General features: G+C 38.6%; 7 protein-coding genes and 1 pseudogene across 15 annotated transcripts in view; 3 read left to right on the top strand and 5 right to left on the bottom strand.

Annotated features, from left to right (window-relative positions):
- Nucleotides 1-3,248, bottom strand: part of LOC124243520 (protein lifeguard 1-like) — an 18,861-nt gene extending 15,613 nt beyond the window's left edge. Inside the window, exon 1 of the mRNA XM_046669129.1 lies at nt 2,987-3,248. Coding sequence (XP_046525085.1) covers nt 2,987-3,248 — 262 coding nt within the window. The remainder of the gene's footprint in view (nt 1-2,986) is intronic.
- A 19,099-nt stretch (nt 3,249-22,347) lies between these two features.
- GATAD1 (GATA zinc finger domain containing 1) lies at nt 22,348-31,996 on the top strand. The gene is made up of 5 exons (XM_046670607.1): nt 22,348-22,816; nt 23,608-23,733; nt 25,361-25,420; nt 28,602-28,785; nt 30,549-31,996. The coding sequence occupies exons 1-5, from the start codon at nt 22,562-22,564 to the stop codon at nt 30,737-30,739; spliced, it is 816 nt and encodes a 271-aa protein (XP_046526563.1). The 5' UTR covers nt 22,348-22,561; the 3' UTR covers nt 30,740-31,996.
- A 17,664-nt stretch (nt 31,997-49,660) lies between these two features.
- PEX1 (peroxisomal biogenesis factor 1) lies at nt 49,661-102,399 on the bottom strand. 4 transcript variants are annotated; one of them, XM_046669605.1, is made up of 24 exons: nt 102,180-102,399; nt 96,158-96,301; nt 93,446-93,529; nt 93,140-93,254; nt 92,275-93,041; nt 90,776-90,895; nt 87,677-87,800; nt 87,340-87,443; nt 86,360-86,442; nt 84,827-84,959; nt 74,041-74,137; nt 72,577-72,747; nt 70,672-70,826; nt 68,151-68,340; nt 67,772-67,938; nt 65,838-65,972; nt 63,140-63,204; nt 60,061-60,203; nt 59,876-59,979; nt 58,880-59,056; nt 54,390-54,620; nt 52,799-52,957; nt 52,332-52,462; nt 49,661-50,172 (listed from the first exon to the last, which is right to left on the bottom strand). In XM_046669605.1, exons 1-24 carry the CDS (start codon nt 102,309-102,311, stop codon nt 50,088-50,090), a joined length of 3,816 nt encoding a protein of 1,271 aa, XP_046525561.1. In that variant the 5' UTR covers nt 102,312-102,399; the 3' UTR covers nt 49,661-50,087. The 4 variants fall into 4 exon arrangements, with proteins under 4 accessions (XP_046525561.1, XP_046525560.1, XP_046525563.1 ...); XM_046669604.1 differs by having other exon boundaries at nt 52,760-52,957; nt 102,180-102,398; XM_046669607.1 differs by lacking the exon at nt 102,180-102,399 and adding an exon at nt 94,467-94,851 and having other exon boundaries at nt 52,760-52,957; nt 96,158-96,291.
- A 193-nt stretch (nt 102,400-102,592) lies between these two features.
- On the top strand, nt 102,593-110,047 carry RBM48 (RNA binding motif protein 48). Of its 2 annotated transcripts, XM_046668898.1 has the most exons (5): nt 102,593-102,750; nt 103,233-103,423; nt 104,968-105,113; nt 106,601-107,169; nt 109,724-110,047. In XM_046668898.1, the coding sequence occupies exons 1-5, from the start codon at nt 102,640-102,642 to the stop codon at nt 109,808-109,810; spliced, it is 1,104 nt and encodes a 367-aa protein (XP_046524854.1). In that variant the 5' UTR covers nt 102,593-102,639; the 3' UTR covers nt 109,811-110,047. The 2 variants fall into 2 exon arrangements, with proteins under 2 accessions (XP_046524854.1, XP_046524855.1); XM_046668899.1 differs by lacking the exon at nt 103,233-103,423 and having other exon boundaries at nt 102,621-102,750.
- A 1,406-nt stretch (nt 110,048-111,453) lies between these two features.
- LOC124243487 (EF-hand calcium-binding domain-containing protein 1-like) lies at nt 111,454-130,098 on the bottom strand. Of its 2 annotated transcripts, XM_046669081.1 has the most exons (5): nt 129,429-130,098; nt 118,700-118,855; nt 117,319-117,423; nt 114,820-115,173; nt 111,454-112,734 (listed from the first exon to the last, which is right to left on the bottom strand). In XM_046669081.1, the coding sequence occupies exons 1-4, from the start codon at nt 129,484-129,486 to the stop codon at nt 115,004-115,006; spliced, it is 489 nt and encodes a 162-aa protein (XP_046525037.1). In that variant the 5' UTR covers nt 129,487-130,098; the 3' UTR covers nt 111,454-112,734; nt 114,820-115,003. The 2 variants fall into 2 exon arrangements, with proteins under 2 accessions (XP_046525037.1, XP_046525038.1); XM_046669082.1 differs by lacking the exons at nt 111,454-112,734; nt 114,820-115,173 and adding an exon at nt 115,692-115,827 and having other exon boundaries at nt 116,802-117,423.
- A 1,404-nt stretch (nt 130,099-131,502) lies between these two features.
- Nucleotides 131,503-154,744, bottom strand: FAM133B (family with sequence similarity 133 member B). Of its 2 annotated transcripts, XM_046670157.1 has the most exons (11): nt 154,637-154,744; nt 147,888-147,985; nt 145,525-145,603; nt 144,772-144,846; nt 144,599-144,631; nt 144,108-144,170; nt 142,215-142,307; nt 140,850-140,900; nt 137,160-137,252; nt 135,218-135,265; nt 131,503-133,299 (listed from the first exon to the last, which is right to left on the bottom strand). In XM_046670157.1, the coding sequence occupies exons 1-11, from the start codon at nt 154,658-154,660 to the stop codon at nt 133,213-133,215; spliced, it is 744 nt and encodes a 247-aa protein (XP_046526113.1). In that variant the 5' UTR covers nt 154,661-154,744; the 3' UTR covers nt 131,503-133,212. The 2 variants fall into 2 exon arrangements, with proteins under 2 accessions (XP_046526113.1, XP_046526115.1); XM_046670159.1 differs by lacking the exon at nt 144,599-144,631.
- Nucleotides 154,745-172,048: 17,304 nt separating this feature from the next.
- On the bottom strand, nt 172,049-401,237 carry CDK6 (cyclin dependent kinase 6). 3 transcript variants are annotated; one of them, XM_046670350.1, is made up of 8 exons: nt 401,126-401,237; nt 397,720-398,325; nt 334,969-335,104; nt 286,014-286,181; nt 237,361-237,470; nt 187,316-187,366; nt 182,088-182,223; nt 172,049-176,949 (listed from the first exon to the last, which is right to left on the bottom strand). In XM_046670350.1, the coding sequence occupies exons 2-8, from the start codon at nt 397,950-397,952 to the stop codon at nt 176,803-176,805; spliced, it is 981 nt and encodes a 326-aa protein (XP_046526306.1). In that variant the 5' UTR covers nt 397,953-398,325; nt 401,126-401,237; the 3' UTR covers nt 172,049-176,802. The 3 variants fall into 3 exon arrangements, with proteins under 3 accessions (XP_046526306.1, XP_046526305.1, XP_046526304.1); XM_046670349.1 differs by lacking the exon at nt 401,126-401,237 and adding an exon at nt 398,508-398,611; XM_046670348.1 differs by lacking the exon at nt 401,126-401,237 and adding an exon at nt 398,438-398,576.
- Nucleotides 401,238-499,616: 98,379 nt separating this feature from the next.
- LOC124243223 (chromobox protein homolog 3-like) lies at nt 499,617-500,156 on the top strand (annotated as a pseudogene).
- The last annotated feature ends 67,399 nt before the right edge of the window (nt 500,157-567,555 follow it).

Consider the following 567,555-nt stretch of genomic DNA (forward strand, 5'->3'; position numbering starts at 1 on the left):
CATATAATAGATCAAAGGAGTTGAATTGAGAGCCCAGAAATAATCGCTTATATTTATGGTCAACTGATTTTTAACAAATGTGCTAGAACAATTCAATGGAGAAAGAATAGTCTTTTCAACAAATGGTGCTGGACAACTGGACATACACATACAAAAGGATGAATTTGGACCCCTTCTTCATGTCATACATACACAAAAATTAATTAATTAGTTTAAAATGGACTATAGACATAAACATAAGAAATAAAACTCTTGGAAGAAAGCATAGGTGTAAATCTTTGTGACACAGATTAGGCAATGATTTTTTTAGATATGACATCTAAAACATAGCAAAAATGAAAAAAAACAGATAAATTGGATTTTATCAAAAGTAAAAGCTTTGTGCTTCAAATGACATCATCAAGAAAGTGAAAGAAATCCCACAAACTGGGAGAAAATATTTGCAAATCATGTATCTGATAAGGGGCTTGTATCTAGAATACATAAAGAACACTTACAATTCAATAACACGAAGACAATTAACAATTAAAAATTGGCAAAGCTTGGGTAGTGCCCTCCCACATTGACACTGGGTTTGGCCACATGACTTCTGTTGGTTAGTGAGACATTACTATGTGTGCTGCAAGCAGAGGCTTGATAAACCACTTGCACGTTGGGGCTTGCCCACATGGTATATTTCTTCTTGGGACCCAGCTGCCATGTGATGAGAAGCTCAAGCCACAAGGAGAGAACCAACAACCAACACCAGCCGCCAGCTGTGTCAGGCAGTCATAATGTCCACTGCAGCCTCAGCCACCGTCTGATTACAACTACATGAGAGCCCTCAATCAAGACAGTATAAGAACTGCCCAGCTGAGCCCAGTCAACCCACAGAATCATGAGAGATAATAAAATGGTTGTTATTTTCTAAAAAGTGAGCAAAGGATTTGAATAGACACTTCTCCAAAGAAGGTATGCAAATGGCCAATAAGCATGTGAAAAGATGCTCAACATCATTAGTCATTAGGGAAATGTAAATCAAAACTACAATGATATGTCAATTCACAGACACTACAATGGCTATAATAAAACAGACAAAAACAAGTGTTGATTAGGATGTGGAGAAACAGGAACCCTCATACACTGTTGACTGGAATGCAAAATGGTACAGGCACTTTCCAAGTTTGGCAGTTCCTGAAAATGTTAAACAGGGTTTACCATTTGGCTCAGCAATTCCTAGGTATTCACCCAAAAGAAAAGAAGATATCTGTCTACACAAAAGCTCATATATGAATGTGGATCACAGCATTATTCATAAGAACCCAAAAGTAAAAACAACCCAAATGTCTGTCAACTGATGATTGGATAAACAAAATGTGTTCTATCCAGGCAATGGATAAGGCCATAAGAAGGAATGAAGTACCAACACATGGGTTACAATGTGGGTTAACCTTGAAAACGTTATGCTAAGTAAAAGAAGGCAATCACAAAAGACCACATATTGTATGATTCCATTTATATGGGATATTCAGAATAGGCAAATCGATAGAGACAGAAAGTAGATTAGTGGTTCCCAGAGGCTGTGGGGACGAGAGGATGGAGAGTGACAGATAAAGGGGATGAGTTTCTTTTAGTAGTAATGGTTGCACAACTCTGTAAATATACTAAAAACCATTGAATTGTACACTTTAAAAGGAGTGAATTTTATGATATGTAAATTTTATCTCTATAAAGCTGCTTTAAAAAATTGTAGCCCCTCCCCAGCCCTGTAACTCTTGATCCATTATCCTGCTATACTTTTCCTTTTTTTCCATAGCACTTCTATCTTTCTATGTACTATATAATTTTTTAAGTATATAATTGTTTTTAAGTATATAATTTTTTAAAGGGGAGGGCCTAGCCTCTGCCATCCAGGAGAGGCAGATAAAATAACTAACTCTAATGGTAGTGAGGAAGCTTTACATATGTTTTCAAGTATAACCCTTTATGCTTCATTTCCTCATCTGTAAAATGACACTACCACTACTTCATTGAGAGGGTTATTGTAAGGACTAAACGCAGCGATGAGGGCTTGGCACCTGTGGTGGAGGTGGCTAGTTGCTTGGTGACATCTATTTTCCTCACCTTCCTCACCATCTAAACTAGATCTTGTTAAAGGTGGCAATGGATCCAAGTGAAAAACTACAGATAGAGGTGGCCACATGCCCCAGGTAGGGTAAATGACATGTAATTGGAAACCCCTGGGTGTAGTTTCTGGGAAAGCCTCTGAAAAGAGGTCAGGTTTGGCTGATTCTTAGGACATCTATCCATGAGTGGCGCCCCCTGGAGTTGTCAGGGCAGCAGACCAGCCTTGGCCTTCCTTTGCCTTTGCCTTTGCCTTTTCCTGCCTGGAATGTTAGAACTTCAAAAGGCATCTTTCCAGCCACAAGCTGGAGGGTGAGGGTCACAGGGAAACTGTAATGGGATTTAAAGCTCATAGTCCACCTTCAAGTTGTCCAAGCCCTAAGAAGGTCTAAGCGGGGCGGAGTAGTCACTGGGTACCTGTGGCATTTGCCTTGAACTGCCTACCTTCAAACTTCATATTTCATGAAAGAATAAAAAACTTCTCATTTATTTAAGCCACAGTTCTTTAGGTTTCTGTTACTCACAGCTGAATATATTTTCTATACAGAATGAATATGTAGGGCATTGAATTAATATTCTTTAAAACTTAAGCCAATATTATGGTATCACCTTGTATGTAGGTAAGAACATTCTACAATCAATGACTAATCTGTATTTCCTAAGAAAACCACAAGTCATTCACCACAATATATTTAGTATGAATTTCTGAATGCCCTGGACAACTTGGGGGCCATCTATTATAGAACCCTACATCATGTTTCATGGTAAAGTATGACTGGGAAAAACTAAAAGTAAATTAAATCTTTCTGACAATCCATTCTGTGGAAACATTTTAAGAGAACATTTGCTTTTCTCTTCCAAAAAGGTATTTCTTTATTCTCACCTCTGCGGACTGATGAGTCTGAGAATGGGCCGGCTGCAGCATTGTTGTCATCTTGGGTGGTCTCCTCTGAAATTTCTACCACATATGAATCCCCTTGGCTACTAGTCTTTGAGTGTGGATGCCCACGAGATATTTTTGGCTCAGATGAAGGTGAAGTTCTGTGACCAGATTTGCTCTTGGTTTTATGATCTGCTGTTTTCCGGACCAGCTGTTGATGATCTCCAGAACTGAAGTCTATTGGCTCACTGATCCCCAAGTCCATTTTCCTGGAGAGGGAAAGCTGTTATTCAGGTCCTTACGATCATGCAACTACCACCTTAGCATCCTCATAACATTCAGATGATTTTTTCTTAGTTTTAACTCCCTTGGCTCAGTACTTATCAAGTCAGTGCTTAATAAATATTTGTTGAATCAATGATGAACAAATACTTTTAAGATGAGGCCTATAGAGAAAAATAACTTACATTCCCTTATAAAATTAATATGTTTATAAATACATTCAGCAAGGAGTTACATTCCCTCTTATGTGCCAGGTGTGGAGCTGTTCTCATCTCCTCTGTCTTCAAAGAGCTTACATTTTGGAAGAGAAGATAATCAAACTAGCAATAAAATGAAAGACAATATAAGCAGGACCAGGAATAATGGAGGATGATACAAGAGCTCCTAATGAAGTCTGGAAGAAGATGCAGGGAGTAGAAGAGGCTGTCAAAAGCAACCAGAGAAAGTGAGGTTTAAGCCCAGACTGGAAGATGAGTTGGAGCTGGTCAAGTAAAGAGGTGGGGAAAGGTTTTTCCAGGCAAAGGAATCAGCCTGGACCAGCACTGGAGAAAGGAAGCAGAGAAGGTAGGTCCCAGAAACAGAAGGAAATTCATGTGGCTGGAGCAGGGAGTTCTAAAGGGAGGGTAGAATGAGGTTAGACAGAGGGAAAGTAGGGGCAGGTCCCTGAGGGGCTGGAAAGCCAAGTTCATCCTGAAGGCCATGGCTGTGATAGGAAGAATAATGGTCCCCCAAAGATATCTGCATTCCAATCCCTGGAACCCATGGATATGTTACCTTACTTGGCAAAAGGAACATTGCAGGTGTGATTAAGTTAAGGACTCTGAGGTGGGGAGATGATCCTGGATTATCTGGGTGGGCCCAATCAAATCACAGGCATCCTTATGATCATACTTAAGAGAGAGCCAGGAGGATCAGAGTCAGAGAAAGAGATGTGACAGCAGAAGCAGAGGTCAGAGTGATACAGCTGCTGCCTTTGAAGATAGAGGAAAGAGCCTGAGAGGAGGAACACAGGTGGCCGCTAGAAACTGGAAGAGGCAAGGAAACACATCCTCCCTCAGAGACTCCAGAAAGGCACGCAGACCCCTGACACCTTGATTTTGGCACAGTAAATGCGATTTTGGACTTCTGACTTACAGAACTGTAAAATGATAAATTTGTGTTGTTTTAAGTCATTATGTTTGAGTAATTTGTTACAGCAGCAATAAATAACTAATACAATGGGAAATCACTGAAGGTTTTCCAGCAGGGGACCTTGGGGATCGGACTAGAAAGATTACACACACAGTGTGTAAGGTACAGTGTGGAGAATAGGCCGAGTAAGCAAAAGTGGAAGCAGAGACGAGAAATCCAGATACGAGATGATGGTGGGCTTTGCCACAGTGCTTTGCAGCGAACACAGTTCCTAGAAAACCAGCACTAAATGGACCAAAAATGGCAAAAGAAAAGGCCCCTATTAACCTCAAGGGAGTTGAAGACTAAGGCAGACCGCTGCTGCTGTCTTCCTGTCCCACAGAGAGAGCCATGTGGGAGTCTGAGAAGGAGATTGCTGAGATGGCAAGGGCCTAGACAAACTGAAGACCAACAGGAATGGTAAATGGGAGGTCTGCACAAAATACCAGGCTCTTGGAGAGGCAGACACCATCTTATAAAGATATTGTTTCTCCTCAAATTAAATCTAAATTTTACAAAACTCATTGAGATTTTTTTCAGTATTTAAAAATATAACTCTAAAGTTCATCAGAATGAGTGAATGTGTGAGGATAATCAAGAAAAAAACTGAAAGAGGATTATGGTCAGAGGAGAGTGATTTACCTTATCAGAAATCAAATATCATAAAGCTGTATAATTAAAAGTGCAGTGCTAGCATGGCAATAGATAAACAGATTAATGGGATGGAAGAGATTCAAGACATAGACTCATGTATAGTGGCCGGCCCCATGGCCAAATGGTTAAGTTCACACACTCTGCTTCGGTGGCCCAGATTTTGCTGGTGTGGACCTGGCACTGCTCAGTAGACCATGCTGAGGTGGCATCCCACATAGCACAACCAGAAGGACTACAACTAGAATATACAACTATGTACTGGGGGGCTTTAGGGAGAAGAAAAAAAAAAGAAGAAGATTGGCAACAGATGTTAGCTCAGGTGCCAATCTTAAAAAGAAAGGAAAAGAAATAGACTCATGTATATATGAGAATTTAATACTTGATAAAGGTGGCATTTCAAATTATTGTCCCATGGTGTTGGAACAATTAGCTATGCTTGGAAAACAAAGTTTAATTGCTTTTTCACATCTTTTACAAAAATACATTCCAGATGAATTAAAGATATTACCATAAATAATAATACCAATAGATATTCCACAATAAAATATCAATGAATATTTGTGTAGAGCCTTTGTGAGAATGCTACCATAAAAGAAATGCTGGACAGATTTGGGGTAGGGGAACACTTTAAATATCATTACAAGAAGATATCAATAAATCTGAAATGCAAAAGTGTAAAAATAAAATTTACAATATTTACTATACTGTACAAAGAACTTTTAACAAGGAAAAGATGAATAACTCAATAGGAAGATGAGAAAAGAACATAAATAGGCAATTCACAAAGGAAATTTAAATGGTCAATAAACTTAGGAGATGATACCTCACAAATAACCAAGGAAATGCAAGTAAAAATAATCATGAAATGTCATTCTTTTCTTTTTTGCATAAAAGACTGATAAAAACTGAAAAGAAAATCCTCAAAGTTGCAAGGGTGTAGAGAAATGGGTAACTTGGGCCACATGGACTTGTGGGGGCCCTAGATAAGTTGCCTTCATGGGTTGCTTCTCCATAAGAAAATTTGAAAAAGTATATTTTATGGCTTCGTAGGTATAAAAAAATATAACCCAGACTGAATTCATTGTATATTATATATTCATTATTATTATATTCATTTTTTTCTCCTGATTTTATAAGAAATTAAAGTATTTTCATGACTCCTAAAACTATTGTGGTCCAGAGGCAATGTACCTAGTGGCTAAGTCAGACCTGAGACAACCTCACAAGAGATGACAAGTGTGTAATCTTTTTTTGGTGAGTAATTGGAAGCATCTGTCAAATTCAAAACGTGCATAACTTTAGACCCAACAGTTACATTTGTAGGAATTCATGTCATAAAAATACCCATACAAATAGGCAATGACATACGTATAAGGAAATTCATTACATCATTCATTGTTTGTAGCTGTAAAAAAATTTTAAAAGGCTAAATATCCAACATCAGGGGAATGGTTAAATTAGTTTTGGCAAAGAAAAGCAGATATATATATGGATTGATGTGATAAGTCCACTCCAGTATGCTTCTGAACAAAAAAAATCAGATTAGAGTGTAATATTTAGTAAGATCACGCTCATATTTTATACACACACACATTTCCAGAGACTGAAGAGATATATCACAAACTGTTGCTATGGTTATCTCTAACACAGCAGAGTTGGGGAATACACTCTGAATTGTATTAATTTTTATAATGAGCATTTATTATTTATATAAAGTAAGATATTTACATTTTGAAGAGAAAAAGAAGTATTTCCCTTTTTGGTAAAGTCTGGAGCTCCTCTGAAGAAAGCAGTCTTCACGTACAGCTGAAAAGCACTAAAAGATGCTCAAATAACCAAGTTGGTTTCTTCCACAGCTGTCCTGCAAATCAAAAGAGAGAGAGGCAACAAAATTTTCAAAGCACTCAAAACCAAAAACCAACCAGCAAAAATCAAAGGCAGCTGAGTTTTCCTCATGAAACTGTAGTTGGCTGGTGCCTGGATCACAAAATGAGGCTTTCACCTGGTCCTCAAAAAGCTTCCCTGGCTCCTAAGCCAGCAGCCATCTGAGAGGCAGGCAGGTGCTGGAACTGAGAAGCAAAGTTCTGAGTGACAGTTAAAGGAGTGGCAGTTGGAGCATGGGGTGGGCTGAGGACCCCACTGCCTAGGAGAGGGGCTCTGAGTCAAGTCAATCTGCCGAGCCTCATAATGGCCAAATAGTCATGGCCAATGTGCTCTGTGCTGAGCCTCAGGGAGGCCTGAGACTGAATCCCCTGAACCTCCAAAACTGATTCCATGTCAGGGAGTGTCCTGAAGCCTTAATAAAGGCTTCTGGAGGACATGGTGTCCTTCCCACCATGTCATCCCCTCCTCCCAAGCAGGAGGATGACGCTTACTAAACTCCACCAGGGACTTTGCACAATTGTTTCAAATAAGTAAGACTTGTTTATGATAAAGCAAGCATTGGTTTTTCTGGTGGATGATGATGTTGGTGCCTGCTTGGTACAGGGAGATGCCTACCCCAGGCTGTAGGCCAATCAGAAGCCAAGGAGGCCTAGCTCAGGCTGCTTGGTGAGAGAATTCAGATGACAAAGTGGGGGGACAGTGAGAGGGGAATGGGAGCAGACACTTGTCCTGAATGGAGACTGTTGCTGAGAAAAGGCTGATTGATAAATAAACACATTCATTAAACTTCTAATTAGTGCATGTCTACTGTGTGCAAGGCATAGAGAAGTAGAAGAAACACAGAGAGGAAAAAGGCAAACTTCTTTTCCTCAACATGCTCCTAGTCCAGTGGAGGAGACACGGGTACAAAGGTGTACCCTGAGGTAGGAGGGAGGAGCCATAGCAGGGAACAGCTATCTAGAGTTAGGGGGTTGGATAAAGGAGATGTGACTTCTGGCACAGAGGCTTCCTGGAGGAAGTGATACCTGAGCTGATTCTGGAAAGATGGGAACGGTCCAGTGTGAAGTGTTTGGAGGAAGCATATTCCAGGCAAAGAGAACACCCGGATCCAAGCAGGTGGGACCCATGTGGCACACACAAAATGGAAAGTAGTTCCATGAGTTTATAACATAGAAGATCCCAGTACAGTGGGACATAGAGAACTCAAGATGCCCCTCCTAAGGATAAAAAAGGAAAAGGTCATAGAGTGACGTCAGCATCATGGCAGAATGAGCTCTTCCCTTGGACTCTCCTCTCTAAGATACAACCCAAAGGACATTCATACACCAACAGAGGACATATACACATCACAAAAGATGTCTGAGAGACCCAGGCAGCAATACGCCTAAAGGTGGTGGTGGGGCTGGATCCTCTGGAGGAAATGGAAGCTGACCAGCAGGAGCTCCATGGAAAGAGATGGGCCATAGCAGCAGAAAGTGTGCAGGTGAAAAGGGCATCCCATCCCTGCCTAGTACTCCAGCCCCAGAATCATCTGGAGCACAATGCAGTGAGCAAGGCAGTGGCAGCTGGGGAAAGGGAAAGTGCACAGTCCTTCAATCACCCAGAGCTCCATACAGAGAGACAAGCAGGGGCTAGGGGAAGTACTAGTGAAGGAGAGTACCCCTCCCCCTGCCCTGTGCTCCAGATCTGCCATAGATCAGTCACTCAGAGAGAAAAGCAGTCAGTGGCCGGAGCTGGGGAGACCCTGCTCATGCCAGGCCCAGAATACACAGTGCCTGATCCCCACTCAGTGGTGGTACGTGGCAGCTGCAACCAGATAAGAGCACCATGAGCAAGCAAAAATCCACTCCATCAAGCAGTATGAGTAGGTATATTAAATCTCCAGACCAGAAGGAAACTGACAAGTACCCAGAAACCAACCCTGAAGACACAGAAATCCATAACCTAAACAACAAAGAATCCAAAACAGCTATCATTAAAAAACTCAATGAGTTAGAAGAAAACACAGAAAGATAAATTAACGAATTCAGGAGCTTCTTCACAAAGGAGATTGAAACTATAAAGAAGAACTGATCAGAATTGTTGGAGATGAAAACCATAATGGATGAAATAAAGAAAAATCTGGATTCCCTAAACAACAGAGCTGACAATATGGAGGAGAGAATCATCCAGTAAGAGGACCGTAAGTACTATAGAAATGTTTCAGAGGGAGGAGAAGAGAGAACTAAGACTAAAAAGAAGTGATGAAGCTCTTAGAGAAGTATCTAACTCAATCAGGAAATGCAACATAACAATTATAGGTATTCAAGAGGGGTAAGAGAAGGAGAATGGAGCAGAAAGCTTGTTCAAAGAAATAATAGCTGAGAACTTCCCAAATTTGGAGAGGAAGCTGGAAATCCATGTGAAAGAGGCCTCCAGATCGCCTAACCTTGTCAATGTAAAAAGACCCACTCCAAGGCATATAGTAGTGAAATGAAAAAGTAAAGGACAAGAAAATATACTAGGGGCATTTAGGCAGAAGAAAATAACTTACAAAGGACTCCCTGTTAGGCTTTCAGTGGGTTTCTCAGCAGGAACCTTACAGGCTAGGAGAGAGTGGAGTGATATATTCAAAATCCTGAAAGACAAAAACTTTCAGCCAAGAATACTCTATCCAGTGAAAATCTCCTCCAGATATGATGGAGAAATAGAAACTTTCCCAGATAAACAAAAGGTAAGGGAGTTCATTGCCACAAGACCAACCCCCTACAAGAAATCCTCAAGAAGCCCCTCATACCTGAAAAAAAAAAAATAGGAAAGGGGCTACAAAGCCCTGAGCAAGAAGATGAATAGGTAGGCAATAATCAGAAAACAGCAGCTCTCTATCAGATCAGGTTAGTATATACTTAACTTTAACATCAGGAATAAAGAAAAGGAGAACACTAAAACTAAAATGATCTCATCATTTTAACCACAAATTCACAACACAAGATGGAAAATGATAGGACAAAAATAACTTAAAAGGGGAAGAGGAAAGGGACGGAATCAGTATAATCTAAGGAAATAAGAGGCTATCAGAAAAAGGACTATCTCAACTACGAGATTTCTTTATACGAACCTAAGGGTAACCACTAAACAAATAATTAGAATAGAGACATTTAACAATAAACAAGGAGAAAATGAAGAAAACCAACAGAGAACTACCTAATGAAATTGGTAGTCTGAAATACACAGGACGAGAAAAAAAGGAAATGCAGAAGAACTGGGAAACATGCAATAAGATGGCAGTATTAAGCCCTTATATAACAATAATCACTCTAAATGTAAATGTATTGAATTCTCCAGTCAAAAGACACAGAGTGGCAGGATGGATTAAAGAACAAGACCTAACAATATGAGGCCTCCAGGAAACACATCACAGCTCTAGAGACAAACATACGCTCAGAGTGAAGGGATGGAAGACAGTACTCCAAGCTAATGGCAAACAAAAGAAAGCAGGTCTTGCCATATTTATATCAGACAAAGTAGACTTTAAGATAAAACTGGTAAAGAGAGACACACAGGGGCAGTATATAATAATAAAAGGGAGTCTCCACCAAGAAGACATAACACTTATAAACGTGTATGTACTCAACACAGGAGCACCAAAGTAAATAAAGGAACTATTAACAAACCTAAAAGGAGATATCAGTGACAACACAGTAACAGTAGGGGACCTCAACTTCCCACTTACATCAATGGATAGATCATCCAGACAAAAATTCAACAAGGAGATAGTGGACTTAAATGAAAAACTGGACCAGATAAACTTAATAGATATATAGAGAGCACTCCATCCAAAACCAGCAGAATATACATTCTTTTCAAGGGCACATAGAACATTCTCAAGGATAGACCATATATTGGGAAAGAAGGCAAACCTCAATAAATTTAAGAAGATTGAAATCATATCTACTATCTTTTACGACCATAATGCCATGAAACTAGAAATCAACTACAAGAAAAAACTTGGAAAAGGAACAAAAATGTGGAGACTAAACAACATGCTACTGAACAACCAATGGGTCATTGAAGAAATAAAGGGATAGATCAAAAATTATTGGGAGACAAACGAGAATAAAAACACACCACACCATACCTTATGACCCAGCCATCCCACTACTGGGTATCTATCCTAAGAACCTGAAATCAGCAATTCCAAGAGTCCCATGCACTCCTATGTTCATCGCAGCATTATTTACAATAGCCAAGACATGGAACCAACCTAAGTGCCCAGCAACTGATGATTGGATAAAGAAGATATGGTATATATACACAATGGAATACTACTCAGCCATAAAAAATAACAAAATCATCCTATTCACAACAACATGGATGGACCTTGAGGGTATTGTGTTAAGCAAAATAAGCCAGACAGAGAAAGAGGAACTCTGTATGACTCCACTCATAGGTGGAAGTTAACATATAGACAAGAAGAACTGATCAGTGGTTACCAGGGGAAAGGGGGGGTGGGGGGAGGGCACAAAGGGTGAAGTGGTGTACCCACAACATGACTAACAATAATAATGTACAACTGAAATTTCACAAGGTTGTAAACTATCATAATCTTAATTAAAAAAAAAAAAACAAAAAAACACACCATACCAACACTTATGGGATGCAGCCAAAGGGGTCCTAACAGGGAAATATAAAGCAATACAGGCCCACATTAACAAACAATAAAAATTTCAAATCAACAATCTTAAACTATACCAACAGAATTAGAAAAAGAAGAACAAACAAAGCCCAAACTCAGCAAAAAGAGGGAAATAATAAAAATTAAAGCAGGAATAGGCTAAGTTCCCACCCCACCTCCTGCCACCCCAGGTGCATGGGCAAAAGTGGGGCAAAGGGATTCCAGAGCCTGTGCCCTACACCACCTGCTCAGGGAAGGGCTGCCACTGAAATGCTCTGTTAAGATCTCCATAAGCCCAAGTGACGTCAGCGTCATGGCAGAGTGAGCTTTCCTGGGACTGTCTCCCCTCCAACATACAACAAAAAGGAGCAACCATATTCCAACAGAAAATATCCTAATAGCACAGTAATCCTCAGAGAGTCACAGCAGCCAAATGATGGAGGGCAGAGAGGCTGGAGCCCCCCTCAGAGGAGGTGGAACTGGGTAAGAGAGAACTGCACTCCCTCCCCTAAAGACTGGGATTGCTGCCGCAGAAGGCTCCATGAGGGAAGGAGTAGGGGAGGGGTCACGTGTCCACAGGATCACCCAGGACTCCCTAGCGCCCTTGCAGCCTAGAAGGAAGCCCTCTAACGGGGCAAAAGCTTTCAAGCTTTCATCAAGCCAAGACTCCAGGAGACCAGATAGCAAGAGCTGATCAGGAAACCTGGGTCCCAGTGCAAGAGAAAGCGTCTCCCTTGACCCGCCCTGTGCTGCGCCATCTCAGCTGAAGGTGAAGGGCTCAGAATACACGGCCCTCAACCCCCATTTAGTGGCAATTGGCTGTAACTGCAACCAAATAATATCACAATGTGGAAAAATCGTATTTCCAGCATCAGGCAATTCATCAAATCTCCAGACCAGAGGGAAAACAAAAAATACCCAGAATTATGTCCTGAGGACTCTGAAATAAGTAAACTAAATGACAATGAAATTAGAATGTCTATCATCAAGAAACTCAATGAGGTAAAAGAAAATATAGAGAAAAATTCAACGAGTTCAGGAGCTACTTCACAAAAGAGATTGAAACTATAAAGAAGAATCAATCAGAAATATTAGAGATGAAAGACACAATGGAAGAGATAAAACAAAATATGGATTCCCTGAATGCTCGTGTGGACACCATAGAGGAGCGAGTCAGTATAATCAAAGATAGACATGTTGAATGGCTCCAGACAGAGGAGGAGAGAGAATTAAGACTAAAAAGAAATGAAGAAAATCTCTGAGAAATAGCCGACTCAATGAGGATATGCAACATAAGAATTATAGGTATCCAAGAAGGTGAAGAGAAGGAGAATGGAGCGGAAAGTGTGCTCAAAGAAATAATAGCAGAGAACTTCCCAAATCTAGGGAATGAGAGAGAAACGCATGTGGAGGAAGTTTTCAGATCTCCTAGATTTTTCAATGTAAAAAGACCTACTGCAAGGCATATAGTAGTAAAACTGGCAAAAATGAATGACAAAGCAAGAATACTCAGGGCAGCAAGGCAGAAGAAAATAACCTAGAAAGGAACCCCTATCAGTCTTTCAGCAGGTTTCTCTGCAGAAACCATACAAGCTAGGAGAGAATAGAATGACATATTCAAAACATTAAAAGATAAAAATCTTCAGCCAAGAATACTCTATCCAGCAAAAATATCCTTCAGATATGAGAGAGAAATTAAATCTTTCCCAGACAAACAAAAGCGAAGGGACTTTGTAGCCATAAGACACCCCCCTACAAGAAATCCTCAAGAAGGTCCTCATACCTGAAAAAAGAAAAAAAATGGAGAAAGGGGTCACAAAACACAGAGTAAGGAGACAAATAGAATCAGAATAGGATAGCAAATATTCAAATATAGCATTAGGAAAAAGGGAAGGAAAACACCAAAAACAAAGACAGTCTTGTCACTTTAACCACAAACTCACAAGACAAGTTGGAATAAGATATGGAAATAATAACTTAGGAGGGGAGGATCAAAGGGACTGAATCAGTTTAGACTAAGGAAATAAGAGGCCATCAGAAAATGGACTATGTTATGCATGAGACTCTGAATACAAACTTCAGGGTAGCCACTAAACTAAAAAATAGAACAGAGACACAAAAAATAAATAAGGAGGGGCTGGCCCCGTGGCTGAGTGGTTAAGTTCGTGCGCTCCGCTGCAGGCGGCCCAGTGTTTCGTTGGTTCGAATCCTGGGCGCAGACATGGCACTGCTCATCAAACCACACTGAGGCAGCATCCCACATGCCACAACTAGAAGGACGCACAACCAAGAAGATACAACTATGTACCGGGGGGCTTTGGGGAGAAAAAGAAAAAAATAAAATCTTAAAAAAAAAAAATTAAATAAATAAATAAATAAATAAATAAACAAATAAGGAAAAACTAAGAAACACAGCATAAGACCTGCAGAAGTGAATGGGTAGACCAAAACACACAGGACGAGAAACAAAGGAAATGCAGGAAAACCGGAAAATGAGTGACAGAACGACAGCACTAAGCCCTCATACATCAATAATCACCCTCAATGTAAACGGACTGAACTCGCCAATAAAAAGACACAGAGTGGCAAGATGGATTAAAGAATAAAATCCAAAAATTTGTTGCCTCCAGGAAACACATCTCAGCTCCAATGACAAATACAGGCTCAGAGTGAAGGGGTGGAAGACAATACTCCAAGCTAACAGCAAGCAAAAGAAAGCAGGTGTTGCAATACTTATATCAGACAAAGCAGATTTCATGATAAGGCAGGTAAAGAGAGATAATGAGGGGTAGTATATAATGATCAAAGGGACACTCCATCAAGAAGAAATAATGCTTATAAATATCTATGCTCCCAACACAGGAGCACCAAAGTTCATAAAGCAACTATTAACAAACCTAAAAGAAGATATCAAAAATAACACAATAAGGGGCTGGCCCCCGTGGCCGAGTGGTTAAGTTTGCGCGCTCCGCTGCAGGCAGCCCAGTGTTTCGTCGGTTTGAATCCTGGGCGATGACATGGCACTGCTCATCAGACCACGCTGAGGCAGCGTCCCACATACCACAACTAGAGGAACCCACAACGAAGAATACACAACTATGTACCGGGGGGCTTTGGGGAGAAAAAGGAAAAAATAAAATCTTTAAAAAAAAAAAATAACAATAATAGTAGGGGACCTCAACACCCCACTCACATCATTGGGTAGATCATCCAGACAGAAAATCAACAAGGAAATAGTGGAATTAAACGAAAAGCTAAAACAGTTGGACTTAATATACATGTATAGAACACTCCATCCAAAAACAGCAGAATATATATTCTTCTCAAGTGCACACAGAACATTCTCAAGGATAGACCATATGTTGGGAAACAAGGCAAGCCTCTATAAATTTAAAAAGATTGAAATAATAACAAGCATCTTCTCTGATCATAATGCTATAAAGCTAGAAATTAATTACAAGAAAAAAAGCTGAGAAAGGGGCAAAGATGTAGAGAGTAAACAATATGCTATTGAACATGCAATGGATCACTGAAGAAATTAAAGAAGAAATCAAAAAATATCTGGAGAAAAATGAAAATGATAACATGCCATGCCAACTCATATGGGATACAGCAAAATCTGTATTAAGAGGGAAATTCATCACAATACAGGCACACCTTAACAAACAAGAAAAATCCCAAATAAGCAATCTCAAATTACACCTAACTGAATTAGAGAAAGAAGAGCAAACAAAGCCCAAAGTCAACAGAAGGAGAGAAATAACAAAAATCAGAACAGAAATAAATTCTATCGAAACAAAAAAGTCAGTGGAAAGGATCAATGAAACAAAGAGCTGGTTCTTTGAGAAGATAAATAAAATTAACAAACCCCTAGCCAGACTTACAAAGAAAAAAAGAGAGAAAGCTCAAATAAACATAATCAGAAATGAAAGAGGAGAAATAACAACAGACTCCACAGAAATACAACAGATTATAAGAGAATACTATGAAAAACTACATGCTAACAAAATGGATAACCTAGAGGAAATGGATAAATTCCTAGACTCTTACAACCTCCCAAAGCTCATTCAAGAAGAAGCAGACAATCTGAACAGACCAATCACAAGGAAAGAGATTGAAACAGCAATCAAAAGCATCCAAAAGAACAAAACCCCAGGAGCAGACAGCTTTCCTGGGGAATTCTACCAAGCATTCAGAGAGGATTTAATACCTATCCTTTTCAAGCTATTCCAAATAATTAGGGAGGATGGAACACTTCCTAACACATTTTACGAGGCCAATATCACGCTGATACCAAAGCCTGACAAGGACAGCACGAAAAAGGAGAACTACAGGCCAATATCACTGATGAACATAGATGCAAAAATCCTCAACAAAATTTTGGTAACTCAAATTCAGCAATACATCAAAAGGATCATACATCATGATCAAGTGGGCTTCATACCAGAGACACAGGGATGGTTCAACATCCGCAAATCAATCAACGTGATACACCACATCAACAAATTGAGGAATAAAAACCACATGATCATCTCAATAGATGCAGAGAAAGCATTTGACAAGATCCAACACACATTTATGATAAAAAAAAAAAACTCTGAACAAAATGGGGATAGAAGGAAATTACCTCAACATAATAAAGGCCATATATGACAAACCCACAGCCAACATCATACTCAATGGGCAAAAACTGAGCACCAGCCCCCTGAAAACAGGAATGAGACAAGGATGCCCTCTATCACCACTCTTATTTAACATAGTACTGGAGGTTTTGGCCAGAGCAATTAGGCAAGAGAAAGGAATAAAAGGAATCCAAATAGGGAGGGAAGAAGTGAAACTCTTGCTGTTTGCAGATGACATGATCTTATATATAGAAAATCCCAAAGAAGCCATTGGAAAACTTTTAGAAATAATCAACAACTACAGCAAAGTTGTAGGGTACAAAATCAACTTACATAAATCAGTAACATTTCTGTACTCTAATAACGAACTAACAGAAAAAGAACTCAAGAACACAATACCATTCACAATCGCAACAAAAATAATAAAATACCTTGGGGTGAATTTAACTAAGGAAGTGAAAGACCCATTCAACATAAACTATAACACTTTCCTGAAAGAAATTGATGATGACATACAGAGATGTAAAGGCATTCCATGAACTTGGATTGGAAGAATAAACATAGTTAAAATGTCCATACTACCTAAAGCAATCTACAGATTCAATGCAATCCCAATCAGAATCCCAATGACATTCTTTACAGAAATTGAACAAAGAATCCTAAAATTCATATGGGGCAACCAAACACTCCGAATTGCTAAAGCAATCCTGAGAAAGAAGAACAAACCCGGAGGCATCACAATCCCTGACTTCAAAACACACTACAAAACAACAGTAATCAAAACAGCATGGTACTGGTACAAAAACAGGTGCACAGATCAATGGAACAGAATTGAAAGCCCAGAAACAAAACCACACATCTATAGACAGCTAATCTTCGACACAGGAGCTGAGGGCATATAATGGAAAAAAGAAATTCTTTTCAACAAATAGTGCTGGGAAAACTGGAAAGCCACATGTAAAAGAATGAAAATTGACCATTCTTTTTCACCATTCACAAAAATAAACTCAAAATGGATCAAAGACCTAAAGGTAAGACCTGAAACCATAAGGCTTCTAGAAGAAAATATAGGCAGTACACTCTTTGACATCAGTATTAAAAGGATCTGTCCAGACACCATGTCTTCTCAGACAAGGGAAACATAGAACGAATAAACAAATGGGACTTCATCAGACTAAAGAGCTTCTTCAAGGCAAGGGAACAACCCACTAATTGGGAAAAAATATTTGCAAGTCATATATCTGACAAAGGCTTAATATCCTTAATATATAAAGAACTCACACAACTCAACAACAAAAAATCAAACAACCCGATCAAAAAATGGGCAGGAGATATGAACAGACATTTCTCCAAAGAAGATATACAGATGGCGAACAGGCACATGAAACGATGTTCACCATCACTCATCATCAGGGAAATGAAAATCAAAACTACACTAAGATATCACCTTACACCCATTAGAATGACAAAAATAACTAAAACAAAAAGTAACAAATGTTGGAGAGGTTGTGGAGAAAAAGGAACCCTCATACACTGCTGGTGGGAATGCAAACTGGTGCAGCCACTATGGAAAACAGTATGGAGATGTCTCGAAAAACTAAAAATAGAAATACCATATGACCCAGCCATGCCACTACTGGGTATCTATCCAAAGAACTTGAAGTCAGCAATTCCAAAAGTCCCATGCACCCCTATGTTCATTGCAGCATTATTCACAATAGCCAAGACAAGGAAGCAACCTAAGTGCCCATCAAATGATGATTGGATAAAGAAGATATGGTGTATATATATACAAAACAACATTACTCAGCCATACAAAAAGACATAATCATCCCATTCACAGACACACGGACGGACCTTGAGGGCAGCATGTTAACTGAAATAAGCCAGACAGCGAAAGACAAACACCGTATGATTTCACTCATATGTAGAATATAAACAAATTTACAGACAAAGAGAACAATTTAGTGGTTACCAGGGGGAAGGGGGGGAGGGTGGGCACAAGGGGTGCAGGGGCACATTTATATGGTGTTTGACAAATATTAATGTACAACTGAAATGTCACAATGTTATAAACTATTTAGACCACACTAAAAAATTTTTTTAAAATAAAAAAGGAAAAGGTCAGCAAGAAATGTCTGGCTTGTCTCTCTCCCCTCTTTCATAGGTGTCGCTCGTTCTATGTCCACTCCACACACTCTCTCTCTCTCTCTAGTTCATTAATGTTAATAGGCAACATGAATTAATTACATTTTTTCCAAGATTATGTGTCAGGGGGTTATAACTAATGACTTAACCAATCTGGTCAAAAGAAATGCTTCTTCCTCCTCCTCCTTTCTTACCAGCCTCAGAGTGGACATTAATCAGGCACTTACCAGATGTAAGTTGTTTACAACCTCACGTACACTAACTCACCGAATCCTCACATCAATCCTATGAGGTGTGGTCTCTCGTTACCCTCATTTGACAGGAAAGTATGCCCCTGAGACATACCGGACAAGGGTACGAGTGGTCAAGGAATCCTCCACTGGTCATACTCACCAAGACACAAAATGTGGGCTGTAGTATCTCTTTGAAACCATCCTGAGATGTATTTTATGCATCTGCTTTTTTTTTAATTTTAAGAGTTTTAATTAATGAACCATGCAACACCTATATCATGCAAATTAGACTGCATGCGGACACTGATAATCCCCTGGGAACTCAGCTTTATTCCTTTCCCTTAGCGTTAATTTTAAGACCTCAGGAGGTATTTATTTCTGTCCTCACAGCTCTCCCTTCTCTCTCTCTCTCTCTCTCTCTCTCACACACACACACACACACACAGACATACACCACTGGCAGAATTTTCTCAGATGTCCACATAGGTACCAAATTGTCTCTACATGCTCCAGTTGAACCCTTCCCTTGGGTCCAGGTTGTGTATCTCTCTCTTTGTTTCAATCTGAGCTCTCCCCTGGCACCTCAGGGAGCCCTGGCCTGGCCAACTGTGGCTCATGCTCTTCCTGAGGCACCATTTGGGTGGAAGCCTTCATTGACAGTGCCTTCCTGCATTGTTGTCTGGTTTCTCTCACCTCTTGATTTGACCCCTCAGTCACCTTCCCTGCATAGCAGTCCTGTTTGTCCTCACAGCATCCTGCTCTCTTAACACTGTAGTACATCTGCACAGGAGTTTTGTGATACGATAGCTTTGCTGCTTGGAGTAGAAGCCACACTTATTGACTGAGAACTGCGTGCTAAGCACAGTAACTGATCCCATTTTCACACAGCCCTGAGGCGGGCAATACCGTCCGTGCTTTACAGACAAGGAACTGAGCTGCAGAGAGGAGGTCTGGTTGCCAGTCCTTGAACTTGGTTCTGTCCATTGTGCACCACGACCTCCAGTTGGGAGAGGATTTTTAGGGCCAAAAATACTGCCTGTATTTCCTTCTTTTCCATTTGATTACTTCCTCTTCTTCTTTTTTTTTTTAAATGAAAGTAACACATGATGTGGTGAAAATTTTTCAAACAATAAAAAAGGGTGCAAAATGAAAAACGCAAGTTCCCCCACCACCTCTGTTAGCATCAATCGTCAACAGATTTCTGTCTAAACAACTAAAAAAAGTATGCATCACACACACATAGCTTTCAAATTTACACAAAGTGATCATATTCTATACTCTGTTCTATAAATTGCTTTTTCTCTCTTAATTATATCTAAGATCTTTTCACATCAGCACATAGAAGAGACTCAAATAGTTTCCTGTCTCACTCAGAATAAAATCCAAAGTCCTTACTTTGGCTGACAAAGATATTAGCCTGACAAAGGAAAATTATAAGCCTATCTCACTCATGAATATAGATGCAAAAATCTTTTCTTTTTTTTAAAGATTGGCACCTGAGCTAACAACTGTTGCCAATCTTTTTTTTTTTTCTGCTTTAACTCCTCAACCCCCCCAGTACATAGTTGTATGTGTTAGTTGCAGGCCCTTCTAGTTGTGGGATGTGGGACTCCACCTCAGCATGGTCTGACGAGTGGTGCCATGTCCGCGCCCAGGATGCGAACCCTGGGCCGCCGCAGCGGAGCGTGCGAGCTTAACCACTCGGCCACGGAGCCGGCCCCCAGATGCAAAAATCTTAAGCAAAATAGTAGTAAACTAAATCCAGTAATATGTGAAAAGGACAATACATCATGACCAAACTGGATTCATTCCAGGAGTTGCCATGTTAACTTTAAAATTCAGAAATCTATCTGTGTAATCCACACATGAATAGATAAAGAAGCAGCAGCATTACGATCATCTTGTACAGAAAATCGTTTGAGAAAATTCTACACATTCATGATGAAAATAGGAATATAAGGGAAGTTCCTTAACCTGACAAAGGGAATCTACAAAATTTATGGTGTTAGAAGTTAGTATAGGGGTTATCTCTGGAGAAAGGGCAAGAGGGGGCCTTTTGTGGTAGTAAGGTTTTATCTCTTGATTTGGTTGCCTGAGTGTGGCTATACATGAATGAGTTGGATACTTTACAATATGTGTATCATACTTCATTTTTAAAGGTTGTGAAAAAAATTTACAGGGAAAAAAATGTAGTTCTTCCTCATTATCTGAAAATGGTAGAGGGTGTGACCAGGGGTTGTGGGAGCTGTCCAGGACAAAAGACAGCGGTGGGATGAGGCGGAATGGAGAAAACAGGGTGTTGGGTGGTTATACATGTGGATATTGACAGGACCCAGGATGGTGTCCTGTGGTGGAGAGGAAGCTGATAAGCCTGGGGCCAAAGTTTTTAGTGAATGAGAGGGAGTAATTTGGAGATGAGGTAGAGAAAGAAGTAGACATTACTAAACTGGAGAGATACACTATGAAGCATGGAATTTAGTACCTAAATTCCCCTCAGAGTGCATTGTTCCAAAATGAGGAGACAATTCTCTTTATCTGTTCTCCTCAACCATTTTAACGGTTGGCCTTAATCCCCATAACCGTCCTGGAAAGTAGTTAATATTATTTTGTTTTACTATTGGGAAAACCTAGACTCAGAGTGAGGACGACTGAGCCACAGCACACGCCAGACAGCTGCTCCAAAGCCCTGTCAGATGTGCCGCCGAGAGCAGCAGCCATGTCAGCAGCCAGGCCAAATCACAGTCCCTCCGTTGATCACCAGTTAACAGTAAGATAGGGATACTACCCTGTTCCAGGGCTATTAGAGCACCAAATGAGATTTTGTGACACGACAGTCATACAATACATTTTTCTTCTTCCTCTCCCCTGGCACGCCACCAACATATTCATCAAGATCTCTCCAAGCATATCAAGCCCAGAAAACCCAGGATCACGAAGACAGGTATGCAACCAGCGCTCTACCAAGTGGGGCTGAGGAGGAGACTCATTTCCCTGGTAGGCCTGTACTGACTAGCAGCCATAATATAGCGGAGCTGGCTGCTCACAATGCCCTTGTCCTAGGCCAGCTGTTCTCGAATGTGGTCCAGGGAGGTCACACGACACTTTCTGGGGGTCCTTGGAGTCAAAACTGTTTTCCAACAAAGCCAAATCAGTTATTTGCCTTTTCCACCCTCACTCTCTCACTGGCATTCTGTTCAGAGGCCACAACACATATGATGACATCACCCAATGGCTAATGAATGTGTGCTTGACATCTTAGGCTTTAAAAAGTCTGTTTCAACTCCTAACACATAAATGAGCACGGATATAAACACACGTATTTAGGGGTATAAATTATAATTTTTAAGAGTGTAAAGGCATCTCGGGTAGCAGCGCCAGATTTAGTAAGCAAAAATACTGGACGCCTAGCTAAATTTGAATTTCAGACAATGAATGCTGTATAGGATACACTCATACTAAAAAATTATTCGTTGCTTATGTGAAATCCAAATTTAACTGGGCGTCCTGCATTTCACCTGCCAACCGCGAGCCTACGGCCAAAAAGCTTGCGAAGCAAGACCCTAGGCGCCAGCAGCTGAAACGCAGCGCGCTCCTAGAAATTCCGGGTGGGGCACTTCCGGTCAGGCGGGCTGGCCCCGCCCATCGCCGGAAGCCTCCTCAGGGCCGCGGCTCGGCTTCCCTCCCAGGCCAGGCCCCGCCCCAGCCCCGCCACCCGGCGCTCCGGGCCGCCCCGCGCTGGTGCGGAGCGGGAAAGGCATCCTGCCTCCAGGGGGCAGCGGCCGCAGCCGGGTCCCTGCGTGGGCAGCTCGGCGCCCGCGCCCTCGCCGCTCTTCCTGTCGCTGGGGGTGGTGGGCCGGCCAGTGGGCGGCCAGGGCCGGCGGTCGCCATTCCCGTGTCGCTGCGCCCGCGGGGGCCGCCCGAGCCGGCCACGATGCCACTGGGCCTGAAGCCCACCTGCAGCGTCTGCAAGACCACTTCGTCCTCCATGTGGAAGAAGGGCCCGCAGGGGGAGATCCTCTGCCACCACTGCACGGGCCGGGGCGGCGCGGGCGGCGGGGGCGCCGGCTCGGGGGCGGCCGGCGGGACGGGGGGCAGCGGCGGCGGCGGCGGCGGCTTCGGCGCGGCGACCTTCGCCAGCACCTCGGCCGCCCCTCCGCAGAGCAACGGGGGCGGGGGCGGCAAGCAGGTGAGCTCCTCCGGCCCCTCCCGCCGGCGGAGGCCGATCGGGCGCGCGGCGGGCGGAGGCCGGGCGGGCAGGGGGCTCTGGCGCGGCCCTCCCAGCATCGCGGTGCCTTTGCTGGGCCAGGCCGTCGCCTGCCACCCCCTGAGAAGATCGTCGTTGGTTTGTCCCATTCTAAGCAGCTCTTCTGGTGAGAAATTGAACGTCTAGAGAAGCAAAAAAAAAAAACCCTTCCGAAATCCCCCCTTGTAATAATATTTTGGATGGCACCCAGACATCTTAGTATAGACACGTATACGCAGAGGCGTAAACAGGGTCTCGCTACTGGACCTCTTTCCCTGTTAATAAACTTACTTTGGTCATTATGTCATGTTATTAAGTAAGATTATCATGTCATTATTTTCAGTGGCAGCATAAGTATTCCGGTGTAGGGGGCGGCATACCTACCCCTTTCTCCCGCGTTGAAGAGTTGACCTAAGTTTTCTGTTAGAAACAGAACATGACCAGTCCTTGCCTTGGCCTAGCCTTATTCCTGCTCCTGCCCCTTGCCCTGTTCTAGGTAGCTCACACCTTTTTGGAGGCTTCAGAGGTAGCGCTCGCAAGAGCCGTCCCTGTTTTAATTAGCTCAGTTCATGTGATTACCAGGCATAAAAAGAAAATACGCACTCTTAAACTTAGTTTTTAAATGTCCGTGTAAAGTGCATACTCCGGGATCCTTGTAAGATGGTTATATCGGGACAGCAACGGTTCTATACTTTTTATTTCTTTCTCTTTTTCTTTAATTGTTTATATAACAGAGTAAGCAGGAAATTCACAGGAGGTCTGCTCGGCTCAGAAACACTAAATACAAATCTGCTCCAGCTGCTGAAAAGAAAGTTTCCACTAAAGGAAAAGGGAGAAGACATATTTTTAAATTAAAAAATGTAAGATGATTGTGGACAGTGTCTTTTACTGTAATGGCGTTGTGTGTGTAGTGTGTCCTGCCGCCGCCTTCGTCTCTCACGGTTGCAGTCTGACTGCTCTGGGGAGCTCTCCTGTACTCCTCTGGGGAGCGGGCCAGACTTTCCAAAAGGGACTGAGCTCTGTTGCCGGATGGTTATTGTTCTTTCTCGTTTTTTAGCTTTTATTTTTTCCTCTGGAAAATATAAAATATGAGCCTAAAAGAAACATAAACCTTGAGCACATTTTATTGGGTTCTCTATGCAAAGGATGAGGTGGGATTATGGTTCTTGGCATGGCCAGGTACACTAGGCAAACTTTTTTTTCGTTCTTTAAAGATCTAAGTAAATAATAATACTGGATCTCATTCATTTCCATGTTTGTTTGTAATTATAGCCCCAAGACAAATGTACTGACTTACGATGATATATTTGATGAATATGAATCAAAAATTTTGCTAAACCTTTATCTCTTCTTCTGCTGTAAGAAAAATAGATTGTTGGGGAAAAGAAGAATAGATTTTTGGAAGACTTGTGCTGGAGGTAGTTGAAAGCACTTTTTTGTTGCAGTAAATTCTCATTACTTTTGTAAATACAAGGCGACAATGGTCAAACTCAATGGACAATGGATTATGGACTATTTTTTGAAACCTCAGTATGGTATTCTTTCCTTTCAGAACAGGAATGCTTTACTTATCAGTAAAGGCCTTTTTGAAGTTGGGCGTATCCATTTATAAAACACCAAGGGGCCCTGCAGTATATTCTCTTGCAGATTCTGGATTCTTACTGAGAATAGTTGCCTCTAACTTATTTAAAAGTTTTATAATTTAGTTTTCTTAAAATGAGGCATTTATCGCCTAGACAAAACATGTTAAGTAAATATTCATTTGATTATAGGTGTATTAGTTAAACACATGTTTTCCTCTTAAATTTGGTGGAATATGTTCTCTACAATTATTTCAATACCAATTTCTCTAGCAACCCCTTTCTTCAAGCATGACACCAGAACACCTTGGAGAGGCCTAGTTTCTGTGTTGTGGCATGAAAGTGCGTTTTGCAACTTCAGAAGGGATTTCAATGATGGTTGGATGGTGGCAAATTACTTAGCACTCCCAAGGAAGTTTCTTTTAGCCTTAGTTCAGGCTTGCTAGAAAATTAGTTCTGATGATATTGAGTATCAGGGCTAGTTTCATAGTTAAGGTAAGATGGAAACTGTCTGCAAGGAGGCATTTTTTCACTTTGTGTCCACCTGCACATTCTTTATTCCTTCCACTTCTGTCATGCTCAGGCTATTAGAGAGAGTATGTTTTTATAACTAGAATGTTCATGTGTAATACAGCTCTGAGAGGGCTTAAGTTAGATCTCAGCAGCATGATCATAAGCTTATCCTTTGGTTCTCAGCAATTTCTAAGCTAATGGTAGCAGAAATAGCAGTGGAAATATTCAGACTGTGTTTTGCCACAACATTGAGAAAATTGTTTATCTTTTTATTGCAGTTCTTGTCAAATTTAGTACTTCTCAAACTATAGAACTCTCATATATGGCTGGGAAAACGGCCTGTACACACATATGCGCTCCAAAGGTGCTAACATTTTTACTTTTTTTTTTATAGCCCATCAAAGCTCCTGAGTCAGTTTCCACCATAATCACTGCAGAATCAATCTTCTACAAGGTAAGCGTCTATAGAGTTACTGAAGGAAGACTTGGGCCTATTGTATAATGTGCTACTAAAATGTTGGGTTAGTCTAAAGGTCTCTGCTACTCCACTTAAGGTGTGATTGTGTTTTCCGTTCCCTTCTAAGGTATTTTCCCCCATACGTGGCTATTATAAAATATCTCATCCAGAGCTAAGGTGGGAGGGGAAGTTGCCTACTGAAATATGATATGAGGATCTTAAGTATTTTTTAATGTAGGTAATGGGAAGTGTTTTTAAAATGCTAATCTGTGGTGTGGAGCCATGAAAGAGTGAGCCATCCTAGTCACTGTGACGCACTGAAGGGTGAGGAGGACAGAGGTGGGATTTGAACTAGTAGAGCATGTAGATCGTGGCGTCTAGTGGATAGAGTTTGGACAGAGATTCTAAAATGCCTTTCAGTAGAAGTGAGAGGAATAAGGGCATCTGATCCCTCAGTGAGAGAGGTGACAAATTGTGGTTTTTGAACCAGAAGCCTTAGGAAAGCAGTTGGAACATAGAAGACCTCCACGTCCTGGCAGGCCAGACATAGGTATCAACTGTTAAACACTGGTGTTTTGGGGTCTGAACTGTCGCTTAAGGGGCAGTTGTGTGAGTTAGGGCCTTATACCTGACCTAAGTGGACCAAACACTGGGAAACACAGGTGACTACACCCCCTAAGTGTACCTTTTTTGTGTCAGCCCAGAATCTGTATAGTCTAAAACAGTCTATACACAGGCGTTTTTCCAGCATTTCATACATTGTTAATAATAAATAAAATAGCTAAAATTTAGTATGTACTTGCAGTGCATCAGGCAGTGAATTGAGCATTTCACGTGCTTTATTTGATTCATTCCACTCCTTGAAGTGAGCACTGTTGTCCCCGTTTTATGGATGAAGAATTGAGGCACAGAGAGGTTAATTGACTTCTCCAAGATCACATAGCTGACAAGTGATAGAGCGAGGCAGTCAGATGCCAGAGCCCAAACCCAGAGCCTAGCTCCTGGCTCCTCTGCCTGGGCAAGTGGCTGTGTGACTGGGCTAGGACCAACTTCTCCAATGTTTCTTCATCTATCAAATAGGGATTGTAAACAGAAACTACCTCATTAGGTCAAGTGAGATCATGTATGGTAAGCACCTAGCCAAGTAAGCACTCAATGAATAGTAGAAATTAACATAATCACATTTTTAAATTTGTGCATTACCTTCACAGCTGAACATACAGTTTACAGATTAAGTCCAGGAGCAACTAGACTTAAGCTCAGGATTTAGTGTACTCATGATTTCCAGCCATGTCTCAATAGAAAGGCGTGTGGGACCTGTTATTGCAAGTATCAGTACTTTCTCATTGCTGTGTACCACCCATGTTTATTAAACAATAAGGAAAAAATGCAATAAAATATTTCAAGTAATGCTGCAGATACCCAGTATTGTAGAGCCTGTCACAGCGGTGCCACTGCAGGCAGCACCGTGGTGGGCAAGTTTAAGAGGTCCTTGCCAGCTGCTGAACTAGAGCCCAGATCAGGCAAGCACGAGGGAGCTGAGTGGAAGCCACTGGGTATGGTGGCCAAGAGTATGGGCACTCAAGACCCAGAATGGTTAAGTGATCTCCCTGCAGCACTTCTGTGGCAAAACAGCTTCACGAACTCAGGTCTGGTTACCCCTAATCCATGTTCTTCACTATTCAGAGTGGAGCCCCTTCCTCTCTGCCAGAAACCCTGAAACCTCCCTGCGTTGAGGGGACTCCTTAGATCAAGTGCCTAGTTCTGTTTGGTGTTACATATATATATATATACAGCACAACACTTATTAATAATCACCTGCTATGTGCCAGCCTTTGATTGCCCTTGGAATCTTTCACTAAGACATTGTGCTTGCCTCGTAGTTCTGCTTTCACACTATTACGTCTTTTGGATTAATGTTCATTCAGCATATATTCACGTGCTTATGACAAGCAAGGCCCTGTTTTTTGTGTGTCAGAAAATAAGTATGATCATTTGCAATTTGGGAATAATGATTATACATGTAGACAAAGCAAGCCATAAATGCAAACTATTTATATGATAAATAACTTAGAACTTGGGAGTAGTGGCTCGAAGGACCAGCTGATGATGGATATGAACTAGCAAGTAAGTAGTGGATTTTGGCCCACAGTGACTATACCTGACTACACCTGATCCAGATGCAACAGTCACCCTTAGACATGTGGGTAAAAGGTCCACCAGGAGAAACTCCTGGTCTATTAGGCATTCATGTCACAGCTCAATTACTGGAAATATTTCTTCAGAATCATTTTTATCGTTGAGGTGCACACCCCAGCAGCTTTACCTGCTGTCGAGGCCCTGTTTTGAGGGAAGCAGCAATGAATCACACCTGGTTCTTACAGTGAAGGACAGTATGGCCTACTGAGAACTGCACCCACCTAAGGAAGTGCTGAGTGTCATAAAGATTTGGACACGGGACATAAACACAGGACATGGACAGATTAAGTAGTTGGGTATGAAGTAGAACAGGGATAGGACCAGAAGCCTTGAATGCTGGAAATATCAGAAATTGTCTTGTGGGAGGATATAAAAGTGAACGGGAGGGAAAAGACAGGCACCCGTGAGAGTGGGGAAAGTTTCAGTAAACTGAGGGTAAACCTCTCCTGAACACTGGTTATAATCAAAAGAGTTTCTGTCATTTCGTTTGGTTTGAATTTATGGTATCTGTTTCCTTGAATGGATGGTTGAGGGGGTAGGCGTGTGGTGTACATTCTCACCATGTAAGCCCTGCTTTTCAAGACAGTACAGAGACAGACCACTGAGCTGTAGGAGCCTCGGCTGCAGCTCTGCCTTGTGCAGCTTTCGGCAAGTCACTTCACCTTTCTACAGCTCAATGGCTCTGCCAAAAATGTAGGGATAGTACCGTTGTGATATAAATCAAAGTATTTTGATAAACAAATGTTTTCTCTGGATGCAAGTTGTCATGTGCATGTGTGTGAGTGGGTGTAAAATTTTTTTGGTTCAGAAGTGAAAGCTTTAGAATTGGCATCAACCATATAAACATTGATACATTAGACCATCTTGCAGACCTTTTATTGATCATATAATTGCTTTCGTGTTAAGGGAGTTTCAGTTCATGGCTGAGATGCTGTTCTATTTTTATTTTAAATATGAGATTATCTTCTGTTTCCCCCAGGGAGTATATTACCAAATTGGAGATGTTGTTTCTGTGATTGATGAACAAGATGGAAAACCCTACTATGCTCAGATCAGGGGTTTTATCCAGGACCAGTATTGTGAGAAGAGCGCAGCACTGACGTGGCTCATTCCCACTCTCTCAAGCCCCAGGGACCAGTTTGATCCTGCATCCTACATCATAGGTGAGTTTGAAAATGATCCACGTCCTTGAACCCAGTTAATTCTCCTTTATTATGTAAAGGAATGTATTAGTCTGCCTGGGCTGCCATAACAAAATACCATAGGCTGAGCGGCTTAAACAACAGAAGTTTCTTTTCTCACAGTTCTGGAGGCTGGAAGTCCAAGATCAGCATGCTGTCAGGGTCACTTTCTGGTGAGAGCTCTTCCTGGCTCGTAGACAGCCGCCTTCTGGTTGGGTCCTCACGTGGCCTTCCTTCTGTGGTGCACACTCCTGGCGTCTCTTCCTCTTCTTATAAGGGCACCAATCCTATTGGATTAGGGCCCCACTCTTATGATCTCATTTAACCCTAATTACCTCTTTAAAGGCCCTATCTCCGAATACTATCACATTGCGGGTTAGAGCTTCAACATATGAATTTGGGGGAATACAATTCAGTCCATAACAAAGAAGCTTAAGTATCCTTAAGTACAAAAAAGTAGAGAGGTTTCTATAAAATATGAAATAAAATATGAAATATAAAATATGAAAGATATTTTATATAGCTGGAGTTTGAGTGCTATCAGTTATTTTGAATTAGGGCAATATGCACCCACTACAAAGCTTTGTGGATAAGATTTTTCTGAGTGACCCAAGGCTAACTCTATTAAAAGAATTTATTGCTCAGGAACTAGGTTATTTAGGTAACACATAACAATCTACTCAAAAATAATTTCTATAGGAATATCACGGTTATTTGTAAAATCTTAAAAATTCTCAATATGTGTCCCTCTGTGTGTCACATACATCATCCTAGACCATTTCTAACACATCATCGTTGACAGTTGAAATGGCAGCCACGATACTCATTGATTTCAAGGCTGACAAAAGAAGTGGTACTAATGGTTCTTGACGTAGACGCACAAGAAGTTACCGATAAATACAATTTTGAAAGAGTTCACAGTTTTTGAATTACCCTGAACTTTTCAACCCTTCTGCAATAGGCATGAGTTACTTTTGCATTCTGAGGAAAAAAACATATAAAAGGTTTTTTTCAGAGAGAACTCAGGGACAAATAAAGTAGCACTCTTCTTCTCACTTACATGTCAAGTTTGATACATGACCAAACAGTTTTAGTCTTCTACTTGTATTTAGAAGAGTGGACTTTCATTTCCATGATCTGTCGGACAGGATTCTCAGCAGAGGCAGTGATGTGACAGAGTCACCTCCGGGGCTCCTCTCCCACCTCCTCCTGCTGATCCTCAGAATCTAGAGGAGGCAGCATAGGATGGAGCTTCAGAGGACAAACTCGAGCCAGACTATCTGGGTTCACAGCACAGCCACTTACCAGCTCTGTGATCTTGGGCAAGTTCCTTAATCTCTCTTGCCTCATTTCCTCAAATGTAAAATGGGAATAATAATCGTATAATAATCAGAGGGTCGTTGTGAGGATTCAGAGTATTGGTATATGTAAAGTACTTAGAACAGTGCGGGCATATAATATACGCTATATAAGGCTAAATATTAGTTTTAGAATCCTTTCTATGTTGAATCACTGTTTTGGGGAGAATGCTGTATTCCTTAAGCAGTTAAAGTAGACAAAAATGATGGAGAGTACCTTCAGAATAATACATTTCAAGGGCAAATGTCAAGTCACCACTAGAGTAGTTTCTCCTAGTGTCTAGGAATTTTAACATTTTATGAAAATGACATGATGTTCAAAAGTGTTTAACTTTTCCATTGATATGTTCAAAAATGTGTTTAATCTTTCCATTGGCTGCCTTTTAGGACCAGAGGAGGACCTTCCAAGGAAGATGGAATACTTGGAATTTGTTTGTCATGCCCCTTCTGAATATTTCAAGTCACGTTCATCTCCATTTCCCACAGTTCCCACCAGACCAGAGAAGGGCTACATATGGACTCACGTTGGACCTACTCCTGCAATAACTATTAAGGAAACAGTTTCCAACCATTTGTAGTTTAAAAAGTAAAACTCGATTTCCAATTATCTTGTATTCATACTAATACAAGATATGCCATATTTCTTTAATGAAATTCTTGGAAAAATGACTAAAAAGGTTTTCCCCTACTACCCAGTAACCATTAGCTTGTTTGTTACTAGTCATTTAGAAAATTAAAAGAGATAGAAAAGAATTAAATATATTTTAAAGTTCAATATTACATTCTATATGTGTATCTTCCCAGGTAAAGGCTGTAATTTTCAGAGAGACCACTAGGAACAGGGAGTTTCTATTCTTCTCCATATCTCATTTCTAGAAAATCATAAAGTGGATTGTATTTTTCTACAAGAACAAAATATTAATTAAGGTTTGGATTTCTGACCAAGGGCTGAATCAAATAAAATGTAGCTATGACCAACAGTATCTATCACAAAGCTACACAAGCTGTTTTCTCACCAGGAAGATGCTGTGACAGGCTGTTGGCTGTTTTAACCTTAAGAAAAGTGCCCAGGCTTTTTAAAACTTTCGTCTAATTCCTCTGTAGCAAACAGGGATTCAGACTTAGTCAGTTGATCTTAATAGAGCCACTCTCCACTGTTCTCACTACCTTGTCAATCAAAATGAGGCTTCCAGTCAAACCGTGAGAATTTATAGTGCTGACAGTCAACTTCACTGAAAACACACAGGAAACCTGTGCTGTTCAGACATCCCACTTGACAGCTTCTTGACTACCGTTTGAATAACCATTGGGCAGTCATAAAAATGATTAATAGGTCATTAGCATTGATATCTAAGAAAACGTCTAGCCCAAAGTCAAAGCATCTGCTATAGATGCTTAACAATAGGCCTAAAACCATGTCTTGGACTTTAAAGGCCATTTCTTTGCTAAATTGTCCAAAATTCGGGTACAGGTTTTACTTCAAGTGCAGGTCAGCTAAGTCAGGGAGCAACAATGTAAAGGTGGGAAGAAGTGGGGATGTACACACTTGCCTCTTCTTCTGTCCTGACTCAATCAGCATTCTTCAAACCCGGGAAAATTTGTCAGAATCTAATTTAATTATACTGATTTTGAGCTGTAGCAAATTTAACTGTTACCATTTTTCTACCAGTTACAGGTTGTATGTTGGAAAGAAGCAACTATAGATAGATCTATGTACATAGTTATCTCTCTTTTCACAAAAGTTATAGTAAAATGGATTGTAAATAACATTGTAAATAACTAAATGCTAATTTAATATTCAAAATTTTGTATTAAAATGTATTTTCCGCAATGTATTTACTTTGGATTTATTTATTTCATTTAAACAATAAATAGGGCTTTCTACCCAAAAATGGTACAAATAGAAAACACCAGTGTTGTAGTACTCATAATTTGGAGTGACAGATTCATCTTCAATATGTAATAGATTTTAGGAAAATCAAAGAATGGCTGATTGATAAATGAACACTTAATGTAAGATACTTCCTAAAATGAGGAAATATTTAAAAACCAGTGTATATATCGACCATTGTTTATAAATTGGTAGGTACCTGTGTAGTATCCTTTAAAATAAAGAAGGAATTTTCACTTTCCTCCTCAGCAAATACCAATGGCTCCTATTGCTTACAGGGTAGAGTCATACCTTTTCTCCTGTTGTGGAAGGTCTGCCCTGGTATGGCCCCAGTCTGTATTCCAAGCCTTGTCTCCCCCTTTTCACCACCGCTAACATGTTTTCCCCCATACCCTACTCGTTCCCCTGGCTCGGAATCCTTTTTCATACTGTTTCCTGCAACTCCAACAAAGGCCTTTCTTCAGGTCCTCAAATTCTGTCTCCCTGTGAGACCTTTCCAGATTCCCGCAGCTCCTTGAAGTCCATCTCTGTCCTCCTCTGTTGTTGCATTTAAGCTTCTACTTCTCTTGCCCCACCCCTACTACTGTGTTCTCTGGAGGGCAGAGATGGTGTGTTTTATTTACTCATCTGTGTAGTTCCCACAGCACCTAACCTGGTCCTTGTTTATGGGAGATGCTGTTAACTAAGATGCCTGTTGCTATTTTACTTAGTACTAGTTCATGCTAACTTTGACTTAAACTTCAAATTCTCTTGTCAACAGTCAACTCAAGTAGAATTTCAAATTGTTCTATTCTCGATTCGTATTAGATTGTTTTTAAGATTATTTTAACAGGATTTTTTTAAGATGAGCTTTAAATAGTTCTCTTACACAAATAAATCTTAACATGAGTACCTGAAAAAATTGTCCCAAGCCATTTAGTTTCTTGGCTGTGAAAGGCTTTTCCAGGACTAATAAGTTTTCCATCAAGAAGTCTGAATCACAATTCCGTTTCAGCCATAAGTAGGTGAAATCATAAGAACAATGGAGTGATATATATATATATAAAATTATTTTATGTATGTGTGCATGTGTATATACACATAGACATAGATACATTACACATACTCAGAAGTTCTGCCATGGTCCAGAAAAGGGAGGGGCACTTTGTGGATTTTGTTTTGTGCCCTGGGCTTGCTTTGGGAACTGCTTTTTACTTCACACCAGATGTGTGAATCATACATTTAGTAGGAGGCTGTACCTCCTACACACAAAAAGTAAAAGCCAAGAGGTCAACTCCAGGGAGAAACCTGCATGACAAACGAGAGGAGCGCTTAAATAAGTTGTAGTGCATTTGTGTGCATTTTTCTTCTTTATAAACTTTTCAGTATTTTCCAACTTTTCTACAATGAGCATACATAACACAGACACACGTATTTGTTTGCATACTGCCCAACTGGTGATGAGGGACGACCGTTTTTTAGTCCATGCATATACAAAACATTTAATAAATAGTAATTCTTAAACCTTTGCAAGGTAGATGAATGTTACATGCCGAGGAAATAAATTCAGTGATTTAGTTAATTTCCTACGTTCACAAAGTGATTCTGTGGCAGAACCCAGGAGTGACCTCCTTCAGCTTCATCAGCTCCGGGGTCAGGTGCACGTTGAGCTCAGTGATGACAGGCGCCAGCTTCTCTGGCAGGGCACCTACATCATCCAAGTTGGAGGCTTGGTGAAGGTGAGAGACTGAGGCAGGTTCAAGTTTGTCCGATTCTTCTCCAGTTAAAGTCCATCTTCCCTTCCAGGCTGCCTGCCCTGCTGATTTTGGACCCCAGCACCAGACACAGAAGCAAAAGCTTTACACAGGCTGTTCAACAGGCTCTCCCGATTGTGTAAGGTACAATCTCTGTCATAGATCCTTTATTCTACATCATTCCTAGTGGTTCTCTTTCTCTGATCAAATCCTGACTGATACAGTTACTGAGACACTGAAGGATAAGACAGGAACTGTTTTTCATGTAAGCTATTTAGAATTATTTGACCTTTTTTTTTAAAAACTATATGTATTACTTTGATAAATTTTAACTGAAAAGCAATGAAGGAGATCACGTAGGGAAAGATGAACAGATTAGATTATAAAAAATTTTAATTTCTTTCTGTCAAAAAAAGTATACAAAATTTAAAAACCAAACAACTCTCTTCTCTTCCCTTCTTCTTTTTTTCTGTTAAAGAAGTAGGAATCATTAACAAGTATTTTTTGTTCAACATGACAGACTGACATGAAGTAATTACTCAACCACAAGCAGAAAAGCTACAATCATAACCTCAGCTTCTTGTAACACCGTCATTATTTTGAATTACCCTAACTCCTGTGTTCCACCTGTTTAGCTGAAGCTGGGTAGAATGCAGTTTGTAACAAAAACACCTACATACATTAAATACTTCTCCCCATGGATAAGGAAGGTGTGAGCAAAAAAGACAGTAACTTTAGAATAAAGGGTGAAGATGCTATGGGGGAAATATAATTTTAAAAAAACAAAATCTTCTCTCAATCCAGAAATCCTCTCCATAAAGATAGGAGAGAAAGAAAACACTTTTTATTATTGACTGAACATTAAACCAGAAAGTGAGGCTCATCACAGGCAGTTGGCTAAGAGATTGCCAAGACAGAAAGAAATCTCACTCTTATATAGCCAAGCAGATACAACCCATTACATACACGTTCTCCAGATAAACAGTAACTAGTTCTCAGCTAAGAGAATTTGACATCACCATTAGTCACATGCAGTTCTTCCTAACTGTACCTGGTAATTGGGGTGATCATGTATGTTACCCAATTGACTTTATCCAGAGGGGGTGAAAAACAAATTTATACCTTTAGGACAGGAAGTACTTTTACAACTTGGAGCACTGAAGTTAGGCTCCTACCCTCCCACAGAAACTGGGGGATAGTGGCACTATCTCCTGATGTTTATATTTCAGAGATGGCTCCCAGCTCCTTGAGAAAGACATTCCTAGTTCACAAAGCTGACAAAGGCTTATTTAGTTTCCAAAAAGATACTTTTCAAAAAGACAGAGAAAATAATTCCACTTGCAAGTTTTCTAAGGTAAATATTCTGACCAAAAGGGTGGGGAGGGAAATCTCTTCCCTTATTTTCAACAGGGGGAATGAAGCCTCTTATTTTAAATTCGTATTTGTCCTCACGGCACCCTAAATTTGGAAGAGAGAGGAAGTGGGCAGCTTTTTGATTCAGGCCCTCTTGTCACAGCTGCTATTAGAACACGGTACCTGTGTGAGAGTTTTAATATGGCGGCCATTTCACAGCTTGGTGAGGGATGGTGGGCTGGATTCCATTCTCAACTCACCCAGGAACCTTTGGGCAGGGCTTAACCTACACAACCATACTTCTTGGTCCTCATGGTTGTGGCTCTCTCAACAGGTCTAAGAGGTTCTGGACGTACAGACAAAGGCCAAAAACGTAATCCTATGCTGGAGGGAAATTCATTTTCTATTAATCATCCTCCTAGAACACTTGTCAGTGCTTTGTACCCAGCAGGTTCACAAACATTATCTCGTTTAATTATCTCTGCTTTATATTTCAATAATTAACCATATGGATTTTGAACATACTTTTAGATTTCACTACCCTGCCTCACCTTTACACCAGTGAATCACAAACACGTTAGAATCACCTTCGGAGGGTTAGAGAAGAAAAAAAAACCACCAAAGAACTGCTGTGAAGGTCCCACAAGCAACCAGTTAAATCAGAATCTTGGGAGTGAGGCTGGGGCCTAAATTCCAAAGAATCTGGTAAAATTTAAAAATACAAAAAATGTTTAAAGTTCCAGGGATGATTCTAATGGTGAAGCCAGAAATGAGAACCACTATTTCAGCTAGTTCCCTCTTAGCATAGAAAATTCAGCTGATAAAAGGCTTCAATTTCTACAAAGTGAGAAAGAGCTCTCATAGCATCTTGCTTTTGGGCAACTGAGGAGTTTAATCAAAGGCCTGTTTATACCAACTGGCCCTGATAAAGGTAATGGTATATGAGGACCCATAAAATGGAGGCCAGCCCATGTCACAAATCTAAACCTAAGTCAGCTTGCACTTACTGGAAACACGTGTCAAGGAAACCTAACACACACAAATAACAATCCTCCAGCTCAGCTTTGGCTCTTATCTGACCCTAGAAAACAGGACCTTCTGCCTTATAAGGAAACCCCCGACCTCCTAGCCAATCACGAGTTTCCACGTTGCCTCTTCTAAGGCGCTATATAACTCAGTGCTGCCCAACATCCCTGGGAAGAGTGCTCCCCCGATTCCATGGATCGTTTTTTCCTGAACAAAAGACCTCAAACTCCTTACTACGTTGTTTTAGTTTTGTCATTTGACAGTTTTCGCAATGAGATGGGACCCGAAGTCAGCTGCCGCAGTGTCAGGACGGCGTCCAGACGCTGCTGAAGGTACCCACCGAGTCCTATGGGTTGCTGCCCCTTGGGCCGCTCTCAGGGATCTGGGATGAGCTGCTCTCTAAGCTTCCCTTGGTTGGAGCTCCGCTTATTTTGCGTTACGAGCTCTTCAAGTTTGTTTGTCCTAGTCCTTCCAGATGGAAAAACTGAGGTATGAGAGATTCCAGATTTTTCACCTTGTAATCTGGTGGGCCACAACATTTGGGTTTGTGGCTGACCTCATCTACAAGGTAAGTGCCTTCAGGTGGTCCTGACAAGTCTCAGGAACTGTGCACAGGCAGCCAGAAACATGTCTGGTTGAATTAGGATTATTTCAGCAAGAGAAAAATAACGGGAACTCCTCAGTCTTAAAGAGTGCAAGATGGCAGCTGTTAGGGGACTCACAAAAACCTCCCGGTAAGTCCACAGCATAAACCATTGGGGGACTTGGGGAAATAGATTAAAACAAGAAATCTGGACTGTTTTGACCAATGGCATGCCAAAATCTAAGTAGGTAAAAGTTGGACTATTAAAAGCCACTATAAAGAAATTTTCTCATGAAAAGAATAATAGATCTATTGCTAAGAGGAATCTTGGAAGCCAAAGCTGCAAAATTGCTGGGCGCAGGTCAAGCACTTAAAAGCTGTAAGAGGGCTCACCATCTAACTCTGAGATCCCCCTGCTAGGATAAGGTGGCCACCGAAGAGATAAATTGACACTAGGTCACCTGCCAACCTCAAGAAAATTTCTGATACCGAGGTACATTGTAAAACACTACAAAATCCCCAGCCCTGTGCGACATCCCTTTGAGGTATTAATTTGCCTCTGAGAGACCCAAGGCTTAGCTAAAGCGATGGGATCCTCAAGGTTCCAAGACTGAGCGCCCCACCTTTCAGTACACCTGCCTACTTTATGTCTAAGACCTGTGGTCCCAGAATGGATAGATGTCTACAAAAATGACAACGTCGTACTAAGACAACCTAGAATTACAAAGGCCACTATAGAGAATGTTCCAATTAGACAAAATCATTCTCTTAAGAAGTGCCCTTGAAAGCAAGGGTTTCCAAATCGAACAAACAATGGAACACCTATTTTCTTTTTCTTTTTTCATTTTCTATATTCCCTTTTTAATTTTTTTATTGAGGTATAGTTGACATACTATATTCGTTTCAGATGTACAATGTAATGATTTAATATTTGTGTACATTGTAAAGTGATCAACACAATGTCTAGTGAACATCCATCACCTTACATAGTTAAAAAAGATTTTTTTTCTTATGGTGAAAACTTAAGATCTACTCTCTTAGCAACTTTCCAATACACAATACAGTATTAACTATAGTCCCCATGCTGGACATTACTTCCCCAGGACTTATTAATTTTATAACTGGAAGTTTGTACCTTTTGACCACCTTCACGCATTTCTCCTACCCCCTAATCCCACCCCTACCTCTGGCAACCACCAATCTATTCTCTGTATCTATAAGCTTGAGTTTGGGAGGGGAGGAGTACTGTTTTGGTTTTTTTAGATTCCACATATAAGTGAGATCAGACGGTATTTGTCTTTATTTGCCTTATTTCACTTAGCATAATGCCCTTGAGGTTCGTTAATGTTGTTGAAAATGACAAAGTTTCCTTTTTTCTGGGTGAATAATATTCCACTATGTATACATATACCCCACACTTTCTTTATTGATTCATTCATTGAAGGACACAGGTTGTCCCCACGTCTTGGCTATTGTAAATAATGCTGTAGTGGACATAGGGATGCAGATATCTTTTCAAGTTAGTGTTTTCATTTTTTTCAGATAAATACCCAGAAGTGGAATTGCTAGATCATATGGTAGTTCTATTTTTAATTTTTTGAGGAACTTCCATACCGTTTTCCATACTGGCTGCACCAATTTACACTCCCATCAACAGTATGCAAGGCTTCCCTTTTCTCCACATCCACATCAACAGTTATTTGTCTTTTTGATAATAGCCATTCTAACAGGTGCGGTGTGATGTCTCATTGTCATTTTGATTTGCATTTCTCTGATGATTAGTGATGTTGAACATCTTTTCATGTACCTGTTAGCCATCTGTATGTCTTCTGTGGAAAAATATCTATTTAGATCCTCTGCCGTTTTTTAAATTGGATTGTTTGTTTTGCTATTGAGTTGTTTGAGTTCTTTATATAATTTGGATGCTAACCCCTTATCAGATATATGATTTGTGAATATTGTCTCCCATTTGGTAGGTTGCCCTTTCATTTTTTTTTTATTTTCTTTGCTGTGCAGAAGCTTTTTAGTTTGATGTGATCCCACTTGTTTGTTTCTGCTTTTGTTGCTTTTCCTTTTGGTGTCAGATGCAAAACATCATCACCAAGACCAACGTACAGAAGCTTACAGCCTTTGTTTTCTTCTAGAAGTTTTATAGTTTCAGGTCTTATGTTCAAGTCTTTAATCCATTTTCAGTTGATTTTTATGTATGGTGTAAGATAGGGGTCCAGTTTCATTCTTTGCATGTGGCTGTCCAGTTTTACCACCACCGTTTATTGAAGACACTATCCTTTTCCCATTTTATATTCTTGTCTCCTTTGTTGTCAATTAATTGGCCATATATACATGAGTTTAATTCTGGGTTCCCTGTTTTGTTCCATTGATCTATGTGTCTGTTTTGATGCCAGTACTATTTTGATTACTATCACTTTTAATATAGTTTGAAATCAGGAAGTATGATGCCTCTAGCTTTGTTCTTTCTGAAAATTGCTTTGGCTATTTGGGGTCTTTTGTGGTTCCATACAAATTTTAGGATTGTTTGTTGTTTATGTGAAAAGTGCCATTGGACCTTTAATATGGATTGCCTTGTATCTATAGATTGTTTCGGATATCTGGATATTTTAACAATATTCTTCCAATCCATGAGCATGGAATATCTTTTTGTTTATTTGTGTATTCTCAAGGTACTATCTTAACTGAGTTTAACACAATTCAGTTACGGGCGTCAGACATCTTGCACATGAAGTTGGTCTTAGTGTTCTCCTTGACCAACACAGAAATAGGACTAGGTGGGCAGAGTAGAACAGCTGTAGGGCCGTGGCTTTTGGACTCAGACAACCAGGGTTAAATGCAAGGTTGTTGAAATAATACTGGACAAGTTGCATACCTTCCCAGATAGTTGAGGGGATTAAACATGATGATATGTGTAAGGTGCTTAGGTGCAGGGCCTGGCATATGGCAAATGCTCAGTAATGTTGCTGGTTGTCATTACATTTTAGAAAGTCCAGTTAAGTGTAATATAGAGAATGGATTTTAAATAGAGAATGGAATATTTGGTGATGCCATTCAATACAATTGGTGACCATTCAAGTTAGGCTGGCCCTGTGCTTATTACTCACAGGTCAAAAAAAAAGCATAAAATAGGAAACTCTGCTACGCTCCATAGGTTTGTTTGGAGGGTTTCTTTCAGATAGTGGTGATGACTTGCAATGTCAATCTCACTTTCTCTTTACTCCCCCTCAGGATCAATGTGCACTGATCATTTCATAAGATACAGGAGTGTGTCCTTCACAGCCTCTGGGCTCCCCCTCCATCAGATGCCAAGAGACTCCCAGAGAGGAAGAATTCCAACCCCACCTCTGCTGTGCTGGGTCAGTGGCCTCTGGGCTCATCCTCTTTTGAAACCAAGGCTCTCTGGCACTGCTAGTCACCACTACAAATGTTTCTGAGCTCCAGAAGGAGGCAGTGATGGGAGGCCATTGTGCAGGCTGGATCTGTATCCAAAAAACCAAGGCCTTGCCCTAAAACTTTAGAAATGTGCTTCAGACTTTCACCATCCTCAAATCATAGTAAAACTTATTAAAAGTTTTACTGATCAGTTGAACTGACTGATCTTCAGATGTTGTCACCTGACTATACTTGTACGTTTTGTCAGTGTTTCCTTGGAAGGGATAAGATGTCAACTCAAAGGTTAAGGACTACTTGCTGAACTTACATGTGGGATGATATTAAAATTCTGCAATCCCTTTACAACTAAGAAAGGTGAACTAATTAGATAATTGATTCAAATACTTTTGTGATGGGATTGATTTAATGATGAATCCACTTATACGTATTTACTAGAAAATACCGAAAGTTTTCCAAGTGCTACTGAATAAATAAAATTGCATGAAAGACAAAAAGAAAGGTTCTACCAACTGCAGAATTTTAGAACACCTTTGTAACACTCAGGCATGATGAACATCGATGCAAAAATTCTCAACAAAATACTAGCAAATTGAATACAATACATTAAATAGATCATATACCACGATCAAGTGGGATTTATTCCCCAGATGTAGGGACTGTTCAACATCTGAAAATCAATCAATGTGGTATACCACATCAACAAAATGAAGAATAAAAATCACATGATCATCTCAATAGATACAGAGAAAGCATTTGACAAGATACAGCATCCATTTTTGATAAAAATGTGTATTTTGAGTAAAATGGGTATAGAAGGAAAATACCTCAACATAATAAAGGCCACATATGACTAACCCACAGCAAATATCATTCTCAATGGAGAAAAACTGAAAGCTATCCTTCTAAGAACAAGAACCAGACAAGGATGCCCACTGTCACCACTCTTATTTAGCATAGTATTGGAAGTCCTAGCCAGAGCAATCAGGCAAGAAAAGGAAATAAAAGGGATCCACATTGGAAAATAAGAGTGAAATTGTCACTCTTTGCAGACAACATGATTTTATGTCTAGAAAACCCTAAAGATGCCACTCAAAGACTTTTAGAAATAATAAAGGAATACAGTCAAGTCGTGGGGTACAAGATCAATGTACAAAAGTCAGTTGCATTTCTATACACTAACAACAAAGTAGCAGAAAGAGAAATTAAGAATACAATCCCATTTACAATTGCAACAAAAAGAATAAAATACCCAGGAATAAACTTAACCAAAGAGGTGAAAGATCTGTACACCGAAAACTATAAAACATTGTTGAAAGAAATCAAAGAAGACACAAAGAAATGGAAAGATATTCCCTGCTCTTGGATTGGAAGAATTAGCATCGTTAAAATGTCCATACTTCCTAAAGCAAACTATAGATTCAACGCAATCCCTATCAAAGTTCCAACAACATTTTTTATAGAAATAGAACAAAGAATCCTAACATTTATATGGAATAACAAAAGACCCCTAATAGCCAAAGGATTCCTGAGAAAAAAGAACAAAGCTGGAGGTATCACACTCCCTGATTTCAAATTATACTACAAAGCTATAGTAACCAAAACAGCATTGGACAAAAACAGACACACAGATCAACGGAACAAAATTGAGAGCCCAGAAGTAAACCCACACGTTTATGGACAGCTAATATTCAACAAGGGAGCCAAGAGCATACGATGGAGAAAGGAGAGTCTCTTCAATAAATGGTGTCGGGAAAACTGAACAGCTACATGCAAAAGAATGAAAGTAGACCATTCCCTTACACCATGCACAGAAATCAACTCAAAATGGATTAAAGACTTGAATGTAAGACTGGAAACCGTGAGACTTCTAGAAGAAAACATAGGCAGCACGCTCTTTGACATAGGTGTGAGCAGCATATTTTCAAGTCCCATGTCTGACCGGGCAAGGGAAACAAAAGAAAAAATGAACAAATGGGACTACATCAAACTAAAAATCTTCTGCACAGCAAAGGAAAACATCAACAAAAGGAAAAGACAACCTAACAATTGGGAGAAGATATTTGCAAACCATATATCAGATAAGGGGTTAATATCCAAAATATACAAAGAACTAATACAGCTCAACAACAAAAAACCAATAATCCAATTAGAAAATGGGCAAAAGATCTGAACAGAGATTTCTCCAAAGAAGATATACAGATGGCCAACAGGCATATGAAAAGATGCTCAACATCATTAGCTATCAGGGAAATGCAAATCAAAACTACAATGAGGTATCACCTCACTCCGGTCAGAATGGCTATAATTAACAAGACAGGAAACAAAAAATGTTGGAGAGGATGTGGAGAGAAGGGAACCCTTGTTCACGGCTGGTGGCAGTGCAAACTGGTGCAGTCACTATGGAAAGCAGTATGGTATATCCTCAGAAAATTAAGAATAGATCTACCATAGGCAGTACACTCTTTAACATCAGTATTAAAAGGATCTTTTCGGACACCATGCCTTCTCAGAGAAGGGAAACAATAGAAAGAATAAACAAATGGGACTTCATCAGATTAAAGAGCTTCTTCAAGGCAAATGAAAACAGGATTGAAACAAAAAAACAACCCACTAACTGGGAAAAAATATTTGCAAGTCATATATCTGACAAAGGCTTAATATCCTTAATATATAAAGAACTCTCGCAACTCAACCAAAACATCAAACAACCCAATCAAAAAATGGGCTGGAGACATGAACAGACATTTCTTCAAAGAAGATATACTGATGGCCACTAGGCACATGAAAAGATGCTCATATCACTGATCATCAGGGAAATGCAAATCAAAACTACACTAAGATATCACCTTACACCCATTAGAATGACAAAAATATCTAAAACTAATAGCAACAAATGTTGGAGAGGTTGTGGAGAAAAAGGAACCCTCATACACTGCTGGTGGGAATGCAAACTGGTGCAGCCACTATGGAAAACAGTATGGAGATTCCTCAAAAAACTAAAAATAGAACTACCATACGATCCAGCCATCCCACTACTGGGTATTTATCCAAAGAGCCTGAAGTCAGCAATCCCAAAAGTCCTGTGCACCCCAATGTTTATTGCAGCACTGTTTACAATAGCCAAGACGTGGAAGCAACCTAAGTGCCCATCAACAGACGAAAGGATAAAGAAGATGTGGTACATATATACAATGGAATACTACTCAGCTGCAAAACAGAACAAAATCATTCCATTTGCAATAACATGGATGGACCTTGAGGGAATTATGTTAAGTGCAATAAGCCAGCGAGAGAAAGATAATCTGTGTATGACTCCACTCATATGAGGAATTTAAAACTATGGACCAAGAACAGTTTAGTGGATACCAGGGGAAAGGTGGGGTGGGGGGGTGGGCACAAAGGGTGAAGTGGTGCACCTACAACATGACTGACAAACAATGTACAATTGAAATTTCACAAGATTGTAACCTATCAATAACTCAATAAAAAAAAATTAAAAAAAATTTAAAAAAAAAGAATAGATCTACCATATGATCCAGCTATTCCACTGCTGGGTATTTATCCAAAGAACTTGAAAACACAAAGGCATAAAGATACTTGCACCCCTATGTTCATTGCGGCATTATACACAATAGCCAAGACTTGGAAGCAACCTAGGTGCCCATCAAGGGACGCATGGATAAAGAAGCTGTGGTATTTATACACGATGGACTACTACTCAGCCATAAGAAATGATGAAATCCAGCCATTTGTGACAACATGGATGGACCTTGAGGGTATTATGCTGAGTGAAATAAGTCAGAGGGAGAAAGTCATATACCATATGATCTCAATCATAAGTAGAAGATAAAAACAACAACAAAAAAACACATAGCCTTGGAGATTGGATTGGTGGTTACCGTAGGGGGAGGGAGGAGGGCAGAAGGGGTGATTAGGCTCACATGGGAGGGGATGGAATATAATTAGTTTTCAGGTGGTGAACATGATGTAATGTACGCAGAATTCGAAATATGATGTACATCCGAAAATTTTAAAAAATGGAAAAAAAAAGAAAGGTGAACTAATTAGATAATTGATCCAAATAATTTTGTGATGGGATTGATTTAATGATGAATTCACTTATATGTATTTACTGGAAAATACGAAAGTTTTCCAAATGCTACTGAATAAGTAAAATTGCAGGAAAGACAAAAAAAAAGGTTCTACCAACTGCAGAATTTTAGAACACCTTTGTAACACTCGGGCAGGCTTCTGCTTAGATGGGTTGTACTTCACCGAGAAAGCAGTAGGTTTAAAGTCCGGTTTTTTTTTTTGGTGTGTGTTCAAGATGTGTATGTGATCATAAGATATAAAGCAATTCTATATTCTAGTACTTTAGACCAGTGTTTAATTTGCAAGTCTCAACCCATTTATAGGTCAAAACTGCCACTATCTGTATGAAATAGAATAGAATAAAAGAGAATAGATTGTATCAGAGAACGTCATACGTGGTAAGAGTAGGTATGGTTTTGTGAAACTTGTGTCTCAGCCATGTGCATGTGTGGACTTGGTCATGATGGAAAATGCGTTACTCTGGGTTGTGGTTAAAATATTTTGAAAACCAGTGGTTTAGATCCCAGCATTTTCACTTGTGTGAAGAAGCTGTAGCATTTTAACTGACACTGATTCCTACAAAATACCTGAGTAATAGGCTGGAACAAATGTCTAGGCCAAAACACCTCATTTAAATTTTCTAAAACTCTGGGCAAAATTTCTGTGTCAATATATGGTTGATGGTATTTGTTATCCTGGAATATTTCTTTTCTTTTAGTTGTTTATTTGTTTGATTCTTGGAAACTTCCTGGGAGGTTAAGTCCTATACCAGTTTTACAAAAAAAAAGTCCGGTTGCCTAGGAAATGAGTAAACTCCATGGCATAATGCCATTGTCCAGTGTTTTACATTTTATATTTTTATTTTTCCTTCTTTATACTTACGAGCATCGAGTAATTTACTGTAGGAATGCAAAATGCCCATTTGAGAATCCATGCTCCTAAACCTATTGTAGATGGCCAATTTCCATTGCTTTTAGAGTCAAAACTGATTCCAAATCAATTATATATGCTCCAATCTAAAAAAAAGTCAAGGTCTAAAATATTAGATTTTGTTTTTTCTTCCCTCCTTCCTTATTTTTTCAAAAGAGGATTATTCCAGTTTCAATTGAGAAGACTGATTCATTCACAAATACTTATTACTTTTTTGAGTGGTCACCAGTACAAGGTATTGTTCTAGATTTCAGCAGTGAGCAATGTGCACACAACCTGGCCCTTTGTGGAATTTTCGATGCAGCGTGGAGATAACTGGATATGGTTTAACAAAAAAATCCTGCAAGTTAATCATTGGCGCTCACACTCAGTGTTCTCCAAGTCAGACTCTTAATAGATGACTAGATCTCAGGTTAGGGATTATTAATACTGATTAGGGAAATATCAAAGGGTGATAAGACTGCCAGTCAATATCTGAAATAAAAAATATTTAAGGCTGAATTTTTTTGTTTACTATAGTAACTACGAGCTCTGCCGGTCAGAGCAGAGCAGACTGCTGATCTTACACAGGGTTTTCCAGAAGATGAAAGTTCAGAAATGGGCAGACTTTGAGAGGTATGAATGGGATAATATCAGGTGAGACTGGTATTGACTGGTTGGCTCTCAGAGTGGGAGCCCCTTTAAGCCAGTTCCCATGTCACCCAAAGGTTGGGGACGAGACCCCACTAGTCTTTGAGCATCGCTTTGCTGTCTAGCCCCAATAAGCTTTCAAATTTCTTTATGCTTGAAAAGGCCAGAGGTGGTTTCTGCTACTTACAACTAAAAACCTTGATGGAGGAGCCAGCCCAGTGGTGCAGTGGTTAAGTTTGCGCATTCTGCTTCAGCGGCCCAGGGTTTGCTGGTTCAGATCCCGGGTGCAGACCTACGCAGTGCTCATCAAGCCATGCTGTGGCAGGCGTCCCACATATAAAGTACAGGAAGATGGGCATGGATGCTAGCTCAGGGCCAGTCTTCCTCAGCAAAAAAAGAGGAGGATTGGCAGCAGAGGTTAGCTCAGGGCCAATCTTCCTCAAAACAAAACAAAACCTTGTTGGATATGGAAATCACTGCCAGAAGTGGTACTGATTTTCAAGAAAGTAAGAGGAAATATGGGACTGATTATCTGCTCTAATAAAGGCTGAGGGCAAGGAAAGTCTAATTTGTTTTAAGGGATATGAATTTGGCAGCCCACGGCTTGCAGCGGCAATATAGCTAACTAAAATATCACAAGCCATTCCCAGGAATGAAGTGCCCACTGAAGGGGTTGCTGCTGTAGAATAGTATGGAACACACAAGGTTTTCAAGTGGGGAAGTGACTAAAGCACTAGAGAGCTTAAAGAGAAAGACAAGCGCAGATGGTTATATTTTCAGCTCAAGGCACAGGCTGAAAATTAGGGATTGTATGACTGCGAAAAAAATCCCATGACTGCTGAAAGAGCCATGAGGCTGAGAGCTGAAAATCAAACGTGGTTTGATCCCAGAGCTTACTGGATTACATCATCCATTGAATTCATCACCATATCAGATCTCTTACGGAAAAGTTAAGGCATTGGTTGGAAAAGAGTGAGCCCCTGATAATTGGGATGGGGACATAGGGAAGGATCTGGATTCCCTTGAATCCCCACCCACTTTGAATCTTTTGTGATAGTGAAGCAGCTCCTTGTCCCTTGCTTGAAGCCCCTGAAATGCCCACATCCAGGGGGCTCAGTCTTGAAAAGGAAGCTCATCCTTGCATTCTAACTCTCCTGTCCATTGTCAGATCCCAACACGCCCCAGGGAGCGAATAAAAAGTCAAACCAGAAGAAGGCTTAGACAACAAAAGAACTACAATGTTTTGCTTTTTCATGCAAAATCTGAAGACAAGTGTGAGTGCTAGGCTAAGTAGGAAGAACATAATTATTGGTCAGATTGATGTATTAATACACTTTTTTAAAAATTAATGCCCTTAGTTTTTTATTCAGTGCGCTGCTTCAGCATCTGGGAGTGTTCTAACAAATTCCATGGTTGGGTAATTGGAAAGTGGACTCAGTGACTCACACTGAATAAAGTGGAGATGTCTGAAATATCTTGGTATAATACAAAGAAAGAAATCTAAAGACTTTGTGAGACAGGCATGTTGAATGAATGAATCACATTCAACTCACCAACTTACCATCACCCAATTCTGTCCCCCAGGATAGTGGGGGTGTCAGAAAATACTCCTTCAATAGGCTTTAAGAAAAACGTTGGAATGTGTTAGGATTGGTTTGGGCTGTAATAGGAACCCTACTCAGAGAAGTAAACAAGGCGTTTTTCTGTCTTGGGCATAAAAAGTCTAGAAGTAGGACACCCAGGGCCAGCACGTCAGCTCAGTGCTGCCTAACTAATTGTGGGGTCCTCACGACCAAAACAGATGGTGAAAGATCCTACTTCATTCTTACAATTTAAAAATCTCCCTGTCAGTAGAAAATGGAGGCCTGATTTGAGTCACCACAACATGGTCATGGCCCCTGACCCATTCTCAGGTCTAAGTCAGACCAAGAATTAAGGAGAAGCCAGATATCCAGGAAAAGGGTCCTGCATTAACATCATGAGTACTTGCTATGGCTCTTCTTTCCTCCAAGTCTTCCCTAAAAAACCCAAAGCCATTCACCAGGCCATTTCCCAGGTGTCCTGAGAAATAACCAGACATTCTAGGGATTATCAGAGACACTGGGGCTGCCAATGTTAATCCTTGGAGACCCAGAACTCCACTGTGACCTACCCAGCAGGGCACAGGCAGTACTGCTGCGCTCAGGGAAGAGTCCTGACCACCAACGGAGACGGGAAATCCTCCAAGCGAGCAGATTTTCTGAGCAACATGACTCTTCCATTTTGCCAGGAGGCAGAGATATCTGGCATAGAAATCTATGCTGATTCATAGACAGTGACTAATAACCAGATGATCAGATTTGGAAAGAGCACGACCGGAGAAGCGGCCATGAGATCTCGGAATGGACTCAGAGAGTGAGAATGTTTGTGTCCTGTGTGAATGCTCAGCTAAACGTCCTCAGTGCTTTTAATAATCAGGTGTTCTAGATGACCTCTCTAAGGACGTCAGCCGTCTTCTCCAGCCACCTAGTGCTTAACAGATTATGTACAAAGTGGCCACAGTGGCAGGGATGGGAGTCTGTGTGGCCTCTACAATGTGGATCTCCCCTCACCAACGCTGGCCCAACTCTCCATCCTTCTGGACAGCCTTCTTCTCAGCGAAGTGACCAACCACCTGGGTACATGCCCGGGGAGACCAGCCCGTGCCTAGTGGAAAGATGATTACATTTGTCCTCTTCTATCAGAGAGGAGGCAGCAATTTGTCTTCCCTGGAGGGGACACATTCTGGAATTGGATTTGCTTTGTCTGTCCCCCAAACTTCCACCAACACCATCTTTCACTGACTCACAACATGCTTTGACATTGTTATGCTCTCTCGGACAACACTTGCTTCTGATCACAAACCTCACTTTACAGTGAAGAGTAAGGTGGTGGGCTACCTATGCAATTCACTGGACCTAATGTAAACACTCATCACCCTGAAATAGCCGGCCTTCTGGGGAGACAACTTTGTGAGGTTGGAGTGCTGTTCTGCAAGATGCAGTACATTTCGTATATGCTGTGAACCAGTGACCAGGGCCTTAATACAAGGATCTGGAAACAAGGTGCAAGGAGGAACGGCACTCCTCGGTTAATACCTAGTGACCCCCAAATCTTTGCTGCTTCCCTGCAATTCTGGGCTTTGCTGATTTAGTTTAGCAAAGGAGGAATGCTTCTATGAGGGGAACAGAGTGATGACTGCAATGGTTTGGCAGGGTTATGATGTTGGCTGAGTGAATACCCAGTTGCTGCTACACAGTGGGGGATGGGAGAAGTGTGGACAGAACCTTGTGGTAATACTGAATACTTATGGTAAAACTTAACGGAAGACTTCTGCGATGTTAGGCAGGTCACTGATGGCTCAGACAGGAATGAAGGTTTAGACCATCCCATCTAGTAAAGAACTCTAATCTGCTGAGGTACTGGCTTAGGTAAGAGGAACGTGGAATAAGTAATGGAAGAGAAAAATAAAAAATACTGGCCATGCCCTCATGATTAGCTGCGGAAAGGGCAGTGGCTGCTGCCTGTACGTTTTTCTTTGTTTTCTCTTTATTTATTTGTATATTTACCTTTCTCCTTTTTCCTTTCCTCTTACTGCATTACTACGCATTGTTTGTGTTGATGGTGGCTGACTTGACAATTTTGCTTATAGGTTAGAGACTATGAAGAGAAAGTCATGCTGGAGCTGAGGGAGGAATGGACATCCTTCAAGATTCTGACCTTGGAGCTGGATGCAGTATATTAGGGGAATGTGGTCTCATTTCTGGTTGAGGGAATAATTAAGCTTATTTGAATTGTGTTTAAATTCCACATTTTCTGACATAAGAAGAACAGCTAATTGGATCAGTAAACAATAGGATATTTTATTTCCAAAACTGTGAAGAAATTGCTAAGCATAAAATATGTCAAATGCAAGAAAGATGCTGAAAAGCAACTGTCAGTGAGTTTTAAGAAATGGGACTTAATTACATTCTCTATTGTCTTTTCTTCAAAGGAGGAAAAAAATTAGTTACACCATTTGGCCGATATTATTTCATTAAGATTTAACATAGATTTACAGGAAATAAAAGATAATCTGTTAAAAATATCCCAGTTTATTCTACAGTATTAATCTCAAGTAATCCTGATTATTACATAACTACAGGTTTACCAATCTGTGATTTTATAGATTAACTTAATTTGTTAAATTAAAAATAAATTTACAGACATCATTTTTACTGTTACAACATGAGGACAAACCACCAAAAGAAAATCAAAAGCATATTTTATGCTAGAGTTACTTTCTGTCCAGGTCGAAACATTGTTCCACTTTGATTTTTTCTCTTCTTTGGATTCTGAAAGCTTTCATACCTTAAAAAAAGTAAGAGATAATATTTAATACATGTAAAGGCTTAAATTACAAAAGACAATGGATTGTTTGCAAACAGAATGTCTTTTAAGAAACAAAAATAAAATAATAAACTGGAAACAAATTTGTAAAAGAAATTAAAGTTCTTACAAATAATTTTTTTTTTTTTTTGAGGAAGATTAGCCCTGAGCTAACATCTGCCACCAATCGTCCTCTTTTTCCTGAGGAAGACTGGCCCTAACATCTGTGCCCATCTTCCTCTACTTTATATGTGGGACACCTGCCACAGCATGTCTTGACAAGTGGTGTGTAGGTCCACACCCGGGATCCAAACTGGCAAACCCTAGGCTGCCCAAGCAGAGCATGCGAACTTAACCACTGCACCACTGGGCGGGCCCCACAAATAAATTTTTAAAGTTGAACACTCCAGTAGAAAAGGGAGCAAAGGGGATGAGGACACAAATTAGAAAAGATAAAATACAAATGACAATGATTAACATAAAAATATAACCTCTATAGTTTTAATCAAAAAAATTTAAATTTTAAAACAAGATATAATTTTTCTCCAGTCAAACTGGCCAAGTTTAGAGAAATATGACACTCAATGTTAGTGCGGGTGTGGTGAAAGCAGCACTCTCAATATATTACTGTTGGGATGTACACTGTACAGTATTTCTGAAAGGCAATTTGGAAACAGATTTCAAAAGCCTTAAAAAATGTGATGCAATAATTCTACCTCTATCCCAGTGAAATAAGGATATGTGTAAGCATTCTGCTCTGAGAATGTTCATTATCACTGCCTATGATAGTGAAAACCTGGAAGCAACTTAAATGTCCAAAAATTGGATATTGTGGCCTAGCTATACTATAAAATGATGTTAAAAACCAAGTAGTAACGTATTTAAAATGTGAAAGAATGTTCTAGATGTATGGATGGATGAAAGGGGGACTGCTGTAAAGCAACATGTGCAGTGTCTTATTTCAGGAGGAAAATATATAAGCATACAAATAAATATGCTTTGGGAGGCAGTGGGATTAAGGGAAATGTCTGTTTTCTTATTTTTCCTTCTCTTTGTTTTCTGATTTTTCTGCATTAAGAAGATATTACTTATGTGTGTTGAAGGGGTGCAGAATATGCCACCTCAAAATGTACCACTTTGGCAGGTGGATTTTTTTGAGTGGAAGGGAATCAAGACTCAGGAAAAGTTCTTGACCTCTCCCTGAACTGCCTAAAAGAACTGAGATAGCGCCCCTGTACCAGAAAGTGAGCTGTCGCCAGAGAGAACTGTTTTCTCTGAAGGACCGTCTGCATGGCAGGGCCAACGCGTGACTACCAGACGTCTGCTCTTCCCCTCTTCCTGGGAGTCACCGCCGCCTCTTTGAAGCTCCAGGCCCTGCCCCTTTCCTTAGCTCAGGACGGCATATAAGCCTCAACTGCCTGACTGCCTTTGAGTTGCATATTTTTATGGGGCTCCCATATGTATGAAATTAAATTTATTTTTCTTCTGTTAATCTATATCATGTCAATTTAATTATTAGACCAGCCGAAAAACCTAGAAGGGAAGAAGGGCAATGCACACAAGCACACACAATCCAAAGTGCTGTGAAATTAAACATGAAAGAGTTGCAACTTCTAAAGACCAGGAATAAACATTTCTTGAGTTAAGGTGAAGCCCTGACCTAGAATGGTCCCCACTCTACAGGTTTCAAACTCCTAAGCTGCTACAGAGACAACTACAAGAAGCCTATAAATCCAAATGTGGACTAAACATGGTCCATAAGTGAATTTAAATGTATCTAAATGTTCTTGAGATTAATAAAAATATATGTAATCTTGAAAGCAAAACAGGCACATTTTTCATAATTTTTGCAAACTATATATTGGAATTATTTTGATTTTATTTTAATTTTCCTTTTATTTCTTCAAAGCTTTTAAATCAGTTTATTATAAATCAAATATAATCAAATGAACCGGTTAATGAAAATTCATTTTTGACTTCTATACTCCTGAAATTTGAGTGTTTGAATGCATAGCCACTCAAAATTTTTGAATTGGCTTTTAAAATATCATTTGTGATTTTAAATAAGAACTTCAACGTTTAAGTGAATAACTGTCACCTGTGATAATATCTATACTTCTGAATCAGAGTCTGTTACTTACAGCTCAGCAAAATTCTTCCAGTCATCTTCACTAAGGGATGGCCTCGTGTGACTGAGCGCAGTCATTAAATGTGACTGACTGATAGCCAGACCGGGTTTGACTGGTCCTGGTTGGTTAAGGGTGTCATCCTCCTTAAATTAAAAAGAAAATGACAAAAAGTCAACTTAGGGACGTGATGAAAAAAGAAGCAGTCCAAGTGTTATTTCTTTTTGTCAGTTTTTCAGGAGATTATACATGCCCTTTCTCATAAGATTACTAAAAATTATTTGAAAGCAGGAAGCACAGAACCATTTGACTTATCAATGTGTTTCAGTCCCTTGTTTATAAATATAGCTCATTTACAAATCAAAGAAATACATAGGAAAACAAAAGGAAAAATAATTTTTGAAAAGTTTTCACAATTATAATAGGGGTGACAAAAGCCATACTCCACTTTGGCTCCGGTATCTGCCTTTGATAATACTGACATCTGCCCTCAGTTGATCTCTCTGTTCCTGTGTAAGTTCTTGGTAACCCTCTTGTGACATTGTTCTGAAGACTGGAGGTTGTGAAAACAACTGATCTTTCCCAGGAACTCCAGGAAAATCCTGAGTCATGGAACTTGGTGCAGACAGGCACTGCGAGCTCTGCATGGTAAAGTATAATAATGAAAGAAGGAAGAAGGGAAGAGAGGAAGGGGGGTGGTTGGGAAAAAGAGAGAGGGAGAAAAAAAGTATGTATTTACCAAAGATAAAATTAAAAATTTTAAGCAATAAAACCTTAACATGGACAAGCTTACGTTGTAATTAACTGAAATTAAGCAAGTTTAAAATATGTCCATATTCTACAAAGCTTCATTTATATCTATGTTGTTGAGCCACCATAGAGTGGAAACTACTGTAACACAAGGATTTTTTAATGCTTTGTTATTAAATCCACCAAACGAATGCCCCAGAGATTGGTTCGAAATGCACCTTCTTAGTTTTCAGCAAATAGTTCTACTAAGGTTCTACATGGGGACATTTCTACATAGAAGTTAAGAAACAGAAAACAGAATTAGGGGCCCGCCCATTGGCACAGTGGTTAAGTTTGCACGTTCTGCTTCGGTGGCCCAGGGTTCGCTGGTTCGGATCCTGGACAGGGACCTAGACACTGCTCGTCAGCCAGCTGTGGCAGTGCTCACATAGAAGAACTAGAAGGACTTACAACTGGGATATACAACTAGGTACTGGGGCTTTGGGGAGGGAAAAAAGAGGAAGATAGGCACAGATGTTAGCTCAGGGCCAATCTTCCTCACCAAAAAGCATACCTTTAAAAGAATAATAATAAAATTTAACTTAATTTAAAAAAAGAAAACAGAATTAAAGACCAGAATTAAAACAACAGCTTACTATTCTTAGGAATAAAAATGGGTCACTTTTATATTTTTAAAAACCTGAATTAATAAAGCAAATTTACAAAAAACAAAAAATATAACTAAATATATGTAAAAATGTTGTATCTACCAATACAGTAGCAGTGAAACTGTTATTTTTGGGGAGGACATGTGTTGAATGCTGTTTTAATTTAGAAAAACAATGATTTGCCTACATTTAATCTAAACATTTTCCTTGTTGAAACATTCTTGCTACTAATAACTTTTTCACTGTGCTTATACTTTCCACCAAAAGTATTACAAATAGGTAACATTTTGTTGTCAGGAATTTTTGACATTATGGTACCACATTTCTCATTATCCTCAACTGTTCTATGATAACAGAATTTAAGTTTAATATAAAATGGATCTGCTACTAAAGATGCTTTAAACCCCTAACAAAGGGAGAGAAACCTGAAAGAAACCAAAGGGAATCCCAACCACTGGCTACTCTGGCTCCCCTTTCTGCCAGTTCCGTCTTATAGTTCTTAACAAGGAATGAAAACCACTAATTAGTGTATGTAAGAAAACCAAGACTATTTTACTGAAGAACCAACCAACCAGAAAGAACATGTGGGGCTGGTTAGGAGATAAATCACTGTCCAGTTTACACCAACATACGGTTTTACATTTCAGAAGTGTACAATGACGACTGCACAAGGTACCAAATCAGAAGAGGTTCCATTTCCAAGTTCTGATTCATAAGAGCTTCCAAAGTAGAGCCGGTATATATTGAATTTTGATTCATCTGGAAGCATCTCAGACGTCTCGAGAGAAACAAGGGACTGCTCTAGGCCACATTCTCCATCTCCAGCTGAATCATCAGAGCCACTGCTGTGGTTAAGAAGAACCATTGAAGACAGACTTAGCTCACTATCAGAGCTGGAACTGCCATCCTAAAACACACAAAAGGACAACCAGTTGTCAAGATCTAAGTGACCCACAGCTCAGAAAAACAACACAGACAGTACTCTAACAGACCAGGACAATGAAACTCGAGGCGTTCTTCAAAAAAGCTCTTATTAATTCTCTAATGGTTCTGGGGCATATAATAAAATTTTAACTATTAAAATAAGGAAAGATAAGATGGAATGTGTAATTTGCCAACCGCTTCCCCAAAAATTCTGTAACAAAACTAGGACTCAGCCTTCTGGATTTTATTTTTATGTCTTTCAATTCATATTTTTCTACTCTGAAATGAAGACCCAATCATGTTATAGAGTGCCTTATTTTTATAGAGCGCTTTACAAATAAATACCTTTTCTGGTAGTGAAAGGTGGGGGAGGAAGAACTTTAGGAAAGTGATGTCAGCAACATGGCAGAGTGAGCAGTTTTCTTTGTCTCTCCCCCTTCAAACTACAACTAAATGGACATTCATTGATCAACGGAGGATACTCACACAGCACTGCAGGACGCCTGAGAGACCCACGCTGCCATACATCAGAAGGTGGATAGACTACCCCCAGGGAAGAGGTGGAGATAGGTGAGAACTCCCTGGCCCTCAGACAGCGCAGTACCCACAAGCGACTCTCTCCCGGCTGAAGTGCTCATAGTACTGCTGTGGCCCCAAGGGTGGGTGTGCGCGTCGGCGCAACTGAGGAAACAGGTGACTACAGCCATAAGCTCCCCATGACTGCTCTTTGGACCACTGGGAAAATCCACAGTCCCACTGCAGCCCCAGGGAATGACTTGGGCTCAGACTTGGTAGGGAGGCCCAGCCCACCAAGCACAAAGGCTGGGTGACCTGGGAGCAGAGGCAGTAACCTGCACGAGCTAACCGCCAGCTGCATTAAACACACGTAGCCCTGCTGCAGCCCCAAGGGGGAAAGTGAGATCCATCCAGCAGGACTGTGCAAGTGGGTGGTGACAATCAGTAGCCCCAGCATGATGGCTCCTTGGTCCAGTGGGAAAATCCACAGTCCCACAGTGGCCCCAGGGAGAGTCTCAGCTCAGCCCAGTAGAGAGGCCCTGCCCACCAAGCACAAAGGCTGGGTGGCCTAGGAGCAGACACAGAATGGCTGGGTGAGCTACCTGCCAGGTGCATTAGATGCCCATAGCTCTGCTAAGGCCCTGAGGGTGCAAGCGAGATCCAGTGGGACCAGATGGCAGCAAAGCTGCAAGCCTGGGCAAACAAGCTCTCAGCTGCCTTGAAAGCCCATAACAATGCTGCAGTCCCTAAGGAGGGAGCATTTCTAGGTGGGTTTGTGGGAGCAGGCAGCAGGAACCCAAAGCCCCCATGTGACTGTTCCCACAGTTGACAGGAGACCCCACAGGGCCACTGCCATCCCAAGGAGTGGCCCAGGCTTGGTCAGGAACAGCTGATGGGGATCCTAGTGGGCACAGATTACACAGCTCCCGCCCCCTCCTCCCCAGTGGCAGCAAGTGGAAGCAGTAACCAAACTCTATCTCTATGCAGAGGCACAAATCCATGCCATCAAGCAGTATGAAAAAATATATTAAATCTCTGGAACAGAAGGAAAATGACAAGTACCCAGCAAACAATCCTGAAGACACAGAAATCTATAGACTAAATGACAAAGAATTCAAAATCATTATCATTAAAAAATTCAATGAGTTAAAAGAGAATACAGATAGACAACTCAACAAGTTCAGGAGCTATGTTACAAAAGAGCTTGATACTATAAAGAAGAAGCAATTGGAGATGTTGGAGTTAAAAAACACAATGGATGAGATTAAGAAAAATCTGGAATCCCTGAACAGTAGGGCTGATAATATGGAGGACAGAATTAGAAGATTAGAGGACAGGAATATGTTTCAGAGAGAGGAGAAGAGAGAACTAAGACTAAAAAGAAATAAAGAAGCTCTCAGAGAAATATATGACTCAATTAGGAAATGCAACATAAGGATTATAGGTATCCCAGAGGAAGAACAGAAGGAGAATGGAGCAGAAAGCTTGTTCAAACAAATAATAGCTGAGAACTTCCCAAACCTGGGGAGGAAGCTGGAAATCCCTGTGACAGAAGCCAATAGATCTCCAAACTTCACCAATGTAAAAAGACCAACTCCAAGGCATACAGTAGTAAAGCTGGCAAAAGTCAAGGACAAAGAAAATATGCTAGGGGCAGCAAGGCAGAAGAAAATAACCTACAAAGGAACCCCTATTAGGCTGTCAGCAGATTTCTCAGCAGAAACCTTACAGGCTAGGAGAGAGTGGAATGATATATTCAAAATTCTGAAAGACAAAAACTTTCAGCCAAGAATACTCTACCCAGTGAAAATATCCTTCAGATATGATGGAGAAATAAAAACTTTCCCAGATAAACAAAAGTTAAGGGAGTTCATTGTCACAAGACCCCCCCCCCCCCATACAAGAAATCCTCAGGAAGGCCCTCATACCTGAAAAAAAAAGGAAAAAAAAGGAAAGGGGTTACAAAACCCTGAGCAGGGAGATAAATAGAAAGACAAAATCAGAAAGTTTCAGCTCTCCATCAGAACAGGTTAGCAAATGCTTAAATATAATATTAAAGATAAAGGGAAGAGAAACATCAAGAATAAATATAATCTTCTCATTTTAACCACAAACTCACAACACAAGAAGAGAAAAAGATGTGATAATAACAACCTAGAAAGGGAAAAGGAAAGGGATGGAACCAGCTCAGTCCAAGGAAATAAGAGGCTATCAGGAAATGCACTATCTCATCTATGAGATGTTGTATACAAACCATATGGTAACCACTAAACAAATAATTAGAACAGAGACACAAATTACAAATAAGGAGGAAACTAAGAAAACCAGCATAGAAAACTACCTAACTGAACTGGTAGTCCGAAATACATGGGACGAGAAACAAAGGAAATTCAGGACAATCAGAAAACGAGCAATAAAATGGCAGCATCAGGCCCCCACATTTCAATAATCACTCTAAATGTAAATAGGTTGAATTCTCCAATCAAAAGACACAGAGTGGCAGCACGGATTAAAAAACAAGACCCAACAATATGCTGCCTCCAGGACACACCTCAGCCCCAAAGACAAAAACAGACTCAGAGTGAAGGGATGGAAGATGATACTCCAAGCTAATAGTGAACAAAAGAAAGCAGGTGTCGCCATACATATACCAGACAAAGCAGACTTCAAGACAAAGCAAGTAAAGAGAGACAAAGAGAGGCAGTATATTATGGTAAAAGGGACACTCCACCAAGAAAACATAACACATATAAATATATATGCACCCAACACGGGAGCACCAAAGTACATAAAGCAACTATTAACAAAACTAAAAGGAGATAACAATACAATAATAGTAGGAGACCTCAACACCCCACTAACACCAATGGACAGACCATCCAGACAGAAAGTCAACAAGGAAATTGTAGAATTAAATGAAAAACTAGACCAGATGGACTTAATACATATATATAGAACAATCCATCCCAAAACAGCAAAAAAAACGAACCTTAATGACTTGCCAAAATAGATAGCAAAAACTTGATAGTTTCTGATTTAGGAACTTTAGGCCCTGCAAGAATCTCCAACAAAATGTAAGGGAGAAGAGTATACAGGAAAATCTTTCCTAGAAAATATGTGGTAAAATCCACAACGTAGTAGAACTCAAATTATCTGCTGCAAAAGTTAAAATCAAAATACTATCCTTAGAGAAAAGGCTGTTTATAGGGCTAAGTACAGAAAGTACAAGATAAACCTGGAAGACCTTCTTGTATCAGGAAATAAGTAAGGGATCAAAGAATTATGAGGACATATCAAAAAGACACAGAAACCATCCCAAAGCAGCTCCTATTGGCTTGATCTGGGACAATTTGAGCTTCAAAATAACTAACTTCAATTATTTTTTAAAAATTAAAGTACAAGACAAACAAAAAAACCACAGTATTTTTCTGTTTATACTGTCTAATTCATGATATCCCAATTTAAATAATATCCTTCCACACACCAAAATATTTTGCCAACAGTAAGGTAATATTAAAGAAATGGACACCAACTCTGCATAATTACAAATTCTCTGCAAAGCCAATATTCCAACTATGGAACATTCGACTAAAGGTAAATTTCTATAGAGTTTTACCCGAGTTGTTAAAAAATAGGATCTTTGAAGGTTGAAATTTTGACCTTGGGCTGCTCTTATCACCTCATGCTCGTAAAACACCATAGTAACGATCTCCTGCTATAACTTACTTGGAGTCCACAGGACAACAGCCTTCCATGTAAGGCCTCTAACTGGGCATTATAAAGTAAAGCCTTGAGATCAGCTCCCGTGAAGGAGTCAGTTACTGACGCCACATGCTGAAGGTCCACGTCATCTGCCAGAGGTAGAGAGTCACTGAGAACATTTAAAATTTCAAGACGTGACACCTGAAGGGAGAAAAACTAATTGATTTAACAAATAAAATTAAGTATTATTTTAAACTACGTATCTTATGATTTTTAATAAATTAACTTTATATAATCTAATAAGCTTTACAAGTTAACTTGAGAAATGTACCACTAGTCTGCTATGTATTCTTGGAACATTTCCCCTAACAGAAAGAATATAGGGAGAAAAACAAATGAAAAACAACAATCTTAACTATTCAGTCTAAGTCATTTCTTATTCAGACAGTGCTTATTTTCTAGATTTGGGCAAATGTGCCAAAAAAGTGTTTCAAAAGGAAAATTAGAATAATTTAACTAATAGCTACATATGACATATATGTAGATTATTTTATACCTTTGACTACTCATTTCTCTACTTGTCCTTTCACTCATTTATTCATTAATCTGTAAATTTGGAACAAGAGATGAAACGACACAGGACTTGGAACTGTTAAAAGTCCTCTCTCTGTGTAACCTGCTTAGATGCTTACTAGCCATATGCTTGATTCTGTACCAGAGTCTTTTGTCAGGATAAGAGGGGTGTGGTCTTGGAACACAGGGAATGTTGACATGAAATACTTTAGTTTCCTTCCTTTTTTTTCCAGTTGGTCAATACTGAAAGATTATAAAGTTCTCAGACTTGCATGGAAATCGCTTGTATCTAGTTCAGAATCTTTTCATGCTGTGAGCAAACAATGACCAAGGCCTTTGCCTAAAGCTGGTCTTCTAAGGATAACTGCCATTACCTGGCATAAGTAAAGTTCACAAGCAAAGAGTGTAGCATTGTTGGGTTTTGGACTCTAAATATGAAATTGTCACCTGATCAGGAGGAGGACAGTATACACATTTATCTAGTCGGCCAGGCCTAAGCAGGGCAGGGTCAATCAAGTCAGGGCGACTAGTAGCAGCCAATACATAAACACCTGGGGAAAAAAAGTAAAAATTCTTCACTAAATCCTGCCGAAATTTTGTTATAATGATATCTCTGTATTTACAGTTATTACCCTGTAAGCCTTCTACTCCATCCAACTGGGTCAGCAACTGGTTAACAACGCGATCTGTAACTCCTGTATTATCATGGCCTCGTCGAGGAGCAATGGATTCAAATTCATCAAAGAAAAGAATGCAGGGTTTTGCAGCCTGTGCTCTGAGAAAAACACAATATTTCATATTTGAATAGAGTTTGCAAAGTAATTTATATATGAATACTTGTAAATAAATATAAATATATATAATATATATTTATTTATACAAATATAAATACATATATCTGTATACACACACATATATATATGTATTTACTTAAATCTTCATACCAAATCCTTAAAGAAGGCAAGGCATATATAATTATCCTTGTTTTTAGCAAACTGGCTCTTAGGTCAAGGTGTTTGCCTAAGACTCATGCCTTCTGGACAAGAACTAAAACAAAACCCAGAAACTTATTCAAGAAGCGAAATGTTTCTTTGATTCTTATTACAGTACAAGTAAACATTTTTTTTTAGACAGTCATGCTCCAAGTAATGACGTTTCAGTCACCAACAGACTGCATATACGACAGTGGTCCCATAAGATAAGTACCATATAGCTTAGGTGTGCAGTAGGCTATACCATCTAGGTTTGTGTAAGTGCACTCTATGATGTTCACACAATGACAAAATCACCTGATGACACATTTCAAAAAGCGTATCCCCGTCGTTAAGTGATATATGATTGTATGCCACTTTTACTTCTTTTGTGAAATGCCTATTCATTTCTTTTGTCCATTTAAAATCTGGCAAGCTCATTATTTTCACATCGTTTTGACAGGGCTTTTTATAAAGTATATTTTACTTGCGTATATTACACTTTTTTCTAATTTGAATTGATTTTTAACTTTATTAATTTATTAACTAACTTTGTTTTAATTAAAATAAGAGAATATAAATTCCAGCGCTGGTAAGAGAGTGGACTAGATGTCTGAAGAATCACCCCTATTACAAAACACCTGTCAAGCTGATTGAAAAAAACCAACAAACATCTCATTAAACACACGGCAAGTGAGATAAGTCTTCTGCGGCCAACAACAGACTAGAATTATCTCTTTGAATGTTTGGCAAAACTCTCCTAGAAAACCAGCTGGGTCTCATGTTTGATTTGTGTAAAGATTTTTAACCAGTGACAATTTTTTTCTATAGTTACAGGTCTATTCAGATTTTGTTTCTTCTTTGCTATATTTTGGCCAATTATACTTTTCCTCTATGTCATCCAAGTTTCAAGTGTATCGGCATAAAGTTCATTATATTATTTGAAAATATTCCCTTATTATCTTTTACATTTCTGGTATATCTTTAGTTGTGTCCCCCTTTTTATCCTTAATATTGTTTATTCATGCTTGCTTTGTTCTTGATCAATCTCACTGGAGTTCTATCAATTGTACTAGGCTTTCAAGAAATATTTGGGTTTGTGAACTTTTCTGTTGAATTGTTTTCTATTTCACTAGTTTTTGCTCTTTATTACTTCTTTTTATTTATTAAGTTTATATCTATATTTTCTAAATTATATCTATATCTAAATTCATGAGATGGATACCTAGTGATTAACTTTCAACTGAACTTTTTTCATTTCTAAAATTTAACGCTATAAATTTTCCTTAAGTTTTGCAACATCTAAAAGTTTTAATAAACAGCATCCTCATTATTACTTAGTGCCAAGTGTTTTCCATTATGATCTTTTCTTAAACCCATGAATTATACAGAAGAGTTTGTTTTTTTTAATATCCTCTTGTTTATTTTAACTTATGTGTGTTTTCAGAGAATAGAGTCTGTATGATATTGTTTTTTTGAAACTTACTGCAATTGCTAGGTATGGCCTGAAGTTTGGCCAATTTTCAAAAACGTTCCAGGTGTGCTTGAAAAGAATGCATATTCTCCAGTTGTTGGGGATATGTTGCAAATATGCTTAGATCAATCTTGTTGAATATGTTATTTAAATCTTCTAAATTTTTACTATTTTCTTCACCTTAGTGTAACTAATTACTGAGAAGTGTGTTAAAAACCTTCTACTATGAAGGTGGATTTGTCAATTTCTCTTTGCAGTTCTGTCAATTTTTGCTTAAATATTTTGAAGCTAGAATATCAGATACAATTTTAGAATTGTAATATCTTCCTGGTAAATTGAACCTTTGGTGAATACACGGTGACTGTCTTTATCTGTAATAACATTTTCCTGATAATGTTCTATTTGTTAAATTGGGTGGTGGATACACAAGAGTTCATTTTATTATTATTCTTCTTTAAAATGTACATATACATTATATACATATTCTTCCAATTGCATATTTTATAATAAAATTTTAGAAGAACAGAAAAAAGTAGCTTTTTAATTTAAAAACTCCCTATAATCCCATCACATTTAAATAATTATTTTCATTCTTAAATATTAGCTTCTATATTCTTATATATATTTCATGTATTTTTATATAAATGCCGTAATAGTTACACTCTATTACTCTATTTTAATTAAGTTGGCCACATGGAATCTTAATTTATAAAAGAGAGAAACTAGAGTAATTATGTGCTTCATAAAAGGATCTACTTTGAGATTCCTTTGAATAACCACTCATGATTCCACTTTCAGCATTTCAGGAATATTTCTATTATAAAAATATACTGGGGCTGGCCCCGTGGCTGAGTGGTTAAGTTCACGTGCTCCACTGCAGGCGGCCCAGTGTTTTGTTGGTTCGAATCCTGGGCGCGGACATGGCACTGCTCATCAAACCACGCTGAGGCAGCGTCCCACATGCCACAACTAGAAGGACCCACAATGAAGAATACACAACTATGTACCGGGGGGCTTTGGGGAGAAAATGGAAAAAAATAAAATCTTTATAAAAAAAGGAAAACCCAAATAATTTCCAAAATTTAATATCAAAATGTTTACCATTTAAGTGGTTTTGGTGAAACAGAATCTTTGTTCTTTAGTTTATTAATGATCCACATAAATCACAAGTTTCAAACATCAGTTATTCAAAAAACAAGACCAAAAAGTATTGACTGATACATAATAATAGTTAGTTACTTAAAAAACCATTCGTAGGGAACCAACCTAATAAAAATATCCCGAACAGCTTTTTCACTTGCTCCAATATATTTGCTGAGTAACTCTGGTCCCTATTAGATAAAATAAAATTAAATTAGAATTAAGATAAAATTATTTAATAACAAAATATAATTTTTGTTTATGACTAAGTCTAAATGCAGTCATGGAAAAAGTTTAATATGATTAAATGGATATCTCTCAAATACATTTAAAAAATTATATGGCTCGAATAAATATCATACCACAATTTCTTCTCTTGGTGTTTCCTCTACCTAGAATTTGTCTGCAGCTAGTCTCATGGCTCCTTGCTTCATTTCATTTAGATCTCAGGCAAAATGCCGCAGCCTCAGAAAGGCCTTGACTGACAACCCCATCTATGACCACTCCAATTACTGTGTACCTCCTTAACCCGCTTGTCTTCCCACATAGTACCTACCACCACCTGATACCAGATTATATACTGAATGTGGCTGTTTACTGTCTCTCTCCACTAGTAGAATGTAAGCTCCAAAAATGCAGTTTTGTTCACTACTGAATCCCCAGTGCCAAAAACAGTGTTTGCCACATAATAAGTACTGAATAACTGTTTAGTAAAGAGTGGTTTAAAAAGGGAAAATGTGCCATCTATCTCAAAACTTTGGAGACTCCAAAAAATATGTAATGAGACATGAATGACTTTAATTTCCTCAATACAGTCATAGAGCTATAGAGGATGGAACAAGAAATAACTAAGGCAAATTGTTAGGAACAAAGCAACATAATGGGGTCAGGGAAAGGCCCCCATCTTTGAAGCATGCCTCCTAAGATCCACCCTGACCCATCCAGAGAGAATTACCTCTCTGCTGAAACCTTTCCATTGAGAACTCATCCCAAATTACAATTTGAAGAGTTACTAAAGGGGATAAGACATCCTCCCTAACAGAACAATCTAAAATACAGTAATATTCACAAGTTTCATCTTGAAAAGAAGTTGTTGTGGGGGGAGATGTTTTCCCTTACATTCACTGAGCACCTCCTATGTACCAGGTGCAAGTCACTGTGCAAGGCACCCTTTACATTTGTCACTTAATCCTTTTTTTAAAATTGAAGTATAGTTGACATACAAAATTGCATAGTGTCAGGTGTACAACATAGTGACTTGACATTTATATACATTACCATCACCCTTATAAGACTAGTAACCATCTGTTGCCATACAAAGTTATTACAATATTTTTGTCTATATTCCCTATGCTGTACCTTACATCCCTATTACTTAGAAAATAGTATGTTTTTAAAAAAAATAGTGAAACTACATTCTAGTGACAAGTAAAAAAGAAGAGTATGGTCATAGTTATTTCAGAATCCAGAAAAAACGTTAAGAAAATTTAAAAGTTACAGTGTTTCTCCATCATTGCCAGGGTACCCATGTAACTAGCTCACAAAAAATGTATAAAAAGAGGTGTAGGTAGGCATAACTCAATTGCAAATCACTAAACTGATTTTCAGTTTATAAATCAACTTTGAATAAGGCTATAATATATGATTCCTTTGCCTTGAAATCTAATCACTCTTCGGTAAACTAATATTGTTGGGGTGCTGAAACTGTGCAAATAAGATTTCGGACCCTAGACCATAATAGCACACCAGTGGTGGACTGTGAGGCATTACCTGAAATGATCTGTCAGCATGACCTTTAATTACCACACTCACCTTATAGCAGAAAAAACTTTGACCTAGTGTGACACAAGCAAAGGTAAAATACAGCCAACAAATAATAGAACTATAAAAACCCCAGCTTCCTGCCTCAGTGTGGTCTCCAGACCCTAGTTTTCTAGGTTTTCCTCATCCTTCAAGTATAGTTTGCTCTTTTACCTGAGTATTTATGCAAAATTCTATTTACAATGCATGAAGATTTGCCTTAGGAACATAAAAAGCCCAACAAAAGAGAGGTGGATCATTATTCAATTTCCCACACAGCTTTAACTAACAGATGGATCACTGCTCCTACCGGTTTTCCAAACGTGAGACTAACCCACAGTCAAGAAACATAAATGGTGTTGGCGAGGATATGGAGGAATAGGTACACTTGTACATTGCTGGTAGGGATGTAAAATGGTGCAATCACTGTGAAAAAGAGTTTGGCAATTCCTCAAAAAGTTACACATAGAATTACTACATGACCCAGCATCTACACTCCTAGGTATATATTTTAAAAAAATGAAAACATACGTCCATACAGAAACTTGTAGTACACAAAATGTATATAGCAACATTATTTATGACAGCCAAAAGGTGAAAAACATCCAAATGCTCACCAATTATGAATGGATAAACAAACTGTGGCATATCCAAACAATGAAATATCATTCAGCCATAAAAAGGACTTAAGTACTCACACATGCTACAACTTGAAGGAACCTTGAAAACATTATGCTAAGTGAAAGAAACCAGAAATAAAAGGTGACCTATTGCATGATTCCTTTCATATGAAATATCCAGAACAGGCAAATCCAGAGAAACAGAAAGCAGATCAGTGGTTGCCAGGGGATGGGGGTATGGGAAATGGGATGAAAAAGTTTTGAAACCAGAGAGAGGTGGTAGTTACAAACCATTGTGAATACATTAAATACCACTGAATCATACACTTTAAAATAGTTAATTACGTTATGTAAATTTTACCTCGATTAAAAAAAAGAGAAAGAAAGATAAATGCAAAGCATACCTTGACACTAATAAAATTCATTCCACTCTCTCGTGCAATTACTCCAGCTAGTAAGGTCTTTCCTGTTCCAGGAGGACCATACAACAGTACCCCTGTTCTCTGTCGTATGGGCAAGTTTGCAAATAATTCTGGGTACTGAAAAATACAAAAATATGATAAAAATGATAAAATGATAAAAATGATAAAATGATAAAAATACGATAAAAAGCTCAACAAATGACTAAGCAGGAGCCAAAGAGCAAGGTATAGAAAAAAGTATTCAGATACTTTCCCGTTAATAAAGCTGTTAATAAACTGCCACCTTTATTAACAGTACAACAATAGAAAATAAAATTCCTACTCAAAACAATAAATGAATTCAAAGAAACTACCACAGATTTTTCCCAATTGGACCATGGAACACATTCTACACAAAATGCATATAACTGCATCAAGAATATCTTTCCGGGGCTGGCCCACGGCGCAGTGGTTAAGTTCACATGTTCCACTCAACAGCCCGGGGCTCGCTGGTTCAGATCCCGGGCGCTGACTTACACACCGCTTGTTAAGCCATGCTGTAGTAGGCGTCCCACATATAAAGTAGAGGAAGATGGGCACGGATGTTAGCTCAGGGCCAGTCTTCCTCAGCAAAAAGAGGAGGACTGGCACCAGATGTTAGCTCAGGGCTAATCTTCCTCAAAATAAAATTAAATTAAAAAAAAGAATATCTTTCCATTTTTTCCTGTTTATTTTTTTAACCATTATAAAAGTACTACATTAAAAAATAAAAACCAATCTTTTAACAAGTATACCACCTTCTACTTGTATGGTTGACAGAGCAAGTTATGACAGCTATGCATATTCAAATATATTCAATCAAAGAAAGAAAAGAAATAATAGAGAAGCATATGTAGTGATAACAGACAGTAAAATCTCCCAAGTGTCTCCATGCTGAACAAGCAATTCAGTTTCTAAATCACCAACTTCTCAGAGAGCAAGAAAACGTTCTGAACAGGTGAGCCAAACATCAGGCTAGTGTCAGCAATATGCTGGTCTCCTCAGTTAGGTATGTTTATTTAGTTCCACCTGTTGACAAAATTCTAACCCCATCTCTGCCTCCATTCTAATCTGAAAATGGCCCCAAAGTCAGCAGTTATGCAGGTGGCCTCCAAGTATCTGGATGCTAATACGTGGTGCCCAGACCCAGCATTTATGGTCATGATCCTGCTGCCACATACTTCCGTACCCATGTTCTCTCAAACAGGCTTTAACCCACAGTCCTGGACTGCACTCAGGGTATCGCAGGCCCCACTGGCCACCGTTCCCAGGACTTGCCATTTAGTTACCTGTCACTGAGTCCTTACCCATTTCCTTACCTCTTTGCATGGGTCCCTGATATCATGCAATGATCCTTATCTCTCAGGTTTCTGATTCAAACAAGCTACGTCCTAGACTCTACCTTCTGATCTGAAAAACAATCTACATCTGCCCCCTTTATCCTGCCATCTGCCTGATCAATGCTGTCTTCTAACTCTGCCTTTCCAGGACTGACACCCAGAGTCTAGAAATCTGGCTTAATCTATCAGTTCTGTGGACCTAGATGACTCTTCCACCTCCCATCTTATTCCTGTCTATTTCTGTTCAAATTCCAGCTGACAGTTCATTTGCTATAGTAAAATCTGAATGATTCAAGCAAAACAAAAGAATTGTGAAATTCACATCAAATTGTATTTACTATAAATATCACCCCAGTTTTCTTTGTAAGTTTCTTATGGGCAAGGAGTATATTACATACTTTAAAAATCTATTACAGTACCAAAAATAGTGCTGGACATTTATTTGGTAACTCAGAAAATACTTGTTGAATCAAACTGAGATTGGGCAAGCCAACAAATAAAGCCAAAGCCAATGATTCAGTGGTTCTTCTGGGAGTAAGCACTTTTTTTTTTAAGTACCTTAGCTGGTAACTGGATAGTATCCACGAGTATCTGTCGAACTTCATGTAATCCACCGATCTTATCCCAGCCCAGGTCCCTAGGTTTATGCAGGTTGACATTTCGCAGAGATGCAGGAACAAATCCTTGGAGAGCCTTTTGGAAGTCCAATGTTGTTAAAACTAATTCTGTTTAAAAATAAACAAAAGTTCTTTTGGTAGTCATATTTATATATGAAGTTTCAAAATACAACATCAACTTAGCTGGAAATGCCAATTTTCTACTCAAATTACCTATTTGAATACTAAAATGGGGTATATTTAATTCTTGCCTTACTGCAATTACATTCCTCCACAATGGAAGGAAGATTCGAAATTTTGGTTTTAATAGTAAGACATACCTTCCCTGGTGGATATACTCTGATGGGAGAGACGAGAATGAATGGCTCGGTCCACAAGCACTGTAAAATCTCTAGCCACAAACCCTTCAGTTTCTTTAGCTATATGTTGCAGGTCAAGAGCAGTGAATTTGTTTATATCACTGTCCAGTTTATTTTTTATTACATTATACAGAATTTCATATCTTTGCTCCTAAAGAAAAAACACAAAATTCAAATTTCTAATTTTACTCAACTGTAAATTTTAGTACATATATTTTGAGAAAAATCAGGTTGACAGAATCTACAGTGACAGAAAGCAGATTGGTGGTTGTCTGCGGATAGAATGGGGCAGGGACAGATTGCCAAGGGGAACTAGGAAACTTCTGGGAGTGATGGAAATGTTTGCTACCTTAATTGTGGTGATGGTTTCATGGTGTGTACATATGCTAAAACTGATCAAACTATACATTTTAAATACTAAGTTTGTGGTCTTCAATTATATCTCAATAAAGTCATAAAAAAAATCACGTTGATAAATGATTGCTATTTCTTTCTTGGCTAAGAAGCCTTCTTAGTAATATCTGGTTCCTTTTAGAGTGTTTTTATTGTTGTTCCTATAAAACTTACTTCTGAAAACATATTCAATGACCAATACCACTACTATTCTGTTATGCTTAGTAACAGGTGTAATACTTTTGTTCTTCGATAACAGTTAATTAGCACAGGATCTGAATATTTAGGGTAGATGCTAGGTAAGAATCTTAAATAAAAAGTTAAAATGTGCTGGCCAGTCCCACAAGAAACTCTTTTGAGCTCACTGCTACTAAAACCATCATGAAGATGAGTCCCCAAAGGGGTGATATTGTGACTTATAATAAGAATTATATATTTGGTCTTTGTCCCCATTTCTGGCAGAGAGCTCCTAAAACCTTAGAATTTCCTAAGTGATAAGAGTGATAAAGGTGTCTTGATAGTCCTAACAAAGCCCTTTCAACCACATCTGAGTTTATATTAATGAGGTGACTTTTGGAAAGCACCTAAGGATGGGGGCTGGCTGCCAGGGGCACCAGGAACTTTTAGTCCCATTCCCTGATTTCCAGGGAGGAAAGAGGGACTAGAGGTTGTATCAACTGCCAATTGCCAATGATTTAATCAATCATGCCTATGTAATGAAGTCTCCATTAAAACCCAAAAGGAGGGAATTCAGAGAGCTTGATGAACCACGTGCCACCGTGCCGGTCCCCAAACTCCGCAAGGACAGCAGCTCCTTTGTTTGGGACCTCACCCTATAAATCTCCCTTCATCTAGCTGATTTGTATCCTTTAATATCCCTTGTAACGAACTGGTAATCTAGTGAGTAAACTACTTTCCTGAGTTCTGTGAGCCACCTAGCAAATTAACTGAACTCAAGGAGGGGGTCACAGGAACCTCTGATTTACAGCCAATGAGTCAGAAGCACAGGTGACAACCTGGACTCGTGATTGGCATCTAGAGTGGAGGGCAGTCTTGTAGGACTGAACTCTTAACCTGTGGGATCTGATGCTATCTCTGGGTAGAGTGTGTCAGAATTGAGCTGACTTGTAACACATCCAGCTGGTGTCTGAAAACTGCTTGGTGGTGGGGAAAACCCACACTTTGGAAATAGGTGCCAGAATTGTAGTAGACACAGAATATTAGTGTAGGTAAAAAAAAGTTCAGTTAACCAAATTTTTAAAAGATGTCTATTTACATTTCTCACTGCTCTTTCTCATTAAAAAGAAATGCTTTTAAAAGGTAACCGTGTGAGGTGACAGATGTGTTAATTAACTTGATTGTGGTAAATATTCCACAATGTATACATATATCAAATTATCACGTTGTACACTTTAAATATATACAATTTTATTTGTCAATTATAGCTCAATAAAGCTGAAAAAAATTATAATTTCCATGACGTCTTTACAGATTTCATCTATGGGAAATGAGGAAGTTCAGAATTTTTAGGGTTTTTGTTTCTTTTTAAATGAAATAGAAAAAGGAGACTTTAATGGGAGAAAAAAAAATAAGAAATGCTGTTTTCAAAAAAGCCATTTCCAAGACTGGCCCAGTGGTGTAGTGGTTAAGTTCACATGCTCTGCATCCGCAGCCTGGGGTTCACAGGTTCGGATCCCGGACACAGACCTCGCACTGCTCGTCAAATCACACTGTGGTGGCATCCCACACGAAAAATAGAGGAAGACTGGCACAGATGTTAGCTCACTGACAATCTTCCTCAAGCATTAAGAGGAGGATTGGCAACACATGTTAGCTCAGGGCCAATCTTCCTCACAAAAAAAATTTTTTTAAAAAAAGCCATTTCCTTGGAAAGTATACAGTAACATTTCAGTTGGTTATAAATGAAAATTGAGCATCTAAACAAAACATGTACCAAATGTCAACTTTTAAATATTCTTAAGATCACTAACATGAGCATAAGTGTAAAGCCATAAATCATTAATAAAATTGAAAAATAATTTATATAAAAAGAAACATATTTCAACAATCATCACAAGTAGTATGTTACCTGATCAGGAGGTTGAATATGTTGGATGCACTGAAATATGTGAATGCCTTGAGCAGAAACAAGTAAAGGATGCAGAGAATGGTGAGACTGGCTTGTGGCAATCAGTGCAACCAAACTTCCCATGGAAATAAACTCTTTCATCATATCATTCAAAGCTAGAATTAAGCAATATAGTGTAAAAGCTTAGTAAATATAAACATGAAATTTTTTAATTATACACTCATTAAAAATAATGATAACCTAAAGTCAAGGTTTAAGGTGGAGTATGAATGGTATGGCTCCTTCATACCTTTTAAAATTAAATCTTCCATTCACTCACTGGTTTATCTACTGAGGACCTAATATTGGTTAGGCTCTAATCAATCAAATGGAGGCAGCGAAGGAACTGTAAACTCGGTCTGTATAAACAGAACAATGCCTAGCGAGGTTCCTTACTTCTGGATCTTATAAAGTAAATGAAAAGGAGTCTTTGAAATAAATATTATGGAAGGATGATAAATTTCCATATTGTGTTATATTAATTATGCAAAATACAGCTCATATTCCAATGACTCCCTGAACAATCTCTTTCCACCCCAGGTCTTGCAAGGTTTGGTTGGTTCAAGGTTGGAAGTGAAACAGGCAATACTCAAATATATCTCTGTCCTGACCTAGAAATTTGCAGCAATCTTTTAACCACTAGACTAACAAGTCTTGCAGATGCTACAGGATTCAAAATGTGAGATTAACATTAGTTCATAATAACCCAAGCCACTGTGGTTGCATTTTCTATCTATTTCAGCTCTCAAGAATCTTGAGGTAGGGGCCGGCCCAGTTGCACAGCGGTTAAGTTCGCACGTTCTGCTTCTCGGCGGCCCGGAGTTCACCGGTTTGGATCCCAGGTGCGGACATGGTACCACTTGGCAAAAGCCACGCTGTGGTGGGTGTCCCATGTATAGAGTACAGGAGGATGGGCATGGATGTTGGCTCAGGGCCAGTCTTCCTTAGCAAAGAGAGGAGGATTGGCAGTAGTTAGCTCAGGGCTAATCTTCCTCAAAAAAAAAAAGAATCTTGAGGTAACTGAGTGCTGCCAAAACCTCCAGCCCACCCACCTCATCCTCTCCTTGAACTCTGAGCTCCAGGCAATGGAACAGGCCCTAAGATGCCAGGATTTCTGGTACCTCTGTGCATTTGCCTGTGAACCACACTTCCTTTGCTTCTTCATTAGCATGAAGCTGCTTCATGCTAATTCCTACTCCTCCATCAAAACTCATCTCAGTTACCAAATCCTCCTAAAATCCTTCCCAGATAACTTCTTACCCCCAACACCACCCCCAATTTAGGGTATGTGCTCCTATTGTACCCTATATATATTTTTAGCAGAGCATATCCTATTACCTTCTAGTTGTGTCACCATGATCAAATTAATTCATCTCTGAATTTTCATTTACTTGTCCGTAAAATCAAGAGATTATATGCATGTGGAATACAAAGCAATCCGTAGCCCAGAGAGAGCACTCAAGATACAGCAGCTATCATTATTACTATCAGTATTCTGCACTAAAACTGCCTGTGTGCTTTTCCTTCCCTCCAGAATTTGAGACTACAGACTGTGAACAAGCATTCAACAAATATTGGTCAAATGAACAAAAGCAAGAGTAAATCTGTCCAATTAAACAATTTCTCACAAGTATAGGAGAATGAAAAGGCCCCAAAAGACTAACCATGACGTTGCAGAATTTTCACACTGCTCTTAGTCTCCCGACTTTGCTAATATAGGACAACTGTAGAACGGCAGCAGAGGCCCCCAAAGCACCACAGAACACAGCACATGTTCATTCTCTGAAGGGAGCAGATTTACCATTAAGACTAAAAATGCTGTCTGACAAAAGAAAAAGGCCTGACGTCAATGAGGAGAAGCGTTACCATGTGCGAGCCGCTGGCTCTGCACGGTGTCAGGACTGTGCTCGTGTTCCGGGAGAGCAGGCAAGCCCACAAGGAGATCGAGGTCATCCAGCAGAACCACCGAAGGCTGCCTCCATGCCGCCTCTGAGAAAGCTGTCTCTAGGGTTTTTCGTATGTTTTCAAGTCTTTTTCCTTCATACAGAAGATAAGAAATGGTTTCAATGTTATTTCAGGGCCAGGAAAGTTCAGGCTGCCCTTCTGAAAGCATCAGAAAAGCTCAACATTGATTTAACAAAGAAAATTTGATCCATATTTTGTTAATACACCAATCATGAAATTTTGTTAATCATTAACATGGTTTAATTAATACAGCCTCAAAGCCCTCAATTTTATAAAACTGAAAAAAGGAATATGATATGCTACTATAATTTCTGTATTTAGATATTTATTTATACGTAGCTTCATTCCATAATTTCAGATGGCCTACAACATAATAATAAAACAAAAGCAGGATGTGTGAAAATGTAAAAGAGAGTAGGGGATCGAGATTCAGATAAAATTGAACACAAATGTAGCTGCTTAGAGATCCTAGAATTGTTATATTTGAATCATAAATTTGGCATCGATCTTCCTGGTGAATTACAAAGTTTTAACTTCCAAAGACCAGAAAACATACCAATTCATAAGCCAATGTAAAGAGTTCCTGTTACTTAGCTCTAAAACAAAATTTTCACATGTGGCTTCAAGCAGGACGCTGGGAGATGGACAATGTCTCTAAAACCACCCTTACATCCTATGAAGTAATGGGCTCTCAGAAGCTCTTTCTCAGTTTCTTATCGTATACTAGATATAAAAAAAATGAAAACAATGACTAGTTGGGACTATATGGTAGTGGTAGCCAAGGGAAAAGAAAATTAACTACTTAAGGGGGCCAGCCAAGTTTGGCATGCTCTGCTTCAGCAGCCCAGGTTTGGTTCCCAGGCACAGACCTACACCACTCGTCAGCAGCTATGCTGTGGTGGCGACCCACGTACACAACAGAGGGAGACTGGCCCCGATGTTAGCTCAGAGTGAATCTTCTTCAGCAAAAGAAAAAAAAGAGAAGAAAATTACCCGAAGAAAAATCTTTTCTTTTTAAATTGAATAGATAATAATGTAAATGTTAAAGACTTTTAAAAGTACAAAGTACATATGTAAATTGTAATTCTCCTCTTTGCTGTCCACAGCCACCCACTTTCCCTCCCCTGAGGCAACCACTCTACCAATTTCCCATAGCGATTCAGAGATAATTTATACCTATTAGAGTATATTCTAAATATTAACTTTCTCAGAGTGGTGTAAGTTGGGATTTCCAGAAATACACTTTACAAACAGAAAAGTTAAATAAAGATTAAATTTTTGTATTTACTAGGTTAACAGCATTAAATAACATTATTTCTCTTTCTACCAAAAAAGGGATTTATGTAGAGTGTGCCATATTCATACCTCGTAAAGCTTTACAGTCAACTCTCTCCACATGGGCATCCAATATGTCAAATGCTTCTTTACAGATTGCCTTGGCTAAAGTTGATTTTCCACTCCCCTAGAAAATAATTGCTTCATAAGAACACTCAATATATCCAATCACAGAAATAGCTTCTGTCACTGTAGTAACCAATAAGATTCAGGCTCATCAATCAAGGATATACTACAGAATGTTATTATCAATTATATCTCAATAAAGCTGGGGAAAAAAAACAAGACCCACATCCCTGGAACTCTGGGATCACATTGTGGTGGGTGACATTTAGCATAAAGTAAACTAAAAGGAAAGAGTGAAAACCTGGGTTGAGGAAGTTGTAAGAGAGCACTTCAGAATAAGTGGGAAAGAACTATTTCCTAAATACTCAAGTCTAGCAATGAAAAATACATAATATTTATGAAGAAACCAGAAGGCTCCAGCTTCCTAGCCTTAATGGCAGGATTCAAGAATTATATAAACTTCGGCAAGGGTTAACAGACGATAATACAATCTCAGGAATATAAACACCATAAAAAGAGGCATTTCCCCACTCCAGCTCCAATCTCAATTTTTCTAATATTAACAATAATAAGATAATACTTAAAATAATAATACTTTGCTTTGAGAAAGTAAAAAAAAAAAAAGAAAGTATATACCAGTTTAGTTGCTGTGTGAGATATGCAGGTGTTACCAAAATATGGTTTTTCCTTTAAGCTGCTAAGAGCTAGCTGTTTCCCATGTTTATTATGATGCATAGATAGAAAATGAACATCTAATTTGTTTTTTACAACTTTTTAGTTAAAACAATCATTACTAATTAAATCTTTTACCTTTAAAAACTAATGTTTCATTAGTTGTTACTGGAGGGGAATAATGTGAACATTAAATAATTTTTCTAGATAAATGAAATTTATTCTCATTTAATTTCAACTATTTTTAATGGAAAAAATTTTTTACCCACTTCCCTATTACCTTAACTGTAATTCTAGTTGACAGTTTCTTGGTTATTTACAGTATTACTGTGATCACCAGCCAGTGTACTGTGCAGGCCTCAGAGACTATTAAGGTGGGTAGAACTGTTTACTTTTATACTAAGTGACTTGAGACTACAAAGGGATTTGATCCAACGTGCACTTTCTTTTTTCAAGTAAATCCTTTATTGTTTTCCCGATTATAACACAATATGCAAAAAAACAAAATAATTATAAAGACTTAGACACTCGTGAAAGGTAAAAAATCTGTAATCATCCCACCTCAGAGAAGTAACCACTGTCAATAGTTTTCACATATCATCCTTCTAGACACTACGCATCCATTTTATGTGAATTTATAAAGATGGGATTACAGTATTCATGCGGGTTTATAATAAATCATTGTCCTCTTTATCAACATAGAGCTGTATCAGCTCCCTAGTGCACCACATTGGGGATGTCTTCAACCATAACATGTTTAACAAGCCCCTTCCTAGTGTATATTTACGCTGCTTCCAATTTCTAATTATTAGAAGTAAAGCTAAAATAAATACACATATACATATAAGTTTACTCATTTGTCAGCTTATACTTCTAGGATAAATTTCTAGAAGTGGAATTACTATATCAAAAATTATGCATATTTAATATTAAGAAAAGGTATGCATATTTAAAATTCTGCTAAACTTTGCTATAGTGCCCCATAGAAAGGCTGGACATTGGTATATTTTTATAGTTTGTTTAATATAAGTTTCCACAATCAATCTACTGTTATTTCTTACCATTCTTGTTTAGTCTAGCTTAACAGCCCTGCACCAGTTCTAATATTTGTTTTTCGTTAATGTGGACTGGAAAACCAGCCAAGCTTGTTGTGCAAAGTCTGAAATTTAGAGGTATTCAACAAATACTACCATCATTATAGTTTACAAAATTGCATCTATATTTAAAATCAATGGGCTCCAAAGAAAAAGAAATTAGGGAGCCAGCCTGGTGGCCCAGCGGTTAGGTGTGCATGTTGGGCTTTGGTGGCCTGGGGTTCGCCAGTTCGGATCCTGGGTGTGGACATGGCACTGCTTGGCAAGCCATGCCGTGGTAGGTGTTCCACATGTAAAGCAGAGGAAGATGGGTACAGATGTTAGCTCAGGGCCAGTCTTCCTCAGCAAAAAGAGGAGGATTGGCAGTAGTTAGCTCAGGGCTAATCTTCCCCCCCGCCACCAAAAAAAAGAAAGAAACAGAAATTAGAGGTGCTGGGGTATAGGCCCTGCTTGTCATAATCATTTTGCCTAGTCAGAGGGCCTTTTCTCTTCACTCAAAGTAGTTCACATTTGTATAGCACTTTTTTTTGTTTGTTTTTGAGGAAGATGAGCCCTGAGCTAACATCTGCCGCCAATCTTCCTTTTTGCTGAGGAAGACTGGCCCTGAGCTAACATCTATGCTCAACTTCCTCTATTTTATATGTGGGACACCTGCCACAGCATGGCTTGACAAGTGGTGCATGGGTCCGCACCTGGAATCCGAACTGGCGAACCCCAGGCCACTGAAGTGGGACGTGCAAACTTAACCACTGTGCCACAGGGCTGGCCCCTGTATAGCATTTTTTAATTTACAATGCTCTTTCACATATATTATTTCCTTAAGTGAGGTTAATCCTAAGAAGGCAGAAACTTAAACTGCCTAAGATCCCAGCCAGTAAGTACATGACCAAGGTGGGACTCAAATCCAGGTCTTCTGCTTTCTCTACCTATTAACCATACTACCTTTATATAAGACTGTGGAAGGCTGGTTTCTGAGTCAGCAGGATAGTGGTTTCTCAAAATAAATATTCTACCATGATGATGCATTTTGAAATTTCAGACAGGTAATCTAGAAACCACAGAGAGAAGTTGCTATATTTTACCAGCCTTGTATAGCAGGGATAAATCCCACTTAATCAAGGTGTATAGTTATTTTTATAGATTGGTTGATTTGATTTACTAATATTTTTTGATGACTTTTGCATCTATATTCATGGGAGATAGTGGTCTGTAGTTGTCTTTTCTTATACTGTCTGTCTGGTTTTGGTGTTAGGGTAATGCTGGCCTCACAGAAGGAGTCAGAAGTATTGCCTCTGCTTCTATTTCCCTTTGTAAGAGACTGTACAGAATTGGTATAATTTCTTCCTTAAGTGTTGGACAGAATTCACCTCTGAACCCTTCTGGGCCTAGTGCTTTCTGTTTTGGAAGGTTATTAATTATTGATCCAATTTCTTTAATAAATAGAGGCCTTTCACATTGTCTATTACTTCTTGTGTAAATTTTGGCAGCTTGTGTCTTTTAAAGAATTAGTCCATTCATCTAGGTTATCAAATTTGTGGGCACAGACTATTGCTCGTTACTATTATCATTACTACTTTATTATCCTGTTAATGTCCATGGGAGCTATAGTGATGTCCCCTCTTTCATCTCTGATACTAGCAATTTGTGTCCTCTTTTTTTCTTAGCCTGGCTAGAGGCTTATCAATTTTATTGATCTTTTCAAAGAACTAGCTTTTGGTTTCATTGATTTTTTACTACTGATTTCCCGTTTTCAGGAAATTCTTATTATTTCTTTTATTCTGCTTACACTGGATTTAATTTGCTCCGCTTTTTCTAGTTTCCTAAGGTGGAAACTTAGATTACTGGAGCAGTTCCTATACTTTAAATAAGAACCAGAAGAAAGCAACTGAGCTATTAATGGGGAAACAAGTTATTATACTGAAGTTAAAAGTGAAGGGAAATGAAAAAGCCTTAAAATTTTGATTTGAAAAAAAAGCACAAAGACTACACTGTACCCCTGGAAACAACACATGTGTTGGCAGAGAGTAAAACTGTAAGCTCTTTAAAAGGGCAGGTGATCTTTAGCAAGATTGACAAAGATTAAAAAGAGAAAAGACATAAATCACCAATATCAGGAAACAGGACATCACAGTAGATTCTGAAGCCATTAAAAGATAATAAAAGAATAGTACAAACAACTTTATTTTCATAAAATCAACAACTTAGAAGAAATGGACCAATTCCTCAAAAACTACAAACTACCAAATGTCTGCCAAGATAAAATAGACAACTAAGGAAACTGAATTTATAATTAAAAAGTTAACAATAAAGAAATCTCCAGGCACAGATGGTTTCACTAGAGATTTTACCAAACATTTAAAGAAGAATGAACACCAATTTTATACAATCTCTTCCAGAAAACAGAACAGGAGAGAACAATTCTCAACTCATTTCATGAGGCAAGTATTACCCTGACAGCAAAACCAGACAAAGACAGTACGAAAACGGAACACTATAGGCTAATATCACTCATGAACTTAGATGCAAAAATCCTCAACAGAATATTAGCAAACAAAACGCAGTTCTGTTGAACACATTCTATAAAAAGAATAATACGGAGTGACATAAGCATCACGGAAGAATGAGCTCTTCTCTTAGACTCTCCCTCGTAAGATACAACAAAAAAAGGACATTCATAAACCAACAGAGGACATTCACACAACAAAAAAGACATCTGAGAGACCCATGCATCTGAAGGTGGAGGCGCTGAACCCCCTGGGACGAAGTGGAAGGAGTTAGGGGGATCTCCTCTCCCTCCCCTAATGATAGCAACCCAGGGCACAGCTCTGAGAAAAGAGGAGGCAGGAGCAGCTCTCCAGGGGAACACTTTCACTCTCCAAATTCCTTCACAGACTGAGGGAAAGCCCCACACAGAGGTAGCTAAGCTATTGCAGGAGTGTCTTCACCAAACCAGTACTCCAAGAGAGCAGATAGCGAGGGCAGAGCGAGAATGCCCCTGGGATCACACACATAAAAGAAAGCACCCCTCCCCAAGCACAGCGTGCAGAGAGCCTGCACATAGGTTAGAAAAGCAGCAGCTCTGAGTGAGCTAGCTGGCAATCGCTGATGGGCCCTGTGAACACAGAATCCAAAGGACAGGCACAGATGACAGGGATCAAGGCGGGCTCAGACTACACAGCTCCTGACCCCACTCCCAGGTGGAAGGTGGCAGGTGGAAGCTGTGACCAGATACTATCACTATGCAAAGGCAAAACATCACTTCATATCACTATGAAGGCAAAAAACCATGCCATCAAATAGTAGGAAGAAATATATTAACACTCCAGACCAGAAGGAAAATGACAAGCACCCAGAGACCAATCCTGAAGGCACAGAAATTTAAATTACAGAGAATTCAAAATAGCTATCATAAAAAAACTCAATGAGTTACAAGAAAATACAGATAAAGTTCAATGAAAACAGGAACAAAATTAATGAACAGAGGGGATTCTTCACAAGAGATTGAAACTATAAAGAAAAACCAATCAGAAATGTTGGAGATGAAAACACAATGCTTGAGATAAAGAAAAATCTGGAGTCCCTGAATAACAGAGCTGATATTACGGAGGACAGAATTAGCAGACTGCAGGACAGAAATATAGGAATGCTTTAGATGGAGAGAGAAGTAAGACTAAAAAGAAATGAAGAAATTCTTCGAGAAATATCCAACTCAAATAGGAAATGCAACATAAGGATTATAGGTATTCCAGAGGGAGAAGAGAGGGAGACTAGAGCAGAAAGCTTGTTCAAAGAAATAATAGCTGAGAACTTCCCAAACCTGGGAAAGTTACTGAAAATACAAGTCAAAGAAGAGAACTCCTAATTATATCAATGTAAAAAGACCTTCCCCAAGGCATAGAGTAGTAAAACTGGCAAAAGTCAATGACAAAGCAAAAATACTAAGGGCAGCAAGGCAGAAAAAAATAACTTACAAAGGAGCCCCTATCAGGCTTTCAGTGGATTTATCAGCAGAAATCTTACAGGCTAGGGGAGAGTGGAATGATATATTTACAATTCTGAAAGACAAAAACTTTCAGCCAATACTACTCTACCTAGCGAAAGTATCCTTCAGATATGATGGAGAAATAAAAATTTTCCCAGATAAACAAAAGCTGAGGGAGTTCATCACCACAAGACCCATAACTACAAGAATTGATCAAGAAGGCCCTCATACCTGAAAAAAAGAGAAAGGGTTTACAAAGCATTGAGCAAGGAGATAAATAGGCAGAAAAAATCAGAAAATTGCAGTTCTCTATCAGAACCAGTTAGCAAACACTTAATTATAACACTAGAGATAAAGGGAATGAAAATATCAAAAGTAAACATAATCTCATCATTTTAACCACAAACTCACAACACAAGATGGAACAAGTTGTGACAACAACAACTTAGAAGGGGAAGAGGGAAGGCATGGAATCAGCTTAATCTAAGGAAACAGGTTATCATTAAATGGACTATCTTGTCTATAAGATCTTTTATGAAAACCTTTGGTAAACACTAAACAAATAATTAGAACACAGAGACAAATGATAAATAAAGAGAAAATGGTGAAAACCATCATAGAGAACTAACAAACTGAATTGGTAGTCTGAAATACATAGGACGAGAAACAAGGGAAGTACAGAACAACTGGAAAATGAGTGATAAAATGGCAGCATTAAGCCCTCATATAGCAATAATCACCCTAAATGTAAATGGATTGAATTCTCCAATCAAAAGACACAGAGTAGCTGGATGGATTAAAAAACAAGACCCAACAATATGCTGCCTCCAGAAAACACACCTCAGCCCCAAACACAAAAACAGGCTCAGAGTGAAGGGATGGAAGATGACACTTCAAGCTAATAGCAAACAAAAGAAACCTGGCATTGCCATACTTGTATCAGACAAAGTAGACTTCAAGATGAAACGGGCAATGAGAGACAAAGAGGGGCAGTATACAATGATAAAAGGGACACCAAGAAAACATAACACTTATAAATATATATGCACCCAACACAGGAGCACCAAAGTACATAAAGGAACTATTAACAAACCTAAAAGGAGATATTAACAACAACACAATAATAGTAGGGGACCATAACACCCCGCTTATGTCAATGGATAGATCATCCAGACAGAAAGTCAGTAAGGAAATAGTGGATTTAAACAAAAATGTAGACCAGATGGATTTAATAGATATATATGGAACACTCCATCCAAAATAGCAGAACACACATTCTTCTCAAGTGCACGTGGAACATTCTCAAGGATAGACCATGTGTTGGGAAACAAGGCAAGCCTCTATAAATTTAAGAAGACTGAAATCATATCAAGCTCTTTTCTGACAATAATGTTATGAAACTAGAAATCAATTACAAGAAAAAAAGCTGGGAAAGTGACAAATATGTGGAGACTAAACAAGATGCTACTGAACAACCAATGGATCCTTGAAGAAATTAAAGGAGAAATCAGAAAATATCTGGAGACAAATGAATGAAAATACACCATACCAACTCATATGGACTGCAGCAAAAGCGATCCTAAGAGGGAAATTCATGGCAATACAGGCCCACCTTAACAAACAAGAAAAATCTCAAATAAGCAATCTTAAACTACACCTAGCAGAGTTAGAAAAAGAACAAAGCCCAAAGTCAGCAGAAGGAGGGAAATCATAAAAATTAGAGAGAAATAAATGGAATGGAAACAAAAAATACAGCAGAAAGGATCAATGAAACAAAAAGATGGTTCTTTGAGAAGAGAAAGAATATTGACAAAACCTTAGCCAGACTCACTAAGAAAAAAGAGAGAAGGTGCAAATAAATAGAATTAGAAACGAAGAGGAGAAATTCAATGGACACCACAGAAATACAAAGGATTATGTAAAACTATATGCCAATACAAATGACTAAGAAAAACTATATGCCAACAAATTGGACAATCTAAAGAAATGGATAGATTCTTAGACTCATACAACCTCCCAAAACTGAATCAAACAGAAAGAGAGAATCTGAACAGACCAATCACAAGAGATTGAAACAGTAATCAAAAACCTCCCAAAAAATAAAAGTCAAGGAACAGATGGCTTCTCTAGAGAATTCTACCAAACATTCAAAGATTTAATGCCTATCCTTCTCAAACTATTCCAAAAAGTTGAAGAAGATGGAATACTTCCTCACACATTTTACGAGACCAACATTGCCCTTATCCCAAAGCCAGACAAGGACAACACAAAAAAGGAAAAATCACAGGCCAATACTGCTGATGAACATAGATGAAAAATCCTCAACAAAATATTGGCAACCCAAATACAGCAATACATTAAAAAGATACACCATGATCTAGTGGGATTTATACCAGCAACGCAGGGATGGTTCAACATCTGTAAATCAATGAATGTGATACAGCACATTAACAAAATGAGGAATAAAAACCACATGACCATCTCAATAGATGCAGAGAAAGCATTTGACAAGATCCAACATCCATTTATGATAAAAAAAAAAAACTCTCAATAAAATGGGAATAGAATGAAAGTACCTCAACATAATAAAGGTCATATATGACAAACCCACAGCCAACATCATACTCAACAGGGAAAAACTGAGTCATTCTTCTGAGAACAGGAACAAGACAAGAGTGCTCACTCTTGCCACTCTTAATCAACATCATACTAGAGGTTATGGCCAGAGAAATTAGGCAAGAAAAAGAAATGAAAGGAATCCAAATATGCAGTGAAGAAGTGAAACTCTTACTGTTTGCAGACTACTTGATTTTATATATAGAAAATTAAAGAATTCATCAGAACACCATGAGAAATAATCAAGAACCACAGCAAAATTGCAGAGTACAAAATCAACTTACAAAAATCAGTTGCGTTTCTATACTCTAATAACAAACTAAAGAAAGAGAACTCAAGAAGACAATCAATTTACAATCGCAACAAAAAGAATAAAATATCAAGGAACAAATTTAACTAAGGAGGTGAAAGATCTATACAATGAAAACTATAATACATTATTGAAAGAAATTGATGACAACATGAAGAAATGGTAAGATATTCCATGCACATGGATTAGAAAACTAAATATAGTTAAAATGTCCATACCACCTACAGTAATCTATAGATTCAACGCAATCCCAATCAGAATCCCAATGACATTCTTCACAGAAATAGAACAAAGAATCCTAAAATTCACCAGGGACAACAAAAGACCCCGAACAACTAAAGCAATCCTGAGAAAAAAGAACAAAGCTGGAGGCACCATAATCCCTGACTTCAAAATATACTAAAAATAACCAAAACAGCATGATACTGGTACAAAAACAGACACAGAGATCAACAGAACAGAACTGAAAGCCCCAAAATTAAACCACACATCTACAAACAGCTAATCTTTGACAAAGGAGCTAAGAACATACAATGGAGAAAAGAAAGTCTCTTCAACAAATGGTGCTGGGAAAACTGGACAGCCACATGCAAAGAAGAAAAAAAAAAACCTTTTGCCATGCACAACAATTAACTCAAGTGGATCAAAGACTTAAAGGTAATTCCTGAAACCACAGAACTCCTGGAAGAAAACAGAGGTAGTACACTTTTGACATCAGTCTTAGAAGGATCTTTTTGAATACCATGTCTACTCGGGCAAGGGAAACAAAAGAAAAAGTTAACAAATGGGACTTCATCAGACTAAAGAGCTTCTGCAAGGCAAAGGAAACGGGATCAAAATGAAAAGACAACCCACCAACTGGGAGAAAATGTTTGCAAATCATATATCTGACAAGGGGTTAATCTCCAAAATACATAAAGAACTAATATAACTCAACAACAAAAACACAAACAACCCAATCAAAAAATGGGCAGAGGATATGAACAGACATTTTTCCAAAGAAGATATACAGATGGTTAACAAGCACATGAAAAGATGTTCAACATCACTAATCATCAGGGAGATGCAAATCAAAACTACACTGAGATATCACCTTATACCTGTTACAATGGTTATAATCACCAAGACAAAAAACAACAAACGTTGGAAAGGATGCAGAGGAAAGGGAACCCTCATACAGTGCTGGTGGGAATGCAAACTGGTGCAGCCACACGGAAAACAGTATGGAAATTCCTCAAAAAACTAAAACTAGAAATACCATATGACCCAGCCATCCCACTACTGGGTATTTACCCAAAGAACTTGAAATCAACAACTCAAAGAGACTTATGTTCACTGCAGCATTTTTCACAATAGCCAAGAAGTGGAAGCAATGCAAGTGCCCATTGACTGATGCTTGGATAAAGAAGACGTGGTATATATATATACAACGGAATACTACTCAGCCATAAAAGACAAAATCATCCCATTCGCAACGACATGGATGGATCTTGAGGGTGTCACGTTAAGGAAAATAAGCCAGACAGAGAAAGATAAACACTATATGATTTCACTCATGTGGAAGATAAGCAAATACCTGGACAATGAAGACAGATTAGTGGTTACCAGAGGGGAATCATGTTGGGGGGTGGGCATAGGGGTAAAGGGGCACATATATATGGTGACTAACAAATAATAACGTACAAGTGAAATGACACAATGTTATAAACTATTATGACCTCAATAAAATTTTTTAAAAAAAGAACAGAACACAACCATGTGGGATCTATTACAGATATGCAAAGGCTGGTTCAACATTTGAAAATCAATCAACCCTATCAATACTGTAAAAAACAAAAATCACAGAATCATATCAATTGTTAGAGAAAAAGGGCAGGGAAAGCATCACCTTATGCATCTTATTCATCACCACTTTCTCAATATGTAATAGCAGGCACTTCCAAATGTTAGTGAATGGATGAATGAAGGCTTTCCACATCAGGTATTAACAACCCTCTATAACAGATGATCAGAACCCAGAGAGAGAGGGATTAAAAGTTATTAGTTAGTGAAAATGAGCACATTTTAACCATATACCTTTCCTCCTGTGAGTAAAAGGGCTCCATTTCGAAGTCCTGCTACAAGGGACATCAACTGCCGAGACAAAGGGCGTCCCAGGAGGCTATGTGTGATGTGCTCCAAGGAGGACACGCCTAAGGAATTCACCCCTCTGCAAAATACACAAATTGTTGCACGATAAAACACTGAAGCAGGATAAAATCTAGCTACAAAAAATTCTGAAACTTTCCTTCCCAGGCTAGTTAATGATTTTTAAAAGAGTAAAATCTTAGAAATTCTCCCTAACTTTAAATTATTGAATTAATGCCAAATCTGAGTCACAGCTTTTAAAACTAGTTTTATTACTTTCAAACATATGCAGTAACTGAAACTTGTGTCCTAATAGGATTCCTTAAGGAGTTTGTCTTAACACACACAAACACCTCCCTTAAAGTGATTTTAGTTTGGTAATCAACATGATCATTACTGGGTGCTTTTGAAGTCTTAGAATAATTGAAGACTTCTTTCGTCTTAAACATCACCTCTGAAACCCACATTTCAAACTGTAGATTATGCAAACGTGAACTTCAACCTACTTCCTGACTCTGACTACCACTTCATCTCTGATAAGTATCGTTAATTCCTAAAATCAGAGTCGGAACTAAAGAGATTTTACTTCATACATGAATATTATGCTATATTAAAACATTGTTACTTTATGGTTTAATCCTTTTACTAAAATATTTACAGATTATACTATTATAGGCAATCAAATCACTACATCTATTAAAAGCATCTGTGAAGAATTCTAAGAGGTAATGTTTATATAAGATTCTCATATTGTAGAAGAGATAAAGAAATTAAGAGGAGTTTCTTTTCAGATTTGTCTTAAAAGTTGAGGTAAACACAAATAATCCCAATTATTACATTAATAAGATAGTGAAGGAATAACTTAATTTGAAATATTTTTAAACATTCATCTAATGTTTTCCGATTTAATTTTTTTTTTTTTTGAGGAAGATTAGCCCTGAGCTAACATCTGCTGCCAATCCTCCTCTTTTTGCTGAGGAAGCCTGGCCCTGAGCTAACATCTGTGCCCATCTTCCTCTACTTTATATGTGGGACGCCTACCACAGCATGGCTTGCCAAGCGGTGCCATGTCCGCACCTGGGATCCGAACCGGCGAGCCCCGGGCTGAAGAGTGGAACATGCGCACTTAACCACTGTGCCACTGGGCCGGACCCGTAATTTTTAAAATAAGTTTATTAACTCTAGGAATTATTGTTTTATTCAAGCTCAGATGATCCAGGTCATATCTAGTTACTTTCTTCTCACAAATCAAATCTCAAAGTAAAATTTCTAATAAGCTTCAGACTTTCTTATCTAAGAAGACAAGACAAATTACTAAGCTAGGTGTGAAAACAGAAGCAATCCTTGAAAAAATATCTACTAATGCATTAGTAAGATTATTCAATGACATGAATATCTACTTTAATATTTACACAAAAAAACCCTGCCAGAGATAACGTCAAACACGGCTCTAAACATGCTAGTTTGGCCATAACTTCTTACCCCAAGCAGTTCAGCTTTAAAAAAGGAAGAATAAAGTCAATTTCCTCACTGTTTTCTTCTTTTACCATAGGATCCAGAAGGACCTATAGTAGCAAGGAAAAATCAGTTTTACATTTCAAAGTTACATCTTTTGCCTGTTTTTCTTGGGTCGCAGGAAACTGAATTGCTGATTCTGTCATACCAGAAAGAAAAGATACATTATGCATACAAGATCATTACTTAAAATAGCCTTGATAATAATAATTTACTTATCCAAGGAACATAAATATTTATGGTTAACAAGCTGTAAAGAACATCGTCTCCTTAAGACATTTTACAGATATATCTTTATTTGCAATTTTAATTTGTGTCACATTTATTCTTCTCACAAGTCTTATATTTGTATCTTCTCTGAATGGTATTCCTTCAAGTATATTTCAAAAGTAGAGAAACAATGTCTAGTTCCAAACCACTGAAATTTTAAATGACTAGAGCATCTTCAATTCTTTAAGGACAAGAGTGCATATCATAATTAAAACATAATATTCTAAAAGACCATTTTAAAATACTTCCGGAAGAAAAGTGATTTGAAAAGTAATTTTGTGAAGAGTTGAAAATTTAAGAATTGCCAAAATAATACGGGTTGTGCAGCAAAACTGCAAGTAAAAATATGAATTTAAAAAATCAAAGCCCTAGAGCTGTTTTTCTTTGTTTCAATACTAGAGGAATTTTAAATGATGACCCATTTGCCAGTTAACACAATCAATTCTATTCTTGAAACTTCATTCTGCTGAGGTATTCATTTTAAATTTAGGATAAATCAATAATTTGTTTGGATAAGTTAAAGAGACTATAGAATAAAATATTTTAAATCAAGTTATTCCTTACTCTTATCATTTGAGTTTCTAGTACACTTTAAGATGTAAGGTCTTACAGGTAAATTCACACTTTGTTATCAATGAAAATACTATTTCATTAAATATTCAATACTATGTAATTACTTGTATCGTGGTCTTCTGCAGCAGATTAGCACTCAACAGAAAAATATTGTTTTCTTTTTCTTTTTCCCAGGAATGAACTATATTCAGAGAAAACTCCTTCAACCCTATTGAAAAGAAAGTAATAAATGTAGAGTTAGTACTAAAACTGAGATGAGATAATTTATGATTTTAAATTTCAAATTTATTTAAATTTAAATAAAGACATTCTTTGATATGCAAAATCTACTGTTTATCATTATGATGTTTCCTGTTCACATGTGTCACAAGTTGGAAAAAAATTAAACATTTTATGACTTCTTCAGTAGGAAAAAATATCAAAATAGCCAAATTTACCCACCATCTTTAATTCTCAGCTTAACATACTCTTCTCCTGATATTACCAAAGGAAGCGCGGTAGTAGCAGATTGCTGTAGCCACGAACAGAATGCAGTTCTTATGTCTTCTTCACTCACATCTTCAGGCTGCCAGAGAAAAGGAAAGAACAGTGGTGAGTTATCCTCATACCTGAACTTAACCTTAACATCCTTATTTTAACGCTTTATCCTGCTAATAAAATGTAAATCTTATTACAAAACCAGGAAGGAAGTTCATATTCTATAGGCACAGATTTGGGATTTGACATTACAGTACAATGAGTACTATGTAGCCGGAAGAAACATTTACACAAGTGGCAAAGTTTTAAATGGTTTTTCCTTTTCTCCATGCCCAGTAATACACATACCACAATTTTGCTCATTCGATAATCATTTCAACCCCATTCTCCTGCCTCTCTCTACTAGAGAAGTGGAAAAGGAAACTGCCTGCTTCCCAGCTTGGAGCTGTGTGTGTGTGTGTGCATGCGTGCGTGTATGCATGCACGTGCCTGCACGTGTGAACTCTGGCCAATGGAGTATAATCAGCAATCCGTGGGAAGGACCTCTCTTCCTAATTAAAAGGTAAAGAAATCTTGCAAGGAGAAGGTTTCTGTTACGTGCCTTTCCTTCTGCTGCCAGGAATGTAGATGTGATGGCTATTAGTACAGCGGATATCTCGCAGCTAAAAGGAGGAAAGTCATAGGCTAAGGATGGCAGAAGAGAATGACCAGAGGAGACAAGAGCCTTGATGACACAATTTAACCACCTATGAGCTTCTCCAAACTTCTCTCTACATGAGAAAAATAAACTCTTTCCATGTTCCAATCACTTTATTTTCTTTTTGTTCTGCCAAGCTGGCCAAAGTGCTGATTTAGTCAATACATAGAGCGTTAATAAATTGTTCAAAAAGTATGAAGGAATTCTGAGAAAAACATCTCTAATTTTTAAATTTTTTAAGTTAAAATTAATCTTTTTAAGCCTATTTGAAATTATAAACGGGAATAACAAAAATCATATAGAAAGATGACTACTATCTGCCTAGGAAAACAAATCTCTATTCCACCATTTATGGGTGGTCCATTTCTGTTCTCTCTCTTCATCCCGAAGTCAAGTTTAGATCTGCTGATTAGCTCTGTTCAGAACTTGATCACTACCAAAAGCAGGCTAAATTAAGAAAAGGCATCACTTTTCCATTCTTAAAAATCAAAGAAATAGTCAGTTACTTCTTTGGTATTATTAGGCAATGGGATTAAAAACCTAAAGGAAGTCATAAAATGAAAATGAAAACTATTTAAAATCAAGACTTTCAGAATCAGAAAGCAACTCACAGTTCCTTTAGAACAAAACATCCTTCTGTCCTAAGTGATATAATCGGCCCAGAGAGAACTGCCAAGGTCATAAAGCTTCCACTAAAATATGCAACTCAGGACAGAAAGGAATTCTGCAGTAATATCCCATTACTGAGACCAAAACAAAATCTAATGACCAGTGGCTAATTATTTTTGTACATGAGACTTAACTTTTGAAAAAATACCAAGATCAATAACCAAAAAGCTAAAACAGAACTATAAATCACTGTGTACTATTCAGCCAATGTGTTAACTGCTCAGCTACATACTGTTACGGAAATGACAATTATTCTATTTGTTTTCTTCTTCTCCAGTCAGATAATATAATCTGTCTTGTCTGGGTTTTCATCAACTGGAAAGTTGTTAAAATGGTTCTTCCATGACATAATGACCATCATGATCCTGAGGATCCAAAAGTATCATCTGAATTATCACAGAAGGATTAAGTCATGTTTGGAAGTTTTTAAACATATAATACAATAATTTCCTGTGTTATAATTCTCTGAGAAGTGGTGACCTAAACTGGTACAGATGATAATCCTCCATTAAAAAGATTTTAAAATTGAGTTCAATAACTCATTTCCTGACCATACTAGTTTCTAAAGAATTAAGAGTAGAAAAGTAAAACAGTCTAGCACTCTTTTAGGCTGTAATATTAACACTGAAACAACATAGGAGAAATTTTTTAAAATTACATAGATGTAGCAAAAATATCAATCTTTTAAAAGCCAAATTATCCATATTTTCTTGGTATAATATACATAATATGTCTATCACTATTAAAGACTTCTTGGTTTCTCAAAAAGTTAAACACAGAATTACTGTATGATCCAGCAATTCCACTCCTAAGTACATACCCAAAAGAACTGGCAGCAGGGACTGAAAACAGATGCTTGTACACCTACATCAATCGCAGCATCATTCACAAGAGCCAAAAAGATGGAAATAACCCAAGTGTCCATGAACAGATGAATGGATAGACAAAATGTGGTAATGTACATACAATGGAATATTCTTTAGCCATAAATAGGAACGAAGCACTGAAATATGCTACCACATAAATCAACCTTAAAAACATGTTAAATGAAATAAGCCAGATACAAAGGACAAATATTGTCTGATTCCACTTATATGAAATACCTAAAATAAGCAAGTTCACAGAGACAATATAGTTTAGAGGTTACCAGGAACTGGGGGAGGAGAGAACGGTAAATTATTGCTAATGGGCACAGAGTTTCTGTTTGGAGTGATGGAAAAGTTTTGGAAACAGTGATGATAGTTGCATACCATTACGAATGTAAATAATGCCACTGAATTGTACACTTAAAAATGGTTTAGGGACCAGCCCCATGGCCGAGTGGTTAACATCGCGTGCTCCGGTTCAGCAGCCCAGAGTTTCACCAGTTTGGATCCTGGGTGTGGACGTGGCACCACTCATCAAGCCATGCTGAGGTGGCATCCCACATGCCACAACTAGAAGGACCCAGAACTAAAAATACACAACTATGTACCGGGGGACTTTGGGGAGAAAAAGGAAAAATAAAATCTTAAAAAAAAAAATGGTTTAAAAAGGATTTTATGTTATATATATTTTACCACAATAAAATAGAAAAAAAATACTTTTTTCCCCTTCTAGCAAAAAGGAATACAAATATTCTTATTACTTAGCTAAAGCAACTAGAAATTTCACAACACATGAAAAACAACTGTGACATAACATAAATTTGAACTCACTAAATTTTCTCTAGGTCGTAAATTTAGAGATCTTGGAATTTTAGGAGTAATTTCCACTGGAGTTATTCTGACTACCGCATGCATTTCTATATTTAGTCTCTTTCTCAGGTCATATGGGATCTGAAATTTAAAAATAAACAAAAATATAAGTATGTTCCAAGCTTCACTAAAAATATTCCATACTATAAACTTCTATGAATTCAAGTGAAATTACAGAAACTATCACGATTCATAGGTGCAGGCATTGTTATCACAAGCATTTCAATTTTTCCCCTACATTTCTTTCTTTTTACATCCTCTTCATAATGTGATCAATCAATTTTGATCTCTCCAGTCCAGCTTGAGTATCTTGTGGCAACAACTGCCAGTACTGCCACTCTCCACTGCCCGTGGCGCCCAGCCTTTAAGGCAGAGCGGGAAGTGCAGACTCCTCACTGCTCTCTTCCGTGGTCCCCCGGCCTCCACCATCAGCACTTCCTCACCCCATCCTCACCATACAATTTCAAGGACATAAAAGGGTATTCTTGTCTAACGGGAGAACCATTAATAGAAACAGATAAATCCTAACAAGTTCAGCATTAGACATTTCAATTTTGAAGAAGTAGTGGGAACTCCTAAACTAAGAGTTTGGAGGTAACAGAAAATGAGCCAATCGTCAGAATTTTAGAAAATGATGTAAGCCAGTGAGATTAAAACTTTATAAGTTGCCTGCATATAGGTCATAAGTAAAACTGTGGAAGTAAAAGAAATCTACAAAGCAGGCCCCTTCCCTTCCTGTTCTTCTTGCCTAACAATTTTTTCCCTTTATCACCACAAAGTCTCATTTCACGATGGTTCAAAACTAAGTTCAAATAAAAGCAGCTGGTGACTCACTTCACATAAAATTTAGCATTAATATTTGAGGTCAGGATGAGAAGGTGGAACACTAGTTGCTCTATCTCCTCTTCCATTTCCACACACAAGTTAAAGAGCTGATACCAGCAGGTTAAGCAGCTTCTGGGCACTCCCCAACCCAGGCGCCAGCACAGGCAGCAGGAAGGTCATCTCACGCCGTGGGTCTCTCACTACACCAGGCCTTTCCCCTAGTATATAAAAGTCCTTCCTTTGCTTTCAAGGACTTGAACAAATTCTCAGATACTAAAGACTTGTGGCTCTATAGGGCACTCCATGCTAAGCATGAACTCGAGTCAGCCTGCCTGGTTTTGAATCCTAGTTCTACTCACTAGCTATGTAACCTCAGTCAAGTAATTTTGACCTCTCTGGGCCAGTACCTATCTAGGCTTACACCTGTCCAAGTTTACCTAGCCAGAAAATACACAATCTTTACCCAAACAAGCACTTTACCCTGCAATCAGAAATGTGTCCCCACAGGAACTTAAGACATTATTTCTTATTATACTGGTTTTTAAATTATATATAAAATATTTTCTAATTCATAATTTGAGGAAGTCCAAACAACATGAAATTATTACCTCCCTAATAATGAAATTTATACTAACCCAGACTTTCCCCAGATGGAGAGCTTCTACATTTTTGGTGTATTTTATGGTATTCTTCAATTCCTCAAGTCCATTCCAGACTACCTGTAGCACACAGGCCTTACCAGCTTCTTGACTATGGTCTGAGCTAATTTGTTTTTGATTTAGTGGTTCTGACACCTGCTTCTCTTTCTCAGGTGACAGGACATTCTGCCTTGTTTTACTTTGCTGTTGTTTTGGAGAAAGTAGCTTAACCAGCTTTCCATAGGTCACAGTAAAGTTGGGCTCCAGATCAAAATATTCCTGGTCCCACGGAAACACATGAATGGCATAGTGTTTGTGAAACATAGAAGTTGCCGACGCGTGACATATACTAGGAGGCTGTGATTTGCATACTCTGAAAACATTGTCTAGAGGAACAACTTTGGACTGCATATTTTTGAATGCATTGATTTCAGTTAAACCCCAGGATGTCTCTTGTTTCTTCTCAGACCCAAAAGAAAAAATGCTTCCTATCATAGTCCACAAGCTTGGTGTTGATGATGGGTCAATTGTAACCTCTGAACGTGTTTCATTAGATTCAGTGACTCCTATAGTATTTGACGGAAGTTGCCTGGTTTGAAGTTCTTTTGTCAATCCCTTTTGGTCTCTTCCATAATTATGAAATTTTCCACGTGCGTCATCTGCTTTTGAAAATGTGTTCTCTTTGGCTTGGCGAGTCTTTGGCTGAACAAGGAGTTGGGTGTCAGTTTCCAGCCTTCCATAAGTAGCAGTTGGTATTAGTGCAACTGTGTGAGAAATAAAGCTCATTAGCGCACATTCACTTCTGCTATGGATGCAACGCTATGATGTAGAGGATGATGGCAAACACTGTAACAGCACCTACCAATCTGGAGAAATACGTAAGTTTGTTGATCAACCCAAACAGGAAAAACGGCTTTTGGAAAAACTATTCGAATTTGATCTAGAAGATGCTGTTCAAGGGAAGCAGCATGCAGCTCCTAGAACCAACAAACAAAAAGATCAATTCCCTTCACATTTCATCTGTTCCATGTCTCGTAAGAAAACCTCAATTCATTCCTATAACTCAAATCAACTCAGAAAATATAATGAAGCTCGAAAATCTAAAGACACTAATATTTTGAAGTAGTTTGACATTAAAATGGTATAGTTCTCATTTTGTTTTCTTTACCAGTATCTCCCAATCATCTGCTGAGACAGGTTCCACCTCAACTTGCTGACAAGACACCACATGGGAGCATGGCTTGAGAAACACCTGGAAAAAATTTAAATGTAAAACTACTTTCAAAAGACTTTTTCGTATCGCTAGAAAATAGGTTCTCTCTTTAGGCAAGTAATTAAGAGTGAGTGTGGGTGTTTGTGTTTGTGTGTGTGTGTTTTGTGTCATTCTTCATTTAACAAATATTAAGTACTTATTCTTTGTTAGGCCTTGATATAGTCAACATTTTAGGAAAAATTGCTTCACAACTAATCATAGAATAAAGGAAAATATATCCAAACACAACACGTGGGGGTTTTTTGGTGGTTGTTTTTTTCTTTTGGTGAGGAAGATTGGCGCTGAGCTAACATCTGTGCCAATCTTCTTCTGTTTTGCATGTGGGATGCCACCATGGCAAGACTTGATGAGTGTGTGTAGGTCCACACCTGGGACCCAAACCTGTAAACCCCACACCACTGAACCAGAGCGTGAGAACTTAACCACTATGCCACTGGCCAACCTTCACAACACATTTTTTAAAAAATTAAATAAATATAACCATTAACAAAAGAAATGTAATTTAAAAAATGCAAGAAGAAACAACGTCATCAAGTCATGGCTTGATCTAGTATTTACATACTCTATTATTTCCAGAAGCTTTGCAACTGTTCATTTTATAACTAACTTCAAGCCACGCTGCTTCGAAAAAAGTAAAAAACACAGTGAAATAAAGATCAGAGCCAATTATTTAGAAGTATAATCATGCACAGCTAACAGTAAAGTAAAACAAGTGTCTCCTCTTCCACTCTACAGGTATATACAAAATGCTGGTGTGTCTCAAGAAGCTGGAATCAACCATCTTGCTTTCTTTCCCTTTCTACAGGCATTTCTGTGGATTAGAGGTACAATCCAAAGCCACCAAGTATTAAATGCTTCAAGTAACCAGCCCGTCCTTCTCTGCTTTTGTGGAGCAGAATTTCACCAAGTGCCTCACCAGGTTCCTCAGTGAATTTCCCTTCAATACCTCCCACAGACCCATTTTGAAAGGCGTGATCCTGAGGAACCACAAAGCAGCTCCCGTCCATCAAGAAGCTAGAGTCGTGGGTGATTCAGTCCACTTTCTGTTCCGTTCCTATCGAAGATTCTTTGGAGACACTCCCTTAGTGGTATTGTTACAATACAGAAGATCTGCAGAAAATCAGGTAAAAGTTCAGTTTGAAGCAAATGGGAATTAACAGCAAGTAGGACTGTTCAGAGAGCTGATGAAGACACGAAGATCAGGAACAGGAAGCTGACGTTTCCCACAGGTAAGTGCCACATACTCAAAGAGAGCAGAATTGTAACTTGCCATGCAGTCCTGGGCAAAATATTCCATCTCCCTAGGTTTGTAGAGCAAGGCACCAAAGTTAGTGATTTCTAAGGTCACTCTGTGGCTAAAGTTTTAAGATTCTAGCAAAAATTTAGGGTAAGCAAAGGACTAGTGCTAGACCTATGAATTTCTCACCAGAGCCATATTCTCATTATCAAAAACATGTTGGGGGCCAGCCCCATGGCGGAGGATTAAGTTCAGCATGCTCTGCTTCAGTGGCCCAGGTTCGTGGGTTCAGATCGTGGGCGTGGACCTACACCACTTGTCAGACATGCTGTGGCAGTGAACCACATATAAAATAGAGGAAGACTGGCACAGACGTTAACTCAGGGCTAATCTTCCTCAAGAAAAAAAAAAAAGCATGAACAAAATCAGTCTGTGTTCAAAACAAGTTAAAAAGATGTGATAACTCTTGTGTACTGTTGTGGGCACTGGTAATAGAAAGCAATTTAGCCCTATTTATCAAATTTTTAAATGCATAGCCCTCTAGATTTGGTAATTCAATTTTTTTCATTCCATGTGTGTATATACACATATATATATACACACACACACACACACACACACATGTTCAATTGTTTGTGATATGTTTGCAACGTGTGGAAAGGTATCTCTGATACAGTTTGTGGGGAAAAAATTGCCAAAAATATGTATCATCTCATTCTTCAAATATAAATGTCTATTGAGATCCCAACATATAGTACACGCTCATTCTGAGGGTGAGGTTAGAGAAAGGGAAAAATATTTTCTACTTTCAACTGTAAAATATTTGTAATGAATATGTATTGCTTCCGTAGTTCAAAATATTTAAAAAGGAATAAATTGGTGAGTATAATAGAATGAAAAAATAGATATGAGACCTCAAGCTTTGGAGTTTGCAATCTAAGTACATTAAATTCATAGGCAAGACAAAAATGGAAAAATAATAACCCTCTGTTGTAGGATAGATTTATTTAAATCAAGTATGACCCTGGCAGGTTAGAAAATCTGTTGCAAACAAATGAAGTTCAACAATACTAAGTAAAATTTAACAATTCATAAAGCAAAAATAATTGCACAAAAACAAAATCAGGGAACCTGAAAAGGTGTGTAAAATAGATAGCGGAATACAAAATCAACTAGGGAGCATGGCGGACTACAAGATAATGACTTAACAGTGGAGTATGTAGTCGACTTGACTATCCTGGACTGATTATAGTAGCACACAAGTTAGGCATCATCTCACGCCCTCAAAAAAATACATCTGAACTTTTTATTTCCATTGCCATATTATGTGACATTAGAAAACAGTTGTTATCCTCGCATTTTGTGCTTACCTGTTCTCCATTTGAGAGTCCAAGTTTCTGACCAACTTGTCTGTTGATTTCAGCCACATTTTCACCTTGATCACTGAAATGCCTGCCTTCCACCCAGCTCAAGAATGCAGGCTGGTGACCCCAGGCTACTTCTATAGCTTGATTCTATTTATTCAAGAAATAAGAAAGGGGAGGGGGGAAGAGTTTTAAAAGTTTTTACACACTTTTCTGGATTCACATAAAAGATAAACTCTTACTGCAATCAACACATACAAAGAGAGTTCTATAGATAGCTGATAGCTGTCTGTTATTCACTTTTGTCATAGCATTTAAAAATCATTTCCAACACCCAATGCTGGTCATGCTATGGATAAAACCAACACCCTTATATTCTCATGGCGGCATTATAAACTGCTTCAACCACTCCAAAATTCAAAATAGCAAAGAGGTAGCCAATGAACTTACACAGCCCCTAAACCATATGTATATATTTGAGTATTTATTCCGAATTAATGATTCAAAGAAGAAGAAAAAAATTACACCAGAACATATCTCTGCAGTATTCTTTATTACAGTGAAAACTCAGGACTCTCTTAAATGTCTATCAATAGGGAAATCATTAAACAAGCTAGAAATTTACTATTTTAGTTTGGGCCAATAAGTAGAAACAAATATCATGATCATTAAAAATGTCACAGTATTGGGGCTGGCCCCATGGCCGAGTGGTTAAGTTCGCGCGCTCCGCTGCAGGCGGCCCAGTGTTTCGTTGGTTCGAATCCTGGGCGCGGACATGGCACTGCTCGTCAGACCATGCTGAGGCAGCGTCCCACATGCCACAATTAGAAGAACCCACAACGAAGAATACACAACTATGCACCGGGGGGCTTTGGGGAGAAAAAGGAAAAAATAAAATCTTTAAAAAAAAAAAATGTCACAGTATTTGTTAGGAGAGTAATAAATGCACATGGTAAAAGCACAGAAAGTACAAAACCATAAAACGTGAAGGCAGGTCCCTGTTCCCAGAGGCAGTTACTGCTAATAGCTTCTGACGTACACTTCTAGAAAGTCTGTATCATACAGCTTCTTAAATAATAATTTTAAAAGTTCTTAAATAATTTTAAAATTTTAAAATAATTTTAAAAGTATGGAAACATATTTATAACTAAAAAAAGCAAAATATAGTTTATTTACATTATACAAAATATGTAAGTTTGTGGCTAAGGACTAAAAAACAATGTTTTCTTTGATTAAAGAATTACAAACTCATTATAGAAAGCTTGGAAAATATAAAAACTTTGGGGAAAAAAAGGAATTACTGATATTCCCTCCACAAAAAGAAAACCACGTGAATAATTTTGTCTATTCCCAGCTAATCCTTTTTTCTATCTGCAAGTTAGTTTTTTACATAGTGGTGTATTATAGTCATGATTTAGTATCCTTTTCCCCCACTTAACATTGTATCATAAGCATTTTCATACATATATCATTTTTTAAACAAAATGTAAGGATTTCATTAATAGCCATCAACATTTACCATCTCAGGAAGTTTTAGTATTACTAAATTCATTTATTTATATCAAAATAAGTTAAATTTAAATGATTAAATATTAAATTCATTCATTTACATCAAAACTGGTTAAAGGCTGCTTATTTTGTTTCTTTAAACAGGACAAATTTCAAAGGATGGTGGAGCCACTTCTGAGGCAATATAATGTACTTTAATCATGTTATTAAAATGTTATTAAAACTTTGTATACAAGAAAGTCATCATGTATCACTTAGTTGTGTAATTTTTCTCACAGTTCTTCACAAGAGAGTCCAACTGGTCTGGCTGACAAGAATCTTTCCGCAGACAACAGTGTGAGACAGTAGAAAGAGCCCTAGGTTTGGAGTCAAAAGTCCTAAGTTACCATGTCAGCTGTAAAGCGTGAGCTGAGGTTACAAGAGTGAAGGTGACCAACCCCTCAGGTGCCTTCCAAGAGGTTTCATCAGTCAGTGATGTACAAGCCAGATCAATTCCCCTATTTCATATGAAGAAACTTTTAAAACCAGAGAAGTTAAATAAGGAAATACGAAATACATTAAGACATATCAAAAAGGAGAATTCTACCCACTCACTGGAAAAATAAAAAATCAACTTTATTAAACAGGAAGAATACTTCAATTATTCATTTGGTCAAAATGTAGTAAGCAGCTCCATAAACTCATAACATATGTTCAGATGGATTTAGTAAACTTTGCAAACTAACGTTCTGAGTTCATTCTTATGTCAAAAACTTCTCACTAGAACCACAAAGCTCCTGGGCACTCAGACAGAGAGGAGAAACCAACAGACTGGAGAGAAAGGAGTCTCTGTTCCAGGAGACTAACCGACAAATGACTGACTACCTGCTTTTGCCCAAAGCTGTGTGTAGGCCTTGCTTGCTCAGCAATAACCTACGTGCCCTATTACAACTATGTGTCCTCCTGATCCTCTTCTGGGCAGGAAACCAACCATCTGGGATGGACTGGCCAATCCGGATCTTAACTTACCTCACTCAAAGAACATCATGTCTTGAAGGAACACAAAGCCCTTCCACGTGAGCTGCTGTTCCTGTGAACGCTGGTTATATCAAGGAAAGTCCCTGTTGGCAAGCCTGTAGCCTCTGTCCCCTACCTTTATAAGCAACCCCTCCTCTGCCCACGTAGCAGGTGCACAACTCTGACCAGCCAGCCATCCCTGGACACTCCCTATATGCAAGGGTCAATAAACCTGTACATCTCGTACGCCATCTCCAGGTCTTGTCTTTTGTCGCTCCACTACCTATCTTGCACTGCTTGCACAACTAGGTGTGCGGCCGGACACTGTGGTACCTGGCCAGATCCTAGGCCTGGGTTATCTCTTGCTAACACAAAGGAAGTGACAAATCTATACCTGCCCATTTACGGATGGCGATTTATGTTCATTTGTTTGCATTCAGTGTAGATACGAATCCTTTCCCCCATTTCAGCAATCAGAGCAAGCCCTGAGCCCAAAGTACAAACAAAGTAACCGAGTTAAAGCAGGGGTTCTCAACTGAGGGGGATTTTGATGCCCAGGAGACATGAGCAATGTCTGGAGATATTTTGGGTTGTCATTACTGTGGGGAGGGGTGCTACTTGCATCTAGTGGATAGAGGCCAAGGATGCTGCTAATCATCTTACAATACCCAGGACAGGCCCCCACAACAAAAAATTATCCAGCCTAAAATGTCAATACCACCAAGGTGAAGAAACCCTGAGTTAAAGCATCTACTGGGTACCCACCCAGTCCTGAAACAAAGACTTGGATAAACAAAAGAAGACAATACTTGAAAAACAGAACCACAGAACAGAGTATAACAAGTGAGATGTGTCACATAGAGCACTGAAGTTTTGAAAAGGAGACAAATGTGGGCAAGAGAGAATTTTAAAGTTACGTGGAGGGGATACGGTTACACAGATTTTAAAGGCATGGAGGGGCCACCCCAGTGGCGCAGCGGTTAAGTTCGCACGTTCAGCTTCTCGGCGGCCTGGGGGTCGCCGGTTTGGACCCCAGGTGTGAACACAGCACTGCGTGGCAAAAGCCATGCTGTGGTAGGCGTCCCATGTATAAAGCAGAGGAAGGTGGGCATGGATGTTAGCTCAGGGCCAGTTTTCCTCATCAAAAAGAGGAGGATTGGCAGTAGTTAGCTCAGGGCTAATCTTCCTCAAAAAAAAAAAAAAAAAGACATGAAATGAGAAAATTTTTTAGAGAAGAATAGTGTGAGTATGAGTACAGAAGTGGGAGAGAGCTGGGTGAGAAGTAAGAAGGCTAGTCTGAATGAGTTCTAGACAAGAGGGCAAATTAACTGCACACAAACAGTATTGGCCTGGGAATGCCAGTTTCCTTATGTGTACAGAAATGACCTAGATACCTAAGGTCCCTTTCATCACCAACATTCTATGATTCCAGAACAGTGAGTCTCAACTCTTCTGTGCATCCAAGTAGCCTTAAGATACTTTAAAAATTACAGATGCCTGAAGCCCACTCCCGAAGATGCTGATTCAGTAGGTCTGCCGAAGGGCCAGAACATGTGTATTTTTAAAAGCTTCAAGGTAAATCTGACACAGGCCAGAAAACCAGTGTTCTCACCCTCTTCCCATTACGGCAACAGGTGTATTACATACTCAATACTTCAGCCCAAATAACTCAACCCATTAACTCCCAACTCGTGACTTTATGCTTTGATAATTAGCTATCCCCTCTAACCCAATAATTTTGGGAACTATCCTAAATAACCAAAAATGAAAACAATGTTTATAAACAAAGATGTGCTATTTTTAACAATTTATTAAAATGTAATTACAGTATCACTTTTAATGTCTAAAAATTGAATATAAATGTTTACTCACAGTGAACAAATAAATTATGGCAAATTTATGATAGAATATTAATTAATGACTAAAAATGATGATTACCTTTAACTGCATATGTGTATGTGCAGGACTTCATTTCTGCTCAAAGTAATTAAAGATTAGAAACAAAACTGGAAGATTTGACCCAAACTGTTACTATTAATTATCTCTAGGTTTGGGGATTATGAGTAACTTTTATTTTCTTGTTATAATTTTCCATGCTTTCTAAATTTCCTATAAGATGTACATGTTACTTTTATAATTGGGGATAAAAGTTGGCCTATTCTGCTGATACAGGCTGGACAGAAACAACAATTTGTTCAAGGCTGAAGAGATTTAAGTTTCAAAAAGACATCCATGAATTAATTCTTATGAATACTTATTGAAGGCTCAAAATTTAAAAGAAAGATCAAGACCACTAAATTGTTAAATAGTGATGAATGTAACACAGCATCCAAATCTTAAGATCAAGTTATTAGAGTGACTGTTAAGGAAGTATTCCTATAAACTCATTAGGTTGGAGTCTATTCCTATAAATTCGTTAGGTGGGGATTTAAAGGCAAATTGAAAACCTCCATCAAAGCTGACAGAGCAAAGGGCAGGGTCTACCTGAGCCTTGGTGACACGAACTCGTCTCCAGCCATGAAGAATGCTTGTCAAGGCCAAAAGACTGTTTATCTTGCGGTAAATGAAATAAGGAAGGATCCGCTGAACTTGGTATGCTTTGAAAGATGAGGGGGAAATCATGTAGAAAAACAGTTACGGTGAAGTAGCTCAACATGGAAAAGCGAGATACTTGAAATTACTGCAAACTCTTAAATATTTCCTGCATGGATTAGCCAGTGGTGGATACCATGCATCCAAGATTTTCGAGGATTTCAAATACTCTATCCTTTCGTCCCCATAAGCGCACTCAAACTCGTAGGCCAGGTGCCTCTACTTTCAATTATGAAAATCGGATGGTGCTACTCCACCGGTGGTTAGAGCTGTGAACCACCACAACCACAACGTCCACAAGGGCGACTGACAGTGGAGGTTCAGGTAATCCTAATTACATACGTCCAAACATACATAATCCCATTGCACATTCCTGGCACACCTCGCAGATGTGAGCGTCGGAGACACGGGAAAGAACCTTCATTTTTTAACCTGTCTCGCTCGTGGGACACCGTGCTCAGTCCCAGTTAACCTACAGGGGCTCTGCAAACCTATCTGCCCCTCCTCTCTCTGGAGGCCCGGGTCACAGCCTTACAAGCACCTGGAAATAGCTGGCAGGAAAAACATTCAAAACAAAAACAAAAACGACTTCTCAAGAGCTTTTCCAACCTGGAGTGAGGATCTCTGAATGCAGAGGTAGACTATTACGATGTTTGAAAGCCCAGTATCACCGAGTGAAAAGGCTTGGAATGAGGCAAGTTAACTTAAAGGTGCAGGGCCGCCCGAGACGTGGCGGGGGTTGCAGACACTGCCCAGGCCGGCCCTGCCCTCAGTCGGCTTCGGAACAGCTCGGCGGCGCCGGGAAGGCAGCCCGAGCTCGCCGCCGGGAGAGGCCTGAGCGGCCTACCAGACCTCCGCCCCGTCCGACCCCAGAAGCCGACGAGGTGTCCCGAGCAGACGCTGGGAGCCTCGTCCGGGGCCGGCGTGTTACCTGCAGCAGGTGCAGCTGGGCCACGAGGCGCCGCGGCAAGTGGAGGAAGCAGTCGCGAGCATTGGTGAAGGCCACAGTCACAGCCACGCCACCTCCCCCCGCACCCGCCAGGCGATCGCTACACCACATCATCCACGAGCGCCGAAGCCCGGCCGCCCGCCAGGCCGAGGGCGTCGGGCCCGGGAAGCTCGGTCGCCCCGCCCCTCTCCCCGCGGCGCCGCTCGCGGCGCGCCGGTAGGGGGCGGGGCAAGCAAGCCTCCCGCCGCTCTCCGGGTCTCTCCGCCGCGCCGCTGGGGGGCGGCACCTCTTGCAGCGAATCCTCGCTCGGAGGAAACGATGGCCGACGCTGTCGATTTCTAGCCAATCCCGGCACGCCTTGCCCGAGCCCTCTCTGTTATAGGATGCGCGGGAGTGCAGCGAGGCGGATGTTGTCGTGTTTGCAAGGGCCAAAGCTGGCAAGATGGCGTCGAATGGCAGGGAGCTTGGGGGCGTATTCGACCACCACGTCCAGAGGGCTGTATGCGACACGCGGGCCAAGTATCGGGAGGGGCGACGGCCTCGAGCTGTCAAGGTAAAAGGACTCTGGTTTCTTTCGCTGTCCTCGGTTGCTTTATATGAGCTCTAGCTCCACAAGTCTAGCTTATGTAAATAAAAGCTTGAAAGGGTGCGGTCATATCCATCACTTAGGTACCTAAGATTCTCACGACCGCTTTTTGGTCAACTGCTAGAACGTCAACTTTCCGAGAACAGGCCTTTATGTTAGTCGTTTGATCTTCCGTGTTTACAGTAGTGCTTGGTACATGGTAAGCACCCAGTGAATATGTTAGTTTTTTCCGGGAAACATGTCAATTGAAGATTGTGTATGCTTTAGTTAGAGGCTCTCACACGTGGGGTGAATTATTCTTTATGCAGAGAGAGGGGCAAAATTTTTAATTTTCTGTTTTCTGCAGATCGATTGAACAGAACAGTTCTTTTCAAAGCTTTAAAAAAAAATACCAGATTTGTCCTAGGCTTATTTATGAAATACATTTAATGTGTCTGCATTTCTTTTAGGTATATACAATCAATTTGGAATCTCGATACTTACTAATACAAGGAGTTCCTGCAGTGGGAGCAATGAAGGAATTAGTTGCGCGATTTGCTCTGTATGGTGCGATTGAACAGTATAATGCTCTAGATGAATACCCAGCAGAAGACTTTACAGAAGTTTACCTTATTAAATTTATGAATTTACAAAGTGCAAGGTAATATACAAGTTAAGCAGTGTCTCATTTCCTCCAATTTTGGCCCCCGATTTTCCTTATTCATACCTGAATTACCCAATAATCTAATATGGCACTGTTTTATCATCTTCCTCGATTCTTCTTGAAGGTTAGCCTTGCCAAAACACTGTTTTCATCGTGCCATTCCCACGCTTAACAATTTTCTGTCGTGTGTAGATTAAAAACTGAATGTGGAATAATTTTCCCAGTTCTGCTAACATCATGACCTGGGACAAGTTATTTAACTCTGTTAAGCCCGTTTTCCTATTCTGTAAAATCCATATGGTAAAAGGACCTACTTGTCGAGGTTGTGTGGGGATGAAATGAAATAATCCCTCTAAAAGGCTTAGCATAGTGCCTCTGGTTTAGAATGCAGTAAACATTAGCTATTGAGGTTCTTATTGTTATGTGCCTATGTGAATGACCCCATCTCTTCCAGCCTTCTATGTAACATAAACTCTGTTCCAATAAGGCTGAAGTATGAAATCCCTTATCTATTTTTAGGTTGACCCCTATTCTTGTCACTAATTTGCTCCAAGACCATCCTTCCCTGGCTATTACAATTAATATTTTCTTTTCTGTGCTACAAATAGCACTTGTGATCTGCCACAAAAACTTGATTTTATGGGATCATGTCTTGTTCTCAGGTTACTCTTATGTGTAATCTCACTTCCCTAACCAGTTTGCCAGCTCCTCATGGTTAAGGAATAATATTTTCTAGAGCTTTTGTATCTCCCACAGCACCTAGTAGCATGCTGTGGAGTTCGACATGTGAATTTGAATCTGAGCTGCACAAACCAATGTGAGCATGGCCAAGTTATAAATCCCCCAGGTCTTCAGTTTCATTATAGGGTTGTTGTGAAGCATGAATTCAGTTGAAGCACTTAGGACACTGCCTGGTGCATGGTAAAATCTCAATAAGTATTTCTTATCATTATTCCTGGGCACGTAAGTGCTTAAATATTTATTATAGTAATGCCTGGCCAGTCATAGATGTTTAATAAGTATTTGTTGAATGAATACCATTCTCGCATTTTCTAATTAGTTGTTATATATTCAGTATTTCCTCAATTATTAAAAGTTTTACAATTACAATATTTTTATTAATTTTTTACATATGAATCCCATTATAGGAACACATTGTGCTCAAAAGGCTAAAATGGGTATAAGCTAACTCTCAAGGGCTACTAACACAGAGAAAATCTCTATTTTGTGACCACAGATTGTGTACCTCAGGCTAACTGCTGGATCTTAAGTTGGTTAAAGGGAGTCTGGATATGTGTGGATGACTTAGCTCAAAACCTATTAACTATTGGGAGAGGGGAGGAGAGGATTAAGAATATGCAGTGGATCATAGGGTCAATGCCATACACAAACAGAGCATCTTAATTCCCAAACCATAGGATGTATATACACATAGCAAAAGCTAGACTTTGCTCTTTAGGTCAATGCATTGTATACTAGTTAAGCTTTCATCCTAAGTAAATCTAGATTAATAAACCATGCTATCATGTATTTCTGTTTAGAACAGCCAAGAGAAAAATGGATGAACAGAGTTTCTTTGGTGGATTGCTTCATGTGTGTTATGCTCCAGAATTTGAGACTGTTGAAGAAACGAGAAAAAAATTACAAGAAAGAAAGGCTTATATAGCAAGAACTACTAAAAATAAAGGTATGAAAAGCCTGTTTCTAAACACCTCCTATGTGCCAGGCCCTCTGCGAGGTATAGCCTCATGGAGCTCTCAGTCTAGTAGGAAGAGAGGCAAGTAAATGATCACAATATTCAATAAGCGTAAACTCCAGGCTTCTGTGCAGCACTCCACGTAATCTGGGCTGGAAAAGGAGAGATGGCAGTTCATGGAAGACTTTCTACAGGATGAGAGGGTGACTGACTTTTGAAGGATAAAAAGATATGACCCAGAAGGGAAGAGGAGGACATGGAAAGGTTGGCCAGGTAGCGTGTTTAAAGGCCCAAGGAATAAATGAGCATCATACATTTTAAGGAACTGTGAGTGGTACAGGATAACCACAACACAGGGGCTTCACTGAGAGAGAAGATTAGAAAGGTGGACAGGAAGTGAATCATGAAGGGCCTTGTGTCCCATACTGAGGAGTGAAGGCTTTGACCTCAAGGCAGTGAGAGACAATTATGATTTGTAGACCAGTTACCAACTGCTCATCTAAAACTGCTGAAAGTGGAAAAATTCCACTTTTGACCAGCAGGTGGCCAAATGCCCCATATGCCCAACTGAGTTTCCCTAGACACAAATTCTAGTTGCCTGAAATAGAGTCATGGGATCTGGTACATAGATCATAGGACTAGAACAGTCCGAATTGGACTAAGGAAATGTGTGTGGTCTGAAATCTGAATAGTACTAGAGGCTCAAATTACCAGATTTCCACCCTTTTAGTTGAAAGACAAAGTTGGTGTTCATACAGCTGTTGAATATGATGAGTTTATGGCTGACTGGGGAAGGGGCATGTGGCAGAGGTGAAGAGAGGAATACAGTAGGAAGAAGCTTGGAAAATCTACCTGAAAATTTGGCAAGAGAGCTGTTGAGAGTCCCTGGTCATTTGTAGACACTGAACTTTAACCTGTGGGATATGTAAATAGCTAGCTCCAGGAAAACGTGTATGTGTGCATGGCAAAGGAAATTACAAAATACGGCCCAGCATAGTGCCTCCTTTAAAAACTAATAAACACAAACTAAGCAGCATGATACATTCATATAGTAGAATACTCTGGAACTATTAAAAAAAGGAGCTATGTAATGAGGGAAAAACCCTCTAAGACCTACAGTTAAGTGGAAAACGCAAAGGTGCAGAGAAACGGGTATTACAGAGAAAAAGAGGAGTAGGGGGAGGAGGAAAAGTAGGACATATTGGACAGATAAGTAAGAAAGTAAGGAGAGTGGATGACTTCTGGGGGGTGGAAACCAGGCATATGGGGAGCAAGGAGTGAAGCTTGACACTAATACCTGTTATCCTTTTTAGCTTTTAAAGACATGAATGTATTGCCTGCTCAGGAAGTAAATTTTTTAGGGTAGTATTTGTTAACATTTTAAAGTAATGTTTGTTTTTAAAATTTCTGAATGATGAAAACAATAAATGAACCACTTATGTTTCCCTTTTCCTCACCCTTTAAATTGTAATATAAAGATCATTACATGACACGGAAGAAACTGGTTACAGAGCATAAAGACACAAGAAATTTTAGACAGGATTTCCATTCGGAGACATCTGGATTTTGTGCAGCCGCTGTGAACACTTCTACTGGGAATTCAGATCCTTGTTTTCCTTATTCTTGTGAATTGCCTCTATGTTATTTCTCCTCAAAATGTACATGTTCATCAGGAGAACATGTGGACAGAGCATCAAACTCCTCTCAGGATGGTAGAAACCATGATGAAACAGGGGAGCATTGTAACCACAAGGACTCTTTGCAGAAAATGCAGATCAAAACTTTAAAAAATTCAGTGGCCTGCCCGGGTGCACAGAAGGCTATTACTCCTTCAGAGGCAGTTGACAGATTTATGCCTAGGACAACACAACTGCAGGAGCGGAAAAGAAGAAGACAAGATGATCGTAAACTTGGAACTTTTTTTGAAACAAGCACGAGCAGTAATGAGGTTGTGATTGGGCCTCTGTTGCCAGACATACCTAAAGTGGATATGCACGATGACTCCTTGAATACAACGGCAGATTTAATTCGGAAGAAACTTAAAGAGGTACGATCACTTAAAACCTGTTTTAAGAGACTATTTGATTATATAACTGACAACTAAATGGAGAATTTTTTGTAGCAACTATGTATAGTATTGTCATTGACTTTTTTTCATTTTTAATTTTTTGATGTGTTTTCCTACAATTCTCTGTTTAATTAACTGAATTTGACTAACAAATTTATTTGCTTTGATACCATTAATCCTTGCTTTAAAGGATGACAGAACATAGTTCATATCACTCTAGATATAAAAGCAGTGGTTTCAGTCAGTCAGATCAATCTGTGAGACTGGAGCCCAAGCCTTCCCTTTTTTTAAAACTTCCCAGATCTAATATGAGCCAAAATAGAGAACTTTTCCATTGAAGGAAAATTATTACAATTTATTTCTCTTCAGTCAAAGTTACTACAAATTACATCATATTCAAAAAGCTTATTTTGCCTCTTTGATAAAGATAACCATAGAAACAGGTAAGATTTCTAAAGATTAGGCCTTAAGGTCTGCATTTCAAATGTAAACTTCTGGGGCTGCCCGGTGGCACAGTGGTTAAGTGCGCACATTCCACTTCAGCGGCCCAGCATTTGCTGGTTCAGATCCCGGTGCGGACATGGCACTGCTTGGCAAGCCATGCTGTGGTAGGCGTCCCACGTATAAAGTGGAGGAAGATGGGCACGGATGTTAGTTCACGGCCAGTCTTCCTCAGCAAAAAGAAGAGGATTGGCAGCAGATGTTAGCTCAGGGCTACTCTTCCTCAAAAAACAAACAAACAAACAAATGTAAACTTCTTGGGGTCAGTCCTGTGGCCGAGTGGTCAAGTTCACACACTCTGCTTCTGCAGCCCAGGGTTTCGCTGGTTTGGATCCTGGGCGAGAACATGGCACCTCTCATCAAGCCGTGCTGAGGTGGCATCCCACATGCCACAACTAGAATATACAACTGTGTACTGGGGGGCTTTGAGGAGAAGAAGAGGAAGGGGAAAAAAAGATTGGCAACAGATGTTAGCTCAGGTGCCAATCTTTAAAAAAAAAAAAAAAGAAAAATCAAAAAAATTCAAATATAAATTTCTTAACTAGACTAGAACTAGATTGTGCCACTTAGGTAGTAATTTGTTTTAAGTTATTTACATAATTAGTTTCCATTGTCTAAGCACAAATCAAAGGAAGTTAACATTTGATTAAACTTTTGAAAGATACCTCTTTGTGGGGCAAGCGTTTTAGAAATCATAAACAGAGGGAAAAAAACCATTCTCTTGTACTTCAACTCTGAGGTTCAGAAAGTGCTTTTCACACAGTATACATATATTTTACAGTGTGATTAAGGGACTAAGGTAGCTTAATTTATTTTATGTACATTTTTTTTTTACCTGAAAATTATCTGATTAAGGAATGAGGATTGTTTTCTAATAATAAAAATCCATGGACGCAATATGCGTAAGCCTCCTTTTAAATTCTTTAGTTTGTGCGGGCATTGTGTGTTCCTTCAGATACGGCTGAACCGAGGAATAGATACGGATACATAGCGGTCTCTCCGGAGCTGACTGCATTTTTTTTTCCTTCTTCTCCCCAAAGCCCCCCAGTACATAGTTGTATATTTTAGTTGTAGGACCTTCTAGTTGTGGCATGTGGGATGCTGCCTCAACGTGGCCTGACGAGCAGTGCCGTGTCTGCGCCCAGGATCCGAACCTGCGAAACCCTGGGCCACGGAAGTGGAACGCTCAAACTTAACCACTCGGCCATGGGGCCGGCCCCAGCTGACTGTATTTTTAGGAAAAAGTGTTAGGTCCAAATCGTAGATACAGAAATAGTAGAACAACAAAAAGAAGAAATAATACAATTTACTACAGTTTCTAATAATTTTCCATTTTAAGAGAAGACTGTCTTAACTTTGCTTTAACTTATTGTCCAACTCTTTTTTTTTTCTTTTAAAGATTTTATTTTTTTCCCTTTTTCTCCCCAAAGACCCCTGGTACATAGTTGTATATTTTTTTAGTTGTGGGTCCTTCTAGTTGTGGCATGTGGGACGCCACCTCAGCGTGGCTTGATGAGCAGTGCCATGCCGGCACCCAGGATCCGAACTGGCAAAACTCTGGGCTGTTGAAACGGAGCGCGCGAACTTAACCACTCAGCCACGGGGCCGGCCCCGTGTCCACTCTTTTTATGATGATGTGTTTGGTTTCATTTTTCCCTAAAAAATTGAGGATTATGTCATTTTCTGCTTATTTCTCCAAATTTTATGCATAACCAGGATGTCTGTCTGTATCCATAAAATAAGTGACTGCAGATTTATAAAGGAATGTTAAAGTAGAGCATATGTTTACTTTTCTCCCCTCAAATTTGTTTTCTTGTTAAATGACTTTAAAAGTTCTACTCCCATCAATGTTTGGACAGAAAACTTTGTTCTGTGCCCAGATCATAGGCTGTACCTTGAACTTGGGCTAACTCTGCCTCAAGTGTGATGGCAAGGATTGAACTACTAGATGTATATCCTGTCTCTTCTAATAGTTTATTTACTCGGTAAATATAAAAATTAAGTTTTGATTGGTTCTCTTTTTTTAAACTAGGTAATTTCATCTGTGCCAAAGCCTCCAGAGGACAAGCTGGAAGATATGCATACAAGTCATTCAGTAAAACAAAGAAGAAGAATATAGATTGCCAGCAGCAAATTATTTTCTAAGGGACTATTTATTTTTCATTTTTAACCTGTCATTTTAGTTCTTGAAGAGATTTTACTGGTATTTTTTTAATGCACTCCTCTTTGTAATTTCATTCAAGCCACTTGTCTAAAACAGTTTCATCTTTTGAAATTAGCTTTTCATACACAAAATACATGCCAGCCAAATATGTCCCTTAAAAAAAATAAAACTTTGGTTACATCTTATTAGCTAGAACTGGCCTCATGGCTGTTCCTAACTGAGGAGTCTGGAATGGTGAATGTTTTATGTTTCCAACTTCTATGGCTGAGAAAGCAAGAGAAAAGAGAGTTATGATGGCTAATTCACAGTATTTTCCACAGGATCCAAGGTTGATAGCTAACTTAAAAAAAAATAAAGTTAGTTTATCATTACTTATTATAGATGTTATTTTGATCCATACTTAATATTACAGAAACTGTTTTCATAAATTTACCTCTCACATTGCAAGACTACATGTAAATTAATTGAAGCAAATATAGAAACTTTACAATACAAAGATAGGCAACCAGAATCTGTTTCTGATTTTAATACAAATATTGAGTGATTCACATTCAAAACCTAGAAGTCAGGATATGTCTGAATGCCAGGGCTTCAAAATCAAGACAATTCTGTAAAGTAAAAAAGTTAATAAACTATTAGAACAAAGCTGAAAGTAGAAGCTTACATGCTCTAATTAATTTCTAAGAAGAATTTATTTGATCTGTGGCAAAAGCAGATCAATATTTGTAAATGCTAGACTTATACCACTACTTGTAGCACACTCACATTTTTTTTTTTCTGTCAGTGGACCATATATTTGCAAAGCCAAGTTTATCTAGGTTGTTTCCTTTTTTTTTTTTTACTGATAAAAATAACTTGAGAAGGCCCATACCAAATGGTGTCAGTTTTTCTTTTCTTCCTATGCTTGAGGCCCTCTTGTCTAATGGATTGAATTGGAATGTATCAGTTAATAAGGTTCATCTTCAGTTGTGACCTACTGATTCAGCTTGCTAGCACGGCACTAAGGAGTGAATGGTGTTAAAAGAAGCTGCACGCAGAGGGTTTGGCCCTGTTCCTAGTAAGGGAATTCGATACATTTTTTGCTGAACTCTCAGGTAAAAGACACCTGAGCATAGAATTGGAAAGAGCAAGTTATCTAGATCGGGCTTCTCAGACTTCAAAGAGCTATGAATCTTCACCTCAGGATCTTATTAAAATGCAAATTCTGGGGGCTGGCCCAGAGGTGCAGTGGTTAAGTTCCCACATTCCGCTTCAGTGGCCTAGGATTCACCAGTTTCGATCCCAGGTGCGGACATGGCACTGCTTGGTAAGCCATGCTGTGGCAGGCATCCCACATATAAAGTAGAGGAAGATGGGCACGGATGTTAGCTCAGGGCCAGTCTTCCTCAGCAAAAAGAGGAGAATTGGTAGCAGATGTTAGCTCAGGGCTCATCTTCCTCAAAAAAAAAAAAAATTCTGATAGTGGCAGCCAGTGGCTGGCAGGTGACAGGAATGGGGAGTTGTTTAATGGGCAGAGAGTTTCAGTTTTGCAAGATGAAGAGTTTCGGAGATTGGCTGCACAGTAATGTGAATGTACTTAACACTACTGTACTGTACACTTAAAATTGGTAAAGATGGTAAATTTTGTTAGGTGTATTTTACCACAATTTAAAAAAAATTCTCTGACAGCCCTAAAGGGAGGAGCTGCTAAGTGGGTTCTGTGTTCCTGAATGGAATCCTGACCTGTTCTGTGACTGTCGAGGCCAGTACTCTTCCCCATCCAACACACACAATATTTGACCATAGTGAGAGAAAGAAAGAAACTTTTGTTTTTGAAACCGAAAAAAAGGATTCTGATTCAGTTGGTTTGGGTCTGGAATTCTGCATTTCTCACAAGTTCCTAGGTGATACCATCGTGGCTGGTGCACAGACTATACTTAGAGTAGGAAGGCTCTCGATAACTGGGCTGCAGATGAACTGTCCAGGAGCATGTTGGTGCTCCAGTCCGTTATTCTATACTGTTTCACCCACTAGTCCCCTAAAACAAGGAGGTTGCCTTTCACACGTTGCTTTTTAACACACGTTGGTAGATAATTACAATGTGGCAATAAACTGCAGTTGGACAAGTTAGACGAGCTGAGATGGCTAAGGGTAGCTTCACATTATGCAAGTTCATTCACAAAATCACCGTCTAAATTACTGCAGAGAATAAAATTTTCTTCGTATATCATGTTCACAAAGCACAGTTGATTAAGAATTAAGAAAGGAAATGAGTCAAATCAATTATTAAGCTGGCTTTTCCAGCTCAGAAAACTTTTGTCAAATTCATACATGAAAAACTTTCATAAGCATAAGTAAAATTCTATAAAGTAATATATGTGTCCAAAAGGTTAAAAATTTATTCTCATTGTTTGAAAACATTTGTATTGAAAGAGATCGTTTTCTCCCAGCAGTTTATGGTGGGGCGTTGTTGAATCCACTCTTTATTCACTGTTCTATCCCTTAAGCAAGCCGATATACCCTGGTTTTCTTCGGGAAAACATTGTTAACATACAGGAAATTGGGAATTATGTATAGCTAAAGAGGTTATAAACTCAACAAAAGTCTGTGGAATATAATTACTTAAATAGTCACCACTGTCTTGAGTCCCAAAATGCTAGGATGGGGCCAGGGCCTTCATGGTCGCCTGAACTCGAGCAGTGGGCTGAAGCCCCACAGAGGTGAGTGTCTAGCAAGTAGTATTTTCTGATCCTTTAAGATTTTGCTTCAACCAGTTTGGGCTGTTGGCACTGTACCTTTGCTTCTGGTAAACATGGTCCAAACACCTCCAACAAAAGTCTCTCTTCTTTCACTGCTTTTTCAAAGTCTGCAAAAGATATCTTGCCATCATTGTCATAATCCTAGGGAGGAAGATGATTTCTTGGTAAACGATAGGGTAGTTTTTAGTTTTGCATGGAAAATAACTGTCTAGAATAAAAGGTTTTACCAAGTAAAACTGTGAGTACATACTTCTGTAAGCACTACTTACATAAATCAAAAGGTACTTATTTATGGAGGCCACTTATTTTATTCCTATTAATCTAATAGGCGTACCTGGTATTATGGACTGAATATTTGTGTCCCCACTCCCGATTCATATGTTAAACTCTAACCGCAATGTGATGGTATTTGGAGGTGGGGGACTTTGGGAGGTAATTAGGTTTAGATGAGGTCATGAAGGTGAGGCCCCTATCATGCAATTAGTGCCATTCTAAGTAGAGAAAGACCAGAACTTTGTCTCTCTGCCATGTGAGAACACATTGAGGAGGCGGCTGTCTGAAAGCCAGGAAAAGAGCCCCTCCTCAGGGAAGTGAATCTGCTGTCACCTTGACCTTGGACTTTCCCGTCTCCAGAATTGTGAGTAATAAATTTCTGTGGTTTAAGCCACCCAGTCTATGGTATTTTGTTATAGCAGCCCAAGCAGACTAAGACGCCTGAGTTACCTTGGCTAGAGAAAATGCAGCCCTGTACCTACAGGACTTAGACTGTAATTGGGGAGATAAGACAAAAAATCAGAGGAGGCCCATTATCACATTGCCACATTTGTGACAAAATAAGGGCAAAGATTTTCAAGCATGATTTTCAGTAATAGAACTTGTTCCTCAAAAGATCTCGTATTTGGGAGCCCAACATGGAAAAAGGATAAAAGTGAAGTCGTTCAGTTAAGGAGCAAGGTACTGGGAGTTAGGACAGTAACACTTCAAGATGGACCAGGGTCACGAGAAGCTTGCAGGCCACTGCTGGGCCTTGAAGGATGGTTGGGATCCAGATAGGTGGAAAGGTGTGAGGAGGAAATGCAGAAGAATGGCCTAACCTGAATTCTGACAGTAAGCAGGAGCGCAAGTCAGGAAGAAGACCTGCCAGGGGTGGAGCATTCATGACAGGGACCATGGAAGGTTAAGTAAATCATGGGGGAAGCATGTGTGCAGATTATGAATGCCTTTAACTATTTAATTGAATTTGGATTGGATTGGATGAGTCCTTGTGTCTTCACTGCTGAGCATAATTAAATAGGGCTGCTGAGGGTCTATTTTGAGAAAGGTTTGAATAATTCTCAGAAAAATGTTCACTCCATAACATCTCCTTTCAAAAAAAGAAGGGGGTGGGGTTGGTACTGTCTCTCAAGAAGTCTACCCTCAGCCCTAGCAGCGGCTAGTGAGAGTATTTCTAATGGAAGAAGATATTCTGGAGTCTGTGTTAGCTGAGTCTGAGACTCGGCAGCCCCATCATCTGCTTCTTTCCTGAACTAAAGAGTAATAGGGGTGAACTGCCCCCAGGCTGCCTTAGAGTCACAAAGCTTCACTGGTAGCCAGTTCAGTGTCATAGTAAGAAAAGGAGAGTTCACCATGTCCATAATAAAGATACATTATTGGTTTTATTGAAAGATGAATTCTGCACCCCATTTTCTAGTGTGACCTTAGGTAAACCCATCTGCACTTCAGTTTTCTGATTTGCAAAATGGAATAACTTTTACTTCAGAGGGTTGTTTTGAGGATAAAATGAGTTTGTGTATTAAAGTTCTGCGAAGGGCAGGGCATATAGAAAGCACTCTTTAAGGGCCAACTATCATTATTATGTTATTTTGTCATAATGAGTGTTTAGATGGATTGGAGGGTTAAGTTCATGAAGACGAACTACAGTAGCATCAAATTTTACGTGAATCTGCTCCTCCCCTAATTAATGAGATTTTACTTATAGTAAAATATTTTAAAATAAAATTAAATTCATTTTGTATAGTGATCATTTCATCACTCAGCCATTCTGTAAATATTTATTGAGCACCCACAATCAGCCAGGCACAGTACTAGGCAGTGGATAGAGCAGAGAAACTCCTGCTCTCATAAAGTTTACATTCATTACAGAGGGAAAGAAATCATTTCTTCCTCATTAGCTTTAATCCATATCCACTTGATTGGATATAATGAATTATAGTTTTTCATTCTTACCATTTTCTTCAGTGTTATGTCTACCAACTCTTTTATTCCTTCATCAGTCTCTTCTTCAGATGACGGTTGGTGTAGACTGTTCTTCAACATGTCAAATATTTCCTCTCGAGAAATGTAACCATCACCATTCAGATAATAGACTTCAAAACAGACTTTTCAAAGCATAAGAAGTTTAAAGACTTGGTTAAGTTAAAATGCCATCAGTCTTCTCCTTAGTTATTTCAATATATAACAAAAAAAGATAAAAACACAGGGCTGGCCCAGTGGCACAGCGGTGAAGTTCACACGTTCCGCTTCTCGGCGGCCAGGGGTTCACCAGTTCGGATCCTGGGTGCGGACGTGGCAAAAGCCATGCTGTGGTAGGCGTCCCACATATAAAAAAAAGAGGAAGATGGGCATGGATGTTTGCTCAGGGCCAGTCTCCCTCAGCGAAAAGAGAAGGATTGGCAGTAGTTAGCTCAGGGCTAATCTTCCTCAAAAATAAATGAATAAATAAATAAAAACAAATTATACAAGCTACAATTATTGGTCTATATGGTAGAGACAATTTAAAATAAAGCACCCTTTATTATATTTCTTTCCACAAGATTAAGTACCCCTTTGGATGTGAAAAGACAGACTTATAGTTTCTGGATTTTGAAACTGAGGGTTTAAAAATGTTATGAAGCTGCAATAAAGGAGATACATATTTTTTAAACCTTTCATCATACAATTCATATATACACATACATATATATGTGTTTGATTATATCAGTATTATGATTCTCTTCTTACATAGAGTACAAAAACTAAGTACACACTTGACTATGTCACTGACAAAGAGCATTTTTCAATATATTTGGGTAGTGAGTCTGTCATCTCCTTGGGGCCTGCCCATCTGCACTATCCAAAATGCTCTCTCTCTTCCTGGAGAGGGACTTCCATCTCACTGTGTAAGCATTACGACAGTTCACTCATTCATCCCACAAATGACCTTCCTCGGGTCCTGGGAATACAGCAGTGAAAGAGCTCTGGTGGAGCTCTTTGTAATCTAGTTAAACGTTTTAGCAAAAGCACTAGAACCAGGTATAAACCTCCGGAGTATCAGATTAGCTGTATTTTTATTGAGTTTCTCCAGTCTATAGCACACATATGAGTTTGCATCACAACCCTACTAAAAGTAGTATTTTCCCCAAATTAACACATCTTGATATGTCTATGAAACATTTTTAGGAACTGGGATTAGAAGAGGAAAATCTTTTGATAGTGTGATAGTGTGATGCTGTTCAGTAACATGCAGCTGCGTTCAGTGTCATGACCATTTTCACCAAGTATTAGGATTACCATAAGAATTTACATCCATAAAACTGAGCTTTTTAACTTCTCAGTGAGACTTCTGTATAAGAAAGCTGCAACAAACTTAGAGGGCAATGTATTTAAATGTTATCCTGTGAAAAATTAGACCGGAGAAAAATTAAGGGAAAAACCACATAGTGTATGTCAATGATACCTCAATTTAAAAAAATCAAAGAGAAAAAAACACAAAGAAACAAAGTCACAAATGTCAGAGAAAGTTGGTGATTTTTTAAAATGTTGCTATGGTTTTAAAAACATGTATTTAACTTAGGGATATTCTTTTGAATATCCCAAATCCAAATTCAAGTGGAAGGACAAAAAGGAATTAAAATATGCTTACTTACTCAGAACTCTGCAGTCTTTTCTTAAGCAATTTGACACTTTAAGCAATTTGATCCCTTGAAAACTGCTATTTAAAATTGTTCCTATTCTCTTTCTAGGGTTCCTCACCCCAAATCCTGGCACCAGAGGTGCAAAACATAGAAAATATATATCACACCAATGGTACAGGTGGAGTGAGAGGCCAGAGCTATTTCTAGGCAAAATTGTGACTTGGAAGATTTTTGTCTTTGGAATTCCTAACGTTCCTTTTCTATAGAAAGCTCCCTCTTCAATCCTCCTCCCTTTGGGCCTTCAGTGTCCTCAACCTTCTTCCCTCCTCTACACTAACTCTAACACTACAGTATTGCTGTCTGGTGGTCAATGTGTGTTTTACCTTATTTTGTGTCAATTCCTCACATTTTTTTTGATGAAAAGACAAGGAATGGCCCCAGTGTGACCTAAACGCTCCCCCATATCAAGGCCCATTTCCTGCTGAGCCCAGAGGCAGCCTCAGAAACCTCAGCCTTGCCAGCTGAATAGAGTTGGCACCAGCCCTGATGCTTGGCTGCTGTTCTTAGTCTGGGCCTTAAGCCGAAGACCCACCCTGGTGATATTTGGACATTACAGAAGCAGTGAAGGAGGTATTTGGGGACCGTGGGGCTGGGGACTCGCCTATGAAATAGGCCACCCATTTCTTTTCTTTTTTAAGCTGTCACGAACTATTCTTGCAAGGTTGCTGTAGAGAACACTGATTTTATATTTTTAAAAAATATTTAAGCATTCACTAAATACAAAATTGACAATATATATTACTAAGTCAGTAATCACATATAGAAATCTTACACTTCAGCCTTTCTTCAAAAGTCCCTCGAAGAAAAACCGATAATCCTTTAACCCATTCTTTTACATTTATGCAGTTATCATTGTCTTTGTCAAATGCAAAAAATACTGAAAAAAAGAGAAGGTGTAAGTGTATTTTACAGCTATTTTATAATTCAAAAGTATGTATGTAGGAATAGATTTTTTAAAAACCTTTCCTCCCAAATTGAGAGGAAAATAAGGTTTTGGCACGATCTTCCTTGAAAGAGTCAAAATTACTAGAAATACATTTCCCCCAGATTTTCATAGACAGAAAAGAGTCATTCTCCTCTATGATCAATGATGAGCTTCACTTGTGATGTTTGTACAGTTGCTATGAGCCAAGAAGACCAACAGTGGAGCTAATCAATGTGACAATTTTTATTCTAAAAAGAGTGGCAAAATTTTGTTCTAATGAGTTTGTAGGGGCCAGCCCGGTTTGCCGCAGTGGTTAAATCCGCACGTTCTGCTTCGGCGGCCTGAGGTTCATTGTTTCAGATCCCAGGTGTGGACCTACACACCACTTATCAAGCCATGCTGTGGCAGGCATCCCACATATAAAATAGAGGAAGATGGGCATGGATGTTAGCTCAGGGCTAATCTTCCTCAGCAAAAAGAGGAGGATTGGCGGCAGATGTTAGCTCAGGGCTAATCTTCCTCAAAAAAAAAAAAGTTTATACAATATGTAAAGAGAAATTACTAAAGTAACACATTGTTTTAAAAATTACCAATGAAATCTTAGTACTATCCTATAGAAAATAAGATATTATTGACTCAGGGGTGATGGATATGTTAATTATTTTGATTATGGCTAAGGTTTCAAGGGTGTATACATATGTCAAAACTTATCAAATTGAACACTAAAAAATCTGTTAGTGAAATTCACTGGATCACATTAAATAATTTCCTATTTTTAAATATATGATCTTTGATTTTTTTCAGTACAATGAGTAATTATCATTTTTTGTACTGATACATTCTTCATTTTTTATAAGGAAAAAGATCTAATAATTTAATAATTTACATGTCTACAGCATATGAATCCAAAGACACCATGATTAAAAGCCATATGCTTATCCTTTACAAAAACAATACTGCTAACTTATTTAGTTCATTACTAGTTCTCTCTCAAAGTGGTACAACTATGAGATAGGAAATTCTGAGTGAGTTTATATGAAAAACCATCCTCACAATCAAATCAACTACTATTTTATATTGATAGCACTACCAGAATTATGTCTTTCTAGTTTGGTATTAAAAAATTCAAAGTCTTTGATGAAAATTGAACATAGATGTACGTATTTGTCATATATTAACATATTTCCCATCTCAGCTTGGCCCATTTCAGCTTCTTATGACTTCTTACCCCTATTCATTAGTACATCATCAGTCATTCCAAATATGCTGTACAGGATCCCTCGAAACGCATTACGATCTAGTCCAACGTTATCAAGTCTGACATCAGCTCTTCCCACCAACTTGTGAAAAAGTCTTATGAGACACTCTACTTCACTTTTTTTGACTGTAAAATGAAAATACAAATAAATACAACTTAGATTTAATCATTGAGTTCTCCAAACCAATTAAAAATATTTTACTAAGCAGCTATTTTGTTCCTATGATGCTAGATGCTCTAGTGATTAAAAAAAAGTATGATATGTACTTGTTACTTAAGAACTTACACAATTAAGATGGGCCTTACTCAGAAGTCTCATTAGACAATATATAAATGATAAATTATGTACTCACCACTATAGACATGTGAAGAAAGAGAAATCAGTATGGGAAAGAGGAGCTGGGCCATTTTCATGGCAGCAGAGTGAACTGGGCCTTGAAAGATGCACAGTATTTATATAGGAAGGAATGTGTTGGGGGTGGTAAAGAAGTGGAGAATTCCAGGAGGAGGGAATAACATGAGTAAAGGAAAGAGGTAGAAGTGGAAATGAGCACAGCAAGTTGGGAAGAAGTGAAAAACAAGATTGAAGAGAATGCACTGGTGGTAGAGGACTTGAATGCCTGGTTAGAGGATTAACATTTGTTTTACTAGAACAGTGTTTCTCATGGTGTCATCTATAGACCATCTGTATGAGAACCAAGGCCCTCTCCATTGCTTGTTAAATATGCAGATTACTGGGCCTTGCCCCAGACCTACGAAGTCAGAATTACTAACAGCAGGTCCAGAAATTAGCTTCTAAATAAGAGCTCGGTTGACTCTTCTATGCTGTAAGGGTTGAGAAGTGGTTTAGGAAAATTCATCTGGCAAAGTAGAATTGAAGTAGAAAACTGGAAGCATAGAAGCCGGCTTGGAGTGATAGGACTTTGGCTAGTGAGGTGGAAATGAGATCAGAAAGTGGGAAGGGAGCCTGAGATGCTGCAGAAAAGCAGTAGGACTTTATGACTGATTTTCAAACTGAAACTTTTTAATATTCATATACCTCGATCTCATTCCAGACTTGGTAAATTAATGGTAGTTTTAAGAAGTGCACAGATAATTCCAATGCACCTTGAGGAGTGAGAACTAAGGGATTAGACTTAGTGGGTTGGAGATACTAGACAAACATCTGGGTTTCATTTCTGTTTCTTATCCTATTAAATATCTGAGAGACTTAGACAAGTCATAGAGCTTCTTTATGCCTCAGAGTCCTCACTTATAAAAATTGGGTATTGTCCTAGATGATCTCTGAGATTTTTTCAATGTCTAAAAGTCTAATGCTATGAATCAGAGACTTTTTGAGAGAACTAGAAGAGTCAGGATGGAAAGCTAGTTACTATTTTTCATTTTCTCTTGCTTTTCTTCATTCACTTTTTTTTTTTTTAAAGTTTGGCACCTGAGCTAACATCTGTTGCCAATCTCTTTTTTTTCTTCTTCTTCTCCCTAAAGCCCCCCAGTACAGGGGCCAGCCTGGTGGCGCAGCAGTTAAGTGCACACATTCCGCTTCAGCAGCCCCTGGGTTCGCTGATTTGGATCCAAGGTGCGGACATGGTGCCGCTTGACATGCCATGCTGTGGTAGGCATCCCACATATAAAGTGGAGGAAGATAGGCATGGATGTTAGCTCAGGGCCAGTCTTCCTCAGCAAAAAGAGGAGGATTGGCAGCAGTTAGCTCCGGGCTAATCTTCCTCAAAAAAATAAAGTAAAATAAAAATAAAGCCCCTCAGTACATAGTTGTATATTCTAGTTGTAGGCCCTTCTGGCTGTGCTATGTGGGAAGCCACCACAGCATGGCTTGCTGAGCAGCGCCAGGTCTGCAACCAGGATCCAAACTGGTGAAACCCTGGGACATCAAAGTGGAGCCTGCAAACTTAACCACTTGGCCGTGGGGCCGGCCTTTTTTTCGTGTGAGGAAGGTAAGGAGAAAGAAATAATTATAGATGCTGTCTTTGAGGTGATTTCAGGCTCCCAAATGAAATCAATAACAACACATAGCAAATATGCAGGTTACAACATTAGTGTTTCTACTGTGGTCAGAAGAATGATTTGATTTTTAGGGTAATGATTGATAAATCTAAAGAATAAGCAATTACATAGGTATGTAATAATACTATTTTATAAACTGAATTAGATCCTCAGGCTTCACAGTGTAATTATAAGCCATGAAATACAATGTAAAGGTCATTTTTATCTATCCAATAAGCATTTATTAAGGGCCTCTCATGAACCAGGCAATAACTACACCATGGTTCCTGCCCTCAAATTTGTTACACTTTTTTCAAGAGATAAAGAAGTGCAATAAAGTACTACAAGCACTATGATTGATAGTGTTTGGCAGTGACCCAAAGGGAGGAATAATGAGTTGGGGGAGGCGCTAAGAGATTAAGAAGGGTGTCAGGGAGAAAGTCCTTAAGGCCTACAAAAGGTGTAAGCATTTGCCAGAGGAAGCAGCTTGAAGGTATAGAAGCATGCTCTGAGAGCTGTAGACAGCTTGGTGTGCCCAGGTGGCAGAAACTGTTTGACTTTCCATTGGGGAACTTAATGGAAGTTTTGGCTGATAAGTTAACAGGATCAGATTTGCATTTAGGGACAATCACTTTGGCAGTAGATTTTTTTTCTTTTTAAGATTTTTTTTTTCCTTCCCAAAGCCCCTCAGCACTCAGTTGCACATTCTTGGTTGTGGGTCCTTCTAGTTGTGGCATGTGGGACGCTGCCTCAGCATGGCCCAATGAGCGGTGCCATGTCTGCGCCCAGGATCTGAACCAGCGAAACCCTGGACCTCAGCAGCCTAGTGTGCGCACTTAACCACTCGGCCACGGGGCCCGCCCCATGGCAGTAGCTTCTTGAAACTACCTTCTGAATGGTGAATCCAGATGCGATAGGTTGTATTTTCCCAAAGATAACTTAACAATTTATCCCATCCCATATGCTCCTTACAACATGACTTTGATACTCCTCCCTTAGAGAAATGAGGTCTAAGTCTCCTTCTTCTGAAGCTAGGGAGATTTCTGTAACCGTTTCAACCCAAGAGAGTACAGTGGAAATGAAGCGATGCTACTTTTCAAGACTAGGTCACAGAAGGGGATGCAGCTGCTTTGAAGAAAACATCTGCAGTCTTTTTTTGGGATATGAAGAAAAAGGAAGCTCAGGTGTGGACGTGTACGGAATGCATAGTATATTAATGCTTGCCTGATAAGTAGTCCAGCTCAACTCTGATGGAGAATTATCATCTGAGTGGAAATGTTAGTACCAACATAGTGTGAAAACGAATCCCTGAACAAAATGAGGTTTTAAGAGTCAGGAGCTGCTCCAAGGCAAATATTGACAAGTCATCCAAAGAAGCAATCGAGGATTTTTGACACAATCTTCAGCAGGTAATAATTTAACTTTTTCTGAGCTTTATCCATGTAACTCAGATTTCATTGTATCTAAAAACCTTACACATGTGGTTAAGGAACCATTGTAAATGATATTTGAGAAATCGTGGGTAATGAGAATGGTGTTGAGATGCTAGAGAATGGCCTATGTTATTAATTAAACTTTTTAGTTTGGAATAATTTTAGATTTACCTAAGAGATGCAATGCTAGTACAGAGTTCTCATAAACTCTTCACTTTCTCTCTAATGTTAGCATCTTACACAACTATGGTACATTTGTTGAAACTAATACACTAACATTGGCACATTATTAACTAAACCACAGATTTTACCAGTTTTTCCATTAATGTCTTTTTTTTTTTCGTTCCAGGATCCAATCCAGGAAACATTTTGTTTCCTTCAATCTGCGATAGTTCTGTTTCCTTGCTTTTCATGACCTTGTTTTTATTTTGCAGAATGTTCTTCAATTTAGGTTTGTCTAACATTTTTCTCTTGATTAGACTGTGACTATGTTTTGGGGAAGAATACCACAGAGATACGGTGCTGTTCTCTTCACATATCAGGGGATATATATTAACATGATGTCTCACTGCTGATGATAACCCCAATCCCTTGGTTAAGCTAGTATACAAGTTTCTCCACTGTTGTTAACTATTTTTCCTTTCCACCATCTATCCAGCCTCTCAAGCAAAAGAGAATTAAGTTTGTTGGGAAGGGGTATCTCCACCATTATTTGGAATTCTTCTGTAAGGATTTGTCTCCCTTCCACTTATGTATTCATTTATATCAATATGGAGTCAAATATATTTATTTTATACCAATACTGTTATTTTCTTGCTCAGATTGTTCCAGCTCTGGCCACTGGGAGTTTTCAAGTTGGCTCCTGTATTTTTCACATATCCCCATCATTTGTTTTTTCAACACTTCCCTGCTTTCTTACTTGCCAGACTCACATTGCATTACCCTTGTACAAAATAATAGAAAAAATACAGTAAGGCACTGCTTAATGATGTCTCAATGACAGACTGCACATACAATGGTGGCCCCATAAGATTAGCACCGTATAGCCCAGGTGTGTAGTAGGCTACATCATCTAGATTTGTCTAAGTATACTCTATGATCACGGCAACAAAATTGCCTAATGATGTATTTCTCAGAATATATCCCCATTGTTAAGCGACACATGGCTATATTGGTCTCTGCCTCTGCTTCCTGGCAGAGTGCCTAATACCCTTGCACTTTCCTAAGTGATACAAGCACTTGGAGCATCTTCTGTCCTACTTGGTCTTTGACTCGGTTTCCCAACACTGAGCTCCCAAAATCCCTTAGAAATGTCTTTTGTTCTAACGAGCTCACTGTTGGCGGCTCCCGCATGGTCACCAGAAAGAAAAAGCATCGAACAGCTTGGAACTTTCAGCCCCCCAGCCCCCTATACTCCGGAGAGTGACTGGAAATTGAGTTAATGATCTATCATGCATATGTGATGAAGCCTCCATAAAAACCCCCAAAGTATGGGGTTTGGGGAGCTTTTAGGCTGGTGAACACAAAAAAGTGCTGGGAGAGAGCAGAGAAGCTCCGCGTCTCTTCCCACATAGCTTGCCCTAGGCATCTCTTTGCTCTCTCTGATTATATCCTTTTATACCAAATCAGTAATCCAGTAACTTAACTGTTTTCCTGAGTTCTGTGAGCTGCTCTAGCAAATGAACTGAACCCAAGGAAGGGGTTGTGGGAACCTCTCTCTGATTTATAACCAGTCAGGCAGACGCACAGGTGACAACCTGGACTCGTGATTGGCATCTGGAGTGGAGGGCAGTCTTGTGGGACTGAACTCTTAACCTGTGGGATCTGATGCCAGACCAAAGTAGTGTCAGAATTGAGTTAAATTGTAGGACACCCAGCTAGTGTCACAGAGAACTGCTTGTTGGGAAAACCTCCACACTGCTGGTGACCAGAAGTGTGTGTGGTAGTACTATCAGAGTAAAAGACACAAACAAGAGTAGAGTAGGTTTTTCCTTTACGTTCTGTTCTGTTCAGCTATTCAAGGACTTCTGGTTCTTTCTGTTGGAGACTGGTATTTAGAAACCAAGATCTAGGCACTGGGGTGTTACTCATTCTAAGCCCCCTTAGCAGACATAGCTGGGAAAATACTAACCTATGTATGCATACATATGAGCCCAGGTTATGTCTCATAAATAAAGTGAAAGCCAAATACTGGACTAGTGGACCTGTAGGTGGTCCTCGGCTAAGTCCCAGAAGAGATTATCAATTGTATTAAAACTTCATTAACACTCAGAGAAGAGGAGCTCATGAATATACAAGGACAAATTAAACTAGATTTAACTTATTTTCTCCTAGTAGGATTGGATCAGAGAAATCCAGTTCAGAAGGTAATTGGATTTTAGCAATGCATCTGACAAAACTCTTATCATTCTTATGTTAATATCTACTCAGTATCCAGTAGTGCCTAACACAATGGCAGGCTCTCAATAAACGTTTGCCAATTAATGATAATCAACCACTTATAAATTGGAGAGGTTAAGAAATATGCTGGATGAGTCAGGATCCAAAGTAATCTCTTAATGCCAAAATGATCAGTTAACCAAGAAATTATTAGGAATAGTTTTTAAATTCTTCACTTAGCATAAAAAAAGTTTGTTAATCTTATGTAAGTGGAAAAATTATGGCTAAATGACAATGCTTGTGAAATAGACTGGGTCAATTCCCAACTCACTCTCAATAAACCTAGGATTGACATTAGGCTGACAGAACTGAAGTTCCACTTGGAAAAGACAATTTTGGTCAGGAATCTTCAAACTTCAGTGTGTCTAAGAATACATGGAGTGAACAATCTGGATGTTTGTCTCCACTTTCAGCGATTTTTTTCTCCCTAAGGTGGGACCCAGGAATCTGTATTTTCAATACAAACTTTTACATGATTCTGAAGATACGGCTACTATACTATGAATAAGAGGTACAGAGCCAGGATCAACTACAGAATTTGTGGGCCCAATGCAAAATGAAAATGTAGGTCCCTTCTCCAAAAAATTAATTTTCAGTCAGTATTAGCAGAGCAGTAAACTAACTATGGCTATGAGAATGCAGAGGTTGCACATCTGTGAAGCTCTTTATCACATCCTGAGGTAATTCTCTGCCTCCTCCACTAGATTAAAGATTTGGAAAAGGAAAAGATTTGTGTGACTCTAGAGCAGCACTAATACAACTTTCTGAGATGATGGAAATGTTCTATATTTGTGATGTCCAATTTCGTTAGCCACAACCCACATGTGGTTACTGAGACCTGAAAAGTGGCTAGAGTGACCAAAACTGAATTTTAAGTTTTACTTAATTTTAATTTACATTTAAACAACCACACGCAGCTAGTGGTTATCACATTGGACAACGCAGCTCTGGAGAGCAGTAAAAACACCAACAGGTAGAAGTTATACTAGCTCTAGAATGTAAAACATTCTAGATCTGTCCGGAAAAAAGGAAAAACAGCTGCTTGGTAAGGTAATGAATTTTCTTTGTGAGGTCATGAGGTAACCAGCTGAGGATCTGCGAGGAGAGTTATGCAGTGGTAGCGGTTTGAACTGAAACAGGCCATGTGTCACATGAGGGTCTAGCAAATTATAAAGGCTCCCTCCCAAGCAGCTCTAAAGCAAAGCCCAGGGAAAACTACTACAACTTTGTTACATGGGACAATTAGAACTTTGCATATGAGGAGAAATAATAAAAAGATAGTCTCTTCTTGAGAAGAAAAGGCCTGGGCAGCACTAGCTGTTAGTCCTCCCCACTCGCACCCATTAACAATCAAATTCCAGTCAAGAGAGGACCAGCGTCTATCCTGCTATCACCTGGAAAGACCCAAGAACCGAGATGAATCCAAAAAATTTTCATTGTGCACTTACTATGGGACAGCACTATACAGAATGACCATGAGGGTCTATAATGCTGATCAGTAGGATTAATTTGAGAAATCAAGATGATGAGAGTGCAGGCTCTGGCATCAGACTACCTGGGTTCTAGCTCTGCTTCTACCAGAAAAGTCTACTAACAGTGTTAACTTTAGACAAATAACTTCATCGAAAGCTTGGTTTCCTTATCTGAAAATATGGAAAATATCCCCTACCTCATAGGGTTTGTTCCGAGAATTAAAGATGATGACCATAAACCATGTAGCACAGTGTCTCACCAATGAGACACTAAGCTCAATAAACATCAACTGTTACTAATCTGAGTGTAAAACAGTAACCTGATTACACTGGTGAATAGCTATATTTAAGCATTCAGGGCCTGAACTTTCGACCATAACTTAAGAATTAGTAAGTGTGAATAGCTTTGGGAAAAGAAAAGCATGCAACTCATTCCTTTTTTCAAAAATTACTTTGGGGCCGGCCCAGGGGCGCAGCGGTTAAGTTCACACATTCCGCTTCCCAGGGTTCGCCGGTTCAGATCCTGGGTGCGGACACGATACTGCTTGGCAAAAGCCATGCTGTGGTAGGCGTCCCACGTATAAAGTAGAGGAAGATGGGCATGGATGTTAGCTCAGGGCCAGTCTTCCTCAGCAAAAAGAGGAGGATTGGCAGTAGTTAGCTCAGGGCTAATCTTCCTCAAAAAAAAAAAAATTCTTTTAAGTATCTTCTTGGTAGAAGACTATATGGGATATGGGTCTTTTCAAGTATTACACATTCATACCTACGGAGTATTTCAGAGAACTGCTTTCAAATAAATTATGGCATTATACATATGAGTAACAGACATTGATAAAAATAATCTCACTATGATAGGAATAGAAGTTAGACTTTTAAAGTATGTAAAATTTCCTTTTGAATGTTCTAAAACTAAGGCTGTGTTAAGAAAGTAGCATCACCATCCCTGACTTCAAAACACACTACAAAGCTATAATAATCAAAACAGCATGGTACTGGTACAAAAACAGACACACAGATCAATGGAACAGAACTGAAAGCCCGGAAATAAAACCACACATCTACAGACAGGTAATCTTTGACAAAGGAGCTAAGAACATATATATAATGGAGAAAGGAAAGTTTCTTCAATAAATGGTGTTGAGAAAACTGGACAGCCACATGCGAAGGAAGGAAAGTAGATCATTCTCTCTCACCATACACAAAGATCAACTCAAAATGGATCAAAGACTTGAAGGTAAGATGTGAAACCTTAAAACTCCTAGAAGAAAACAGAGGTAGTACACTTTTGACATCAGTCTTAGAAGGATCTTTTTGAATACCATGTCTACTCGAGCAAGGGAAATAAAAGAAAAAGTTAACAAATGGGGCTTCATCAGACTAAAGAGCTTCTGCAAGGCAAAGGAAATACGATCAAAACGAAAAGACAACCCACCAACTGGGAGAAAATATTGGCAAATCATATATCTGACAAGGGGTTAATCTCCAAAATATATGAAGAACTCATACAACTCAACAACAAAACAAATAACTTGATCAAAAAATGGGCAGAGGATATGAACAGACATTTTTCCAAAGAAGATATACAGATGGCCAGAAGGCACATGAAAAGATTTCAACATCACTAATCATCAGGGAGATGCAAATCAAAACTACACTGAGATATCACCTTACACCTGTTACAATGGCTATAATTACCAAGACAAAACCCAACAAATGTTGGAGAGGATGTGGAGAAAAGGGAACCCTCATACACTGCTGGTGGGAATGCCAAATGGTGTAGTCATTATGGAAAACAGTATGGAGATTTCTCAAAAAATTAAAAATAGAAATACCCTATGACCCAGCTATCCCACTACTGGGTATTTACCCAAAGAATTTCATATCAATGATTCAAAAAGATTTATGCACCCGTACGTTCACTGCAGCATTATTCTTAATAGTCAAGACGGGGAAGCAACCCAAGTGCCCATCGACTGATCAACCGATAAAGATGTGATGTACATGTATACAAAATAATACTACTCAGCCATAAAAAAGCACAAAATCGTCCCATTTGCAACAACATGGACATAACTTGAGGGTATTATATTAAGTGAAAAAGTGAGACACAGAAAGACAAATACTGTATGATTTCACTCATACATGGAAGATAAATACACAGACAAAGAGAACAGATTAGTGGTTACCAGAGGGGAAGGGAGTTGGGAGGTGGGTGAAAGGAGTAAAGGGGCATGTATATATGGTGACTGACAAATAATAATGTACACCTGAAATTCACATTATAAACTATTATAATATATACAAATATAAATGTTTAGATACATAATATACATATAAGTATATAAAAATATAAATGTTATATTATATATATATATATATTATGACCTCATTAAAACAAAATAAAAAAGAAAGCAGCAAACGACAGCAAATATTTATTACACTCAACAGTGGCTACACCTGCCAGATGGATTTTAAGGGTCGTATGACAGCAGGATTGGAAAATAGGCCCGAGAAGTGCTTGAGGAGCTTAGATCATTTAAAACCCACCTGAACGAAGAGGAAACTGAATTAAGTCTATAGTGAGATTCTCAAACAGGGTGTGCCTAGCCTAATCTAAACAGGGTGTGCCTAGCCTACCGAGCACACACAAGGAAAAATGTAAGCGCCCAATAATGAAGCCATAAAAGTTACTTCCTCAAACTTGAAAACCAGATTCTCAGAATTATCCATCAGGCTTGCTTGTGGTTATACCTGAGAAACAGGACTACTTTTTACGGTCTGTCAGGGTAAGAAATCCCTACTTTTTACGGTCTGTCAGGGTAAGAAATCCCACAAACTCCGTTAAGTCAGATTACCTTTACTAAACACTTGTCACGTGCAAAGCGCCACGTTATCTTTTCAACATCTAAAATATCTTATGTGTCTCTGTCAACCCCCTGAAGCAGAGCAATCATCCACTGCTATGGGTTTTGCGCCAGAGAACTCAGAGAACTCGTCAAAGCAAACCTTCATGCTTTGAAATCTCTTACTAAATTTTAGACTATAACAACATCAGTTCTTGGTTGGCAGCTAATCCTTTAGCACTTAGGATGTCATGTGTATTCTCAAGCTACTCTTCCCACATATACAAACAGATTTTAGGACACCTGATGACTAAAACAGTTTTAGCGAAAGCGCAGGGATAATCGTTCACTTACTATTTTTTAAAATGGCCAAAATATTAGATAGAAAATAGAGGAACTCTATTTTTGGGATTACAAAGCATCTGTTAAGTCTAACTAGCACGTATACTGATGTTTCTATTTGAGTGAATGAAGATGTTCAGGCAGTGTTGGTTGTCTGGTCAGTACTTACAGCTCTTGACAGTATTACTGATGGATTCCACCAGTTTCTTCAGAGCCTTTGGGTCCATGTTGAGTGTGGCTTCAACAATTGCAGACTTCTCAGAGAGCCCAGATCCAAGCCTGGGCGTCCTGGGTTGCCACTGATTCTACCATTTACTATGCCACAATCAACAAAGAACATGACCATGGCAATATTCCAGTGACCAAACAAAGAAGGTTCTCAGGTACAGTCACATGCTGCATAACAATGTTTCAGTCAAGAACAGACCACATATACAATGGTGGTCATATAAGATCAGTACATACAGCCTAGGTATGCAGGAGGCTCTATCATCTACGTTTGTGTAAGTGCTCTCTACGATGTTTGCACAACACATATCCCTGTCATTAAACAACTCATGACTGTAACTGGCAAAATATGCAACCGACAACAGTTCTTACCACTCAACAGAAATGCAGTGATTTCATCACTCCTATGATCTGAAATACTATAGCAATTCCAACATTTATCTTTTCTTTGCCACTAAACACCACTTAAAGTGGTACTTGATATTACTGCCATTCATATTTCCTCAGCACAAATTCTACAGTTGAAAATGTCTCCCTCCTATTTTTTTATAGTTTTTTTTTTTTTAAGATTTTAATTTTTTTCCTTTCTCTCCCCAAAGCCCCCTGGTACATAGTTGTATATTCTTTGTTGTGGGTCCTTCTAGTTGTGGCATGTGGGACGCTGCCTCAGCGTGGTTTGATGAGCAGTGCCATGTCTGTGCCCAGGATTCGAACCAATGAAACACTGGGCCGCCTGCAATGGAGCGTGCGAACTTAACCACTCGGCCACGGGGCCAGCCCCTAGAATGTCTCCCTCCTATCTGAATACATAATTAACATAAAGACTTTATTCTTTAAGTTGAAATAAAATAATTTCTCAGGCTATAAACAGCTCCTTCAGAGGTTATAATCTCCTTTGAAAGCTCTAACTAAGCACATTCTCATGATAACCAGAAGCTTCAATCTGGGAACTTCTAGAGAAACATAAAACCTCACTTTTATCCCTCCAACTTATATCCGACTGACTGGTAGGAAAACATGGTATGATTATGCCAAAGCTGGCCAAAATGGCAACCATTCTAACTTCTGTCTACTGTCAAATCCTGTTACAGAGAACAGCTTCTACTCTATGTCTGCCTGCCTTCACTGTGGTAAGGCAAAAAAAGGACACTGATTTTTAGAATTTAGGACACTACATTTTTACTAAATTTTTAATAAAATATAAAAACAAATTTCAAAATAAGGCATAACAACTGGAGAAAAAAAATAACTTTCCCAAAACTTTTCTTAAGGAAAAGTGTGAAACCGGTCACTTAAGTGTGAAGAATAACTGTTCTCAGTTTCTCTGAGGCTAGTCTACTGTTCTCTATACAGTGAAAGAAAACTAGGCAAAAGCTTTTAGCACATTTTGACTGAAGGAATATGGACTTATACTCTGGATGAAATAAATCCAGGATGCTGTTATGGCATTTAAAACACCTAAATATACTAAGGGAAACCAAATGAATCCAAAGCAATTAGAAAGAGGTAGTACTGGTGAAAATTCAATTTTTCTATCCAGACATTCATCAATTTTGTTGCACTTACCTTGGCATCATTATCCAAATAACATGCCTCATATTTATAAAATTGGTGTAAAATTATTCAAGAAAAAGGGTAGTTTGGTGCAAGGGGGAAGTAAGAGATGTTATTAACTTGCACCTAACATCGCCCAGTCAAATCTTCTTCCCTTACCTTATTAGAAGATTGTTAAGGCTACCATCAAAGAAATAATGAAAAAGGTATTGCCCAGTCAAGAGTCTAGAAAGAATACAATTTTTTTGCCAAATCACTTTCTTCCCCAGTCTAATAAAATGAACAGTTGCTTCTAGTGGGACATAATCATCATACACTGAACCAGTGTGCAAAGGTCCGCTTTTATGTTCATAGCAAAACTGATCAACAAATAACCTGATAAGCTTACCTTTTAGCATTTTCACAAACAACAAATTCTGAGAAACTTCCTTTTGGATACAGAATGTCCCTCAAACTTGCTGTGTACTCAAGAGCATACAGATATCTTTTATTAGAAAATAGTATGAAGCTTTAAGAATAAAATTTAAGGAAACTTACCAAGAACTGTTATTTTTACAGCTAAAAACTTGGGTACGTGTCTTATCCACCTACCATTTAACACCTAGTAGTGTTTCTGAATCTTTATAACCTTACTTGTGACTCAAAGGGAGCTGATAAGAACACAGCTATTTTTAAGTAAAATAGCTATTTATTCAGCCTCTTGTCATGCCAAAATGTTTTGTGCATATACCACTATAATTAGCACACCCCCTGTAACAGGCAAAATTGTACATCAAATTATATTTCATGTTACCTGATTATATAAAAATGTAAGTGAAAATGACTTATCAATTTCTTTTAGCATTACTAGTAAACAATTCAGCAGGAGATATGAGGCACAAAATCTTAGTAAAATAGGACACAGGAAGAACAATAACGTAATTCTCACTTAAATTTAACTTTGTCATAATTTGTTATGAATATACAAAGACAAACTTTTAAAACATTGTATTTACTAAGATTCTGGCAATAGCTTTATGTAACAAGACACAGCATACCAGGCCTGCCACTCAACTTGTTTATGCTAAGTCTCAGCTTCAATATGAAGCTGTTAAAAAAAAACACAAAAAAACCCCCCTGATTTTTACATGCTAAATATCTTGGCAAGTATGCCATTAAACACAGTAAGGAATTGAAGATAGAAAGAATAAGGAGTTAATAAAAGCTAAACATTACAGCCTAAACAAAAGTCATACAAAAAATAAAATAACTATTACTGGTTACATAAAATTTTCCTGACTGGTTAAAACTTAACAGTATAAAACATGCATTTTAGAATCTTTAGCTATCAAGTTCAAAAAGTACCAGTGTCTATTTCAAATGATTCCTCTCCAAAGCCAAAAGTGTAGTCAAAATTAATTCAAATGTTATAACACATTCTAATGCTAAAAAACATTCAGTATTATTGAAGTGGAGGTAAATCCCAGAGCTTTCACGCTTTCTTGTTTTGCAGAAGACTGTTTCTCTGTTTCATTCAAAGCAGCATATGACAGAGTCCAAGGATGTCACTAAGTTCAGTAAAGGGCAAGACTGCTGTACCCAGCTCTGACCTCCCCATGAAGCATGGCTACTGTGTCCACAAGAATAGGATGTGTGAAGATAAAAGGCACACTATTCTGCTAGCTAAAGAGATAGCAAACCACCCCCCACCCTAAAAGCTCCTTCCCCAGGTAAATAAAAGTATACAAGGGGAAAAAATTAAAATACACTTATCTACAGAGTAAGGATTTTGAATTATCAATGTAATCATTACTTCAAAAATGTTAACTAGAATTATCTGGTCATTTCTGATTACATCTTAATGATGTATCCAGATTCAATTTCTGTTGATTTATCATTAGATACTTCTAGTCAAAAATATTAACTTTATTCCCAAATATCTTAACCACTAGTATGACTGCAGTGCATTATCTCCCAGAGTTATTAAGCACTGGAAGAGGAAAAAAAGATGTTCAAGAAGCAGGCAACAATCATGGCCCTTTCACACAGTGGCATCTTAGTGGCTACTGAATAGTCCAAGAATAATTCTAAAAACAAGAAAATTCATGCATTTCAGTAAATATGTCATAATTTTCACAGTTGAAATTTCCTCAGCATTGCACTTTATAAAGGAATCCTGATTTTTCTTAATGTTACGGTGAGTCAGGACTTGAACTAGCAGCCTTCTTTTTCTTCTTCTTACTGTGTTTCTTATGCTTCTTTTTCTTTTTTGTTTTTTCCTGTAAAGACATCCACATTAGACATTTCTACATGGAAATACACAAATTAAAACCAACTTTACCATGGTACTTTTAAACTTCTACATAGTTATTTCTAACAATCCACACAACCAAGTAAGCTACTCAAAACATTTCTCAAAAAGTCTCAATAATCAATATCATATGATGACTAAGAGAGTGCCTGTCAATTTTCAAAATTGAAAAACTCTAAGTTATTAGCACATTAATGTAGCTTCTAACAAAATTTCCTATGGAAAATAAATTCAATTGAATCATGGTGCCAACTGCTAAATTTCACGTTACATAATTTCTAAAGTCAAAGTCATTGTAGTTACTGCAAAAGAATCCTCACACCAGAGGAAAAAACAGTTGTTTTTGTAAAATGACAGTTTCTAGAGGACAGATATATCTGCTATTTTTAAGTAAACAGGAACACAGATATTATGTACTGCTTGGACTGGTAGCACTACTTTAATTATGAAATTAACAACTACTAATGTATAAAATATTGATGTATAAAGCAGATGCTTGATTTTTAGAGGAAAATGCCACTGAAGCCTAGTAAAAGTAGTCAAATTGTGCTGGATAAAGGCAGTTGGAATTTTGCTGAACTCTGACTCTCATGACTGTTTCTGATGTAGAAGAGAAGGCAGAACTTTTAGAAACAGATACTTGGAAAGGTGGTATCAAATGACAGACTATTAGCTGACATTGGGACAAAAATAAAGACCAAGGAAAGAGAAGACATATAAGAGTAGCAAAAACAAAGTTTTCTATGCATTTCCTTATCTATTAGAACCTTTCACAATCTCCTCAGAGAGGGTTTCCCTCCCCAAAGTCACTCTCTCACATATCATCCTCTTACCTATCTTGTATTCATTGTAACAGCTCTATCAAGACCTAGAACAGTGCCTGCATAGATGCTTAATACATCCTAGCTGAACGCGTGAAACACTGAAGCAGGCAAATACAAATTACAATTATCCAAAATTAATCTTATGTCTTAAATTAATCAATCAATCTTAACCAAAGACCAAAGCAGTCTTTACCCAAATTATGTTCTCATTCAGAAAAAGTCTCTTAAATGTCACCTCGGTCTTGAAGCATATAAAATGTTAATTCTGAATCACACATTACCAGGTGAACCTTATCAGAGAAGGATCCTCATTTTAAGAGCTAGGAAAATTCTAGGAAGGGGTATTTACCCTCAAGCCTACATATGATACCGTTCTCATTTGTCTTTTACCTCTTCCTGAGAAAATGCCTTCAGAGGCATAGTCCACACTTATACTGAGTGTGCCTAGGTTACTCTGCTGATGTGGTCTGTGTTACTCTTTGATAATCTGCTATCCATTTCCTCTAGGTTTGTCTGCTTCTCATTTGGATACCACTTCTTTGCTCCTTGTTCTCTTCTTCCTTCTCTCTCCTTTCTTACTTCTCAATCTGCATAATAGCACAGCTGGCTTTGCCACGATCACAAGAATCACCTTTATTAATGAATCATTTATGTTGCCAATCCCTGCTTACTAATCACTGCAGCTTGTGCTTAGAGGTTTTTTCCATTATTACCAGATTTGGTTGATCTGGAAGTAACTCTCAAAGATGGAGGGAATCGCCATACTTGAATCTCATATTTCATATTATAGCTTAAGAAAGTCAACCAGAAGTTTGAGCTTACATTTCTAACAGTAAAATACTGAAATGGAAACAGGAGATATTTGCTACTAGGGTATTGATTCTTCCTTTTTCCTGAGCCTATTTAACTTTCTCCAACCCATTCAGTGAAGCTGCTGAAGACTATCCCTTTTCCAGTAAATACTTACTTGGTCCCAGTAAATGCAATCATGTTTTAGCATGACTCATTTTACATTACACAAAAACAGCTACACTGTTGTCTATAAAAACAAGTGATACTTGCTGTTGTTTTCTCTCGTTCTTCACTGCTTTTCTTCTTTTTCGCTCGTACCTAAAAAGTTTAAATTTTTGTGGAGAAGACAAATATGTCACTTGTACTCAAGGCATTTTTTCTCATTCCCTAATATACCTGGCATCTTTAAAATTTATAGGTAAAGAACATTTTAACCATCAAATGACATTTTAAATACTTTATTACACCTCAAATACGTGTTTTATCACAAAGAAGATTCAATGAAAAACATTTAAAGGAAAGGAAATTAAGATTTTAAATCTCTAGAGAGCTTCTCGTATAGTCCTTTTCAGCACCTAAAATTAGCTGTGAGGTACAATGGATAAAAAACATGAGCTCTGAAACAAAACAGACCAAGCTCTGAATCCTACCTCTACTATGCATTACCCTCGTTTCATCATCTGTAAAATGGATAATAACCACACTCAAGGGGAAGTGTCTGGAATAAAGTAGGTATTTCTCTTACTCTCTGGTGTTCAATAAATAGTAGCTATACACAGTGTACTCAGTATAAACCAACCAATTAAAATCCTTTTAAGTAACAATTATCACCCCATTAATATCTTATTTCAATCTTTTAAAGTGTGGTACACAATGAGTATCGATTAAATTGAAAGTTGATAAAGCTCATGTGTATTTAATGTTAAGTCAAAATGTAACATTTCGTATTAAAACAAGCACTCTAGAGAGTACTTAGGAAATTATTGCTTATTGTTGTTATTCTTGTCCTAACAATGACTGTGGGTGGTAGTAGTTTTGTTGCATCCACATTTAACCAGGCCAAGACAGGGGATGCTGTCATGCAATGTCCAGGACAGCCCTGACGTGACTTTTGAACAGCTTGCTAGACATTCATGTAATTAACCCATTTATAATATAGAAGCTAAATTTATTGTAATATGAACACAAAGTATTCTGTATAGGCTTTTAAGATAGAATGAATGTCCCAGAACTGCAAATGTCATATAAATAGGGGGAAGACTGTATTTTATTTCATTCAGAGCCTTACTGAGAATTGTTCACCATTTTGGAAATGTCATTGATGACAACGCTATTGTATGGTTTTTGAAGGGCATGTGTAATGCATCTGTTGTGTCTTAAGAGTTTTTGTCTTCTGGTGTTGGGATGCTCAAGCATTTATGTATTGAAATATAATTTAATAAAATTATACATTGTCTTGTATTTCTTATTTCTTTAGAGGATATTAATATAAAAATGTGTAGGACATATATATACACAACACATATATATAAGTAGGTAATATTAGCTACAAATTTCGTTTCACGGGGCATTACAAAATGTTGCTACAAAATGGGGTCTACAGGCTCTATTTTACAAATGAGGAAACCAAGTCCAAGAGAGAAATACTTTACAGATAACTTACAGACCTAAAATTAACTAAGAATGGACTCTAACTCCAACACAGTACAAAATCTCAGAGACGGACAGTAGAGCTGAAAGGACTGTATAGATTACCTAGCCCTACTCCCTCATTGTCTAGACAGGAAAACGGAGATCATGCCCACATTTATGCTCCACCTCATCACCTTTCCACTTCCCTAAATAGCAGTAGTTCCAAACAAAACAAGGGAATGCTGGGTTTCAATACACCCTACACTATACAGCATCTTTCATGTAATCAAAACGGTAGTATAATAAAAAGAAAATATTAGAAGAGTAAAAATATCTCAGATTGGAAAAGTATGTGACAATATGGTTAATTATAAAAATAACAGCCATATAACTATCTTCTGGAAAAATGCAAAACTTAATCTGAAATAGAACAACTTCCATTTCTTTTTCATAGTAAATCCTATTAGAAAAGTGAGTAAATCAAACATTTACAAAGTACTTCTTTTTACTAATTCATATTTATTAAATCAAATAACTAAACATTTTAAAGTGGAGAAAACGGATTTGATCATATACTTACCTCCTCAATATAATCAGATTCTGATAAGGACTCAGATGATAAAGGTTTATCTTCAGGATACATCTTTCTTTTTTTGCTGAGTCCTTTAATGTCCTATGAAAAATACACCTATCTTGACTCAAAAAGACATAATACTATGCCACACAAATTTTGTTTCTAAGTTCTATTTAACAATTCTTCCAATTATTACAAAAATTATCCATTTTCATTTTAGAAATGTCTAAAACTGGTAACATTTACCAGGATTCAGTCTTTAATTCCAATAAAGTAATGCTTTTATTAAAAAATCTGAAAGGAAATAATTACATATCCATTTAGATGTAATATCCTCCTTACTGTCTTTAATTACACATGACAGAATTTTAAAGAGTCACAAGAAACCATATAGTTGGTATAAGATTTGGGTCCCTTGTATTCTAATTCTTTTGTTTCTACCCAGTGTCGACTCAGACAGGCCTAGTGCTGCAGAAAAGAAAATCAGTGGGTAGTTATTTGTGAGAATCTAAAAGGATCTCTACACAGTAATTCCTTTAGTGCATTAAAAGTGTTAAATTCACACACAAAAAACTTCATCTCCAAGTATTTTTAATGATGAGAAAGGGCAAAACTCTGGAGAAACAGAGGGGAGTGAGACTGGAGGAGTACTTAGGGACTTAAATATATATTTTAAGAAATAAAACATCTCAACAAGATCTGAAGCAAGAATGGCAAAATGTTATTTATTAAGCTTCAGAGTGGATATGCTGGTTGTCATTTTATTATTTTCCATATACTTTTTCTGTATGTCTGAAGTAGTTCATAAATACAAAAACAACAAAACCACATAATGGAAAAATGCTCACCACCTTATCTTACAGAGAAAAAATGATACAAAATTTTATATGGCAAATCCAATTTTAAAGATATAAACAAAAAAAATCATGTAGAAAATAAACTAACAGTGATGTTCTATGTCTTAGGTTATAGGTGGTTTAATTTTGTTTCTGCAAAATAGCTTTACTATTTTGGTAGAAATGATAAATGCTCACTGTAAGAAAATTCACTCAGATCTCATTACCAGGAATTAAACATCAAGATTTTTCGACACATCTCTCTAAGTGTATATTTAGAATTTTACCTAAATACTAGCTGTTTGGAACCTGCTCTTCTCACCCAATAGTATCTTTCCAGGCCAACTACAGTGTCATTATGGCTGCCTTTGACATTCATTGAAAGTATATGCCACAATTTTCTTAACTCATCTCCTTCTGGAGGGCAGGCATATGGGCTCTTTGCTATTAAAAACAAAGTTGAAATAGAGCAAAAGGTATGTGAGTGCAAAATCTTTATCTAGTAATAACGACTAAATCAAAGACCAAAGTACCCTTCACTCAAATGATTTTCTCACTCTCCCACCACCTCACAGTCATTTTTTTTTTTTTTTTAAAGATTTTATTTTTTCCTTTTTCTCCCCAAAGCCCCCCGGTACATAGTTGTCTACTCTTCGTTGTGGGTCCTTCTAGCTGTGGCATGCGGGATGCTGCCTCAGCATGGCTTGATGAGCAGTGCCATGTCTGCACCCAGGATTCGAACCAACGAAACACTGGGCCGCCTGCAGCGGAGTGCGCGAACTTAACCACTCGGCCACGTGGCCAGCCCCGTCACAGTCATTTTTTTTATTTCACTCATTATAAATCACACTTTACCAAGAAACCTCTTTAATTAGGCTCTTTCATCAATCATATCAATCTCTGATTATCAGAATACAGTTTGTATTTTCTTTTAGAATTGCCTAAATATGTATTTTACCAACTTCTTTGTGTATGTGAGGTATTCCTTTTTAATTTTTGAAAATCACTAAGTTTTTGAATTATGTACTTGCAGTAGTTTTTATTAAGTCTGTCCATTATATTTCAACTTTGTTCATGGTTTATTTTTTGTGATCTCTTTTCTGCCATTCAGAATTAGAATTATGTGGTTAAAAGTTTCTGAGTTTTGAGGCATATAAGTGTCTATCACTCTGTACCATATATTATTTTGAAATACTTCAAAATCACAATGCAGTTGTCTTAGTATTTCATGTTAGCATATTACCAGTTTTTAGTTTCATGCAGACATTTTCTTTTAAAACACGAAAATAACCACTTATTCTATAATTGTTTGAAAATCAGGAATTAATGTTGAATTACATCACACCTTTTTGGCAACTATTAAAATCATCATACGGTTTCTTTCATTTGTCCAGTTAACATGACAAATCATATTAATAAATTTCTTATCTGTGAATTCTTGAAATTGACCCAAATTGGTCATGATGGTTTCTTTTTTCAGTGTCTTAAAGGATTTTTATTTACAAATTGATATAAAAACCACTTCTAGGTATATACCCAAGAGGAATTTCAACATACGTCCATACAGAAACTTGTACATGAACGTTTACAGCAGCTTTACTCCCATTAGCAAAAAGGTAGAAACAATTCAAATGTCCATCAACAGATGAATGGATAAACGAATTGTGGTATATACATACAACGGAGTATTATTCATCCATAAAAAGGAATGAAGTACTGCTACATGCTACAACTTGGAGGAACCTCAAAAAATTACACTAAGTGAAAGAAACCAGACACAAAAGGGGACAAACTGTATGACTGCTTTTATATGATATATTCAAAATATGCAAATCCACAGAGACAGAAAGATTAGAGGTTACCAGAGGATGGGGGTAAGGGAGAATGAGAACAGATTACTTAATGGGTATAGGTTGTTTTTAAGTGGGTGATGCACAAGTTTTGAAACTAGAGAGAGGTGGTCATTGCACAAGATTATACGTAGACTAAGTACCACCAAATTGTAATTTTAAGATGGTTAATAGCACACTATGTGAATCTCAATTTTTTTTTTTTAAAGATCAGCACCTGAGCTAACATCTGTTGCCAATATTTTCCCCTCCTTGTTCTCCCCAAAGCCCCCCAGCACACAGGTGTATATTCTAGTTGTAGGTCCTTCTAGGTGTGCTGTGTGAGACGCCACCTCAGTATAGCCTGATGAGTGGTGCCATATCCACGCCCAGGATCCGAACTGGCAGAACCCTGGCCCACCGAAACAGAGCGCGTGAACTTAACCACTCGGCCACAGGGCCGTTGCCTCAATTTTTAAAAAATGATATAAAAAGACAGAATAAAATATAGTGACACTGGTATGTAGTTTTCTTTCATTGGTAATTGCTTTCTTTAGGCTTTTATTTTTAATAATCAGAAGATTTTTAAATGCAAATCAGAAACATAAGTAGGGATAATTTAGCATTAATTATAGTTGTTATAAATGAAGATAAAACATCTACTTACAGTACTAAAAAAGATTTTCCAAAACTTATCTATGGTCACTCATTTGAAACAGAAGTCCATGTTCTTTAATTAAAAGGGCCTCCTTTAAAATGACTTGAGAAAACAAAAGAAATGCTTAATCTCCATTATTTTGAATTTTTAATCTGAGATAATCCATTAATCTACACAAATCCAAACTCTGCAGGAATACTCTTCTGATTGTTTACCTTCAACAATGAATCCAATAAGTAATTTCCTTAAATTAACAGGAAATGCCGTAACAGTAAAAGAAAGAAGTCTCAAGTTAAAAAGGGGAATACATTGTTAATTTCTTGAAGTAAATGAAGATGACAGACTATCCTAAGGCAATGTAAAATGATATTACCTTTTCTTTCTCAGTCGCATCCTTTGACTTCTTTTTCTTTTTTAAACTATCCTAAACAAACAAACATATATGTTAATCTTAAATGTAAAAGATAGAGCATTCTAAGGACAAAAACACCAAAATGGTGATTTGCTCTACGCCTGAAGAAAGTTTACTTCAATATCGGAATTTTATTCTGAAAACATAGGAGAAATGCATGTTGTGTATATAAGAGCTTGTAAGGAAATGAGGCTTCTTCATTTATCTGGCTGTCTATCAAACCCATGTACACCTAAAATGACAGATATTGTCTGTAATAACCACATGGTTTATTTTAAAATAAGACTTTATGCCATTGCCTATTTTTGCCTGTGGTGGTCACATGCACTGGAGTTCTAATTCACACTGTGCTCAGATATCTACCAATCTGCTTTCCTGAAGGAAAGGAGGCAAGAATTTCTGTTTTTTAATCCCTCAGTTCTAGCTATTAACCTCCCTGGGCCTTCTTTATCCATAAATTGAAATAACAACTACTTCATAAGGTTATTGACAGGATCGAGTTAACATGTCAAGTGCTTAGAACTGTGACTAATCCATAGCAAGCATTCAATAAATGTTAGCTATTCCCATCATTAAACAGGCTCTTCTGCTTTAAAAGACAAAGAGAAGAACCAACATTTCCTGAATACTTTCTAGACAACAGGCATTTTGTCAGAAGAAATCTCACTAGGGCAAGTAGATATCCGCCACAAAACCAGAGAAGTTGCTTTGTTCTCCTAGGACCCTAAGACAGAGTTTGTCAAATTGTGGTCCATGGACACTCCTGTATCAGAATCACAGAGGACACCTGTTAAAAACGTAGACTTTTGAGTCTACTCAGACTTATTAAAGCAGACTCTGGAGATGAGGCCCACGAATCTACATTTGTATTGCAACCTGCACGTATTTCTTACGACCACTAATGTTTGAGAGCCAAGTGTGTCTGCTAATTAGGAGAGTACAGAACAGATTTAGGTACACTAGAAAGGACACTGGACCAGACAGTGGAAGATACAGATTGAACTTCCAATTCTAAAACTAGCTATATGAATTTAAGCAAGATGTTTTTTCTCTCAACTATGACTTCTTTACAAAAACGGAAAAAATAATGTCTGCCATGCTTATCATAAAGCTGTCATGGAAATGCCGAGACATGGAGACATATATGTGAAAGTACTCAGAGAACAATTAAAAGCAATATGTAAGATATTAAGTGGTACAGAACCCCAAAGTATAAAAAATAGCATCTCATTTCTAAACTGAGAGCAATTAAAGATAGGAAAGAACTAAAAGAAAAACCTAATTACATGTCTTTCCTATCCAAAATATTGCTAATTTAAATATTACCTTACTGTCTGATTCAGTTTCTGATATGGAGCTTTCAGAAGATTTGTGTGAACGGTTCTTCTTTTTCTTTTTCCTTTTTCCTTGTTTCTTATCCTATATGAAACATTGTATTTTTAGAAACATTTGCTTTGTTTCAAAAATTTAATGATGCATCTTATTAATATCAGAACTTTATCAATGAACAAAACTTAATGAAAGAACTAGCTTGTAAATATGTTTTGCTTAATAACTAATGTAAAACATAAATTATATCACTTTCCTGCTTTATAAAGAAAAGTCAAGTTGGTACTGGTACAAAAACAGACACACAGATCAATGGAACAGAACTGAAAGCCCTGAAATAAAACCACAGATCTATGGACAGCTAATCTTCGACAAACAAGCCAAGAACATACGATGGAGAAAGGAAAGTCTCTCCAATAAATGGTGCTGGGAAAACTGGACAGCCACATGCAAAAGAATGAAAGAAGACCATTATCTTTCACCATACACAAAAATTAACTCAAAATGAATTAAAGACCTGAAGGAAGACGTGACACCATAAACCTCCTAGAAGAAAATTATAGGCAGTATGCCCTTTGACATCGGTAGTAGAAGGATCTTTTCAAATACCATGTCTACTCAGGGAGGGAAACAAAAGAAAAAATAAACAAGTGGGACTTCATCAGACTAAAGAGCTTCTGCAAGGCAAAGGAAACCAGGATCAAACCGAAAAGAACGCACCAACTGGGAGAAAATGTTTGCAAATCATCTATCTGACAAGGGGTTAATCTCCAAAATACATGAAGAACTCATACAACTCAACAACAACAAAAGAAACAACCCAATCAAAAAATGGGCAGAGGATATGAACAGACATTTTTCCAAAGAAGATATACAGATGGCCAAGAAGCACATGAAAAGATGTTCAGTATCGCTAATCACCAGGGAGATGCAAATTAAAACTACACTAAGATATTACCCTATACCTGTTAGAGTGGCTATAATTACCAAGACAAAAAACAACAAATATTGGATAGGATGTGGAAAAAAGGGAACTCGCATACACCGCTGGTGGGAATGCAAACTGGCATAGTCATTATGGAAAACAGTATAGACATTTCTCAAAAAATTAAAAATAGAAATACTATACGATCTAGCTATCCCACTACTGGGTATTTATCCAAAGAACTTGAAATCAACAATTCAAAGAGACTTATGCACCCCTGTGTTCACTGCAACATTATTCTTAATAGTCAAGACGTGGAAGCAACCCAACTGCCCATCCACTGATGACCACATAAAGATGATGTGGTATATATATACAAGAAAATACTACTCAGCCATAAAAAAAAGACAAAATTGTCCCATTTGCAACATGGATGGACCTTGAGGGTATATGTTAAGCGAAATCAGCCAGACAAACACCAACACCATACAATTTAACTCATATGTGGAAGATAAACAAATACATGGATAAAGAGAATAGATTAGTGGCTGCCAGAGGGGAAGGGGATAAGCGGGTGGGCAAAAGGGGTAAAGGAGCACGTATATATGGTGACTGACAAATAATAACGTACAACTGAAATTTCACAATGCTATAAACTATTATGACCACTAAAAAAAAAAAAGTCAAGTGAATTGAGTCAAATGTAATCCCTAGCATCTAAGTCAATTTTTAGATTTTTCAAGTCCATTTCTTCTACTGATATTTTTAAATGAACACGACAAATTTAGGAGTCTAAAAAATACACATACTAATACTTAAATATCTATTTATTCATGTCAGGACTCTCAATCATGGGTCATTTATCAAAACCAAGAAGTAAATATTTTTAACAGGTATTTCCTAACATTTCCTTTGTCATTAAAGAAATTACAGATATTTCATGAGTTATTACAGGCAAACCTTACCTCATCTTCAGAATCCGAAGAACTGCTGGAAGAATCAGAGCTTGATGAAGAAGAAGATGAATACTTGACCAAGCACAAAACAATTAAAGCTTGTGAGATGCAGGAATTTTTTTCTTTTACTAAGTCTCCCAAACACTTAACAAAATCAATCTACTGTCTGAGAAACAGATGTCATATTCATAAGACTTAAATACTGAAACGTCAAATGTCACATTTCCTCACCACAAAAACAAAAAAATTCAACAAAGTAACACCACCTGTGGCAATAAGAGTCAATTTTCCCTCTTTAACAGCAATAGAGTACGTAGTAGGTTCTAAGCAGATTGGCACCTTTCTTTTGTATCACTAATGAACAAAACCACCATAACTACCACAGCCCTCCAGGTTCCTTGACTCACGTAGAGCTAGCATACAGGTTATATAAATTATTCTTACTTTTTTTGGTAGGATCTTAACTGTAACATTCAGAAAAATGGAAAACTTTTGCTCACCCTACCAGATTTCTTCTTTTCTTTTTTCTTCCTCTAAAAGCAAACATATAAAAGTACAAACCTAAGTAAGGTGATGTGAGTTTTCAAATGTATCTATTAATAGTAGTATGCAGCATCATTATGAAAACTCAACTATGAGATTAAGAATAGCAATAAACTAAAAATGGTATTACCTGTCTTTTTTTGGATGAACTCTCACTTCCACTTAATAATTTCTCCCTGTGTTTTTCTAGTTCTTTCTTCCAGTTCTGCAAAAAGGTTATAAACACCATCAGAGGCTATCTATCCCATTCTACAGTAGCTAGTATTTAGAGAGCCACTACTTCCTTCCATCCATCCTTCCTGCCTCTCACCCATCTCAGCCTCTAATTACAGTCAAAAGATACTCCAGGCGCCAGAATCCTTTACCCTAGCACCAAAGGAGACTCTACTATCTCTTTTCAAAGAGGATACTAAGTGGTGAGAGTTCTCCGCTGTCCATTAAGAGAAGTTATATTACTGAGGCTGAGGACTTTTTTCTTTTTAACAAAGATGGTTATATTCTCTTTCCAAACAATAAAAGATGAATTAATCTAGACTGTGGCTAAAATACTATACACATGTTTGCAATGAAAACAAGAAAACATCACCATGGAAATCCCAGGGTAAGATAGGGGCATGGGGCAGGGGAAGAGAAGGGGAGAACCTAACATTCAGTAAACTTTAAGATGGTTTAAATTACTATAAGATGGTTTCCCTTTTTTTTTAAAGAAATCGTACATTTATATACAAACTTGTATTCAATATGACAAAAACACTTCTAAAATATAGAGCCCCTTAACCTAAAGAGCTATGCCTAAACCTTTGGTTTATTAAAAAATGACTTCATTTTTCTTGTTATAAGAAAAAAGATTAGTCTATTTTTTCAAAAGATACTATTTACGAACCTCATTCATTTTTTCTTCAAATTCAGCCAATGCTTTGGAGCCTTTCTTCTTCTTTTCTAGTTGTTCTTTCACTTCTTCCCTTAAAAAAGCAGAATGTACAAATAAGTTTTCGAGCAATTCAAATTAGAGACGGATGCTTACAAACAAGACAACAAAATTCCACAAATAAATTTTTCTTAATATCCTAATAAACCTCCATTCCAGTGTTGAAACATTTCAAATTACTTTGTTCACATCCTTGTAAATCAATCATAATAAAGTCTGTCAGATAACACTAACCACTCCTCTTCGAAACAGGGATTATTAAAGCTAATACACCAAACATACAACAGGCACTGTTTTAAATACATTTTTCTTTAATCCTCACAATACTGTGAAAAAATAGAGTATTATTATCCCCATTTTCCAGATATAGAAGCTGAAGCTTAAGGAAGGTGAGAAATCTGCCCAAGTGCACAGAGCTAGTAGTCTCAGGATTAGGGTGACCTAAGGTCTATTTGGCTGAACTATTATATTCTACTACTAAATCACCCATTTTATAATGTACCTCACGTGTCGTGCAGAAAACAGTTAATACAGCATACCTGACTACTTATTCTTACAAGTATTCACTTTGGCTAGCATCTGGGAACCTGAATTTTGTGAAGGTCCTTACCACTCCCTGATAAGAGTGGCTCACTATGCCTAACTATACTAAGACTAGAGTTTAGGCTGAACACTTGTACTCCTTTTGGGAGTCTGGAATTTTGACACCTGGTAGGCAGAGGCTGACTAGTCCCCAGTAAAAACCCTGGGTACACTGAAAGCCTCTAATGAACTCCCCTGGTTGGCAACATCTCACATGTGTTACCAAAAATTAAATATGTCCTGTGTGACTCCACAAGAAAGGAAGCCTTTGAAGCTTGCACCCAGTCTCCCCCGGACTTCGATCCATATGCCTTTTCCCTTAGCTGATTATGGCTGGTATCCTTTCATGGTAATAAATCTTACCCACAAGTACAACTATCCGTGAGTCCTTCTAGTGAATTACCCAACCTCAACTCCTGAAGGCTGTCTTGGGGACTCTGACACACATGTAAGATACTTGCTTGTGCAATTCCCCTTTAAAGCTCATTCTTTCCCCCATTTTTAAAGACAAATATACTTTGTTTAGGATATTTTATTTTATGGTATGTTGCAACAGTTAACAACAGCGCTCATGAACACTGTTAAGAGTTGGACATGGCTTACTAATTTAACTCCAAGATTCCCTAACATGTAAGCACAACTTTCAACTATAGTTGTCCAGCTTTCAGGGGCACTTAGAAGGATTCTAAAGCTAACAACCCTGAAGGTTGTCATGTTACCTCAGGAGCAGAGTATTTAATAAGGAAGACAGACAGACTAAAAAATAATAAAGCCAGTGCTATGCTTTATTTACAAAAGATCAGAGCCATTTAACAACAGCAAAATACCCCCAAATCAACAATTTAAAACAAAAATTTTCACAGTGGTAAATTCTAACTCATTGAAAAGCCAGCAGATAAAACCAGAAATAGGGGCCGGCCCCGTGGCCGAGTGGTTAAGTTCTCGCACTCCGCTTTGGCAGCCCAGGGTTTCACCAGTTCAGATCCTGGGCACACACATGGCACGGCTCATCAGGCCATGCTGAGGCAGCGTCCCACATAGCACAAACAGAGGCACTCACAACTAGAATACACAACTATGTACTGGGGGGCTTCGGGGAGAGGAAGAAGAAAAAAAGAAGAGATGCCAATCTTTAAAAAGAAAAACAAAACAAACAAAAAAACTAGAAAATAAAGCCTAACATTACCCTTCCTAACACACAGTTACACCTCAATGGCGGGTGAGACTATTCAAACCTACCTTTTTAAATAGCTTAGGACACTGCAAGGTTAAGGTCTATTTTAGGGGACAGAGAAGAGGTTGGTATGAAAACGTTATTTGGCATTGCTTTAGCTTTATTGGGTGATGGGTTCTCAAATGCTTGTTTTACACGCATGTATTTATTTCATATATTCAAAAGAAAGCACATATCAAATATTACTTCAAAAATTAGGTATCTGGCAATTGCTTGGCAATCAACAAACACTGTAACAGCAACCTTTAAAAAGTTTATGAAAACCAGGGCTGGCCTGGTGGTGCAACAGTTAAGTTTGCACGTTACACTTCGGTGGCCCAGGGTTCACTGGTTCAGATCCTGGGTAAGGACATGGCACCACTTGTCAAGCCATGGTGGTGGGAGGTGCCCCACATATAAAGTAGAGGACGATAGGCACGGATGTTAGCTCAGGGCCAGTCTTCCTCAGCAAAAAGAATAATTTATGAAAACCTTATCAATAGGTAAATTGTTTCACAAATACCAGGTAGGCCTTGGTCGATTCAGATAATCTTGGATCGTTGGTCCTGAAGACTGGATTGGACCCCTTGATCTGGCCATTGCTATTGGGTTCATATAGGCCTTGAGGAAAGAACAGAAATTAACTCCATTAAAATAACCAATAAAAATGCAAAAGCTCACTTATTTATTAAGCAATATTTATTATAAATGCAAACTATGTCCAAAGTATGAACAATGTGACAACCGACTTTTCATTACAAAAAACAAATTTAACGCTCTAATAACCCTCAAAAGTTTGGGAGATGAGTAATAATGCTATTTCACAGAAACTATGTTTTTACCAGACATTTGATGAAAATAATAACGATACCTCTTTCTTACTGTGAGATGGCTTTATAGTGCTTTCTCCTAAAGCCCAATGAAGGTGATAAATATTATGCTCACTGACAAGTAAAGAAACTCAGTTCCAAAGAAGTGAAAGAAGATTTAACTCTAAATCCACTGCTTATTCTACTATATCTTCCACCTCAGGAAATAGTATGCCATACTGATGGCAATTTTATTCACAAGTTGTTAACATTAAAAATTAAATTATGCACAGGCAACAAAAGAAAAAATAGATAAGCTGGACTTCTTCAAAATTAAAAATATTTGTGCATCAAAAGACACTATCAAAAGAGTGAAAAGATAATGCACAGAAAGGGAGAAAAGATTTGCAAATCATATATCTGATAAGGGATTAGTATCCAGAATGCACAAAGAAATCCTCCAACTCATAACAAAAAACCCAAACAACTCAATTAAAACGCGCACAAAGAACTTGAACTGACATTTCTCCAAAGAAGATATACGAATTCCAATAAGCACATGGAAAGATGTTCAACATCACTAGCCATTAGGCAAATGCAAATCAAAACCACAATGAGATGCCACCTCGCACCCACTAGGGAGGCTATTATCAAAAACGAAGAAAAGAACAAATTTTGTCAAAGATGTGAAGAAAATGGAACCCTTATGCATTGCTAGTGGGAATATAAAATGGTGCAGCTGTTGTGGAAAAGTCTGGTGGCTCCTCAGAAAGTTAAACACAGAGTCACCATATGATCCACCACCTCTAAGCGGAATTGAAAAAGAACTGAAAGCAGGGACTCAAACAGATACTTGTACACCACATTCACAGCAGCATTACTCACAACAGCCAAAAGACAGAAACAAGACAAATGTCCACCTACAGGAGAATGGATAAACAAAATGCGGTATATGCATCAACGGAATATTATTCAGCCTTAGAAAGGAACGAAATTCTGATACACGCCATAACATGGATGAAGCTTGGAAACATGCTAACTGAAATAAGCCAGACATAAAAGGACAAACACTGTATGATTTCACCCATATAAGGTGCTTGGAATAAGCAAATTTATAGACAGAAGGTAAATAGAGGTTACCAGTGCTGAGGGGAAGAGGTGAGTGGAAGTTACTGTTTAATGGGTCCAGAGCTTCTTGTCCAGGATGATGAAAAAGTTCTGGAAATGAGTAGTGGTGACAGTGACACAACATTGAATGTACTTCATGCCACTGAACTATACACTTAAAAATGGTTAAAATGGTGAAATTTATGTGATGTACATTTTAGCACAATAAAAAAATCTACAAAAAATTAAATTATGCTCTGCATCCTGCACTTAGTAGAGCAGAAAGACACATTTTTAGACATGTTTTTCAAAAACATATTGAGACAAAATAAAGCAGACTTGTTGATGACAGTGTTGAACAAAGAGATGTTTTATTAAAATCATTTTGCTGACAGAAAATCTAGTTTTTAATTCATAGTCAACCTCTTGATCCTCACATTTAATTTTCCAAATTTAATTTAACAAACATTTATAAAAACTCTTATAAAAGTAGTTTTAAGTAAAAAGAATTTTGGTTGAAAACGACTGGTCATGTGTCGCTTAACAATGGGGACATGTTCCAAGAAACGCATTGTTAGGTGATTTCGTTGTTGTGCAAGCATCATAGAGCACACTCACACAAACCTGGATGGTACGGCCTACGCTATATGGTACTAAACTTATGGGACCACTGTCATATATGTGGTCCATTGTTGACTGAAATGTCGTTACACAGCACATGACTGTATTGCCAAGGTTGATTTTAAGGCCATAAACCTAATACTTAACATTCCAAAAGAAGTGAAATGAAACAATGTTATTTGTTATGTTTTACTTAACAAAATCCGTAAAAATGACAAACATTTCCCATCTTCACAATAAATAATAGTCATATATTTCCAGCTCTCTCTGGCAGAGTACACAACGTAAAGTCACTATAAACAACACATACAGAGAACTATTTCCATTCAATTGGTCACTGCCTAATTACTTGAGATGAAAAAGGTAAACCTTTAACACAATTTTCTTACAGGCAGGAATGAATGCTAGAGCTCCTAAGGCTGGAGATGTTTAGAGGATAAGGGCTAGACGTTACACCCTCATATATTTCATTCAACTGACTTTGCTAAGAATTTCAATCAGTTCATGTAGAAATATGACAACGAGAGAGGCTGCAACAGAGGAATTATGGCTCAGCTAATGACACTGACAATCCTAATAACCAGAAGCAAGTACAACGTGCAAGTTAAGTTCATCATTTTTAAAAGAGAAGCGTAACATCTATCACCTCATTTCTTTTGTATCATGTCATAATTTTAGCAATACCTAGTGATAAAACATTTTAAGTTTAAAATTGCAAAAACTGTTTACTTCCAAAGAATGCAAATATATTCAGGATCTTCAAAACTAAATTACTAAAATAGGGAAAACTGAACACACTCAACTAGTCATCAAATTGAGATTCATTAAATATATTAAAAGTATACTCCCAAAATGAAATACTGTGTAGTCATTAAAAAGAGTGAGGTAGATGTACTGTTACTGATACGGACAGATGTCCAAGATTTCTCAAGTGAAAAGGAAAAGAAAGGTACCCAAAAATAAGATACTATTTTAATAAATAGCTATAATTACTAAAAATCTAGATCTATGTGCACTAAAATGTAAAGGGAGATGCCTACTTTCATCATTTCATACAGTGGAGAAAAACATTTTTAAATAACTCATTACCTTTATAAAAGAAAAAAACCCCAAAAAACTACACACAAACTTTATCATACTATTAATGATAAACAAAATAAGAAAAATTCAACCACAATGCTGCTGCTCCGATTCAAGAGCTGAACTGTCTTCAAGTAAAAATTTACAAATAGTACAATGGTAATTTTTTATTCTAATTTTAAAAAAATCACAACACAACATTTAACACGTTTTAGTCTTCAAATTTTGTAGCTTATATCTTAAAAGCATATTAACATTTTTGTGTCAATGTCTACTGTGAAACTGCTTTTCCAAAGTACACACCAGTCTATCTTACTGTTTATCTTTCAGAGAAAAATAAAATAGTGAAGTATATTCCCATGCTAAGACTATTAGTTATACACAATCTATGGTACAATTACAGGAACTATCATTGAGTATGCAACAGGCTTAACTTTCAAGCTTTTGACCATAAACACTGTCCTCAGCCTGCTAAGTACACTCCAAATATCTCCATTATTTATCTCAATTATAACAGCAATGTGCTAGGTTCCCTGCAAAACACTTGGTAGTTTGTGCTCATAATCATTAAGCAACAATGCTTCTTTTTACTAAGGAAAACAGCAAGGTTTTTAAAACAAAAAAAGTACCTTACAAAGGTAAAGCTTTTTCACTTATGCATCAGTGTGAAAAATAATGCTCCTAACATTAAGGGGGTGGGTGGTTAGGTATCAGTAAAAATAAAGAAATTGGGAGCCAGCCCAGTATCGCAGCGGTTAAGTGCACACACGTTCTGCTTGGGCGGCCCGGGGTTTCACTGGTCCAGATCCTGGGTGCAGACACAGCACCACTTGGCAAGTCATGCTGTGGTAGGCGTCCCACATGTAAAGTAGAGGAAGATGGGCACAGACAGTAGCTCAGGGCCAGTCTTCCTCAGCAAAAAGAGGACTAGCAGCAGACATTAGCTCAGGGCTAATCTTCCTCAAAAATAAATAAATAAATAAAAATAAAGAAATTGTGCAGTTTCTTGAAACATCTCACTATGACTTAACTGCTTTAAGTACTGTGACCCTATAAAGTCAAATGCATTCATATGTAACTAGAATTATCTGTGGCTCCAAACCGCTGCATGAGTTTGGGTAACCAAACAATTTGTTTTTGAAACTCAGAATGGCAAACTGAGCTGGAGGGAATACATAAGTGGGCAGGTTGAAAAGAGCAATGCAGTACAACTGCTAAGGACTAAATGTGCAGAACTTCAACTGTTACTTTGATTACCTACTTTTATCTAGAAAGTACATCTGTTTAGAGGGCACAAAGTAACAGAAAAGAACGTGAAGGTAACTTCTGTTAAACAACGGGCACAAAGGATGACCATCATAAACTCAAGAGCCCTTTACAAATCTTGAGTATTAAAATGTTCAGTTAAAAAAAAAAAAACTGTTCAAGAATGCACCATATCAGAGTGAACTCTAAAGTAAACCATGGACTTGGGGTGAAAATGACGTGTTAGTCTAGGTTTACTGGTTGTAACAAATGTACCACTCTGGTGCAGGTGTTGAAGACGGGGGAGGTTGAGCCCAACTATGCGGAGGAAGTAGAGGGGAACTCTCTGTACTTTCTGCTCAACTTTACTGCGAATCTAAAACTGCTCTAAAAAATAAAGTCCATTTAAAAAAAAAACTTTCAAACTGAAATTTCATGGCTTTTTAAGAAAGCAATCCTGTCATCTTTAAAACTATGATTTTATCGTCAATGCAAGAAGAAAATGCCAGTATTTTCAGAGGCAAACATTCAAAAAATCAAGAGTAATGATGCACTGAACTAAGTATCAGATGACCCAAATTATAGTCCCAGTTAAACAGATCCTTCACTTCCTCCATGCAACGAGGAGACCGAATTAAACAACCTGTCTTCTACCTCTTAATTTTATGTTTCCATTCTCACATCCTTCGAAGCACAAACAAAATGTTACCAGAACATTGTGCCAAGACAGCATACCAAATAACACGTAGAGCCCAAAGTTATTATCAAAATGCTCTGGTAAATAAAGCTCATTTGAAAAGTTTTTCTAATGCTCTAAAGAGATGTATAAACCAACACTTTTTCCCAGTAAAACAAAACATCTTAGGCCTCTGTATGAAACTGCATCCAAGCTCTGGCAATTTCAAGATTCAAGGCCCAAGGGCATTAAGAGCCCAAACACTCAACACTTCAAACCTAAGGATGCTCCAGCAGAAACCATCTCAACTCCATGAGAATCAGGATATCACAACAAGGTCTGACCTCTGTCCAGCCAGGAAAGCAGGAGAAAAGAACATTCCTCAACCTCGTAATCAAGATTCACTACTGTGGTTCCTGGATATCTTTGATTATCAAGACTATATAAAATTAAAACAAATGTTTATCTTAGATGGGAAATGTCATCATTTCATAAAAGTAAAGCTCTTGTAGCACTTCCCACACACCCAAAAAACCGCAAAGGAAATAATCGTTGAATTAAAAAGCTGGTTCATTAAGTTTTGTACATTAGCTTTACCTCCATTTATTTTTTTCATGTTACTGCAGAGTGGTTAAAACTCTGTCAAAGACAACCCCAAGAACTGTAAGTTTGCAACCTAAACTTATTGCTAATCCCTTATGTTTACTGCCCATCCAAACTGATTCAAACTTGGGCTTTCCAAACCAACCTAGAAGCCATCTAGAACGCCTCCTTCCCATCTCCACCTACCCAAAGTACTTTCTTTCCTGAATGTCCTCAGAACCTGGAATTTCTGTCAGATATCATTTCTTATTCTACTACTTATTTATGTATCTCTTTTACTACAGTAATAACTTTCATGCCAAACATTCCCTGGCCATCTTGCCTTTTGTGGTCTCAATTATTCTGCAGGGTTGTGGATAACCAGTGAGCTCATTTTACAGATGAGGACACTGAGGCTGAGAGAAGAAAAGCAACTTGTCCTAGGTCCCCCAACTCCTGGGGGACCAAAACTGACATTCTAGTCTGCGCCTGACTCCAAAGTCAACTATTTTCACGCCATTCATTCCTTCACAGGGCCAGCCTACGAGGTGCCAGGCGGCGCTGGGCACAAAAAGCCAAACGCTTCCATCCTGGTTCTCAACAGGAGCTCTCCTGCCGCTAGGACTGGGGGGCGCTGCCGGCTCCCGGGTGCAGGGACCGCGTCCGAGGCCTCCGCGCCTCCATACCCCCCGTCCCCCGCACAAGAGGGGCGCGGAGACGGGGTGGGCGACTCAGAGGAGGTGAGTCCTGGCGCCTCCATAGGCCTCAGACTTCGCACTAACGTACTGGAGGAGACAGGTCTCCCTGAGCCCTTGCAGCTCTTTAAAAAAAAAAAACACTGCTGGCCCGAGAGCGGGAGGGAAGGGAGCCAGGGAGCACTGCCAGAGGGTGCGGCGGGGTTGGAGGTGGTAGAGGAAAGATGCGGACCAGAAAGAAGAAGAAAGAGGGAGGAGACGGTGGGGGACTCCAAGGCGCCAACAGCGTGCACGGCGCACGCGCGTCGGGGCCCGGCGGCGGTCGGGGGAGCTGGGTCTCCCGGCTCGAGGTCCGAGCGCCGCCGCTGACCCTTAGGCCAGGCCGGGAAGAGCGAGGGGTCACGCTCTCCAGCTGCCGGGCCCCGCATCGCCCCGTTGTTTCCCCCCAGGTACTCACCACCCGATTGTCCCGCTTCCCCATAGTGGTGGACTGAGAGCACAGTCAGACGCCGAGAGAGACGAGGCCAGCTAGGCGACCGACACGGGCCCGCCGCAGGTCCTTCTGTCGACTCCCCACCCCGCCCAGAGAGCGGCGCCGTGCGGACCGGGTGGCCGCGCCCAGACACAGCGCCACCTACCGCCGCGGAGGAGAGGCCGGCGCCGGCGATCACTCACAGTTCCCAGGGGTCGCCTGGGGGATTCCTGTTCTTTGTCACCCACCTAGCAACAGGGGGGCACTTCTCAGTGCAACAGCCTCACGAGGCATCTCACCTCCGTTTGGCCTTGGGTTGTTTTTCTCCCTTCCATTCCTGATACGCGGAAATACTCATTCTAGGGGATACAAAGATTATTCCAACGCTTATTGTGTGCTTAACATAGTGCTAGTGCTAGTTGTGGGACTAAAGTGAGGACCAGGACAGACGTGGTCCCTCACAGAGTCCATCAAGTAGGGGTGAGGGGGAGGAGACAGTGCTGTCATGGATGTTGCTAACGAAATCGCCCTTTAAGTTCAATTCAATTCGATTCATTCATCACCCATGCATTCATTTCACACTAATTTTTGAAAATCTACTTTGTACAATTCACTAACCGAGTCATTGGAAGCTGGATCTGGGACAGGACACAAAGATGATTAAGATACAATCCCTACCTTCAAGGGGCCTGTTTATAACCTAGTAGGGGAGACAAACATAGACAGGGCTAACTTTACTGCATGGCGTGTCATAATACTGTCAGTACAGTATTAAAACTTCAAGGGAGGTGATCGAGGCTCCAGAGAAAGAGTCATTATATTTATTAAGTATTTATAGACCTGGATAAAGCTTGGCCCATCTTAGTACAGTCATTAGTAAGTCATTGAAAATTAATTTGGATCTTCTCTGGACTCTTGGAAAATGGCAAAATGGGCTTACACTCATTACATGCAAGGAAATTCCTTAAAGTCATCCTTCCCAATCTGTCTCCCTCCCTCCCTTTCTCACACTATGTTGCACAACAGATGCTTCCAACTCCCATTTTCTCTCTCAAAACTTCCCCAAACTCTCTCAAATGCAGCCATTGGTGGTTCTACTCCCCACTAAACGTCCATTTTCCCGAGTAACTCACTTTGCCTTTCACTGTAAATTGGGCCTCCAGTCCTTCATGTCTCTTCCTCCTCCATTACCCCTGACTTAAGCTGGGGACTCTGACCAAAGACAGGCTTCTCTGTATGCACAAGAGGAAGAAGAGAATGTGTGAATATTACAGGTTTTTTTTCATGGCTCAATTACAGTGTTTTTAATATTCCAGGCTCTTTATAGATATTATTTCTGACACTTCAACATAGTATGATAACACCTGAGGGAGAGTAGAGTTTTTTCCTCCTTAGCTCTTTCTTACCTTTCTCTTCCTTTGACTGATTATACAGGATACAGAGAGTTTTAAAAAAATATAATAATGCCATAAGTCAACAGAAGGGTTTGTGTTTCCTACAGATGTCTCCCCCTCTGACAGTGTACACAGCCCCTCCCAGGTGGAGCATGGATCTGAGAGGAGAACAGAGAAACAGGAAAATGACAGAGAAGCACGTAGAGATAATGAAGAATGCCAAAGCTATTGAGAGCTCTTCTGAGTGGACTACGTAAAGACGGGATCAGTCTTGGCTTTCTCAGGTTATAGCTCACAGTGACTCAATGAGAAGAATAAGGAAATGCTTTCCACATCCTCTATACATGTGTGATCTTCTAATAAACACATTTACCTTCTAGCTATGACCTACATGCCCTCCCACATGTTCTAGGCATAACCAAGTGATTACATTCCATTTTTCAGACGAGAAAAACTGAGGCTAAAAGAAGCTGAGTAATTTGCCCCAGTTTCCATACCTAGAAAGTGGAGAAGCTCAGGATTCAAATGCGGGTGTGACAAACTTGAAAGCATTTGCTTTCCTTACAGCACCACACTGCTGTGGGACGGGTGAAGGAGGATTGATAAGTGGCATTACAGATGGACTATGAAGGTGAACAGACTTCCCATAAAGGAGCTGAGATGGAAGGACATTTCAAACAGAGGGAACAGCCTGAGTAAAAAGAAAGGCAATGCGGTCAGGTGCGGCAGCATAGACCACGTGTAGTAGAAGGGAAACCAGGCTGGAAAGGTGTATCGGAGCTGGAGGCAAAGGGCCTTGAATATCAAGGGAAGAAATTTTACTTTATTCTGCAGGCAAACCTTTTTGAACAAGGGAGTAACACGAGCATTGATGAAAGGCAAAGCTTTAAATAGTGAAGGCCTAATAATAATAGTAATTCACTGGGGAGGGATTGTCAACTCAAACAGCATTCAAAGATTTTAACTCGAATAGTATCTTTAACATTAAGTACACTTGGACGAACTTGGGTCTGTATTCAAATTTAATAATATAGTTGAATTTCATATACTTTTCATTGTTGTTGTGTGGAGACTTAAGAATTTCAACAAGGGAGAGAGACACAGAAACCCAATTCACAAACCCAAGTGTCTGTTCTTTGGGTGGGCATATTCCTAGACTGGAGATGGAGGCATAGAGCTTTCATTTTTGAAGACAATAGCCAGTGTGATCATCCAACTATATTAACCAATATATTAACCAACTATATTATTATATATATATAACGTTCCATCCAAAAACAGCAGAATACACATTCTTCTCAAGTGCACATGGAACATGCTCAAGGATAGAGCATATGTTGGGAAACACGGCAAGCCTCAACAAATTTAAGAAGACTGAAATCATATCAAGCATTCTTTCTCACTGTAACACCATGAAACTAGAAATCAGCTACAAGAAAAAAGCTGGGAAAGTGACAAATATGTGGAGACTAAACAGCATGCTACTGAAAAACCAATGGATCCTTGAAGAAATCAAAGGAGAAATTAAAAAATATCTGGAGACAAGTGAAATCACCATAGACAAGAGAAAATACACCATACTAACTCATATGGGATGCAGCAAAAGTGTTCCTAAGGGGAAAATCATAGCAATACAGGCCCACCTTAACAAACAAGAAAAATCTCAAATAAGCAATCTTAAACTACACCTAACAGAATTAGAAAAGGAACAAACAAAGCCCAAAGTCAGCAGAAGGAGAGAAATAATAAAAACGAGAGCAGAAATAAATGAAACCAAAACCAAAAAAATGGCAGGAAGGATCAATGAAACTAAGTGCTAGTTCTTTGAGAATATAAACAAAATCGACAAACCCTCAGCCAGACTCAGTAAGAAAAAGAGAGAAGTCTCAAATACATAAAATTATAAATTAAAGAGGAGAAATTACAACAGATACCACAGAAATACAAAGGATTATAAGAAAATACTATGAAAAACTTTATGCCAATAAATTGGACAATCTAGAAGAAATGGACAAATTCTTAGGCATATACAACATCCCAGAACTGAATCAAGAAGAAAAAGAGAAGCTGAATAGACCAATCATAAGTAAAGAGGTTGAAACAGTAATCAAAAACCTCCCCAGAAATAAAAGCCTAGGACCAGTTGGCTTCTCTGGAGAATTCTACCAAACATTCAAAGAAGATTTAATACCTATCCTTCTCAAACTATTCCAAAAAACTTAAGAAGATGGAACATTTCTTAACACATTTTACAAGGCCAACATCACCCTGATCCGAAAGCCAGACAAGGACAATACCAAGAGGGAAAATTACAGGCCAATATCACTGAGGAACATAGATGAAAAATCCTCAACAAAATATTGGCAAACTGAATACATCAATATATTAAAAGGATCATTCACCATGATCAAGTGGGATTTATACCAGGAACACTGGCGTGGTTCAACATCCACAAGTCAATCAATGTAATACACCATATTAACAAAATGAGGAATAAAACCCACATGATCATCTCAATAGACACAGAGAAAGAATTTGACAAGATCTAAATCCATTTATGATAAAAACTCTCAATAAAATGGGTACAGAAGGAATGTACCTCAACATAATAAAGGCCATATATGACAAACCTACAGCCAACATCATACTCAATGGGGAAAAACTGAAAGCCATTGCTGTGAGAACAGGAACAAGACAAGGGCACCCACTCTTGCCACTCTTATTCAATGCAGTACTGGAGGTTTTGGCCAGAGAAATTAGGCAAGAAAAAGGAATAAAAGGAATCCAAATAGGCAATGAAGTGAAACTCCCACTGTTTGCAGATCACATGATTTTACATATAGAAAACCCTAAAGAATCCATTGGAAGTCTGTTAAAAATAATCAACAACTACAGCAAAGTTTCAGGGTACAAAATCAAATTACAGAAATCAGTTGCATTTCTACACCCTAATAATGAACATAAAAGAAAGACAACTCAAGAATACAATCCCATTTACAATTGGGACAAAAGAATAAAATATCTAGCAATAAATTTAACCAAGGAGGTGAAAGATCTACACAATGAAAACTGTATGACATTATTGAAAGAAATTGATGATGACATGAAGAAATGGAAGGATATTCCATGCACACGGATTGGAAGAATAAACATAGTTAAAATATCTATACTACCTAAAGCAATCTACAGATTCAATGCAATGCCAATCAGAATGCCAATGACGTTCTTCACGGAAATAGAACAAAGAATCCTAAAATTCATACGGGGCAACAAAAAAGCAATCCTGAGAAAAAAGAACAAAGCTGGAGGCATGACAATCCCTGTCTTCAAAATATGCTACAAAGCTATCGTAATCAGAACAGCATGGTACTGGTACAAAAACAGACACACAGATCAATGGAACAGAACTGAAAGCCCTGAAATAAAACCACACATCTACAGACAGGTAATCTTTGACAAAGGAGCTAAGAACATACAATGGAGAAAGGAAAGTTTCTTCAATAAATGGTGTTGAGAAAACTGGACAGCCACATGCGAAGGAAGGAAAGTAGATCGTTATCTCTCACCATACACAAAGATTAACTCAAAATGGATCAAAGACTTGAAGGTAAGATGTGAAACCTTAAAACTCCTAGAAGAAAATAGAGGCAGTACACTTTTGACATCAGTCTTAGAAGGATGTTTTCAAATACCATGTCTACTCGGGCAAGGGAAACAAAAGAAAAAATAAACAAGTGGGACCATCAGACTAAAGAGCTGCAAGGCAAAGGAAACCAGGATCAAAACGAAAAGACAACCCACCAACTGGGAGAAAATATTGGCAAATCATATATCTGACAAGGGGTTAATCTCCAAAATATTTAAAGAACTCATACAACTCAGCAACAATAAAAAAAAACAACCCAATCAAAAAATGGGCAGAGGATATGAACAGACGTTTTTCCAAAGAAGATATACAGATGGCCAATAAGCACGTGCAAAGATGTTCAGCATTGCTAATCATCAGCGAAATGCAAATCGAAACTACAATTTGATATCACCTTACACCTGTTAGAATGGTTATAATTACCAAGACAAAAACCAACAAATGTTGGAGAAGATGTGGGGAAAAGGGAACCTTCATACACTGCTGGTGGGAATGCAAATTGGTGCAGTCACTATGGAAGAAAGCATGGAGAGTTCTCAAAAAATTAAAAATAGAAATACCATATGACCCAGCTATCCCACTACTGCATATTTATCCAAAGAACTTGAAATCAACTATTTAGAGACTTATGCACCCCTATGTACATTGCAACATTATTCTTAATAGTCAAGACGTGGAAGCAGCCCAAGTGCCCATCGACTGATGAACAGATAAAGGTGTGGTGTAATATATACACACACACACACACACACAATGGAATATTACTCAGCCATAAAAAAGGACAAAATCATCCCATTTGCAACAACATGGATGGAACTCGAGGGTATTATGTTAAGCGAAATAAGCCAGACAAAGACAAACACTGTACAATTTCACTCATATGTGGAAGATAAAGGAACACATGGATAAAGAGAACAGATTAATGGTTACCAGAGGGGAAGGGGGTTTAGGGATAGGCATAAGGGGTAAAAGGGCACATATATATGGTGACTGACAAATAATAATATACACCTGAAATTTCACAGTGTTATAAACTATTATGACCTCCGTGAAATAAAATGAAATAAAATAAAAAAAGAATTTGAGGGTCTGGCGCCATGGCCCAGTGGTTAAATTCATTCACTCCGCTCGGTGGCCCGGGGTTTCACCAGTTTGGATCCCAGGCGTGGATGCGGCACTGCTCATCAGGTCATGCTGAGGCAGCGTCCCACATCCCACAACCAGAGACACTCACAACTAGAATATACAACTATGTATTGGGGAGCCTTGGGGAGAAGGAAAAAAAAAGAATTTGAGTTATGAAAACCAAGTAAGCACTCACTTTAACAAACCCCTGGTTCAATAGTGTTAATGGACAACGGCAGTGGAAGTTACCAAGTTAAATGAGCCAGAAAGGAAAATTCCCGATGTTCATGAGAGCTTCAGCTGAATCAGTGCATTTTTGTTTCACTATAATTCTCCTCTTGTTCCATCCCTACTGAGGTGACTCACAAGCTACAAAAGTTCTTGGCCAATTACGTCAGGTTGGCTTTTGTTAGCCCTGAAAGAGAACACCTTTAATTTAACAAAAGTCAGCTTTATCGCAGTATAATCTACGTATACTAAAATTCACCAGTTTAAAATGTACAGTTTGATAAGTTTTGACAAATATATAGTCATGTGACAGTCACTACAATCAGGACAGAGAACATTTTCGTTTCTCCGAAAAGTTTCCTTGTGCCTTTTTGGAGTTAATCCCCTTCCCTGTCTCCCAGCCCCTGGAAATCACTCATCTGTTTTCTGTCACTATGGTTTTGCTTTTTCTAGAATTTCATATAAATGGAATCAAATAAGTGGTAGCCTTTTGTGTCTGACTTCTTTCACTTACAATGCTTTTGAGATCACCCATGTTGTATGTATCAACAGTTGTTCCTTTTTATTTCTAAGTAGTATTCCATTGTATTTATAAATCGCTATTTGCTTATCTATTGACCTTTTAATGGACGTTTGGATTGTTTCCAGTTTTTGCCTATTATGAATAAAGCTGCTATGAACATTCAGACATAGGTGTTTGTGTGCACATCTGTTTTCATTTCTTTTGAGTAAATACCTAGAATGTATTTACAATACACTGTAAATATGTTGAATTGAATTGTAAGTGTATGTTTAACTTTAACTCCTCAACTCTTTCCAGAGTGGCTGCATCATTTTGCATTAGTGAGATCAACGGCAAAAGTTTCAGTTCCATATCCTCATCTACACTTGGTGTTGTCAAATCTTAAATTTGTAGCCATTTTAGTATGTGTTTAGTGATAGCGTATTGTTATTTTGATTTACATGTCCCTAATCACCAATACAATTGTTCACATTTCAGTGTTTTATCCTCTTTGGTGAAGTGTCCTTTTAACTCTTTTGCCCATTTAAAAAAGTGGATTATTTTTCTGAATACCAATCCTTTGTCAAAATATTTTTCTCTCAATCTGTGGTTTACCCTCTCATTTTCTTAAGAATGTCTTTCAAAGAGCTAAAGTTTCAAACTTTGATGAAGTGCCATTTATAAACTTTCCATTTGTGTCCTATCAAAGAAATTTTTGCCTAACCCAAAGTCACAAAGATTTCTTTTTATGTCTTCTGCAAGTTTTATAATTTTAGCTCTTATGTTTAGGTCTGTGATGCATTTTGAATGACCTTTTTTTCATGGTGTGAGGTAAAGGTTAAAGTTCATCTTTTTCCCGTATGGATATCCAATTTCTCCAGCACCATTTGTTGAAAAGATTGTCCTTTCACCATCAAATTACTGTATTATTTTGCTAGGGCTACCACAACAAAGTGCCACGGACGGGTGGATTTAGCAGCAGAAATTCATTTTCTCACAGTTCTGGAGGCTAGAAGCCCTAAATCAAGGTGTCAGCAGAGCCATGATCCCTGTGAAGACTTTATAGAAGAATCTCTCCTTGCTTCTTTTAGCTGCTGGTGGCCCCAGGCATTCTTTGACTTGGGGTTGAATGAATGAGTGAATGAGTTTCTACTGACCATATGACTTAAATCTAATTGTTGACACATGCAGATAGACGCAGGCACAGTACTGCTCTTGAAAGCATTGTTTTATACAGGGAAAACTGGGGGTATGGTGGGGAGAAATCTCTATCAATAGAGGATTGGCTAAGTAAATTATAGTACATTTACACAAAGTCACCCTATACAGTCATAAGAGATGGTGATGTAGATTTGTATTTATTGAAATGACAAGTTATCCAGGATATCATGTAAAGCAACAAATGACCAAATCCCAAAGCACAACTGATTGAATGGGACCCATCTTCATGGTGTAAAATTGTATTCACATATTTTACATGTATCTATGTAAAGCTAGGTATCTAGAAATTATCAAAATATTAGCAGTGATTTCATCTAGGTGGTGAGATTTCAAGTAATTTTTTCTTGGTAGTTTTTGTATTCTTTAGGTATTTTATGGTAAGAACGTAATAATTTTATTTTGGCAGTTACATATAAGTTGTCCCGTCAGGGGAAACTCATTCATTCATTCATTCAATACTAATTGAACTTCTACTGTGTTCCAGGCACCTCTAGACCCCATAGCGTGCAATCATATTTCTTTCTTATGTGTTATATGTAGCCTTATTCCAGAACTATTTGAAGCTGACCACATCATCTACTTCTCACTTGGAGATAAAAATGACTTGATGAAACAAGATACAGTTTGCATGGCATGACCCAGAATGCCTGGCACTTGGGGGTTTTGCTGAATGTTAATTGGCTCCCTTCTCCTCTTGAGAGTGCCATTTTTGCTACACCTACAGTTAACTAACACTGTATCACAATGAAATGCAACAAGTAGGAGTGAGGATTTATTATTACTAACCATCACTATTGAACCAATGCCTCTTGACGCTTCTGCTGCTGTATCAGATGCTCTTTGAAAGTTGAGGCCAGTAGCAGATGTTCAGTGAATATGAGTAAACTTGACTTTCCTTTGCAGCTTTCTGAATACACAGTCAAAATAGATGTTTTCCAGTGAGGAATCCTGGAGACCACAGGAGGTACAGCATTTAGAACAACGGGCCCCATTCCAAGTGCTAATGTCTCCTCTCAGCTGTAACAGTGCTTCTCAAAATTTTCCCCAGGGGAGTGAATTGTACCGAGAGGAGCTGGTGGTATAGTGTTACACAGTTATTAAAATCATAAAATGTAGGGGCTGGCCCCGTGGCCGAGTGGTTAAGTTCGCGCGCTCCGCTGCAGGCGGCCCAGTGTTTTGTTGGTCCGAATCCTGGGCGCGGACGTGGCACTGCTCATCAAACCACGCTGAGGCAGCGTCCCACGTGCCACAACTAGAAGGACCCACAACGCTGAGGCAGCGTCCCACATGCCACAACTAGAAGGACCCACAATGAAGAATATACAACTACATACCAGGGGGGTTTGGGGAGAAAAAGGAAAAAAAATAAAATCTTTAAAAAAAAATTAAAAAAAATAAATAAAAAATAAATAAAATCATAAAATGTCCTTTAAGTCATCTATATTTGAATTTTGCATCCTATTCCACAATGTCTTTTTTATACAGTTTTAAAATAGCGTCTTTCTTTAACAAAAAATGTTTTTCTCTTCTAAGTAAAAGTGACACTCGAGGAAGGCAGATCTCGTTTATTGGGAGCTTTGTATTCTCCCTTGTATACCCCAGGTTTCTGGGAACCCCAATTTGAAAAATGCAGGCCCTACTATTTTTGCTCTTATCCACGCTTAAATGAGGACACTATTCTTCCACTTTGCTTTTCAATAGCTTGAAACTACAATACAGAGCAGGGGCCGCAAGCTGCAGTGCTGATAGCCAGGCGGCCACCGTATTAGGATTTCTGCTGCACAAGGAATAGAAATTTACTTGAGCTACATAAGTGGAGAAACAAACCAACAAACCAACAAACCTGGAGGCAGACTTCCTCATAGGGATATGGGGAGTTTCAGAGACCAGAGAACAGGAGATAAAAGGCTGTCTGGATTCAGTCTCTGCACATTTCCTTCTCTCTCCACAGATCGGCTCCCCACGATTCTCTGTGCACATGAGGAGAAACATGGCTGCCTTCAGCCCTGAACTTACAGATGTGTAAGAGATTGACACACAGTCAGTCTCTTGGTCCCACATCCCATGGCATACTCTGGTTGCTTCATCTGCTATGTCCAGGAAAACGGTGTTTGCAGAACAAATATGACATCCCAGGGCCCATCCCTGCCAAGAGGAGTTCCTTCCTAGAGAACAAGGAAGTGTAAATTAGGCTGACACTCCAAAGGGCAAAACTAGTGGCAACGGCCTATCTGGCTCTTAATGGAATGCGGCTCTAAGTGCACAGCAGAGAGAACCAGAGATAACTGAAGGATCTTTTAGTACACCACTTTGAAGAAAATGGTGCAGTCAAACCCGTTTGTAGATGCCTACAGTTTGTGGAAACATGAATGGCTATGACCGACCTGTTAACAAACTACAAACTTTCAATATCTCAACAAAGTCCAAATTCCTGACTCTTTGTATTATCCCTCCTGAATATTTCGTCTAGATTTTTAAAATTTAGATGCAATTTAGTCCTGTTAAAAAAAATTCAGGCAAGTCCTAATGAGAGCTCCCAGGGAAATCTGGAGGAGTAATTTAAAAATACCTAATATTTTACACAAAGAGAATATATGTATCAGACAGCAACTATGGTCCCACTTTTGGTTTGTCATGTAGTATACCAGGCGCTGCTTCATCTATCATTCCACATCTAGTATATAAGTGGTCGAACAAAAAATGGGCAAACATTACCAGAAGTTATCTCCCTCTTTAAAATCCTTTGGTGGTAGGGCTGGCCCCATGGCCGAGTGGTTGAGTTCGTGCCCTCGGCTTCGGCAGCCCAGGGTTTCGCCGGTTTGGATCCTGGGCACGGATGTGGCACTGCTCATCAGGCCATGCTGAGGCAGCATCCCACATGCCACAACTAGAAGGACCCACAGCTAGAATATACAACTATGTACTGGGGGGATTAGGGGAGAAAAAGCAGAAAAAAAATCCTTCAGTGGTTCCAAACTCCTTTATATGGCACATTAAACCCTTCTTGACATTACCTCCTGTCTCCACATATCCACCCCCGCCCCCCGACTAACTGTTTTCAAACAGTAAGTCATAGCCTATTAGTGGGGTTGTAAAATCACTTTAGTGGATTGTCACCAGTATTTTCAAAGTGTGGAGGATAATAAAATAGTATTGCTCCTTGTAGGACTGGCAAACGTTGACTCTTGTTTTTGAGTCCACTCAAACATCATTTCTGTTGTGAAAACTTTGCTCATCTCTAGGTTATCAGCAAGTGGGCACACAAACCTCTTTCATGGTCTCAGTCTATAAGCTTCGGAAAGGAATGCCTGTGCCTTACTTATTTTTAGGTCTTCAGTGTTTAGCATAGCAACCAATAAGAGCTTACTAAATATTTGTTACTGAAGCTCTAAGCTCGATGAGCTGTTTACTTTTCTTAAACATTTGAAGCCCTGAAAAAGTCTCTTAAAACCAAAGATTAAAACATATTCTGCTAAAACTTGCTATTATACCTTACTGTACTCACTGCAATTATGTTCATTTTACATTAAAGTAAAAAAAAAAAATAGCAATTCATCTCCAAGAAAGCAGTTTAAAATTGCTGTTTTTATTATTTTTATTTGCTACCAATATTTTTATTGTAAGAAATACAAAAGGTATGACAAATATACAAACCATTTTCTCTTTTTGCTTCAATTTAGCTTGTGCATAAGTGAAAACAATGAACTGGACGTGACATTTCAACACCAATTCTTAAAAAACAATGAATTCCATTATCTGACAATAAATACCTAAATTTGCATTCTAGCACCCAGTAAGACATCCAGTTTCCAAAGGATTATTGAGCTGTAACCCTCTGAATTTTCTGACATGTTCTCTTTGCCATTGCAACAGAGTCACCATTGGCAGTTCTCTCTCCAAAGAAGTCTCAGCAAGGCACACGCCAGAATGGCTACCTCGGGCCCCAGAGACCCTGGGTCACAAAGCCCCCCTTACTTGAGCTACTTTTTAAAACAGATTGCTAGTGATGGGGTATTTAATGTAAGTTTCGGTAGTCATTATATTACATGCTTTACACGACACAAACACCTACTTTTCTATTTTCTGCGTCAGGTGGGAAGAGCCTACATAAACTGACCTGTATTTTCATCCACCTAAAGGGAAGGAAGCAAGATCGTTCAGCTCAGGGCACTATGAAAAGGGTAACTTTACAGGTAAGCCTTCTTTCTTTTCTTTTCTTTTTTTTTTTTCTTTCTCAGGAGGGCTTTGTGTATGGAATGGAGAGATGGTCGTTAGAGTGAGACGGTCCTTCCCATTCTGCTGTCTACACCCGAGGCCATTTTTCTTTGAGGGCTAAATGATCGGGATATGTAGGAAGGTCCCTGCTTTCAGAGAGGCGCACTGCGCCCACACTTGGGGAGAGCACAGGGTTTATGTACCCTGTGAGGAAGGACACCCAGGTGAACCTGACAGGCCAGTGTGGTAACTCTCCATCTTGTGTACAGAGAAAAGAGCAGAAGCAGTATCTAACACCAAGCCATCTGCCAACATTCTTGTAAGACTGTTCCAGGCAGTGAATTTCCACATTGTTTCTTTGACCTGCTGAACCCAAAGCACCAAAACAGAGCATTCTGTAGCAATATGAGCAAACGGAATGAAAGTAATTTTGCACCTTTAAGGAACATGCACCCTTATAAATCTGTACCCTGATATTAAAATAGCAGAATGAGTTTCAAGTATGAAGAAATACAGTAAAAGTATAGCCTGTAGATGAATAGAAAACAGCAGCCTGGAACATGGTTTATATTCTTCATTAGTTTTTCTCTTTGTACACAGCCAAAACTGAATGCTCTGTAGAATGACTTGGTTTAAAAATCAAGATACAGATGAAGATGCTAGAGGGCATTTGTGATTGAATGTTGTGAGTGTATTCTGTGCCAAGCACCAGGAATCTTCTCTTGATGACTGTGGCCAGCCAAAAGTCAAGTAGGGGTAGTGGCTAAGCCTGAGTAGGCACACCTGTGATGCCCAAAGCATCTCTCCTCATGTCCCTGACGCCCAAGGAGCGGCAGAGGAGGATGGAGAGTGCCATGTGGACAGGTCAGAGTGAGGGTAGGGAGCACTTCAGAGGGAGGGAGGAAGGGATGCAGGGGACAGGTGAGTACTGGTTATCCTGGGCTGGTTCACATAGCCTGGATTAGTGGCTGACATGCACATGTACAATCTCTATACCTCCAGAACTGTGATTTCAAACACAGAAACCCACAAGTCAAATATTCAAATTAAGATTTTTTTCCTACTTTTAAAACATTTTCTAAGTTAAAAAAAAAAAAAAGCTCACTGGGTGTGACAGCCTTGCTGAAGCCTAGAAGAAAGTTTTAACTAGGCCCTATGGGAACGCAGAAACAGAAATACATTTTACAGTGAAAACGTGCTTTTACACATCTCAAAAATGACAATCCTATAAAATCCTCTAGTTCTAATCTGCACTTTACGGGAACTGATATTGTGCTTTTCTTAACACATACTGCTCTTCTATACCAAACACTTGCTGTTTAACCCTCAGATCAAAACCTAAAATACCAGAAATGCAACAAGCTTTTGAGGTGTTGGGGACTGTTAGTTGTTAAAATCCCATTGTTGACTATTGTACACGCAATCCTTGTTTTTATTACCAGACTGTATTGCTTCTGTACAAAACCAAGTTGCTTGAAGCACAGAAACTTGGACTTCTCCATCTAACACGTTCTGGAAGCCTCAAGGCACAAGCTGACAGTTCTGCTTCTACAGGAAACTCTCACACTGCTCTCCTGTCAACAGGACCACCTATTGCTGCCACTGCACACAACACCTCCAAGGGCACTAAAGCACTCAGGAGAACCACTTCTCAAGGCCAGACCAGAGGCTCCGCCCAGGCACCTGTCTCTGCCTGGCCTCTACTCTAGTGGCCATCTGGTAGAGTTCCTAAATTAAGGCAGTATCTGATGCTTTTTTATCTGTAGTTTTTATTTTTGCTGTATTTTAACACTATACTACATGCATATTTGACAAAAGAACAACTACAAAATACTTTGCTTTAATTCCTTTACATAATGATAAAACACCTAAACACAAAAACACTACATCTATAGACTTAAATTCTACTAATCACGTTAAACTGCATGCAGCTTATTTGGGGGCTTAGTCTAATTTTAATTTTCTTAGCTCCATCAAGATCATGATAATGAATGTTAAATTCAAGTCCTAATGCGGTTTGCCTTCAGTTGCACTTTCACAGGACTAGTGTGCTTCAGAAATAAATAATATACATGAATAATAATAGAAATAATTTATGCAAATGTAGAACAATTGAAATAGACATTCCCCACCTTGTTAAGTGCTCATCCTAGGGGTAGTTGATGCTATTGATTTCATGTACTAACTAATACATTTATTACTGGTCATAGGAAAATAAATGAACACAAAGTAAGTGAGGAAATATGATATTCACGTGTACATTGTTGCAAACACAGGACCAAAATGAGAAGATATATAACACACTTGGGGGCTTCAAGAAATGTATTACGGCTGGGATCTATTTTCATTATTCAGAGACTTCAAAGTTGCTGGTGATCACAGAAATATTGCTAGCTAGTACATATTATTGCATTTCATAAAACTTAAGATTAGAAACTTTCAAGTAAGGGCAAAGGGTATCTTCAGGACTGTAACCTAAGCACATCAATGGAATTTGGATAGAAACCACAGAGAGTTAGAAATTAAGTGTGTGGTCTATGCTTGCTGATTAGTGCTACAGTCATAGTTCTTGGTAGCAACACATACTGTTATGTGCCCTCTTTAAAAAAACCTACATTTGACAATCCAGACTACTAAAATAGAGAAGGGGTTGATTATCTGCTTGAAGAAACAACTCACACAAAAGCTTCCTCTAAATAGGAAAATTCCGTACTACGTGAGATAATTTGCTTACATACCTTTAATTACTTGACAAAGAAAAACGAGAAGGAAGAAATTAGAAACTAAAGAATTAGGAGCTTTTGCCACTGAGGATGAAGCAGAAAATAAAATTTCCAAACAAAAATTTCCAGGCATATTTTTTGCCATCATATATGTAGAATGATAGAAAATAAAAAAATAAAAACATCTTCCCTGTAATTATACATCTTCTCTTAAGAAAAAAAAAAAAGCTGAGCTTAGAGCTTGAGAGATGCCTGGTAGACAGCTTCATACAGAGCAGCATCTCTTTATACCCGAATTTTCGGAGAATTGTGTTGTACTTATTTATGCACAGAAAACATCTGTTTGCTTCTAAGGACATTTTACTTCCTAAGATTGCAGAACAGATGTCTCTGAGACAGCAGCAGGGCACATAGACCTCGGACAGTACCCCCCCGGGTCTGTACATCATTTCAGGCACTAACAGGCGATCGGCGAACGGGTCTCAGCCAGCTCCGCCCACGGCCACTCTACTGCCAAAGGGGCGGGGTGACGGTGCAGCGCCCCTGGAAGGTTTTCAGGCGGAGTGAACTGAACGTGGACAAACAGAGTTCAGATTGGCCCACTGATATCAAACTCGAGGTTTGAAAATCGGCCTTCCACTCAGGGGCTTAATCTGGTATCTACTTCAGTGGGATTTTAAGCAGAGGGATGAAGCCGACGATTTCACAAAGAGCTTTTGATAGCTCCTAGTGTGTGCGGTATTTTGATTCAGTATGAATTACTGAGACTTGCCTGCCGGCTACTCTGGAGGAAAGTTAAGCAGGCACTATCGAGTTTCTGCCACTCGGAAGGAATAAACTGCCTTCTGTTATGCTGTGCTAAGGAAACTGAAAAATACGACAGTTTCCCTCCTTCTAAATTTCAGTGACACTATTGAGGAAAGGGACTCTTAAAATTAACTAAAATCATCTGGAGAATAATGGGTTTCTGAGCAGACCGGTGAATTAAAACATGACTGTATGCATATATATATATAGTATAAAGTTATGAAAGAACTTCAAAAATGGAGAAATTAAAGACGTAGATACATTCAAGTTATACCACGTACTTAGAAAAAATTTTAAAGAATTAGTATTTCTTGTGAATTTACACTTGTGATTATACAAATGTAAAAATATCCAGGTCTTTTAGTATTTTAGGGCCATGTTTCAGCATTGCAATTCTTTAGAAAAAAGTTTTAGTTTTGTCTACCTAATTACTGATGCATTACTCATTTTGTTCATCTAATTTTTTAAATAAGGATTTAAAAATTTAATCAATGTCTAAAGGCCGCCATGGTAAGGAATGGGAAAGCAGCAGACAAGGGGTCATGGGTATCTTGGCTGGGGCCACTGGAGTTTTATACTCCTAAACTATCCTGTTCACAGATGAGTGTTGCCATTTTAGTAACAAGCCTGTCCGTCTTTGTAACTTCCACACCTAGAAAAGTGAGGTAATTAGGTACCCCCAAAACACGTTCCTTTAATAAATGGGTGACTAGGCTTTCTTTACGCACTTAAATGATCAAAATGGGTGTATGATCCATCCTCAAGAACAATTTACTTGCAATCATTCAGAACCTACCTAACAACTAAAATATCTAAATTACAGAACATTATGAGACTATTAATCATCCTGAAAAACAAGTACTAGGCAAGAGTTAAATATATGCAGAAAAATAAAGTTAGAAGGGAGTTTTTAAGTACCTTTGTAGCTTTGCTCAGATTCCAACCTCCCACCCCGCATCCCTGCTGCCAAAAGTGCCACCTTGTGGAATATACTGGAGTAAAACAAGAAAGCCCATCTCTCAGGACAGTGAGAATTCTAAAACACACTTTTGCAAGAAAAATCACCTCCCTTTCCTACCATATTAACTTCAAATTGCTGTAACAGTATTTAAATAGAGGCTTGAAAGAAACCTGTATGTATTTTCAGGTGGCTCTTGTTTTCTTCTTGAAGGCCAGAGCACCAGTAACAAGGAAACATAAATATGTGGATAGCAGTCCATTCATTTATCTAAACCAACTCTCTGGGAATACTAAGAAATAGAAAACATTTTGGGGGCTGGCCCCGTGACCAAGTGGTTAAGTTCATGCGCTCTGCTTCGGGGGCCCAGGGTTTCACTGGTTTGGATCCTGGGCGAGGACATGGCACCGCTCATCAAGCCTGTGGCGGGGTCCCACATGCCACAACCAGAGGCACTTACAACTAGAATATACAACTATGTACTGGGGGGCTTTGGGGAGAGGAAGAAGGAGAAGAAGAAGAAAAAAGATTGGCAACAGTTGTTAGCTCAGGTGCCAATCTTTAAAAAAAAAATTTTTTTTGAAAAGCTGATTGATACTTCATTAAAAAAACCTCAAAACAACTAATTGCGAAAAAATATTTAAAAATCAGACCCCTCCTCTTTCTATATTTCTGTTGTTTACAAAGGTCAGAAGATAGAAAAGGCCAAAGGAATATTTTTGGCTATTTTCTGAAAAATAAGAAGTTAGAAATGCTTGAGATATAGGTATGAAACAAAACTAGGTTGAAAATTGCATTGGTAAGAAATGAAGATACTATTTTCTTATGTTTTTGAGGAAAACACCATTACCAATTACCTGAGGACTTACATTGCTAGACAGGCATTTGGCAGCCTCGAGAAGTTTTCTCACTGTGGAGAAGGAACGCTAACTATCTTCCTCGGCACATATCTGAATGTACTGAATGCAGGTGATAAATGGTTTGAGTTTCACAATTTTCAAAAATCCTGGTGGCATAGGAAACACATCTTTAGAAAATTTATTTTTTCACAATGGACATTCTTGGGCTTGCGTGACAAGTGTAGTCTGACGGGGCTGCTGCTTCGCATGAAACAAGGAAGGGATTCAGATGGTTTCGTTTGCTCAGCTCAGCCTTTGAAATGGTAACTGTTTGTAACGGCTTTTCCATAAAATTTGGTTTTGAACATCTCAAGTTCATAGTTGCCAGATGACTTTAATATAAATCCTTACAATATACTTGTTAATAAAATATATATCCTTCAAAATATATATAACTTGAAATTATCCTTCTTTGAACACCTTTTCTCCAGAATTTCTTCTATCCATTGTCCACTGTTTTATGATTTTTAAAGATTTAGAAATCTTTTTATTTTTACAAAATAAAGGCATTGTTTTCATGTCATAATGTAAAACACGCATTCCTTTGAATTCTATCAATATCTAAGAATTTATAATATTTCAATATTTTCTTCCCAAGGTAAATATTCTATAGTTTCTGTACTAACACAATTAAGGCATTATAGTCCTTATTAAGTTTTAACATTATTCTTTCCTAGGCCCAACTATGCAACAAAAACCTGCTTTTGGAAAATGTGAGACACTCTCATGTGCTTATCATAAAAACAGTCAAGTTGTCACTTAGAGAAAAGCAGCAATTCTTTGGAGAGAAGAATTTTAATGTTTATGATATAGTAAGCTTACATGATTTAACTTCCGTGACGGAATGAGAATTGCCATTACTGACTTTTATAGGCACCACTTTTAATAGAAGCAGCTATAGTTCGTTAAAAACCCAATTTAAATACATAATTGAAGGTTCAAAACGTTTGGTACTACTTAATTTTTTTCTCGGCAAGAAGGATAGTACCACATTCTGGAGTCAAACTATAAATTTCTCTGTTAAAAGGTACATGTTTTCTTCAAGATATTAACATCTTGTGCATTCCAAAATTTTCATTTTTTACTTAAGACTAAAAGGCTGAGATTCTATTCTAAGGTGAATATTTTGAATGATTTTTAGTAAGTCATCTGGGGCTAAATGCAAAGTATGCCTTTCATAGTGTGTGTTTCCTGAGAGAAAATCATGAGAATACTGGGGCTGAAATGGCCCAGAGCTTTCTTCCAAAAGAGGTTCTTTGCTCCTTGAGTAGTTCCCATCCACTTCAAAGGAGAGACAAAATGGGAGGCACTAGGTTCTTACAAGCTCCTGGGAATTGTGTTATAAGGTTAGGTCCTTATTACCCTTTGCCACATGATAGCTTATGATGTCTAAATAGACAGATTTCTCTTTTACTGTTTTTAAATGTAGGTTGTTACAACTCCACCCTGCACAATAGTTCCCACAGTGCTGGGCTGCCAGAACGGAATATTGTATAGAAACTATCAGGCACATTCTTCTACCAGACCTAGGAAGAAATTCAAGTGTAATTTCAAATCTGTCACCCTATTTTCACTGCTATAATCTGCTTTGGTATAAGCCTGGGGCAGTGTGACCTTTTCAGCTAACCACTGCCTAGCTTTTGGCAAAGTTTGAGACCATAGGTCACAGAAGAATAAGCTGTATTCAGTAAGTTTGTATTCTGCTCTATTCGTATTCTGTTCTATTCATATTCTGTTCGTATTCAAAGTGTCCTGATGGCAAGGGTGCCTGTGTGGGATCTGGATTTCAGAAGTGGTGAGCCTGGATGTAAAAGACATAAAACAGAGAGTAATCACTCAAATGCAAGAACCACATCGATGGAAGAGCTGGGGACAGTTTAGAGATGCCAAGATGCCCTCTCATTCTCCCTCTCAGACAATAATTGGCCAAGTATCTAATGCCAAAATGTTTGTGCCTTAAGTTTTCTTTATAAACACTACTGAGAAATGAACAAAAAGCATATGCTAGAAATAACAGTTGAGCTCTCTACTTGTTTAAAATTCTAAAGAATGCTGAAAAAATTCCAGTTTAGAACAGCTGCATTTTTCTTGAGCGAACTTATGAAAAACTTTTGCAAAAGCACAAACGCAAGTTATGTTCACTCTAACCATGGATACTAACCAAAAGATGATGAGTCAAGTGCAGTGAATTTTAAAATTCAATTTCTAGGCCCCAGGAAAAATGTCTTAGCATTTTGATCCCATGAAAAGCAGGCAGAACTCACTTCTCCAGGGGAGACTCAAAGTACACATTGCTCTGAATACTCTGGATTCGTTATATCTCAAGCATTTGTGGGGATGACAAAACATAATCAATGTTGTCCCAATGAAGAAAGTATAAAACACTCTTATGGCCCATCTTCTCATTCATATCTTGCTTTAGAAAAATTTTCCTGCTCTTTAAGTTACTGAATTAGAACAATATTAAGCAATATATGTACTAAACAAGAATGGTTCCCAACCCAAAAAGCTCTCAAGGAGAAAAATTTCCCAATTTTTCTCTTGCTCAAGATAGTCATTTACAATATTAAGCTGTGAAGAATTCAGTAAGGCTTGATAAAATGCATAAACATTATCTGGAACATTTTCTACTTAGTGAAGCAATGTCCATTCTTTGAAAACCCTAACTCTAAACATGGTCTAACTGTTGCATGCACTCAAAACATGAGTCAGAAAGCAAAGGTGGCTAAACTTCCCAAAAGATGCTTAATCTCTGTGTCTTCTGGTTCCTAGAGCTGAGTGAGCACTAACCACATATAAAGCAGAGATGGCATGGACTATAAAGTACTTAGAGAACATGGCAAAAGAAAAAGTAAAGCTGTTCACAAGGCCCAGGTCAGGCTGGCTCTGCAGAGAGCAAGAGTGTACACAAGGTACTAGGAACAAGCCTGGCCTGGGGGATGGAGAAAAGATCACTTACAGAGTCAATAAGTATTTCTAAAAAATAGTTAAGGATGTTCCCTCAGATACTACACTGACAATATATTCTATTAAAATGTAAAACACTAAGTAACAGTTTAAAGCAATCTATGTGCTGGTGTTAGAGAAGAGCCAGTCTTCTACGCATTGCCTAGGTAAAAACAGTGAATGCCAGGTAAGGAGATCACATTAGAGCGAGAACATATGGTACTCTGTTAGGATTGTGGAATTGGAACCATAAACCATAATCTGAATCTAACTGTTTATGAAAGGTTCATTGAAAGAAAGCAAGCAAGAGGTGCGTGGGAACAGTGTAAGCAATCTGTTATGAGTTATGTAATGGTAGTAATGTCTAGTAGAGGCGGGGGGATAGATAAAGTGGATACTTTGCAAACAAGGCAGTGCACGGTAGAAAAAGTACAGTGTAATAGGTGGGAAACTTAAATGGCATTCCTGTCTCTAGTCACAGAGAACTACTCTCCAAACCAAAACAGGAAACAGTTTCTGACAGATTCCTAAAATCAAAAACAAAACACAATAACAACAAAAAACAAAAAGGAAATAAGTTTCAAACCAGGAAATAAAGGCTTTCTCTATTTTTTTTTTTGACAATTTTGCCTATTTGAGGTATACTCCCTAAATCTACAGCACTTAAGAAAAGCTTAGGGTATTTTTCAAAAAAAACCAATAAAGCATATTATACAGGTTAACATTGACTTATAATGAGTAAATTCAGCTTTTTGAAGAGTAACTAGAAAGTGTGCTTTAAAAACAAATTTGTCTCAAAAGATACTAGAATTTTTTTTTCCTTTTTGCTGTGTGTATAAAACTTCATCTAGATAGTGAAACTTTTAGTACTAGTAAATTTACTGCTTTTGGCCAGAAAAGAAATGCTGAGGACATAGGCTCAACTTTCTAATTTGAGAAGCCCATTTTGGTGAATCACCTTCAGTCAATAGACACCTGCTGTTTATCTGTTACTTTGAGTCTTTAAAATTCAATTATTCTTGTTGTTTACAGAAAGTAACACTTTAAGAGATCAAGAATCACACACACACACACACACACTCACACTCACTCGAAAGTACCAAATCAGGCTCTGGCAGCTGCAGAGAGGTTACATCACAACTCAGCTGTGCCTGGATTGCTCACACACTGGCAGCATTCAAGGTTAGAAAAACGAAATGGCAGCACAATTGGTCAGCAGCTTCTCTTCTTCTGGAATTTTTCCAGGTTCTTGAAACAAACGAACAGACAAACGAACAAACAAATGAACATAAAGCTGCAATCACTCTTGCATTGATTTCAAAACAGTAAACTAGACGGTTTCCTTGGAAAGCAGAGCCCATCCAGAAGACGGCAACTAGAAGGTGTCCAGGCAGTGATCCTCAGCAGCTCTGTGGGGCTTACTCAGGGGGACCCATCAGCCACCAAGGGTGTCTCCGGATGATCAGCTCAAGGGAGTGGCTGGGACGTCAGGCTGTATTCATCTCCGAGCTGTTCTGGCTGGGCGGCAGATGGGAATCCAGGTTCTCCTTGCACCTCTCCAGGTCGTGGAAGTATGGGTGAGACAGGGCACTGTAGGCAGATATTCTTTTGGCTGGATTAAATGTCAAGCACTTCTGTCATAAAGAAAAAATAATTGATTCTAATAAAACACGTCCATTTAAATAAAGTGCTTACACAGTTATACATCTGTTCACCGCCACGTACTAAGTGTGTCTATAATGAGAATGACTATCTATTTTAAGGGACACTAAATAAAATGTAAACAGTACTCATCTTATTATGTCTTAATGTACAAACTGCCCCTCAGGAAACGACATCTTTTGGGTTGCTGGTGGACTGTTATCTACCCAGAATTTCTCTCCAAGCCACCCAGGTTCTTTAAAAGATATTATTATTATTATTGCAGCATGCATATAACTTTGTTTAAGTAGTGATTTTTCTAATGCCAGCAAACTTAGTGCTATAGTCAGAGTCTTCACCCTAACTTTTTACTCTGTCCCAAGTTTTGTCAATGAGCAGGGATTGGAAGGGGGTTGCCTTGTTCAGGTGTAAAGGGTAATTACTGAACAAGGGTGCTCGGTGGAGGGGGCAAGTAAGGGCTAAAACCTAGACCCTAATTATCCCAATCCACCAGCAAGCCATGCTCCCTGCCCCAGAGCTGCACCACCCAGAGGAAGGTGCCTTCCTTCTAATCCACATCAAGGTGCCATATGGGCTAGCAGCAGCCCTACAAGGAATCAATTAGATTCAATTAAAGTCACTAAACTCTATTCCAGGCTGTCACCTCAAGTTCAGGTAGAAGGTGAAAGGACAGAAAGGTGAAACTCTGAAGCAGTAATCCCCAACCCAAATGGCTGACACATAATTAGAGTTTTCCTCATCTCAGGTCCATTTCCACTCCAATCCCAGGTAATCTTGTTCTTAAATCCTCCTCCTCTCCTTCCACTAACACCTCTGGAGTGCCTAGCAGGTGGCAAGAACTAATTAACGATGAATAAGACCCACCCGTTGCCTCCAGGAGCTCGTAAATAGCAGAGAAGGGTATCTGAAATGTCTATGCATTTCAGTCCTCTATGTAATCTAAAGATTTCACATTATCGTGGTTATGCAGACCTCTTCCATTTAATCTCGGTTTCTGCCATTAAGGAGCTCACACCTAGTCAGGTCCTGATTGGATTAGGGACCACTCTAAAGCTCTGTTGAATGCTACTGACCTAGAAAAACACGTACAAACAGAAAATTCTACATATAACTTCGGGTGAACTTTTGGGTCTCCTGAAATCTTATCGATCCTGAGGCTCCCCACCAGTCCATGGATGACAGCCTCCCGACAGTGTCTTCTGAAAATCAAACAGCCAAAGGGCAAGCAGGGGAAGGAACTTGTTCTTAGAATGATCTGTCTGTAACAATAATAAACATCTTGAGAAAAGCTTTACAAGGGCTGAATTCCCAAAGGACAGGAAGACAGGAGCAAAACTCTTGAGCCTGAGTTCTCTCTTCTCAGAGTCCAAGAAGGAGAAAATTAGGTAGTGGCACTAGAAAAGGAAGCAGCCAGTTTAATCCCTAGGACACAGGAAAGAAGAAAAAAAAGTTGTGGTAACACGCTCAAGACACAAAGACATGTCGCTAGAGGATTTTGGGAGGAAGCTCTGTCCCTACAACTCCACTGATGAGTTAGCACCGGGAAGAGGATGCAGAGCAGAAATCCTTAGCCTGATATGGAGGTGTGTGAGAATATCAAGCTGGAAGTCTTAACACATTTTGTCCTTTAGAAGTGTTGTTAGAAAAGGTGCCTAAGTTCCATTACTGCTTTGCTTCAATAGAGCAGTTGGCTGGTTTGAGAATTAACTAGAAAACCTTGTGTAATAATGTTGTTTCCACAAGAAAATTAATTTACTTGCCAAATAATTGACTTATAAAATGAGCTTCTGGAATGGCAACTTAATCAAGAGTTGACCACTGCAGTGGATTAGATCATTTTCCAGCACATATTCCCTTTCTTTCCTTCCTTCTCTCCATGGAAGGAGTATTCTCTCTTCTATTAAAGTTGGCCTTGACAATGTAACTTGTTTTGGCCAATGGAATATGAACAGAAATGGCAGGGTGCCTCTTCCAAGCCTAGTACTTCAGGGGCACTGTATGTTTCTGCTTGCCCTTCTGGGAGCAGCCACCCTTCTACCATAAGAAAAACATGCCCCAGGGAGCCAAAGCCCTTCTGACCTGGGCACCAGAACGAGGCACAGGGAGACGACCTGTACTTAACCCCATTGGCTGAAGCAGGGTTGCTCCAGATGACTCATGGAGTTGTGTCCACCAATCTGCAGACCCATGAGCAGGAAATAAATGCTTACTGTTGTGTGCTAATGAGATTTTTTTTTGTTGTCTGTTATGTAGCAAAAGCAGAGTAATAACAATGCCTTCCTCCCAAATGTACCCCAGGCTCTGAAAGCAGTTAGATAGTAAGAACTCTAATACCGTACTTTTTTCAGCAAGAGCATCATATTTGGAATAAGTACCCAGGCTCCTAAGGTAAGCATGATGAAGGGGACACAACTTGTAAAGACATGTGGGTTTTGGTTGCGAAAAAATAATTCTTTCCCTGAATTGTCTTGTTATAGTACACTACTCATCTTTGAATGTAAGAGCATTTATAAATGTCAATGTATGTATATCCACATATATGACTGAGGCATTATACAAAGTCACCATTTTTTCAGATAAAAATGAAAGATAACTCTTGAAGTTCTAAACTTTTAAGTGTTAACTGTTTTTTAAATAAAATGACTTTCTAAAACATCCTTCACTTTTCTTCCCTAGTGAATAATTTTCAATAGAAGCAACAGTTACTGCTGGGGTCTCAGTTGCCTATCTTTTTTTTTTTCCATCTTCTCCACAAAGCCCCCCAGTACATAGTTGTATATTCTAGTTGTAGGTCCTTCTGGTTGTGCTGTGTGGGATGCCACCTTAGCATGGCCTGATGAGCGGTGCCATGTCCGTGCCCAGGATCCAAACCGGCAAAACACTGGGCTGCTGAAGCAGAGCGTGCGAACTTAACCACTCGGCCGTGGGGCCGGCTCCTCAGCTGCCTATCTTGTCCTGAATGGCCCGCCTTCTTCTGCGCTACAGTTCTAGCTCGTGTCCTTCTAGGATGAAACAGTGAGAGCTTTCAGAGGGTTCTGAGCTTTAAGGTCGTGGGCTGCCCTTTCCCTGAATGCCTGTGGGTACTATGCTGTGTGCTGAAGTTGCCCCTCGTCATGATGTTACTGGCTCTGCTTCTTATTCCTCTCGTTGGCTTTTTCTAATCTCTTCTGCCACTCGTTGTCCACCCCCTTCCTTCTCTGATAGGTTTCTTTGTTCCTTTTTCTTCTTTGTCTCTTGCTACTTCTCCAGTCTAGCACTAGTGTGTGGTCTGACTTTGAGAGTCACCACTGCTAGTGGGGGACCCTGAATGAGCATCTGGCAATGTCATCTTTACAATTTAAGTTCTTCGTGGTGATTCTTACTGATGTTGGAGCTAGGAGATACTTTGGGTTGTTTTTGGATGTTCTGGTAGCTGAAGGAGTGGGATATTTCACTACTAAAGTTGTTTATTATTGTGGCTGTCTGTCCAGAATTCTCTTCTAAAAGGAACATTTCATTCAAAGTGCCTGTTGAAAAGGAAAGCCTATGGTGGCCATATTTTATAACATGTGACCCCCACCTGTTCCGAGCTCAGTTGACTGGACCAGGAGTGTGATCTGGCTCTAGGGAGCAAGCCATACCACGGCTGGGCAAAGAGGTGAGGGATGTCAGCCAGATTCCTCCTTTTAGGAATCTGATACAGGCAGTACTGACAGCACAAATGTTAGCAGTGGGAGTTAGAGCTGAAAGGATCCATGCGATAACTGAAGTTCTGATAGTTAAGGGATGAGCTAGCGTTAAATGGAGCAGACAGTATGACCAAAAAAGAAGCAATGAGGTGGAGAAAAGGCATTCATGGCAGAGAAAAGCAGAGTTGCTAAGAGTAGGTGATGCACAGGACAGAGATACAGAACCTATATTCAGGATGCCTTTCCATTTCCAGGCCTCATGAAACATTCAATCAAACCCCCTTTTCTTAAGGCAATACAAGTAAATGTTGTTTGAAACCAAGGAAAAATTTTCCTAAATAGCAGGTGAGCCAGCAAGTGTGTATACATAGTGAACCCTTGTCTAGGTGAATATTCTCCCTTCTGATTAATTTATTTCAAAGGATGTGAGCCCAGGTCCTTAGTGAGCATCTTAGAAATGAACATTGGGGAGGGAATATAGCTGTCCCTATCCATAACTTGGCAGTGGAGGGAATCTTGGCTTAAGCATCAGAAAATGAGCCACATCAGGTGAAGACAATCAGGGCTTTCAGAGGGAAAATCCATGGCTCCGCAAACATGCCAATCAATGGCTGTGTTCACAAAGAGCTGAGGCATAACATTTCTACTAAGAACTATGGACTCATGTCTATATTTAAAATTCAGAATACAATGGCAGAATGGGAATGTTGGCTCCTCCGGGGCTAGGAGCACTTTCTTGGCTAGATATCAAACGTTTTTAATTCAATTGGTAAAGGGTATACTCATCACTCATTGGATTCCAGACACCAACAGTAGCCCAACAGGTACACTCCTCTACCTACTGTTCTGGTTTCTAAGTATAAGGAATTATGTATTATGAATATTGGCCAGTATTATGAGTTTGAGCCTCAAACAGGGCACAGAAGTCCTATTTTCAGTGATGTATTTTATACGTGCATGGCACATTTGATACTTATTAAATAAATCAGTAACTATTTATTTAATAGTTATTTAATTAAACTCCTTTGGAAAAACATCTTCCCAAAGATGTGCCTATTTAAGAAAAGGCACATTAAAATGACAAGCTGTTTAAAGTAGCATGAAACTGTAGAAAAGGAAAACATAATATCTGCTTCTAGAGAGCTTCTGTCTACATGAATCCAGAGGATGTTAAGGCTGCATTCAAATGAACATTCAAAGATGGTAGATTGAAAGAGTGTGAATCAGCTTCTTTCTCTTTCTATAGAAAATGAAGACACTGCAGAATCCAAAGCCGCCAGCTGTTACGGGTGTGGAAGTGAAAGCTGCAGAGAGACTGTGACCCCTGCCCTGTGTGGTTGTGGCCCGTGATGCTGAACTGATGCTGTGCCCACCACCCAGTGTGGATGGGGCAAGTCTCTCATCAGCCTAGTGCAGACCAACTTTGTATCTCATGCACTTACCAGAAGTAGGTCTTTGCCTTGTTCATCAATATCTGTTACAAACTTCTCAATCGGTTGAGGAGATTTTGAGTGAAACGCCTGCCGGGGAAGGGCAACATCTCTAGGCCAGTCTTCTTCTCCTGGGAGTCCAATTACGCTACAAAAGAACCACATGTGAATGTAAGCATTGCTGCTATGCTGAAGTTATTATCTCACCAAATTCTAGATGAAGGTGAAGCCTAAGGGGCAGGCACGGGGGACACAGAGCCCCAGCAGCCCCTCACTCGCATGACTGGCAGGACTCTGGTTTCTCTCTGTCCTACTGCAATACCGTGACGATGGGGCAGAGGGTAATCTCACAGGAGAACCGTAAAGTTCACCAGGAAGAGATGAGAGATTACTCTGGCAGCAGATACTAAATGTAAGAGAGAATGCAGAAATGGAAAATATTATATTACCAATAAGCTCTGACACACTGACAGAGCAGGACCCATATATTCAAAGGAGTACCACATGGGCATATAATATTTCCCTTTACATCCAAGAGTGCTTTTTGTTTCTGATCAAACACTGCCATATTGACAAGCTTTTATGATGCTCATCTAACATGATTTGTTAATGCATAAATTCAGTTGCATTTTTGGTTAAAGAATAATTCCCCACACAGTAATTACATACATTAAAATCAGACCAAAAAAATGAGGCTAAAAGGTATGTTAGTCCTGTGTTATGCAAACACTATTTTATAATTTAATATAAAATTTTTAATTAAATTATATTATTAATATAAAAATTAAATGTGTATAAATGTACTAATATAGAATTTAATTTATATATTTTATATTACATAACTATTTTATGGTATTCTAATGAGCACACGATAAATAAAAGTATAGTTTATGTTTCCCCTGAAAATCATTCTGGGATCAGGAATGTGGAGAAAGCATCAAGTGATATAAAAACAGCACAGGCTTTGGAAATAGGCAGACCTGGGTTCAAACTCTGCATCTGTGATAATTTATACAAATATGTAGCAGAGTGCCCGACACACAATATTTATCAATATCAATACACCACCCATTATAATTACCCTAAGAGGAAAATAATGTTACTAATCTAAAATGCATAGGCAATGGATAGCTGCCATACTAAAAATATGAACTGCTCCAGTTCTACTGATACGTCATTTAGGGTTCTTTAGAATATTAATAGGTCAGTGGCCTTATACAACTTATACATTATGTAGATATCATTTATAGTTTACATATAGGTGGTAAGTAGATTTGAACAAGGGAAATCAGGGATGCAGGAACTTAAATTTCACACAGACTCTGATGAATTGTGAACTAAAAATTTACAGTTTAGCGGACAGAATATATGACTATTGAAATACTGACCAAACTATTTTATCTACAGTTAGAAATGGCACTGCTGGTCGGCATCAGGATCTTCTTGGCCTACGTTCACTGAGACGAAGGCCCAAGAGGGGGTTCTCCTGAATGGATTTCCAGGTTTCAGGAAGACGTGGCGGTAAATGTCACAGGATCTCTGCAGGGCTTTGCTCTCCTTCCCTTACCTCAACAGAGCCCAGGTCACAGACCTCACCTGGGACGAGCAGACACCAGTGTCATAACTGCACCTGTCACTGGGTGTCTGGGGAAAGACACTGTAATCCTGCCTCTGCCGGGCACACTGGGAGAGCCATATTACTGAGGCAGATAAAGACAGACTCATGGACATATTTACTGGAACAAATGAATAGAAATGACAACTTGAGCAATGTACAAATTTAATAGCAAGATTTAGAATAAGAGTAAAAAGAAGAAAACGAAAATACCGCTATTAATTAATAAAGGAAATAAATGTGCATGTAGTTGGATAGAATGGAACAGGTGGAGGAAGAAAAGAAGAATACTTATTAAAGAACTTAAAAAATTTTCTTTCTACACAACAGAATACTATTCAGCCATAAAAAAGAATGCAATCTTACCATTTTCAACAACATGTCTGGACCTTGAGGGCACTATGCTAAGTGAAATAAGTCAGACAGAGAAAGACAAATACTGTATGACCTCACTTTTATATGTTGAATCTAAACTAAAAAAACTCCCAAAACCCAAACTCATAGATACAGGGAACAGACTGGTGGTTTCCAGAGGTGGGGGGTGGGTGTGAAATGGGTAAAGGGGGTTCAAAAGGTACACACTTCCAGTTATAAAATAAATAAGTCATGGGGGATGTAATATACAGCATGATGACTAAAGTTAATAACACTATTATTGCATATTTGAAAGTTGCTAAGAGAGTAAATCTTAACAGTTCTCATCACAAGAAAAAATTTGTAACTATGTACGGTGATGCATGTTAACTAGACTTATTGTGGTGATCATTTTATAATATATACCAATATGGAATCATTATGTTGTACACTTGAAACTAATATAATGTTCCATGTCAATTAAACCACAATAAAAATTTCTTTCATTCATTTTTAGTTTTTAGCCATTTTTATACCAATATTTTTGCAGATTATCATGTCATCTAGAAATTGATTATAACAACTCTTAATAATAATTTAAAATCTTCTTATTTCACAGTTTTAAATATGCCTACATTAAGTTAAATCTTTCAGTATGGGCAGCTGAATCCCAAAAGCCCACAGAGAAATAGAGTGTCCCTGTATCTATATGTATGTGTGGTATATAATTATTTACACACACACATATATAACTTTATATAAATAATTTTTAAAAGTGTTTTTAAATCTATCCCCTCCTCTGATCTCCATAATGACCTCATGAGACATGTGAGACAGGGAGGTCAGGTATTATTACTTCCATTTTATAGATGGGGAAACTGAGGATAAGAATGTAATGAACTGCCAAACTCACACACAGTGAGTTCAGCCACAGAGCCCGGAGTGAACCCAGTTCTCCTTATTCCAAATCCAATATTTTGTTTCCATTTAACTATGACTCTGCTCTTAAAAATGCTCTAAAAATGTCACGGGCTAAAAGCATTCAGTTTCACTTTCAAAGTACTTGCTGTTCTTTGAAAGTATAAATCTTACTAAACACAGAAACATTTTTCCCCTTAAGAGAATGTGACTATGGTTTTTCTTTAAAAAAATAATCCAGTTTAATATCCAGTATGAACTTTTATGGCCCATATACAAATGTGAAGTTCTGATAGGTCCATTAAAAAGTGCTTGCATCAAATTTCAGTATTTGGACAGCTGAATATAAGCCTTAAAAGTTGACATTTGTGCTGGAAAGACTGACAGAGCACCAAACCTATTAAATGGCAGTGATGGCGGGGACAGAAATCATTTTTCAAGTATTTTAGAAGTGACACTAGGGTGCAGCATTGTCCCTTTTCTCCACACTAAAGTAATGAGTGCATTTAGAGGAAACAGTACAGAATCTCAATGAAACAACACCAGAAACCAAGAAGTAAAATCCAAAGGCACAAAACATTTAGAACTTTATGGCTTCTTTTCTGCTGGCAACCTAGGATCTCAGGCCTTTGCCAAAACTGGAACTGGCTTTCCTTTGGAAGCAAGTCAAACATGCTCGTCAAAGATTCCTTCTGGACCATCTCACTGGCTTCATATACTAAGGGGCACTAACAACGTTAACAAGATTGCAGACGCCAGTGCTGGAGGTGGACAGAATGCCCAGGTGGTGTCAGTAAGGGAAAGCAGCTGAAGGACTTCAATGTCTGGCAAGCCGGTTTCAGTCAAGATCATTTTTCCTTTTAACAGAGGGTCACTGACTTTTACAGTTCCCTCTTCAAGATCACATGCACACAAAATATATTCAGCAGCGATGGGGAAGAAGAGCTGGGAGTTCATCAGTGAATGATCAAAGGGCTTGACATCCAGGAGCAGAGAGTAGCAGCAAGTTTTGTCCTGAATTCGTCCACTTTACAGACTGGTCAATAGTAGCAGCAGGAGCAGCAGTCGTGGCAGCTGCCCTGGACCCGGGACACCTCCAGACAATAAAACTAGCAAATGTTTTTCAGGCCTTAAAGTGACTGGGTTCTGACTCCGCAGTGGCACTGGCACTAACAGCAGTCTGTTGGAGCTGTTTCCAGTCACCAAGAGCAAACTTAGCATCCAGTTTTATTCCAACTGTTTTAAGAAGTCATGCTTGAGTAGATAGTGTTAAAATACAATTCTTTTCATTAGTGGTACTTTTCACCAGTTTTACAGACTGTAAATATCACAAAAATCACTGGGATTCCTATAAAATGTTACAGACCAATGATGAGGGCTATTTTTGGTTCCAGAACTCCCACTTTTTTCTTACTCCATCCCAATTCTGATGGGGCTTAGCAAACGCAGAAATCCCACAAGGATGCCATACTGCATGCTTTGTGAGAAGAAAGCCCCTTCATAACATTCTAGAAATATGCAAGCACACATACTCTCACATGCACAAACATGTAGACATGAATGGAACTCTGCAAATCATCCAGGAGCAATGTAACAGATAACTGGAACCAAAGAATTTGAGCACCAGAAAGGATCTTAAAGAGAATTTAAGTCCAAAGTTTCCCTTCTCAGGTGAAGAAATTAAGGAACAAAAAGGTGAACTGAATGAATTATAATAATAGCTAACATTTTAAAAGCATTTACTATGTACCAGGCTCTGTGTAAGCCCTTTCCACAGTATTTTAAATGACTTTCTCAAGATTGCATGGTTATTTAGCCACAGACATAGGATTAGAATCTAGGATTCACATTTCCTATTTCAGGGCTCCAAAGAATAAAAATGGATTGTGTAGCACACCATCCTTTGCCCAGGAAAACAAAGCAAAATAATGCAAAACCAATCTGGATGACTAAAGGACACTCGATGGGGACAGGAAGCCCAGTGGGCAAGGACTAGGCCACCAAGTGTCCTACCTCTGATAGTGGATGCATCTGAAATGACCCCAAGCAGACAACACATCTGAACTAAAGAACTGGAGTTCAGCCAAGTGAAGAAAGAGGAACATCGAAGAGATCCACACGAGCAACATACAAGCTTCCAGAGCAGAGAGGTTAGGCCACGTGTCATGATGGGCTCTGCATAAAACAGCACGTCTACCATGTCCCCACTCACCACACAAATAGTAACACTGCCTGCAGCAGCAGCTTGCAGTAGGAAAGATAAGAGATAAACATATTATATGAACATCAGAGGAAAGTCACTGTCAATGTTTCAATGCTACAGACACTGACGTAAAATTAGAATACTACTTACTCCAAGATTTTTCCTAGTTGATCGACATCTGAACTTCCACGAAAAAGAGGCCTAAAAGAATAAAGACATAGATTAAACAAGGAATTTTCTCAGGTTACATTTCAATCATTTTTATCATTATCACTGTTTAATGATATTGCAAAATATTCTTTATGGGTGGAGAAGAAGTAAAGAATTGAGACATCTTTCCTCTGGTAAATACAGGTTTTTCTTGTATTTCACTTATGGTAAGGATCTGATGAATATCTGGTGTTTTCCCCGCCATGTTTTATAATCATGGGTATCCACTAGCAGTCATTGCAACAATATTGCCACCATCATATACAGGCCCTGGCTTCAAAGTTCAACTTAACTTGGTGATAGGGTGGAACACATCACTGTTGTAGTCTCAAACCAGGGGTATATGGTATTCTTTGAAACTGTTCTTGGTCAGACCCTTCTCAGAGCGCCCCTTCTTCACCACTCTGCTATCGCAGTGCTTCCTCATGAGTCTCTGTCCTTCCACTTGTCTCAAATGCTGCAGTGAGCTGCCTCTGGGGCTATTTTTCTCTCAATATTATGGTAGCTAATCATTACAAGTTCAAAATCCTAACTCTGGGCTTCAGAGGCAGTTGTGAACACACAGCCCTCACTGTCTACACTGAGCATTTAACTGGCAATTAAATGAGCTCAGTTGGTGACATTTTTGGTGTTTTCTCAAGTAGATCAATATTCCCTGAGAACAGGGACTTCTCTAGGTTTGCCCCTAACCTTTGGCCTTGTGCTTTACCTGAACAGGTACTCAGTTAATATTTTATTTGATTTTATATACACCTATCGTACACACATAAACGTTTCCTAACTCCTTGCTCAATGAATGACATAAACAGGTATTTTTCAACAATAATGTGTTTTAAAAAATATTTGTAGCGCACTATCAGAGATTATACTTTAAAAATATTATATGTCAATTTATAAAACCTTAAACTGAACCTCTTTAAATATTTTCTAGGCACAATAAATGAACATACTATATAGGTCATATATGGAGAATCCTGCAAAGTCATAGCAGGATCCATAGCCATTTCAGTGGCAGGAAGACACCTTAAAGGGGGTGGCCCGGTGGGGCAGCAGTTAAGTTCACACATTCCGCTTCTCGGTGTACCGGGGTTCGCCGGTTCGGATCCCGGGTGCAGACATGGCACCGCTTGGCAAAAGCCATGCGGTGGTAGGCGTCCCACGTATAAAGCAGAGGAAGCTGGGCATGGATGTTAGCTCAGGGCCAGTCTTCCTCAGCAAAAAGAGGAGGATTGGCAGTAGTTAGCTCAGGGCTAATCTTCCTCAAAAAAAAAAAAAATTATTAAAAAAAAAAAAAAAGAAGACATCTTAAAATTCCTCGACCATAGCTTCTATTCAGGTTATTATTCTTGAAAATGGTTTTATTTTCAAATGCAGTAGAAAACAATTTATTTGTGGCATTTTCATGGGTTACACTGTGTCCTTCAAAATTCATGTTGAAGCCCAACTCCCAGTGACCCAGAATGTGACTGTGTTTGCAGGTAGGGCCTTTAAAGAGGTGATTAAGTTAAAATGAGGCTGTAAGGAGGGGCCTTAAACCAATCTGACTAGCATCCTTATAAAAAGAGGAAATCTGGACACACAGAGACAGCAGGGGCATGTGTGTACACAGAAAAATGATCATGTGAGAACACAGGAGGAAGGCAAGCCAAGGAGAGAGGCCTGAGAAGAAACCAAACCTGCCAACACCTTGATCATGGATTTCCAGCCTCCAGAACTGTGAGAAAATAAATTTCTAATGTTTAAGCCCCCCAGTCTTTGGTATTTTATTATGGCAGCCCCAGCAAATTAACATAGGCAACTTGCAGTTCAGTAACGAAGCCAAATTCATAAAGAATTGTGGAGTTGGGCTCTAAAAGACATCCAGATAGGTCTTAAAAGAGCGAGGTGAGACGTGAAAGTTTTGGAAAGGCCAAACAATGGAATCGTAACAGCTGCTATATAGAGCACTAATGTATCTGACATAGTGCCACGTCTCCTCAAACATTCTCATTTAATTCTCACAAAGACTCCAGGAGCAGGCTGTATTATTATCATCCCTATTTTCTGATGAAGAGACTGAGGATTGGAAATGTTTTATGACTCACCCAAGGACACATGACAAATTGCAGACTTAAAATTCAAACCAGGCCTGCATGCCCCAAATCCTGTATGTTTCATTATTATGTTGTAAGACTTTTATTTTGGTTACTAATATTCTCTGCAATCATAGACAGTTACTGTAGCTGAGCCTCTGGCGTGAAATAGCACAGGGACAGCGTGAAGAGCTCTTCATGGAGAACATGGTGTCTCACAAGTGGGTGCCTGTGGGATTCTGTAATGGGAGTTCTTTGCAAGCGTCTATCATTAAATTCCTGCTCTACTTTAACAAGGAACAAAGCAAGTCACCAGATTGACTGAGGCTGCCTATTCTCTCTGTAAACTTACTGATGGCCCCTCTAGATTTTTAAATTCTTCCCCCAGTCCAATCTTTTACAGTTTTTTGGTTGGTTGTTTGTTTTGAGGAAGATTAGCCCTGAGCTAACATCTGCTGCCAACCCTCCTCTTTTTTGCTGAGGAAGACTGGCCCTGAGCTAACATCCATGCCCATCTTCCTCTACTTTATATGTGGGACCCCTACCACCGCATGGCTTGACAAGCAGTGCGTAGGTCCCGCACTGCTTAGAATATTGGCAATATTCTAACTTTCCACAATGCATTTAAGCAAATGCTATTATTTTATCTTACATTTGCTACATGTTTTAGCAGAGGACTCTCAAGTCATGTAGTCTACCATACAGCCAGAGCCTGAAGTCTTATCTCTATTGGCTGCATTTGGCCCACAAAATGAAATGTGCTTGCCTTCCTAGAGTTAGAACTGGCCCATCAGTTTGGCCTCCTTTAATGAGTGCAGCAAGCAGAAGGTCTAAATCATAGCCACTCTTCTGTGGACACGCAGCAAAACCTGCTGTGGGGAGTACTGGAAACTCAGAGGCAGCAATTTGGTGTACAGCTCAGAAGGACTTTAGGAAGTCACCTTAGGAAGACTTGGCGTGTGACTCTGAGGTCTAATAATTTGGCTTTGCAGCAGATGTGGACGGGCTTGAGTTATACAGAGCCACTGAATCCTGACTGCATGCAATGAACTCCTATAAAATGGATGCAAACACACAGTCACAAGACAATGGAAACGGGTCACATGAAGAGGGGAACAGGCCTAAGTGGAACAGGTTCTCTCCACTGACCAAGAAGTTGGTCATGAATGTGATCAAAGTCTTAGAACCACCTGTTCAGTTTTTGGCTGAAAATTCTGAATACAGTCATGTGTTGCTCGACAATGAGTATACATTCTGAGAAAAGTGTCGTTGGGTGATTTTGTCATTGTGCGAACATCATAGAGTGTACTTACACAAACCTAGATGGTATAGCATACCACACATCTAGTCTCTATGGTACCAATCTTATTGGACCAACGTCATATATGCAGTCTGTTGTTGACTGAACCATTGTTAACGTGGCACATGACTGTAGTTTGTATGAACTAGTTTTATGATAGTGGATGCTATGTACATCAGAAGCATAGAGAGGTACAATAGATTTAGAGGAAAGATGAAACCTTTCATCATGATGAATTCTTGGGTGTGCTATGGTGGAGTACAAAAATATAAGAATAGGATCACCCCAAGGACCTTATATAATACAATCTGTGTTTAAATACGGCTCTATGGCAGAAAGTCTTGGCTGTATCTCTGACCCGTATGCACCACATGCTGAAGAAACACAGGACTATGTTTTCATTGAGCTTATTTTGAATACTTCTTCCTTCCTCAGATTAGCTGGGTTAAATCCTTCAATGCATATAACTTGTGGCATATTTTAGGCGGACAAATATGAACATAATCTCTGATTATATTCTTTGGGTTAGTGGTGAGAAAGAGGTTAATTCTACTGACTTGAATAATTTTATAATTGTAGGAATGATGCAGCTAAAACACACACATACCTGAGTTAGACTTGGCTGGTTCTTTATTACCATGACATAGAGCTGAGTTGGAAGGAAGTAGAGGGTTGAAGGAGCAAAATAAGTGAGAAGAAAAGACACCAAAAGACTGAAACACAAAGTGAGATAGAGACAACCCATGGAGGCCCAAAATAACTGAACTGCTTCTTCCCATTGCCTAAAAAACCCACTTCTCCTGGAAATCCTGAGGGTATACTTATAGAGGCTCTGTATGAAGACTGAAGATGGAAGAGGAAGGTTCTATTATAAATCATGAGACAGGGGCTCATAAGAGATAAAAAGTCATACATTTCTTTTGAGTCACTGCATGAGAGGATCCACTACACTATCCCATCTTGTCTGTTTTTAGACATAAGCCTCCCAGGTGGCATGCTTACTAATTCTTTTAAACTAAGTACTTAAAAATAAAATCAACAATAGAGATAGTCTATCGAAGGTAGTAAAATGAAACCTGTTTTTAAAAATATTTCCTCCTTACACACACATTTTTTGGAGGTTAAATAATACAATGAAAGGATTATACCTACCAAGAACATCCCAAGAATAAAGATTGTGCAATTGCTTTACTAGATGCTAGTAGTTAGTTAGTAGCTAGACATTAAAAAAAATCCTTTTATTATATAAGACATTACTTAAGGTGAGTAACTTTCATTTATTTTACTATATCAAAAACTATGATTACTTACTTTAGATGACTTTCTAGTAGTTTAGCCAGGTGCTTGGGTAATGGTGCACTAACTTGATTTGCTAAAGACCTTTGTTGAATCTAAATTTCATGAATCCCATTTCCAATTTTATACCTAAATTTCTTTTCTCTTCACTTCACTTATGATCCTTTTTCTTCAGAAGATTTGCTCCACACTCACTTCTTGGGACCATTACATTCTATTGCATAAATCCTCCTTCTGTCTTTCATGGCCCTGAGCCTCTTTCTTTTCTGAATTCCCACAGAAACTACAGAGGAGCCTACTGGAAGGACTATGCCATGCTACCCTTTGAAACCAATTTACTTGATAAGATAAATAATTTTTCGGGGAGAATATCTGAAACTGAACATCGCTATGTTTTTATGAAAGAGAATTTTAGGTTATTTCCAAGTATTTTCTTCAAATATCTTCCTTCATCATTAGACTTGATAACAGTTAATGCTGATAAGATAAATTCTTTATGAAGGAAATACATTTTTATTTATACATGTAAGCATTTTTTTTCTAACTAAAAGGAGATTATTGCAAAATATAATAGCAAATTCATTCATTTCAAACCATAGCAAAGTCAATTCTCTTCTATCACCTTAGGCCCAGTCATGCCAAAACAAGTACGGTTCTTGGGGGTTTTTTAGCAAGGATTTTCCCCCAAAGCTTTTTTGAATTTGTGATAGTTTATGCCTTAATGCTTTCCCTCCCTTTAACATGTTGATTTTTCAGGATATTTGTTGACTGGGGAAAGGGCATAGATTTTGGTGATGGACTGCCCTGAGTGCGAACCCCTACTTAGCCATTTCTCCCTGAATGACCTTAGGAAAGTCACTGACCCTCTTTGAACCTTATTTGCTTCATCTGTAAAATGTTGTTAAGTGGCAACTAAACACACACACAGACTTTCTCACACTCATACATGGTAGATAACTCTTGTGCTTTTTGCCTCTACTGTACACATAACTCTCTTGCTTCTGGCCTCTACTGTACACAAATGGTAACATAAAGTATTTCACGTGGTGAATAAGAAAGGAAGGGTACATGTGTCACCATGTGGTGGGTGCCCAAGTCATATTCAAGCCTAACAGTCCTTCCTCTAGGGTCACTATATATTCTTTACACCTGTTACAACTCTTACACCTTTATCATCAAGAAAAAAAGAATGAATGTCAAATTTTCCAATAAGTATTAATTAATTTTAAATTGGCAATATCACGTCCTCTTCTGTATGTAGTTCTAGCAAACAGCTCACTTACCACGTCTTTTATCAGTGAAGTGAATTTTCTTGGGTCAAATTACAAAGGGGACCAAATTTCAAAGTACATGACTTTTTAAGCAAACAACCCAAAGAACATATAAATATCATTCATAATCTCAATGAACAGTGGAAAACAACATTTAGAAGTAGGGTATGTTTTCTAGCAGATGAGAAGTGTATGCTGATATGTCTGTTATAGAAAGGAAATGATTCATGCATAATGGAAGATGAAGGATTTCACTTAGTTACCATACTTTCACTATACTAGACGACGAGGAAGTCATGGATCACCCTACAGAACACCTCTGTGACCTGCATCTGACCTGTAGCTATGCTTCAGCTGCTCTCTTTCTTGATTAGTAGAGGAATTTCCCATGTTCATAAAATGAGCTTTCAAAAAATATTACCCAAGATAATGTCTACTATTTTACACTTGCTCCCATGTTCATTTCTAGAGCTGTTATCTGTGGTTAAAAATGTTAATTTATCACCTTACAAATAACCACCTTGCCACCTATTCTAATAACCAGATTAGGCAGAAAAATCAATGAACTGATTTACTTCCTAAACACTAATTGAGTGATCACCCACTAAGCAACAGGACTTCATTAGGTACTAGGAGATAACCCCTCCCCCCAAATACATATAAATTAAATATTATACAACATATAGTCTTAACATATACTATACATATATTTAAATTATAGTACACATTTTAATACAAATATGGTAAATATAAATTTATAAATATTTACAAATAAATATACATATATATACTACATACTACCATAATGATCACTGCCCCCATGGGAGACAAGCTACACAAATGCATGATCATGAAATAAAGAGGTTTATCTCATTTTACAGAGACAGATGCCCAGGGCAATTATTTAATCTTTACTAGAATGTTGGGAGGTGGTCTGATTAACCTCCTCTTACAGATGAGAAGTAAAGTAACTTAGCCAAGGAAACACAGCTGAGTAAGTGGCTAAGTGGAGACTGACTCCCATGAGCAGTAAACAGAAGCTGTGTTTTAGAAAGAATAACATGGCAGAGGTTTACTGAGTCAATCAGAGGGAATGAAGGTGGAGCCAGGGAGGCCAATGGGGAGGTCAGTGCACAAGTGAGATGACAAGGACCTAAACTAGGTGAACAAGAAAATAGGAAAGACATTTAAGGGAAGATGATCGGAAGTTGGTGAAAGACTGAACATGACTTGGAAGAAGCAGCATGATTTCAAGTTTGTATTAGTAAAGCCAGGCTGAACATGAAAGGTTGGGCGGGGTGGTGGGGGGTGGGGAGGAGGAGATTGGAAGATAATTAACTTAGTTTTAAACATGTTCCTTTACAATAACAAATAATATATAAAACAATGCTTTGAAATTTGAGAATGCAAGACATTCAAAAAAGGGTAGTTAAGCATACCTAGGTATATACCCAAGAGTATTGAAAACATATGTCCACACAAAAACTAGTACATGAATGTGCATAGCAGCATTATTCATAATAGCCCAAAACGGAAACAGCCCAAATGTCCACCAACCAGGGATAAACAGAATACCCCTTCATATTGTGTGGTATATCCACACAATGGACCATCATTCAGTCATAAAAAGGAATGAAGCACTGCTACAACATGGATGACCCTTGAAAACACTAGCTTAAGTAAAAGAAGCCAGTTGCAAAAGACCACACATTTACCACATGATTCCATTTATATAGAAAAGGCAAATCTGCAGAGTCAGAAAGTAGATTAGTGGTTGCCTAGGTCTGGGGATCTTGGGGGGAAATGAGCAGTGCCTGCTAATAGGTATGGGGTTTCTTTTTGGGTTGATGAAAATGTTCTAAAATTGATTGTGGCGATGGCTGCATAAGTCTGGATATACTAAACTAAAAACCATTGAATTGCACAGTTTATATCGGTGAATTGTATGGTACATGAATTATATGTCAATAAAAACACTGTTTTTAAAAAAGTAATTAAGAAAGTCTATTTCCAAGCAAACATTACAGATTCAGAAGAACAGTAAAATACTGCTAATAATCTGCTTTAGGCCTAAACACACAAGAAGCTTAAGTACGTAGTATTAAAGTACAGTGACAAACATTTATTTTACCATATATTCAATCAAATACCCATTTGGAGACATGTGCTCTGGAAATTCTGAATAAGCTACTGATATGATCTGACTTTCCCCAAACACCTGATTTATCAGATTAGGATTAAATAACAAAAAAATGTCTATGTACAAAAAAGGGCATTCTTAGAAAACTACTCTTATGCTTTCCTCTGGATGGCGAGATTATGGGTGATTTGTTTGTTTTCTGCATCTTTCTATTATTCTGCACTCAGCATACTATGAGCACGAATTATTTTTAAAATCAGAAGAAAAAACCCAACACTGCTACTTGCTATATATACTGCACGTACGTGATCTTGCCTCACCTCTTCATTCCTGACTCCTATGCTAACCCACTTCTATTACTCGTTTATTTGTTGGTCTCTACAACCAAACTACAAGCTCTCTGAGGACAAGGCCAACCCTTACTTGCTGCTGTATCCAGGGCACATAATTTACTGCCCACTCTGTCCATAATTGGCACTCATTTAATACATAGGAATGGTTACTGTTTCTCCCACTGAGAAGGCTTTCTCTTCCGTCTTTCCATCAACTTCAGCCTCTCTCATCTCAAAATTCACTTCCTTGGTTCACCTCTGGGTAATTCAAGTGCGAACATGTGTGTTTGCACAGATATGTATATTTGAATAGATGTATACACAGTTAGAGCCAAAACCAGATTGGATTTATATTGTTGTATCTATTCATGCTTTAACCAGTCTGTGACACTAGACAATATCTGCCTGCAAATAATTGGTATGTTAAAAACCAAGGATGGCTGAAAATTAGTCCCCTAAATCTAAAATCATGCCGAAACCATCAGAGAAGCAGTAAGAGGCATGCAGGACAGGAACTTTGCCTTCAGGTGCTTACTTCATCCAGGTATGCAGCACAGGGATGGGCTCCTTGGAAGACAAAGAAAGAGAAGTGTTGAGAAAAAGTGTAGCAGAGGCAAAACAGAGTGAGGGATTAAAGAGGGTGTGGAGGGGCAGGAGGCACTTGTAGGACACCAGTTCAGGAAGGGCTGGTGGGAAAGAGCATGAGAGAAAAAAAATGAAAAGCTAAAGTAATACAAGGGAAGGACTGCAGCAAAAAGAAGAACCTGAGTTGAAGTTCTGTCACGGAGAGAGAGACCAATAGAAAAAACCTCTACCAGGGAAGGGAGGCGCCACTCACAGGAAAGACCAGATGAACACGAGTTAGTGTGTGCCGCCATATCTGTCCACAGCAGGGGACTCTGAGTCTGGTAATTTCCTCAAAAATAAATAGCTGAATTAATTTTTCCTTGTTACCAGCTGTAAATAATTTACTTCTCCACAGAGGGTTCATATTTACTGAACTTATGAGTAACTTTGTTGAGAGAGAGAGAGAGAGGACAGGGGAAAACTCCACCACTTTTCAATTCAAAACGGGGAATTAAAATTAAACCAGAGCTCACCAAACCACTTGAGATTCCTGAAACATTACAAAACTTACAAATTAATGCATTTACTGCTTAGTCAACTTTATATATGACTAAAGAAGCCAAGTGGTCATTAAGATTAAAAAAATCATTTTTAATCACTTGAACAAATATTGAGAATCTACTGTTTGCCAGAAATAATTACTTCTCTTAAATATTTAACTTAAAAAACTGCCTTTCTGTTCTTCCAGTGCTACTTTTCCTTAGTCCACTTGGGCTGCTGTAACAAAATACCGTAAGCTGGGTAGCTTGAACGACAGAAATTTATTTCCCACAGTTCTGGAGGCTGGGGAGTCCTAGATGAAAGCGCCAACACGATCAGGGTCTGGTGAGGACTCTCTTCCTGGCTTGCAGATGGTCACCTACTTACTGTGTATTCACACGGTGGAGAGAGAGCAAGCTCTCTGGTGTCTCTTCTTATACTAGCACTAATCCCACCACAGGGACCCCACCCTCATCACCTCAGCTAACACTAATTACTTCCTAAAGGCCCCATCTCCAAATACTATCAAATTGAGGGTTAGGGCTTCAACATCTGAATTCTGGGAGGACACAAACATTCAGTCCATGATGCTTCCTTCCTCTTGTTACTAAATACAATACCTTTAAAACTAGAAAGCTGGGCTGGCACGATCTTATCCAATAGGAACAACAAACAGAATTTGTCTCATTCTGTGTCTGGATCCAACCATTCATTTTGCATACTTTCTGATAATTTTCTTGACAAATTACATGTTTATTACTCTCCCAATGCCTCCTTTGATTAGTGGACATTTAGTCCTGTCCAAAATATCCATGGAGACATTTGGTCTATGCCAAAAGGTTCTTGATTTTTGGTGCTGTCTAAATCCGTCTGGCACGGACCAAATATGCTCATGGACATTTTCGATAGGACCAAATGTCAAGAACCTTTTGGCATGAATCAAATGTCTTATGGACATTTTGGACAGGACCAAATGTCCTGCAAAGTCTCCCTTATCTCTTGCTCTTCAATCATACCTCTCAAGGGAGTTCTTAAGGCAGGAAAGAAATGATCACGTATTGAACACTTTCTAAAAGCTTGATTTCTAACTACATTATTGCATTTTCATTCTCACTGTAACTCTAAAGTCTGAGGACTAGTGAGTACTAAATAATTCTGCATCTGAAAGAAAGTTTGAGAATCAGGAAAAGAAATCTGAGTCAAACCTAAAAAATGATAACTTGCAAGGGTGAAGCATTTATATTACTAATTACTAGGAAACTGGAGGCAAGTCCAGGGTCTGGGACCTCCATGGGAAACACCCCTCTCATCAGGGGCAATAAGCTTTTTTAATAGTTAGACATCTCAGGCTCAGCACCCCGGGGAATGCTGTCTTCTGTCTCTTCATATAACCATAGAGCTTCGTATAATCACAGAAGAGTCTCCTTCTCCCTTACGGAAATTCTAGCTGTAATACTCACTGTATATTAAGCCAGGCTTGGTGTTGAAAAACTTTAATGACAACATGCTAGAAGACCAGATGGGGCAAGGGTGATAGTGATGTTTGGAGATGTAGACTAGATTACCACAGATTACCAGGGACACCTGGAAAAATCAGTACCATAGATTAATTAGTCAGGCTTTTTGTTTTTTGAGGAAGATTAGCCCTGAGCTAACTGCTACCAATCTTCCTCTTTTCACTGAGGAAGACTGACCCTGAGCTAACACCTGCACCCATCTTCCTCCACTTTTTCTTTATATGTGGGACGCCTACCACAGAATGGTGTGCCAAGCAGTGCCATGTCTGCACCCGGGATCCGAACCGGCAAACCCCGGTGCACCGAGAAGCGGAATGTGCGAACTTAACCGCTGTGCCACCGGGCGGCCCCATCAGGCTTTAATTATTAACTGGGCTCAGGGCTTATCAATTACCTTCACTTAACCAGACTGGAACCTTACCATACCCCATAATAAAATCACTCTGTCTCACAATTCCTAGCCTTTCTTTACATGTGCCTTCCTAGGACACCAAAAAAAAGCTGTAACAGGGAGCTGGGTCCATGAGTGAGAACCTAAGCGCCCATGTTCCTCAACAGCTGGCCATTTGGATACAGTGCCCAGGAACAGGGCGACCAAACAGCCCGGTCCCCTGTATCCTGGGAAACCCCTCTGTCCAAGGCTAAGTGGACTTGTAGAAAAGGAAATTTTAAAAAAGTAATATTTAAAAAAATTATCTGTTATTTCAGACACCTGTTTTAAAAAAAATCAGATGAGCATCTCTCAAAACAATGAGAACGAAGGTGGTCCAGACAGACATGTTTCACACTCTTTTTTTCCTTAGAACACACTGCTATTATGTAATAAGGGCTAGACCACTGCTAGTTCCCTCCTCATATTATAATTCAGTTTATTATTATTCTCTTTTAGCAAACAACCTTGTAAAACTGTATACATCTTGCCTCAGGAAAGAGCACTGCCTCCGGCTTAGTCCACAAGTAACAGTCTGAGGGAAGTACATGATCTAAAGAGGCGGCCACCTATGGAGACTGGGGTGGAGCTGCCTTATATCTAGGATGACAAAGAGAATTCATCTTGTCCAATCTGATTGATGGGGAGGAAAAGGCTGTGTGCTGGGTTGAGAATGATTCTTAAGTGCTATCTAGGTGTAGCAGGAGAGAGTGTTGAGATTAATCAGCAACATGTACCATGGAAAATAAACTAGTTACATGAATCAAGGTGACCCAAGCGAGTCAAGTTTTCTCTTTCTGCTAGGCTGACATCAAAACAATATGCAAAGAATAAAAGTTACAAAATGTAAAAGTATGCCCATCTAATAATGACATACTCCAATAGCAAATATTACTTACATTATGATAACAAAAATGTGGCTTTCAAAGCCACTTCTTACTTTTAATCTCTGAATCCACTGGTCTTGTCTTTGACACAACATTTTGCCAAAGGGAGTCTTATGGGCTCTAATGTGGGCATGTCTCTGAGTATAGAATTATGATCACTCCTATGCTCATATGCACATCTTTCTCTTGCAAACACTCTAAAAGTGATATCAGCCAGCTGTCAGTAAGATGACATATTCCAAGGCTAAAAGTTTTAACGTTGATTTTGGGGGAAAACAATCATGAGAAATTTTCTGAAACAGAAGTGTCTGTTGGGTGAAGTGGCTTATTTAAAAAAAAAGCAGCTTTGCTCAAAAGGGAACCAAAAGTACCACTCACAGAGTATTACAAATGATCCAAAAATATCCTCAAATTGGATTTAATCATTGGTTAAAAATATTCCAAACAGTGGAAGACTGATTTTCTCATTTTTTCCTTAAAAAAAAAATCTGCTTAGCATACAAATATGGGCGCTGGCCCTTTTATGTCTACATATGTCTCTGGTATTGAGAGATTAGGGTGGTGATCAATCAACAAAAGTTAGCATTTATTTTCTCAGGATAAAATTTTACTGACCCAAGAGCCACCTTAATTTTTTTAAAAGGCTTATTTATTGCATATATATATGTATACTTTTTTTTTTTGAGGAAGATTAGCCCTGAGCTAACATCTGCTGCCAATCCTCCTCTTTTTGCTGAGGAAGACAGGCCCTGAGCTAACGTCCGTGTCCATCTTCCTCTACTTTTTTATATGTGAGATGCCTGCCACAGCATGGCCTACCAATCGGTACGTAGGTCTGCACCTGGGATCTGAACAGCCACCGAAGCAGAAAGTGCAAACTTAACTGCTGCCCGACCGGCCCAGCCCGTATTGTATTTACATTTTTAATGATGGGTGAGTACTTTAAAAAATAACAAATTATTTTGCAGATTATAAACTATATATGCATTGCAGAAAATTCAGAAAATAGAGAAAAGTACATAGCAGAAAATCACACAGCATCACTTCAATTCTTCTCTTTTTATACACGAATGGATAAGATGGTATCTCTAAAGATCTCTTCTCTTTCAAACAAAGATGGCATCATACCCCACAGCAGGATCTGAATCCTGCCTGTATAGCCCTTGGTTTGAACCAGTACAAAGAGAAGCGAAAGTGGTTAGCACTCGTAAGAAAGCTATGACTGAATACAACTGAAGCCTCCAAGAAGAAAGAATCAAGGACACATTTAAAAAAAAAAAAAATTTGCAAACACATTTCCTCCTACCCTTTTAGAGTTTATATCTTATGACAAGGAGAAGTAGCAACCTTTTTCTTTTTTCTCTTATGAATGGTAAAGACAACTGGTATCCTGTATGAATATAATATTCCTTATCCAGCACATTTTGGATGAAATCCAATAATGTGTGATAACTCAACAATTTAGCACAGGAAGCAAAGCCCACAACATTCCTTAGAAATTTCACAGACAATCTAGACAGAACAGACCCATTTGAATGGGATTTTTTTCAGTGCTATTTGAAGAATGCAGTTTTTCATGGTGAACACACTGGGTTTGTGACGGATGCAAATTCAGATATGAAAAAAACACAATTAAATGATTCAGACTCTTGTGTTGTGCTTTCACAGACCTTATTTCTGCATGGGTCAAACAAAGGAAATTTGGTGTTTGACAACTGTGGATGACTCATCAGAGGAAGTTCTTACCATATGGATGTGCTTGTTGAAATAAAGCTGGTTAACAAAGCCAGTCTTTTTCCTCCCTGTGGGCCAGGGAGGATTTTGTTTTAGGAAATGGAAGTGTCAATGTGGACAAACTGTCCTGAAGTATTTATACCATAATACGTAGTTTCCTTAAACCACCTCTGAACAAAGAATATGCGAATGGAAAATAAGATCTGAATATCTTTCACTCTCTTGTGTCATCTGAACTGTATTTCTGTGTATAAAACCCATTTAGCACTGTGACATGTACATAATGTGATAGGAAAGTGGTACAGCCACACTGGGTGTGCTAGTGGTTTCCTAATTAATTTTAAGAGCTCTTTTTTAATTAAGGATATTATGCCTTTGTCATGTTCATTGCAAATATTTTCTCCAAGATCACTATATGTTTTTTAACTTTGTCTGCAGAATTTTTATTTTTTGATGAATAAAAGTTTTCAATTTTTATATAGTCAAACGTATCAGTATTTTTCTTTATGACTTTTTCACGCTTTGAAAGTCTATCTCATGAACCACTCCAGGTTCATCATATTTTCTAAAGTTTCTCTATCCTTTTACGGTTTCATTTTTAATATTTGACTCTTTAAGCCATCTGTTATTTGCTCCCTGGTAAGAAATAGAGAGAATCTAATCAGATTACCATTTTTTTCCCCCAACAAGTTGACCAATTACCCTATCTCATTTGTTGAACAAGTCATTCTGTCCTCTAGGACTTGTGATTTATGATAAATTACATTACTTCCTAAATTGGGGTCTTTTTCCAGGCTCTCTATTTTGTTTCCTTAATGTCTGCATTTCTTCTGTTGGAACCAAACTGTTTTTATTATTGTAGCTGCATAATGCATTTTAGTGCTTGGTGATGGGAGTTTCCCTTCATAACTTTTTCTTCTCTTTCTTACAAAAAATTCTTGGCTATTTTCACCAGTTTAACTCTTCCAAATGCATTTTAGGAAGTCCCACTGGGATTCTGACTGAAGTTGCATAAACCTATAAATTAACTGGGAAAGATCTTATAGCCTATCAATACTTAATCTTTTTATTCAGGGAAATCTAATCTCTCTCTAATATTCAAATATTCTCTACATCTATCTAAGTCTTTTATATCTCTCAATCAAGTTTTACAGTTTTCTTGATATAGTTCCCACGCATTTGTTTACATTAATCTACGTTTTTTATTTTTACTGGGAATGAGATGGAGCTGCTACCAATTCCAGTGAAACTCGCTCTTTTGTCTGAGGTCATAATCCTGACTCTTCTCTTGAATCACGGGTTATCTTAGATTTGAAAAGTGGAAGCAGAAGGAAAAGAAGTAGGGGGATGGTTTATACTCATGGTGTGAAGATTGTGAACCTCCTAGAAACACTCTAAAGGTTAAAAGACATGTAACCAAAAGCACCGGGGGTTAGTAAAAAAGAGAAATAACGTGCTAATATATCGCTCAGCGTGATGACTCATTGCATTGGATCATCCTTGGGAAACCACCTAAGCAGAATTTAGCAGTTAAGGCGTTATTTTTGGTGCATGATTTATTGCTACTTCCTCTCGGGAAAAAAACGATTAACCCCTAGCTCCCTAAAACACATGAAAATGGTCATCCTGGCAGACCAGCCTGTCAGGTAACAATGTTATTTCTAAAACAGGGCAAGGTTGTCCCCATAGAGACTTCTTTAGGAAAAGACAGAAGTACTTGGCTACATGTAATGGAAAGGAGTATAAACCAGGAGACAGAAGACCCAGCTCCTCATGCTGGCTCTGTAACTGATTAACTAATCACCGAGTGCAGGCAGGCAGGCCACTTAACCTCTGCTCACCTGCTAAAGAACAGATATCAGAGCTTCTGTTTCACTCTACAGCACAGATGTGCCACAAAAATAATAAACTATGTGGATGAGGCAGTTAGAACTGCTGAGAAGGACAATTAGCTGTTCAGTAAAAGTAATGTCATCAGTCAAGCAGCAAACATAATGAACTCTCATTCATTCCAAAGTTATTCATTTTTGCTTAATACTGTATTACCTCCTCCTCCCCACGGTTTCTTTTCTTTTTTTCATTATGTCTAAATATGCAAAGAAAATTCAATGCTGTTATTCTGGCCCTATCTCTTGACCAAATCTCTGAATTTCATTTATCTGTGATATTCTGCTGTGCTATTTACAAAGACCACTGGCTCAGAAAGATGATGTAGTCAGGAAAATGTGTTTCCTTATTTAGTGCCCACGACAGTAAAGCAAATTAGTTAGACCATTCCCTCTCCCACTTCAGTTGAGCTTGAATATGGTCTTTTCCTTATAGTGATGAAGAAAACTGAGGTCCTGAGAGATTTAATGACTTGCTCAAAGTTTGATATTTTGTTCATTCATTTTTTCATTCATTCATTCCTTCAGAGAATATTTACTGAATGTCAGATGCTGTTCTGATTGCTACGAATATAGTAGTAAGTGAAATACACCCCTGTCTTTGAATGCATTAATAGATTGTTGTTAGAATGCATGTTTCTCTAATTAGTAGTGAGTTTGAACATTTTATGCTTAGGTTTACTTACCAGTGGTAATACTTCTGTGAATTTCTACTTCACAATTTCCAACAAAGCCAGATAATTTTGCTTAATGAAATGGGATAAGAACTACAGGAAAGATACATTTTTCTAATCCTTATAAACAACCCTGAAACATAGGCACTACTATCCTCTTTTTACCAATGAGGAACCTGGGGCTGAGGAGAGTTTTGTAACAAACAGACACAGTCAGGTATGTGGTAAGTGTAGGAGCTAGAATCAATATTGTTAATCATGATTTCTTATTGATATTATTTTATCATGAATTTAAATGCTCTACCACAGCACATTTAAAAAATATATGTTACACCACAGCCATCAGACAAGAAAAAGAAATAAAAGCATCCAAACAGGAAAGGAAGAAGTAAAACTGTCACTGTTTGCAGATGATGTGACACTATATATAAAAAACCTGACAGATTCTACCAAAAACTATTAGAATAAATAAATTCAGTAAAATTGCAACATACAAAGTTAATGTACAGAAATCTGTTGTGTTTCTATAACACTAATAATCTAACAGAAAGAGAAATCAAGACAATCCCATTTACAATTGCACCAAAAAGAATACAATACCTGGAAATAAATTTAACCAAAGAGGTGAAAGACCTGTACACTTTGACATCTGTAAGACATTGATGAGAAAAACTGAAGATGACACAAATAAATGGAAAGATAAAATGTGCTCATGGATTGGAAGGATTAATATTGTTAAAATGCCCCAGGCCAGCCTCAGTGGCCTGGTGGTTAAGTTGGGCACGTTCTGCTTTGGCAGCCCAGGTTCAGTTCCTGGGTGTGGACCTATATCACTCGTCTGTCAGTGGCCAGGCTATGGTGGTGGCTCACATACAAAAAAAGAGGAAGACTGGCAGCGGATGTTAGCTCAGGGTGAATCTTCCTGAGGGGGAAAAAAATCCATACTACCCAAAGCAATCTACAGATTCAATGCAATCCCAATCAAAACAACAATGGCATTTTTCACAGAATTAAAACAAATAATCCTAAAATTTGTATGGAACCACAAAAGAGCCTGAATAGCCAAAGCAATATGGAGAAAGAAGAACAAAGCTGGAGGTATCACACTCCCTAATTTCAAAACAATACTACAAAGCTATAGTAATCAAAACAGTATGGTATTGGCACAAAAATGGACACATAGATTAATACTACAGACGAGAGCTCAGAAATAAACCCATGCTTATATGGTCAATTAATTTATGACAAAGGAGGCAACAATAAACAACAGGGAAAAGATAGTCTCTTCAACAAATGGTGCTGGGAAAACTGGAGACTTACATGCAAAAGAATGAAACCTGATCACTTTCTTACACCAGATACAAAAATAAACTCAAAATGGATTAAAGACTTAAATGCAAGACCTGAAACCATAAAACTCCTAGGAGAAAACATAGACAGTAAACTCTTTGACATTGGTCTTAGCAATATTTTTTTGGATCTATTTCCTCAGGCAAGGGGAACAAAAATAAAAATAAACGAACAGGACTATATCAAACTACAAAGTTTTTATACAGCAAAGGAAACCATAAATCAATTGAAAAGGCGACCTACTGAATTGGGAGAAGGTATTTGCAAATGAGATATCCAATAAGGAGTTAATATCTAAAATATATAATATATAAAGAACTCACACAACTAAGTATCAAAAAAACAAACCATCTGATTAACAAATGACAGAGGATCTGAATAGACATTTTTCCAAAGAAGACATACAGATGGCCAACAGACACATGGAAACGTGGGTAGATGATATGAGCAAGCACTTTGACTAAACAACAAAAAAATGAGCAATGATCAATAAATATGAACAAATTTTGCTCTCACTTGAAATAAATACAAATTAATAAAATAATAAAAATATATGTTACAATACAAATATTAAGGTCATTCTTTAGCCCAGTGCAAAGTACTTAATTTATTTATGAAATAAATGAATTTATAAGAATGAGGAGGCTGAGGACATATGATTCTACTGATGATCTGTGTGCATCACGTATTCTCTAGAGAGGTATGACTCTTATGTGCTGTGTATTTGTGATTGTACAACTATAAGGGAAGAATATCACAGGCCAAAGTTTTTATGTCAGTCATACAAACAAAATACTTGGTAAAAAAATAATATGTACAGTAATAATTACATTTTAGTAAAAATATATATTAAAAATACTGGAAATATATATGAACTATGTTTATATAGCATAAAATATATTACAATTATATAAAAATATATATCCAAAAGACTAGAAAAAAGGATATAATGAAAATCTTAAGATATATGTTATCATGATCAGTGATTTTCATCCTCCCTTTTCTGCTTCTCTGTACTTTCCTAAATCACACTTTCCAAATTTGCTAATGTATTACTTTTTGACATGAAAAATACAATAAAAGTTGTTAAAAATAAAAAGTAAAAATCCAGTCATGTGCTGCTGTCTCTAAACTCACCATCTCAGAAAAAGATAAATATGTAGACATTTAAAAAAACCCCCAAATTTTGGGAGGTATTTCTTATATAATTAAGACTATGTGGCCACAGAGGGCTGTCAGGTTACATGAGGTTCCACATACTTCTTAACAAAATTGAAGGTTTAAATGGCAACTGAGCATTTTACTCAAAAACGCCTTCTGGATTCAGAAAATACTCTTGTGATATTTTAGATATTAGGCAAATAATGTCAACTTTCCAATATAAAGGGTAATTACTTACTGACCATTTAGATTTCTTGAGCATCACTGGTAGGCTTGGCTCTGTAACTGCTGAGGAACATATTTTCCTTGGAAATGGAATTTAGATTCTTTCAACCTATAAAAGAACTTCTGACCACTCTTGGCTAGATTAAAACTCTAAAAGGAAGTAGATAAGAAATCATAACCTGAAGACCATTATTTTAAAGAAATTATGTAGGTAAAAGCCAGTGCAACTTAAAAAATATTGAGTAGGTAACTTTTCTTCAACATCAATAGCTATTAATGGTAACAGATACAATTTATTGAGCACAAGGCTTACTTTACTTCATTTTACATATATTATCTTAATTCTAACAAGACTCTTCTAGGTAAATATCATTATCCTCATTTTAAAGGGAGGAACTGGTGCTGGCCCTGTGGCTGAGTGGTTGAGTGTGCACGCTCCGCTCCAGCGGCCCAGGGTTTTGCTGGTTCAGATCCTGGGCTTGGACATAGCGCACCACTCATCGAGCCATGCTGAGGTGGCGTCCCACAAAGCACAACCAGAAGGACCTACAACTTGAATATACAACTATGTACTGGGGGACTTTGAGGAGAAGAAAAGGAAAAAAAAAGAAGACTGGCAAGAGATGTTAGCTCAGGTGCCAATCTTTAAAAAAAAAAAAAAAAGGGGAACTAAGGCTTAGAGAGGTTAAGTCACGATCAAATATCAAATTGTAAAACTCTAACACCTACTAGGTAATAAACAGCAGACAGTACACCAAATGGTACACATACAGAGTGACTACCACATTTTAGGACAGTAGACAAGAAGTGAGGCTCAAAACAAATTTAAAAACTTGACAGTCTATACTGTGTTTGTCTCAGCTAATTAATCAGAGCCCTTTATAGCTTACGAAGCATTATGGGTGAAAGTATTTAATACATTTCAAACAATATATTGGTATAATTTTGTTTTGGGAGGAAGACTGGCCCTGAGCTAACATCTGCTGCCAATCTTCCTCTTTTTACTTGAGGAAGATTGTCGCTGAGCTAACATCTGTGCCAATCTTCCTCTATTTTTTGTATGTGGCACGCTGCCATAGCATGGCTTGATGAGCAGTGTGTAGGTCTGTGCCTGGGATCTGAACCTGCGAACAACAGGCCACCAAAGGTAGCGTGCAAACTTAACCACTATGCCACTGGGCCAGCCCCCTATTGGTATAATTTGATAATACACATTGTATGGTTTGCTCATAAAATACACTTTCCTATTGTGTAGCTTTGGCACGTAACTAGTACACACTTTACTTTGGTTTTGCAGGCTAACAAGTCTAAAAGACATTTTAATTTTCTTTATATGCCAACTGAACAGCTCTTCTTTATTAATTTCCCCAAACATATATTTCATATATCTTTGGTGACATTATTTTATTAGCATCAGTATAATTTTTTACATAAACATTTTTATTTCAAAAGACAAACCTGACACCTGAAAGTAGGAAGGCCTTAATCCCAGGGAAGAGTTTGCAGTCTGAGCATGGAGTGGCTGAATAACACGGACACACCAATCCCACGGCCCATCACAGAACAATGTTTGACTGTCTCATGTTTTACTGATCCACTCATTTGAGGCTGAACTTTCCTGGTACCTTTCCCCACTCATTTAGGAGTTCTGCCAATGCCCAGATAGAAGGACGCTTCAGAGCAAATGTGGGGTTTGCCTCACTGAGTCCTGCTTTGTAAGGCGTGGGCTCTGACAGGCGGTAGGACAGCACACCCAGTGTGGGCCCTCCAAGCTGGGCATGGACCTCAGTCCTGCTCTGCTATCAACTGGTTGTGACCTGCAACAGCCACCCTGACTCTGAGCCTCAGTTTCTTTGGTCTATTCCTTGAATGCCCCAAGGAACATCATACACATATTAATTATAATAAACACGTCTGCAAATTAAATAAATTTCCCTTACCAGTGCCTGAAAATGCCTTGACCCCCCCAGAGGTAACTAGCTGTTGGATACCAATGATATGCAGAAAAAAATTACTAACTTTTGTTTTTTAAGCAGAGCTACTGTTTCATCAAATCTAAGATGCAATCAATGGATTGCAATTTACATCCTGATTCTAGAAATAACCAAATATGAAAAAATGTAATCTTAGAAACACTGAAATATGGTAAAACAGTTGGTAAAAAAGCAATTGTCTTGTTGGGAGGTAGTGAAAGGCTTCAATTTCACATGCTTGGGAGGTACTGTGCTCAGACTCTCCTCAATGTTGCTCTGGAACTTACGTCTTCTGTTCCTTTATAGATCCATTTAATTTTTCAGTTCGCTGAATACAGATTTACTTCAAGTTTTTTTCTTTTGAAAGTATAAAACAAACATCTTGGAACTCTGGTGAACACATATGGAGAGCTGCCAGTCTAAAGTTTTTGAAATAAAAACAGCAAATTGGAGACCATGATTGTTAAGCACTTCTCAGTTACAACATGCATTTCTTGATAACCGATGAATGGTAGCAATATTATTGAACATTTATTCTGGAAAATTCAGCAAAGAGGATTATGGGGGCAAACTCTTTTGACATAATTTGGTGACCAGACCCCCAGCTTCCTTTGTATATTAGTGGTCTGAGGAGCACGTTAGGAAGCTGACAAAAATAGCTTCAGTTAAACTCCAGTCATTCTCTTCCCTCAAGAAAAGCTTTCTTGCTCAGCAGTATTACTGGAGGGCTCGGGTTTGGTACTTAAAGCTTTCCTGTTCTCACTGGAAAAGTGGAGTCAGTGCCTGAGGCACCACCACGCTAGCCTCATGCCTAATGATCACATCAAACTGTGCGGGCTTAAACTGCTTTGTACAATTTCCTTTGTCTCCTCCTCCTTTTCTGTAATTTTTTTTTTGTTTCGTTGTTATGGGTAGTGACAGTTTCTGGTTTCTTTTGTTTATCAACGGTTTCCTTTACCACAGCCTCTACTCCTCCCTTTGGAAGCCTGGCATGATTGGAAGCTGGAAGAAAAACCACAACTGAATAGCCTGGCACTTTAACAGTCATTTCCAACCACAGATTAATACTATTACTGGATTTGACTAACGGCTCTCAATCAGCCCAACTGTCATCACTTGAGAACATGTGAGCCGGTGGAAGCCAAAAAGGAAAGTATAAGCAAATCCATATCATGGTATAGTTTTTACTGATTTCTCATCATTTGAATCCAACGGTACCTCTCTGAATATCCCTTCTTGGTTCTCCTTAATAATCTGCATTATGTATGGATCAGGAGATAACGCAACCTGTGCTCCAAATAGCTGGGGGTTGAAGTTGTCTGGTAAGGGCTGCCACGGGCACCAGCTGGCATGAGGGCAAACTGCTCAGCTGTCTGTGGAGTGCATATGTATCCCGCATCTTGCCCTGTCCACCTCTGGAAACTGCACTGGATGCTGTGTTCAAGCGTGTTAAGTACGTGGCATCAAAGTCCAAATGAAGGAGGTCCTCTTGGAGGTTCTGTGTGGATAGCAGGTTCTGCAGGTGATTGGGTGTTCCAGTGGATACCAAGAGGATGGTATGGTATATGACATAATCCATGACTGATTCACCTAAAATCAGATTCTGTCCTAACTTGAAGCGTTCTGCATTAACAAAAACTCCCTTATGTAAAAGCGAAGGCTTTGGAAAACTGTTAGTGATACCCATTGTTTAGTCCTGACAGAATCTAACCTACACACAGAGAGAAGAGGACTTGAATGACTCTTATTTTTTGACTGACGACAGTTGGGTCCTACTCTGGGTGTTTCATACACATTAATCCCAATCCTCCTCCTTAAAAATGTATCGAAAGGCATGTGTTTGATACACCACTGGTGGGAAAATAAAGTATAAAAATCTTTCTGGAGGGCAATTTGGCTCCACGTATCAAAGACCTTAGGGTTCTGAATACTCTTTACCTAACTATTCCACTTCCAGGAATTAGTCCTAAGGAAAAAGTTGTTGGAATGTGAAAAACTTTAGTTATTAAGAACATGCATCACAACTTGCTTTAAAAAGCTTGGCAAGTTTCATTTACTCGATAAATATTTACTATGTGCCTACTATTGTGCTGAGGAATATTTAAATACAAATAAATAAGATCATGATATAGTTTTACACGAGAAAAGCAGATTACAAAAAAGCATGAGTTCATTTTTATAAGAAAATCAAAATGTTATAATGCATAGAAAAAATAGTTGAAAGATATTTGTTAAGCCATTAATAATGGTCATCTCTTGGTCACTGGTCTATGGTTGATTTTTCTTTCTTCTTCTTTCTCCTTACCTTCTTTTTAAAGTATCTTGTAAAGAGCAATTTTGAGATTATGTAAATCTGATCTGCATCAAATGTTCACTCACTTAAAAGTTTTAGCCTGTAGATGCTTTTCTAACTCTATCTTCCTTCTACATTTATTAGGTGGCATTCTACTATAAGAGAGAGCTTTATTTTTTCTCCTATTTATTTACCTATTCAAATCAGTATGGACTCATGGATTTTTATTTTATTCAATGGATTATAATCCATTACTATGGTTATGCATTTCGAAGCTCAAATTGTTTCAGATTTGTCCAGTGGTCCATTCAAGCTAAATCCTGTACCCTTTTGAAATGTTCCTTTTTTTTCTTTTAGCATTTTCTTACTTTCTGGTACAACAGGATGCTCTAGGCTTATCTTATACTCTTTACTCATATTTTTAAAAATGTTCTATAATAACCATATATTACTTTTGTTAAATGAAAGAACACAATACCTACTATTTTAAAAATAAATCTTACATAAAATGTTAGATTTATTTAAAAAGTCCAGATTGCTAACCTTACATGGTTCAGAAATACTAAAACAAATGGGGTTTCTCTTTGAGTTCCAATTGACATAGAAGAGAGGAGCATCTCGCTTACAAATCAGAATGAAAGGCAATTATGTACAGTGAGACCGTAAATGCATGTCATTGCTGTTTTCTTGATTGAAACTACTGAGCTAGCCACACAACCCCAGATATGAAAGGGAACAGTTAAAGCACATTCTGTTCAATTACTGTGTCATAGCCAAATGTCTCCTTGTTTCTCCCCTTAGAAAAGTGCATAGAAGGATGGTGAGACAAAATCATTTTCATCTGTGATTGAGTTTCTTCCTGCTGACTGTTTGGAGTTTCCCTATGAGCTGGTGTGAGGCACTTCTTCCTGTGGCTCAGAACAAGTCTATGAGGGCCAATAGACACTGGGGACTCTGAATTCTGTAAAGCGCTACGGAAAACAAAACAGGAGCCCTCAATTCCTCTGTCAAGGGATTAGACTCCTCACCCCTGAGTGCCTTGCCTCGTTTCTCTAATCTTATTAGATAGGTTTATTGAAACCCACTGTATGCTCAGCCTCCTACCAGACTCTAGGATCGGTTCTAGGCTTTGTGGTGACTGTGGTAGGGTGGAGGGGAAGAGACATAAGGAGCCCTGTGACAATTAGTCATTACTTCAGTATTGAGTTGTTTAGCCATACAGCCCAGTCAGCTCTGACCTACGTTCATGCTTTGTGCCCTAAGCATGAGGTTCTGCCCAGAATCCCAGTACTCCAGGTCCTGGACTTTTTGAATCTGAATTCTTCCAATGTCTGATGTTACCTCTGACAAGAAGCCACCGCTTCTCCTGTTCTAGAAAAATGACACACCAAGGTACTTTAACAATATGAACAACAATAACAGAGGCTCAGTTTTCCTAAGCATATGCAATGCAAAACACAAAGCTCAGTGCTTTACATGCACTGTTCTATTTAACCTCAGATCACCACTAGGTGGAAAGTCTCTATTAATGTCCTCATTTTATAGCTGAGGAAACAGGCTGAGATATGGATAACAGTGAGTCACCATTAGCTAAAAAGTGACAGAGACAGAACTAGTTGCTCCAAAGCTGGTTCTTGCAAACAGTTCACTGTATTGCATCCTTCTGATATGACTATGGAGCTGTTAGTGGATTTGAGACTCTGACTGAACAAAAATTCCAGTTTTTTTTTTTTTTTTTTAAAGATTTTATTTTTTCCTTTTTCTCCCCAAAGCCCCCCGGTACATAGTTGTGTATTCTTCGTTGTGGGTTCTTCTAGTTGTGGCATGTGGGACGCTGCCTCAGCGTGGCTTGATGAGCAGTGCCACGTCCGCGCCCAGGATTCGAACTAACGAAACACTGGGCCGCCTGTAGCGGAGCGCGCGAACTTAACCACTCGGCCACAGGGCCAGCCCCAAAAATTCCAGTTTTTTAAAAAGAAAAATTAATGAATGGACACCACTCTTGTAAACTTGATGTTGAGATCAAGGAGCATTCTTCAGTTGAATCTAAGAAAAGAAAGAAGTGATCCCAAGGAACCCTGAGTCCACTAAGAGCATAGCACAAGTTTGCCATAGAGCACTTCAGTAGTTCATTCATTCCTTCAGCACATTTTGGGGGTCTGTGATGTGCTTTTAACTCTGCTGAGCGCAGGGAATATAGAAATGATAGGACTGATGTGGTCCCTTGACCTTGAAGAGCTTACAGTTTAGGGAGAAGAAAAACAATCATTAAATAAGAGGTAAGTGCCATGAAGAAAATAAGACACTCTGGTGAAGAAATAACAGAGTGGTCAGGAAAGGCCTCTCTAAGGAGGTGACGTTTAACCTAAAAGGATGACAGAGGAGGCAGGGCTGGTTAGGTCTATTCACTTCACTTTCATCTTCAGTGATAGCTGGAATTTTCAAGTACTTTTCAAGGATGCTTTATGACTTGGGTTCTGTTAAGCAGGTCAACCACTACTTTACAATCCACATGCTTTATCACGAATGCTTTCTCCACCCTATTCAAAACATCACAAATATGATATAAATGAGATTTTACTATTAGTCTTAGACCGTCCTCATTTTTTCTTTTGGTGAGAAAGATTCTCCCTGAGCTAACATCTGTTGCCAATCTTCCTCTATTTTTTGTATGTGGGATGCTTCCACAGCATGGCTTCATGAGCAGTGTGTAGGTCCACCCCTGGGATCCGAACCCACGAACCCTGGACTGCTGAAGCAGAGCCCATAAACTTAACCACTACACCACCAGGCCAGCCCCACTCATTTTTTTTAAAATACAGGAAATCACTTCAGAACCAGTGATAAGAGGAAAGCTCTTAGCATTTTGCAGAGTTCATCCAAGTGTACTATTTGCTTCTTCCCTGTGGAACTGTCATATCAGCTTTAGGAAAGATGATGAAAGAAAAGAAATGGGCCCAAAGGGTCCTAAAGAAACAAGGCCAAACTTGCTATTCACATGGGCCCTTAGAGAGTGGAAGGCAAAAGCAGTGAATTGGGTCCAAATTGTTTTCTATCAGTGCTGTCTTTGCAGTGCTCACATGCGGCACTCAAAACCAAAAGGCTTTTTTTTAACTAGCAATGGTGAGTTCCGACCTACCTTCTTCAGATTTCTGAAAATGGTAATTTTATTATCTTACAAGTAGAGATTCTGGAGAGCCAGCTGAAGGCAATAGTACAGAAGGCCATATGGTCCTTCTTTACTAGAACGTGATTGCACTTTCTCTGGGAGAAGGGAAGTTCCCTAAGGATGTGTGGGGTTGAGACCTGAGGCCATTTATAGCTAAGAAGAGAATATTTTTGATGTTTAGAGAATTCAAATCATGATTATTTTCTTGTGTTCAGACTGTAGTAAAATGGTTGTGGATTCTCTTCATGAAGCAATTTGATGTTCTGAGACCCTCTACTCCCCAGCTTCCAGAAGGCTACTTTTTCTTCATCATCATATTTCCTCTAACTACTGAATAATTAACCCTAATGACTTATCTAGTCTCATAGGACAAAGCCTTGTGCAATCTGTTCCTGATGCATATATTAAGCGCAGAAGGACACATTAAGTAATATATATAGTCTGAGAAGGCCAGAATTTCTTTCCCAAGGCCTGGTCCACCCTGAAGAAGAGGGAGGAAAGCTGTACTCTGATGACTGGAGCAGCCATGTCATTGTTTCACAAACGTCCAGGACCTCAGAGGTTTCTTCTGTCACAGAGAAGAAACACAGAGGAGCACATTCTCCTGCTCTCCTTTGTCTGCCAGTGGAACTCCACACCAACTGACCGAAGCTGTCACCACCTGGGGCTGCCAATGTGGGCCTCCAGATTGTGAGGCCACAGGGTCAGATATGTGGCCTGGCACTGAGCCGCTGCAGTGCTGCGTCTCCAAAGAGGCCAGCAGCCAGGCAAAAGCCCTCTCTGCAACAGCTTGGCCACCTGGCTGCGAGGGAAGACAAATCTCATTTCATGAGGTTTGGCATGAAAGCAAGTTGTCCACCCCCATATCCAAAAGCACTTGAGTGGGAGAAGGAAAAGAGGAGAAAAGTGCAGACCCTAAGTGTGGATGTAAAAGGGAATCTCTTCCGGGATGACCCTTCTGGTTAATTTGGTTTGGATTTTATGGTGTTTTTACCCAGCTCTCATCTATCTTAAGCTGTATTTCCTAGGCTTTCAAGATAATTCTCTTAATGAAGTAATGCAATGCCAAAGAAATGGTATCACAGGGCTTTGCCCTTTCCTGCTTTTTAAAGGCCATCAAAACCATCATTCCCTAACAAACTCATACAGGAAAAAATATGAGGCTTATCTTGTTCTTAAGCTATTGTGTTACCAGCCTTTCAGTGGCACAAGAAAGATAAGTAAATGCTTGCAAAATAAGGTCTGACCCAAGCCTCACCTGATATGCAGTTTCTATCTTGCTGAGTGCACATGATAATAAGATTTCAAACTCATTAGAAACTGTGGTTTTTCATGGTTTTAGAAGTGTGCTTCTACAATACAGAGAGGGCTCCTGATTACTTCACCATGAAGCCACCGTCACAAACAGGATTTCCTAAAGAGGTCTTAGGGCAAGGAAGCTTCATTCTAACTTTGGCTCTGCCATCTGGGCAGCCTGCTGCTCCTCCCCTACTGGAAACAGGCAGATAGAGGGGCCTAGGGAACACTCCTTCCTATTGTTCCTCGTGCCTCTCACTTCCCTTTCATCTCTGGTATTAGCTGGAATTTATGAGTACACTGGATGACCTTCCAAGTCTTTCCTTCAGAGTTTATTTACTTCACAGATACTCCATAGGAGGGCTCCATCTTTTCGCCTCCCTCATCCCAGCTGTATTTGCCCAAAGGTGTGGCTTCATCTCTGTACACTGTTAAACTGAATGGAAAAGGAGTCATAAAGATCGTGTGCAGTTCTTAGAGTCCAACAGTGATTGCGCATTAAGGATTCTATTTCCTAATTTATACCTTTCACTTAAGGCAGGCCTTGCTTTTCCAAGAATACACTTTGATTTCTGTGGCTTGCCTCATGAAGTTCTTGTTAAAGATCCAATTAAGAATCTCCAAAATACAGCTCAGGACTAACTTCATGAAGTCTCTATTATTCCAGTCCAGTTCAGAGTAATCTTGAACTTTTCTAAGCTATTGTAGTATTTAAGTCTGTACTTAAATACCACATAGCTTAGCACTTACGTAGGCAGAGTCTAATACTGCTTGCTAGTTATTACATGCTAACACATCATGCCCATTTTTCTTATTTGCTCATGTAGGTTATAACCTCCTTGAGGTCCTGGCCACAGACCTTGGTATGTATAAGTGAGAAGTGGTCTTTCACTTCTTTGCTATCTCCCACAAAGATTTCAAAGAATATATGAAAAACCATAGGAGTCCCTGGTTTTAATAAGTTTCATTTCCTCATGATGCAAGTGGGTTGAATAGAATTACCCAGGAATAATTCTAGGACCAGTATCTATTTAATACATTTACATCATTTCGACTAGTTAAATGATACTACATCTCTAAATTTAAAATTAAGTGCTTTCTAGGAAGATAAAATAAAAACCAAACTTAACAGAAGAAAATTTCTGAGATTGTGTGACTGGGGAGAAATATGGCAAAACCGTTTTGAGGAAGGCAAGGACCAAATAATGCATTTAGCGTGTTTAATGCCAAAGCTACTAAGAATGACAGGCTCTGAGCTATAGGAAGCAACATGTTCATTCATTCGTTACTTATTTACTCAGTGACCGCTTTATGCCATGCTCTGTTAGACATTAGGTAAACAGTGGTCCATAGCTTCATGAGTGATGGCACAAACAGGTTTTAAAACAGAAAACACTAAAATAAGTATGTAATTGCAAACTGTGGTAAGTGCCATGAAGGAAAAACACAAGATGCTACTGCAGTGAATACCAGAGGGTTCCAATTTTACTCTGGGTTAGAGAAGGCCTCTTTGAGGAAATGATGTCTAAGATGAGATTTGAAGGATGAGATGGAGCAGCCAGGAGGTGAATTGAGAAGTAGCTGGGGAATATTTCAGGCAGAGGACTCGAGGAGTCACTGCGGGCAGTCTCTTGAAGGCACTGATACAACTGCTGTGTCTGCAATGGCAAAGCTAATACACTTATGGATCTCAATAAAAAAGGATATAGGAAATTCATTTACTCATTCAACAAATATTTATTGAATGCTGACTATGTGCTAGATCCAGTTCTATGCCCGTGAGATATCCAAGTAATCAAAGCAAATGTTCTGGCACCTGTGGAGTTTATCTCCTGTGACAAGATAGAAAAGCATTGGGGTTGGCCCTGTGGCGGAGTGGTTAAGTTCGCGCGCTCTGCTGCAGGCAGCCCAGTGTTTCGTTGGTTCGAATCCTGGGCGCAGACATGGCACTGCTCATCAAGCCACGCTGAGGCAGCGCCCCACATGCCACAACTAGAAGGACCCACAACAAAGAATATACAACTGTGTACTGGGGGGCTTCAGGGAGAAAAAGGAAAAACAAAATCTTAAAAAAAAAAAAAAAAGCAGATCCGTGATATTTAAAAAAAAAAAAGCATTAACTTATATTCATCTAAATATTGCAAGTATGGCCACAGACCTTGGTATGTATATGATGAAATTAGAAGAAGGAATAGTGATGTAAGGGATGGAGGGGACAACTGTTACAATTCTGCACGGGTACCTTGTGGTTTTGCACATTTTGTGAGTAGAGGCACTGCTTTTGTCCTGGAATAGATTTCAAGTGAACAGTCTTGGAAGACAGAGACAGTGTCTCCCTCTAGGGCACCAGCAGGTTTGTTTACTCTTCAACATAATAATTCTCCTGCTGGGGCAAGATCAGGTGAATGTTAACTACCCATGATAAGAGTCAGTTTCCCTAAGCTTGGGGTTTGTTTTCTGCAACACAACCCACTTTGTGTATAGGTGTCACTTGGCCCTGTTCTCCTTTCCCTGAGAACTGATGCAAATGTAGATACTCTAGCTACTGCTATTGCTGTGAGTAATAAATTATCCTTTGTCTCTAACCCGGAAGTCTTGTGTCTTCTGCCAGCATCCACGAAACTGTGGCAGGCCACTTTGTTAGCTTGCAAGTAGGGTAAAATCCCAGATCCTTCACAGTTCTTGACACCAGTCAACTGAAAGACTAAAGAATGGGGACTTTTTAGCTTAGAAAGACAAAACCCAAGAGGAGAATAAGGCTGAAGTCTATAAAATCAATCAGAGGAAACCTGGTTGTGTTCACCAAATCAAGGGGTCAATCCATAACATTTGGGAGAGGTAAATTTAGCACAAAAAAGGGAAATTTCTTCACATAGAAGATACTAACCTTATAGAATTTACCATCTCAATAAATGGTGCTGGTCGAAAATACAACATGATCCTTATTATCTCTACCAGAGAAGAACTATTGGGAAAGGTTATTAATCTGACGTAGCCAGGGTCATTTTTAATCTACAAAATAAGAATTAGACTTTTCATTGCTTTATCTAAGTCTAATTTGGATACACATACACAGACACATATATTTGGGATCTGTAACTATAAAACCTCCTTTAGAATAAGCTACAATTCATAAAAATCTTAATTCACAAGTTTGAAATACTCTTGGTAAAATATGCTCATATTTTAGGGCAGTTGTTTCCCAAATTGAATGTGCAGAATGTTTCCAGGGAATTTTAATAAACATACCTTGAAAAAAATGTTCTGTGGTTAAATATATTTGGGGAGCAATGCACTACGTATCCTTGGAATTTCAAAATTTAAGTTAATGGTTAAATAAGGGCTCCTCTGACAAGTCCTGAGTAAGAAAACCTTTGTTGAATCCAGCATCTCTCAAGTTATTTTAGTATTATCCTACCATTCCACAGCATGCCCACTATCTCTTATGAAACACTATTTCAAGAAACAGCAGATGGGGAAATGTTCTTTTAAGGTGTTAAAAAATGAAGATTTATATGGGAAGGAATATACTGCTAAAATGCCAACATTATCTACAAAGCCTCACTAATTTGAAGTGGAAAATAAAAGTGGACAGGAAAGAAAGGATTGCCTGGTTTGGCCAGCTGATACAGGATGGGTAGGTCATCTCTAGTTAGGGGAATCCTTGGGATCAATTGTTTCTTGGGTCAGAGAAGTCAGAAAGCCCCAATTTCAGGAATATTTCTATTTTCAGGAATGTATAACAATCATAATTACCGCTAACATTTATTACTGCCAATGAATATGGTAGGTGCTATTTTGAGCACTTTACATTAAATTCTCACAATGAACTATGAGAGAGGTACTCTTGTTATCCATTTTCATAGAAAAGGAAACTGAGGTACAAGGAGGTTAAGTAACAGGCCCAAGGCTGCACAGCTAGTAAATGAAAGAGCTGGGATGTAAACTCAGGCAGTCTGGCTCCAGAGTGTCAATCCTCAGCTCTACTACCTTTGGAATTATAGCATATATTAGCAAACTTCCATTTACCATGTAATTCATATCACAAAGCAATTCACAGCACCTTTGAGTTGGGTTGAAGCCCTGTGTAAATAAATAGCCTTTAGAACTTAGAGACCGTAAAACACCACCCAGAACTCGTGCTAACACATCTGGAAAAATCTGATAAAGTTTTACAGTTGTACCAGAAGAAAAAAAATACAAATAGGAAAGCATGTACCCATTGTCAAAAATAATCTTCCCTTTGCATTCCCATTTCTGACTATACACAACATTAACCTTAAGTAAACAAACAAGAAACTACAAATAGATTCCTCTACTTTAATCACAGCACTGTGCAAGACCACATGGTTAAAATGGTTTGTCTCTAAAACATTTTTCCTACCAAAAAATGATACACATGTATATACATGTACATGTATTTTTCCCTCTAACACCCAATCCTTTGTATACTCTCAGTCATGTGCTGAGTACTGAGTGCAGGCTCCCACTGGGTCCTTTTTGCCTTTGGAACTGGTGTTCCTCACTGTGTAGACATTCTCAGCCAGAAAGCACTTCAACAGCCATTCTGAATTGTATGTTCTGCAATGTTTACTGTTTATTCCACTGTGTCCTGTTGGGGTTTTGTTGTTGTTGTGTTGTCATTGTTTTATATGTCGGTGTGTTAATTCTCTATTGCTGCTGTAACAAAGTACCACAGATTTAGCGGCTTAAAACAACATCCATGATTCATCTCACGGTTCTGTAGATCAAAAGTCCAGGTATGGCTTGGCTCAGCTGGTTCTCCGTTTAGTCTTACAAAACTGAAATTAAGCGGCTGGCAGGGCTGAGATCCATTCTGTAAGTTCTGGGGATGAACGTGCTTCCCATCTCATTCAGGTTGTTGACCAAATTCAGTTTCATGTGGTTGTTACACTGAAGTCCCCGTTGCCTTGCTGGCTGTCAGCTGGGGTCGTCCTTAGCTCCTAGAGGTCTCTCTCCAGTTCTTAATGTGGCTCCTACATCTCAGAGGCAGCAACAGTGGGCTGAATCCTTCTCAAACTTGGAATCTCTCTGATTCTCCCTTCTGTCTCATCTCTTTTGCCTCTAGCCTGAGAAAGTTCTCTCTTTTAAAGGGCTTATCTGATTAGATAGCCAGATAATCCAGAATAATCTCCCTATTTTAAGATTCATAACCTTAATTACCTCTGCAAAATCTCTTTTGGCATTGTAATGAAACAAATTCACAGGGAACAGAGTGTAGACATATTTAGGGGCCATTATAGGTATAATTTCCGGTGAACATTTCTATGCCAAGATGGCTAACAGTGGTGAATGATAATGCTAACCCTGACTCAAAAACATAGGAAAATAAAAAACAAGCAAAACAAAGGAAGAATTTCGCAGCTTGATGTTAAATCCCAAGTTCCACCTCATTTCCAGAAGGCTTTTGGTCCAGGAAAAGGGTAAAGATCAGCAGTCAGTTAGGGACTGGAGGAAGGTCTCTGATATAAAGGGCATAATGAACTGCCCTAGATCAGCAATTGATCAAATGGTAGCTCAAAGAAACGACTGCTAAGAGCATAGGATGACTTCAGCGGACTTAAAGAGAACATAGGAATTATTGCAAATGTATATTCTAGGAATATATCTCCACAGCCTGAGATAATATTAAACAAAAATTATTTTTCAACATGGAAGGGCAGCAGCAGGATTCTGACAACTCTGGCATGCCAGTTGGTAGCCCTTCAGCTGGATCCTAGGGAGGCCCTAGGGGTCTTGGGAGAGAGGCAGGGGCATCTAGGGAGCTGAGCTACTTTGGGCAGTGTTTTTTTTTTTTTCACCAATGGGTATGTGAATATGTCAACGTTTTAACGATGGGTAAGGGATGCAGGAATATTAGCAACACTAAGACATCCAATAACATGAGGGTTATTAGCACTCACTTCTAGGGAGGAATACTACAGCACACATACTTTCATATTTCAACACTCTTCACAAGTCATATTGATACATTCTTATTTATTAAGCAATTCCAACAATGCTGAACATTTTGATCAATTCTACTTGTATCAATATAGATAATCTTTAAATAGAGAAATTCAGTGTTAAAAAAAGCGGGAAAATGACAGAAATTATAACACCAGAAGGACCAAATCACCTACCTGAAAGTTTAACTCAATTTGCCTTTTGCATCACTTCCTCACTTCTCCTAAGTGTCAATTCTACTCTGTGCCTCCTAAGGGGACTGTATTTTGGCTACTCCATCTTACGTCTTTATAATTGTTTCTTATCCCATCCATCTCCCTTTCCATTTCATCTTTAGTTTTTCACTTTGACCTACTCTTCTATATTTTTTTAAGACCTTTAGAGACCATTTCTTTCTAGTCATAGGTGGGCTAAAATGTAACATAATTTTAGTCATATTTAATTAGACTTTTAAATCTGATGGTACATTCTGACTGAAGCTTTTTCAGGGGAATTTCTGAAGTCCAATTACAGGGCTATTCTCATAATAAGGACTAGTAATTCAAAATGAAATTACCTGCTTTTGAGCTTCATCCAGATGCTGCTGTGAAAAAATATACTAACCCAACCACATTCCTATAGGGATGTACATTAGTATGGCCAGTACAAACAAGTGAGGGCTGCTGAAGCCATACTTCTCCTTAGAACTTGTTCGAAGAGTTGGGTGTTGGGTCTGCAGATAGCCCCTCAGGGAATCCTATCAGGTCTTTCATATTGTGGCCTCCCATTTTTGATGTGCTAATTTTGATATCTCTTTCAGATAGCTCAAAGTCTGCCCAATCGGTATTTAACAAACTGAATCCTTGCATATCTGAACCTTTCTGCTGCCTTCACAAATTTAAGACAACTCTCCTGAGTGCAAAGTTCTTGGGTACAGATTTTCCCCTACAAAGCTATAGATTCTTCTCTATTCTCTTCTGCCTTTTAGTTAAATAAAAGAGATGTCTGAAGCCAGCCTGATTTTCCTTCCTTTTTAGTATAGCTTTCAAATAAATTTATTTGGTCTTGGTAGGCTTTTTTCCGTCTCCATGCAATTCAAACATCTGCTGGGATGTGCTTTGAATCAGTCTTTGGGGTTGCCTCCCCAGTATCCATTTTTCCCTTTCACCTTGTAAGAGAACCTGATGTTCTTCAGACCACCATCTATCTGATCAAAGTCCATTTCTCTGGTCTCATTCCTGGTTCAAGTGTAGGTATATATCATAAGCAATCCTAAGATGAATTTCAGCACTCCTGTTTGGAACCCTGGTACAGAAGAATGTGTTCTCTGTCCGACTGTCCTAATGTGCAGACGTGAAACCTGGAACTGCTATAACCACTTTGCCATGAGGGAAGACAGTCTTTGAAGATGCCGAGACACAGAAAAGGGAATCTTAGAGAAATGGAGCTGCAGCTTCTGGATTGAGCCAACCCTGAACCTCACTTATCTCTGGCATCACCGTCTATGTGAGTCAACAAATTCCTTATTCTTTAGCTGATCCAAATTGAGTTTTCTGTATCTAACTACTGGTGTCTCTTTTTAAATGATTTTCCCTCAAATATTGTGAGACCTTTTAATCTGCATACTCGTCTTGTCTCAGTTTAGTAACATGTTTCTTGGATTATGTTTTTGATTACTGCATTTCAAGACCATTAATTTCTTAAGCCAGATTTCCATTCTCTATCCTTCGTCTTTGTCATTGCCTCACCATTTTAAACCTTTTGTTACTTTCCTTAGCATTCTGTGAGAACGTCTCAATAGTGTCCTTTACATCAGTGATTCCACTTCCTATAGTATTAATTCTACTTTTTCCTCTCTCCTACTAGATTTTATTTGTACCAGTGTACCTGGTTTCCTTATAATTCCACATCTCACTCATCTCCCTTTCCATCTCAGTTTGCTGTTTTTACATTTCAGGCCTTTTGTTTCTGTTTTAGAAAGTATGTCTTCTAGCATTCTTTTGTGCTAGTCTAATTTTTTAGAAATTTTCTTCTGATTTCACTAGTTAATCATTTTCAGAATCTTATGTCTTTTTTTAGGCTTCTGGATAACGTTATTTGCCTTGTTCAGTAGTACTTTTTCAAAAGCCACATGAATTTTATTATTTTAGCTTTTTTTCTCATTCTTCTAAGAGGGGCAATCTACCCAGACAAATGATTTGTAGTCAACAAAATGTAGACATTACTTTGAACTCTTTCTGAAAACATTTAATGCTTTCTTAGTAGCTTATAGGTCAATTTTAATATCTGGCATGTTTTGCCTAATAATGCTTTCACGTCTGTCTCTACCTACTAAATATCCCATTCTTCTCACATCCCCTGACCCCCTTTTGCACATATGTTTTTCTAGTATTTGTAGTCATACCTGAGAAAGAAAGAGCTATAACACTGACGGCAGAGGTGAGTCAACAACACTGTGGAGATCGCAATAGGAACAGTGGTGGGAACAGCCAACCATTTTTTGAATTGGAGTCAACTTTGTGTTTCTGAAACAAGGGAATGAGGGAAGGGGAAAAGGTCTATTTAACCCAGGCGCACATAACAAACCTGAGTCATCAAATGGGTTTTTAAATCTAGTTCTGGCTGAAAGGGAATTCTTCCAAATAATTTTGATAACTATTTCACTTAACTTTTGGTGTTGGATGTTTTTGTCCTTTTAGCAGGAAATTGAGAGAGATGCAGTAGGTATCATTTTAAACTAAAAACTGCTAATATTTTTAATGAATTTTGATTGAGGATACACAGAGGCAATACAACAAGAACCTATTAATATGCAATCTATAAGTGAGGTACCAGTTTAGAGAAAAAAATGAGAAATGTCTAAGTATTCAGTTCATTGCCATTTTTAATCAGGGCTGTATACCACTTAACTGAGTGCCTTTGAAATTAACTTTATTGCATGCTGATACCTAGACTTCAATATGACTCTGACCAGCAAAACAGACATAGCAACTGGCTTCCAAATGACGTTTGAATACTGAAATATCAGTATGTCAAATTATTACCAATTAAACAATTGGGCAACACAGTACAAACACATTTGGCAGGCTCCTGAGGCCTGACTTCCAAAGTTTTGGATTTTCTCCCAGGTTTTGGACTGAGAATGTCCAGCGAACTCTAACTGTGCCAGTGATAAGAGAAGAGCTACTAATATCCAAATTAGCTCGTAGTAAAACCTAATTTCCAGTGGAAACCTACCATTTTGAATTGTCCCTTGCAAGTAAATACAGCCCACAAGTCTGTAGCCATCTCTGTCACACCTTTCTTTCTCACATTAAGACTCTGTAAAATGTTTATAAGAAAACAAGAAGTAGATTCAGAAATACATTTATCAGATTCCTGGTTTCATAAAAGTGCATGTGTGTGCGTGTACACATGCATGCACAGACACACACATATCCCTAAGCAGCTAACATCTCTTAAGCCTATCTCTGAGTAAATTCTAATCTTTATAAATTTAATTTAGCCAGCAAAACTGGAGCAATAAATCAGAAACTCAATACTACCACATAATATCAGAGGAGGTATATATAGAAGGCCATGCTGAATGCTCTGCATTTCTCATTTTTCCATGATTAACCTGGGAGGAAGGAAGCGGAGAGAGTGACAGAGGGAGAGTAAAGAGAGAAAGGGAAAGGGGACAGAAGAGGAAGAGAAAAGTCTGGAAGGAAGTAAGAAGAGAACAGGAGATGAAGGGAGGAAAAGCAAGAAAACTAGGTAATATCTTTTATTTTTATAAGAAAAATGCCCAATGCTTCTCTGTTAAGCCAAGTTACTGGGTCTTATCAGACACTAGCTCCTCCAGCCACCATGAGAAGGCCAGATGGGAGGCAGAAACTCAGCGCAAAGCAATGAGCAGGGGTATCAAACAGACACAGACCATCCCACAGCAGGGGGCCACAGGGAGTTACCAACAGATTGTCACCACAACCTATCATTTTAGGACAAGACCAAGTAGAATATTTTGTCACATCTTACCATTTGTTGTAATTTAGTGCCTTAGTACTTTTCTAAGGCATAGATAAAATCATGGATTTATATTTATCCGCAATACCTTGTACTATTCACTACATTTATTGTTTGTCTAGAAAATTTGCTCTAACGTTATAAAGCAACAAATGTAATGTAACATTATACTTTGGAGGAGTTACCAAGGCCAGACTCAACTCAGATCAGAGGGCCCAGCTGCAGCTAAAATAATTTTGTACTGGCCTGGTATTTTTTATTTTGTAGGGCCGGGAAGCACCTCATGTTCATGAGAGCCAGGAGACAATGACAAGAAGTTTGCCACTGACTAAAAATTAGACTGGTAAGGATTGGTTTTCAATGTACAAAATAGCTACTTTCTCTGCCAGTGATTTATAACAAAAAATGGTGGCTTCTTGCCTCAAATCAAGCATTTCTCATCCAAATCACTGGTTGAAAGATATGGCTAGGAATACCTGAGACGTTATGCCCAAGGGAGAACTGATGTTTGTATTTACAGGAAGGGGCTACCGCAAGGGCTGCCAGAGTTATTCCAATGAGCAGATCCAGAAGGGAAAATCTGAAGTAAAAGTGCATGAGATCTGGCAGCTAAGAAGACTAAGGGAGAGAGGGCCTGGCCTCCGCGTCCTGCCTGGAAGGAAGATGAGAACTCAGCAGACATTATTCATCAAGCCTGGGTCCTCTGGACCTCTGCAGAATGATCTTCATGCTGTCTGTGCACTGGAAAAAACCAGTCTGAAAAACTGCTTGGGACTTTATCTTAAGATAATTTTTTTTAACTGACAAAATGAGGTTGATTCCTTCCCTATCGCTACACAACTGATAAAAAGGAAAGCCGCAGTAAATTTTACAGTTGAAAGAGGTCTCTTATGCTTCAAAACAAGCTTAACAACAGCTTTTATAAAATTACCACATTCACTTAGGTTTCCCTCTTGATATTACTTTTAAATAGGGGTAGAAGAGGTAGCCAATGCCTCCATAAGAGTCCTTGTCTTGTTTTACTCTCAACAACCTTTCTTAATCTTTGAGAATCTCAATCCTACCTCCCACCTTAAGCTAAAAACAGAGTTTACTTGAAGCTTTTTGGAGGGCAATTTGATTTAGCTAGCAGAATTTTAAATAAGCAGGTTATTTGACCCTGTAATTTTGCTTCTGGAATTCACCATACAGAAACACTTGGACAAATGTACCACAAAATAAGTACAAGGATTTTTCTACAACATTGTTTGTAAGAAGACCCAAAACAAACAACCCCTAGATGTCCATCAACAGGAAGTTAGTTAAATTATGAAATAAATGAACTGACAATTACTCAGTAGTTTAAAAATGACTTAGATCTCTATGAACTGACATAATATATTATAATAAAATAAAGCGAATAAGGCAATGTACACAAGAGTATGGTGTACAGTGTAAGTCCATCTCTGTGAGAGAAATTTACAGATGTGCATGTGTGCATATGTATATATGTATTTATAAACACACTTTTGAATGTGCAATAAAGAAGATCTGGAAGTATATTCAGGGGGTTATCTTTGGGAAGTGGATTTTGGATGCGAGTATAGGAAAGTCAATGTTCACTTTTTATACTTCTGTACCATTTGGAATTTTTGCAACCAGACTATTTTACTTTGTGGTTAAATTTTTTTTTTTTTAAAATAAAGCTAACCGGCATCTAGATTGCCTAATTTGTTCCTTCCCTCAGCAATTCTCGTTTCTAAAAGTGGGTTATGGAGTGAGAGATCACAGAGACTGAGAGGCTCCTAGCTGCAAGCATTTTTCTAAGGAGGCCATATCAGGGAAGATCTGCCAGTGCTGATAAACACACTTGCAGGTTGGCACCCAAGCTCCACTAACTCAGGGGAGAAAGGCAAGCAGCTGCATCACCTTCAGATCTCTTGGTTTTACATACAAGGACCTCAACTTCCATAGTCTCCATCCAAACTGGAAAAGATGAGACAACGTAGGAGACAGAAGAATGAGAAATCAATGAGCCTAGGGTAGAAGGGCACTAACTCCTTTTCTCTCCCCTTCCCAATAAATGGCAAGTTGTCTGTTTCTCCTTTAATTTATCTTTTTATTTGATGCTTTAGACTTGCTCTGTCTAGTACAGTCCCTGTGGCTGCTGAGCACTGGAAATGCGGCTAGTCCTAACTGAGTTATGCTATAAACGTTAAATACACACTGGAGTTTGAAGACTTAGTACGAAAAAGAATGTAAAACATCTCATTCATTCATATTTTTAATATTCATTCATGTTCAAATAATATTTTGGATATATTGTGTTAGATAAAATACACTCAAAACTAATTTTAGATGTTTATTTTTACCATTTTTAATGTGGCTCCTAGAAAATTTAAAATTATACTATAACTCACATTATAATTTCTATTGGACAGAGCCGGTTTAGACTTTTATAGGTATTCCACATGGAATATCTAAATATTTCAATGTTTAAAAAAACAGTGGAGAGGGAGGCACGCACATACGCATGCAAGCACATGCACACATATGTGCACACACACACACACATACCAATTGTTACACTGCCACCCTCTATCTTTATGCCTGCCTAACTTTCCAGTGTAGTTCGTTACAGTTGAGTGTACCTGTTATGGGTCATGTAGCTCAGAGTTCAAGCTCTCCCAGTGACCAGGTGTGGGATCCTGGGGCAAGCCACTTGCGAGGATTAAACTGAATAATGTATGTTAAGTGCTCAGGACCATACACAAGGATGTGTAATAAGCTCTGTCAATAAGTGTTAGCTGTGCTAGACATGGTAAGAGTTCCCAGAAGCAAAGGTTCTACCCAGAAGCAAAGAATTAGCAGAGTTGGAGTGAATCTTGGACATTATCCACTCCTATGTTTTAAAATCCTTTTAAAATCTCAGAAGCCCGATATATAAAAAAGATGAAATCAAGCTGCTCTGAGTAAAGCTGAGTGTGGGAGCAAGAAGGGCTGGGAATTCCTGGACTATACAGATGGGGGATCTGAGGTCTTTGTGAAGCTGTTTGAACACCATGGATGGGATCTCCTCCCGGCCTCTCTATTTTACAGATAAAGACACTAAGCTCCAGAGGTTGAGGGCTTGCCTTGAGTCACAGAGCTGTCAGAGGTAGGGCTGGAACACAGACTTAGGTGTCTGGTTCCTAAGGAAGAACATTGCTTTACATCACATCATTCCTGTAGCTACAACGGACAACTTGCGTGCACAGAAAGAATGTGGCTGAGGAAAGTGCTGTGAGACAGGTACAGATCGAATGCTGAGGAGCTGCTGAGGTGTGGGGGACTGTGGCAGGTCCCTTCCTTGAAGAGGCAGCTTCTAGGTTTAGCTTTGGAAGATGAGTGAGGGCAGAAAGGTACCCGGGACAAGAGAAGTGCATGGGTTCTAAGGAGGAAAACCTTGAGGCATATTTGGGGGTCAAAAGGTAGGTCACTTTCACTAACATACAGCTACATCTTGGAGAGTAATATGTGCTAAGGCCAGAATAAAGCTGGGGATTCTTCAGAAGGTTTTGAGGGCCAAGGATCCGATGCCAGTTTTTTTTTTAAAGATTAGCACCTGAGCTAACACCTGTTGCCAATCATTTTTTTTCTTCTTGTTCTTCTCCCCAAAGCACCACTGCCCCCCCCCCCCCCCCCCCCCCGCCCCCGGCACCATACATAATTGTATATTCTAGTTATAGGTCCTTCTGGTTCTGCTATGTGGGACGCCACCTCAGCATGGTTTGATGAGAGGTACTAGGTCCATACTTGGGATCCAAATCTGTGAAACCCTGGGCTGCCGAAGCCAGTGTGTGAACTTAACCACTGGGCCACGGGGCTGGCCCCCTATACCAGTTTTTGAAAAGGAGTGACAATAGGAAGATTAATTCATCCTAAGGCCATGAATGAGCAGGTAACAGGAAAACAGGCTGGCAGATTACTGTTCTAGATCGAGTACTGTTAAAGAAAGCTAAATTGGGGAATCACATATAAATAATAAAATAAATTTTCATTTACAAACAAAAATATAATATATCATGAGGAAGTCACGATATAAAGGAGCAAGATCTGAGAGACCCTGTGAAAACAGAATCCATAGGACCTGGATATATGAGAAAGATGAGGAGAATTCCAGGGTGACTTTAAGGACCCAGCCGGGTAACTGTGGGGATGTGGGCTCCATTAACGGGAAAAGAGAAGGCAAGAAGAAGAAGAGCTGGTTTGAGGGGTCTGGCAAAGGTAAGGTGTCTGTGAGATGGCTGGTGGAGAGTCAGTCCATCAGGGAAGTGAAATGTGCTCTGGAACCTGTCTGATGGTGTCTGCATGTTATCTAGACAGAACTCTTTGGAAACATCTAGGTTTGGGAGAGGGGAGATCAAGAAGAGCTGGTAAAGGAGACAGAGGCAGAGGCACCCAGGAGTGTGCTCCTCACCAACAGCAAGGATACGGAGGGTTTCCCAAAAAAAGTGGTCGCAAGATTCAAATGATGCAGATACCAAGCAAGATGAGAATGGAGAGATGGCCCCTATCAACCTGTAAAGCAGCAGCTTGAGTGCCAGTAGGACTGTGCAGTTACATAAGCCTGGGTTCAGAGCCTCTCCTCATCATTTATTAGCTGTGGTACTCTGTACTAGTGAACCTTTTCAGATCTCAGTTTTCTTACCTAAAATGTCCCTCTATAATGGGGGACAACAGTACTTCTTTTAAGAAGTTTGGCCATGAAGGGAAGGAGAAAGACTGAGGGCATAGAAGGGGGAGTAAGGTCTTTGCCAGGATGGAGAGATAAGAGCTGGCAGATGGGGATATTCTGAAGAGGCAAATCAGAATCGGATGATGGATGGATGGAGACTCTAGAAGCAATGTAGGATCAAGAGCTCAAGTTGAAGGATTTGCCTTATAAGGAGGGAGAATGGGTCCTTCTCAGAAATGGGAAAGAAGGAAGAGACAAGGGTGAAGACAAAGGTTTTTTAATTGAAAGAAGGAGCACAGAGGAGCTCACTTTGGATAGCCTCACTCATTTCAATTAATTGGAGATGAGGCTGAATGTTGGGTTGGGAGTGTGGGAGTAGACTGGGGCTTACAGACTGTGTGGGACGGAAGAGGAGGGAATCATAGCATGGGACCAGTCTGAAACTAAGGGAGGGGAGCCGGAGGAGAGGGAATGTGCTCACCAAAAGCCCAGACGGAAAGTGCTGAACAACCATGTGTACCATAGTTGCCCTTATTTCTGTCTGTAAGCAGAGCTTTCTTTTTAATGGTGGAGCATTTGGATGATGACGACCCCCAAGGTGCAGTGGCCCTGAGAAGTGAGCAGAAGAGCTAAGTTCATCAGAAGGTCACTGACTGCTTAAGTACAGGCTTGGGGACAGGGAGAGTGTAAGCCAAGTGAGGCATCTGAGTTAATCAGGACCCTCAACTGCTGTCTTCTCCTATGTGCAAAGCACTTCCATCAGTAACATTTCTTCTTACTGTTTAGTAGCTCTATGCTTTGAAAAAAAAAAATCACTGGTCCTGAATGTGACAGGTGATGCAATTAAGCCTGGGGAGAGGGAGTGCGAGAGGATAGCAAAAAGAAGTTGAGATGCTTTGGCACAAAAATGCCCCCAAGTAGCAGATGGCCAAGAATATCCCAATTCTCTTCTCAGAGGGACAGAGCATGGAGGGAATAAGACTTGGTTTTAGCTACCCTAAAGAAGGAGACTGTGAGGAAATGTTCAGGGAATGGCAGCAATCCGTTGCCACAGAACAGGGATTCCAAGAGGTAGAGTGGAAAGGATTAACAGAAGTTGAGAGAGCCAGAGAAGGGGGAAGTAGGCGCTCAGAATAGGGACAGGACCATGAGAAGAAGTCATGGACCAGTAATTGTCAGTAAAAGGAAAGCAATGACTTGGGAAGTTGGAGGGAAGGACAGGACAGCAGAATGGTAGGAAGAGTACTAAAAAGATAAAATCTAGTTTGTGGAGAAGACCACAAAACAGGCAGACCCAGGGTACCAGACTGGAGTGGCATTGGGTTGGGAAGCTGGAGGGCTGCAGAGCTGCCTCAATAGGGAAAGGTCAGGCCTGATGGTGGCTTCTCATCATACGTCATAAAAACAAACTCATTTTTCAAATTCATGTTAAAGTAAGACATACGTTAAGAATAAGAGAAATCAATGTGGATTACATTAAAAAGTACTCATTTGTTCTTGCTTGGAACTATGCTGCATGCATTATTCAACCAAGATGAGTTCTTTTCCATGGTACCATCTTGGGTATTGCCTTACTCAAGAAAATGTTTCTCTGGAGTTCTTCTCATGTGGTTGGTAAAGAGAGAGGAAGGGGGGGGGGGGGGGAGAGAGAGAGACAGAGAGAGAGAGAGAGAGAAAGAGAGAAGAAAGGAAGGAAGGGAGGGAGGGAAGGGGGAAGGAGGAAGAAGGAAGGAAAGAAGGAAGGAAGGAAGGAAGGAAGGAAGGAAGAAAGAAAGAAAAAGTCTAGGAAAATATCCGAAAAGAGATACGAAATCTCAAGGTCCAGCTGAGTGTCCTGGTTTCCACACACCTGTGCTGACCTGACCTTAGGTGATGGGTTTCCTCTCACAGGCTAGGGTTTGCCTTCTGGTGCCCTGGTGTTCAGGTCAGCCAGTTAAAGACCTCATTTCCCTGGTGTCACAAAAGAGAGCACTCAAATTTGGGGAAACACCAACACAGTAACCAATGGGAAAATTGGCAAGGCACTCAGTGACATTTTAAAGACATTTGCTCACAGACCACTCAGCCACAAAGGACAGTTTCACTGTCAGTTTCTCAGCTATTGGGTGTTTAGTTCATAGAAATCAATGACGACAAGCCTAGAGAGGCCACCATACATGGGGTAATATAACCATGAAGTCATTTGTTTCCCTCTAACAGTGACTATTTATTATATTCTTCCTAGTGACATTTGGCATTTCTTAGCTAGGAATCAGTACAGCTGGCAACTCAGAGCTTCTAAGAATTATTATCTGTTTACCACAATCTCCATATTCAAAGAATTAGTAGCATGGTTTATTTTTTTGATTTGCGTTCTCTTTTTATGACTTTGCTATAACCTGGAAAACCTCATGACTTTCAAACCACAGACAACCGTTCTGACGAGGATCACAAGACAACCGACAGCTACCTGGAGAGTTAACAATTGTGGATTTGATTTGCTATGAAGTTAAAGATCAATCTATCTCATCGATCTGTCCACTTCTCCATCCCATCCTATCCCAGCCTTCAAGCTGGCTAGTTGTCTACAGACCAAATTCATAGCAATGTTTTTTAGTATTAAAATATAACTCAAGGTGGAATAAAGATGGATTACTCATGGATGAAGAGTTAAAGGAGGAAGATAAAAAATCCAGCTCTTATCCATTCTTAGAATGCTTCTGTGGGTCAGTGTGGGCAATTATTAAACCCAGATAATAGTGGTAGATGGTATTTAAACTCTCTGGCTCTTTGTCAACCATCTTCCCTAAGACTCTTTTTATTGAATTCACATTTCCTAGGTATTCCATTTTAGAACAGAAGGCAGGCACCTCTTAATAACATCACAGAGAAGTGGTTAACCTTTCCAATGTAGGAGAAAACTGGAAATCAAAGCTATTAAATGTGTCATTTGCTTCTTGACCTCTCTAAAATATCATTGATGCTACACTGTAATAACACATAAAACATTCCAGAAAAAAGTATGGTCTAGTAGGTAAAACAACAGTATGGGCAGAAACATGGCAGAGTGGAAAAATCAAAAGTTACAGAGTCAGGCAGACCTGGGTTCAAATTTGGCTCTGCCATTTAAGAGCTGTGTGACCACGGACAGGTTATTTACCCTCCTTGTGGAAGGCTCTAGTTTATCACCTGGAAACTCTGCATAATAATCCTCAGAATATGGGTTTAATGAGATAATGCATGTGAAGGGACCAGCCCTGGTCTGACATGTGACAAGTGTTAACTCCCTTTGCTTCTTTTTTTTCTCCCTAGGTAATGCAGGATGGTGAGCCTTGCTGAAGCATAAATGATTATTCTTCAATGATTTCATATAAACAACTTGGATGTGACCTCTAAGGAAGGTTAATCCTGACTTCTAGCCTTCCACTGAGTAATCTCTTTCCCTCTCTGGAAATAGTCTTCTCATTATACCCATTCTCAGAACCTTATACTTTTTCAAGCACTTACCCAGCTCTGGTTAATTAACTAATTGTGCACGCAATGCCTCTTTTCCCCACTAGGATTTAAGTTACCCCTCTAGAAAAGGGCCTTGCATATAGTAGGCACTCAATAAATTATTTGTAGACTGAATGATACACCTGTTACAGGGTTTCCAACATGCAACATATACCATTGGTGAGGTGTGAGATGATTTCAGGGGTTGAACATGGACTAAGTTTCTCAATAATTTTAATGGTGATATATTTATCATGTGTATTATGCAAATAAATAAGTGGTTCATCAAATCTGTGATTTTATATATTTTCGCCTAGGATGAGGATAAAATAAAAAAGTAAATTGATTTAGCTCAGTAAAAAAATTCAGTAAGTATAGTTGTCATAAAAATATGAAAAAAACCATGACGGGTTAAAAAAAATGACAAAATTTGGGAACTACTGCCACAACAACAAGTAGGAACCCAGAGTGGACATATCCCAGAATTCCCTGATTTAGGGTTAGCCTAAGGAAATGAGGGAGTCTGCTTTCAGAATCCATGGCTTGTGAATTGTCAGCTGGACAGTGCAACAGGTGAGTCAACAATGAATGAAGAGTCAAGCTGGAACTAGGTCAAGCTGGGGGTTGGACCCCAGAACACATCTGGCATAAGAAAGAAGCATGCACATTCAGATATCTGGGTGATATCATAGGAAATACCAAACGTGAACTGAGCAGGAACAAGGGTCAGATCCCATGGCCATATTCAATGTCACAGCCAAATTGGCAGGAACTACCTTGGAGACGGGGCACCCGCCCCAGGAAGGGTGTGTGGTAGGCCCAGATTCCTTCTCCTTCAGCCTTAAAGACACACGGGCCTGGGTTCTGATACTGCTATCTCCTCCAGGCAACTATTTCTCAATTTACTACCTCTGTGCAAGGCTCCAAGAGAGGGTACTTTCTTTTGTGCACATTTTGAAAAGCCAATGGGTCTCTACCCGACATCTCACTTTCCCAGCAAACTGAAGCAAAGTGTTGCTGCTATCATCACAGGAGCCTTTCTTTGAGCCTCCAACATGGTGTTCCCCTTCCCAGATCCAATGCTGGGGTGAAGAGAGGAGTATTCCCATCTTCTTGGATTGGATCACAGAACGAATTTTCCAATAGCAAAAATGTTATAAACAGGAAACAGGTTTTGATGAATTAGTGCAAATAACGTTTCACGTATGTTCCAGGTTATGTAGGATTCTGCAAACTAGACTGGGAACCAGATTAGCAATTATACTACCACTTCAGTGGGAAAATATTTTAAAATAATAAAATGAAAATTTGGGTTGCAATTGTTCCACTGGTGGTGACTACCTATACTTAAAAATACAGCAAATTCCTTACTAGTGAATGCTTAACCATATATCTTAACTTTTATTTTCCTTTTAACATCTTTTAGAAAAATATTGTTTTTACCATCAATTATGCCAGATATTCAAGTCTTGTACTATTGGAAAATAACTGATCACCCCCCCATAACAAAAAAAGACCCAATCTTTACATTTGAGGACAATTTAGACACACATAAATGTAATTCCAATAAACACTTCTCTAATCAACCCTCAGCTGCACCAAGTTATTTAGGGATTAACTAGAATGACTGTCCTAACTCCTACTCTGCAATTATTATTTTTTTTGAGGAAGACTAGTCCTGAGATAACTACTGCCAATCCTCCTCTTTTTGCCGAGGAAGACTGGCCCTGAGCTAACATCCATGCCCATTTTCCTCTACTCTATACATGGGACGCCTACCACAGCATGGCTTTTGCCAAGTGGCGCCAGGTCCACACCCAGGATCCGAACCAGTGAACCCCAGGCTGCTGAGAAGCAGAACGTGCGCACTTAACAGCTGCGCCGCCAGGTCGGCCCCCACCCTGCAATCTTGATAGTAGATTATTCCCAGTTCTGACCATAAGGCTTTAGCCCAATGTTTTCCACACTTGTCTGATGAAAAGAATTACATGAGGCACTTTTACAAACAAGAATGCCAGGCCCTGGCCCAGTAATAAATCAGAATCTCAAGGGAGAGGTCTGGGAGTTACACACTTAAAGAATGCCCATCCCTGGTAATTCTGTCATCCAACCCAGTGGTTCTTACCCTGGAGGGTGAATTAGGATCACCTGGAGAGTGTGTTAAAACACAGGTTCCTGAGCCCCAGCCCAAGAGGTTCTGATCCAGTTGTTCTGGGGTGGGGCCAGAGAATTTGCCTTTCCAACAAGGTCCCCAGTGATATTCAGGCTGCTGGTCCAAGGACCACATTTCCAAAACCACTTATTTAGCCTGTTTGGCAAACACTGCAGCCGAATTCACTACCACTTTTTTTCTTTCCTCCTTGGTAGAAAAACAACACTAGATTAGAACTCACAAGACTTCCTTTGGAGTAATACCCTTGCTTCTTTTCAGTTGCTTGATGTCACACAAATAAGTCTGCCACTGCATCTCAGTTATCTTTTATTGTGAGGAATAAAAAAGTAACATAAGGGAAGAGGTTTTGTCCTGTACTTGGCACACAGTAGGTCTGCATTAAACATCTGTGTACTCTGATTTTCTTGCTGTGATCCCCTCCTGTGAGCTACAGATGAATCTGCTGAGTTCTAGAAATAGGTTCCAAAATTTATTACATGAACCACACTTGATTTGGTTAAAACAAACAAACAAACAAGCAGGCAGACAAACAAGCAGGCAGGCAAGCAATGGCTGACCACTTCTCTTCCTTGTGAGCTATCATGTAGCTACATTTCTAATATAACATGTCTGATGGGAATATACTCAGCTTCCCAACTCACATTTTCCCATGGAAATAAAAATAGAAAACAAAGAGAGATTAGATTATGATTAAGTTCTTTGTCTAATTTTGACCAGGCTGAATTTAGTACCCAGGTATGGATTATTTTCCTGGCAGATCTTTATTATATTGTTCGGCTATTTCTTGTGACCTGAAAATCAAACAAATCAATCACAGACTCTCAGAGTCAGAGGGGCCCTGGAGGTCATCGAGCTCACCCACCTACTCTACGAATGCTGTTGAAAACACCTCCAATGTGTGGTGGTCCAGTCTCTTCTTGACACTCAATGAGAACATACTATTTTCACGAACCCCAATCTCTTCTTCAGATAACTGTCTAATCATTAGATTTTTTCCCTCCTTCTGAGAAAAAATATTTATTTCTGTAATTTCAGTATCTTTGCTCCTAGTTCTGCTCTCCATAGTTCCCAAATATGTCCAATCTCTCCTCCATGTGACAGCAGTTAAAGTAGTCTGAAGTAGTGCTGATGTCTTCCTTGCCTCTTTCTTTTCAGTCTAAATGTTCTGCTTTTTCAACTATTCTCACCATCAACATTTCCATAAACTTAACAGCCCTGGTCTTCCTCCTGTGGACAAAGTCCACCTTGAGGATATTTCCTCACTAAAAAAATACCATAATATGCTTCATGTTCACCATGTCCTATCATTACCAACAAAAACAAAATAAACTTCAGAACAGTGGAGTGTTCCTTTCCAAACAGAGCTTCCAAGAGCTGGAAGCTCCAGTCATCCAAAACCACACTGTGACGGCTGACAAGGCAGTTTCAGGACAGACTTGGAAGTGGCAGCCCGAACTAGGTGGATTTAGATACCACGACTCTACCTGAAACAGAAAGGCTACGCTGCCACTTAAATTACTGAAGACCCACAAAATCTCTTTCCAAGGAAGACAGAGTGAAACAAAAGGTATTTCTTACTTTCTACGAAACATTTCTGCAAATATGCAGCCAACACTCCAGAGATCCACAGGGGTGGCGTAGCTGGACTGAAGCAAGACTTCTGGAGCTCTGTACCACAGCGTGACGACCTGCAACAGCAAACAGATCTGAGTGTTACTGAGGAAGATGGCTGTTTGCTTAAACTCCTCATCCTGGCTGGTTTAATGCAACGACCCAGTTCGGAAAGAACCCCTATAATCATATGGGGACACTGAGATAGAAGGAATAAGTAACTAGGACTCGTCACTGACAGGCCAGGAAATTACATCATCCCCACAACCTGGGTTCCCACCTCAGACTCCGTGTGTCTTACTAGGATGGTAAAATAACTGAGTTTCAGAAAGCAAAGCAAAGACTTAAAAAAATAATTATCTTAAAACTATCACTTTTTTTTTTTTTTTAAGATTTTTTTTTTCTCTCCTTTTTCTCCCCAAAGCCCCCCGGTACACAGTTGTATATTTCGTTGTGGGTCCTTCTAGTTGTGGCATGTGGGACACTGCCTCAGCGTGGTCTGATGAGCAGTGCCATGTCCGCGCCCAGGATTCGAACCAATGAAACACTGGGCCGCCTGCAGCGGAGTGCGCGAACTTAACCACTCGGCCACGGGGCCAGCTCAAAAACTATCACTTTTTTAAAGTGCTTAGAAAAACAATATATGGATAACAGGGATGGCAATGATTCCAGCTCAATTCCCTGGTCAGCATTTTTGGGAAATCAGAAGACAATTCCAGAAGCTGCTGGATGGTGACCCTGAAGTCTACAGAGCACCCAGGACAAGTCAAAACTACTCTTATGGTGAGACTGTGGAGAATCAAAATAAAGCCTTCAATGCTGCTCTCTTCAGAAAACAAATAAAAAATGAAGAACTTAAGAGAGAAAGTGTAGCCCAATTGTTTATACCATGTGTAAAAAAGTCATCCAGAGGAAGAGATTCCAAAATGGGAAGAAGCTCCTTTAACACAGAGCAGTGTCTAGCCATCAACAAACACTATTTCTGCAATGTTGAGAGGCAAGGGAAATGTATCATTAAGGTTTCAGATTTATAAGAGTATATAGGGGTTCAAGTGCTGCTTTTTTCAGGGGTGAGCAGATATTCTATGGATGCCTGAAATGAATATGTATTCTTTATTGTCAGATAAGGAATTTAAGACATAAATCTATTACATACGCATTTTATATTATTCGGATTCCTTTTATTCTTACTTACTGTTTTGTCTGATTGTACTTCTGTTGACATCTACCTAAATTTTCTGAAATTCTGCTTTATGTATTTTGATGCTATAGCACTTGGCATATTAAGACTGCAGCAACAATTCTCCAAAAAATGACTGTCATTTCCTTCTTTCCTTGTATGCACATGCTGCTCCTCCTATCAAGGAATGGAGTTTTTAATTCACCCTCCATTGGATCTGAGTTGGCCTTAGTGACTTGCTTGACCAACAGAATATGGTGGAAGTAACAGCTGGGACTACCAAAGTCTGGTAGCCTGGGCCTTTTTGAATGCTTGCTCTTAAGACACTTGCTCTTGGAACCCAGTTGCCATGCAGTGAGAAGCCCATGAAGATGCTCTGGTCAACAGCCCCAGCTGAGTCCTCAGCTGAAAGCCATGTGAGTGAGCCATCTTAGACATTCAAGCCCACCTGATCCCCCAGATGACTGTGGCCACTGCCACAGAGAGCAGAAGAACTGCCCAGCTGAGTCCAGTCAACTCACAGGATTGTGAGTAATAATAAAATGGTTATTGTTTTAAGTTTTGGGGTCAATTATACAGTAATATCTAACTGCAACAAGAATCTTAACTGGTTCCTCTTCTTCATCTCATTTAACATGCTTTGCTTTGAATTCATACAAGGGGTCAAGTTTTGTTTAAGGGATATCTGGTTGATATCTAATGGGGGGATGGTGGTGATGTAATAGAAATTAAAAAAAAACCCTACAAACCAAAACAATGTCACTTGGTTATCATTTGGCTCCCATATATCTTTCCAGCATCATCTCCCACAGTACTTCCATCTCCCTTATAGCTTAGTCACATATGAGACCACAAAACTGGTTCTCAACCCTGACTGTGCATCAGAATCATCCATGTTTTAGAAAAACATAGGTGTCTGGGCTTTATCTTGCTCTCACTGAAATAGATCTCCATGGGTGGGGCCCCCGGAATTCTTTTTCTTTTTTTTTAAAGTTCTTCAGGTAACCCTAACCCTTGATGAGGTTTGAGCACCACTCAGTTCTACAAACATATCATCCAGCTCCTGCTTCCATGCTTTTGCAGACACTGTTCTAGCCTGGGAAGCTCTTCCTTCTCTTCTCTACATGTGGAAATTCTACTTATCCTACAAAGCCCAGGTTTGACACCATCACCTCCCTGAACCCATCGCTATCTGAAAAATCATACCTTGTAACACAGTTCATACTATGGTTCATTCTAGAGGGCACAGACCCGATTTTATCCATGGTTATGTCAGTAAATGCCCATCATAATACTGCGCATGCAACACTTGGAATTTAATAAATATCAAAATAACGCTTTTAAGGCAATCATTTAATTACCAGTCATTCCCCAAAAAGAAGGTACTTACTATTTTTGCTAAGAAGAGTGTCTGATTCCGGGCTGTAGTTTTTAGTTACGTAATTTACTTCTGCTTTACTAATATTTCTAGCTGGAGGAACACTGCCCTACTTCTCTGATACACTGTAAACAAAGTACAGACGCAAACCGTCCTTAAGTGGTTTATAGACATACAGAGGCATTGTGGGGTCATACATTTATCTTCTCACCTCAGTTCAAAATAAAGTCTAGCATCATATGAGATGAAAAGTTTAATCTGAATACAGCATTATTTTAAGCTGTTCTAAAGAGACTGTGATTTCTGATTGACTACTCATCCTAAAACACTTTAGTAAAACTATCTTCATTTTCAGTACTTTAATCAGTGACTCTCATTATGATCACCAAATAAACGTTTAGTCAACTAAAATAAGAACAATATTGATAAGTTTAGGAAGTTCCCTTCTATTCCTTTTAAAATTTAGCTACTACTCAAAAGGGATAATAAATTTTTATCAAATGTTTTAAAAAAATATTAATAATGACCAGATGATCATTCTCTTTTATTCTATTAATGACAGGTTAATTATATTAATAGCTTTCCTGATTTGTACCATCCTTGCTTTCTTGGGATAAAATATCCCTAATCATGGCTTATTACTCTTTTAACAGACTTTTGGGTTCTATTTGCTAATATATATTTAGGACATTAACTTATATTTATAACTGAGACTGATCTATAGTTTTTTTGTGTTAACTTTTCATGTTTTGATATTAGGAATGTGCAAGCTTTCCATCCTTTTTAATATTCTGGAATATTATAAGCAACACAAGAATAAGCAGTCCCTTGAAGGGCCTCACTTGTAAAACCATCTGGATCTGGATCTGGATCTTTCTTAGCAGTATGTCTTTAACAATCTTGTAAATTTCTTTTGGTAATTAGTCTGTTCAGGTTTCAATCTCTTTTTGAGTCAGTTTTGGTAATGATAATGGATTTCCCCATGAAAATCTTTAATCTAGTTTTAAAAATGTATTGGCTTAAATTTGTACATAGTATTTCTTAAAATTATTTTAATTCTCATCTGTTTCCTTGGTTTTCTAAGAAAGAGAAAATTTTCTCTTTCTTAACGTTGTATATTTTTGTGTTCTCTTTATATCAGTCAGGTTTGTCAGGAGTTTAGCTATATTATTTATTTAAAAAAACTAACATTGAGTTTTATTTCCATTTTGGGAGGATTATTGCTTTATTTTATAATTTGTTACTTCTATTTTATCTTTTAAAATTCTCCTCTCCAAGTTTCTTTGTTTTTATTTATTAATTTTTGAGATGAAACTTGGACAATTTATTTCCAATTTTGATTAATGACAAAACATGTAGTTATATATTTTTAAGTGACCTTTTCTCATTTTTGTTAATCTTTATTTATTCTTTTTGAGGAAGATCAGCCCTGAGCTAACACCTGCTGCCAATCCTCCTCTTTTTGCTGAGGAAGACTGGCCCTGAGCTAACATCTGTGCTCATCTTCTTCTACATTATATGTAGGACACCTGCCACAGCATGGCTTGCCAAGTGATGCCATGTCTGCACCCAGGATCCGAACCTGTGGACCCGGGGCTGCCGAAGCCGAATGTGCGAACTTAACTGCTGCGCCAACAAGCCAGCCCCTAATCTTTAAATAATATGTAATTTACCTGTAATCTCTTCTTTAATCCAAAAGTAAACAAATTTGAAAAGTAAACTATTTAGAAAAGTGTTTTAAACTTCCACATGGTCAGGTTATTTATGGTTATCTTTTGATCATTGAATTTCTGGTTTTATTGTGTCATGGTCAGAGAATATAAGCTGTACAATTTCCACTTGGTAAAATTTATTATTGTTTTCTTTATGACTATGCACATACCTACTTTTTGTTCCATAGAGTATAAGGTGAGTACTTTAAGTGTAAAGTGCTTTACTAACAAGAGTTTGTCTCATACAGATCCTTACTTATATTTTTCTGTACTTTGTCAAATTGCAAAAGAGAATTCAGATTTTGTTTTCCTTTCCCCAAAATCTCCTTCTAAGTGTTTCTTCCTCGTATACACTGGCCTTATATTTTTGGTAAATAAAAATTATGACAACAAAAACATTATTATGATAATAAGAATTTAGATGATGGTAGACATAAAATATAAAATTAATACCCAAATCATAGTAAGTCAGTTACAAAATATAATGAAAAAAGATCCCATTCACAATAATAGTAAGAGAAACTGTATAACAGTGAGGAATAAAAAAAAGCACTATCTATACAAATAAAATGATACACAAAAAACCACCTAAATAAATAGTGAGACAGACCATGACTAAGATGGGAAAAAGGCATATTATAAACATAATAGAAACCCCTTTAGTAACACAAAAATTTAAGACAATCCAGTGATTTTGGGGAGGAATTTAACTTTGACATTAAGGTGCCTCTGGTAGAATAACACTTAGGAAGAACCAAAAATAGTTTGGGAAATAATGAGGGAGATTTTCTCTCTGTTACCGAAATATACTCTGAGATATAGCAAATAAAATGGTGTCTGCTAACGGATTTTTAAAAAATTAAGTCCAAAAAAAGACTGATACATTTATGGGGCTTAACGTTCTTATAGGGGGCTGAATTTCATCTTAATGAGAGAAAAAATTTACTTCAATATGTAGAAGCAAAACAACTGACCAAACATAAGTTTAATCCCTACTTTACACCATGTATAAGAAGAAACTGTATACAGATGGAAGATCTAAGTGAAAGAAGCAGAGCCAGAAAAATGTATCAGAAGAAAACCAGCAGAGGACCTTGGGATGTGCAGGCCTTTTTCAACATGATGGGAAACCCAGAAGCCTGAGATGAAAACATTCACAGATCCAGCTATTTAAAATTAAATCTTCTTCAGCAAACACTATAAATAAAGGCAAAGGACAGATGACAACCTGGGAGAAAACATCTAAAACAAATTACATAAACAGAACCATACAACATAAAAATTGATAAAGCACATGAAAAGATAACTGACAAGAAGAAAAAACTATCAAAGATACTCAATCTCATTAAAGGAAAGAGAAAGAGAGAAAGAAGGGACGGAAGCAAGAAAGCCATCAATATAAAGAGGTATCATTTTTGCACGACTGGCAGAAATGAACTGAATGACACTATTCAGGGTTGGCCATGGTATGAAAAACTGTTTTAAACTGCAAACTGGCACAATCTTTTCATAACAATCTGACAGTTTCTCTAAAATTAATAGTGCCCATGTTCCTGCACCAGAGTTCCACTTGTGGGAATGTATCCTATATAACTCAGACTGGCATACAAAGAGGCATTCACAAGGATGTGTACTTCACAATCATTTCCAATAGGGGAATACTATTCAGGCATCACAAAAGACGAGCTACTTCTCATCTTGCTCATTCCTGCTCACACAGAAAGATGTCCATGACATATTACTAAGTGAATAATAAGTTCTGGAACACTGTGAAATACATTCCAATTTTTATTACTAGATTATGTGTGGGTGTAAATATAACAATTATTTATGCATACAAAAATATCTGCCAGGATTCTATACATAGACATTAAGCTTTAAACAGACAGTTGGCACAAAAACATGGCAGTGTAGGAAGTGGAAAGTGAAAAGGAAAAGCGGGGCCAGATGATAATTTCAGAGATGCAAGATCAATCAGCTGCTGTCAGTAAGCACATTTTATAGCTGAGAAAACTGGATTACAGAGAAGTCGAGTAATTTGGCCAGAGTCACGAAGCTGAGACTCACGGAAAAGCTGGGATTCTCACCAGGGCTGTCTGAGTTGAACCCTGTGGTCTTTCCTCAACAACCAACACAGCACCTTTAAGTTAGTATTCCAAACAGCCACAATCAATAGGCAAACATACAGGTCGTAATTAAATAACCAAGAGGAAAAGATTTTAAATTTACTTTGAAATATTTTAATGTGAACTTTTAAAAGAGTTTTACAAATCTCAAAAATTCAGCTATCCTTTGGGGTTAAAAGATTTTCTTAAAAAAGTGTTTAATAAAAAAGTAAAAAAAAAAATTCTGTTCTGAACCACAACAGTGCTCTGCATGGTATGACATCTATTTGCCAAATTTCCATCTAATAACTTTAACGAAAGCTAAGATTAAAAAATCAGTTTGGTATCCCTAAGATTTTTGCTTGGTCTATGTATAAACCATTGTAACAAAGTGAGAGGAATTATATTCATTAATTAGGTTTATGTTTATAGTCTATTTGAACTATCAGCATTTGTCTAAAGAGACATCTTTTGGTTTAGTCTTTGTGGAATTCAACATGCTTGAATTGCAAAAGAAAGTATGAATTGTACAAGACTTACATTTCTAGTTAATTCTCTAAGAAAAAAACCCTAACAACGCCCAGGGCTACATTTAAAAATAATGAATTACTACTTTTTGCAACAGATATAAATCTAATAGCTGTTCCCTCATTAGTTAATATTATCTCATATTTCAAGAGACCTTCCCCAGTTTTAACCTGCTAATTTGTGTGGCTGTGCCACATTCTCCAACCCAGAGTTCTTCAATCCTCACTTTAAGTCACTGTAATTTAAAATATCTCAATAACAATTTCTATAATTTCATGGGATTTAAAATATATAAGTTCCAAGTTTTTGAGGACAAATTGTAACAAATTTTCCTGCAGTAAAATATAAACTCTGTTAGCTTAGGGATTATCATACTTCTGCCCCTCTAAAAACTTCTGAGGGAAGACTGCCTAACTTAAGACCAGTTTAAGTCACATGCAAGCAGGTTCATTAATTTTTATTTGAAAGCCTTATGAAGAAAGGACAAAACTGAAAAATGTTTCAAGGTTTTAGTGCATGAAGGAAATTCTCAACAATGTAATCAATTAACTTCTACTCAAAAGTTCTCTATGTTTAATAATTCTAAATATCCTTAAAAACAAAATATAACGGTAAATTTAAAAACACATTGAAGGAAACAATAAATATAATGTATAAAGATCAACATTTAGAGATCTATGACAAGGGTGGCTTCTAATGATAACAACACAGTTGTCTACTAAGCAAAGATAACAATAGGAGCTATGGACAGAGTTTGGTGGTTGGAGCCAGCTGGAACCAAAGCAAATATGATGTTTCTTACAATCATTACGTGTATGAATAGCCTCTAGAGGTGCTGAATGGATTTGGCAGCAGGAGGGGGAGCGGAAGACAGGGGGAGTTCAAGGATATTTACACAAGTGGATGCATCTGTTTAAACTGCTTTGATCTCTATTCACAATTTTTTGAACCACTTCAATAACAGTATAAGATAAAGTAGAGCCAAGGCCAACTCTGACTCAAAATACATGTCAGAGTAAACCACTCTTACTTAATATTCAATTTAAGTCTCTTATTCATGTACCCTTTCACCAAGTTCCTGAAAAAACTTTGTAGATGTTATCTGAATTCTCCTCATTATATGGCCACATGCTTAAAGAGCAGAAAAGCATGTTATGAACACTTGCTGGATATCTTCCTTTTGCCTCTCCGGATGGTCTCTGCACTGGTGGGGGCAGATCTACCATATGCTTCCAGCTTCTTACTGGGTTTGGCCAATAGGAAGCCTAGGCAGGAGTGAGAGAGAGAGGGAAGAAGAGGCAGAGTCTTTAACTCCTTGATTTCCTCCCAGCAAGGCTGTCTAGAGCTAGCTGTGCTGCCATCACAAATTCAACGTCCACCCTGGGCAGCCCACCCTGCCTGATTCCAGTAACTGCTCCCCCTCTTCCCTTCAAGCCTGGGAATGATAATAGCCTGGTTGCAACTAAGACTCAAGTTACGGCACCATCCACTGTGCTTCCCCTAAACCCACTTCTTTGTAAGTCTTGTCTCTGTAAACAAACCCTCTTTGAATTATCTTATTTTGAGTGTGCCATCCATTTCCTGTTGGGACCCTGACTAATACATTCACTTTGCAGATGAACAAACTAGCGTGGGTGGCTACTTCTTCTCTAAGCCTCAGTTTTCTTGCCTTTCAACAAGGACATTTAGACTTGATGATCTGTAAGGTGACCTCTGCTAGCATTCTAAGAGTCCCTAAATGATGTGTCAGTGGTAATAAAGCTTTAAAAAAATGTATATGCTGTATAGATCCAAGAACACTATCTCGGAACATCCTTGCCTGTCCTTTGCTTTAGTAATTACTTATGGAATGTACCAGTGTGGTGATATTCTCCATCTGGGGCCCGCTTCAACGACATGTCTCAAAAAAATGCAAACTTAGATAATGATTTCTGAGGAATATGGGTGTAATCTTTGGAATAGCTCAAAATCTTCATATTGTCAAAGTATCCTAGTGGCTAAGCTGTGCTCTAAGCTGTTTATTTGCTTTATGCCAATATAAAACTCTCTAGAAAGTACTTTTTTTCCTCCAGAAGACTATTATAGTTTTGTAAAATGGAAATCAAAATTAGGGGTAATTTCACTGATTCATAAAAGGTCTCAAAATTCTGTTGTTTAAAATTACATTTAAATTAAGAATATTATAAATAATCAGAAGTTTAGTTCTGCCAAGCATAGTCTTGTCATTATAAGGCTAGTTGAATGGAAACTATTAAGAGCTAAATACCAATAGAAGTTAACACAAAATACTTTGTAGCAAATAATAACAGAGTCATGTCAAATGGACTCATTTATAATCTAAGGGCCAAAACAAGATATTTTGATACGTCACAAAAAACAACCAAGGTTTACACAAAGATGAGATTCTCACTGAGCGCTGTGCCAATACCAATCCTGGCCTCTGCTCTGATGCATCCATTACCAGCAGAAAGCTGTCTGTCTTTCCTAGAACCTGTAGCTGTCCTGGCTCACCTGGGGGCACTGGCTCCAATTTAGATGTGCTGATTTGCAACTACCTGGCCATTGCTTCTGTGTCTCTCTGTGGGATATTCTTTCCTGGAGTCTCTGCAGATCTGAATCCTCACATATCACTTCCTCATGAAGCCTTTCCTGATCTCCCAGCTGGAAGTGATTGCTTTCCCTTGAGCTTCTAGTGCACTTCTAAAGCACTTTATCCTTTCTCTTTTCCATCATAGTTATTCAATTCACTGGCCACAGTGTATATATAGTGTCCTGCATGGAAGGTGCTCAGTAATTATCTCATGATTGGATACATGAATGAACCAGGGGTAGTGCTGATGGTGGATAGAGGCAACCCTTTAGACATATGGGGACAATAATATTTAATAATAATTGAGTACTTTTGAGTAGTTATGTATCTTTAAAAAAGGAACTGGATCTGGGGGAGGCGAAGCTGAACCCAATTCAATTCAGAGGATATGTAAGAACACTTGAAGGGCAATGGCACAGGGAAAATGAGCTGAGGTGGGTGTTCCCTCCGAGTAGAGACGAAGGGAATCTTTGGGGAAGTGTCACTCAGTAGACAGAGATCCGTGTGCTGTGTCTAAGAGGGGGAGAGGATAACGATCCACTGAAGGATGAATGGAGATGGAATTCAGGGATCCAGGCTTCTGACCTTTCATGATACCAGTGGCACTTCCTATCTCTTTCTGAACCTTATACTTCTCTCTCATTTTGTTAATGTCTAAGCAAATCTACCTAAAAAGGGTTTTAGTCCAGACATCAAAGCCTTTAAAGGTCCAAGTGAGCTTCAGCTCAATTCGTTATGTGAATGCCCACTCTATAAGAGGTGCCCTGTTAGTCCTGGATGGGGTGGTTGCACATTAGCAAGGCAGCAACTCAAATGAGTTGGCTGAAGGACAAGTCGGGGAGGGGAGCGGCATCTGTGTAGCAATCTAAGTGCAGAATGTTGGGGTTCTGTCCTGGTGTCCCACCTACCTTTCCAGTAACTCCTTGGAGGTCTCTTCCACTAGTCCCTTAAATAATTGTTTTCTCTAAGGCAAGATCCTCAGGCAGTTACTTTTCCTACGTGATGCACAATCCCTGGGGAGCATCATATGTGGATGCCCCCCGGGTCCATATTGTACCCAGAACTCTGCAGATTATCTGACCACCACATATCCAACTGTCTCCTGGACATCACCACTTAGTACTTCCATAGGTACACCAATTTCAAAATGCACGCATTGTATTTCCTCTGAAACTTGCTTTCTTCTCTTAGATGCCCTCTCTCTGCAAGCAAATGCACACCACCTACCTAGGCTTCCCACTCATCTGCATTATCAGTGAAGTCAATAGAGCCTGACAATTCCATCGTGAATCTGTCCTCTCCTGACAGTCACAACAGCTTCCTCTGGGGTCTCTTCCTATCAGTCTGCCTCCTTCCACTCTGTCCTCTCTACCGCATCTGGAACTGTGCTCACCACACTCCTGCTTAAAATCCTTCATCCATTCTTCAGAGCTTATAGAGTCAAGTTCAAGTTCAGTTTACCCATAATGCCCTCATGATCTGGGACCCACCCTCTCTCTGGTTTTATCGCCTGTTCTTCCTTCACACAAAAGCTTTTCTCAACCTGCTCAGAGGCTTTATGGCTGTTCAAACATGCATGCTGTGTCATGCCTCGTGGCCTTCCCATACCTTTCTCTGGAATGTCCTCTCACAAAACCATTCTTAATTCTTGTGAACCTTGTCCTGTCTAGTCCTCCCCAATGACACGTAATCACAGCACTTATTACACTGTATTCCATTCATTGTGTACTTACTGCTTGCTAGGCCCAAAGCCAGCCCTTTGAAGGCATCGACCATTTCTAAGTGGACTTTTCATCCCTACCACCTCACAGAGTGCTGTGTATAGCAGTTATAAAATAAATGTATGTTCCAACAAATATATGGGTAGCCAGAAGGTAGAAGAATGGAGGGCTGCAGGCTTGGGAGGAATAACCTAGTGCAGGATACAGGGATTTCTATTATAGTATAAATTTACAGAACATGGTCATGTCCCAATACCCACACCAGACATTCTGAGAGTCCACCAGCACTATCTTTAGTCAACAGATGACTTTTTAATAAAGTGTGAGGACCATTTTACTTTTGTAAAATGAAGTTTTAAAATGCCTGAAGGGCCCATGTTTTCCTTCAGGCTGGATGGTTTAAATTTCATCTTGAACTTGTGAAACTTAAAATAGTTACCACTTGCTAAATGTCTATTATGTTTCAAGTAACAAACTCATTCTCTTTTTAGAAGTACAGTATAGTGTAGTTCTGATTTTGACACTAAACAATCACACACTTGATCTCTCTCTGCCTTCACCATAGAAACCAAGCAAATATTTGTAGACATTCCTTCAACCTTCACAGATAAGTAGAAATGAAAATTATTCAGAACACAGGATACGGCAGGCTACAGAGCTCATCGTTTCCTTTTAACAGTTGTTTTAACTCTTAAGAGAATCTATATGCTTTGGGAAGCCACATAATCACTCAGATTTGTAAGAGAATTTAAAAATTGACTTTTTCTTATGAAAACACACCAAGGTCTCTCAAGTCCATGTCTTCTTTCTCCTTGGTCACTATGTTCAGTTTTACACAGGCTGCACGTAAACCTACTAGATGAACACTTGCAAGTTATATGGTTAGTACAAGTGATGAGGGAAATGGAAGCATAGTTTTAAAATCTATGTTCAGGCTCAAACATTCTTCAACATCTTAAAATTCTATGGGCATCGCCTTCCTTAAACGGGAAGGATCTGGAGATCCTCAGCTGGAAGGAGCCACCAAGGTATAGTTCATTCTCTAGTACTCACTCCCCCCAGAGCTCCTGCTACTCACCTCCATCTGTAAAGGTTACAGAGATGCATGCCGGAAAAGAAACCAGCCAGGCAATTTCCAACTAATCTAGGCTACCAGAAATGAATTTAAAGTCTACAGAGGATTCTGGAGCTCCCACTATATTTTGTCCTTTCAGCTATTAGGGGCAAGAACAAAAGAAAATATGCTTCCGAAGATTAGGATGTTTCATGCTGTTGATTTAGCAAGATTAAAACTGCAAACAAAAAAGGAGAAGGATATGACCGAGAGAAGGACGTAGATTGCAGCATTAGGAATTTGGGTTAGACAAGAAGGAAGTATTTTCTGACAAGAAGAACTGCTAAATGTCAGATGGATTATTGTGGAATTTTGTGATCTTTTCTCTAAAAACTTTTCATTTTTATGCTATCTGGGGGCAAAGAAGTAGGCTAGGGAAGGAGGGAAAGAAAACATTCGTAGGGCACAGAAGATGTAAAGCACTGTGCTGGACTGACTGAATCTCTTCCCTCACATAATCTTCAGTTTAGTGGTATGAGGTGAGTATCAATGACTCTGTTTTTAAGGATAAGGAAGCTGAGACCAAAGTGAAGTACCCTGTCCAGGTACTGGACAGTAAATGCCAGGATCTGAAGCAGGGCATATCTGACTCAGGTTCATGCTCCTCACTGTGGAGACTGAATGATCTCAGGTCTTGTTGTTTTTTTTTTTTTTTGTCTTAAGCCTAATTACAATTTAAAATATCTGTATTTGCAAAACAAACATTTCCATAGTAAGTAGGTTTACCAGAAAAGCTGACAAGAACAAAAGAAACTGTTTTTCTAGGATAATGGTATCTCAAAGGATTTCACCAGGATGGCCACCAGTTGAGGGACCAGGGTCAGGGATGTGCAAACGGCTGGGTCCTAGGGGGAAACTCTCCCTCCCACAATGCTCTGCTCGGGGACCAGAAATCTGGATCTGTGTGCATAGGCATCTTTCTGCTGACAAATGATTCACAACTGTCCTCCCAGAACATTCCTTTCCCTGGAGACCACAGCATCGTCCTTCCTCCCAAACTTCTTCTCCTTTTGTATTCCCTCTCTCTGCAAGTGAAATCACATCTAACCAGTTCCGCAGGTCAGACTCTTCCTCAAACTCACCCCTCATCCATTTATGCAGACATGGTGTAAAGACAGGGCCTTCTTAATCTTTTCAAAAAACCAAAATGCACAGAGGACTAGAGTTGTGCAAACAGAAGAATGGAAAATACAGTTTGAGAACCTGAATACTATCACCCACAATTTTGTAACATCGTTCTCAAGTCAAAAAAATTCACATCACTGGGCAAAAGAAGTTTTCAGGTTTGAAGACTCAGTGCAATTGTATGGACATGATGACATCACTTTGGATTTTACTATCTGATTTCAAAGTTACTAAAAAAAGAAGTCTGCTATGTAACCATGTGTCCCAGCCCTTTATCTTCCCTTTCATTCTTTTTTCTTCCCTTTCTTTCTTCTTTTACTTAATTTCCCTCTTCTTTTTTTATAAAACACTTTTCTATATTTACAAGATTTTTAATATCTTTATATACTCTATGAGCAGAGGGGAAGGAAAGGATCACTGAAAAGAATACAGTTTTGTTAACTGAACAGATAATTATAAAATATATAAATTCATTTGCTCTTGCTGAGCTGCAATGCTTCTGTTCAAATTGTCTCAGTTTCTGGGAAGAACCACACTACTACCAAGGACTTTAGAGAGTATTTCTAGGTACATCCGCTACTAGGAGAGATACATGTGTGAACATAAAAACCACGGAAGGCTTCTCACCCAGGCTCAGGGGCTCAAGCTGCACATGTGTTCGGGGCAGTGTGGTCGCTGCATGCAAACACTACTTGAAAGGAAAAGTAACCCTCCAGTTTGGGTAAAACTCGGCTTTTACCTCAGAACTAATTCAAAGAAATACTGCTTTTCCATTTATAAGCATTTCAAAGAATGTTACTGCTTTCTAGAAATCGGTGGCAGGTAGCTTCTTTTATCCTTGAAACGGCTAGGGCTTTGATAAATGGTCTTAGAAGTGATTACAATGATATCTAAGAAAACAGGCAGACTATATAAAATATTTTAATTATTCTTTAGTAACTGAAAAGCAGTCTTACATCATCCTTGTAGATGTTTAATATATAGAGGATCCTGATGTATGGCAAAAATGGAGGCAGGGCCTAGTGATGCCTTCTGTGAAAGTCTTGCAGAACATTCTAAGAGAGGGAGAGGCTCCCTGCTCTACACTCCCACAGCACACCTCTCTTATAGCCCCTGCTGACATGTGGTGTGACCATAAGAATTTGCTTCGATCTCTATCACCCCCACAAGACTGAATGGCAGGGTCTGAGTCTTAATTATCTTTGGATCTCCAAAGCCTAGCACAGTGTCTGGCACACGTCAGGCATTCAATAACTATTTGTTAGATTACAACCAAGAAGTAATTGCAAATTTGCTTCCGGAGTACAAAACAAAACAAAACTGGGGAGGAAAAAAAAAATCCATTTGTCTTTGGATTATAGTCATGTGCTGCCGCATAATGACATATGGGTCAACCACAGACCATATATACCATGGTGGTCCCATAAAATTAGTACCACATAGCTTAGGTGTGTAGTAGGCTATACCATCTGGGTTTGTGTAAGTGTACTCTACGATGTTCACACGATGCCGAAATCACCTAATGACACATTTCTTAGAACATATCTCCATCAAGTGATGCATGACTGTATTTTGAAAGTACAAAAGGTGTTCCAGATTCATAAACATGGCAACAGAATCAAATTCATACATAACACCTTAGAGGAAATTTCTTGTAAAGAGAAAATAAGTTTTAGCTACCTGTTGACATCTATCTGTATATATATATTTGCTTAAGGCATTCATTTATTTATTTGTATTAAGGTGTACACAAACGTTAAAGTATACAATGCACTTTTACATATGTACGCAACTATGTAACTACCACTCAGACCAAGATGGAGAACATTTATATGACCATAAAAGGCCTTATGCCTTTACTAGTCAAGACCATTCCTGTATCACTATTTGGACTTATATCACCATGGATTAATCTTGCTGGTTCTTAAACTTCATATAAAAGAAATCACGCAGATTTTGTGTCTGGCTTCTTTTGCTCAACATAATATGTAAATTGTCTATGTTGTTGTGCATATCCATAGTTTGTTCCCTTTCACTGCTGTGTAGTATTTCATTGTGTCAACATGCCAGAATTTATTTAGCCTTTTTTTTCTGTTGATGTGTGTTTCTCGTTCTTGGTTGTGGTGAATGTATATTCTGATATGGACATTTTTGTGCCCATCTCTTGTTGGACACAGACACTCATTTCTCTTGGATCTCTCTATTTTTATATATAGATATTTATATAGATACACAAATATATAGATAGATAAAGATAGATACAGATATTCATACATAGAGAGAAGGTATATGTTCAGTAGATACTACAAAATAGCTTTTCCAGGTAGCTGAACCATTTTACACTCCCACTAGGAATGTATGAGAGTTCCATTTTCTCCATATCTTTGCCATCACTTGATATTCCCAACCACTCAAGTTAGTGTGTAGTGGTACCTCCTATACTTTTGACTAACCAATTTATAAGACTATAAGGTTCTAAAAAAATGATAATACAGTCTAGAATTGTTAAAGCACTAACTAGACTCTCTTTGTAATGATGGAATAAATAATGATATCTATCATTTGTGTACAGATGTGTGACAATAGTTTAAGACAATTTTTAAAATGTTAGGCTTCTCTTCTCACTTTTGCCTCTGCTACATCTAACTTTTAGGAAATTCGCAACTCCTTAAGTATCTGTCCTTCTCTGGAGGTGTATAAACTATTTACCTAGAGTTTTTAGGCAATTTGAGCACTGAATAAGGAAGCTAAACTGAGAAGTATTTTGGAATATTTGTGCCAAGAATCTCAGTTAAAATATTAATAATGTACAAGTTTTAGAAGTTGGTGGTTTTTACTTGATTTCCTCTATGGACAGAATTCTGAAACATCATTATAAACTAAAGTACAGAACCGTATCTGTCAGTATCCAGTGCTGTAGCTTAGTTAAGAGGCGAACCCTAAGCTACTGGCCCCTGCTACCACATTTCCTTCTGAAGGGGTCATGTAGTCACGTTTCCATCTGTGGTGAGTCTATGTTCACACTCACCAGGCATGACATTTAAATATGGGAAACCACGACAACTATTTCGGGGGTGGAGGTGGGCTGCAGGACAATAATCAGTGTATGTGTGACACCATTTTCCCTTTTGAGAAACTGAACGAATGTAGAAACTATTTTCTTCATTTAGTGGATAAACATTTGCAGAGTGCTACTTGGTGGCTGGCACTCAGAGCTAGTGAATGAACATGTTTCCTGGCCTTATGGGACTTCCAGTCTGACTGACTGCAGAAGTGTAGCAGGAAAGATGGGAAGTAATACTGGGACTCCAGCCCTGACAGTCACACTTACTGAGGTAAACATAGAGAAATCTGTGAGATTCTACATTCGACTTCAAAAAGAAACAGATTCAAATCATTCCATCAATATTTTCTATTAACAAAGGCATTTCCAGTAAGAGATGAATATTGGTAGTATCTTGGAGATGTGATAGGAACTCATGTGGCTGGCTATATTGTTAAGTCTTGATTGCCTATATGCCTGTTTCCCAAAGGGAGTTTAGAGGACAATAATGCCCAGAGATGTTCCATGAAAAATAGTTCTAAATCAAACAAATTTAGGAATATGCTGAATCCACTCTCTTGAAAGTTATTTTTACTCTGACATATTAAAGGCTCTGAGAAATTCTACAATTAAGAAAGAAACCTATTTAACTAAACATTTACCAAGTATTGTCCATGGAGTGATTTTTTTCCCCCTCACATAACACCTATTACCATCCTATAGAATTAAGGTTCCTTGGAAAATGCTTTGAAAAGCAATAGTCTATGACAATGAATAGGGTTAGGAGCACAAATAATCCCAAATAAATTTTGGGATGTATGCATGCATGCAACTTAACATTCTTAACTAACATCATCCTGAAAATAAGAGCTGGTATATCTTGCTTTTTAAGCAAGCAACATATATGGAAATCCGGTTTTTCATTGAAAATGAAAGTACAAAATGGAAATAAAAGTTGCAAAAGTACAATTCAGGCTTTGGTATAACAATTACAACATCAATTATCACTATATAATATTACAGATGTAGATGGTGAGGAAGTCTTGGTATGTCTCTATTAACTATACTACTTCTGTTAGTACAGATATGCTCACATTTAGGAAGTGGCTATTCTGAATAAATAGTTTGTTTACTTTCAATCACCTCCCTATGGCAAAAGTAGAATGCAGAAATAATTCTAGTTACTTAAACTTTCTGGCTGTTTGTACACCACTTGGGAAAAAGTTTATTGTAGTGTAATGTTGAAGTTCACCAACATTTAATGGGCAACTTACCATGATAGGGATTGAGGCTATAAAGACAAAGAACAGACAATGCCTGTTCTGGAGGAGTTCATAGTTTAGTGAGGCAAATTTAAAAAGAAATAACTGTAACACAGTGTGGCTGGAACTATAATAAGGTATGGAGAAAGTACTATGGAAATGCAGGTGACTTCATTAAAAGGAATGGGTGATTTATTGCTCCTACAATAAAGTACACACCATCTGTCTGTATACAACAAAATTATAAGTGCAATCAAGAAATTAATAAATATTTATTGAGCATCTATTATATGCTATAAATCTGTATGCCAGACTTTCTTAAATGTCCAATTACCACTAGTCTATAGAGTTTCATATTGTTCTCAAAAGGAATGTAAAATATCTCTCAGATTCTTGGGTGATTTTATATCCAGACTTAGAAGGAGTCAAACTAAAGTTTAATTTTACAATTTGGAAAAAGTCTAAGGCAAAGAACATCATATGCAAGCAATCTCTGGGATTTGTAATCAGAAATACACTTGCTACAGGCTTTCATTTCATAGTTAGAGCCAGCAGAGGGAGTAGACTTCTTCAAAGGAAAGCTTCAAATATATATGGAGAAATGTAAGACTTCAGATGTAAAGAAAGCTTTTGGCATAAAAGAAAATCTGGGAGCAGAGATACATATTTCAAATATAAGAAAGTAATTTAACTATATTTTTTATATAACCCACTATATTGCAAGAAAGTAATAAGCAATCTGAAAGATGTCATCTTCCTGCACCAATGAGACTCACAGGACTGAAAGTATGAACTCTCCCATCTGAAAACCTTGGCAATCAGAAGCTTCTGTACAATACATCTTGCAGCAAAATCTAACTAGGTGGTATTAATCGGAAGGACCTTCAATAGTGCCTTTGCTAATTAGCAAGAGCTACCGTCTGCTGAGTCTCACTCCAAAGACAAGCCTACGTACAACAATCACAGTAGAATCCTGCCTCAACTGTCAAGACTAAGAAGCTGCTACCTACAAAGAGAATCGACGCTTCTAACTTGGGATTCCCAAATCCTTTGTGACTGTTATAATAAATTCATTTTTTAAGAGAGCTACACAGGACTAAGACTTTCTATGATTTTCTTCATGGGGAGTATTGTGAGAAAAACGTTTTATTAATGAAAACAGGCATTTTTACCCACTTTCATCACTGGTACATTCATAATATTTTATCACCATTGCTCTTTACAGGGTACCTCTTGCACCTTTTCAGTTGGTATTTTTCCCACATCTGATTCACCCACCAAAATATAAACTTTTCAAGTATAATCCATGTCTCCTCACACTGCATACCCCTAGCACTTAGTTAATACTCAATGCCTTACACAGAGGTTATGTGCAATCGGTGTATGCCAAGAATGACTTAAAGGAGTTTCAAAAATGATATCAGGAATGTCTGTGTTGTTCAGTCCTAAATTCTGTTTTTTGCAGGATATATTTTCTCCATTTTCTTGCTTGCGTGAGAACCCACCACACGTATAGATAGGAGATATCTATTTTTCTTACCCAGGTTAATGGAAAGAGATACGGACAGAGGGAGAAATGCGGGCACCCAGGCTTGAGACCTGGAAAAGGGCAGGACTCACAGGAGGAGCCCCCAATTCCCCTGAGCAGCACTCTCTCCTATTCTATCTGATCTAGTCTCAAACGCCACAAGTTCTTTCAAAAGTGCTATTACCCAGCAGCAAAGTTGACTGATGTGCTCCATAACTGGACTCTCTTTTTTTCTTGGTTAGCTTTGCCAAAGGATTGTCTTTGCTATTAGTCTTTATGAGGAACCAACTCTTAGGTTTATATTTCCATTTTACTTATTCTGTTTTCTAATTCATTCATTTATGTTTTAAACTTTATTTACTCCTGTCTCCTGATTTATATAGGTATTCTTCTAATTAATTATTATGTACTTCAACAATGGCTCTATTTTTCATAATGAGAATACATAACATCTGTCTTTAAAAAACAATAAATTTAATAGATCCTTGTTGAAAAGAATTCCTTTTCTTTTATGGTCCTTGGCTTGAAGGCTTTCACTTTTATATTCAATCTTTCTTATCTAGTCATAAAAGCATTTAGGGCTCTCGATGAGCCTTATGCGTAGCTTTGGTTATATTGTGAGCTTTCATGTAGAGTTCACTGTTGTAACGTGAAGTTACTCTCACTTGAGGACACGTTAAATAGGCAAGAGAAAAAGATTCTACAGAAATTGTGAGAAGCTTATCACAGGGAAATAGAGGTGTGATAAAAGTTGATGAGCTGAACGGTTGAAATGCCAGTCACCAGATGCCTTGGGAACAAGCAAAGACCAAGATTTCAGTTTACCTCCTGCTCAGTGTACAAAAGATCTGCTCATAAACACTTACGTGGACTTCTATCTGCCAAGGACACCCATGAAATAAATATCAGTCATTTATTAATCTCATCTTTGGTCATCAGTGAACTCATCACATAGTGGAGGGGGAATAAGATTGGATGAAGTAAGGGAAAGAGTCCTAGATTGAGATTTGGAGATCTGGGTTTTAGCCTCAGATATATCACTAAATAACCTCTGGGTATTATCTTGCAAAAAAAGTGATTTTACATCACTGGGCTCCAGTTTCCCCAACTATAAAATCAAGGGGTCACATTGGATTATTCCTAAAGTCCTTTCAACCCTAGGATCCTATAATCAAGAATAAATAAATTCTGCATGCTCACTGACACCACCTGGACATTGTACTGTGTACCCATATATCCAAGTCAGTGATACTGTTCATAGAAACTTTACATTTAAAGAAATGGAACTTTGATCAAAAGGAAAATTTAAAGGACATTAATTAGTACTCAGTAGAATTTGTGATTCCATAAAGCATAAGTGGAATTCCAGAAGAGACTGTGAATAACCTTAAAGAGTCATTTAGACTGAGAAGCAAAAGGCAAAGCCAGATTTCTCTTATCAACTGCATTTGCAGGCTACCAAGCAGTCATGTCTGCAAGTCTGTAGGGCTGGTGTCGCTCTTGTATTCCTTCTAGAATCAAGCATCCTTATTTAAACAGGAATGTATAGTGACCGATTATAGTTTCTGTAGGCAAGCATCCAAATTTATTATAAAACATGCTCAGAATACCCATTTTAGAAGAATGGGGTAAGATTTTATATGTCTGCCTGCGAAATACAGTCCCTTCTAAAAAAAGGCCATAGCAAAAAGGAATGGTATGGGATATAATTTTTCTGCCCCTACCTACCGTAACACATGGATCTATCAAGATGAATTTTCTGTTCATGTCTTTAGAAATCACTGAAGAGAAAAATTATTATATTAAATTACTGAAATTACAAGAATTTACGTATAGATGGAAGGACATTAACCCCTGTACAATATATTAAAAAGTTCAGGAGGGAGAAATTTAAGCTACCCATAATATCTCTGGAAATTCCATTCTGTTTTCATGCTACTGAATCAATGAAGGTTATTATGGTAAGTTACATGGATAACAGACTTTTGAAGAAACCAGGTATAAATGGCAACATAAATATATGAATCATCACTGTTTGTTTTAAACATTATCAAACAAGGTCCTAGGACTAAGACAACTTTATTTAAATTAAAATACAACCCCACAAATTTTTGTTGGTGGTTAAAGAACTCTGAGTATTAAAAAAGAAAAACAAGAAGCAATGCTCAAGGTAATAAGTGCTTTCATGTTACCAGTTCTCATATCCGAGGGCACTGGATCGAGCTAAAGGACAAAGAGATAAGGGCAATATTGCTAGTTACTAACAAATGGCAGATAAAAGAGCTCTTCTGGGTTCTGATTAAGTGACAGCATTCTACACATTCTTTTGACTTGAGAAAGTCAGACTAAGAGCAGCAGCTAAGTTACATGTGAAGCACCGCTAAATAAGCGTATCTGCATGCCTTCACATTCCAGCAGAACAGGATTCCTCCCCTTTCATTGAACAGAAACATGCTCTCTGTGCTCACAAGAATAATGTGTCTTTGCTTCAGCTTCCATAAAAAAGCATAAATGTATATGCTGAAAGCACAGAGAAGTTTTGTGCTGTGGGACGTGGTGGCCGGGAGCCAATGTTTACAATCCCCTGGGTGGGAAAGGCAGGGTGAAAGGCTCAGGACGGCAAGCTTTAAAAGTCTTTGCTGTTGCCGCCAGTGACCTTCGCCTCTGTTTTCAAAGCAGCTCTCAGGTTAACCCCTTGGATTCTGTGTGCACTGGTGCTGCACAAAGGAAATACCTTCCTTTGAAGGACACCTCTCTCATGCACATCGGTTTCTGATTTCAGTCGGAGGAGCTCAGAAACATTGGATTAAGAAGCATGTATTCAATCTGCTCTCGAACCCACGGGCATGTCAGGGGTTTTGGATCTGGATTTCGAAGTGCGCTGTATTGTACAAAGTGAAAGTTTCCAGCTTCAGGCAATGGACTCAAGCTTACAAACCAGGGGATTGTGAAACATGAGCATATTTGGTCTCCAGGGGAGAAGGAAGCATCCAATTTATGCAGAAATGCTCTTTTCCCAGCTAGCCAATGAGAGGTGAGGCTATGAGAGTGGGGCTTCCTATAGGGATCTCTGGATTGGAAGAATGGTGCTTAAAATTAAAGACAGGCTAAATTGCTAACAGCCCAACTTAAAAAGCAGCTGAAGAGAAAAAGCCAATTGTAGAAATGAAAAGGGAGTTTTCCAGTTTTAAGTTAAAGCTGACCACATTCAGCTTATTATAATGGTTGCTGTTATTGTTTCAGTGGGGGAGAATTAATTATCTTTTATTCCTAATGCTAAGAAGTAAAGACCTCATTAAAAACTTACCACATATGTGTATGTTTTATTACAGTCTTTACTAAATTATTCAAAAGATGTTATTCAATAGTGATATTATTTAAGGCCTTAAAACGTTTTCAGGAGATATGATTCACTTTGTTTTACAATGAGTCAAGGACTCATGTCTATTTAAACAAATGCTTTGGCCTACGAGAAGTTTTGTGAATTTAAAATGTTTGGGACCCATACACTGATCGTGATCAATACTGTCGTCCCTTTATTGAACAAACAGCCCACTGAATTCTGGTATTTAAATGAATTGTGCAATTCTAATATTCAGAGTCTATTAACTCCTAACACATGTTTAAGGTTAAGGGTTAAGACATCTGGAGATGAAAACGACAAACAACCACCATTAGAAAATGTAATTGATATGCACAAATGTCATTAAAAAAAAGTTTTATAGGGGCCGGCTCCATGGCTGAGTGGTTAAGTTCGCGCGCTCCACTGAGGCGGCCCAGGGTTCGGATCCTGGGCGCGGACATGGCACTGCTCGTCAGGCCACGTTGAGGCGGCGTCTCACATCCCACAATTAGAAGGACCTGCAACTAAGATATACAACTGTGTACGGGGGGGTTTGAGGAGATAAAGCAGGAAAAAAAAAAAAAAAAAGATTGGCAACAGTTGTTAGCCCAGGTGCCAATCTTTAAAAAAAAAAAAAAAGTCTTATGAAAATCATTCAATCAAATATGATACAGTAATAAGAGGATTTTCTCCTAACATTTGGAAATGGAGTCATGGCCTTTGCGTCACCAGATAGCTGTCTATAACATCATGAAGTATGCGTATCCTGTAGTTAGAAGTCCAACTCTAGAAGAATGATGCTATTAGAGAATACCATTTTTCTTTATTAATTAGACCCAGTTAATAATTGGGTTTTTTTTTTGAAGGAGAAGATTAGCCCTGAGCTAGCTACTGCCAATCCTCCTCTTTTTTTTGCTGAGGAAGACTGGCCCTGAGCTAACATCCGTGCCCACCTTCCTCTACTTTATACGTGGGACGCCTACCACAGCATGGCTTTTGCCAAGCGGTGCCATGTCCACACCTGGGATCCGAACCGGCGAACCCCAGGCTGCCAAGAAGTGGAACGTGTGCACTTAACTGCTGCGCCACCCGGCTGGCCCCAAATTGGGTCTTAATAAGTGCTTCTGAGAATAGTTATTAAAACTTCAGCTTCTCAAAGAATGTTTAAGAGTCATCAAAACCACTGTTCCAGCTTTCATTACAGACCAACCTGTTCTTGCTATCTACTGTAGAAATTTATCATGGGTTTTCCATATGCCTGGCACTTCACTAAGAACTTGACAAATTTGGTTATTTAAATCATATAATACTTATGAGGTAGGCACTGCATTTTTTTACCCATGTTCACTAAGAACTTGACAAATTTTATGTTATTTAAATCATATAATACTTATGAGGTAGGCACTGCATTTTTTACCCATGTTCTAGATAAGAAATTGATGTTCAGAACATATTAATAACTACAGTAAAGTCCTACAGCTAGCTATGCTTTGGAGCTAGAATTCAGACACAGTGTAACTCCAGAGGCTGCAGGTGTAATTACTAGGCCTGACAGCCATACACGTAGACAGATCACCACCACTGCAAAAGAAGCCCTGGCAAGTGTATTTCACAGCTCTAATGGCTTGCTATACATTATAATGATTATAATTGGGGACTCCAAGGCTTATCAATCTTTCAAAAAGGGAGCTATGCTCGGTTGGAGAGTTTTCATTTTATTACTGAAATAAAAGTTACATATGACTTCTAACTGAAGTCATGAAACTGCAATATTTTGTTTCTGCAATAGATTTATTAATATTTATATATTACTTTGGCATTTTAAATGGAATCTACAAGTAGCAAAAGCGATTATTCCTATCACAAATTTTCATGAATTAAACAAAACAGTTGGAGAATCTTTTATTTGCAGGCCATAAGATCTCATCACATCCAGTATAGACCAACCAACTCCTATCCCAAGTTTTTAAGACACTGTTTCTTGTTTGCCTCCATAAATGAATCTTGTCTAAAAAAAAAACACAACCGTCATAAAGTCAAAGAAAATAATTGTTGCCATCTTTTAAACAGTAATGACATGTCACTTAAAAGAAGTTTTCGGCTTAGACATGGGTTTTGAAGCAGCTTCTAAATAACAAAGAACATAACAGCTATCCGTGAACTTTAATTATTGCAATATAATTATTAGGAACAACCAGTTACAACTGAGCTTCTCCACACACAGTATAAAGTTAAAACTGTACAAATGAAGCCAAAATATGCACAGCTAAAAGGAATGTTACAGGGGGGCCTCTCTTAGTGAACAAAGCAAGCTCAGTTTGGCTCTTTTTCCCTCGCGCTACCACATCCGCACATCGTTAGTTGGAAAATTCCTGATATATGCTGTAATTTTTTGTGCTTTTCCCCCCCAGTACACTTGGGGCTTTAATGTCCAGATGCCATTTTCCCCCTTATCTGTCCCTGTTTGGGGATCTGCCAGCTATGGTCAACAATTAATACAGCTGAAGAAAAAATACAGTACACTCCCTGGCAACTGGTACAGCCTCGCAGGAAATACCAAATAAAAACTTGATTATGTATTGTTTAACCATTTTGTTTGCCTGTAGGCCACCCCGTTGTCGGTGTAATTCAGACGAGCATGCTTCATCTGGACGGTCTGTGCGCTGCACCATTGTTCCTAGAGTCTGTCACGCACAATCACTGGCTTTAGCCTGTGGCCCTCTAAATGAAAGGAGCAGATTCGTGGCAGCTTTCCAACCTGCATTCCTTTTAATTAGTCAACTTGTGGCCCAATGTTATAATAGATAAGTAACCTCTTAATATTCATGTAATTAATTAATTTTTTTTCTCATTCAGTTATAAGACTTTGCATGGAGGGAAAAAAAGCTTTTTCCTATACGGGCTATGGTTTATGAAATAAGCACATTACTATTACAAAGAATATCGGCGACCTTGTTTCAGTGATTCTCCACGAGGACAGTTCCAGAAACTGCAGCATGCCTGTACCTATATTTTAAGCATATTACTTTTGCATTTAAAATACTAACTGAAATCTTTCTTATGTATAAATTTGATATATGCAAGATGAATAATCTTGCCAACTTCAATTGGGCTGGGAGGCCTCCTTTCCATTTTAACTGATAAACTAGTTTACCATTGGAAGATGGAAAGCTTACAGTTGTTTAACATCCCTTGCAAAGCAAGGCTGACATGTAAAGCAGCTAGCAGTTCTCAGAGTACTAGGAAGTCTGTCTGCTCTAGATCTCGGTTCAGTCAATAATTAAACTGCTGATGCTGTTAGCTATTAGCACATGATGAACTCAAAAAGATACGTTGCTTCCTATAAATATTAATACGTCCACTGGTAACAGGAATAAGAATGGCTTTTAAAGCTCATTATTTATGTTTTTTCAACTATTTAAGTTTCTCAATTAAATCAAATTCTCCTCAAAGGCAGTTACAACATTTTTACTTCTGTTAGGGCCTCATGGACAAAATACATGGTGGATGAAATACAGATATAGCTGTACTAACCCCACATACTCTTAGTATCACTTCTTGTGCAGTTTATGAGACATTTACAATGTCACTTCAGTGATTCATTCATTCATTCATACGTATACTAATGTGCCCACTATATGACAAGTGCTGGATCCCACTCATAAAGATGAGGATGACTGAAGATATGGTCTCTGCTCTCAAAAGCTCACAGGTGAGCAGGGGAGGCAGATGTGTAACTACCAATTGCGTAAGCTCTTGTGCAAGGCAGAGGTATGATTTCAGAGCCTGGGTTCAACTCTTGGTTCCTCTTGGATGAGCCTTGGCTACATATCTTAGACTCTCCATGCCTTTGTTTCCTCATTTTCAAAATGGGGAATCATAGTGCCTACTTCATAGGACAATTGGAGAATTATATGATGTAAGGTCCATAAAATACTTTGCAGGTGCCTGGCTCTAGAAATTTTGGCTATCAGCAAAGGTTATATATACATCAACTCCACAAGGGCAGGGTGTAGGACAGGGGCATAGAGTATTAGAGGCTTCACAGAAGAGGACTGGCAGAGGGAGGAGTTTGAACAAGAAAGGTGAGGAACATGAAACCACATGGGTCAGACCACAAAGGAACTTGAGTGCCAGATGATGGAGCCTAGACTTTATCCTGAGAGGAAGGGGAGGCATGGAAGAGTTCTATGCAGGGGACGTATGTCAGATTTGTATTTTAGCATGAACATTCTGGTAACTGTGGAGGATGAAATTAGAGATGATCCTTGAGGCAGGAGCTCAATCAAAAGGCTGCATTGATCCAGGTATACCAGCAGGAGGACCTACAGACGTATAGCGGTGAGGAGAGAAGCAGCAGGAGGAATAATTTTTAAATGAGTCAAATGAGGCAGAAAGGAAGAGAAAAAAAATCTAGGATAAGTCTGAGGTTTCTGGGCTGGGTGACAGGGTATCAGATGGTGGGGCCATTGACCTGAACAAGGACCAAAAGGGGAATGACAGGCAGGCTTGCTGCTTGTGATGATGTCCAGCTGGGTATGTGGGTCTGGGGCTCAAGGGAGTGAACTGAGTGGGACAAGACGAGCTCTCTTCCTCCAGGATCATCTCCAGGAAGTAGAGAAGATTGTCAAGGGAGAGAGCACACACAGGACAGAACCTATGGAGAAGAGAGAGGAGGGCATTCAGCAAAGAGGAGTGAGATAGGTAAAAAGCAGGAAACTATGGTATCACAGAAGCCAAGGTGGATATTTACAAGGAATGAAGAGAGAAGCAGACATGTACCAAAAGATGCTAAGCAAGAAGATGGCTTTAAAATATCTATTATAGTAACATGGTGGGAGCAGAAGGCAGCTCACACAATATTGAAGGCTTATCAGCATCCAGAGAGAAGGCCACTCCAGTGCCACCTGACAGGAGGAGAAGTGTGATGGGGTGGAGGTGTGGGTTAATCAATTGCATTTAAAAGAGCTTACCTCTTCCATTAAAAATAAAAAGACCAGGGGCCGGCCCCATGGCCTAGTGGTTAAGTTTGCATGCTCCGCTTAGGCGGCCCAGAGTTTCCCCGGTTCGGATGCTGGGCATGGACGTGGCACCACTCATCAGGCCATGCTGAGGAGGCATCCCACATGCCACAACTAGAAGGACCCACAACTGAAAAAATATACAACTATGTACTGGGGACATTTGGGGAGAAAAAGCAGAAAAAAAAAGACTGGCAACAGTTGTTAGCTCAGGTGCCAATCTTTACAATAAAAAAATAAAAAATAAAAAATAAAAAATAACAAGACCATATAAACACATTGCTGGGGCCTTTCCCATGGCCTTTGGGGTTTGTGTGGGGCTGCAAGTGAGGGCTCTGAAGCTTCAAACCCATTTGGCACAGTAGATCCACTTCTGATATAAATAATCCCAGCTGAACTCCATTTAGTAATGAGTAATGACAGATTTTTAAAAAAATTCTCTTTTTATACTGCATAATAATTAATGATACTACTACTCATTTCATACACATATTGCAAATCTCAGGATGGGCAAAAACATATGTCAAGTGACCTCATTAATCATCACAAGATCATTTACAGTTAAGTAATTAAGGCACAAGATAAATACTCTCAATTCTCTGGATAAAAATATCACATTTTCATGACATGAATGTGATAAGAATATATGTTGTATGTAGGTGTGTAAGTATGTATGCAAGTAATTAATATTTTAACATCTCATTTATCTGGGAAGATGAATTAAGATTAATATACAAAATTTCTCAGATTACTTTTCAAGCTCTGAAAGTATATTGTTTTAATCATTTAAACTTTTTCTTGCTTGTGCCCTATTATCAATTGTTTTTTCTCCTGCTATTACGCTGAGTTTCTGGTTCTAATATGGACGAGGCCCCTTATTTAAAGCCTTCAGATGGCTCCCTACTATTAAATATTTAAAAATGAATTCAAACACTCTTACTAGGCCTCCCAGGGTGGGGCCCCAGACTACCTCCCTCATCTCAGCCTTGACCACCCTCCCTCCCAATCGCTCTGCCTCAGCCACACTGACCTTCTTGCTTTCCTTGGACAGGTCAAACTCCTCCTGCCATGGGCCTTCTGAATTCACTGTCCCTTCTGAATAGAATGTTCTTTTCTGGATCTCAGAACGGTTCTGCTCCTCACTTCCTTCATAAGACAGCTTCTCTGACCACCCTCCTTCTTCAAAATAAATTCCTGGTCTGTCATACTCTATCCCCCGTGGTGCCTTGTAGAACTTATCACTACTTGAAATTATATAATAGTTCGTTTACTTGCTTATCCCATCCATCTTTCCCGCAAGAGTGAGGAGAGATTTAATCTGTCTCATCAACTTCTACGCTCTCAATTCAGTGCCTGGCCAGCAAAAACTACATAGCAAAACTTTAAGAAATCACGTCAAGTAAGAGTATGAATCTAAATAAGAGCCCAAGGAGGTAAGTGCATGGCTCCAGTGATGTTCTAGCTATTGGGGTGCTCAGAGCCCTCCTTTGTGCTTTTGCACTCCTGTTAATTCTATTCCCTTGCCTCCTTACTCCTCTTTGCCCCAATAGTAAACCACTATTCTAAATCTCGTGTTTTTATTTCCTTGCTGTAAAAAAAAAGTTGGTTTTATCACATAAATATGCCTAAATAATATAATATTTGGTATTGCTTGTTTCTGAAGTCTATAAATATTTCATATACTTTATAACTTTCTTCAATTTTTTTCACTCAACACTATTTCTAAGAGTCACCCTTATTATTGCTTATAGCATATAGTTCATTCGTTTTCTTTTTTTTTTTTGAGGAAGATTATCCCTGAGCTAACATGTGCCAATCCTCCTCTTTTTTCTGAGGAACACTGGCCCTGAGCTAACATCCGTGCCCATCTTCCTCTACTTTATATGTGGGATGCCTACCACAGCATGGCTTGCCACACAGTGCCATGTCCACACCTGGGATCTGAACCAGTGAACCCCGGGCTGCCAAAGCGGAATGTGCGCACTTAACTGCTGCGCCACTGGCCTGGCCCCCTCGTTTTCATTTTCACTGCTGTATAAACGTACCCTATGAATATACCAGAGTCAATTTAATCATTTTTTTTGTCTGTGAACATTTGGGTTGTTTCAGTTTTTTGCTATTACAAACAATGCTGCCACGAGTACTCCTGAATGTGACTCTTGGTGCACCTGTGCATGAATTTCTTTAAGGTAAGTAAGTAGGCATGGAATGCAGGGTTTCACAGTATGAGCATGTTCAACTACATAGATAATATCAAATTATTTTCCAAAGTAGTGTACCATTTTATGTTCCCACCAGCAGATCAAAGTTTTATGTGTTTCTTGAAAAAGAAGAGTTGGTATTAGGTAACTATTTTAAAAAATCCAATCTAACATTGTCTAGCTTTTAACTGTTGAGTTTTGTATGTTTACATTTACTGTGATTAACAATTTATTTGGACATATTTACTGATTTACTTACTCACCATTCTTTCTTGCACCTCAGACATTCGTTTTAGGATTAGTTTCCTTCTTTTTGAAGTACGTCCTTCAGAAGTTCCTCTAGTGAAAAGTTGGTGGTAAACTCTCTTGGTTTTTGTCTGAAAACATCTTTATTTCATGAGTGTATTCTGTACTTACAATTTTATGTATACACATTAATAGTAATAAAATAGGGGCCGGCTAGGTGGCGCAGTGGTTAGGTGCGTGCATTCTGCTTCTCGGTGGCCCAGGGTTCGCCAGTTCGAATCCCGGGTGCGGACATGGCATCACTTGGCAAAAAGCCATGTCGTGTTAGGCATCCCACATATAAAGTAGAGGAAGATGGGTATGGATGTTAGCTCAGGGCCAGGCTTCCTCAGCTAAAAAAAAGAGGAGGACTGGCAGTAGTTAGCTCAGGGCTAATCTTCCTCAAAAAAAACAAAAAGGAATAAAATAACTGGAATAGTAGTGGTGTTTCCACTACAATGTGCTATAGGCACCAAGAGAAGAAGAGTATAAGTAGCTATTCACCAAGCAATCAACCATCTCCTAGGTTTCTGGTCCACACTAATGATGCTACGCATGCTTAGCAAACACAAGTCATCATTCCTGATCTCAAGGAGCTCTGAGTAGCATGAAAAAAAAAGGGAAGTCACATGAAACTTAAGTAGAGTGAAAGAAGGCTTCACATAAGGGCTGAATTGGTGGTTTAAGAAGTGCTGTGGGAGTGCAGAGCAGGAAGTGTCTAAAGAGAGCTGGATCCCAGTCAGGTCATGTTGCAGAAGCTCCTCAATTACACTTCCACACAACACTGCTTATGTGGCCAAACCACACCTTTACCTTGAATCTAAGAAAAGCCAGAGTATGTTTTCTTCAGAGATAGTATCAAGGTTTAATCTGAATCCTGAATCAGGCACTAGGTAGTTAAGCACAATACCAAGCCAAATGTTCTTAAAAACTAAATTAGAGACTAAGCAATTGTATAAAATGCCACACAGAAATTCCCTGAATGACAGACTGAATATGCCATTCAGTTATTAGCTTAGGTACCAACTCCTTTTGTGAATGGGGGACATTCCTGCATGGCTTTGTAAAACAAAACAAGACAGTGCAGGTTATACAAGGGCTGGGCTGAAAGCCTCAGGAATTTCTTTTAACTAATTTTTTGAAAGGTTAATAGCTGGAAGAGTTCTTATGTGACACATCTTAAGCAGACTATGGGAAAGAAGTGTATGTTATTTGTGACATTAATTCCTAATCCATGGTACAATGAGTCACCTATTGACCGGGGAAGAATCTAACCTATTTAGGAAATGAAACTTTCTGAATATTAACCGCTGAGCACCTACCCCCAAGAGAAAGTGATAACTGGAGTACAAAATGGTTTAGTCTAGAAACAAGATTAAAAGGCCCAGTTTGACTACAGTAAGGAAAGGAATTTACTTTCTTGATTTAGGAATTGTTACTTTTCAGTCATCTACCTTTCTTTCTACAGAGATTAAATACAGGACATGTCTTTCCCGAAAAAATTTTTTCTTATCTTTCTTGACTTTGTCCTGTAGGTGGTAAAGAAAAGTACCATCATGCTGCAAGGTCAAAATTCAGTATCTCTTCTCCCACCCTTAACTACTTGCCCAGCAGGTAGCAATGATTGAAACAATAGCACTGATTTCTGGGACTCTGAGATCTCACGCTGAGAGATGGTGCCTGAAAGCCAGACAGTTTATACTGTCTATACAGTTCGCTCACGATAACATGCTCACCCATTCTCAGTCTCTTAGTGAAAATTCTGCAACTTTCTGGATTGGCATATTCAATGTCCTGTATTCAAAGACCAGGTATGTGTATACTCTTGGAAAGAATATATGTTATTTTTTGCAAACTTCAGCATTGTTTAAACACTGATAGTTGAAAGAAGATTTCCTCAACATACTCATTTCAGGAATACTAAAAACATTCCGCTTTTTGAGAAACACGTAAATAATAAAGAGAAAGGAGAGAATGACCTCCCTGAGATGTTAATAACCTAAACTCTAATGAGTAGTCCTTAGGTAACTGTTTAGTAGTAGAAAAATGGTTTAACTGTTTATACTCATTTCTGTACCCGTCTTCATATGCAGGTGCAAAGACGAATATTATTACTATGTAACTCAATTATGGTACTGTATTGAGTATTTACTCTTTTCACATATTGACTTATTTAATTCCCCAATCCTATAATGTAGGTTTGGTTTTCTCTATTTTAACAAGTAAGAAACCCAGAACACAGAGAGGCTAAAGAACTTATTTAAGCTCACAAAGCTTGTTAGGCTGCAAGATAAAACATCTGGTTCCAGAATCTGTCCCCTTAACCAATGGGCTGTGCTGTACTGCCTCTTGAATGAAGCAAGATTTTTTTGGGGAAAAAAATCTGTTTGCCTATAGTTGAAAACGGCAGAAGAGAAAAAGGAATATTCCAGGAACACTTGAATCAACTTAAGACTTCGAAAACAATGTTGCCAAGAATGAAGAGAGAAACAAGGGAAGAAATTCTACAACAGGATCAATGGAGTTACTGTTTAAAGAAAAGAAAGGATTTATGCTCTAGGGAGGGTGTGAACTACTTATTCACCAATACCTGATGAGATATATAAAACGCACACATGAAGAACAAATGCAATATTAGAAAGAACACAAGGCATATAATGTTTTAAATTCGGATGTTTTCCCAAGCCCTTACAACATCTGGCCTCAAGAAAGTGACAGTGTTCTTTTAAGAGAAACAGCCATACCCAATAATAGTATGATATTGGGGGGCGAGGGCACAGAGTGGTGATGGTGACATTTTTATTTAGTTTTTTAAAAACCTCAAACTCGACAGACTCTTGCTAGAATTATATCCAATATCTAATTTCTAAACTTGTTATTCTCCAGGAGTGAATGAAGAAAAGTGAAGGAAAGCAGCCCCAAGAAGAGAACCACCTAGCAAAGGGCTGAAAGAATATTTTACACTTTTATTAATTGACATCTTTCTTTCAAACCCCACTCTTTCTAACTTTGAAAATTGAAAAACAAACCCATGCTACCATTTTTTTTAATGAATGGACAAGCTGAACCAAGAGAATGGAGGAGGAGATAAGCCGAGACCACACAAATTTGCCTAAAATGAGTATACATTACTTTTATAATGGACATAAACATCTTAAAAGTACATCACCACTCCCAATTACTATTTAGTGAGCATAATATATGTGATGCCCGGTTTCTTCCCTCAAGGTGCTTGTTGTCTAATGAAAAGAGTAAATTACGGCATTTTGTGGCTGTTTACATTACATAACCCTCAGTAGGGTTTAGTCATATAATGACCACATGTGAGGTATATAATTTGCCAACTTTAGAAAAAGCTGGATTATGGAGATGAAAAAGGAGAACCAGAGAGACAGGTGGCTAATTAGATAGAACACAACCATGTTACTGGGTCTTTAGACCCAATAAGCTAAATAATCTATAATTTAAGTCCTGATGAAAAGACATTTTTAGAAAAAGTCTCTGTTTGTAAATGAAAAGAAAAAAAGTCATTTTGTGATACATTCATCTTAATTACAATTGGCATAAACATTAAACCATTAGAAAACTTCTGATTCACACAACTATTAGCGAGATGTCTTATGCAGACTCTACATTATAGGATCTATTCCATTTTGAATAGAAATGTTCATCCTATCAAGAGAAATTACTATATATATTTACACAACTGCTAATAAAAATAGTAACGATTCTACCAATAGTAGCCACTATGTCCTGAGCGTGTGTCTACATTATTATCCACAACAGCGTAATATGAAAAAAATTATGGCCACAGATAACTACCTGATTTAAAGGAATATCACTTTTTATTTCTTGTTTTGCTCATAAGGCAAATTTCATATCAGACTTTGGTACGTGATGTTTTTTGTCTACTTTTCTCTGCATGTACACTGGTTTCCTTGCCAGCATTTTCCTAACTTATCCCTCCTTATCAATCCATTCAGCACATTGCATTAGAGTGATCTTCCAAAAAAAACAAAAAGACAGTTTGATCATGTTCTCCCAAGACACCCTGCTCATCAACCCACATACTTCTCATACAACTCACATACTTCTTTTGTGAATGTGTTCTGCCCTTTCCCAACTGTGCACCTAGAGATCACCTTACTCCTTGGTCTGCCAGGCAAACTCCTCCTCATTCTCGAAGACCTGGCTCAAAAATCACCTCCTCTTTGAAGAATTCCCTGACTCTTCCAGGTCTAACGATGTCTTCCTCCTAGCTCCACCTAGGTTTATGTGGCTAGATAAGAAATGTAGAGGCAACTTCAGATTTACATACACTTATGTTTTTCAAAGTAATTAGTATTACTTTAAAAACACATATAAATATATTAATACTAAATAAATATATTAGTTAAGTGATATAAATATTAACATATTATATTAACATATTTAAATATATTAGTGAAATTAATATTGTTTTTGTTTTTTGAGTGAGGAAGATTGGACCAGAACTAACATCCACTGCCAATCTTCTTCTTTTTGTTTGAGGAAGACCATCCCTGAGCTAACAGCTGTGCCAGTCTTTCTCTGCTTTATATGTGGGACACTGCCACAGCATGGCTTGATGAGCAGTGTGTAGGTCTGTTCCCAGAATCCAAGCCTGTGAACCCTAGGCCAAAGCAGAGCACGTGAACTTAACCATCACGCCACCAGGCCAGCCACGAAATTAATACCTTTAAAAAAGTAATTAGTTTAACAAAATATTTCTTGCTGTTTCATTGTTTTCAAAACTATCCTTAGCTTCTGACATACCTAATAGAATGTGCACATGAGGATGTTACCTATAGATTGCTAATGCCTCCCAAATGTTTGCTAATTACTGCTATTAAAGAACCTAAGGAATCACAGTCCTGGTGAGTGTGGTAAGCATTTGTTCTTAACCTAATCAACATTCCCATAAAAAATTCTAAAGCTTTCTGCTTTCAACACATGTGGAGCACTAAGAAAAAAAGCACTGTACTTTGTAAAATATTTTATTAGAGATCACTGAGTGTATCTGTGCACCTCTGAAACAAACCAACAGCACAAGCTTCCACCTTGTAGAGCGTCCCTGCTGTCTCGGGGAGTTTCCCAGATCAAGAAAGGCCTGTCATTGTTGGCTGTCTACCAACAGCCACTCCGCCTCTCCCCGGCTAACAGAATCTGATGTTCTTTGGGCAGCAATATGATTACCTGCACTGTGGTTGGTCTATGGGTAGGTATATGGTCGAGTTCTGGGAGATGAAACCTAAGTGAAAGTCTGAAAACGGCTTTTGAAAAAGATTATCTTCCCTGATCAAAAAGGCAGTGAAACCCTTTTTGGCCCCTGCTTCCTTACTCACTACTTAGACCACTATTGTATGAGGATGTGATGCTAGAAGATGTAGCAGTCATCTCGAGACCACGAGGGAAAACATGATTCACCGCGGAGGGAAGGATGGAATTTTCCTAATATTTGGTTATAGGAACCAAGATGACACCACTGAGCAATTGCACTAATTGCAGAACTATTTATCTCCAGTCTTCTTAGGTCAGATTTAAAAATTACTATTATTCAAGACACTTTCGAGTGAGTATTCTGTACTTGTAACCAAACACATGCTGATACAAATGGATCCAGGAAAAAACCTGAGGATTCCAGCTTTGGTGATTATCACCATTAAAGTTAAAGAAAGGAAAATGAAGCAGAATTGCCTGGGGCAGGAGAAGCTAGTGAGTGACATTTCTGTCATGTTATGTTTCTGTTGCCCATGGGGCAGACACCAGGTGAAATTGTGAAGGAAGAGTGGGACGAGGGTCTGACACTCAGAGGTGACCCCTGGCAAAGCTGACAACTCGGACACCTCTGCACAGAGATGAAAGTTAAGGTCAAGGACCTGAGTGATCTGAGAAAGGGCTGAGGTGGGAACATTTAGGATGCTTTCTTAGTGGGCAGGAGGCAGCAAAGGTGATCCCCAGAGACAGTCAGAAGAGACCAAGCAGAGAGCTCAATCACCTTCTGTGGAGAGGAGAGGAGGAGAAGTGAAATCCTTTGAGGGAACAATTTGGCATTAAAACAACAATGAAATACCACTACACACCTATCAGAAGGGCCAAGATCCAAAACACTGACAACAGCAAATGCTGAGGAGGATGTGGAGCAACAGGGACTCTCATTCACTCCTGGGGGGGGGGAGGGGGCGGTGTGCGCAAATGTTATAGCCATTTTGGAAGACAGTTTGGCAGTTTCTTATAAAACTAAACATAAAAAAAGAATTGTGCAACTCTTCATCTTTTGTCTTGGTAATGCCATTTCTTGAAACCTATCCTACAAAAATATTGGTATTTGGGTGAAAAGATATAAGCTCAAGGATGTGCACTGCAGTCAAAAAATGAGAAACCTTGGGAGATTGGGGAAAAATTTTATGTACATTCACATAGCAAAGGTAAGAAAAAGAATAAACAGGCTATATGTTAGATATGGAAAAATGCATAAGGTAAATTAAATGGAAAAAAAGTAAACAGAACACCTTAAACAAACAAAAATAACCAGTACCTATACTATAAGTGCACCATGTGCACGCACACACACTTGCACACACACACACGAACACATACACACCACTGTATACGAATAGAAAAAGGTATCAAAGCTCATTCACCAAACTGTCAATGGTGGCTTTTTCTGGGAGGAAACATTATTGAAGAGTTTCCTTTTTAATTTTTTTACCTAACTGGAATGTTTGATTTTAAAAATAATTTTAGGGCTGGCCCAGTAGTGTAGTGGTTAAGTTTGTGTGCTCCACCTTGGCAGCCCAGGGTTCACAGCTTTGGATTGCAGGCATGGACCTACACATCGCTCATCAAGCCATGCTATGGCAGTGTCCCACATGCAAAACAGAGGAAGATTGGCACAAATGTCAGCTCAGGGACAATCTTCCTCAAGCGAAAAGAGGAAGACCGGCAACCTACGTTAGCTCAGGGCCAATCTTCCTTGCCAAAAAAAACCAAAAAAAATTTAGGAATTAAAAAAGAATGCACATTTTAAAAAACTGATTAAAGAAAGATGATGTTTTAAAGGTGGGGACTGACTTGTACACAAATGCTACAAAGGGAATGCAGAAGAAACAGCATAAAATGCCTCTGGATTTGGTGAACTATATCTTACAAATATTTCCATTTCTCTCTAAAAAATTGTCTTCTTTAGATACTACATTTCTAAAAATAAAATTACAGAGCAAATGGATACTATAATTACAGGGCACTTAAAGTGATTGATGACTATCACATTTTTCTTAAATATTACAGGACTAATAATACTTGTGAACTATAATCAAATATTGGGAAAATTTGATGCCTTTAAAAACAGGAGCACACAAATCACCAATGAAAAAGAAACTTGATGGGAAATATAAATTAGATGACACTGTATGTAGGGAAGCAGCAACATGGGATTTACATGTGGTATTTCAGTCCCATGTCCTAAAATCAAGGAGTCGTTTTAGAAATAAAAATAGAATAATAGATACAGAGAAAAGACAAAGATTATATTTGGACTTGCTATAAAATTACTAAAGAAAGTTCACACTCAAAGAAGCTTTTCTCACTTCCAATGAATTGTTTACTCAATCTTGTCAAAATCTTAAGTGCTGTGCTACATTTTTAACCTCAACTTGCCAGCAAAAGGCATGACAGTGGCCAACTTGTGTCTGAGTATAAGAAGAACATGAGTCTCTCTTTTCCTGGACTTTTAATGCTTTTAAATTCACAATGGACTATCTTGGCTTTTCTTACTACCTTTGTATGTACATCCAGTAAGAGCTAGAGCAGGCAGATAGAGTAAGTAGCTTTACACAATATACATAATTCTGGAAAGGCTTAAGAAAACACATTTTAATCTATTAAATTATATTTTAAACTGCAAAGGCTGCTTTTGAAAAACCTTGCCATAAGCTGTCTGCAAAGTTCTTCATTATTTATCTATTTTACACATTAGATTTTTTTTCAACTGACACAGTTTTCTTAAAGCTATATTGTTTCTTAGAACACAAGATATGGTTTTTACTATAACTCTATTAAAAAAAGTCCCTAATTTATTACTGATAAATTAGTTGTTTAAACACTAAAAATGGTTATGACTAGAGCCAACATCCTTGAAATCCAGCATATTCTGACAAGACCCAACCAGCCACTAATCATGCATCTGAGTAAAAGCAATCAAATCTTGGTTTTCCAGAATATCATTTAAATATAAATACAAGGGTTTAGCGATGAAGGTGATTAATAAAACAAGCTTGATTCCCTGTGCTGAAATTTCAAAATGGATGCAGATACAAGATGTAATGACACCTTTCAGGGACACTGCTGTTCAGGGGAAGCACCCTTTCCCCATCTCACTCAGTGCCCCCCAACCCAGCCTCCCTCCACCTTCTCTACTCAGAAACCTCTTATTTCATCACAGATACACACACACACACACACACACACACACACAAACATACACACATTCATTCTCTCTCTCTCCAAACACTCACAGAGCAATACCATGTTGTGTTGTTACCTTAAGTGCTGAAATGGATATTTTACAATGCTATTCTTTTTAAAATAGAAGACAGAAGGCAAACAAATGGGGACACTATCATATGATAGCTACTTATTAGAGGTAAACCAAAATTGCACAGAAGAGGCAGTGCCCAACTTTATCCTAGAGAGTCAGGCTGACTTCAGGGAGGAGGTAGCATCCAAACTGGGTCTTGAAGAATGAGTAGGAGTTTGTTAGAGTTTGTTAGGCTGAGAAGGGGAAAGGCAATCTAAGCGGAGAGAAGAATTTCTTATGGCATGGAGGCACAGACTCTAACGGCACGTTGTTTCAAGCAGGAGAAAGAGGTCTGGAGTGGCAAGATCACAGGGGTGTGTGGGTGGGTTTGGGGTGTGTGGGTGGGTTTGGGGTGGGTGGGAAAGCAGAGAGGGAGAGAAAGGTTAGGAACAAACTGTTGCATTCCAGAGCTTAAAGCACACAGTTTTTTAACCTGTGGGCAGTAGGGAGTCAGTGGCAATCTGTACTCCTTCGTCTCCCCAAGCTTGCTGCTTTCCCACGGTTGGTCCATGCTACGTAGCCCCTCCCACAGCTCCTTTCTTTAAGCCAGTCTTGTCTTTCCAGGAAAAAGAAAATCTGCTTTTCTGACTAACTGTAGTCTGGATCTTTCACTCACTCTGGAAACGTAGGATTTTATTGGTCAAGTAAAGAAATTTTCAAGAAGATATGTGAAGACCATCACTTTTGGAACTTGTTTCATAGTCTTTATAGTAACTTTTCCCATTCTTTAGAAGGTTTTACTTGTAGTTTTTCTAATCGGCTTTTTCTAAACTAGTAAAAGCTAGTTTTCTGGAACTAGGTTACAGTCAGACTTTGGCCCATTTAACAAGGTCAGACTGTTTATTCTTGACAGAATTCTTTCCCACTGTAAAAAGGTACTTTTAAATGCCACATTCCAAGAGCAGTGCCAGTAAGCCACTGAAGCATATTTTCCCACAAGAACTGATACCATGTGCAGTCCCCACCTCACTGAAATCACCCAGCGTTACATAAGGTGCAGATAGTATTTAACGTCACCATGAAATCTATCCACTGAAGTACGCCAGCAAGGATCCAGAAAACACTTTCACACATTTCAAAGCATTGTAACCTTTAAAAAGTAATTAATCAAAATAAAAATGGGAAAGAAGAAACAGAAGGATAGCTTTAGAAATAAATTTCCAAAAAAGAATTTAAGACACAGAAGAATAGATATCTTGTAACTTTATACTCGTACCCAAATCTAGAAGTGGAAGAGATTTTTCTCCCTTATTTTGGGGTTTTTATGGTTGAGTTGTTAAATTTACAGCCCCACTTTCAGAACTGCCAGCCTTCAAAATAAATACATGAGCAGAGCTAAAGTAAATTCTCCTACGCTTTCCCCTTCTTTCTTCTGGATATTTCCCTGAGACTTGAAGGTAGATTATTCCTCCACAGCCAATTGTAAAGTTTAACATTCAAATTTATGAGGGATTTAAAAATCATCAGTCTCCTTACAGATGTTGCATGCAACCATGTCACTCACCCTGTGTTTCAACCCCTAGAGAAAAGGAAACAGAAAGCAGGAGCAGCAAGAGGAATAGTTCAGCAGCCCGAAGAGCATCTTTAGAAACAAACTTAGAATATTAGTAACCAAATATGAAAGAAAATGCAGTATTACAAAGCAATCATACAAAAGTTTGAGCTTAACTTTTGGAGAGAGCTGTACAGATTAACAGAAACGTTTACCTAATCTTCTCAAGAACCCAAGAGGACTAAATAAAATGACTAGAAGAAATTACAAGGCAGACATTTTCAACCTTTTCCTGTGACACTATGGTTCCTCCAAAGATCCCCAAAGATCTTAATTTTTAACTAAAACATACCACACAGAAAATGTAAGTGCACAAACTGGGGAGGTGTGGGAAGGTTTGCGATCTTGCGTAAGGAGGGACCAAGCCTAACAGTTATCTGAAGGTTAGGAACGGCTGCCCGAGCCGACATTCAAAGTGTAAATGTTACTCCCTGAGCTCAAGCTACTATCAGGGAGTGACGCAGGCAATTGGGAAGATTAGCTGAAAGTTGTGTCTAAAACAAATAAAAAGAACAACTTTAGATGCTTATAACTAATGATGTAATGACCCCAGCAGCAACATAGAAAATGCAGATTTGGACATTCATTCATCAATTTGTTTGTGAAAGCAGGGAGTTGTGAAAGATCTTAAGCTCAAAGAGGAGTGAGAAATTTGATGGTGTTAGATGACAAGGAATATACATTTATGTGTATGGGGGCGGTCGCTTCGCTGGGTGGGAGTGGAAATGGGAGGACACAAGCATAGGTCGGGGCTACACTGCCAAAACACTTTGTATGCCATCCTACAGAGTTTGGAATTCACTCTTTAGGCGCTGGAGAATCATGAGGATTCATTTCATTCACCATGTATTTATCAAGTGCCTACCACGTGCTAGGAAGGCACTGTGGGAAACAATAAAAGAGTGTAAGATTTGGATTGAGTGAATAAAAATAAACACGTCCAATGTAAGAGAATTTCAATAACATATCTCAACTTAGGAAACTGTAGTAGGAAACTATCAAAGCCTCAGCAAGGGCCGGCCCGGTGGGATAGTGGTTAAGTTCATGCACTCTGCTTCGGTGGCCTGGGGTTTGCAGGTTCAGATCCCAGGCACAGATCTAGCACCATTTGTGAAGCCGCACTGTGGTGGCATCCCACATAAAATAGAGGAAGATTGGCAACAGATGGTAGCTCAGGGCCAATCTTCCTCACTCACACACACACACAAAGTCTAAGGAAAATGAAGATAATGCCACCTTTCTCTTCCTTACCAGTAGGCAAGCATGACATCTGTAAATCACAAGAAGCTCACATATCTAAAGAATTAAAGAGGATATAAAAATCCAACTTATAGAAACATTGTTCTATATTCAATTCCAAGGACCATGTCTCATATTCCTTTGAATGAACACAGCACTTCAGCTAAGCAACTTTAGAGGAGATGCAATTATTTCATTAAATATAGTTAGTCAGATTAGCCCTGACCAATACAGAAGGCATATGCCCATAAGAATGTTAAATGTGAGAACAACAGAATTGTTTCCATCTTTTGGATCCCTGAGAAACCCTTTGCTTGCAAAACCTCTCTAAAGCATTTGGTCTTGTCAACCTTAAGCCAATGCTTGGTCTTTACACTCAAACTTGGCCTCAAGCTTCTGAGATTTGAATGGTATCACGCAGGGATGTGATGGGATATAAAAAGCCAGGTGACAACCAGACCCTGTCTATATCATACCCTGATAGGACGGTTGGCCAAACGCATGTATAGAGGAAGCAAAGAACATCCTGTGCTTTCTCTGGGTAAAACATCCTCCATGCAGTAGCATTACAGTTAAACTGTTTTCATCCAGAACTAATTCGCAACAGTGACCACTTATGAAGGAGCTGGAATTAGGTGAGTCAAATGAATGACTATCTTTTATAAACAGGGAAAGCAGCCACTTGATTAACTTCACAAGTATACCTGCTGCAATTAAATACCCACACACATGCATACACACCGACAGCAGCTTTCTGTTCGGTATGGAATACATTATCTTTCTTCTTGGGAGAAATTCTCACAGTGGTCATCAATGTTTGCCTTCACTGTGGAGGCAGAGTTAACCTATCAGATGGTAACGCAAAATGTGTTTTATTACCCCTGAGAATGCACAATGGAGGATCTGGATGGGTTTTCATGTTTATTTTGGCTCTGGCATTTTCCACGTACCCAGCCCTGGGAATCCTAAAGAAAACGTGTCCTGTTCCCAGCTCTGTGCACTGCCTCATTGTGTTCCACTTCCCTCACTGGCGAAAGTGAAAACGAAACCAGCACAAACACTCCATTGTTAACTATGAAATATGTACTGGCAACTGGAAGTTTTCACAAAACAGACCTGGTTGTGTCATGGCAAGGAGATGTTGAGTAGGGAGGGAGTTACAGGAGCCTTTCCGGCTTCAGAGGTGTGTCCTGCACTTTCGCTGAGGTGCTGAGGCGACAGGGCTTTGGGTTTTTTCCATTATACTCGTGTAATGCTCTTGGTTTGATTTACTCAGTATGCACTGGCAGCATTTGTAGGCTTCTGCGGGAACAACTAGGCTGCCCAAGCTGAGGCACAAGCCCTGCCAGGTCTCCATAGTAAATACAACATGCACGAAGAGGAAACAAGCATAAACAATTTATTTTCTCCTGTAAAAGATGACATTGTTCTTCGACCTCTGGTCCTGCTTCACTTTGTCACTTGGTGGTGCCAACTTGGTGCCGTACAATGAGCTATTACAAACATAAACATACAAAATAAGCCTGGACCGCACGATGTGCACATCCATGGGGCCCGCATTCAGGCAGGTTCCAAGAGGAGGATGCTGGTGACCTCTCTGAGCATCCTATATCCTGGCCTGGGTGAGCAGGGAGGGCTTCCCTGAACCCCAGCCTACGACAGTTCCTGAGTCATAACGCCTGACAGAACTGTGTCCCCTTCCTTATTGCACTTATCTCTGTTTCTAATTATACATTTCTCTATGTGACTATCTGACTCAGATCTATGTCTCTATTTTGATTATAAGCTCTGTGAGAGCAAAGACCTTGTCCATTTCAATTTACCATCATCTCTCAGGTTCACAGACAGTGTCTGGCACATGGAAACGAATAATTATTTGTTGACTGAATTTCACAACTCAATTTCACTAATTTTCTCCCTTAGTCTTACCAGAAAGTTTTTGAATCCACAAGGTTCCTTTAGTGTTTACAAAATGCTACCAACACTGGAGTTAAAGTGGGAAACCATCTATTGCTAAAGGCATAAGAAGGAGATGTAAGCAATTTGATTTTTGTAATACTTGTGGTATTAAATAAACGAATGATCTTAAATAAGGCAACTTTGAAAATCTTATCAGTTCTATATAAGAAAAATCCTCAAGTGAATTTTGTACTTTGTAGAACTGTCAAATAAAAGCCTTCCCATGCTTACTATTTACTTGTTGTCTTTTAGGTAATTTCTACAGAGCTGATGTTTTCAGAACATGTATGTCTTTTAATAGGGAAGATGATATGGAAAAACAGACCTTTGGAGAAGGGAATGTCATTCACTCAGTGAGAATTTTATTAAGTCATGAAAAAGATTAGGAGAACATTCTCACTCTTTCGTTATGGTACAAAGTGGAATTTTTCTCCAAACTATGTGTGTTAGGCACATGCATTTGGAGGAAAAATGCTAATTCTGCCTTTTGTCTAATGACTGCATAAAGGCCCTCCAAATACACTGAAAAGTCACTGTAATACTGTTCACTGCAGAGCAGAAATTAGTTTGAGGCAGGCCAATCCTGGACTTCATCCCAGAATGTGAAGTTACAGAGGCACTGAAAGGAACGACCTCATTTTAAGGTGTAGACTTCTTTCTACCCACAGACTTTAAGGTGACTGTCCTTGCGAGTGACTGGCTCTAAGTGCCTGGGTGTTGGCAATCACATCTGGATATAAAAACGTCAACATTGCCATTGCTCTAGATGGCTCTGAAAGTGGTCTCACGTACAGTGATCGCAGCACTACGAGTGCGCTGTCGCGATTACGCACTTGGGTGATTTTAAGAGAGCAGACACACACAGGAGTGAATCAAGATAATGCTTGATCCTTCCTAAGCAATGATACATTCACAAGATATTTAGGTGTGCACAAGTGTGGCAGATGAAGTCTCATTCTGAAGTCTACATAAAAAGTAAGTTAACAAGGAGGCACAATTTATGCCTCAGTGTTCCCTGCTGTGTCAAAATGTGGCATGAGCTAGTTGTTTTTTAATTACAATTTTAGCAAAACTTAAAATATATTTTTAAAAAATGGACTGTTCAACATTTAGGGAACCTCTGTAGAACCTGAGAGTTCTGATCATAGTTTGATACCCTCTGAAGCATTGGAGCCTACTGTGGGGAGAAGAGGAAGGGAGTGAGGACAGTGGGCAAGAGCCAGAATATAAACATTAGAATTTTCCAAGCCATTTACAACCTATCTGGTGAATTCAGACTTAACCTGGTCACAAACTGTCTGTCTGAGTCTCAGTTTCCCCGTTTTCAAAATGAGATGGTTGATAAGGAGTTCCAAAAACACCAAACTCAACGGCAATAATATCACCCTACATGCTACATAGTTCAGTTGAGGAAAAAAAATAATAAAGATTTTGCATCATAAACAAAGAGAAGAATACTCTCTCCCTGAGCTGCTGTTCACAGCACGTCACAATTACCAGAGTCATCATCGGGCTTCAGAGACTCTCCCTGTCAGACCTGGTGCACAATGAGGTATGACTGAACCTGCTGGCTGAGCAGTTGGTCTCTATTTCCCTTTTATCTTGACAGACAAAATTGAGTTGCACTATACATCTCATTTGACATGGAAAGTACTTAGAAATGTTGACTTTAGAATGACTCTAATTATAATTTTAGCTGGTCTTATAGTCATTCTATTGAACAAGCATATATTCTTGAAACATTTCTGCCATAGAGCGTCATGCCACCACATGAGTCATGATCCTTACACATCACTTACGTGCAATGGAAAGAACCTCCCCTGTAACCTGTTCTCTCTTCACATTCCCAGCTCTTTCTTGCACCATAAGGGGCCTCACACATGCTTACAGACACTCCAGTCTGCATTCCACACTCTGCCCATATGCCTGCAAACTGCTGCTCGTTAGGCTTGGGGTGAAGATCCAGGTGGTACAATCTGCCATTAGGAGGAAGGCCCCAAGGACTGTCCATGCTGTTCCCACTTAGTCAGGGAATTCCAGTGCCCTCAGTGTGGTAGGGTGAGGGTGGGAGTCTCAGGCTCTCGGTGGCATGTCTCCTTGGCACTCTGTATTCCATGCCCCATGAGGCAAGCATGGCTGGAGCAGGGCCAGCGAGGGTCCTCTCAAGCATGAGACCCAGGCCAGAGACCCCTCTTACTCAGGTCTAAGGCATACACCGTAGCGATCTACATTTCGATTCTATGACCTTTAAAAAAATAGGTATAAACAACCCTTACTCTGTATGGGTGCATGTGCATGCCTGACTGTATACCCTGTAAAGACAGCTGAGTGTCATGCTGGAGGCAGCCCAGTAAAGTTAGGTGTCTAAGGGGCACTTATCCCTCCCTTATCAGATGGAGACAAGCTAAGTCATGGGGCCCTATGTTACACACTTACAACTACAACTATAGTCCAGACTTAACAACGATCGTCTTAAACTACTTTCTACCCAAAAGGCCAATTCCTTCAAGGAGCTTACAGCCTGATAAATAAAACTCCAAAATAATTACAAAGAAGATAAAAAGCAGTATTATGAAAGAAATTAATAAGATGTCACTGTGGAAACACTGAGGAAGGAAGGAGGGATTAACCCTGCATGGGGTACCAGAAGGGGGCATCTGAGTCAGGCTTTGGAAGATAAGGAATATATTAGTATTTCTTGTGGCTGTAAGACGTCAGTTTCAAATCAGTTAACTTGCAATTCCTTTAACACAGCACAAATTAAGTGGATTCCCAGTTCCTGTATGACATAACCCACTAAAAAATGTGTATTTCCAGGAAGTGGAATGTAGTCCTTTTCTCTTCAAGAAATACTAAAAATAAATACCAGTTCAGTCTGAAAAACTGTGATTCCAAGTTTTTAAATGTCACCATGTGTACAAAAACCAATGCATCACTATACTAAATGGATTTTTTCTTTAAAGGGAAAAATATAAAACAATGAGAAAATTTTTAAATGCATTACCCTATAGGAATCATATCCTTTACTATTGCCATTAAATTCCAACTATCCCTCTCTCAAATAAAGTCTGAATTTGTTCCAGTGTCTTTCCCAGTTGCTAATGTTTTTCACTTTATGTCACCATAAGAAATATAGAGTATGCGGTACAAACTAGACACTGAAAAATCAGGTATTTATGATTGCCTTTCCCCTTTTCTCTATGAAATAAATTGTCTGGATTTTCCTGTATGAATGTATCAACTTTCAACAAGAATGGAATGTTAATTGATGTTACGCACAAGCTGGGCTATTATTCCTCAAATTTAATAAGCAAAAAAATCAAAACAAAATCCAACTGGGTTTCTTGTTTTTATTTACGGTTTTTAGTGCCAATTTTGAGGGATCAAAATAAAGTGTCTGTTTCAGTTATGGCTCATCCTTCCCTCAATTAGTGTACCCAAGGAGACCAGTTCCTTCCATCTGCTCCCCTGATGACTGTCCACATCACAAAGCCTATTCAAGCTTCTCCCCAGGGCCCCAAAACAACATGCGCAACAACTTCCTAGGGAAGCTGGAAGCCTACCTCACCCTTCCCACTGGGGAAACACAGGACTCAGCCCTTTCTGGTGTGATTATACAAGAATACAAGGGCTCACTTGACTCAGCCCAAAGCTGAAGCATAGCCTTTAAATACCATCGTGTGCCTTGTCTTCTCAAAAGCAATGATAGATGCTGGGCAAAGAGGAAACAAGCATGGTTTATCTTTCAACAATGGCGACGCACTCCAAGAAATCCTCTGCAAAAATTCTGATACCCTAGATAAAGTATATAATATTGGGAAACTAAGTGGTTTTACATGTCCAAGTTGTATTATCTGTATTTTGGGGGTGGGGGTGGGGTGGGAAAGCAGAACATTTTTGTAAATTGAATTTTTTTCTAAGGCATATAAAAAAGAGACCATTCTCAGAGAATTTCCACCTCCCCTCCCGAATTTCTACTTCTCAACTGAGGCACTACTGGAATTTGGGGAAACAATTCTTTTTGTGCAGAATATTGGCCTCCTTGCAGCCACCTCTATCCACCAAGTCATTGTGATGACCAAAGACATGGCCAAACATTTCTCAACAACACCCCTGACCCAGGGTGGTGCTGCCCCTCAAAGAAACACTGTGAGGCTTAAGGACAGGTCACAGGTGAAAAGTGACATACTGACCCAAGAAGAGTCTCTCTCTTAAGACTTAGTGCTTTGAAAATCTAGTGCTTTGAAGGCCATTTCTTAGCCTTCATGGAACCAAAGGGATTCTCCGCCTCAACCTTCTGCCCCAGATAAGAAGCACAGCAGAGGGACATTCCTTGGCTTTTTGTATCTATGCATGAAGTCACTGTATGTAAAACAGATCTTTCAAAAAAAATGGTTATTAGTGCCTACTTCCAGGCTCTTCTTTTTATATTTTGGGTGCTGAATTTCACAAAAATTCATCTCAGGAACAACAAACTATAAGGAGAAACAGAAGCTAACCAAGTCAATGGCTATTATGGTTTTGTGTCTGAAGGAGACAAAGAACAGGATATCATAACTGTCATTCTTTGCTGAAACGGAGCCCTTGGGTTTACTTTTTCTATTTTGGCCTGGATGAAGCCTTCACCCAGCAGGGTGGTGCTACTTGTTCATGGGTCATCCAAGTTCACTCTAAATTTAATTTCTTCTTCACGGCCGGCACCACAGCTCCAGAGGAGTACTTTCACACACCTGTGCAAGCACCCTGGCTGTTCTTCAAACCAGGATGCTGCAGACAGGTCAATGTTCCTGGTGCTCTCTCTTCCCTGACCCTGAGATGTGTTTCCCCAGACATTATACACGCAGCTCTGAAAATAGTGGTTATGGCAAAAAGCATTTGGAAACTTGTAACCAGTTCCTTTCTAGTGGCTAAGATGCAACAGGCTATTTCTGCAATGGGTCATGTCCACAATAAGCCCAGCCCGGATGTGTCTGTAGCTGTAAGCAGAACGCTTTCTTCCTACCCACTGCTACATAAAAAAGTGCAAAGACATTCTGTCCACCAAGTGCGGCAGTAATAACATTAGGGGGTGCACTGGGGGCAATCTGTCACTCAAAACAGGAAAAATAAGCTTAATGTAAGAACACTTTCTCACTCACCACTGAGGTAAGAGCCATCTGAAAACTATAGATGCGGGCAAGGCCGAAGTCAGCCAGTTTTATTTGTCCACTGCTGGTCACCAGGATGTTCTGTGGTTTTAGATCACGATGCACTACTCGGTGAGAATGAAGAAAGTCCAGACCTCGGAGAAGCTGAAACATCATATCCTAAATAAAACCAAAAAAGAAAATCAATACATAATCAATACAGAAATTCAACATGCTGAATCCTCGGCACTTAGAGAGTGCCTGGCACACAGAAAGCATTTGATAAATATTTGCTGAATGAATGAATCTGTCTCCCTTCCTATCTCTCCATTCTGCCATTCTCAAGATCACTACAAAAAATTTCACTGTCTACCTGTATTTTATTAATGAAAGGACAGTTTAAAAATAGTTTCAGATGGTATAGGAAATATCCTGGAAGAATATATATACCAAACTGGTGTCAGTGTTTAATGCTGGGGAGAGGAAGTAGGAGGTGGTGAGCGGGGGATACTTTTTACTTCATATACTTCTATATGGTTTAATATGTGATTTTGACAATTATAATCTGTGAATGATAATAATATTAATATTATTACTATTTTTTTTTTTGAGGAAGATTAGCCCTGAGCTAACATCCACTGTCAATCCTCCTCTTTTTGCTGAGGAAGACTAGCCCTGAGCTAACATTCGTGCCCATCTTCCTCTACTTTATATGTGGGACGCCTACCACAGCATGGCTTGCAAAGTGGTGCCATGTCCACACCCGGGATCCGAACTGGCGAATCCCGGGCCATTGAAGCTGAACATGCACACTTAACTGCCGTGCCACCGGGCCGGCCCCATTAATATTATTTTTATAGCACCTAATACTAAGCAGTCACTATGTGTCAAACACTGTTGTAAGCACCTTCTGTTGAGTAACTCACCTAATTCACACAATATTGAGGTAAATAATATCATCACCCCATTTTACAGGTCAAGAAACTGATACACAGTAGGTGTATGTAATTAGCCTGGAGTAACACCACTAGCAAGAGACAGAATCTTGATTCAAAGAATCTGGAAAAACTGTATTCAAATCCCCAAGGCACTCCTTTATTAGATCAATGATCAAATGAGTATGTAAAACCAGGCAAGCTATTTAACCTCACTGAGCCTCAGTTTTCCCTTCTGTAAAATGGGAAAGTAACAAAACCTACTTCACATAATCATTGTTTGTAAAACACTAAACATTGTGGTCAGCATCCAAATAATGGTAGCAATTATTGCTATCCTTATTAACTAGCACGGAGTAGGAGGGCATTCAGAAAATAAACCAGTCACACGTGTTTCTAATTTTAGAACTGATAAAATTAGACAAAACATTTAAAACTCAGAAATAGTATCTGAAAGTAGGAATTTAAGACATTGATCATGATATGATCCTCTGAAATACTGGGTTACTAAGATTGATCTACCCCTCAAAATATTGTGAGAATGATGTGTACAAGGGAGGCTAAAATCATCTTGTTCATATAAGGGTGAGAAAAATGATTAGGCAGCGTGACAGTCTCCCAAGCTGGCAGGGGCTGTGGGGACGCACTTGTTCATCAGCTGGACCATATCTGTTTATTGGGTTACTAGACTGGTTTTTCCCTCAGAATTGGGAGAGCTGTCTTCACATCCCGGCTTGTTGAAAACAAAAGCCTTAGCTTTTCATTTTGAAAATGGAGAGAATATTGCTTCCTTTTCATAACATTATGAGATTTAAATGAATTAACAGATGCCAAGGGGTAGTGCAGTTTCTGGCACAGTGTAAGTATTTAACAAACGATAATCATTAGTGTCCTGTCTCCTGGGGAAGACAGAGTCACACAAAACTATATGAAAATGTGGCCATTGCCATAAAGTCAGTGAACAAAGTGCTAAGCGGGGATATGCAATGACAGAGAGGTCCTGGAATCCTTTTTGAGATCCACCTAAATGGATATTCTGAACTGGTAGGGGTTACTGTCTAAGTTTCTAAAGGTGAAAACTCTGGAGAAGACTGCACTGTCAAGGTACAGCCCTTCACAGCTTCAGAACCACTGCAGGTCAAACAACTTGCAATGAATAAACAGGAGTGCGAAAACGAAGCACGAAATGTTAGCCAAAGTAGTCTTCTGCTGGGGCAAATAAGTCTTTATTGGAAACATATGCACACAACTTGTAAGCACTGGATTTTAAACAGCATGACTAACCTAAAGTAATGTCATGCTGGCTTGTCATCTTTAGCTTTTTATACACTAAGCACCAACCATTTAAAACAGTACAAAGAATAAATCTGCTTGGTTCGTGTTTCACTGTTCAAACAATTTAAGCAGCCAATTTGCAGAATAAAAATTTTTAAATTTCAACTAATTAATAAGGCCCATCTAAATTTATAAAAAACCTGAACTACAGATAAAAAAATCTGTATTGCTTTTATTTGTGCATTTATTTATACAGCACATACTATATTTTTCTTAACCATAAAATTGGTGCATGATTAAGGCAGAAAATTTTTAAAAATTCCAGAGGAAGAACAAAAATCACCCAAAATCCTACCACTCAGAGAACAGAGAAAATATCACTGTTAAATGATTTTTGTGTTTTTCCCATCTGTCTTAAAAATTACACATATTGCCATCTTTGTAGGTATAAACATAATATATATTTTATTTTAAAATAAACACTATTTCTAAATACGTATTATTATTATTATTACTATTATTATTTTTTTTGGTGAGGAAGATTGGCCCTGAGCTAACATCTGTGCCAATTTTCCTCTATTTCATATGTGGGATGCCACGACAGCATGGCTTGATGAGCAGTGTGTAGGTCTGTGACTGGGATCTGAACCCATGAACCCTGGGCAGCTAAAGTAGAGAACACAAACTTAACCACTAAACCATCAGGCTGGCCCTAAATATATATTATTTTTAAAAATACTATATTATTATAATTTATATAATATAATTATAACATTATAATTTATATATTTGTAATATGTTAAATCAAATATCTATTATATTTATAAACAAAAATGGTTATTATTCTGTACACATTATTTTGTGGTTCTTTTAAAAACATTTAACAATTCATAATGAATATTTTGCCACTTCAACAAGACTCTTCTACAATATAACTTTTTTTATATGATTTTCAATGCCTGCATGGTTTTCCTCCCTAGGATATGCCATAATCATTATTACTTGGCTTTAGTTCTGTTATTGTGGAACTTATATTAACAGTCTAGTTCTTCTTTGTTTAAAGGCTACAGTAGATGAAAATGACTTATTAACATCATATCTAAGCAAAGTTAAGCAGTGCAAATCTGCATGACTGCACTAACATGGATTCCATGTAAATGACGTCTATGGAGGTAGGAAAAGTTAGTCCTACGTAAGAATTATCATTCTTTAGATTTTATTAGGCTACTATAAAATGGTTTTGGTTAGAAAACTGGGTTTTCCTTTAAACCTACAATATCTAGCTATAATTAGAGTTTTGAACTAGTGATCTTTGAGTTAATGATTTAAAAAACATCTAGCCAAAAATCCCGTTACCTTCAGTAATTGAACTGTGAGGTAGGTTGATGAGCAGTATGGACCTGTGGTACGTATGTTTGGGGACTCCCCCCAGTGATCAACCATCATTCACTGGAACATTAATCTCAAAGGGGAAATATACTCAACTATGTCAGGAACTCTGGTCACAATAAAGAATAAGATATGGTCTCAATTCCTGAGAACGAGATGAATGAGTAAACTGTAACACTAAACGAGGTAAGAAAAAACAGCTTTTCTTCAGAATCACAAGAAGTGCTTTGATCAAAGACATTTCAAAGGATTCTCTACTTAAGCTTATTATCTGTTCTATCTCAATTTATAGTATCGTGAGACATAGTTTTAAACTAGCTCCTCAAGATTTTAATCTAAATTAATCTGTTTTATACAAGACTCAAATATTTCACAGTAATCCCAGTGATACAATGCAATGAAACTACAGATACTGCCAATTAAGGTTCTTGAAGTTAAACATAGGTTTACAATCTCTTTATGTTACAATGCACAATTCTGGTACAAAAGGTTTGAACATCTAGCCATACTTATGATCAGCAGTCACTGGGGCCCTCTCTGAAACACAGAACATGGAAGCATGCTTCAACAGGACCCCACAGAGAATGAAGTCTGGCTCCCAAGGACTTCAGGTGGGGTTTTGTCCTTGGCAAATCCCCTAAAAAGACTCTGGACTTTAGTCTGAAGACCAGAAATCTTTAAAGCCTTGTAATCATTTTTTTCAGGTGTTCTAGAGCTCTAATCCTCTTATTTCTTTAAAAACAAAACAAACAAGCAAATGAAAACCTAGCGTGAGCTTTTCTAATGGCAAAAACGTTTATCATTAGGTCTTTTTTCCCAACTACACAAAAAGTATAAATAGTTCCAAAAGACACTAAAAACACCCAATTTATACCACACAGTAAATCACAGAAATGACAGGTTTCAATGGACAATTCTGGACATATCTACCTAATCTAAGTGATATATTCACATCTTCAAAGTTTTAGCAACAAAAATGTACATGAATAGTTTATCTATCTAAAAATTAAAAATAAGACACATATAACTTGTAGACAAGGATAATCATTTTTTCCCCCTCCTTACAATGTGTAAACCAGTCGTTTCAAATTTGTTATCCAAATGGCTTCACAATGATTTGTTGTTTCCTATAAAGTTCTTCTATCCAGTTTGTTTCCCATGAAGGGTGGGTGTTAGAAGAGTCTATAGTCTAAAAGAGATCACATTCCACACAGGTTTTTTCACACTAAACTGATAATATGTTGAGTTAAGGTAGGGGTTATGATTACAGAAGTGGAAGTAAAAGATCACATGAGTCTACACATAAAGGGTGATGATAAAGTCATAAAGAAAGTAGAGGACGACGGGTAACAATGAGGGCTAGTCCCAGGATCTCTTCATTTCCTCCTCCCCCGCAGACTCTCAATCATCCTTCTGCTTTGTTTCTATGAATTTGACTACTCTAGGTACCTCATATAAGTGGAATCATACTGTACTTGTCTTTTTGTGACTGGCTTATTTCACTTAGCATAACGTCCTCAAAGTTCATCCATGTTGCAGCATTATGTCAGAATTTCCTTCCTTTTTAAGGCTGAATAATATTCCACTGTATGTATATAACACATTTTGCATATTATTCATTCATCTGATGATGGACACTTGGGTTGTTTCCATCTTTTGGCTATTTTGAATAATACTGCTATGAACATGGGTGTACAAATATCTCTTTGTGACGCTGCTTTCAATTCTTTTGGATATATGTACCCAGAAGTAGAATTGCTGGATATAGTCCCGAGATCTTTTAAAATCACAGTTCTCTTGTAAATTGTGGTACAATATTACTACATAAGCAATGAGGTAGTGAATAATAAAGCCATATTTAGACTCTGGACAGTCAGGCGGGTTCATTCACTCACTGGTGATTTTGCTCACTCCTTCCACTGCTGCGCTCAGGGAGAATCTGCTGAAAGTCACATCAAGCTTACTGTATGGTACACACATTTTACTCTGCTTCAAAGCTTGACAGGAGCTCCTGCACGTTTTCCTGATCCATTCGTCAATAACAACAATGGGCTGCAAAGATTGCTTTATAAACAGGTTCCCCCTACTTCTCACTTTGGTCCTCTGGTGGACCCAAAGAATGCTTCATCCAAAATCACAAAGGGCAAAACAAATTCTGACAAATCAAGAGGAAGGTTAAAACAGGTTCCTCAAAATTCAGATCACCTGGAAAGTTGTAATTGGTGAATTCAAAGCAAGCAATAAATGAAAGGACCTGGAGATGAGCTACAAGAGTCACGTCACCCGTGAGCTTTGTTCTAAAGAAGAGCAAATTGTTTCATACTGCCCCTTACTTCACCACTGTGCTGGGGGGGAAGGGGAGGGCTGGGTGACCACGAGAGAACAGAATACGGCAATGCATTGCCTTGGGGCTCTTTAGCAGAAACAAATGCAAAGCCCCTAACTGCAAGTGTTGGCTTTCTACTGTATTTTCACTGCTTCTAGGCAAATGGATAAAAGCATAATAAAAGTGGCTTTGTATATAAATTTTATTAATAAAATACATCTTCTGAAGAGAGAATGATAAAAATCCATATATTATTCATCCCTGGAAGTAATGATAATGCTGAGTAAGTAAAGAATCAGTCTCAATTAACTAGAAATAAGAAAATAACAGCTGATTTTCACCAAGCCTGCATATGTTGTTGGTGCTTGAGGGACAATGTAATGACTAAATGGACAGTCTGAAAGAAGGAATCATTACCTCATCTGGATGGCTATTATTAACCCACAGTGGAAAGTCTTTAGGAACCGAAACTACCAATACGCAATGTTAATTATAACTTCTTCAGAGCAGGATATAAAAATCAGCATTGTGTAAATAATACAAAGTACAAGTGCCTAGGATGTTGGCTAATGACTCAAATGGTTTTTGTCCTATGCACATTGTTTTGTGATCCTTTTGAAAGCGTTCAACAATATACTGTGGATATTTTCCCATTTCAACATATATTCTTTATAATAATTTTTTTTAACAATATGCTTTTTAATGGCTGCATTTGAACAAAATACCTTCTTCTCTTTCCCCATTCTCCCTCTCAATTTCCTCTTCTGAGAATTTTCCCCTCACTCCATACTTCCCTCCTCTCCAAATGAGGTAATGTATTAGAGAAGTTGGTTTTCCACAGAGTGGAGCATATTACTATTTGCCTATCGTAGTAGACATTGTTGGTTGCCAGCCATGAAGAATTAGTCCAAGGCAATCACATACCCATTTGCTAGGAATTGATCCAGGGAGGGACATGAGACCCAGCTCTGATCAGTGAGATGTATGCGCACGTCTGCTGGAGAGTTTTGGGAAGTATTCTTTTCTTTATAAGGACTACAGTAGAAAACTCTCTGCTCTACTTCCTCCTCACCTCCCAGCCCCCACTCCAGCGCATCTTACACTAAATGCTACTGCTTGAGGGCATGAATTTGCAGCTGCAGCAACCATCTTGAAACATAAAAGGAGACATGTGCACACATAAAACGTCAGAGTGTAATGAGGGAAAGAGTGTGGGTCTTTGATGATATCACTGAATAGCTGAATCAATTTTAAGGCTGCCCACCTCCAGGACTGTAGTTATGTCAACAATAACGCCCTTATTTAAAGCCATTTTTTTCATTCAGTGTTAATTTGCAGTTGAAAAATTATTCTAACAAATCTAACAACTAAAATTATATTAACTAAAACCTGTTAGGGTCTCTACCTTTCATTTACAGCCCTCCATCCCCACCCCACCCATGGGGCCTCCACCAACATTCTTTTCTTGTTGCCAATGATCTCTTCCAGGTGGTTATGTTTTTCTCTTTGAGGTTTATATCTCCTTCCATTACTGTTCACATCCTCTTCTTCATCACTCTCATTTGTTGTCAGTCCTCCATATTCCTCAAGGACTATGGCTCTTCCTCTCTAACCCACACTCACCAACTTCCTGCACGATTTCAAAATCCCTAGGATGCCTGAGCTAACAACTTAGCTTCAGAGAATTTTGACTTCTTTAACCCCATTCCATTTTTTGCAAGCTACTCCCATGGCTAAAACCAAAAATGTGTTATTACTCACCTCCAATCTTTCTTTTTTAATTAAAAAATTTTTTAAAAGTTACTTTAATTACATTTATTTTGATATCAAAAACACAAATTTACATAAGCTTATTAGACAGCATAATTCATTAAATTTAGAGAGCAATTTCTTCATTCATCATCATTCGCTAGTTCTGCCAATTCCTTCACCTCTCTTGTTCCATGGTCATTCTATCTTATCCTCTATACAAAGTTTAACCCTCAATTAGCCCGACTGCTCTCTTTCTTGGCTGTTATACCTTGTCATATAGAGCTGTTACAGGGGAAAAACGATCCACACACACGTCTATTATCAATATGAAGTCAGTCTCCAACTCTGACTACCTTAGTGCCGCCAGGTAATCCTAAAGTCCCTAGTCAGCCCTCTTGCTGTCCTTGGAGGCTAGTCTAAATTTTTATTGATGCTGAAACTAGCAGAGAGTTAACCATTGATGATTAAGTAGCTAGGAACTAAAGTTTTTTTTTCCTTTTTGCAATTACTGATTATAGCTTTTAGCTGATTAACCTGCCCATTGTTAACTGTGCTGTTTACGCAATATGCTATTTGACTCCCACTAGGCTCCAATAGGTAACATCTCCCTGGAGCCTCAGTCACCATGGTAATGGGTGTGTGAGCTGTTTTTCAGGAATTAAAACTCCTTGTCCACTTCAGGTCGGTTGAAACCACCAACGCATCACCTGGGCCCTTGTAGATGTCCGAGAGGCGACCTTTTGACGTCAAGAGGCTAAAAACTCCACCCTCAGATCATGGTAACACTGCCATTTTGTGAACATGGGTCCTATGAGGAGGCATGGAGTCTGACTATGCTTGCCCAGATCATCAATTACCTCACCTCTCCTCACCTCCAATCACCTACCTCCACATTTCAGACCACCTTGCCCCCCATCCCGTAAATATCCCTGAGTCCCTATTTTCGGGGAAGCGGATTTGAGACTCATGCTCTTGCTTACTCATATGGCTACCTTGTGACTAAACTCTCTTTCTGCTGCAATCTCGCGGTCTCCGTGTCTGGCTTTCTGGGCAGCAGGCAAAAACGAACCTGGTTTGGTAACAATGTCCCTCTACCTTATCATCTCCCTTCCGTCTCTAGCACATTAGCATACACTCCACTTGAGAGAGAAACACAGACCACCAAGGGACTGCTCTTAACTGCCTGTGATCCACCTATAAATTTATAAGCACTGGCATCTACCCCTCTCCCTTATTTCTAAGTGGGAAAGGTTTCTTACTTTCTAAGCAGTATTTATCTTCCTCCTATGCTCTGGATCTCCTTCACTCTAGCTTCTTCAAGTACCTTGCCTTGCTCTACTAACCATTCCCCTTCTCTACTATATCTGGGACTTCTTCCCTCTCTATTGTCCCTTGAACAGTAAACAACCCAAGCAGCCCCCTTCCTTTCTCAGCCAATGATCTTTACACAGCAGCGCACATTTTCTCATTCCTCAGCCACATCACATCACTGCAGTGACAGGAGACGCAGTAGCTCTTGCATGATCACCAGTAATCACTTGCTTGCCACGACAAACAGGACATTCCACTCCTAACTTAACCTTGCCATGGCATCTCACACTGGATCCCTCCCTCCTCTTCACTGTTCTCCCAAATGGAAAGATTTTCTATGTTTCTGATTAGAAACGTGACACATACTAACCATTAAATTAAAAAAAAATCAAAACACAAGGAAAAAGGAAGGAAATAAATACCACCTACAAATTTACCATCCAGAGATAACCACAATTAACATACTGGTGTATCCTTCTGTGATTTTTCTATACATATACACTCATACAGGTAGTTATTCTCTGTTTTATAAATGGAATGCTAGTATATACAGTTTTGTAATTGCCTTTTTCACATCATAAAGTACACTGAACTCATTTGCATGTCAATAAACACAGATCTACTACTCAAGTTTTAATGGTTGTATGCTATTCTATTTTTATTTATATACTATCTTTAGCCAAAGGTTTTAAGCATTTATTAAATTAACCACTTTTAAAATGCCTTTTTTATCATGTTCTAAATGACTTCAACTTGTTTCTGGACTTTGACTTGTTTGGCTCTGTTAAGAGTACCTCTTTCCTTTAATAATCAAATATTTAGAATACATTTTAATACCTGGTAGGGCAAGTTTCCTCTTTCTACTCTTCATAAAATATTCCTAGGTATTTTTACATGATATTTTTCTGGAATGATTTTAAGATTATTTTATTGAATTCCCATATCCTCCCCAAAATCCTTTTAGCATTTTCACTGACTTTTAAAAATTATAGATTAATTTGGGGATAACTGATGCTTTTACAGTATTGAGTCTTTCCTTTTCACAACATGGTGCTGTTCTTTATTTATTCAAGTCTTCTTCTGGGTCCCTCAGTAAAGTTTTATCATTTTTTCCCTATACCTCTGTGGCCCCAAATATAGTGAGTCTGGTCCTCATCCTTTCTTACATGTATTATACCCACTGATCTCATTCCTCAAATCCATCTTTCACTCTATGGCTAGCCTGATCTTTTCAACATGCAGACCTGATCCTATCAGATCATTCTCATGCTTGAATGCCCTCAGACAAAGCCCACCTGGCTCTCTGGCCTTGCCTCCTGGAACTCCTGAGGACTTCCTCCATCTTCACTCATTCACTGCCCTGCAGCCCCATCTTCTGAGAGCGAGGTCTGCTTTCATCACTCTTCCTCCACATATACTAGACTCTGAGCACACTATGAATAGGCGCCAATGACTCTTCATAGAGAAGTGAGGCCCAAACTAAACTGGAAATGACCATGAAATCTATAAAAGCCATTAGCGTAAAAAGAACTCACTGACTCCTTTCAAGGAGGAAGATTTTAGCGAATGATAAAACTCCAGTGAAATCAGAAAAAGTAGGTTTGGATTAGGGGAAAGGGACCAAAGAGGCATGGCATATAAATCAGCATTCCTATTAGCCATTAAAACATCTTCAAATGTGTATTAAGATTTTTGGTTCATTATTTCAGAAATATATTACTCCTAGGCCTATAATCAACACTGAGCACGGAAATAAAATAGTGAAGGATGTTTTCTTTCTATTTTACCATCTCTACTCAGAATTCTTTTAGCAACTTGCCCATCAAGAGACATGGATTTTAGCACATTGTTCCGCAGCTAGAGGTATAACTATAAGCAAGTCACTTACCCTCTTTCATTCCTAAGACAAGCATTCCATGGATCAAATCATTTTGCCTGAGTCATCACTTGGATGCAGAATAGGACCATTGGCTAAATCTCCTAATAAAACTTTAATTTTATATCACATAAGTATTTCTTAAAGTGCGGTCTCTAAATCCAGTGCTACTGACTATGTTCTACTTCATCTTAGCCACTAGGCAATTGACTAACCAAGTCCAAACTTTTCTGAACCTTAGTTTTTCATTTATAAAAATCAGGATAGAGCCAGCCCTGATGGCCTAGTGGTTAAAGTTCAGCACACTCCCCTTTGGCAGCCTGGGTTCAGTTCCCAGGCACGGAACCATAGCACTTGTCTGTCAGTTGCTGTGCTGTGGTGGCAGCTCACATAGAAGAACTAGAAGGACTTACAACTAGAATATACAACTATGTACTGGGGCTTTGGGGAGGGAAGGAAAAAAAAAGAGGAATATTGGCAACAGATGTTAGCTCAGCAAAACAAACAAACAAAAAATCAGGATAAATCCTGCTCTACCCCCATCACAGGACTGCAGAGAGAACTGAGATATTTGATTATTCTATATTTTATATATATATATATTTAAATTGTCAAGTGCTATTGAGCTCAACTATAAACTCTCTGAGGAACAGGAATGTGGTACATTTTTATATTTTCCGCGGAATCCAACAAGGCACCTTATGCTGAGGAATCTGTTGATTTTACTTGATTTGATGAATCACTCAATGGCCTACAGATAGGCATTAAGATGAAGTATGGTGACTTTCGCTGTTGGCTCTGTGCAAAGGAATTATACAGAACATCCACTAATTAAATGATTCCTGAGTCATTAGTGGAAAGGCCACAATCCTGCAACGTGGTTTATCAGTTATTCACTAAGAATTTAATAAGTAAGTGCTTGCCAAGTGGAGGCACAAAAGAAGTACAAAACTCCCCTCAGCAGCGTATATAACCTAAGCAAGACACAAGCACGTGAGACGAAAATTTCCATTTATGAGGGCAATACGATTTAAAAGAAAGAGCATTGAATGTAGTGCTAAAAGCAACAGATCTGAATATCTGCTTACTAGTTACATAATCTAAGGTAGGTTATTTGTGACCATAGTGGGACCTGGTTTTCACATCTATAAAAATGGAAATAACCTCAAAAGGGAGAGCTTTAATATTGTATCTATAATTACATATATGTTGTAATAATTATATATAAGTAGAACAATAAATATTTAAGTACTTTATATAGTGTAAAGTACGCGCACATAATGAATTGTTACCGCTTATTCAAAAGAAAAATGAATCCCCTACTACGTGTAAGGCATTGTGCTAGGTGATGTTATGCGCAAACACCTAAGACAGAGACCCAGAGGGCTCCTATTTTAACAGGGAGAGAAGATATAAATACGCACCTGCACACTTCAGGTCAGCATATGGCCAGGACCACAAATGGCACAGGTGCTGGAGGCACTGAGGAAGCGCCCAGGAGGAAACAGTACTCGAGCCACTCTTGGAGGGAGCTACTACTAGGTTTGGCGTGCGGAAGGATGTGCCTGGAAGGCCACATTACAGAGGCCCAGAGGAGGGCAAGTGCTTAGGTATTTGGAGACCAGCAACAGTCCCTTGGAGAGGGCGCACTGCTAATGGGACCACACTGCAAAGGGCTTTACTGCTCGGCTGGCATAGGGAATTTATAGCATCTCATCTGGTAGTCAGTAGGAAACGAGCGAAAATGTGTAAAAGAATGGCATGTTATTAGAGATATTTTTACATATAGAATGGATAGAAGGTGCTGTAGGGAGGCTATTATTCTACTCTGGACACAAGACAATAAGAACCCGAACTACAATATTAGAAAGGGAAAGCAAGAGGAAAGGCAATTCAGGAGACAGACGCAGTATGTTAATGCTTGTTTTCAGGGCTCAGCTTTAATGGGCCATCTTTTGAGGGCTCTGTGACATCTCCAGGTTACACACTGGGTGACCTTGGGCCTGTTATTTAACCTCCCCTCCCCTAGCATCTACTCTTAGTTTCCTCCTGTGTAAAATAGGAACACTTTCTTGTAGGGTGGTTGTGAGGACTAAAAACAATGTGTGAACCTCCCAGCTTGGGTAACAGGTTCAGAACTGGCGCCACTAAATCAAGAAGAGGACCCTCCATTAGCAATGGCATCTGGTAACACTCAAGTTCAGATCCATCTAGTTTTCTCCAGTTAGTACACAGACATCATCCCATGGTCCTGAACAGTCATTATTAATATTAACAAACACAACTGCGTGCATATTAGAGGAAACAATCTTTAAAATACTTAATACTTTAACTAAATCGAGTGTTATGTTGCTTGTTCTTAATTTTGAAAGTCCAAAGATTGCTAGAATTTTAGGTCAGAAGGCTCCTTAGAAATCATGTCATTATTCATTGAATGTATTATATGTCTCTTTTTATAAATAACCCAGCTTTCCAAAGTGGTTTCTTTTTTCAAGGACTTTTATTGGGATTATAATGGTTTATAACATTGTATAATTTCAGGTGTACATTATTGTTTATCAATTTCTGAATACACTTCATTGTGCTCATCCCTAGTAGTCTAATTTTTACCATCACCATACATATGTGCCCCTTTGTCCCTTTTGCCCACCCTCCAGCCCCCTTCCCCTCTGGTAACCACTAATCTGTTCTCTTTATCCATGTACTTGTTATCTTTCACATATGAGTGAAATCATGCAGTATTTGTCTTTCTCTGTCTCACTATTTCGCTTAACATCATATCTTCAAGTTCCATCGATGTTGTTGCAAACAGGACAATTTCGTCTTTTTTATGGCTGAGTAGTATTCCATTGTATATATTGTGTGTGTGTGTATATATATATATATATACACACACACACACCACCCCCCCCCCCACAGCTTCTTTATCCATTCATCAGTTGATGGACACTTGGGTTGCTTCCACATCTTGGCTATTGTAAATAATGCTCCAACGAACATAGGGGTGCATATATCTCTTGGGATCATTGATTTCAAGTTCTTTGGATAAATACCCAGTAGTGGGATAGCTGGATCATATGGTATTTCTATTTTTAATTTTTTGAGAAGTCTCCATACTGTTTTCCATAGTGGCTGCACCAGTTTGCATTCCCACCAGCAGTGTCTAAGGGCTCCCTTTTCTCCACATCCTCTCGAACATTTGTTGTTTTTTGTCTTGGTGGATTATAGCCATTCTGATCCAAGGTGGTTTTAAGATGCTTTTTACACAGACTGATTTATCTATGAGACCTCCAACTGTTGAGGTTCCTTCAAACTGTCCTATAGGTACTTTCATGGAATAATTGTTTACTATAAGAATGCAATATAAATTTTTAATTAATCAAAATGTATATATTCAGAAGCTACTACTGAGCAGGGAAAAACATTACTAATGAGCTTTCTTACATAATTAACTGTGTTTGCTTTCCCAGCTTAACAAATAAGAACTAGAATTTTTGATATTATTTCCTTATGTTACCCACTAATGCTGAACTGTGTGCATTCCAATACAGAGAGGGGGAGAGGAGCAAACGAGGACTCTGCAAAGAACACTTAGCTTCATTTGGTCAAAAATGGTCTTTACAAGGGATTTTATTATAGGTCATAAAACCTTGCTTACCACAATGTACCTCTTCCTTGAAAAAGAAAAGAAATCCTTGGAGTGGTGAGAAGCCGAAAACAACACACTGAGAGTATTCATGCCTCCTCCCCATAAACACATCTGTGCATATTATCTGTTCTGGGTAGAGCTGCATGCACAGCTGTTTATGGGGGCTCAGAAGAGGCTGCACTTGAAAATCTTTTATTTCGTGTCGTTGCAAGGACTGAATTTTAAGCTGAAATCTGTTAAGACAGAGACAGCAAATGCATCTCCAGGGGGAGGAGGACCATATGCTCCTCGCTAATAACTTCTTCAGTCTAGAGGAAGAAGAGGCTCTGGGTGGTCATTTATAGTTAGGAAAAGCATGGAAACCAAGAGAAAAGGGTATCTTTAGGCTAAATGGAACTGAAGAACTATTCACCAAGACAAAAATGAGAACTAGATTAAGAATCTAATGACTATCTTACAAAGAATTCAGCAAGTTTCATTACAACAGGAATTGTCCAGGGAAAGATGGGCGGTACTAGGGCCAGGAAACTCTTAGTTGTAGAGTGTCCAGGTGCTAAGTATCCAGGTACAGATACATTTATATACCGAGTGCAGCTTTGGTTTAAAGATGCCCCTCCCCAAAATGGAGGGTTCGGTCACTTCTTGGACTGGTTGTTGTTTCAAACATGCTCTTCCTGTCTTCAAATCTTTTCCTGGTCCACCTAAAACTCCCAGTCAGCTTTTTGGATCATTCTTTTTCCAGGCACCACAAAATCAACTTCCACTTCTCCTTACACTGACCCTCACCTTAGTAACTACCTGCCCATCCCTACTCCTACAATTAAAACTGCTGAGAGAAAATCACCACACAAAGGTTGGAGTGGCTACATGTCCTGGTCTCCTGTTTCATTTGTGCTTTCAGTATTACCTCCTCTGGGTCTCTGGTAAGCTCCCTTTTCTGTTGTCCACATGGTTAACACCAAGATTCAACGTTTATTTGTGTTCTCAATTACGTGTCTCAAAAGAATCTTAAATTCTAAATTCTGCCTTCACTTCATTCATTCATGGCTCCAGCATTTAGTCATATTTTGAGGCATCCCAAGTCATAATGGAAGCTGGGACTGCTCTGTTGAGTTTCAGACATATAAACTTCAATGCCTCCTGCTCATGTTTTCTAGAATATTCCACAGCAACTGCAATCTCAATATGTCCCAAAATAACAACATAGTTTTTTCACCCCCATCAAAATGTGTTCTTCATCTTGTATTTCTTATCTTGTATAATGCTATCACTGTCCACTCAAATGATCAGTCCAGAAATCTGATGGACATTTTAGATTCTTTCTCTCCTCCCAACCACATAGCTAATCAGTCACCAAATCCTGGTAATTATAGTTACCAAATTACCTGTCAAATCAGCCCTTCTCTCCCATTCCTTGTCAAGTCACCATTCTCTCTTGCCTGGATGACTGCAATAGTGTTCCGACACAGACAGATTTAAGCATCTTTAATCTTTTCTCCAGTGTTGACTAAATGATATTTCTAAAATGTAAATGTAAATCATATAAAAGTCTCCTACTGTTCACTATAAGGCAAAGGTATAACTTAGCTTGCAACCTAATGTCTGCTTCCTACCTTGTTTCATTTCTGACTATTTCTATGCTCTGTTATATCTTTGTTCCTTTGCAATGCTGTTCCCTCTGCCTGGGATGTCCCCTCCATTGCCCCACCCCACCAACACACACTTCCTGTCTCTCTGGATCCTCCCAATTTGTCTTTCAAGACTTACTTTAAGTAGATCTTGGCCAAGTCCTTGGCAATTCTCCTCAAACCCACTGTCTAAGGTAGGCACCCCCCTTCTATAATCCCACAGAACTCTTAGTATAGTTCTGATACAGAACTTATCCTACTTTACTGTAACTGTGACATCTCCCTCACTAGATCAGAGCTCCTTAATGCTAAGGAAGGAACTGGACATGGGGGTAGGGTGAGAAAAATAAAAAAGGCACTTTACAGACATTATTTTTTCCCCAGCCAGTTTGCATACATTATTTCATTTCATTCTCACAGCAACTCCTGAAGTAAATTATTATTCATTCATTCTAAATCTGTGTCATGAGCTAACTCTTGTGGCAGGCACTGTGCTAGGCTGGAGAAAAACGGTGCCTGGTCCCATGGAGCTGACAATGGAAGAGGGGAGGCCGATGCTGAGAGGTAAGCAAGGTGCCTACCAGGCAGTATGGGCTCCACCTGAGCTCCTCCTGACCCGGATGCACCTGGCCCTCTTCAGCCGCTCAGGCCTCAGGCCTCAGCGAGTAAGCATGAGGAAAATGAACAATGTTTTAAAAATATGCTATGACCTAGCAATTCCACTTCTAGGAATTCATCCTACAGAACCAACAGCACAACTTTATCATCGGTCAACACAAAGAGGATTGATGCTGCTTTGTTTGAAAGAGTGAAAAAAAGATAATAGCTGAAATGTCTACCAATAGGGGAATGGTTAAATAAGTTAGGAAGAGTCTACAATGTAATATTAAGCAGTCGTTAGGAAGAACCAGGGTATTCTAACATGTAAACCAGATAAACTTACAGGAAAAGGAAAAGCTCAGAGTAATACATACAGCTTCATTCTGTTTGTTTTTTTTTAAGATTTTATTTTTTTCCTTTTTCTCCCCAAAGCCCCCCCGGTACACAGCTGTGTATTTTTAGTTGTGAGCCCCTCTAGTCGTGGAATGTGGGATGCTGCCCCAGCATGGCCAGATTAGCGGCGCCATGTCCATGCCCAGGATCCAAACTGGCAAAACCCCGGGCCACCGAAGCGGAACGTGTGAACCCACCCAACCACTCAGCCATGGGGCCGGCCCCTACATTCTGTTTTAATAAAAGAAAAGTGTACATGTTTATGGATCTGTGGCTATGTCTGCACAAGGGTGGCTGGACAAAATATAGGATACTCAGTTAAATTTGAATTTCAGAAAAACAAGTACTTTTAAAATTTAAATATGTTCCATGCAGTATGTGGGACATATCTATGTGAAAAAAGTATCTGCTCTTTATCTGAAATTCAAATTTAACTAACGTCTTTATTTTATGTCCTAAATCTGGCAACCCTATCTGAATACATACGAAACTGTCTGGAAAGAGAGAGAGCCACAGTTAAAGGTTGTTATCTCTGGAGGTGGGAGTAGCAAGGAGGAACAAAAGGAAGAGACTTCTGCTTTTTTAACGCAAAGTGTTTAAAGTGATAGGATTGTGAGTGATTTTTACTTTTTTGTGTTCTTCTGAAGTTGCCAGTTAAATTTTTATACATATTTATTTACATGTCCCTTCTACCAACCACAATTTTTAAGTTAGTAGGCAGCAATCTTTTGGAAATATAAAATTTAATAAGTCTCTGATAAAGTTTGTGAAATAAGAAAAATCCTACAAGGATCATTTAAAAAATATTCCACAGAAACAGAAAGCAGAAAGCTTCAGAATTTTCTAAGAAACGACATATCATTTTCTAAATTATAGTTAGCAGTGTTGTTTTATGTCTTCAAGAGACTATTGCAGCTTAAAAATTAAGTACAATTTATTTGGGTTTTTTTCTTTTTTAACCTCCACTTCCTGACACAGATGCTACAGAAGAATAGGTGTTCAATAAATTTTATACTTTTAATATTTAACGTAAAAGCTAGAGATGGTTCTGAAAGACAATAAGGTAATGCATTTTAGGGAAGAGGTAATAACACAAATACTTATTGAGTTGTTTTTTAGACTCTTAGTTTAACCGTTGAAATATTTTAGAATAAAAGCTAGATCACTAATGCCCTCTCAGAACAACCCGAACTTTCTTTAGGCTGAGAGTCAAAAGCATAAAAAGTTTGCAGGCAAAATAACCAATCTGGAAATCCTGAGTGGCACCCATCACAACAAGGCTTTATCTTACCTCAACTATTTCCAATCTCTGCTTCTTTCCTCCTGTTTGTTGGCATCAGCATACACAGTCTTTCAAAATGTTTTCTGAAACGTGTTACCTGGCCTCCAAACAGGTGACTTTTTAGCACAGATTTTAGGGTCACGGTGGACCCCGTCAGACATGTCAATTGTTGGTTTGCCAAGAGGTATCAGGTGTGCCACTACTTACACGTGTTTCCTTAACGGCTGCAGTGTGTTTCTACTTTATACTTCTGTAGTACATCTAAGAAGAATATGGTATTTACACCCCTCAACACACGCGCGTGCACACACATACACTCTCTATTTATAAAGCAGCACAATAGATAGGCTAAAGGAATTTTTTTCTTCCTTAAGTTCATAAAACTCTTTTTTTCTCTTCTGGCATTGTATTTTCAGCTTTTTTTTGGTAGACGAAATGCACACTGGAAATTGAAAGTTTGTTAACATTTAAAAGCTTAGCTATGAAGTTTCACTAACTGTCATGTAACTTTACTTTGTAGTTAAAAATATTTTACTGGAGACTTAAAATGTACCAGTATAGGATGTTTGAATGCCATATCATGAGTTGTCAAAATAGGCTAAAAAGGCATTAGAGAAACATTTGCCTCTATCTTTTTAAAGTGTTCAGATATAAGAGAGTTCCAAAGTGATGACAAAATCATGCCTGATGCTCTGAGTGAAGAGAGAGGGGAAAGATCTCATTCAAATTCCTACACACTGGGAGAAGAATTTAGCACTGCATACATCTGACAAAGGACTTATACCCACAATATATAAAGAACTCCTACAAATCAACTAGAAAAATACACAGAACCCAATGTTTAAAAATGGTGAAAGATGTAAACAGGCCCTTCACAAGAGGAAATCCAAATGTCCAGGAGCTCATGAAAAGGTGCTTACCCTCATTAGTCATCATGGAACTGAAAATTAAAAGTATAACAAGACACTATTACAATGGTTTAAGTTGACAACACCAAGTGTTGGCAAAGATATGGAGCAACCAACTCACCCATAGCATTGATGGAGAAACATACAATAGTTTAAATCACCTGGGAAACTGTTTGGCCAAACTACTGGTACACAGAAGAAGAAAAATTTATCTCACAGATATGATGTCGAGTAATAGAAGCTATCCATACACAAAGTACACACTTTTATATGAAATAAGCCAGCATAGTGATTACCTCCTAGGGAGAGAGAGGGTTATAGACTGGGAAGGGGCATGAGGAGGCCTTTGAAATGTTCTGTTTCTTGATCTAGGTGGTGGTTACATTAGTAAAAAATCATTAAGCTATGTACATGCTTGAGATTAGTGCACTTACTTTATTATATGTCTCTTACACCTCAATTAGAAAAAAAAATCTGTCTTTCCAATAATAATCCAAATCTGGGAAGTCATCCCAGTTCAGGCATGCTATTCAGGGCCTCTCTAGCAGGCTCATCATTAGAGGCTTCACGCACTAGGAGAGATCTCAGTTTTCCTTTGGAATCTGCTTCCTCTTACTTCTAGGTAGGATAACCACTTCGCCTAAACCTGTATCAGTTTCTTCGTTGGTAGGTGGGAGGATGACACGTTTTTCTCATACCCTATTATAATAACCAGGTACTATGCATGTGTATAAGTGCTTTGAAAACTAAAGTGTCACATGGATGTACATATTATCATTATTTATGCAACATTTGGAAGAATAAAACTGTCTCCAAATAATGTTAATGACAATAGTTTTTATCACTGACAATTCCCTGACAAGTCTCAATTTCTTTTTTTTTTTTTTTAAGGATGGGCACCTTGACTAACACTTTTTACTAACTCTTTTTTCTTTTTTTTTTTTCCCTTTTCTCCCCCCACCCCCCCCCCCCCCCCGCCCCCGTACACAGTTGTATATCTTAGTTGCAGATCCTTCTAGTTGTGGGATGTGGGACATCGCCTCAACGTGGCCTGATGAGCAGTGCCATGTCCGCGCCCAGGATCAGAACCCTGGGCCACCGCAGCGGAGCGCGCAAACTTAACCACTCAGCCACGGAGACGGCCCCATCAATTTCTTAAAATACAAAACGCTGAGGGGCCAGCCTGGTGTCGCAGCGGTTAAGTTCACACGTTCTGCTTCTCGGCGGCCCGGGATTCGCCAGTTCGGATCCTGGGTGTGGACATGGCACCGCTTGGCATGCCATGCTGTGGTAGGCATCCCACATATAAAGCAGAGGAAGATGGGCATGGATGTTAGCTCAGGGCCAGGCTTCCTCAGCAAAAAAGAGGGGGACTGGCAGTAGTTAGCTCAGGGCTAATCTTCCTCAAAAAAAACCCAAAAACGTGGAATGTGAGTTATAAGTTAGATTAAAAGTGTCCGATCCTCTTCCTTTACTCTACGGTTCACTGCAGTGACTCAGTGTACGGTGCTTAGGAGGTTCTGACTCTGCACCTTTCCTGATGGGTGACTTTGGGTATATTTGTGTATTTCATTGAATCTAAAACATCATCTATTTTAAGATTTACCATTATTTTAACGTATCACTAAGAAAGAAAAACGACTGCCAATTAAAGTATGACACAACTCTTTCTTATCATATAGAAGTTTTAGTTACACATATTAAAAGGGCTCTTTAGACTTCTTCAGATTTGGATTTTTATCATATATCATTCTTGAACATACATCAAAATTAAAATTTAAGTGAAATAATTTGATTAAGATATTCCAAGAATTTCTTCACACTCATAGTTCTGCTCTTTCATATTACTTTACCACTCAGAGTTTTCAATGTCTCTGTTTTCCCAGACAATTTTGTCCCCTGTAGGATCAAGTGTATTAGACAGTTGAACAATAGAGCTCCACTGTTATCGCTAGGATTTTCATCCAAGCCACTGATTAATTCTGCAAGCTTTCAAGCACGTGTGCAGTCAATAACAGCTCAATCAGGACTGGAACCCGCTGACGGTAACAGTAAAAGGCTTTCCATATGAGGTACCTAAGAACTGATAAAATATGTATTTCATCTCTTTGAACTCTAGTTTCTTCTTTAATACAACAATATTTATTCTCACAGGATTGTTATAAAGATTAACTTAGATAATGTTGAGGTAGCGTATTCTAGCTTGAAAATACGTTTTTTTGTTTTCCAGCAAAGGACTCTTTATTGAAGTACAGACTCTCAAAAGTTATTTTAGGTAAGTGCCCAGAGGCAATTTTTACTTTTTAAATTTTTATTGAGATTATGATAGTTTACAACCTTGTGAAATTTCAGTTGTACATTATTGTTTGTCAGTCATGTTGTAGGTGCACCACTTCACCCTTTGTGCCCACCCCCACTTTCCCCTGGTAGCCACTATTCTGTTCTCTCTGTCTACATGTTTAACTTCCACATATGAGTGGAGTCATACAGAGATTGTCTTTCTCTACCTGGCTTATTTCACTTAACGTAATACCCTCAAGGTCCACCCATGTTGTTGTGAACGGGACGTTTTTATTCTTTTTTATGGCTGAGTAGTATTCCATTGACATATATACACCATATCTTCTTTATCCAATCATCAGTTGATGGGCACTTGCTTCCACGTCTTGGCTATTGTAAATAATGCTCCAGTGAACACAGGGGTGCATGGGACTTTTGGAATTGCTGATTTCAGATTCTTTGGATAGATACCCAGTAGTGGGATGGCTGGGTCATATGGTATTTCTATTTTTAATTTTTTGAGAAATCTCCATACTGTTTTCAATAGTGGTTGCACCAGTTTGCATTCCCACCAGCAGTGTATGAGGGTTCCTTTGAAAATACTTTTTTCATGAGAAACTTAAAAATGTGGTTCCATTGTTTCCAGGAACCCATGTTGCTGATAAGTTTGTTGCTTTTTCACTTTGGGTCGAAAATAGGCTTCATAGTACAATTTATTTATCCATTCAGCCATCCAATAAACACTCACTGAATACATTGCAAAAGATATGGTGGGCACTCTGCTAAATGCTGGGAATCCTAAATTAGAGTCTTTTTCAATAAACTCTTGTAATAGCTATACTATTTAATCTACCACCTAAGCAATACTATCTGACATGAAAATGAGACTAGCTCTGAGGACAGTTTCTTAACGAAACTAAGCTAACTCATAGTGATTATTACATTTTTCTTTATATACATTTAAATCTTATTTTTTAATCACACAAAGAATACTATATGAATACATCTGTATTATGAAAATATGCAGAACTTAAACAGAGAGTCAAAGTTCTACTTGACCACCTACTAGGACTGCCAGATAAAATATAGATGTTCAGCTAAATTTGAATTGCAGATTAACAATGAATAATTTTTTAGTGTAAGCATGTCCCAAATATTGCAGAGAACACATCTTTACTAAAATGTTTTTTTGTTTATCTGCAATTGAAATTTAACTGAACATCCTATATTTTCATTTGTTAAATCTGGCAAATTTACCACCTATTCTAACCTTGGTGTCTTCCAAAGAGGTGGCCCCTGTTATCAGTTTGTTGTATATTCTTCCAGACTTGGTTCTGTGAATTCTATGATACATGTACTTCAGATCAATGGAATCAGGCTGTCCTCAAGAATTCTAAAATTGGCTCTTTTTTCCTTTTATTCATTCAATACTATGCTTCAAAGGAAATTCCTTACAGATCTGTGTCAGTCTTTTAAATTGTCACATGGAAGTCCATACTGCATCACAGTCTATTCAGCAATCCCCCTACTGATGAACCCGTAGGTTGTTTCCATTTTTTTCCATTATAATTAATGTTACACCAAACGTTTTTATTCATATTTCCTCTTGCACTAGTACCAGGGTTTCTCTGAGAAGTGGAAATGCTTGGTCACTGAACATATCCACTTTTAGTTTCAACAGATACTGTCAGCTTGCCTCCAAAATGCTGCACCAATTTATATTCCCACCAGCAGTACTTTCTTTTTGCTTGCCCTAATTTGATGGTAGAAGTATTTCACTATTGTTTTACTTTTTGTTTCCCTGATTACATTGAAGTGTGGGTAGCTTTTTATATTTATTAACCAGTTATTTTTCTATATGCTCACAACTCATCCATTTAATAACCAGAGGCCAGTATCAATGTTGCTGGACTATATTTTGCAGAATCCATCTTATTCCCTAACTTTAAAAAAAAAAAGAACATTTCCCATTTCCAGTATTTTGGCACTTCTCCTAGATTCCATGAATCCTCAAAAGTTACCTGGGTCTCAGCTGTTGCTGAGCTAATTCCAGGCTAAATGCAACAAGACAGAAGTAAATAATCACCTTCTTCTCCAAACTGACAATTGCTCTCTCCTTATGTATTTATGCTTCTCCTTTACTCTGCACAAGTAACCAAGTCCTGTCAAGTCCTTCTTCACAATTCTCATTTCTTTCCATTTAATCACCACTGCTACCCTTCTAGTATAGACCCTGATATCTCATTCCCAAACCACTGGAGCAACCATTTCAACTGATCTCCTGTTGTAATCTCTCCTAAAGGAGCACATCACCACCAGATTAATCAGCTTAAAACACTACAGTGATAACATCAGCCACCCACTCAAAAGCCTGCCGTTATTTCCCAGTGCCTATATGATCAAGTCCCTTTTTCTCCTGCTTACCTGACTTCTTGTTCTCATCCCTCTGATGTGCCTAGCCTAATGCTGTCATTCCCGAAGTGGAAATTGGCCACTTTTGAGCAAGACTTCCAAGTCCTGCTTCTTGTGGTTTGTGTCACTCGTGTCGCAGAGCAACATCTTCAAGGTACTACACAAGTGCTGCTTTCCTCATGAAGCCAGTTCTTATTTTTCTCTCTGCTGAATTCCTGAATTCCTTGTCATCTGTAACACTCACATAGCACTTGTCATCTACTGCCTTATGTGGTGGCTATTTCTCCATAAATGTTATATTTCCCTTTCTAGATTTTAAACTCTCTGTAAACTGTGTTTATATATGTTTATACTATTTAGCACAGTGGCTTGAATATTCTGCTGCACGAGAACTTACAGAATAAATTAGATACAAAACTAGAATATGTTTCTTTGCTAGATAGGCTTTCTTATTTCCATTTAAAGCATGCCAATAAAAGGTGAGGTATTTGAAGTATATCAAATACTACAATATTTTAAAAATTAGCATTTCAATTTGGTCAGCTGCAATCAGGAAAATACGACTAAAAATTGAGGGAAAATACACAGATGTTAAACATACTATATTATTCCCAGGGCTTTCTTTTTTTTTTTTTTTTTTTTTTGGTGAGGAAGATTGGTCCTGAGCTGACATCTGTTGCCAATCTTCCTCTTTCGGCTTGAGGAAGATGTCCCTGAACTAACATCTGTGCCAATCTTCCTCCATTTTCTATGTGGGACATTGCCACAACATGACTTGATGAGGGGTGTGTAGGTCCATGCACAGGAGCAGATCTCTCGAACCTCAGGCCACAGAAGCAGAGTGCAAGAACTTAACCACTAGGCCACCAGGCTGGCCTCTAGGGCTTTCACTTTTTAGGTGTGCCGGTACACAACGGAAAATTCCTAAAATCAACTCCCTAAAATTATGAAGGTATAATGTGTGCTCTATATTTAGAAATTTCATAGATCAAAGTTTATAGGATTTGACTTTCCAGAGAATCTCAAGATTTTTTACAGTAATTCAGGAGGTAGCAAAAAGATATGGAAGAAAATGCAGAAAGGCATTTTATAGTCAAAGAAGGCCCAAACCAGAAGGAAGAAATGCCTTTGGGACACTAACTAGATCAAGTGACCTTGGTGGGTCATTAAGGCCTCTGGTGCATTAACTACTTGGAATCACTTGAGACAATTCTGATAAGTCACCGTCATCACTGGTCAGACCTTGCTGTGGTGCTGTGACCACTCTAGTGCTCTACATTTGAAAAGTACATGTGGGTGCCAGAAAGTACACAGGCAAACAATCATCATCCCTTATATGATTAAGATGCTGGACTATTTATAAAATATTTTATACATTTTAAACTCATATGATTTGCACATTTTTGTCCTTGTTTTACAGATAAGGAAACTGAGGATCAGAGAAGTTAAGTGACTTGCTCAGGTCAAAAGGCTAGTAACAAGGAGTCTTGTTGCCATGGACTCTCTTTCTCCACATCAAATAAAATGAAACAAGCAGACAGTGTCTCCTGGGCCTTAAGACCTTTCAGTATTGTATTGCGTCCCCAAGCCTAGCTGAGGCATTGAGTCCTGAGGCTCCATAGAAGGCAAAAATATATAACTTCTCGTACCTCCATCCCCCACTTCCTCATCTACACCTGTGCAATGAATGAATGTTAATGCAAAGTTTGAAGGCGATTTTTGTAACTTAAGTCAACTGAGAAAATAAAATATTTGTCAGTGCCCAAAACCAAACCTGAAATTCTTCAGGGTAGGGCATGCTAAACTCATTTCTTTAATCACGTGTGCATTTCTGACCCTTTCAGCCTCTACTGCACCTACTCACAGGGAATGTCTGACTGCTTTGTAGCACTCACCGTGTGTGTCCTCTAAGCTTTTGAAGGCATTCTGCTTTCCTTATTTTAGACATCTCTAGTCCTGTGATGGCACAGTGCTTCACATATAGAAGAGGGGCAATGAGTTTATTGAATAAAAGCCATGTGTTTATTTCACATATATCCTTATTTGGCAAATATACAAGTAACTGTGCCAGAGGCTACCAGGGAAATAGAATTAGGCATAAAAACTTTGACAGTGCAAGAGCATTACTGAAATGAAATAGGCAGACAGAAATCATTATAACTCTTCATGGAAGATAAGAAACACACTGGGAATGAGGCTGTACTTGAAGAGAACAAAATGGTAAGAACGAAAATGCTATCAAAGAAAGCAATATGGATTCTGGGGTTAGGTAATAAAAATGAGGGCAAAGTTCACACTAACACTGTTTTTAGAGAATGTGCAAGTACGTATGTCTAATAACTTATTTAAACCAACAGCAAAATATTTTAAGTATTAAGTCTTTATTATAGGAAGTAATTCTATATAAATGAGAACAAAACCACATTAATCTGGCTTTTGGAAAGTTCACTGGACTAGAATACAATAGGATCCGGGTTACAGCTCTAGCACTAGTCCTAACTTCATGACTTTGGGCAACTTATCCAACCTCTTTGGAACTCAAACATAAGTAGGGAGGCTGGGCTATACAAATTCTAAGGTATTTCCCAATTTTGAAAATTTAATAACTTCATTGATTTGTATATAAGTGATGCCTTCAAAGCTTTAAAAACGCCCTCCTGAATACGTTAAAAATGGTCCCTCCAGTTTTGTTGACACTTTCAATTTGTAGATCCTACTAGATAAACCTTGTCAACTTAAGAGTTCAAGTTGAGTTGGCACTTTACCATATTTAGGAAATTACATTTCTTGTAATTTGTGAGTAAATGGGAACAGGATAGATATACATGACATCTGTACAAGAATAATATACACAAGAATAATATACAGTCATGGTGACGAAACTTTATTGTAACAAGCCATTTTTGAAGAAAAGTAAAACAAAGAAATGGACTTTTGTCACACTGTGAAAGGAGAGCCTTTTTCAACATCCCAGTCGTCTTTTGCGACCTGATGGAACAACTAGAATGGTGGCTTTGAAATTCTGTCCTGCTACATTTGCAATATGAATTTCAAGTGCATTCTAATAGGTTTTTACAAGCCCTGTTTTGGTTTAATGCAGCTCTCATGATATAAAAATTTACCTGGCAGAAATGAAGTAAAAAAAAAAAAAAAAAGGATTTAATGATATTTAATGGTAGAGTTCATAACGGCTTATTAAAACTATTCCCAGGTTTTGAGGCAGCGTGTGGATTACTATCTAAACAACTACGAGATATATTTTATACAGCGGCATTATATTTGATGATTACAAAAATTGATAGTAAAAATTACAGCCTGGGAGGCCTTCCTATTTTTCACAAAGGAAGTAGACACAGATTCTAATATCTACAAAACACCAAAGAAATTACAGGAGTGGTGGCTGAACTGTTTGGAGGAACAATGTGATACAACAATTTTTTCAGAACACTAAAATTCTATTTTCAGTGGTCTCTCACCACCTTCATTTGTTCTCAAATAAAGGCATAAAACACTAACTCACACAAGAAAAACTGCCAAGAAGTCTTAAGGTGATGATGAATCTCCTATTTCAGATACTAGATTATTACTGATATTTTAAGGAGAAAAGAGGTGTTTGGGATAAATTATTGTCTTGAACTAAGTTGGGCTCTAATTGATAATTGTGTTGAAGTTCGTGTGTCATTCTCCAAAAATTTAAAAAGTGGGGGTTGGGGTGGGCAGGATCTTTTCATTAGAGAGAAGAGAATTTAACCAGAGACTATCCTAATGTGGCAACAGCAACCATAAATAGGCGACAATTTACACATCTGTGAGGAAATATCATAAAAGTAGCTATCACGTAGGCAGTTCTGTTAACTTTTCACAAGATTGCTGTGTTAGAGAAAGAGCTGTATCTCTGAAAGCACACTATGTATTCCTGAATGGTTTAAAAGTAAATCTGCAGAAATAAGAGTATATTCTTAACTCTGAATATAATTTTAGAGGTGTTAAACAAAACATAATATATGTAATGAACAGCCAATATCTAATGAAAAGCTTTTATTTTTGAATTCTATCACTGACACCATGGGATTTAATAATAATAAAATTAAATGTATCTGTCTTTATTTTGTTTCTAAATTTATTTTATACACTTAGAGGCTTATAATAATTAAAATTATAAAAATAAATTGCCTGAATGGCCCAGAGGGCATGGAAATTCTAAAACATTAGTGTAAATAGGACTTACTCATTAAATAGCACTGAAAAACATATACAAATTATATTTAATTCTACTATAGTGACTTAGATGAAAACAGTCTAATGGATTGTGCAAGAGTCACAAATCTAGCTCCTGGCTTTTTACGTGTGTGAACTTGGGCAAGTCATTAAGTAGCTGGTTATGCCAAGTGCCTCCATCTGTAAAATGAGGACAGGGCTACTTTCCAACTGCAGGAGAATGTCCCAGGTGAGCCTTGAGAAGTTCCCCCAGAATTTAATCATTTTAAAAAGCCAAATCCAATCAAGATATAAATGTATAGGAAATGTTAATTTTCCTTAAACTTGCAGACTAGAAAATGTCTTCCAATGGCAGTCCAGAAGTTGAACTATTCAACTGTTCATGAAAATAGTCATGCTTACTGTTTCACTAGGCCTGTGTCTACACCAGAGAGTACTCTGAGGGTAAACAAGGGATAAGTTCTGGGGAAAAGAATGCAGTGAGTCATTAAGACTAGAAGTGAAATGAAACGCTATACCAAATTCTATCGAAACTTCGAGACTTAAAATGAGAAACTACTTTTTCCCATGAGAACGCAGCAATTATAATTTTAATGAATGCCAGGAAAGATTTTCAAGTTTTTAGCTGACATGTTTAAATGCAAGTGTTTTCAATGAACTACGCCATTTTATAAAATACAGTCACTATTAATTAATGCCAAAACCAAGAGAATTTTTATGAAATTACATATTATGGACACATGACCAGCAAAGTGGTTCATCTTGATTGATGTTATGATTCTGAATACCACAGGAGTTAGTAATGCTTCAGTGCCTTCCCATGAAGTTCAAGCCAATGTTTTTTTGTCTAATTGGCTCATCATTGTTCACTAAATTGGTATTTTCTCTGCTATCCTGTTTCCAATCATCTGGTATTCCTCTGGAGCCTATACAATCTTCAGGTATGTGCTTCAATTGAAGCCTAACCCTGTATTCCTGAAATTAGGCCTAAGAAACAACTCTGAGAAAACAATGCTATTTAAACGTGAATAAGTATAATTTAGTTTCTCTATGTTTTCATTTTTAATGAAATAAGAATTTACTTTACAGTGAATAAATCCATTTCTGAACATCGAATTGTGACATTTACTAACTTATTAAATTACACGCTTCAGTATTTATCTAAGCTCATACAGAAGTAAATCACTAAAATGATTATGCCCTAAAATCAGAGATTTGTAACATGAATAATAGAAAAACTCATCTACAAGGCAAGAAGAGACCCCAGAGTTAGGGACTGAGCACATATTCATGTGGGCTCACATATATGGATACTTCACTGATTCTCCTTTGTAATCTAATATTTAAAAGATTATAAATACGTAAAGAGGTAAATTTCTCCAGATCTATATATCGACACTAAAATTAAGAACTAGTTTTATGGACAACAAGATCATCTTTTAAAACTGGCATCTCTTGCTCTGATAGAGCCAATTAAAACTGGTGCATCAAATTGACAGCCTGACATCATGGCAAAAGTTGACTGTGTCCCTTACTGAAGAAAGTCACCTCTACCTCAAATTTGTGGTTCGTTCCTATTCTTTGCTGTCAACAGGTCAGGGGGACCCCTTGGTTGCTGCTGAGATCGTTGTAACTCCTGCTGTACTCAGTCAGCCCATGGAATGATATCAACAGTTCACCTGGGAAGGAGAGACTTGAGTTCTGCCTCTGCTTCACTGTGAGACCTGAGCTAAGTCCCTAACTTCCCTGAGCTCCTGTTTCCTAAGCTGCAAAATGAGGGTCTCAGACTAGATGACACCCAAGGATTGGACTAGCTTTAACATTCGCTATTGACAGTATCTCCTTGGTGATCACGCCACCTCTTCTTCCATATGGGAAGAGATGGAGTCTAAATAACAAGACACGGTGTTACTTCCACTCAATTATCCTAATGATTGCTTCTAACCCTCACTTAAAAGTTATTTTAAATGGTGCCAGAATTTTCCTCAGTAATATTCACTAAGAACTCAGTGAAATCCAAGTATGATTCTTCCCTCCAATGTTTTGTCCTTGGTGCAATCATACAGATGAACATCAGGTCATGTCTCCTCTAGTCATCTTTATTGATCATTTTCAGAACACTTCTCTGGTAAAGAAATACTCATACCCCCAAGCAAAATGGTATCTTTTCAGAAGGGAAAGTTCCAAGTACACAAATACGAACCCAAAATCTGTTGTCGTAGTAAACAATTCTCTGTTTTTCTCTAAACAGTTTTGATGATTAGTTCTGACAAGTGAGTTTCCGCAAACATCATTTCACATGGGACCCCTCACTCATCCGTCCCTCCCTGCCGCCATCAGATCTTCACCAGACGAGTCCACCCTAAAGCACAGTGCTTACAAACGTTAGGACTCTATTTGGATAACAGCAGCTTAATCATTTCAATCTTTAAAAAATAAAACAGTTTTGGAAAACCTCTAATTTATTTTAGAGTTTCTTTTCTCATCTTGGATGGCCTTCCTCCTCTAAAACTGGTTCTCATTTCCCAAAGCCCTTGTTTGTGCTCTAAAAGCCGCCATTGCTTTTGGTGAAGATGGCCTGACAAAAGTCAGTCAGCAAGATCGATCTCTTTGGTGATGGGAGTCGTCTGGAGTCCACCGATTTTAACGACTTCAGTTTGAACTGAGGAGGAGTTTATTGCCACTCTAGTCCCCTGCCCTGTGGCAGTAAATTACCGACGATTAAAGAGCCAGTTTCTCCTCTTCTTTCCCCCAACCACTTCGCCCCCACCACTCTTCTCTGCTCCCAGCAAAAACACAAAAAAACACTCCCTAAAGGACAAAACCTGCCACCAAGGCGGCAGCACTGTGGTAATTTCCCAAGGCATTATGATTGATAATGATCAGCAGAGCGTGGGATAATAGCTCCCCTTAATTTACCGGTCCCTTTGAAGGGTTAAAATATGGCAGATGTTGATAGCTGACACTCCTTGCTAACAGGAAAGACACATTGCTGTGGGGCCCACTTCGAGGCTTTCCCGGCCCCGCAGCTGTCTGTGTAGAGCTAATTGTATCCACTTGTTTAACCTCGGGGAACGTCTGGAGGGGACCCAGTGCCACAAGGGTACCTTTTTTTTTTAACGGTCATTTCCTCTCTGGTGTAACTTGCATGACAGTATGTGACAAGCAGAAATTAATGGGGACACTGCTGTGCCAATTCCTCCTGAATTGCTGACACTGGCTACAGGCTGCCTGTTTGCCACCCAGCCAAGACCTCACATGAAACATGGCGAGGGGCCCACAGCTCTATTCACCAACAAGCCAGCTGGTCAGTGATGAGAGGAGCCGAAACAATGTGGGGCGCACAAACCAGGAAGAAAATGCTTTACAAACCATTTCAAACCAAGGAGGTAGCATTTGCTGAGAGTTAATATGCTGGTTTATTTTCCTAAGTGGCAAACTGCAGGACTCCAATCTCCAAAGCACTTTAGATGTTAAGCAGGAGTCCTCTTCCGACGCCTTCTTAGGTATAAGTTAGCGTAGGAACATCATTCAGGCAAAAGAAAGCCACATGAGCTTCATTTCATCTCCAAGAAGGCTTTTCTAGCAGGCAGCTTCCAGGAAGGCCTAGGAGCCAACAGGGCATCTCTCGCCTCTAGCTAACTGCTATGGTGCTGCCCAGTTTAAAAATTCTGTGCATGGGGTATCTCTTTCCCTCTTTCTCACACATGCAAGCACACACACAAAAGAATCTCAAGTTCAAGCCCATTAATTGTCTGCAACGTTTTGCAAGGTGGGGGAATCTGCCCCAACCTTGGCAAGATCCACTTTCTCCTCTTTACATAATCAGGAATCAAACTCAGCTGGTGGTCATTTAAATGGTGGCTCTGTTATAGATTAGGCCCTGCTGATTTCGGCTCAGACGAACAAATAAAGGCACATAAATTAAAAAAAAGAAAAAAAAAAGCACAGAAGAAAAGTCACCTAACTGGGATCTCGTGTATGACTCAGAAGTCAAGATTAAGGAGAAAGATGAAAACTTGTAATGGGAAAATTACACTGGTAAGCATTTTATAACACATTTGGGAAGCCCTAAGGGCATTCCAAAAGGCACAACAAAGAGGCTCCTCAACTTTGTGTCTGGGCATGGCATGGAGTGAAATTTTGGTGCTCTGAAGTAGTGGATACTCTCACGAAAACAAGAATCTATTCAATTCACTTTTTCCTCCATGCAAAGTTTTAAAGTGTACTAGTTGATGTGAAGATGGAGCCAGTCTGAGAAAATAAGGAACACTCACATCAACCAGAGAATTCAGCAAATGAAGAAGGTACAGGTTTTGGTCTAAGTCAGACCTGTCTCTTGTTTCTTTGGGTGGGAATGGAAGGGGCAGAGAATGCCATAACCTGCAGTGTTACCAGGTTGGCCCTGGGGAGAAGGAGAACATGTTTTTCCACTTACAAGAGGGCTTTTCAAAGCCAACATTGGAGCAGTGGCCTCAGGATGGTCATTCTTTGGCCACAAAGAGTTAGTATAGGAACAGGCAGTCTACCTTTCCACCAACAAATGCAATTAACAAAATTCTCCAACTTACTCTGGCAAGAAGCACAACACTAGAGAGAGAATAAATCAGTATGAATGCCCACTTCCACCAGATAAAGGCTCTGGGAATAACTCTAGTAGATGGGCTATTATTTCTATAAATATAATCTGTAAGAGATCTACTGAATTTAGGAAAGTTTTAAAACATTTCTAATTGGGAACTGGAATGCAGGCCTGGAAAAAACGCTAAGGAAGACGTCATGGAAGTGGAAACACTAATCTCTTAAATGAACACATTTCCAAAGTACATGATACAATGCTACCTGAGTCTGTCAGTGAGTGTTCACTGACAATGTAGTCTTTAAGGATGCCTGCTTTCTGATAGCAAAGTAATATTTTAATGAAAATTCAAACACTCCAATCCAAAGGGTGCTGAGAACATACTGTCTAAATAATAGGTCCTTTTTACCAAGACCAATGTGGAAACCTTAAGAAACAAGAATCCCATTCAACGTTAGACATTCCTTCTTACGTGACAACTGGATGGTCTGAATTGGAATCTCTCAGAATCGACTCTGCAAATATTACTGAAGACATGTGCAGGTGAAATCCTGAGCTTGAAGTGTGATGCCCACAGCGTCTGTGGCAGCTCTGTAGCCTACCACCAAGGGCTCTGTTAAGAGGTGTGCTGTGGGAGTGCTTCTTACATGGTTTCTCATTAGTTAAAATATTATTTGCATTTACAAATTTAGCTCCAGCTTTTGTTTCTGAGCTCCCAAGGTTTTCTAGTCTATAAATATCCAATTTAACAATGCCAGAAGGAGTAAAAGAATGTTACACATGGAATTTGATTACATAGATACGTTTTAGAAATGCATATTTTTAGGTCAAATAGGGGATACCTGTACTTATTAAAATAGCCTCTCTCAGCTCACATGCCACACTGTAGTGGACAAAAAGCTGCATGGTTTGTTAAAGGCTATCCAACTGCAAACATGTTCCATTTGTGAGTTAGGGAACTACGAGTCGTATTTTAAAAGGCAATCCAGCAAGCAGCTGGATATAACACATTTCCAGGCTTCACAGCCCTTCTGGATGCTTCGTTAGGCCTCTTATCAGAACAAGAAGAATAGCGATCTCTGTTATGGCTTTCCTGTGGCAAGTAAAAGACAAGGCGATGATTTTCCAGTCCATTTCCCCTGGCAACATGCTCATCAATCACCAGAGGCTAGGACTTTGTTATTTTGGCTGGCGGAAAGAAAGCTCAGTGGTTTCTGTCCAAGTGAAATGGGCCTCTCTCCCACCCAAAACTTCAGGTTATCATTGAGGGCTGTTGCCTCCACCTTAAGAGCATCTGCTTAGGAGCTCACAGGGCTAAGCTTGAACACAAATTTTATACTCACTGAACAGATGACTCAGTCTGGGAGAAGCGCAATTTATAATGTGTCTGGAGATGCCAGTTTTCTAAATCCAACAAGGGGACCACCAAAGCTGCAGGTATTTATCTTTCTGTTAATGATGTATCCTCAACAGTTCTCATTTTACTGTCATCCACACTAGTCTATTTTCATCTTCACATGTTCAAAGGGCCACAATGGGAAGGGACAACAGATTTTAAAGAAAGGGGGGAAAAAAGCTTAAAAAAAATAAACATACAGCCAAATTCCCTTTCTTTGGCATCACTTTCCCTCCTCTTCCCTGCCTTAGTTTTGAAGAAATGGAGGTTGTCTTTAAGTGTCTTCACGTTATTGTAAGGGCAAGTGCATGTTCCAAAGATTGCTGTTAGCATTTCGAGTCTCAAATTAAATAATTTACTTCAGGAAAAACTGGAAAGACATCTGACACTCCTTCATTAAACTAACTCTGCATTCACAATATCTTATCTATTTGTGGACAATCTCCCTGGACAGGTCAATTCAGGGTTTAAAAAGAAACATTTCTTTTCTAGCAGGCATAGAATAATGCATACGTCCCAAAAAAGCCTTTGCTTAACTATACAATGTAATTGTTATGAGCTCATTTTAACAAGAGGAGTTAAAGTTGATTTCAAATAAAAAATATTGAAAACCTAGAGATCATTAAAGAAACCCACACCAGTGCCTGCCACTGTAGTAAAAATAGGCTTGTAACTTTACTTTATTCTATATGCAGACATTAATTTAAAAGTTTACTACTCACCAGCAATTGCTTCCATTTACAATTGAGTGAAATTCCTGCATAGACCAATTATACTATTTAATGGTGAAAGGCCAATAAGATTAAAGGCAATAATAACAATGGTGTCAGTAAGACTTCTTAGAAAGCTTACCACATTATTTTTTTCTAGTCTTTCAATGTTTGCCATTTTATCAATATCATCAGTATCAATAAACAAGTACTAAATGTTTTTGATGTATGCACATTGCTTATTTTACAAAGTCTGTCCTATTGTGTTGTGTAACAGAAAATGAAATGGTTCTTTCTTATGTTGGGCTATATAGAAAAGATTCAGATATAAAGACTTCAATCTCTCTGTAATAGAGGGCATTCTCCATTAAAACACTTGTTAAAACATCCCTTTGTCAGATTATAAAAATATTAGATTGAATTATATGAAATCACCATTTTTGTAGGGCAAAGCTGTTGACTACTGACAATTTCATAGGGCTTAATGTTGTAGCAGTACATGCTCATTTTATATCATAAATATAAACAACCCACAATACCTCAAGAGAGATATACACTTATTATTTTAGTATATTTCCTCCTAGTTTTCTACACATGTATTTGAAATATATTTCAAACTTGGGATATTATATACACACTTTGAATATCATCTTTCTTTAGGCAATTAGTCTTCAAAAATGAATTTTCTTTGAAAAATCATTCTGTTAAATGACTTTTCATAATTTATTGAGTCATCTCCTATCATGGTACATTATGATTTTAATGTGAACTTCTTCTCTCATTATTTGTGAGGTTGAATATTTCTCCCACCTATCTACCACCCATTCTGTGTATATGTATTTCTTTGTGAATTTTTTCATGTTCCTTATCCATATCTAAATTAGGTAATTTTCTTTTTCTTATTGGTTTGTAAAAGCTTTTTATATATTAAGGATATTAAACCTCTGCTTTATTTTTTGCAAATATTTTATTTACCTTTTAGTTTTATCTATAATATTTTAAGTTTAAAATTTTTACAGTCTAATCTATGAATTATTTCCTCTGCAATAACTTCTACTGTTCTATGCTTAGAAAACTGTTCACTACTCTCAGATCTGATATTTGCTTATCTATTATTCTATTCATTAAAAAATTAATAGCAATCCCCTCCCATACATATGTACCTTTTAAAACTATAAAGTATTTAGACTTTATACAAAACCATAAAAGAGAGCAATTGCTTGGTATCCAAAGCTGAAATGCTGTCTTCAGCCTCCTAACCAGCACTAAATGTTACTAAATCAGGCCTGTTTCTAGCAAAATTTACAAGCAAACTCAGCTGTCTCTTTTCTAAGGAAAATTTCCTGCTGTACAAAGGGTTACCTCTGAACAGTATCTCCATTCTTTCACCCATGACTCCATTCCTAATTTTCTGTTTTCTGGCAGCTGCTCTCTAAATTACAAATAATGCGTGTCTTTGTTTAGAGTTCCTTAAAAAAACTGTATATTCTAAATGTGGAAGAAAGCTCAATTTATTTTACTTTGAAACCTGAGAAATCAATAACATGAACCATATGTTAATTATGGAACTTGGTGATAAATAAAGTAAGAAGTCCTGTGAAACTGTGGTGGTGAAAGTGATGGTGGAGTTGAAACAGAAAAGCAAAGAAGTCCTTTCTCTTGGTGTGTGATGCTTTCATAAATCTCTCCACTTGGGAGGACACCAAAATGCAACTCTTTTCTTAATTCATTCTAATGAAATTTATATTTTACTTTCTTCCCAGTTCCTAAGGGTTTTTATTTAGATCTTATAGCAACAATGAGATGCATATCACAGGCTGTAAGTATAACGGCAACATTTATAACAGATGATGTCAAAGACAAAACAATCAATATTTATGTCCTTGGATGTCATTTATTTGGATTCATATAGTCTTGCACTGAAGACATGAATCAATTCATCTTTAATATCTGAGTGAAATACTAAAGGACTTCAGGTTTACAAGATAAATTTCTATGATCAAATTAATCATAATCGGGGAACGAAAGTTGGTAATGTGATGTTTCAGATAGTTACACTCAATATAATCATGTGCTTTTTTTAAAAAAAGCTACTTTTGGGGGGTTTATTGAGGATACATAAATCTCCTTTTTCCTGGGACCTACTCAATCAATTCTCCTCTTGTTACCACCAACCTATTTGTTCCCTCTTCTTGTACTCCCACCCTCCTGACCCGGAATGTATTTTCATAGAGGCAGGGGGCAGAGGGAAGTAGGGCCCTCACCTACAGCTTTTACACTATCTTCGTCTCAGCAAACACTTCAGGTCTTCAGCTATGGGTAATGGTGAATTTCTCAGTTCCAGATTTGAACAATAAAATGTGATATATTAGTGAAATTAAAATGTCGACAAGGAGCATTTCAAGAGTTCATTCCACACTAAACATATTCATAGAACATTTTCAATTTAGGATATCTGTTTCCAGGTCATTCAGTATCTGATTGTTCAATAGCCTTGACGTTTAACGTTGCAGTTCCTAAACTTAATTCATAGTGAAACCTCCTAGGCCCTGTGGTCCTCAAATCCCTGCTATGTTCTATTTTAGCTTTCTAATCTAAAAATGGTGTGACTATACTAGAGTAGAATGATAACTATTTCTTTGGTTTTGTCCAAGAAAGGAAAAATGAACAAGTATGGTCAGGGACAGCGGAGAGCAATGGTAAATATAAAAATCAACAAAGCTACTAGTTTATATTTGTTGAAGGCTTAGAACCACAAGTGGAAGAAATTATGAGCACTCATGGCTTCTAATGCATGAGCCTCAAAGAGAGTACCTGAATACTACATTTGGCCATGTTGGCATGTCAGTGTTAAAAATCTATGACTATGATCCACTGAAGTTTCATACAGTTTTAGTTCCTAATCAATAAAACAGGGTTAGGAATTCTGACCAGTTACACTTGCTGGTTTGGTAATGGTTTACTAACTAGGACCACAGAGAACTGTGAAAACATAAGTGAAATGAAACAAAAAGCATTTTTCAAAGGTCAAATCATGATGTGTCACGAACACTTTTTTTTAAAAAGAATAGATTTCTGGGTGGCTTAAGAATCTCCAGGTAGAATTGTCATATTCCTAAGTGACTTCTCTTTAATTCATATTAATGAATTAGCATTTTCCAATAAAACACCTTAAGGAACAAAACTTGTGTGCTTTTAAACAAGTATCATATACTATATGGGCGACTTCAGTTAAAATGCCATAACTAACTCACCTGGGTGTGGTTCTGAACTCACCTGTGTGGTTCTGAATGGCTGGCGTTACCTATGCACAGGCAAGCAAATATTCCAGAGGGTTGACTCATCTCAGAATATAAGGGAGATGTTTTCCATTTCCCAGCTGTGTCATCTATCAGACTGTAGAACATATTTCTTAAACTGTAGTGTCCATAAGCATCATCAGAGGGTACTTTTTGGAAACTCCCTCCTGAAGACTATGTTTGGGAATGAGAAATCTGTTAGGGTTAGGGCAAGGCTGTCATTTTACGTGAGCACCCCAGGCAGTGGTTATGCAGACGATTTACTGACCACACTTGGAGGAAAAAAAAGCATTATGTTTACCTAACTTCATTAACCCTTTATTAGACAGTAACTCATTTTTGCAAAATTTGTTGGGTTTAGTCTGTTTTCCAGGCACCTAAATTAAGCTTAACATTGTATGGTAGTAGCCAGAGTTTTTATTTTTTTTTTATTTTTTTTTTATTTTTTTTAAAGATTTTATTTTTTCCTTTTTCTCCCCAAAGCCCCCCGGTACATAGTTGTGTATTCTTCGTTGTGGGTTCTTCTAGTTGTGGCATATGGGACGCTGCCTCAGCGTGGTTTGATGAGCAGTGCCATGTCCGCGCCCAGGATTCGAACCAACAAAACACTGGGCCGCCTGCAGCGGAGCGCGCGAACTTAACCACTCAGCCACGGGGCCAGCCCAGTAGCCAGAGTTTTTAGAGATTAGATTTATACTTGATCATTTCTAATAGTCAAGGAATTCTCTTTCACGTCCTAAGACTTCAAGTGTCACAGTGTCCAGATGCTTGGCATCAAGGTCCTGATTTAAATATGTGAATTCAAATTCAGGTCAAACTCTCCTGATTTTCCATTGGAGTCAATCTTTTTGGAGAAGTTTGTCTTTGAGAGTGATAATGAGGAAGAGCAGAATGAGAGTAACTGCAACACTATTTCATATGCTAGAGATATTTGATTCTCATAACTGCCATTATAGGGTTTTCAAGGCTTCAGAAACACAACTGTTTGTGAAAGCACTTATTCATTCAACAAATATTTACTAGAACCAATAATGATTTTAACTGCAATGAAAGGATTGTTTAATCCTTTCCACCTTGCTTAGGAATGAGGAGTGAGACACTATCTTAGAAAACTAATAGATATCTTCTCTATATGTCTTTCATTAATTTAAAATTTAGTGATTACAGATTGTTAGCAATTGCTCTAGCAGAATGGTGCTTTCTTAACTTCCAAACTCCACAATACATATATGGGTATCTGAAATTTCTGGATGAGAATGATAAAAATCCGAATGAATAAACACAGGTTTTTCAATTACATTTTTAAAAGTAACTTAACTCTTTGAAGCTGCTGCTGCTCAAGGTGGGGATGGGGAGTAACTTTGCCTACAATGGTGAATATATGGAAAGTTATCTTTAAATGTTTAAAAATGCATAACTACGAAATTATCTTTTAGCTATATACCCCTGAGAAATGAGAATGGGGTCTAAGATTCATAGTATCAATCAATCTCTTCATTGGACTTGGTTTCCCATCCTTAGCATAAAACATATTTAACAGAGTTCAACACTGAAAGAGAGCAATTTCTGGAATTTATTTAAGTCAGTACTATATTAAAGGAGAAAATGCCTTATACTTCTAGTGGAGATCAGTTATTGGTTTTAGACTATATCTAAACCAAGCCGACCAAGAAAATCCTTAGTTATAAAACAGATACTCCCTGTGTCCCTGCCCACCATAAAGAAACCAATGTGAAAGAGCCAAGTGGAGTGGAGACAGGACATACTCTTAGCTTATTTTTCTATTATATATATGTGCGTTTGTGTGTGTATATGTATGTGTATAAAATCTATCCTTGAAAAATTACAATTTCCTCACTTGTACAATGGGAATACATTTCAGAATTAATTAGAGGGTATTAATAAGGTAAGCACCTAGTATAGTGACCAACACATGTTTACTGAGAGTCCTCTATATTCTAGACAGTATGCTAATACTGGGGATCCTGCAATAAACTAGAGTCCTAACTTCGAAGCTCTTATCTTCTAGTTGGGAAACATGAACAAGCAGCATAAAAAAATGAATGAGATAATTTCAGCTAAGCATTATGAAGAAAATAAAATAGGACAATGGGGTGTAATGTGGTAAACCGTAACTAGATGTGGAGCTTTAGGAGATGACATGCGTCGAGACTAGAATGATGAGAAATAGGCATCCCACTTGTGGGGCTTGGGAGGCAGAGGCGTGGAACGTTCCAAACAGGATGAATAGTAAGTACACACATTCTGAGCAGCGAGCATGTTGGAAGAACACAAAGAAGACAGGTGTGGCTGAAGAACAGTGAGCCAGGAGAAGGGCGGAGGCAGCTCAGAGTTTGGGGGGTGGGGAGCAGGTAGGCAGGAAGAGCACTAGATCATGTAGGACTTTTGATTTTATTCTATACTTCATAGGAAACCACTGGAGAAAAGTTTTCAGTAGGGGAGTAATAGTTTTATTTACGTTTTAATAAGGTCCCCCTGGTTGGTATACAGAGGATGATCTACAAAGGGGCAGGAGTGGAAGCAGCATGTTGAGTTAAGAAGCTGGTTGATGGGTTGGACTAGAGCTTCAGCAACGCAGATATTGAAAAGTAGTCGGTTTGGGGATATCTTTTGGGGACAAAACCAAAAGTACTTGCTAATGGATTAGACGAAGATTGTAAAGGAAGGCAAGAAACCAAGAATGATGCTGAGGTTTGAGACTGAAACAGCTGGGCAGGTGGGGAAGGTTTGAGCTGGGGAGAGGATTGTTGGACAACGTTTTAGTGATGAGATCTCAAATGCCTGGTTGACTATAACACATTTCGAGCAAGGGAGAGAGGTCAGACTGAAGAATAAATGATATCTGAAGATTCTAGACTGAACGACATCACCTGGCCCGAAAGTGTAGACAGGGAAGAGAAAAGGGTGGAGCCTTGGATATTCCAATGTTCAGAGGAAGAGAGCCAGAAAGGAGACTGAAAACAGAGAGCTTAGGCCCACATTAAACTTAGGTGAGGAATAGCCCTCTTCTATGCAGAGAATCACTCTGCTCTCTGTCACCACGGTGACACAGACTGGGTATATACTGCCTGCAACTTTTTAATGGACTCTATGAACATTCAATGCCTAAGGTGAGGAAATATTTTCTAAAGATCTTGATCTTTACAAGACACTTGATCAAAGTGTCATTTGCTTATTTTAGCGAGTCAGAATTTATTTTAGTGAGTCGGTCATATAGTACCTTTAGAAACACAATAGCATGTTTTTTTAAAACTCATATTTCCTATTGGGGAAAAAAACCAAACCACTAAACAACTGCTATGGTTTGTTATTACATACTTATAGATAATCACATATGTGCATAATTCTATCCTCTTTCTCCTGATAATTTCTACTATAAGAGCTTGGGAAATTGCTCAAGGATTTGTTTCTGGGAGAGTCCTCAAAATCTAGATTACCTAAAAATGTTCCCCCTGTGGAAGTTCATTGAATCATTGAAAGTTACCACAGTTGCAGTTCACGCACTCTACATTTCCCCCTAAATTTGGGGTGACTCAGTGTTGACTCCCCCTTCCTTTCGATCATCTCTCCTTCTGGAATCAATGGCTAATGCTGTGGCCCTACTCTGATCTAACCCTCTATCTACTCTCAGACTGGCCACTTAACTTTTGCTTTTGATATACCTGATATTCCTCTTAAAAAAAAAAATCTCCCCAAATTCTGTGTGTGGGGAGCATATACACAGGTAAGGGTGTGGTTTGTGTGGAGAAAACATTTCTTTTGAGCCAGAAGACTATATTAAAAGCTGACTTTCCACAGAGAAAAACTATAATATAGGTTACATTCCTGACGAAAGTTCAGATTCCTGTTTTTTTAAAAAGTAGAATGCCTCTAAGCAGAATAGTTAATATACTACGAATGATGTGCTTTTTAAAAGACATTATAGGTCTAGAATGCGCCTAAATTGATTAGATAAAACATTACAATAACCAATTCTATCGAATGCTACATTAATGTGGAAGGGGAGTGAAACCAAAATGAAAGACTCTTAGGACTCAGGCTGGAGAGAGCCAAAAGCCAGGGACTGAAGAGGAAGCTGGGGCAGAGCCATGCAGAGCCCAGGAAGCTAAGAGAGTGGGGGTGGGAGGGTGGTGAGAGCGGGGGTGGTGGGGCAGTTGTGGGGAGGAGGCCATGGAGGGAAAGGGTATAGGGAACACAGGATCTTCAGTACCAAGAAGAAAATTAACTGTCTGAGAAACCACACTGTCGAGCAACAAGCCCTAAGAGAGCCAACTGTACTACAGGAGTGAACTATTTCAAGTCCAATTGCTTTAAGTCAAGGCTCATCTTAGAGTAAAAATCAACACTGGCATGACTGACCTTTGAGGTCCTTTGTACCAGAACTAGTGTTATTACAACATTCTACTTTGCCTATTAAAATTAATTTCATTAAACAGTCCTCTCAGGCATCTTTCAAATATGTACTTTCTTTTAAAATTATTTCATATTACTATGAAAAGCAGTTTGCACTAAACATCACGCGAGGTGTGCGCGTGTGTGTGTGAGTTTTAAAAAACATGGTCTATTCAGTTAGTCTAGCCATGATATTAGATTGAACAAAATTTCCTTCCAGGATCCTTATAGCTATTGTGGAGTATTTGTTCTTTGAATTTCTTGCCTTGTTTTTGGGATTACTTTATTATGCAACATCTGCTCTGAATTTCAAATGTGATAAACAGAGTATGAGTGTCGGTGGCAGATGGCTAATGACCAGCAGCGACAGGGCATTCAAGCCTGCCTTGTTTTCTGAGAAGCGATATTTTCATGTTAATTTGCTCTGTGTCCTGCAAAGATGAGACAAATCACCTGCTCATAATTCAGGCAAAGTGGGGACCACCAGGAGCCGAGAGGGGCCATGGCTTGATTGCTTTAAGGGTAAGAGGAGAGAAGGCTCTGGGAGACTTTCCTCATCTGCAGCACAGGGGACCAGTCAGTCACTTTGCATTATGTCAGACAGAGAAAGATGAATCAGCCCTGGGCATCCCAGACTGACACCAGAGCCACTGTTTACTGCAAGCACATATTATTCATGAAAACAGATATTTCCCAGAGGCAGAAAACAGGTGCTATTAAGAGTGTGTGTCAGTCTCTGAAGTCTGGATTTCGTAAAATAAACCTAATAGTATATTTTATCTCCTCGTAAAAATATTACAACCAACAGAAATCTCTAAAAAAACATTCAATTGAAGATAAAATGAAATCTAATTCATAGAGAAAATGACCCATACAGACACAGAAACCTTGAGTTTTTTTGGCTTTCTCAAGCCCTACAGAATTCACTTATCATAGAGATGCATAAATAAAATATAATTTTTATTCCAAGATTGAGTCATCTAAAGAGGCCATATGGTGTTGAGCTTAAAGAACCCTGTGCTATTCTGGGGAGGCAACTGATCTTCTGAGTGACCTTTCAGTGCCTCAAATTTCTACTTGTGAAATTATATTGCCAATTTCATCAAACATGTTCCGTGCACAGAATGTCCAAAAAAATGATACTAGGTTCTCAAAGAGTTTATGAGATAGCTGAGAAACCAGGTCACATAGTAGGAGAGATAATGTACTATATAGGCAAGCCTAAGTAACAAATGAATAAAAGAGGGCATTACATTTTGAAAGCCTGGAGAGCAAAAGATTTCACATAGGAGTCTCTCACCGCATATATCCTGCCATATAGCTCTTTTTCTGAGTAGAAGTTACAAATGACTAAGGCACAAGGTGAGGGTTTTTATTTACAGTTCTTTCTGATCCCCTATCATAAAATAGCAGATAAAGGCACGAAAGAGAAAAAGTAACAATCCAGAAATCCTTTCTTTTCTTAGAAAGCCCCCATAAAGGTGGGCTATATAAGCCCAGATATTCTAAATTTACCAGGAACTCTAAAAGAACAAAATAAGACAATAGTTAAGTTGTTAATTATTGCCTCATAAGTTTAAGTGTCTAGGTGCAAGAAGACAATAACAAATCTCAAATAAAAATTCATAAAGATGGCACTGAATTCCTCCATAATTAAGCAGATCAAAAGGTAACATTCTGAATTAGAAAAAGGAAAGCAAGAGATGGCAATGATAAGCCTATGAGGTAAAATGTGAGTGTTCATTGACTTCACAGTATAGCAGGCAACAGGCTCCCTGAAGTGAATGTGACCATCAACAAAAAGGACGTTCTTTAGGACATCAAGAAAAGAGATTAAAGAATGTGAAGAAAACCTCAAGATGAAGTATTAATAAGATGTATGTATGTGTTTCAGAATAAGGTGTATTTAAAAATGTTGGAAAGAATCACCTATGATTTTATTTTATTCTCAAGCCTCTCAATGACAATTTTCAGTTTAGGCCTATGCTCTTAACTTACTTTACTGAAGTCTGACATGACTACCATACAATAATTACAGAATTTCCTCAAAGAGTTCACACAACTACCAACCTTAACAAATACTCAGGGCTTCAGGGGTGCTTTTCTGCCTTTTTTACTTTTTAAAAACAAATAGTATTTACATGCATTTGAAAAATTGTTAAGTGATCTGTGTAAACTGGGAAAATAAGCCCATCGCAGGCTTTTTTCTAAGAAACACACTGATTAAAAATGGCACTGAACTAAAAGATTTTACTTCTATAATACCTAGACAGAGATCATGGAGCATCTCAGTTTTTTGCAAGTACTGCCCACCTAATACAATTTATGTTCTGAACATACACTTGAATATTCTGAATTTAAGTGAGCTAACAGGTGAACAGTGTCACAGAAAACACTGTGGGGGACAAGTGGTTGAGGAAAATTCCCTTAGCCTAAATGGTCTTATATGAGAGATTTTTTCTTTCTTTCTTTTTTTTTGGTCAGGAAAATTGGCCCTGAGCTAACATCTGTTGCCTATCTTCCTCTTTTTGGTGAGGAAGATTATCCCTGTGCTAACATCTGTGCCATTCTTCCTCTATTTTGCATGTGGGACACCGCCACAGCATGGTTTGATGAGTGGTATATAGGTCTGTGCCTGGGATCGGAACCTGCGAACCCTGGGCCACCAAAGCCTGGCACACAAACTTAACCACTATGCCATCAGGCCGGCCACATGAGGTCTTTTCTTGATTTTCTATTTCTATCTATTTCATGTTAAAATATTTTACATATTTATAACTATTTTGCAACATGGCATGTTCTGATACATGCAAGACAATATCAATACTAATGTCTATGATTTTGAAGAACACTTTAGAAAATATTTTGATACTAAAATGCAAAGAATCAGCTATACATTGTGCTTATTCATAAACAAGTTTTTTATAAACTTGAAAATGCCCCCTAAACTATTTAAATAACCACAGAGAATGTGTACCACATGGTTCTATGTATACTTTATCTCTTCTCTTATACTCTAAGGACCTTGAGAGCAATTTCGTGACTAATTCAGTTTTTTTTTTTTTGGAGGAAGATTAGCTCTGAGCTAACTACTGCTAATCTTCCTCTTTTTGCTGAGGACGACTGGCCCTGAGCTAACAACCATGCCCATCTTCCTCTACTTTATATGTGGGACGCCTACCACAGCATGGTGTGCCAAGCGGTGCCATGTCCACACCTGGGATCTGAACCAGCGAACCCCGGGCCACTGAAGTGGAACGTGCGAACTTAACTGCTGCATCACCAGGCCAGCCCCTCAGTTTTGTGTCCCCAAGTGCCCAGCAGAAAACTCTCCCTGTAAATATTCAATAAATATTTGTACAAGTATATTCAGAAAAACTCTTATTACAACAAAACATTCTATATAAAGAATCCAATTCTGTGTTCCCAATAGGTTGTTCATAATAACAATATTCTCTTGATCTGGTTATTGAGATATCTCATAAATGAGCCCATACAACAACGAAATATTTCTGTTCTCTGGTTGTGTGCCTGAAAAACTCAATTAACCAGAACCTCAACTAGCCAGAAGCTCCCACTTAGCAGATGTTTATCCTGCAAATCAATTCTTAAAAAGAAGCCAATCCCAGGAAAAAAAGAGACAAGTGTTTAATAAAAATAAATTTGTATCAATTACATATTCAGCCTAAAACTATACATTTGATCGTTTTATAATGCTTTTAAATTATTATTCATGTTTTAAATAATGACCTTAAAGGATCACAAACACTCAAATGATAAAAAAAAAAAATCTTACATTGAATAAGGAAGAAAAATAGATTAGAATAGTTCAGAAAATTTAAAAAAATTAAGGATGAAAATAAAAATAGCTTTGTGATTAACTTTTAAGTTAGCAAAAAATATTCAATTAACTATTAACATAGAAATTAACTGCCTGCAATATTTCAGTTGACCATAGTTTTATTTTACTATGAAAATATCAATACACCATTAACCGCAAACCTTAAATAACCGGAGCTCCTCGTCCCCACCTCCACCCTTACACCAGCCAACTTGGTCCCTACAGGGACCAGAGGGGGTGCTGCCCTGAAGACTGAAGAAATTTAAGAGCATCAGGGAGAATCTCCTGTTCAGCACAGATTCAAGTGACATTCCCTTTTCCTGGAGACAGATGAGAAGCTTAGAAATACTTTTAACTTTTAATATCTCACCTCGTCAAAAGCTTTTGGTAACAAGCACTATTCCCCCATCACCCCTGGCTCAGCCACTCCCCCACTCCTCTCTCTCCTTTACCTCACTTTGGTGACCATCTTTCTGCCTGTTCCTCATCTTACCCTGCTTACCCCTCCACCCCCACCCTTGAGAATTCCCCCGACCCCACTTCATTTCTACTCCTTCCTGATCAAACCTGGCTTATCAATCATTTTAACTACACAGATACTTTTGCGAACAATTCCACTCTGCAGCCTCTAACATCCTAGGAGATTTTAATGTGAAGTGCAGAACATCTATATAGGCAGTATACCATCTATGTATGACATAAATACATGGTTATCTTGTCTCACTGCTCAAAAAAAAAATGACCCGCCAAAAACAGTAATTTTGAACTTAGAATTGAATCAGAAGAAGCTGATGATTATTTTGACAGTATATGTTTAAGCTGTTGGAAGTCATTTAAAAACAACTTGGAAATAATTATATATCTGAAGAAAGGCTGGCAATATGTCTTATTTATTGAGCACCTATGTGTAGAAATCATTGTATAGGGACTGTCAGGATACAAAGCTGAAGGAAAAGGCAAGATATGGACATAAATAATCACAATTTAAAGGTAGAAAACATGATAAAGAGGTAGAAATATGTAGAACAAATGCCATAAGACAAATGAGATAGAAAACATGATAAAGAGGTAGAAATATGTAGAACAAATGAGATTACACCCAGCTGTAAAAGTTGATCAAATGCTATCTGGGGTGGGCCTTGAAAAATTTAGGCAGGTAGTTATTGGCAGGGGTGTGGGGAGCAAAAGAAATGGCAATGAGAAGGAGGCCACAGAAGTTGGAAATTATGAGCCACGCTAAGAGAATAGGGATTAGCACAATTTGTCCAGAAAACAGAGTATATGAAAAGGGACTATGCCCTGCCCTGCATGCTGAACGTTGAGTTTTGGACAAACTTATAAAGGAGAGACTGAAGACACAGGACTGGAATAGAATTTGAGAGGAAAGAGGGGTGCAGAGATAGAAGAGAAGAGTACCAAGAATAGGTAGCTAGGAATGCCTACATTTAAAGGGCCTGAGTGTTCTTAAAACAGCTCAAGAAGAAACGAGACCAGTACTGAGGACCATATTCTCTTATGAAAGCCAGGTGGGAGAACATAAATCCTTTATTAGTCTAAAACCAAAGGAATAAATCAGTCAATATGTCAAATTCTAAATGTATCAGTATCTGGGAACACCACGTAACCATCAGTAAAAGACATTTCTTACTCTGTTCAGAAGATAAACTATTTTTATCTAGGAACTCCTATCTAAAGTAATGCTGAATTCTGTAACTCATTTCTAAACAATGAATGATAAGGTAAGGAAGGAGTCTGTTTAGTTAAGTCAGCTAATTTGCATAAACAAAAGGGTCTTTATGAAGACCTGCATATGATGTGCATGGATTTAAAAGATCTGCTGGGAAGTTCAATTAAGCAGCACAGAAATACAACCAACAGATTTATAAATAGCTTTTTCCATTAGACTTAAAGGAAGAAAGGACTTCCAGTCAATACACTGTATCTAGCTTGCTGACCTCTAAGAAGTCTTAAGTTATCCTTGAATCCCAAAAATCTGGAGTGGTACCTGGCACTTAGGCTTCCTATAAATGTTGTGATTGAGAAAAAATGGAGAAAGAAGGGCCTAACAACCAGTATTTCGGATTTATATAGCACAGGTATGTCCTAGAACCAGTAAACAATTAGGATATTCAGTGTGCTTATGGATGATGTTTCAAATTATATCCTTCAAAGTCTATGAACCGTCGGAAATAGACTGAGCTATTATTTACTACATTATACTTTCTAAGGTTAGGGCCAGATAAGGACAAGTAAATAATTTTCAATAATTTTAATAAGTATTAGAACTAAAGGGTTTTCCCAGTGAGCCCTAAAATTAATGAACTAGACTATATCCCATCCTGAAAACATTCCACTTAGTTATATTAGATATATTTAACTATATATTAAGTTTCAAAAGCTCTAAATCTGGCAATTTTCATAGGGAAGGAATGCCACTGCTTAATAAACTATAATAGTGTGACTGTTTGACCAGGCAGAAAGATGATTCGTGGTACCTTTATGGTTTCAGTGGGCACTCCAGGCTCTGGAACTTTATCCAAATAAGTGGTCAAGTCTTGATCAACATGTTCAAACACTAATGTTAGTTTGGTTTCTCTGTCTGTTCGTGACACTGTGCACACATCAAACAACCTAAAAGAAAAAGGAAAGAGATATTAAGTAGGTGGCAGTAAGCAAAAAAGTAACCTGTATGTCTTATACATATCCTTCAATTTGATCACATAACAGGAAAAAAAAGAAAAAAAAATTCAACTAGTGCTGATCATTCCTTGTGATAATAGGTAAGGATACCTAATGGGATCTGATGCTTTTATATGAGTATGAAGGTCAGGAAAGGAGGACCTGGTTAAGTGGTTACAAAATCCACAGCAGCAAAGAGAAAGCAACACAACTGGAGCATGAGAACATCTGCTTGGAGAATTTCCTTAGTGAAGACCTTAGGAAGAACTTGCCAACGGAGATAGCTTTAAAACTGCAGTCAAAGAAAAATACGGTTCTTCTTAGCTCACAGTTTGAGAATCATTAAAAAGACAAATTAAGCATTCTTTGCAGACGGTGGACTCTGCAGTGAAGATTTTCTTGGAATTTAAGGTGTTAAAATCATGCCTGTGAAAATAGGTATAATGGAATATGGAGAAATTGGTTTATTGCTAAAAAAGACTTCTCATCCTGGTGAATCAAACCATTTCCCCGGAAGGGGCATAAATTCTTAGTTCTAAAATTCCAAATATCATACTAATCAAAACTGTGCAATTTTAACATTCTTTTTGGGGGAGGGGTTTGAAGCTGCAATGGTAAACTATATCACCCTTAAATGACAAACACAGATTAGCAGACTTTAAGTTTGGATGAGTGAATCCAACTTCTTCCGTAAAACCCCACAATTAATTCAAATTTTCAGTTTTGAAAACAAACCCCTCAGTAGTAAAAAGAATTTTTGAGCCCAAGGACACATTTTTGTTCAGTTTCAACCATACGTAGCATACTATCTGGCACATGGAATGCTCAACAACTGTTTGAAGAATTACACAAACCACCCATAAACAAGTTGTAAATAAATTTTTTGACAAGAATGTATTATAAATACTAAGAAAAGGCTAATAAAATACTATTCATATTATTTTCTTTCATCTTTTAAAAAGTGAATACACACTCTCTTCAAAGAACCTAACTATAATATGCATATAACCCAATTACTAAAATGCAGGGTTGACTCCCAGTTACCCACTTTGTATATCACCTCTGTTAAATGTCTAATGCTTAGCTCGTCCATGGTGCCACCCTGCTGCATTCTGGGCTAGACGGGCCACACAACATTTGGTGCTTCTCTGTGAATCTAAACTAAACTTTAAAAGAAACTAAACAACACTATAATTAAGTTAAATCTGGTGTGGTGAACAACACCAACAACCACACGTACTTCACAGCCAGATCCAAACTACTTTTTAATTACGGGCAGTTTGGTGTGCGTTCTACAGCTCCATTAAAACCAATTAAGATCAACTGGATTTCTTCCGCACTTTTATCTACTTCCAAATATCACCTACTTCTAACCAACTTTTTCGAAATTCTAAACTCTTGTAATGTCACTAATAGGACTTATTCTAGAAAATTATTGATAAAGTAAAAACTCCTAATTAATAAATTATTAAAGATAGTGCCATAAATCATATGAACACCATACTACGAAAACTATGATTGCTCTCATGCATGGATTTGACACCTGGGAAGTTTATCAAAACACCTCTTTCAATTTGGTAATTTGAGGTAACTACCATTAATTCATAGGCTCCTTTGAACCATCTTTTTTTTCCATTAAACCAACATACGTTCACAGCTTCACTTTTTTTCTCCCTTTTGAAGAAGAAAAAGGTGTTCCACAATCACCAAGCTTCTTTATATCTGTAGCTTCTATTTTTGTAATAAAATATAACAGCAATGAACCAAAAATGGCATGTACTAAAATCAAATACAAATGTGGGAACTGCACCATTACAGTTGGGCTTCTTAAACATTATTTTAAAAATGTTTTCCATTAAAATTAATAAATTTCCTTAATTAAAAAATACATTGTATATGACTACCTCGGGTCAACAATGATTTTAGTAACTCCAGTTCTTACTGCACTTACAGTTTGTAATATATAAGACATTTTAGCAATTTCCATAAGAAAAAAACTTTTGACAGAGACATAACTGGAGAATGAAATGACGATAAAACACTGCTGCTCCCAAACCGTTGTTAGTTACCTAACAACCCTGGCAGCATGCTATGTTGCTTCATCTCACTGAAACCGTTTTCAAACACTCTTTGTGTGACACAATTCAAGAATCACATCTAACCCACCCAAGTTATTTTTCTCAAAGTTCTATCACTCTCTTCAAAATATTATATTTTATTCTATTTGTCTTATTTTTAAATACTTCTCCTTGCCTCCTCACTTCCTCCTACCCATTGAGTCCTTTCTCAATCCACGTTCTGTATTCCTGTTGGCAAGGAACTTGTCTGTCTTCTTCTTCCTTTTTCTACTTTTTCTCCATATAAAGTTTCTGCAGTCAGACCAGGAACCTCAAATAGGAGTCCTGAGAGGAAGCTGCATGGCTCCTTGGGAGAGGGGTTAGTCTGCTCTGCTGCTGTTGATTGCTTTTGCCCAGCAGATATGCTCATAGAGGAACCATTTAAGCACCTGCAGCAACTGGACTCCACACACGAGTTGTGCAAAAGCGAGCTCACTGAAATCATTGCCAACTGCCCCAAATGATAAGCATGGAGAAGAGGCAGTAATTTTAGTTGGCAATTTTCTAAAAGTTTAAAAAAATTTTTAAAAAGTGGCAATTTTTAAACAGTGGAATTTTAAAAAGATGTGTGACAGTACATAGAGTAAAACATTCCTGTATAAATTGAATGTATATAATTACGTATTCTTCCAAGCTACAAAAAGAATGGCGTTAGGTAGACGTGGCTCATGCTAGTTCAAGGAGATAATAATTCTTCTTCTTTTTTTTTTTTTAAGATTTTATTTTTTCCTTTTTCTCCCCAGAGTCCCCCAGTACATAGTTGTATATTCTTCGTTGTGGGTCCTTCTAGTTGTGGCATGTGGGACGCTGCCTCAGCGTGGTCTGATGAGCAGTGCCATGTCCGCGCCCAGGATTCGAACCAACGAAACACTGGGCCGCCTGCAGCGGAGCGCGCGAACTTAACCACTCGGCCACGGGGCCAGCCCCTATTCTTATTTTTTTAAGGTGCCATTATTAACTTCACTTGGGAAACAGAGCATATTACATTCTCCTTAGAAATTCACAAGTGACATGAAGGGAAGTAAAAGCCCTAGGAAGAACTGCAGGATACCCCTCCTTTGGGTTCCCATGATGGCCATCAACATCCTCTGGACCCAGGACTCCACAGAAGACATTTTGGGAAATATTGCTCTACCCTAAAATATGAAATTTTGTCTCACTTAACTGTTTAGTAAAACATCATCACAGTAAAAATTAAGTTATGTTAGTCATAATGGGTAGGAAATACATTTTGATAAGTATTAACCTTAGGAATTTTAGAACATAATATTTATGATATTTTTTTGTCTACAGTGACTCCCTTTGGAATTAACCCAAACCAAATAATAGTCACTGTGGTGGGCAATAAAGAGAAGATAGATGCTGTAATGTAACAAATAAGTCTCACATAAAGCAACTGAGCTGAACAATAACTAAAATCCCCAGTATTTGGCAGGAGGTTAACAATCTGTAATATATTTATATAAATCAATGAGGAATGTGCCCAAGCTGCCTATAACCCCTATACTTGCAAAACAAAAGAGCCAGACAGGTCTGGACATTTGAACATAAACACTGGAAAATAACTTCCATTGTATGATTCCTTGTGTTGACCAAGGAATCTTAAAACTTTCTAAAACTTTTTTTTACTATTCAGTAAACTGACAAAAATACCCTGTTTCAATGATTGCATGACTGCAGTTCCATATAATCACACTGTGTTGAATATGAACAAACTATCTCAGATGACTTTTAGAGGAAATGAAAACTACCATTCAATATTTATCCATTAGAGCTTAGCTTAATGTGATCCAAGTGAGTGTTCAAAACGTAGGAGTGAAAAGTGGTTCTCAGCATTTACTAAGTCCATGAATCCAATTTAGCTGTGCAAACGCAATCCAAAAAAGGCAGATACGTTGTTATCATCTCACAATTAAGTCAGCCAAGCCCCTAACTATCCCATAAAGCAAGTTCTCTCCCTGTCTCTATTGTCCTGACCCCCCAGCTGCAGGGCAGAGAGCAAGCACTGCGGTCCAGCAGAGCACTCAGCTTTCCAGCTGTCCCAGTGATGTAATTATCTCATAACAAAATATCTCCGTGAATTAACTCTGCATCCTACCCATTGTAATTCTTAATGACTGCTTCCTGTTCATGTTCTCCATTTAACTTGCTATTCTGGATCTATTGCATAGGCAAGTTGCCCTCATCTAATGGATGGGATTACATCCAATAGGTTTGGGATTTCCAAAGATTACAATTTACAAAAGTCTCCCAAACAACATGCTTTGTAAACACAAGCCCTGCCTTTCTATTGTAGCTGTAATAAAAGGGAAATCTGCATTATTTGCAGTGATTAAACTTTGACCTGTCACAGGAAGTTCTATGAGGATTTTTTCCTGTCACTTTTTTTTTTTCATACTCTTGAATGTTTGGACATTAAATAGTTTAAGGGCTAAGAGATGTCTGGCACAGCTGCCTAGGGGCGCTAAACAGCATTTTATTTGAACTACAGCTAGTCTTTGGAATTGAGAAGAAATGTTTTTTTTATCCCTAATCTCTTCCTCCATAGTCCATGAAGCACACTCTGTGGCTACAGCTTGCATATACCAAATTTATGTTCACACATCCCACTAGCCCTACGCTACTGGCCAGGTTGTTCTCCTTTCATTCCTTAAATATGGACTGTGTGTACACTTGTTCTCAACAAACACTGAATGGTCTAACTCCAGAAATATTTGCCACCAATAATAATGGGCACGCTGCCAGAAAGAAATTGCCATTTCAGTAGCATCCATAAACACTTATCAGTACCTACCATGTTTTAGAGATTTCAACAGATTAAGATAGGTATTGTCTTTAAGAGCTTTACTATCTAGTTGAGGGAGCGAAGACTGACATGTAAATACTATAAGAAATGATACATGGCTATGTATTAACTCCAAATAAATTTTACAAACAGTACACGAAACTTTATATATCATATCAGAGTAAATTCTTCTACCTTCTATTACAGTAGACATCCTTGGTGTCTGCCTTCCCAACACCCGTTAGCTTCTCTGGAAACAATTTCTTCCTTTTCTGTTGAGGAACCACTCCTACCCCATACTCAGGCAATATGGTTGGGGGCATGGGCGCAGGATGGCATGTAACCTGCCCTGAACAAACAGAGTGACGACTGATTCAGAGATGGGCAGGAACGTGAATCAGTCCCAGGGATTTTACTAGAACTGGGAGAGTAGAACTCTCTTTATTCTGGAATTACCAAACTGGCCACATATAAGCCTGCAGCTGCTGATGGCCGTTTTTGCTACCACTTTAGTGAGCCTACCATGGAATGCGGCCGATGGAGAAGAGAGCCAGAACAGAGAGATGACAGGCAAGAGATTCCACCCAACACTGTTTAAGTACTGGATTTATTAGTTAAGTGAGCCAGTGCTTACCAGTCACTTTTGTGCTTACCTAGTTTGAGTTGGGTTTTTATTACTTGCAACAAAAAATAGTCCTAAGATATCTATAAATATTTTGAAATGATTAAATGACTTTGAAACATCAATATCTGGCCTCAGAGCCGCCCCACGGCCGAGTGGTTATGTTCACCTGCTCTGCTTTGGCGGCCCAGGGTTTCACTGGTTCGGATCCTGGAGCACACATGGCACCGTTTATCAAGCCATCCTAACGTGGCATCCCACATAGCAGAACCAGAAGGACCTGGATACAACTATGTATACAGCTAGGTACTGGGGGGCTTTGGGGAGAAGAAAAAAAAAAGATTGGCAACAGACGGTAGCTCAGGGCCAATCTAAAAAAAAAAAGAAAGAAAGAAAGTAAAAGGCAGCTTAAGAAAAAAAAAATCTGACCTCTAGTATGTCTTATATATTAGACAAAATGAATTAAGCTCAAGCATATCAGCAGTAGTACTTTCCTCTAGGTGACTAGACTGGTTCTGGCTTGTTGGAAGACAATTCACCAGCTTAAATGGTTCCTCTATGAGCATATCTGCTGGGCAAAAGCAATCAACAGCAGCAGAGCAGACTAACCCCTCTCCCAAGGAGCCATGCAGCTTCCTCTCAGGACTCCTATTTGAGGTTCCTGGTCTGACTGCAGAAACTTTATATGGAGAAAAAGTAGAAAAAGGAAGAAGAAGACAGACAAGTTCCTTGCCAACAGGAATACAGAACGTGGATTGAGAAAGGACTCAATGGGTAGGAGGAAGTGAGGAGGCAAGGAGAAGTATTTAAAAATAAGACAAAGATAAAAAGTTTAATTAACGTAAAGGTGGAATCCAATGCTCAGAGGTATGAAAATCCTCAATGAAACAAACTCTGTCTCACTAGCTATTGCTGAAAAGTGGAAATGCACAGTAATGTCAAACCAACCATAACTTGAAAGCAGGGAAACCCCTTTGTGTTCCTACTGTTAAGCTTAAGGCATAATCTGACAGGTGAATGCAGTCAACATCTTTCATCTATTAAATCATTTTATTCCTTACAGTCTTAAAGAGAATGTTCATAAGAAAGTTCGTAGTTCATCTTCTTCCAGTTCATCTTTAGAGTTTCCAGTAATCTAGTTTTAGCTTCTATCTAGACACACTTAGCAATGTGGATCTGAGTTAACATCTTTGCAGCCATTAACCAAAAAATGTTTTGCAAATTAAACGGAAATGCCCTAAACTAGGCAAGCTTATAAGATGTGACTTGCACTACAGTAAATATTTAAAATAAAACAAACAGTAAAACTTGTGTCTATGGAAACAGCTACCATATGATAGCACAAAACTGGTTTACTATTAGCTAGGCCCCACATAAGCTATCCAGGATGTCTTAATAGGTATGTGTGATGCCTGTCTACTGCTCTGCTCTTATTCAAGACGAATTCCTCAAATGGACATTAAATAATAGAATTCAAACTTTTTTCATAGTCCTACAGCAAGCACTAGAGGCACTCTTACATTATCAAACAGTTCTTCCAACTGCTAATGCATTTTATCTGAATGAAAGGCAGAGAAAAGAATGAGGCAGTAGTATCACTCTGTTATGCTGCCTATGTGCTACTGTAGGAAAAAGGAAACATTATTTTAGAGTCAAAAAAATGAGGAAATCATAAAAAAATCTTTGTTTTCTTACAGGGAAGAGAATGATAGCAGGGGCAAAATATTCAATAAGTGAATTTTAAATCACCATGCAGATCACCGTCTCCCCAAAGTCAAGAGAAAGAAAACACAGGCAGCCAGACAAGGAGCTGATACTTTTGCTGAGTCCAGTTTCAATATAAAATAGTTTTGTAAGTTCAAAAAGAACATAAAGTCAACTCCACAAAAAGAAGAAACCTGCCAATTGAGAAAATGAGGGACTATGACGTCTTGATGAGAATAAACACCATTCACCAACCCCAGCTACAGTGCAGGACTGAGACACTACTCTTTTACCTGTTGAGTTCTCCACCTAGACATGGTTACCTTAGTGTTAGCCTTGTCCATACACAACAGTTAGCTTCAATCAGCCACTTCACAAACATAGATATGTTGGTCAAACTAACGGCCTGACAAGAATGAATGGATTAAGAGACCCCAAAATCTGTGGCATTTGGTGTGAGGGTGGAGTTCAGCGGTCCCAAGTCCTAAACCCTTCTGGTAGGTTAGAGATTAAAGACTAGCAAACTAAAGACAGCCTTAAACTAGAAGTGCTTCTCCATGCTTTTGCTTATTCTTTTAAGTCTCGGTGGCACCCAGTGTGTGTCTAACACACAGTAGGTTTTCAATAAATTTTTACTGAATGAATTAAACTTTTCAAAATTATAACTCATGGAAAAGTCAGGAGCAAAGTAAAAGAGAGGATCTTTAGAGACATCATTAAGAAAGCACGGCACTCTGAGTAAGCCAAATCTTCTACCTGAGGTTAGATGAGGACTCACACACTAATACACTGCATTTATTAACCAACACTTGTTAGTTTGTTCCTTATCTCCTAGCTACTTCTACACAGTTTGACTTTTTTAGTCCTCAAAACAACTCTTTGAGATGGTACTCATTTTAACAACTGAAGAAACAGACATATGTAAACAAATGTTCACTGCAGCATGACTCACAATAGCCAAAAAGTAGAAACAACTCAAATGTCCATCAACTGATGAACAGATAGAATGTGGTATATCCATATAATGGAATATTATTTGGTAATAAAAAGAATGAAGTACAGATACATGCTATGATGTGGATAAACCTTGAAAGGATTATGCTAAGTGAAAGGAACCAGTTACAAAAGGCCACATATTGCATGATTCCTTTTGTCTGAATTGTCCAGAATAGGCAGATCCTTAGAGGCAGAAAGCAGATTAGTGGTTGCTAGGGATAGGAGTGGTGTAGGAGGGGGTAGCAATGGAGAAAGACTGCTAATGGGTATGGGTTTCTTTTTAGGGTGATAAAATGCTTTAAAATTAGATCATGGTAGTGGTTGCACAATTCAGCAAATGTACTAAAAACCACTTAACTGTATACTTATATGGGTCAATCTGATGGTATGTAAATTATACCTCAATAAAGCTGTTTAAAGACAAAAAGAGGAAAGAAATAGCCATGGAGAGGTTTAGCACTTTGCCTAAGACATAGGGACAGTAAGTGGTGGAGACGGTATCTAAAGTCAGGCTGGCTGGTTCCAGAGTTTGATTTCCTAACCATTGTGCTATCCTACTTCTGTATGTAGCACAGCATTTGGGGCAGAGACCTCTCTATGGCAAATGAGATATACTGCTGACAGGCACTGTGGTAATGCCAAGTCCCAAACGTCTTTGGTAAGCTTGGATATACCACTGTACACTTCACATGCTGGGCTGAAAAAATTAATGTTCAGAAATTCACAGGAAAAATAAAATAAAGCTGAAGACTGTTGACCTCCTAGACACTCTATGCTTTTCCCTTGACTGGTTAGAAAAATGTCATGCTTCGATTCACCCAACAGGGCTTGAAAAAGATATTCTGATCTCAAAAATATATGAGTTAAATGATATTTTTGAAAGCAAAGTGAACAACTCTGGCTTGAGTCAGAAAGAGTGCAGGAACATTCTGGACAACTTTCAACATTCAGTTCTGTTTCCATTTCTGACCTGTAAAAGCCCTGTTCTCCAGCTTTGGGCCTCTCTTGAGGAAAAACGACGAATCAGCCAAAACTAGGCAGCCGTCTGTGAAGAAGACTGTCTGCTGGGTCTTAGAAGAAAACCAACCAAATTTTACTTGCACCATAAGCCAAAAATCTTTCATAATCACATCCTTACTAGGTGAGTAAATTTATCCCAGCACTAATTCACTCAGGTACTTATGATTAGGTTCTTATCTAATAAAACCACCGAAATTAGTTCCTTTTAAGGAAACATAAATGACTATAAACCTTTAAGAAAATGTTAACCTACAGTAATAATTTAAAGAAACATAAATGAAAACATCAGTGATAGACTACTTAAGCCCCTCAAATTGAGTAACAAAAATTTTTAAGTGATAAAACGGCACAGCATTTGTGAGGGTTTGTGAAAATGGGCCCACATCACAGTGGGAATATAAATTGGTAAAAATCCTTTCTGGAGAGTAATCTGGCAATATATATAAACATATCATGTGGTCCTTAAAATGATACAGATCCATATTTATTTAATATTGAAGGGCATTCATAATATATTATTAAAAAATGCAGGTTTCAAAGGATATGTACAGTATGATTCCACATATGTAAACAAAATGGTAGAAAGATAAATCAAGATGCTAACAGTGGCTATCTCTGGGTAACGAGATTATGGAATTGTGTTTTCTGCTATTTGCCTGTCTGAACTTTGTATAATGAGAACTTAACTGTTAATAAGACCAAAAAAAATCACCATTTTAAAAACAAGAATTACAAAGCTTCTTTTGAGTTTTCTTCTTTCCATGACTCATATACTTTTTCTTCAATCTGCTGCACTGAGCTAATGAGAAAATCCTGATCATCAATTCTGAAAAGGTAGTTTTTAAAATGAAATACGTTAACAACTCAAGGTCTTAATTCTAGCAGGAAAAACAATATACATGTATTACTGCCTCATTGAAGGTAGGTGATTTTCAATGCTCCTCCAATACAGAGTAACTCTACAAAAAAGAATGTGGGGAAAACAAAATTATTTTTCTCATACCTGGCTAATAGGTCAAAAGTATCACAGTTACCATGAAATAAAAAGAAACGAGAGCTCCCGAAGTCTTCAGATTACTCTAATGTTTATCATACAAGCCAAAGAAAAGTCCTGCATGGTAAACCATCGAATTTTATAAGTATGGGGAGCTTCAAAGATTCTCTGGTTCTGCACAGTTGTTTTAGAGATGAGGAAACACAGGCCAAGAGAGAGCACAGCGGCAAACCTAACCAAAGGAGAAGACCCCTGGGTCCCCGGACTAAGAATTCAGTGCCCTTTCTAATATAACAAGGCATAACCAACCAAAATAACTAAGGTATGGTTAAAAAAAAGTCATTATAAAAGTTAATATCTAGCATCTTACGTTTTTTAATTAGATCTATTCCAGGAAAATTTCCAGGAACTATTGTGTTAAGAACTAAGAAAAATTCTACTAATATATTTTAAGAACACCATCAGGAAACTATATTAAAGGGTGAGAAAACAGAACACAGTTGGAAAAATTGAAAGAACTGGCTATCTCTATTAAATGCTCAAATTACAGATCTGAAATTAGGTTGTTTTGTTCAGATGTAAAAATGTGTAAATATTAAGTTATGATTTAATATGTCTACATGTCAATTTTATTTTAGAGTTTGATCTTTGTTCCAGGAATATGTCAGATAGTAAGGTAAATATTTCATGGTGTTTAGAGCAATTAAAAACCAAGGGAGATAAAAATTTGTAAATGTAGCTACAAACTATCTCCTCTAAGATGGAATTTTCCTTTTGCAAAAAACCAGAGGAATAACTCATACTGGGAATCTATTAGGTGTTCCACATAAGTGAATACCTTGGATACCTGATGCTTATCAATCTTAAGCCCTCAAACTGTTTTTAAAAATTAAAGTTTTTAATGGAATTCTTTGTAGCATGCATTGAACATTTTCTTGACTTTTTAAGCACAATATACTGATTATGTTCAAATGATGGATGATTCATGGTCATTATTATTATCATTAAATTATAATCATTTAATTCAGCACCATTATTATGATCTTTTACTTGAGTCCTTTCTAGGCACATGAACGTGAGACAAGGAGATCCACATTGAGACATATTATAAATAAAACTGTCAAAAAGCAAAGAAAACATCTGGAAAGCAGCAAGAGATAAGTGACTCATCACCTATAAGGGAAACTCAATAAGATTAACAGCCAACTACTCACCAGAAACCACAGAGGGCAGAAGGCAGTGGGATGACAAATTTAAAGTGTTGTAAGAAATTTCTGTTAACCAAGAATTTTATATCCAGAAAAACTATCCTTCAAAAATGAAGGAGAAATTAAGACGTTCCCAGATAAACAAAAGCTGAGGGAGTCTGTTGCCACTAGACTTGCCCTAAAAGAAATGCTGAAGGGAGTCCTCCAGATTGAAAGGAAAGAACACTAGGCAGCAACTCAAAGCTATATGAAGAAATAAAGAACACTGGCAAAGGCAACTAATTACAGGCATATCTTGTTTTATTGCACTTCACTTTATTGCACTTTGAAGATACTGTGTTTTTTACAAGACCCTCCACCAACAAAAAGATCATGACTTGCTGAAGGTTAAGATTATAATCAGCATTTTTCACCAATAAGGATTTTTTAAAATAAGTTTATGTATATTGGTTTTTTAGACACAATGCTGTTGCACACTCAACAGACAACAGTATAGTGTAAACAAAACTTTTACATGCACTGGGAAAACAAAAAATGTGTGTGACTCACTTTATTGTGATATTAGCTTTAAGGCAGTGGTCTGGAACCAAACCTGTAATATCCCCAAGGTATGCTAGAACAAAGGTAAATGTAAAAGCCAGTATTACTGTATTTTGGCTAGGAACTCTTTTTTTCCTAATATGATTAAAAAGACAAATGCATATAACAATAATTATAAATCTATGCTAACGGCCACACAATGTATAAAGATGTAATTGGTGCCAATAACAACATACAGAGGAAGGGACAGAGCTGGATAGGAAAAAAGTTTTATATACTATAGAAGCTACGTTAGTATTATTTCAAATTAGATTGTTATAAGCTTAAGATATTAATTGCAATCTCCAATGTAATCACTAAGAAATTCTTTGTTTCAAAACTATCGTCATGGCTTAAGAAATATTTTCTGACATCTTCATGATAATCTATTGTTTATTACCCCCTAGAGTGAGCCTAGGACTCTCCCAGGAACTTTACATATGCAAAAGTATTGAATTCTTTCAATAGGCCTATTAAATGGGTTATTCTCATTTTACAGATGAATAAGCTGAGATTCAGAGGGTAATGTGTCCAGCGTGATAGAGCTAATAAGACACAGAACCAGGATTTCAATTAGAAATCTTCACAGGCTTCTCTCTTCTCCTTGATTTGGACTTCAATATCTAGAGTTTCAAGGTCTTTTTCTCTTGTCATCCAGTGTACCACCACCATCACTATAACATAACCAATAACAAATGATGATTATCTCATTCATGGCCACAGCTTCAGATAGTACCTAAAGGCTGGTGAATCCCCAACCTGTCTCTCCAAAACAGTTCTCTCCACAAACTCCACACCCGGCTACCTCTTGGACAACTTCAACCAATATTCTGAACATCTCAACTTCAAAGTGTCTAGGACAGAACTCATCCCCCCTGCTGAACCACACCACCATCCAACCAATTTTCTAAGCTCAGAAACATTCAAGGAATCCTAGATTCTTCCATTTCCCCACGTGTCCAATCAACCACCAATACCACCATCTAAATGCTTCTCCACCCACTGCTACATCCTGGGTTCAGGTACTCATCACTCTTGTCTCAAGTTCTACAGAGGGCCTTTTATCCTGTCTCCTTGCTTTGTGGAGACCTCCTGCACTCACCTCTCTCTGGTCAGTGAACTGTGTATAGCACACGTGATTATAACATCGAAGAAATGCATTTAACTAGCAAACGTTTATTCCGTATTTGTTATTTTCTAGCATTGTACTGAGCCAGGGATAGAAAGATCAAAGGATAAAATACATTTTCTTAAGTTGTTCAGACTCTAGTGAGAAGGCAGACATAAAAAGACAAATATCAACTAATCTGAAAATATCTTGTATATATCTCCATCTCAGCATTTTAAGAGTAATAAAGAGGGGTTCCTAACCCAGAAAAGGTTGTAGGAAAAGGTTTGGAGAAGAAGTGACAGTTGAACTCTCTTAGACTATCAGGAGTTACCCAAGCAAGTGGCAAAGAAAGTGCTCTCAAAATCAAGAGAAAGTGTGAGCAAAGGACAGCAAGAAGTCCCACTGGAGAGAAACCTTATATACCATAAGGAACTTTCATCCTGTGAAAAATGGGTATCCACTTTTAATTTTCAAATAGCTCATTCTGATGGGCATGGATAAGAGGGGAACAGCGGCAAGAAGACCAGTAAGGAGACTGTTGCTGCAGTTGTACAGGGAAAATAAAGAGGGCCTGTCCTAAGGAATTGGCAGCAAGGATGGAGAGGAGAGTGCAGATTCCAGAAATATTTAGGAGGTTGAATTGGCAGGACTTGCTAAGTGTGTGAATGTGGCGGGGGTGGAGGGATGAGGAAGGAGGAGAAGCCAAGGATGACTCATAGGCTTTTGACTTTGGGGACTTGGTGCCACCCCATGAGATACGGCAGTGTTCCCAGACCTTTGGTTTTCAGGGACCTGTAAAATTTCCAACAAATTTAGGACTCTGACAGAACATTGCCAATTAAAGACATAAATACATCCTACCAACTATTATCAACATCATTTCATAAAGAAAGCACATTTTAACACCCAAAATGTAAATAGATTTAGCTTTTTGAGGAATTCACCACAGAGCCCGTATTTTTCTCATTTCATCACAGATGATAGAAAATTCGGACCAGGCCTCAGATTAACACTGGGAAGCCCTGAGATGGAGATATAGGAGAAGTCATCCATTCAGGAGTAAGATGATGAGCTGAAGGCAGAAGAATATATAGTCCCTGCCCTCACTAACTCTCTAGCCCTACAGGAACGTCTATCTCATATATATTAAAGGTCGTGAAAGAGTTCAAGAGGTTACGGAAGCCCTGAAGAAGAGGCACTCAAATGTGCCTAGGAGGGAAGTGGCTGGGGAACCGAGTCTCAAAGGGTGATCTGGAATTTGCCAGATAAACAAAGGAAATTTGGCATGGTCCAGGCAGAAGGAACGGCATGTCCAAAGGTATGTAGGTATGCAGGAAAATTCATATTTGAGGAATTGTGGACAGTTTGGCATGACCTGGTGATTATCTTGGAAAATGGCAAGAGAAGAGCTGGAAAAGTACACAGAAGCAAAATTAAGAGGGGTTTGGTAATCCAGGCTAAGAAGTCTAGAAATTATCTTATGGGCATTGGAGAAGAACCAAAGGACTTTACAGTGGGGTAATGCTATGGCCAGATTTACCACTTGGAAATACCCATCTGACTGCAGAACAAAAGCTGGACTGCAGGAAGAATAAAACTGGTGGTGAGGAAGACAGGTAGGAAGTGTCTGCAAAAGCCCAGGTAAGAAATACACATAGATTAGAGAAACAGGAGCAGCACACAGAGACCAATACAAGCACAAATACTTACAGAGCACCTCCACTGCGTACTTCAGCAGATACCAAGGTCAATGAGACAAGATCCCCGCTCTCTTAGAGCTTATTTTTTACTGTTGTTAAACAAAAGGAGAATCATACTTTGTATAATGTTTTGCAATTTAAAAATTTAACAATGTATCAAATGCTTTCACAAGTCTCCCTCTCTATAACCACTTTTAAATTGCATTAAATGATATTATACATGTCATTTACTAAACCATTTCTGTTTTTGTAACATTGCTCATTACCTTATGATAAATTCCTATAAGCGGCATTGCAAAAATCAGAAGGTATACACTTTTTATGAATCAAAATATATACACTTTTTAAAAGTTCTTGATCCAAATGGCCTTACAGGGGCCGGCCGCATGGCTGAGTGGTTAAGTTCACACGCTCTGCTTCGGCAGCCCAGGGTTTCGCCAGTTCGGATCCTGGGCACGGACCTAGCACCGCTCATCAGGCCATGTTGAGGCGGCGTCCCACATGCCACAACTAAAAGGACCCACAACTAAAATACACAACTATGTACTGGAGGGAGTTGAGGAGAAAAAGCAAAAAAAAAAAAAGATGGGCAACCGTTGTTAGCTCAGGTGTCAATCTTTAAAAAAAACCCAAACGAATGGCCTTACAGAAGATTGCATCAATTTATACTGCCGTAATAGTATCTAGCAGGTGGAATCCATAGGATTTGGTGACCAATCAGGATGTATAAATTGAAGGAAGGGAAGAGGGTTAGAATGATTCAAATTTCAGAGTTTTGGTTTAGGCAACAAGGTAAATGGTGGTGTTATTTCCAAACACTAGAGGAAAAGGAGATCTGAGGACTAATTAACGAGTTCACTCCAGAAGAGAAGAATTTGAGATGTCTGTGAGATTCAGGTGGTAGCATCCAGTGAACAACTGTAAACACATTCTTGGAGCTCTGGACACAGGTCAAGTACTAGGTTTGGGAAGTTATCAGCATACAAGTGAGACAGAATCTTGGGGGCTATGACAGGCAACAAGAAGAATAGCATCCCTGAATGAATCAGAAAGGTGGGAAAGAAAACAGATGAAGAAAATAATGTCACAAAAAAACAAGGGAATTAAGAAAAAAATTCCATTTATAATAGCATCAAAAACAACAAAATACTTAGGTATAAATTTAACAAAAGAAGGTCACCATACACTGAAAACTGCAAAACAAGTAGCACGAAACACTTCATAACTACAAAACAACGTTAAAAGAAATTAAGGAAGATCTACATAAATGGAAAGACATCTATGTTCATGGTTCAGAAGGACTTGGTATTGTTAAGAGGCAATACTCCCGAAATGGATCTATAGCTTCAATGCAATTTTAGCAAAAGTTAACAAGTTGATCCTAAAATTCATATGGCAATGCAAGGGACCCAGAATAACCAAAATCTTAAAAAAGAAAAAGTTGAAAGATTCATACTTCTGGATTTCAAAAACTTACTATAAGCCAGAGTACTCAAGATACACATGTAGATCAATGGAAGGAATAGAACTGAGAGCTCAGAAATTAATTCTCACATTTATGCTCAAATGATTTTCAACAAGGGTGCCAAGACTATTCAATGGGGAAAAAATAGACTTTTCAACAAAAATGCTAGGATAACTAGATATCCACATGCAAAATAATGAAGCTGGACCCCTACCCTCACAACATACACAAAAATTAACTCAAAATGGATCACAAACCTAAACGTAAGAGCTAAAACCATAAATTTTCATGGAAAAACTTAGAACTATACCTTCATGACCTTGGGTTAGGCAATGATATCTCAGATATGACACCCAAAGCACAAGCAACGTAAGAAAGAATAGACAAATTGAATTTATCAAAATTAAAACCATTTGTGCTATGAAGGACTCAATCAAGAAAATGAAAAGACAACCCAATGAATGGGACACTATTTGCAAATCATGTATCTGTTAAGGGATTTGTAACCAGAACATTGTAAACTCAATAATAAAAAGACAAATAACCCAGCTTAAAAACGGGCAAAGGTTGTCAATTATACCGCAATAAAGCTGAAAATAAAATAAAAGAAAAATGGGTAAAGGAAATAAATAGACATTTCGCCAAAGATGATATAACAAGGGCCAATACAGCACATGAGAAGATGTTCTCATCGTTAGTGACTAGAAAAATGCAAATCAAAACCATGAGATACCACATCATAAACACGAGGATAGGTAAAATTAAAAAGACAGACAATAACAAATGTTGATGAAGATGTAGAGAAAGTGGAATTCCTACATATTGCTAGTGGGACGGTAATATGGTCCAACTGCTCTGGAAAACAGTTTGGCAGTTCCTCAAAATGTTAAGCATAGAGCTATCATATGATCCAGCAATTCCACTCCTCACTACATACTAAAGAGAAATGAAAATATACGTCCACACAAAAACTTGTACAATAATGTTTATAGCTGCATTATTCATAATAGCCCACAAGTGGAAACAACTCAAATGTCCATCAGCTGATGAACAGATAAATAAAATGTGGTATTTGCATACGATGGAATATTATACAGCCACAAAAAAGAATTTAGTACTGATATATGCTACAACATGGATGACTCTTGAAAACATTATTCTAAGTGAATGAAGCCAGTCACAAAAGACCACATATTGTATAATTCCATTCATATGAAATGGCCAGAAGAGGCAAATCTAGAGAAACAGAAAGTAGATTAGTAGTTGTCTAGGGTGAGGGGCAATGGGAGTTGAGGGAAGAAGGGGTAACTGCTAATGAGTATGGGGTTTTATTCAGGGGAATGAAAATGTTCTAAAATTAGATTGTGGTGATGGTTGCATAACCCTGTGAATACACTGTAAACAGTGAATCACCCACTTCAAATGGGTAAATTGTATGGCACATCAACTATGGCTCAAAAAGCTTTAAAAAAAAAAATCAAGTGAAGAGAGACTGATTCAAGAAGAAAGAAGTAGTCAATGGTATATAAGACAAAAAAGTAGACTCTGCTCTTTAAAATCCTTCCATTGTGTCTCTTATCCACAGGACAAAGTCGCAGTACAAAAAGCTAACATTTATTCAGTGCTTACTGTGTGCCAGGCATAGTGCTAAGAATTTTACCTTGGTTTATGTATTTAAACCTCTTAAACCTATAAAGTAGGTATCATCACCTCTTTTACGCATGAAAAGAACTAAGGCATAGACGATTAGTAGGTTGCTCAGCATCTTAAAGCTTGTAAATAAAGGAGCCAGGATTTGAGCTCAGATAATCAGGGCTGAGAACCCTCACTCTTAACCACTGTATTCTCCATTCCATAGCTTAGTAGGACCCTCATGATCTCACCCCTAATTAGCACATCATTCTCATCCTTTAACTAGATTCTAATCCATCCTGAAATACTTGCAGTTCCTGTGTGGTTTTTGTTCCATGCCTTGACAGAAGCTGTTACCTCTGCCTAGAAAGCTCTCCTGTTCTCTGTCCATCTGGTGACCTCCTTGGAATCTGCAAAGACTGCTCAGGGGTGAACATCCTCTGTGATCATCACTCGTCTCCCTTCTACTCTACTACTTCCAGAGCCAAGACTCCTATGGATACTTGACTCATTGGAGACACTCAGCCATGATCATTGAATGAATAAATAAATGAATAAAAAAATTCAATTGTCCTATAACAGAGTATATTTTTGGAAATAGCTTTAGCCAAGTTTGATAAATTAATTGGGGGATCAGGCTGAGTAATATTCTTTTGGGTCCAAAAAGAGGTGTGATAATAAAGTAAAGATGCTGATTTTGAGGTTTGGCTCATAAAACAATTCTGAAGACAATTCCAAAAGACTCTGAAAATGTTTTGCTCAATTGGAGCAGAGCTAGAAAAACTAGACTGCCTCCCGTGGGACAAGATTTATTTGGTCATATAGGTTCTAGCATGGTGTTTTTCATTTTTTTCTTTGTCTCATTATTTTCAAGTCATACGGTATAAAGCAATTGCACTTTCATTAAACATATTCCATTTTCTATGCAACAAGTCACTAAATAAGTTATCCCCATTTTCCCCCTCATGCTTTCTTTCCTCAATAACTGTCTTGACATGTTAAATATTTTATTATCAGAGGGTGATTGCTTATTTCCAAAGAGGGAAGCAATTTGCTACTCTTTAATTTAAACCTACCCTTAAATGCAAGGAATGTCTGGCTCACGAAAGAAAAAATAAGGTCCAGAATCTATTAACTTGTGATCTACAACCTTCAAAGCAATTTACATTCAGTATACATTTGAGTTCATTTAGCTGTAAGAGTAAAGCCCAAATCGCCTGTGCATCTTGCCAGTACAAAAGTATACTGAGGCCAAAACTAGGTCACAAAATGTTTTAACACGACATGCTCCACTCTTCCAAAATTTTGAGAAATGTCCAAGGAACTACAAAAAGAAAGCTTCCTGAAAGAAATAACTTCATACCCTAAATCACATCCTAGATAAGCCTGACCCCAATTTGGATTTAGTGCACTATCAAAACAATAGAAGAGAACTAATCTGTGCCACAGCACACATTCATTCTCGCTGTTTCTTCCAAGTCTAAATCTTGACACACCAATAAGTCCATCTGGGCCTAACTGTCCTTCAAAGATTTTTGTCCAATTCTCTAAGTACAATTATCCATACATTTTAATTTAACCAGTTATTTTTACATCAGAATTTTACAGATTTTTACATTTTGCATTGGGATCTAAGCATTAGTTTAATAAGCACATCTCTGCTAATGTCAGTTCCTAGTGTTCTTAGCTGTTACTAGGATTTCACTCTACTAAAGCCACCCTCTTATTTCTTACATATAGGAGTTATTTGAGTATAAGGTGAGTGTCTGCAGAATACTCTCCGGAACTAAGATGGGAAATCGTAAACACAGAGCAATGCTCTCAAATCAGGACAAAGGTAACATCACCAGTAGCCAAAATCACCTAGAAAAAGAAATCCTACCCCCACAAAAAAGGAATTTCACTTAGAACATTTCAATTTTCTTGGGTAACGAACAATAGTTTTGAAAAATACAACCCTAAGAATGAACATTTTCATATAATTTTTAAGAAGTTACAGACGTGGATACTTAAAGATTGGCACCTCAGCTGACAACTGTTGCCCATCTTTTTTTTTTCTTCTCCCCAAAGCCCCCCAGTACACACTTGTAGATTCTAGTTGTGAGTGCCTCTGGTTGTGCTATGTGGGACGCCACCTCGGCATGGCCTGATGAGCAGTGCCATGTCCATGCCAGGATCCGAACCAGCGAAACCCTGGGCTGCCGAAGCAGAGTGCGCATACTTAACCACTCGGCCACAGCCGGCCCCAAGATGGGGATATTTATTCACTGCCCCTTGGCTTCTATTTTGTCAAAAGAAAAATCAAAAAGCAAAGTTGGCTAGATCTCCCCTTTTAACAGAGAAATGAATAGGTAACAAGTAGCTCTATGAGATCACAGTTTTTACTGACTCGTTTTGAGATGCTAAAACGATAACAAATGCAATAGTTTACACAGTCTCTTTCTAGTCATTATAATCATGCTCACAGAATTTGAGAGAAAATTATATTGTACAAGTTGCTAAGTGTATAAATATTGTTTACTTATTGTAAACATGGTATTGTCTCTGACCTCTTTCTTTGGTATTTCACTTTTCTTTGTTTTTCAGACATACAGCATATTTCCCTTTCAGAATTAGAAAACCAGTTTATTAAAGGAAAATTGAGTTGGTAAGAGTAGGGACATTTCTCCCCTTCAATATATACATATTATTTTTTAGATATTCAAAAGAAAATCATCTATGAAAATCCTAAAACCTCAAAGTATACAATTTATAGTTTAGTACTTGTTAACCAGAGAGGTAAATGAAATAATAAGGAACTCCACTTATACACTAGTCAAAATACCCCACTTATACACTAGTCAAACTTTTTTCAAATACCACTATCAAATGATGTGCCCAAAAGTTATCTCTAGAAGGTTAGTTTTAGTCAGGGAAGTTATTTCAATGAACAGACAAAAAAGTATCCATAAGTACGACGTGAGACAGAAAACATGTTAGCCCCTGAACCAAACGGAAGGAAAAACTCTAAGATTAAGTAGAGAACATCAAAATGTAGGTGAGGAGGATGAACTACCAGTAGAAAAGGCCCAAGAGACTATGACTGCCCCAAATCTAAGGGGCTAAGTTGTGACAGTAACTAACAGAGTACAACATAATGAATCAAATTTACTTTTACCAAAAACCTGTATTTTATCTATATAAAAACAAACTCCGGAAAGACACAATTTGGCAGTGTGGCTCGGACCCTATCACAGGTGAGGGAGTTTGTGTGACAAACAGAACTAACTTCCCTACAGTCAAGATGGATGCATTGGGCACAGGGCTTGAGGCTGTCAGACATTAAGATCATCAGCCAACTCCCTTTACAGGTTCCACACTCATTCTGCAACTGTCCCACTATAATCTGGCTTTCCCACAGATAAGCATTCAAAGAAGGCAGTGCCTTGGTTGACAGATGCAAGTACACTTGAAAAGTACAACTTTTATCGGAAAACCATTTTGGTTCAAACCTCAGTTTCTTTTGAGGCTAGCATGAGTCCGTCATCCCTGGACTCTCAATCACTCTAGGTATACTAATAAAATTGGGCGTCCAGCCCTTAATGCCAGGCAGATCCTGGAACACAGCAACCACACCAGAGAACTGGCTCCCTGTGTATGGGCAGCCAGCCATCATTCTGTCTCCTGAAAAGGCCACAGTGGTTACTTTGACCTTGAGACATACCTTTTCTTCACACTGTAACAGAATGTTTCTTCATTTTGACTTTTAATTCAATCAACTTTTAAACTGCAAGAATAAAGATAATGCCTCAGGGCATATTTATGCAGGTTTGCTAGAAGAACTTCTGAAGAGACCATCCCCTTGGGAAGCACAGATGAGCACTTTTGAAAAGAATTAAGCTCATCTTAATTCTTAGATTTAGTTTATACTCAACTGTTTTTATTATGAATTGCCTCATGGAGTGTGAAATGCTGGAGAGGGAAGACTAGATAGTATAAAATTCCCTTTAGTGCCTTGTCAAACACCTCTTCCTTACCATCCACTGAGAATTAGCCAACTAATCAACAGTGGTTCTTGGACACCTTCGATGCGCTAACGCCGGAGATACGGCAGTGAGCAAAACTGTCCCCTCAGGAAGTTACTGGAATTACTGTCCTGGGCAGCCAGTATAACTGGGAAGTCTACTTCCTATCTCAGGTGTGCTAGGGTAGAAATAGGATTGAAAACGACTCATCCTGATTGAGATTTGACTTTTCAAGTGAATTTTATCAACACTATTACAAAGAATTTTGTTCCTGGCTTTAGCTATTCAAAACACAAATTTGTTCTATTCATCTGACATAAGACTAAACGAAAGCATTCATTAATACAAAGGAGAGAAAACATAGTGCCAAAATCTCTGTATATTTTAGCACACAATACATTTATCTTCTTCCAGGCAAATGGCATGCAACTTGCTCCTAATTCAAAGAAAGATAATAGAAAAAACTGTTTACAGTAGAACAATGTTCAATAATTCGTAGCTTGAAGATCTAATGAAATTACTTTAAAATGTCAAATGTTAAAACGCTTTATCAAATCTCCTCTTTTGATTTCAAGTCTAAGTTAACATTTTGATGAAAAAAGAATTCAACAAATAGTAACTGTGTTTTACGGAAGGCTCACCCAACTTTTACAGTTGGGCGATCATAATTTATAATAAATAATAAATACAGTTAAGCATAGTTAATAATTAACAATAGATACAGATAATAAAAACAGTTAAGCATAATTTTGACACATTGGCTATGTAAAAGAGTTCTTACTTTTTATAAAATATGTTGCCCTAACAATTTGTAAGTGTCTAGATATAAGGTAGTTAATCTAGTCTTAGAATATACCAAAAAGTTATCTGTATATAATATGTAGCTTTTAAGCAATAAGCAAAGAATGCAAAACAAGGAAACTACTTACTTTAAGGTAAACTCACCCATCCAGTAGGGCTGCTGCGAAGATGAAACATTTACTACAGGCAAACTACAGCTTGGGACATGTTAAGTGCTCAATTAAAGACTAGTTGTGAGATGATGAGTAAGATTTATTCTTAAGAATTTTAGTTTTTATTTCATTTATTTGAGTTATTTTTTTTTTAAGTATAAGGCTTCTCTTGATGCATGCCTTCATCACATTATAAATCCTTCATTTATTGATGAATGAGGGACAGTCTCTCTGTGACTAAGGGACTCCAAGGGTGCTGATCACTTTAGCTGCTTCTACCTGTTCAAGCCCCTCTTTGGACAGTCAATTCCTCCACTTCCTGGTCTTCACTACGTGGCTCTTCTTCCTCCCACCCTCTCCGCCTAACTCTAGACACCCTTCACTTAGGACTCCCAATTCCTCACCTCACTCTGCAAATGGCCTTTTCTTGTAACAGAAGAAATCAAAGCCATTTGCCTCATCTATGAATATTCCGCCCCGCATGTTTCACAGGACTGTCCTCTCCAAGGAGAGGTGTCCCTCTACCAACTGTGCCCTCTACCCTCCGCTAAGTCTCATTTCATCAATTTTTACTCCCTATCATTCCTTTGCAGTCTCTCCTCTACTGGCTCCTTCTCGTACACCTACAAACACACCCATATTTCCTTTGTGCAATAACAACAAAAATGTTAGACCTCTCTTACTTCAATTTGGTTGTCATTCTACCAAAAACACTCCATTCCCCAATTTATTTAATGATAGTCTACATTTTGTGCAACATTTTCTCACTCCTTTGTTATCTGTTAACTGGCTTCCCCTCTCCTTCTTCCAGCAAAATCTGTCTCTCAAATGGATGTCAATAACTTCCCACTACTGAATGCAGTCTTCCGTCTCTTCAACGTCTTGGCAGCACCTGAGATACCTGAATGAAATGCTTTCTTTTCCTTGAAACTCCCCTCTCCCATGGCTTCCCTGAGTTTTCTTCTATTTATTCCTCTACTTCTCTGGTCTCTGCCTTTCTCTCTGCCCTCCTTTTCCCCTTCAATTCTAAATGCAGGTAATCTCAAGGTTCTATTCTCAGTCTTCTTTTTCCCCTCAAATTATGGGAGTTCTTATTCATTCACTGATTTAACATCCAGGGTCCTATTTGGTATGACCTTGAAGATGTATCAGAGACAGCAATTCTGTGTGAGACACGATTTCAGCCACCTATGCTGTAAAGGCTAAGGTGTGTGAACAAGTCACTTAGCTGGTGACATAAGCCTAGCCAAAGTCATGCGCTCAGTTTCCACACCAGGGCATCTGTTCCTCCTTGTTATGGGACACATTATGTGCAATAGTGATATTCCAAATGTGGGACTCAAAAAGATCTGTGTCTCCTTTAAGAATGTCACAGGTTTTCTGGACACCTCTCTGGAGCTCTCAATTTTCTATATTTCAATTATAACTGCTGTGGCTATTTTCTGAGAGCACATATAACTCAACATGTTCAAAATGGAATCAGTGTCCCATCAAACCAGCTCCTTCTGGGAATCCTATTCCTAAAAGTAGCGCCACCATCTTCTCACTCAAGCTTAAAACTGCAATTCATCTTGTTGACTCTATAGCCCCGTTCACCCACACACCCAACCAGCTACCTAGACTGGCCAATTCTTGCACTCAACTCTCTCTCATATTTAACTTCTCCTCTCATTTCAAGGGAACTACCCCAATTTAGGCCACCATTTCTTCTCTCACCCCAGGAAATGGTTCATCTTCTAACTAGTTTGCTTGTCTCTAGATTTTATTTCAACGTGGTTTACCCTCTGCTATTACTCTGACCCCACCACTTGTGCTATCTCTACTACTCCCCTTTCCCTCACACTCTGGTCAACTTAGCACCTCAGGCTCGTCTGTCATGCATCATGTTACTCATCTCCACTTTGGTGATTCTGCTTACATTGTTCACCTCTTCTGGGGAGCCTAACTTTTCTGCTCCCATAAGTTAAACTTAATTTCTTCTTCTGAAGTAGCCTAGAATTTTATCTGTACCTCTGAACAGTCCTTATTACTTTTTCTTGTATTATAGTAGTTTGCATAGGTCCCTTCTCTCTCTCCTCTCACTAGCTTATAAGCTCACTGAAAGCAGGAACTGAGCAATACACATTTTGATTCTCCACTGTGCATATTGCCTATAGCAGGTGTCTCGCATTCAGGAGGTGTTCGGTTAACCTCTGCTTAAATGAAAAGTTGTCTAAGGCATTATTTTATGAATGTCTCACATGTCACATACTGCTAATCCCCGTAGGCAACATTAACTCTGGGAATGAAATCCAAACTGTAGCTGGATGCCCTTAGCATCTGTGGGCCCATCTTAAAAGCATCCTCTATTCAGGTAATCCCATTACCCAAGTTCTAGAATAGGCCCTGGGAAAACGGGAATATGCCAGAACCAACCTCCCAGTCTCTTCAGAACAGAGACACCACAGAAGCAAGCTTAATTTCCCGGGATACCGTAATATCCCCAACCTGGTGAATATCTGAACTGCCAACTTTAAGAATGGAAAAGGAGAAAACTATCAAGGTTCTGTTTAATTTTCCAGCCAGCAAACAGGAAATCTTCATCATTTCGTTCAAAGCCCAATAACTTACTAAATGGTAGACTAAAAACTTTAATAAAACTTCCAAATGTGTTCCACCTTCACAAACAGGAAACTTCTCAAATCTGGAAGCATCTAGCTTCACATGAATTGTGTGAAAAATTCAGTATTATTAGTACTATTAAAATATTTTCCTTATACTTAAGTATAAACACATAAAAGAAAATGGACAAAATTTTCAAAATTAGTTAACAATGACATTTTAAAATCAGTTGTAAATTTCTTCTGACTCTTTTTATATTGTTGGGGGTGGGGACAACTTTTATTTATAACAGGAATTCCTTTCTTTCTTTAAACACTGCAGTTAAGCCTTTATAGAAAGGGATATTTCTGAAGTCTCTAAGAAACAAACTGAAATAATTAATGTCTTCAAAGTTTCTTTCATAAACGACTTTGCATAAACAATCTCTCTTTTACTACTTGAAGCTGAATTACAGGAATGTAGAATTTTAAAGCTAAAGGTCATCAAGCATAAGTGTTCTTTTTGAAAATGAGGAAACTGAGGCTGGGAATGGTTAAAGCGACCTGCCCAGGATCTCTCTATGAACTGTCCTCTCTACTATACCATTCTGCCATTAAATGCAGCAAACGTACCTTCCAAAATTAATTTCAGGAGGAAAAGCATATTATTCTTACACCTTTTAAAAAGTTATCAAGTATTCTTCAAGGAAGTTTTCAAAATATTTGGAAAAATAGAAGGATGTATGCTTTAATATCCTAATCTATCAATCATTTCACAGGAACTCCAGCTTATTAAAAACATGACCTAATATTCTACTACATTCTTCTAGGTTAGCAAATGCCTCTCATTTTCTAAAATCGTGGGATATGTGCATTCAGCCTTAAGAGAATTCTCTCTACTTATTGTCCTTTCCTCCCAAAGGCACAGCCAAAGACATAAAGTGCCCGTTTATTACACAAGCAACTATCACAAGTCTTTTTAACTGTCCGACTATTTTGGTTTATGTACACAGCTGCAGTTCCCACTGTTTAGGAGTTTATAATGTACGATCGCTTCCTCCAAATAAAAAAATGCACTCTTTTTTTGCATGCTCTTATTCCTCCAGGTATTAAAGAATGTTGATGATCTGGGGCCGGCCCTGTAGCCAAGTGGTTAAGTTTGTGCACTCCCCTTCAGTGGCCCAGGGTTTCGCTGGTTCGCATCCTGGATGAGGACACAGCACCGCTCGTCAGGCCATGCTGAGGCGGTGTCCCACAAAACACAACCAGAGGCACTCACAACTAGAATATACAAGTATGTACTGGGGGGCTTTGGAGAGAAGAAGAAAAAAAGGGAGATTGGCAATAGATGTTAACTCACATGCCAATCTTTAAAAAAACAAAAAAGAATGTTGACGGTGTCCACGCAATGCTATAAATTGGGGTTTCTTAATCTTGGCACTATTCACATTTGAGGCCAGTTAACTCTTTGTTGTGGGGGACTGTCCTGTGCATTTAGAGTGTTCAGCAGCATCCTTAGCCTCTACCTACCAGATACCAGTTGTATCCCTCCAGCTTTCAACCAAAAAATATCTGTAAAATTGCCCTCAGCTGAGAACTACTGCCATTGAGGGAGGAGAGTTCACTCCGCACATGTTCTGATAAAATTTTTAAAACATACCCTTCCCATGTTAACCCCAATGTTAGGATGACTGTCCAACGTTAGGATGACCAGTAGTAACTAATCTTTTCAAGTTTTCTTTTATACAATAATTGTTACTGTATTTGTGCATATTATGTCAATGTAATTTTTAAATAGAATATCTCACACAATCAACCAAAGACAAGCACTTATTAAGCACTTGCAGTATGGTCAGCAGTATGCTAATGACCAAAGAAAGATAAAAGTCATGAGCTCTACTCACAAGGAGCTTTCATTATAGTTGAAGAAAGAAGACACGTACATGTGAAATAACCATGAGCACCACAGGACAAGAGAGAACACAGAGCTAAACCAGGTAAAACAAACTTCTCAGGGGAGGAATGATCAATGGCAGCACTCAAGTTTCCAGAAATGCTCTTACGGAGGTGAAGAGATCTGAGCTTAACCTTTGAAGTTGAGTGCATGTCAAATAGGTAATGAGAAGAAGAGAAGGCAAGCCACACAAGGGAGCCTCATGTGCAAGGCTTACTGGAGAAAGCAAGCAGGCTCTGTCTGAGGGCCAAGTAGGCAGGGTTCATTTAGAGGATGATGGAGTATGAACATCTAAGACAGATCCAGGTTATGGAGGGTTCTGAAAGACAGGCAAGAAAATATGGGTTAACGTGCAGACCTGAAAAGTCATTTTGAGTGCAAAGTGATATGGGAAGAGGGTGTGATATGAACTAGAAGATGGTTAACACAAAAGAGAAAAAAAAAGAAGAGGGAAAAATAGGCACACAGGACATTTTGAAGGAAAACTTCTTGGACTTGGTTAATATCAGACCATGTCGAGTAGAAGTGAAATTAATCTTCAAGGTTCAAATCTGGATGACTAAGAAAACAAGTGAAGCCTCACCCTATCTATGCCATCTACCATTCATAGATTTCTGTATTACCCACCTTAATTTATCTTGAGTTCTTCTCCACCGATTATTTTATGCAATCATCTCATGTGGATTAATGACAATTTATAAATGGAGGTATTAGAAGGAAAACCATAAAACACGATATACCAACCACTGTGATATACATTAAAGCAATAAAGAGCAGAGGTGAGGCAAAGTATACATATTTTGGAGGGAGCTCTAATTTGAGGTGTCAGTTGTCTGCAATTACCTTAGACTCTCTTCACTTGAGAATAAAGTCTATCCTCTTGTAAGGACAGGTCACTGAGTCACCCCACCTTCCTTAGTCATTTTTTTAAAAATCCTGATTTCCTAGTAAATACAACTAATTCAAAAATTCAATAAACCAGGGCTGGCTCGGTGGTATAGCGGTTAAGTTCCAGCACTCCGCTTCGGTAGTGGCCTGGGGTTTGCCAGTTTGGAGTCTGGGCACAGACATATGCACCACTTATCAAGCCATGAGGTAGCAGGCGTCCCACATGTAAAGTAGAGGAAGACGGGCACAGATGTTAGCTTAGGGCCAATGATCCTCAGCAAAAAGAGGAGGATTGGTGGCAGATGTTAGCTGAGGGCTAATCTTCCTCAAAAAAAAGCTCAATAAACAAACAAAAAACTCAACAACCTTTCACCTCTTGACCATCATGGGTTCCGGTTCTGAGCCACACTCTATGGAAATCCCAAATTTTCCAGTTGCCTTTAGCTGCATCCATCTCAGCTATCTCATCTTGCTCCCAATTAAATAATCAAGAAAAAAGTTATCCCTACTCTGGGTTTTCCTCTTCTCACCCATTGACAGTAAGGGAAAGTATCAACATTGGGAGTGCTCATTATGTGAATGTTAAACTTATTAATTCTAGACGGTGTTAGGTCTGTGTGTTTCCTCCAATTTATGCCACAGACGTTTACTATTTTTTGCCTCCTATGAATTGATGTTAACTAGTACCTTTTTGTAATGCAGGGCATCTGAACCTTGGCACTATTGACATTTTGAATTTTCCTCCTTGTGGGGAGCTGTTCCGTGCATTGTAGGATATTTAACAGCATCTGTGACTTTCACCTATTAGATGTGGGCAGCAACACCCTCCCCCAGCTATGACAAAGAAAATGTGTCCAGAGATCGCCAAATATCCTCTAAGAGGTAAAACCACTCCCAGTTAAGGACCATTGTTGTAATGTGATCTTGGAAGACAAATACTGGTCAAGCAGTGTTTGTATAATCCAGGTTCAAAGACTGAACAAATGAGTAGATGGGAGTAAAAGGAATAACTCTGAAAGTCTATGATTTCCTCAACTCTAAAAAACATACTGCCCATTCTCTTGATTCAACAGTGCTTGAAGCCCCAGTGAAAGAAACCTGGTTACATAACCTGTGCCCCTAAAGCAGACATACAAAGAGTGACATGGCCAGGCCTGGGATGTGTCGGAAGCTGAATCATCCAGCTACCCACTCCACCACCACCATCACCATGTTGTCACTTCCCGGGGCTCAAGTCATTCAGGATCAAAGAGATGCTGCTTTGGTGTTTGTTGATAAAAGCATCAGCTAGTTAGTTAATTATACTTAAGGTGTCTTCTAGCCATTATGAAACCAAACAGCATTTCTGCTCAATGGTTTAAAATAAAAATCCATTTTCTGTAATGATGTTCCAACTTTTCAATCTGAAAAGTATGAGTTTCCCACCAAAATGAGTGAGCTCAAGACATTGTGGCCAGGAACTGATCATGCTCATCCATGCAACCCACCCTTCAATGTTCTCAAGATGCGCTACAGTTAAAATGTCTCCAATTTTTATAACTAAAAGCTACTGTTAAGTCTTGGTATGCAGTTTTAAACCTGTCTAGTAACCCATATATGGTTTTGTAATGCTTCGTCAAACTTCAAAAGCATTTACGAATTACCCCAAAGCTGTGTTTTCAAGACAAACACGGTATTTTTGCTTTTTAATGACTCAGACGTCAGCTAGAACAACCAAGAATCAAATGTCAACTTTCTTAATCATGTGAAATCAGGACCAAAATCCAGTCTTTCCCAGACTGAGGTTTTTTTCCTGACACCAGGCCTCAGACTCTCCAGAATATGAACTAAGAACCAGTGACGGCACGCTGATGTGGGGCACCACACCAAAACCTCATGCAGAGCCAGTGCTGTGAAGCCCATGATTGGCCTGTGGAAGTGGAAGTTATGAGGGAGCCCTGGGTATGAAGACCCACAGGACGCAGTGAGGGCTGACACTCAGGCAATTCCCTGGTGCAAGACAGACCATAGGCACTCCTTATAGATTCTTGGAGTCCAGAACCCCTGTCCCAGGAGACCAAATGTGTAAAAATTGTCATGGGCCCTGTTCCCTTACAGCAAAATCCCTCTTTCTTGAGCTAGCTTCAGTGGGTCTCTATTACTTCCAATCCTAACACTAAGCCTACTGGCTATGTCATGAACTACTGCCTGGTTCTCATCTCCTGGCCATAAAATGTCATTTAAAAATCTATCTTCTTGTGAGGGAGGGTGAATGGGCAGTTATTATTTAATGAGCACAGAGTTTGAGTTTAGGATGATAAAAAGTTCTGGATGGTGGTAATGTTGTACAATAATGTGTGTGCCACTGAACCGTACACTTGAAAATGGTAAATTTCATGTTATATATATTTTCCACTAAAAAAAATTAAAAAGAAAAATCTTTCTTCTTGAAAAGAGTATGATTGAAATATCATGTCTATAAAAGTTTCTAATCTTCAATATTAAGTAAAACTAGATAGTTGGAAATTTTCCCCTTGTACCATATAAATAAAAGTATGTTGCAAACTTCCCCCAAATTCAGCAATGTATTTTCAGAATGTTATCTAGGACTATTTAAAATAGCCTTTTTAAAAGGTAAACAATTTTAGACTCTGAAATGACTCTCTGTTTTTTAGTGATTCCCCCCTCATTCCTCTATTTTTATCACTATTTCCCACTTTATTAGCATTTTTGTAAACACATGCAATTAAATGCAAAATGGATATGCACATGTACCCACATGAAGAAGAAGAACGTGGAGTGGGGGAGGAATTCGAGGGAGAAATGAACCCAATGTCCTAAATTGATTACCACTTATCTATATGTTAAGGAAGTCAGTTCATATTTTAATATAACATGACAATAGTTTCTCTGTAACCAGATAATGGGCACAGGATACCATGTAGAATAGTGCCAACAATAAAAACCAACACGAATTTTACAACATGTGGAACAGACCACAAACTCTTGTTTGCATGTCAAGTATAACAACTCTTTTATCCATATTTTTCTACTCTAAGACCAAAAGCTGGATGAATTCAAGATGAATTTACCTTATGTTTCCCACAAGAGACATTATATGAAAAGAACAAAGAAATGTATGTTTGTTTAGGTTTTGGGCAACAGGTCAACAACTTAAGATAAACCATACTGGAGTTGTGTTTTTACCAATTTTGGAGTCAAGCTCATTTTAATTCTCTATTACTCCTTTGCACTTTTAGGTGTGTTTTCTTCTTCTTTTTCTCCCTTTAACTTCATTTCTTCTTTCTGTCTAGTCTAGAGACACTCTCTCAGAACCAGAAGTTTTTTTGCCATACTACTTTTGACCTTTTAATGATATTTCAAAACTTTAAGAAATAATTTATTTCTTTAATTTGATCTCTTCTGGCTTTTTGGGTTATTTTCTATTCTATTTATCTACATACTTTCAGAATTTTCTTCTTCCTATATATTTTTCTTATTTTTCACTATTTTATTCTACATCTAAACTCCCTCTTGTCCTATCTCAACCTCTCAATCTTGCCCTCCATAATTTATAAGTTTAAAGAGTGAAATTTTTTATTTAATCAAAATTTAATACAATGGATTTTTTTTCTTCAATAGATATGACATAAGGCCTTCTCTCACCTGAATAGCCAAATTGTACAACCCGGTAAACATTTTATTAACTATAATTCTCTAACAGCAGGCATAGTCAGGGTTCAGCATAACTGTAGTTCATAAGGATTATAATAAAGGATAAATCTTGAAATGTTTTCTCAATAATCAACAAAGTATTAAATTGTAAGTTTTAGAGTTAAATGTATTTTGTCACAAACTAATTCTTTGGAAATGGGACTTAATGCTCAGAAGAGAGGACAACTTTCTATTAACTAGGCTTTCTTATTAACTGGATCACTCAAGTCCTCAATTATGCAAGTTAACAAAAAGACTTCCCTATAAATATCAAAAAAATCCCACAAACAATTAAAAAAACTAGTAATCTCATATGGTATTTTCTTTTTTAGTGATATAGAATTTCCTGCTATAGCTCAATATGCAGAATGCTCACTAAATCAGATGATGAGAAAATGCAAAGGGAATCAAAATGTTAAGTTTTTGTATTGTCGTGGGCAGCACCAGAAAACTGGATGGAGTCTTAAGCGTAGAGTTCTCGGATTTCTATAGCAGCATCTCACAGAACACACAAGAAAAGAAGGGGTTTCATATGCTTTTGTCTACATCGGTCATTATTCTCATACTCTCTGTAACAATTCGTGATGCTTCCGAACGCTCTATACCCTAATGTTGAGTTGGCCAAACAGTTTGGTAGAAATGCTTAAAGACATCTGAAACAAATGACTCACATTAAGCACCTTCTAGAAAGTAAATGCTGTTTAAAGTAATTTATTATTGACTGGACAGGTGTTCTGCTGGCAAAAACTGGGTTTGTAAATTCTGTTTATCTTCTCCTATTATTTGCTTTTTATTTTAATCACAAACGAAGTGAAATTCCACATTCAATTTTCCAATGGTCTGAACCTTTCTGAAAATCTTACTGCTTTGGAATGAAGGTCTTCATGTAATTTCTCAAGTATTTTGAGGTTTGGTGGTTAGATGAACAACCAGAACATAATCCATTTTCAGCTAGTAGGATAGTCAAATAAACAAAAATACATTTCTGAATGAAAGACATTCAAAGGAATACATATTACTTCACATTTTCGGTATGATTATGTAACAAGACGCCACTTCAAAGTTAACTTTTTGTTTGGCTTACATATGCAAAAAAGGTCAGGGCTATGTTTTCTGTAGGAATTTTTACTTTTGCTTATTTGGAAGCAGTTAAAGGGCCAGAAGGTCTTGCTATTTAGAGGCCTCTCTACAGATGAAAACACATATATAAACATTTAATAATAAATATTTGTGTTTTAAATATGGCATTATTCTTGTTATAGATATTTGTTCACTGTAAACTACTGCTTTAAGATTTTCTTTAATAATAAAAATATATCCCTAAAGAAACTTTATATGTCTGGATAATCTATAAAATAGTTTTAAAATTGTCTCATAAAGTTTTAAACAAATCGGCTGTCAACATGGATAAACTCTCAACCACGTCCTGCAGTTAATGCTATATCAGCCCAGGAAAACAGGTAAAAAAGTTTCAAAGTTTTCTAAAATCTTCAAAGTTTTCTGAAAGGTTTCATTTGCAGATATCGCAATATTAATAATTTTAGAGTCTAACAATTTTGGCTTGTTCTAAATATAAAACTAATTAGTAAAAACAATTTGTTTTCACTCACAGAGTGGGCCTGCTCTGGACCATTCAGAAAGTAAGGATGGTCCCGAGGAGGAGATCCACCATGTCACTCCCTCACTGGGCCTCTTCAGTCACTAAGCCTTTCCTAAAATCGACAGCAAATACACCGCAAGTGTAGTCTGAACTTCATATCCTTCCATTCCTGCCCCCGTCATCAGACTGCACAGAAACAATACAAAGGCAAAATGAATTATAACAGGACTGTCTTAAATTGAGAAGTAAGGATATACTTATTTACAGCTCATGGCTAAAGCTACTTTCAATCTTAAGAACAAAAAGCATCTAATCCAGTGCAGAATATAATGGCTCATACCTAATATCATTAATTAATTAAAAACAGAAAGGAAGGAATGATTTTTGATTTCAAATTTTTGATGATGAGGAAACCAAAGGTTCCCTGAAACCCTCAGTTTGGACCAAGGTCGTTTGATATTATTAGCTGAGGGCAGTTGCAAAGAGAAACCAGGAAGTGCTGAGTCATCGTCAGCATAAGTGACACCGTCGTCAGCACTTCTGGTGCCAGATTCAGAGGTGAGGGTACTTCCTTTGACCTGCCACTCTTCCTTTTCTTACTGGGCTACGATGGTAGGTAATGGAAAGCCACCAAGTTGAGGAGCAGCATGAACCCTAACAAATAGCACTAGTTAACAATCCCAATTCCAAGTGCACTTGTCTCTACACATGGCTATTAAAACAAATTGTTAAAAAATTAAATCAAATTAAAAAATATATATATGACATTTAACACCTGTCAGAGTTAAGGGATTATACCTCTGGTTTCCAGTTACAGAAGACAGTTTTCTCCTCAAATAATCAGCACGCCTTTGTCATACTGCAATTTACGTGCATTTAATTTTCCAAACAGGCCTTACCAAAACAGTCATATCCAAATGATATTTGCATGACTAAAACACTTGTAGGACTAAGTGGAAAACCTTAAGATAGGGGAAATAACACCTGGAGTCGAGGTGACCTTGAACAAGTCATTTAAATTCTCTCTGTCTGTTTCATTATCTACAAACTGGCAACAACAATCCTCCCAGCCTCCGTTAATGTTGCTGTGAAAATAACTATATTAATAGCGCTTAAGAAGTAGACAACTGCCAGAAAGGAATGACACGTTCGTTATCTATTTACAAACAAAACAAAACCTTGGTCTGAGGCTAGTTTCATTGCATTTCTTTAGACACAGTCAATAATTTCATTAGATTTGAATGTCTCCACTGTCACCCAGGTTAGAGTCCACACAAGAAGATAACCCTGGAAACACTAAAAGTAGTACATGGATGGTATTCAGTACCGGGCTACATAAAAGAAAACTTAATAAAAGGCAATTATATATGAGAAATATCACAATAATACTTTACTGAGGAAAAAGAAAGTTTGAAGTGACATAAAGAATTAGTACTCAGCATCTTCCTGCAGAATGCCCACAGGTCTCCAAACACCTTACTCAAATTAAACCAACTTTTCCTCAATCACCAGCAATTAATTTTTTAAATCCTATTTTATGTCATAATTTTGGTAACCGAACAAAAATAAAACAGCAAGCATTCCTTTTTGCAATATTTTATTGCATTGTAGTAAATTATTTAGTTATGTTATATAGAACAAGTAAGCATTGTGAGCTAGCTGGGGATTCAACCACATTCACCAAGTTGTATCTGCTAGGAACCTGAGTCCCCAAACCCACATTAGGCAGTGGCCTTTGGGCAATCATCTTTTCAGTCTCTTTACTATCTTTATACACTTAGAAGACACAGATGTGACTGAAAGATTTACGTTCTCCCTACTGTATGTAAAAACACAACAGGAAGATTGTTTCTTGGGCCCTTGCCTCTCAAAAAGAAGTGACTCTCACTAGGGTGACTTCAAGTGCATTAAATCTTGAGATTAAATATGGAAAGGATTCTAGCACCTGAAGATGGAAAAGAATTCAAGATGACAACATAACTCTATCCAACAGCAAACACTTATTCAATAGTTCCCATGTCCACAGTGCCTGCATCTTGCAATTACTACCTGATACAGTGTTTGCCTGGGGCTTGTTATCCATAGGAAAACTAAGCAGATCTGTCAGATTCTTGCTGGACTTAATCATTTTGTCCAAGAGAATGAGAGACGCACATAATATTAGAATTTGAAGAGGACTTTATTGAGTTCAGCCACCCATTCCAAGAACAAAACCACTCTCCTTCAAAACATTCCAAGTAGTTTAGTGGTTGTACCGAGGAGGAGAGGAAGAGGCAGTGAGGTAACTAAATATTTGCCAAGTGTCAAGCACATAACAGGAACCTAAATTCAGAAACATCATTTAACACATGTGCTAATTTTATAAAAGAAGAAACTGAAGCTTAGAGGTAAGAAGCATAATGTGGCCAAGTCATACCGTCATGTACTAGAATGAGAATGTGAACCCACATTTGACCTCAACTCTTACATTAGCAATAATATCCAAGGATCAATAAATAATAATGTGGTTGGATTTCCAAGGTCACATGTGTTCCCTCAAACTTTTATTTAAAATTTCATGCTCAAATTTTTTAATTTAAGATGCCAGCATAGTATCTTTCCCAAGAACACCATATGTTAAATTACGGAACTGTGGTTCATGAATCTGTTCATGGTTTACCCTACGAACATTAAGCCCCTGCTCAACCATTTCCAATAATGTATGTATGAAGTCGATGCCAACCCACAAGCAACAGAATACATTTTCAAATATGATGCTAACTGGGGATCAGATCTTCTTCTATCTCAAAAGCAAAGTACACATATGTGAGATAAATGCCCAGCACTAGGGCTGCAGGCTTCTGACAGGTAGAGATTTTCTTCTATGCAAGCTACAACTAAATTCCCAACCTTGGTCTGTGTACCCATGGTCTAAAAACTTGTTGAGCCATTCCCAACAGTGGCCAAAAAAGTACATGCAATTCATAGTCATTTATGATTTGGGTTCTATTTCTATGAAAAATCGCATAATTTTGAAGGACTTCAAAGTGCTTCAAATCATGTTACAGTAGCAACCTACCTCTGCCAAAATCAGCTACTAGAATTACTAATAGCCATGAAAAGGAGATGGAGGTAAAAATCAAGGTTATAGAAAAAGAGAAAGAATCAATCCTATATAACACTGCTTGCCTCAAAAAAAAAAAAAAAAGTGCACTAAAGCTTTCTTCATTTGAGCCGTTGGTTTTGTTCCCTGACTGCTCCCCCACATATCTAAGTGCAGTGAGTACATTCCCAACTCCTACTGCCAAGTTAAAATGAAAACGTTCTCAGTCTAGAAATGATTGAGGTGGTTTTCTTTAATCAAATTAGAGCGGCCAAATGTTCCTTTCAAAGGTAACTGTCTACTCTGCAGCTGTATGCAAACTACCACATCAAATGTGAGGGAAAAAATAGCGATAGAATTGTGTCCTTACAGTACAGTGCTGGCTGCAGAGAGGGAGAAACAAAAGCATCAGTACAGCTCAGAACTGCACTCACAGTGAGCTTCCAGAAATATGCTGACTTCACAAACTGTGAACAATGTACTGAAACTTCCACTATATAATTCGCTATTTGGGGGAGGGGTAGGATGGGGGGGGGAATTCCCCCCTTAAAAACAGCTAACCAGCAATAGATACCTTGAGCCATTTACCCTAGGGACCAAAACTTCAACAAGAAACATTACAAGACTGGCTGAGACTTCACAGACACAAAAATCTCATAGACCTTGCTTTTTCACTTCCTGTCTCCATCAAAAACACACCGCAGTGAGTAATCTTGAGTATCCAACAAGCTCCAATTAAGCTTGTAATGATTCATTTACATGTCGAATTTATTCTTTTAAATCATCAGACATGGGAAATTCCTGCAAAGAATTAATTCATAGTGGGCTTATTTTTTCAGTATGTTTCTCTAAGAAAAATCAATTCGTTAACATTCCCAGGATGATGTCAAATTTGTCATTGCATGTATGGGTTCACACCAGCTGTTGGCTTTAGGGATGGTATATTAACAGTATGAAAACCTAGAATGGCAATGAGTTTAGACAGCCAGGTGCAAAGGCAATGGAAGGATGAGACAATGTTCTTTCTACATTTACTGCTCCCCTCCAGATGATTATACTATCCCCAAAATTAAGGAATGTAGCAGAAATAGGGAAGAAGTCTATCTCACATGATCTCCATATTTCTCCAGAGATCTGTTCTTAAACTTTTTGGCTCCTGGTGAAATTTGCAGACTACTCCCTTGGGTCACATTCCCTCTGACATATCCAAATTTAAAGACTGTTGCATAAATAAAACCTGTAGGTTATAAGCAATTCTCAGGCTACTACCTTTAGTTTCACTCTTCTGTTCCTACTCAGGAAAGAAATGAACTGCAAGAAGTAATGACATTTTAACTATTCAAAATTTATTTTAAGAAATACATCAAATGGACTTCCAGTTCAAAATGGCAGATCCATCACAAATATTTGCCTCTAGTCTTTCTCAGATAAGGCTGAAGTAAAAGAAATAAACCTATAAACAGTACAGAAGGGTGTCACCCCAAAAATGAGAGTTTAGTAGATTTTCTGGATGACTGAAAATAAACAGAAGCAGGTTGATGGAGGAAACTGACAGATAAAGTCACCAAAAGACAGGGGTCTCCAAAACGGAGAACATATATTCCAGGAGGTATAAGAAAATACTTTCTATTTACAGGCATTTTTTTAATCTCTTCATTTAAAAAATCATTATTTTTCTGCATTTTAATAAATATCTATAAATGGATATAATTTTTATAAGTCAGTAAATATCAGTGGCACACTCAAATATTTTTACTGGAAGGGAGCCACTGTCCTAGAACAAGCTATGAAGGCACTACGAAGGAAGTAGGTGCGATAGAGAAGGGGAGAGGGAAACGCAGCCCAAGCAGGGGAGTCAAATGAAGGTCTGTCCCAGGTAAGTGCACCAGTCAGCATCCCCACTACCATCCCCATTCCTAAGACCTTGGGGTAGAACGTTTTTTCTGATGGCATTTGGGGGTTCCTCCAAATCCTGACAGCCAGTTTTCCCATTCACTCAAAAGTAAAGCCTGAGAGACAATACTCTTACCCCAAGACTCCGTACTCCAGATAAGCCTCCCAGAAACTTTACGCATAAATGAGATCAAGCCGGGAGAAAAAAAGTCCTATTTAACAGCCATACCAGCTACATAGTTTTTATAAAAACTAACGGATATACAAGGCAGTGGAGAGCAAGAGCGTTCAGACTTACTCACCTGCCATAAAGAAATATATGAAACAACTGTTTTTAGATACCAGATACAGGTAGTGCAGGACAGTGATCCATGAGAGAAGGGAAACAAATGAGGGAAGCCCTAGATTGCCCTGGCTTTCTGCTTGAAGGCAATATCCAGACCACAGGCATGGGGTCTGTGAGGTCTGCAGTCTCACTGAGTTGAGTAGGCAGAGATAGAGAAGACAAGGAGGCTGAAGTGACTAAAATTTGTGAGACAGAGTACTAAGAAAAAGCTACCCAGAAAAAGAGCTTCAGAAATCACATGGGATCTATTGAGCCCTTGCATGAATATCACCTGCACATGTGGAAATGCATGAGGCCAGGAAAAAAACTGCTTCTGAGGAAAGAACAATTACCAAGAAGTTGTAAAGTGAATGATTCCTAGAGCTCACAGAGGGCAAGAAATCTTTCTAGTTCCCACCAGCCTAAGAAGAAAGACCACAAAAGGGTAATGTCTTAGCAGTGGGCCTAAACTAGCCCTAAAGTGAAACCTACACTAAACCCCTGCCTCATCAAAAAAACCTAAAAATAAGCTTTGGAAGGATCAAACTGAATGTAGCCAATAACCAGGAGAAAAATCAGTCAATAGAAATAGACCCAGAAATGACAGAGATGATAGAATAGCAAATAAAGACATTAGAGCAATTATTATAAGTATAAATATACTTGAAGACCTTAAGGAAAACATGAAAATAAAAAGGGGGAAAATGGGAAATATTAAAAAAAGAATCAAATGGAAAATGTGCCAAGATAAACTATACGGACCAAAACAAGTTTTAATAAATTTAAAAAGGACTGAAATCATCTAGAGTTGTTCTCTGATTACAACAGAATTTAATCAGACAGAAAGGTATTTGAAAAATCCTACATGTTTGAAAATTAAAAAACACAAATCTAAATAACCCATGGGTCAGAGAAGAAATCACTAAAATAAGGTTACAATATTTCGAATTGAATGAAAATGGAACCACAATATATCAAAATTTGTGCCAAGCAAATAAAACAACATAAATGCTTATATTAGAAGGGAAGAAAATTCCAAAGTCAATGACCTAAGCTTCTATTTCAAGTTAAAAATAAGAGCAAATTAAAACCAAAGTAAGTAGAAGAACAAAATAAAAATAAAAGCAAATATCAAAGGAACAGACAACAGACAAACGATAGAGGAAATCAATGAAACCAAAAAACTAGTTTATCATCAAAAAAAGTGACAAAATTCTACCTGTATTATAGGAAAAAAAGGAAGAACATACAAATTGCCAATATCAGGAATGAAAGAGGGAACATCACTACAGATTCTACAGACAATAAAAAGATAAGGAATAAAGATAAAGGATTTATACCAATAAACTTAAAAATCTAGATGAAATACACAAATTCCTTGAAAAACACAAATTCCAACAAGTGATTCAACCTATATGGCTCCATGTCCATTAAGGAAATAAAATTTGGGGGCTGGCCCTGTGGCCACACGCTCCACTTCCGTGGCCCAGGATTCACTGTTTGGATCCTGGGCACAGACCTACGCACCGCCCATTAAGCCATGCTGTGGTGGCATCCCATATTGAAGAGCTAGAATGACTTGCGATAGGATATACAACTATGTGCTGGGGCTCTGAGGAGACCAAAAAAAAAGAGGAAGATGGGCAACAGATGTTAGCTCAGGGCCAATCTTCTTCATAAAATAAATAAATTTATTTAACTAATTAATTAATTAAAGGAAACATAATTTGTGGTTAAAAACCTTCCCATAAAGGAAATGGTAGGCCCAGATAACTTCATTGGTAAATTCTATTAAATGTGTGAGAACGAAATAATACTAATGCTACATAAAATCTTTCAGAGGAGCTGAAACACTTACCAACTCATTTTAGGAGGCCAGTGTTACCTCAAAACCAAAACCTGAGACATTATGAAACAAGAAAACTACAGAACAATATCCTTCATGAGCACAGATGTAAAAATTCTTAGCAAAATTTCAGCAGACAAAATTGCAAAAACAATTTTGAAAAAGAACAAAGTTGGAAAATTCATACTACCTTACTTCAAGGCTTACTGTAAAACTACAGTAATCAAAATATCATGGCATTGGCAAAAGGACATATATAAATCAATGGAACAGAAAAAAGAGTCCAGAAATAGACCCAAATTTATATAGTCAATTGATTTTTGGCAAAGGTGTCAAAGTAATTCAAAATGAAGAAAGCATAGTCTTTTCAACAAATCGTGCTAGAACAGCTGGAGATCCATATAGGAAAAAAATGAACCTTGGCACTTACTCAAGCCACACACAAAGATTTAATTTGAATGTATCACAGATTTAACATAAAAGTAAACCTATAAAATTCTAGAGGAAAACATATGAAAAAAATCTATGTACCTCTGGGGTAAGTAAGGATTTCTTAGACAGAATACAAAGAAAATATAAACTATCAAAGGAAAAAAGATAAATTAGACTATAGAAAAATTAACATCTTCTCATTGAGAGACACCATTAAGAAAAGGAAAAAACAAACCAAAAACCTAGAGAAAATATTTGCAACACATATATCTGACAAAAGATTTTTCCAGAATATGTATATAACTCTTACAATATAATAAGATGACCCAGTTTCAAAAAATGGTCAAAATATTTGAATAGATACTTCCCAAAAGAAGGTAAGAGAATAGCCAATAAGTAAACGAAAAGATGTTCAATAACATCAGGTAAATGCAAATTAAAACCACAGTGTGATATCACAGTTCAAATTTAATATAGAATGGTTAAAATTAAAAAGACTAACAATACCAAGTGTTGAGCAGGGTGTAAATCAAATGGAACCTTCATACATTGCTGGTGAAATGTAAAATGGTAAAGCCAGTTTGGAAAAGTTCAGCAGTTTATTTAAAAATTAAAACACACATTTGCCATATAAGCCAGCAAATCACTTCTAGGTACTCACTCAAATGAAATGAAAGCAAATATCATATCAACACAAAGACCTATACACGAACGTTCACAGCAGCATTACTGGTAACAGCCCCAAACTGGAAGCAACATAAATAACCACCAAGAGGTGAATGAATAAACAAATTGTGGCAAACCCACATAATGGGAAAGAATGAACTACTGATACAGTCAACAACATGAACGGATCTCAAAAATATTATCTGTGAAAGCCAGACACAAAAGAACAAGATCCTGTTTGATACAGTGCATATGAAACTCTAGAAAGGACAAATATAATCTATCAGGACAGAAAGAAGATTAGTGGTTGCCAGGGGTCCAAGCAGGAGGAGGAGATTTGACTGCGAAGGGGCCTCAGGAAACTTTTGGGGGTAATGGAAGTGTTTTAGATCTTGATTGTGATAGTGGTTATACAAGTAAATAAATTTGTGAGAACTCATAAACAACTCACTCTTAAAATGGATGCCTTTTACTCTATATAAATTATGTCTCAATAAACTTGATTTAAAAAAAAAGCAAAAGGATATCCAAACATCACCAGGCATTTAAGGAATCCAGCAACAGGAAAAAGAAAAAGTTAAAAACTAAACACCGACTAAACCAGAGGTAATATGGAGAACTTTTAGAAAGTTCAGAGGGGGCAGCCCTGTGGCCGAGTGGTTAAGTTTGTGCGCCCCGCTTCAGGGGCCCAGGGTTTCGCTGGTTCAGATCCCGGGTGCGGACATGGCACTGTTCATCAGGCCATGCTGAGGTGGCATCCCACAGAGCACAACAAGAAGGACCTAGAACTAGAATATACAACTGTGTACTGGGGGGCTTTGAGGAGAAGAAAAAAAAATAAAAGGATTGGCAACAGAGGTTAGCTGAGGTGCCAATCTTTTTAAAAAAAAAAATTCAGAGCGATCCAAGGACATATTACACCTATAAAACCAGGACAGGAGGCTTGAAAAAAAACACAAGCATGTAGAGAACAAAAAAAGAAAGATGCTTTGAGGTTAAAAATATAATTGCCAAAATAGTAAATTCAATAGACATTTGGAAAATAATATAAGAGATTTCTTTAGAATACAGAGCAAAACAAAACCAAAGTTAGAAAACAGAGGAAAAGAGGGTAAGAGACACAGAAGTCCAATCTGTAAGACTGAACATTTGACTAACAGGAGAACCTCAGTAAGAAAGAACAAAATAGAGAAGTAATTTTTAAAAATAAAATGAAACAAATCTGAACATAGAAAGATCCCAAAGAACGCCCAGCAAATTGAATTTAAAAAAGCACCACACCTAGATACATATTTCTGAAGAACTTATCCTAGCAGCTTCCAGACAAAAAAGTCACTAAAAATTAATTAGAAAATCATATTGGCAGATGATTTCTCTCACTGGTAACATGAACACAGAGAGAACAATGGCTTTCAAGTTCTGAAAAATTTTTCATCCTAGACTTCTAAAAACAGTCAAACCATAATCAAATGTGAGGGACAATAAAGATATTTCCAAATAGGTGAAGATTCAGAAACTTTATCTCCCTTACACAACTTCTTAGGAAGTTACTCAGAAATGTACACTAGCAAAACAAGGGTGTGAACCACTAAAGAGGAAGAGCCAGGATGCAGGAATGAGTGGCTCCAATCCAGGGGAACGGCGAAAAGAAGTCCCAGAAAGACAACTGCTCATCAGGACCAATCAATAACCGGTCCATAGTAGAACAAAACTTCAGGAAATGGGGCAATTCAGTAGAAATAGATGGTAAGATGAAATGTGTGGGGAAAAAAAGTTCAGGCTGTGATAAAGGCAAACAGTGCAAGAAAAAGTAGAAAGGCAATTATACACTCCAGGAAAAACAAAACAGTAAAACAAAGTCATGGTCTGAGTAAGAAGTACACTAAAATTTTTTAGTAATTTTAAAAAAGTGATGCAGAATAATAAAAAAGAATCAATCCAGATGTCAGTATTTAAGAAAGAAGGACTCCTTCAGCTTCACAGGGTTATAACCTTGGACGTGCGATTGTGATTGCAGAACAGAATGCAAATGTCCAACAACTTTAGCAAAGCAGCTGATAGAAGCTGTGATGTTAAATGGAGTACAAAGGTGGAGGAAAGGTTAGGGGGATAAAATAGTTTTCTCCTACTAAATGGAGAATCAAGAGATACTACCAAAAGTGAAAGAACAAAAAATTGATGCTTAAGGATATAATTTATTATATATTATATATAACTATATAATTACATATATTATTAAGAATAAAATTATTATATGAAATAAAAATATCTCTATCTAACAAAAGGTGAAGGAGATGAATAGGGAGTAGTATTGATGAACTAAATCCTCATCTTTCAGAAGGAAAATTTCCGAAGTTTAAATATCAAGAAATAGAGCATAGCATATTATCTAGATTTACAGAGGGGACTACCAGAAGCACCAAAAACAGTTAAAAGAAACTGCATCTGAGTACTGGGAGTACGGATAGTCGGGGCAGGAGCCTTGCTTTTTTCTTATAAACCCTTCTGTAACTAATCACCAAGTACTAGTGTTATTATTACCAAAAAAAGGGAAGGAGGGCACAAATTCTTTAACACTATTTCCAAAAAAGAGACGTAGATGTCCCTTCCCCTTGACCCTCCCCTTGAATCTGTGAGGCTCTGAACTCACTTATAACCAACAGAATGTGGCAGAAGTAACACTGCCAGTTCCTAGGGACACTGTCTGGCTTCTGGAGCCATGACCCACCTTGAAAGTCCAACTAGAGTCGTGCATCACTTATCGACAGGGATACATTCTGAGAAATGCATCATTAGCTGATTTCATCATGCAAAAATCACAGAGTATACTTACACAAACCTAGATGGTGTAGCCTACTACATACCTAGGCTGTATGGTATACCCTATTGCTCCAAGGCTACAAATCTGTCCAGTATGTTACTGTACTGAATTACTGTAGGCAAATGAAAGATATTGGTATTTGTGTATCTAAACATATCTAGGCATAGAAAAGGTACAGTAAAAATATGGTGTAAAAATACAATATAAAAGGGGCTGGCTCCATGGCATGGTGGTGAAGTTTGTGTGCTCTGCTTCGGCAGCCCAGGGGTCTCCAGTTCTGATCCTGGGCACAGACCCACACGCTGCTCATCAAGCCATGCTGTGGCAGCATCCCACATACGAAAAACGGAGGAAGATTGGCACAGATGTTAGCTCAGTGACAGTCTTCCTCAAGCAAAAAGAAGAAGATTGGCAGCAGATGTCAGCTTGGGGCCAATCTTCCTCACACACACACAAAAAACCACCCCACACAAAACTGGTATAAAGGATAAAAGAAATGGTACGCTGTCTAAGGCAATTACCATGAATGGAGCTTGTAGGACTGGCAGTTGCTCTAAGTCAGTCAGTGAGTGAATGTGCAGGCCTAGGGACCTTGCTGTACACCACCGTAGACGTATACACACTGCAGACGTAGGCTAGACTAAAGTCGTCAAAAGATATTTTTCTTTTTCAATAAATTAGCCCTAGCTTACTGTAACTTTATCAACTTTTAAATTTTAACTTTTTACTCTTTTGTAACAATACAAAACACAAACACATTGTATAGCTGTATAAAAATATTTTCTTTCTTTATATCCTTATTCTATAAGCTTCTTTCTATGTACAAAATTTTTTTTAAACTTTTTCATTAAAAACTAAGACACAGGGGCCAGTCCAGCGGCACTGTACTTAAGTTTGCATGTTCCACTTTGGCAGCCTTGGGTTCACCAGTTTGAATCCCAGGTGTGGACCTAGCACCACTTATCAAGCCACGCTGTGGCAGGCATCCTACATATAAAATAGAGGAAGATGGGCATAGATCCTAGCTCAGCACCAATCTTCCTCAGCAAAAAGAGGAGGATTGGTGGCAGATATTAGCTCAGGGCTAATTTTCCTCAAAAAAAAAGAAAAAAAAAGAAAAAAGAAGAGAAAATGAAAAAAAACCCACTAAGACACAAATACACACATTAGCCTAGGCCTACACAGGGTCAGAATTATCAATGTCACTGTCTTCCACCTCCACATCTTTCCCACTGGAAGGTCTTCAGGGCCAATAGCACTTGTGGAGCTGTCACCAGCATCACCACAAACACATGAACAACGCGTTGCACTATGATGTTATAATGGCTATGACGTCACTAGGCAGCAGGAATTTTTCAGCTCCATTATAATTCTCATGGGACCACTGTCGTATACGTGGCCCATCATTGACCGGATCATCATTATATGGTGCACAACTGTACTCTGAAGCCTTGAAGCTGAGAGGAAGCTTAGGGCACGTGGAGAGGCAAGTTGGAGGTGCTCTGGTCCACAGCCCCAGCTTGGGTGTCAGTCTACATCAACCAGCCTGATGAAACACCAGACTTGAAAGTGAGACAGTGCAACATGAATCAAACCCCGAGCCGCTACATCATCTCCAGCTGAAGCCTCAGACATTATAGAGCAGAGATATACCATTCTCACTGTGCTCTCTGAATTCCCCACACACTGAATCCTTGAGCATAAGAAAATGATTGTTTTAAGACCCTAAATATTGGGGTAATTTACTACACAGCAATATTAACCAGAACAATTAACAGAAAAACGTAATTACTTTAAATGAAAAACTACAAACAACTCCCCTGGTACTCTACTTGAGGAACAACTTCTTGCAATATACCTGACGACTGGGAACACCATACATTTTCTTTCCAGCCTATCCTATTCTATGCCATTCTATTCTATTCTATCCAACTCCTCCTTTTTTTCCTTCTTTCTTTCCCTTTCTTTTTCCTTTTCTTTCTTTCCTTCCTTCCTCTTCTTATCATCATCATATCATTATTATTATTCTTTTATGTCATCATCATCATTATTATGATATCATTATTCTTTTACTTTTATTATTATTATGCTTTGTAGCTGGTCATGTTTAAGTAATGTCAGACCCCTTCGATGGTCACAAGCAACTGATCTAAGCAGAGAAGGACGGTGCTTGGAATGTAGCACCAAATACAAGTATAGAGGCAAGGTTCACAATGAGACTGGCCACTTAGGCCTCATTACTTTTAAGAATAGCTACAGCCGTTTATACAACAGCTTTACAGCGTACGTCAAACTCTTTAGGAGAATGTATGCCAATCCTTTTTATAAAATTTCACAAACCAGAGGATCTGAAACCATGTCTTAAAATTTCCGCCAAAACATCTACATCAAATTCCACCACAAACGATATGACCATTTAAAATATCACTTAATATTGTTTATCTAAAATTATGTTTAACCAATAATTACTTTAAATGTAAACAGACCAAATACTCTTATCAAAAGACATATGGTGGCTGAATGGATAAAAAAACAAGACCCATATATATATGCTGCATACAAGAGTCACAGTTCAGATCTAAAGACACTCACAGATTGAAAGCAAAGGGATAGAAAAAGATATTCCATGAAAATGGAAACAAATAGAAAGCTGGGATGGCAATACTCATATCAGACAAAACAGATTTTAAAACAAAAACTTTAACAACAGACAAAGAAGGCCACTAAACAATGATAAAGGAAACAATCCAACAAGAGGATACAAAGCTTGTAAATATCTATGTGCTCAACACAGGAGCATCTAAACACATAAAGCAAATATTAACAGACATAAAAAGAGAAATTGATAGTAACACAATAGTAGTAGGAGACTTTAACACCCTATTTAACTCAATGGTAGATCATTCAGACTGAAGATCAATAAAGAAATATTGGCCTTAAATAATACATTAGACCAGATGGACTTAATAGATATATACAAAACATTCGTTCCAAAAACTGCAGAATATACATTTTTTTTCCTTTTTCTCCCCAAAGGCCCCCAGTACATAGTTGTGCATTTTTAGTTGTGGGTCCTTCCAGTTGTGGCATATGGGATGCCGCCTCAGCATGGCCCGATGAGCAGTCCCATGTCTGCGCCTAGGACTCGAACCAGCAAAACCCTGGGCCGCCGAAGCAGAGTGTGTAAACTTAACCACTCGGTCATGGGGCCGGCCCCCGGAATATACATGTTTTTGAACACACATGGAACATTCTCCAGGACTGATTATATAATAGGCCACAAAACAACTCTCAGTAAATTTAAGAAGTCTGAAATAATATCAAGCATCTTCTCTGAACACAGTGGTATGAACCTAGAAATCAGCTACAAGAAGAAAACTGGAAAAGTCACATATTTGGAGATTAAACAAAATGCTACTTAACAACTACTGGGTCAATGAAGAAATCAAGGGAGAAATCAAAAAGTATCTGGAGGGGCCACCCTGGTGGCAAAGCGGTTAAGTTTGCATGTTCTGCTTTGGTGGCCCGAGGTTCGCCGGTTGAGATCCTGGGTGCGGACACGGCACTGCTTGGCAAGCCATGCTGTGGTAGGGATCCCATATATAAAGTAGAGGAAGATGGGCATGGATGTTAGCTCAGGGCCAGTCTTCCTCAGCAAAAAGAGGAGGATTGGCAGCAAATGTTAGCTCAGGGCTAATTTCCTCAAAAAAAAAAAAAAGAAGCTTTAAAAAAAAAAGTATCTGGAGACAAATGAAAATGAAAATATGACATACCGAAATCCATGGGATACAGCAAATGTGGTGCTAAAACGGAAATTTATAGCAATACACATCTACCTCAAGAAACAAGAAGAATCTCAAATACACAATCTAACATTACAACTAAAGGATCTAGAAAATGAAGAACAAATGAAGCCCAAAATCAGTAGATGGAAGGAAAGAATAAAAATCAGAGTGGGAATAAATAAAATAGAGACTAAAAAGACAACAGAAAAGATCAATAAAACTAAGATCTGGTTCCTTGAAAAGATAAACAAAATTGACAAACTTTTAGCTAGACTCACTAAGAAAAAAAGAGAGAAGGCTCAAATAAATAAAATCAGAAACAAAAGAGGAGAAATCACAACAGACACCACAGAAATACAAAAGACTATGAGAGTACTATGTAAAGCTATATACTGAGAAATTGGATAACCTATAAGAAATGGATGAATTCTTAGAATTATACAACCTCTCAAAACTGAATCAAGAAGAAACAGAGAATCTGAATAGAAAGATTACTAATAAGGAGACAGAAACAGTAATCAAAAACCTCTCAAAAAACAGAAGCCCAGGACAAGATGGTTTCCCCAGTGAATTCTGTCAAACATTCAAATATTTAATACCTATTCTTCTCAAACTCTTCCAAAAAACTGAAGAGGACAGGATGCTTTCTAACCCATTTTATGAAGTCAAGAATACAATCCATTTACAGTAACAACAAAGAGGATAAAATACCTAGGAATAAATTTAACCAAGGAGGTGAAAGACCTGTATACTGGAAACTATAAAACACTGCTGAAAGAAATCAAAGAAGACACAAAGAAATGGAAAGATATTCCATGCACATGGATTGGAAGAATTATCATAGTTAAAATGTCCATACTACCTAAAGCAATCTACTGATTCAATGAAATCCCTATTAAAGTCCCAATGACATTTTTCACAGAGATAGAATAAAGAATCCTAAAATTTATACAGAACAACAAAAAAAGCCTGAATAGCCAAAGCAATCCTGAGAAAAAAGAACAAAGTTGGAAGCATCACACTCTGGTTTCAAAGTATGCTACAAAGCTGCAGAAATCAAAACACCATGGCGCTGGCAGAAAAACAGACACACATCTCAATGGAACAGAAGTGAGAGCTCAGAAATAATCCCACACATTTATGGACAGCTAATATTTGACAAAGGAGTCAAGAACATACAATGGAGAAAGGAAAGTCTCTTCAGTAAATGGTAATGGGAAAACTGGACAGCCAAATGTGAAAGAATGAAAGCAGACCATTATCTTACACTGTACACAAAAATTAACTCAAAATGGATGAAGGATTTGAATGTAAGACCTGAAATCATAAAACTCTTAGAAGAAAACATAGGCAATATGCTCTTTGACACTGGTCCTAGTAGTATCTTTACGAATATGTATCCTCAGGCAAGGGAAATAAAAGAAAAAATAAACAATTTGGACTACATCAAACTAAAAAGCTTCTGCATGGCAAAAGAAACCACCAGCAAAATGAAAAGACAACCTACCAAATGGGAGAAGATATTTCCAAATCATATATTGGATAAGGGGTTAATATCCAAAATATATAAAGAACTCATACAACTCAACAAGAAAACAAACAACCCGATTAAAAAATGGGCAGATGACCTAAACAGACATTTTTCCAAAGAAGATAGCCATATACAGATGGCCAACAAGCACATGACAAGATGGTCAACATCACCAGTTATTAGGGAAATGCAAATCAAAACCACTATAAGATATCACCTTATGCTCTTCAGAATAGCTATAATTAAAAATTATAATTAAAAAGACAAGAAAGAACAAGAGTTGGAGAGGATGTGGAGAAAAGAGAACCCTCATACACTGCTGGTGGGAATGTAAACTGGTGCAGCCACTATGGAAAACAGTATGGAGATTTCTCAAAAAATTAAAAATAGGGGCTGGCCCGATGGCATAGTGGTGAAGTTTGCATCTCCACTTTGGTGGCCTGGGGTTCACCAGTTCAGATCCTGGGCACAGACCTATGCACTGTTTATCAAGCCATGCGGTGGCAGGCGTCCCACATATAAAGTAGAGGAAGATGGTCACGGATGTTAGCTCAGGGCTAATCTTCCTCAGCAAAAAGAGGAGGATTGGTGGTGGATGTTAGCTCAGGGCTAATCTTCCTCAAAAAAAAAAAATCAAAAACAGAATTACCATATGATCCAACTATTTCACTGCTGGGTATTTATCCAAAGAACATGAAAACACTAATTTGAAAAGATACATGCACCCATATGTTCACTGCAGCACTCTTCACAATAGCCAAGACTCGGAAAGAATCCAAGTACCCCAACGAATGAATGATTAAAGATGTGGTATATATATACAATGGAACACTACTCAGCCTTAAAAATGATGAAATCTTGCCGTTTAAGACAACATGGATGGACATGGAGGGCATTAGGCTAAGCGAAATAAATCTGACAGAGAAAGATAATTACTGTATGACTTCACTCATGTGTGGGAGATAAAACAACAACAACACACACACATAAACACAGAGAATAGACTGATGGTTACCAGAGGGGAACAGGGTGGGGGGAGGGCAAAAAGGGTAAAGGGGCACATGTGTACAGTGACAGATGGCAACTAGCCTTTTGGCAGTGAAAAAAATTATTTTCATAATTTAATGAAAACATTAGTGGAAGCATTATCTTAGAAGGGATATACCTTAATGTCTAATCTACTTGTTAATCATTAAATTATTAAAACATCCCTAATTCCTAAGTCAGAATCCAATCTACTACTATAATTATTAAAGACTACATAATCCTGAAGAGTTTGAAATACAATACCAATGAGTGAATAGAAAAATAACATATCTGCTAAATTTTGGTGGTAATTTACAGTTTTACTGTCAATAAAATTACTGTAAAAAAGTGATCTTTAGTCACAGTTTAACTATTCACTTAGTCACTCAACAGGTATTTATTGAACTATGTGCCAGGCACTGTTCTAGAATATTGCGAATAAAGCAGTGAACAAAACAGACAAAAATTCCTGCCCTTGTGAAGTTTATGTCGTAATGGGAAGCATACATTCTATATTAATTCATGCATTACTTCAACAAATATCTGAGTGCTAGGCACAAGGGACAATATAAAGATGGTTAAAATAAGGTTCCCAAGAAAAAACAATCATAAAACTATGCTACTTTATTATTATGGATTAAAAGGATGATACTCTGAGTTTACTTATTCAACAAGCATTGGTTGAGGGCTTTCTAAACACGCCAGAATTTTCACCTGCTTTCAGATCACTGGGTTTCAGATTTTGAAGACTAAGAAACTTCAGATTGACGTAAGCTATCCCAGGTTCTGTCACCACATTGTATGTTCACCGTACGGGATCTCTCACTCTGCCCTGACTTAGCTCATCTTCTGCCACCTCCTTCCCTCCTTTTAATGAACACATAGTCCTTTCAGATCACAAGATACATCTCTAGACCATTCTCTATTTGCCTAATGGTAGATTCACCTCTTAATTTTATCAAGTAAAGTGCAAAAAAACCACAAAAAGCCATACCATTTTTCATAAAGATGCTACTCTTGACTCCAGTCCTGTTTTTCTAGGATTAGGAATTGGTACCGAGTCAACATGCTCTTATATAGTTCTCATTGAGATCAATTCCATCACTCTCAGTCAGCCAACATTTCAAGGGTGGTGAGTAATGCCTCTGAAACAGATCTTTTCTCTTGGCAAAACGAACAGTTTTGGTTGAGAACCCAACTTCTATCATTGACCCCAAGTTCTAGCCTAATGTACTAGTAGTTAGCTAAATTACCACTGATTAAATCCCACGGGCTTAAAATAATTTGTAATGACTAGCAGGATGTCACAACTTTTCTTTTGTGTCTTAATGTGTAAAAACAGTGTTATTTCAAAGAAGGGTTGACTTCCCAGTTCTTAAAGGGGACTTCCATAATTTAAATACACTTCATTCATGATTAGCACTGGGGGTCCCTTCTAGCCCAATCTCTAAATCTGTCTCTTGGTTTCTTGTGGCTCAATGAGAAAACACCCCATTTTTACCCAACACTATTTAATAACTTCTTTAAATGATTCTACATGGTTGGAATGTAGACGACATCATCTAAAACTCCCAACTTGAAACCACTCAGTTTCTTGGTTTCCACTAAAAAGTTTAAAAATGTACTGGTCAGAGCCACTAACCTACAGTTCAAAACTGCCCTTGAAACTGAGATGTCTTTTGTTTTTCTTGTGCTGTTGCTGAAAAGGGGTAAGTGTTAATGTTCCCAGCTTTATACTTTAAATCTTCTAAAAATAAAGCACTTTAGGGAAAGTAAATGTTTTATATTAACTATTAGGAATACCTAATACAGAAATTATGAGATTACCCAGCAATAAAACGAAGCAAAAAAACCGTATTTCACTAGAGATTAGTGCCCCTGAAAGAGAACTGTTTCCTTTCTGTGGACAGAAGCAGTTAATCACTTAAATACAGAGTACATGGAACAAAATTTCATATGTCATAAGGCAGTCATGCCATACGAGGAGCTTCAGAAAATAAACAAGCAGAAATTCCAATGTGGGATATAAAAAGGAATAATTCTGTTTGAGATTTTGAAATTTAAAAAAGAGAGAAGAAGAACAAGGAGAGAATCCAACTCCTCTCTGAGTTAATCTGAATACTGAAATACAAAAGAAATCATCAAGCCCCTATCAGGTTTTCATTTCTTTCTTTTTTTTTTTTTGAGGAAGATTAGCCCTGAGCTAACATCTGCCACTATTCCTCCTCTTTTTGCTGAGGAAGACTGGCCCTGAGCTAACATCCACGGCCATCTTCCTCTACTTTATACGTGGGACGCCTACCACAGCATGGCTTGCCAAGCAGTGCCATGTCCGCACCCGGGATCTGAACTGGTGAAGGCCAGGTCCCCGAAGCGGAACATGTGAACTTAACCGCTGTGCCACTGGGCTGGCCTCATATCAGTTTTGATAGTGTGCTCTCAGGAGCATTGTATCCTTGGACTCTCCCACAATAAATCCATTAACGAATAGGATACAGCACTGGGTAAATGCGACACCAATTACCAATACCCAGATTAAAGATTATATCTTACTATAATTACTATAAATCCAATACACATCTTTTCAGAAATACCTAGCTCCATTCACACTTTCACATTGCGGAGGGAAGAAAATGAAAGTACTACCAATCAGCACTATAGATACCTGTGTACATGTCAGCTTCCTCCACAAAATTATAAACTACTTGAGGGCAGGAATTCGTTTTGTTAATAATATACAAATATAATAAAATATTTCTATATTTATCCTCATATACACAATTTCATTTGATCATAGTAACTCTCTAAAGTCAAAAGACTAGTGATAATTCCTATTTTATTGTGAGGAAACCTCAAGCAAGAGACATTAAGGAGTAACTCTAGGTGACTCAGCTAATAGGGGGAGGAGTCAGGATAGACTCCAAGTATTCTGACTCCTAGTCCACGACTAGAAACATGTTTTAAACTTATTATTATGGGAAATTTCAAACATATAAAACGAAGAGAGAAAAGTACAACAAACTTCCACAACTTCAACAATGATCAGCTTGTTTCATCTATCCTCCATTTTGAATCAAATTTCAGACCTTAATACCACTTTTTGGGTAAACATTTCAAGAGGTAGGTACTTTCTGTGATCGCTGTCAATCACGTTTAACAAAATGTTGAATATAGCAGATAACCAATAAATACTTGTTGAATGCTATAGACCTCACATATGCTTTCAGACATTATTACCCAATTCTGACTAAAAAGACATCAATTCTGAATTCCTAGATGGCATATACTCATTCATTCACAGATATTAGTTCTGGACTACAAGATGCCAGCCACCATGCTAAGTGCTTGGGATATGGAAGGAACAAGAAAACACAGTCCCCTCTTTCAGGGACCTTGCATTCAAGTATTCTGGGTGCACGCTTGTGCATGCACGCATGTACACACACACACACACACACACACACAAACCACATGTGTCTTGAGGAACTGGAATTAGTTCAGGCTGGAAGAATACTTCTTAACTAAACCTACCAGTTTGTCAAGGTGGAATTCAAATTCACTGCACACAAATTACGAAGAGGAGTAGAAGGCAAAGTTTTAATGTAATTCAGAATCTTGATCTCCTTTTAGAAATTATTAGGAAGGTTTTACTTAATTCTGCTCCTCCTGCAAGTTTTTCCAGTATAGAAAGCCAAAGATAGCAAAATTAGTGGGAAAAAAACAAAAGTATTCAAGCAATTGATGAAAATGGATTTAGAATACCTTACATTCTTACACTAAAAATGTCCAAATCATTTTCAACTTTTACTGAATGCGTGCACACTTCCTAATGTTAATGTTGTCTTTATAGCATATAAATTAAGTCCAAGACTCTATAGTGAACTATGGGAATTACTTAAATTTTAAAACTCACTTTAATATAAACTATAGAGATTAGAGTAAAAAATGAAACTTTCTCTTCAGTATGTTTTATTATTCCCAGTAAATTAATTAAGTATAATCCAATATACAGATCCGTTCTCCCTCTTTGACACTCCTTAGTATCAACATTCATGTGACAGAAATAATCCATATGGTCCCCTCCTTAATAACTGAACCTCCTTTCCATTATTTCATCCATTTGGTCATTTATTCATTTTATTTCCACTGGATGTAGAATGTAAACAGACATGACCACAAGACACTCTCTGCCTCAAGGAGCTTATAACTGGGGTGTGGAAGGGTAGAGGATCAGAAGAGGGTGGTTGAGGGGAAGATTAATATTACATTTTATATAACAGACATAATAATATAAAGGGGCAGATATACACTAAGTGCCGTAAAGGAGGTCCAAAGTTGTCAGGGTTCAACGGAAGCAGAAATTTTGTCAAAATGAAGGTATTAAGGAGACACTATATAAAAAAGGGCAGCATTAGAGCTTGGTTCTGAAGAATAGGTAGCATTTCAACAGGTAGAAACAGCGGCATAGGGAGCGGCACCAAGTGCACATTCTCAGACAGCCCCAACTGAAGTCACAGAGGATGGCAAGGAGCACAGTCAGAGGAAATGAAGCAGTCATTTGCCTGCAGGATACAGGTAGCAAATGCAGACAAGAACACAACAAAACCCTATCAAAGCTGAAGCTAATATTGACGAAAAACGGACAGTCACAGGAAAAGTTTAAAATATCAACAAGTATTTGAAGGCTCTTACTAAACAATCTTGGTGTGCAGAGCATTACAGCTGATACCCAATAATCTCCCAGTGTTTAGCCTGAGACACTTGCCAATGCTGTACGCAACTCCACAAGGACGAAAAGTTCTCATCTGAGGGGGTTATAATTTAATTTATTTTACTTCATTCATTCAGGAAGCATATACTGGGCAACTAATACTTATGGACACTGTTATTTATGGATATGAAAGATACAATCCTTGTCCCCAAGTCAGCAAACACAAAAATCATTAAACTGAAATACTTTTACATTCTGAGGGAGTGTTTTCTGATATGCAATGCCCATCAGTCATCCTGTCCTGCTAACATTGGATATAAATGAGTTTGAACCTTAGCTGTCCTCAATTTCTATCTACAATGCGTGTAACTGTGGAATAAAATAGCTGGCTAAAATAAGACAATTCTTTTACACGTTTACAAGACAACAGACCAAAGGGAGTTGAACCAGGTTCAATCTAAGACCCTTTCTAATTCAAAAATTCTTACACTGTGATTCTAATTCTACTAAACTAAAATCCTTTAGGAAGGCCAGATAACAGGAACCAATAATTAAAACAATTATAATTGTTTTATAATAATTAAAACAGCGACTTAAATTACAAAGGCAGTACCTGCCCAAATTTAGGTAAAGTACTAAGTGTTTAATAATCATCCTATCCCAAGTGGACTTCCAGGCTACTATTGTACTCACACTGATTCCTGTCACACGCCTTAAGGTACCTTTACTTCACCTCTCAGCGGAGAGCAGCTACACGCGTAGCTGGTAAAACAAAATCAAGTATGGCAGCAAACTGGAGATATTCAAAACAACTGCCCAGTGGCTCTTGTAGAACTCCACCCTCTGACTGCTGACCTGCCCTGTGCCAGCAGACTCAGCATCTACACATCATCACTCAAATGGTGACTTGTACGTAGGTGGCTTGTTACCAACCACCAGTGCCCATTTTTAGGGCTGCCTCCTGGCCCTTGGACCAAGCCCAAAATTACACACACTACCCTCTCCTATTACTAATCCTCTTGCACTCAGATTTCACTTCTGCCGAGTCTATCACACCAGGAAGCCCCAATTAATTTCCTTCCTATGAAGACAGAGAAGCTCTTTGAACCTCATGGGAAATAGCAACAGTGTGATTAGCTCTTCAAGAAGCATGGGTAGCTCATATTTGCTTATGTGTCTGGAGGTTGTTATGCTGCCTAATTTTCAAGCATTATGGTGTTTATCTCATTAAATGGGTAGTAGATGCCAGCGCCACATTACGTAAGAGTTCATTCATCAGATGAGTACTGAGCATTTAGATTTCTCCATTGTTCTTTGTCTAAAATGAATTCAATATTACTTAATTATTTAACTACACTATTTACCTGTATTATTATTTAACTATAGCTATTTAAATGATCATAGTTATTACCCAAGTTCTTTAAAAGCAGAATTTAATGGATAATCATCATACTTTTTATGTATTTCAGTAGGACATACCGTAGAATTCAGGAATTTCTAGAATTCACATGTCATTTTTATTCCTGGCAAACCATCATTTTTGTCTACATACAGTTCATTTTTTCCAAACTAGAAATGTATGCACTTAATTTAACTTCTTCCATCTAACAGACAAAAAGAATTTTTAAAAAATTGCTACTCAGATTTTAGAACAACAATTTTTAAACTGCGTGACAGAGATGTTGGTTGACCTCTGGACTTTAGTTTCATAAAAGGGCTGAAAGACTTCCAAAGTGTCTTCCAATTGTAATATCCACGAGTTTACAATGACACAGTATAGGTATTGGATATTTCATTCTTAAAAAACATTCCTATGGAATCATTAATAGGAAGATATATTTTTTTAAATGATGACTTTCTTTTAACAAGGAGTCTGTTTTCACAGATATTCATTTACTCATGTCTTAAACATAGGAAAACATACCAAAAGATATTCAAGTTTACACAAGTTTCCCTCTTATAAGCCATTTTCTCCTTGATAAAGAAATTCTAATAATTCCATGATAATAGTTGCGTAAAAAGGATACAAGAGCAATATCAACAATTTAGCATTACCAAGTTCTTCTGCAGGAATAAAGAATGGGCAGAATATCATTGTGAAAATGTTTGTTTACTAAATAAGCTTAATAAATTGGAAATTTTTCAAACTCTTAGAGAATGAAAGACCAAACATACTGAAACTTAAAAAGAGAATTAAACTCTCACTTTCACTGAAACAAGCCCTAATAAATGTACTATCCAACCACAAAATAACACTGTTATTCAGAAGGATTCCCATGAACTAACCCACCTGAGGACTTGGTTTTATGCTGCATCAAATAATATGCCATGTTTCTTCTACCCTGTTAATGATTAGGTTTTCCTAGAGAAAATCAGATTTTTTATTCCCCTATTATGATATATATTACTGAGATCTTTAAAAAGAGGAAGTTGGAAAACTCTCCCTAAATAATAATCATTGAACTCTCCTTCAAGAGTAACCATTGAACCGCATGGATTTTTCTGTTAGTTTTTTTTAAACAGTGATTAAATATGCTAGTGATAATAAATTAAGATATTTAGATGTCACAAGCTTATTCACTGAAATGCCATTAAGTTTTCGTTTCTAGAACCAGTACTTTAATTTGAATTACTTTTACTGCTACACTAACAAATTTAGTCCCTAGGCACAACACTGGTAGCACTGAGCAGTATCTTTGTAATTACACAATACTATCATGTATCAGGGTTATGGTGATCATCTTATTCCTTCAATAACAGGTGGAATTACTTGAAGGGAAGAGCCAGGTATGATTTACCCAAATATCTTTCCCAGCACCTAGCCCCATGGTTTTTAAACAGTAAGTCTTTCCCAAATCCTTGCGTAATAAATGGAGCTCAAATGTTCACATATATTAGTTACATTTCAATGTCTTATATAAATCTATTTGTATGTCCCTAAGGTGAAATTTAATCTTCAAAAAGCATTTGATTCTGATCAGTGTTTTGGTTATCTTACCTATTCAATCAGCAAATTCCTGGTAACCAAATTATCACAAATACTAGTTGCTCTATAAAACTGGTTAGGTTAAATATAGCAAAATAAGACAGTGGAAATAAAGAAAAGTGAATTTTTTTTTTTTTAAGATTTTATTTTTTTCCTTTTTCTCCCCAAAGCCCCCCCGGTACATAGTTGTATATTCTTGGCTGTGGGTCCCTCCAGCTGTGGCATGTGGGACGCCACCTCAGCGTGGCCTGACGAGCAGTGTCATGTCCGCGCCCAGGATTCGAACCAACGAAACACTGGGCCGCCGGCAGCAGAGCGCGCGAACCCAACCACTCGGCCACGGAGCCAGCCCCAGAAAAGTGAATTTTTGAAGAGGAAAAAGAACTGCTCATCTCATTACAAGGTAAGTTCTAGAGGTGTGGACTTCCTGACTTGTTCACTGCTGTATCGCCAGCTTTTAGCACTCTCTGGAACATAGTAAGCCCTCAATAAATACTTGGTGAGTGAACAGATTGCTGATAAAACATGTTATTATTTTATCTACCTATATATAATTAGTTCAGAATATAAAATAGGATTCATTTGTGGAGTGCAGAAGTCCCAGTATAGGTTCATACTAAAGTCTGATTCTGGCAAAGGCTCCAGGATTTGGGATTACCAACTATAAAATAAGAGTAAACTTACATCCCAGACACTGAACGGCTGATGAAGCCGAGCCTGGGATACATCAAGCACAGGTAAGCAAGAATTTCAAGTCATTATCCCTATGCATGGAAGCAGTGCCAGTGCCAGCAATAACAAGTCAGCTTTTCTGGCAAATCCATCAAAATTAAAACTTAAACTTTTGAAAAAACTAATATGTTTATTATGCTCCTTCAAGCTTAGAGGCTTAACTATCTGTGGGAAGGACCTATAATTATGATCAATTACTTGGGACTTGAAGGCACTTATACTGGCATCTGTCCTTTTAAGACAGCTTTAAAGAACCAGTCACAGGACTGTAAAGCTGATCCTATGGGGCAACAATAAATCACAGGTTTGGGGGGGCCCACCCTTGACAACTCTCTCTTGGAAGGAAAAGAATAGTTGTTAGCTGTGCTTGATTTCCTGTCCTTACCTGAAAAAGCATCAGCAACCTCTAAAATCAGGAATTCCTAGTCTAGCCAAGCAAGTCAGGGGGGCCAATGACTGCCCCAAGGCAGAGGCGGAAGAGAAGAAACAGGAAGGAAATGAAATGTAATGGAGATCTGTAGCTTGTGAGGATGACATCATCAATAATTTTCTCAAGTGTCACTGAATTTCACGGCATGTAACTGATGGTCTTTTCTGACAAACCACAGCCTCATTATATTCAAGTAGCTTCTTGGTTCCAGAGCCAGTAATGTCTGGGTTTGAGTATGATTTGTTCTAGAGAAAAGGTCAGCTGAACTGAGGCCTCACTGGGAACTTGCTCCAAGGTAAGGGCCCCACTTATCTACCTGAATACAAATAATACTTGGACATTTGAAGCATTTTTACATTGACAAAGTGCTCTTATATACACTATCTCAGTTTCTTCTCACAACTCTTAAGACCTAAGTGTCATCACCACTTTTAAAATAATTTTAGAAAACGATCCCTTTGTTTTTCAATTCGTAAGTATAGTCTCTTGAAATTTTTCAGTACGGAATTCAAATCGTGGGTCAGTTAAAAACCTCTCAAGACACACCAATCTCAAGAAAATAAATCAAGAAAATAAGATGGATTAGCCAAAATCTACCAGCACAATGGCAAAAACCACCTTTCTCTGTTACAACATTATGCTTCATAAAGGACAGTATTACACGGCGGTGCCTCTAACACCACTACAGTGCAAGGACAGTATTTTATCTATAAAACATGATAATCATCCTTAATTAGGCACTCTCCATAGAGAGCAGGCAAAATAAAACAAGAACTTTGGTCCTAAAATTCTAATGGTGGAATTCATCCTCTGGGAAGGGCCTAGGTGATTCCTCTAAGAAGATAACTAAATTACGGGGGACAAAATGTATCCTCACTTTTTCCCTTCAATATCACAGACTCCTCAAAAGGGTTGTTGTTGTTTTTCAACAAAGAAAACACATGCAAAAGGTAATCTATTGCTTTTATAGATAATCCTACCTTCTTAAAACACTCATTCTCCCCAGTTCATTATCCCTCTCTCCTTTACTGGCTAGTGCAGAGGTATAATGGGGTCCTATCTTTACAGCCATTTACTACCGTATTTAAGTATTTATGATTCTTTGCTGCCTTCTAGCCTGAGTCTAACTATGTGGGGAACAAAGCACCACACAAATCACCCAGCTTGGGATAAGAAAAGACAAGTTAAAACCTCCCAAGAAGATTCTGTAGACATGGGCTCCCTGAGTCTGTAGAGGGTTTGGTATTTCAAAGGTCAGTCTCGGGTCTCTCCACTTGGATGACTAATGTTAATTTGTTTGACTTTTTACAAAAATATTTAGCTGTGCTTATTTACATAATTTCATCCACAGCGCACACAGTAGGCACGTATTTGCTGAATGGAACCTTTAGATGGATGAGAAGACAGGAAGAAGACTCCAAGACCTCCTTTTTCCAACACACTATCTTAAGAGTTGAGAAAGGTAAAATCGCACCCTAATCTGTAGAAGGTTCTGTGCATTCCTTTTCAACTGAAAACTATGCACCTCTGTTTAGAAAAGGATGACACACCACACAATGTCAACCACACAATGGGGAAATTCCAGGATCACTAAGAAAACACTATTATCCTAAGTGACACACACTTTCGTTTATTACTGGTTACCACACAGGAGAAGCTTTAAGAACTGCTGTTTCCCCATCCACTCACACAATCCGACCAGGAGGGGCAAGGGCAGGACATTCAGAATATAAGATTCCACATCTTGGACTCACATTTAACCCTTTGGAGAAGTAGTCTAAGGACTATGCTGGCCCAGAGACATAAAGTAATACAAACAGGCAACATTTGTGGAAGAAATTTGTGTTTGTGTGTAAGATTGTCCCTGAGCTAACATCTGTTGCCAGTCTTCCTCTTTTTGCTTGAGGAAGATTGTTGCTGAGCTAACATCTGTGCCAATCTGCCTCCATTTTATTTGTGGGACGCTGTCGCAGCTTGGCTTGCTGAGCGGTGTGTAGGTCCATGCCCGGATCCGGCCCGAGAAGCCCGGGCCGCCGAAGCAGAGCACTCGAACTTAACCACTACGCCACCGGGCGGCCCCGGGAAGAAATTTTTTAAACGACACTTTGAAACTGGGCATCAGCACTGAAGTCCTTAGACCTTCAGCAATCCTTCTTATCAGTATGCAATTTTAATAAAGAAACTGTGGATGTGACTAGCAAAAATATTCTTAAGTTTCTGCATTTTTTAAATGTTATTTATAGCAGGCTCCACCAGTGAAGCTCTCTTCCTTCTAATTATCACTGCATCCTGCTACCTCTCACTTATATTCAGTCTCTCAAAAACTCCCTGACGGCCAGGGAAAATGAGCGGGGGAAGGCAGGGCGTGTCTCAGGTTGGCTTGCTCCGTCCCTAAAAGGCACCCAACTTCCCGGACCCCCTTTCAGGGAGAAAACACTTAGAACTTGCACAGCAGTGAGGAAGCCTGCGCAGGTCACATTCTCTGACTGGTCTGACTTGCTCGCTGTTTGCCAAGGTCACCGGCTCTGGCTCGTGGCTCTGTCGACAAAACTTACTCTCACTCTGTAAGGTCAGCGGGTCGCGCCGTGCCTCCCCAGCCGCCCTCCGGCCCAGCACCTTCCTGGGCCAGAGGAGCCCTCGCCCGGCCCTCCCTCGGCGCGCGGCCCCCGACGGCATGGGCGCCGCTGCCCCGCTCACCTGACCACGTTGGGGTGCTCGAAGGTCTCCAGGTGCCTCAGCACCGCCACCTCGCGGATGGTGGAAAGCGGCATGCCCTCCTCGCCCGTCTGCACCCGCACGCGCTTCAGTGCCACGAAACGGCCTCCGTTCTTCAGGTCCCGGGCCTTGAACACCTTCCCATAGGCGCCCTCCCCGATCTCCGCCACGCACTCGTACTGCTGGTCGGCGCGGCTCAGGCCGTCCTTCTCCATGCCGCCCGGACGCCGCCCGGCGCGGCGCCGCTGAGGCGGGCGGGGGGCTCGCTCGGCTCGCTCGCGGTCGCCGCTCGCCTCCTCTCGGACTCCTCCGCCCGCTCCCTCACGCCCCGGAGCTCGGTCTCGCTCTCCCTCACCCCTGCCGACTACCGCGATCCGGCGCTCGGGCTCTCGCGGCCGCCGGGGCTGGATGGAGCGACCTCCCCGCGGGCGGGCGCAACCCTGGTGCCGCGGCGAAACTCCGCCTGCCGAGTCGCCGAGGAGCGAGCCGATCCCTCCTCTTCCCTCCCCGAAGCGCAGTCCTCTGCACAGACACCGAGGCGATTACATAGTCTCTGCCCGAGCGCGTCTCAGTCCACAATCATTCCACCTAAAAGGGGAGACGGGAAAACAAGAAGAAAGTGCAGTCAGACATCCCGGGCGCCTTCCTCAGGGTTCCCGCAGGCTCCCCTCCTCCTCCCTCACGAAGCCCCCATCGCTACCCTCCGCGCGCTCCTGCCCTCTCCCAGGCCAGTTAATCCTTCCTCGTTCCTCCAAGAAAAGCGAAGTTACTTTTCTTTCCCTGCAGGGCTGGAGCGGTCTTCGCGCGGAGAGGTTGCAGGGGCCCCTCCGGGATGAGCGCGCGGCGCGGGACGCAGTGGAACGGGAGGGGGCGTGCCGAGCGGCCCAGAGTGTGCCGGGAGCGCGGGGGAGGGGAGGCGCCGGGCACGTCAATGTCACGGCTTAATATTTATCCCTATATCATTGTGTTGCGCTGCTACCCTCCCGGCCTCCCCGGGCCTGGACGTGCAGGGAGAGGGGCTCCCGGGGTGCCATGGGGGCGTTCAGGGGGTGTGCACAAGCTGCTGTGGAGGGACTGTAGGTCCACCCGTGTGGGGCCGCAGAATGTGGGTGGGGGCTCCCAGGACCCTGTAACCCGATGCTGGGAGTGTGCGAGAAGGGGTGGTCAGACATCTGCTGGGAAATTGCTTCCTTTCTTTCTACTTTCAGTTTTTCTACGAGAAGACATTTAAAAAAGACTTGCACACACAAGTGGTCTTTTGGGGGTAAAGGAGGCAGGGTTGGAAACGGAATTCCTCCGACTCGGAAGACCTCCCTAGTGGAAACCCCTCAGGTCGGGGAAGGCTGGGGCTCCTGCTACTCAGGGGTGGGAGAGCGATGGGGTCCTAGAGGGGAGGAGTCGCCCACGGGACCCTAAGGGTGGGAGAAAGGGGTGTTCCCCACACTTGAGCTTGTCGCCTCTTTAAAGAGTAACTTCAGGAGGAAGGTAGCATAACCGTGACTCGTCCTGAAATTTTCAACTGATTTCAACCTGGGCAAAACTCAACCTTCTCTTACAAAGGGTGGGGGGTGGGGGAGCCCCCGGGGTGAGAGAGAAGAGGCTGCGCCCTCGGAGCCAGGACTCGCGAACCTTTCCCCTCTCCCAGGACCGTCTCCGATGTAGGTAGCAGAAGCCGCAGCTCCATTCCTCTTTCGGCTTAAGGCCTGGTCTCGTCTGCAGCCAGTCGCCCCCCGGAGCCCTCCGCACAACAAAGTGCGGGCCGGCGGGCGGGGGGGACGCTTTCTCTCCCCATTCATTTGCAATCCAGGAACTAGGCAACCTCCAACCCATGGCTGCCGCAGCCTCGGTGGGACATTAACCACGCCGGCCGGGCGTCCTGAATTCCCGGGGCACCTCGGAATTACCTGCCCCGCAACTGCTGCCCGCTCGCCTTCTGCCAGGAATTAAAGAAACAAATAGCGCGACCCCCACGGTGTGCGGGCAGAGGGACCGCAGCGAGGACAGAGCCCCTCACATTCACTCCATTCAAAACTCTCCTTAAAAGGTGAAAGCGACTCCTGGGGCAGTCGAGGAGCGAGCCCCCCAGAGCCTGCACGGGAGTCTGAGCCAGGCCGAGGGCCACACAGGTAGCGGAGGAGCCGCCGCCGGCCGCGCAGCCCGCCCCTCCCGCGTCCCCTCCTCCCCGCCCCAGTCCAGCCAGAGGCTCTGCAGCGAAGGCAGCGTTGCGGACGTCCCACCCCCGCAGGGAACTGCGCCCGCTACCCTCGCCGGGCCCCCCACCGCCCGCCCTGGCTCTCCCCCCTCGCTCCCCCGACGGTCGGCTCCGGCGGAGAGAAACGGGAGCCGCAGTGCCTCCCCCCCCCCCTGCACTTTTTTTTGTTGTTGTTGTTGCTTTCCCACGCTGGCTGAATGTGACTTGACCCCATTTCAAAAAAGTTTGACATAGTGCTTCAACATTTCCGCATTCCTCCGCGACTACAAAGGCTGCAGCCGCCTCCTTCTGCTTTCTGTCTCTGCTCTCTGTCTTCACACTCAATGAAATCCTTCACGTGCCTCTCCCGAAGCCTGCCAAGCACCGCAAGGGTCGCCACCAGCGCAGCGACAAGAGGCCGCACTGGGGACCACGACTCCTGCGTGTGCGCACACACGCAGATGCGCCCACGTGCACACTGACGGGCGCGCTGCGGGGTCCGGAGCTGCTCACCGCGGGGTGTGCATTTTTAACTTCCATATTTTAAATTATAAAAATAAACTGGGAAACTAAAGCAAATGTGCATCCTTGCGGGACTCCAAGCCTGGGCACTGGCCGCCTGCGTGCACTCCTCTAAGTGTGCATAACACGCCCGCAGGGGTTGCCAGCAGGAAGCCTGCGTTAACTTTATCTCGTGGTGGGGAAGGTGGAGCCCACGCCCACACCTAGCAAGCTGGAGAGGGAGGTTTCGTGAGGAAATAAATATGGGGCACGGAAACACAGTCTTCCGCATGGAGTCCCCAGAGGCAGTGCATTTTAAACCCTAAATGTGGATTACTGAGTGTCCGAGTGGAGTTTAAATTCTGTTTGAAGAAACTGGATAAGGAGTGTTTGTGTGGGTGTTTGTGCGCACGGCTATATGGGAGCAGGCACAGGATCTCAGTGTTGGGGGTGTCCCTAGTGTGCGATGTCCTCCTCTCGCCACATTAGGCGAACTCCTTTAGCTCCCCCAAACTGGCCCCCGTAACTACCCTGCCTCGGTTCGTAAGGGGTTAACCAAAACCGATTCCGAGGACAGACAACCCGCCCCCACAGTCACCCCCACCCACACTCGCTTCCGACCCTGGCCAAGCCCCCAAATCTTCCCCGGGGACCCCCCACCCCGCAGCCCACCCACCGGAGCGCACAGCTCCTCACCTGAAGGGCCGGGCCACGTCCGGCCTCCCGAAGAGGCTGCGTGCGTCAGGCGGACCACCGCACGTGTCCTCGGCGGCGCGGAGCAGGTAACCGGCTCGGAGGAAGGAGTTACCAGCACTCTTTCCCGCGAGGGGGTGGGCACAGCAGCGGAGGGCGGAGGGACGGCGGAGGGCGCCGCCCGCGCCGCTCGCTGGGGGCGGGAGGGGGCCGCGAGGCTCCTGCCGGGGCTCAGGGCCCGCGCCGGGGAGGCAGTGGGGGCGGGAGCGGGGACGGGGGCCCGGGAGGCCAGCTCTGCCCGAGACCCCCCCCCCCCCGGCGGCGGGCTTGGGGGCTCGCTGCGCAGTGGCAAGCGAGTGTGCAAATTAAAGCCTTCCGGAGAGAGGGGAGGCAGCTGAGCCCCGGCTTGCTCTGAACCTTCCAGCTCCGCAGCTCTCGGCACCAAGTGGGGGGCGAGAAGGAGAGGAGAGGGGAGTTAAAAGAAAATTTCCGGCTTTCACTGCAACTGGAGTGGGAGATCTTGCGACTAAAAAAAGAGGCGTGAGCGAGAGAGAGTGGGATGTGTCGTCGGGAGTCGGTGGAGTTTCCAAACCCAGGGTCGCCCGGAGTTGGGGTTTTGACAGAGTGAGGCGGGGGTATCAGCAGTGTATGATGTGGACGGATGGGAAAAACACAAAACAACCAACCGTAATTATGAGGGGCCGATGGGGATGGTAAATACCGACGCTTTCCAAGAAACTGAAAAATCAGACCAAAAAATAACTCTTCTCTATTAAAAAAAAAAAAAAAAAAAGTCTGGCAGGACGCCTTGCAGAAAAGAAAATACTAATCTGTCCAAGCACTTTTCACTTTCAGCATGAGCTACATTTGTTTTGTTTTCCTTTGCTTCCTTTCGGCCTCACAAAGCCCTATCTTTTCCTTTTGGACGGAGGATAACGATTTGGAAATTGTCAGGCACTCTGTGGTTAACGATCTACTTGAAGGGGCTGGCCGGTTCACAATTATTAAGTGGTTAGCAACTGCTGAGGATTCACTAAGGTATTTCTGGGGAGCTAAAAAACTAAAATTCAATATAAATAACAGAACTGCAAGAGAATAGACACACACACAAAGAGGACAGAAGGTGATTCGGTGGGTGCACAGTTTAAATGCATTATTGGAATTCTGAAATTTGAAACCTTGTAAGAATGTATACTTTACCTGCTGAGAAAACCTGAATACAATTATTTCAGGTGAAAATAAGATTTTGGAGAAAAAAAGTCTTCAAGACTTCCTACAATGAAGTAAAACAAAAAAGAGCTATTTTTTTTCTAAACAATCCAGTGTTCTCCAAAATCTGTATCTGTAGAATACTTAAAACCCTTTTAAACTTCTTGAAGCAAAGCTAAAAATATTTATTTATTTCAATGCTGTGTGGAAAAATTAAAACCCAGCAAGATTCTGTTTGAACTGGAAAGATTACATCTATAAATCTGTTGACTTTTTGAATTAAATCCTCCTGTCAATTTCACAGCAGATCACAAATTTGCCTTTATAAAATTGATTCTATACTACAGGGTGAAGTAACAGGTTAGGTAAATAAAAATTGTTGCATTTCCATTAGCAAATATTTTGCAAAACCTTATAATAATTTTTTCTCAAATGCTGAAAGTGAATAATTGTGTTTCTTTATGCTTAAGGTAATTCAGAAAATATATTTTGTGTTCAGGAGCATATCTCCTAAAACAAAATCCAATTTCTGAACAAAATCTGTATTTGTAAAGGTATCTATAATCTCATTTACCTTATAGGCTTAAGAAAGCAAATTGTTAGATTTTGTATTTATATAAAATATTGGATCACTACAAGTCACTAATTAGAGTTTAAACCAGAGTCACAAATGGGAATTCTCCATTTTGATAATTGCTCACACTTATCAATGCTTTTTAAAACACGATTTACTTGCTGGTAATTAACACATTTATGTAATTTAGAAATATTTGTCAGTAAATAGTCATAGGAAGCAGCAAATGATTGCAAGAATTTATTTGAGTAAATAATTTGTTTCAAAAATAGTAAGCTGTAAATACCTTTTAAATTAACAGAAAAATGTCTTTTCTGCCATGGGTTGCATTCTTAATTACTGAATTTGACAACAACCAAAGGTGGATTAGAAATCCCATGATTTAGGTTGCTACATCACTTGGGCAATGTAAAAAACAATGAAACTTCATTTAATTATATAGGTTAATACTGAGTGTTAACTCTCTTTCTGTCGTCTGCTTTCTCTAATATTGTTAATTTATTATGGTTCACTCTCCCTGGTTATGGGTCACAAAAATCCCAGTTGGTTAAAGCTTCAGACAAGGAAGTTTTACAATGGCTTGTGTAAAATTAGTAAATACCAGATTATTTTTGTTTATGGATAACTCCCTCTGTGGGTAACAGTTTATCATAACAAAATTTGTGTAAAGTTTATAAACTGTGAACCAAATTCCAACTCCTTTGTTTCAGAGTCTTCTATAAATGCATACATAGCATTCAAGAGTAATGATTTGCACCAGTATTTTCATGCCACATATCAGATATTCTAAAGTAGCAACTCATCTTACAGATTTTTAAAAATTAAAACTCATGGATTTATCTCCAAATATGAACTTGTAGCTTATACTGAAAGTTTTCTTACTGTCATATAAGAGATGTAATCTGTGTGAATATTTTATATCAAATATCTGTAAATTTTTGTTTTCACTAAAATAAAAATAAAATTTAAAATTCTAGTCTATAATTTATAACCTTGTTTAAGACGTGAGTAATCTATTTAAAATTAGTAATTATATAAGTACATCTAATTCTAAATCATCTCTGATTTACTTTGCTATTTGAATGCATTTTCCAGAAACTCAGAAATAAAGTTTTGCTATAATCTACTACACAATAATTTAATTGGAGGTCCATATAAATGTATACTTTTTGTCTATAAAGATCTCCAGTTTATTGTTTTGGTAGAAAACTTTTCTAGTTTAACAATTTTAAAAACAGTTACCATCATCTTACCTTAGTTTATATGTGTATGTAAATGTTATCTTTGTTGAATAATTACCTTGAACAACTATAATTTTAACAGAAATAGTATAATATAATGCAGTGCATTTTAATGTGTTTTTCTCCCCAGGCATTTCCAAGATGTTTTCTTGGGTTTTCCCTTAAAATATAATATTGAAAATTTCTAAATATCCTAGGAAAAGTCAGTTGTACTACCAGCTTTTTCAATTGTAAAATTCTGAACTTTAAATGATTTTTAAAATTCAGTCTTCTGAATAAATTACTTCCCGTCAATTTGGAAATGACCCTGGTTTTTTCTCTCTTTGTTGTTGCTTGTGATCTAGTGCATTGCATTTGAGCAGTGAAACTTGGAAAGATTTTGATATTTGCTGTGAGGGCAAATAATATAATGGGTAGTAGCTTCTAAAATTCAAGGAGAAAAAACTGGACATTATTGCCCTTTGTAACATTCCGTTTTCATGGGTTCTACTGCTCTATAATTATTCCTGTGCAACATGTCAGTACTATGTTCATATTTGTATAATTGTCATCATCTTTTCTATTTTTTTCCTTTTGATAGAAACTCATATCTTCTTTTTCCTTTGTGTATGCGTGAATACCTGTATGTTCCTGGCATATTGTTGTGACATGTTCGAAACATGTTCTTACGATCTTTTCATCATCTATATTAAAATTCTGAGTAATCAGAAAAATAACTACAGAAATATGCTTAGAAAAGATGGTGATAATCACATTGAAACACCTACATTTCCTTCCTATTTGTAGTGTCCTGTAATTTTCTCTGACTTCTGACATTTCTTTTCTAAGATAATACTTACATCTCAACGGCACACGTGGCCTAACAATGTGTTACCATCGCTGCCTTTGGTTGAGCTAAAAGGTGTGTACATATTTCAGATAGACCATTCGGATAAAGTCTTGAAGGTACAACACAGTGGGAGTGAATGATGATAAAGTGGGATCTGGGAGGTAGGAGAAGGACGAAGAAAGGCACCTGGGAGAAACTTCTGTGAATGGCCTGGCAGCAGGGGTGAGTGAGGGAAGTACATGCCAAGGTCCTGGGGCCAAGAGATATAGCCTCAGTGCTCTTGGTATGGTATATCCAGGTAACCTGATTCTTTCAGAATGAACAGCATTTTGTGTCTATCCTATTAGGCAATGAGATCCGTCCTGTTAAATGAAATTGTATAATGTATGTGTTCATACTCATGTAACTATTTTATGTTGTTTCATTATGGATTTTTCCTGAAAATTATATAGAATGGAATTCTGTACAGACTTCTTTGAATGCCTAGAAGGAAGTATATAATAGCATAACTCTGTGGATCAAACATTTTACCATAAATTGAAGTAGTATACCCTATTATAAATTTGTTCGAAGTTACTCATGTCTTCATGTCCCTAATACCAAGGAGAGTAACTGGCAAGTATTTTATGTCCAATAAGTGTTGGTCAATGGGTAAGTTGGCTTTATATCCTTTAGTCCCTCTTCTTTGGGATTACTCCCTATTTCCTTCTGGGGGATATATGAGAATAATCTTTTTTATAATCCTAGCAAAGTTTAAGGCTCGGTGTGCTGATTTCAGGACCTCAGAAATGTGTCTCCTCTATCTGCAGTTCCCTTTCCTTTTAGCCCTCTTCTGTAAATCCTGTCATCCTTTCAAGGCCCAGCTCTTCCTTAAAACCTAGGAGACTCCCTTAGCTGAACGACGTCCCTCTTTGCTCTAACTCTTTCTGCTTTCTACCTTCCCAAAAGCTTGATGCCTGCCTATCCACCACCCTGAGCACCCTGAGCATGGCTGAGAGTGTCCGCCTTGCCTTGTTCTCATTGGCAATGCTCCAGCCCCTGGCTGTGCCATCAGGCCATAGTAGGTGGTCAACGAATGCAGTCGTGGTTCTTGTCTCTCTCCATGAGCGTTACTGAATCAAGCAGGCACAGAGGAAACTGGAATACTGTGACATAACTAGAGTAACATTTGACAAGTTGAGGACGCTGTTGCATTTTGCTTAAACAGGAAAGAACCAGGTCATCCTGCGACTTTGGATTTGTTATGTTTTCTCTTGTGTTGCAGATATTAGTCATTTAAAACATTTTTGTCTGAAAGAAAATGTGTTTAGATAAATTTCTAAATTTATCTGAAAGACAAATTCTAACGTCTTATCTGAAAGAAAATGTGCTTAGGTAATTTTCTCCGTTCCCTACCCCTGAAAATTCCAATTAAACAATTTTCTTTAAAAAAAGGAAATACTAAACTCTGAGATAAATTAGCTACTGTGTGTCCCAGAACCTGGAAAGACAGCTAATTCTGTTTTCCCATATTCTTGATGCCTATGTGAATATATCCTAAAGGAGAGAATTCTCGATTTCTAAGTCAGGAGACCTACATTTTATTCCTAGTTCTTCCTCCCTCAATAATGTTCACTGTACCCTCAGTGATCGGTCATTTAACCTTTCTGATTTTCATTGTCTATGCCTATTAAATGAGTTTGCTAATTATTCAGGAAGACGTTTTGAAAATGGTTTGAAGAGAGGCAACAAAGAGTTTTACCTTTCTAGGAGAAGATATGGAAGTATAATGGAGGTTGTTGGTCTGCATGTCAGAGGACTTGAAATTTATCCTGGAGTTGGCCACAAACTGCCTGTGTGACCTTGGGCAACACACTTAAGCCCCTGGGCTTTAAGGTCCTTGTCAGTAAAAGAGACGATTAGACTGGATGATTTGTATAGCTGCTACAACTTGAAAGTGATCTAATCAAGTCCAGCATGCATCATTATACATCTGTTTTTATAAATTCCTTAAACAAGAATAGTGCCAGGGATGGGACTCTCATGTCAGCAACCCAGAGCAGACTCTGGATTTCAAATGCGAATTATATTGGGGTCTCTATAACTTAACCCTCTGGATTTTCAAGACTGAATAGAAATGAAAACTTCTAGAAAAACATTGGAGAAATTTGTTCATGTTTTCATTAGACATGGGGAGAGAGGAGCCAGGTTTTATTTGACTAAAACTAAATATGATGAATTAAATTAATCAACCCTCATTAATATAATGTGATAAGTACTTACAATAGTACACATAGAACCAGGATACTCAAGATTAGAAGTCTTGAATGATCACAGAAATTCTTCAAAGATATCATGAAGCATAACTTTGGGAGATGTGCTATATCTGTAAACCGTTGAAAACATCAGTGGCAGCCAGCCTCCTGTGAGGCAGTGGGAAGTGGGGAGTGGAAGGGTCAAAGGCAGCATGCTGTGAACCTGAGGGGCTCCAGCAATTTCGGAAATCCTGAGAGCTGCTGATCCAAAGTGGTTGTTAAAACATGTGTAAAGGAATAGGCTGTTGCCTCTGTGTTCTTACTTTCCATGTGCATGGTTTTCTGGTCCTCCCTAGATGTCCAGGGACATGTAGGCAGTTGGAACCAGATGGGTCCTGGATTAGAAGCCTGGCTCCACTATGTGACCTTGGACTAGATTCTTAAACTTTTGGATCCCCAGGTTCCCTCATCCATAAAGTAGGGGTACTATTATCTGCCATGATAGGTTGGTGTGAGAATTAAATAAGTGCCTTCTATGTGCATTATGTATTTAACAGACACTTAATAAATATTAGTACATAATCAACATCTTTTTCATGAAATCACATTTCCTATTCTTACTCTTTTTAGGGACTGCTAACCCTGTGACTGACGTGTCTTTCTTTTTTAACTGGATTGAAACATCCACCCATTACAGGAGGAGCTCACCCTAGAAACAGAGAACACTTGACATTCTCTTGGGCCTTGACAAACCACAGCTGTCCCTGGGTGTGTGACGAATGGAGGAGAGGGTGGCTTGTCTCACCTGAAACCTCTCTTTCATGCCCAGGTCTTCCCAACACTGCTCAATCTCCTTAGTCTGTTCCTCACTGTCTTTCTCTCCTTCTTCCTTCCACGTGGCTCTGTTCTTCCTTTTTCGACTGCTTTGGTGTGATCTGAGGGCTACCCCATTTTGCCCCTTAAGTGTATACCCCGTACTTGTTGACGTTTGTCTTCAAAGTCCTGCACTCTGCTGCCTCCTCACAAGAGCTCCTTCATTGATCACGCTTCCACACTCACTGGCTCTCACTTACCTTGCTTGAAGGGCATGTTTGTCATCATGTCAATCTTTTCCCTACACTTCAACCTGGTCTTCTCGGCTTAGCAGAATTTTACTTGTCCTTAGATGACATTGCATCTCCTACTTGCTACTCTCTCTAGAAACACTCAAGGCGAGCTACCCCACCTCCCCCACCCTCTTTTCTGTTTTTTTTTTTTTTTAACTTCCCAGGGTATTTCCACAGTTCCTCAGCTTCTTGTCCTTTGATACTCAAATGCCATTTTCCTCACAGTTTTCTTATACCTATTTGTGGGCCATCAGAGACCTTTACCACACAGTTCCTAGGCTTCTATTCTTTCCTCACTCCTACTGAGGTCCCCAAAAGGATGAGGGACTCCTTCAAGGTGGGATCTCTGGCTTTTATTTCTTCATCTCCAAGTTCTGGCCCAGAGTCAGTCAACAAGAGGAGTTGGTTGAATGAAAGATATGATATCCTAAGAAACATAGGTGCCGCCAGATAATTTTCTTTTTTTTTTTTTGAGGAAGATTACCCCTGAGCTAACTCCCGCCAATCCTCCTCTTTTTGCTGAGGAAGGCTGGCCCTGAGCTAATATCAGTGCCCATCTTCTTCCACTTTATACTTGGGATGCCTACCACAGCATGGCTTGCCAAGCGGTGCCATATCTGCACCCGGGATCCGAACCGGCGAACCCCAGGCTGCCGAAATGGAACGTGGGCACTTAACCGCTGCACCACCAGGCCGGCCCCCAGATACTTTTCTATCTGGACTGTGACCCGATGCTCTCCCAGGCCACATCTTACTCACCTATTTCCTCCCTGTCCTGGATTCCATGCTGTCTCCTTTAAGGATGGACCCTTAGGCAGGGTAGGAAAAGGTCTCCATTTTAGTTGCTCCAACACCCTCAGTCTACCCACGTTCAGGTTGCACCATCACAGCCTCCCTCGACAGGACCACACAGAAGCTTGATAGAAAGCTAGTGAAGCCAAGTCGATCTGATCCACCTGGGTTTGTGCTTGGTCAAGAAGAGCTATGAAATCCAGGCAGGGAAGTTTAAACTTGATTATTAAGCAAAACACGAAAGTGATGTAAGATTTCTGAGCAGAGAAGGTGGCTCTTGGAGCAGTGATAGGACAGAAGTGATGTGCAAGGAAGATGACTTCGGTAGTAGCAGGTCCAAGGGCCTGGAGTCAGGGAGGCAAATTTACCAGCTCCTGCAAGTGGTGAAAAGACCCAGGTGACAGTATAGGGATGGGAAAAAAAAAAAAAAAAAAAAAGAACGGCTACAAGAGAGAATTCAAAGGAAATATTTCACAGGATTTGGTTAATAACAAGATAAACAGAATAAATGAGAAGAGTTAACATGTATATAACCTGTTCGGATAGCTCTGAGCACTTTACATAAATTAACCTATTTAAACCTCCTAATTATTCCATTTTGCAGTCAATGAAACTGAGACATTGGACCAAACTTCTAACCAGGTTTCTGTCTGAGGTATCAAAATAATGATGATGATGATAATAATAATAATAATGTAGTCCATTAAAAGAAAGAAGGCAAAAGAAGTTGGCTTGGTGAAGGTTAGGAGTTCCACTTCTGAATTTGAGATCACAGCCAAATGAAAATATCCAGTGGGCACATGGAGTGGAGAGCTTTTCACTTTTGCCTGGTTCTACCTTAAAATATGCCCAGGTACACCATCCTGGAAGAACTCGTTGCTATTTTCAAATGACCTCCTGCTTTTCTTCTTTCTTATCTGCAGGGCAGGTGTCATGGGTCGCACAGAAGGGCCCTCTGCTTGATATAATGCTCTGCTGTGGCCATCTTCATAATTTTTGAGCAAGGTGCCCACATTTTCATTTTTGGACTGGGCCTGCAAATTATGTAGCGGGTCCTGCCTTCCTTATGGGACGTCTGGGATGGATATTCCATGTGGGCATTCACCTCACAGTTCAGGCCTCCTTCACCTTCAAGAGATGTTTGCCCCCTTCACTGCGTCTGTGAAGCTGTTCTTTCCAACATCATCACTGATGCGGTAAGCTGCAGTTTTTTCTTGCTTGTTAGGGTCTGCACTTCTAATGATGATTTTCAGTCTTTTCTTGAAATCCTCTCCTCTCTTAGCTGTCATGACACATGACTTCTGCCATTTCTTGATTTGATGTTCTTTTGTTTTCCACTGCCTGTATTTCCCCTTGGTCCTGCCCCACACCTGGAGGTACCTTCTAAGACTCAACAATCAGCATTGAATTGCTCTTCTGCAAGCTTATTTTTTCCCATACAAGCTGTCAGACCTTCCCCTGTGGTATGCACATAAAAATGGATTTCCATCATCCTTGTAGTATTCGCTGCCTTAAACCTGACCTTTTTCACTCTTTTTCCCTAACTGTTCTTAATTTTTCTACCTGTTGACTTCATAAATCTTCAAATTTATGCCCTCTTTTTACTCTGTTGGTCTTCATCTTTGACTTCTCTACTGAACCACCAGTCAGTCTTAAGGTGTTCCCTGATTCCAATTGTTTTAGGCCACCCTAGGAAATACTTTGCCTAATGCAGCCCTGTTCCCTGGTCTTTCATCTTGACCAGGTACTAGAGGCTGATGCTTCTACCAACTTTTCCTTAACTCTGTTAGTGTCCTCTCCCCAACCTCTGCAAATCTGCTGACACTGAAGCTGAACAAGCCTGACATTGAATTTTGCATCTCAGAGCCACCCCATTCACCCTGCTCCTGCCCATGAGTTTGCCAACCCAGCAGCTTTTTTGAACAGTGGACTGTCTCTAGGCAGTGCTGCTGTATTTCCCTAGTCAATTTTCTCTTGGGCTTTCCAGAAGATTATTTCATACATTCTCATCAAATAGCCAGCACTTTCTTCCCATCCTCATTGTCAGGATGCCGTTTGTTTTATTTGACTGAGAAAATAGAAGAAATCAAGGGAGAAATTCCATATACTTCCATTGCTCACCCTTTCTGAACTGCTTTCTTGACTGTCTCCAGGACTCTACTTTTCCTCTTCTTTTCCTCCCTTACAGCCACTCCTATTCACTCTCCTTGTTGATTACCTTTCCTCTTCCCAATCTCTAGGTTGGTGTGTGTCAGTCAATTCAGGCTGCTATAACAAAAATACCATAGACTGGGTGGCTTAAACAACAAACATTTATTTCTTACAGTTCTGGAGGCAAAAAGTCCAAGATCAGGGTGCCACTATGGTGGGGTTCTTGGTGAAGACCCTCTTCTTGGTTTACAGACAGCCATTTTCTAGTTGTGTCCTCACATGGCAGAAAGCAGAGAGAGAAGCAAACTCTCTCATGTCTCTTCTTATAAGGGCACTAATTCCTTCATGAGGGATCCACCCTCATGATCTAATTACCTCCCAAAGACTCCATCTCCAAATACCACCACATTGGGCATTAGGGTTTCAACGTATGAATTTGGGGGGAGAGGGCACAAACCCGTAGTCCGTAACTGTGTTCTGGGCCTTTGTCCTTAGGCCTCATCTCCCTGCTCTTCACTCTCGCACTCTGGGTAACCTTATCTAGTACCATGACTTTAAATATCATTTGCATACTGATACTGCAAAATTTATACCTCCATTTGGATATCCTGTTTGAATTGCAGGCATATATATCCAACTGTCTACGTGATATTTCTGCATAGATGTCTAAGAGGCATCTCAAGCTTAACACATCCAAAACTGAGCTCTTCATTTTACTTTCCAAACCTGCTTTTCCCACAATTTTCTCCATCTTAGCAAATAAAAATCTGCATTCTTCTGGTTGCTTAGTCCAAAATCTAGCAACCAAGTTTGACTCCTGTCTCTCTTTCTTACCCTCTATGCCCTCCCTCACAAATCCTGCCAGCCCTACTGACTCAGCTCAAGCACTAGTGCAGCCACCTTCATCTGTCACCTGGCCCATTGCAGTAGCCTCCTAACGGTCTCCCTGCTTCTGTCCTTGCCCGTCTGGCTTCTCCACACTGCAGGCAACGTGATCCTTTAAAATTGAAGTCAGATCATAGCACTCCTCTCCAGTGTCAGGACTTTCCAGTGTCATCCCGTTTCTCTCAGAATAAAATCTAAGTCCTTACCGTGGTCTCCTGCAGTCACACTGACCTCCTTGCTGTTCCTCAAACCTGCCCAAAACATTCACATCTCTGAGCCTTTGCACTTGCTGTTCCGTCTGGCTGAAACGCTCTTCACCCACACATCTGCATGGCTGTCTGCCTCATTTCCTTCAGGTCTCACTCAAAAGTCATCAAAGGGACATTCTCTAACCACCCTACATGAATTTCATCCACTCCAGTCTCTATTCATCTTACTTTATTTTTCTTTCTTAGCTCTTATCACCATCTGACACATTACAGGTTTATTTGTTTATTTGTTTAGTATCAGTCGCCACCCCACCTCCAGAATGTAATCTACAGAAGAGCAAGAACTTTGTTTTATATTCTCTTGTGTCACTAAAATAATCACTTGGCACGTAGTGGGCGCTGAATAAAGATTTGTTGAATAAATGATTATATGAGTTCTCTTCCTGTTAAACAAGCTTACAACTAGCCAATTCTTGGCTGGTGATAGTTTATTAATGAAGAATAACTATGTAGGATAGTGTTTAAGTTTGCGCTCTGCTTCAGGGTTCACAGATTCAGATCCTGGGCACTGACCTACATACCACTCATCAAGCCATGCTGTGGCAGTGTCCCACATACAAAATGGAGGAAGATTGGCACAAATGTTAGCTCAGGGCCAATCTTCCTCACCAAAGAGAAAGAACAAAAGAGAATAACTATGTATAATATATACCTTAGTGCAGTATTCCTAAATTTCTGTATTTTACGTCCAATCAATATTCTACTAGGGAGCTTCAGCTGAGATTGTTCACAAGGATGTTACTTAAAGATAATTTGATTCACACAACATAGATAAAATTCTATCTAAAATTACTAAGACTATAAAGTTGGTATATTCAGTTAATTCAAATTATCTCCTCTACTGGAATGTGCGTGTAACAAATGTGAGTTTTGTTTAAAATATTTGTCTATCCTCGTGTAAAGAGTGGGAAGCAGTTTGGAAGCTGGAAGTGGCCAGATTCATGTCTCGATCCATCACACTTCTTTCCTACCATCTTATTACTCCAGGTTCTTGCATGCCTGATGAGATCCAGTGAGGGGTACATGGTGCTTAAGAGTAGGGGCACCGGAGCCAGGCTATATTGGTTCAAATCCAGGCCCTGCCCCTTGTAGCTTTGTGTCCTTGGGTAAGTTACTTAACATCTCTGAGTCTCAGTTTCTTTATCTACGTTAAGACTCCCTGCCTCTAGGGTAGTTCTGAGGCTTTAATGAGTTAATCCATGTGAAGCATTTAGAGGATTGGCACATAGAAAGTACATATTAGCTGTGATTATTACTAATATTCCTCCTGATAAAACAGCTGTCACTTCTTAGAGTTGTACTCTCCTTGTTCCTGGGCACCTGGCCCAGGATTTACTGCACAGTACTCTGTGTCCAATCGGTACAACCACCACACCCTTGGATCCCTTGCTACTAGTGTTATATGCTCAGTCTTCTTCCTTCCTTCCTTCTTCCTTCCTTTCTTCCTTCCTCCCTCTTCCCTGTTTTTCTCCTTCTCATAAATTCTGCCTTTCTTTACTTTCTTCTATACTTCCTTTCTCATACACTGCACAGTCTGTTCTGCATTAGCTCTCTCTCTGTCCTCTTCATTCTTTTGCTCTTTCTTTCTGCTTTCATTCACAGAGTAAGAGTTCTGGAGGAAAAGGATCTGTCATGTCACCAGGAAGAGTCCCCAGAAGCAAATCTTTCAGAGCTTTCACTTTCTGGGTAGAATTTTGCTCTTTCAAGCAGCCTCTGCTTTAGAGATCAGAGGCCCTTTATCAAAGACGATTTGCTGCTCAAGTTCATCAGAAATGCCATCTCAGCACTTTTAACCCATGCGTGGGTTATACCAGCAGCATCCAGTGTTTTAGAAAACACTGAGTTGTCTTATCAACAGTCAGGGACTAACCAGAAAATTGACCATAACCAATTGTCTTGCTTACTGCTCCTAGGGCATCAATGAAATAATGTGGTTGCTTTGGTGCCTAATAAAGTTCAATTCCAGTGATGGTGAGGATGTAGGAAGGAATGAAAGACATGTTCAGTGGAAACATTTTTTTTCCCCCTTTCTCTGATTAGATTAGGAATTCCTTGAGTGAAGGGACCATGCCTGCTGTATTCATTTTTAATGTATATGACCAGTGCCCAGCTTAGTGTCTTACTCGCAATACGTGCTCAGTAAATCAACATTCCCTGAAGTTTTCCTTCCCAAGTATCAGACAAACATGATCAGAAATTCTGAGTACATAAAGACTAAAAGAATAATCCATGAATGGGGGCAGTGCTTTAGTGCTTTATGTGATGGTCATTCAGGGAGCTTGGTAAAACATAAAATTCTAGGCACTAAATTGTCACACTAGTAGAAAAAATTATCACAAATCTCTATAGTCCTATGAATTTTTATAGCATCTCTTTAGTAGCAATTATTACTATAAATTTTAGTGATATGAAAATGTATCTTAATTCCCTCTATTGTAAAACTTTTTTGGGAACTAGTTCCTACTGTTGTACCATATCCAACATATACCTTCAATACCAGTTTGCTGAATAAATGGATGAATGATTAAATGGATGATATTATACTTCCATTCATTCAGAATGTTTGAAGAGGTTTTATGTAACTGAATGGTCTTGTTCAGTAAAAGATACTATCTATGTAATATGTATGGATTGACATTGGAATAGAAAATTAAATAAGTCGAAGTTATATTGAACATTATTTTTTATGATTCAAAAGGCACTTCAAGATCTTTAAGTTACAAAATAAAGAGAAACCAACTGGTCTCCTAAAAATATATCTTCATTTTTTCTTTTGGTTTACCAGTACTTTACCATGACTTTAAAATAAATCTGCTTTTTCTAGTTGTCTAGTTGTGTGGATTGTGAATAAAAAGCAATTTTATATTATGGTTGGAAAGATTTAAGAAGGCTAAAGTACCTTGAAAAAGATAATATAACACTGAACCAAAGTGATGAAAATGATTCTATTTTAATTTTTTTTAATACATTTGTATCTCAACATATTACATTTCTAGACCAAAATGGTTTGTACATCTCTGTTGCTTGAGCAGGAGGAAATCATTATAATGAAAAGAGTTATTGAAAATGGTCCATGTTGTGTAATTCCCAGGATAAATGGGCTGAGTAGCAAATATTTCTGTTGTGAACTGTTTTATACCGAATGTGCATTATTAAACCCATTTGTTGAACACATTGAAAGATCGAATATCTTCCTAACCCGACACTGGAAAATGTTTATTTGCCATTCCTCTCTTTCCTCTGCTCAGATCTTGTTAGATATTGTTTCACGGTTTTCTGGAATCCATCCACATTAGAGGGGAAAAAAAATCATAGATGAAGAAACCAGAAAAACAGAATTTACAATTTATAAACACATATTTTAAACAAGATCATAAGAAATTTTAAATAGTATACGTAATAGAAACAGCATGTGGGAAAGGATATAGAACAATGTGGTGGGTGACTATTTTTACACTATCCTAAAGATCCTATATACTTCAAGAACACAAAAAACACAGTAGTCATCAGGCTATAAGAATTTGAATGTAGCAAAAGAATGCTAGTGATCAGGATGGTTTAGGAGCGGCGTTATGCCTTATGGATTTTATAAGTATGTTACTTTATGTATACTGTGTATTTAAGTAATACTCATTTAACTATTGCCCTTTAAAACGTGTGTGCAATTGAGTTGTTCTTACTTTAGAGTAATCATATGTGGGCCTGATACCACGTTCCAACTACCTCCAAAAAAAAGCCTCTGTTGGAAAATCAATGGAACATCCAAAGACTAGAGTTGAAGGTAATAGCAACAACTGGAGAGGAAGGAGCAGAAAACAGTCTTCCTCTTTGATGATCCTTTTCTTCTCCAGTTAACACCACTTATCTGAAGTTGAATTGGAAGTAGGACATCCAGGCGTAGCTTCATTTATTTACTTATTCATTCAATAAATATCTATTGAGTGCCTACCAGGTGCCAGGTCAGTACTAGGCATGGGGACAAGTTATCAGAAGTTGTTAATGTGATATTGGACTTCTGGAAAGATCTCAAGGTCCAAAATATAGATTGGAAGTCAGATAAATGGTGGTAAAAGTGCCTTTGAAGCAGATGGAAATTGAGGGAAGTTAAATGGAAAAACAGGTGTATGTTGAGGAGATGTGAAGGAGATATGAGACCAGTTATATTTAATTGCTTCAGGAAGTCTTTGCCATGAATGATACAGGAAAGATATAGGAGGTTTTGAGTTACACAGGCAGGAATTATGTGCACAGAGCTGTTGGGGAGACAATTCCCAGCAAAAAATCAGGGAATTGTTGTTGGCATTCCCGGCACAGTGGAAATGAGCATGGGTATGTTATAATGAGCCAGAGCACGCTCAGGTTTTCTCCAGTAATGTTCTTGGGCATAAACAGAAAAATTGGACAGTGTGTATGATATAGGTTTGCTCACTGACGTGATGGGTCACAAGAACATGATGGAAGCTTCATTGTTAGAGAGGGCAATAACAGGGACTGAGAAGAGGCTTCCTGGGTAACCTATGAAGGATTTATTGTTTATTGAACTTGGTGGGCAGAAAGCAGGGAGGAGCACGGGAAGGAGGAGTGGTATAGTGGTAGATATGGGGGCTGTGTATGAAAAATGAACCTTCCAAGGGCCTGTAATGGTTAAATTAGGGAGTGATCTTGCTGGTGCGTGGCTGAAGTAGGGTAGAGTTGTAGGATTGCAGTTAAAAAGATCTTGGGACTGTACAGTTGAAGTAACTGATGTGTCCCTAGCATGAATTTTGAAGTTGTCAGAAGTGATGATGAGAAATGAGGATGTGGAGGAAGATCATAAGTCATGTGCTGTATTCATGTAGAAAGGTGGAAGTGTGTCTCATAGGAGTTCAGTAAACAACAGCTGTGGTGCCTTTAAGATGGTGGAACAGAGAACTGGCCTCAATTTTAAACGAGGAGGAAAAAGAAGTGAACAGTTGATTAGTACAAAGTTTAAAGTCTGAGTTTATAAATTACTGCAAGAAAAATTCCAAGAGGGCTAGAACTTATTTTGAAGACATCCATATACTATATATAATCAGATAACCACATTTTTTCTAGCTTCATTCAAATAAATGTTAATTTGTTGTTGTTGACTTGATTATTCATCGTTATGGATACTGTCTCTGGTAAGAAAAAGATATTATTTTGTACTCTGCCTTGACTCTTTTCTGACACTGTTTTTGTGGTATTTCTTCGTAGTTCCCCAGCTTTAGAAATGTCAAATAGTGGGAGGATACACGTACCCAAATATCAGATTTTTTTACATGCATCAAGAATGAGATTCAGTTGGCAGAACCACTAAACTAGAGAGCATGTTATTTTTCAAAATAATCTTCTGTAACTGAAGGAAAACACTGCATTATTCCCAATTTTTTTCTCTCTAAATACCATAATTTACTTAATCTTACTTATTTAATCATAGTCTTGGACTATTTTTTTAAACCATCATTATATTAAGTATGTAAAATACAACTGATGTGATTATTGAAATATATACCTTTTGCATTAGAATAGAGAACACAAATTTTTATGAATTTCCTGACATATGAACAGCAGTCTGATAACTTTACAGACACACTAATGTATTCAAAGATATTCTGATTATTGTAAAGCTAGTTTCTTGCCTGGCTAGCTACCTAATTTATTTACAAAGCACATCAAATGCTATTTAAATTACAATATAATAAATCTCTTCCAAGAAAATTCTTTAGTAGGGGTAGTATATTGTAGCAATAAAGGCTGACGTTGACAAACACCTGCCCTTTACAGTTATGTGCTAAAGGGCAGGTGTTCTTACATCTATTATGCTTCTGTTGTGCTTCTCATCACTACTGCAACATTTACCTGGAAATGTTAATAATTTGAAAGATTTCATAGCGACAGTACTATTTGTGCTTTATCACTAAGAGCAAACAAACCCGATTCATTCATTGGGATGAATTTATTACTTTCCAGTCCTTATTTAAGTAAACCAAGTCCATGGAATTCCAAAGTAAGATATTACCACCTTCTGACTTTCCTTCCTGCAGTGTTAATTCTCCTTTGGAAGACGGTCATCTTGCCTGCTGGATCCTTCTCTTAGTCTGACTCTGTTTGATATGAGATCAAAGGGCTTTCATTTTCTGTATCAATTAGGCTGGCTGTCTTGTCTCAATGAGATTAAGTAGCCTCTGGAGACTAGTGACACCAGAGCAGTGGTAGATGAGCTGATGGTTAGCATACAATATGGCTGTCTTAATTCTTTCTAAATGATAGTTTGTCTAGTCTGATGTCTTTCTTTTATGATTGTGTCTGTGGCTCATTTGTTCAGGGCAACCATGCAGCACACACCAGACCTGATAATCAGTGGTTTGAGTTTCTGAAAAGGCTAGAGAGACACATTAATTCTCTCCTAAGCTTAACATGTTTCCCATACCAAGGAAAAGCCCAGCTTTTAAAAAATTTCTTCGATTTTTTTCTGTGTGTCTGTGCTGTGGGGGGATGGGGGGAGCCGGGTGGTGGGAGGGGATACGAAGTACCAAATATTTTACTCCATACAAATTCTAAATCCTCTACCCAGAATTTACCCCAAAGTTGCTTAAAGGAAGTGTTATCAAAAGCATTTGTTGAGCCCCAGGCAAAGCTATGTAAGCCTACTGTTAGTCCTGCTATACACAGACTCTGTTTCTAGAAGTTTATAGTCTGCATTTTCCACAGTAATATTTAACTACCTTTCTTGAGATAAGACTTTCATTATCTCACTACAGAAAGGGAAGCAATGTTTTTAAGGGAGTAAATAATATGCTGGCATTTATTAACAACATTCTCTTTCAGTACGTTCACACTCACTTCACTTTCAGAGATTTCCTAGCCAGCTGCTTCTTCAAGAAAAACGAGGTTGTCAGGCGTAAACTCACTGAATTTGCCTTCCTCAACATCTTCAGACTTCTCTAGGCTTAAACCTATTCTTTCCTTCTTCTCTATTATCTCAGAAGAAAAATGTCTACCCGTTTCTAAGTCTCAGCCTTCAACCTGTACCTCAAAGATCTGGCTTCCTCAGTATCTGCCCTCCTCTCGTGTTTTTGACCCTTCCTTTCTCATCGGGTACGCATGTGCTCAAGACTCCACCAGACGTTAAAGAAATAAAAAACAGTGACAAAAACAACCACTCTTTCTGTAGCTCAACTTCCTTTTTTTTCTGGGCTAATGCCTTACATTTCACCTTTTCTTCATCATCAAATTCTTAAGAAAGAAGACTACATGACTTATTCTGTTCATTAGGTTCTATTCTCTTTTTAATTCACTGCCATCTGATTTCTGATCCCATTCTGCTGCTCTCACCAAAATGGGTAGAACATTCAGTTACCAATCAACAGACGCTGTTCTGTTCTCCTCCTCCTTGCCTCTTTTCTTCATTTGCCACTAACGACTAGTCTGTCCATCAGGAAAGTGTCTTCTCTTCTGAGTTCTGTCTCACTTCCTTTCTTGGTCCCCCTCATATATCCTTCTAAGTGTTCTGCCCGTTCTCTTATTTTCTGTCTCTCTCTCCATCCCTTAGAAGTTGGGATTCCATAGGGTTTCTTTTTCATCCTTCTCTCCTCATCTTCCTCTTCTTCCCTCTCACCCCTAGGCAGTCTCATGCTTTGACCCAACTTCTCCTCCAGCCAGAGATCTGCATCTCCAACTATTCATAGGAATTCTCCTTGAACCACCTCAAGATTCAGCACACAGGAAAGAATTGACATGGCACCCTCCCTGTGGATTGTTCACGCGAATTTCTTTTCCCATTCTCCCTAGCTCAGTCAGGACCCCATCATCCTCCCCATGCCTGAGAGTGATTCATGACCCTCTGTCTTATCTCCATACTTCCTCTCGGTTCTGCCTCCTGAGAAGCCTTCTTCTGCCCCTCATTCTTCATTCCGCTGTGTCAGTCTAGATCAGAGCTTATCACTTTACACCTGGAAGATTGCATCCAGGCTTTTTCTTAGTGATGTTTCTATAACTAGATCTTATCATGTCACTACCAGGATTAAAGATGTTCTTCAATTTCCAGATGCCTACAGAATATACTTTAGTCCAAACTCCTCCATGTATCATGTGATCCCCTTCAGAATATGGCCAAGTCTAGTTTTCTAATTAGTCTCTGGTCTCCCACCCCCATATGCCCTTATACACTCCAGAATGTTCCCCATCTGTGCCTTCATAGCTAGGATCAAGATTCTCCTTTTCTCTGGAATGTTCATTTTTCTTCTCTGCCTGGTGCCTTTTTTCTTTTTTCAAAGATTGGCACCTGAGTTAACATCTGTTGCCAATCTTTTTCTTTTTCTTTTTTTTTTCCTTCTTCTCCCCAAACCCCCCCAGTACATAGTTGTGTATTCTAGTTGTGGTCCTTCTGGTTGTGCCTGGCAAATCTTGATTCCTCCTTTCCAGTGCCACCTCCTTTCTATTGCACTAGTCTTCACTGACCGCAGCACCCAACCCATTCCCACAACTTCCACAAAATTAATTGTTCTGTTCTGCCTTTCGTGTTCCCAGAGCATTTTGTGTGTGCTTCCACTCAAAGTCTTATTGTCTTAGAGCTATTTGTCTGCTGATCTGTCTCCCCCACCAGACTACCAGCTCCTCTAAAGCCATGTTCATCTTCTTCCCTTTGCCAAAGATGTTCCCCAAGCTCTGACTCTGTCTTCAAGATGAACTAGAGAGCCTTAGCTGGCTGCCTTAGGCAGCATTAGTAGTCTTCTGTCCTCCTGCAATTTTCTGTTCATGTTCTCTATTACAGCACTTATTATATCGAAGTTTTATGTTTGTTTTTCCATCTCATCCTACTAGACGAGAGTAACTCAAGAGCAGGGACCTCATCTTATTCATCATTGCCATCCAAGTGGTTAGCACAATGCCTAGAATACAACAGCTACCAAATAAGTGTTCATTAAATAAACTGTCAACCCCCTAAGCCTTTATTATTCATATTTGAGTTATTTTTAGATGTCAAAAGGTCCTTTTATTTTGAACAGCTATATAAGATACGTTTTATTAAGTGCTTATTAATTTATTGTGAACATTTCACCTACAATGACCACCACGTGCATAGATAATTGAAAAATTCAATTGCTAGAGAAGGATCATATTAGGTTGGTAGAAAAACAATCTTGATTTGTGGGAAACTGAGCCTGAGAGAGTACTGAATTAAAGGGAAAGCAGTGAACACATAGAATGATATATAGTGCTTACTCATGGCCTTGGAATGCAAATAAATCTGTAACATCCCACACCCTGGAGTTTTGTGTTTTTTTAATAATTATTAACCCTATCTATTAGAAAAGAGAGAAGCAAAAAGAAAGTAACCAAAGTTACTTAACAAATTTATATTAAAACCCATGTTAAAAATCCCCTTAATCCCAAGAACCATGAGTCTCTGTAGAGTGTCTTCCTACTGGTGTTTTCCTCATAATTGCCAAGTTATGGGAAAGAAGCAAACATAATCATATTTTTGATCAGCAGAGGTAGCCTTAGGTGGAACTGAGGAAAAGTTACGGAGGAAGAGACAATCAGAAGAACCAGCTCTTCTCTCTTCCCCTGTATTCCCCCACCCTTGTAGATTTACACAGACAATACATATTCATGTATAAAAAGCAGTCAACATGGATAAGCCCTTTGGGCTATAAATTGGAATATTGATCTGAATGAGTCTGGTTTCAAGAGCCCCCATCTTCTATGTGCTAACAAACTGTGAGTTATCTTGTGAACTCTCCATTACCAATTTAGGCAATTTAAATAATTAGTAATATGAATTTGTAATGATATTAATTAACTCCACATTTTCTTTTAGCATGGCAAGTCTGCTCAAAATAGGGCTGGTTCAGCCAACCCAATACAGCTATCACTGTATTTTTGCCTTCACTTTTTTCTTTTCTTTTTTTTTTTCTCCTTGAGTCATGTTGTGCTGTGTTATGGGTATTTCCCAATGTTACCAACCATGTACATACATTTTCACTTAGCCCATATCCTGCTTCCTACACTCTTCTAAGCTTTATTTATGAATCACTCAAAATTTTACATATTCCAGAAATTACACATTGACTTTTCAGTACGTAGCAGCCACTCTTCCTCCCTTATTTGAAATATTTTTAACATCCCTCCTATATGAACTCACCATTGCTCATCCTACTTTGCATAATTATAGTTGGCTCTTATGACTAATTATCAGGACTTTTTTCTTTCTTTTTCCCTTGCTCATCTTTTTAATTTTTTGTAGAGGATGGGGAGTTGGGAAGAGTTCTCTCATAGGGAGAAGGCATCTTGCTGTGAGGGCACTTCATAACTCATTAATTACCTATTGGGCACTGGCTCATTTAAAGGGTATCAGGCAGGTTGGGATTTGAGATTGGAGAAACCAGGATGGAAAGTGCTTTGTCCACATCAGAAAATAATTGAGATGGAGAGCCCCAGGCTCAGAGAGATGACCCAGGCCTACAGGAGGATTTTGGATTTGGGAGTTTTTAACAGATGTTGAAGGATGAAGAAAGCACTCCTAGTATGCTGGAATTAGGAAGCAGTGCTTCAAGTTTAAAAAGAATAAATTCAGCTTCACCCAATGAAATGAAATTTGAGAATTTATGTAAAGAGGTAGTTTAGGCTAAAATTATAAGCAGCTTCCTGGGAATGAAAACATAATTGATCATTGAAGATAGATGGGATGTTTGACAGTTCATAATTGTCCTTTTCAATATATAATAAATATAAATAAATATAATTAAATATATCTGTATAATAAAAACTATTTAAATAGTAATTTAAGTTATGGCTTTAAATAAAGTTCAAATGGTACAAAAGGATGTACAATGAAAAGTAAATCTCTCGCCTTCCCTTCCTTGCTCGCAGTCTCCCTTCCCCCCCAGTTTCCTTTGCTGGACAAAACCACTGTTACCTAGTTGTCGTTTATCCTTCTGGAGAAGTTCTATGCATTTACAAACATGTAAGTGTGTGAGTTAATCTTTTTTTCACCGCATGAATGATAGCATGCTAAATACACTGTCTGCATCTTACCTTTTCCTCTTATCAATGTGTCTTAGAGATCTTTCCTTATGAGTCCATCTAGAGCTGCCTTATGCTTTACACCCACTGTAAAGTTTAATTTATCATTCCCTTCTCGTGGACATTTAGGTTCTTTGCACTCTTCTGCTGTTATCAATTTGAGCAGAAAGAACACCATGAAAACCTCCTGAGGGGAGAGTTGGAGGCAAGGTTGGATGGAATGAACTGTTGCTCCAACATGAACCAAACATTTTTAGGTTCTGGTTCTCTCTCTGCCTCACTGCCATGCATAAATAGGGGGGAAATACACAGGAGCTCCATGAAAGGCCACTTCTCTATTAGGTTAGGCATATTTCCATTAGGTGGGACCCATTATGTGAAGCATCCCAAGTCTTATCTGGCAGTAGGGTACATGTTAGGAATATACTTGAGTTATTTGAAGAGAGAACTGCAATGTTGTGGAAAGAGCCTTGGGTTTGAGTCACAAGAACTTTTTTAAGCCTCAGCTCTGCCTTTGACCCGTGTGATCATTGGAAGCCATTTTAGCTTCTCTGAGCATTATTTTCTTCTGTGAAATGGGGATAATAGTACTAAACCCATGTTTCAAGGATTGAATGAGATAATGCTTATGAAGTGATTATGTAAGCCAGAGTTTCTCAAACTTTATCAGGCATCAGAATCATTTGGAGAGCTTGTTAAAACACAGATTGCTGGTTCTCACCCTCAGAGTTTCTGATTCAGAAGGTCTGGAGTGGAGCTTGAGAATTTACATTTCTAATAAATTCTCATGTGACGCTGGTGCTGCTGGTCTGGGGACGAGAATTTGAGAAACACTGGTATAAGCCATAAAGCACTGATAAGTGGCGTTATTGTTTTTGTCATAATAGTTATTCTCCAAGAAAGAACACTCCCTTTACATATGACCTGAGAGAAAGGAGAGAGGCAATGGTAATCATCTTTGAATTAAAGTAAAACTTCTGCCAGCCAATCGAGTACAATGAAAATCATAGACATCTCTAAAGAAACTAAACTTGTTGGTAAGGGGGTATTAAACACATAATTATGCACACTTTGAGTTTATTTTAAGGTTAATGCACCTCTGAATTTGCTGGTTAACAGCACTTGACAGGAAGTGGAAGTACAAAAATAAACAAGAAAGGCTCATCTCGTGGCATTGCTGCCTTAACTGAACACAGGAAGTCCTGGAAATCTTGCAAGGCTGTCTGTTCCTTCATGACATCTAGCCTGATTTTAAGACTCTAAAGTATTTTATGTTTGTATTAGTCAGGGTTCTCCAGAGAAACAGAACCAATTTGAGAATATATATATTTGGAGACATATATTTATAAATATGTGTATATATATATCCAAAGAGATTTATTTAAGGAATTGGCTCATGCAATTATGGAAGCTGAGAAGTCCAGACGCAAGACAGTGTATGGTATAGTTCCAGTCTGAGTCGGAGAACCAGGAGAGCCAATGGCGTATGTTTCATTCCAAATCTGAATCCAAAGGCAGGGGAAGACCAATGTCCCAGCTCAAAGACAGTCAGGCAGAGTGAGAGAATTCTTTTTTACTCAGCCTTTTATTCTTTTCAGACCCTCAACGGATCAGACGAGGCTCACCCACATTGGGGAGTGCAATCTGCTTTACTCAGTCTACTGATTCAAATGTCAATCTCATCTAGAAACACTCTCACAGACACACTCAGAAATAATGTTTCACTAAATATCTGGGCACCCCATGACCCAGTCAAGTTGACACATAAAATTAGCCATTGCAATGTTGTTGATGAATATCTGAAAGGAACTACTTTCAGTTTGCTTATCATTGGCTTTCCGTCCACAATTCTGCTTCAAAACGGTTGAAGTTTCAAGGAGCACAAACTTCAACCATGGCCATATGTATTGTTGGTTTCATATTCTAGTTGTCACACATCTTACAGCAAAACATTTCAGTGGACTACTTATAACTAGCCCTCAAAATATTTCTTAAAAACAGAGAAAATTTTAGATAGTGATAGCCAGTTGCTGCCATCATCAACACCATCACCATTATTATGTTTATTACAAGAAAGGTGATGCCAACAGGTCTGTCTGCCAGGCTATACATATTGTTCAATATTTAAATATATGTTAAGAATAATTCAGAATCATGGATTTATTCTTGTCACAAATGTGTAGAAATCTTGACATTCAGCTTTTAGTACTCAAGTATTATCTTCTGAAAATTGTCATAAACATTCTCCCCATCGCCATCCCAACTAATAAATACAGCCTATAGAACAAGAGATATATCACAATACATTCCTGGGAGCACAAGAGATATTTTTAAAGGCAAATATTAAAATTAATGAGGCAGCCGCATAAATTTGGAGGTAAATTCATAGGAGCGATGAAGCAAAATTTTTCAACTGTGGCAAAGTAAGATGAAAATGTTGAGTTTATATGTGAATAATGCCCTTGTGAAGATGGCATCTGATTGTGGTGGGTTTCCTTGCTTTCCATCTCACTGATTCCCTTTTTGACACTGTGCAGCTATTTCCTTTGTAATACAGAAACTTTCCCTTACAGAATCTTTTTCCACAGCTGGCTTTCATCACTTCTTGATAGGTACCTAAATATTTCAGTTTCTTCCACTTTATTTTCCTTAACAATAACTACTGCCTAATCAAATCATTCATCTTTCCCCCCATATAAGTATTTGAGATATTGAGTGAGTGTTTATCAAGCACCATTTGGAATCCCCTATTTTCTCTTGTTTGGCATTTTCATAGACTCTTGGTGTCAATCACACTTGAAAGTTTGAATTAAGTTTGTTTAACCATTTAAAAATTTTGACTTCAAAAATTCATTGTGAACTTTTTCTTTTTTGATTTGCTCTATAGAGATTTTTGTGTGTAAATAAAAGACTAACCTTAAAATCAAAGACTTATTTTGTAACTTGTATAATAGGTCGCACAAATTTATAAACAATATTCAAACATGTGGCACAGAAAAGCAAATAGTGTGCTTTAAAATGTCCATAAAGGTTAATAACAACCGACATTTACCTTATCTTTACTGTGAAGTAGGTGCATGAATGACTAAATTCTTTATGGCATTAATTTATTTCATGTTTCCATCAACCCTAGAAGTTAAGAATTTTATTACGTGCTTTCTTCCCCTTGGCGTCCATGGTGAATCTCAGGAGTATTATAATAGCTTGAGTTGAATTTCTGGTATTTGTAACCCAAGGAGTATTCATTTATGTAAACATGATAAATATTATTATGTACTCATGTGTCTTTGTGGGTGTGTAAAACAGAGCATACCCTGGGCAAGGGGAGATCAGGTAGAAAAGGCCTGTGCTCTGTCTGTCCCACATCCATTTACACTGACTGAATTTACAAATCCCCAGAGGAACCTCCTGGAGGGAAAAAAAAAACCATAACCAGGATTGGGGTCAGGAAGCTAACTTGCAAGGATTTCACTTGTATGGCCCCATGGGAAGGATTTGACCTTAAGAGAAGAAAATCTGAAGGCTGAATAGGTAAAAAATATGGTTTAAAAGCCAAAGAGAATAAAAGATATACCATAAAATGTCTCCCTACCATCCTTTTCCTCCATCTGACCAATTCTCACCCAGTCCCTACCATTGGTAACCACTGTCCTTAATTTCCTGTGTAAATTTCCATAGTTTCTTCAAGCATATATAAGCAAAAACAATTATAGATTCTTACTTTTCTTCATTTGTTTACAAAGGTAGCATATTTTACATACCATTCTGCATCTTGCTTTTTGTTTGTTTATCTTGGGATTCCTTCCCTATTGGTATAAAGAAAGCTTCCTCATTCTTTTTTACAGCTGCCTAACGTTCTATGGTTTAGATAAATCATCATTTATTTAACTAGTCCCTTTTGATGGGCATTTGACTTGTTGCTAGTCTTTGGCTTTTACAAACAGTGCTATAATGAATAACTTTGCACAAAAGTTGTTTCTTACCTGTGCATGAATATCTGCATGATAAATTCCTCCATAGGTAATTCTGAGTCTTTAGTGGCTTTCGTCATTTGAAAGTGGCCACCTAGCTCTACTCTCTGTGGGGATGCACCTGGTGGGAGAAAGGATGTGTATGTGTAAAGCTAGAAGGAGCTATAACACCTGGGGGCCCAAGCCACCTGTTATGGGAACCCCCTAAGAGAGCTGAACCCAAGAAGAAGAGCTGTATTTCTGTCCACTTTCAGAGGAAAGATGGGTATGGGTCCTAAAAGTTGCTCAAGAGGTGATATTGGAGTGAAGATAGTGGCCTCAGGGAAGCACAGGGCTGTGGTTCACATGTGAAGCCAGAATTGTGTGTTGTAGACTGTTGAAGCTTGAGCAGAACTTTGCAAAGATTAGTGACCCGAGCAGTGTAGGTGCCCCCAGGGCAAAGGGCGTCAGAAGGTCAACTCTTTCCCATGTTCTTAAATTTTCTCACACGGTACTAACAAGCTAATGAAAGCCATAGTTCTGTGAAGCCTGGTGATATTTGAGTAATAGATGCTTAGAAAAGGTCTTGAAGCATGGAAAGATATTAAGAGAGGCTTTCTGTAGGAGTAGAGGGTAAGAAGTTAATGTTCTACTTGGCCCATCTCTTGATGTTAATAAATGTTAATCAGCTCTGCTGAGAGTTGATGTATATCTTTCCTGATGTTTTTAATTTAGGTACATATATTTAACAATTTAACAACATAATTTTTTATTATATAAGTAGGATATTTCTACATATACATATTGTTTTGTAGTTATCTGTTTTTATTTTAAATATATATTTTGGAGATCTCTCCGAGTTAATATGTAAAGATCAACTTCAATCTTTTTAAGGCTATATAGAAGTCTCCGGTATTTATTGACCACTCCTGAGTTTTGGCCATTATAAACAATGCTATAGTAAATACCTTTGTACTTGTCTCTGGGCATATATGTGGGTGCTTCTCAGGAACTGATACCTACACATAGAAATCCTGGATTGATTTGTATGCACATCTAAAATTTTGATGGGTACTGCCATAGTGTCTCCTGAAAAGGGCTTTACTACTTTACTTTCTTGCCAACAGTAGAGAAAAGAGATCATTTGTTCACATTCTTACTAATATTGGATATTATCAATCTTTTAAAATTTTGCCAATTATATTTTTTGTTACATCATGTTGTTTTAACCTACATTTCTAAGATTGATACTGATGTCAAACTCCTTTTCATATGCTTCATTTGTATTACTTCTATAAATTGTCCCTTTATTTCCTTTGCCCATTTTTCTATTAGGTGTTGTTTTAATTGGTTTGAAGAAGTATTTTATGTTCTGTTGTCTGTTATATATGTAGCAAGGATTTTCTCTTCGTCTACTCTATGTCGTTTAACTTTAAACTCGGTTATATCTATTAAGACTTTTTTGGTTATGTCTTAGTCCGTTCAGCTGCTGCAACAAAATGCCACAGACTGAGTAGCTTTATAAACAACAGAAATTTATTTCTCACAGTTCTGGAAGCTGGAAAGTCCAAGGTCAAGGTGCCAGCATGGTCAGCAAGGGCCCTCTTCCTGGTTCATAGCTGGTACCTTTGTGCTGTGTCCTCACGTGGTGGAAGAGACAAAGGATCTGTCTGGAGCCTCTTTTGTAAAGGCATTTACCATGTTCATGAGGGCTCTGACTTCATGATCTAATCACTTTTCAGACTTCGGGGGTTAGAATTTCCACATATGAATTTAGTGGGGACGCAAACATTTAGACAACAGCGTTCCACCCCTGGCCCTCCAAAATTCATGTCCTTCTCACATGCAGAATACTTTCATTCCATCTCAACAACCCCAAAAGTCTTAACTTCTTTCAGCATCAACTCAAAAGTCTAAGTCCAAAGTCTTATCTAAAACAGATCTGGGTGAGACATTCATCCGTAGGCAAATCACTCTCCAGCTGTGAAACTGTGAAATTGAAGAAGTTATATGCTACCAAAATACAAAGGAAGAGCAGGCATGGGATAAACCTTTCTATTCCAAAAGGGATAAATAGGAAAGAAGAAAGGGGTAATAGTTTCCCAGCAAGTCCAAAACCTTAAGGCCCAATGGGGCAGAAGTCCCGCCTTCTAAGACACTCTGGGGTGGAAGTTGGGCCCCCAAAGCATTGGATGGCCCTGCCCCCACAGCTTTGCTGGGTGCAGCCCGGACAGCAGCTCTCACAGGTTGGAGTCCCATGCCTGTTCCTCTTTGAGGCTGGGGTCTCAGAAGCAGCCCCACCCCCAGGGCTCCATTGGTTATTGACCTAGTGGGATCTCTGCAGTGGCCCTTCCTCCTCCTGAGCCCGCTGCTCTGGGAGGCTATCTTTCCAAGTTTAGGTGGCGATATCCATGCCCCTACAACTAGTGGCTGGTAACTAGTTCACTCTGAGCTCTGTAGTGACTCTGCCAAAGTTTACTGTCTGTGTTCTCCGGAGAAGCAGCCAAGCAGCACCTGGAGGCTGCAGAGTGCAGCACAAGCATTGAGGAAGCAGAGCATGCCACAGGAGGCAGCCAGCAGCCCCTCCTTTGAAACTGATCTGCCCCCCAGGCCCTTGAACTCTGGACCATTTGGGTAGGGCCAGTCCGTAATGCCTTTGGGGTCTTTCTTCCATTGTCTGGAACAGTAGGTCCTGGCTTCTGTTTAGAGGGCGTACCAATCTCCCCATTACCTTGATGAATAGCTCCTATCTTCCGTTGAGATAGGAAATGCACACCAATCTCTTTATCAAGTTTGACCACACTCTGTGTATTCTCTCCCAAACAAGCTTTCTTATTTCTTTCAGAATGGATAGGCTGAGAACTTTCCAAATTTTTAAATTCTGCTTCCTTTTCGATTAACAATTCCACCTTTAAATCCTTTCTCTCTTTTCGAATTTTACTATAAGCATTAAAAGAAACCAGGCTGCTTCTTCAACACTTTACTTAGAAATTTCTTCAGCCAAATATCCATTTTTCATTGCTTACAAGTTCTACCTTCCACAAAACACTAGGACAGGAACACAATTCAGCTAAGCTCTTTGCCCATTAAAACAAGGATCGCCTTTCCTCCACTTTCCAAAAAGATGTTCCTTATTTCTGTCTGAGACTCAACAGAATAACCTTTATCATCCATATTGCTATCATCATTCTGTTAACAACCCCTTAGGTATTCTCTACGAAGACTGAGGCTTTCTCTACAGCTCTCCTCTTCTGAATGCTCACCAGAATTGCCCTTTGTGATCCATTTACAGCATAGTAGGCTTTTTCCAGCATGAAGCCAGATAACTGAGGGTCACTGTAAATATTCATTAAGAATATGATTACCCTTCCACTTTGTTCCCAGCACAGACACAGATGAGAAGCTAATCTTGTTAATTTGCTGTTTTCTTGTTTAACCTGACGTATGGCTCAAGGGTCACAAGGATTTATAAGCTTGTTTTGCAGAAGAAAAAGAATGCCTTTAAGGAAGTTACCATCACCAGATAACCTACCCCCAGCTGCATAGATGCCTAGATGTCTGGTTGCCCAAGGGCTTATCTGGAATGAAAGAAACATGGACTTCTCCTTTGTTTCTCTGAAATTCCTCCTCCCAAGCTCCTTAGCTCTATTAAGACTCCCTGCTTTCTGCTTTCTTTAAGGTAGATTTTAGAGAACCTGTTCTCCCACCTTCTGTTTTGGCCAATTTAAATAAACCTTTCTCCATTTCCCGGCAACAATGTCTCAGTGATTGGCTTATTGTGCATGGGCACACAAACTTGAGATTAGGAGGTTCAGTAGCACAGACACTACCAATTATCCAGTTCCAAAGCCACTTCTACATTCTTAGATATTTGTTAAAACAGCAACTCCACTCTTGGTACCAATTTTCTGTCTTAGTCTATTTGGGTGGCTATAAAAAATGCTGTAGACTGAGTAGCTTATAAACAACACAAATCCATTGCTCACAATTCTGGAGGCTGGAAGTCTGAGATCAGGGTGCCATCATGGTCATGTGAGAGCTCTCTTCCAGGTTGCAAACTTCTTGTTGTGTCCTCACATGGCAGAAGGATCTGGGGAGCAATGTGGGATCGATTTTATTTAATTAATTAGTTTATTTTATTATTAATTTTTATTAATAACCTCAGATTCCACACATTTGAAATAATTAATAAAGAACAAGAACATAGGTAGGGAAAAAAATCCAAAATGGAGCAGAGATTAAAAAAGAATGGAATATAAGAAATAACAGAATAAGAAATATAGGTGGCAGAGAGAAAATGTCTAACTTCTGGAAAGAAAATGGAAAGAGAGTGAGACAGAAGCAATAGGGGATTTCAGAAATAATGGCTGAAAATGTTCAAAACCAATGAAAGTTATTCAAGAAGTTCTCAGAATGGCAGCAGGATAAATGCTTAGAAACCCATACCTAGGTCCAACTTAGTAAAATTACTGAAAATAAAAGACAATTTTAAAAAATCTTAGCAATCAGAGGTGGGGGAAAGTACATATTACCTTTAAAGGAACAAAAATTATAATGACACCTGAATTCCCAAAAGAAACACTGACTACAGAAAAAATATGGAATGATAGCTTCAAAGTGTTGGGGAGAAAATGCCAATCTAGAATTCTATGCCCAGTGAAAATATCCTTTAAAAATAAAAGTGAAATAAATCATTTTCAGACAAATAAAAATTGAGAGAACTTGCCACCAACTGCCCTATACTAAAGAGAGAGACTCCCCCCCAAAAATAAATAAAAGAAACCCCAAAATAATAACAGATAGAAGCAGAGATACAAAAAGAACAAAAAAAGAGCAATAGGAAGACTAAAAATATGGGAAATCTAAATTACTATTGACTGTAAAAACCAGCAATGATAAATAGGATCTCTTTTATAAAAGCACTAATCTCATTCATGAGACCTCCACCTTCCTGACCTAATTACCTCCCAAGAGCCACACTTAGGACTAAAACTATTACCTTTGGGGAGTAGGATTTGAACATACGCATTTTATTTATTTCTTTTTTTTCTTTTTTGTTTTTTTTTTGAGGAAGATTAGCCCTCAGCTAACTACTGCCAGTCCTCCTCTTTTTGCTGAGGAAGCCTGGCTCTGAGCTAACATCCGTGCCCATCTTCCTCTAGTTTATACGTGGGACGCCTACCACAGCATGGCTGCCAAGCGGTGCCATGTCCGCACCCGGGATCCGAACCGGCAAACCCCGGGCCGCCGAGAAGCGGAACGTGCGAACTTAACCGCTGCGCCACGGGGCTGGCCCCCTTGAACATACGCATTTTAGGGAGACAAACATTCAGACCATAGCAAGGTGCAAATGACAGAAAAGTCAACTCAATCTGGGTTCATGGGTTCAGATCCTGGGTGCAGACCTACATCACTCGTCAGTCATGCTGTGGCAGCAACCAAGATATAAAACAGAGGAAGAACTGGCAACAGATGTTAGCTCAGGGCTAATCTTCCTCAGCAAAAAGAAACAAATAAACAAAAACACCTATCTACCCCATCGACTTTGGCACCAACTGAGAGAGGCAAATTGAGATCCAAACAATCACTTTTATTATTAATAAAGTTTAGAGGATGTACCTTTAGTTCTGTCAGCAGGTTTGCTAACAGAACTATGTGGTCTTACAGTGTCAGTCAGTGACAGCCTCTGAACTTCCTTACAGCAAGGAGAGTCGAGGAAGAATGTGTGTTCTCATGCAAGGAAGAGGCTGAAGAAGCAATATTTCATCATGTGGATTTATTATAATTTATTTAAACCATTATTGAGGAAGCAAACTCTGCTCCTTCTCCCAAACTCACCCATCGGAAAATTCACTCCTTCCCCATGGAGGGCAAAGAAAGTGCTACCTGGGTGGCTTTGCTTCACGTGAAAACTTAAAGCCAGAAAAAAATGATGTACCTTCCCAACATTGAGGAGTGTTCAACCATGTCAAATACCATAGAAAGATCAATGAGGAAGAGGACCAAAAGAACATTTGTAGAATGATGAGGAAGAAATCAGATTTGAAGAATTCATTGGAAGTAGGACAGTAGAGATAATTTGTATAGATTACCTTTTTAAGAAGTAAGCCAGTTAGAAAATGAGAGAAAGAGTTGTAGTTTGAGAGTGCATAGAAGAAACAAGGTTTATGTTTTAGTTTATTTCTATGTATTCATTTAAAAAGTTTTAGAATCAGAAAAACTTAAGCCTGTGTATATCCTGAAGGGAGAGAACAAATAGGGAAAATTTGAAGAGAGCAGAGAGAATAACCAATGGTACAGAGGTCTGGAGTAGACAGGAGGCAGTTTGAAGTGTATTTTTTCTGAAGCTGCAGGTTCCATCATCAGTCCAGCCCAAGAGAGAAGCCATGAGAATAACTAGGGGCTGACTAAAGATGGTGGAAGCCTATTTGGTTGAGTGTGAAGGTCCCAACAAATTTTAAATTGAACCAATTAATACAGTTATTTAATTTAATTTTTCTAGGAGTGCAGAAGCAAAGGAAATAAATATTTTGGTACATTTGGTTTCGTGAATTTGGAAGGCAGAAATGGCTTTTAGTGATTGGGCAAAAAATCCAAACAAATAAAATAAAATTTAACAGATAAAGAGTATTTTTTTTCCTGAAAGGAAACCTGTTCTGGAGGATAAAACTCAAAATGGATTTTGAGAAGCATAAGGTTTAGGGTCTGGTAAGCTCGAAAAATAAAGGTTCATTTTGTTGAGCAACACTCTAAATTATGTTTTATTGTTATTATGAAGTCCAGTTACATCGAAAACAAATGTATCTAATAAAGTAAGCAAATCCATAAAATAAGGGATGTATGTGTGCTGAACTGACAATGTTTGCCTGTGGCAGGACCTGATTTGGGTTACATGTGCATATTTGGACATATTAAATGAGACAAAGCAGGCAAACGTATATAAGCTTCGGTTTTATCTAGTTACTATGATCGTTAAATCCTTTGTTCCCATGGAACTTCAAAACTGGCAAAAGAACAAAGTTAGAACTTAACGGTGCTGCTATTTTTAATCAGTCATGTGTTCCAAATACATTAATTGCATACCAACTCTTTAAAATAAGTGTGCTTGGCTAAGAGACAGGACATTGTGTTTTCGAAATAAAGCATTTCCCAAATGTCTATTTTCATACATGTAATTCACGTGCAGGTTTTATTACAGATTGACCATGGATGTGATACTGACTACAATATGAAGTGAGGAAACACAGTACTTAGTATTTGACGTTCTCCAAATTTGATCCTGATTCTGTTTGCACCAATGGGCTCTGTTTTCACTGGAGAATTGTTTTGTCTGTGGAAGGGCTCATCTCTCTCTCCTAAATCAAGTAGCAAAGGAAATAACAGAAATTCAGGGTCAAGTTACCAGGTTTGAATAAAAACATGGAGGGAAGAATCTAGGAAAGATGGAGAGCAGATGTAGGTTGCCATGTTTAAATCAGGACTTAGAAAACAAAGCCAGATTTGCCAAGTCAAGGTCATGAGCATGTGGTAATGAGTAAAGTAGGAAAAGCTTGAAGAAACGTTGCAACAAAGGATAGGCAGATTGCTGAAAGAGAGGATTTTAAGTAGTTTAATAATTCTATTTTCCTGACCTCACCTGTCAGATAAACCCCTATTTGGTCAACCTATGTGTTTCTCTGAATAAACATAAGAGTACCATTCTCTTTTTATAGGTTAAGTAACTTGTCTAAACTCATACACCCAGCAAGTGGTGAAGCAGAGATTTGCCCCTTAGTTTAACTCCAGAATTTTAACTTTTAACCATGAAAAGGAAATATCACCTGGGAGACAGTTTACCCTTTTCGGGCATCACTGAATTATTTTACGCGTGGGAAAGATGGGCAGGTGGGTTTCCCTCACAGTACCTGAGTTGTCCCCCTGGTGGCTTTGCTCCCACTTCACAACTGGTTGGCCCTAGTTCACCAGGCTACAGCTTCCCCAGGTGGGTGGCCACAGGCAAGAGTCTGTCCCCATAGCCCACAGGAAAAGTGCAAAAAAAGACAAACTTTTCCACAGGAGCTCTCAGGAGAAACACTCTTGTTTCTAACCTTCCTCCCTAATTTTGAGGCTCCTCTCCTCTTTAAGGAGCTTCTTTCATCAAAACTGCTCAGTCTGAATTCTCATTTACGTTTTTGAGAAATCTCAAAAGTATAGTCTGGAGCTTGGTTCCGTCTCCTTCCCTCATACTCCAGGCAATGTGTGGAATCCAGGAACTCGTAAGGATTCCATCAATATGTTCTACCGTCTGACTACTCTTGGGCTCAGCCGATGGAAAGCCCTGGAGAATGAAGTCAGGATGTATATTCCCTGGCTTCTTCCTTCAAGTCAGCCAAGATGGTAAGTTTTATGTGTCAACTCGGCTAAACGATAGTTCCCAGTTATTCACTCAAACATGAATCTAGGTGTTTCTGTGAAATATTTTGTAGATGTGGTTAAAGTCCATAATTAACTTACTCTAAGTAAGAGAGAATATCCTAGGTAATCTGGGCAGGCCTGACTCAATCAGTTGAAAGACTTTAACAGCAGAACTAAGGTTTCCCAGAAGAACAAATGCTGTCTGTGGACAGGAGCTTTATTCTGTGCCTGAGAGCGGCTTGTCCTTCCCATGGCCCACCATACAGATTTTGGCCTTGCCTTGCCAGCCCCTACAATTACATCAGCCAATTCCTTGCACTAAATCTCTTCATGTTTATCTCCTACCAGTTCTGTTTCTCTGGTTGAATCCTGACTGATACAGTAGCCTTGAGCTGGCTGTGTCTCTTAACCAAAGGCCAATGCTCCTCTCAAGTGGCTGACTCGTTATGACTCTCTCTCCTTCCTGTTCTGTAACTGTTTCTGGCCTGCCAGTGGTAACAGCCTAAGTTACTGTATCATTAATAGCAGTTCGTCTATACCCCGTATGTGTACATGATCCCTTTGACACCTGTCCCTGAATTACCCTCGTTTGAGTGTGCTATTTCCTCTTGAGACCTAAGTGATGCATCCACTAATAAGAACACTTAAAATAAAAAACAATCATCAAGTGCATTAATTCATTTATTCAGAATATTATTGAGTGCCTGTTATTTGAGCTGACCAAGTGCTAGGCTCAAAGGATATGCTGGTTAATAAAAACAACATGGTCTGTGTCTTCATGAGCTTATAGTTTGGTGGGGGAGGTAGACAAATAAACAAATAATTGTTGTTTTTTGTAGGAAATTCTACAATAGGGAAAGGATAGCATGCTATGAGAGCACAGACGAGGGGCTCCTAAGCCAATATTGAGTTGAAGCATCTGGAAAAGCTTCCTGAAGGAAGAGATATTCAAGCTGAGGCCTGAAGGAGGAGAAAAACTGAGCCAGGCAAAGGGAGGTGTGAGGTAGATTGTGTATGGTGGGGAGAAGAGTTTCAGAAAAGGGAGTAATGTGTGCAAAGGCCTGGGGTCCTGAGAGGGTGACTTCTTTAAGACCCTGAGAGTCAGTGGCATAGAGGGGAGACACAGGCTGCAGAAGCAAGCAGAAGCCAGGTCGTGAAGGACCTTGCTGTCATGTTAAAGAGTTTGGGTAGGGGAACCCATCGAAGGGTTTCAGGCCTGGGGATGCTGTAATCAGATTGGAAAGATCAGTCTGTGAGTGGAAAAAATACCGAAGGGGTGAGGTTGGAGTTCCAGTTATGCAGGCAAGAGGTGACTTGCATAACGGCAGGGGCTAGTCCAGAAGAAGAGAAAATGGTATATTTCTAGAGATATTTGGAAAGTAAATTTGACTTATCCCAAGGAAAAGTGGGATTTTGGCTCCTGGGATTGAGGAAGGTGAAGGGAAAAGAAGAGTTAAAGTGTCTCTTAGTTTCCAGTATTGGCTGGCTGGATGATGGTGCAGCATCTGCGATAGGAAACACAGGTTTCGGGAGAAGAAAATGAGTTTAGTGATGAACGTGTTGAATTTGAGGAACCTATGGGATATGCAGGAGGAGGGTGAGTAGTAGGATATACAAATTTGAAACCTAGAAGAGAGTTTTGGACAAGAGGTAAAAATCTGAGATTCACTAGCAAATACATGGTAATTGATACTATGGGATTGGATGAGAAATTTTAGGGAAAGAATATAAAGTGAGAGGAGGGTCTGAGACCAAACCAAGGAATGCCATATTTGAAGGGATGGTGAAGAGAGGATCCTATGAAGGAGTCTGAAAAGCAGAGGAGGTAGGAGAGGGGGAGTACTCCTGAAGCCCAAGAAGAGAGTATTTCGAGCAGTTCTTATAAAAACAGAGCAAGAAGGGTAGGGAAGTCGTACAGGGGAATGAAGAAGACATTGGCCCCTCCTTCTAACCCAGATGGAGTGGGGGAAATGAATAATTTCTACGTAAGAGACTGCAGAAGAAGTTGTAATTTCCTCAAGAGAGAACCATGTCCTCATTAAGGCAAGGTAGTGTACATTCAGAGAAGAGCCTGAGAAAAGAGAGGGTCTTCCTTTATTACAGAGAGGGTTTCCAGAGGATATAGTTGTAAGTTTGGATAAAATGCCCAGGAAAGCATGGAGACATGTTTATAGGGCAGTGGTATGCCTGGAGTGGCCCTGTCCATCCCTCCTACCACTGCTGCAGTGTTCCTAACACACTGGCAAGATAAAGCCACCATTCTCTGCATGATAATAATATTCAGACGTATATATGATAATCATCCAGACAGGTGGGACTCCATAGCAGTGACCAATGGGGCCAATAAATAAGAAAGAAGCAATCTTTTGCAAAATAAAACAAATCTGAAGTGTGCAGGGTTAATTTGACGAGCTCCACGTGCTGCTGTATACATCAGTGATTCCCAAATGACAAACCAGGAAGTTTTCCCTGATTCAAAGCAAAATGAAAAAAAATGCAAATAATGTAGTGAGTTTTTTAATGCATCTAAATATATTCAATTTTAACAATTGCCCTTTACCCTTAAGTTATATTATTTCTTCACATTTTTTGTTGTTAAAATGTTTTCTTTTATGAAACAATGGTAATAATAAATGACAATTTATTTTAATGATCTTTCATGGCAAGATAAAATAGTGGCAACCTATTGATCTTACTGGTCTTTGATATCTCCAAATCTAGAAACCGTTCATTGGTTTTCTCACTTGTGAATATTATTTTTAGTGTAATATAATTTGTTCATGCCCATTAGGAATTAGGAAGGTAGAATTTCAGTGTTACTTGATGTAGTAATCTTTCTGTCAGTTGCCAAGTAACATCTACTAGCATCCCGTTGGAACACAGTTTGGGGAAGCTAGTGAATGTACTAGAACTTGAAGAACAAATGGTTCTGAATTCCATTACACTTGGTAAACCTTGCATACCAAACCTCTCTTCTGGGTTTCATTATGCATGTATCACATGAAAGACTGAGAAGTCCTGGAGTCAAGAAATCAATTAAATTTTGTTTATTAGATAAACAAATTAATTTGTTTGCTGCAGGAAAATTTTTTTCTGGCATCTCTAATTAACACCTGCTGCAATAATCTTCTGTTAAGACCAGTTTGAGAAGTGTTTGAATAGTTGCTCTTGAACAATAATCAACCATGTGCCCCCATGCTGTAATACAGACAAATATCTCAGGAAATCCAATCAAAGCTGAAGCCTATTTAAGTTCAATTTCATTTGTTTTTAATTATATCATACTGATTTTTAGATACGTCAGTCTGTTGGCTATGCTCAAAAATAACAATAGCAAATACTTCTGTGGCTTTTACCATGTTTCAGGCACTCTTCTAAGCTCTTTTAGGTGTACTAACTCATTCATTCCTCAAAATCACTTATGAGGTAATTACTAATATTATCCCCATTTTATGGATGAAGACATTATGGATGAGAGACACAGGGAGGTTATGGTACTTGCTCAAGATCATACACTTGGGTCCAGAGCTCTAGCTCTAGCTGTGCTGCTCTCTCATGGGCTCCTTATAGCCAGAATGGTCTGCCAAAGCTCAGTTTCCCACTGCACCGTGGGATTGGCCATCTGTAAATTTGCGTCAAGAATGAAAGATGGATTGAGGTGCTCTGAAACTATCCACCTGACCTGGATTGACTGTCTCTCAGGCTTTGCTTCACTACAGCACTTTCTGAACTTTCCACAGACTTTGGAAATAGTAGCAGCCCTGAGTGAACCCTCTTTGAAAGGAGTCACCAAGGTATGGACTGACCACACTTCTAAGGAACCATGGACCCAAGGGAAGAGTTAACCTCCAGCCTCTCTGGAAGGAGTTGGCCGGGATGGACTAACTTCCTGGTCTGGATTTACTCTGGGAGAGGCTCTGGTTTCAAGGCTCTTGGCACAAAGTCTCCTGGGAAGTGGTTAGACTAGAGCTGGCTAGTGTCAGGCTGGGGAGGACAGAGTGGGTGGTAGTGGGGGCCAGAGGCCTGCCGATCCCTAATTGGGCCTCCATCTCAATTCTTTTCTGAATTCTTAGGCTGTCAAATGCAACTAACCTTTCGTTTAAGAAAAAATTATGTTCTGCTTTTGGGCCTCTTTAGAAAATTGTTCACGTAAACCCAGTGACTCAGTTGGTCTCCAGTGTAACAATTATTTTGTGCCACTAGTAGAAGGCCTGTCAACTTTCAGTGCTAACTTAAGTCCAAGATTGCTCTGCTCCCATTTCGTGGCCACATTATACTGGGAAAAACTTCCAAGTACCTCTGGAAACCTTCAAAGTTCATCCTGCATTTAAATGGTATGTAGCTGATGGTTTTTAGCATATTGAAGCCAATCCTCCTGGGGAGCAGGGAAGACTGAAACATTTAATTTAAAGGAGTTAAGGCAAGAACTGAATATTAAGAAAGTAAGTAGGGAGGAGTTGAAATTAAAGTCATAGTTATTGAACGGCAAACATAGTTTTAACAAAACTATATATAATACTTTTAGTTACAAAACACACAGGGAACCCAGAAATATAAGTAGTAAATCTATTTGGCTAATTTGGAGTATAACCAAGCATATGAGGTGAGAAAGAGTGTTTGTCTGTTCCTAGGACATTAGCAATAACGTCCAAGGATGGAAGGGAAGAAAACTCTCTTGTGTGAGGGGAGTAGTTCCTTATTCTTTCCTAAAATAACAGTTTTCTTCCTGTTATTGTGATTTTCCCCCTTTCTTATTAAGCTGACAAAAGAAATTTCAAGTTTATCATAGTAGGAGATTGTCAACCTGGAAATCAAATGGTGGGGTATCTTTGTAATTGGGTGACCAAGTCATATTGAGATAAAAGCATTTTGCTCCTTTAGAGATGGAGTAAAATATGTGGGGCCCAAATCTGGCTCATAGGCCATTTGCTGATAATCTCTTGTTTCAGAGAAATTTCAGCTTTTGAGAAATTCCATCCTAGTATTATTTTGGGTTGCCAGTTTGTTTTTACTAGTAATTGCATATTAAAACTCCACTTTGTTTCACTTAACAGATGACATCTAAGACCATAGATGACAAAAGACAGATTATCAATGGAAGTTGTGGAAAATCCTTCCAAACTATTTTAAGAAAAGAAAATTTTAAACCAGGAGTAATTAAGCCCAGCTAGACCTAAAGCTGAGATGCACAGAGTGCATACTGGAGTCACTTCTATCCCTATAATTAAATGATTTTGTGGTTCAGCCCAGTCTTTCACACAGAAATGAGTCTGTTGTTTGATGGAGTGAAATAAAACAGAGAAATCTTGACTATTAGCAGATAAATTAGGGTCAAGAATAGATTATTTTCTTAATTATCTGTGTTCTTATAAAAATGCAGGGTAAAGAATACCTGTAAATGTGGCAAACCACATGCTCATGTCTATTAGTCTCTGAATAGCTTTATAGCATATTTAGTGCCTTTTTGGTATTTGTTTGATTCTGCTTCATTTTTAGATAAAGGTATGTATATACACCGGTGTTGACCTTAAACAAAGACAGCCAGTTATTTCTCCAGCAAAAATGGATTTATTTAGGATCAGCAAAGAACTGCAGTGTGGAATCTGCAAACATGGCAAGCGAGGTGCAAGTCTCCCAGCAACAAGGAAAGAAGAGATCTCTCATAGAGGGGAAAAGAAAGTTGGGATGGCTACTGTAGACAAAGTGTCCACTGGAGGAACGGAGAGTTGGATGTGTAGTGGCTTTTCATTGGCTGAGTTGTGACAGACTCTCATTGGCTGAGTTGTGACAGACTCTCATTGGCTGAGCTTGCTGGTGAAGAAGACGAAGTCTTTCTTCTTCCTATTGGACTCTGCTGTTGACGTAGGGCATGAGAGCTCCCCCTTTTGGCCTCCTGACTCCTCTTTAATGAAGTTTCTGTTTATTAATTTGACATTTTACCCTTTTGATCAAGATCTTTTTCTGAAAGCATCACTGATCAAGAATCAGGTTTTTCTGGTTCCGGCAGCTTTTTGTCCCTCAATGCCAGGAAGGAGTTTTTCTTGGTGTTGGGTCAGAGGGAAAGTGCAGATTGGAAACCTATTGAGGCCACATTTGAGTAATGAGGAGGGGTAGAAGGGAGAACTCTCAGGCATTTTTCTTCTCTAAAGTCCGTATGTTATCAAGATCATAGGCACCAAAGATCATCTGAAGCATTATATCATTGTCAAAGGTTTGGCAGACAAACTTCCAACAGGCCTGGTCCAGACGTCTTGGGGAAGCTGTCTCATCAGATGTCACTTCTTCAATTCTGGGGAATCTTTACTTTCAGGTCACCAGATGATGTGCAGGTCCAGTCAGGGTTTGGTGCTTTCTTTAGGTGTGTCACATGAATCCTACTCTATTCCTTGAAGTTTTATGGCACAAGAGTTAGTTAGCAGTACCTGATGGGTGCCTTTCCAGCAAGGCTGAAGGAGTCCTTCTGGAAGTGTCTTTTCCAATAGACAAAATCTCTAGGTTGCAAGGTGTTCCTCTCCCTGGAGTGCACTATGAAAATATTGCTCTACCAAGCCATGGTTATTTTTAATAGAAGCAATTAGGGCTTTGCAACATTGGAGTATATCTTCTTTTATCAGCTGTGAGTCAAAAGACGCAGGAGCCAGGTGCATTGGGCCTCCTGTGACTATTTCAAAGGGTGAAAGTTTATGAGTTCCAAGGGGGGTGGATCTGAGATTTAGAAGGACCAACAGCAATGCTTTTGGCCAAGGTATTTGGAGGGCCTCTATAGATTTTGCCAACAAAATAAAATCTACAGAGTTTGAGTCTTAATATTGCTATGGTGCATTTGACTAAACCAGAGGATTGAGGGTGGTAAGCACAGTGAAAGTATTGTAAAACCAGCCAGACAGCTCAGACTTGTTGAAATACCTGAACAGTACAATAGGTTCCTCAATCACTGTGAAGCTCAAGAGGAGTTCCTCAGGGAGGGGTCATCCTTTCCAAAAGGACTTTTGCCACAGAAGAGGCAGTATCCTGTCTGCAAGGGAAGGCTTCAGTCCAGTGAGAAAACACACAAACTATTACTAAAACATCTTTATACCCATGACATGGGGGAAGCTGTATGAATTCCATTTGCCAAGCCTTGAAAGGTCCATTAGGCAGTTGAAAATGTCTGGGAGCAGTACAAATAGGCTTCCCTGGATTGTATTTCAGAGGAGTGGGACAAGTGAGGTAGGCACTTTTTGCAGCCTTGTTAATATTTCCCCACCAACATCAATTCACAAATGCTATCATTTTGTCAGTAGATCAATGGTTTAACGCATGTACAGTGGTTAAGAGTGGAAATTTTAGAGTCTCCAGAAGGACTGGGTTGTTATTTGGTCTGAACCAGAGTTTGCTCTTTTTAATCAAACCAACAATTGTTGAATTTCCAACCTTGTTTTTCCTTTTTTGAGGCTAGTTATTGGGCTTCTTTAGTCAGTTTTTTTATGTTATCATTTGGGGAAATATCCCTTTGGACCATGACAGAGGCTTGCCTGTTGTTGGTTCCTTTAAGGGATGCATTTCTTGCAGAAATATTAGCAAAGTGATTTCCTTTAGCTTCCAGAGAGTCAAGTTTAGAATGCCCCAGGATCTTAATCCCCGTGTCGCAGGGTCCAGTTGCTGGCTATAATACCCTATAGGTCGATTGTGGTCCCTGTGTTTTGGGGTGAGTACCCCAAGGGCATTCCCTTCCTTTTCATATACAAAGAGGAAAAAGGGAATCTGATAATTGGAATGTCCAAAGGCAGATAGGTTCATCAAACTCTTCTTTAAGGCCTCAAAGGCTATGTTGTCTGATTCTTCCCATAAAATTGGGTCAGGGTTGTTGTTCTTTGGTAAAACATACAGAGATTTGGCCATAAGAGAGAAATTTGGAATTCAATTTGGGCAGTAACCAACTAGCCCAAGAAAACCTTGCAGTTGACACTTAGTTTGGGTTTTGGGAAACTTAGGACACCATGAAGACTATCTGGATTCAGGTGTAGCCCTTGTTCTGATAGCAGACATCTTAAATATCAAACCTGGGTTTGGGCAAAATTTCTTCTTGACAACCTTATGTCTTTTTTTTTTCTTTAGGGTATTTTTTTTTAATTAAGGTTATAAAAGTTAACATCCTTGTGAAATTACAGTTGTACATCATTATTAGTCATGTTGTAGGTACACCACTTCACCCCTAGTGCCCTCACCCCACCCCCCTTTCCCCTGGCAACCACCAATCCGTTCTCTTTGTCCATATGTTAACTACCACCTATGAGTGGAATCAGACAGAGTTCGTCTTTCTCTGTCTGGCTTATTTCACTCAACATAATACTCTCAAGGTCTATCCATTGTTGTTGTGAATGGGACGACTTTGTCTTTTTTATGGCTGAGTAGTATTCCATTGTATACATATACCACAACTTCTTTATCCAGTCATCAGTTGCTGGGCACTTAGGTTGGTTCCATGACTTGGCTATTGTGAATAATGCTGCAATGAAGATAGGGGTGCATGGAACTTCTGGAATTGCTGATTTCAGGTTCTTAGGATAGATACCCAGTAGTGGGATGGCTGGGTCATAAGGTATTTCTATTCTTAACTTTTTGAGGAATCTCCATACTGTTTTCCATAGTGGCTGCACCAGTTTGCATTCCCACCAACAGTGTATGAGGGTTCCCTTTTCTCCACAGCCTCTCCAACATTTGTCACTCTTGGTTTTGGATATTTTTGCCATTCTAACAGGTGTAAGGTGATCTCTTAGTGTAGTTTTGATTTGCATTTCCCTGATGATTAGTGATGATGAGCATCTTTTCATGTGTCTATTGGCCATCCGTATATCTTCTTTCGAGAAATGTCTGTTCACGTCCCCTGCCGATTTTGTAATTGGGTTGTTTGATTTTTTATTGTTGAGTTGTGTGAGTTCTTTGTATATTATGGAGATTAACCCTTTGTCAGATAAATAACTTGTGAATATTTTTTCCCAGTTAGTGGGCTGTTTTTTTGTTTCAATCCTGTTTTCCCTTGCCTTGAAAAAGCTCTTTAGTCTGATGAAGTCCCATTTGTTTATTCTTTCTATTGTTTCCCTCATGTGAGGGGTTATGGTGTCCGAAAAGATTCTTCTGAAGCTGATGTCAAAGAGTGTACTGCCGATATTCTCTTCTAGAAGACTTATTGTTTCAGGCCTAATCTTTAGGTCTTTGATCCATTTTGAGTTTATTTTAGTAAATGGTGAAAAAGAATGGTTGATTTTCATTCTTTTACATGTGGCTGTCCAGTTTTCTCAGCACCATTTGTTGAAGAGACTTTCTTTTCTCCATTGTATGCCCTCAGCCCCTTTGTCGAAGATAAGCTGTCCATAGATGTGTGGTTTTATTTCTGGGCTTTCAATTCTGTTCCATTGATCGGTGCACCTGTTTTTGTACCAGTACCATGCTGTTTTGATTACTGTAGCTTTGTAGTATGTTTCAAAGTCAGGGATTGTGATGCCTCCAGCTTTGTTCTTCTTTCTCAGGATTGCTTTAGCAATTTGGGGTCTTTTATTGCCCCATATGAATTTTAGGATTCTCTGTTCAATTTCTGTAAAGAATGACATTGGAATTCTGATTGGGATAGCGTTGAATCTGTAGATTGCTTTAGGTAGTATGGACATTTTAACTATGTTTATTCTTCCAATCCCTGTGCATGGAATGTCTTTCCATCTCATTATGTCGTCGTCGATTTCTTTCAAGGTCTTGTAGTTTTCGTTGTATAGAACTTTCACTTCCTTGGTTAAATTTATCCCAAGGTATTTTATTCTTTTTGTTGCAATCGTGAATGGGATTAAGTTCTTGAGATCTTTTTCTGTTTAGTTCATTGTTAGCATATAGAAATGCTACTGATTTATGTAGATTTTATACCCTGCAACTTTGCTGTAGTTGTTGATTGTTTCTAATAGTTTTTCTATGGATTCTTTGGGGTTTTCTATATATAAGATCATGTCGTCTGCAGACATTGAGAGTTTTACTTCTTCGTTGCCTATTTGGATTCCTTTTATTTCTTTTTCCTGCCAAATAGCTCTGGCCAACACCTCCAGTACTGTGTTGAATAAGAGTGGTGAAAGTGGGCACCCTTGTCTTGTTCCTGTTCTCAGAGGGATGGGTTTCAGTTTTTGTCCGTTGAGTATGATGTTGGCTGTAGGTTTGTCATATATGGCCTTTATTATGTTGAGGTACTTTCCTTCTATACCTATTTTATTGAGGGTTTTTATCATAAATGGATGTTGGATCTTACCAAATGCTTTCTCTGCATCGATTGAGATGATCATGTGGTTTTTGTTTCTCATTTTGTTAATGTAGTGAATCACGTTGATTGACTTGCGAATGTTGAACCATCCCTGTGTCCCTGGTATAAATCCCACTTGATCATAGTGTATAAGCTTTTTGATATATTGTTGTATTCAGTTTGCCAAAATTTTGTTGAGGATTTTTGCATCTATGTTAATCAGTGATATTGGCCTGTAGTTTTCCTTCTTTGTCTTGTCCTTGTCAGGTTTGGGGATCAGGGTGATGTTGGCTTCATAGAATGTATTAGGGAGTGCTCCATCTTCCTCTATTTTCTGGAACAGTTTGAGAAGGATAGGTATTAAATCTTCTTTGAATGTTTGGTAGAATTCTCCAGAGAAGCCCTCTGGTCCTGGACTCTTATTTTTGGGGAAGTTTTTGATTACTGTTTCTATTTCTTTACTTGTGATTGGTCTATTCAGATTCTCTATTTCTTCCTGATTCAGTTTGGGTAGGTTGTATGAGTCTAGGAATTTATCCATTTCTTCTAGGTTGTTCAATTTGTTGGCATATAGTTTTTCATAGTATTCTCTTATGATCCTTTGTATTTCTTCAGTATCTGTTGTTATTTCTCCTCTCTCATTTCTAATTTTATTTATTTGAGACTTCTCTTTTTTTTAGTGAGTCTGGCTAAGGGTTTGTCGATTTTGTTAATTTTTTCGAAGAACCAACTCTTTGTTTCATTGATCCTTTCTACTGTCTTTTTTGTTTCAATATCATTTATTTCTGCTCTAATTTTTATTATTTCTCTCCTTCTACTGACTTTGGGCTTTGTTTGTTCTTCTTTTTCTTATTCCGTTAAGTGTCGTTTGAGGTTGTTTATGTAAGATTTTTCTTGCTTATTGAGGTGAGCCTGTATTGCAATGAATTTCCCTCTTAGGACTGCTTTTGCTGCATCCCAAATAATTTGGTACGGTGTGTTTTCATTTTCATTTGTCTCCAGATAATATTTGATTTCTTCTTTAATTTCTTCAATAATCCATTGTTTGTTCAGTAGCATCTTGTTTAGTCTCCACATTTTTGGCCCTTTCCCAACTTTATTCTTGTAGTTGATTTCTAGTTTCATAGCATTGTGATCAGAAAAGATGCTTGTTATTATTTCAACCCTCTTGAACTTATTGATGCTCGTTTGGTTTCCCAAGATATGGTCTATCCTTGAGAATGTTCCATGCGTGCTTGAGAAGAATGTGTAACCTGCTGTTTTTGGATGAAGTGTCCTATATATATCTATTAGGTCCATCTAATCTAATTTTTCATTTAATTCTATAATTTCCTTGTTGATTTTCTGTCTGGATGATCTGTCCATTGGTGTTAATGGGGTGTTGAGGTCCCCTACTATTATTGTATTGCTGTTGATGTCTCCTTTTAGTTTTGTTAATAGTTCCTTTATGAATTTTGGTGCTCCTGTGTTAGGTGCGTATATATTTATAACTGTTATGTCATCTTGGTGGAGCGTCCCTTTTATCATTATATACTGCCCCTCTTTGTCTTTCTTTATCTGTTTTGCTTTGAAGTCTACTTTGTCTGATATAAGTATGGCAACACCTGCTTTCTTTTGTTCCTTATTGGCTTGGAGTATTGTCTTCCATCCCTTCACTCTGAGTCTGTGTTTGTCTTTGGGGCTGAGGTGTGTTTCCTGGAGGCAGCATATTGTTGGATCTTGTTCTTTGATCCATCCTGCCACTCTGTGCCTTTTGATTCGAGAGTTCAATCCATTCACGTTTAGTGTGATTATTGAAACGTGGGGGCCTACTGTTGCAATTTTATCACTTGTTTTCCGGTTCTTTTGCATTTTGTCCTCATAGAGAGCTGTTACTTTGTGTTATTGTCCTTCTGCTTATCTCCTTTGTTCTGGATTTTGTAACCCCTTTCCTTTTTTTGATTTTTCAGGAATGAGTTTCTTCCTGAGCAATTCTTGAGGAGGAGGTTTTGTGGTGATGAACTCCCTTAACTTTTGTTTATCTGGGAAAGTTTTTATTTCTCCATCGTATTTGAAGGATATTTTTGCTCGGTAGAGTATTCTCGGCTGCAGGTTTTTGTCCTTCAGAGTTTTGAATATTTCATTCCAATCTCTTCTAGCCTGTAAGGTCTCTCCTGAGAAATCTGCTGATAGCCTTATGGGGTTTCCTTTGTAAGTTATTTTCTTCCGCCTGGCTGCCCTTAGTATTTTCTCTTTGTCATTGACTTTTGCTAGTTTCACTACTATATGCCTTGGGGTTGGTCTTCTTGCATTAATAAAGTTTGGAGATCTATTGGCTTCTGTCACATGAAGTTCCATTTCTCTTCCCAAGTTTTGAAAGTTCTCAGCTATTATTTCTTTGAACAGGCCTTCTGCCCCCTTCTCCTTCTCTTCTCCCTCTGGTATACCTATAATCCTTATGTTGCATCTCCTAATTGAGTCGGATAATTCTCAGAGAGTTTCTTCATTTCTTTTTAGTCTTAGTTCTCTCTCCTCCTCTGCCTGCAGCATTTCTATATTCCTATCCTCCAAATTGCTAATTCTGTCCTCCATATTATCGACCCTACTGTTCAGAGAGTCCAGATTTTTCTTAATCTCCTCCATTGTGTTCTTCATCTCCAGTATTTCTAGTTGGTTCTTCTTTATAGTGTCAAGCTCTTTTGTGAGATAGCTCCTGAACTCATTGAGTTGTCTATCTGAATTCTCTTTTAGCTCCTTGAGTTTTTTCATAATGGCAGTTTTGAAATCATTGTCATTTAGGTTATAGATTTCATTGTCTTTGGGATTGTTTTCTGGGTGCTTATCATTTTCCTTCTGTTCTGGAGATTTAATATATTTTTTCATACTGCTTGATGGCATGGATTTGTGCCTCTGCATAGAGATAGAGTTTAGTCGCTGCTTCCACTTGTTGCGACTGGTGTGTGTGTGTGTGGGGGGGGGCAGCTGTTTAGACTGCCCTAACCAGGAACCCTGTCAGCTGTTACTGACTGGGCCTGGACCCCTCCTTGTAGTCACAGTGGTCCTGTGGGGTCCCTCATCAGTTGTGGGGGCAATCGCAAGGGGGCCTCAGGCTGTTGGTGCCTACTGCTGCAGCTCACTTAGACGCGCTCCCTCCTTGTGGTCTGCAGCGGTGTTGTGGGCTTTCCCATCAGCCAGGAGCAGGATCACCTATAATCACCGATTTGTCCCTAACAGAACCCACCAGATCACACTTGTCCACTGTAAGTCCCAGCAGAGCTATGGGTATCTTCTGCAGTCTGTCATTAGCTCACCTAGCTTTGCTGCTTTTGCCCCGGGGCCTTCCCGCCTTGCGATTGCCAGTTGGGACCTCTCCACTAGTGCTGTGCAGAGGCTTTCGCTGAGGCTGCTGTAAGAACCTGGAGTTCCCCCCCTGGGCTACATAGCCGTTTCACCGGAGCTCTACTCTGCCCCACTCCACTCTCACAGGATCTCTGGGAGCCCCTTGCCTCGTCTGGGACACGGCCAGAGTCCGTGGGCCTGGCAGTGGCTTGTAAGCTGCTGCCTTGTGGGGAATTCTGCTCTTGGGAGCTTCCTGGTGTTCTGAATGCTGGGTGGGGCCTCCCTGCCAATGGCGAGCAGAGGCCCTCCCTGTTGGGGGGGGTGCGGGACCCTGGAGTGACCCCCTGGGCCGCAGAGCCGGGTGTTGGAGCTCCACCCAGTCCCCAAGCACATCCATGGGAAGTCTGGGTACCCCCTGCACCGACCCATGCACCGGAGACCCAACCTTATGTCCTTTTAAGGCTAAAAGCTTTAGCAAGTAGATGCTGTCTTCCTGAGAGGAGACTTGGGGAGGAGCGCAAAGAAGCAATTATCCACATATCGCAACAAAGTAGAACCCCTAGAGAATTGTATATTATCCAGATCAGCCTTCAGGATATGTGAAGAATAAGAAGGGCTCTCAGTAAAGCCTTGAGGCATTACTGTCCAGATGAATAGTTTTCCTTCCCAAGTGAAAGCAAAGAGGTGTTGACTAGCTTCATCAACTAGAATGCTAAAAAATGCACTGCATAAATCAATTACCATAAAGAATGTGCTTCCAGTGGGAGTGGATATTAGCAGCATATGAGGGTTAGGAACAACAGGGTGTCAAGGAAGAACAATGTTGTTTATTGATTGGAGGTCCTGAACAAACCTCCACCCTTGGCCCTTAGGTTTTCTCCCGGGTAAAATAGAAGTATTACAGGGACTAACACAAGGGATAATGAGGCCTTGAGCCTTGTAATCTTCTATTATGGGCTTTATTACTTGAAGGGCTTCTTTACTTATATTGATTAATTCTGGGGACAGGTTTTGAGGGCTCTATTTGAATCTTGGTGGGGGGTACACTGTGAATTTTACCAATATCCTTTGGAGATTTTTTTCCATAAGGAGGGTGGTAGCTGATTTAATAGGGACAAATGATCAGTGTTTCCAGAATCAGCTCTAGTAACGTCATAGACAAAGCAAATAAAAGATGATAAGGGTCATTTAATTCACCTAGTTGGCTGTTTTGATGACTACTGTCAAATTCTAGAATTATTTCCCCCTTTTGTGAGAAAGAAATTCCAGCATGATACTTTTCCAAGAAGTCTTGGCTTAATGAATAGGGGTGGAGGAACGAAGGAGAAATGGGTGTGTCTTGTCAAAGGGCCACACAAAAGGGAATATGTCAGAGACAAGGAACCTTTTGAGGTTTATTAGAAATCCCCATTGTCTGAACTATTGTAGTACTCCAAGGCAGGGACTGCTTAATAGTAGTGAGGCTGAGCACTGAGAGAGTGGCTGAGGTGTCAGGACAGAAGGAGATTCACCTCCAATCTGGAGAAATGTTTCTCCAAACTGATTAAGAGGAAGGAGTGGGAAGAGCCCCTGTGGCTCCTCAAAGCCCCATCATTTAGAATTTGGAGGACATTGGAAAGGCTAGTTAGAGGGCCAAAGGTACTTGAAGCGCTTAAATTTGTAAAGATCTCTTCTCCAATGTCCTGGCTCTTTGCAATAATAACAAGAACTAGAAGAATTTTAGTTTTGCTCAGGGGTCTTCATTTGCTGGAGTTGAAGATTAAGAATTTTATCAGTCTTTCTTTTAGGTAACTCATCTAGAGTGTGAGAGAGTTGGCTTGCCAGATGAACTAAATTTGGAGCGGACATGGTTTCCCATTCCATCCTGATCCGTTTAAAAGCAATTTGAAGTTGATTGTAATAGTCATGAACAGCTTCATAGGTTTTTGCACACAAGCCTGAATTTTGTTCCAATTAACAGGCTCTGGGAAAGCCTTAGGAATTGTCTGATGAAGTTGTTTAGTGATGTTTGAGCCTTGTCGTACAACACGCCAACGGGTTGGTTTCCTGTTTGTAATTCTAGAGAGTTTTCAGGATTTTCCCATTTGGCAGTTTTTATCCAATGCTGCACCTGGCCGTCACTGACAAGCATATGAACTAGCTAATATAAGTCAGGGAAACCAGGTTGATAAGTTTGAACGACTATATCAAATTCCTCAGCAAATCTGTGAACATCTTTGGTTATTTTGGGAAAATCTTTGACTTTGGCTCACAGTGCAGCTTTAGGCCAGGGAGTATAAGAAATTAAGGGTTTAACCTCTGGATTGTCAGAAGGCTTAATGTTAGGGGACAGGTTCTGATAGGTTCAGAGGCAGAGAGAGTGGGGAGAGGTTCAAGGAAAAGGAGAAGTTTGGCAAGAGTGTTAGTGTAGGGAAATTGAGAGTAGAGAGGAGGTTAGATGGTATAGAGGGGAAGGAGGAAGATGGCGCCAAAGGCAGAGTCTGAGCGCAAGGAGCTGGGGAAGGGGAACAAGATGGTGCTGGAGGAGGGGAACATGAGGCTTTGGAAGTCATTTTATCTTTAATCTTTTGTTTGCCTCAGTTAATCTTAAAATTTTATTTTGCAAAGAGGCAATTTTAGATTCCTAATAACATTTGGAAGGCTCCCAATACCAATCAAAACAGGTGTTCCATTCAGTTTTGGAAATTACAGAGCTATGGTTGTCCAGTTTGGTTTTAAGAAAACTAAGTTTGGGGAGTTCAAAAGTTCCCCATAATGGCCATTGATATTTTAAATTACTTTTGGTTAAATTGATCCCTTTAGTTGGAAATGCACATGAGGAGTGCCCATAGTTTTTAAACGTAAAATCAGCTAGGGTCCCTGTAAAGGATGAGGGACACCCTCAAAATGCTTAGATAAGTGAGATACCATTCTTAGAGTTTTTTTTCCTAGAGCAAAGGAATACTTGAACAGCTTAAACAGCTCAAACTGTCTGTAGGCTTAATACCAGCCAGTCCCAATAGAACAGTCTGATTTCATTAAGATGCATCAAGGTCGAATCAATGCAGTTTCATGGAACAATGCAGTTCCAAAGAACGTCCAGTTCCCAAGGGAATTGGACTGAAGGTTGATCAATGCAGTTCTCAAGGACAGTCTCCTCTCAAGGGAGTCAGCCCAAAGGCTGATGGCATAGTTCTAATGAAGAGTCCAAAAGTGGGACCAAAGGCTAACCAGTTCCAAGTATGGGAATAGTCCGGTTCCAAAAGGAATTGGACCAAAGTCTAGCGCAGTTCAAAGAAACAGCTAATTCAAAGAGTCAGGCCAAAGTGCCACCTGAGTATTCACAAACAAGGCCTTAACCAGAAAAGGAGGATGCCTTGAAACAGGTCTCAAAGAAAGCCTGGAGAGCCTCAAATGCAAAGAGGGCCACAGCTCAGATCCAGGAGAAAAAACTTACCCTCAAACTCAAGCGTCAGCAAGAAAAGCAGTCAACTCAATGGTCTCTTTTGTTGACACTACGTCTGTTTGCTCACCAACCTCAGAGTTGTCCGGAGTCTTCTCTGGATCCCCATACAGGCCACCAAAATGTTGACCTTAGACAAATAGAAGCCAGTTATTTCTCCAGCAAAAATGGGTTTATTCAAGATCAGCAAAGAATTGCAACTGGGGGTCTGCAACCATGGTGAGCCACGTGCAAGTCCCCCAGCAGCAAGGGAGGAGACACTCTTTTATAGAGGGGAAAAGGAAGTTGGGAGGGCTATTATAAACAGAGTCCATTGGAGGAATGGAGAGTTGGACGTATAGTGGCTTTTCATTGGCTGAGTTTGCTGGTCAAGAAGAGGAAGTTTTTCTTCTTCCTGTTGGGCTCTGCTGTGGACATAGGGCGTAAGAGCTCTCCTTTTTGGCTTAGGACTCTAATTTAATGAGGTTTCTGTTTATTAATTTGACACTGGCTTAATAGCAAGTAATAGTAAGAATTTTATATGCATAGAAAAAATGCCTGGAGGGCATTGCAGACATTATCTGTTCATTCTTCAACCTGGCAGGTCACCTTCACAGGAAGCTTTCTCAGCTTTACTCATGCAAAGTCAGTTGTTTCCTCCTCTCTGCTCCCACAGCACTTAGTCCAGACCTCCACTGTAGCATCTATGTATTACTTTAGTGTAATTATTTGCTTCCCTTTCAGCTGGGAACTTCTCAGAAGCAGAGACCTTGCCTTACTCATTGTTGTGTCTTTAGCACCTAGCACAGTGTGTGGCATGCCTTAGGCACACAATCACTTTTATTGACCAACATTCTTTTCAATGGGAATCAAATGTAGAGAGTATGTTTGGCTTGCAGTTATAGCTGCAATTCAGAGGCTGGAGCTGTCTCAGACTTCTTTTTTTGCCGTTTAGCTTGTCTAGTACCTCTGACCAAAAACTCAGCCCATTCCTAATGTTTCCACATGATCTTGTTCAGACTTCTAGTCTGCCCCAAATCCCAGAGAATGTTCAAAACTTTGGTTATACTGAATTGTGTTATATTGAATTCAATTTGAGGTTAGGGGGCTGTAGAAGAAAAGTTCAGAAATCTTTGGGCTTTATGTAAAGACTTGGATGTAAGAGTTAATCAGTTTCCATATACCCAACAATAGTGCACCTTGATGGTTATTCCATTCTACTCACTGTAGGGTTATGGATGGGCAAACTTTCTGTCATCCAGTATTAATTTAACTTAATTTATTTCATTTTAAAAAATTAATTTATTGAGATATAATTCATATCCATATACTTCATCCATTTAAAGTATACAATTCAGTGGTTTTCAGTATAATCATAGAGTTGTGCAACCAACACTACTAATTCCAGAACATTTTCATCACTTCCGAAAAAAACTCTGTACCAATGAGAGTTATTCCCTATTTCTTCCCAAACTCTACTCCCTACGCCTAGGCAACCACTAATTTTCTTTTTGTTTTTGTAAATTTGCCTATTCTGGACATTTCATATACATGGAATCATACAATATGTGGTCTTTTGTGACAAGCTTCTTTCATTTAACATGTTTTCAAAGGTGATCTATATTGTAGCATGCACCAGTACTTCATTCCTTTTTATTGCTGAATAATATTCCATTGTATATGTATGTCACATTTTATTTACTCGTTCAATAATTGATGGACATTTGGGTTGTTTCCACTTGTTAGCTATTATGAATAGTGCTGCTGTTAACATTCCTATACAAGTTTTTGTGTGGACGTATGTTTTAATTTTTCTTGGATATATACCAAAGAGTGGAACTGTTGGATCACATGGTAACTCTATGTTTAACTTTTTGAAGAACTGACATTCTGTTTTCCAAAATGACTGCAACATTTTACATTGCTACCAGCACTGTATGAGCATTCCAATTTTTCCACATCCTCACCAACACTTGTTATTGTCTGTCTTTTTGATTATAGCCAACCTAGTGGGTAGAAGGTGGTAGTTCCTTATAGTTTTCATTTTTATTTATCATGGCTAATGATGTTGAACATCTCTTCATGTGTTTATTGGCCATTTGTATATCTTCTTTGGAGAAATTCCTATTCAGATCTTTTGCCCGTTTTAAAGTTAGATTATTTATCTTTTTATTGTTGAGTTGTAAGTGTTCTTTATATATTCTTGGTACAAGCCCTTTATCAGGTATATGATTTGCAAATATTTTCTCCTATTTTCTTGGTTTTCTTTTCGCTTTTTTCTTAGTAACATTTGCAGCACAAAAGATTTTCATTTTGATGTAATCCAACTTATCTATTTTCTCTTTTTTTTGCTTGTGCTTTTGGTGTTATGTCTAAGGAACTATTGTCTTATCTAAGGTCATGAAAATGTAGGCCTTTATAAAAAGAGTTTTATAGTTTCAGCTCTTACATTTAGGTCTTTGATCCATTTTGAGTTAATTATTCTATATGGTGTGAGGCAAGCGTCCAACTTCGTTATTTTGCATGTAGATATCCAGTTCTCTCTACCATTTGATGAAAAGACTATTCTTTCCCCACTGAATGGTCTGACACCCTTGTAAAAAATTAACTGACTGTAAATGCAAGGCTTTATTTCTGGACTCTGAATTCTATGTCATTGATCTATATCTTTATGCCAATGCCATCCTTATTTTATTACTGTAGCTTTGTAGTAAGTTTTGAAATCAGCAAGTGTGAGTCCTCCAACTTTATTCTTCTATTTTAAGATTTTTTTTTGTCTATTCTGGGTTCCTAGGATTTCCATGTGAATTTTAGGATGAGTTTGTAAATTTCTGCAAAGAAACCAGTTGGGATTATGATAGAGATTGAGTTGAATCTGTAAATCAATTTGGGAAGTATTGTCCATAAACATGGGTATATCCATAGTATCTAATCCATGAATATGAGCTGTCTTTCCATTTATTTAGGTTGTCTTTAATTTATTTCAACAATACTTCATAATTTCCAGAATACAAGTTTTGCACTTCCTTTGTTAAGTTTATTGCTAAGTATTTTATTCTTTTTGGTGCTATGGTAGATGGAATTGTTTTCTTAATTTGATTTTGAATTGTTCATGGCAAGTGTATAGAAGCGTAATTGATTTTTGTAGATTGATTTTGTATCCTATGAATTTGCTGAACTCAGTCATTCTTATTCATTATTCATTCCTATTCTTATTCATTATTCATTATTATTATTTGTTTTAATAGGTTTTTAGTGGATTCCTTAGGACTTTCTGTATATGTATACAAGATCATGTCATCTGTAAGTAGAGATAATTTTACTTCTTTCTTTCAAATCAGGATGCTCATTATTTCATTCCTTCCCTGCCCCCAATTGGTTTACCTAGAACCTCTAGTACAATGTTATATAGCAGTAGTCAAAGTGGATGTCTTTGTCTTGTTCCTGATCTTAGGGGAAATATTGTCTTTCACCGTTAAGTGTGAAATTATTAGCTGTGGGTTTTTCATAGAGGCACTTCATCAGGTTGAGGAAGTTCCTTTTGATTTTTAGTTTTTTTTTTTTTAAATCATGAAAGGGTGTTGAATTTTTTGAAATGCTTTTTCTGCCTCTCTTGAGATGATCATGTGATTTTGTCCTTTATTCTACTGATATGATATATTACATTAATTGATTTTTGGCTGTTAAACCAACCTTGCATTCCTAGGCTGTCATCCATTCTTGCACCTGCTCAGCTCAGACTTATATCTTGATAAGTGTTAAGCCAATGCTGAATCTTCATCATGTTGTTGTATTTCATTTTTTAAAAATCTTTTTATTATTTGATGTTAAGTATGGCATTTATAATGGCATCTTCTATTGAATGTCACACTGTCAAATCCATAATTCACCACTTCTCAGTTTCCTAATCTTTATAGGGCTCTTACCAAATTGTCTTTTTTTTTTTTTTTTAAAGATTGGCACCTGAGCCAACAACTGTGGCCAATCTTTTTTTTTTTTTTTGCTTTATCTCCCCAAATCCCCCCGGTACATAGTTGTATATCTTAGTTGCAGGTCCTCCTAGTTGAGGCATATGGGACGCCACCTCAACATGGCCTGACAAGTGGTGCCATGTCCGCGCCCAAGATCTGAATCCTGGGTCGCCTCAGCGGAGCACGCGAACTTAACCACTCGGCCACGGGGCCGGCCCCTTACCAAATTGTCTGTACTAGAAAATATGAGAAATTGGTCTTTTCTCTTCTCATTTATCTGAATATAGGTGAAGAGGACTTTGCCTAAATTGAATCAGAACAGGATGAAATTCTTAAACACAAAATAAATGTCTGTCTGTAATCTATCTTTCAAATGGAACACAGTCTTACCAAGTTATATAGTTGTTTTTACTAGACTCTTAGTTTATGTGATTTAAAGATATCTCTAAGTCTCAAATTCTATCATTCTTGGTTTTAAATCAACCTCACCTTTTCCTTTACAGTTGCAAGGGTGATACACTTACAGCTTATAAACCAAATTCGGCCTGTTGGTATGTTTTATTTGGTTCATAGGCTTTTGAAATTTAAGCTGAGCATGTGCTGTGTAGGCAGACACTACACCCAACCTTCCTATTATCTTCTATTCTGCATTTAAGCCAGGCCCCTAAAGGCTTTGGAGTTTGTAATGTCTGTGATAAACCATTTTACTTTTGACATCTTTATTTATCTCAATGGAATCATTATTTTCTGGTCACCCAACTTTTGAAACTTTGAGTCATTGTTGCTAATTTTTTTGTAAATATTTTTTGGCCTTTAAAATATATCACCCTATGTATTTAATACCACTGAACGATACACATAAAAATAGTTAAGATGGTAAAAAAAAAAACACTCAAATTAAATATGAATAGATTCTTATTGTGTAAGATTTAGACAATCAAAAGTACAAAAGCCCTGAATGTCCTCTTCCATGTCTCTCTATCACTCCTTCCCTGTCTTCCAGCCCACTTTGTAGACATTTATGCACACACACACACACACAAGTTATTTGTTGTTTATATAAAAAGTAGGCTGGACAAATATACCCTCAACTCATTGACAATGGGTACCTCTAGATGGGGAAGGAGTGGTAAAGAGGAGTGAAGGAGGACTTTTCAGTTCTGAACTATTACTACCAATGCCATATGAACATGATTTACATACATCTTTGTATGAAGCCTACCTCAGCAAGATGTGAAACCTAAACACTACAAATGTGAAGATTGGTAGACTGACAAATAGTGTTCCACCTGACAAGCAGAACCAATAGGGGAAATAAATAAATAAAATATTATAGATAGATAGACAGATAGATGATAGGTAGGTTTATGTGATTGTTGGGGCTGGCTAAGCAAGTCTGAAATCAGTAGGGCAGGTCTTCAGGAAGAGAATACTACAGGCATGTTGGAACTATATCTTCCCCTTTTGGGAAAAACCTTAATTCTACTATTAAGTCTTTTCAACTAATTGAGTTAGGCTCCCCCAGATTTTCCAGGATAATCTCCATTGCTTAAAGTCAATTGATTAGAGGCTTTAATCACGCCTGCAAAATATCTCTATAGCAAAACCAAGATTAGTAATTGGCTGAATAACTGGATACTATAGTCTAGTCAAGTTGACACATCCAAAAAGTCATCACATATACAAATTAAAAATTTATGTAAGGAAAAGACACTGTGTATAAAGACAGACAACAGATAGGTAATATATATTTATAATATAGTTAATAAAAGGATTAATATTCAAAATTTATTGAGTTCCCCCAAATCAATAAGAAAGACAAGAAACAGCTGATAGAAAAATGGGCAATGGATATGAATAGACAATTTATATACAAAATAAAATAGTCTGATGAAAAAATGTAAAAAATACTCAAACTCACTAATAATTAAAAGAATATAATCGCAAGCAATAACTATTTTTTCCTGATAATTTTGGCAAGCATTTAAAGAGATGGATAATATCAAAAGACAGCAAAAATGCAGAGGAATGGGCATTCTCATTCATACAGAAATACTTTGGTGAGAGTGTACATATGTAAAGGCTTTTAAAAAAGAATTTTAGCAGTATCTATGAAAATTTTAAATGAGCACATTTTTCACCCGGTGAACTACCACTAGGAATCTACTCTCTCTTCCTCCCATTGTTTATCACCAAGTTCCAATGTTTGAGCTTTTATCCCTGAGCCTCCCAACTGAATTCCCTGATTCTTCTCTCCCTATCTGAGTTCAGCTTTCACACTACTGCTAGATAGATCTGCCTAATTCTCCCCCATCTCTTTTTCTCTTATGCACACACACAAATACAAATATGCCGTAGCATTATTTGTAACAGCCCCAACCCAGAAACAACTCAAATGTCTAACAACTGTAGCATGGGTAGGTAACTTGTGATATATTCATGCAATAGGGTATTTACAATAAAGGAAGTGAATGGACTATTAATCAAATATCAACATGTATGGTTCTCAAAAGAATACTGTTGGGCAAAAGAAGGAAAACATCAAAGGAAACATAAAGTATGATTCCATTTAAACAAAGTTCAAAAAAGGCAAAAACAAAACTACTTTATTTAGGGATGCCTACCTAGGTGGTAAGACTATAAAGAAAAGCAAGGAGATAAATGATTATTCCAAATGTGTGAGTAGTGATTACCTTGGGAGGTGGGGAGAAAGGGAGTTGTGATTGGGGAGGTGAATTCAGGAGACTTCTGGGGTGCTGTGGATCTTAGACTTCTTGACCTTGATGGTAATGACATGTTAAACTGAACACATGTGTCTTTGTCTCTATTCTCATAATTTGAAAAAATACCACTAGGAAACTTCCTGAGATGCTGGCAGTACTCTATTTCTTGACATAATGGTGGTGGCACAAATTTTAAAATTTTCATTTTAAAAATTAAATTTACATATGATTTCCACACTTTTATGTCTGTTGCATTTGACTTAAAAATAAATTACATAAAAACCTTTATGAATTACTCCCTGCCTACAGAATAAAGTTCAGACTCAGTATGAACTTTGAAATTCCTCCATATACAGACTACCTCAGCCTTTCTAATTCTAACTTCCACTACTGTCTTCAATGCAAACCAAAAAAACACCAAACAAAACAAAACAAAACAAAGCTCCAACAGATACTAATTTTACTAAGTTGGCTTTACAAAAAAAAAAAGTTGACCTTTCCTCTTACTCTTTATTTGAAAGTAAATGGGGACAGATTTTGAATTGCCTACCACACGTTTTTCTAAGATGAATCAGAGCAGGATGAAATGCCTGCTTAGTCTGGCTATAATGAATATGTGTCTATAACACAATTCTCAGAAAACGCATTTCTCCCCAGTTGTTATCTAGCTGGCATTGTGTGTTTAAGAATTTTCTCTCAGTTTAAATAAGCTAGAAACATTTGTTGAAGGCAAGTCTATGAGGTGTTAGATACTGGTTTGTGCCCACCAAAACACAGTGAAAAATAAACAAACAACCAGAATTGAGCCCTGAGTCTTCAAGCACAGACCCTCAGGTTCACACTTAGTCACTTCACACGTAGACACCACTGGAAGAACCAGGACCAAATGTTCCTGGAAAATGGGACTTCTTAGGTTCACAGATGTTTACTGCAAATACCTGAGCCCCATGCTTCGGGTGGAGATCTCAGCAAGAAGATTAATGGACAGCTTCCAGGGGAAAAAACGAGGGAGGGGCAGGATGTGGTCTTGGTGATTCAGAAGTGGCTCGCCTTTCCACCACCAGAGTCAGCATGCAGCCACATGGCCCCACATGGTGCAGTGATGGCTCTCGATGAGCTGTCAGATGAGTTGTCTCACCAGTTCCTCCCTGCTTGCCTTCATTAAAGCACTTGGTAATTTCAGAAGCCCAATTTGCATACGAGTAGTTTTATTCTGTCTTTCTAAATTAGTCAAGCAAGAAAGTGTTGAAGCTTTCTGATCTACATGATATGGTGGCATGAAGTGTTTTTGAGCATTTTAATCCTTGCTTGCCTCACCTGGTCCTTAAAATGGTAAAGTTATGTCACCCATGTGGAGGCAGCCTACCATAGTGGTTGAACCTCTGGGTGTTGGAGCCAAGCTGACTGGGTTTAAGTCCCTGCCAGCCACTCCCAGACTTGTGATTTGAGAAGTGTGCCCATGTCATTCTTTTTTTCCCCAGGGCATGAATTTGGTGCTCTTAATGTGATTGGTGCAGCCAATGCTAAGAGTCATCTCTGCTGGTGCAACAGTGACAGAGTTTACAGCAAGTTCCAGCAAAGCAGTGGCAGTTCTGCTGATGGCCATGTCTGGATTCCAGGGCTGGCACAGTGGCGAGTGGGTCACACTGTCTGGCGCTGGGCATTAATTTTCCATAACTTAATTTGGGGTATTGTTCACAACTGCAGTCCTCAACCCAGCTATGCTGGCAATTCTGGGAGTTATCTAACGACGTTTTAATACATTCTCTTTTGCTTAAACCAAACTTTTGGTTTCTTTTAGATGTAACTAAGGATAACGACTGATGCAATGACCTTGGGAAAATGTTTTAAGTTTTCTCAACCTATTTTCGCTTCTGTAAAGTAGCTTAGTAATATCTATCTCTTATGGTTAACGGGAGACTTAAAGATGTTAATGCATGCAAGCAGTCATTATGGTGCTGGCACACGGTAAGGGCCCCTAAAATATTAGCCATTATTATTAATAATTTATTGGGCACAGGAAGAACATTGGACTGTCTTTAGTAAGAGTGAATCTTGGTATGAGATTTTATCTTTTATCACCTTTTATCTTAGAGTTAGGAATGATAGCATGGAGTCTTTGAAATTAGAGATCATTATATGTTAGTTCCAAGACTCAAGAATAGTGACCCCATCTGAATGGTTATGTAGAAGAAATAATTCCCTCTTGATTGCAGTGACAGGATTAAAAGTAACTTAGTGATTTTTACGGCTCATGGCTTTAATTTATGGTTGGTTGACTTAGGTAACCATATATCTTTTGTTTTACTTATTTAATTTAAATTTAACATAGGGACTGAAAAGGGCATACACAAATCTTAAGTTTATGGTTTGGTTATTACACCAAGTCAGATATTGAATATTACCACTGCTGTAGAGGCCTACTTTGTGCTACTATCCTCCAAAGGTAACCACTACACAGATTTCTCTTACCATAAATTAGTGTTGCCTGGTTTTTAACTCAATGAGATTGTATAGTATGAAATCTTTTTGTTGCTAAATGTTATATGAGATTCATTCATGTTGTTACACATAGAAGTAGTTTTCATCATTGCTGTATAGTATTCCATTATGCATATATACCACAATTTATTCATCCATTTTATTATTAATGGACATTTGGGTTGCTTCTAGTTTGGTGCTATTAAGATTAATGTACTAAGAATATTCTTGTAATTATCTTTTTGTGCACATATGTATGCATTTATTTTGGATTTACAGCTAGGAGTTGAATTGCGAAGTCACAAGGTAGGCATGTACTTAACTTTACTGGCAACAACATTTCCAAAGTAGTTTTACCAATTTATACTCCCGCAGCATTGCATGAGTTTATGGTACTCTATATCCTCATTAACACTTGGTACTGCCAACCTTTTTAATTTCAGCCATTCTGGAGTGTGTGTAGGATATCTTGTTTTGTTTTCCTGATAACTAATGATGTGGAGCACCTTTACATGTTCATTGGTTGTTTGGATATCTTCTTTTGTAAAAAAATCTGTTCATGACTTTTACATTTTCTTAAAAAAAGTATGTCTGTCTTTCTCTTATTGATTTAAAAGAGATCTTTATATAGTCTAGATATGAGGTCTTTGTGCGATTTATATATGTAAAATATCTTCTCCCACTTTGCATCTTGCCTTTTCATTCTCTTAATGGTGTCTTTTGACGAACAGAAGTTTTAAAGTGTAATAAGTCCAAATGATCAACCTTTCCTATTATGGTTAGTGCTTTTTTTTTTTTAAAAAAAAACAAAAACCCAGACTTTATTTTTTAAAGCAGTTTTAGGTTTACATAAAAATGTGCGAAAAGAACAGAGATTCCCATTTACTCCTGCTTCTCTCCTCCAGTTTCCCCTATTATTAACATCTTGCGTTGGTGTGGTACATTTGTTACAACTGATATTGATACATTATTATTAACTAAAGTTCATGGTTTGCATTAGGTCTCACTCTTTGTGTTTGTCCACTTTTTGGGGTTTTGACAAGTGAATAATGTTATTTATCCACCATTACAGTATCATACATTCACTGCCCTAAAAATCCCCTATGTTCCACCTCTTCATCTCCCCCCAACTCCGGGCAACCACTGATCTTTTTAGTGACTCCGTAGTTTAGCCTTTTCCAGAATGTCATATAGTTGGAATTATACAGTGTATAGCCTTTTCAGACTGACTTCTTTCACTTAGTAATATGTGTTAAAGTTTCCTTTGTGTCATTTTGTAGCTTAATAGCTCATTTCTTTTTAGAGGTGCATAATATTCCATTGACTAAATGCACCATAGTTTATTTATCCATTCACCCACTGAAAGACACCTTGGTGGCTTCCAAGTTTTGGCAGTTATGAATAAAGCTGCTATAAACATCCATGTACATGTTTTTGTTTGGGCATAAGTTTTTCACTCTGGGTACATACCAAGGAATGTGATTGCTGGATCACATGGCAAGACTATGTTCAGTTTTGTAAGAAACTGCCAGACTGTCTTCCAAAGTGTCTGTACCATTTTGCATTCCCACCAGCAACAAATGAAAGTTCCTGTTGCCCCACATCTCCTCCAGCATTTGGTGTTGTCACTGTTTTAGATTTTAGCCATTATAATGTATGGGTAATGGTATCTTGTTGTTTTAATTTGCATTTCCTTGATGACATATGTTGTGAAACATATTTTCATATGCTTATTTTCCATATGAATATCTTCTTTGGTGAGGTGTCTGTTGAGGTCTTTGGCCCATTTTTTAATTGGGTTGTCTTCTTATTGTTGAATTTTGAGAGTTCTTTGTAGATCTTGAATAACAGTTCCTTATCAGATATGTCTTTTGCAAAAACTTTTCTCCAAGATGTGGCTGGTCTTCTCATTTTCTTGACATTGTCTTTGGCAGAGCAGTTTTTAATTTTAATGAAGTCCAGCTTATCTGTTATTTTTTTCATGGATCATTCCTTTGGTGTTGTATGTAGAAAGTCATTGCTATATCCAAGGTCATCTAGGTTTTCTCCCATGTTATCTTATAGGAGTTTTATAGTGTCTAGATTGTTTTTTTTGCACATGGATGTCCAGTTATTCCAGCATCATTGTTGAAAAGACTATCTTTGCTCCATTGTATTGCCTTTGCTTTTTACTTAAAGGAAATATATTTATGGGGGTCTATGTCTGGGCTTTCTATTCTGTTCTATTGATTTATTTATGTATTCTTTCACCAATACCACACTTTCTTGATTACCAAGTCATGTTTTTATGGATGCTGAGATACCTCCAGTGTGGATGGAGGATGGAATTATGGCCCACTATCTATTTGGACTTGTCCATGGAACCACAGATAGTTTACTTGTGACCAACTTAAAATTTATTAGTCTGTCCTCTTTAAATGGCAAGTGACAGAAACCCAGCTCAAACTCAAGCAAAGGAAAGAATATTTTGGCTCATGGGAACTAGTAAGAACCAAAGTGGAACTGGCATCAGATATATTCCATATCTCTTCTTCTCTCTCCACCTTCCCCTCTCACTTAGAGGATTTTCAACAATAGAAGAGCAAAAAAAAAAAAAACCAAAAAACAAAACCCTACCTCCTACTGGCTTAAAGAATAACTTCTTCATTTCCTTCAAATGTTTGTTCAAATCTCACTTCCTCAATGAGGCCGACCAACCCTAACTTTATTCACCACCAAAACCTATCTTCTCCATCCCAGCACTCTGATCCTTTTTACCATGCTCTGCTTTTATATTTTTCCCACTTACTACTTCCTAACATCCTGTAGAATTTTCTTATTTATGTTTTTAGCCCATTATCTCTCTCGACTAGAACGTTAGTTCCACAAGGGCAGGGCTGTTGTGTATTTTGTTCACTCAGATATTCTGAGCATCTGGAACAGTGCACCTAGAACATTCCACATGGTAGGTGCTCAATAAATACTGTTGAATGAGTGAAAGGGAATTCATTATCTCACATAAGAAGAAGTCCCAAGTTGGATTGTTCCAAGACTGTTGATTCTGTGGATCAATGACATAACTGAGAACCACGTTCTCCTTGTCTTCCCTGTCTGACATCCTCAGCATGCCAGCTTGGTCTCAGGCTAGCTCTCTTCATGGTTGCAAGATGGCTGCTGCAGTTCTAGGCATCACATATTGACAAGACACATCCAGCAGCAGCAGAAAGATGGCTGCTATCTGCTTTTCATGTATCCCCTTTTCTTCTTCAATCAATGAGGAGGCATATATTATTTTTTAAAAACCACAAGTGCATATATAATAACTGAAATTAAAATAAATGCATATATGGGGCTGTCCCGGTGGCACAGTGGCTAAGTTCAGACGTTCTGCTTCTCGGCGGCCCGGGGTTCGCCGGTCCGGATCCCAGGTGTGGACATGGCACCGCTTGGCAAAAGCCATGCTGTGGTAGGCATCCCACGTATAAAGTAGAGGAAGATGAGCACGGATGTTAGCTCAGGGCCAGCCTTCCTCAGCAAAAAGAGGAGGATTGGCAATAGTTAGCTCAGGGCTAATCTTCCTCAAAATAAATAAATAAATAAATAAAATAAATGCATATAATTGCATTAGTTTCTCAGCTAACCCTTACAGACAGGATGCATAATGGTAATATAAATTAGTCGATTGCAACAATGTTAGTTTTGGAAGAAATATGTCAATATAAATTTATGAAATGTTAAGAAGATATTTCTGGGTATAATAATTTGGACATTGCTTTTGAAAAGTTTAATAGCTGGAAAAATTATTTTTAAAAATCCATAATCCTTGTTTATTTTGATGAAATTCTTAGACAAAAAATAAAACCATGAGGAAATCTATTGTGAGGATGATGAAAGGAAAAAGGTTCTTGAATATATTAAAGTAAGACAAAGTAGCTTTAAAAACTGTGAAAATATATTTAAAAATACAAAATTTCCGTAAAGCCTCGTACAGCCAAAAACACATGATAGACCGCTCATACATTTTTTTTGGTCTGATCAATTGAATGCATATTTAATTTAACTTAGGTTATAGGTCAAGTGGATTAAGAAAATTCACTTTTGCTAAGAAAATGAAATAGTGGTAAAGGATCTGTTGAGCTCATTTACTATTAACTGTTTTGAAAAAATAAGAATATTTAATGTGAAAATGTTAATTAGAAAAACGGACTATATTGGTTGCGGTATTGCTCAACATATGTGTAAGGCTCATGCTTATAAAATCTGAAGACAAAATAACTACAAATCACCCTGTTAATCTGTTGGGCATTTCTAGCTGAATTAAGTTTGTCCTTGTTAAAGAAATTATCTTCGTTTTTCCCCCTCAGGAATGCATGTAAAGCAGTTCCTGTCTCGATGTACGCCTAAGGCAGAAAGTTCAGTGCTCAATTACCTGCTGTCTGAAGGTTCATATTTTGCAGTGAGCAAGTGGAATAGCATTTTAATCAGAAGTCTTGACCCACGTTCTTCTTTTTCCCTTCACAGCCCTGCAAGCTATTTGGCATATGAAGGTCTTGACCTGAGAAAACCATCTTGGATAACCGTGGCAAGGAGAAGGAAAAATGCAACACCTAGGAGATTTCAGTAAACAGTAGAATCATGCCAACCTAATCTGTGTTAAAATGCTTGGAATGTGGGAGCCGCTGATGATGCCTGTTGTCTGTGTGTCTGACTGAATCCTTTCTTTACTCAGAGCAGCAAAGCAAAGCCTGGGAACCAGGCCAAATGCCTGCCACTTACCTTAAATTGATCAGCCACTTTGAGATTAAAACTCCTGAAAGCTGCCACACCGTGAAAACAAGGCCTCCTTCACATTAAAGGCAAATTGCGACTTTGAGTTTGCTGTGATCTTTTTTCCATTTTATCCAGTTTTTCACAGTGCACACTTTTTTTTTCCTTTCCATTTATGCTCCAATGTAGAAGCCAATAGTTACAGCATCTTGGCCAAGCATTCATTAAGGTTTATAAGACCAAAATTTATGGTTATTTAGGAGTTGGCACAAAGACAGACTGTTGCTGGAAAAAGAAAAAGAAATACAGGTGGGAAATATAAGCCTCAACAAAGGCCCATACTATACAGTAGTGTGCTGGGCTCACAGGAGTGTCTGCAAGGAAAATACTGTATCGTATTTAAAACCAGCTACTCCTCTGTTCTGAATCCTTCCCATTTTATGGCTCTGTAGGTGATTGAAACAAGTATACTGGTCATTCCAAGAGACTTTTCTGACTTTATAAGTGCTACCATTTCCAGGAGCGGACAGTCGTAGAGATAAACTGATGTGTGTTAATCTGGGTGATAATCTGTCACTTGGCTAACAGATGAGGTGAATTGAAAAAAATATATATATACATATATATATATATAATGGGTCAGAATAAGGGCTCTCCCATGAAGAGAAGAGTCATGTTATCCTCCTCAGTAGACCTTACATAATGGCAGGGCCTGTGTTCCCAAAAAATGTAGGGTGTGGGCAAAACACACCCTTAGTCTTTGAATTCGGGTAGTAATGTGGAATTCTGGCACAGGCTGGAAGTCTATATTCTCCCTCAGGAAATATTATTAATGATTCTTTTTTTTTTTAAATACTCTCTGATTTCCTAGACTAGGGGAATAAGAAGGCTCCTTGTCCTGTCATTTGCAATATTTGTGAAGCAATCATTTTAAGAATATATTTTAGTTTACTCGTTGTCCAGGAGTACTGCATGTAATGAAAAAACAACTTCAGTGTTTCATGATGTAAACTCTTCTCAAAATATCACTTGTTTTAGCTATGCCAGTAGCTCACTGTATGATTTAGGAAAGTTAATTTAAATGTCCAGCCATCTCCTATTATCAAATAGGACTGTTTTACCAGCAACGATAATAATCATCATCTATATTCTACCAAGTGCACTGTGAGAAGGTATTTGCTTCCACTTCTCTGACCTTGCACACACTAGAATCTTTTCACCCTTTCTCTCCATGAAATTAAGTTCATCTTTTTTATTAACTTTGTTTTGGAAATCTTCCACCTAGTTCTTTTTATCGGTATCAGCTCAACATGGAAATACATGCAGTGTTATGTAAACTTGCATTTGTTCATATGTTGCTCTGCAAAGGACCTATTTATTTGTGCATATATATGAATACTTTCCCCTAACTATACACACTTTCAGCTCCCCAAGGGCGGGGGCATGACCTTCTTGATATATCTCTCCACCAACAAATTGCTCATTGAATTTGGAAAATTGAGTATGCACACAATCTTTTGCATCATTTCATAAAATGCTAAATACAACTTTGGCTGCATGAGCACACCATGTGATCATCATTTGCAGATAATACTGATTATTTCTGAGCATGGGTGAGCCTGTTCGTTAAGTAGTGATTAGAAGTCTCTTCCCTTGTTTCTCCAACTGCCAGAAAGCCAGAACCATCATAAAAGGAAGAGAAAAAGCTATGATTCAGTCTGGTGCTGATCTCTGTCTCTGCATCTTTTTAACCAGTTTGCCTTACAACTTTGTTGTTTAAATTTTCTATCATACATAATAGACTTTTATCTTGACTACCGATTTTATCATAGCTTCCAGGTCTTCATACTTCCGTGTATTTCCTATTAATTCTGATTCTTCCATGTTTCATCGATTATCAGTATTTATGGAGGGCCTCATTTTTGCTCAGCATTAGGCCAAGGGTAATTGAAAAATCCCTAAATAATGAGAAGTAGGTGATAAGAGAATACAAACAAGTGAACAACTGCCTGCAGTGATTTGCTTTGCATTTTGTTGCATAGGGTGACAATCTGAGGACAATTCAAAAGAATGTACAGTAGAGTCATAGTTCAGGATGAACAGCCAATATGGCGGTTCAGAGAGTGTGCCCTGAAGCAATCACAGAATATATAAGACTTCAACAGGGCCCAGAGGGATGATAGAGAAAGGAGGGAAGTCTTTCCAAGAGAGGGGAATGGCATAAACAAAGGCACAGAGGTGGGATTGAATTTGGTGAACTCACAAATCAGCCAAGACATGCTTTGGTGGGGAGTTGAGAGTGTGGCTAAGAGTGTGTTGGGAGGGGCTGCCCGGTGGTGCAGCGGTTAAGTGCACAAGTTCCGCTTTGGCAGCCGGGGTCTGCTGGTTCAGATCCCAGGTGTGGATGTGGCACCACTTGGCAAGCCATGCTGTGGTAGGTGTCCCATATATAAAGTAGAGGAAGATGGGCATGGATGTTAGCTCAGGGTCAGTCTTCCTCAGCAAAAAGAGGAGGATAGGCAGCAGATGTTAGCTCAGGGCTAATCTTCCTAAAAAATAAAAAAGAGTGTATTGGGAAACAGGACTGAGAGAAAGACAAAAGCCAACTAATGGAAGGCCTCAAACAGAGGAGTTGTGATTGTCTTGGGAGAAAAATGGGATCCTCTTAAGATTTTGAGTTGAGAATGAAAGATTTAAGATGACTATCAATTCTTTTTGATGCTAAGAGCCCTAGACTTGGAATCAGAACACCTAGGTTTCACCATTTTCAAGCCATGCAATCTTAAGCAAGTTAGTGAATCTGTCTGAGCCTTAGTTCTTGCATTCATAAAACAGGAATGATAACACTTGCCTTGCCAGTCTGGTTCAGCCTACCATTGACAGCCACAGCAGCCACACGGCTGTGATGGAATCAGAATCTGAAGGGCCCCACTGGCTGCAGAAATTGAGTGGAGGAAACAAATCAGAGGTGCTGCAGACGCTGATACTGTGTCATGTAGGTAACTCTGGTCTGCTGGTCTCCAGAAAAAATAATACTTCCAATTTCTTCTTTCTCTGAAACTCCATCTTCGCACCTCAGCTACTCTACCAACCCTGACATTTTGCTACTCTCTCTTCCCTTGTCCCTTTTCAGAAAGCCTTCTCCTATACCTGCTTATACCACCCAAGGGAGCTCAGATCCTCTCTGAGAAGTCGCCAACAGATTCTCAAAAGCCCTGTTGTCTGCTGAGTTCTCCTCCACTCACATTAACACTCCCTTTGTTAATATTATTCCTTAGTACCAGGCCTGCTTAATTTCTGCAAATCTCCAAAGTTTCCACTGAGTCTGACTCTGAATGATTTTTTATTTCTCACCTAAAAGAATTCATTTTCCCCTACTTTCCCCAATCTCCCACTGATTTCCTTCCTTCCTTCTGGTCACCTGATCTTTCTGATTACCCCTTACCAGCACACCTCTATTTCCTTCCGTTTTCTCATCTCATTCTTGAATGTTTCTACATTTGAAAAGCTTCGGAATCCACACTGCTAATGCCAAGTCCTGGTGAGAATGTGGGGAACAGAAACTCATGTAGTCCTGGTGAGAGTATAAATTGGTACAACCAATTGCAAATCAATTTGGCAATACTTAGTAAAGCCAAACATGCTCAGACTCTCTTCCCAGGTGTCTGCTGCAGTAACAGCAATTGCTGTCACATATTGAGTGCTTACTTTGTGTAAGACTCTTTTCTTGCTGCTTTATTCTTTTGAAGGGGGTGTTATCATTATCCTGTTTTTACTGAAGAGGAAACTGAAGCACAGAGAAATTAAGTAACATACCCAAGGTCACACTCTTGTGATTTTGTAGGGGAGCTTGGATTTGGAGTAGGCAATTGGGCTTCAGAGCCTGAGCGATTATCCATCAAGCTCTGCCTGGAGAAGTTCATGCCCCAGGAGCCATGTTTACCGATGTTCCCTACCGTACTACTTAGAACAGCACAAAGGTGTGAACGGCCGGACTGTCCCTCCAAGGCGAATGGGTGAATATATCCAGGGACTGCTTTTGGGAGCTAAAATGAATGAACTGGATCCACAAATATCAACATGGACAGATCTCAACAATAGAATCTTGTATGAAAAAAGCAAAGCACAGCAACATATATACAGCACCACCAGCAATGTAAAAATTTAAAACACAAAACAGTAATACATAGTTTATAGATAATTACATATATAGTAGTTAAAAACCTTAGATGTGAATGAACGAGATGAAGTGAAAGATATCTTATCTTGAGAGATGAAGAGAGAGAGAAGGAATGGAGTGATTTTCTCTGTATTTGTAGCCTTCAAACAAAAAAGAGAGGGTTGATGAAAATATGGCAAGATATTAATTTATAGTCAATGTTATCCTTTGGTTCCCTTCTGTATGATGGAAATATTTTATAAACACAATTAGAAAATATTTTAAAAAGAAATTAGCCAAAACCTTATAGGGAGAGACCATCATTTTTATGGTTTTTCAAGTCAAAACAAGTAATTCTTGAACACAGATTAAATGCTCAATATTGTGAGGGAATAAAAAAGAAGGAAAAGGCACTTTGAAGGAGCCTAGAGATTAGTTAAGGAGACAGAGCCAGACCCATATAATAATTAGGAAACAACACACACACAGGCAAGGAATTGTGAAGCATAACCTACTCCAACTGGAGGAATTTCACCTGTGAAATTTTAGCAGCTTGGCTGTGGTTGGTGTATCAGGGGAAGGGAAATTGTATTGGACTCGTCTTTGAGCTATGGTAGCCCTTCAAGTACGATCCCGGGTGCGATAGCGGAGGCTCTGCTCTTAAGGAGTGGAGGATAGGAAACACCTTGGCTGCTCATCCCCGTTGACAGCATGTTACCCATGTAAAGCAGCCAAAAGCATAATTTCATTATTTTATAGCCAGTCCTCTGTTTATACATCTCATGTCCATAGATTTGGTTTAATTAGAGCCTAGAGATAATACCTAAGGGATTTATTGAACATATTCATTCTGTGTAATATTTGTTATTTATTTAGCTCTCAATGTGTACTCCATACTTGAGAAATATGTAGAAAGACAAGTTTTCTGCCCTGGGAAGCTTATGTTCCAATATGGACAAGCAGAACAGAAGGGGTAGGATCTGGACTTGGGGAGGACTGGGCAGGTCGAGGGAGGCTGCCCAGGTGGGAGAGAAGGGAAGCTGAAGTCTCCACAAAAGTGGGGATGGGAACGTGGAAGGAATGAGGACTTTTCAAGAAATCCTTTAAAAGTAGACATGATGTTCATTTAGTATAATGCCCTTGAAGAAACTTTTTGAGAGCAGGGGAAAATGTTAAGAAAAATGAATCTGATTACGACAATAGTAAGATGAGCAGCAAAGAAGCATTAGTACTTTAGTGGCAGCTACAAATGTAGTGAAGCTACCAAATGCCAGGTGACATGCTGGACTCCTTACATATATTGTTTTGCTGGTTTTGAAAGGCTGGTTTTAGTGTCATCACTTTACATATGTGAGAACTGAGGTTCACAGAGTAACTTGCCCAAGGTGATACAGCTAGTAAGTGGATGAGCATGAATTCGAAGTCAGATCTGACTCCAAAGTCCATGCTTTTTACTCCACACTCCCCACAAAGCAAAGAGAACATCAAGGAATGAGGAACAGACAGGAGGGTTAGAACATAGCCTAATCGTACACACTTGGCAACAATACAATGCAACCACTTCAGCAATCAAGGGAGTAAATTTTCTTATGTGAGAATAAGTAGGGTCACTGAGGGTAGGTTAAATGACTGCACTGAACTGCATTTATCACTAGGAAAGAAAGAAAATCTGTTGAGACTTATGCTAATGTACTGGGAGAGCAGTCAGAGAGTAGAAATATATGGCATGACCACGGAGAAAAAGAGCAATGAGGAAAGATGAACAGGAGAAGCTTCAAACTTCCTTAAGAAGTGGACATTTAAGAGCTCTGGATTTTCAAGCAAAGGTTTCTTTAGTTCTTGGTCTGTGATCAGGCTAGGTTTTGGTAGCCTACCTCTTTTTTGACCCACCTGTGTAAGAATCCATTGGCTTGGGGATCTGCCTGCCTGTCTGTCTGTCTATCTATTCTATCATCTCCCATCTCATTTCCAGAAGAATTTAAAGTAATTTTAACAAAATATACCTACCCAATATTTAGTAAAAGTGTAATAATTACGAATTTGCCTGCAATGCTCTTTCCCATCACCTCACCCCATCAACCACCCATCCATCAAACTCAGTCTCATACTTTAAGATCCAACTCAAAACTTCTCATCAATCTGACCCTTCTATCTTGTCCCATACTGTTCCATGTGCATAATTTTATTATAGCGTTAATCATATTGCCTTAGAGTTAGTTATTTCATGGAAGTTTTCTCATTAGACTATGAGATCTTTGAAGGTGGGAACCAAGCTGTGTTCATCTTTGTATCCACTGTACTCGGCAAAGTGTTTGATACATACTAGGTACTCAAATGGTTATGGAATAAGTGAGTGATTAAATAAAAGTCAGAATCAAGGAAAATAAGAGAAAGCCAGTTACTAAACACATAGATTAATCTACATTTTTGTTGTTGTGCATCGGGTTTGGCTCTGGAGGCTACGGCAAAAAGAGAAACACTGAAAATCACATTATCGTTATCAAAAGGACAAGGCAAACACATTCTCAGGGAAGCAGTGTTTATACCTGATTATGCCTAGTTAACCTTTGTTTCGGGGCATTTAAGTAATATGTTATAAATTGATTTTTCCTAGCAGAAGTTTCATATTAAAAAAGAATAGATATCTACAAAATGATGACCAGGTTGCCAAAGAGTTATAACCAGAATTTCCCAGTACCGTTGACACAAGATCCCTAAGTTTATTTTTTAAATGTGACAATATTACAATGAAAATGCTTTTTGTTTTGTTGTTGGTGAGTTAGTACGCCGCCAAAGGAGATGCCATTCTAATCACCCATCAATGTAGTTCATGATGTCATTATTTTTAAATCCTATGTCAGGTGCCCTCTCTTTCATCATATTTGTTCTGAGATGCTGTGGTTCAGTAAATAGAGGATGCTCTTGGAATCAGATATCCTTAGTTTAGGTTCAGTCCCTAGTTCTGCCACTTATTTGCTATGTGATCCTGGAAAAATTATAGAACCTCTCTGAGCTTCAGTTCCTCATCTGTAAAAATTATATGAACAGTATATGAGGCAGTATATGTCAAGGACACAATATAGTGGCCCCCATACAGTAGCCACTCAATCAATGGCTGTTATTATTAAGGGCAAAAATCCAATTGTCACCTGGTTGCCCTTAATTAGGACTCTTGAAACCGTTCCAAACATTTTTAGGGCAGTAGGTAAGGAATGGACATGTTTCAGGTTGTTCCCCTGGGGCATGTTACCTTTGACTGTTGCTCTGTTGATTATTGCCAAAACAATCACTATCTCGGGGCTCACCCTCAGTCTGTCACCATGTGTTTCAACAGGAAAGCTGGAATTTTTGCTTCTCTGTGGCTCTCTTGCTTCCAGTGGTACTATTTTTCCCTGGCGTCTATCATGCAAATCCTGCTGAAGCAGACACCAGAATTTTCTTAGATTGATGCTGTCCCTTTTTATCTCCACAGCCTGCATCCTGGTCTTTATCACCTACCTTCCCTCACCTTATTCCAGTTCTTTCTATACAAATGATCAGGACAATCTTCCTCAGACTCTGAGTTCAGTGTTTAATTATGCCTTTCAAGAATTTGAGAAGTAGGACATGCTAACCTGTTAGATTATTGGTCATCAATATCAGTATTTTGCTTCTACACCAAGGAAAATTTTATGGGGAGTCTTAAAAGGTTATGAAAATACCTTAGTTATCTTTAACAACTTCCTAATAACCTATTACCTATATATCTAGAATTTATTTGTGTCTTTGTTTCCTTGGGATTGGTTTCTTGATATAGATAGTGACATACTGTATAGTAGAGAGAGCCCTAAAGGAGAAAGATTAGGGAATTTTTTTTTTAGTTTAATCTCAAGCTTTCTGCAGAGAATGGGAAACAGTCACCTACGGTATGTCAGCTAGAGGTGCTTGAGCTGGGGTGATAATCCAGATCATGTGTTTATTTCAACAAAGAAGAAGTGGAGAGAAAAATGCTCTGATCTGGTGATTTCTGCTTATCCCAGAAAATGGGACTTCAAAAGGAAAAAGCAAGGAGATATCTAGGCCCACATAGAAAAGAAATGATAAATGATAGAGCTCTGCCTATGAGGAAGGATAGCAATAACCAGCTTAATAGGCACCATTGACTGAGAACTTTCTCTTCCTAAATTTTATTCTCTTTTTTAAATCCTGATTGGTGTTCATCAGAAATAGACTCAGTGTTTAGGTGCTGAATTCTGTAGCTTCCCATTTATTTCTTATATAGTTACATTTAAACTACTTAGCTCTTCATCAATCACAAATATTTGTTTATTGACTACTGCAAGAAAGCATTGTAGCCAGGCATTGTAGCACAAATAAAGTAGCATATGACTGCAGTGGACGTTTATAGGATTTTTTTCTTCTTTTTTTGTTGGCTGCTCAGTGTCCACGCTCCTTGCTATTTGCGGGAATGCCCCAGTGTGTGGTAGTGGTGGGATGGAAGGAGAATAGGGCAGATGTCTGTTTTGCCTATTCCTCTTGTAGCTGGAGTGTGGACATATGATACAGGCTGAGATAATTTCTCCCCTGAGGACTTTTATCCCAAAAGCAGTGATACAAAGACCCAGGGATAGTTCAGGAATCATTTACGGCAGTAAAGAAAGTCCAACAGCAGTGGTGTTTGTTGGGGCAGGGATGGTGTGGCCAGCAGGAGTGTCCAGCAGGATGTGGAATCTGGCTTTTTAAGAGAATGCCAAAGGGGCTGAATGTGGCACCCTGGAAGGGCTGGGAAGCTAACTGTCTGTAGGTCAAACTTTGACTAATGGAAAACGGGAGTCAGGAAGGAATAGGCAGATACAGGCCCTCTTCCTCCTCCTTCCCTTGAGGCACAGTTTCTCCGTGAGTTTGGTCAGGAGGCTTGCTGTGTCTGGCCCATGTAAGGCAGTGGCCAGCATGGAAAATTTTCACCTTGTGTGGCTTCCCATCTTTTCCTGTTTCATTTTCTTTTTTCCTTATTCTTGCTGGCTTGGGATTGTGTTCCTAAGTAAAACATGGTAAGAAAAGCCTCAGTTTCCTCCTCTATTGCTTTACTCTCTACTACTACCATACTCAGACTTCTGATCACCAAATGTGTGGGATTTCCCTCACACGTTAAGCATTTCTCTGGTTCTTGGTAGACACTACTGGGTGTCTTACAATTCAGTTCGGTTCTGACAAGTTGTTGTCAGAGCCCACAAGTTAAGGGCTCACTCCCATAAGACTGTCCCTGTTTCAGAGGCCAATCAAAAGTCCCAGGTTGTCAATTGTACTTCTGACTGACTGGCTATAGTTCCCTTGAGCCCCTTCTCAAGTTCAATAATGTGCTAGAACAGCTCACAGAACTCAGGGAAACACTTACTTATATTTACTGGTTTATCATATAATAAAAGTTATGATAAAGGATAGAGATGAACAGCCAGATGAAGAGATAGATAGAGCAAGTTTCAGAAGGGTCCTGAGATCAGGGGCTTCTGTCCCTAGGAAGTTGAGACGTGCCATCTTTCTGGCACATGGATGTGTTCACCAACCCATAAGCTCTTTGAACTCCATAGTCAGGGATTTTTATGGAGGCTTTCTCATGTAGGCATGATTGATTATTAACTCAATCTTCAGCCCCTCTGCCCTTCCCAGAGGAAGCGGGATTGGGCTGAAAACTCCAAGCTTCTAATCATGGCTTGGTCTTTCTGGTGACCAACACCCATCCTGAAGCTATCCAGAAGCCCACCAAGAGTCACATCATTAAAACAATAGATTCTCCTCTCACCTAGGCAATTCCAAGGGATTTAGAGCTTTGTGACAGGAACTGGAGTAAAAGACCAAATATTAGAACAAAAGATGCTCCCAACACCTTTATCACCTATGAAATTACAAAGGTTTTAGGAGCTCTCAAGACCTCCCTCAGCTCTGCTTTCTAGAGATTCCAGATCAAAAGAAGGCTTCAAGCAAGATGAATTAATATTATACAAGTTTAAGGTTTAAAAATACTAATTCTATGCAAGATTTACATTAAGAAAACTTAAGAATAATGGTTTAGTTGATTATAAATTAAAGGATAATTGTGTATATTTAGAAAGGATTCTTTTTTTTATTTACCTATCTTTTACTCTAAAGTCAGGGAGGATGTAGAGGTTTAGGAAGTTTGAGGTCATAATACAATTTTATAATTCTCGAGATTTACAAAACTAGAACTATATTGTTGTGAAGGTTAATCTAGTCATTACACAAGACTGAAGGTGACCCAGACCAGCGTAGCTATAAAAACAACAAATAGAATTTGTAATGCAGAATATTTAATATTCAGATATAAACCAAATAATTTAAGATACAAATAGGTATAAGGTGGAATAGAGCCGAATCAGTTTACCAAGCCCAAAACTACTGAATTGTTTGAGAACAAACTTAAGTTCCTATAAGATTCTTGCTACGCTATACATAAATTTGATAAACATGCAGACTATTCTATAAGGTTCTGAATGGGATGTGTCTCCAGAAAAAAATAATAACTTCTACTGGAAACATGTCAAGAAGATTCTGAATCTAGAAAGATACCCAAAGAACATCATACTATAGGTATTTCCTATATGAAAGCTCTAATCAAGGAGTGAATCCCTCCCACAGTATCCTTACCAGTGGTCCTTCAGCTTCTATTTGCAGAGTTCTTCTCATGGAGAATTTGCTTTCTCAAAGGGAGGATGATTTTTGATGTCACTGTGTGTGAGTATGTGTGTTTTAAAAGTAAAATCTGCCTCCTTTAACTCGAAGAGATTCTAGGTCCTTAAACCAGGCAAAAATGGTCTGCCTCCTCTTCCACATGGCGATCCTTAAAATACTTGAAGACAGTTTTCGTGTTTCCCCTGGATCTGCTGTGCTCCAGGCTAAATGTTACTACTTTTTCAGTCACCCCTCCTATGTTCCGTGTTTTTGTTTTGTCATGGCCATGTTTAGTTTCTAAGTGAAGGGGTCAAGTCTTAGTCACTTTCTCTGATTGAGGTATCATTTCCTTCGAGAATGTGATGCTCAGACCTGAACAAAGTCTGTTAGGTATTGTCAGACCAGTGCAGCTGAACAGTTGTATCAGTTCCCTCATTGAAGATTCTATACTTCCAATAGCGTAGTCTAAAATTATATTACTTTTTTTTTATGGACACTGTTGACTGCAATAAAACTTACAGTCAGTTAAACTGTTAGTTTTTTTCCCCTTCTGTTGCTTCTAAGTCAGATCTCTCCCATCTTGTCCTTGGTACTGAATTTTCTGAACCCAAATTAAGTGCTTTTCATTAATTGTTATTAAGCTTCACCTTATTTGATGCAGACCATCATTAAGACCTGTGGAGATTTTTTAGGGGGGGCTTCAAAATCTGCCACGTAATATATTTACTATCTGCTTAGATTTTGATCACAAGCCTTCAATGATAAGCAAATTGACAAGACAGAACCAAGGATGCCTGCAGCATACCAGTAGATAGTCCAGGTTGATCTCAACATGATATTCGATCAGTTCTCCTTGGGTACCATCATCAATCAGTTAAAATGTTATACGGTTGTACCGAGCTCCAAGAGATTTTGTCAGAAGACCTGATGAAATACGTTTCCACTGATTTACCACTTTTCTCTTCTGTTACATTAGTAACTGACATCCTACCCCATGCCAGGTACAATCAGCTAGGCCTTGTGTTGCCAACTGGCATGGCACTCATAGCTAGGTCTTGGTGTTCAACTGTTGAACAATTCTGTTAAACAATTTCACAGAACATCAACATCAGACAAGGTCACTCTCTGATCATAGTGGATCAAGACAATGCCTGTAATTATGTCTGAACAAAATAAAACAGGAATATTGTCCAAGCCTCAAATTACCAAACATCCCCGTCTCCCAGCTAATGTAAGCAATTGCTGCTGCTTCGGCAATTACAGCTTTATCCTCACTCTAGTCTGTCCTTTCTTAGGAAAAGATTTATTGAGATACCTAATCATAGAATTATCCCTGCTTTCGACAGCACCCAATCTGGAATGAACTCTTCTTTCCCTAGAGCCTCCTCTAAGTCACCCAGTCAAAGCTCAAATCCTGTAACAGGTTCTTTCTACAAACTTCTTACTGAGACGCCCCATGGTTTCCCCATAGTGAGTACTATGCCTTGCTGTAACAAGTAAGAAACCCAACTTAGTCAACTACAGGTGTGTTCCTGGTGGCCTTTGGTTGGAGAGGGTTGACACACTGGCAGAAAAGAAGGAAACAGTGTTCTTCACACACACATTAAATTTATTATTTTCACTTTGGCTCTGGGGGTTAGACATGAGTTCACAGTCATAGACTCCTATTATTATTTTCCCTGCCAAGGATCCAGAATGGCCCACTGGCTTTCCTTTCAGGAGGAGAGAGCCTTCTCTCACCTCTGCATGAGCACAGCTCTATTCATGCTGGTTCAAACACTGGTGGTGGAAACTGGGGCAGAGTCTATACTCTCCTGGCCCCATGTCCCTCAGCGCAAGTTTTCTGCTTGTGCTGTGCGACTGAATCCAATGACGCTCGAAGTGGCATAAGGAAACTACTCTACTTGTGGTGACTGTGGTGTCTGGCTCTGGGAGAACAGTTCTTCTCTTGAGTCATGGGTAAGCCTGGCTCATGGGCTGAGGCCAGGAGTGGGATAGAGATAAAAGCTTTTCTCCCCTCTGCAGGACCCAGCTAGAACCAGACTCACTGAACCAGACCCAGCATTACAAATATTGTATTCATATGAAGCTTGATATATTCATTTAGTTTCAGGGAACGTCAGTGTTTTCTTGGCTCTGGATTCTATTTGCACTTGAAGCCTGTGATTTTTTCTTTTTTTTGCTACCAGTTTACATACTAACTGTGGCCTCTTACGTTGTAACAGCCTTTCTATTTCCATTTAATTGACTAAATATTTGTTTAACAACCGTCACAGAGCTGTGGGGAATACAACGATGAATCAAATATAGCTCTGATTTTAAGAAGCATATAATCTAGAAAAAGAGTATAGACACGTACATAAGTAACTGGGTATCACTTGTTCAGTCCACAGAAATTTATCAAGCACCGACTCACTGCCAGGCACTGTAACATAAGCTGCGTGCTGAGACATGTTGTGAGTCTACATGCTAAAAGGACACCATTCAAAGGATAATAATGCATTTATTGAGCACCTTCTACGTCCAAGTACTAAACCAAGAACTTTTACCTGCTTATCTCCCTCAATCCTCAGAAGGACCCTTTGAGACTGACGTTGTTATCACTCCGCTTTGCAGATGAGATGGCTGTGGTCATGATATAACTCGCTAAGATTCCAGAGCTGGCTAAGTACTGGAGTCAGGACTCAAACCCAGACAGTCTGTCTTTGGATCCGTGCCCTTAAAAAATACTTATAATTTGTGTTTTGTTATTCTTTTGGTTTACAGTTTTTTGAGATATTGTTGATCTCTGAGAACTACTGTTTTGGAGAAACTTAGAACAATTATGATGTGCAACCTGACATTTTAGAAGATGTTTGCATTTTTTTCTCTGTGGTTGCTTCATATAGGAGCACATGTGAACACATGGGCACCAAAGCAGAGCCTGGAGTCTGCGGCCCTGACTGTACTCCCGTTGTTCCATGTATTCTGTACAGTCTTGGAGGTTATTTTTAATGCAACATGCCAGAGTGGCATGTGGAAAGATCCATAGTAACCAGCTAACAGTAACAGCAGGGCCTGCCAAGTAAAAGTTCCGTAAATCAGTCATAAACGCAGTTACAAAATCAGCCAGCGTTGTGTGCATGAGGGAGTGTCCTTGGAGGAGGCACAATTCACGCACAGTTCCACAGGATCTCCTCGAAATTCCATGCGAGTAAAGAGCTCTTGTGGCAATTTTTTTTTTTTTTTTAAGGGGAAAAAAGTGAGAAAGAGGCTTCCTGTAACTTTATTCTAATAGGGAACGTTCTCCCATGTGATCAGGTAGCTCGGAGAAGCTAAGCAAAAGACGCTCAGAGAAACGAATGTTTCAGATACCAAGTGCCCTCCTTTCTCATGTTTTTAATATTTTTGGAATCATTCCTTTTCCACTACCACAGCCCACGTTCAGACCTTAATAACTTGGTCTACTGAAAAGCCTTAAGGCTTTTATCTATCCTCCCTCAAACCTACCGAATTCACAACAGCAAAAATCACCCCGGGCAGGATTTTGGACATCTTACTTACTCTTTGAGTGAGAATTTTACAAGGAGCTCCCAAGTGCTACCAAACCAAATAAAAACTCACACTTTGAAACACTAGGGGCTTTCTCCCGTGACAGACTTATAGCAGATTCTGTGAGGGAGCAAGATGCTTTACTCGGAGTTGGAGAATTATGAAGCTTTGGGATAAGGATTTTTGTATCAGGCAATGGGTACATCATCAATGAATACTAACAAGTAATGTGTTTTACCTTTGAAAAGTCAGAGAAATCAGCTTTACTTATTTGGCTCCCTGCTGTTACAGAAAACCTGGGTGCAGGGAGCAGGCCATTCCTTAACGACAGAGAACATTACACAAGTATAAAATACATCATGGGAGCCGACCCTGATGGCCTGGTGGTTAAAGTTCGGTGCTCTCACCCTCTCGGGGGCCTGGTTTGTTTCCTGGCCGCAGACCCACACCACCTGTCTGTCAGTTGCTGTGCTGTGGTGATGGCTCACATAGAAGAATTAGAAGAACCTACGACTATGCTATACAACTATGCACTGGGGCTTTGGGGAGGGAAAAAAGAGGAAGATTGGCAACAGATGTTAGCTCAGGGCCAGTCTCTCCCTGCAAAAAAGCCAAAAAACAAAAAAACACCATGGGCAGGAAGCTGGAGCATTGATAACTGAATGAAAGATTTAATCTGTGTTTGCAGGGGTAGACTTCGATGTCCTTCCTGAAACACCCACGACCATTCACATTACACACGCTTTTTTCACCTGACTTTGCAAGTGGCTGTTTCTCTTCTTGCTTACCTATTTGTTGACAAATCACTGTCCTCTTGGCAAGGGAGATGTTGGGTAACGGTAGGATAGGATTGAAGAAACCTGAAGGGAAAGCTTTTGGAGCAATGCCACCTGAAGAGCAATTTTAAATGAGATAAAACCTCTCTGTCTTTAGAACCTAAGTTATTGGGAAAATACGATTTAGCCTCTAACGTTATAGAAACATTGGTACTGGTAAAACGAGGTGTGGCTGAGTAACCGGAAAGGCTAGAGATAAGACTAAGTGGAAAGCTCTTTCCAGGATACTTGCTCAGGACGCCTACCTTGGCTGGGAATTCCCCAGTTCAGGTTTTCCCCCAGAATGAGATTCTTGTTGAACAGAAAGGAGTAATGAAACTGATTTTTCTCTGTTTACTTTGAGAGTTTTAATTTCAGGGACTTTGATACTTTGGGCGCTTTCTTTTCTTTTTTTCCATGGTGATTTTAACCATTTTTAAAGCTTACAGTTCAGTGGCATTAAATGCATTCATAATGTTGTGAACCATCACCACTATTCATTTCCAGAAGTTTTTCATCATCCCAAACAGAAACTTTGTATCCAGTAAACAATAACTCCTCATTTCTCTGGCCCCTAGCCCCTGGTAACCTCTAACCTCTATTCGCTCTCTGTGAAAATGCCTATTCTAGGTACCCCCTGTAAGTGGAATCACATAACAGATGTCCTTTTGTGTCTGGCTTCTTTTGCTCAGCTTAATGTCTTCAAGCTTCATACCATGTTGTGGCATGTATCAGACTTTCATTCCTTTTAAAGACTGAATAGTATTCCATTGTATGTATGTACCACATTTTGATTATCCATTCACTGTTGGAGACTTGGAGATTTGTGTTGTTTCTACCTTTTGGCTATTGTGAACAATGCTGCCACAAACATCAGTGTACAAATATCTGTTTGATTCCTTGCTTTCTATTCCTTTGGGTATGTACTTACTTAGACGTAGAATTGCTGGATCATATGGTAATTCTATATTTAACTTTTCAAGGAACTTTGGGCACTTAAGGAGAGTATAAATCACAGAGGCAAACGTTTCAAAATTTGAGCTTTTCAAACCCAAATGAGAAGTGTCAATCGGATTCAGGAAAAAAAGAAAAAAAAGCAATTGGTGACACTCATGTGAGGGGCAGATTGGATGGAGGAGTGGAGACAGAAGCTAGATTGGAATGGATTGGAAAATGAGTGGGAAGTGAATAAGTAAAGATAGCCATTTGTTCAAGTCTTTTGAGAATTTGAACTGCAAAAGGTGGGAGAAAGTTAAGGTGGTGGCTGGAAGGAGAAAGTTGAGATGGGAGAATCTTGAGCATGTTTAAGTGGGAGATAGGAATGAGGCAGGTGTGGGAGCAATAATCCTCAGAGGTCTCCAAGAAGGCAGGAGAGGGCAATGGTGGGAGCCACCTTGGCCTGCATTGAGAATCTGCTTCTGTATAATGAGAGAAAGAGGACAGGACAGCTTCATGTGCAACTAAGTTTAATCATTCAAAGATATTTTTTGAGTTGGGCTTGTCAGGGAATACAAAGCAAAACACTACCTGGATTTTACTATGAATGGTACAGTAGAGGAGGGAAGGCTTGAACCTTCAAACTAAAAACAGGGCAGAAAATGCTAAATGTCACAAGGGAAAGAACCAGAGAAGGTATTATGACCTTCAGTGGAGGTAGAAAGCGCTTCCAGCTGTGGAGAAGGCCTAATAATCAGGGAAGCCTTCGCCATAGCCTAAACTATTCGGGATGAGATTTGAGATCCAGGTGGGCATCGTCAGCCGGCAAATCGAGGCAGAGGTCATGTTTCCCAAAGTGTTCTACAAGACACTTAGACATTCTATGCGAAATGGGGATGGTGGTCAAATTAATTTAGAAAGTGCCGTATATAGGAAAACTGTACTATACGACATGAGGCATTTTAAAAGCCAAAAGAGGCACTTCATTATGCCAGGACAACGGGTGTACACTGGGACTGTCCCAGGCAAACTGGGACAAGTGGTTACCCTCCTTCTGTACTATAACCCCCGTTTTAGAGATTTAAATGAACATTAGGATTTTAAAAGGTTCTGAGAAGTACTGTGGTAAAGAAGCCTGTTTTATATGGGTTGATCCAGCACTTGCCCAATTTATTTGACTATGGAACCCCCACCCTGGTTTTTGTCCTCTCTTGGGAGCACATGTTAGCACCTAACAAGAACACCAGAAGCCAAGCAGGGAAAGAGATGTGGGAGTCTAGGAGGGTTTGGTCTGACATCTAGGGAGCAGTGGCAGGTGAGGTTAGAAAGGTGGGCTGAGCCACATCCTAGAGGACTCTGAGGTCCAGATTTAGAATTTTTCTTGATGAAAGCCTTTTCTCACAGCAGCCCTCAGAAAAGGTGCCTATAACGCGAAAAAAATTTCAAAGAATCATGACTTTCAGGAGGGTAAAATAGTACAATTTTCCTTGCTTTCCTATTTCTGCTCCTTCCTTAATCTCTGAGATGAGAGGAGATGAAAAACTCCAGTTTAGGGACTTTCTTCGGTTCATGAGGTATTAAGGGCTGAGTTGTAAAATTCCTATCTGAAGTCACGTTTTTCTTCTCTTATCCTGGTTTCATTTGTGAGGTCTAAAGGACAAAGGGATGGAGGAATGCTAGATTTTGAAAAGAAAAATCATCTTTATTCCATTTGCTAATGTGGGTGCTACATTCTAACATGTAGAGTTGAGTATAAAGAGTTTGCTGGCCAGAGTAACATCATAATAATGGACCTCAGTGATTGTTATTACTTGACCACAGGTAGACTTTTCTTAAGTGGGTGTCACGTATCTGGCAACCTGATTTATAGAACAAGAGACAGGCAAGTAGCAGGAAAACAGTTAAAAATAAACTTGTTGAGAGACTAAAACTTATAGTACAAACTCTACACACACTAGGAGCCACAGACAATCTTCGGAAAGACTCCCCTTACTCATTTGCACACTCTTCTAGTAAATTTATTAACCCAAATTTCTAGCACACAATAAATTTAACAGCAAATTAAAAGGCAAGGAAAAATTAACAGTGGTCGGTACATTTAAATGAAGAGGGAAAGTGTAGTACTATAAAAATTCAATAAAAGGACTAACATGGTGTAAGTTTCTCAAGGCATTTTAGAGGCGAAAAGTTGACCAAGCCTCCGCTGTGCCCTCTGAGGATACCATTCGGTTATACCATAGAATTAAACCTGTTTATGTGGATTATTTTGATTCATCAAAGGATGTTTAAGTGCATTCCATTACTCTGTTTAAGAGGGTAGGAAAGCATATAAGACATTTGAGAAAGATTTCAATCCAAAATGCTTGTGATTTTAAAAGTTTGGCCACTTAAAGGTATCTGTTATCTGGGGAAGTCATTGTATAAATCTGATATGCATCCAGGTGCTATTTCCTTTAGAAAGAAGTTCATTGTCAATTTTTTTCCCAATCGTATTTCACATTAATTATTAATCCTATAGGTTAAACGAGGATCAACGTGGTAACAAAGTGTTTTCAGAACAGCCTCTTGTGATTTGAAGATTAAATAAATCATTAAATTAAATTACTCCACAATCAAATGTTTATGACTATTTAAAGTTAGCCAGCCAGTGGCACTCTATAAAGGAACACCGACTGAATTATGTCATAAAATAAAGCAGCTAAACTCTATCTTATCATCTTAAAAGCCACTTGTGGTTCTTATATGGGGATGCTGGCTGTTCAGGTTGGCGGGGGACAATCCTGGGCGTAAAGAGGCAGCTGTGAGCATCGTACCAGCTGCCGTCCAGGAAGCAGAGGGTCATCAGTGCAGTCCACAGGGAGCCATTTTTTCTCCTTTATATTTGATTTTGAAATGTTTTTCCTACTTTAAAGATACTTGGCAATTTTAACCTCATCAAAAAGTAGAAAAAAAAAACAAATAAAGCTGCCCTTAAGGTAAACATGAGTAGAGTTCAGAAGTTCTGAAAAATTAACACTAATGCTAAGTTTGTCACTGTTGAAAATAATAAAGCACAGTTTAGAACATATGGCCATCATCCTTATTTCTTGCAAACAATAGCATTTCCACTTCCCATTCCAAATGGAGCTAGACACCTGAATAGTGAATCTTGTTAGAAAAGTACATTTTCTCTGAGATAATCTGAACATGCTAAGATTTATCTGTCTCCTGTCTCATAATTTAATGAAGTTTGCTTTTATCCATTCTTTCTTTATCAGAAATATAGGTGGATTTCCTAAAAAAAAAGAGACCTGTCTCTAATGTATTAGCAAACTCTGGGAATTAAACAAAAAAAAAAACCTAGCTACAAAAGTCTACTTTAAAAGATGTGGGGCACTCTATTGACTGGTAACTTGAATAGGAAAAAACAACCAAACAGACAAGTCTTATTGTATGGCTTAGGGGCATTACAGCTGCCATTCCATGAAAGATGTTGTGAGGGACACAAAATTTGTCCAATCTATAGAGTACGATTTTTAAAAAGTAATAGAATTTTAGGGTTGAGGGACTCTCAATGTGTGATCCCCGATCAGCAGCACTGGCATCACCTGGGAGGCTGATAGAATTGCAGTTTCGTGAATCTCACCACCCCAGGACACCTGAATCAGAATCTCTGGGGTAGAGCATAGGAATCTGTGTTTTATGAAGCTCTCCTAGGTGATTCTGATGCATATGGAAGTTTGAGATCTCTCTGACATCACTGCTGAGTGTCACTGAACTTACATTAAATGTGTAGAGGGACATTCAGTATCTTCCAAGGCAACCCATTGCATAGTTGAACAGCTTTGATTTTTCTGAGATAAACCTTCTCAGCACTGAGCTGATATCTGTGTCCCCGAATCTCTCTTCTGTGGTCCTAATTCTACTCATTAGGAATCACACAAACCAGCCCAGTCTCTTCTCCTTTGTTAGGATGTGAGATAGCCCGGGTGATGGTTAACAGCATAGACAGGTTCTGGGTTTGAATGCTGGCTCTATCATTAATGCATGTGTGACTCTGGGAAAGTTATCCAACCTCTCTGAACCAAAGTTCTCATCTGTAAAGGAAGGATAATATTAGTATCTCCCATATAGGGTTGTGGTGAGGATTAATTGAGATAATGCATGCACTTAGCACATAGCATTCAATAAATGGTAGCTGCTTATAATTATTATTCCAAGTAATCCTTTAAAATTAAGACAGCTGTGATGTTCCCTCTGAGTCTTTCTTTGCAAGCTAGATGTCCCCAGTTCTCTCCGCCATCCGTATATTGATGTGATTTTGGATTCTCTCACCATTCTGATTGCTTTTCTCTAAATATCCTTCAGTCTCTAAGTCAGTGTCCTTATCAAAGTGTGGCTCCATATTCCAGATCACATCTCATCTCTGCATGGTTGAACACTACTTGGGCTCTTTATTTTAATACTATATTTCTTCAATGTAGCCAAACTTATGTATTCTTACAGTTGTTTCATCCTATGGACTCAATGACCTTGCTTTCAACTAAAACATTGAAGTCTTTTAAAATAAATATTATTTTTAACTACACAAATGATACACGTTCAATAATCAAAAAGAAAAATAATGCCACCAATACGCACTATACAGAGCCAATTATGGTTAAAATTTTGATATGTACCTTTCTAGACTGTAAAAAAAAAAATCATGTTAGGTAGTGAATTTTGAGGAGCATAGTCAAGAGCATGGACTTTGAAATACTGGCTAGCTGTGTAACATTTGAAGAGTTGTATAATCTCCCCTAATCCCATTCCTCACTGGTATCATGGAAATAATATCTAACTTATTAGATAGATGTGAGATTTAAATGAGATACTGTTTATAAAACACAAAACAAGACTTCAGAAAAGGGTACTCTATTATCATCATTATAGTTACTAAATTACATGTTTATTTTACAAAAACATAAAATTGTATCTTCTGATTTATCACCTTATTTTAGTCAATCATATATTGTGAACAGCTTCTAATTCAGTAAGTTTATTTTTTCTACTTTTTATTTTGAAATTATTATTAGACTCACAAGAAGTTGCAAAAATATTAGAGAGGTCCTGTGTACCCTTCATTTAGCTTCCCCTGATGGTAACATCTTACCTAACTATGGTACATTACCAAAACCAGAAAATTGACATTAGTATAATACCATTAACTACACTATAGATCTTATTTGCATTTCACCAGTTTCAATAAATTTATTTTTACAAATTAATTTAAAATTGCTGCATATATAAAGAATACAATTTATACATCTATTCCCAACTTGGGACATTTGTATACATATCAATGTATATGTGTGTGTGCATGTGTTGCCATTATTAACACTACTGTGATAGTCTTGTTAATAAATGACGTTGGGGGGCTGGCCTGGTGGTGCGGTGGTTAGGTTTGCATGTTCCACTTCAGCGGCCCAGGGTTCACCGGTTTAGATCCCGGGTGCAGACATGGCACTGCTTGGCAAGCCATGCTGTGGCAGGCATCCCACATATAAAGCAGAGGAAGATGGGCTTGGATATTAGCTCAGGGTCAGTCTTCCTCAGCAAAAAGAGGAGGATGGGCAGATGTTAGCTCAGGGCTAATCTTCCTCAAAAAAAAAAAAATGATGTTGGGAAAACTGCATATTCACAAGCAAAAGAATGAAATTGGACCTTTGTCTTACACCACTCACAAAAATTAACTTATAAGTGGATTAAAAACTTAAATGAAAGACTCGAAACTGTAAAACTCCTAGAAGAAAACAGGGGAAAATCTCCTTGACATTGGTCTTGGCTATGAATTTTTGGATATGACACCAAAAGTGCAGGCAACAAAAGCAAAAATAACAAATGGGACTCCATCAAACTAAAAAGCTTCTGCACAGCAAAAGAAGCATTAACAAAATGAAAAGGCAACCTATGGAAGGGGAGAAAATATTTGCAAACCATTTATGTGATAAGGGATTAATATCCAAAATATAGAAGGAACTCATAGAACTCAATAACAAAAAAACAAATAATTCAACTAAAAAATGGGCAGAGGATCTGAACAGACATTTTTCTAAAGAAGACATCCAAATGACCAACAGGTACATGAAAAGATGCTCAACATCACTAATCATCAGGGAAATGCAAATCAAAATCACAAGGAGATGTGACCTCACACCTGTTAGGATATCTATTATCAAGAAGAAGAGATAAGTGTTGGCAAGGATGTGGAGGAAAGGGAGCCTGTGCACTGTTGGTGGGAATGTAAATTGGTACAGTCACTAAGGAAAACAGTGTGGAGGTTCCTCAAAAAATTAGAAATAGAACTACCATATGATCTAGCAATTTCACTTCTGGGTATTTATCTGAAGGAAATGAAATCAGGATCTCGAAGAGATATCTGCACACCCATGTTCATTGCAGCATTATTCACAATAACCAAGATGAGGAAACAACCTAAGTGTCCATCAATAGATGAATGAATGAAGGAAATGTGGCACATATATACACAATGGAATATTATTCAGCCATAAAAAGAAAGAAATTTCCATTTTGTGACAACATGCATGGACCTTGAGGGCATTACGCTAAGTGAAATAAGTGAGAGAAAGACAAATACTGTATGTTTTCACTGATATGTGGAACTAAAAAAGCCAAACTCATAGAAACAGGGAGTAGTACAGCAAAGGGCTGAGGTGTTGGAGAAAGTGAGGAATGTTGGTCAAAGGGTAAAAACTTCCTTTTATAGGATAAATAAGTTCTGGGAATATAGTATATATCATGATGACTATAGTTAACAATTCTGTGTTAGATACTTGAAAGTTGTTAAGACAGTAGATGCTAAATGTTATCATCACAAAAAAGAAAAAAATGGTAATTATATGAGGTGATGGATGTGTTAACTAACCAAATTTATATATGTATCAAGACATCACGTTGCACACCTTAAACTTACCAATGTTACATGTCAATAATATCTCAATAAAGCTGGAAAAATAAATGCTGTGATTAATACTCCAGTAACTAAACACTTAGGTGCATTCTTAAGTATTTAACTAAGAGAATTCCTGGAAGTGTAATTTTTAGCATAAAAAGTCAGCATGGTTTTATGATTTCCAATACATGTTGCCAAATTGTTGCAGAAGGACTTATCAATTCACATTTTGTCATGAAGTATATGACAATGTCTATTTCTTCAAATCTGTCAGCGCTGAGAATCACCATTGTTCCTATCTTTATCAGTTTGGTAGATTGAGGGATGACTGTTTTAATTTGAATTTCTTTGATTAATAATGAGGATAAACAGTTTCATTTATTTATTAATCATTTATATTTCTTCTTTGTATGGTTGTCAGTTCAAACCAGTTCAAGCCTGACTCTTTAACACACACACACACACACACACACACACACACACACACATTGCTCCATGCCTCTCCCATCCTGTATTTGTACACAGTGTTTTTTTATGGGCCAGAGCGCAGGAACTTACGTTTTCCCCTTTGTAATCATCTTGTTAAATTCAGCCAAATATTTCAGCTTTTTGGATCCTTGTTCTCTCATCCTGCGTTTGCTGTCCTTTCTGTTTTGTTTTTAACTTCAAATCTGATAAATTTGCAAAATATCTTTTTATTCTTATTTTTCAAAAAAAGCGTTAGTACGACAGGATTCTGCCCAGATCCTGTGGCACTCCCTCAGGAACTGGCCCTGTCTTGACATCAATCTGTTAATTAAGTGGGTTTACAGAATTACTTCCTAGTGGACAGAGCTGTCACCACCATCATGCATGTTGCTGGTTTCCGAGGGTTCAAATGTTCTCAGCCTTAGGATTGATCACTGCAACTGTGTGTCGAGTTCTACTGAGGCAACAGGATTCCAGTTTTGATTTCTCCTTTGGTTGTAAACCTCTAAGAAGCTGGTGGTCGTATCTCCCTCATCTCTTTATGTCTCTCCTCTTCCCTCCCCCAGTTTCTTATTCATGGTAGTCATTCAATGAAAGTGTATAAAATTGAATATAAGATTTCCTGGCTGCTTTGCACATGGGGACAAATGATTCCCCTCCGCCGCCTTCCCCCACAGTTAGGCCCAGAACCCTACATCAAAGTAGTGATACATGCACAAGAAAACTTCAAATAAGTGGACTGCAAGATGAGAAACCTCATGTTATGCATTCCATTGCTGAAAAAGGAGGGAAATTGTGTGAAAAATTTTTATACTCGATATTTTTTTAAAGAGCAACTTCTTTTTTGTTTCCTGCAATTATGGAGCTGTAGTAAGTATTCATTATTGGAAGACGAACCTGAGGCACTGACAGTTTCTAGGTCATAAAATAAAGATTAAATTATTTCTTTGATTAGAAAAACACACCAAAACACTTTAAAAATATTTTCAAGGAGGCTTGAAACTTAAAAATAAATTTCTAGTTATTCAAAACACATCAGTCTCAAAGATTCTAGTTAGTTGAGGTTTACTATGTCCTCTTTTCTCTGAAGTCTAGCTTCATTGTGGTTTTAGACCATGAGCATTTGGATCATTAGTTACTTACCCAAGTCTAAAATCTGAATTTTTTGCCTAAGCACTTTACAAACTGTCTCACTGAATCCTCACAACAAAGAAATGCACAGAAGCTTTTAAGAGGAAATAATTTACATGGACTTCCAATGCTGAGGCCAATTATTTTTAATATCATATTTTATAACATCTACAGTGATAAAAGTAGATTTAAATTCATAATACTTAGATCTTTTATTAAAGTAACAAAACAAGGAGAAATTTAGGAATCCAATACAACTAAAGTTGGAAAACAGTGTAATTCAGATGAACAATATATGCTTGATGTAATGGATGGTCTTGTTTGAACTTTGGGTTCAATATAGGAAAGAAATATCTATATTAACTTGATTCTTTTAATTTTGAGCACTATGAACCATGGTTTGAATCATTATCATTATCAATATCATTAGTCTTCCTTATAATCAATGATCTTGTTTTTAACATTGACCCAGTCATTTGAATCATGCACCCCAAACCAACAAGTTAAGAAAAATTATCTTATAACAAATCCTTTCTGTGGTTTGCTATTGCTCTTACTGCTAACACTATACAAGATGGTATGTACTAACCAAGATCCCCGTGGTGAGTGTGGACCTGACTGCTGTAGGTGGGTTCTTTGAACCTGGTTTCCCTTTACCACCATACACCGTGTGAAGGCTGGGTTTTCCCATCACTTTTTTCTACTTAAATGATTCTGAACCTCTAATTTGTGCTACTGGCCTTGAGGTCTTTTGGCTTTTCATGGGGTGAGAATGAGATTGTAAATACAAATGGAGCATGGGCATTAATATTATCTGGTAGTGGTTACAGGAAGATCATCCAGATAATCTCAACAAATGTTTATATTACACTTGTAAAATTTTCATTAAGGTGAAAATTCCAAATTAAATATTTCTAAGTCAAATTTGCAGGGATTGTCCTTTTTTTTTTTTTTTTAAAGATGTTATTTTTTCCTTTTTCTCCCCAAAGCCCCCCGGTACATAGTTGTGTATGCTTCGCTGTGGGTTCTTCTAGTTGTGGCATGTGGGATGCTGCCTCAGCGTGGTCTGATGAGCAGTGCCATGTCCGCGCCCAGGATCCGAACCAACGAAACACTGGGCCGCCTCAGCGGAGCGCGCGAACCTAACCACTCAGCCACGGGGCCAGCCCCCAGGGATTGTCCTTTTAAGAAACATTTTTTAACAGCTGTATTTAGGATATAATTCTTATATAATACAATTCACCAATTTAAAATGAAAAATTCAATGGTTTTAGTTTATTCACAGATATGTGCCACTATCACTATAACCTATTTTAGGACATTATAATCACCTTAAAAAGAAATCCTGTACCTTTGGCTATCACCGCCCTCTTCCTCCATCTTTCCCCTGTCTCCCACACCAGCCCTAAGTAAAGACTTACTTTCTGTCTCTAGAGATTTCTGTATTCTAGATTTTCATATGAACAGAATCATGTAACATGGGGTCTTTTGTGACTAACTTTTTTCACTTAGTATAGCATTTTCAAGATTCATCTGTGTTGCGGCATTTGTCAGTACTTCATTCCCTTTTATGGCCGAATAATATTCTGCTGTATGGAGAGTCCACATTTTGTTTATCATTCATCAGTTGATGGACATTTGGGTTGTGTCCATCTTTTGTTTATCATGAATAATGTTGCTATAAACATTCATGTACAAGTTTCTGTGTGTACATATGTTCTCATTTCTCTTAGGTATACACCTAGAAGGGAATTACTGGGTCAGATGATAACACTATGTTTAATTGTTTGAGGAAGTGCCATACTATTTTCCAAAGTGTTGCACCATTTTACATTACCACCAGCAGTGTATGAAGGCTCCAATTGCTCCATGTCCTTGCCAACATTTGTTATTATCTGACTTTTTGATTTTCATCATCCTACTGTGTGTGAAGGGAAATCTCGCTGTGGTTCTAATTCTCTCTTAAACTGTATTCAGAACTAATTTTGTTTGCCTATTTTTGTTTCATCATTTCCTGTTCTTTTTTTAAAAAATGGAAATCATTCCTTTGTGTTTTATTTGAACATTCTAAACTTACTTATTTTAAAGTCTGCATCAGACTATTTCATAAATTATTTTCATCTGGAGAAAATTAATGTTCTAATTATTTAGTCTCTCTTAGCATTATATTTCCTCAAATATTTTGGAATTTCAGTGTGTAGGCTCAGTTTAGTTGGAGGTGTTTAATGAAGACCCTTTCCATGCTGTGCTCACATCTCCCTATCCAGCAGTTCAGTGGTGGCTTCACCTGCTTCACTATGTGACTCTATCCAGAACCAGAATTTATAATGGCATGTTAAGGCCTCATCTTAATACCGGGGATGTCGCAGATCCCATTTGCGAGCCAGCAGGAGACTTCATCAGGAAGCTGTATTTGGTCTGTAGGCCTTCACCTTGTTAGATGGAGGCAGAGCCCTAGGTGTTGGTCACTAGTAGTTTCTTCCAGTGTGCTTTTACAGATCACAGGTCACAAGGTCAGGGGGGCCAATGATATAGAGAATTGAGAATGGAGTTGGAAGTGGGGAGAGAGCCCAGGTTGCTCTTAACTTTAAATGTTGGAACTGTCATATATCTGCCAACTCCAGCTCTGCTCAGAATTTTCTGTTTCTTTTGCTGTTTTTGGTCTACAAAGACGTTTATTTTATTTTTATACCAAGTTTCAAAAAAAATTTCTATTTTATCCTTCCTTTTTATGTGGTTGGAGCAGAGGGGTTGTATTAAAGTGTGGCCTCCCTGTATCATGTTGACTAGAAGTCTTGCTTCACTGAAGGAAGGAAAGCAGCGGGCTGGGGTAATCTTACAGCAGAAGCTGAGTGTTAACAGTTCTCCAGGTAAGGAAGTAGAGTGGATATTTTGTTTTTGCCTTCCCAGCATTCTTTGTCACATTAGGTAACCCCAGTTTTCCTTTGGGACTCTTCCTCCCCTCTGACATCAGTCATTATGATTTGGGGTTTGGCTCATCCTAACCCCATAGCATCAGTATGTGACTCATGGTCTGGCCACAGTAATTGGTTCAGTGATGAGCAAATAATCTAAGTTGTCCAATGAGATCCTTCCATGCTATTTTTTTAATCAGGAAAGAGATCCACTTTTCTTATCTCTGGTTCCAAGATCCTCACCTGTAAAATGGGGGGTGAATAATAATACCTGTTTTATAGAGAATCAGGGGGTAGGAATAGATGAAAAATGGCAAATAAAGTATTTAGTACAGAGCCTGGCACATGTTGGCTAGGATCAGCATCATTGTTATTGTGATTTCACGTGAAATTTAGAGGAGGGAGAATTGACCTTGGACTGCTCTGGTTTAGGAGGGATTCATACAGAAGGAGAGATTTTAAGTGGATCTTAAAGGGTAAGTAAGTGTTTGATGGAAAGGAATAGAGAAAAAGTATTATATAGAGGTAGAAGAGGACAATCGGGCAGTGGGCCACAAGAGATTGTGAGGAGGAGGGTCAGGCGAAAGCTGAGGGCGCGTGAGGCAGTCGAGCACATGCAGGAAGCTTGTTGGAGCCTAAATAAAGGAGTTGGGACTACGTTTTGCAAGTATTGGGAAACCAGAGAAGATTTGGATTGGAAAATAATATGACTGACATGGGATGGCTTATAATGAAATAACTCTTCTATAGGCAGAGAGGAAGTGAGCAATCATCCCATGTGCTCTTTCACTGCAACCTTTTGATGACTTAAACCCCAAATACAAAGCCAAAATGCACATAGGAGATGCTCTGGGAGCACGAAGGAAGAAAATGAAGCAGGAAAACGTTTTCCTCCTCCCCCACTGGACTCAGAGCCCTTGCTTCAGTTATTTGTGTATTAACCAAGTCAGCTTTCCTTTATCTCTAGGCCATGTACTCTGAGGGTATGTGTGTGTTTAAACACACACATGCATTTGTATTTTTAGCAGTGTGTAAAAAATTACATTTTTCATACAAATTTGTGATTTGTACAAAGTTACACAGCAATTTTAGTGATTTATGAATTTGTTATGGTCACTTGTGTCCACATCCATTTTACTATTCTTTCCTTAAATAAATTATTGTGAGGACTCCAGAAAGATGTGGGCAAACCAAATCTAGCCTCCTTTGAAATATCTAAAGATGTGGTACCAAAAGCTAGACTGGAGCACTGACTGTTCCCTTTCAAGAGGAAATGTGTTCCACACTTTACACAGTTGTCATTACTCCCTGTTATTCCACAACTGTGAGCCTGTGTGTCAGTGGTGTCTATCATCACACTAGTGCTATTGTTTTGCTTCTGCTCAGCTCCATACATTGATTATCATTCCCTACTTGGCCCCTGTGGGCATTTAAGCCTGTGACTCACAGATAAAACCAACTTTGATTTTTCCCAACTGAAGTTGAATTTTTGTAGGTATTTCGTCTAAGCATTCTAAGACAAGCTAAAAAACAGCGTTAATTATGTTAAATACTGAACAGCTGAGGTCAGGCCAACTCTTGGTTCTAACTCATGCACACCACTTTCCTTGGCCTGGCAAATTTTCTGCATTCATTGAGAAAGGGGATCTGCTAGGAGTTGTTTTCTATCTGATAGCAGGCCAACAGATGCTGTGAAATCATGCCAACATATGCCAAGTTGTCACCTCTGCAATCCTGTTTATCAGGGAGTTCATTGTACGGATCTCCTGTCTACTGTTATATCAGATTTACTTGCTCAGATAGATAAAGGACCATGCCCAGATGAACAAATTCTTAGGAAGGGGCTATTTTTACCCAATTCCCTAAACCATGTATGAGTGACAAATATTTCCATAGGATTATGAATAGGTGTTTCAGTCTCCTCCGCCCTTATTAAATACTAGCTTTTTCTTTCATACTTGGAACTCTTGAATTTGTGGATGAGAAAGATTTTCCATATGTAATGATTCCAAGGACTTTTTAACCTATTAGATTTTGTTACATATATTGGTCACTCTTTTAAAGGATTGTTTCAAATCTAACCAAGAATCAAATAACCTGAAAATCTGGTACTCCTTCACTTAGAATATTTTCATATTTTTGAGTAATATTCATGAAGAATATTTCTTGATAAGATCAAGAATAGACCAAGGGAATCATGTAGCATTAGCCATCCTTGTTTTTATCATTTGCCAAAAAATTTTCTTAGCTTCATAGAAACCACATAGAAACCAAATGACTTGGTTTTCTTTCCACTTCTCTAGGCAACAAACCAATTGCAGTTTCCATGGACACCTAGTTGAGCAACAGTAGTTAGATCTGTAAAAACTGCTATCTGACTTGGAGTCCGATGGTGACCTACCCATGAGCACTGGGATGGCAATTCAGGCTTGACCTCTAAGAGACTGATATGTATGAGATTGCGCACGAGCATTTGGAACAGTGCCAAATTACTTTCCCTGTTCTTTTACCAGTTTCTTAATATGTGGAGGTTCACAAATTATTATGGATCTTGTCTTGATAGCTGGGTAGTTAGAAAACTCCAAAATAAGAAAGTGGGAAAGGTAATAAGACAGGTCTGGTTGAAATAGATTTACTTGCCACTTGATTAAGCAACAGGCCTCACATACTGATGGCTATGTTAACTCATTTAAGAAGTAACACATATTTGGAAATCCTTGTGGAAGGCCCAAAATATACTTGAAATGAGAGAAGTCATAGACATGTTTAGTACATATGTAGGATAGCTCTGAATCTAGGCAGTAACTAGAAAATCTGCCCATTCAGGCTTAGCAGAAATATAAGAAAAGATTGAATTGAATTGTCCTGTATCACGTACTAATTTTCAGGGCCTATTCTCTCCTAGTCTAGGACAGAATGAATGACTATTTGAAAAGATTAATCTGGTTTCTAGGTTTGAATATGTCGTTCTTTGCCTTTGCTTGCATTGTGTAAAACTACCCACTTCCAAGTTGCTCCAAAATTAACAAGTTAAAAGCTGGATCTCGCAGACCATTCATCAGTGTCAGAATGTCGAAAAATAAAGGCATTGAGAAATGGTGAAAGTGATACTTTAATTGGCATTAGGGGACACAACTCTTCCATAAATGTGCTAGACCATTGTAGATGTGTCATTTCTCTTTTCTTGCTCTCTGTCTCATCATCTGTAAAGGGAGGGGGTGGTTGCTATTATTCCTTCGAGGACTAAAGAAAAATCAACTTCTACACTCAATGAAAAATCAATTTTAATTTCACAGACAACAGAGGCCACCTCACGTTCTTGAGAGATCCAGCTCTTCATAGGAATAAAACCTTCAAGTTCGTGGCCACAGGGAGTTAGATGGAAGAATTGATCTTGTACTTTCCAAAAATGCCTCTAATCACTTCTTTTCCTCTTTGTACTATGGACGGTTTCCATGAATACGCTAGAAAATGGATTCCTGGAAAAAAAGAGTGAGTATTTCTCAGAGACTTTTATTTTTGGTTTGCTTCTAGGAATTTGAGATAGACAAGAAATGGAATTTAAAACTTTTTTTTAAGTAGACTGTAGCTATTGGAAATCAGCTTAAGTTTTGTGGATGTATAACGAATTGATGATTTGAGATGATATATTGTGTCATTAGTAAAAATTGCCTCAGGAACAGGAGAAATGTTACAGGAATTTTTATCTTTACAAGAGCAGGGACTGACATGGGTACATACCACAGTTCCTTGTCAGCTCCTTTACTGTGTGCAGCTTCCATCTCAGTAAAGTAACCTGGGCAAATAAAGAGGGAAAGGCATCCAGGTAGAAGTGCGTGCTCATTATCTTCATTGTGATGATGGTTTCCCAGGTACATTCATAGGTCAAAACTTAGCAAGTTGTACACTTTGAACATGTGCCGTTTATTATACTTTAATAAAGCTGTTACAAAAAAATAACACGTATGTTCAAAAATTAGAGAATGATTTATTCTGTTATTTAACAGTAAATTTTTTGAACACTGTTTATCTTTTAAAAATCATGCTTTTGAGGAGTATTCAATATCACTGGAAAATGCTCATAATATTCAGAGAAGTGCAGTTCTGATTTATAATGGTTCATTAATAAATATTTATTGAATGTTAAATGAATGATGTAGTGTTAAATGAAAAAAGCAAGCTACAAAAAATGCGTGCATAGTTTAATCTGATCCCAGTTGTGGTAACTCTCTCTCTTATCTCTCACGATTGAAATGAAATAACCCAAAATGTTAACATTGATTGTGTCTAAGTGGAATGACGTATGATTTTTATTTTCCTTCTTACGCTTTTGGGGCTTTTCTAAAGTTGAGCTTCCATTATTTTCACAAGCAGACTAAAACCTAGCAAAGGATCTTTTAAAAGATTCCTGCCCGCACAGGGGAACTCCTTGGGTCAAATGTTTTTAGAAAATATGCCAGTTGAATGGAGGCACATATCTTTTCCTGCACTTCTTGCACAGTCACGTGGTACCAAATGCTGAGGGATTTTAGTGTGGAATGGTGGATATGCTGGAAAGAAAGACTGTTATACCAGCTCCAGCCTGCAGCTAGCTTATGATATACAGCCTAGAAATGCCTACTTATAAATATGTTTTATGTAGCCTCAGGAGTTCACTTATGTTTTCACTCCGCCACTAGCAGACCCTTGATAAAACAAGGACAAAGACAAGGAAGATAAATTTCCTGGGTCACTTCCAGCACAGCTCTGTCAGGAAATGTTCAGCAAAGACGTCCTAATGAGAAAAGGAGAGCAGTTGTATGTGGCTGCTCCTGTGAAACGCAGATAATGCCTCAGTCTTTTGTCCAATCAATGGTGAGCCGTCTGCACCTTCACTTCTTTCCTCCTTGAGTCAGAAAGGAAACCAGGCTAGAGCTTGGCCTCTGGGATGAGTGCGAGGGAGGCGGGTGATGCTGAGGAGTTGGGAAAGCTCTCATGCACAAAGATGTGCCTTTCCCACTGTCCCCCAAAATGTGAGGGACATTTGTGCTGTGAGACTCTATTCTGCCCTTCTGCCTGTGTGGAGAAAGGCAATGACTGGGCGCTGTTTACAGTGAGGTGTGATCCGGCAGGAGGGCGTGGGGCTGGGGCCTGAGGGAGAGATGTTGGTGAGACCTCCGGCAGCCCTTATGTCCCGCTTTGCCAGGACGTTGGGATTGTATCTTACAGCCTGAAACATGAAAGTTAAAAATAAAATGTCCAGTAGCAAAAATTAAAAATAAAATGGAGCTCTAGCTTGAGGCATGCAGGGCCAGAGATGCACAGACCCTGGGGGCAGCTCGTAGGCAGCGAATAATTGCTCTTCAAGTTTGCAATAAAAATGGCCTTCAATAAAACTATGTTGCAAAAAATGGGAAAGAAACAGAATGGAAAGAGTAAAAAAATTGAAGAGGCAGAGCCTGAAGAATTTGTATTGGAAAAAGCACAGGACCGATATGTAGTGGATGGGAAGGCGGAATGTTTCCTGAAGTGGAAGGTAATACAAACTCTGACAATATTGGGAACCTGAAGAAAGTGTCAATTGTCCAGAGTTAATTGAAATATTTATTAATTCTCAAAGAACTGGTAAAGAAAAAGGTGGTACAAAAATCTTTATCTGACAGTGAATCTTATGATAGCAAATCAAAGACAAGAGATGTTGCTGACAAATCAAGAAGCTTTGCCCGAGATCGTGATCCCGAAGAGAATAATGAGTGCCTCACAGAGCAGTGGAGGATTAATGTTTCTCAGGAAACGCAAAGATGCCGATGAGGTAGGCTTGGTGCTGGCAAAAGAGGCAAATATGTGGTGTTCCCACATTGTAACTCCTTTTTATGAAGAGAGACGAACTTGGCATTCCTGCCTGGAAAATGAAGCTTAACAATTGTTTGCATTGCTATATATAATATATAAAACCCAGGTCTTGGTGTTTTGATTTATCAGGGCGAAGAAATGACTACATTCTAATGAAAATCAAGTTTGATATGTTCATTTTGAAGTAGTATTGGGGGAGTTGGGGTCTTTTTGCATCTATAACCCTGGTTACTTTGAACAAATAAATAAAGTTTTCTTAGTTTCTTCCTTTATCAGAAAAGAACATTTGATACTAGGGTATATTATTTTCTTTGTATTAAAGAACAGCTTTTCTAAACGTTGGGGAACATCTCCAAGATCATTACTCAATCAGAATTGTTTAACTCATATGTGCTTAAGCACCATTCTGGGTTTTTTGTTTATTTGTTTGTGTGTGTGTATGCATAAAATACATATGTAAATAGTTTTCACTTCTTTCTTTCTTTTTTTAAACATTCACCAAAACAAAAACACCATTTCACAGCCATGGGGAAGCCCACATTTCTGGGATGCCATCATTCTGAGCAATCTAAGAAGTAAATCACTTCAAGTTAAATCGAAAGTTTTTCCTGAAGCCTTAATCTTTCAAGTGAAATAGATGATTTTGTAATTAATTGAACAATTTAAATATAACATAACTTGGACAATTTAAAAGCACCCATATCAGAATCCATATTTCTATTTACAGTCAAACAAATGCAAGTTTATTTGCAAAACCCCTGATGGTAAAATTTTATTGCTATTAACAACCTTCCCACCCAGATGAGAAAAATAGACAAATCCTGGTGTTAATTAGCCAAACAAGACTTAGTTGAATGGACATTTAAAGGTTCCTTCTTGTGAACCATTCTTTTACAAGAAGTTGAAATTCCTGTGCTATATTGACTAAAAGATCAGTATCTAAGACTTTGCTCATGGAAACCTAGTCAGATGGTTAGAGATGTTGGCAATTTAGGACCTGCTGGAACAAAGGGCGAACAAAATTTGTAATCTAAACTATTGATCTACATGTTTTTTCTCTACCCCCAACTCATTTCTTACATGTAGGTTCAATCTTTTCAGTATTTGGGTTATTATTTCAGCAGAAGCCTGGAAAAACAATAACTTTGTAGTAATCAGAATGTTACCCAACTGTATGTTGTTTACTTTATTGTAAATACTGGTGAATAGTGGTCAACGCATAGTTTTATATCAAAAAAAAATAAAATAGATATGTGAACCTCCACTTTTGAAAATCATCAGTAGCTTATAACATTTCAGCTTTTCATTTCTTTCTTTGTTGATTATTTAAAGAGTTATAAGCAAATGCTGGAAAAGGTGTTTCTTCGAAAGTCCCCCGGACCCTTTGTAATCGCTTTGTTATGTGAATAATCTCACTCTAATTTATCAGTCAGCAAATTTATCTTCAGGTAGTTATTGAAGGTATTCTGTGTCCTCCCCCACCCCTGCCTCGCCCCTAGATTTCCCTAGAATTTTGAGAAGGACCTCTGGTCCCTCCATCACACCCTTCAGCCTCCTGGAGTTTATCCCCAGCCTCTGCTCAAGGGGATCATCAGGCCACAAAGGCTACCATCATTGGGTAAAAACTGTGGGAATCCAGTTCCTATTTCCTGCTTAGGGCCGGTGGTGGTGAGTGGAATAGGGAGTAAGAGGCGTTTTCTATCTAGGAACAAAGTTTTAGGCATCACAGGCAAGAATTACACTTGCCTTTTTCCTTAGACACCTTGTCAAACATGTAGATTAAGTTCTAGAATGCCATAATGATGGTGTTTAACCACCTCTTTGTGGTTAAATAACTTTCAGTGGCTCAACTGGGCACTGAAATTCTTGAAAGTCAGTATACATGTGTATCTATATGTTATATATCTATTATGTATCTATTTATATATTTCTATATAAAAATTTTGTTAAACTAATCATTAAATCTGAACCTTTGATTAACAGCACAACATATTCCTTAATTATTCTTGATAACAGAACTGCCCACATTTAAACTTGAAAGAATAAAGTGATGTAGGAGAGTTATATGTTCATAATGTTTTTTTAAAAAATCATGTCACCTTAGTATAAAATCTGCTCATTGATCTGAATTGTCTCATTTTACAAATTATCCCTAACATTTAGTTGAACAATAGCTAACTCATAATTCCCTCTACCAGACTATTATAGAATCTTTCAATTTTGCATGAAGTCATTGTTTCATAAATAATTTAAGTCCTATCAGTATTTTTAAAAAGTTTTTGTACCCCAAGTGAGTTCCACACATTTGTGAATAAATAATTAATGAAATTCTGAGTGTGCTGTTAATTAAAATATGTTTTTAAGACACTCTTGAGAATTGAAGAATTGTATATATCAGCATTCAAAAAAGAGACATCCACAATTATTTTGAGGAAGGGATCTTTCTAGAGTCTGCAATAAAAGCATGTAGAACTTTGAAATAAAATCTGGGCAATTTAGGTCTTGGGAAATGATTTCAGAATATATTTAAAATACCATTTTCAACATTTATTTCAATTATTATTTCAAAGAATTATTTCCAGCAACCATTTATTGAGGTACGCTTGTCAAAAGATTACTGTTTTTTTAAGCATATTTTTAACACAGATGAGAAGTTGATTGTTGCATTAGTTTTTGAGTTCTGAGGACTATAGATATGCGACATTTATACTCTCTTGCACACACAGAGAAAGAAAGTCATTTTGAAACAGAAAACTGCTTCATTCCATAAGCATGCCATTAATGCATGATTCAAGATGTCATAGTTTGGATGAGATAACCAAATTCCTTGGATGAATCAACTGGAAGCAGCTGCTTTGTTTAGGAGTGATTCAGAGATATGGAGATTGAAGACAGTAAATTGAAGGGGAGAGAAAAGAGATAAATGTAAGGATATTACTGAAAGTGCAAAATGATTAAAAATGATCATTACGACTATCAGGACAATTAAAAAGTTTTATGCTCGTTTGTCTTTCAGAGAGCTACCTCCAAATGAAAGTGCAGCTCTAGTTTGACTATCAACAAGTACATATTTGATATTGACAGATGTACATGCCATCATTTTGAGAACAAATGAACTAACATTCCTTGAAAATCCCAGTCCAAGAAAGCTTCTTCTTAATAATAATAACAATTTATGTTTATAAGGTGCCTTTCCTTTAACTCTTAAGACTATGTGTATAGATGTGTTTAAATATGCATGGTCATATATCACTGTCTTCAGACATCATAGACCAAATGTTTCAATTCCTTGGACATAAAGCAGCTCTTTATTTCATATGTGAAAACACAATCTCTACTCTTGCCACACAAATTCCCTACGAATAGCACCTTCTTATTTATGCTCCTATATTGCTTGTGCTGAAGGATTGTTAATGCAATCTTTTTTTAAAGCAATGTTTTAAAAATTCTTTAAAAACAAAACACCTGTGTTTTCTGGCAGGACAACAATGTATCAGCCAAAATAGCTTTATTTAATGACTGACTGTGGTTAGCTAGCGCCCCATAATTCATTTCATAATTGGAAAAAAATGTAACATTTGCTGACATCATCTGAGTGCTGATCTGGACCCATTGAACAGGGAGTTTTCCAACAAAAATGATTTAATTTTCCACTTCACAATTCAGGAAGAATTTAGGATTAGGGCATACATGGAGTCTAGAAATCATTTTCATTTTGAGGATTTTAGCTTAAAATTTGGACAGGAAGGAAGACTAGACATAGTTTAATTTCCAAGGCAAAATTTCATCTGTAAAATCTCACTTCCTCTTATGCTTGTTCATACTAGTCTGAGATCAAACATATCAAGCTCTGGAGAGAAAATATTGGTAGAAATGAAAAACTGAATGGGTGAGGAGATAGACTTACCATTTTGAGAGAGTTTCTTAAACAAATATGTACTCATCTGATTCTTGCCTACCTGGATCACCAGTTTATTTGAAAGTCTGCAGAGCACAATACACATGAATTGCGTGAATGATTATTTAAAAGTGATGCACTACCAGTTGTACTGGCATTATTTGACATTGATATGGTAATGGGTTCAAAATTTTATACACTGCACTGAAAATATGGGTGATGACCATGTAGCCTAATCTTTCTTAAGAAAGCTCATCTTGATATCAGAGAGGAGACAGAGAAACTTATTTTTAAAGTTGCCATCTTCAATATTTTACTCTCTTCTGATTTAAACACTGTCTCGTGAATACCCTTAATTCTCTATCTGCTTCTCTCAGCTGGACTTGCCTCGAAAGTCATGGCCTGAGTTAAACCCATCTGTCTTATTACCCTATGTTGGCATCTGAGAGCTGAAATGGCAGAAAAAAAAAAAACCACAACTGTGTGTCCTGGTTTCCCTTTCAGTTCCACTGCTGCAAGTCTCAGACGGGCATTCAACAGGTCCAGAATCATACTAAACCTTAACAATATTTTCACCATCCTAAATTCCTTAGTCTGCTCAGGCTTCCATAACAAATATACCATGGACTGGTATATTTGTTGACTTCAACAACAGAGATTTATTTCTCACACTTCCAAAGGCAGGGAAGTCCAAGATCAATGCCAGCCGACTCTAGTTTCTGGTGAAGGCCCTCTTCGTGGCTTGCAGATGGCCACCTTCTTGCTGCATTCTCACATGGCAGAAATTTTCTCTCTCTCTTATTATAAGGCCACAGGCCTGTCAAGTTACGGCCCCACCTTTATGGCCTCTTTTAACCTTAATTACCTCCTAAAGACCCTATCTCCAGATACAGTCACATTGGGGGTTAGGGCTTCAACATATGAATTTTGGCGAGACACAATTCAGTCCACAATTTCCAAATCATCATTTCACTCCTTCTCTTTGAAACTCTTACATTACTCAGCCTCTCCCCTCCCCTCACTGCTCACTATAAGCTTATCTTATACTTATCAGGAAAGTAGAAGCAATTGGACAGGAACAGCCTCATCTTCCCCCATGAAAACTGCCAGCCTACTCGAATCATTACTTCTCCTCTTCGACTTCCTTCTCATTGCTATGAATGATGAGGCTTGGCCCCGGTCAAAAGACAACCTGGTCAAAGGCCAACATTGTGTTCCGGATCCTTTCCAGTGACTTAGTTTCAATCATTATCCTCTCTCTCTCAGATCCATATGTTCTTGGAATTACTGTTCCATTTCTCTGCTCCTCTTCATAAAAGTTTTCTTCAAAGAGTTATCTGGAGATGCTTCCCTTACTTTTTCAACTTACATTCTCTCCTAATCTACCTCAAATGGACACCTGTCCCTACAACTTCATTGACTTTGCACTTGTCAAGATTACTAATGACCAGTATATTCCAAACACTAATAGCCATTCTGCCATTCCTTGCTTGCTTGCCGTCTCAGCAGTATTCAGCAAAGTTGATCACCACTTCTCTTTTAAAAAATATATATTTATTTATTAAAAAATTTTTTTATTGTGGTAAGAATACCTAACATGAGACCAACCCTCTTAACAGATTTTTAAGTGTACAATACAGTGTTGTTATCCATATAGGCACAATGTTGTACAGCAGATCCCTGGGATTTATTCATCTTCCTTCTTGAAACAGTTACTTTTCTTGGAATCCTTGACACCATACTCTCCTGGTTTCCTCCTATTTCTTTGGCTGTTTCTTGGTGGTTTCCTGCCTGGGCTCCACCTTCTCCTCTCCCTGAACCCCTCCAGGGCTCTGTCTTGGTCTCTCTTCTTTTCTCTATCTATACAGTTTTTTCCAATCAAACTTATGCAGTCCCGTGGCTTTAAATACTATTTGTATGCTGATGATTTCCAAATCTTTATGTTCATCTCTCACCTCTCCTTGAGCTCCAAATTACAAATCCAGGTCCCTATTTGACATCTCCCCATTGATTTTAAAGAGATATCTCCAATGTAATGTGCCCAAACTAGAAGTTTTACTTGTCCTTCTCAGGTCCAAATCTACTGGGTCTTTTTCTCAGTATATGACATCACTATCTACCCAGTTGCTTAAACCAAAAATCTAGGAGTCCACATTGATTCATCTTCTTTCTTCATTTATCCTCACATCTAAACCCTTAGTAAGTCCTGCTGATTTTGCCTCTAAAAGTATTCTGAAAACTTCCACTTTTCTCTGTTTCTACTACTACCCTTTAGACCAAGCTACCCAGAGTCTCTCTTCTAGACCATTTCATAATCTGCTAACTATACCAGGATTCCCTCCTGTTCCCTACCTCCAGTAGAAATGGAATCCCAATGGAATGGCTATGGGTAGCCAGAGTGCTTTTTTTGTGTGTGTGAGGAAGATTTGCCCTGAGCTAAAATCTGTTGCCAATCCTTCTCTTTTTCCTTCTTTTTTGCTTGAGCAAGATCAGCTGTGAGCTAACATCTGTGCCAATATTCCTCCATTTTGTATGTGGGATGCCTCCACAGCATGGCTGATGATTGGAACAGGTCCGCACCTGGGATCCAAACCTGCGAACCCAGGCCACCGAAGCAGAGCGCATGGGACTTTAACCACTTGGTCATGGGACTGACCCCTCAGAGTGCTTTTTAAAAATAAAAATCAAATCATAACCTTCCTTTTCTTGAAATTCTTCTAATGACTTCTCATCAAGATCAGAATAAAATCCAACTGTTGACCTAAAAAAGTCTAGGGTTTGCAGCATTTTCTGTGTATTCTAAGAGGAAATTAAACTCTGCAAAATGATTTCACCATTAAGTATGATGTTGGCTGTGGGTTTTTCATAAATGCCCTTTATCAGGTTGGGTAAGTTCCCTTCCATTCCTAGTTTGTTGAGTGTTTTTATCCTGAAAGAGTGTTGAATTTTGTCAAATACGTTTTTCTGCATCATTTGATATAATCATGTGGTTTTGTCCTTTATTCTATTAATATGGTGTATTACATTGATTGATTTTCATCTATTGAACTAACGTTGCATTACTGGAATACATTCCACTTGATTATGATGTACAATCTTGTTCATATGTTGCTGACTTTGGTTTGCTGGTATTTTGTTGAGGAACTTTTTGTTTTCTCATGATGTCTTCGGTTTTAGTAGCAGAGTAATATTGACTTCATAGAATGAGTTTGAAAGTGTCTCCTCCTTTTCTATATTTTGAAAGAGTTTGTGAAAGATTGGTGATAATTCCTCTTTATGTCTGGTAGAATTCACCAATGAAGTCATATGGGCTTTTCTTTGTGGGATGTTTTTGATCACTAATTCAGTCTCTACTTGTTATAGGCCTATTCACATTTTCTATTTCTTCTTGAGTCAGTTTAGGTAGTTTGTATCCTTCTGGGCATTTGTCCATTTCAACTGGGTTATCTAATTTGTTGGAATACCACAATTCACAGCATTCCCTTATAATCATTCTTATTTCCATAAGATCAGAAACATTATTTATTTGAAAATATTACTTATTTTAGTAATTTGAATCTGCTTTTTTCTTGGTAGTTTAGCTAAAAAGTTTGCCAATTTTGGTGATGTTTTCAAAGAACCAACTTTCATTGATCTTACATTTTTCTATTCTCTATTTCATTTATTTTTGCTCTAATCATTATTATTTTCTTCTTTCTGCTGCTTCTGCATTTAGAATCCTCTTATCTTTCTACTTTCTTAAAGTGTAAAATTAGGTTATTGATTTGAGACTTTTCTTTTTTAGCAGGTATTTACTACTATACACTTCTCTTTAAGCACTGTTTTAGCTGCAATTCATACATTTTGGTATGTTCTGTTTTTTTTTTTTAAGATTTTATTTTTCATTTTTCTCCCCAAATTCCCCCAGTACACAGTTGTATATTTTATTTGTGGGTCCTTCCAGTTGTGGAGTGTGGAATGCCACCTCAGCGTGGCTTGATGAGTGGTGCCATGTCTGCACTCAGGATCCGAACTGGCGAAACCCTGGGCTGCCGAAGCGGAGCATGTGAACTTAACCACTTGGCCACAGGACTGGCCCCGGTATGTTCTGTTTTTATTTTCATTCATCTCAAAGCTTTTTTTTTTTTGCTGAGGAAGATTGCCCTGGACTAACATCTGTTGCCAGCCTTCCTCTTTTTGCTTGAGAAAGATTGTCACTGAACTAACATCTGTGCCAGTCTTCCTCTATTTTGTATGTAGGTTGCTGCCACAGCATGGCTGCCGACAAGTGGTGTGGGTCTGTGCCTGGGACCCGAATCCGTGAACTTAGGCTGCTGAAGCAGAGCACGCCAAACTTAACCACTAGGCCATATGGCCGGCCCCCCTCAAAGTACTTTTAAATTTTGTTTTTGATTTAGTCTTTTACCCATTGATTATTTAGGACTGTGTTGTTTATTTTCCACATATTTGTGAATTTCCCAAATTTCTTTCTGTTAGTAATTTCAATCCATTGTTGTTGGAGATTATGCTTCATATTATTTCAATCCTTTTAAATTTATTTAGACCTGTTTTAGGGCCTAACATATGGTCTATTCTGGAGAATGTTCCATGATTACTTGAGAAGAACGTGTATTCTGTTCTTGTTGTGTAGAATGTTCTATAGACGTCTGTTAGGTCTTTTTGGTTTACAGTGTTAAGTCTTCTATTTTATTGTTGATCTTTTATCCAGTTGTTCTATCTATTAGAATATAAAGTATTATATTATTATTATTGAATTGTGTATTTCTCTCTTCATTTCTATCCGTTTTTGCTTCACGTGTTTGGAGCCTCTGTTATTATGTGTATGTATGTACGTATGTTTCTAATGTAGTTAGAAATGGCACATTTTAGGTGCCATTTTAGGACCAAGATAATTAGTCATTTCATTTTAAATGCAATTATCTTGCTTGAAAAATTCTATAAAAACCACAATACACTCTCATTCTTATGTTGTATATCTGATCACCATAGCTTCCTATGACTCATTTAATAAACTCTTAGAAAACAGTCATTAATGGGTCATATAGCTTAAATTTTTTACATTTCCATCTGAATTTGTAAACCTTGAGTTATGTTTCCATTTTGTTTCTCTGCTTTCCGTCATTATGGGTTGTGTTTTTACCTAAAACAAACAATACAAAAATCGTCTAGATCTAGGAATCTAAACAAGGTCATCTTGATTCTCTTTCTCCATTTAGTCCATCACTTTGTTGGCTTCTTTTTCAGGTGGATACATTTTTCTAAACCCAGAGGAAAGAAAGCACTTCTTTCCAATGTTTTCAACATCCAAGGATTAAGTTTCACACCTATCTCTGAACCAATGAGCGTAACCAGAGATAGCGAACATTTGATTACAATGATTGAGCAGGCCTGGGATGTAAACCCCCTAGGGAGCTCGTGGTGGAATCAACCCCAACCACCTACAGAGACTGAGAGTTGAGGAGGAGTGCTTTCTCAAAAAAAATTGAAGTGACCTTATCAGAAGAAGGAAGAGATGTTAGGCAAGCAAAAACAGCAGATGATCAATGTCCCTAATGTTTCAGATCATAAGAATCACCAGAAAGAGTGTTAAAAACAGAGATTCCTGGACCCTACCCCAGTCTTAGTGAATCAGAATCACTTAGAGGCGTTGCCCAGGAATAGGTGTTTTTAATAGAATTAATGTAAATTCTTTAGTTTGCTACTTTAGTTACTGCTTCTACTAAAACGTAAAGAAGTAATTGGAATATTCTCTTTTCTCATCCATCTTAAGATATACTTCTCAGCTAGGTTACACAGCCAAGCTAAAGAGGAGTGAACAATTATTAATTGCATGCAGGTTGTACAGATATGCACTTGAAGTTGGTATGAGGATGATCTGAAATAGATATTGATACTTTAAACTATTAGGGAATTATTAATCCCTTTGATTTCTGAAGTGTAAAACCAATAACGTTTTATTTTATAAAGAAAGGAAAAATTAAAACAAAACAGAAAATTCTTTTAACTCCTCTTTCTTTTTCTCCCAAAAGGCAAAAAGAGATAAATGGCTACACTCTGGATTTGTTAAGGGGAGACCATCTTTTTCATGTCTTGAAATATACCCATACTCGTTATTACTAAACATCTGTTTAGGCTTCATCAGTAGAAGAGAAGATAAGCAGATTGAAAATCAAGCAGATTGAAAAGTCACAGTGAGCACCAATAAGTTATTTACTGGACATATGTCAGCTGTGTTGGCTGATTTAAGTGTCTGATGTGTGAAGCGGCTCTGAGAATGGAAGTTTACTGCCTCCCTTGCACTTTCGTGAAGGTGTGTTAGCTTCTCTGGATTCTATGTACCTTGTGGATCTGAGTTTTAAAGCCAATATGTACCAATGCCAAATGAATTTAAACTATAATGTATACTTATGTACAATTAGCACCATGGAACTCATGTGCTTTGAAATGTTCAATAGCAATAACAATAACACCACCACCACCACCAACAGCAATAAACTGAAATTAAAAATAACATTTATTGGATATTTTCTACGTACTTACCATTATGTCTAACACATTACATGGATAATCTCATTAAATCCTTACAATAACCCCATGAGGTAGTTGCTATTATTATCCCTAGTGTACATGAGGAAATGGAAGCACCAAGTAATTTACCTAAGTTCACACAGCTCTAAAATGGCTTAGAGAAGTTTAGTAGTCTGTCTCCATCCACAGCCACCTACCCTTTCCTCTTCATGACTCATGGATTTACAATGCCAGTGGGGATGTGTTTGGTGGTAAGGTGTTCAGTTGACACATAGGAGGACAAGATTAGCAGAATTATCTTTTTTTAAAGATTTATTTTTATTTATTTACTTTTTCCCTCCCCAAAGCCCCAGTATATAGTTGTATATGCTAGTTGTAAGTCCTTTTAGTTCTTCCGCGTGAACTGCCACCACAGCATGGCTACAGACAGATGAGTGGTGTGGTTCTGCTCCCAGGAACCGAACCTGGTCCGCCAAAGTGGAGTGTGCCCAACTTTAACCACTAGGCCATCAGGGCTAGCTCAGGACCGTCTTATGTACAACTGAATCAATGACCTTAACTTCATTAACTTGATGCTCCACTCAACTAAATGAGCTTAGCACAGACTTGGGTGTTTCAGAACAGTTGGAAGTGATTAAACACTGGCCTCTGGGTTGAAGGCTCCTGGACTGGGAAAGAACAGCCTTCAGAAGGTCCTGTTGATGTTGGGTAAATAGATTAGATTCACAGAATAAAGGAATGAACATGGAAGTAGAAATCTGCACCCTTTAAATTTAATGAAAGCAAGAACTTGAACTCATTCCTTTATGCCACCATCGAGAAGTCTTCATTTATTCAACCCAAGTCTCCAAGGAACAATTTTCATTAAAAAATTCATCTCTATATTAATTTTACCTCTTTAAAAATTATGATGGATTGTTCAAAAACATTTCCTGATCTTTTTATTAGCCTCTCAGAAAGTTAGAAGTAGCCCTGTGATCTCCAAAATTGATTTGAATTAGGTGCACAATTATAAGTCTATCAAGTTGGAGAAAGATTTGAGCTTTCCAGCGCCAGTTTATTATCCTTTTTATAAAACAGGTATCAAAAAAGAAAAAGGGAAAGCCTGCCTCAACAATCCTATGCAAAGAGGCTCCCTGTTTGTTTTTTCTTTAATTATTGTCAGTCCTTGAGAAATGTATATATCTGTTGCAATAAGCAGGCGTTGTGGCATGCTCTGTGAAGATGGGCCAAACCTCCCGCAGGACTGTGTGAATGGAATTCAGTACACATTGCAGCCTAAAAATATTGTAACAGCATTCCATTCTTCTCATGTGACTTTTCTTCTCTTATTCAGCTGTATTCAGATCTCTGTGGGGAGCAAGAGAGAGTGTGTGGATTCAATGAAATGCAAAAGCAGTGGAGACTTCCAGAGAGCCTTCTTCCCATCCTTTAAGGTCTTCATTTGTCTGCAACCCTTGATAGATCAGTTTAGTCGGGAATTTACTGATACAGGAGAGATACTGACTTGCCCTATTGTGTAAACATAGAAAGCCCCAAATCAAACCCCTGCCAGTGACCCCAAGCCCCAAGCTCTAGGAACTATGGGATTGAGACAAGAAATTGTGAGAGTCAACAATGGCACTGACAACCACACGTTATTGACTCAGACTGATTGGAAATTAAAGCACCAACGCCAGAGGAAAATTTGCGAAGAAATCAGGGACTGCTCGGGTGCTCTGTATTCTTGAGCTCTTGTTCTTGCCTTCACTGGATCATTATTAGCAAGGACAAGGAGAAAATCTGAAAAATACTTTTGTAAGCTCTTCTCCCTTTAAAAAAGTTGTCATTGACTAAGGTCCCATGTGAAAAGCTAGGATGGGACTTGGACGATTTATATTAAGTTTTGCCTCTACCTCTGAATTGATGTGACTTTAGGGAATTCTTATCATCTCTGGATGTCTCTCTTTCTTTTTCTTTTTTTAAGGAAGATTAGCCCTGAGCTAACATCTGCTGCCAATCCTCCTCTTTTTGCTGAGGAAGACTGGCCCTGAGCTAACATCCGTGCCCATCTTCCTCTACTTTATATGTCAGACATCTACCACAGCATGTCTTGCCAAGTGGTGCCATGTCTGCACCCGGGATCCAAACCGGCGAACCCTGGGCTGCCAAAGCGGAACGTGCTAACTTAACCCCTGCGCCACTGGGCAGGCCCCTTTATTTCTTAAATTTACAAAAAGTGAGGTAATCCTATCTTCCTTCTTCCTAATCCTCCAAGACAGTTATCAATCAAACTGTGGAGATGATGTGTTGAATTCTGAGCAAAGAAGGCTCTGATGAAATTCAGGAGAATTCTTTTTTCCCTTACCGCTGTATTTTCCCTTTGTTAAGAATCAGTGTAGTTCCTTTGTATCCAACAGACGACAGAGAAGCACAGATAAGTCCTGTCTTGTTCTTGGTGTCTTCCTTTTCTCCAAAACACTATCAGTGATTTCACCAATAGGAAAGCAGAGTTTGGAAGATTGGATTTGTCAGTTAACTCGTACTCCCTCTGCTGGTTGGATGGCTTGTATTTCTTTTTCCATGACCCCCAGGCACTAAGATTAATTAATTAATTAAAAATTAATTTATTTGTTTATCTTCAGTGAAGTTGGAAATTTTATTGTTTGGAGAGTGATCAACTTAGAATGAATTTGTGATAGTGTATATTTTCCAGTATTTGGAAGAGCTGCCATTTTATTTAGCGTAAATGTAGAGTCCAGGTTTATAAAACTAGGTATTAGCAAGGGGCTTTATCAAGGATTAGAAAATCTATCCAACTCTAGTTTTCTGATGGTACATACAAACAAAGACATAAATAAATACTTCATAGAGACAGAGATTGGTCTGGTGGATACCAGAGGGGAAGGAGGGCAGGAGGAGGGTAGAAGAGATGATTGGGCACATGTGTATGGTGATGGATGGTAATTAGTCTTTGGGTGGTGAACATGATGTAATCTACACAGAATTGAAATATAATGATGTACGCCTGAAATTTATATAATGTTATAAACCAATATTATTGCAATAAAAAAAGGAAATAAATATTTATCTGGCATCAGGTATAAACTATTGCCTTTGAGACACTGGAGGGATAGCTCAGGGCACATGGGAGCAGTCTTATGAAAGCAGCCAGAACCGTCAAATATGTATAAATTCATGGGTTCATAATAATACGAAAAAAACCCCTAATCAGTCACCTTTGAATTATAATAAAGAATCAATCCATTATTTTGAACACTGGTAAATAAAAGGAAAGAATCAAGCAATTATCCTGTCTTTTTTGTATGAATTATACTACTGAGTAATCTAAAGCAGATGGAAGAAGTATTTCTTTATATAAGTATTCCAGCCTTAAATGTAAAAGAAATGATAGAATTAGAATATCGTCATTTTGCAATCCCTAATCAATTAATGTATTGAGGCATCAAGTGTCAGGGGCTGCTAACATCATATAAAGAGCTGCATCATGTGCCTCCTAATGAAAGAACACACCACCACTTACAGATTTGCCAAAGGAATCGAGCTTGAGTTTGATCAAGCCTCTGGATCCAGCTGCCAATTTGTAGGAAATATGGAGGGCAGAGGAAATGTTGAACTGCATCATGAGTGTGCAATTGGCAAAATCCAGATCACGAGAACCTCTGCAAGTCAAGTGCCCTGGGTTATTCAACAGATAAACTGCAAAGAAAAGAAATGGATAAAGGGGAAATCTCTAGAATAACAATGACTTGAAAGAGTTACCAATTTTTTTTTAAAGGGCAAGTCTTAACCAGAGTGTATGAGATGTACCCTTGGGTGATAAAACTGTGAAGAGACAGTAATGACTACAATGCTCATCAGCTTGGTGCTTATTTCTGGGAAGGGGGAATATGTTGAGACAGGAATGGGACATATGGAGGTGTTTCAGGGATGTTAGCAAAATTCTACTTCTGGACCTGGGTGGTGGTTACAGGGTGCTCACCTTATAATAATTCATTAAGCTATGAATTTGTGTGGTTTTGGTTTCTATGTTTTATTTTACCATAACAAGCTTTTTAAAACAAGCAGTCTTGTAGCTGCCTCAGTCAGTTCCCCTCCTTCCTATTTCCTACATTTCTCTCCCTCTTTTCTTTTACTCTGTCTGTCTCATTATCATAATCATTCTTCCCAGGTCCCAGCCCTCAGCCACCCTTTGGACTGTAGCTTTTGGCACCTCCCTCATGTGGCTCTTTTAGCTCCAAGTTGAAGCTCTTGTTTGCTTTTTGGTTTTGGTGACTACCTCTCTCATGTCATGGCCAAGTGGGACAGCTGGGAAGAGAAAAGAGAGTCCAGAAATCTGCTTCTTTTTTGCTGGTTTTCAAGCTCTGCCAGATGAACTCAATTTCATGAGAACTCATGTTGTATTAAGCATTTTCCACTGTATATTGTTGTACATTTACATGATTTCATATTTCTTTCCATCTGGTTTATCTTCTCAATTATTTGTAAATTTAACTTAGATTTAAGTGGTAAACTTGAAAAGGATAAGGCAATATTTTAGACAAAGGTGTTTAAGAGATAACTAATCAATTTTGTGGAGTACCTTCTATAAGCCATGCACCAGGTTACTTTTCTTTACAAGAATTGTAAAACATGATAGTTACCATTTACTGAGCACCAGCTGGGTACTAGGGAGTTTACATATATTATTCCTAATCCTGCAAAGGATGTATTATCTCTACAAAGGGGGTATCATTATCTCTGTTTTACCCGTAAGGACTGTGAGGTCCTGAAGGGTAAACTGATTTGCTCAAAGTCACACAGATAACTACTTGTGAAAACAAAATTGAAACCATACCCTTTTGGCTCTAGAGTTCACTCTTTTCCATCATGTGATGGTGGCTGAATACTCTACAACATGGACGTTTTCATTCTATAGTTAAAGGGTCATTTTCTAAATTAACCTCATGATGAGGTATGGCACTGGACTTGAGTTTTAGTATGAGCTATAAGATTTACCGTGGATGCTGATGTTTTGGAGTTGGCTGTCCTTCCTATCATGAGCATTAAGCACAACTGTCATGGCAAATAGATAAAACCATACTTGAGTATTACAAATTCAGGCTAATCATAGAGAAGACTTCCTGACTGTCCTACCAGCCATTGCCTTTCGTTTTCCACTTCTGGCAGTGCTCACTTCAACCTGCCTCCCTTCATTCATGGTTTGCTCTTCTTTTAGTACAGCGTAATGGAAGCTTGATGTGTTGATGACACACTGCCAAATTCTTGGTAAATCAATGGAAAATGACTTTTCTTCTGGACTACTAGGTATTGATAAAGGACTGGAACACTTATAAGGAGAATTGGCCCCTATTTTCTATTCAATCTCAGAGCTCCTTTGCATTTGGACACATAGGAGACAGTAAACAAGATCAGATTGAAAAAGGACATACTCATTTTATTGTAAAATTGTTCTTCAGGTGACTTAATCCTCACCTGCAAAAAAGGCACTTGATGTTGGGAGTTTTTCTATTCTGAGGATTTGCACAATCCAGTTTATTTACTGCACAGGAATAAATATGCATCAACAAGGGGGTAAGAACTTGACTCAGTTTCTTCTTTAGTAGCAATCTTATAAGAACAAAACTTTTACATTCCACTTAAAAATTTTACCTTTTTTATTTCCATTTTATAGCTTTTCAAATAGAATTTAAAAAGGATTATGATTTGGGGGGAGGAGAGAATTGTGTCCTGGTTTGCTTAAGCATTGATATATTGGCAGGGATTAGTTAACTAATCTACCGCAGATGCAGCAGCAGAAGAATTAACACACATTATTTGTATGAATATTACTTTCATAAGGCTATAATTTTTTTCACGTCTATAAAAGTGTGGATATTGCAGATACTGCTTTTTTTTTTCTTTTTTAAAGAATCCAAATCTCTCTCTCTCTCTTTCTCTCTCTCTCTCTCTCAAACACACACACACACAAACCAAATTAGAACCTGGACCTTTCTTACTGAGTTTCTTCAAGAGAAAAAGGCTTCTAATATCTGAGAATGAGTCTTTGGCTATTTTTGTTTTTTATGCAACTAATGATAGGTTTTTAAGGTGCTAAACATGGCCCTGAGAACTATTTGGATGTTACCTTCTGGATTTACCAAATATTTCCAAAACAATCAAGTTATATATCTTTCTTTTGAAGAAACTGGCTACCATTAGAGAAACTTAGAATACTCCACAGACACAGTGATGATATGCATACCTAAAGATCACTTACAAAACAGACTCCCAGGTTTCTGACCTCACCGTACAAAGTAAAAGTTATTTGGCCAAATGAAATGCTTAAGTTAGTGGGCTATAATAAAGAAAATCCCATAAGAATGAAAACACAGAGCCCTAAAAATCAGTCATCCTTCTATGCCAGTGGTTCTTCACCTGGCTGTCCACGAGAATTACCTGGAAGAAGTGTGTGTGAATGCTTTCAATAAGTCCTGATGCCCAGTCCCTTCCCAGGTCTCCAGGTGTGGATCACAGGCATCAGTATTTTTAAAAGCTCCCCAGATAATCTTTATGTGCAGCCAGTGTTGAGAACCACTGTTTTACATGATAATTTCCAAATACACTGCAAATTCTGGGGCAGTGTGGAACGATTTATTCCCTGATCAGAAGGTCTGATTCAAATATGGAAGGCAATCACAAGCTTTGCTCACTTTATTTCATTCAGAAGGCATTGCTGCATAGGGGATTGTGTGAAGGCTTCAAAGATGTTTTGCCAGACATTTATAGCACCAAAGAGTGTGAAAACTTTTCAGAATGATACGTTTCCAGACTGCAGACTGTTTATTCACTTGGGACAGTGTGAAACAAGTGCTTTTTTGGGGTCTGAGAGAATGTTTTACAGAAGGGCATTTAGGGAAAGTGAGCTAGGAAAGCTTCCTTTCCTCCCCTTCATTTTTTGTTTTCTGAAATATTTCAGTGGTACCTGAACTGATCAAGGTCTAAGGATAGTCACCTGAATGACCCAGAGTGATGCTTCTCCTAATGAAGGGCAGTTTAGTAGAAGCCTAAAGATCAAACTTTACATCATAATCCTGACCGTCATGTTCTCCAAAGCCATCCTCTCCCATTGATAACAACTTCCAGTCTTTTTTGATACAGTTGGCGCTTTGCGATGTTGGGAGGTCTTTTGTTTGCTCAGTTTATCCGATCTGAAAGAAGGGTGGTTGTGGAGTGGATTTGCTTTCTGGACACTGTGGCATTTTAGTGAAAAAAGACCAGCCTATGTGGCTCATTCTAATTTATCAAGACCTGCCAGGCTTGGCTACACTGCAGATCTAGCAATCTACTTCAGTGTAAACATTTTAATTACTATTTCTAACATTTGGCTTTCATTAAAAGTTAGAGGAAAACTTAAAATTTTTTTTGATAAAGTAAATACTGGAAAACTCCCTTATAAAGTCTTTCTCTCTCTCTCTCACACACACACACACGGATTTGATTTAAAAACAAGAAGGAAAATCTATGAACAAAAGAAGAAAAACAAGAAGAACAAGGACAAGAAGAAGCTTGGGAGAGAGGGAAGGAAGGAAGAAAGAAAGGAAGGATGATAGAAAAGAAAAGGAAAGAAAAAAAAAAAGAAAAGTATGGACCCCTAGCTTGTACTACTCACAAAAATTAACTTGAAATGGATTAAAGACTTAAACATAAGACCTGATAGCATAAAACTCCTAGAAGAGAATAAAGCTGGTAAGCTCCTGGACATCGGTCTTGGCGATGATTTTTTGGATCTGACTCCAAAAGCAAAGGCAGCAAAAGCAAAAATAAACAAGTGGGACTACATCAAACTAAAAAGCTTCTGCACAGCAAAAGAAACAATCAACAAAATGAAAAGGCAACCTATGGAATGGGAGAAAATATTTGCAAACCATTTATCTGCTAAGAGGTTAATACCCAAAATATATAAGGAACTCAGGCAACTCAATAATAAAAAAACAAGTAATTCAATTGAAAAATAGGCAGAGGATCTGAACAGACATTTTTCCAGAGAAGACATCCAAATAGCCAAGAGGTACATGAAAAGATGCTCAACATCGCTAATCATCAGGGAAATGCAAATCAAAACCACAGTGAAATATCACTTCACACCTGTTAGAATGGCTATCATCAAAAAAGGCAAGAGATAACAACTGTTGGTAAGAATATGTAGAAAAGGGAAACTGTGCACTGTTGGAGGGAGTGTAAATTGGTTCCGCCACTATGGAAAACAGTATGGAAGCTCCTCAAAAATTAAAAATAAAACTACCATATGATCCAACAATCCCACTTCTGGGTATATATCCAAAGGAAGTGAAAACAAGATATTGAAGAGATACCTGCACACCTATGTTTATTGCAGCATTATTCACAATAGCTAAGATATGGAAACAACCTAAATGTCTGTCAATGGAAGAACGCATAAAGAAGATGTGGTGTGTATATATATGTATATAAATACACAATGGAATATTATTCAGTCACAAGAAAGAAGGAAATCCTGCCATTAGCAACAATGGATGGACCTTGAAGGCACTATGCTTAGTGAGATAAGCCAGTCAGAGAGAGACAAGGTATCACCTATATGTGGAATCTGAAAAAGCTGAACTCATAGAGACAGAGATGGTGGTCACCAGGGGCTGGGGGGTGGGGGAATTGGGGAGATGTTGTTTAAGGGTAAAAACTTGCAACTAGAGGATAAATTCTGAAAATCTAATGTATAGTGATTATAGACAGCAATACTGTATTATATACTTCAAAATTACTAAGAGATTAGATCTTAAATGTTATCACCACAAAAAAGAAATGCTAATTATGTGATGTGATAGAAGTGTTAGCTAACACTACAGCGGTAATCATATTGCAGTATATAAATGTATCCAGCCCACAGGTTGTACACTTTAAACTTACACAATGTTATATGTAAATTGTATCTCAAAGAAAAGTAACTTAAAAAAAAAAAACAAACCCAGCCACCCAATAACCCAAACCTGAAGGGAAAGTTTAGATCCTAAGAACATGAATAGAAAAGAGGAAACTTTGGATTAATTCTGAAACTCAGAAATTTCTTTTTGGTAAAGCACTTTAAAAAATATGGTGCATGGTGAAGTTTAAAAATGTTTTTGAGACGTATTTTCCTGCCCACTTTCAAAACGATCTATGGTAGTTTATAAGGTGTACTATGGTACAAAACAGTACAATGAGCATTGAAAACAGAACCTGGGCTATCTGATGGAAATTAAGGGAAAGGATGTTATCAGGAATCTGGGATGAGGTGCTTACTTTATCTGGGCAATGGGTTTGCCTTTAATTTTCTTGGAAGTTAGGCATAAAAAGAAACTCTTTTACAGTTTCTTTCCCTCCTCCGTTCCTTCCTTCCTTTCCCTTGACAAAAAGAATATAGAAAGCTGCCTTGTAGCTGGAATTGTCACAGGATTTACAATGAGTTGCAAATGTAAATGTCTTCAATACTGGGCTTCTTTTTTATTGTTTTTAAGGTTACTGTATCATCACAACCACCTTCTCTTTTGTTTCTGGTTTTGAAATATATAGCTATATATACACACACATACACACATATATATGTATGTATAATCAGTAGATGATACTGTTAAAAAAAAAACCAAACCTGTAGCATAATTTGATGAGTTCTTCCCATCTAGCTCCAAAGGTCACTGTAAGGTTTGATTTGTCAGGATGTACATGAGAGTGTGCTCCCCAGCACTATTGGATAACACAAACTACAACTTTATTTATCCTCCCATACCTGGAGTGTTAGTGTCAACTGACATGTATTTCTTGTTCTGATTTGCAACTCCATATTATACAGTTAGTCCTAGTTGAAAGACTAACTTTATATTCTAGTAAGTAGTAACATATCAAGATCTTATTGGTTCTTCACAAAGCAGAGAAGGGGAGCAAACAGATTACAGAGATGTGGGGTTCATGGTAGGCTGTGGCAAGACATTGGGCATTACTTTGAGTGATATGAGAAGCCTTTGGAGGGGTTAGAGTAGAAGAGTGATATAATCTGGCTTATATTTTAAAGCAATCATCTTGATTACTGAGTTAAGAATAGACTGTAGGAGGCAAGGGCAGAAGCAAGATCAGTTAGGAGATGATTGCAATAGTCCAGGAAAGAGATGATGTAACTTGGACCAGGATGGTAATGGTGGAGGTGGAGAGATAGCAGAATCATCAATATATTTTAAATGTAGACGCGACAGGATTTGGTGATGGATTAGATGTTTGACAGAAAAAGAGGAAGGGATTGAGAGTATAAGGTTTTGGCTCTGGAGCAACCAAAATGATAGTAGCTATTAGAGGAGGGAGGTCGTTGGAGGAGCAGACTTTAGGAGGCAGATCTGGGAGTTCTTTCTGGATGTGTCAAATTTGAGAAGCCCGTTAAACTTCCAGGTGGAGAAGGCAGTGTTTAGTAGAGGAAGAAGGGACTCCTCAGGGAGTCTGGAGTTCAGGGGAGAAGCTGGGGCTGGAGATAAGAATTTGAGTCAGAAACAGTGTGACATGTTACGCTGATAGAGAATATTGGCCAAGGCGTTGCTAAGAAAAGGGTGACTTTTAAGACAATTATATTATGTCCTTTTGAGTTGCCTTTTTCACTTTTTTTACTGTTACTTATTACAAGTATCTATGCTCCATGTATCTCCAGATCAACCCTATCCCCAGTGTCTAGCCCAGAAAAGCGCTCAATACATATTTAGTGATTGCACAACTATTATGTCTTTGTGTTATCTTTAAAATGGCATCTAAAAGGTTCTCTATATTGTTTGGCATAATTAGTGAATATCTTCAGTCTTCAATTTCCCCCAGAGAAGCTAATCTCTCACATTATATGAAAAGCATTGGGAAAATATGATTTAGGAACTCAAGCAATCTACTATGTGAGGAAGACTGAGGCCAGAGGCCAGTATTGTACCTCCTTTCCACCCTGATCTGGACACTAGTCATGACCTAATGCAGGACTGAGGGCCTGGTAGTACTTGGGATAGAAATGACCCTAAAAATTCCTGTTAAGTTAGCCCAAGATTAACCATGTGAATGCTCAAGAGGTCAGAGCTATCAGAGCAGGCCTGGGGACAGGTGCTAGTCGGTGATGGCTTTAGGAGTTCTGGACCAAGTGCAATCAAAAGAACAAGTAAAGTGTCCATATAATTTGACTGAACAGCCCAGGTAAGGTTTGGAGTAGTTTTCCCCCGTGTTCTTCTGGAAAGGAGAAGACTTATGGTTTGATTGGTTTTCATAGATCACTTAAAGATGGGACAAGCATCTTCTGAGAGAGACTAAGAACTGGAGGTAAAATGGTGGTACTTGCTTAGACGCTTTTTTGGCATCTTCTATCTCGTATCTCTGAAGCCATTAAAGTCAGAAGGAAGATGTAACCTAAAGGAAAATAGGCTGTGACTTCACCACTTGGATTCTGGTTTTCTGTGCACCATTCCACTCAGAAGTGGTTTATTGAACACCTACTCTGTGTTGGGGGCTGTGACTTATGAATTGGGCTTTATTATTGTTCTTGTTAAGTGCAGTGTATGAATTTATTAAAAATTAGAAAATAATTTTTAATTACTGTTACAATCAAGAATTCAAAGCAACTAACATCAATAATAGAACTTTGGTAGAATTTAACTACAGGCAAATCCTTCACAGTGAAGTAACACTACTCGCTGAAATAGGACATTAAAAGACAATAAGTTGGATGAAAAAGTCTTGCCCCCATGTATGACAAACAAATAAGTCTTCTCTATAGAGAAATATCTTTTGCGTTGCCTTTAAAAAATACTATAAAATACAAAAATAGATAAAAGTTAAGAATTAAATTATTCAAATAAGAAATGTAAGTGGCTGATAAACATGACAAAATTTGAATGTTATTAGTAATAAAAACTTTTGCAACCACAAGTGACAACAAGAGACTATTTTTCCTGTTAATTTTTATGAACTAGGTTTTGAAGGTTGCATGAGTTTTATCTATCCATCTATCAGATGAGTTGAATGTGAATTAACCAAATGGACAGGAGGGTGAGAGTGAGTGTCTGAGAGGAGAGCACTCTAGAGGTTTGAAGTAGGATTTTGTATTCACAGATGGTGAAAAGTTCAGCACTGTTGGAGTTTACTATGCAAGAGAGAGAAGAGTGTAGAGTGAGGCAAGGTAAGTAGGAAGGGTCAAGATTATGGAGGACATGGGGTAGGTAATTGTGAAGATCTTTGACTGTATCCTGAGGAAGAGCAGGAGCTACTGAAGGACTTTCTATAGGGAAAGTCCCAGTCAGATGAAAAAGTTTTAGGAATAGTACTTTGACCTTGCACACAGGGTGAGGCTGAAGCCAGGATGACCATTCAAGCACTAGAGGTGGTCCAGTGAGATGGGGGAGCTTGAACCCAGCCAGGAAAGAAGCACTGGAGAGGAGAGCAAGGAGGGCAATAAACAGCTTGTGCAGTGCTTCTCCCTGAGTTTACAGGGTTTAACCTGTGATATACGCTTACATTCAGAGGAAACCACCACCAAGGACGCACTTAACCTCTTTTCAATTTTAACATACATTCACCTTCAAAGTTAGATGCCCCCTCCTCTTTATGCCACTGGTATAACTGTGGGGTGGCAGGGGAGGGGGGAAGAAGGGTGGGGGTGGGCAAGTGGCTGTTAGTCCAGAGCTGGGCGTAGCCTGTGGTCAGTAAAATTTGTGGGCTGCTTTCTGTGTGTCACTGTGTTTAGCTGGTCCTCACCCTGGCTGGAAGTATCTGATAATGCAAGGATTTGGACCCAAATTGTAGGTACCTCCTATCTTAAGGCTCCTGCCAAGACTGGAGGGGAGTTTCCTGGAACCATGAGCTCGATTGCTATATCCTAATCAGCTCTGCTCAAAATGGCAGCCAGGGAGAGACTTGGGCTCTGAGGGGAAAAGAACCACTACAAGTCTCAAGAAAGACTGAGAAGGTCTTCAAATTCTCATCTGGAATTTATCTTTTGCCTTTCCATGAACCTAACACATCTGGTTATTGCCCTCCTAATTCATTCTGCATAGAATGAGGTTAACAAATGTAATTTATAACTGACCCTCTTCCATCATCCCACTTCTTTTTTTAAGAAAAAATACCATAGGCAATTTCAGAAGTTGACTAAGAAATGTACAATTTCATTTTTAAATTATAAATTATATTTTTATGGTTTAGGGAAAATTTATATAGCTAATATTTTTAAACTTAGAGAATAGTTAGTGGATCTAAATATAGTTAGGTTAGTGGGTCTATATTGAATATTCAGAAATGATTGAGGTGCTTGATGTTGGGTTTAAGCTGAGCTGCTTGGAGTTAGTAAGAGAGCGTATGAGTAGTCATTTGGCAAAAACTAAGAGTCAAATATTGAAGTAAAGTAAAAGCAGCTCTTTGCTGCGTGGTTGAGAAGGAAGGGGAAAGCCCGCAGGTGTAAGGATGGGCGTTTCAGAGGTGAAGGGGCACAGAGCACAAACCTAAAGGGGAGTGTGCATTCTCTAGATATTTTACAGTTGAGGAATCTGAAACCCAGAACAGTTAACTGTCTTGGCAAGGTCACATAGCTAGTTAGCAGCAGAGCCTGGATGAAAACTTAGCTCTCTTGACTCAAAGTCCATTACTTTTTCCAGTACCCCATGTTGTCCTGTGATTAAATATGGAGTTGGAGATTTCAGTGACTATGGAGCCACGCAGGTAAGGGCACCAGAGTAGCAAGAATAGTTATGAGAAAATAACGAAAACACAGCTGCAAAACTAAAATAATAAGTCTGACTAATCTTCCCATATTGAAGGAAACAGTCGCTGTCTATAAGCATGGAGAGTGGAGAAATAAGGGAGATGTTACTGGCAGCAGGGTGCTCTGGGCCCTCATTTGGTGTTTAGCTCAGGAAATTATGTAACAATCTGACTTTAAGAAAAACCTTCAAGTGATATTTTTCACACTCACCCACACACAGAGCAAAGGATGAAAAGGTCCAGTTAAGGAGCTTATCCTTAAGAGTCGCCAATAGAAGACTCTAGCACATTGTTAAATAATTATATTGCCCTTCTAATTGCCAGGGAAGAGGGTGGAGATCTGTTAAAACTGTACAATAGACAAGGCACTACAAGGAATCCAGATAACAGCCAACAGAACTGGTTATAAAAAGATTAGAGGCACTTGAAGTTGACCAAACAGAAGGAGCAGATAACACACATCGGCAGATTCTAAAGGCATGAGCAAGCGAACTGGTGAACCTTAGGACTGCAGCCTACACAGTGTAAAATGGAAGACTGAGTAAGAATCTGACTCACTTAGGTGTCAACTGACTAAGCTATTTTGGTAAAACAATTTTCTAAACAAAGTTGGTCTGAACGACCGGTCTTCAGTTTTGGACAGTCTTCTTTAACTGAGTCACGAGACTTTTCTGATAGGTCTGAGAAAGAGCACTCCAGGGACCTATGATTCATAACACTTAAGTGTAGTGTTCTAAAGAGGTAGAAAATAAAAATGCCGATGTCAGCCAGCTCCTCTAACCAGGCACTGTGCTGGACTCTTAATTCTAAGAACCTACCACCTTAGGTGCCATGATCCCTATTGTATAGACCTCAGAAAGGGCTAATTAATTTGGACAGGGTCATTGCACTAATAAATCAGTGATGGAACACTGTGACGGAAGCAGGATTTATTACCTGGTTGTGTCTGATGCTTGCCCATATCTACTCCACCGCAAAGTAGATCAGTGGGAAGAGTTAAAACTTCTCATTTTCTTCTCTGTCCAGGTTGGAACTGAGGGAGCTGAAGAAGATACACAGAGGAGGCAAGTCAGTTCATCTTGTGTTGGTTAATGTGTGCTTGACCCTACAGGAAATGATATGCTACAAAATTTCCCAGGTAGTTTTTAGGGGAACTTGGAAAGAGGTTAGCCTGACTCTGGGCCCCAAACATTGTGCAGAGAGCAATGGTTTCCCCATGACTATAGGATGAAATGTAGCATTCAGGCTCTACTTTCTGGCATTCAAGACGCTCACCAGTCTGCCTCCACTCTAGCAATTTTGCTAAGGCAATTTTATTGTGAACTATATCAAATATGTAGAAAAGTATGTAAAACATGTATGTACAATTTAAGAAATGATAATTTATAAGAATAGCTATTATATTCCAAGCACGGCAATCAGTTCTTTCTTTCTATTATCATACTAGATCTTCTCAAAAACATAACGTATCCTTATTTTATGAAAGAAAAAGCAGACTCCGAGGGTGGGTAGGCGTGGGGGAGTTTAAGTAACTTGTTCAAAGTCTCAAAGTTGCTCTGCAGATAGTAAGAGAGAAAGGGATTTGAATTTCAGTCTCTCTGACAGTAGAGTTGTGTACTTCCTGTCTGGCAAAACACATCCTCCCAATGCTGCCTAGGCCCATCATCAACTTCTTCCTGCCCTGTCACCATCCTAATCAGATTCAGCCTTGGCCACAGAGGCTGTTCATCACAGCTGTCCTGATCCCAGGTGAAGAAAAATGGCCGTGGGCAGAAATGGCCAGGAAGCCAAGATTTATGCATGGGGGTGATGACCATCTTGCTACTGCTTATTTGCTTTAGGCAAAAAAATAATCTTCACAGTTGGGAACCACATATTGCTTGGTCCCCGATAGGGTTGACAGACAAGTTGTCAGTAAAAGTATGTTCCAGATATTTCATGGGACTAAAAAATTATGTGTTGTTTATCTGAAATCCAAATCTAAGTGTGTGTCCTATATTTTATTTGCTAAATCTGGCAATCATAGTCCCTGAAGAGAAAGGCTTCCCATTGCTTCCCATTCTTGAAGTAAAAAAGAAATGAAAATAGCTAAAGCAAAACACAGCCGGAAGCAAAAGTGTTCGTGATCCCTAAATATATAAAGACTCTCTTCTCTCTCAATTCTCCCTCAGACTCTGCTACTCGGGGCATGAAAGTTGAGGGCAGTGCTTTAGGAAAAAGATCTGTGTGAACTGGAAGTTGTACTTCTAACTCGAACTGTGAACTTGAGCAATCTACTTCATCTCATTGAACCTAGTTTTCTCATTTGTAAAGTTAAAACATTGGACGAGATAAATTCTGAAGTCTTTCCAGTTCTAAAAATATTCTCCTTTGCATAAAGGAAGTGAAAGGAAATCAAAATTTGGTGAACAAATATTGAATGCCTAGTATTGCACAAGATTCTTTAATATCTTCTTCAATTTGCAAAATAATTTAGAGAAGCAAATTGTATTATCATTGTAATCAGTACATGGCTGCTTCTTGGTGGTAACCTTCATTTTTTTCCTACTCCCTCTTTGAAGAAAGACTAAGTACTCAGATGCCTTGTAGAAATGGGTTAAACTACACAACACATTACCTAGAAATGAATGGTTCACTGAAGGTTTGGTGGGGTACAAGTACCACTACCACACGAGACCTTTCTGTTCTTAATTGTGAAGTTCCAATCCGGCACCAGCTACCATCTTTCTTCTCAATTCTCAAGTGCCTTTCTTCTAAATTCTTACCAGTCATGCTGTCCCCAATCTTCTTCAACAGAATGAATCTCTGAAATAAGGTTGAATTCAAGGCATTTTCAAAGTGTGGAGAGGCTATTTGAACTGGCCATACATCAAGAACTATCCTTCAAGCACTGAACATCTGATGGTAAAAAGCTTCTGACTGACTTTCAATAGAAGCTCTTTAACTTCCTTTGATAAGTAATTCAGTTAAGGGGGAAAAAAACTATGTGCTTAACCAAATAGAAAATGCACACGAAAACTTTGTGTTCTGCAGTATGCCTCTGTGTTGTGCTGCAATTCTAATTGTGTTAAAGAGGCGAAATTCAGGAGCATGAAATCACCTAGTAGGAAGACTGTTGAATCTGGCTTCTTTCACTCAGCTCAAGGCTCTTGAGATTCACCTACACCATTGAGTGTATTAGTCGTTTCTTACTTCCTATTATCGAGTAGTATTCTAGTCGTATCCATACCAAGTATGGATGTACCACAAGTTGTTTATCCATTCACCAGCTAAATATTTGTTTTTTTTTTCCAGCTGTTGGTGACTATGAATAAAGCTGTTATAAACATATGTGTATACATTCTTGTGTGGAAGTATATTTTTATTTCTCTTGGGTAAATTTTTAGAAAGAGAATTGCTACATTGTATGGCAAGTTTATGTTTAAATTTAATGTTCAATTGCTAAACTCTTTCAAATGTGGTTGTGCCATTTTACATTCCCACCAGCAACGTATGAGAATTTCAGGTACACCACATCCTCATCAACTCTTGCTATTTAAAAATTTAGCCACTTTGGGGCCAGCCCCATGCTGTAGTGGTTGAGTTCAGCATACTCTGCTTTGGGAGCCTGGATTTGCGGGTTTGGATCCCTGGCGCCAGCCTACACCACTAGTCAGCCATGCTGTGGCAGTGACCCACATATAAAGTGGAGGAAGATTGGCATAGATGTTAGCTCAGGGCTAATCTTCCTCAGCAAAACAAAGAAAAAAAATTTAGCCATTTTGTGGGTGTGCAATAGTGTCATATTACGGTTTCAGTTTGTATTTCCCCAATGACTAAAAAGATATTGATATCTTTTCATGTGCTTATTCACCAGAATATTTATCTTCTTTGGTGAACTGTCTATTCAAATCTTTTGCCTATTTTAAGAAAATTGGATGATTTGCTTTCTTATGAGTTTTGAGAGTTCTTTTATATATCCTGGATACAATTCCCTTATCAGATATGTAATTTGTAAGTATTTTTTCCCCAATCTGTGTCTGGCTTTTTAAATTTCTTAACATTGTCTTTCAAAGAGCAGGTGTTTTTAATTTAATGAAGTCCAACTTACCAATTTTTTTTCTTTTATGGTTTGTGATTTCTATGTCCTAAGGAATCTTTGCCTAACCCAAGGTAATAAGGATTTTCTCCTATTCGTTCTTTCCAGAAGTTTTATAGTTTTAGTACTTAGGCTTAATTCTGTGAGCCATTTTGAGCTAATTTTTGTATATGGTGACAAAGACCACGGTTCATAATTTTTGCATAAGGATATTCACTTTTTCAGTACCGTTTATTGAAAAGACTATTTTCCTCCATTGAATAACCTTGGCATCTTTGTCAAAAGTTAATCAGCTATATATGTGTGGATCTATTTCTGACTCCTTTCTATGTTTATCCTTATGCAAATACCACATTGCCTTAATTACTGTAGCTTTTTACTAAATCTTGAAGTCAGATGGTGAAAGACCTCCAACTTTCACTACACTCTCTTGCAGAGTGGTCAAATTTGGAAATACTGGAAGAGCATATTTCTTTTTCTCACATAAGTACTCTGAACACTCGTACATATACTGGAAGCATCTCTTTGTTTCCTGTAATAACTTACATCAGTTGCTGCTAAGCTTTAAGTATTCCACAAGTTCATTATAAGTTCTTGATTTCACATTTTCTTGCAAATGAACCCCTTAAAGGGATCACTTCAAGTTCATGATGTGTGTCATTTGTAACGGAGGTCACTAATACCAGGTCTCTAGCACCATGAGAGGCAAGTGGGTGGTGTTAGTGAACAGTCTACTTTTTAGATTGTCAGGTTATCTTGCTTTCCCAGGGTTTCTTGATGCTAGGGAGCCTCGCTCCTCACTTCAGAGGCTTTGAAAACAGGTTGCGCAGGTTGCATTTGAAGTGGCAAAGGACTGGCTTTTAAGTCTTGGGAATTCCAAGGAAAGTAAAATTTTTCACCAATTCAGTCCATGGAAATGACGAATCAGAAACATTAGCCATGCGAACTATTATATCAGAAATCAGGGGGATTTATGCTGAAGCCAGAGCTCTATCCTTGTCTTTTGAGTGCAGGGACCCTCCCCTCTGTCACTAAAGGGAGTTTTTGGATAGAAACATTTCATTTGCTAGAGTATTTTCACAGTGGAAGAGTGTGTATTATATCACACTCGCCATTCTATAATGATTTTCCTATCTGTAATTTTCTCTTTTCAAAGTAGTGATAAATATGAATTTAATGGTGAGTGATGTGTCTTTGCATAATAGCAGCTCATTTGCTTAATAATATTATTGAAGAAATGTAACAAAGTGTCATCTTAAAAGCCAAATTTTTTTCTAAAATGAATTGTATTCTTCCCTGTCTTTGTAATGGAATACGCTGAACAAATTTAATCTCACCTGGTAACTCAGGGACTACTGAGGATGTAGTGTTGTTTGCCCCTGTACAAAATGGCCCTAAATTATTGTACTTTTTACTTCCTGTGTTCATTTATTAGCTTCCCGCCCTTCCTGTTGGTATGCCTTTTATTTTGCAATGAGATTACTGAACCACTATATTAGAAATGAGACAACTGAGCTTACTGGAATTGTGATAAAAGTAAGAACACATGCGTTCTGTGTAGGGCTCAAAGCTTATTCTATGAGTTCATGATTTTTTCATTAAATTTTCTGCCATGTTTTGCCTCCTCAGTGACTTAGAGGTTCTTGGCTTTGGAGTAGACAGTTAAAATTGCTGGAAATAACCAGTTGAGGGTGTGTGTGCATGCATGCGTGTGTGTGTGTGAGGAGGGGGTCTGGTGTGGTGTCTATGTGAGAGGTAAATACATGGATAGATACACATATGTATTTTAAGTTCCTCAAGAGCATCTCTATATACCTGTGTCTGGTATAAACTAAGCCCTCAATAAATGTTTCTTGAATTAATAAAAAAATGCATAGACTTTGCATTTATTGATAGGTGATAGCCATAGCAACTTTGACAATTTTATAATTCTTGTTGCAGTGTGGGAAATGTGTTATGCCCACTGGAATGATGCCCCAATTCCTTTTGGAAGTGATGGTTATTCTGATAGCATTGTTATGACTACTGGCCACATCAGCTTTTGGGGCTAACCTTCCGGGCAACCAGCTTTGTGTGGAAGGGTGTTAACTGCTTAAGCTGTGTCCACCCAGCTCAAAAGCCCTCTCTATGGACTAGGGGCACCTTCAGTCTAATTTTCCTCAAAACAGAAAGAGCATATTTGCCACTTTCTAGTTAACAAAATTCTATCTAGAATATTGATATCATCAAGATTTTCATACTGCTTTTGGATTGAAGGGGAGTACATTCTTTAACTGCTAATGCTTTTGAGAATCAAGAAAATAAAGCAGAATTTAATGGTTTAGAAACATTAACTGTATTTCCCTCTTGGAATCAACAAGTAAAACATAATTGATCTGAGAGTGGAGAAAGGGATACTGGACTTAGCATCCCACAGATTTCATCCAGATAAGTAAAAAATTTAGGACTCATAAAATTGGGCTCTCTCTACCTTGAAATATGATATCTGATTTGACAGAGTCTTGCTTAAAAAATTGTTTTCATTAATCTTTTATCCTTTTTAATAGTGTTTGGGGCCTTCATGCGTGAAGTACCAGTTATTTCTAATGGTATCTGTAATATTTTTCCTTTTAATGCTTATTAGGTTGGTTTTGCATTCACATCCTCTTCTAAATAATACTAATGTAACCTGATGCTTAAAATGACTAGTTTAGATCTCCAAATTGCTTGAAGTTGACTTTAATTTTGCATTGACTTACTTTACCCATTGACAACAAGTCATATCAGTAGCAAGCAAATGGTTAGATCATTTGGTAATCCCTAAGATAAAGATTACAGGCAGGAAGAACACGAAAGGATCCAGAATCTCATAAAAGACTCCAACGCAAAACCTTCGATGGTGTCTTTGTGTACTCAGGGGATCGGACCTAGCACTCAACAGCCCGAATCTGAACGCCCTTCTAATCAAGATAATCCTGAGGTTACGATATTTGCTGGGGCTCAAATTCAAGATGAAGTGCCCACCCTGTCAGTTGGAAAGACATGGTGAAGAGTTAACCTTATGATGTAGAAAGGTTAATGTGACGTGAATCTTTGTAAAACAGATTTTTTGGTAACAGACCTTCTTGCTGCAGAGATAGAGCCCTTCATTGGTCTGGGCGTTGAACAACTGACCCAAAGTGTTTTCATGAAGCATACATTTTGTAGGAAAAGGTACCGTTGCCAGTGGTGGATGTTTTGGGAAGCTAATGAAGCTTAAACCTCAGGGCCCTTCACTTGCATGGATGCCTTCCAAATAAATCTTCATGCCCATACAGAATTTTGTATTTGTTATTTTTAAAAAAGTTTTCTTAAACTTAGAGAACCCAATATTATGTAAGCATCTGGCCCACCTGGCTTTGCCCAGCTGTTGCTAATGGGGTTTCTACCTGTGGATGATGTGCTGGAAATGGCTGGTTTGTGAGCAGAGGTTTTTTCCACACCACAGACACCTCAACATTATCCTTTTGTTTCTGTCTCTTCTCCAGCTTGGTTTTGTTTCTAACTCTGTCATGTTGCCTCACAGTTGGCATGATGTCCAAAAGGCATTTCCCTAAGTCTGAATTTCCCTGTGTTAGGCTGGTCTATCTTCCTCTTACATCTCAGGGGGAGCCGTGAATCCCTCCTTCAATCATGCAGCAGCCAACGACTGCTCAGGCATTCTGCACACATCTGGTCTGGTGCAGAGAGACAATAGTCGGCTTGCTTGGGGTTTGGTGGGTGGGCTGTTAAATGTGGGAGACTCGTGCATATCTGCAAATGTTAAGTGCTTCTCATCCTTGGAGTTGTGTGTACCTGTCGCATAGAATTTGCAACTACTTTTCTCTCCAGTTAACTGTCCTTCTAAATACTATCAAGTACATTGTTGAAAGCATTTTGTCTATTTGAGTGAATCTCTAATACTACAGGATTTCTGGAGTTCGACTAGGGAGGCAAAAGTTTTAAAATTCAGGGAAAATTGTTCCGTTATTACAGAAATTTAGGATTTTTCTCTTTTTTTTTTTAGATATAAGTGAACGTGTTCTTTCCTGCACTTGCAGATCCAGCTTTCTTTGATGATTTAAAAAGGCGTGGGAGGCACTGATAGCTGTGCAAATATTTGCAAACTGTATCAGCTGTCTGAATTAAGGGAATTTTAATACTGTCAGGCTATATGGGCACTGGTAAGATCTGCTCATGACTGCGGTGCCATGTTGCTGCCCACAGCTTATAAATACACTTTTCTACCTGCCTGATGGCCAGTTTCTGGATGGAGGCAAGGACTTGCTTTCACATTACTTAGGCTCAACACTCCCACAGCTGGCTTTTCAATGTGCAGCTGAATGGAACATACTGTGGGAAAATCACCATCCCATGTGATTTTCAGAGCCATTAGAAATAGACAAAGTCTCTCTCCCCGCTCTGCAGTCTGGACAACTTCCTTCTTACCGAGGCAATCAGTAAGGCCAACTGCTTTGAAACACAGCCCTCTGGTTAGAGACTATAGGAAATTTCTTGAAAGTTCTGAATATGCTTTCCAGTTAAAGGGTCTGACTGTGCTGTCCCATCTTAGACATAGTGTCCCTTGACTTCGCTGGATGTCCTGCATGAAGGAGGACTCCAGGACTTGCTTTAAAGGAGTTTAGTGTTTTAAATTGGTAAGGCTGAGGACTATCCACACACCCGCTGAATAGCTCCTTTTCTTTTCAGGCTCCCATGAAAATGAGTTGTCTGTTATGACCCAAGCTTGGGGCAGTAAGTAATTATTAGAATAAACAATTTTATACAAGGAAGAATAATCCACTGCCCATTTATTTAAAACTCTCTTTGAGCCCGCATGGAACATCGCAATGCTCTTCCCTATGGAAGATTAAGAATTAAGTCCCCTACCCTTCCCATCTGTTTCTTCTTCTTAAAAATGTTCTCAGGCTTTCTTCCTGCCACTTTGCCTGGGATCATGACAGAGGTGCACAGATGAAGATTGATTTCAAAACAAGCATGTCAGCGCAAAGAAGTGAAAAGAGAAAAAAGAATGGTGGCCTAAAAGAATGCAGAGGTTTACAGAAATGATGTACCTCCTGTAAAAATCTTAGCTGCTCAGAGAGTCTTGGTTTCATGGAATGCCTCTTTGGAATGATTTTTTTTCAGTGGCTGCAATGCATAAAGGCCACTGAAACTCACAGTTACCCTCCCTCTGCTTTTTATAACCCCTCAAGTTCAAGTCAGTTTTCATGCATCTAAGCCCGGGTGGCAACTCTGGTTTAAATGCCATTTCATGCCTGATAAAATTTCATTAGGCATTTTAACTTTTAATTTCTTTTATTGACTTATCGTGCAGATGGAGAGAAATGTTTAGAAAGGGAAAAAAAATTTAAACGGGGATTTACTGAAGTCATGTTTCAGTAAGGAAGGAAATACCATTGACTTTATTACAGCTGCCTAATGTTTTCCACAAACTGTAGAAATAATGCGTTGTATCTTGGTGACCTACAATAGCAGCTGACTGCTTGCACATGATGGAAATGCAATTTGGGTTTGCTAAAAATTAACTATTTAATGCCCTGGTGTCCGTGTCTCACTGTATCTTGCGTCTGGTTTGTTCTACATGCTCTTTTCAAGTTGTGGACAGTCATTTACTACAGGTTTGAATGCGGGTGTGCAGCTTCCTGACAAGCGGCTGGGGAGGCTGGGGTGAGGCCATACCACATACCCATGTGTCTGTATTTGCTGTCCCTACATGGTCTTAAGAGCTGATGTGAAGATTTCTTCTGCCTCCTTCCTATGCCCCCTTCACTTGCCTCCCTACCCTCCACCAGCCCAACTCAGCCCAGACCCCTCCCGCCCTGCCTTAACTGGGCCTTATCTGGTATGTTCAGTGATGCGATAAAACAAAAAGGGAAGTTTTTGATTGCACGACACACCCTTTGGAGAGATTCCAGCTAGAGAAGAGTCCATTAAGGAAAGTGAGCAGCGCAGGGAGGCCTAGGTGCCAGGAGTGAGGAAAATGCAAGCCTAGGAGGAAAAAATAATAACATGCTAGAATGGCGGTGGTGGTTTCGAGAGGTCTGGAGGGTGGAGGGAGTTCAAAAAGGAACTTGCCTAATGAGGCTTCTCTGAAGATTTACTGCTGTGGCTGCTGCTGAGAAGAGGATCCGGAGAAAAGATGTTCTGCCCTGACTAGCTTCACAGGAAGTCAGACAGGGCTTGTATTCTCTGGCAGGCAGAGGAGAGAGACTGCTCAGCCAGCAGCATCTAGGGACTTTCAGTTTAATTGTTTTTAAAGAGCCCCCTTCCACACAGCGTTTGTGACCTTTATAGTTCTCAAGGCAGAAAACCAAATAGAGAAACCATTCTGGACAAATGCATTCCCTAGTTCGTCCCGAGGATGACCACATCAGTTCCCGGGGGGCCCCATTTCCTCCCCTAACTGCACCTCTCCTGTAGCTCAGGGCGCATCCTGCAGCCATCAGCTTCTTGGCTGAGAGGTTGCAACAGACCATCCGTGGAGGTCAGAAACTTGTCTGTCCTTTACCCAGCGGACTGGGGCCCGGCCTCTCTCTAGTTCCCCCCGCAGGACCTAAAGCCCCTCTTACATCCAGGGACTGGAAGTGAAACTCTGCAGAGCAAATAGCACAGCAGCGGGCGGCCTGCTCTCAACTGGTGATGCTCTATTCATGCTGAAGGAGTTAGGAAGATGAAATCACCAGTGGAAAATACTACCTCTCAGGCGAGAGAGCTTCATCTCTCCAGTTTGGAGCAGATACGATCGATCACCGCCATTTTATTTATGAGGAAATGGCAGCTTAGGAAGCAGAAGTGATTTGCTCAAGGACACAGAAATATTTGGCCTTAGAACAGCCCCGTCCCATCTGACCACTGGAGGACACATGCACCCCTCTCCCGTGGACTGGCTGATGTCATCTTGAGAACTCATTCTGGGTAATAAATCAGAATCCTTCAAGGGGAAGACAGACAAATGGGGTTCTGAGTGTTTTCTCACAAAAGACAGGAAAGCAGCCCATCTGGTCCACCATGTAAATCATAGTAAGTGAGGCAGAATATGGAAGGAGATCCAGAGTTCGGGATTCCGACCCCATCTTACAAACAGGCTGAACTGGGCTTGAATAAAGTGAACTCAGCTCACCAGCAGGCTCAGGTAGATCCAAGGAACGGCTGAGCGCAGCCACTGCGTGGGGACAAAGGCGGAGTTCTCCGATGGCAGAGACAGGTTCATTGCTTGTTTTTCTCAACGACTGAGGGAAACAGAGCAGAGGAGGAGAGAAGTGCCCACTTCTCCCTCGGGGGTGTGTGGCAGCAGGTAGAACGCTGCGCGAGGGGAGGGGTGCTTGGGACGGGTGGATGTGGACGCCATGCTGGAGTCTGTCGGCTGTTCTTTACTCAGCTTCAAGTGCCTTGGCAGTGTTGTGTGTATGTGTGTGCGTGTGTGAGAGAGAGACAGAGAGAGATTCACGAACATGCAGAAGTGTATTGCATAGACATGCTTCTGCTTTCTTGAATGAATAGGTGTTACAAGGAATTTCTCCCCAAGGAACCCTAAGCAGAAAATAACTTCATTAACATCTGTTTTCATAAGACAGAGAAGACTGCTGGTTGCCTATTGACTGTGTTTCCCCCTTCTTCCTTAGTAACTAAAACCTGAGTTTTTATGGGGTGGGGGAGGTAAGTGGCCTATCTAAAGATTTTATTTCTCAACCTCCCTTGCTGCTAAGTTCTGGCCAATAGGATGTAAAGTTCTTTTAAAGAAAAACAGACAGATGGCAGCTCTCTTGCCTTAGTACAGTGCAAGGCTAGTGCTGAGGATGTCAGAGCAGAAAGACAGAAGTAGCCTGTGTTTCCAATGGTGTCTTGTTGGCTGCATAAAGACTCTGGATTTCCTTTCCCAGATTTCTTTTACAAGAAAGAATAAATCCCCAATTTGTTTAAGCCACTGTGACAGGATCTGTATCACTAGCAGGCAAAGCCAATTCCTAACTGATACAGAAGGCAAGCTGCTTACTTTTTTCTCAATACATGGATAGTACACAAGACACAAAGAAGTGGACGCTCAAACTATAAAGTAAGTCAATAAACATGAGGAGATTCTAACCCAACTCTATTACATTCAACCTTTAGGTGTGACTGTCATAACCTTTAATGTCACAGAACTTTTTGATAAACTGTAGGAAGCTGTAGACAATTTCCTTAGGGAAATATTCATATTTACATAGAAAATCTTCACACACAATCTCGAGCATTTCATTGAATCAGTGAAGCCCGTCCACGGAGCCCTTTTTAAGGATTTCTGCATTAGATTACCATTACTTCAAAAGGCAGAAAAGAAGGGACTAGATCTGGCTTGATTAATGGTCTGTGCATACAGAGTCTTTTTCTCAGGGAAGCTCAGGACTAGATTGGGTTACCTGGGTAGACACACATCTTTCCAGGAGCCTTCTAGGAGAGCAATGTCAGTCTTTTGGGTTTGAAGTTGGCTGGTGAGACCGTTTAGTGCCTGAGGCCTGGTAGGCTCCCAGGACCCAGGGACAGGCCAGGACATCACAGGGAGTTTCAGGAGGCTTCTGAGGCTAGCTGTAGCACAAGGTAAAACAAACAAATAAATAAATGCGCTGATTCACTCTGCAAACTTGAGCAAAGGATGTGGAGAAGGGCTTTGTGACCGAATCTGAACCCTCTTAGAAGAAGGATCCATTCCTATTTATTGGATTTTAGTAGATTTTGAATAGTTTTACAGGACTTTGTATGTTTGTGTGACACACTGACAAGATATTCTGAATAGTTGGTTGGTTAACGAAAATGTAACCAGATATTTTACTTATAGAGCAGCTGTTCCAATGTTTGGGCATTCCATTTTGAGCTGCTATGAGCTGATCTAGTCCAAAGAGGCTTTACTGAAACATGTTCTAATAAACAGTGTCCATTGGGTGAATTCGCCTAAATAGTTTTTTGTGCATTATGTTTGTGGGAAAAGACATATGATATTTTGGAAGCTCTTTTGCTTTGATTTCCCAGCAAAGTAATCCTTCTCTCAGAAATTCAAACTGTATGACGCCATAGAACAGGCTTAATCCAGGTTGTAAAATGTGTAGGTCCTACTGTATTAATCCCCTTTTGGAGGACATGTAGAACTCATTTCCTTAGCTCTTTATCATGCATGCTTTCCTCTTGAACTATCTGTGTATCTTTTACTCCCTTAAAAAAAATAATAAAACCTCTTAAACAAAACAACAAATATCCTGAGTCTGTTCATTTTAATCTCCAAGATTGCATGGGGAGCATAATAACATTATGTTTGTGGAGCATTTTCTCCTATTTTTATAGCAAACTAGAATATTCTGGGGGGGAGTTGTTGTCAAATTTCAGTGTGCCAAAGAATACCTGTGGAGTATGTTAAAATGCAGATCGCAAGGCCCCTCAGGGCTCTCATTCATGGGCGCCATGGTACATTGGGTAGCTGTTGTGTTTTAAGACGGCCAGTTTGCATGATGGAGTCAAAGTCTCTTTTGATAGAAGGGTGAGATTATTTGCTTCCTTTATTTGATTCTTTCCATTTGACAACCTTGGAATGCTATGTAAAAAATTTTAAAACAATACTTTGCTAGACAATAATGGAAATAGTGACATCAGGGAGAAACTGGAAGGGAAACAGTTACTTCTCCTAGCTACTTTGCCCTGGGTGGGATACTGGGTTACATTTGACAACATATGAGATGATGTATATGCTGGGAGCACAGTTGGTGGTCAGTCTTGGGGTGAATTCTGATGTACTCCATCATTTCAATGGTACCTCCTAAATACTGTGTCACTTTAGGATTTGAAAACACTCCTTCTCAGACTACTCAAGTGATGATTGAATTGATGGCAATATCAGGAAGAGAAACTTTTAAGCACTTCTCAGATGCTGTTCCATCTGCTTCATGTCATAAACCCACAGATGGTCTCTTCTCTCTTTAGGGGACTTCTAACATTCTTGTTTTACAATGTTAGGAATTATAATATATACAATATGCTTCTCTGAAAGTGTCATTTATGTTTGTAATATACTGTTCTTTAACCTAGAAGCATGTATCACGTAAACTATGGATGTCTATTTTTTTGCATTTATGTGGAGGGTCTCAATTACTTGTCTGCTTTCACTAAACCTTAGTGTGCAAAGAGTTTTTCTCTATAATTTTGACTCCACTTGTAAGAAGCTTGGTAAAGCTGGGTGGAGAAATGGGGCTCCTCCTGAGAGCGGCCTACACTGAGGAGGGCTGGGGTAACCCATAGTAAACAGTATTCAAGAAATACAAAGGCCAAGTCAGGAGAAGCCCAATGCATCCATCATCAAGGAAATGTGGGGTGTGGATAGTCAGGAATGAGAAGAAGAAAAGCCAGCACGATAGAAAGGGGCAGGAGCTGTTAAGGTTAAGAAAGATGAGAAAGAAGTGAGAGGGTCCAGGCCATTTTTTCATAAGTGGATCTGGGAGTCTCAAAACTTATTTTTAATAGCATAAAATTCTATTTTCTGGACAATATATTGTCTTTGGAGATCATGTTTTAAGTAATCATTGAAGGCATAGGGCTCTTTCGATTATCTCCAAACACAGAATCTATAGCAACTTTGAAATCTCACCTATTTATTCACAAAAGACCTCGGGATTTTCTAAAGGGGACTCACCCCCAATATCCTCCTGTGATTTTGCTGCAGCTTCTCTGTTGGTTTCAGCCAACTTTGAAGGCATTGAATGGTACCACCATCCCATGGCCACTGCCCACCTGTGGGCACTGATGCCTTCACCTGGGATAGAGGTCCCTCCATGCCTTCCAAGCTGCCAGTCCCTAACATGCCAGGGCACAGCAGTATCCCCCAGAGCCCTCTAGATGCGAATGCTGCTGTGTCCAACCTTCCTCCTTGGCTGTCATACTTGGTATCTATGTCCCAAGCAGTGTGGCTCGTACCTCCTGCCTCACAGAGTTCCACAGGAAAACTCTTCCTTCTGTTTCTGCCTCCACAGGGCTCAGAGAGGAGTCCGTGGGGCTGAGGTGAGGAACTAGAACCCATGACACACACTACGTTATTCTCTTCGTTCTTCTTCCTCTAAAAGTCCATTCCCTCCTCTGTTTCTTCAGACACAAGTCCTCTTGCAAACCAAGTCCTGGGGCCAGCTCCACTGGTTCATTAGACATGCCTGGTGTGTGTACATCCTACTATTCAGGAAGTCAGAGCTCTCTGCTTCTGGGTCCACTTCCTCACGCAGGCATCCGTTGGCCTGATTTGAAGCCTCAGAATCTGTGTGACACCATGAGACTCCTTGTACACACTACCTTGCACACATTTCTAGCTTTCTAGCATTTACCATTGCTTTTTCAGAAGACTGGGAAGCAGCTGAACTAACCTCAGAGGTAGACAACATAAGATTCTTGCATTATAGCTAATGCATATTTCACAAAATAGTTCCACATCTCAGGACCCGTGGTATTTGCTGCACAAATTCCAGCGTTTAGTTATGAGCCTCCAAGGGTGAACATCTTATCTAATATTTGGGGTTGTCCTGAGTGACTTTCAGTTAGAAAGAGTGAAATTGGCTAATTAAGCTCTAGGACTATTAATTACCTTTCCACCTGAACAGAGCTTACTCTAAACAAGCCGATGATGTAGATGAGGTTGATCCGGGTGGCACCACCAGCTCATGCTTCTCTCTGCTTCTACCCCCACCTCACCTTGTCCTGGGAACCCTCTGCCCCTTGGAGAAGTAAAGGCCAGAAGCATTGTGACCAGAGGCAAGGCTTTGGGGTCAGCAAACTGTTTCAAAGCTTGGCCTTGCCACATATTAGCTGCATGAACTGGGGAAGTTCCTTAATGTCTATGAGCCTCAGTTTCTTTATCTGTCAAATGGAAATAACCTCAGCATGGTGGTTTGAAGATTAAATGAGATAACGTCTGCTATGAGTAGTTAGGACTCAGTAAAGGAAAGCTATTCTTATTATTGGTTTTTCCTTGTACATTTTTCCCTCCCAAGATGCCCCGTATCTCCAGACACATCCTTTGCCTCCCCCTAAATAAAACCTGCTTTCAGAAAAACATCAGAAAAATGAGTTTTTATCATAGCTGCTAAGTGCATTGTGGGGAGGTGACTAGTATGGTTGTGGCACTTAGGGGACATTTAAATACTTTGAGTCAATTAAGGCTTTAGTGATGGATATGCAGATTACATTATTATTGAAGGTATTTGCATTATTAAATCATGGTAAGAAACCTTAAAGTGTTTCATTCATTCCACAAACTTTTACTGAGCACTAAATATATGTCAGGCACTGTGCTAAGTACTCCCTGTAGGTACAGTAATCTTAGAAGCTGATAATGTCTCTGGACTCATGGAACTTTGAATAAGACAAATCAAAAAATGATAATAGCAAGATTCAAATGAAGATGACCATGTAGACTGGGAACAAATTTGAGGCGTCCTTCTACTCACAGATCATTGATTTCATTTGACAGTTTGGTAGGGATGACGGAGGAGAGAATCGTAGGGAGTGTAGGAGAGTAGAAGCAATGATGGTGAATAATGGATTAAAAGAGAAAAAATTAAACGGATCATTTAAGTTCTAAGTAAAAAGATCATTCTAACTGGATGCAAATAATCACACACAAGCACCCTTAATTTCAAAGGTCTTTGATTGAATTCAAGGTTGCAGACTAGCTTTCCAAAGTAGTTGGGACTCAAATTCAGTAAAACATGCCATTACGGCCTGACTCAGGACTACAGACATTCCATAAAAATGGATATTCTGGAAAAATGGAAATTGGCATTTTTCTTAGTAATTTTATTGAAAAAATTCTCTTCTCTTTCAGCAATCAAATACATGTACTTCATTTTTCCTCTGTTAATAAATCAGGATATACAAAAACCTAATAAAACTATATAAACACTAGCAAAATTATTTAAATTTTTACCAGTTACTTTGCATAAAACCACCACATTTGACCTAAAATGGGATTACATAAGAGAAAAATTTTTTATTACAAAGTAAAATCTTGGAACTTTGGAAGGACTAATAAATCTTGTGCAAGATGTAGTTTTATTATTCTCAAAATGCGATTGTTTTTGAAAGGATGTAGAAGTCATAAATGCTAATGGCCCCTCCTACAGTGGACCAGGCACTGTGGTAGGCACATTTATAGAGATTTTTCTCTTTTAATCTCTTTTAATCATTGACGTCATCCTGTGAGGTGAGTTTTGTGCTCATTTTACTGAGAGGAAACTGAGGCTTAGAGGTTAAGAGAGCAGCCCAAGGGCACCCACCTGGTAGGGAGAAGAGCCAGCATTTGCACCTCCAGCCTAGAGCTTTTCCCACTAGACTAAATGGTGGCACACAAGTCTCTATTAATGACATTTGCGGCAGCTTAGATTTGCCTTTTATGTGAAAATGGTTTCTAGCTTATTCTCTGATTTATAGTCTGCAAAGGATGTGGATTAAATTATTCCATGGAAGCAATTAGTCCAGTCTTGAAGGGACTTTGAGTCACCTTTGTATGATAAAACCACAAAATCCCGTGATGGTCTGACCCCTGGGTTGCAAGAAAGAAAAGAAAGTAAGGGTCGGCAAAGGGCAACAGGGAAAGGGAAGAAAAATAAGCCCTTGGTGCAGCAGCAAGGAGGAAGAGACTCTGATTCCCATGAGAAATTCCCAAAGGAATGAGGGAGAGACCCATGGTCAGTCCTTCCGGACCTGGTGGCCTGCCTACTGCAGGCTCCTGAAGGTCCCTCAACTTTTATACTGAGGCTGCTACTAGGATGGTATCAGGACCGTTTTGACTGGGAGGAGAGGGGTCATTAGAGGTCAGACAGCTCTGACAGCAGGAGGCACGCTGAAATTTAATACTTGGTATTCACACTCATACACAAAGGAAAACTAAACACTGTAAGATTTTGGATGATTCCCGGAAATATATGACATTTGGTTTCAAGTATGTGCAGGCAATAATCTGTTAATTTCCATTTCTATCTAGTGCAGAAACCAATATGACAGACCAATTTTATCTTAGATATATGTTTCAGACCTGTATTGCATTTTGATAACGCCAAACACAATAAGAACCAGGAATAACTATAAGCTAAAACCTATTAAAGTGGTATTTGAATCTGGAATTATTATTTACAGCACAGATACGATCCAGGCTCCTGCATGACAGGTGATGAACAGTTAGTTGAATTTTAAAGACATTGCCCATTTTGGGCATATATACCTTCACAAGCAGGAAAGGATGGAATATAAATTTGAATTTGCTATATTTAAATTCTTATTAAAATTTCTGACAAAATTGTTTTTTCACTATTCCTTTATATCTATAATTTTTTGTAAAATCACTTAAAATATAAAAAATAGATGAGTAGAAAGGATTCATTGGCTCAGATGGTAAACGGCGATGACTTTTTCCTAGTATACCAAAGATTATTGAGCTCTATTATATCCCAATGTATATCAATAATTGAATGGATAAAAGAATGAATCCAGACCCAATTAATAAGGATGTAAGGGGATCTTCAAAAAGAATATACAATAAAAGAAAGTAAAATAGGAGATCAAACTGAAGGAAAAATACGTTTTAATTTTCAATTTCAGGCCTTGAGAAATAGAGACAAACGTGGCTTCAGGTTGTAGCAACTGCTGAAATCTTTTTAGCTGCAGAGAACACTGTGACTACTCCCACCCTTCTCATCATTATCTCAGTTATAGGGTAGATCCAATTCCACACTCAGTTTAGGGACAAGGTTGGAGACCGAGCTTTGCATATCCAAAGGTATGTCATCTGAAACAAGATATTGCGAGAACAAAGGGTCTCACGACTATGAAAAATAACACATTATATGCCCAAAGACAACTTTTAATGAGTCTGCTTTCTGTTTCTATAAGCTAGCTGCAACTCACTGCTTTGCAACTTGCAACACCTATACGAACTGCACTTCTTGCTGCCTCTGTCTGCTTAACTGATGGTTTCAGTTTCCACAGAGGCAACTGCATCTAAATACAAGATGCTGAAAATTTACGATGAATACGCAAGGATCTTTATGGCAGCATTATTTATATTTCTGAGAAATTTGGGATAACTTAAATGACCATAAACACAGGAAGGACTAAATAAACCACCATCCATTGATATTCCAGAATATTATAGAATTATTAAAAGAATATATATACTGGTATATATGTATATCTTTGAATAAAAAGAAAGAAGTTACAGAACAATATATTTAATGAGCTCATTAAAAAAGAATAAATCCTCTCTATCTAGATACATTAACTATATATTTCATTTATACATGCATATATAATACATCTATATTATATATGCATCTATTATATACGTGTGTGTATAAAAAGACTGGAATGATACTCATAGATTAAATTTTTTTTTTTAAGGAAGATTAGCCCTGCGCTAACATCTGCTGCCAATGCTCCTCCTTTTGCTGAGGAAGACTGGCTCTGAGCTAACATCCGTGCCCATCTTCCTCTACTTTATACGTGGGACACCTACCACAGCATGGCTTGCCAAGCGGTGCCATGTCCGCACCCGGGATCCGAACTGTGAACCCCGGGCCGCCAAAGCGGAACGTGAGAACCTAACCGCTGTGCCACTGGGCTGGCCCCTCGTAGATTTTTTAAGGGACTATTCTTGGGGAGTGGGAATGGGGGTAATTTGCATTTTTTATTTTAAATATTTCTGTTTTGTATTTTTTTACAAGAAAGTAATACATTTATAATTTTAACTTTTTAAAATTATACTTTATAAGTGGACATCCACTTTTACATGTCTTCTCCAAAAATGAATTGTGTGTTAAACTGGGTCTGCAGTACCTGCCTTTTCATTCCTGGCTCAGATATCCTCGTTCTTGAATCTGCCATTGTCATTTTCTCTGTGAAACACAGAAAAGGCAAAGAGACGTAAAATGACTTTTGTATCCTCATTCAAGCTCTTGGTGGTGGAGGGTCTCATGCTTTGACGTTCCAAGGCTCCACTGGCCGGCAGGAGAACCTTTGTACCAATTTGTCATTGAAGCAAATGAACAAATCAAAAAAACAGAATAACTCCCCCCAAACAACCCAACTCCCCAACAAAAAAGTCAGAATTAATATTTTGATAAGCTACAATGAAATGATATCAAATTTTACTACATACGGCGAATTGAAACTTGATGTCTGAAACAAACACAAAGCACAGACCGCCTGCGAGACTTCACAGCCACTTCTGAGACGCGCAGCTCCAAGACTGACTGGGGTTTTTCCACTCCCACCCTCAGGCCCCAGACAACACAGTTACTGGGAAAAAGGCAAAGCCGAATTTCAAATTATTTTACAGGGGCTGTTTTTCTTTTTTTTCTCTCCACTTTCAACTCAGTGAGGGAGCACATTCTTGTTTGCTCTTGCCTGACTGTAAGATATCTTCCTGTAAATGTCCCAATAGTGGAATCAGGAATGGGTATGTTATAACAGCACAAGTGGTCTGCCATACTTCCCCAGATATTTGCCTTTTTCGGAAATGCATCAGTTCTTCCACCCTCTTTTAAAAAAATCATTCATGTATTCATCCATTCATTCATTTCTGCAAAGAGTGAGGGCTTTTACGTACGAACATGACCTCACACACGCGCACACCCCCCCCCCCCCCCCCACACACACACAAAGGGGATACCCGGGTACTCGGGTGGTACAGCATGCCCACGCAGTCGGCCATTTACTAAAACAAATCTAGGCCGAAGAGAACCGGGGTCCCGTAGCCCCACAAAGGAGCTCAGTGTGCGCACCCTGCGCAGAATTAGAGCAAGCGAGCCGCTCCTGCGAGGGGCCAGGGCTCCTCTGTAAACCGATCGCACGCACAGCACTGCCCCCGCTGCCGCCGCCCGGCGCAGAAGCCGGCGAGGCCAGGGAAGCGCCTTCCCCCCAGGCCGGCCAGGCAGAGCCTCGGGAACATAAAACACATTCCAGCGGTTGGCATCTGGGCGCGCAGCTGCCAGGCGCGGCCAGTGTGTGGCCGTGAGGCCGCGGGGCGGGCCCGGGCAGAGCTGGTCCGGCGCCAGGGCCTGCGGAAAGCGGCCCGCGGGCCAGTTTGGCTCTGCAGGTTCTGGCCTGGTTACTGAGAGCAACAGTTGTATCTAGAGAGAGTGCTGCGGGAGGTTGGCGTCCTCCTGTAGGACAAGGGCGTAGGGAGTGACTGGCACTCCCGAGGCTGTGGGGTGGGGGGTACTCCGTGGACCTTTGTGCTCCTGACTCAGGACAAAAGGGAAACCCCAGAATTACCACAAAACCATCCCAACCCTGGCTTGGTGTCACCAATCAGCTAAAAGCAATTTTTGGAAGATGCTTTCATGTAGCAATTAGAAGTGCGTGTTTGTGTCGGGTATGTGTGCATACGTAGGCATATTCTTAAGAACAAATTCTCCAGATTTTCATCTTTGCAAATAGTTGGGGGTGGGGAGGGTGGGTAAGGCCCATTAGAACTTCAAGAGATTGGTTTTCACATGCAGAAGTGGGAAATTGCTGAAATTATCTGGTAGTAGCTTATGAGGGACATTTGCTATAGATTCACTTTTTAAATTTCAGTTCATTTGAAAGCCAGTATGGTTAAATTAACCAAAATCTAAATTTAAAAAAAATCCCTCAATTCTTCCAGGCCTACTTCACATCATCAAACTAGGCCCTGCTGGAGGCCCCATTAAAATGGCAGCTCCCACTGAGAGAGAGACAAAAGCTCCCTCTCTGAATGGGGATGCTGAAACAGTGATGGACTCTCAGAACTGCTTTTTTTTTTTTTTTTTAATCCATTAAAAAAAAAGTTACCTCTGCATTGACTGTGAGAGAGTATTTATTTAGCTCTCCACACTGTGGGAAACAGAGGCGTTCTCCCTTATAAGGACACCCAGAACTTCTTGGGAGAGGCGAGAAATATGAATCCATAACATGGCTGAACAAATTCCTCCTCGCAACTGAATTCATGGAATGTTTCGGACGTGAACAGCTTAATTTTGGTGTGGTCTGGGACAAATTAATATGACTCAAATCCCACCTCACACAGGAAGCTTCTCCTGATGAAGTGGGTGGGGTGAGTACACTCACTTCCTTCAGAATTCTGTCTAACAGTTGTCTCTATTACTTTTAAATGTGGCTTCCCTTCTCCCCCAGCAAGAAAAACTTTAAAAAGGAGTAGAGAAATCAAGAACAAACTAAAAATATATCTAAAAAAATCTAACAGTGCAAAGTGTTGAGCATATGACTGTGGTAGTTTAGGCTACATGAATGATAACGTGAGATTTTATGCAACAGAATAAAAGTCCCTGGAGGGTAGTCCAGCACCTTTGTATTTGGGGAGTAAATATATTAAACACAGTGATTGCTCCTCCAGTGTTTCTCATAAGCCCTGAGAACAGTTATTCCAACCACACAGGCTTAGGGACTAACAAGGAAGTACCATCCTCTTCTTCCAGAAGATGGACAAAGCTTTCACCTTAACACCAAGTCAGATACTTCTGTTTGCTCATAGAGACCTCAGTCTCTTTAGCAGTGAAGGACAATTACCTATGTCTTAAAATGACCTTGGATGTCATCCTCTCCAGGATTAAATTTCTTTACTTTTGCAAAGTGAGAATAAAAAGTAAAAAGAATTACAACCACATATGAGAGTAGTTTCTCGAGTGAAAGCTACTATAAGTATCAGATATGTGCTTTGGATTTAGGAACCCACTGGCAGATTGTTCCCACACGTTACCTGTTTAGTTACCTTGTATTTATAGAAGGGAGTAGTGAGAAAAATTATTGTCAGTGATCAATAATAGAAATCACTTGTATTTGGCTTTGAAATGCATCATATGCTTATTCTTCCTGCAGATTTATATACACAATTATGTTTGGGTTCAGTTAGTGTTGCTTTCTCTGAACTGATAATTAGGAGAGGTTCCCCAGAAAAATGAGTTGTTAGTCACTTAGGGGTGGAATGCCAGGCAAGATGCCGTTTTTTGAGATGCCCTTGGGCTAATGTAACCAGATGAGGGTAGTAAGGCTTAGAGACCATGAAGTGTGGACAGAATCAGCTGACAAAATCACTTTATAGGACTATCTAGTGGGGAGGTGTGTGTATGCAATCTCGAACAGTGCTCCCATTCCAGACTAGGCTTTTCACAACACATGCATCTTTCCATATGCATCAGTGTTACATTATTTTTCTATCAGAATAGTATTTTGGTCAAGAATCAATAGGAGAGATATGTAATTTAATATCACTGATAGGATCCTCTGAAAAATATTTATCAATAAAAGGTATAAATTTATGCATTCCTTTTCCATTACAAGAATTATAGACCTTTGGAGGTAGAAGGAACATCCTTGAGAACAGGTTTTCAAATGCTTTCCCCCCCAAGTAAAGAGAGGAATTATTTTAAAATAAAACAAAAATAAATAAAAGCCTACATGGAATTCCAATATGTAAAATAATATAGGACATCTTACTGAACTGAGGGAACATTTAGCATTCCAGGAGCTCATTTTGAATATCACTGTGTTAACAAGTCTTTTAAACTCCCTGAACAAGAAACTGTACAAATCGTCTGAGAACGCAAAAGGACAGTAACAAACGCAGATGTCCTAAAATATCAGAGAAATAGGATCATTGTGCTCTGAGAGCACCTCCTTGATATACAGACAGAGAATGGTGGTTTGCAGGAAGTGGCCAAAGGTTACATGGCTACTTTGTGACAAATGCAGGATCCAAATTCAACTTTTTTTCCCCTGCTTGCAAGCCGCTATATGATGCTGTCTCTGGAGTCTGGAATGCCTTTGAAATCAAGCTGTATGACACTCTAATCAATTTTAATGATCTAAAGCTTTTAGAACTTGGTGAAAAATTTTATAGCAAAGAGCAACTTTCCACATTGTTCTGTGCTGCCACAAAACTGATCAGGATTCTCAGGAACACTTTTATGTTGATAGTAATCATTCCTTTTATTTATTCAGCCTGATCTGCATGGTTTAAACACCGTCACTTGCATTTTGGAGTTGGACATAGGACATGACATCCCTGACCAGTAAATCCCTTGAATGAGTGCGTTTTCCCCCTCTGTGCGTGTCTCCTTCTCGTCCATTGTCTGTCTTCTTTTCATGCCTGTCAGGCGATGGCCATGACTGTGCACTTATAAAGGTCAGTGACCCAGCAGAGAGGGCAGGCCCTGCAGAAGGCGTGTTGATGAAGCATTTCAATGCACACTGAATTTGTTAGCTCTCTGGCTTACTCCCAGGGGCAGGCTACAATTGTTTCCTGTGTGGCATGGCACCCACCCGGAACTCTCATGGTACGGGCCATTCCCATCAGGAATCTCTAAACCACATCCTACAAAATCAACACCCCACATCTCCCAGCTCACTAAGTTCTTTTACCTGGCTCTCCTTCCTTTAATTTGTCCAGTGTACCCAGCAAAACTAATTAAAACAAAGGTTTCCTTTGTTTACTTGTTGACTAAATGATCAGTCATGGGGATGTTTTCAAGGGGTTATTTGTAAAACTGGGAGGACGCATGGACAGTAAACGCACATCTTTCAGGCTGAAGCGCTTTAGAAGGTTGATGCCCTAAGGTTTTCTCTTAAAAATAATAAATTCAACAAAAGCAGACATGGTATTTCACTTGAGATTGTTTCAAGGAAGGCAAGCTTTTGCTTCCCTCTTTGGAGCATCTACTTTTTAGTAAAGCAATGATGATCTAGAAGTGGAAACCAATGATTCAAAAATGAAAGGTTTGCCCCAAAATTTCAAACTGCTGTAATCTTTGCTGCAAGTGGAGAAGGCAGATCTCACCTAGGTGAAATCAAATGAAAAAGTTACCTATATATGTGCTGGTTCTGGTCGTGGAGGAGTGGCTTGTATTAGACTGTCGTCCTACAGATAGCAATGATAAACTCAGAACAAAATATTAAAGGACAACTATTTAAGTGTATTGGAGAGAGAACATAGCAGGCAGAAACTGGAGGGAATTTGACCCTTGAAATAAGGAACCACACTGGATGAAATCAATATGTTTATGGATTTTCCTTAGGATACTCTCTAATCCACCCATTGCAAGACAACTAGAACTCAAGCAGAAATTCACAGTCTTACTGGCCTGAGGATTTGGAGGGTAGAGTTTGGGGGCTATCACAGTGATTGGAAATTGAGGGGCAGAAATCTCAGAAAGAGAGATCTTAGAGGGTGTAGGCCCCAAACCTGCTTATATCCTCTTCTCAAATCCTTGGCTGACCCCTGACCTGCACAGTGTAGGAAGACTTCAAGGAACCTGGTGGAAAACTACAGCTGGGAGACTGAAAGCATAGAACAGAGACCTCAGCTCCTGTCCCCTGCATGGAGACAGAGTTTAGAATTTTAGTCCTGCCAAGTAGGAGGGGCTTGATCATTTTCCAAGATTTCCACTTAAACCAGTAGAAAAGTCATGCCTTAAGTATAAAGACTAGATATCATATTTAAGGGATTTGCCCTAGGACTACTGACAAAACTGAAAAAGACCCCACTGAAGCATTAAACCAAGCCTCTACAAGTTCAAGGTCAACAGCCACTAATTTAACTGCCAGTTAGGAGAAAATTCAATACGGTTCAAGGAAAATAACAGAAACCAGTCTATAATGTATCCTCTACGATGTGCAGTATAAATAAAAGATTACTAGACATATGAAGAATCAGGAAAATGTGACCAAATAGTAAATGACCCAAGATTACTCAGATGTTACAAAGACTATAATGCAGCTGTAATATATTTGTTTAGAGACTTAAAGGATAAAATAATCATAAGGAGCAAACAGATGGAGCATTACAGCAAAGAAATAGACACTACAAAAATGATCCAAATGGAAATTTCAGAACTGGAAAGTATATTTGAAATAAAATTCACTAGATAGGCTTAAGAGCAATATAAAGGGTCAGGAAATTTGAAGAACCAATAGAAACTGTCCAGTCTGAAGAAGAGACAGGAAAAAATTTTTACAAGAATGAGAAAAAGAACTTCAGATCCTGTGGGAAAATATCACAGGCTAACATACATGTAATTGGGTTCCCAGAAGAAGAGAGAGAAAACAAACGAAGAAAAAAGCAGTTGAAGAAAAATAGATGAAAAATTTCAAAATTTGATGGAAAACATTATTACAGATCTAAGCAGCTCAGCAACGCTCATGCAAGGTAAGTGCAAAAAATCCACCACATATAGGCACAGTTTAGCTAAGTTTCTGAAAACCCGTGATAAAGAGAAAATCCTTAAAAGTTGTCAGAGGGGAAATACATCATGTAAGGGGACAGTGATACAGATAATCGCTGACTTTTCAACAGAAACAGTTGAGACAATGACAATGGAACAACATCTTTAAAGTGCTGAATGATAAATTCAGTTCATCCAAAATTCTACATCTAGCAAAAATATCCTTCAAAAAGGAAGGTAAAAGCTGACTTGCTGAAGATATGTTAAAGGACACTTTTTAGGCTGAAAGGATATGTTAGCTAGTACAAACTCAGATCAACAGAAGGAATAAACCAGAGTTAGAAATAGTTAAAAAAGAAAAGTGGGTAAATATAAAATATTTTTTCTTCCAATTAAAAAAAAGAACTCACTGTTTAAAGCAAAATTTATAAAATTGTATTTTGGTATTTATAATATAATGGATATATAATATATGACTGGGCGTTAATGGAATTTTACTGTCACTGGCTTTTTATATTTTACAAGAAGGTGTAAAATATTCACTCTAAGTAGGTGGGGTAAGTTAAGAATTCACATAATACCTAGAGCAATAACTTAAAAAATACAAAAAGGTAGAACTAAATCCACAGGGAAATTAAAATAAATATTTAAAAAATGTGATTAACTCAAAATAATGTAGGGAAGGTGAATCGAAGGAAAAAGATGGGGCAAATAGAAAACAAATAGCAAAATGGGAAACCAAAATTTAACTATACCAATATTAAGTTTAAATAAATTGAACACTAATTAAATGGCAGACACTGCCAGATAGCATAAAAAAGCAAGATTCAACCATATGAAGTCTATAAGAGATGCACTGTAAATATAAAGAGAGAGGTTGAAAATAAAAGTGAAAAGATATATTGTGCCAACTGAACAACACAAATATAATGTGGCTATAGTAACCCAAGACAAATGTGGACTTAGAGCAAAGGAATATTACTAGAATTTACGGCATTTCATAATGATAAAAAGGTCAATTCAATAGGAAGACATAATCATGTGTGTATGCAGCTTATAACAGAGCTTCAAAATACAGGAAGCAAAAAGTGACAGAACTAAGGAGAGAAATAAACAAATTCACAATCATAGATAGAGACTTTAACATCATTCTCTCAGTTACTGATAGAAAAACTAGGTGAAAACTCAAGAATATAAAAGATTTGAACATTATCAACCCACTTTGACCTAACTGACATTTATAGAATGCTATACCCAACAACTTCAGAATACATATTCTTTTCAAGTGCACATAGAGTATTCATCAAGATAGACCATATCCTGGGCCAAAAAATAAGACTGGAATTTCAAAAGATTGGAATTTTACAAAGTTATTTTCTTACACAGTGGAGTTAAGTTAGAACTTAACAACACTAAGATGTCTTGAAGACTGCTAAATGAACTATGGGTCAAAGAAGAAATCAAAAGGAAAATTAGAAATTACTTCAAAATGAATGATAATGAATATACAACATATCAGAATTTGTAGAATGTAGCTACATCAGTGCTTAGAGAGAATAAACTGTAAGTGCTTATATATATATTTTTTGTTCCCCACCCAAAAACTAATTATAGCCCATCACCTCACATGTAAGCCTAATCACCCATTTTGCCCTCCCCCCTTCCCCTATGGTAACCATCAATCCAATCTCCAATGCTATGTGTTTGTTTGTCGTTGTTTTTATCTTCTACTTATGAGTGAGATCATACGGTATTTGGCTTTCTCCCTCTGACTTATTTCACTCAGCATAATACCCTCAAGGTCCATCCACGTTGTCACAAATGGCTGGATTTCATCATTTCTTATGGCTGAGTAGTAGTCCATCGTGTATAAATACCACATCTTCTTTATCCATTCGTCCCTTGATGGGCACCTAGTTCGCTTCCAAGTCTTGGCTATTGTGTGTAATGCCGCAATGAACATAGGGGTGCAAGTATCTTTACGCCTTTGTGTTTTCAAGTTCTTTGGATAAATACCCAGCAGTGGGATAGCTGGATCATATGGTAGATCTATTCTTAATTTTCTGAGGATACTCTGTACGGCTTTCCATAGTAGCTGCACCAGTTTGCACTGCCACCAGCAGTGAACAAGGGTTCCCTTCTCTCCACATCTGCTCCAACACTTGCTATTTCCTGTCTTGTTGATTATAGCCATTCTGACTAGAGTGAGGCGATACCTCATTGTAGTTTTGATTTGCATTTCCCTGATAGCTAATGATGTTGAGCATCTTTTCATATGCCTGTTGGCCATCCGTATATCTTCTTTGGAGAAATCTCTGTTCAGATCTTTTGCCCATTTTTTATTCTGGTTTCTGTTTTTTTTGTTATTGAGATGTATGAGTTCTTTGTATATTTTAGATATTAACCCCTTATCTGATATATGGTTTGCAAATATCTTCTCTCATTTGTTAGGTTGTCTTTTTGTTTTGTTGATGGTTTCCTTTGCTGTGCAGAAGCTTTTTAGTTTGATGTAGTCCCATTTGTTCATTTTTTCTTTTGTTTCCCTTGGCCGGTCAGACATGGTGCTTGAAAATATGCTGCTAAGACTGATGTCAAAGAGTGTACTGCCTATGTATTCTTCTAGAAATTTCATGATTTCGGGTCTTACATTCAAGTCTTTAATCCATTTTAAGTTGATTTTTGTGCACGATGTAAGGTAATGGTTTACTTTCATTCTTTTGCATGTGGCTGTCCAGTTTTCCCAACACCATTTATTGAAGAGACTCTCCTTTTTCCATCGTATGCTCTTGGCTCCCTTGTCGAACATTAGGTGTCCCTAAATGTATGGGTTTATTTCTGGGCTCTGGATTCTGTTTCATTGATCTGTGTGTCTGTTTTTGTGCCAGCACCGTGCTGTTTTGGTTACAATGGCTTTGTAGTATATTTTGAAATTGGGGAGTGTGATACCTCCAGCTTTGTTCTTTTTTCTCAGGAATCCTTTGACTATTTGGGGTCTTTTGTTGTTCCATATAAATGTTAGGATTCTTTGTTCTATTTCTGTAAAAAATGTTGTTGGAACTTTGATAGTGATCGCATTGAATCTATAGATTGCTTTAGGAAGTATGGACATTTTAACTATGTTAATTCTTCCAATCCAAGAGCATGAAATATCTTTCCATTTCTTTGTGTCTTTTTCGATTTCTTTCAACAATGTTTTATAGTTTTCGGTGTACAGATCTTTCACTACTTTGGTTAAGTTTATTCCTAGGTATATTATTCTTTTTGTAGCAATTGAAAATGGGATTGTATTCTTTTTTTTTTTTAAAGATCGGCACCTGAGCTAACAACTGTTGCCAATCTTTTTGTTTTTCTGCTTTATCTCCCCAAATTCCCCTGGTACATAGTTGTATATGTTAGTTGCATGTCCTTCTAGTTGTGTCATGTGGGGCACCACCTCAACGTGGCCTACGAGCAGTGCCATGTCCACGCCCAGGATCTGAACCAGCGAAACCCTGGGCTGCCGCAGCAGAGCTTGTGGATTTAACCACTCGGCCATGGGGCTGGCCCCTGGGATTGTGCTCTTAATTTCTCTTTCTGCTACCTCATTGTTAGTGTATAGAAACGCAACCGATTTTTGTATGCTGATTTTGTATCCCATAGCTTGACTGTATTCATTTATTGTTTCTAAAAGTTTTTTAGTGGATTCTTTAGAGTTTTCTGTATATAAAATCATGTCATCTGCAAAGAGTGATGGTTTCATTACTTATTTTCCAATATGGATCCTTTTATTTCTTTTTCTTGCCTGATTGCTCTGGCTAGGGCTTCTAATACTATGTTAAATGAGAGTGGTGACAGTGGGCATCCTTGTCTGGTTCCTGTTCTTAGAGGGATAGCTTTCAGTTTTTCTCCATTGAGAATGATATTTGCTGTGGGTTTGTCATATATGGCCTTTATTATGTTGAGGTATTTTCCTTCTATACCCATTTTACTTAGAGTTTTTATCATAAATGGATACTGTATCTTGTCAAATGCTTTCTCTGCATCTATTGAGATGATCATGTGATTTTTATTCTTCATTTTGTTGATGTGGTGTTGATTGATTTGCAGATGTTGAACAATCCCTACATTTGGGGAATAAATTCCACTTGATCATGGTGTATGATCTTTTTAATGTATTGTTGTCTTCGATTTGCTAGTATTTTGTTGAGGATTTTTGCATCGATGTTCATCAGTGACGTTGGCCTGTAATTTTCTTTTTTATGTTGTCCTTGTCTGGTTTTGGTAGCAGGATAATGTCGACTTTGTAGAATGAGTTAGGAAGCCTCCCCTCCTCTTCCATTTTTTGGAAGAGTTTGAGAAGGATAGGTATTAAGTCTTCTTTGAACGTTTGGTAGAATTCACCAGGGAAGCCGTCTGGTCCTGGACTTTTATTTTTGGGGAGGTTTTTGATTGCTGTTTCGACCTCCTTATTGGTGAGTGGTCTATTCAAATTCTCTACTCCTTCTTGGTCCAGTTTTGGAAGGTTGTATGTTTCTTATCCATTTCTTCTAGATTATCCAATTTGTTGGCATATAGCTTTTCATAGTATTCTCTTATTATCTTTTGTATTTCTGAGGTGTCCATTGTAATTTCTCCTCTTTCATTTCTGGTTTTATTTATTTGAGCCTTCTCTCTTTTTTCCTTGGTGAGTCTAGCTAAGGGTTTGTCAGTTTTGTTTATCTTTTCAAAGAACCAGCTCTTGGTTTCATTAATTTTTTCTATTGTTTTTTGAGTCTCTATTTCGTTTATTTCTGCTCTGATTTTTATTATTTCCTTCCTTCTGCTGATTTTGGGCTTTGTTTGTTGTTCTTTTTCCAGTACCCTTAGATGTGCTGTTAGATTTTCTATTTGGGATTTTTCTTCTTTGTTGAGGTAGGCCAGAATTGTTATAAACTTCCCTTTTAGAACCACTTTTGCTGTATCCCATAGATTTTGGCATGTCATATTTTCATTTTCATTTGTCTACATGTAAGCGCTTATATTTTAATGAGAAAGATGTAAAATCAATGATGAAAGTTTTCACTTTAAATTGCAATAAAGAGAAAATCAAATAACATATATAATTTAATTAAACTAATAGCTATGTGGAAGGAAATAAAAAATATATGAGCAGAAATCCATAAAATAGAAAACAACAGAGAAAATTAACAAAAGCCAAAAGCTGTTTCTTTGAAAAGATTAATAAATCTTATAAACTCCTAGCAAGGTTAATCAAGAAAAAAAGAGAAGCACAGATGACCAATATCAGGAATAAAATAGAGAATAATACTATAAATAAAAGAAAATAAGGGAGCATCATTCCTTTATTCCAACAAATAGTACTGGAACAACTGGATAAACATATAGAAAAATGTGAACCTTCTCTCTTACCTCATACTATACACAAAAATTAATTGAGATGAATTTTAGATCTGAACCTAGAAGCTAAGACCAGAAAGTTTCTAGAAGAAAGCATATGAGAATATCTTTGGGAACATGGGTTGGCAAAGATTTCTTAGAGAAGAGACAAAAACACTAAACATAAAAGGAAAATTTATAATTTGGACTTTATCAAAATTTTAAAACTTCTGTTTGTCTAAAAAGCCCATTAATAAACTAAAATGATAAGCCACAGACTGTGAGAAAATATAATACACATATCTGAGAAAGGACTTATATAGAGAGTAGATAAAGAAGTCCTACAAATCAACAACTTAAAACCAAAAAGAATTTAAAAATGGAAAAGATACTTGAATAGATACTTTACAAAAGAAAATATATGTGCAAGAATAAATGCTCAAACATCATTAATCATCAGATAATTGAAATTAAAAGCATAATAATATATCATTTCAGACCATCTTGGCAAGACTGTGGAATACCTAAAACTTCCATATAGAGTCAGTGGGAATATAAAGCGGTCCTCTCTATATGGTAATTTCTTATGAAGTTAAATATACAACTACCCTATCACTCAATAATTGTACCCCCAGGTACTTACTCAAAGGAAATGAAAATATGTCCATAAAAAGATGCGTATGAGAATATTTATGCAAGTTGGGCCTTACTGGAAGTAGGTATAAGGGAACTTTCTGAGGTGATATGAACATTGTCTATTAGATTTACCCAAACTCATTGAATTGTACACCAGCAATATTGTCAAGAGGTTGGTTCTTCCCAACTTAATCTATAGATTCAATGAGACACAATCCAAATTCCAGAAAGTTATTTTATGGATATTGACAAACTGATTCTAAAGTTTATACGGAGAGGCAAGAGACCCAGAATGACCAACATGATATTGAAGAATGACAAAATTGGAGGACGGACACTACCTGACTTCAAGACTTACCTTAAAACTAAAACAATCAATGTAGTGTGGTATTGGCAAAAGAATAGACATATAGATCAGTGGAGCAGAATAGAAAGCCCAGAAGTGGACCCACATAAACAGAGGGAACTGATCTTTGACAAAGGAACAAAGGATATAAGATAGAGAAAAGACAGTCTCTCCAGCAAATGGTGTTGGAACAACTGGACATCCACATGAAAAAAAAATCTAGACACAGACTTTACACCCTTCACAAAAATTAACTCAAAATGGATCACAGACCTACATGTAAAAATGCAAACTATAAAACTCCTAGAAGATAGCTTAGGAGAAAACCTGAATGACCTTGGTTATGGCAATGACTTTTTAGGTACAACACTAAAAGCATAATCCATGAAAAAAATAATGGATAAGCTGGACTTCATTAAAATTAAAAACTTTTGCTTTGTGAAGGACAATGTTAAGAGAATAAAACAGGTAAAGGTTGGGAGAAAATATTTGCAAAAGACACACTTGATAAAGGACTGTTATCCAAAATATACTTTTAAAACTCAACAGTAAGAAAATAAACAACCTGATTATAAAATGGGCCAAAGACCTTAACAGACATCTCACCAAAGAAGATATACAGATGGCAAATAAACATATGAAAAGATGCTCCACAATATGTGTCATCAGGAAAATGCAAATTAAAACAACGAGATACCATTGCTCATCTATTAGAATGGCTAAAATCTGGAACACTGACAACACCAAATGCTGGGGAGGATGTGGGGCAGCAGGGACTCTACTTCATTGCTGGTGGGAATGCAAAAGGGTACAGCAATGTTGGAAGCCAGTCTGGCAGTTTCTTACAAAACTAAAAGTACTCTTACCATTTAATCCAGCAATCACTTTCCTTGATATTTACTCAAAGGAGTTGAAAACTTATGTCCACACAAAGATCTGCACACAGATGTTTACAGCAGCTTTATTCATAATTGCCAAAACTTGGAAGCACCCAAGATGCCCTTCAGTGGGTGAATGGATAAATAAACTGTGGCACATCCAGACAATGGAATATTATTCAGTGCTAAAAAGAAATGGGCTGTCAAGAGGACATAGAGGAAAATTAAATGCATATTACTCAGTGAATGAAACAAATCTGAAAAGGCTACATACTGTATGATTCAACTATACGACATTCCGGAAAAGGCAAAACTATGGAGACAGTAAAAAGATAAGTGGTTGGGGAGTGGGGGAAAAATTGGTGGAGCACAGAGGATTTTCAGGGCAGTGAAAATACTCTGTGTGATACTGTAATGATGGGTACATGCCATTATAAATTTGTCCAAATCCGTAGAATGTACAACACCAAGAGAGAACCCTAATGTGAACTATGGACTTTGGGTGCTTATGGTATGTCAATGAAAGCTCATCAATTGTAACAAATGCACCATTCTGATGGGGGATGATGATAGTGGGGGAGGCTATGCATGTGTAGGGGGACAGTAGGTATATGGGAAATCTTTGTACCTTCCTCTCAATTTTGCTGTGAACCTAAAGCTGCTCTAAAAAAAATAAAGTCTCGAGGCTGGCCCGGTGGCGCAGCAGTTAAGTTTGCACGTTCCACTTCTCAGTGGCCCAGGGTTCGCCAGTTCAGATCCCAGGTGCGGACATGGCACCGCTTGGCAAAAGCCATCCTGTGGTAGGCGTCCCACATATAAAGTAGAGGAAGGTGGGAATTGATGTTAGCTCAGGGCCTGTCTTCCTCATCAAAAAGAGGAGGATTGGCAGTAGTTAGCTCAGGGCTGATCTTCCTCACACACACACACACACACACGCACAAAGTCTTGGGGCTGGCCTTGTGGCATAGTGGTTAAATTCAGTGTGTTCCCACTTTGGTGGCCTGGGTTTGTGGGTTCAGATCCCGGGCACAGACCTACACCACTCATCAAACCATGGTATGGCAGCGACTCAAATACAAAACACAGGAAGACTGGCACAGGGCCAATCTTCCTCACCAAAAATAATAAATTTAAAAAATAAAGTCTTAAAAAAAAAGCCAAGAAACAAAGAGTCTTATGCTTGCCACTTTCCGCCATGAGACAAAACAAAAATTTCACAAAATATTGATAGAAGGATGTGGAAAGTATCCTTAAATGGTGATCTGAAACATTTATATATTCTCTATTCATCATTGCTATTTGCCTGTTTTGTGAAAGTAAGAATGGTTTTTAATGCACAAAAAGAGTTTAGAAAAAGCTAAACTAATAACTGGTAGACATAAAACTTCCTAGAGATGATGAAAATAATAAGAATAATAATCAGTTTTCACATATTGAGGTATATGAGTAAGCCATTCTGGTTTACATCCGATTTGGCCTAAAGCTTGTTTTTCCCAAAACAGCCTGACTTACGGCCCACCAAACACGCATCGTACATCTGCTTCAGACATTTTCCCAAAGCAAAGAATGCGCCGTTTAAAGATAGGGATGAGTTCCTTGCTTTCTCTGATGCTAATACCAGTACTTTGAAGATAAGCTTTTCTTCCCAGAGAACCAAGGCCAAACTGACTTCTTGTGCATGTGCTAAACTGCAGCAAAACATCTCCTTGTGACTTTGGGAAAAAAAATTGTATTCCTGTTATGCTTGACATATGTTCTTTGTTCTGAAATGGTATATAACCGTGCTGCAAACCATGCTTCTCTGGAGAGCTTTCTTCCCTGGGGAAGAGATCACTTCTGGGCTAGTCCTCACATTAGCTCATTAAATATCTCCCTTATCTATAAATTGGTTATTGATTATTTGTGTTGAGAAGACTTTTGAAGGATAATTTGACAGCGCCTATTAAAACTCTTACAGCCATACCTTTGACCCAGCAATTCCTCTTGTAGAAACCTGTCCTTAGAAATAGTCACATTAAGCGCATAAAGGTATTTGGACAGTGATTCCACTGTAGCATGGTTTGGAATAGAAACAAACTGGAGACAGTTTAAACGTCTATGGGTAGGGGAATGGTTAACAAGTCATGGCACTTCTGTGCTAACAAATACTGTGTAGCTGTTAAAAGAAAGTACAGTCATGTGGCACTTAACGACAGGGAGTCATTATGAGAAATGCATCATTAGGTGATTTTCTTGTTGTGCAAACATCATAGAGTGCACTTACACAAACTTAGACGGTCTAGCCTACTATACTCCTAGGATATATGGTACTAATCTTATGGGACCACCCGGTACATCATTGACAAAAACGTCATTATGCGGTGCATGACTGTGTAAACATTAGATGTCTATGACATAGTTTTGTGTGAAGGCAAGCTACAGCACAATATGAACAATATTATCCCAGTTCTGTAGAAATAACTCCCTCCTTTCTCTCTTCCTCCTCTCTCTGCTTCTCTCCTTCCTTTTTCTTTGTAAATGCATAAACAACATCAAGCTATTATCAATGGTTTCCACCTGGAGAGAGTGGGTGGAGAGATGGCAAGTGAGAACTTTAATCATTTTTTACTTTTCCTATGCTTGTATTGTTTAATTTTTCTTCTCAATGAATGTATGGTTGTTTTGTAATTAAAATTTTTTCCCAGTTTTATTGAGATGTAATTGACATATAACATTGTATTAGCATAAGGTGTATGACATCAGGATTTGATATATGTATATATTGCAAAATGATTACCACAGCTTAATTAACATCTGTCAGCTCACGAAGTTAGAAAATACTTTTTCCTTGTGATGAGAACTTTTAAGATCTACCCTCTTAGTAACTAAGTGTACAATACAGTATTAACTATAGTCACCATGCTGTACATTACTTCTCAGACTTACTTATCTTATTACTGGTAGTTTGTACTTTTTGAGCATCTTCACCCATTTTCCCAACCCTAACCTCCCCAGCCCACCTCAAGTTGTTTCAAAAAGGAAGGAACAGGAGAAATAAAAAGACAAAAAGAAAGTAAGGGAAAGAAGAGAAAGGAAGAAAGGGAAGGAGGAAGGAGAGAGGAAGACAACGGGTATCTGTACCGCAGAGGCAAAGGACCGCCTAACGGTCAGTGTTCAGGGCCGACCAGGCCTTGGAGGAACGATTCCTTGCAGTCCACGTCCTGAATTCAAGTGCGGCCAGGTTTGACCATCCTAGGCGATTGTGAGTATCTCATTTTTAAAGACAGAGTAGTAGATTCCCCAGTTTCCCTTGGTAACCATTCTCATGTGTAGGGAGCTTTACTGTGAGGACGACTTCCTTATACCTGAGTACCTCTCTCTAGGGTAGAAACAGAGCTAATCATCAGTCACACAGTGCTAACTTTCAATTACCCATGTTACAGTTGAGGGAGGAACAGTGACTTGGATAAGGAGCTCCCTGCCCCCTGCTATTTTTATGTTTCCTTTTTTAGAGCCCATCACTATACAGCTTGAAGCACTTCAAGAACAGAGGTGTCCTGTGCGGGCATCGCTGGCGGCGGGAACTGAAAGCCCGGCTCTGTCTCCCTCCAGCTGCGCGCCTTTGGGCAAAGTAGTTAACCTCCTTGAGCCTCAATTTCTTCATTTGGAAAGCAGTTATAGTTATAATAATAATGATGATAACAATAATCGCTCCTACCTTGCAGGCCCGTGGTAAGGATTATAAGAACTGATGACAGCACTTAGCTCATAGTAGGTGCTCAATCACCGTGATTCTTCCTCCGGCGCCCTGAGGTAACCCACAACGCTGGTGGCGGCGAGCGGGGATGAGAACCCGTATCTCTGTACTTCAAGGTCAGGTCTCTTTACATTACAGGAGGCTTTTGTTGGACAGTCTCTTTTACCACAATAACTTTGGGGCTATCACTACTTTACCTGACAGTTGCTCACTGCTGCCTCCCCGTAGAGATCCACTTTATAGTTCAAGACAGGCTTTTATGCACGTGTTACAGCATGTGAAGGGTTCTTCTTCGATGAGGATGGTGGGCAGTGTAGCCCTTCATCCTGGCTGGAGATGCTCGCACTAGGGGAAATGGGATTCAACTTCACCAGGAGGATGTAGATTCTATGGGAAGAACTTCCTGACTGCTGACTTCCTTCCCTGCAGTCTTTCAATATAGATCTGCTCCCCATTTGTCAGTTTTTAAGATGGAGGCAGTTAGACTAGATGGCTTCCCGAGATCCCTTTTAATATTAGTACCACTTTTGTCACAGAGCTGTATTTCTAAAAGGAACACACTTTATGTACAAATATGGATTAAAGACAGTTTAGTGGGGTTTTTTCCCCCCAAAAGCAGTAGGAAATGCTTCTGTCTTACTTTTTGACTCTTAAAAGGCTTATGAAATCATACAAAATTGCTTTAGCAAGCTAAAAAGTAATTTATGGAAAATATACAGAAAGAAATTTAGGAAACTATTGTGCGGAAAAAATTTACATTTGTATAGCACATTACAATTATTCACTACAAATATTATTTCCTCGTTATTAGATGTTTGAGTCTAAAAGGGCTTAGAATTGGGTCTGAAACCTAGGTCGTTGGGCTGGGTGGTCTTCGGTGTAATTTGACTTCACCGCGCGGGCAAAGGGAAATAAATATATAGAAACACTGACATCTAGTGGATTCTATGTGTTACTGCCATTGGTTGAGGTGGGGTTTAAACTCGGATCTAACGCCAGTACTTTACAAACTGGACTGGAGAGGATCTGAGAGTCCCTTCACCTTATTTTAAGAGTATATTCTTTGAAAAGTTCTTAAACGTATGTTAGGGCTTAAAAATTATCATTTTATTGTTGTTTTCCAATTTAACTTTATTGTGGTAATGGAATGTGATGTGCGTGACGATGATTTCGAATTTGTTGAGATTTCTTTTGAAAGTTAACCTGTGCGAGCTTTTCTGTCATTGTTTTAGATGCACTTGAAAGAACATATACCCTCCGTTTTCTTGTCTGATTTGTTTTTGTTCTTTGCGGGATTCTCTATATATCCGTGAAATCGAAATACTAATTTGGTGGTTGAAGTTCTCTAGCTTAAGGATTTGGCAGTAGGGAGGTTACTCAACTTATCATATTCTGATACAGATGAGATCAAAGCTTTCTCCACGATGGTGCTTTGTGAACATCTCATTACGCTTTTGTCAGTTTTTTGCTTTTTCTATAGATGTTGTTAAATGCACTTAAATTCATGGCTGTTGAATCTTAGTGAAATGCTTGTTTTGTTTAACTTCTCTCTTTATCCCCTTTATTGCCTTTTAACTTAAATCCCATTTAATCTAACAATAATATAGCTACAATAGTTTTCCTTAAGAGAGAATTTGCTTGGTGGTTTTAAATCCCTTTATCTTTAAACTTTCTGTGTCATTTTGTCTAAACTGTGTCTCTTGTAAGCCTTACATGGCTGGCTTTAAAAAATAAAAATCTGAGGATCTCTGTCATTTAATAGTGAGTTTATTCTCTTTACATATATTTTGATTATTAACATATTTAAACTTACTTCCACCACCTTATTTTGTTTTTCTTATTCACCGCTTTTTTCTTTGTATTTTGTTTTCCTCTTTTCCTTTGATCTGTTAAATTGATTTTTAAAAAATTCTTCCCTTTGCCATTTTAGGATACATTGTATTACTGGTTTTTTTTTTTTTTTTTACATGTTGTCTTTTACTTTTAGCCATTTTTATTATGAAATCATTCTACTATACAGATAGGTATATGATGACCCATGTGCCCACTTCCCAGCTTTAAGAAGTTTTAATAACCTCAATATCTGGCCATAACTGCCTCAAATTTATTAAATTAAAAAAACTACAGATTCTCCTGGAGCCCCTGTGTATCCCTCCTCAATCTCATTTTTTCTTTCTCTCCCTCCTGAGAGTTAACCTCTATCATGAATTTAATGTTTATTAATTCCATGTATGTTTAAAATTTTATTCTATATTTTCTAGTTCAACTATTTTTCAGTAGTTTTAAATGTTTTGCTGGTTAAAACATTTCTGTAAATAATATATCTTTCCTATAGATACTATGTTTTTGACATTCGCTCATGTTTATTGATATACACCTGGTTCATCATTTTCGTTCCTTTATGGTAGTATTTCATATATATATATATATTTTCTATCTATTCTCTGGTTGCTAGATACTTAGTTTTCCCTAAGTTTTCCTTATTTCAAGCAACGTTAGAATGATGTCCTTTTACATTTCTCCGTGTGCACATGCATTAGAATTTCTTTAAAGCAACTCTTGTTTATGTACCCCCTAGAATAATCTTGACAAACTATGTAATTCCTTGCACATTTTTAAGATAATATTTAAAATTTTTCGTTTCGAATTTGAATAGTTGCAAAGGGCATGAGTTTTGCTTATTGTAAATATTGATATTTTAAAATACAACTGTTCTAATGTCAGAGCAGATTGATAGGCACCACTATCAATAGAAAGAAATGGAAGAAGCTCTACTGTCTGAAAATTTACGTTGTTCTTTGTTCTCCTCGAATTCACATTTCCATTTTACTCCAGAGTTTTATCCTAGTGCATTTTTTTGATATTTGAATATATTTTCTCAATTGCTCTATCATATTTCTTATAAGAAAATATAAAGCAAAATTTTAAATAACATTTTTTCCTCCATGACCAAAAGATTCTGAATGTTAAAACATTTTACTCTGAATCGAGTTATTAGCACTATTATCAGTACAAAATTGGTCAAAGCAACATAATAATTATTTTGGTGAATAGTTTTAAACCTAAATGTCAAAATTTTATTAGAAACATATTTGGTAAAATAATTTGAGTGTTTTTTCAATTAGCTTATATATGTGTGAAAAAATAATAGTTATTGCTAGAAAGATGTGAGTTCAGCATGAATTCTATTCCTGCTTTTTATTGTTGTAGCTGGAGCTGCTGAGAATCTTGTTCACATAAAAAAGTGGATGGGAATGTAGTATTTTGCTAAAATGATGTCGATTATTTGAACTCATGATGAATTTATACTGTAAAAAATAATGTAATTAACTATCATAAAAGTTATTTTAATGACCTGTCAGCTGACAACTTAATTAGGTCTGCCTTCAATTTTTTGGAAAGCAAAGATTTGGAAACAACCTCACTTGCAAAATATTTTGTTATACAGATATTATAGTCATTCATTTCTCAGTTTCTGGGAAATATACCAAAAGGACTTTAGCAGTCTGATGGAAAAACTATTAATTATACTTGTTGCTCTTTTACTTAGAGGCATTTGGCTTAACCCAATATAATCAGAAAGTTTTGGGAAAATAAATATATTGCTAATTTCAATACAGCTTGCTGAAGTGATACTTTTTGATAAAATACTGTAATATCGTGTTCTAAAGAAATTTTCATCAGAATCTTAAAACTATAGATTTATCTAATTCAATTTACTGAAAATGGTAACCTAAATTTAACTTGCAAAGCTATCAGCCAAATAAATATCCTATTAGAAAATATGACTTCATTTTTCAAAATTCACGTGTGTTAATACACATTTCAAGGCATATTATGAAAGCCAATGAGAAATAAAAATGCATCTTGTAAAATAGACTAATAGAAGAAAAGGAAGTTAATGTGATTTTTAATCAGCTCCAATATAAATTATTCTTTTTATAAAAGTACTAATATGAAGTAGGGCAGTAACAATATTTTTCATTATTTAATTTGAAATAGCACAATGTAATATGTAGCCAAAACTACATGATATGTGTAAAGCAAGAAGTAAACAAAGACTTGGGATTTCTTTTGGCAAGAAAGCGTGAGTGTGTGTGTGCGCGTGCGTGTATTGAACTCTGGTTTTTACCTTCTGGAAATAACTGAGTCATGTAAAAAAATTAGAAATAACTTTAATAAGTTCAATTGACATTATGTCTAAACTTTTCCTCTCTGTTTAACGAAAAATAAGGTTATATTTGCTGTAAATACATTGGACCACAATTTAACGGGAACTAGAAACAATGAAACATTTTATAAGGTGATATCAGATTATCTTATATAATCTTACATAATTGTTACTATATAATTATGTAAGTGGTATAAATAATTCATAGTGTAATCTGATAAATATGCTTTAACTACTCATGGGATATTTATTCACTAATTTATTTATTGTTTGATAGAAAATAACATTTACTCTGTTCCAAGTGCTCTGCAAATATCACCTGGTCTATTTCTCCTAAGGACCTTATGGGAGAGCTACTGCATTATCCCCATTTTACAGCGGAGGAAACTAAGGCACAGAGAAGTACCTTGAACACTTACACAGGGAGTGAGAGGCACAGTAAGTTTATATCAAACAAAGTACACTGACGGGTAGCCATAAAATTGTCATCCCTAAATTTCATGTAGTATGTTTTGAAATACTTAGGTAGTTCTGAATATGTTTCCAGTTTCTTTCAAATGAAGTGGCATCACTAATGTCCTGCTTCAGCTGTTCAAAGACTCATTTCTTTCCAAATGAGGACAATTCCTAGGATTTTGAGACTAGCTGATAAGAGTTAATTATATTTACATACATGGAAAAAGCCCTTTTGGCATTCATTATTTCCTATTAGTGTTCTCCTTGCCCGGCTTTTATGGGAGAGACACTGGAGAGATGAAGTCATTAAATGAATGTTATCTCTTCATCTTCCCACACCACAATTTAAGTTCACAACATCTCAACATGGGCCAAAATATCCTGTTCCTAACTCTGTGCTTCTCTATCTTAAAGAAATATGTGCAAGCCAGAAAAAGACTTCGGGTTATGGCGCATTGGTCAATCATTAGAGAAGAAAACAATATTTCAAGCTACTTCTTTGCTTGATGCCCCTGAGGTTTCTATATGGGGGGCAAGACTCCATAATAAAGGTTAGAATGGGCAAGGGCATGACTTTGTATCGGTCAGGATAGGCAATATTTTTATGCTGTGACAACAAACATTGCCCACATTTCAGTGGCTTAAAACAACAAGGTTTAATTAATCACTTGTCCTACATGCCATCTTGGATTAGCTGGGGCTCTGCTGTACCTTATCCCTGCTCTGGGACCCCAGCTGATATAGCTGCCTCCATCTGGGGTGTTGTCAGTTGTTGTAGCAAAGGGAAAAGAGTTCTGGTGATTCAAGGCTCTGAGCATTGCAAAGTGGGAAGGGTGTTTGCAAAAGGGGAGGAGGAAAAGGACAAACTGCAAGAGACAGAGTGAATGGAGCAGGCATTTTTTAGGTAGATGACTTTTAGGAAAGAATAGATATGAAAATTAAAAATCTAAAATTGATTTCTTTCGCCATGCCGTGGTATGAATCAGAAGGCTTTCACATACCCTCCAAAATCACCAGTACTCTGGTGTGAAGACCCCCAGTTCCAGGGAATATAATTAGAAGTGAAATTGCTGGGTTAGAACACACACATCTTTAACTTGTAGTCATTTGCTGAATGATTGTACAAGTGTTTGTTCCAGTGTCACTTCCATTGGTGGTGAATGAGTGTTCCCTTTGTCCTACATCCTTGCCAACACCTACTATTGACAATCTTTTAAACTTTTTGCCAATCTGATGGGCGTGACTTGTTATCTCTTTGCTATTTTAAAATTCACATTTTCTTCTTTGCTACTGAGTTTGAGCGTCTGTTCATTAGTTTATTGGCCATTCAGATTTCCTCTTCTGTAAATTGTGTTTGTTGTTTCTTTTGACACTTTTTCTACATTTTTTTGTCTTTTTCTTGTCAA

The sequence above is a fragment of the Equus quagga genome, chromosome 8 (genome assembly GCF_021613505.1).
Source record: "Equus quagga isolate Etosha38 chromosome 8, UCLA_HA_Equagga_1.0, whole genome shotgun sequence".
In the NCBI taxonomy this organism is placed as follows: domain Eukaryota; kingdom Metazoa; phylum Chordata; class Mammalia; order Perissodactyla; family Equidae; genus Equus; species Equus quagga.

Coding starts and splice junctions, on each gene's coding strand:
- LOC124243487 (XM_046669081.1), bottom strand. CDS start 129,486: ATGGACCCAAAGGCTCTGAAGAAACTGGTGGAATCCATCAGTAATACT. Junction 117,424..118,699: donor TGATGTACTAATGAATAGGG/GTAAGAAGTCAT, acceptor TCTTTTTTTCAG/TATTTTTTGCATTTGACAAA. Junction 115,174..117,318: donor TTTTGAAGAAAGGCTGAAGT/GTAAGATTTCTA, acceptor CGCCTACCACAG/CATGGCTTTTGCCACGTCCG.
- PEX1 (XM_046669604.1), bottom strand. CDS start 102,311: ATGATGTGGTGTAGCGATCGCCTGGCGGGTGCGGGGGGAGGTGGCGTG. Junction 84,960..86,359: donor TTAAAGCTGAACTGCTTGGG/GTAAGAAGTTAT, acceptor TGTATTTTGCAG/AGGGGTGAATTCCTTAGGCG. Junction 70,827..72,576: donor GAGCCAGCGGCTCGCACATG/GTAACGCTTCTC, acceptor GCTTAATTCTAG/CTTTGAATGATATGATGAAA.
- RBM48 (XM_046668898.1), top strand. CDS start 102,640: ATGGCGTCGAATGGCAGGGAGCTTGGGGGCGTATTCGACCACCACGTC. Junction 102,751..103,232: donor GACGGCCTCGAGCTGTCAAG/GTAAAAGGACTC, acceptor CATTTCTTTTAG/GTATATACAATCAATTTGGA. Junction 107,170..109,723: donor TTCGGAAGAAACTTAAAGAG/GTACGATCACTT, acceptor TTTTTAAACTAG/GTAATTTCATCTGTGCCAAA.
- CDK6 (XM_046670350.1), bottom strand. CDS start 397,952: ATGGAGAAGGACGGCCTGAGCCGCGCCGACCAGCAGTACGAGTGCGTG. Junction 286,182..334,968: donor TGCCCACTGAAACCATAAAG/GTACCACGAATC, acceptor GGTTTTATTTAG/GATATGATGTTTCAGCTTCT. Junction 237,471..286,013: donor AGATGGCTCTTACCTCAGTG/GTGAGTGAGAAA, acceptor TTGCTGTTGCAG/GTCGTCACGCTGTGGTACAG.
- GATAD1 (XM_046670607.1), top strand. CDS start 22,562: ATGCCACTGGGCCTGAAGCCCACCTGCAGCGTCTGCAAGACCACTTCG. Junction 23,734..25,360: donor ATATTTTTAAATTAAAAAAT/GTAAGATGATTG, acceptor TTTTTTTTATAG/CCCATCAAAGCTCCTGAGTC. Junction 28,786..30,548: donor TCCTGCATCCTACATCATAG/GTGAGTTTGAAA, acceptor GCTGCCTTTTAG/GACCAGAGGAGGACCTTCCA.
- FAM133B (XM_046670157.1), bottom strand. CDS start 154,660: ATGGGGAAGCGGGACAATCGGGTG. Junction 144,171..144,598: donor AAAAGAAGAAATCTGGTAGG/GTGAGCAAAAGT, acceptor TGCTTGGTCAAG/TATTCATCTTCTTCTTCATC. Junction 140,901..142,214: donor AAACTGAATCAGACAGTAAG/GTAATATTTAAA, acceptor TTGTTTGTTTAG/GATAGTTTAAAAAAGAAAAA.